Genomic DNA, 576,716 nt, shown 5'->3' on the forward strand with positions numbered 1-576,716 from the left:
TACAATTACCATTACCCTACCAACTGGTATGTCTTTTGGATTGTGGGAAGAAACCAGAGCACATGGAGAAAACCTACACAGTCACGGGGAGAACGTACAAACCCCTTACAGGCATCAGTGGGAATCGAACCCGGGTCACTAGAACTGCAAAGTGTTGTGCTAACCACTTTGCTACCATGCCACCCCATCTTATTGAAGTATACAAACTGATGGGGGGCATGGCTTTGCGCCCTCCATTTCGGTGAGACTAGACACAAAGGGTCATGGGTTTAGGCTGAAAAGTGAAATAATTAAGGAGAATCTGATGGGTAATTACTTCACTTAGAGAGTGGTGCAAGTCAGGAATGAGCTGCCAGTGGAAATGGTAGGAGTGGGTTCAATTGGATAGGTGCATGGAGGTTAGAAGTATGGAGGGCTATGATCCAGGTGTAGGTAGCTGGGACTAGGCAGGAAACCAGGTCAGCATGGACTGGATGAGTCAGAGAGCCTGTTTCTCTGCTGCAGTTCTCTATGACTGGTGGTGCAGAGGACAGTGAGAAAGGCTTGGGGAGCATGCCTTATGAGGATAGGTTGAGTGAACTTGGCCTTTTCTCCTTGGAGCGACGGAAGATGAGAGGTGACCTGATACAGGTGGATAAGATGATGAGAAGCACTGATCGAGTGGATAGTCAGAGGCTTTTTTCCCAGGGCTGAAATGGCTAGCATGAGAGGGTGCAGTTTTAAGCTGCTTGGAAGTAGGTAAATAGGAGATGTCAGGGTTAAGTTTTTTACACAGAAAGTGGTGTGTGCATGGAATGGGCTGCCTGCAACTGTGGTGGGGATGGTCCTATATGATAGGGTCTTTAAGAGACTCCTGGGTAGGTACACGGAGCTTTGAAAAATAGAGGGCTTTGGGTAACCCTAGGTAATTTCTAAGGTAAGGACATGTTCAGCACAGCTTTGTGGGCCGAAAGGCCTGTATTGTGCTGTCAGTTTTCTATGTTTCTATGACTCTAGGGTTGGAGTTCACAACCTTTTTTATGTCATGGACTCTCTACCATGAACCGAGGAGTCAGTGGACCCCAGGTTGGGAACCCCGGCTCTATGGCATATGCTGAAATGCTTCTGGGGCATTTGTTTTCAGTCCTTGACTTTAGACCAGAGAGTCCTGGTGCTGAAACAGCAATTGGACTTATTTATATAGGGCATTGAAATAACTGAATTTTTTAAACTTTATTTTAAGGTTTTCAAGTTTTTAAAAAAATTAACCAGTTCTAATTCTTTGTTCTAAGTTATTGAAATTCATTTTAGTACCATTTACATTTCTTTATCAGAACTAATTAAAATTGCTAAATGCCTTTGACAGCTGTGAAAAGCCATCAGCAACTTCAGGGAGCGAAGCCTCCGCACACTACTTGTGTGAGGCCCTCTTGTCACTCAGAGCCTTTTCCACCTTCCTGGGATTAGCTTATCCTAACCTCTGCCTTGAAAAATTGCAGGAAAGGACAGGCACACGCGCAGTAATTCCAGGCAGCAGGCGAAGTCCAAGATGATCCATCACAAGTAGTTGGCAGAGTAGGGCAACTAGTAGAGAAAGAGTCCAGAAGAAGGGTCTCGGCCCAAATCGTCCACTGTACTCTTTTCCATAGATGCTACCTGGCCTGCTGAGTTCTTTCAGCATTTTGTATGTATTGCTTGGATTTCCAGCATCTGCAGATTTTCTCGATACTTCAGCTGGTTGAAAAGCACTGCAGCAACAACCTCTCAATCAGCATCAGTAAGACCAAAGAATGGATTGTGGACTTCTGAGATGGCAAGATGAGGGAACACATACCAATCCTCATCAAGGGTGAGCAATTTCATGTTCGTGAGTGTCAACATCTCTGAAGATCTATCCTGGTCCAATATATTTATGTAGTTAAGAAGAAGGTGTGGCAGCAGCTATATTAAATTAGGAGTTTGAGGAGAATTAGGCGTATCACCAAAGACACTTGAAAATTTCTACAGATATACCGTGGAGAGCCTTCTAACTGGCTACATTACTGTCTGGTATGGGGTGGGGGCGGGGGCTACTGCAGAGTGTTGTAAACTCAATCACCTCCTTCATGGGCACTAACCTCCCCAGCAAACAGAACTTCTTCAAGGATTGATGCCTCAGACAGGCGGCATCCATCATTAAGGACCCCATCACCTAGGTCATGCCCTCTTCTCTTTGCTACCATCAGGGAGGAGGTACAGGAGCCTGAAGGCACACACTCAACAATTCAGGAATAGCTTCTTCCCCTCTGCCATCAGATTTCTGAATGGCCATTGAACTCATGAATGCTGCCTCACTATTCTTTATGCACTACCACTTCTTACTGTAACTTTACAGTTTTTATTATTATGTACTGCAACATACTGCCGCCACATAACAATACATTTCACCACAAATGCCAGTGATATTAAACTTTATTCTGATTTGATGGATTGAAATGGCCGCTTTCTGTCTTGGAAGAGTATATGGAAATTTGTGTTTGTAAAAATAAAACCAACATCATATGATTTCTCCATAAAGATTGGGAAAAAACATAAATTTGACTCTTTCATCAAAAAGAACTTTTGGGCACAGTAAAACTTGGATTGAAGCCTGTTCAAAAAAAGCATTAAGGAATTATTGTCTAATTCTTTACTTAAATATGAAATGCAATGGATCCCTTAATAATCTGTGTGTTGTTTTGTCAAGTGGAATTCACTATGACATTCAAATCAAGTTAACAGAAAATCATTAACTAACTTCACCAGTTGAATTCATAAAGAACATCTGTGAGTACATTTTTCAAGGTATAAGTTTCACTATATTTTTTATATTTGACCCAGCATTCAAACTGAAAACATTGACAGTTTTGAATGATGCACAGAACAAATATGACAATTGTAGCACATTAGTTTGCATGATGGGAATTGCAAGTATGTGGCTAGAAAGTAAAAATAAAATGTAGTGATTTAATTTTCTGTAAGAGGCTGTCAGAATAAATTTATAAATTGTATTGATGATGCAGCCACAATATGTTGCATGATATTTCATTCTTGTTGGGTATTGAAAATGTACAATAATCAAAGGATCCAAGCTTTGATAGTCTGAAGAAGACATTAATCTAGGTTAATTTGCCCCATTATCTGACAAGCGTTACATTACCTTGACAAGTTATTATAGCAGTAATGGTGTAAATGTAATTGGCACTGTGATAAAACTCAGGAAGGTGGATAAATTGGCAGAATGCATAATGACGAAAGAGGTGTTCAACTGTGACAAATAGGGGTCCCAGTAGATCACTCCTCAGGAAGCCTGGAGGACTGTTAATAAACAGAGTTGCCATTTTTTGATTATGACCTGAGGCCATGAAGTCTCGACAATACAGCTCTACAGAAAGAAACTTCCTTTTAACAGGCAGCTTTCAAGACGCTTGGCTTTCATTCAGGAGGTAGCGTGCATTAATGGTAATGGATCAAGTCTTCCCCTGCAGAGTGAACATATTCTATGTAGACAGCTGTACAGTTAACTGGCACACCACTGCAAGTGCTTTGGGATGTTACTGCATGACCAAGGTAGACAGGGTAGCTCAGGTTTAATCACACTCTATACTTACTTGGAACAGTGATTTATTTCTGTATGGTACTTCCTCCACCAGTCAGGATAAACTGAACATTTATCAGTTTTGAACACATCACCAGATTGTGGAGAAAGATCTAGCGAAGGAACGATCAATATTAATCCTGACAAATTGTCATATTAAAAAACCAGGAGCAGGATTCAGATGTTTGGCCATTAAAAATCAGAGATGATCTACTCAAGTCTACTTCCTGTGATGTCCCCACATGTCACGATTCCCTTAGTACCTCTGAACTGCAAATGTTCAACCGTTGCATCTGTGAATAATTTTAGTGATCTATTGCTCTGCATAAGTAAATTGTTGCTTTCCTTTTTTTTCACACTCAATGTATTTGCACACTTAGAATTGTACACAGCCTTAAAGAGGAAATACATGCTTGGAAACTGAAGAGCTCTTTACACTTGATTTACATATGAAGCCACTTTGCACAAGTTAAGTTGCACTGGTAATCACATCTCAGTTGATCAGTGACAATTGCTAAACTGGTCCAGGCATCTCTGGATTAATTCAGAATAGTGCGGCCAACGTTTACCTGGCAAGAAGTGTGTGTCTGATAGCGACAATCTGCACATGGCAGCCTCTTACATGTTTATCAACAAGAACCTACTGTGAACGGTGTGACCCAGCTGCTCTGTTACACACAGGAGCTTAACCCCTTCCACCCCCACAGAAAAGTCGAAACACATTAAAGTGTCCTGATTGCAACATCAATGGTTTATCGACAGCCATTTGCAAACATCTTTCTGTGCTCTACGTTTGTCTATAAGCATCATTGAAAGAGATGTTATTGTTCAGTCATTTAGTCGAGTGTGACTCTTCATGCTCTCGTGGACCATAGGGTTTTCCTGACAAGATGCAGAAGTAGGTTGCCAGGCCTTTCTTCTGCACAGGTACTGCTGCTGTCCAGGTTGGGACCCTGCTGGGTTTGAACTCTGAAAGTGATTACCATCCTGTATTATGTACCTCAGAGCTACTGGATCCTGGATGAGGTGGAACTTGCAGTGGATCAGGGACATCTGTGGTACAGGGCTAGCTCAACGCAGGGTTCCAGACATACGCACAGCATTGGGCTGCCCATCCCTCCTGCCAATGCTACTGTGCTGGGGCTGCTTTGAACACTGCCCTTTAAGTGCTGACACCCTTCCCAGGCATTGGCACTGCAGGAATGCACCAACTGTGTGAGATCTGTGGCTGCTGCAGTGGGAAAATAGGCAAAATTGTGCATGAATACTTCCCTAACTACTTTTAACTGGCTTTTTCACCGACTTGGTGATTTTTTTCTACAGGCCAATAAACTAAGCAGATGTTTGACACGGAGCAACACAAAAAATCTGAAGGGACTCAGTGAGTGGAGCAGCACCTGTGGGGAGGGGTGTGGGTGGGAAGAAATTGCTGATATTCTGATCAGTCCCTCCAGCAGATTGTTGGTTGTTCCAGATTCCAGCATCTCTAGTCTCTCATGTCTCCATCTCTATAGTCACCACCCATTTGTTCCCTACCAAAAAAGATGAAGTCCAATTTTTTTTAGCAGCAGTGTCCTTAAAAATATCAAAATAGCAATAAGATGACTTAAGAACATTACCTTATCCAAAAATGACCGATTTTACAAACAATGTCGAGGCGTCCAGTGAACATTGGGAGAATAGGATGATAACGTTTTCCAAGGCCCTGAAGCAAAGAGTTCCTCTTCATCTCCATTTTAAATAATTGACTCTTTACTCCCCAACTAGGGGAACACTCTTTCAGCATTTATTGGCTAAAAAGCCCTTCAGAATTGTTTATGTGTTAATATGTCTCACAGACTTCTAAATTTGTAAGGTATAAGCCTATCCTTTTCTTAACTTAATATTTTCTTTCTAGGAATTAAGCTTGTGAAGTTCTATTGTACCCCTCTTAAGGTATGAATGCACTTCCTTTGAAGAAAAAAAGCTGAGAAATTTTTTGGGACCTGGAGAAGGGCTTTAATTGTCATTGCAAGGACCATCAGCTACATTTATGGTTATGAGACAGAAGCTTGTAAAGTGAGTACAACACCTTTAATTCACTCACTATATTGGTGTAGAGTGCACAAAGAAAAATGGGTCTTGTTGAGGATAGAACCAGGTTCTGAAGAATCATGGGGGAGATGGAATCAGAGATCTGAAGAAGGTAGGAATGAACAGTGGATGCCAGGGAGCGGAGAGTCAGGAGTCTATTGTGAACTAAGTGCAATGGGGAGGACAGTGATTCAAGGCCTCTGATCAATGCTTGTAGGAGGGCCAGCAGATGTGTGGGAGGGTTAGGTCAGGTGTTCAGAGCTGGGCATATTGAATGTATTTGGTTTGTTGATCATTAGCCAAGAAGTTTGGAGAGGGGTGAGTCGGTGGGATTATAAACAGGTTTTGAGTTTAGGGTGGTAGAATGCCAGGAGATGAAGTCCCTGAAAAACTGAATGGAAATTACATGAAGGAACTAAATTTAAGTCAGGATCCAACACCAGGCTTGGATGTGCCCCAGAAGGTTACATCCAATAATAATGGCCACAGAGCACAGTTAATGTTGTTAAAGCCTGGATGGGATGATTGTCTCTGGTGGTAGGTATGTTTTGGAACAATATGGCTTAATCTTTCATGATGCTGAGCATTGCATAAGGAATGACATCATTTAAACAGGCATGAAGCTGATTCAGTAAACAATTGATCCATTCCGTGGGACTTGAGACAGGGATTTGCTGATTGAATTTCCAGAGCAACAGAATTCCACAAAAAAAAAATTAGGCAACCAAATTCTTCTCCAGGAGATATTGATTTTCATACATGTAGCACCAAAAGGGGCTCCTTTTGTGCTCAAATATTTATAAAATAACAGAGTCCTCCAAATGTTAAATCGCCGTGGACAAATAAAATCACAGATTTCACCCTTCTTGCACACCTTTATTTAAAAAACCTATCACTAGCTTTCCTAATTGCTTGCTTTACTAGTATATTAACTTTGAACTGTGATACCCGTCCCCTCTGACTATCAATAGTTCCCAGTAACACGCCATTTAAAAATATTCTGGTTCTTTATTTTCCTCCCGTGTTGGCTAATATTGGATAAGATTGCATTTTTCCATATTAGGAATGAGTTTGCTTACTTAATCCCAGACGTGTGTGATTAGTAGCTTCAATGGCCACTGTAAATTGCTCCTAGTGTAAAAGTGGGTGATAAAATCCGGGAGGGAGTTGATGCTTATGTGGGGAAAACATAAAGTATGGGATTCCCATAGGATTAGGCTACTGGTTGGCATGAACCCAATGGTCCACAAGACCAGTTTCCATAATGTATGAATCGATGACTGACTCAATCCCTTTGCAGTCTTTGTGTTCTCTCACAGCTCAGACATTGCTTTGCACTGTCGGCAAGCATGAACATGTTAAACCTGATCCCCTTGTCTACATCATTAATATCAACAGTAAATCACTAAATCATGATCTTTATAGGAGTTCCTTAACAGCAACCTGCCTACACTAAATAAACCTATTTATATCCACTATACTAGTTATTGTTATGTAACTATACATCAGTCTATGCTGATATATTGCCTAAAGTAATGAGCCCTATTCTCGTGTAAGGATATATTCAACCACAGTTTAGGTGATGCATTTACACTAAGTACATCTAAGTACGTTCTATAAGGCATTCGTGAGACCGTACTTGGAGTACTGTGTGCAGTTTTGGGTTCCTTAGTTTAGAAAGGATATACTGACATTGGAGAGGGCTCAAAGAAGATTCAGGAGAATGATTCCAGGAATGAAAGGGTTACTGTATAAGGAACATCTGGCAGCTCTTGGGCTGTATTCCCTGGAGTTCAGGAGAATGAGGGGGGATCTCATAGAAACATTCCGAATGTTAAAAGGCCTGAACAGATTAGTTATGGCAAAGTTATTTCCCATGGTAGGGGATTCTAGGACTAGAGGGCACGACTTCAGGATTGAAGGACATCCATTTAGAACTGAGATGTGGAGAATTTACTTCAGTCAGAGGGTGGTAAATCTGTGGAATTTGTTGCCACAAGTGGCTGTGGTGGCCAAGTCATTGGGTGTATTTAAGGCAGAGATAGATAGGTTCTTGATTAGCCAGGGCATCAAAAGGTATGGGGTGAAAGCAGGGGAGTGGGAATGACTGGAACAATTGGATCAGCCCATGATTGAATGGCGTACCAGACTCGATGGGCCTACTTCTGCTCCTATATCTTACAGTCTTATGGTCTTATTATTTCCCCTCAACAAGTTAGTGGAAAAAGTAAGGGATGGAGGTAAAGGAATCTGATAGGAGTGGACCCTTATCCATTCACCCCTTCCCCTAATCTCTCTCCTGGCTCTTAGCCCTGCGAGTGGAAGAAATGCTACACTGACCTGTTCACCTCCTCCCTCACCTCCATTCAGGGGTCAAAGAGTCCTTCCACATGAGACAACACTTCACCTGAGAAACACACTCAAAATTCTGGAGGAACTCAGCAGGCCAGGCAGCATCTATGGAAAAGAGTAAACAGTTGATGAGTAATAGGTTCAGGCCGAGACCTGGCTAGTTCTGATGAAGGGTCCTGGCCTGAAACGTCGCCTGTTTACTCTTTCCATAGGTGCTGCCTGGCCTGCTGAGTTCCTCCAGCATTTGTGTGTGTTGCTTAGATTTCCTGCATGTGCAGATTTTCTCGTGTTTGTGATTTCACCTGAGAATCTGCTGGAGCCTCTGCTTTATCCAGTGCTCCCTATGCAATAGCTAATGATTTAAAATTCAATCTCTATTCTTATTCTGATATGTCAATCCATGGCTTCCTCTACTACCACAATGAGCCACTCTCAGGATGGAGGAGAAACACCTCACTTTCCAACCGGGTAGCTTCCAACCTGATGGCATGAACATTGATTTCTCCTATCTCCAGTAATAATAACCCCCTCTAACATCCCTCTTCTTCAATTTCCCACTCTGGACCCCTCATACCTCTCTTCTCCTCAACTGCTTATTACCTTCAACTGAAGCCTCTCCTTCCTCTTCTCCCATGGTTCACTCTCCTCTCCTATCAGATTCCTCCTTCTCCAGCCTTTTACCTTTCCAACCTATCATCTCCCAGCTTCTTACTTCACCCCCAGTCCCACCACCAATTGGCTTCAACTATCACCTTCTAGCTTGTACTTCTTCCCCTCCCCCTGGCTTCTTATTCTGGCTTCTTCCCCCTTGCTTTCCAGTCCTGATGAAGGGCTTCATCCCAAAACATTGACCTTATTCATCTTCACAGTTGCTGCTGAGTTCATCCAACATTTTATGTGTGTTGCTCTGGATTTCCAGCATGCTGCAGAATCTCTTGTGTCTCTGACTTTCGATTTGTTTTGTGCAGATTTTAGACTGAGAGAATCCTAACGCAGTACATTATTGCAGATCTGTCCACAGCAGCATACAAAACTGAATAGTGCAACACCAGAATCCTCCAGGCGAAATTCAGTATCTTCAAGGATAATGCACTTTTAACTGAAAGCATTTTTTACAGCTGGCATCAGCCACATACAAAATATTTAAAATTGATTCAACATTGTTTGTTTGCAATCTACTTTTCAAAGATCTGTATAATGAAAGATTGGTCAAATCTATCCTGGTGTTATTTACCCAAGTATGGCTATTCATTAGATAAACAGATAGGATTTTTCTCATTTTGGTTGTCAAAGTCAGACCTCTCAATGTCTTTTTATCCTCCACTGCTGCATGAGTCTGTAAATCACTTTCCCTACTTTTTATTTAAGTCATTCTGCTTTTCAGCATTAGTCCTGATGGGAGATGTTAGAACTCAGTGCTGTGTCAACCTTTTACAGCTTCCTTATTTTTTCTCTTTGCAGAGATTTATTTATGCTTGTTTCCAATCTTGTAGCTTCTATCTTAGTGGCATCATCTTTTATGAAAAGGCATTTTACATGTGTGTCACTCACCATAGCTGCTATTTCACCCTATCTTAAAAAGACCATGTTGCAACACCTCTTTGAAATGAATAGTTTTATCATTGAACACTCTTCGCAAATACTGGGAAGTTAAGAAGGCTTATGATGAAACTTCTCAATGCAGAAGTGAAGTGATTGACCTTCAACAGGAAGGAAAGGAAGTGCTTGTTTTATTGCACTGTATGTTATCTTGAGCTTTGAACACAAACAGACCATTACATCTTCAATCACTTCAAAATATGATCTGCTATATGTTATGTAGAGTTTTATTGGTGTAAGCCATAAAATTAAGTCCCAAGGAACTATATCAGAACTTAATGTTAAGAAGTGGCTCTCTTCTCAGAGCTGAGAGTATTTCCAGAGGAAGTCTTCGGTTTTATAGACGGTTGTCAACTCACCCACGCCTGATACCAGTTCAATAAATCCAATTACCTCTTCTGTTTCACTGCTGAGATGTTGGTTTTGTCATGGGGATAGCAATCTGAATCATGAATCTATCAACTCAGATACAAAAGCTTTGCAAATGGAGCAACATTATCCTGGAATATGGATCAGGTGTGCTCAAAACAAAATGAAATCAGCAAAGATGTGAGCGCACTGCAAACATGCCTCATCGGCTGTCAAACTCTTTGGAATTCCCCAGGATCATTGAAAGTCAGTAGGTATTAAATTTTTTTGCTGATCTTTCAGGACATTTCATTCAAGCACTGGGTGATCAATGCCATTGGAAAGAAGACAAGGCAGCTCACGTCCCATCCCGGATGCAACAAAAAGATGTACGATATAATCTTCCACATCCACGGGGTTAATGGTAAGCAAAAATCAATCAATAAATAAAAATCTTCTTGATCTACACATACAAATATGTTATTGGTCATCCTTGGTCCTGATATCAAAGTATTATGTTTAGCATCTGATTTAATTTAACATTTACTCTCTGGACTTTATCTTTGGCTTTGCCTTGTTATGAAATGGGTAGCAGCATATGACAGCATAAGATACTGCAGATGCTGGGTTCTGGAGCAAAATACACAGTTCTGGGGGAGTTCAGTGGGTCAGGCAGCATCTGTGGGGGGGGGGAACTGATAGATAAAGTTCTGGGTTGACATCCTCTATCTGTGTTGAGAGGGAGAGTGAAGTGGTGGAGGGAAAGGGTGGAGCATAATGTACAAACGTAGTAGGTGATCAGTGGTTCAAGGTGAGGGGAGGGGGGAGAATGGGGATGATGACAGGAGCTGGGAGATGATAGGTGGAACGTGGAATACGGAAGAGGGAGGGTTGAGGAGGGGAACCAGTGGGAGGAATGTATGGATGAAGGGCAGATGGAGAGAGGGTAGTGGAGAGGAAAGACAGAGGGTGAAGGGAACTGCTGGCTTAGAAGAGAGGGAAATGAAAAAGGGAGAAAAGGACAGAAGGGATGCGGTTACTCTAAGTTAGAGAATTCAATATTCATGTTGGCAGGTTGGAGACTGCCCAGGCAGGACATGCGATGCTGTTTCTCTAATTTCCATTTAGCCTCCACCTGGCAGGGGACAGATATATTTAGTATGGCAATGGGAAAATGAATTAAAATGACTGGCCACTGGGAGATTCCAGCTGGCACGAGGGACAGAGTGAGGGTGCTTTGTGATGCCCTCTCTCCAGCCTGTGTCATGTCTCACCAACGTAGAGGAGGCTGCTCCAGGAGCTTCAGATGTGATACATAACACCAAGGGATCCACATGTGAAAGCCTGCCTCAGCTGGAAGGGCTGTCTCGGGTCCTGGAAGTGGGTCTAACACACTTTGTGGTTACTGGGGTAAGTTACACCCAGAAATTGCTGGAGGTACTCAGCAGGTCACGCAGCATCTATGGAAGGAAATAAACAGATTCCGGCTGAGACCCTTCATCGGGATTCAGGGTGAGTGCCTAGAGCAGGAGGGGATCGGCAGGGAACAATGAACAGATGAGGGAGGCAGGGCGAGAGGGATCCTTGCAGAAAACAGAGAGAGAGGAGGCGGGGTGGTGAAGAGTGACAAGTTGTTTGCATAGGCTGCCATTTAAAATCTCCACTATTTACCGGCATTGAAGTCAAATGAATAAATTGAGGACTACAAGAGACATAACACCAGCCATTGCAGGGCTATAACTACGCACACTCAGAATTAACCCATCCTCCACCAAGTAAATTAAAAGAACACACCACAGTACACTAAAATATTTACATTAAGTTTTGAACCTTTTATGTAGACTTTACACAATAAACTTCATACATTTATGACACTTTGCCACGAAGTTTAATGCTTTCAATGTTTTGAAAAAAAGAGATGGAGAATTCACCTCTTTGAAAATCTTAGTTGAAAATCAGTAATTAATTACAGCTTTATCTTCAGCATATTGGTTTACCACAGGCTTTAACTTAGATCTGCTAACAGCTGTACAGGTGATATACAAATATTTATATTGTATCAGAGGTTTCCTTTAAATGTTCTAAGGTGGCAATCACCATCAAACACAGATGAAAACATCAAGTAGAATAGGCTTCAAGAATGGCATGGACTGATTTTCAATAGAGGAAGTTCTGTGCCTAATGTCTGCTCACTTTTCTGCAGTCAGATTAAACAATTGCCCAGTTTATACCACTTGTCTTCCTCCAGCTTTACATCCCTGAGAGGAATGTTTACTGCTCCTAGCAGGGTCTGCCTGCACCACACACTCAGCTGGATGACCCGGTTTGGTAGCTCATTTCTTGAGATCCCAGCGTACTCCAACTGTAAATAGAAAAAAAAAGTGTGAGATAACAGTTACTAGTTTAAAGTCTTTCTGATGCTTTGGCACAACACAAGTGCTTCCCTGATGAAGTTATTTCATCAGACTCAGCTTCATCATAGGCACTAACCTCCCCAGCATCGAGGACATCTTCAAAAGGCGATGCCTCAAAGAGGTGGCATCCACCATTAAGGGCCACCATCTCACAAGACATGCCCTCTTCTCATTACTACAGGAGGTACAGGAGCCTGAAGATACACACTCAACAAGTTGGGAACAGCTTCTTTCCCTCTGCAATCAGGTTTCTGAACAGACAATGTACAAACCCACAATCACTGTCTCACTAATTTTTTGTTCTCATTTTGCACAACTTATTTAATTAAAAATTTAAAACGTACATGTATTTCTTAGAATTTATAATTTTTTATGTATTGCACTGTACTGCTGCCACAAAACAACAATAAAACAGTATCAGAATCAGGTTTAATATCACTGACTTATTCTGATAATTTGGTTTGTTTACCCACATTAATAGTGTTATATATTTTGTTTTAAACAATCAGCTATTCTTAGCGGTATGTTCCAACTCCAGAGAATAACTTCACTTTTGGTTGATGGCATATAGTGGGTGATACCGACTGAGAAAATGTTATACACAAACACCAGAAATTCTGCAGATGTTGGAAATCCAGAGCAACAGATACAAAATGCTGGAGGAACTCAGCAGGCCGAGCAGCATCTATAGAAAAGAGTAAACAGACAATATTTCAGGCTGAGCCTCTCCTTCAGAACTGAGAAGGGAGGGGAAGATGGCAGAATAAGAAAGAGTGGAAAGGGAAATGAGGCTAGCTGGCAGGTGACAGGTAAAGCTAGGTGGGTGGGGAAGGTCAAGGGCTAGAGAAAAAGGAATCCGATAAGAGAAGAGAGTGGACAATAGCAGAAAGGGAAGGAGGAAGGGACCCATGGGGAAGTAATAGGCCCATGAGAAAAAGTGAAAGGTCAGAGTGGGAAATAGAGGGGAGGGGAAATTTGTTCACCGGAAGGAGAAATCGAAATTCATGCCATCAGGTTGGAGGGTACCCAGATGGAATATAACGCGTTGCTCCTCCACCCTGAGGGTGGCCTAATCTTGGCTCGAGAGGAGGCCATGGATTGACATGTTGGAACAGAAATGGGAATGGGAATTAAAATATTTGGCCACTGGGAAGTTCTGCTTGTGGTGGACTGGTGTGGAGGTGCTCGACAAAGTGGTCACCCATCTCATACACCATACCTAATATCCCTTCTATGCATGTTGTTGCAATGGAAAATCAAGTAAGGTATATATTGCTGATTTTTCTGTATATACATGTCACCTTAACATTTGAGACAGAGACTGATAGTTTCCTGATTGGTAAGAAGTCAATGGTTACAGGATAATAGGGTTGAGAGAAAAAATCAGCCATGATTGATTGAATGGTGGAGCAGACTCATTGGGCTGAATAGCCTGAATCTACTCCTGTATCTTATGGTTCATTCCTGAACATGACACATGCCTTAATATTATGTTTCAAAATAGATTAATGGGATTAGCCATGCACCTAGTTATTGGGGTCAGGCAGTACAAAAATGAAGTTACTAAAAAACTAATGATTTCTTTATGTTTGTGGCATTGCAGAGTATGGGAAACATTCCCATCAAAGAATAATATAAAACTAGCACGTGCATTTTTAAGGCAAAGGGAAGAAGGATTTCAAAGAGTTCTGGAAATTTCTTTTCATTCAGAGGGTGGTTGGATTCTGGAATACTATGCCTGAGGGGCAAGGCATTCCTGATTGTAGGCAAGCACTGAGTTCACTGAAGAAGAGAAGGCTATGGGCTAAATATTAATAAATTAGATTAGTATAGGTGGGTACCTTATGGTTAGTACAGACATGACATACTGAAGAGCCTGTTACCGTGCCACATGACATTATAGTTCTAGGCTCTTGAGCTCTGGTTTGTTCCTTGTTGAATCTCAAGTTTTTTACCATGGGTCCTGTGGAAAGCAGAACTGGAGGTGAGGCCTTTCTCCAGATGACTGGAGACCCTCACATAACAATGGAGTCCTACCACAGCCTTTGCCTAGTTCTGATGAATTGGACTAGAGACTCTTTAACGTTTGGTTAATCAGTTCAAAGTTGTAACTTTCCCAGGACCAAATGAAGGGTTTGCAGCCTTTACCAATGGATGCTTTTGTTGTCTTAGGCAAACTCCATGGGCTAGGAGTGAAAATGAAACAGCAATCTATATTTTTAACTAATTTTACATGATTATATAGATTGTAAACCAAATAAACATCTTGAATTGAGAGCTTTGCATTAAATGGCAATTATTATCTAACTCATGCAGTAATACAAAGATCCAAGTTTTATCAAAAATTCATTGATGATCAGATAATTGGCTTATTTGTTGTAGTGAGGCTTCACTAAATGTGATGGCGTTTCTAACCTGAAGAAATGCATGATTTGCTGGTTCTTGCATGGTAATTCAATTTATAGCATCCAGCTGTTTGATTGATTCCTCCAGGTATAATAAGTAGAAAGTTAGGCCTGAGTAATGGAAACAGATAAGGCATCCAGGTATTCCCCAACGCTTCAGGTACATTCTGTCTATATTAAGTAGCATCCTTATATCGCTAAGAGAGTTGGAATTGATCTAACCTTTGGCTATTCTTCGCAATCTTGAGGTTATTGAAAACCCTGTGTCTCTTCGCACACCTAGTAAATTTACTGTATCACTGTGGAGTTAGTGGAGACATTGTCTTCCATTTTCCAATATTATTTCAAGTGTTCTCAGTGGATTGGAAAACAGAAAATGTAACATTGTCAATCAAGAAATGAGGAAAGGAGGAAGCAGGAAACTATAGGATATCAAATTAATTTGACAACCATCTTTTGAAAATACTGGAATCCATTATTAACGAAGGATTACAAAACAATCAGAAATGCAAAACATGAAAAGACAGTGTCATCTTCCTTAGATAGAGCCAACTTGGTTTTATGAATAAGTCATATTTAACAACTTCATTAGAGCACACTGAGGATGTAACTAGCAGTGCAGAAAAAAAACATTGGTTAACAGACAGAAACAAAACTATTGGGATAAATGCAAGAGATTCGACAGATGCTGGAAATCCAAACAAAATAATGGAGGAACTGAGTGGGTCAGGCAGCATCTATGGAAAAGGATTAACAGTTGACATTTTCAGCCAAGACCCTTCAGTCTGATGGAGGGTCTCAGCTTGAAATGTCAACTGTTTATCTCTTTCTATAGATGCTGCTTGACCAGCTGAGTTCCTCCGGCATTTTGTATGTGTTACTATTGGGATAAATGTGTCATTTTCCACATTGACAGGTTTAATTAGTGGGTATCTTAGGGATTGGTGCTGAGTCCTCAGGTGTTTAAAAACTGTATTAATGACTTAGATGAGGGAACTGGCTGTGATGCATCTGAGTTTGTTGCCAATACAAAAATAGTCGGGAGAGTGAGTTATAAGGAAGTCGGCAAAGGTATAAAAGCAGCTTAAGTGTGTGTGGGGAAAAAAGCCGTAGAAGGAAACAGTGAGAGAAATATAAAATATTTTGGTTTACTGGAGAAGAGGAAAGTGGAGTATTATACATTGGACAGGGAGATCTCTGTGTCCTGAGGCAGGCAATTAGCATGCAGATACTACAAGTAATTAAGAAGCAGATAGAACAGTGGCCTTTATTGCTTGAAAGATTGAACGCAGAAGTAAGGAGGTCTTGTCTTAACTGCAAGAGGTACTGCAAGAGATTGGTCTTCTTTTCTGAAGAGAGAGGTTCAAAAAAACCATAGATGCTGGAAATCTGAAGTAAGTGATAGATGAGCTGTGAGTGCTCAGCAGGTTGGGCAGCAAAGTTCCCTCTAAGATGTGCACGAGTGTGCATGTGTACACATCTTTTGCTACCGGCGCACAAAGGAGTTTAAACTGTGCACAAAAGGTTGTCACCCTCTACCCCGTCGGCATGTTAAGTATATTTCACGATTATACAGAATCACATTTCCTTTCCCGGTTTCTAATGCGGACAGTGTTGACAATGTAGAGTTTGTGATGATTTGTCTGCAGATTTTAGAACTGGCTTATTTATACTGTTTCTATTGAGGAAATTATTCAGTGCGCACATGTCGTTGTCACTAGGCAAAAAATTGCACAGCATAAGATTTTTGAGCACACCCGTCATTACAAGTTCGAGGGAGCATTGTTTGGCAGCATCTGAAATGGTTAAAGTGTCAGGTCCAGGACTATTGATTAGAAGAGAGTTTTGGCCCAGAGTTCCAGAACTACGTAGAATAATTAATGTGACTTCCCAAAACACCCCACAAAGTTAGTAACATATCCCTACAGAGTCACAGTCATAAAACACAGGCTCTTTGACCTATTAAGTCTCATTTGCACCCTGCTATTCTAACCCCACTAAATTTCCTGCATATTCTGCTCAAACCTGACACTCACCTACACACTAGGATCATCTGATAGTTGCCAGTTAACCTACCAAACTACACATCCCTGGGATATTTGAGAAAGTTGGAGTACATGGGTGAAACTGTGCAGACACCGCAATGATGTGCGGACTAAAAGTCGGCAGCACTAGAGGTCAGGATTGAACATCTGGGTGCTTTTCGTAGTAGCTGGATCAGGGGAAGCTGGTCTGAGCCTTTGCAGAACTCTTTTCATGTCAATCGGAGGATCAGCACAAAAGGAGGGGAAGCAAAATTCAATGGCGTAGAGGACATGTGTGTTCAGCATGTATACCCTAAGACACTGTGAAGCTCAGGCCTAACTTCTGCTGTAGCTGCAACTGTGCAGAGCTGTGATAAATGTTGCGAGTCCCACAAACCACGAGTGAGATACAGAGCATTAAAACCTCAGGCAGGCAGCTGCAAATAGCAACTCACTGATGTTCCCGTGGGAACCCTTGAATTCACGTCTCCTGTAGGCTTTGTTCCTAGTTTTACAGATAGTCAGAAATGAAGGATATGGGTTGTACACATTATTGCTCTAATTTCTGTCAATAGGACAGAGATTAGGGCAGGTTGATGGTGTTAGTCAATTAGTGAAGAGACCAGCAAGGTACCAGCTGCACTAAGGTAAACTGTGACCAGGAATGTCTGGTCCAGTTTTGTGATGGGTGGGACTTGAACAGGAAGCAGCACTGTTTTAAAACACACAGTATTCAAAATGGCATTTCTTTTTACAAAATTGGTGCATAGAAAAGTAGGCACGATTGGGTCTAGATTATAAACTTGCAAGCCACCTGTGGTAAACTATGTATATCTGTCTGGACACGCCCCTCTGCTGACTGCTCCTGTGGCTCCTCCCACAGACCCCTGTATAAAGGTGATTGGAGGCACTGCTCCTCCCTCAGTCTCCGAGATGCCGTGCTCCCTTTTGCTGCTAATAAAAGCCTATCGTTCACCTCCCATCTCCGAGAGTTATTGATGGTGCATCAACACCAGGTGTATAACTAGAACCGGGAACGTTGCTGAGGTTGAGGACCAGCCATTCATAGTCCTGTTACAATCCTCTCTAGCCAATCCACATTTGCTGAGCCAATAATCCATTAAACTATGATTGGAAATACTAAACCCATTTAGTAGCATCACAGCAGATGCCTTGTCTCAGACCATAAAAATGACTTAGAAGAGATTTATTAATTTACTAATGAACTCTAAGGACTTGATGATTCACTATGAACAATGTAATTATCTAGAACTGCAGCCAAGAGTACTAAAATTAGTTGTACAGTAGGGAGTTTGGAATAATGTGTATAATCTTTGTCATCTGGAGTGGTGTCTTTAAAGACTTTTTTTTATATCTATAACATATTATTTTGTAATTGTTCAAAAGCATCTTTTGATACATTTTTGACAAATAATGGAGTCCAGAAGAATGTGATGTAAATCATTCTTAGTTTTACTTACTATCTCTCCCCACCTCTGAATCAATTCAGATTGTTAGTAAGGCATGGTAAGGCCAACTTTAAATCCTTCTAAAAATGGGTAATCTTGTAAATTAAGTGTTCTCTAGGTAGTTTATTCAGTAATCCCCTGCCCTGATGAGACACAGTGGTGATAATTCTGCAATCATTCATTTCCTATAGAGAAGCCATACTCAACACAGCACAAATCTGGAATTAGTCCTACGCCACTGTAGGTGCAATTTCACAAACAGAGCTTTGCAGTAGCTGAGCCCAACTCCAAACATTTCAGAGCTGAGAGAAATCACTGCCAGTGTTTAAACTTTTGAGACCAATACACACAATGTAAATTTGATTAATAGTTATATGATAAATCAAAACAAAACATATCAACTGTATCAGGCAAAATGTTCCCTCATAAATTACCACAGCATTCTATAACACTGGACAACAGAAGTTTTGCTTCCTGAATACTTTTGGGTATATCTTATAGATTTTGGGCTGCTGATTAAGAAAATCATCATGAAATTTCCCTATCATGCACCATTGTTTTAAAAAAAACACATATTTCTTATTTCAATTAATCATTCAAGTCAGAATAACTGATGCCAAGATTAAAGATGTCATTTTTGTTGGTCTACAAATCAAACAGATCATCAATGACAGGCAATTTTAAAAACTTCTAGTTGCACCGGAGAAAATCACATGGAAGGCATCCAAGGATGTTGTTGAAAATTTTCTTGGCAACTACAGATCACCAAATTACGTGCAGCTAGTTGACAACATGCTTCAGTCATATAAAACCATGAGGTGCAACATGTCACTAAAGATTCATTTTCTGCATTCCCATTTACACTTCTTCTCTGCAAATCTTGGTGCTGTCAGTGACGAGCATTGTGAAAGATTTCACCAGGACATTGTAGTCATGGAGAAATGGTATCATGGCAACTGAAATCCAGCAATGCTGGCTGCTTATTGTTGGACACTTAAGCGAGAAGCCTCGGACACTCAGTACAAATGAAAATCATCAACAAAACATTTTTAGCTTAATTGAAATGTTGCAAAGCGTCATCACAATTATGCAATTAAATGCATTATATTCAATAAAGGTTAATTTCTTATTTCTCCAAATTCCCACATGAATAAACTAGTCTGAAATTGTGTTTGTGTTCAGCTTCAAACAATCTATCATAAACAAAGAAAAATTCAGAGGAAGCAACACTTGCAAAAAAAAACTGTTGTCCAGTGTAATTAGAGCTCTACATCTTGCCTCAAAGATTAGGGTTTGAAATGCCTTTTACGAAATGGACACTGTGAGCAATAACTTTTGCCATCATTTTCTGAAGCTGTAGAGTTACAGTTATATAACCCCGTTCATAACTCAAGATCATACCTTTGGAGCTTTTGGAGGAGAAAACTCCAGAAGTTAGATGGTTTGAAGTTATTGGGAATTGTTGAACCCAATGAGTTAGAATTTGTCTTCTCTGGATCCATGGTTATTCCCCAAAATATTTATGGAAAGGAGCTTTGAGAAAGAGAATGCTGATTGTGTGAGGCACTTTCAGCTTATAATAGCACCCATACATTATTCCTTCAGGAGAGTTCAGTGGGTTACGGTTGCTGCAGACTACAGTGAGACAAACATCAAATGGTGTAGGAGAGAAAAGAGGGAACTGTAGACCTGTTAGACAAACATCAGAAGTAGGGTAGATGCTTATGTCTTTCGTAAACGATGTGACAACTAATCTAAAATAAATCAACTGAATTAGACAATGGCAACATGAATTTATGAGAGGGAATTCATGTTTGACAAAATTATGCAATTTTTTTGAGGATGTTTCTGATAGAACAGATAAGGGTGAAGCAGTAGATGAGGTGTAATTGTATTTTTATGAAGTCTTTGATGAAATCCCACATTAGAGATGAATGTGCAAAGTTAAACATACATGGGATTAAGGATTCTAAATGGGCAATGGACTGAAAATTGGTCAATAGATCCAGAAATAGAGAAAATAAATGGGACTTATCGGATGGTACTGCATGAATCAGGGCCCTGCTATACACTATAAATATCAATCATCTGGATGAGGGAGTCAAATGAAATATTTTTAAATCACTAATGAGACAAAACCAGTGAGACTGTGAGCTTTGAGATAGATACAAACAGGCTTCAAGGAGATTTGGACAAGATGAATGGATGAGAAAATACCAGGCAGATGCAGTGTAGTATGGATAGCAGTCAAGTTATCCACTTACAACTGAAATAGAAAGACAGAGTGTCATTTAAGTTGTGATAGAATGGAAAATATTGTTGAACTAAGGGATCTGGGTGTCCTGGTACAATAGTCACTGAAAGAAAGCATGCAGGTGCAGCAAGCAGTTCAGAAAACCAATGGTGTGTTGACCTTTCATGCAGAAAGATTTGGGTACACCAGCAAGGTAGTCTTGCTATATTTATGCATAGTCTTGGTGAACCATGCATGCAGAATTATGTGAAGTATCCTTCCCTTTATCTAAGCAGGATATAATTGACAGACAGGGCATTGGACAGGCTAGCCAGCCTGATTCCTGGGTGTGCAGAACAGTCTTATGAGAAGAGCTTAGGTTGACTAGGTTTACATCCACAGGAGTTCAGATGAATAAGAGAGGATCTCATTAAGAAGTACAAATTCTGACAGGGTTAGATAGGCTAGACTTTGGAAAGATGCTACCCAGGTAATGGGTTGGAGGAGAGCAGGATGGAATGGATGGATGCATAGAACAAAGGGTCACAGACTTAGGATGCAGGGTATGTCATATAGGTAAATGGTGCTTCATTTAATATTGTCACATGTATTCAGGCACCGTGAAAATCTTTGTTTTGCCTGCCATATAGATAATTTCATCAAGATGCTACAAGAGAGAAGCAATAACACTATTAAGAATATAGTCTTCCAGTTACAGAGAAAGTTCAGAGCAAGTAGATAATAAATTGAAAGGCCACGATGAGGTGGGTTGAGAGACCATCTATATTATCTAAGGGGACGATTCGACAGTTTTTTAACAGCAGGATAGAAGCTTTCCTTTAGCCTAATGGTATGTGCTTTCTGGCTTTTGTACTTTCTGCCCAATGGGAGGAGGGAGTATTGAGGGTGTCCATGGTGGGAGTGGTCTTTTTGGAAATATCTTCATTCAGAGCCTGGTGAAACTGTGGAATTCTCTACCACAGAAGGCAATGAAGGACAAGTTGCTGAAGAAGGAGGAAAGAAGACTTCAAAAGATTGGGCTTTTCTCTTTGGAATGAAGGAGGACGAGTTGTGACTTGATAACGGTGTACAAGATGATAAGAAGCACAGGTAGAGTGGGCAGACAGAGACTTTTTCTCAGGATGGAAACAGCTAATACAAGGGCATAGCTTCATGGTGTTTGGAGGAAGGTATGGGGAGAGATCAGAGGCAGATTTTCTTTTCACACGGAGCACAGTAAAGGCTTGGAATGTACTTCCTGTGATGGTGGTAGAGGCGGATACATTAGGGGCATTTAAGAGACTCTTAGATAAGGACATGGATGAAAGAAAAATCAAGGGATATGTGGGAGGGAGGGGTTAGATTGATCTTGGAGTATATTAAAGGGGTGACACAACATTGTGAGCCTCAGGTCTTATTCTGTGCTCTACTGTTCAATGTTCTAAAATGCAGAGTCATAAAGGGATATGGAGACTAAGCATGTGATATGGTATCAAGATAATTAAATTGAATTGAGACACAGGGAAAAGTGCTGAATGGATTACTTTTATCTTCCTATTTCTAGCTAACATAACATGAGTAATTATGTTCAGAGTACTTACAATCTCATTATATGTTGGATTGCTGTTTCTTTGAACAACATTTGTTTTCCTTTTGGTCATCCGCTTTGCATCTGGTAAGAGATAGATCTTCACATAAGCATCTGGCGCAGAACCATCTGGTAAAAACTAGAGAGAGAAAAGGTTTTAAATTAAATGAAAGACCCAAAGCCAAATATCTATCTTCTATAACTTAGCATTTTGGGAATATTCACTGGCTCCTGATGCTGTCCACTGAGATATCACAAGTTAGAAAAATATTCTGATGAAAATTCAATTGATCAAATACAGTGGTGGGTCCCAGATGTTGAAATTAAAGAAAAGAAAAATAACACCTTTACAGAAACTCCTGATATTTTTCAAAGTTTTGTCTTTCACTGTCTGTGGAAGATGCCACAGTTTTGTATAAAATGAGTTCCTTACCTTTCAGTTTAACCATGATCAAATGCAGAGGCCAATTGAGAACAACTTTGGCCCTGAGCACTACATTACATCATCCTAACGCAAGTGTTAAAGAACACCACCCAGCCTTAGGCTGACAGACTTAGACACACTGTTGCATGCACAGTTAGTCAGTACTCTATATTGTCCTTGAACAACAAATCCATTGGAGCACCCAAGTTATCAGTTTAACCAAGTAATGGCCTACCCACATGGTATTTAAAGAAAGCACAGAAAATGGCTTACTGCCAAGAGTCAGGTACTTCATGACAAATATAACTTGATCTACAAAGTGCGCAAGCAGAAAGGAGAGAACAATAAATCCATGACAATGCAGAATGCAGATTGGGATGATTCAGTGCCAGAAGCTGTGATTACGTGTAACTTCCAAATAATATCTATCATGTAGAGGCAGGTCTTTATAGTCCATACATAGCCTGCTTCGGTGTAATATTAGACTTAAAATTTCAGATTTCAGATTCAGACTTATTTATCACACGTGCATCAAAACACACAGTGAACTGTGTCATTTGCGTCAACAACCAACATGCTCGAAGGTGTTCTGGGGAAGGCCTGTAAGCATCACCACACATTCCGTGTCAATATAGCATGCCCACAATGTTTGGTAGAACAACACAGATCACCACAAGCAACAAAACAACAACAGCAAAACAAGTCCCTTCCCACTCCCACCCACCCACATACATGGACAGTTCTCCAACCCTATTGGTCAGCTTGTGACTTCATTCCCTAGAGTGTAGGAGACTGAGGGGTGACTCAGACAGAGGAGTATGAAACCATGAGGGACTCTGACAGAGTGAATGTGTACAAACTTCATCCCCCGGTTGGTGAATCACAAACCAGAAGGCACAAGTTTAAGATGAGAGGAGAGGAATTTAATAGAGACCCAAGGGGCAACCTTTCCAGCCAGAATGTGCTTCATATATCTGTAGGCCACAAACTCACTTCAGATAGATCCAACATTCAAAACTTTCCTTTTGTGTTAGTTTGCACTTCCATTTCCCGGCAGACCCGTTTCTACCACACAGTTTTCTGTGAGTCTGACAGTTTGCAACCTGATTAGTTCATTACTCTTGCATCCAATGTCCAAAATATCACTCTGAGGCTCTGGTCCTGTCACAGATACTTTGACACACCATCTGATGAAGGATGTTAGTCTGAAACGTCTACTGTTTATTCCTCTCCATTGATGCTGCCTGACTGCTGAGTTCCTCCAGCATTTTGTTCAAGCTACGCTGGATTTCCAGCATCTGCAGAATCTTTTGTGTTTATGACCCAGCATCTCCTGCCTTTCCTCCTCTGATCTACCCCTGCACACACACCTAACAAACTAGTACTCAGACCCACTACCTATCTGCTTCTGTTCACTCACTCTACCCATGCAGAGGAACAGCTTTTGAATACTTAATTGGTGTGACAACATGCTTGTAGCCCATAAACCTTAGTCATCACACAATAGAATATTGCAAGGAAGAATACTCAATGCAGACGTCCACTGGGCTACCATGTGCTGTCTACTCACTGCACTATTCCAGACCCTTAACATACTTGTAAGGAAATTACAACATATAAAATTAAACTTCAGAGATGAATAATTTGCTAATCAGTCAGTAACACTTCATTATGACGCTAAACATGAAGAGTAATCCTCAGATTTTCAGTATATTTTACAGTGGTACCGGTTCCTGGATATCTACGTTTTTGGAGGCCCGAGACCCGGAGGCAGTCTGCCTAGGTGTTGGAGGACTGTCTGTGCGTGTGCATCAGTGGGTGTGTTGATGGAGGAGAGGAAAGAGGCTTGTTTTGCTGTTGTTGTGTGGTACATTATGGGCACACTATGCTGGCGCCAGGATACCTGGCAATATTTGCGTCCCCACACAAACATAGGTTGTGCTGGCTGGCAATGCAAACAACTCACTTCATTGCACGTTTCAAGATACTGCACACAGATTAAATAAATGAATCTGAATCTCAAAACATTTCATATTAAATGTGGTTGTTTCCCTTGCACATATTTGCGAAGGTTTTCAACACCTCAGCCAGTGATGGTGTATTAAACCCACCCTCTGCCACTTCAGGATTTCCATGCTAAGCTGCATACAAGCCAGTTTCATAGAACATCTGCTACCGCTGTTTCCCCATCATTGTATCTGCAGTTGGCAGATCATTCCAACAGCATAGATTTAACATCTTAAGTTGTAGAATTCACGATGTAGGTGTAACATTGGGAGGTGGTTCATTCCCTTGAGAACAGGGAATCTCTAGACACACTGTCAGTCTCCAGTTGGCTCAGATTCCATCAGTTCACTCCAACTCTTTTCTTCTCTTGAAGTGAATCAACAGCTGTTGGAAAAAGATATTTCAGAGCCAGAAGAACCTCTTGGAACTGTTAAAATCGTCTGGATTGGTGAGAAGACAGTTTTCTCACTTACTTTTCTCTAATGTGGCTTAACTTTTTACTTTTAACTTGGCTTTCCAAGAAGATGAATTGTGTTGGTGTGGTGAGTCAGTGTACAAAGTATCATGTTTGAGTAATACAGGCTGGAGGGCTTACTGATTGTGTCCAAGAAAGAATAAGTAATGGAACAGAGCCATTAATTCAATTAAAATTGGTTTTGTTATGTTATGCTATTTCTGCCCAGATATCATTGCTCAGAATGGGAAGAAAGGCAGCCCATTGGCACAGCTAGTAAAATGTTTGTCTCAGCTTTAGCAATCCCACCCTGCAGTGCTGCTGTGTGGAGTCTGCATACCTTCCCTATAAATATGTGAGCCTTTTTCCTCTATCACAAGGAAATATAGATTGATAGACTGACTGACTGCTATGAATTACCCTTAGTGCATAGGTGTGTAGTAGATCTGAAAAAGATGGTGGGAACATGCAGAGAGCATATTAGACAGAAAACTTTACAATGCAGGTTACAGAGGGAATAGGATTGCTCTGTGAGCCAGCAGAGTCTCAATGGGCTGAAAGGCCTATGTCATTAGGGAGCTGAATAAATGAGTACTCATTGGAAGCTACATTTGAGTGTCTCTTCTCACAGTACCGCACAGAATGTCACACCTAGAGCAATGCAAAGTGAGGCTAGGAGTTCCTGAATGCAGAATTTTAAACTGACATCTGATGTCTGAGCTTTGTGTGATGTAACAACGAGAATGATATTGTTCACTGCTTTTGATGTGCCTAGAAATAGATTGTGTGTCCTAGGCAGCACATACGAGATGCTGGAGGAATTCAGCAGGTCAGGCAGTATCTGTGGAGAGGAATAAACAGTCGATGTTTCGGGCTGAGACCCTTTATGTGGATGCCAAGCCTCAACTATTCCTCCGGCAGCTTAGTCCAAAGACAAACCACCCTTTGTGTGAAGAGGTTTCCCCTCAGGCCACTTTTGAATCGTTCACCTTTTCCTTAAATCCGTGTCCTATAGTTCTTAAATCTCCTTCCCAGGGAAAACAACTGTGTGTGTTCACCCTGTCTTTACGCCTCATGACTTTATACACTTCTATAAGTTCACCCCTCAATTTACTATGTTCCAGGAAATAAAGTCCTAGGCTGCCCAATGACTCCCCCTCACTCACTCCCTCATGTCCTTGCAGAAGCATTTTAAAGCTTCTCAGCACTCTTTCTAGTTTCACGATGTTATTCCTGTAACAAAGCTAAAAACTTTGCACATTACTCCAGTGCAGTCTCACCAACATCTTGAACAACTGTAAAACAATGGCCCTAACTGCTATATCCAATGCCCTTACTGATGAAGGTCAGTGTGCTAAAAACCTTCTCCACTGTTCTGTCTACCTGTGATGTCACTTTCAGTGAACTATGTACCTGTCCTACTTGTCCTACTTCCCTCTGGTCAACAACACTTCCCAAGACCATACAATTCATTGCGTAAGTTCTAACCCGGTTTGACCTCTCACTTTTCACTTATCCAAATTGAAAGCCATTTGCCAGCTAGACTTGGCCCACCTACCCAGCTGATCAAGATTCCATTGTATTTTTTGAAAACCTTCTTCACTGCCTACAAACCATCTATTTTGCAAATCATTCATTATTAACAAGAACACACCAGGGGCTCATTACACAGGATTCAGGAGATAGATGGGAATCAAAGAGTCTGTGCTCTCATATCTTACACACAGCATCTCCCAGCCCTTTCAATGTTAAGTAATTCACTGGATCTCCCTTCAGTGATTGTGGCCTTTATTTCACAATCACTTGTGAGCTGGATATAGCAATCACCGACCTCTTGATCTATCACTTGGCTTGTAAAGGCTTATGGCCATTTACAGTATGGAAGTTAATCTGATTGGAGTTGGGGTATGGTGCCTTCAAACTCAAAAACCTTGTACTGTTCCCCTGCCATGTTATCCCTCATCTACACTATCTTGTTTTCTGCAGGGCAAGCTTAGCTTGGTGCTTACTATAGTTGGGGACAAGACAGTTGTAAAGTCGCCACACACAGGTCCTGTCAGAAATGACAGAAAAGGGCCCATTTAGTTCATGAGTTCCTGAGCTAAACACCCTGGTGCTACAGTATATTGTCTATATTTTTAGCCAGTCTCTCAGAGCTTTTTGGGAGATCCAGTTGGTGCTGGTCACAGGTAGTGCACCAGCACAGATGGATCGCAATCTCTAAGCTTCAATATCCAACTAGCTGAAAGCATGGGCTGGAGCCTAGAAATTACTTCCCAATATACATTCAGTTTACTCATGCCCCACAGAAACCTTTATAAAACAACATTACACAACTCATTTATAAGCTTATAAAATTATGAGGGACATAAATAGAGAGCCAAAAGATGACAAGGCAGTAAGAAATAGGAGCAATATTAGGCCATCTGGCCCATCCATTTTGCTCTGTTATTCTATCTTGGTTGATTTATTATCCTTCAACCCCATTCTCCTGCTTTCTCCCTGTAACCTCTGACACTCATACTAACCTATTAACCTCTGCTTTAAATATACTTGGCCACCACAGCTGTCGGTGACAATAAACTCCTTAGATTCTCTACTCCCTGGGAAGAGAAATTCCTCCTCATCTCTGTTCTAAAGGGACATCCTTATAATCTGAGCCTGTGTCCTCTGGTCCAATACTCCTCCACATCCTCTCCACATTTACTCTATCTGGGCCTATCAGCATTCACAAGGTCTCAATGAGATCCCCCTTCATTCTTCCAAACTCTGGCAAGTACAGGCCTAGAGCTGTAGAACACACCTCGTACGTCAACCTTTATCCCAGGTTAAAACGTCAATAATAGAGGGCATGTATTTAAGTGAGGGGGGAATGGTTAAAGGAGATGTATAGGTCAAGATTTTTTAATACAGAGAGTGGTGGGTGCCTGGACTACAAAAAGTAGTGGATTCGGCTTAGTACTTCACAGGTAAAGCCCTCCCAACCATTGAGCACATCTACATGAAACGTTGCTGTAGAAAAGCAGCATCCATCATCAAAGATCCTCACCACCCAGGCCATACTCTTTTCTCACAGCTGCCATCAGGTAGAAGGTTCAAGAGACTCAGAACTTGCACCATCAGATTCAAGGACAGTTCTTACCCCTCAACCGTCAGATTCTTGAACAAAAGGGGACAATTACACTCATTCTATTTCTGGTGTTCCCACAGCTGATGATCTCACTTTAAGGACTCTTTATCTTGTTATTTCATGCTCTCGTTATTTATTTATATTTGCATTTGCACAGTTTGTTGTTTACTGATCGTGTTCTACGGATTTGCTAAGTATGGCCACAGGGAAAGAATCTCAGAGTTGTATGTGGTGCCATGTATGGACTCTGTTAATAAATTTTTAATAAATTTTTCTTTGAACTTTCACTGTCCTGCTAGGTTTGGTGGTGGAGGCAGATATGATAGGGGCGTTTGAATGGGCACAGGAAAATGCAGATAATAGTGGATTTTGGACCATGTGCAGGCTGAAAGGATTAGGTGTCATTAGCTTAATTAGTTTGGCACAACATCATGGGCTAAAAGTCCTCTTCCTGTGCTGTACTGTTCTATGTCCTGTAATTATTTTCCCTTTGCCTAAGCTTACTCTTCTATGTGAGAATATCAGTTTAGATCATTGACATTTGCTTGGAGAGACAGGTGGGACCAATGAGTCGACTGAATCGCCCTTCATCCTGCAGAGTCAAGAACCAGCTTGATAATGGGTTTGACATGCAGCCCAACGACCCGTCTAACTGCAATGGCCAACACACTGTAATATTAACGGTTCACATCCCAACACACCCAGAATCTGTTGACCCTTCTGGTGGCGTGGAATCTCTGGCCAAATGGTTTCCTAAAAAAAAATCAAAACATGTCCAAGAAATCATTTTGGCTCTTTTGCAATTCATGTCTAACGACTCAATCCCTGTATTTAAAATGGCAGCAGCAATGAGGGAGGGGAGTGTTGAGAGTAAGAGATGGGGTCGGTGCTATGTAACAGAAAATATTCCTTTTTTCCAAGTGACCTGTTTTTTTAAAAATCCCATCCGATGGTGGGGAAGGTTGTTTCTGGAATTATCACAGAACGCCGGAGTCGGCAAACTGTGCAGCAACGCTGGGTCAACAATTATCAGCAGTGTGGTGGCAGCAGGGTGTTGTTATTAACAGAGGGAAGAGCTCTTAATAAATAACAGCTGGTCGCAGTGTGAAGAGAGGCTGTAACAACACAACCAGCTGAGAGAGGATAATGTGGAGTTATGAAGTCATTCAAAAGGTCACGGTCAGAGAAAACACAGGAAACAAAAGGCAGGGAGCAGGTTGGCGGCTTTACAACAGAGGAGATTAAATGCAGCTATAAACCTCACCGCTCCTGCAGCTCTGAAGAAAACATTAGAGAATAATAACCTGGCCTCTCTGGCTCAGTACACTTTAAGAATATACAGCAACATTCAATTCATGCTTCCTCTGAACAAAAGGAATGACATCGCATGATTTGCATTCATTCACTTTGTCTCACTGGACTTGTTTTGATTTTAAGGTTTGGCCTGGGTTTCCAGCCCACCAGAGACAACACATTTTCTGGAAATGGTGTGGTGCAGATTGTTTAATACGGTGATGCAGAGATAATTGTTAGGCCCTGATGTTCAATCCTCTTCTAAATCCAGTATATCCTAATTTAACCTGAGTTATTAAACCAGAGAGCTTATTTTCTGAACAAATGGCTTTGTTCCTTTTTTCCTTGTTTTGGTTAGAATGATTTGTCAACTTCCCTAAAGTTACCCATTTGTGCTTGAGAGGCACAGTTCTGGCGTGTTTCTGCTTTATGACAACTTAGTGAAAAAAAAATGATTCTGAATTTCTGAAACAAAATTTTTTATTGTAATCGAAGTGGGGAAGGATGGTGAATTTAGTGAATACTTCATCTCATTATTTCTCCTTGATCTTTCTATAGAAGATAGGGTAGTGGGGCAATTTTGTTAGCAGTTTTGTAATTTCGGGCTAAATATAATTCCCTGCATGGAATTACAAGGGACTTGAATTTAGTTTTCGGTGGGTGAATCTGGCTTTATTCCAAGAGACACTAAAGCTGTTGGAGTACTGTGAAAATCTTGATGATTCAGCTTAGGGAAGGAAACCTGTGGCTTGACCTGCCTGTGACTCTGGCCTACATTGACATGATGATGCACCATCAATAACTCTCTCTGAGATGTAAAGACGAGATATCGGCTTTTATTGACTGGAAGAAGGAACAAGAAGTGGTTGACCACCATACTACATCCTGGAGACTGAGAGGCCGGGCTCAGACCTCCATCACCTTTATACAGGGGTCTGTGGGAGGAGCCACAGGAGCAGTCAGCAGGGGGGCGTGTCCAGACAGGTATATGTAGTTCACCACACATAATAACCCCTTTACACAGTCTGGGAAAACTGAAGGTAGATCCGTTATGCTATCTTCTTCAGCCTCTTGCAATATTTTAGCACTAAAGGCTTGCACACATCTTGCTGTTCTTTAATCTCCCATGTGCTGAAATCCGCTGCTCAGTTTCATTCCTGATGGTCCCCTTCAAAGTTATGGATTTGAGCTAAGTCTCATTCCTAAAAATGGAGAACTACCTTTAGGGAATATTATTATCTTCCTTTCTAAACAGAAGAGATTCTGCAGATTCTGGAAATCCAGAGTAACACACACAAAATGCTACAGGTTATGACAAAGGGTGTCGACTTGAATCATCGACTGTTAATTCCTCTCCATGGACACTCCCTTCCCGAGTACCTCCAACACACTGTATCATCCTTCCCATTTGGTTCTATAAGCTTGGCCAGAAAAAACAACAGGATTCAGGGATTATCAAGTAAGTGTCCAAAATGATGCTTCACCCAAAAATGACCCCCTAGTTCTGTCCTCATGTCATCGCTATGCACTTTATAATAAGAAAGAATTGAACTATTGGAAAAAATAAAATAAATGAAAATTATGGCTTGAAAATAGGACTGAAATTCATCTCCATATCCTGCACTAGAGCTCCTGTCACTAGTTATGAATAATTTATGTTAATTTAAGTCTATATAATTTATGTTTGTCATGTTTGTAATGTACTGTGCTGCTGCTTCAGAAAGCTAATTTTCGTAGCATTTACACCCTGGGTATGTCTGCTCATGGTAATACACTTGAAATTGAACCACTTCACTTTAAAGCTTAAGGTTATATTGTTTTATCCAGGTCCAGTGTTATGAAAGGTTGTCCAGTATACAGATTAAGTTACCAGTAAATTTATTCAACAAAAACACGTAAAGCACCTTTTGTTCAACCTAGTGTGACCAGATATTTATGATTGGTTTATAAATGCAAATCCCCCAACCTTTGCCATTGTGTTATTGTTCACAACAATGAAGAGACTTGTTATCATTAGTTTGATATTTTCAGTAGAGTATGTATTTTAAGAAGCACTTTAAGAACTATAATTGACAGAAAGGCTTATTATACAAGATGAATCTAGTACTACTATTTTTAAAATATAGCTCACTAGAGATGTCTCTAGATGACTGAAGACAGGGTTTAGCTCAACACATTTATCAAAAGTTACTGTTATAAATCAATAGGTATGAGAGGTATCACTTATTAGTATTAAAGGTTTAAATCAAAAGCAAACAGTACTAAAGTAACCTGAGCTTTTTCTTGAATATGGTTCACAGTTCAAAGTAAATTTTATTATCAGAGTATGTATATGTCACCAAATACAACCCTCAGATTATTTTTCCTGTGGGCATATTCAGCAAATCTATAGAATAGTAACTGTAAACAGGATCAACGAAAGACCAAATAGAGTGTAGAAGACAGCAAACAGTGCAAATGCAAATATAAATAAAGAGCAATAAATAATGAGAGCATGAAATAACAAGATAAAGAGTCCTTAAAGTGAGATCATTGGTTGTGTAGTTATCCCAATAGGTGAGTGTAGTTGTCCTCTTTTGTTCAAGAGCCTGATGGTGGAGGGGTAGTAACTGTTCATGAACTTGGTCATGCGAGACTTAAGGTTCTTGTACCCTCTACCTGATGGCAGCAGTTAGAAAAGAGCATGGCCTGGGTGGTGGGAATCTCCGATCTTGGATGCTGCTTTCTTACTGCAGCCTTTCATGTAGATGTGCTCAATGTTTGGGAGGGTTTTACCCATGATGTATGGGCCAAATCCACTGCCTTTTGTAGGATTTTCCATTCAAAGACATTGGTCAGGCTAAATTGTAGCCAGTCAATACACTTTCCACTGCACATCTATAGAAATTTGTCAAAGTTTTTGATGCCGTGCTGGATCTCTGGAGAATCCCAAGGAAGTAGAGGCACTGTTGTGTTTGCTTTGTAATTACATTTACATGTTGGTTCTATGACAGATTCTCTGAGATAGCAACACCCAGGAATTTAATGTTTCTGACCCTCTGCACCTCTGATCCTCTGATGAGGACTAGCTCATGGACCTCTGGTTTCCCTTTCTTGAAGTCTACAATCAATTCCTTGGTCTTGCTGACATTGAGAGAGAGGTTGTTGTTATGACACCCCTCAGCCAAATATTCAGTCTCCCTCTTGTATGCTGATTCATCACCTCCTTTGATATGGATCACCAGAGTGGTAGTCATCAGCAAACTGGAATTCGGTGTTGGAGCTGTAGTTAGCCACAAAAATCATAGGTGTAAAGTGAGTAGAGCAGGGGACTAAGCACACAGCCCTTTGGTGCACCTGCGCTGATGGGGATTATGGCGGAGATGTTTTTTGCCAATCTGAATTGACTGAGATCTGCAAGTGAGGAAATTGAGGTTCCAATTGCACGAGGGGGTATTGAGGCCCAGATCTTGGAGTTTACTGAATAATTTTGATGGGATGAAGGTATTAAATGCTGAGTTGTAATCAACAAAGAGCATTCTGATGTATGCATCTTTTGCTGTCCAGATGTTTCAGGGTTGTTTGAAGAGCCAATGAAATGGCATCTGCTGTGCACCTGTTGCTCCAATAGGCAAATTGGAGCGGATCCAAGTTACCATCAGATAGGAGCTGATACGCTTCTTCACCAACCTCTCAAAACACTTTATCACAGTGGATGTAAGTGCCACTGGGCGATCGTCACTGAGACGGGTGACATGCTCTTCTTGGGCACCAGTATGATTGAAGTCTGCTTGTAGCAGATGGGTACCTCACCCTGCCAAAGCGAGGGGTTGAAGTTATCTGTGAATGCACCAGTTGGTCAGCACAGCTCTTCAGTACTCGGCTAGGTACTCCACCTAGACCGGATGCTTTCCTTGGATTCACCCTCTTGAAGGCAACTAGCACAGCATCTTCAGATACTGAGACAAAGGATCATCAGGAGATGTGGGGGTGCACGTGTTTTGATGGTCAAAGGAAGCATAGAAAGCATTGGGCTTACCTGGAAGTGAAGATCTGCTGTCCACCATATTGCTTGATTTAACTTTATAGGAGGTTATGGCATTCAAACTGCCACAGCTGCCGAGCATCCCTAATTGATTCCAGTGTAATCCAGAATCTCTACTTCACCATGAGATGGCTTTCTGGAGATCATATCTGCACCTCTTGTCGCATTCTTGATCTCCAGCCTTGAATGCCTCGGATCTGACCTCAGCAAATATCAGATTTCATGATTCATCCAGGGCTCCTGACTGAGGAAGGCTCTGAACAATTTTGTAGGACACACTCATCTACATCTGTTTTAATAAAGTCTATTTAAATCCTGGTGTAGTCAAGCCACTTGAATACGGCCAGTCCACTGACACAAAGCAATCCTGTAATCGTTTCTCTGCCTCCTGCGACCACTTCTTAGTTGTTTTAATCTCTGGAGCCTTGGTTGAGTGTATTAGGACTCTGGTGCTACAGGTTATATACTGGTGATAATTGGGCAGGGTTTTCTTCAGACAAGCCTGGTTGAAATCATCAACTAATTTGAAGTATGTCGGGGTGAGCCTGTTTCTTGTCTACAGAAGACATTGTGCAGTGTCGTGAGAGCTGTATTATAGTCGGCCGCTGGTGGTAGATAAATTGTGATCAGGATCATAGATGACAACTCCCAAGCCAAGTAGAATGGTCTGCTTTTGATCGATGGGTGTTCCAAGTCAGGGGAACATGAGTTCGACATAATCACCACATTGGTACACTGAAGAGAATTGACCAAGGAGCACACACTGCTACCCTTTTCCTAACCAGAGTTTGCAGTTCAATCCACTCTGAAATTCATAAATCTTTCTGGTCTGACCGCTGAGTCCGGCGTGTCCACTGAAATTCATAACCAAGTCGGTACAGCAGACAATTGAGATCTCACCTCATCTGCTTCTGATACAGCAACCTTGTCCTCAGATCATCAGTTTTATATTCTTCACATTTGCCATCAAGACGCTGAGTAGAGGAGACCTCATTCCTCTGTGTTTCAGCTTGACTTCGATCCTCACTCTCCTCCTGTGCTTTCGGCCATGGCAATGACCTTTAAAGGTGCCGCCCATGACTGCTCTGCATTCTTCCGTTGATCGTGTTCCGCGTTCTTTTGCTGTGCTTTTATTACACATGTATCTTCTTGAATGCCCATTAAGTTGTAGCTCCCAGAGAATCTAAACTTTCCACAAGTGGTATATATTTGTCTGACTGGAAATGGAGTCAAGCATCAGTCGGTGTTGACCATCAAACACCCATCTGTAGTAATCCTATTTAATCTCATCACATTCCCCTCAACTTTACTCCATTGTCCCCCTTGACCCCACCGCTTACATACAGTTGGGATGAGGGAGGAAGCCAAAGTACCTGGCTGAAACCCACCCAGTCACAGGGAGCACCAGAGGCCTGGGTTGGATCTGGGTCATGGGAGCTATGAAATAGGAGCTCTAATGACCCACCATGCCAACAATAGTACTGTGCTAAGGTCTTAAGCTCATATAGAGAGCTGGGGTGTCTAAGACTTTTGTATAGTACTGTAGTAATTTTGTGTATTGCACCGTGCTGCTACTACAAAAAGAAACAAATTTCAAGACATATGTACATGATGATAAACTTGATTCTGACATGGATTACTGTTGAGGACTGAGAATAGGAAGGGGGCAGAGAGAGGGGAATCATGGTTGGGGAAAGGTGAAGGGAGAGGGAAGGGAGCAGGAATCATCAGAGAGACATTCTGTAATGATCAATAACTGCTTGGACTCAAATGATCTTGTCTGGTGTCCCAGGGCTGGGTGGTCTGTTCCTGTGCCATCCCCTGCCTTGGCATTCACTCTCTGCCACCTGTCCCATACTCCTCCCATGGCGCTCCACCTTCACCATTCCCAATATCCTTTGCTCCTGCTGGACTTGCAACCTTGCTCTCTGCTTCACATTGACAAATATAGTATTATATAACATTCTCTTCAACATTTTAAGCAAGATTAGTGTATTATTTTTGTTTCATACAATTTTAGAGTGAAAAAAAGAAAGGAACACCATGCAAAAGTTTTGGGCACCCCAAGAGATTTGAGCTCTCAGATAACTTTTACCAAGGTCTCAGACCTTAATTAGCTTGTTAGGGCAATGGGTTGTTCAGAGTCATCATTAGGAAAGGCCAAGTGATGCAAATTTTAAAGCTTTATAAATACCCTGACTCCTCAAACCTTATCCCAACAATCAGCAGCCATGGGCTCCTCTAAGCAGTTGCCTGACACTCTGAAAATTAAAATAAATGATGTCCACAAAGCAGGAGAAGGCTATAAGAAGATACCAAAATGTTTTCAGGTAGCTATTTCCTCAGTTCGTAATGTAATTAAGAAATGGCAGTTAACAGGAATGGCGGAGGTCAAGTTGAGGTCTGGAAGACCAAGAAAACTTTCTGAGAGAACTGCTCGTAGATTGCTAGAAAGGCAAATCAAAACCCCTGTTTGACTGCAAGAGACCTTCAGGAAGATTTAGCAGACTCTGGAGTGGTGGTGCACTGTTCTACTGTGCAGCGACACCTGCACAAATATGACCTTCATGGAAGAGTCATCAGAAGAAAATCTTTCCTGCATCCTCACCACCAAATTCAGTGTCAGATGTTTGCAAAGGAACATCTAAATAAGCCTGATGCATTTTGGAAACAAGTCCTGTGGACTGATGAAGTTAAAATAGAACTTTCTGGCCGCAATGAGCAAAGGTATGCTTGGAGAAAAAAGGGTGCAGAATTTCATGAAAAGAACACCCTTCCAACTGTTAAGCACAGGGGTGGATTGATCATGCTTTGGGCTTGTTTTGCAGCCAGTGGCACAGGGAACATTTCACTGGTAGAGGGAAGAATGAATTCAATTAAATACCAGCAATTTAATTGAAAATTTGAAAAGCAAACATCACACCGTCTGTAAAAAAGCTGAAGATGAAAAGAGGATGGCTTCTACAACAGGATAATGATCCTAAACACACCTCAAAATCCATAATGGACTACCTCAAGAGGTGCAAGCTGAAGGTTTTGCCTTGGCCCTCACAGTCCTCCGACTTAAACATCATTGATAATCTGTGGATAGACCTCAAAAGAGCAGTGCATGCAAGACGGCCCAAGAATCTCACATAACTAGAAGATTTCTGCAAGGAAGAATGGGTGAAAATCCCCCAAACAAGAATGGAAAGACTCTTAGCTGGCTACAGAAAACGTTTGCAAGCTGTGATACTTGCTAAAGGGGTTGTTACCAAGTACTGACCATGTAGGGTGCACAAACTTTTGCTTTGGGGCCTTTTCTTTTTTTGCTATTTTGAAACTGTAAAAGATGGAAATAAAAAAGTAATCTTGCTTAAAATATTAATGAAATCTGCCATCTTTAACTTTATGCCTTTTGGAAATCAGGTCATCTTTATTCGCTTAGCTATTCACAGTAACAGAAATTTTGACCAGGAGTGCCCAAACTTTTGCATGCCACTGTATATATGTGCCTAAGACTTTTGTACAGTACTGGTCATAGGCTGGATGAAAGTTTCCATTACAAAGTATATTAGTGTATCTGATACCAACAATTTGGAATGTTACATTTCTTTATGTGGTTTAGACTGTAAAAGCAATGATAGTTTGAAAATAGAACAGGCTTTTCAGCCGACAATGTTGTGCTGACCTTTTAACCTACTGTAAGATCAATCTAATCCTTCCCTCCCACATAGCCCTTCATTTTTCTATCATTCATGTGCCTATCTTAGAGTTTCATAAATGTCCCAAATGTATCTACCTCGACCATCACACCTGGCAGGGCATACTCTCTGTGCAGAAAAATGTACCTCTGACATCCCCCCCTATATTTTCCTCTAATTACCCCTTGCATTGCCAGTGACAAGTTGCTTATAGAGTTCACATGGTAAATTATGCCAGTGGATGAGACGAGCAGGAGCTGGCCTGCATTTTCCTCAGAGCAGTCCTCTGCTTGCCTTCCCTGATCCCACCAACATTTCTGGATCGGGAAGATGGCCTGGGAGGTCCTGCCACAAGGACATGATGGGAGTGCATGGGCTTGAGAAAAACCTCTCTGCGAACCTGAGAATCTGTCAAAGTTATCTAAGTTTTCAATGTTGCTGACAGTCACAATTAGAAACATTTTAAAACTATTGTCAATCCAGGTTTTAAAATTTAAAAAATGATTTTAGGTTATTAAAAAAAGCAACCAGAAATACATCAATACACATTTAAGTAATTAAAAACTTTAAAGCAAATGCACCCCATTAAAATGTAATTTTCCTTATTCTCATAATTTTTCCTTGACTTATTGAATGGGTTTGTAGTTCCCGGCATACACACCAGGAAATCATTACCGACTCCTACTCTCCAGGATTCAGTGGGAGCACAGCTGGGAAACTGCTAGTAGAGTCTGACCAAATAGTTTGAGACATTTTCTTTCGTGGGCACGTCTTGAAACTTGCTGCCCTTTTACTAAATTCTAGTAGCTCTGCGTAAAATTGCTGGCAAAACGCAACATTGTGCAACTCAAAGTGTTGTTAGGTTTCAAAAGAATAGTGTTCCAAATGATTGAACACTTTGAACACCATCCTTTCAAAACACAAATATATTCCAAACAGTTTCTTTCCTCATAGTACCATGATTACAAATCTATTCGCCACACTAATTATCTTACAAAATGCAAGTTTAAAATTTTAATATTTGATGAAGGCAAAAATAAGTACCAAACTGATGATTGGTCACTATCCTCAGGGAAACATTCTTAAAAGGCCCAATTGATTCTTGCCCTATCCCAGGAAAATGTGTGATTGGGAGCTTCTCAGTGTGTAATCCCTCAAATGGCCCACATAATTCCTAGACTGCTAAACTTTAAGAACAATTGGCAATGCCCTGTAAAACATGAGCAAACATTTTCAAACCGAGACTGTGATCCAACATGAGTCACTGCTGTCTAGAAGTCAGGGAACAAATTGGACCAACAGTTCAAAAATGATGGCTTGATTTGTACAGTGTTTGCATAGAACAAAGTTCTTTGACAATTCATTTTCTGGCAGTGACACTGTTCTCAGTCCTCCAATAAAATAACAAAAGAGGTTGGGCTTTTCAAAGACAGGGATTTGTTGAGCTTTCAAAGGGGGATGAATTGCTACTTCCAGTACTGTGCTGATTAATGACTTTGAGAGCAAGAAAACGGCGCCAGACAAGTAGTTGCTTGGGCCAGAAACATCTTGACAGGTGCTAAATCTAATCTTCCTTCAGTTTGCCTCCTTTTCTAGTCACTGGCATCTAGCCCAAACTAGCCAGTAGGAAACATTAAACAAATCTAGAGCAAAGTCTTCACATAAGTAAATCTTGCATGCAGATCCTACATTAAACTCAATGGCATCTTGGTTAAATTGCAATGATCAATTTAGTATGTTAACATGGTATATTGCAAGTATGGAGGTAAAACAGGTGTAAAGTGACAACAGAGTTAAATCTAAATGAGACCCCAGAGATCCAAATGAACTTGACATCCAACATGTCTAACAGAGAGCAACATAACCAAACTTTTGGACTGCTGACTGCTTAAGTGCCCTGGGGCATTATATAAATATTATCTGCTTCTGCACTGGGGGCTTCTGCTTCTTGTCAAATGATTGGGATGGTTCAGTGACCAGAACTGAAGTAGAAATTCATCGAGCTGTTATCACCAGTGTAGCTGTTAGAATTTGCCTGATTGGACATGATTCACATTCAAAAGTGATTCAAACATGTATCACATTTCATTGAATTGCTTCCACTCTAAGTGACTGTTTAGTGGGAAAGGGCATCAGTTAATGAGAATTGTGTTTTTTTTAAGGACCGAGCTCTATTCCTGGTCACAGGGAATGGGGAGATCAGCTCCAGGACTCATTTTTCTTTATGTTCACAGTGGTAGTTCTCATTGTGTGTGGTGGTCAGTTTATAAATGGGAAAACTGATTGAACTGACTGCTTGCTGTGCTCCCTGCAAACTAGTTGTGCTTCGCAAATCACCTCAGAGTTATTCCTTTTACACTGATTGATTCCCTGAGATGCCACTCATATATTTGGAGGTCACACATGTAGCTGTGTGCTAAAGAATTTCGGAAAGCACAGATCTCCATCTATACTTCTCACTGCCTCAGTAAAGCACCCGGCATAATCAAAGACCCCTGACATTCCCTCTTCTTACTTCTCCCATCAGGTAGAAGATAAACCACCAGGCTCAAGGACAGCTTCTATCCCGCTGTTATCAGACATGAATTGACCTCTTGTACAATAAGATGGAATCTTGGCCTCACAGTTTACCTCGATACGACCTTACCATTTGCCTGCAGGGCACATTTTTGGTAGTTCTTACACTTTATACTGCATTGTTATTGTTTCACCTTATTCTAGCTCAAAGCACTGTGCAATGATATGATCTGTGTAAACAATATGCTAGACAAGTATCTCTCTATATCTTGCCACATGTGACAATAATAACCAAAAAAAAACCCAACTCATCAGAGCAAAGATGGGGTTGATAGCTGTACTGTGTGTAGTTTTATATGGGTTAGTTACAGCTAACATCTATTCTTAGATGAGAATTGATACAAAGTGTTGTTGGTTTCCCTCAGTTACACATGGAATGAACAGGAATTAATCGCGCTTCTTGTGGAAACCTGACCAAAGAGAGGGCAGGAATTCTATTTGGGGCAGATGCTAAATAAGGGAGGCCTCAAATTCTTGAAAAAGAAGGTACATCACGGAAAGGTAATCTGCACTCCAAATTTACATGTGATCGCACTTATTTGTGCAGGAAGCAAGAAAAGGACAGGAAAATAGCCTTATTTTCCCAGAAAATTAAACTATTTTATTAATGCTCCATTGATCATTCGAAATATTGGGGCAGTACAGCCCATCAGCACTGATAATCTCAGATGGCATTTCAATGCAGGAAAGGGGAAGCACTTCAAGGTTGTATGTGATAAGGTGGGCCCCATCCCTTTTGTAAGTGGATACAAAGCCTCACTGTGCTCCAATCAAAGAGGAACAAGGATCTTGGGCTTTTCCTCAATCAGCTTCTTAAAGAACTGGATTATTTGGTCATTGATGTAACACTTGTTTGTAGGAGGTCATCAATGATTGAATTGGTTTCCTTGCCTGTTGGGTAATACCAGACTTACATAAAAAGTAGAAGCAGTAGTGACCTTTTGTCCCCTTGTGCTCGGTCTGGTCTTCAGTAGGATCATGGGTGAACTTTTACCTCAGTGTCACTTTCTTGCACTAACCTGCATTCTTAGATTCCTTAATATATCATCTTCTTCACTTGAAAAGCACACTGTGATTATCTGAACGGATCTACATGGTGTAAAAATGTTCTTACTTTAATAAAAATGACAAAGAAAACAGCAACTATACTCAGAACCCTGTGCCTAATGAATCAAAAGGGAAATTTTGTGCAGGTAATATTGATGGAGCATTATCTGGAGTGGATCATTATATGTAAATTCAGCACCGCAACAACCAAACAAGTGAGGGAGGGATTTTGCACCTTTGCATTTCTCTTACTGATAGAAAATTCTGCAGCGCAGCGTGTTTCAACACCTTGTGGATGTACAGTATGTTCTTACAATGTTTTTGATGTGCTTCACCATCACAGACAGCTTGCAGTTTGCCCAGGAGATTCGGAGCTGCGTGCTTGCTGACAAGTTCTCAGTGTGAAAGACAGCCTCTGAAAGACAAATAAGTGCATCAAATTGATCAACCATGGCTTGGAAGTATATGATGCATCTCCTGGTACTTTCTGTGTGCTGCATGAACTACAAGGAACACAGAATAATGAACAGGAATAGGTGCATTTTCAGTACCTGATGACGAAGACACTGAAGCTCTCTCATTGTTTGGAAAACAATGAAAAAAGGTATAGACAAGATCACTCTGCAAAATATGAAAAAAAATCCCGTTAGTGTCTATTGCACATACTGTATATTCTTCAAATCATTTGGATGATTTCCTTGCTGGCATTTCTACAACAGAATTCAATCTATACTGGAAAATCATGCAGAGAAGTGGATTCACTTGATAGAAAAATGCTGTGAATTTTCATAAGCAAACATTTCTGTCCAGAAATAATATAAACCAGTGCTAACCTGAAAACTTGGTTTTAATCCAACAACCAAGTCAAAGTGGTTCAAAGTAAGTGATTTGTTATTTAAAAAAATATTTTCTTTTTCTTGCGGGGTTCTCGGTGTCACTGGCAAGATCAGCATTTACTACAGATCTTTGATTACTATTGAACCTAGTGCTCGCTAGGCCATTTCAGAGGACATATAAGAGTCAACTAAAATGGGTGTGTCAGGCGTCATTGATAGGTCAGATGAAGTACAATGGATTCCTTCCCTGAAGGACAGTTGTGAACCAGATAGATTAATAACAATCTATCTCCTACTTAATTAAAGAAGGAAGAGCTCTGAATAGTTGATAGACAATGATAGCTCTGCTGTGTTAATACTTCCTCTCAATGGTGGGGGAGAGTTTGGTGCTGATTCTCGAGACAGAGAACTCTGGGGAAAAAAGTGACGTGGCAGACTTTAACATTGGATTCAATGAGTCGTTTTGCTTTGTTGGTCTCCACTCTCACTGTGTGACACCTTTCTGACCCTTTATTAGGAAGAGAGAGAACCTGTGGCATGTCAAATTTGTTGGGGTGAACGATTATCTTTTGTTGTACTGCAGATTGCGGTCTCTCTTTTGCTGTTGCTAGCTTGGTGTTTGGTGGGTGCTGATGCTTTTTGCGGAAATAAGTGGGGGCGGGGAGGATTGATGCTTTGCCACTGCTTGTGTATGGGAGGGGGAGAAGGGGCCTTTGGGGGTTTAATGTTTTTAATGTCACTCATTCTTTGGGGTAATCTGTTTTTTGTGGATGTTTGTGAAGAGCAAAAATTTCACATTGTATAATGTGTATATTCTCTGATATTCAATGGAACCATTTGAATCATTTATTTGACCATTTCAGCCCATGTACCAGCTGCTCTGAGTACAAAACAAACTTCACAGTGAAAAGCTGAGTTGAGTTTCAGAGAAAAAAAACTCGAGAGTTGATAATTAGAAAAATATTTCAAAATAAATGTGCTTGAATATCTGATTGTTTCCATTTTTTTGATTAACATTTGTATTTTTCAGAAATATAGTTATATCCTGAATTTGTGCCTTTAAGCTAAAGTAAACACGACTGATATTTTGAAACTACAAGTAAAACTTTGAGTTTCCAAATGAAACTTTAGTTGAGGCACATACATTCTCAGGACTTTTGAGTGTGAACCAGTAGATTTTTAGCACAATTGGATGTAACTCCTATTGAGACCCCAGCACACTTTCATTTTTATTTTACATGTTACACAGGAAAAGCTGAGGATAGTAACTTTACTTATGAACTCACTGAATTTAAAGGGAACACTGAGAATTCCTATACTATATTTCTATATACACTATATTACACTATATTTCTACACTATTCTTGGTTGGTGCGACTGTAACAAAACCCAATTTCCCTCGGGATCAATAAAGTATGTCTGTCTGTCTGAAAATCGGGTCCTAGGGAGTTTGGCATTGCAATTCAACTGATTTTAAAGAGAGCGTGGGTAACAGAACCTTATGAGGCATTTGCAGAACCATCAGGATTTCTGACCATTTAGATACTAGATTATTGGAATTTTACTGTGCACTGTCCTTTGTATTTAAGTCAGGGATAAATCTGCCGAACCAAGTTACTTTCAGAGCCTGACTTCTATTGGAAGCACAAGACTGATAGATTAGTCCTAAAAAGGGAGCAGTGTCATGAGGATCTTTTTGTACGTCAGTTCTCAAAATGGTCGCTTTAATTATGAGGCACACTTGTCTAGAAAATGGATTTCACCTTTATCTGATGTGCTTCTAAGTTTTAGATCTAATAGCAAATCAGAAGACCTCCCCCACCCAAGGAAAAAAATACAAGGCTTCTAAACTGTAAGGATGGTTTTCACCCTGATTACTGTATTAAAATGAAATCAGAATCACAGTCTTTTTTTATATTAGGACATACTGTGTAAGAATCAACTACACTGGGTAGGTCTGGAATCAGAGATAGGCCAGATGAAGTACAAGCAGATTCCTTCCCCGAAGGAGAGCTGTGAACTAGAAACAGGGTCATGTTCTTGAAGAACTTCCTCCATACTAGATGGAGTACAGCAGACAAAGAGAGAATTTGGTCTGGGAATGAGCTGAACAAGAATGGTCTGACAGCTGGCATTGACTCAACGGGATGAATGCCCCCTTCTTTATAATGACTTGGCACTCCAATTCACAAAATTGTCTTGAGTCCTGGAATTACCCCTTTAATATAATATCACAGAAAGAATAACCAAGGCAGTGTGACTATAGGTTCATTCTGGGTACACAGCCTTGCTGAAGTGAGAGGAAGGTTGTCTTCATGGTCCATTTTTAATGTTCTTTGCAAATTAAACTGAATGAATTCACTGCAAATCTGGACTACACTCCAGCACACAACTATTTCATATTGTGAAGAAAATTCTGGTATAAAAAATAACATTCTTGTTTATTCTAATTGTAGCTCAGGGTGTCAGGACTGGATTTAAATAAAGATGCAATCATATCTGAGATAACCTATTATATCTGGACCTAGGATGTCCACTACTCTGGCCATACCTTCTTCTCATTACTATCTTCAGGGAAGAGGTACAGCAGTCTAAAGATCCACTTAGTGTTTAGGGACAGCTTCATCCCCTCTGCCATCAGATTTCTGAATTGTCCTTGAACCCAATAACTTATATTTTGCTCTCTTTTTGCAGTAATTTAAACATATATTTCTTTATGTAACTTATAGTATTTTAATGCATTGCACTGTAATGCTGCCACAATAGTTGCAACAACAAATTTCACAACGTCAGTCAGTGTTAACTCTAATTCTGAATTATAAATTGTGGAACATTGACCAAATGTTTCATGCAAACTGCTGATGTTTGGTAGAGACTAACTGGTATATTTACTGAATACTGATTAGAATTGAGCTTGAAGATTCAGAAAGGAATCTGGGTGAGAATTTCAGCTGGCATATAGGTACATTTAATGTCAGAGAAATTTATACAATATACATGCTGGAATTTTATTTATTCACAAACATCCACGAACACAGAGGAGTGCTCCAAAGAATGAATGACAGTTAAATGTTAAAACCCCAAAGCCCCCCCCAGCTCCCCCTCCCACGCACAAGACATACACTTGCCTCCTATACACTCAGTGGCCACTTTATTAGGTACACCTGCTTGTTAGTGCAAATATCTAAACAGCCGATCACGTGGCATTAACTCAATGCGTAAGAGCATGCAGACTTGATCAAGAGGATCACTTGTTGTTCAGACCAAATATCAGAATGGGGAAGAAAAGTGATCTAAATGACTTTGACCATGGAATGATTGTTGGTGCCAGATGGGGTGGTTTGAGTATCTCAGAAACTGCTGGTCTCCTGGGATTTTCAGGCACAACAGTCTCTAGAGTTTACAGAGAATGGTGTGAGAAACAAAAAAAATCCAGTGAGCAGCTGTTCTGTGGGCAAATACACCTTGTCAATGAGAGAGGTCAGAGGAGAATGGCCAGACTGGTTCAAGCTGACAGGAAGATGAAAGTAACCCAAATAACCACGTCTTACAACAGTAGTGTACATAAGAGCTACTGCAGCAGAAGATCATGAACATACACCCAGTGTCCAGTTTATTAGGTACAGGAAGGTCTCCATCACTTTACGCTCCATGTCAGATGAACTGAATTTTGAACTCTGTGATCTGAATAATCTCATTTAGATTTTTTTACCTGTGATGAGGAAATATGGACTTACAATGCCTTGAAAAACCATTCAGCTTCGCAACAATTTTCACATTTTACCATCTCATTTTCTAAATTTAAAATATATTGAAGTAGGATGTTTGTGAGCTAATCTACAAAAACCATTGCACATCATGTCAAATCAAACGAAAAATTCCAAAACCTGTCAACGATTTACTAAAAGTTAAAAAACAAAAGTGTAAGGCTGAAAGAGTATTCATCCCCTTTGTAATTATTATGCTGTGGCAACCCACTTCCTAGCGCACTCGAACCGGCTCACAAATAGCCAGCGCGCCGGCATAAAGGCCAGTCCCAAAAGGGCACCAGGTCTGCTTCACTAACAACGGGAAAAGCTCGCGCGGGACTGTGAATACGTGCCTACTACAGCATCCGCGCCCGGGGAGGGCGGGATCAGGGAGGCTGTAAAGCGAGGCCGCGAAGTTCGAATAAAATCTTCTTTAACTGCAGTTTACCGACTCCATGTCGTTATTTCAGCGCTGCGTGTAGCAGACCGCTACAATTGGTGACCCCGACGGTCCAAACGATATTTGGGCCGAAGATGAACGACGCCGCACCTGTTCATGCAGTTTCGTTGAAACTGCCAAGCTTCTGGACGCTGCGACCTCACCTATGGTTCCAGCAAGCAGAAGCCCAATTCCACGTTCGGCAGATAACCTCAGAGGACACACGTTACTACTACGTGGTGAGCTCCCTCAACCAGGTCACAGCGGCCCAGGTTGAGGAGTTTGTACAGTCTCCCCCAGCGGATGGCAAGTACACGGAATTCAAAGCCCTGCTCCTAAGGACTTTTGGACTCTCACGGCGCGAGCGGGCTGCCCGTTTACTGCACCTGGATGGTTTGGGAGACAGACCTCCATCGGCTTTAATGAATGAGATGTTGTCTCTGGCCGGAGGACACAAGCCCTGCCTCATATTTGAGCAGGCATTCCTGGAGCAGCTGCCCGAGGACATACGCCTGCTGCTGTCCGGATTTCAGCGACCCCCGTAAGGTGGCGGCCCGGGTGGACTTGCTGTGGAACGCCAAGAAGGAGAGTGGGGCGTCCGTCGCACAGATCACCAGGCCACGCTCCCAGCAGCAAACCAGACCCGGCCCGGCCACAGAGCCCGCTAACCCCAGAGGCAGGGGTGGGGAGCCCAACGAATAATGGTGCTTCTACCACCAGCGGTGGGGCGCAGAAGCCCACCGCTGTAGCCTGCCCTGCAAGTTCCCGAGAAACACCAGGGCCAGCCGCCGCTGATGGCTACGGCGGCTGGCCAAATCGGGATAGCCTCCTGTATGTGTGGGACAAGCGGTCGGGACGCCGTTTTTTGGTTGACACCGGTGCCGAGATCAGTGTGTTACCTCCGACGAGTTATGACACCCGCAACAGGGCACCGGGTCCCCCCCTGAGGGTCGTGAACGGCAGCACAGTAAGGACCTACGGCACCCGTACGGTGCGGCTACAGTTCAGCTCCAGCTGGTTCACGAGGGACTTCACACTGGCCGCCGTAGCCCAACCGCTTCTGGGTGCGGATTTTTTGCGGGCTCACAGCCTACTGGTCGACCTGCCCAGGAAGAGACTGGTCCACGCCGAGACCTTTCAGATGTTCTCCCTGGGTGCAGCCCAGTTGCCAGCCCCTCACCTCGACTCCATCACGCTGTCTGACAATGACTTCACCAGGGTCCTGGCAGATTTCCCATCGGTTCTGGCACCGCAGTTCACGGCAGCCATGCCCCAACATGGCGTACAGCACCACATCCCGACCCAGGGACCACCCCTCCATGCCCGTGCTCGAAGGCTTCCCCCAGACAAGCTCCGACTGGTGAAGGAAGAGTTCAAGAGGATGGAGGAATTGGGGATCATCTGGCGGTCCGACAGCCCACGGGCCTCCCCCCTGCACATGGTGCCCAAAGCGACAGGGGGCTGGAGACCATGCGGCGACTACCGCAGGCTGAACGAGGCTACAACACCGGACCGCTACCCTGTGCCGCACATTCAGGATTTTGCAGCAAACCTGCACGGCGCACGGATCTTCTCCAAGGTAGACCTCGTCCGGGGATACCATCAAATCCCGATGCATCCGGACGACGTCCCCAAAACGGCACTCATCACCCCGTTCGGCCTTTTCGAGTTCCTCCGCATGCTGTTCGGCCTGAAGAATGCCGCACAGATGTTCCAGCGGTTGATGGACGCGACCGGGACTTCGTTTTCATCCATTTGGATGACATCCTCATAGCAAGCAGCAGTCGTCAGGAGCATCTGTCCCACCTCCGTCAACTCTACGCCCGACTGAGTGAATACGGTCTAACAATCAACCCAGCCAAATGCCAGTTCGGGCTCAACACCATCGACTTTCTGGGCCACAGGATTACTAAAGACGGGGAAACCCCTCTGCCCGCTAAGGTAGACGCAGTCCGCCATTTTCCCCAACCCACCACGATCAAAGGCCTTCAGGAATTCGTGGGTATGGTAAATTTCTACCACCGCTTCCTCCCTTCAGCTGCCCGAATCATGCGCCCCCTGTTCGCCCTGATGTCGGGTCCGGGCAAGGACATTACCTGGGAAAAGGAGTCCGCTGCCGCTTTAATTACAACGAAAGAAGCTTTGGCAAATGCCGCGATGCTAGTGCACCCCAGAACGGACGTCCCTACCGCCCTCACAGTGGACGCATCTAACACGGCAGTCGGTGGGGTGCTGGAACAACTCATCAAGGGTCGCTGGCAACCCCTGGCATTTTTCAGCAAACACCTGCGGCCACCCGAGCTCAAATACAGTGCTTTCGACCGGGAACTGTTGGCGCTATACCTGGCAATCCGGCATTTCAGGTACTTCTTAGAAGGTAGGCCCTTCACCGCGTTCACGGACCACAAGCCGCTTACCTTTACGTTCACGAAGGTGTCCGATCCCTGGTCGTCCCGCCAGCAGCGCCATCTGTCCTACATCTCTGAATACACGACGGATGTCCGGCACGTCTCGGGTAAGGACAATGTCGTGGCGGACGCGCTCTCTCGCCCTAACATTCATGCCCTTTCCCAAGGGGTAAACTTTGAGGCGCTGGCAGAGGCGCAGCAGGCAGATGAGGAGATCCCTACTTACAGAACCACAGTCTCTGGTTTGCAGCTCCAGGACCTCCCCGTAGGCCCAGGTGAGAGGACCCTACTCTCTGACGTCACCACCGGCCAACCCCGTCCCGTTGTCCCGGCAAACTGGCGGCGCCGTGTTTCCGACTCCATTTATAACTTAGCGCACCCCTCCAGCAGGACAACTGTCCGGATGGTCTCCAGCAGGTTTGTTTGGCACGGACTCCGCAAGCAGGTCAGTGAATGGGCCAAAGCGAGCATGCACTGCCAGACGGCCAAGGTGCAGCGGCACAACAAAGCTCTGCCATAGCAGTTCCACCCCACCTACCGGCGTTTCGACCACATTCATGTGGATATCGTGGGCCCCCTGCCAGTGTCGCGCGGAGCGTAGCACTTCCTGACTATCGTGGACCGGTTCACAAGATGGCCAGAGGTGATCCCGCTCACTGACACCACCTCCGAATCTTGCGCCCGGGCACTGATCACCACCTGGGTGTCCTGCTTTGGTGTACTGCCCACATTACCTCCGACAGAGGCGCCCAGTTCACCTCCGGCCTGTGGTCAGCTATGGCCAGCCTTCTGGGGACACAGCTGCACCACACAACTGCCTACCACCCACAGTCGAACGGCCTGGTGGAGCGTTTCCACCATCACCTAAAGTCGGCTCTCATGGCCCGCCTGCGAGGAGCTAACTGGGTGGACGAGCTTCCCTGGGTCCTACTCGGCATCCGCACGGCGCCCAAAGACGATCTGCACGCCTCCTCGGCCGAGTTGGTGTACGGCACACCCCTGGTTGTCCCCGGGGAGTTCATACCAGCCCCAAGGGGGCACGACGAAGTACCTGCAGCAGTCCTGGGCAGACTACGCGAGAGGCTCGGCAACCTGGCCCCCATACCCACTTCGCAGAATGGGCAGAACCCGACCTGCGTACCCAAAGACCTGCAGAACTGTAAGTTTGTGTTTGAACGAAGGGGTGGGCATCGGCCTCCGCTGCAACGGCCCTACGAGGGGCTATTTACGGTGCTCAGGAACAACGGGTCCACGTTCGTGCTGAACGTTGGGGGGAGAGAGGAGGTTTTCACGGTGGACCGACTCAAACCGGCCCATGTGGACTTGGCGCAGCCGGTCGAGTTTCCGGCACCGCGGCGCAGAGGCCGACCTCCCAAACAGGGTCCGGCCCAGACTGTGGACATTGGGGGGTGTATTCCCGGTTCTGGGAGGGGGGGGGTTATGTGGCGACCCACTTCCTAGCGCACTCGAACCGGCTCACAAATAGCCAGCGCGCCGGCATAAAGGCCAGTCCCAAAAGGGCGCCAGGTCTGCTTCACTAACAACGGGAAAAGCTCACGCGGGACTGTGAGTACGTGCCTCCTACAGCATCTGCGCGTGGGACAGGACTGTGAATACGTGCCTCCTACAGCATCCGCGCCCGGGGAGGGCGGGATCAGGGAGGCTGTAAAGCGAGGCTGCGAAGTTCGAATAAAATCTTCTTTAATTGCAGTTTACCGACTCCATGTCGTTATTTTAGCGCTGCATGTAGCACATCGCTACAATGCCAACTTTTCTCGTGTGCAATACTATGTATTAACTTATTAACTCACCTAATTTGTTGAAGTAGAAAATTGGAGGCTCACCTATTTTCAATGAATTTATAAGAATAAATACCTCCTCTCTCTGTAAAGTCAAACAGTATGGTAGATTTTCAACAGGCCAAGCCAAACTGAAGACAAAGAGCGTTCAAGACAAGCCAGAGAAATGATGATAGAGAAGTACAAATTTTGGGAAGTGTACAAAAACATTTCAAAGGCACTGAACGTACCTCAGAGCTCAGTGCAATTCATCATGAAAAAATGGAAACCACGGCCACACTGCCTAGAACAGGCAGTCCCTCTAAAATTAGTTGCTGGAGAAGAATGCACTGGTAAGAGAGGCTACTGTAATGCCAATAGCCACAGATCAGTGGCTGCAACTGGAGATGAGGTGAATTACTCCACTGAGGTGAATGTCTTGGACAAAGAGGGTATTTATGGAAGAGGGGCAAGGAGGAAGCCTTGGCTAATAAAAAAGCATACCTAAGCCCATATAGGCTTTGCAAAGCATCACTTAAAGTGTACTGTAAATATGTGGAAGATGGTCTTGTGGTCAGATGAGACTAAATTGGAACATTTTGTCCTAAAGACTAATTGGTACGTGTGGTGTAAACCTAATGCTACACATCAGCCAGGTAACACCATCCCTACTGTAATGTGGTGGAGGTAGCATCATGGTGGTGGGATGCTCTTCAGTAGCCAAAATTGGAAATTTTGTGAAGATTGATGGGAAGTTGAATACTGCTAAATGCAGAGAGGTTCTGGATAAAGATGTACTAGCCTCTGCCCGAATGTTTGAACAGTGGAGGAAATTTGCCTTTCTGAAGAAAACTGATGTCCTTGAGTGGCTCAGTCAGAGACCTGAAACTAACCCGATTGAACATTCCGGCAAGTCCTCAAGATTGCTGTCCACCGCTGCTCCCCAACTAACCTGGCACAGCTTGATCAGTTTTGCAAGGAGGAATGGGCAAATCTTGCTCTATCACATTGTGCAAAGCTAATAGAGACTTATTGAAAAAAACTACTGGCCGTAATAGCTGCGAGAAGTGGTTTGACTAAGTACTAAACAAAGAGTGATGAATACTTTTGTACTGCTGACATTCCAGTTTCTGAATTTTTAGTTTTTCATGCTTTACGATATTCTCTGTTTTTCGGACTCTACTGTGATAAAGGGAGCATGTGATTCACAAGTAAGAATTCTCAGTTAAATTGATCATAATCCCTGGTTGTAATACTCATCTCTGTGAACAAATGGTTGGGGACTGAATACATTTGCAAGGCACTGTCTGTATAACACATAAAGTAACTTAAGCCATTTTACTTTCTTTCTGCTTTAGTCCTGCGGCAATTGCAATTGAAATTCCAAGCATAACTGATGGCAGAACATTGTGAGGGAATGGGTACAGCTAATATGGTACGGGGACCATGGATCAATATACACAAAGAAGGGAAAGAACACATGACATGATGCTATTGGGAAAGAGCTTTTGTCTTCAAGCAAATGCCAAGATCATTCTGCTTGCCTAATAATTCATCATTGTCCATTCCAATGACAGTGGTACCAAAGGTTTACACTCCTGTTTTCTCATTTTCAACTGGATGTCATTATGAGCAATTTGAACGAGTTCTCATCTGCCATTAAGTGTGCATTCATTTAATGGAATTAGGTATAAACCATAAACATTATTGTTTTTTGGGGCTCTGGGAGTTGTACAGTGCAGTTAAAACTTAATTGGAATTGAACCCCTGGGATGAAACTCTGGACATTCTGCATATTCATTCTGCAAATATCATTCTCCTCGCATTGTTGACTGAAATATTTTTGCCAGTAATGCCTTGAACAAAGCTTTCACAGTTTTGTATGAATGTTAAAGTTAATTATAGCTGAAATATTTTTGGATCAATATTAATACAGATGACATTAATTCGATTAAAGAGGTTAAATCTTGGAGCAATGAAATCAATACATACAATGATTTTTTTTGTTAGATATGTATTTGGATGCAATGAATAGAGATTGGGATCATACATATAATTATAGGTAAGTAGTGAAAGATTGTTTTTAATGGTTGGTAAATTGTTAACAGGAGAGAAAGGATGGAGGATAATTACAAGGAGAATGAAGTGGAATGATAGAAGATTTATTTTCATTGCAGAAGATTATTGGAGCATGAAATAGGGGATGATGAATAACTATTCAAGCAGTGAATGTAACAATTTGAAAGGGAACTTTGTGCACACGTGAAGTTGGATGATATCGAAGAATGCATGAAGAGACTGGGAGGGAGGAGAGGAGCAGAACGTTCCACATGAAGAGCTGACACTAGATGCATTGCGATGGATTGATTGGTCCTCTCCTTTGTTCAACATTCCCCATTTAACTCTCCTAGCACTGACATTTTACACAGACTTACCTTGGCAACATGAGGCGATCCGTTCAGTAAATATCTCACATATGCATTTAGTTCATCCTTTCTTTTCCTCGCCAATTCCCTTCCCTTAGACAATTCTATCAGAGGCTTGTAAGGAAATCTGGAACACAGACATTCGCAACCGTCACTTTTTTCTTCAAAATACTGTACATACACTATTGGAAGAAATGTATCAGCAGAAAGGCTTAAATGTTAACATAAGAAGAGAAAATGCAGAAAATACTTATCAGCTCAGGTAGCAACTGTGGAAAAAGAAACTGAATTAACACCAAATAATTTTTATCAGAAGATGTAAAGTTATTTTGCAGTCCTGGTTAGGCTGATAAGAATAGATTAGATTCAACTTTATTGTCATTGTGCCGAGTACAGATACAAAGCCAAATGAAATGCAATTAGCATCTAACCAGAAATGCAAAGAATAGTGTTATTTACAAAATAACTGTGAATAAATAAGTGCTACAGCACACAAATATAAAAGTACTGAGACAGTACAATATGGGTGCATGCTGCTTAGCGCTGTGATGTGAGGTTCAGCAGGGTCACAGCCTCAGGGAAGAAGCTCTTCCTGTGCCTGCTGGTATGGGAGCAAAGGCTCCTGTAGCACCTACCGAGTGGGAGGAGAGTAAAAAGTCCATGAGTTGTGTCCTTGATAATACTTTTCGCCCTGCCCAGGCAGTGTTTATGATAAATGTTCTCAAAGGTGGGCAATTGGGTGCCGATAATCCGCTGGGCAGTTTTCACTGCATGCTGGAGTGCTTTGCGGTCCGATACGGGACAATTGCCATCCGGAATATTGCATTCAATCCTGGCCACCCAGTTACAGGAAGGATGTGCAAGCTTTGGAAAGGGTGCAGAAGAAGTTCACCAGAATACTGCTAGGATTAGAGCACGCATACTATAAACAAGGTTGTTTTCTCTGGACTGACAGAGGCTAAGAGGAGACCTGATACAGGTACTGTGCTCAGTTCTGGTCGCCTCGCTACAGGAAGGATGTCGAAACCATAGAAAGGGTGCAAAGGAGATTTACAAGGATGTTGCCTGGATTGGGGAGCATGCCTTATGAGAATAGGTTGAGTGAACTCGGCTTTTTCTTCTGGTGACCCGATAGAGGTGAACAAGAGGCATTGATCGTGTGGATAGTCAGAGGCTTTTCCCCAGGGCTGAGATGGCTAGCACGGGAGGGCACAGTTTTAAGGCGCTTGGAAGTAAGTACAGAGGAGATGTTGGGGGTAAGTTTTTTTACGCAGAGAGCGGTGACTACATGGAATGGGTGATGGTGGTGGAAGCAGATACAATAGGGTCTATTAAGAGACTCCTGGATAGGTACATAGAGCTTAGAAAAACAGAGGCCTGTGGGTAACCCCAGGTAATTTCTGAGGAAAGGACATGTTCGGCACAGCTTTGTGGGCTAAAGGACCTGTATTGTGCTGTAGGTTTTCTATGTTTCTAAATTTGTAAAGTAATATGATGGATAGACAGATGGTCACTATCTTTTCCCCAGGTTGAAATATCTAATACTGGAGGGCATGCTTTTAAAGTAAGGGGAAACATTCAAAGGAGATTTGTGATGCAAGTTTTTTTTACAGAGAGTGGTGGGTGCTGGGGTGGTGGTGGAGGCGGATATGATTGAGGCATTTAAAACTCTCTTAGACAGGCAATGGATATGCAGTAGATGGAATGATATGGACAATGTGCAGGCAGAAGGAATTTGTTTAATTAGGCATCATTAGACTAATTAGTTCAGTGCATCATTGGCTGAGGACCCTGTGCCTGTGCTGTACTGTTCTATGTTTAACTAGGAAAATAAAGTTTCCAGTTTCAGAGAAAAGAAGGAAAGGGGAGAGAGCAATGAGGAAAAGCGGTGAGGATAGGTGAGACTGAGTGACACAAATGGTAGTAATATTGGATGAAGGTTTATAAAAGAAGAAATGAATGAAATCCAGAATACCTTGCTAAGAGAGAAAAACAGAGAATTGCGGACTCAAACAATAATCTTCACAATAGCTTCCAATATATCATAAACAGCTAGCCTTCTGTGTTCCTGTTTAAGCCTACTGGCCAGCTCATGGCCCTGATGATTATGAGGGTTGCTGCCTCCACCATCCTTTTGGGTACATCCACATCTGTAACAGAGCAACATGTCCACTCCCAGCAGCATGCATACCAATCAGTGACACAACAGATACTGATGCTGGAATGTGGAGCAACACACAAAATGCAAAAGGAACTCAGCAGGTCAGGCCGTATCTGTGGAGGGAAATGGACAGTCAACGATTCAGATCGTGACCCTCCATCTTGACTGAAAGATAGAGGGGAGATAAAGAGGTGAGGAGAAGGTTCAAAGTTCAATGTAGATTTTATTATCAGGGTACACCATATACAACCCTGAGATTTATTTCCTTGTGAGCATATGCAGTAAATCTATAAAAAAGTAACTATAACAGGATGAATGAAAGATCAACCAGAGTGCAGAAGGCTGACAAACTGTGCATCTGTGCAAATACAGATTTGATGGTTGGCGCGTGGCCTAGTGGATAAGGCATCGGTCTAGTGATCTGAAGGTCCTGGTTCGAGCCTCACCTAAGGCAGCGTGTTGTGTCCTTGAGCAAGATGTTTAACAACACATTGCTCTGCGACGTCACCGGTGCCAAGCTGCATGGGTCCTAGTGCCCTTCCCTTGGACAACATCGGTGGCGTGGAGAGGGGAAGGCCTGCAGCTCGGGCAACTGCCTGTCTCCCATACAACCCTGCCCAGGCCTGCGCCCTGGAAACCTTCCAAGGTGCAAATCCATGGTCTCACGAGACTAACGGATGCCTATGTATGAACTATAATGGCACCAGCAAGAAGAAGGCATGAGCTGGGTGCTGGGATGGTATGGGGCAAGAGCTGACAGGCAATAGATGAGGAGGGGTGATAGGGAGATAGAGCAGGGAAGAGTGGAAATTACAACAGAAACTGAAGCTGGAGGCAGATGATGGAATCTGATAATTGAAGCATGCTGAGTACCAGATTCAGGTTAATTTTTCAGATGTACATGGAAACATACAGTGAAAAGCATAGTTTGCATTAACAACGAACACAACCTAAGGATATGCTGGGGACAGCCAGTAAGTGTCACCACACGTTACAGTGCCCACATAGTATACTCACAACATAGCATGGAGCTTTTCCAGCATTAGTAGCAAATGAGCTGAACTGCAGATATCGTTAAGATATTAGCTAGCATGCAAGAGGAAAGAGAGATTTTCACTTCATTATTTTGGCTATTATAGAATATGCAATAGAAGGCTAAATCTCATCATCTTCAATTCATGCATGAGAGAAGAGACAATTTTGACTGGACTTGAACATTGCTGTTTTGAACATCATCCCAAGCAATTACCTGCAATTACTTCCTTTGAAATGCAATACATAGTAAGTGCGGCAAATAGTTTGCACACCTCAGTTTACTGTAAACAACAGTAGGATGAGCACCTTGCAAACTTGCATTTGATGGTTTTGGTAAAGAAAGAAATTTTGCAAGAGTAGGGAGCTTCCTGTGCTTTGAATAGCTCTATTAGATATTTAAAACTTAACAAAACAGGCAAGAGGGACCTTTGTTGTAATCGCTCTGCCTGGAGGATGTAACTTTCAGCCCTATTTCAATTCTACACGAGCTAGGAAATATCCCAGCAACCCCTGCATTACAGCAGCTGGCTGATGGAAATTCACAAATCACAGCCAAAAATATGAGGCATGGAATAAAAATTCACTCTCATGTAATTTATGTGGAGTGAACGAAATAAAATAAACACAAATTCAATTTATTTTTCAGACACATGCGCAGATCACGTTGCTTCACATTACGGAAAAGCATGACGGTCTGTTTTCTAGGAATTCAACCCCTTTGTGATGAAAGGGTGTTTGCATTCAAGTCCTAGGGTTGGAACAAAGATGAAACTGTTTGTTGGTTGAACTTAGCAAGCAGTCACCTTCTAATTGGTATTTCAGCACCAACTGTACTTGATACTGACCATCCCGGTACACATTGTTCCATCAAAAATTAGTATAGTCAACACAAGTTGAGAATCCAAGCACCAAGGAGATGGGAAGCTATCATGGGAAGCTATCTTAGCTTAGTTGTTAAAATGGATGCATATAAGGTTATCTCCTTGCTGGGGCATGAAAATAGGGAGAGAGAAGGGAAATAATTAAAAATGACTGAGTAGATGCCAGGGAAGGTCACACGTACCCTGGGAGCAATGCAATGAATGCAGCAATTCAGTAAAGAATTCACTATCAGGTACTGACATGTATCTGAAATATCACCTTCATTATACCTGTCCAAGAAGGTGTGCCATTTAAATTGGTCTCCTCTAATGATACAAAACCCAGCTGAGAAATATCACAGTTTGGTTTACAACACTACCCTGGTCATATAAAGCTGAGTGCACAATTGGTCAATTCAATTGACTCTCTCTGTGCTGGACAGTACAAAGTTCAAAGTAAATTTAATAGTAAAGTATATATATTCACAATATACAACCCTGAGATTCATTTTCATGTGGGCATACTCAATAAATACATAATAGAATAATAATCATAATAGAACCAATGAAAGACTGCATCATTTTGGGCATTCAACCAGTGTGCTAAAGACAACAAATTACAAATACAAAAGGAAAAAAAGAAATAATAATAACAATAATAATAATAATAATAAATGAATAAGCAATAAATATTGAGAACATGAGATGACTAGTTCATAAGTTGCGGGAGCAGTTCAGTGACGGGGCAAGTGAAGTTGAGTGAAATTATCCCCTTTGGTTTAAGAGCCTGATGATTGAAGAGCAATAACTGTTCTTGAATCTGGTGGTGTGAGTCCTGAGGCTCCTGTACCTTCTTCCTGATGGCAGCAGTGAGAAGAGAGCATGACCTGGATGGTGAGAATCTCTGATGATGCATGCTGCTTTCCTGTGACAACACTTTGCGTAGATGTCATCAGCAGTGGCGAGGGCATTACCTGTGTTGGACTGGGCTGTATCCATTACTTTTTGTAGGATTTTTCTATTCAAGGGCTTTGGTGTTTTCATACTTGACTGTGATGCAACCAGTCAATATACTCTCCACTACATACCTATCAAAGTTTGTCAAAATTTTGGCTGTCATGCTGAATCTTTGTGAACAGCTAAGGAAGTAGAGGCACTTACTTCTAAATTGCATTCTTCTAAATTGCACTTATACGTTGCGGCCAGGACAGGGTCTCTGAAATGATAACACTGAGGAATTTAAAGTTTCTGACCTTCTCCATCTCTGATCCTCTTGATGAAGTCTGGCTGATGGACTTCTGGTTTCCTCCTGAAGTCAATAATCAGCTCCCTCTTCTTGCTGACATTGAGTAACAGGTTGTCGTTATGGCAGCACCCAGCCAGATTTTCAATCTCCCTCTTATATGCTGCTTCGTGACAACCCTTGATTCAGCCTAAGGGAGTGTTGTTGCCAGTGAACTTGAATATGCCAATGGAGCTGTGCTTGGTCATAAGTGTAAAGTGAGCAGAGCAGGGGCTACGCACACAGCCTTGTGGTGCACCTATGCTGATGGAGATTGAGGAAGAGTTGCTGTTGCCAATCCGAACTAAATGGAGTCTGCAAGTGAGGAAGTCAAGGATCCAATTGCACAAGTAAGTAATCATGCTAAGGAATTGAAGTTTATTGATTAGTTTTGAGAAGATGATGGCATTGAATGCTGAGCAGTAGTCAATAAAGTGCATCCTGATGTATGCATCTTTGATGTCCAGGTCTTCCAGAGTTGAGTGAAGAGCCTATAAGATGGCATCTGCTGTGGACCTGTTACTCTGTTAGGCAAATTAGAGTGGATCTAAGGCACTTCTTAGGCAGGAGTTAATATGTTTTATCACTCATCTCACAAAGTACTTCATCACTATAGGATGTAGATGTCGCTGCATGATAGTCTTTGAGGCAGACTACCACATTCTTCTTGGGCACTCAAAGAAGTGAAGTTTGCTGGAAGCAGGTGAGTACCTCACACTGCTGAAACAAGAGGTTAAAGATCTCAATGAACTCTCCAGTCAGTTGATGAGCTCAGGTCTTTTGGCCACATACCCTGTCTGTGCAGGATGCTTCTTGTGGGTTCACTCTCTTGAAAGCTGCTCACATTTCAGCCTCGGATACTGAGATCACAGGATCATTGGGGCTGTGGGCATTTGTGATGGTTCCTCCATGTTCTGACAGGAAAAGTGAGCATAACTGAGTTCATCTGGAAGTGAAGCCCTGTTGTTATCTACGTCACTTGATTTTACTTTGTAAAATATGATAGCATTCAAGTCCTTCCATAACTGTCGAGCATCCTTCATTGGTTGAAGCTTAGTCTGGAAATACCACTTCACCCATGAGATGGCTAAACAGCGATTGTACCTCTTGTAACTTCCTTGGACACTAGACATAAATGTCTTAGATCTGGCACTCAGCAGAATGCCGACCTCATGGTTCATCTAGGGCTTCTCATTGGGCAAGACTCTAAATGATTTTGAGGGGACACACTCATCTACAACTGTTTTAATAATGTCCTCTGAATTACTGGATGGTGTGAGGAAGTATTTTTCCTCGCAAAGGATATTATAAATCTTGAATGCTCCCTCTCATGTTAGAATTCACAGGTCATGCTGGGAGGTGGTAGTGCTCTCACAGGTTAGCAGTCACAGGTCATGCTGTTAGGAGGTTGGCACAAAGCTGGAGGTGTTGATAGTTCTGGGATGAGGGTCGGGTTGACAATTGGATGTATGGGGCACGGAATTAATTTTGGTCAGACTAATGGATGGATATGAGGTTCGTGCCAGGAAGTAGTTCTGAGTTTGGATATCATGGTCTTGCTGAATGGCAGAAGGGCAGAAATGATCTGCTCCTGAAGAGAGTTTGTGATCACAGTTGGTTAGGGGGATTCAGGTTGAATTGTGAAAACACCAGGGAACCCTCTGCAGTGGGACTATTCTGAATATGGGACTCCATGGTCTCAATCATACAGTCCCTCTTGAATTACTAGAATTACAGGAGACTGCCGATGTTGGAATCTGGTGCAGCAAGTAAACTGCTGGAGGAACTCATCAAGTCAGGCCGTCGTGGACATGATAATAAACTCAACTTTGGCTTTTGACTTTGAATGGACAGTTGCCATTTCAGGTCAAGATCCATTCCCGGTCTGACATCTCGGTCCGTGGCCTTCTCTTGTGCCACGATAAGGCCACCTTCAGGGTGGAGGAACAACATCTTATATTCCGTCTGGATAGCCTCCAACCTGATGGCATGAATATCGATTTCTCCTTCTAAAAAAAAACTCCCCTCTTCTTCTATTCCCCACTCTGGCTTCTTACCTTTTCTCACCTGCCTATCTCCTCCCACTGGCCCCCCCTTCCCTTTCTCCGATCTTGCATTCTCCTTGCTGATCAAATTCCTTCATCTCTAGCCCTTTATCTTTCCCACCCAACCAGCTTCACCTATCACCTTCTAGCTGTCCTCCTTCCCTCCCCACACATTTTTATTCTGGCATCTTCCCCTTTCCTTTTAAGTCATGAACCATTGACTGCTTCTTCATCTCCATGGATGCTGCCTGACCTGCTGAGTTCCTCCAACATTTTTTGTGCATTGCAATCCATGGATGCTTCCTGACCATTTCAGTTCCTCCAGCAGTTTGTTCCTTTTCTCACTTGGTTCTACATGAACGGCTCATGCAATGGACGGGGCTGCTGAGCAGCTGAATTTCCGAGAAGTGTTGAGCAAGACACATGGTTGTGTCACTGATCCCTTTGTTCTTGCGCAGACACTCTGTGTATTATCAAGATACAAACTTCATAAACTGCACAATAAATGCTATTGATTTTTCTATGCGTGATGCATATAAATGTTGCACAACATGATTGGATTTTTAGGTTAGGATTTCTATATGTACTCTGACTGTTCTCATGAGATTGATGGTAAGTTAGTTCCTCCATGGGCGAGAAAGGCCAGGGTCTTGGTCACTCAATTTGTGATTAAATGTTACCTCGTTGCCAAAGCTTTGAACATTGTCTCATATTTCTCAGGAGGCTGCAATATTTAATCGGCTACTTCTAACCTGCTTCCTATAAGGATTGGTGAGGCTTAAAACTTTTCTCTTTGCATGCAATATTTAAGTGTGCCACTGGAGGTTTCCACAAACAGGTTAAAGTTTCTCCAGAATCGCATTTTCTTTGTCTGCTTATAATGTGTACTTAAACATCAGCAGCCAAGGTAAAGCTGTTGATTTGAGCAGATTTGATTGACCTTGCCCTAGTATTCATCCCTCATGGACTTGCGCACTTGACAGCAACTGTTCACCTCTCATTGACTGGCACACTCAGCACACTTGGATGCTATTGGGAGAGCTGCTGCATTACACCAGGGGAGAGCCAGGATCCATCTTTGGGTCCTGTCTGTGTGGAGTCTGCATTATATTCTTGTGACCATGTGGGTTTCCTGTGTGTGCTCCCACATCCATTGATCGTCTGGATAGTCAGAGGCTTTTTCCCAGGGATGAAATGGCTAACACGAGAGGGCACAGTTTTAAGGTGCTTGGAAATAGGTTCAGTGGGGATGACAGGGGTAAGATTTTAATGCAGAGAGTGGTGAGTGCATGGAATGGGCTGCCAGCAATGGTGGTGGAGGCGGATACAATAGGGTCTTTTAAGAGACTCCTGGATAGGTATACAGAGCTTAGAAAAATAGAGGGCTACGGGTAACCCTAGGTAATTTCTAAAGTAAGTACATGTTCGGCACAGCATTGTGGGCTGAAGGGCCTGTATTGTCCTGTACGTTTTCTATGTTTCTAAAGAAATGTGAGTTGATGGTTTAGTTGGCCACAGTAAGTTGCCCTTAGTGTGTAGGTGAGTGAAAGAACCGAGGAAGCTGATGAAAATGTGGGCAATTAATGTAGGATTCATGCAGGTGCATGGCTGATGGTCAGTGTAGACTTGATGGGCAAGGGGCCTGTTTCTGCACTGAACCACTTCAAGTCTATCCAGTTGCTACTATAGCTGTTCTTTCTGCCTCAAATGGTGATAGTCAGTTTATCACATTACTTCACAGACATTCTCCAGGTCTTGGTTGAAGGTAAGACTGCAATTAATCCTAAATCTAAGAGAATGTAGACAATTAATATGAGCGATACTTCTGTCACAGGCAGGAAGTTGAGCTTGACACTGCTTGGATGGAAAGTCAAGCAATCAGTCATTGTTAGGTTAGGGTTAAACCCCCAGAACTCCAAGTATTCCAACTTGATCCTGAATCCCACATTGAACGACATTTCCATTTTGCTGAAAGAATTGCTCATAGCAAATGTTTAGCTGGTGCTTTGTACACTGTCAGCTAATTATAGATTACCAGAAGCAATGGTTGTCTGGGAACCTACATGGAAACCTCCCTATTAAGTGATGGCTTCAATTGCGTTTGAGGCAATCCACTCTCACATACTAATGCTTCCGCACTGGAAGTCAGAGGTCAATCATTGACTTTCTGTCACAGCAGTAATTAAGGAAAAAAGCTACAGTCAAACTAATTGGCTGTTAGGCACATCAGTTTAGAATTTGGTTTAATTAATCAGTATAAATAATATATTAAAGTGGGATTTTTGTGCCATGAAGTTGAGACATTAGATAATTTTGATTACAACTTTTTAATTAAGAGGGGCAGACAGTACTCCAGACTCTGATACAGATGGCAGTGCTACTGACATGAACAGAGAACATAACTTGATATGTTTCAGTTCTCGACCTTTGTACTGGGGCTGCCTTTAGGTGCACTGGTAAAATTCACAATCTTGTTCATTCAGTTTCAGACCAAACAGTGGTTTCTGCACTCTATGGGAAGAAAGCCAAGTTTAAGTGATGGGCGTGCCTATCAAAGCCTCATTCATAGGGGAAAGCAGCCTGATAAGTCAATACTGTCCTAGACTACTGTAAACTTCTCTGTCTGAGGTATTGGATTACTGTGGTTTCCATAGCACCAACGTTGAGTAGTTATTTCTATAACTTGAAACCCACTATTAGCCTGCAGAGAGGAGCTTCTGCAGCTTCTGAGTATGAACACCTCTTTTCCATTTTAGGAATGTGTTAAGTAATCCCTTTTGTTCTCGCTGTGTGTGAGGAAAGTTTAGAGGAAGGTTAAAAGGAACATGAGGAGTGGAGACTCGGAACAAGAGGAGTGCAGGAACAGAAGCACAGCCCGTAACTGGAGGGTGGGAAGTGAAGCCCCATTGAATTTAATATAAACAAAGAAGCAAGGAATTATAGAAAGTTTCTTCAATGTGTTGGCAAAACAATGAGTAATCTAATATTCATACCATTAAGAGTATTTCCATAGCCTCTTATGACATACAAAGGTGCAAAGGACTTAGGCACATATTGTATATACAGCTAAGACTTTTGCAATACTTTTGGATAGTATTGTATTTGTCAATGTGCCGTGGAGAGAGACTTTGCAAATCTGGTGGGAGCAAAGGATGTTGGGAATGGTAAGGGTGAAGTGCGACAAGAGGGTTGGGGGACAGGTGGCAGAGAAGGAGTGCCGGGGTGGGGGAAGGTGGCATGGGTACAGGCACACCCATCCCTGAGACACCAGGCAAGATCATTTGATTCCAAACAATTGGCTTATTGATCATAACAGAATGTCTCTGGTGCTTCCTACTCCCTCCCCTTCCCTTTTTCCAACCATGATTCCCCTGTCCCTAACCCCTTCCCACTCTCAGTCCACAAGAGAGACCTGGATCAGTCAGGTTTATCGCTCACATATGTTAGGAATTTTTTTAAGATAGTAGTATAGTGCAATACATAAAATTACTACAGCACTGTGCAAAAGTCTCAAGTACCCTAGCTATATATATTTATATATATATGTGCCTAAGACTTTTGCACAGTACTGTAGAAGTTCCAGCTGCATTGGCATATTAGCTTGAATAATTTGCAACAATTATGTCCATCCCTTTGAATGTAAATATTTCTAATGTTGACATTGTTTAAAGAATATTCAACATTTTTTCAAACTGAAGTGGCTAACTTCATGTTTCTGTGTTGTATACCTATTAAGACAGGTACCCATCCGCACCAGCTTCCAAGGCTTAGATGCTCTAACTCCCCGGAGTATGGATAGCTGGCATGGTCCCTTTAAAGAATCAGAACAGTCCTGCTAATTGGCAATCATGCTTTGGGTACTAAGGATTGAGCATTTAAGGAGCACCTGATGTGAGGGTCAGTGCTCAAGTGTAAGCCTACTTGTGATTTTGTCTACTGTTTGTTTTGTGCTCAGATTCTCGATCCAGTTTGATACAATGCCTGGATCCTTGCTTCTGATACTTCACCATTTGGGTCCAAACCATCCTCGTCAATGACTCTTGTCACAGTACGATTGAGCCAACATGGACCCACTGGGGTATCATGGCCTTTCGACAGATGTGACCAGCCACAGCCAGAAAATTTCAAGACAGAGCCTGGAGATTCACGACCTCTAAGTCACCATGTCCCAACTACTGCAGGAGGGCAGCCAAAGTAGATCGGGTTGAGGCTGTCAGTCGCTCTGTGGAGCCAGTCCATTTTCCGACCTCAGGGAGATTTGATGGTGACCTGGGTTCATGCTGCAGCTTCCTTCTCCAATGCTCATTAGAGTTTGAACTCCAGCCTCCTAGTTCCCTTTGGAGCATGAGAAGGGGGCTTTCATTATCTCTCTTCTGACTGGAAGAGCCCTGTCCTGGGCCACCGTGCATTGGGAACGCAGGTCAGAGATTTGCTTGGACTTGGAGGAATTCATGGAGGAAGGTGGTCCATCACTCCTTTGGTGCCAGCCAAGCCTCACACCGCCTGATGAAAATTCGACAGGGTGGAAGGTCGGCGGCTGACTATGCAATTGAATTTTGGTCCTTGGCCCAAGAGAGTGGCTGGAATGGGGAGACCTTGAACACGATGTAATGCCATGGACTCCGAAATGAACTGAAGGTTGCCTTTGCCTTGGGAGAACCAGCCGAGCACTTGACCAATCCATTTGTCTCGAAAATCGTCTGGCAGAGTGTAAGTGGGACGACATCAATAGAAGGAAGAGGGCTAGTCCGAGCCCTATTGTACTTTCATCCTCCGATCTCGGACCATGACTGGCCTGCTTCCTGCTGAGCCCATGCAAATTGACCACTTAACAATTCTGGCAATGAAAGGATCCCGTGTCGTAGTCAAGGTTGCTGCCATTACTGCAGGGAAACAGGTCACCTGTGGACCGAATGTTGGAAGAACTGTTCCAACCGTCTGGTGTCAGGGGGGCGGTGACAGTAGCAGCCACCACCCTCAACCTCACAGATTTTGGTGTCATGCTGAGGGCAGAGATCTCTTGGGGTATGAACTGACGAGAGATGCATGCTCTTCTAGACTCTGGAGCAGTGGGAAATCTCCTGGACTCGGAGACTGCCCGTCGGCTCAACATACCTCTGCAGGTGTTGAGTCAGCCCATGACGGCAACTGTCTTGGATGGCTGTCTGCTTGGTTCCGGGCAGATCCGGCAGCAGATATTGGTCTTGCGGATGAGAAGAGGACAATAGTTTCCATATCATTGGATCTCCTCACATACCCATGATTTTCAGACACCCTTTGGGTGTCCCCTTCCATAAAATGGAAGGAAGGCAAGATCATTGTATGGTCCAGTCACTGCAAGAAGGTATGTTTTTGGCTTGATGCTTCGACCCTCTAGACTCTCCCAAGAGCAGCACCAGCGAGGAGGCAGACCTGCTCAGGGTGACCTGAAGCCTTCAGGAAACCCAATCCTACCTTCAAGGGAAGACAAACCGGCTCCAGCCAATAGGCCCCATGTGAGTTCTGACTCAGTTCAGTCAGGGGTGCGCTGGAACTAGATCTCTAGTTCAGGAGCAAACCATGGAGGTGTCCAAGATGTATGGAACTCTAGCTGCTAAGCCAGAGGGCTCCAGTTGCCAGGTCCTGTCTAAGGGGAAGGCTCCAGAACGGAGACTCTTTGGGCCTAGTCCCAGGAGCACAAGGGCCATTTGTTGCACCTCGCTGCTGATGTCTGAGGAGAGGATTTGGACAGTGATTTGGCTTCTTTGTTCACTAAAGAGACTCTTCTGAACCTGTCAGGGAGAGTCTAGGTTCTGCCAAAGCACCCTTGCTACCGACGCTCAGAAGCCATCCGTGGAAGAAGGTTCGGGGGTACCCAAGACGCAGGCAGTCGGAGATTGGCCATCACCATCCAGCTTGAAGCAGGTCCAATGATTCCTGGGATTTGTCAACTTTTATTGAAAGTTTATCAGAAACTTCAGCTCAGTGGCAGCTCTGCTGATGGCACGAACCAAGAGACCCATGGACTCTTTTGATTGGACTACCAAGGCAGAGGCTGCTTTCACAGAGCTCAAGCAGGGTTCGTGATGGCTCCCATTTCTGGTTGCACTTAACCTGGACCCTCCTTATATTGTGGAAGTGGATGCCTTGGTTGTTGGAGTGGGTACAATGTTGTACCCTCCCATCCTGCGCACGGACTGTTTGATCTGCTTCTGTCTGGTAGGCGCTTCAGATCCCTCCAGACTAAGACTAATAGGCACTGGAGAAGTTTTTTCCCTACTGCGGTCACTTTGCTGAACAGTTAACTGCCGGTTAACTGTCGGCTAATTATTACTTGGATTGCACTACCTGTATGTATAATCTATATTCTCATTTATATTTATCATTATTATTGTTATGAGCAGAGAGACAACATCTGCCGGAAGTAAATTCCTTGTATGTGCATAGGTACTTGGCGATTAAAGTCTGATTCTGATTCTGATTCTGATTCTGATTCTCAATGGACACCTTCAGACAATAAACTGAACACGTTTGCATTCTTCTCCAGGGGTTATACCTGGCAGAGGTGAGTTATGACATTGGGAATAGAGAGCTGCTTGCGGTCAAGTTTGCTCTGCAGGAATGGCGTACTGGATCGAGAGGGCCAAGACACCTTTTATCGTATGGATATACCACAAGAACTTGACTTGTATTCAGGAGGCCAGGTGGTCTCTTTTCTTTAACCGTTTTAATTTCATCTTCACCTGTTGACCGGGATCTAAGAACCTGAAGCCAGATGCCTTGTCCTGTCAGTTCGATGAATGAGAAAATCAGCCAACCACCATTTTGCCCCAAGCCAAAGTGATAGTGTCAATTTGTTGGGGGATTGACACTCTTGTTTGTATGGCCCAGATGCATGGGAAGATCCCTCAGAATGGCCCTTCATTCCTAGTCCCATCTGGTCTCAGGTTTTTAAATGGGGACATGCAAGAACATTGACATCTCAGCCAGAGATTGCCAGGAGCCTCGAGTTCATTAAGAGAAGATATTGGTGGCCTGGAATGATGAGTGAGGTCTGTCAATATGTGCTGGCATCCAGAACAAGAAGCCCTGTAACCAACCTCAAGGGCTCCTTCACCCCCTGCCTGTTCCAGAAAGACCACGGGCTCACATCTCCATGGAATTTGTCAAGGGTCTTCCCCTTTCCAAGAGGAAGACCGTTATCATGGTAATTGTAGATCATTTAATGAAGGCCTGCAACGTCATCACCTTGGTCATTTGTGGCAGAGATGGCCGAGATTGTTCTGCAGCATGTCTTCGGGATCCATGGTTTACCGGTGGACATTGTGTTGCATCACCGTCTGCAATTCACATCAGGTTTCTGGAGGGTATTTTGCAAACTGATTGGGGCAACAGTGGGTCTTTCCTCTGGGTTTCACCCACAGTCTAAAGGCCAGACTGAGAAGGTGAACCAAGATATGGAATGTACCCTAAGATGCCTGGCCTCTGAAAGATCAAACCAGTTTAGTGACTATTTGATGTGGGCAGAGGTCACCCAGAGTACTTTAAGGCATTTAGCGCATGAGATGTCTTCTTTTGAATGCCAATTTGGGTATTCTCTGCCACTCTTCCCTGAGCAAGAGGTAGAGGTTGGGGTTCCTGTGGCTGAAGATCTCATCCAATGCTGTAAGGAAAGATGAACTAGGGCAAGGGAGATGTTGTTAGCCTTTACTTCAGCCTTATGGGTAGAAGCTAACTGCAAGAGAGGACCGGGACCAGTTTTGCAGCTTGGGAAACAGGTCTGACTGTCAACTCAGGATTTGTCTCTGAGTGGAGTCCAGGAAACTGGGTCCCCAGTTCATTTGACCCTTTGGATTCTCTGGAAAGTAAACCTGGTGGCCTACACCTTGCAGTTCCCCAAGACCCTCAAGTTCAATCCCACTTTCCACGTTTTCAACTTAAAGCCTGAGAACACCAACCTGTTAGCCCCACCAACACCCAGGTTTGTTGATGAGGGAACAGGTTTTCACTGTGAGAAGAATTTTGGACTCACCTACTGTTCTAGGTGTTTGGCAATATCTTGTGGACTGGGAAGGATTCAGACTGGTGATGTGCCTGAAAGTCATCTGGGATCCGGCTCTCATCCATGACTACAATCATTGTCTCTCCGAGCAGCCAGGGTCGTCAAGAGTCAGCCATGGGAGAGGGGGTCCTGTTATAACATGCACCCATCCGCACCAGCTTCTGAGATTTAGATGCTCTAACACCCCGGAGTATGGATAGCTGCTGTGCCACCTTTAAAGATTCAGCATAGCGCCACTAATTGGCAGTCATGTTTTGGGTGTCAAGGAGTGAACACTTAAGGAGCATCTGAATTGAGGTTTGGTGTTCAATCATAAGTCTTTCCAGTGATTTTTGTCCAATGTTTGTGTTGTGCTCAGTTCTTATCCAGTTTGATATCATGTCCTGACCCTTGCTTCGAATATTCCAGCATTTGGGTCCAAACATCCTTGTCAAGGACTCTCATCACAACACCCCCGCCTATCTGCTCACTTAGCTGGTCCACATCCCTCCATCGCCTTTCGTATTCCCACCATTTTGTGTCATCAGCAAACTTTGGAAAGTTACTCTTCATCCACATATTGATTGTGAATTGTTGGGGCCCAGGAAATGACCGTTATGATATCTCTGCAGTCAAGCCTACCAACCTGAGAAGGATCCACAGTTCCTGCGCTTTAGAAAATAAATTTTTTCTACCTGTTAATCAACTGTTAGTCTGTGCTGGGGAAGGATGCAAGAAGGGGAACTGGAAACACTAGAAAATAAACTGTGTCCTGCAGTGGACAGGACCTATCTCTTCTAAATTAAAGGGCCATAATTATACAATTGAGACTCATCAAAGTGAGGAGAAAAGACAATGAGGAGCAGAGAAGTTGCAGAGGCATGTAAAAATCACAGAGTTGTAATAATGGGGATGTCAAATATCCAAATGTAGACTGGAACAGCAATAACAAATAATAATAAAAAGTGAGTGGAGGTTTTTCACAATGTTCTGGAGCTTTTTGGTGGTCTTTGTTTCCTTGAAGGGTGTTTCTATGCTCAACAACTCTTTGAATATTGCCTGAATGAATGGAACTTGAGCAGCTTTCAGTAAGCTTGCCATCATTCGGGATAAAGTAGTTCAATTAACTGGCGTCTCATCCATCACCCTAATCATTCATTCCCTCCCCCAATATTTACTTGGGTGCAGTAGGTGGCATCTACAAAATACTCTGCAGCTAATAGTCCTGGCTACCCCAAAACCCCGAATTACACTCCAGGCTCATGTCATGAACTACTGAGGGCATTAGGTACATGGCAACACCAGCACCTACAAATTGTTCTCCAAATCATATACTATCTCTAGAGAGTCACAGAATCACTGAGTTATAAGACCTTAAGACATAGGAACAGAATTAGGCCATTCATACCATTGAGTCTGCTCTGCCATTGTATCATGGCTGATTTATTCCTTCTCAATCCCATTTTCCTGCCATCTCCCCATAACCTTTGACATCCTTATTAATCAAGAACATATCAACCTCTGCTTTAAATGTACGCATGATTTGTCCTCAACATCCATCTGTGACAATTAATTCCACAGATTCACCACCCTGTGGCTAAAGAAATTCCTCCTCATCTCTAAGCTAAGCGGACATTTTTCTATTCTGAAGTTGTGCCCTCTGGTCCTAGACTCCTCCACTATAGGAAACATCCTCTTCATGTCCACTCTATCTAGGCCTTTCAATATTTGATAGGTTTCAATGAGATCCCTCCCCCATTGTTCTAAACTCCAGCAATTACAGGCCCAGAGCCACCAGATGCTCCTCATATGATAATCCTTTCATTCCCGGGATCATTCTCGTGAACCACCTCTGGACAGTTTCCAATGCCAACAAATCCTTTCTTAGATAAGGGGCCCTAGATGGCTCATTATATTCCAAATGTAGTCTGACAAATGCCTTTTAAAGCCTCACCATGGACACAGACTTATTGGCCCTATCTGTCCATGCTAGCCCATTGGAAAATATCTTGCCATTCTTTTATCATTGCTGGGTGTAAATCCTGGGAATAACATCACCACTGGGCTACACTCACAGAGTGAGCTCTCCACTGCTTTATCAGTGGCAGTTTAGGGATGTGCTGGCTATCAAGTGCCCAGGTACCAAGAAATGAATAAAAGAAAATTAAAATCTCAGCAGGGAAACCATAAAACTTACATACTGTGAATAAAATGAGAGTTAAAACTTAAGAAAATGTTTCCATAATGATGACCATAAAACTACCCACCAGTTCACTATTGTCCTTCAGGGAAGAAAATCTAGGTTCTTATTACTCCAGATAAACCAACAGAGTTGACTCTCAAATTTAACTAAGTACTCAGTTTAAGGACCAGTAAGGATTTGCAAAAAGTGCAGGAGATCCAAAATCTTGATAAAAGGAATACATTAAAATAAAAAAATACACATGAGCTATTTGACCTTACAATGTAGTTGCCTTGGAAACCTGAGCCAGTCAGAGGGGTGTTGGAATGGTGATGAAGATAAATCTTTAACCTCTCCGTTATGAAGTGAAAGTTGAGGCTCTTGAGAAGAGCCATTAGTCTCCAACTAAGCATCAGAGCAAATGTGGCAGGTGAAATGAAATTAGGCCTGCATCAAGCATCATTTATTTTTTTAATGGTATGAGGATTAAAAATGTGTTAATCTAGCTAAAGGAACTCTTCTCTTCAGTCATGTATGCACTGCAAAACAAACTAATGCCTTGGTTTACAAACTGTTCCTTCCCTGCGCCATTTAGTTTCCTGTGCTAACCTTGTAAAAATGTTTGCAATGCTCACATACATCACTACAAACCCAGAAACAAGAAATTAATTCAATATCAAATTTCAGTGCAAAAGCATCCAGCGTGCGCTTTGAATGACTATTTGAAATCTATAGGTTAGTTACACATGAAAGCAAATCTTTTACATTCAAAGGCAATGATTTTCAAATTGCACTTTCCAAATATTGGAAAGGTCATTACATGGACCTGAACAAATTTATTGCTGTGCTTAATTCTCTACAATATAGAAATGAATTAAATCCTCAGTTTAACAGACCTGATTAAATAGTTGTTCCACTGCAAAAAGAAGCACCACTGCAGAAAAGCTTTAAATACCCAGTTTCTACTGTCGAGCTTTGTAAAATCCAATGGAATGAACTAACCAATTTGGAAAACTCTGGTGTATTTTAATTGGGAATTGTTGGAAATGTTAAGCAAGAAGTAATTGCAATGCTGATTTATAATAGAAGAAAGAACATTTAACCTTAACAACAGGTAAGGTACCGAAGGATTGGAGGATAGCTAATGTTGTTCAACTGTTTATATAGGCTCCAAAAATAAACCAGGGAATTATAGTTTGGTGATCCTGACATCAGTCATGAGAAAGTTATTGGAAGGCATTCTAAGGGACTGGATACATGTGTATTTGGAGAGACAGTGAGTGTTTAGGGATAATCAGCATGGTTTTGTGCGTGGTAGGTTATGTCTAGCCAATCTCATACAGTTTTTTAGGAAGTTCTCTGGAAAGTTGATGAAGGCAAGGCAGTGGTTGTTGCTACATGGACTTTAGCAAGACATTTGACAAGGTCCCACATGGAATATTTGTCAAGAAGGTTCAGTTGCTTGGCATTTAAGGTGAGGAAATGAATAGGATTAGACATTGGCTTTGTGGGAGAGGCCAGAGAATGATAGAACATGGTTGCCTCTCAGATTGGAGGCCCGTGACTAGTGGAATGCGGCAGGAATTGTTTCTGCGTCCACTACTGTTAATCATCTATATCAATGATCTGGATGATAATGTGCTTAATGAGATCAGCAAATATGCGGATGGCACCAAGATTGGGAGTGTAGCAGACAGCAAATAAGTCTATCAGAACTCGAAGTGGGATCGGAACGAATGTGAGATGATGCACTTCGGTAGGTCCAGCCAGGGTAGGTCATACACAGTGAACGGTAGGGCACAGAGGAATGCCATAGAACAAAGGGATCTGGGAATACCGATCCATAATTCATTGAAAGTGGCCACAGGGGTAGATAGGTTGTAAAGGAAGTATTGAGTACAGGAGTTGGGATCTTTAGTTGAAGTTAGGTATGTGCAAAAGAGCTTTGACCAACGGCCAATCCAGACATCAAAAGCTTGAGAGGAAGGGCCTTCAATCAGGTTCACTGCCCAAGTACAAAAGGCTGCAGTGGCTCGTTAAGGTGAAAAAGTCTTTTGCCAGCGACCAATTGGCATTTGTTATTGATTAGCAAGAGCAAATTAAAGGATGTTAGAGGCAAGAGCAGCAGCCATCTAAGTAGACAGTCAGAGTGGTGATCTTGAGGTTTTAGTTCTTCGAGGCTTCAGCAAAGAGAGGGTCCAATCAGAGAAAGCCAAGGAAAGAAGAGCTAAAGGTCATTTTCCCCTTCCCTTCTTTATATCTGCTCAGCTAGGATAGTAGAGATGCCAGGCAGGACAGTTGAATGCTCCTCTTGTTGGATGTGGGAAGACAGGGAGACGTCCAGTGTCCCTGATGATCACAATTGCATGAAGTTCATCCAGCTGCAGCTTCTAACAGTGTTAAGGAGTTAGAGCTGGAACTGGACAAACTCTGGATCAGTCGGGACTCTGAAGGGATGGTGGATAGGCCATATCAAGAGATAGTTACACCCAAGGTGCAGGACACAGGAAACTGGGTGACAGTCAGGAAGGAGAAAGGGGTTAAGGAGCCAGAGCAGAGTATCCCTGTGGCCATTCCCTTCAACAACAGGTATATCACTATGGATACTGTTGAGAGGAGGAGGAGAGGAGGGGTAACCTAACAGGGTCAACGTAGTTGGGTCTTGTGGTGAACTACATATACCTGTCTGGACACGCCCCCCCCCCCCCCTGCTGACCACTGACCGTGGCTCCTCCCACAGACCCCGGTATAAAGGCGAATGAGGCCTGAGCCTTGCCCTCAGTCTCCAGGATGTAGTATGGTGGTCAACTACTGCTTGTTCTTTCTTCCAGTCAATAAAAGCTGATATTTCGCCTCACGTCTCAGAGAGTTATTGATGGTGCATCAGGTCTCTGGCACCAAAGGGGGAAGAAGAGGCATGCTGTGGTGATAGGGGATTTGTTAGGGGAATGGACAGGAGGTTCTGTGGGTGAGAACGAGATTCACCAGTGGTATGTTGCCTCCTGGGTACCAGGATATCTCAGATCATGTTCTTAGCATTCTTAAGTGTGAGGGTGAACAGCCATAAGTTCTGGTCCATGTAAGTACCAATGACATGGGTAGGATTGACAAGGAGTTCAGGGAGTTAGATGCAGTTAAAGGACAGAACCTTCAGGGTTATGATCTTAGAGTTGCTACCTGTGCCCCATGCTAGTGAGGCCAGAACTAGGAAGATTATACAGTTTAATATGTGGCTAAGGAGTTGGTGTAGGAGGGAGGGCATAAGATTTTTGGATCATTGACTCTCTTCCAGAGAAGGTGGGACCTATACAAAAGGGTGGCTTGCACCTGAACTGGAGGGGAACCAATATTCTATTGGGAAGGTTTGTTAATGCTGCAGGTGGGTTTCAAACTGCAGCTATGTGAAGTTACCATAACTAGATAGAAGGATCTTGGGAAACTGAAAAGTCTGAAGGTAGATAAGTCACCTGGACCAGATGATGTACACTCCAGGGTTCTGAAAGAGGTGGCTGAAGACATTATGGAGGCATTAGTAATGATCTTTGAAGAATTACTGAATTCTGGAATGGCCCCAGAAGACTGGAGAATTGCAAATGTCACTCTGCTCTTCAAAAAGGGATGGAGGCAGAGGAAAAGAAATTATAGGCCAGTTAGCCTGACCTCAGTTGTTGGGAAGATGTTGGAGTGAATTGTTAAGGATGAGGTGTCAGGGTTTTTGGAGACACATGGTAAAATAGGCCATAGTCAACATGGTTTCCTCAAGGGAAAGTCTAGCCTGACAGATCTGTTGGAATTTTTTGAAGAAATAACAAGCAGGATAGACAAAGAAGAATTAGTTGATGTGGTGTATTTGGATTTTCAGAAGGCCTTTGACATAGTGCCACACATGAGACTGCTTAACAAGTTATGAGCCCAGGCTATGCCAGGAAATGTTCTAGCTTGGTAAAGCAGTGGCTGATTGGCAGGAGGTGAAAAGTGGAAATAAAGGGAGCCTTTTCTGGTTGGCTCCAGTGACTAGTGATGTTCCACTGGCGTCTGTGTTGGGATCGTTTTTTTTAAAGCTATATGTCAATGATTTGGATGATGGAATTGATGGCTTTTTTGCAAAGTTTGCTGACAATATGAAAATAAGTGGAGGGGCAGGTTGTTTTGAGAAAGTAGAGTGGCTAAAGAAGGATTTGACAGATTAGGAGAAAGGGCAAATAAATGGCAGAAGGAGTACAGTGTCAGGATCATGCATAATGGTAGAAGAAATGAAAGGGTTGACTATTCTCCAAATCAAGAGAAAATACAAAAAACTGAGGGGCAAAGTGACTTGGGAGTCCTTGTGCAGGATTCCCTAAAGGTTAATTTGCAGATTGAATCTGTGGTGTGGAAGGCAAAATGTGATGTTAGCATTCATTTCAAGAGGACTAGAATATAAAAGCAAGGATGTAATGTTGAGACTTTATAAGGCACTGGTGAGGCCTCACTTGGAAATTGTGAGCCGTTTTGGGCCCCTTATCTTAGAAAGGATGTGCTGAAACTGGAAAGGGTTCAAAGGAGGCTGATGAAAATGATTCCAAGATTGAATGGTTTGTCATATGAAAAGTGTTTGATGGCTCTGGGACTGTATTCACTAGATTTCTGAAGAATAAAGGGCACCTCATTGAAATCTATCGAATGGTGTAATTGATTTACTTGTTTATTTATTATTATTATTATTTATTTTCTCTTCTCTGCTAGATTATGTATTGCATTGAAGTGCTGCTGCTAAGTTCACAAATATCACGTCACATGCTGCTAATAGTAAACCTGATTCTGATTCTGATGCTGAAGGTTGAATAGGTTTGGAGTTTATTCCTTAGAATGTAGAAGATTGTTGGGGAGGGAGATTTGATAGAAGTATAGAAGATTATAAGGGGTATAGATAGATAGGGTAAAAGCAACCACTGAGGTTGGGTGGGACTACAACTAGTGGTCATGGGTTAAGGGTGAAAGGTGAAAAGTTTAAGGGATACATGAGGAGAAACTTCTTCACTCAGAAGGTTGTGAGAGTGTGGGACAATCTGACAGCACAAGTGGTGCGTGTGAGCTCCATTTCGACGTTTAACAGGAGTTTGGATAGATACCTTGATAGTAAAAGGATGGCTGGCTATGGTCCGGGTGCAGGTCAATAGGAAGAGGCAGTTTAAATGGTTTAGTATTGACTAGATAGGCTGAAGGGCCTGTTGTTGAGCTGTACTTTTGTATGACTGGGACTCTAACCTGCACCAGATAAGAAACATGGGACAGTGGGATGGGGAAGAATTAGGGTATTCTACAATAATGTGTATATTATTTACACACACACACACACACACACACACACACACACACACACACACACACACACACACACACACACACACACACACACACACACACACACACACACACATCTATAAATACATTGAAGCAAAAATTGTGAGGTATGTGTACATGGGTTAATTGTCCATTTTGAAATCTGATGATGGATGGGGGGGAAGAAACTGTTCCTAAAATGCTTCAGGCTCCTGTACCTCCTCCCTGTTGGTAGAAATGAGAAGAGGGCATTTCCTGGGCAATGAGGATACTTAATGATGGATGATGGCTTTTTGAGGCATCACCTTTTGCAGATAACCTTGATGCTGGGGAGGCTAGTACTCATGGTGGAGTTGGCTGAGTTTACAACACTCTGCAACTTTTTTCTGATCCTGTGCAGTGGCAGACTGTAGTTGGAATACTGTGTACACCTTTGGAATCCTTACCTCAATAAGGTGATCTACTTGTATGAAGATTGATAACTGGGATGGCCGGTTTGTTGTGGGAAGGAAGAACGAGTAGTCTGGAATTTTAAAGAATGAGATAATTTCAGTGAAACTTAAAATTCTTGCAAGGCTCAAAAGGCTGGATGAAGGGATAAAGGGAGGTTTCTGTGCCAGAGGAGAGTTAAGGTATAGGCCAGTGGTCCCCAACCACCGGGCCAGGCCCGATACTGGTCAACGGCCCAGTGGTTGGGGACCACTGCTATAGGCTATTTAGGACTAAGATGAGAAACTTCTTTATTCGTTGAATCTTTGAGATTCTCCACCCTGGTGGTCTGTGAAAGATGCCATTGAATGCATTCAAAACAGGGATTGATAAGTTTCTGAATATTATGGATATCAAGGGATTTGGGGATACTGCAGGAAAATTTTGCTGGAAAATCCTACAAAAAATAATGGAAACAGCCTAGTCCACCAGAGAGAAAGCCCTCACTACCACTGTGCACATCTACATGGAGCATTGTTGAAGGAAAGCAGCATCCATCATCAGAGACCCCCACCACCCAGGTCATGCTCTCTTCTTGCTGCTGCCATTAGGAAGAAGGTACAGAAGGACCAGGACTCACACCACCAGGTTCAGGAACAGTTATTTCACCTCCAGCATTGGTTCTTGAACCAAAGGTGGTAACTTTACTCAACCTCACATGCCCCATCAATGAAATGTTTCCACAACCTATGGACTCACTTTCAAGGACTCTTCAATTCATGCTCTCAATATTTTTTGCTTATTTATATATTATCATCATTATTTTCTTTTTGTATTTGCACACTGGTTGTCTGCCTGGTTGGCTGAGGTCTTTCATTGATTCTGTTATGGTTATTGGATTTACTGAGTATGCCTGCAAGAAAGTTAATCTTAGGGTTGTATGTGGTGACATACAGTATATGTTTGTGGATGATATATTTACTTTGAACATTTGAACTTCTGAACTTGTCTGGTCAGAACTGAAGAAACTACCTGCAAGTTTGGGCACCATGTTTTTGGTTTTACGATATGATCACCTTTAACCATGGCAGCTGACGTCTACCACTAAAAATAATAGCAAGTGAGCACCCACCAGAAACGTCCATGTAAATATTCAGCTTGAGAAGGAGTTGCTGGCCTATAGCACTTACAGGAAATCAGGATCAAAAGTCAAAATTCAACTTTATTTATCACGTGTACTTCGAAACATACAGTGAAAAGCGTTATTTGCATTAACAACCAACACACCCAAGGGTGCGCTGGGGGCACCCAACAAGTGTCACCACACATTCTGGTGCCATCTAAATGTAGGCCCCTCTACGTCACTCTTAATTTACTGATAAGTCTCCATTGGCTTTCTGTGTTCATTGCTCAAATCTAACTCAGATCTGAGAAATCAACATGTTCCTTTGTTTTGCCAAATGCTAATCTCTTATTTTAACTCATGTCCGGGACACAAGCAAGAACACTTCCAGTACTGAGGTTTGCTGGACACTGCCAGGATCCTGACTCCCAATGGATCCTACCAAACTCCTGCAGGTCCTCCAAAAGCCTCAACTCCTTTGGATTTGTTGATTGCCATTTCATTACAACAGAATTATTTTCTTTGAAAGATGTACCATAGAGTGAAGAAGTAACATTTTCAAATGGAAACCACCTGGTAGATGGGATGAGGGGAAGAAAGATACACTCTCACTGTTAGATTGTTGGGGAAGGAATGTAATAGCACTGTCAGGATCCAGAGAAGGTTTTCCATGTTGTTGTTATAGTCGTACGGCATAGAAGATTTATATTTAAACTTATTTATCACATTACAGCAGGAACACACAGTGAAATGTGTCATTTGCACTAACAAGCAATATATCCAAGGATGTGCTAGGAGCAGCCCACAGGTGTCACCACACATTCCAAAGCCAATCACACTTTTTGGTGCCAAACAGAAACAGGCCCTTTGGACATGCAGGTCCACACACAATACACTCAACCCATTCTATTCTTCCTGCTTCACCCCCCCCCCCCCCAGATTGTCCCAATTAACCCACCAAACTGCATGTCTTTTGAAATGTGGGATGAAACCAAGCAGCCAAGGGAAACCCACAAGATCACCAATGGCAATGTGAGAGCAGGATTAAAGCTGAATTTATGAACTAATGAGTCAGAAGCTACTGTGCTGTTTTCATGGCTAGAGAATTAGAGTAATAAGGAGAGAACTTTAAGGCACTTAAGGCACTTCCGACACTTCACCTGTGAGTCAGCTGGTGTGGTATACTGCGTCTGGTGCTCCCGGTGTGGCCTTTTATATATTGGTGAGACCCGATGCAGACTGGGAAACTGTTTCGCTGAACAACTACGCTCGGTCCGCCAGAGAAAGCAGGATCTCCCCGTGGCAACACATTTTAATTCCACGTCCCATTCCCATTCTGATATGTCTATCCATGGCCTCCTCTACTGTCAAGATGAATCCACACTCAGGTTGGAGGAACAACACCTTATATACTGGCTGGGTAGCCTCCAACCTGATGGCATGAACATTGACTTCTCTAACTTCGGTTAATGCCCCTCCTCCCCTTCTTACGCCATCCCTGATATATTTAGTTGTTTGTTTTTTTTCTCTGTGGTGAACTACATATACCTGTCTGGACTGCTCCTGTGGCTCCTCCCACAGACCCCTGCTGACTGCTTCTGTGGCTCCTCCCACAGACCCCTGTATAAAGGCGATTGAGGCCTGATGCCCGGCCTCATTCTCCAGGATGTAGTGTTGTTCATTCTTCCAGTCAATAAAAGCCGATATCTCGCTTCTTACGTCTCAGAGTGAGTTATTGATGGTGCATCATTCTCTCTCTCTGCCCATCACCCTGCCTGTTCTCCATCTCCCTCTGGTGCTCCCCCCCCCTGCCCCTTTCTTTCTCCCGAGGCCTCCCATCCCATGATCCTTTCCCTTCTCCAGCTCTGTATCACTTTCGCCAATCACCTTTCCAGCTCTTAGCTTCATCCCACCCCCTCCGGTCTTCTCCTATCATTTCGCATTTCCCCCTCCCCCCACTACTTTCAAATCTCTTAGTATTTCTCCTTTCAGTTAGTCCTGATGAAGGGTCTCGGCCCGAAACGTCAACAGTGCTTCTTCCTATAGATGCTGCCTGGCCTGCTGTGTTCCACCAGCATTTTGTGTGTGTTGTTTGAATTTCCAGCATCTGCAGATTTCCTCCTGTTTGTGTGAGAACTTTAAGGGTTGCTTACTTTGAAATGTAGGACTCTGAGAGGAGATTTAATTGAAGTGTATAAACTATTAGAAGTCTAGAAAAGAGAAATGGAAAGGACTTATTTTCCTTTGTATAGGGGTTAGTAACCAGGGGTTGGCCAATAAAGTTAGATAGATTGTGGAAGAATTAGAAGGGAGCTGAGTAAAAATATTTCACTCAATATGTACTGAGGGTCTGGAACTCACTGCCTGAAAGGATGGTGGGGGCAAAGCAATTGCTGCATTTAAAAAGTGACCCAAAGAGCTGCCAAAGAGTCACAATTTGCAGGATCCAAATCTGGGAAGGGGCATTAACACAAAATCTGTGTTTGGTCAGATTGGCTATAATGGGCCAAATGTTCTCTTTCTTTGTGATAAATGTCCCTGATTCTATGATGTGAATTTGAGCAGAGCTCACTGTTAGGACAGAGATGGGTATGAGGGCTTTGTTAGTATTAGGATGGGCATAATGTAGGGATATTCACTGTTGGGCCAAGGAGAAAGGTCTGACTGAGGGGCAGTTCTATGTTGATGGGGAGGAAAATGGGCTATTCCCTTTAAGGAAAGGCTGAAATGCTGAACACCAACAAAGCAACAGTTAAGGAGATGCCTGATTATCAAATGCAACACACACAAAATGCTGGAGGAACTCAGCAGGTCAGGCAGCATCTATGAAAATGAATAAGCATTTGATATTTCGGGCTGAGACACTTCTTTGGGACTGAGAAGGAAGGGAAAAGATACCAGAGTATAAAGGTGGGGGGAGGAGAAGGAGGTGATGCACCATCAATAACTCTCGGAGACTGGAAGTGAACGATAGGCTTTTATTAACAGCTAAAGGGAGCACGGCATCTTGAAGACTGAGGGAGGAGCAGTGCCCCAATCGCCTTTATACAGGGGTCTGTGGGAGGAGCCACAGGAGCAGTCAGCAGAGGGGCATGTCCAGACAGGTATACATAGTTTACCACAGGAGGCTAGCTGGAAGGTGATAGGTGAAGCCAGGTAGGTGGGAAGGGTCTAGGGCTGGAGAAGCAGGAATCTGATAGGAGTCCTTCTCAGTCCTGCAGAAGAGTCCTGGCCTGAAATGTCGGTTGTTTATTCATTTCCATAGGTGTTGCCTGACTTGCTAAATTCCTTCAGCATTTTGTATGTGTTGCTTTAAGCTTCCAGCATCTGCAGACTTTCTCATGTTTATGTCTGATTATCATTCCTTCCATACCTTGGTAACTCTGATGCAGGAAAGCAGCAGTGAAGCTGATGGTTGAGCTCAACAAACTGATTGTAACTTCTTTCAATGAAGGTTGCCTCACACTCTTCCTCTCGTTCCACTTGAATCTTGTAAAACTGAAATGAGATCAGATGCATAAATCACTGGGCATGCAGGAAAATCAAATAGATTATTCCTGGAAAATTTCTGGCTGAATAATTGTGTGGCAGGAACCTGGCACTACAGTTTCCAAGATCTCAACACAGATTCTCATTACTGAGCATATAGCATTTGACAAGCAGCACTCTTGAGCTATTTAAAGGTTGATAAAATGCATCTTTCCAGGCCTCCGCATCTAACGCACAGTTATCAGCTGTTCCCAGCTTGCTCTTTGCAAAATAACTGCATTTCCAGAACTTCCAGATAAAACGAAAGGAAACCAAATTTTTGAGAAGGCTGCAATGGAGCATACAGCTTCTCATCTGCAGCTCAGTCACTTACAGCATCAAATGGACAGCTAAGTCAGAAAGCTCTCAGACCTACCTGCAAGGAAAATAGGTCCTCTTATGTATCAGAGTGGTTCAATTAGAATACGCAAATATATGAGTGGAATTAATGTCTATTTCCTCCAGATGTGTTGGGTTATAATATTGACATTCTAATCAGCATTAGGTTTATCTCTATAGATATTGAAAAGAATATGGAACAAATGCAAAGAGAGCAAATATGTGATAACCATTGGACTGATCTTAACTGTTGGCAAGCCAGTCTATTCCTCTTGTATTTTTGTAACTAATAAATTTAATTGTTTGAGAAAAATGTAGAAAGCATCTACTGAAAGCATCATTTCTTCTAAGTTGCTCGCAGCCGTCTTTTGGGAATCAGTCTTCACTTCTGCGGGAGTTTAAGGATAATCTCTGAAGATTTGCAACCCCGCCTGTGGCAGCTCAAGTCTACAACTTAGTAATGAATCAGTGAGTTATGCAGATAAAAGAGCTTCCATTTTGATCAGGTGCCTAGTTCATTTCACTTTGTGAAATGACAGCTAAGGTACACTTCACTTCAGTGCTCTTGCTCAAATTCTAAACTAACAATAAACTTCCCATAAGACATAGGAACAGAATAAGGCCATTTAGTTCATTGAGCCTGATTCACCATTCAGCCATGGCTGATTTTCCTTTCAACCCCATTCTCTTGCCTTCTCTCTGTAACCTTGTAGACCCTAAATAATTAAGAACCTATCAGCCCCCACTTTAAATAAACTCATTGACGTGACGTCCACAGCCATCTGTGGCATTGATTGCAGAGATTCACCAACCTCTGGCTAAAGAAATTCCTCCTCATCTCTTTTATAAAGGAATTCCCTTCTAATGTAAGGCTACTCCCTCTGGTCCTAGACCCTCCCACTGATGGAAACATCTTTTCCACATACACACTTTTTAGGCTTTCGATATTTTTCACGAAAGATGTTTGGTTTAGCTGTAATTATATGTATGGATGAATGATAATTAAACTTGAACTTCAACTTATTTCAATGAGAACCCTCCTCCACCCCCTCCCAGCATTCTTCTAAATTCCAGCAAGTACAGGCCCGGAGCTATCAACCTGTATGCATGTTGTGTTACACTGTGAGGCAAAGAACAGAATCTTGAAACTGTGTCCCTGCACATCCAATGGCAAAAACATGCAGTTGTTAGAAAATTGATGTAAAAGCAAAAAGTGCTGGAAGTTCTCAAGTGCAGCAGCATCGACAGCGGTGATATCTTGGTTGGATGGTCTGGTGAAACTCAGTTCTTTTCTTCTTCAATGCTCTTCAGAGTATTTCCAACATTTTCCTTATTTTATCTCCACAAACCCATTTTATTTTCTAAAAGATAAACAAGCTGGAGAGAGGCTGTTCATTGTTTTTAGGCTTGATGGGCCAAATGGCCTAATTCTGCTCCTATATCTTATGGTCTTATAGATTGTGGCTGAGGGGGAAATGGATCATCCATGATGAAATGGCAGAGTAGAAGATGAGCTAAATGGCCTAATTCTACTCCTACATCTTATGGTCTCATTAAAACTCAAATTGCAAAATGTTCTTGAGGAATCTTATTAAAAAATTCTAGTTTTATTCAGTTATTGATTTACAACAGTACTCACATACTCCTTATGAGGTGCTATTTTCTTCTCAAAGCCACACACTAATGCAGTCCTTATGAGACCATCTGTCTGTAATGTGTATGTTTCTGGTGCAAAGGATAGAACTGGCTGGACATTTGCACCTGCAAATTTCTTCTGTGCCATGATGTGGGCGAAAAAATTAATTTTCACTGGTATACTTTTCAGACTTTCTTTAATGAGGCTGTAGGTGAAAAAAAAATACCATATTACTAGTCAATGTCAAAGAAAATTAAACCTGATAATGACCTGTAAATGCTACAGGAAAACCACTGCCCTCAACACAGGCTTGGAATTTACTTCCAGTCATAATGTGCTTTTTCTTTAGCTGAATTTTATATATCCTGTTTAGTGGTGTCAATGACAAATAAATATTATCCAGACAGATTGATTCCCGGACTACAAAGCGAAGTTAAGTTATTCATGGCCTTGCACGGCCATTATAAATCCTGTAAATGCTGTAGTTAAACTTGGAATCTCAATTCTCAGTCACAAGTTATTAGAAGGCTCGGACAGCCTAATTTATTGAATAATCACTACAACATTTTATTGTTTTGTTTAGAGACATGGCAGGGTAACGGGCCCTTCTGGACCAACAAGCCGAACCCGCCCAGTTACACCTATGTGACCAATTAACCCGTCCATCTTTGGAATGTGGGAGGAAACCGGAGCACCCGGAGGAAACCCACGTGGTCACAGGGAGAACGTACAAACTCCTTACAGGCAGCGGCGGGAAATCGACCCAGGTCACTGCCACTGCAATAGCATCACGCTAACCTGCCACCCTAAATGATTCATACGGTGCTTTCAGTTCAAAGTATATTTTGAACAGGAAGGAAGATGTCTGTTTTATTGGAAATGATTGGGTCCTTTATTAATAACAGCAGGACTGAGTGTGTGGGAAGGGCATTTCAGCTTCAGAAGAGTTACAAATACTTCATCACCCCTGGCTACAAATAGCAGGTTGCTCCTGAACTATAAAGCACATTGAAATGTATTGATCAGCATTTATGCAGTGATGGCAATGTAACATTTAGCCTTGAGCTGTCAGTTCATTTTCACTGTTTATTCTCAAGCAGAGGGCTCTACTAATTTCCATATTGCTGCACGTTCACTTATTGCACTTGAATCCCAATGAACCCACTTTGCTAAATCTGTCCTCTTTACACAAAATGAAGAGGGATATTGCAAAGAATGTGACCATTTGGCCCATTGTATTTCCACATCCCAATTTATACAATATCTATTACATATTCATACATATTCGTACCTAATATTACATGCATATTTCATAAATGTTATATTTAATATTAAATACTTTGACATATTTCCCTCCAAACCCTATTAAATTTTCTGAGAATTGTTGGAAAAGTCTTATTCCTTGGCCTTATTATTTTGATCAATTTATCTTCATTAAAGTCACCACAGAACTCTATTGTAATTAATTCTGCAAGTGGAAAATTATTCTTTTGAATTCATCAGAGTTGAATTTAGACACAGAGTAAGCTGGGGATAATAAAGCAGTAAATGGGACAAGAAGTTCCGGCTTCAACCTTGTGAAGTACGAGGTGGCTTGTGCATCAGAATCCATCGGCCGCAAATTATTGTAAACATACTTCAGGTCCTGGACCTCAGAGAGCTCAGGAAGTCCAGCTGACAGCATCTAAAGCAGACAAGAATGGAAGATCCATGATTACTAAATTATAGTCACCTTCATAAACACTAATTACAGACTGTGGCACTCATGTCCTCACAGCAGCTTGTGAGATGCTGGAGGTTTGACACAGTCTTCTGTTACTGGGCCTCTTTTTGTTTGGCCAGCAATCCATTATCCTTCTCATACCTTATGCTAGTCAGGGTGTGAAATCACTGGAGCGGGACATCTTGTGGCATCTACCATTACTTATAACTTTTCCTGCAGTTCGGAAGTCCAGTACTGCTTACTAATCAGCTGCTATTGCAAAGTGATAATGGTGAATCAGTCAAAGACAAAGTTAAATTAAGTTTATTATCGAAGTATGTATATGTCACCAAATTCTACCTTGAGATTCATTTCTTTCAGGCATTGACAAGAAAATAAAGAAATTCTATAGTTGTACATGCACGCTTTGTAAATAAAATTAACCTTCGAATTTTTGAAAAACCCATACATAAAAGACTAATAAACAAGTGGTGTGCAAAAGAAGACAAATGGTGCAAATAAAACAAAAATAAATTATACTGAAACATGAATTGTAGAGTCCGTGAAGGTGAATCTACAAAATGGAAAGCGATTAGGCATTTGGAGATATCCAAGCTGCAGTTTCTCACCAATGTGATGTAAAAGTGACAAAAAAAAGAGGAACAGAGGTAATAGTGTTCATGGGTGTCAAATAATGAACAGAAAGGGAAATAAAGAGAGGGGAAAAGCAGATCAGTAGACGAGAGTGACAGGAAGACAAGGAAAAATTCTTCAATGACATTTCACTAGACTGAGGTTTGTGAATCCACTGTTTAAATTATTTACATTCTGCAGTGGGTTGGATGGATGCTCTATGTGCCACGGGTGGCCCGATTTCCTTTTAATTCATTACTTAAAGAGCAAGGAATTCTCTGCCACAGGAAACAGTTGAGGCCGGTTCATTGGTTATATTTAAGAGGAAGTTAGATATGGCCCTTGTGGCTAAAGGGATCAGGTGGTATGGAGAGAAAGCAGGTACAGGGTTCTGAGTTGGATGATCAGCCATGATCATACTGAATGGCGGTGCAGGCTCGAAGGGCCGAATGGCCTACTCCTGCACCTATTTTCCATGTTTCTAACTTCTTACCAAAGGATCAGGTAAGATGTCCTTCATTTTAACAGACTCTCAGCAGCCTGGATATTTCACTATGGTAACAAGCTCAATGGAGTTGACTGGACATTCTACTTGTGACTATAGAGTGATCTTCAGTCTGTGAGTACTGGAGAGAGAGAGCAGCTTCCATCACATCCACTGAACACATATCCTGACTGGTGGCATCATGATCTGGTACGTAATTCAAATGCACAGGAATGTACGAATCTGCAGAGAGTAGATGTTGGGTAGTATCTATATGCCCCAAAAAGACCAAGTTGAGTTTATTGTTATATGCATAAGTACGTGTCTGCTCTGGGGTAATAGCAGTCCTACCTGCAGCAGCATCACAGGCACATAGTATCATATAAGCAGCAGTCACGAGTGAAGTGTAAATCAAATGCGATTTTTACAAGAAAAAACACAATTGGAACAAATAAGTCAATTTTAGTGCTTAGTGATTTCAATCATAGTGTTTCTAAACTCTTCAGATTAGGGTTGTATCGGTTGCTTCAAGGACTGAATAATTTAAGGGAAATATTTATTCTTGAACCTAATGGTGTTGGAATTCAGCCTTTGTACTTCCAGCCCAGTGGCTGCTTTGGGAAAGTGACATGGCCTGGATGATGGCAACATCTGTCATCAAAATAACCTCCTCCCTTCAGCCATTCAACCTGCACAACCCCAATCGCTACCTTTGTATGTCACACGATGAACGCGTCGCACTGCAATGGATTTTATTTGTTCTAATTGTGCTCTTTCTTATATAATTTTTAAATGAATTTTTGCTTTTCTTGTTAATGTCATGTCTCTAATTTTATGCCTGTGATGCTACTGCAAGGAAGTTTTTCACTGCATCAATGCATACAAGTACTTATGCACATAACAAGAACTCAACTTTGACTTTGACTTTGAGGTGATGAGAGAAGCCATGGGATGCTGGTGATCTGTCCACACATTCCCCAGCAATGGGCTGCAATGATCGTGTCAACTGGAATGTAGCCCTGAACGGCACGTCTCTGCAGCTCTCACCCCAGACTGTCCAAAACCAGGTCCTCAGAGGAAGTCTTTCCAATCCAAGCCATGGGATCATTCATTGCTGGCTCACAACACAGCTGTGTAATAAGTAATGCATCTCTACAACATGTACAATCTAATGGCCCTTTTTACTGCTCTTGTTCTTGGGAGCACATCCTGATCGATAATTGCAGTACCAGAGACCAGTGAAATCATTAACGACGCTGCACTTTGTTCACACAATTACTATGTTCAGCAAGTTACAAATAAATGGCTCTTCCCCACTTAGTCGGTGAAGATATTCCCCACCCTGGGGGAGGGGAAAGATGTCAGCATTCATGCTGTTGAACTCTTGAACTAAAGGGGATAATCTCACGAAACTTCATTTGCCCTGCCATTGAAATATTTCCACAACCAATGGACACACTTCCAAGGACTCTTCATCACATGTTCTCAATATTTATTTTGCTTATTTAGTTATGATTATTATTTCTTCTTTTTGTATTTTTATTGTCTTTACACTTGTATTAAACACCCCATTTGGGCAGTCTTTCATTGATTCTGGGATTATGGTTATTATTGTATAGATTTATTTATTGATAGACAGTGTGGAATAGTCTCTTCAGGACATGCAATCTCCTGATTTACTCCTAATCTGATCACGGGACAATTAACAATGACCAATTAGCCTACTGGTCAGTACGTCTTTAAACTATGGAAGGAAACTAGAGCACCCGGAGGAAATCCACATGGTCACGGGGAGAATGTATAGACTACCTAAAGGCAGTGGGGGGAATTCAACCTGGGTCACCTACACTATAAAACATTGTGCTAACCGCTACTGGTTATTTCTTCAGCGGTTTGAACGGGGCACGACTGCGCAAGTGCGTGGAGGTTGGCCAGTGAGAACAGCAGGAAGAGTTTAAATGCAAAGAAGCCTCCTGGATGGCCACATCTGCACCAGGTACGTTGAGCTGCAGTCCCTTAGGGATTGGGTTAGGGAACTGGAGATGCAGCTCAATGACCCTCATCTGGTCAGGGAGAGTGAGGAGGTGATAGAGAGGAGCTATAGGCAGATAGTCACACCGGGGCCTGGGGAGACAGACAAGTGGGTAACAGTCAGGAGAGGGAAGGACAAGAAACAGATGCTAGAGAGTACCCCAGTGGCTGTCCCCTTTAACAATAAGTACTCCTGTCTGAGTACTATTGGAGGGGACAGTCTACTTGGGGAAAGCAACAGTGGTCGCACCTCTGGCACAGAGTCTGGCCCTGTGACTCAGAAGGGTAGGGAAAGGAAGAGGATGGAAGTGGTGATAGGGGACTCTATAAGTTAAGGGGTCAGACAGGCGATTCTGTGGATGTAGGAAAGAAACGCGGATGGTAGTTCGCCTCCCAGGTGCCGGGGTCCAGGATGTTTCCTATCGCTTGAATGATATATTGAAGTGGGAAGGAGAACAGCCAGAGGTCGTGGTACATATTGGTAACAATGACATAGGTAGGAAAAGGGCGGAGGTCCTGAAAACTGATTACAGGGAGTTAGGAAGGAAGTTGAGAAGCTGGACCTCAAAGGTAGTAATCTCAGGATAATGTGTGGCTAAGGGTTTGGAGCAGTGGGCAGGGACTCAGATTTCTAGATCTTTGGGACCTCTTCTGGGGCAGGTATGACCTATACAAAAAGGACGGGTTGCACTTGAATCTGAGGGGGCCAATATGCTGGCAGGGAGGTTTGCAAAGGTTATTGGGGAAAGTTTAAACTAAAATTGCTGGGGGGTGGGAACGAACTGAAGTGACGAAGGAAAGGCAGGTTTGCTCACAAATAGAGAAAGCTTGCAGACAGTGCGAAAGGGAGGATAGGCAGGTGATAAAGAAGGGATGCACTCAGACGATGGTTTGAGATGTGCCTATTTTAATGCGAGGAGTATTATGAATAAAGTGGATGACCTTAGAGCGTGGATCAGCACTTGGAGTTATGATGTTGTGGCCTTTACAGAGACTTGAATGGTGCATGGCCAGGCTATAGGTGTTTCAGAAAGGACAGGGAGGGAGTCAAAAGAGGTGGGGGCATGGCACTGTTGATTAGAGATAATCTCACTGCTGCTGAATAGGGCAAAGTCATGGAAGGGTTGTCTATAGAGTCTCTGTAGGTGGAAGTTACGAATAGGAAGGGGTCAATAATTCTACTGGGTGTTTTTTATAGGCCGCCCAATAGTAACAGGGATATTGAGGAGCAGATAGGGAGACAGATTTTGGAAAGGAATAATAATAACAGGGTTGTCGTGCTGGGACATTTTAATTTCCCAAATATTGATTGGCGTCTCCCTATAGTGAGGGGTTTAGATGGGGTGGAGTTTGTTAGGTGTGTTCAGGAAGGTTTCCTGACACAATATGTAGATAAGCCTACAAGAGGAAAGGCTGTACTTGATCTGGTATAGGGAAATGAAACTGGTCAGATGTCAGGTCTCTCAGTGGGACAGCATTTTGTAGATAGTGATCACAATTCTATCTCCTTTACCATAGCATTGGAGAGGGATAGGAATAGACAAGTTAGAAAAGCGTTTAATTGGAGTAAGGGGAAATATGAGGCTATCAGGCAGGAACTTGGAAGCATAAATTGGGAACAGATGTTCTCAGGGAAATGTACGGCAGAAATGTGGCAAATGTTCAGGGGATATTTGTGTGACATTCTGCATAGGTATGTTCCATTGAGACAGGGGAAGGATGGTAAGATACATGAACCAAGGTGTTCAAAGGCTTTTGAAAATCTAGTCAAGAAGAAAAGAAAAGCTTATGAAAGATTCAAAATCTAGCTGATGATAGAGATCTAGAAGATTATAAGGCTAGCAGGATCCTTAAGAATGAAATTAGGAGAGCCAGAAGGGGCCATGAGAAGGCCTTGGCGGACAGGATTTTGGAAAACCCCAAGGCATTCTACAAGTATGTGAAGAGCAAGAGGATAAGATGTGAGAGAGTAGGACCTATCAAATGTGACAGTGGGAAAGTGTGTATGGAACCAAAGGAGATGACAGAGGTACTTAATGAATACTTTGCTTCAGTATTCACTATGGAAAAGGATCTTGGCAATTGTAGGGATGACTTGCAGCGGACTGAAAAGCTTGAGCAAGTAGATATTAAGGAAGAGGATGTGCAGGAGCTTTTGGAAATCATCAAGTTGGATAAGTCACTGGGACCGGATGGGATGTACCCCAGTCTACTGTGGCAAGTGAGGGAGGAGATTGCTGAGCCTCTGGCGATGATCTTTGTATCATCAATGAGGACAGGAGAGATTCTGGACGATTGGAGGGTTGCGGTTGTTGTTCCCTTATTCAAGAAAAGGAGTAGGGATAGTCCAGGAAATTATAGACCAGTGAGTCTTACTTCAGTGTTTCGTAAGCTGATGGAGTAGATCCTGAGAGGCAGGATTTATGAACATTTGGAGAGGCATACTGTAATATGATTAGGAATAGACAGCATGGCTTTGTCAAAGGCAGGTCGTGCCTTATGAGCCTGATTGAATTTTTTGAGGATGTGACTAAACACATTAATAAAGGTAGCGCTGTAGATGTACTGTTTATGGATTTGCACAAGCCCAGTCTCATCTAGAGGACCAGGAATCATTCCTTGCAGCAACTGTTCAGCAGTTCATTGCAGACAATCGGACTCGGGTGTCTGCGATTTCCGCTGTCATGGCCGCTGTCCATGAACTCACTGCAGACAGCCAACACAACTCAGCAGCCTATGGCCACCTCAGCATCTCGCAGGCCCTCTGTTAAACCTGCCTTCAGACCCCCACAGACTCCCATGTCTAGACAATAACCAAGTATTCCACCAGCGAGCAGAGACTCCGGTGATCCTGATGGCTACAGGAATTTTATTACCCAATGCAAGCTGAAATTACAAGCCTAGCCTGGTCAGTTTGGTGATGATGTGTGAACACCGGTGAACATGGTCAATCACCCAGATGGTCCTCCACTCAGCCGGTTCAACGCCTTACGGGAGCAAAGATACTCTGCAGCCCAGTTGTTCAGGCATTTTGTTGCAGAGTTAAGGAGGGTTTTTACCTTCTGGTACGGGGTCAGGAGGCTGCCCACTGACTCCTGGATTTGGGCCAAGGCCAAGGGACGGTGACGGCCTGTGCAATCAAATTCCACCCACTTGCAGTAGAAATGGAATGGAATGAGAGATCGCTCATCACTGCCTTTCAGTGTGGACTGAACAACAGAAGATCACTGTCCATGATGAGCAGGATAGTCTGGATGATCTGATTAATCTGGCTATTTGAGTTGATGTCCGGGTAACAGAGTGGCGCAGGGAAAGAGTAACTCAATCTTCCTACCTGCCTTCTAATCACCGTCTTTCCTTGCCCTTGCCTTCTCACTCATCACCCAGCACCAGTCCACCGAGGAGCCTATGCAAGTGAGGTGTATGAGCCTGTCTCAGGAGAAATGACAGCGGCACAGGAGAACAGGTTCCTGCCTCTTTTGTGGTGATCCAGGATATTTCTGGGCACCATGTGTCAAAGAGGATACCCATCAGCAGGAAGGGGAATCCTGGCAGGTCAGTTCTTTCTTCAGTAATGCTCGCAGCTTCCTTGTCGTGGTGGGGGTCTCAAACCCATGAACCTAAAGCATTTATCAACTCTAGTGCAGCCGGCAATTTCATGGACATCTCTCTAGCTCAAAGATGGGGAGTTCCGACTGGGGAATTGAATGAAAAGATCAATGTCAAGGCCCTGGACAGCTGACCTCTGGGCAGGCGCCAGATTCACCTTTCCAGCGAACCCCTCACACTTGGGCTCAAAAGCAACTGTAGTGAAGAACTCTCCTTCTATCTGATTGATTCGCCTGAACTGCCACCGGTGCTTGGTCTCCCCTGGTTATCCCGACATAACCCACAGATCGATTGGTCTCTGAAGGTACTCCAAGAGTGGGGACCGGCATGTCTGTCTACCTGTCTGGGTCCAGCTCAAGCTCCGTTCAATGAACCCCCTCCTTTGTCAGCTAAGACTCAGGACCTGTCTGGAATTCTGGCTGAATATGCTGATCTCCCTGAGGTCTTCAGTAAAATGATGGCCACCTCCTTGCCCCCACATCGGCCACCATACAATTGTGCCATAGACCTCCTACCTGGCACTTTTCCTCCCTGGGGCCGGCTCTTTTCCCTCTCTCGTCCTGAAATGGTGGCCATGGAGGAATACATCAAAGAGGCATTGGTCATGGAGTTTATCCGTCCGTCAACCTCGCCGGACCAGGCTTCATTTTTGTGAGCAAGTAAGATGGCAAGTTCTGTCCCTGAATTGATTATCGGCCCCTGAACAACATCACTGTGAAGAACCACGATTCTCCTCTCTATCTGGCGTCTGCATTCAAACATTTCCAGAAAGCAACCATATTTTCCAAAATTGCTCAGTGCAATGCTTACAGTCTGGTTTGTATGAGAGAAGGGGATGTGGAAGACAGCTTTCAACACCTCTTATGGCTACTTTACCTTGTGATGCCCTTTGGCCTCGCCCATGCCCCCCCCCCCCCCCGCCGCTGTTTTCCAGGCTTAGTTAACGATATACTCAGGGACCTGTTAAACCAGTTTCTTTTTGTGTATTTAGTTGTGTATCTATTCCCACTCTCATCAGCAGTACGTCCAGCACGTCCGCAGAATTATCAAACGACTCCTCGAAAATAACCTGCACGCCAAGCCTGAGAAATGTGAGTTCCATAAAGAGCAGGTGTCATTTTTGGGCTATATACTTACCCCATCCAGTGTTCAAATAGACCCTAGTAAAGTTCAGAAGACAAATAGATAATAGCGCAATAAACTTTTCACAGAATTTACTTCGAGGCTTAAGAAAATCTGCCCAACAGAGCTCAATAGTAAAAATATAACAAAGGCAATAAACACTTTCGTTACCCATATTAAAGTTTTCTTTTAGCATAATCTCTTGATCTGAAACCGATATGGAAAATATACAAAAAAAAGAGCTGAAATTACATATTTTAGAAAACACTGTGTACACTCGAACACACTTAGACTAACACTAACTAGGACAGAAGGAGGAAGAGGGATAACATAAATGTAAAAATTTACACAACAGCCAGATAAAACTTCTAAGGATAGAGTCTCATCAATGAAAACAGGATTCAGCAATCCACATGAGCATATGCAATTCTGATAAATACACACCACTAAACTTAAATGAAAGCACACCCCAGAAAAAGATAGGAATTATCACTATAGGGGAAAAAGTTAACCAGGTGAAGAGCATGATCCCCCATGGAAGACATCCCTATGATCTGAGCTGACTACATGTCAACAAGGAATCGTTGAACACCTGGCGAGGAGTTGGAGGCCTCTTCCCAGATGTGGAAGGGTTCCTTGTGGCAAAACAGGACCAGGTGATTAACACAAAAAATTACCAAGAATATCTAAAAAAGACCAACAAATTCAAGAAGATAAATGCAGAAAATGCAAAGAGAAACTGGAAACAGTCCAACACATTACAGGATCCGGCAGCAGTTTAACTCAGTCTGATTACTTACACAGGCACAATCAAGTGGCAAACATCATTCACCAAAGTGTAGCTTTAAAATGCAAACTCATAAAAGAAACCATACCTTACTGTTAATACAAGCCTTATCCAGTTTTAGAGAAGAGTGCTACAAATTATATTATGACTGATCAATTATTACAGATAGGACACTCCATAATATCTGCCCAGATATAATAAACAAGCAAGAACAACTTACTTGATAGATATAGCCATTCCAAACACACTTAACCTACAAAAATCAATATGTGAAAATCACCAGAAATATGCTGAATGAAAAGAGAAAATTGAAAGACTATGGAACATGAACAGGCTATACATTGTCCCAATAATAATATCTGCAACTGGTATCATCCCAAAGGCACTACACAACAGCATTAAATAATTAGGGCCACACAGCAATATTGATGTAAATCTTCAGGAAGCCACAATACTAAACACCACTAGAATAATGTGAAAACTAACAATTGACAAATGGGTGTGCTTGGCTTTGCTCGTACCTCAGGTTTTGAGCTGAGAAAGAATTGGGACCAGTGAAAAGTGCATTGCAGTTATCTAGTCTATTTAATATAAAGGTGTGAATTAGTTTTTCAGAATCATAGTCACAAAAAAGGACATACTTTTGCAATATATCTTAAGTGTAGAAATGCTGCCAAGGTCACTTTCTTTATGTGGGATTTAAAACCTTATCCCTATGGTCACTCTGTCTTTATGCCATCAGTCATTGTCCTTCCCCACTTTCCTTGCATATTGACAAGCTGAATTTGGCTCCTTTTCAGTTCTGGTGAAGGCATTTCTGACCCAAAACATTCATATTGTTTCTCTTCCCACACGTGTTGTCTGACCTGCTGAGGGTTTCCAGCATTTTGTGTTTTTGAGTTGAAGGGGGAAAGCTGCCTTTAACAGTCAGAGAAACATTGAAAACGTACAGCACAATACAGGTCCTTCGGTCCACAATGCTGTGCTGAACATGTCCCTACCTTAGAACTACCTAGGATTACCGATAGCCCTCTATTTTTAAGCTCCATGTACCTGTCTAGGAGTCTCTTAAAAGACCCTATCGTATCCGCCTCCACCACAGTCGCCAGCAGCCCATTCCACACACTCACCACTCTCTGCATAAAAAACTTACCCCAATATCTCCTCTGTACCTACTTCCACACACCTTAAAACTGTGACCTCTTTGTTAGCCATTTCAACCCTGGGAATAAGCCTCTGACTATCCACACGATCATTGCCTTTCATCATCTTATATACCTCTATCAGGTCATCTCTCATCCTTCGCCACTCTAAGGAGAAAAGGCCAAGTTCACTCAACCTATTCTTGTAAGGCATGCTCCCTGATCCAGGCAACATCCTTGTAAATCTCCTTTTCTATAGTTTCCACATCCTTCCTGTAGTGAGGCAACCAGAACTGAGCACAGTACTCCAAGTGGGGTCTGACCAGGGTTCTTCCTCATTACAGGCAGAATGTGGAAACTATAGAAAGGGTGTAGAGGAGAAAGTCAGAACTTAAAAGAGCTTTTAAGAGTCTTGAAATTTTACCTCAAATTCCTATTCCCTCCACAATCTGATTTTCCACACCAGGCGATTTGAGGACTTCAACAAATTCAGTGTCTTACCAGCTCGAGCAGGTTCATCAGGAGCTGAGTATGATGACGGATGATGTTATAAGCCTGACAGCTCAAGTCCACAAACCTCTGGAACTGAGCCCCATTTTTTCCACCTTCTGTGATGAAGTGCTCCATTTCAGCAGTGAATATAAAGGGAACGCGATCCCTAGCCAAAAACGTGGACAAAATATGATTAATGGAATGTGAAAATCAAAACCTGCAGAATTCTGAAATATAGAAGTGAAAATGCTGGAAATATTTCCACGGCAGCATCTGTGGAAAGTGGAACAGTTAACATTTCATATTGAATACACTTGGCAGAGCTGAGAAAGTGAGGGCAAAAAAATTAGTTCTAAGAGATGGAAGGGATGATTTGAACAAGTGGAATATCTCCGACTGAGTGGGACAAGGATTGGCTTAGTGATAAGCTACTGAGGAAGCCATTTGTCTGATAGATTTATGGATTAATGAGAGAGTTGGAAGAAAAAGAGAGATAGAGGAAGAGAATTGGAGGGAGACAGGGAGAGAGAGAGCGAGACAGACAGACAGAGAAAGAGAGAAAGAAAACAGAGAGGGAGAAAACCAAAGGATATATGATTGCAGTAAATTTGAGTAGGTTTGTAGAAAATACCCAGTCCAACAGGAAGTGTGGAAAGTGAAAAGCTGAATTAATATTAATAAGATTCAGTACACTGTTTTAAGAATAGAAAGTAAGTATTACCCATTTACACTTAATGAAAGAGCTAATGTCTTTCATAGCATGTCAAAGTAGAGGTTTCAATGTGTGGTCACTATAGGAAACACAGAATCCAATCTGATTGCTCCCTGGTCTCTCTAAATGCAAAGTGTTAAGTGGCTTGATAATCTGTTTTGTGCTGAGGGTCAAGGGTTACCGGGAGACTTCTTCTGCACTGAATTCAATATTAACAACCTCATTGAAGCCTTACTTTATTATTTTGCTTGAGAGAGAGTTGTATTGTCAGTACAGTGCTGGCCCATCATAGAAAACATATTACTCAAGTCCCTCGGATGGTGTTTACAATCAGATTTGTCTTACTCAGGGTCTACGCTTATATCCACTGGGGAGATGAATTCATTGAAACATAAAAGATCCGGAGGGATCTTCACAGAGTGTTTCCCATTTTTGGAGATCTACAACTTGGAGTCAACGTTTAAAATAAAGGCTCATTCACTTAAGACTGAAATTTCGAAGGTCACGAGTCTCTGGAATTTTCTCCCTCAAAGGGTGGTTGAAGAAGAGTCACTGAACAGTTTTAAGACAGATTGACAGGTTTTTATTAAGCAGTTTCTGGAAATGTGACTGGGGTTAGGGCAGGCGCTTGGAGCTGAGTTTACAATTGCATAAAATAATGAATGGAATAAAAAAATATAAAAATTAAGTAACGCAAATGTTGACACTTGCAGCCTGCCCCCAGCACATCCTTGGCTGTGTTGGTTGTTGAAGAAAACAACACATTTCATTAACATGAGAAAATCTACAGATGCTCGAAGTCCAAAGCAACACACATAAAATGTAGGAGGAACTCAGCAGGTCAGGCAGTATCTATGGAAAAGTCCTGCTGAAGGGTCTTGGCCTGAAATGTTGACTGTTTATTCTTTTCCATAGATACTGTCTGGCCTGCTGAGTTCCTCCAGTGTTTTGTGTGCATGACACACTTCATTCCATGCTTCGATATGCATGTGATAATAAATCTGTATCTAAATCTGAATGGAGGAACAATCTTAAGGGGCAGAAGCAGCCCACTCCATTCCTGATTTGCAGCTTCAGGTTGTGGAAGTTGTAAATGCAGATCAGACCATCTGGGGACTTTCAAGTGCATCACCCCAGCGTTAAGCAAGGCCTATCTGTCTCACTGCCACTTGAAATCCATGACCCATCCATTATACTAACCTCTTCATGTTTAAAATCATCTGAGCATGCCCCAAAAACTTCCCAAAGTCTATGTGGAACAGGTGGCCTGAGGTTTTCAGCATGATGTTATCATTATGACGATCACAGATACCCAGCACGAAAGTAGCCACACACCAGCCGGCACAGGAGCTGACGAAGTTTTCCATAGCCTAGTTAACAAAATATAAACAACAGTGATATAAAAAATGAAGCCAAGGAAATATAGCCAAATAACTCCCTGGTTAAAATCTCTTTCAATGCATAGAAATCTCTGATGCAAGGTTCATGGTTAACAATGTTTCGATCTGATGCAGACAGCTCCAACCAGGACATCAATTCCCTTCACTGCTCAACATGTTAAAAATAGCAAGAGTGGATATCTGAGCAGCATGAGAAATATTAGCCATCCAAGAGAAGTGTCATTAACTTTCATATCACTTGTAGTAATATGGGAAGGAACTTTGCAGAAGGGCAAAGAGGTGAGTTGCTCCTCTCAAGAGAGAATGTTTGAGTTAAAACTCACTTTCTTGTGTAGATCCTCAGTAGGGTTGTTTGCCTGGAACCATTTTGAAAGTGTGTCTTCCTTGAATGGCCCGGTAATGCCGTGTTGCATGTGGATCTTGGCGAGGGTTGTAGCACCAGGTATCATCTCCACCATCCCTGCAAGAAGTCACAAATCGTAAGTGAATTAACACCAAGATATTTTTCTAACTTTAATGTCCTCTAGGATACTATCACAAAATTCCCACTGCTGTCTAGAAGGAGTTTGTACGTTCTCCCCGTGACCACGTGGATTTCCTCCAGGTGCTCCGGTTCCCTTTCACAGTCCAAAGACATACCAGTTGGATAGATAGATGCTTCATTGATCCCAAAGGAAATTACAGTGTTACAGTAGCATTACAAGTGCACAGATATGCAAATATACAAATACAGGAAGTAAGAAAGAATAAAAAATAAGTTATCTTAAACAGTCTAACAGGACAGGGTCATCACTTCCCCATCTATAGGTTGACTCATTATAGACTTCATATAGCACTCTTTGGAGCAGCGCAGTTGTCCTAGTCTATTTCTAAAAGTGCTCCTCAGTTCAGCCAAGGTGGCATGCAGAGGGTGAGAAACATTGTCCATAATCGCTAGGATTTTTCATTAGATCCTTTGTCCTATCATAGCCTCTTGTGTGTCCAGTTTGACTCCTATAACAGTTTTTCTAATCAGTTGAATGAGCCTGTTGGCATCACCCGTGTTTATGCCATTGCCCCAGCACACCACTGCATAGAAGATTGTACAGGTGACAACAGCCTAGTAGAACATGTGTAGGAGAGGCCTACATACTCCAAAGTAACTCAGCCTCCTCAGGAAGTAAAGGCGACTCTGGCCCTTATTGTACACAGCCTCTGTGTTGGTGCTCCACTCAAGTCTGTCATCCAGGTGCATCCCCAGGTACTTGTAGGTCCTCACCACATCATGCCCTCATCATCAATAGTAACAGGGAGCAGTGCAGGCTTAGTCTTCCTAAAGTCCGTCACCATCTCCTTTGTCTTACTGATGTTGAGCTAGAGATGATTCACCTTGCACCATTTGACAAAGTCCTCCACCAGGGCCCTGTATTTATCCACCCATCCTCCACTTATACACTGATCTATTGCTGAGTCATCAGAGAATTTCTGCAGATGACATGCCTTGGTGTTGTATCTGAAGTCTGATTGCTCATTGTAAATTGTTCTACGATTAGGCTATGGTTAAATTGGGGGCTGCTGTGTGACACAGCTTGAAGGGCCGGAAGGGCCTGCTTCACACTGTATCTCAATAAATAAACAAGCAAATAGAAATGTTAGACAATAAAGTCATATATTTCCATCATTACTTATTTCATGTGCTCATTTATATTTGATTATTGAAGGATAAGTGATTCACTTTGGAAGATCAAATTTGAAAGCAGAATACAGGACTAATGGTATGATTCTTGGCTGTGTGGAGGAATGGAGGGGTCTTGGGGTCCATGTCTATAGATCCTTCAAAGTTGCCACACAAGTTGATAGGGCTGTTAAGAAGGCATATGCTGTGCTGGCCTCCATTAGTCTGAGGATTGAGTTCAAGAGCCGTGAAGTTTCAGTTCTGTACAGCTCTGGTTACACCACACTTGGAATATCATGTTCATTTCTGGTTGCCTCATTATAGGAAGGATGTGGAAGTTTTAGAGCGAGTGAAGAGATTTATCAGGATGCTGCTATGATTAGAGAGCATGTCTTATAAGGATAGTTTGATCAAGCTAGTGTTTTCCTCTTTGGAGTAAAGGAGGATGAGAGTTGACTTAAGAGAGGTGTACAAGATGATAAGAGGCATTGATCAAGTGGATAGCTGAACACCTTTTCCCCAGGGAAGAAGTTGCCAATACTAGGGAACATAATTTTTTAGGGCAATTGGAGGAAAGTACAGAGGGGATGACAGAGGTAAGTTTTTTACATAGAGAGTGATGGGTGCCTAGGAAGCCCTGACAATGGTTGTGGTAGAGGCAGATGTGTTAGGGGTATTTAAGAAACTCTGAGGGAGGCACATGTATGACAGAAAAATGGCGGGTTATGTAGGAGAGAAGGGTTAAAAGGTCGGCACAACTTTGTGTGCTGAAGGACCTGTACTGTGCTGTAGTGTTCTATGTTTTATGATAGCAATGCCAATAAATAGTGGCCTGTTTTCTATATATTCACGTTCTCTGTTATTTTCGACCACCAACACCTTTAGAGAAATGTCTTTCTATGTTTTGGAATACTATCATTTGTGAGTTCTTCTCAGTCACTAATCCTTAATATGTGCTTGCTGTTGTATCTCTGCCTGATGTTTGGCTCTACCCTCAGATAATATTTTGCAAACATTGAACACAAATGATCAAGGACCAATTTTGTCCACATTAGTTTCCTCAGGTATGTTGTTGTTAAAAGTTGGTACATATTCTCAGTTCCTAGCACCAAATACTGTCAAAAACTTCACAGCAGTGACTATTGATCTTTAAAAAAATATATGGTAGGCAAGAGAGTGATGTTGGGTTCAGTTCTGCCTTCTCTCTGTATGGAGTTTGGATGTTCTCCCAATGACCGTGTGGGCTTCCCTGAGATGTTCCCATTTCCTCCCATATCCTAATGAATCACAAGTTGGTAGGTTACTTTACCCCTAGTACAAAATTAGAATGTGATTGATAGCATGTGAGTGGAATTATATGGGATGAATTAAGGATTATTTTGAGAACCAGGCTAGATTGGTGGAATGGTCTTCTATTTTCATGAAGCATATAGTTTAATGAATATGATATAACCTCTTCGTCCTTGTAACTTGGAGGTTGTACACGGCATATACAGTAAATTAGTAGGAGGTACTGTACCACTGACCTCTCCCCCTTCCTGTTGATATGCATCTATAGATGATCATGCTCATGTTCAACCCCTCCTGGCACCAGATCCGGTCCATTAATTTCACTATCTGCAGAACCAGCATGTCCTGTCGGAGGTCATCTCCTGTCTGGGTAGAGGCAAAGATCCAAGAGAATTAGTTAAAAAAATCCCATTAGAAAATGAACCCCCGTCCCCCCTCCCCACTGCTGGATCATTCCCAGGAGAGTTGGTTGAAGTCTACATTAATGGCCACACAGGTGGAAAATAACAAAGGAAAGTGTTATAGGATGCAGGTATGACTTTTGCAGGAAATGCACACTGGATTTATAATGTTTAATCTTACATGAACGTTGACCTGCTGTTGAAGGATATGCCACTTTATAGCAAATGAGATACTATTAAAGACATGACATTGGACAACAGTCAGTGGAAATGCATAATATACAGGAAATATGTGCAAACAGAAGATTTTTAACAGTACTCGACATATTTTCCTTTCTAAGTCGCAAATCCATTGGATTTGCCTATGGAAAGTTACTCTGCTGTGCTGTCTGGCTGTGTTGTCTGGAGGTGTTGCAGTGTCACCTCTGGTAGGAGGACCTAATAACACAGAACACTGAACAATATAGCAGAGTATAGGCCCTTCAGCCCACAATGCTGTGCTGACGTATATAAGCCTACTCCATGATCAACCTAACCCTTCCCTCCTACACAGTCCATAACTCTTCATTTTTCCTACATCCATAAGCCTATCTAAGAATCTCTGAACTGTATCAGCCTCTTCCACCACCCTTGGCTGTGTGTTCCTGGTACCAGTGCTTTCTGTGTAAAGACCCTACCTCTGACATCTCCTCTAAACTTTCCTCCACTCAACTTAAAGAGATGCCCCCTTGTAGTGAGCATTGCCACCCTGGAAAGGCAAGGGTGCCGGCTTTCCACTTCATCTATGCCTCTCACAATCTTATGGCAAGTAACCTTTCTTTTTCTGCTGCTCCAAAGAGAAAAACTTTAGCTTGCTCAGCCTTTCCTCTAAGTCTAAGACACATTCTCTAACCCAGGCAGCATCCTGGTTAACATGGTGACAAGTTAACGTGGGCAGTTTTCACTTAAGTTGCATAAAAATATATTTGAAATATACAAAAGGAGAATTAACTGAAATTGAAATGTGCATTATGTTTTCATTGATCATTCATCGTCATTCATCAGGGACCATTGTCCCTGACAACGACACCTGCAAGACGAGCATCCAGCTGCAGCTCCTAAAAAACTGCGTTAGGGAACTGGGGCAGGAGCTGGTTGACCTCTGGATCATTCGGGAGAATGAGGAGTTTATAGGTAGTAGTTTCAGGGAGGTAGTTACGCCAAAGGAGCAGCGCACAGGTAATTGGGTTACCGTCAGGTGAGGGTAGGGGAAAGGGCAGGCAGAGCAGGGCTCCCCTGTGGCCATTCCCCTCAACAACAAGTCAATAAGTATATCGATTTGGATGCTGTTGGGGGGTGACTTACCTGGGACAAGCTGCGGCAGCCGGATCTCTGGCACTGAGTCTGGTTCTGCAGTGCAGAAGGGAGGGTGGAAGAAGAGGAGAGCGGTAGTGATAGGGGACTCAATAGTTAGAGGTACAGACAGGAGGTTCTGTGGTCGTGACAGAGACTCCCGGATGGTTTGTTGCCTCCCGGGTGCCAGGGTCAGGGATGTCTCTGATTGCATTCGCAGCCAGATGTCATGGTACACATCGGTACCAATGACGTAGGAAAAAAGAGTGAGAAGGTCCTGAAGAGTGAGTATAGAGAGCTTGGTAGGATGTTAAAAAGCAGGACCTCGAGGATGGTAATCTCAGGATTGCTACCTGTGCCACGTGCCAGTGAGGGTAAGAATAGGATGCTCTGGAGGATGAACACGAGGCTGAGGAACTGATGTAGGGGGCAGGGTTTCAGATTTCAGGATCACTGGGACAGGTAGGACCTGTACAAGACAGATGGACCAATATCCTTGCAGGGAGGTTTGTTAGTGCTATTGGGGGGGGGGGGGGGTTTAAACTAGATTTACAGGGGGATGGGAACCAGAGTACTAGAGTAGATAGTGGAGCGGGGGTGAAAAAAAATAATGTTAAAGGTTCATGCAAAGTCACAAATAGAAGGGTTGTGTGTGTTGGTAATAATCTTCTGAGGTGTGTCTATTCCAATGCGAGGAGTATGTGGGGAAGGCTGACGAGCTGAGGGCGTGGATTGACATGTGGAATTATGACATTGTAGCCATTAGTGAAACTTGGCTACAGGAGGGGCAGGACTGGCAGCTTAATGTTTCAGGGTTCTGATATTTCAGACGTGATAGAGGCAGAGGGATGAAGGGTTGGGTGGGGGGGGGGGGTGGCATTGCTAGTCAGGGAAAATGTTACAGCAGTCCTCAGGCAGGACAGATTAGAGGGCTTGTCTACCGAGACCATATGGGTGGAGCTGAGAAACAGGAGAGGTATGACCACATTAATGGGGTTCTATTATAGACTACCCAATAGTCAGCGAGAATTGGAGGAGCAAATCTGCAGAGAGATAGCAGACAACTGCAGGAAACATAAAGTTGTGATAGTAGGGGATTTTAATTTTCCACGTATTGATTGGGACTCCCATACTGTTAAAGGACTAGACGGGTTAGAGTTTGTGAAATGTGTTAAGGAAAGTTTTCTAAAGCAATATATAGAGGTACTGACTAGAGTGGATGCAATATTAGATCTATTAGAAAATGATTTAGGACAGGTGATGGAAGTGTGTGTAGGGGAACACTAGTTCCAGTGATCATAACACCATTAGTTTCAACTTGATCATGGTTAAAGATAGATCTGGTCCTCGGGTTGAGGTTCTAAACTGGAAAAAGGCCAAATTTGAAGAAATGAGAAAGGATCTAAAAAGCGTGGATTGGGACAGGCTGTTCTCTGGCAAGGATGTTGTTGGTAAGTGGGAGGCCTTCAAAGGAGAAATGTTGAGAATGCAGAGTTTGTATGTTCCTATCAGGATTAAAGGCAGAGTGAATAAGAATAAGGAACCTTGGTTCTCTAGGGATATTGGAACTCTGATAAAGAAGAAGAGAGAGATGTATGACATGTATAGGAAACAGGGAGCAAATAAGGTATTTGAGAAGTATAAAAAGTGCAAAAAAATACTTAAGAAAGAAAGGGCTAAAAGAAGACATGAGGTAGCATTGGCAGTCAAGGTGAAGGGTAATCCAAAGATCTTCTATAGGTATATTAGGAGCAAAAGGACAGTAAGGGATAAAATGGTCCTCTTGAAGATCAGAGTGGTCGGCTATGTATGGAACCAAAAGAAATGGGGGAGATCTTAAATGGGTTTTTTGCGTCTGTATTTACTAAGGAAACTGGCATGGAGTCAATGGAAATAAGGCAAACAAGTAGTGAGGTCATGGAACCTATACAGATTGAAGAGGAGGAGGTGCTTGCTATCTTGAGGCAAATCAGAGTAGATAAATCCCCAAGACCTGACAGGGTATTCCCTTGGACCTTGAAGGAGACTAGTATTGAAATTGCAGTGGCCCTAGCAGATATATTTAAAATATCAGTATCTACGGGTGAGGTGCCAGAGGACTGGAGGATAGCTCATGTTTTTCTGTTGTTTAAAAAAGGCTCTAAAAGTAATCCAGGAAATTATAGGCTGGTAAATTTGACATCGGTAGTAGGTAAATTATTGGAAGGAGTACTAAGAAATAGGATCTACAAGTATTTAGATAGACAGGGACTTATTAAGGAGAGTCAACATGGCTTTGTGCATGGAAGGTCATGTTTAACAAATCTATTAGAGTTTTTTGAGGCGGTTACAAGGAAAGTGGATGAAAGGAATGCAGTGGATGTTGTCTACATGGACTTCAGTAAGGCCTTTGACAAGGTCCCGCATGGGAGGTTAGTTAGGAAGATTCATTCGCTAGGTATACATGGTGAGGTAGTAAATTGGATTAGACATTGGCTCAATGGGAGAAGTCAGAGAGTGGTAGTGGAGGATTGCTTCTTTGAGTGGAGGCCTGAGACTAGTGGTGTGCCACAGGGATCGGTGCTGGGTCCATTGCTATTTGTCATCTATGTCAATGATCTAGATGATAATATGGTAAATTGGATCAGCAAATTTGCTGATGATACAAAGATTGTAGGTGTAGTGGACAGTGAGGAAGGTTTTCAAAGTTTGCAGAGAGATCTGGACCAGCTGGAAAAATGGGCTAAAAAATGGCAGATGGAGTTTAATACAGACAAGTGTGAGGTATTGCAATTTGGAAGGACAAACCAAGGTAGAACATACAAGGTAAATGGTAGGGCACTGAGGAGTGCAGTATAACAGAGGGATCTGGGAATACAGATACAAAATTCCCTAAAAGTAGCGTCACAGGTAGATAGGGTAGTAAAGAGAGCTTTTGGTCCATTGGCCTTTATAAATCAAAGTATCGAGTATAAGAGTTGGAAATGTTATGGTGAGGTTGTATAAGGGATTGGTGAGGCCGAATTTGGAGTATTGTGTGCAGTTTTGGTCACTGAATTACAGGAATGATATTAATAAGGTTGAAAGAGTGCAAAGGTTTACAAGGATGTTGCCAGGACTTGAGAAACTGAGTTACAGAGAAAGGTTGAATAGGTTAGGACTTTATTCCCTGGAGCGTAGAAGAATGAGTGGAGATTTGATAGAGTTATATAAAATTATGATGGGTATAGATAGAGTGAATGTAAGCAGGTTTTTTCCACTAGGGGAGAAAAAAACCAGAGGACATGGGTTAAGGGTGAAAGGCGAAAAGTTAAAAGGGAACATTGGGGGGGGGGGGTTTCTTCACACAGAGAGTGGTGGGAGTGTGAAATGAGCTGCCAAATGAAGTGGTAAATGCGGGCTCACTTTTAACATTTAAGAAAAACTTGAACAGGTACATGGATGAGAGGTGTATGGAGGGATATGGTCCAGGTGCAGGTCAGTGGGACTAGACAGAAAAATGGTTCGGCACCACCAAGAAGGGCCAAAAGGCCTGTTTCTGTGCTGTAATGTTCTATGTAATGTTCCCACAGATACCTAATCACATTTTATGCAGTTGTCAGCAACGTAGGAGATTTGTTTTCTTTTATATAAAAGTAATAGGCTGGATTTTTCTGGCAGAAACCAGTTTTTCATGTGGCATCACTGGTAATTTCCCTTGTACTGCCTGGGACTCTAGGCTTGCTACTGCTAAGAAATTCCAGGATATATTTTTTCCAGAGTTGTGCTTACTTTTGGTGTATGTGCTGTTGAATTTTTATTTCAAGTGAAGTAAGTTATTCAAGTAGTTCAGTTTCTTGCTAGCAGGCTTTGGCTGTGTCTGTCAATCACTGAATTGAACATTGTCATAAATATCAGAATGTTGGCTTCCATAATGAACTCACTTCCCTAAATGGATAAAACTTATTGTAGCTTCACAATAACTTGCATGGAAGAAATTCATACATCCTTCTCTGCAAGACAAAACTGTTATATGTTGTCTCTTCAAAACATATTGAACCTGGATTCCCTACACAGGGCACTGGAACTGGAAGACTAGCTTGGAGAACTTGAACCTTACGGGATCTTCAGTCCCCAATTGATTAACAAGGATTAAACCTTCTGAACTGATAGGAGCTAATCCTGTCATTTCTGTAAACTGTCCTCACCAGAAGAGCAAAGAGGAGTAGAAATGTACATGCCAACCCTTGAGTACATTAAACACAAAGATCAATTTGGAAGTTGGCATTTTAAAGAGAAAAGCAGATTAATTTACTCCATGCGCTTGTAAATTTGAACCTGTGGCCATATTTCCTAATGCATCAGGGGGAAGATAGTGGCACACACAGTTGCAGCAGCTTCTCTGGCTGCGACCAACAGTGAAGTTTCTTGCCCTGTTTCTATGATCAATAAACACTGCAGATCAGAAAGCGTACCAAAATCTGTAAAATACCCTGCTACCAGGACAGCAGGTTATTTACTGTTTACCTGTGCATGCATTTTATATTTTATTGACCTATTTATTGCAATAGTTTGGTTTATGTGTTATGTGTGATATATGTTTTGTGGGTGCACCGTGTTGTTTTGCTTGGTTGTATCTTGTCAAGGACAATAATTTGAACCTGAACTTGAACTTAAAACAGAGTGCACAACCACTTGTTAATTCCAAATTTAACACCAGACTTCTAATTAAGGGGTTTCCAACTCACCCGTGGAACAGCATAGACTGGACTGCTGCTGGTCTAATTCTGACTAAAGGTGAGCATTCAAATTAATTCTGTTCATTTAAATTCAGAGCATGTACTGTGTGCAACAGCCTATAAAATGAAAGTCATTGCATTTCCAATCAGCCATTTCAAACATCTCTTCAAATTCTGTTTTGGTGCTTTATTTCTTCACTTATTTCTCTTTCCTCTGTTGCAGTCTATGTAGCATTTGCCATTTTCTCACCCTTCTCTCACTTAACTCTAAACTTCTTCCACCTATTTATAGATGCTTCCTCACTTCTTTATCCTTCGCTCGTTCTTCACCTTCCACGCACTGCGACTTTAACTTTCTCCAACCTACCCTCTAATTTTGTTCCACTTTCTCACCCTTCCCTTTTCACTCCAGATGTTCTACTCTTCTCTTTCTCTTTCCTCATGGCTTGCTCTTCCATAGCATTATTTTTAACCTGTCAGCCTCTTCTTTTCACTTGTTTTGTAATATCCCATCCCTTGCTTCATTTTTGCACAACCCTTCTCTCCATTGTGACACATTGCTTATTGTTCCTCCAAATTGCATTGTCCTTGTTTTTTTGTGAAAATATAATACAAAGCGATCTCTCCAGAGATAACAGTGTACTTGTAATGCCAACTGTTTTACAGCAAGTGGATCAGATGCTGCAAATTCAGCTGCTTGATGTTTGTATTGAACAGTGTCACGATTACTCATTCTAAGAAATCCAATCTGAAACCTTTATCATATTTTAAAATATGTTGATGTTTGACCAATATATGAAAAAAACTTTGCTCAATGTACCAGCAGTAAACAGTTGACAGAAAGACATTGCTATAATTTCACAAATAATTATCACTCAATTATTGATAAAGTATATATTTCAAATTTGTCATAACTAAAACTCAACAAATATCAATCATGTCCTACCTTAAATATCACATTGACATTTTTCCCCAAAGTGTTGGCATTGATGAAAGATACTTTCAAAGGAACAGCATTTGATGTGAAATAGGAACAAGCCTTTTTGAAAACAGAAACACATAAAAAATAAGCATTTTATATAAAGTCTGCTGCAGATAAACTTTTGTGGTATCATTTGGGAGTGTAAAATGGAGTGACTTTTGGACTGTTTTACCAAGTAGCCAACAAAAATATTTGGGCTGAATTACAGTAATTAAATCAGTATTTAGACCTCTCAAATTAGACTTAATATTTTGTAGGTTTAAACCCCACTCCTTGCCCTAATGTAAGACCTAGACAGACATTTTTTACATTGATGAGAGGGCTGCAGTATAGAGAATATTTTCTTTCAAGTAAGATGTTAATTTAATGCCCGACTCTGACAGTAAAAGATTCCATGGCATATTCAGTGTTGATCAGGGAGTTTGCATCCTCTCCAAATCTTGATGAATCCCTTAATGAACTCCCCCTCAAACAGATTATCTTATTAGTTGTCCTGTTCCCTGTGGAACAGTCCTTTCACAAACTGGCAGTCACTGTTTGCCCAGAAAATTACAGTGAGAATCTGACAATAAATAATATCTAATAAATTACTGAAAAAATAGATCTTATCAATTGCAATATGACCTTGCTAAATCCTGCGGCTGTAAGAGGTGCCACATAAAGGCACATTCCTGTTAAGATGAAGAAAAATAAAGAAACAAAACCTAGATTTTTCTATTAAAATAATACCAATCAAAGCAAATGCAAATTATTTCTCTGAGAGGTAAAAGAAAATGTCTTGTGTCAGCAATTCTACATGATGCATGAAGAGAAAAGTTAATCATATTCAAGAAATAAGTATTTTTCACTGGTCACATAATGTTTTTGTAGGAACAATTCCTCCAGGTGCATTGGAGCCTTGGTCCTGCTCTTCCCTTCACTGTATCAAGTTAATCTCAGAAAGGCATCTCATTTCACTCACTAACAAATTAATTTTAGCATCTGCTTGCAATTCAGCATCAAGAGCTAAGGCTGTGGAACTGAGGTAATTTTGTTTTAAGCACAACCCTTAAGGCTATTACATTGTTATAATTTATTTCCCTTGTGACATCCTTCAGACATCAGAGAATGTGGATGATTATATTCAGCTCACCCTGTAGTGGCTTTCAATGCATGTTCAAAAATCAGCGTTTAGCTCTATAAAGTGAATATGAGCACTTAACTCTTTCAATAAACAATATTTCTGTTGCAATGAATATTAATGGATTGAGTTTCAGGGAGTGATGTCATCGCTCTTATTGCAGACTGGGAAACTGGCAAGTTTTGACCCAGCAGACTTTAGACAAATTGCAAAAATGACTAGATCAGTAAGTAAGATAAATCTGTTCATTTTCTGCTTGGCTCAGTTTGTAATCCACTTGCCAGAGTCAGAAGGTTGGAGTGCGACTCGAATTCAAAATCTGTGGTGGTGAGTCAATGCAGTCATCCTTGTTTGAGGTGTCACCTTTCAGGCAATAGGCAAGCAAGAAATAACTACATCTGACTTCTCAACAATATTAGGAATATGCAATTAATTTGTAATAATAATACAGTATTTAAAAAAAAGACAGATTTCACATGGTTTAGTTGGACAGCAGATGGAATGCTGAGCTGGACAACACTTCTCTGCGTGTTTGGCTGAGTTCCCACCACATATCAAAGTCAGTTACTCAAACTTCCACCTGCTCCCCATTCTGCCATTGTAGCATCTCATCCGTTGACAAGACCCTCAGACATGTCATTGTTAGCTCTGAACTCACCTATTTTATTGTTTCCCTTGGCCGGCTTCCATCTCATTTCCTGCTCTAAGATACTGCCAATTTACCTTCCCCTCCTCCATCTGTACTCACACCAAGTCCTCATTACAGTCACCCTGAAGTAAAATATCTTTGTAGACTTGCTCTCAGTGTGCCAAATCCTGATGTTTATTCCTTTTATTAACATCAAAACAATAAGAACTATGTTTGCCAGAAATGAATTTGTTACTCTCAAGTTCTGACAAAGTCAAAAAACTAATTTTTATTGATGTGCCACTCCCATAATAATGAATGAATGGGGTTATGGATGAACACCTTGCTCTCCTAGTTTTTCAGGTTATGTGTCAGCTTAACTCAGATATTTATTCTTCTTTAAATAAGCAGTCATGAGTTCAACCCCTAATGTACGACTTCAGTATCTAAACCAAGTTAATCTATCAGGTCAGTGCTGAGGGAGAGCTGCATTATTGGTACTGGCATTGGTTTATTCTCATAACATAGGAGATAGAAAAGTAAAGCACAGTACAGCCCATTTGGCCACAAAGTTGTGCTGACTCTAAGATCAATCTAACCCTTTCCCCTCCTACATAGCCTTCCATTTTTCTATCATCCATATGCCTTTTCAAGTGTTCTTTAAATTCCCTAATATATCTGCCCTACCACCAGGCAGTGCATTCCATGCATCTACCATTCTCTGTGGAAAAATATTATCTCTGATATCTGTTCAATCAACTTAAAATTATGCCCCTTCATATTGACCATTGCTGCCTTGAGAAAGTCTCTGGCTATCCAATTGATTTAGGCCTCTTATTGTCTTGTACACCTCTATGAAGTCACCTTGTTATCAAGTTACATATACTGAAATTCAGTGAAAACCTTTCCATACAGATCATTTCAAAGTCTAAATACTTTGAGTAGAAAGGAAGAGGAATAGTAGAATACAGAATATTGTGTTACAGTTGCAGAGAAAGTACAGTGCAGGTAGACAAATACGGTGTAAGGCAGACTGAAATGTCAATAGTTTGCCTTTAACGTACAACAGGGCATACACCCTTATATCAGTGGGGTAGAAGCTGCCCTTGAACCTGGTGCTATGTTTTCAAGATTCTGTATTTTCTGTCCCATAGAGGTGGGGTGGAGGGGGTGAAGAGAGAATGTCTGGAGTGGGAGGGGTCTTTGATTATTCTGACTGCTTTTCCAAGGCAGAAAGTTGTGGACAGAGTCCATGGAGGAGAGGTTGGTTTTCATGATGGAAAAGCTGTGTTCACGTTTTGTGGTCTTGAGCAGGGCAGTTGTCATACCAAGTTCAATGGTGCATCTGTAAAAATTGGTGTGGGTCAATGGGACCATACTGAATTCCCTTAGCTTTCTGAGGAACTAGAGGCACTGGTGTGCTTTCTAACGCACTGGAGATTTGGTTTGCTAGAGCTGAAATTCCAATTTGCAATTAACTTGGATACACATGAAATTCATGCTTCTGTCTAATGATCATAATTTCAATCCCCTGGCTGCAGTAAACATGCTGTTTGTTACTTTAGTTGATGAACATGGTGTACAATTAAAGATGATTGCACGCCCATATTGAACCTGTTTTCTCAAATCCCATTTCCCTTACATCCCACAGTCTTTTGTGATTTACAGGTGGCAAGTGGTAAAAAATGATACAGTACTCCTCTCACTTTTATTCTGCACTACCATACATATTAAGGGCTGCTGGTTTTATTTAACCAAGTAAAGGCAGCTCAGTACTTTCAAGAGTAAGAAACTGGCACCTTGTGTACACTAGAGTGGGTCTGAACAAAATAAATCACCAGGCACAAATGGCCTAAGTCTGTGCAACATTGTTGTCCCTCATCCAGCACGGAATTAATTCTGCACAAATGGACAGCCGAATATCTATCCATATTAAGTGGTATTTATCTGAGATCATCTTGCCAGGATGTGCACATTTTTACTCTTCTAAGGCTTCAACACCTGACCAAATCTTTGTATCTTCTGTGAACATGTCTTTTACTTACATCCAGGTCACATACAAAGAAGGTGAAGGGCAAAATCCCTTGATCAATACCAACCCCACTAGTAACTTGTTCCCCTCAAAAAAAAAGGCTGTTCCTTCAAACACATCTTCGTTTGCAAAAGCAACCAAATACTATCCAAGCTAAAATCTGCCCACTAACCTTATACCCTTCTAGATTTATAAGGGAGTTTCCAGGATTGGAAATCTGTGGTTATGATGAAAGATTTGGAAAAGCCTGAAATGTTTTCTTTGAAACAAAGGAGACTGGATTGGGAAACACAATTGAGGTGTGTCAATTATTGGGGAGGGGGCGCATGTACATGATGAAACAACAAAGGCCGATTTCCCTTCTCAGAGGGGTCAAACGTGAGTGGGGCATTGATAGGAGAATGCCTGGAGAAGAGATATGGAGAGCCCGTATACACCCAGAGAGGCACTGGAACTCGTTGCCAGAGAAGGTGGTGGAGTCAGAACTCTGATCACACGTACAAAATAGTTAGATGAATTGCAGGGCTACTGATCGAGTGCTGGAATGTGGGATAATAATGGGTCACGATAGACTGAATATTGTAAATTTTCTGTGATTTCTACCTTTATTAAGTAACATGTTGTATATACGATACTTAACATAAGGAAGATATGGGAAAACTAAACTGTGCAGATGCACCAAGCAGCGTTATCTTGACGAAACAGCAGTGGTTTCTTTCTATGTAAACTTACACTAACATCAATGCCTTTCACTGCAAAAGCAGGATTTACTGGCAGGCGACAAGCTTGTTCCTCGTAGAAGAATTTCTCTATTTCTTCCAACTCTTTTGCTAAAACAGTCTGCAAGATGAAAAGGACAGTTAAACACATTGACATCCTTTTACTCAATGCTAAAAGAAAATTAACCACAACATTAAAGAATGAATCTTGGCAAGATAAGCAACAGTTAGTTTACCAGAAGGATGGTTCAGTTTACAAAACAAAAGATTTACCAGAAAGTTGCCCGGATTAGAGATGTGTCTTATGAAGGCAGGTTAATGAGCTTTTCTCTTTTGTGCAAAGGAGGGTGTGAGGTGACTTGATAGAGGCCTACATGATGGTAAGAGGCTCAGATTGAGTGGATAGCCAAAGATTTTTTCCCCTAGGGTGAAAATGGCTAATATGAAGGGATATAATTTTAAGGTGATTGAAGGAAAGTACAGGAAGGATGTCAGAGCTAAGTTCTTTACACAAAGAGTGTTGGGTGCATGGAATGCCCTGCCAGAGGTGGTGGTAGAAGCAGATACAGTAGGGGCATTTAAGAAACACATGGATGATAGAAATAAGGAGGGCTGTGTAGGAGGGAAGGAATAGATTGATCTTAGAGTAGGTTAAATGGTCAGCACAACATTGTGGACCAAAGGGCCTGTACTGTGCAGTAATGTTCTATGTTCTATGTCCACCTGAGCAATAATAAACTAAAAGAAAACATTTATTGATCCAACTATCTGTGACATTTGCAGTATCTACTATATACGCTTGCAATAATCAAAACTGTTTTCAGAAAATATCAAAGGATTTTCCCTTTTCCTGGTTTATGAATAAATAATTGATAAAGGTCAGCTGTTTTGTTGCAAATGTATTCTCATTTGATGGCTTCATTGTACAACTCTCCCCCATCACCAAATGCATGCCACACCATCAGTTTTGATTTATCTGGCATCACCAGCAAAATATGTTGTAAATTTTTCCTTCCGCTCTCACTATTTTCTAAACGGGTGACTTTCGGTGTCATGGTGGTGGAGCAGTTAGTAGAACTGTTGTCTCACTGTTTCAGAGACCCAGATCAGTCTGATCTCTGGTGTCATCTGTGTGGAGTTTGCAGTTCTCCTTGTGACCTCTTGTGTGTCTGATGGGTGCTCGGGTTTCCTCCCACATCCCAAAGATATGATGGTAGGTTAATTGTCAATTGTAAACTATCCTCAGTGTTCTAAACTATCTGTAAGTATGTGGCAAAAGAATCAAAATGGAAAAAGAGTAAACAGCTGAAATAAATGGAGGTAAAGAATTAAGGTAATCAGTCAACTGAAAACAAAAGTTGTTTCACTGCTCTCCCCTATATTGCCTGAATAAATGGTCTTTATATTGGGTCAGTATTTACCAAAGGTGCCATTTCACATCTTGGATTGCACTCACCGAACGCTTTGACTGGTCAGCTGCCCAGACTTTCTTAGCTACCTCTGCCAGCTTTTCAATGAGCTTGGTTTCTTTTTCAAACTCTTTTTGCATGGCCCGCCCTGAGCAACAGAGCAGTGCTGCCAACAGCTGGCCGTATCTGCCCTTAAACTGAGAGTCTGCCAAGCCATCCTTCAGTAACCTAGGGTGAGAAAGAAACACAACGACCTTAACACAGAACTCCACCTGAGCCCCTTCATCAGCAGAGATTTACATCAAATGTCAGGAACTATGGAGCATTCAAATGTTTCCTTCTCAAGCATAAGAATCAAGATAACAATCTTTTGCTGGCAAATTTAATAATTGGCATTAAAATGCTGTTGACATAGATAATTATCCATGAAAAACTCTCTAACTCTTCAGTTCCATGAGCTGTGTAGCTCAGAAACTGGCCTTCTGACCCACTACAACAATTCTGGCTTTTCTGCCCATCTACATTTTGCGACATTAAAACCATATTCTCCTGCATCTTGCCTATACAAGTGTCTGTCTAAGTGTCTCAATTTTTTTTATTAATAAGAGAGCACATGATTAGCTGATAATGCTTGCGCTACAAAAAGCATTCCTGGCTTCAACTTGTAGCGTGACATTTTGTGTCAGCCTCACAAAGGTCACCAGTTCCAAAATGAAAACCCTGAGCTCAAATGTAAATGCAAAGGGAAGCTTGCATTGGGCCAACTATTTACATTTATTCAGAGAATCGAATGAAAGACAGAAGCAAGCAGTTGGCAGTGTTGTGGGTTGAAAAACACTGAAGGATCATCCAACACACCTTATTCTGCTTTCAGTCAGCTCCATAATCAGACCTAGTCTTTACTTCACAAAAGTCTTAACCTGTCTTCCTCTGCAAAGCTCTAATTGAAAGAGTGTCTTAAAATTTTGGGAAAGAATTTTCTTAAACTCTTTGCCTAGATAAACACTTTCTGAATTGCTCCAAAGTCAAACATTAATTTTAAAATTATGTGTCTTGGTCACCTCACCTGAGGAACGGGGGGAAGGAGAATACAGGTGATAGTTGAGACCTGGTGAGGGGATGGGAATGTAGGTGGTGGAGGGAGGAAGTAAGAAGGTAGGAGGGGATAGGTGGAAGAGGTAAAGGGCTAAAGAATGAAGAATAGGAGAGGGCAGTGGACCATGGAAGAAAGAGGAGGAGGAGGGGAAATAGAGATTTGTGTGAGGGCAGCATTGATGGTGGTGGAACAAAAACCTTGTTCTTTGAAAAAAAGGAGACATCTCAGATGTTCTAGGACTGAATCGTCAACTTGAGAACAGATGCAGTGGAGACAGAGGGACTGAGAGAATGGAATAGCATTTTTACAAGTGACAGAGTGGGAAGAGATATAGTTGAGATAACTGCAAGAGACAGTAGGTTTGTAAAAGCTGTCAGTGGATAGTTTATCTCCAGATACAGAGACAGAGATATCTGCAAAGGGAAGAGAGGTGTCAGAGACGGAACCATTAAATTTGAGGACAGGGTGGAAGTTGGAGATGAAGCTAAAGAAATAGATGAGCTCAGCATCGGTGCAAGAAGTAGAACCAATGGAGCACCAGTGCTGCTCCTCTGCACCCACACCGCAGCAACAATTCAGTCAGATTGGCCTCAGACTGTCAGAAGACAGGACAATCTGCCATCATTTAAAATCTATTGCTACTTGGCAGTGGCTGGTCACAATGAATATAAACTGCACAACTAACTTGGGATATTTTACGGCATTTCAGGTCTTATCATTGCAAAAATAAAATTGACAACCAAGAGGTGTCTCTTTTCCTTCTTCTTGGTCACGGGAACATGCAAAAGAAGTAGCTGGGATGATTTTTTGGTGAATGACATCACTGAAAACTTTGAGGATGCGTCATGTGAACTTTTAGATAAAAGTGACCCCGTAACTATGGGGTGGGGGGAGGGTGGTTGCACTCCTAGAGAATGGTCAACATCATAATCTTTTGGAATGCTGAGCCGAGCCATCAATGCATGTGAAAATTAGTGCGAGTCGAAAAAGAAATATTTTTCCCCTCATAAATTTCCAAGACAGCAAATTTTATGCTGTATTTCAAATATTTTATATTGCATTTCAAATTTTTAGATAGTAAATATTGAATAAATGAATCTGTTACTTATACAGCCATAATTTTTTGGTGGGGTTGGGGTGAAGGGCGGAGGTGGTTGGCCACTGGTGGGTTAGAATGGTGTTACCATGGACAGATTAATCTGGAAACGCACAATGGATTTACAGCATCATTGATAGTTGGTGACAGATAATTAAATCATATCGGTGCCATTTCTCAAATAACAGACACAAAATTCTGGAGGAACAAGGTGGACGAACTTGTGGTGTAATTAGAGACTCGTCGGTATGATGTTGTGGGCATCACTGAGTCGTGGCTGAAAGAAGGCCATAGTTGGGAGCTTAACATCAAGTGAAATACTTTATATTGAAAAGAGAGGCAGGAAGACAGAGGCGGTGGTGTGGCTCTGTTGGTAAGATAGATAGATAGATAGATACTTTATTCATCCCCATGGGGAAATTCAACTTTTTTCCAATGTCCCATACACTTGTTGTAGCAAAACTAATTACATACAATACTTAACTCAGTAAAAAAAAAATATGATATGCATCTAAATCACCATCTCAAAAAGCAGTAATAATAGCTTTAAAAAGTTCTTAAGTCCTGGCGGTAGAATTGTAAAGCCTAATGGCATTGGGGAGTATTGACCTCTTCATCCTGTCTGAGGAGCATTGCATCGATAGTAACCTGTCACTGAAACTGCTTCTCTGTCTCTGGATGGTGCTATGTAGAGGATGTTCAGAGTTATCCATAATTGACCGTAGCCTACTCAGCGCCCTTCGCTCAGCTACCGATGTTAAACTCTCCAGTACTTTGCCCACGACAGAGCCCGCCTTCCTTACCAGCTTATTAAGACGTGAGGCGTCCCTCTTCTTAATGCTTCCTCCCCAACACGCCACCACAAAGAAGAGGGCGCTCTCCACAACTGACCTATAGAACATCTTCAGCATCTCACTACAGACATTGAATGACGCCAACCTTCTTAGGAAGTACAGTCGACTCTGTGCCTAACTGCACAAGGCATCTGTGTTGGCAGTCCAGTCTAGCTTCTCATCTAACTGTACTCCCAGATACTTGTAGGTCTTAACCTGCTCCACACATTCTCCATTAATGATCACTGGCTCCATATGAGGCCTAGATCTCCTAAAGTCCACCACCATCTCCTTGGTCTTGGTGATATTGAGATGCAGGTAGTTTGAGTTGCACCATATCACAAAGTCCTGTATCAGTTCCTAGATGGAATTACATCTTTAGAAAGGGGTGGCTTAAGGTCGGAGAATGTGGAATCTTTTTGGGTGGAGTTAAGAAGCTGCAAGGTTGAGAAAACCATTATGGAAATCGTATATAGGCCTTCAAATGGAAGCCTAGGTGTGGGGTTGAGACTGCAAAGGGAGCTGGAAAAGGCTTGTAATAAGGGTTTTGCCACAATTGTAAAGGGGGACTTCAATACACAAGGGTTTGGGAAAATTAGGTTGTAGGTTGGTGTCGCATCAAAAGAGAAGGAATCTGTTGAATGCCTATGAGACTTTTTAGAGCAGCTTGTGCTTGAGTCTACATGGGGAAAGGCTATCCTAGATTGGGTGTGTGTAATAACTCAGAGTAATAAATCTGTGGGTTGTTCTGCCACAGACTGGGGTGGAGGCCAAGTCCGTGGGTATATTTAAGGCAGAAGTTGATTCTTTCTATATTGGTCAGGGCATCAAAGGATATCATGAAAGGGCAGGTGCATATGGTTGGGTGCGATCCAGGATCAGCCATGATAGAATGGTAGACCTGACTTGATGGGCTGAATGGCCTAATTTGCTCCTATGTCTTAAGGTCTTATGGTCTAACTCAGTAAGTCAGTCAGCATCTGTGGAGAGGAGTGAAGAGTTGAAGTATTGGGCTGGGACCCTTCTGCTTAGCTTAACTGAGCTGCAAACCTACTTGAAGTGAATGTGTCAATTCAACCAGGCAATGTAAAAACAGTTGCAATAAAGGGCCAAACTATAACTGACCCAGTCTGAACCTTGCATTTCTCTCTGCTTCTTGTAATCCCCTTAGCCTACTGCAGGTCTCTGAGTCTAATTAAACTTGAGGTCTTGGTGTTATGACCTTCCTGTGAAGCCCAGTCCACAAGTGACAGTGTGGTCAAAAATTAGATCCAAGGTCTTGCCCTGCTGGCCTTTTGATAATACGTGCTGTCAAAGATCTTTTCAGCTGCTTCTCTTATAACCAATGCCAGTTAAAAGCAGTTGAAAGAGATTTAATTTACAAAATTATCATATTGAAAATATAAAAAAAGAGATCTTAAACACATAAAGCCTATTTAAAATACTGGTATTATTTAAAAATAAGGTAACAAAACCTCAAACCCTTCACTCGCACTGGTCTCTTTAATCCAGGTCAGTGTTCACATATAAGTGGTTATATTATATAAAGCAGATATGACCGGCATAAAGCTGAGCAGGAAATACAACTTGTATTGCTGCTTGGCTCAGTGTGACTGAGGTCTGCCGATGAAATCACCATTAGATCCTGTAGAGGAGCTTCTGGTCCGATGTGTTGGCAGTAGACTCTAGAATGTTCCTGACCCCCCCATGGAACACGGGTATAGTCTCGAACATTAGGAACAACCTAACCCCCTGAAGAGGAATCATCACTTGTTCTCCAAGCTGCTGCCAGAATATAAGCACATCAGGACTATTGAAATTCATTTACCGCAGCGTGTTTTCTAGCCCATGTTTATTTTGTTTAAAGCTTAATCTTCTCATTTTAGGAACAACAGGCTTCGAGGTTACAGCTGGTAGAACTGCTGCCTCACATCTCCAGCAGTCTGGGTTCAATCTTGACCTTGGATGCTATTTGTGTGGAGTTTGCCAGTCTCTCCCAGTGACTGTGTGGTATTCCTTCAAGGTGCTATGGTTTCTTCCAACATACCAAAGTGCCCATGTTGCTGTTGGTAAATTGTCCACTGTAATTTGCTGTAACGTGCGGGTGAGTGGTAGAGCTTGGGAGGATTTGAGGGGAATGCTGCAAATTGGATTAGTGTATGTGGGTGCTTCAAGATCTGTGTGATTCGATGGGCCTGTTTCCATTTTGGATACTTCATGACATCAAGCATTAGACTGAAGGAGCATATCAAAGTAATATTTACAGGAATACATGTCAGGAGGAAGTAAATAATCCCAGGCATAACCTCTTGCTCTCTATCTTAATTGAACACCTTATCAGGGTCTGTAAAGTTAATACATGGGGTAAGCACACAAAATGCTGGAAGAACTCAGCAGGACAGGTAGCAGCAATGGAGGGGAATAAACAGTCGATGTTTTGGGCTGAGGCCCTTAATCAGGACTGGATAGGAAGAAGGAAGAAGACAGAATAAGAAAGTGGAGTGAGCGGAAGGACTACAAGCCGGCAGGTGAAGCCAAGTGAGGGGGAAGGTAGGTGGCTGGGAGAAGGGGACAAAATGAGAAGCTAATAGGTGATAGCTGGAAAAGGCCTGAAGTGTCAACTGTTCATTCCTCTCTATAGATGCTGCCTGACCTGCTGAGTTTCTCCAGCATTTTTGTGTGTTTTTCCCTGGATTTCCAGCATTTTCAGAATCTCTTGTGTTTAATACAGGAGATAATTCATTCTGAATTACATAAGAGTAATAAAGAAATGCTCATCAAGAGAGAGAAAAAATGACCATGGGCTCTTGAAGTTGTGCAAAAGAACTTGCTGTTAAGGCCCACTTACTCACTAACATCTTCCACCAATATGGTACAGGTTTTCAATCTGAAACATTAACTCAATTTTTCTCTGCACATTGCCTGACAGACATTTTTCACAGACATTGACAGATCTCCTGGGAATTTACAACATTTATCTTTTGGTTTCTGGTTTCATGAACAGATTTGACCAGTTTCTTTCAATTCTTACATGTTCCTTTGTTTGTTCGTTCTCTCCCCTTTTAAGTTTTCTCTTTAATCTATTACTCATTAAACATTGAGTGAAAGGAACTATCTTAAATCATAAACACAAGGAAACCTGCAGATGCTGGAAATCCAAAACAACACTTCCTAAGTGTGTTGATGTTTCGGGCAGAGACTCTTTTTCAGGATTGAAAAGCAGGGGGAAAGATGCCAGAATAAAAAGGTAGGGGGAGGGAGAGGAGGATAGCTGGAAGCTGATAGGTGAAGCCAGGTGGATGGGAAAGGTAAAGGACTGGAGATGAAAGAATCTGATAGGAGAGGAGAGTGGAACATAGAAGGGGAAGGAGGAGGGAAACCAAGGGGGTAATAGGCAGGTGATAAGAGGTAAGATGTCAGAGTGGGGAATAGAAAAAGAAGGGAAAGGGAGAGAAATCATTTTTTACTAGGAAGAGAAATTGATATTCATGTCATCAGGTTGGAGGCTACAGAAATGGAATATAAGGTGTTGTTCCTCCACCCTGAGGGTGGCCTCATCTTGGCACAAGAGGAGGCCATGGACTGACATGTCAGAACAGGAATGGGAATTGTAACTAAAATATTTGGCCAATCATAGCCTGACTCCATTAGCAATATTCTCTGTATCCAATCCATCCCTCTCATACACTCTCTATAATTATTAACTAACGAGTTTTTTCACTTCCTCAGTTCTGATGAAGGGTCGTCAGCCTGAAATGTTAACTCTCTTTCTTATTCCATCAATACTGCAGAAACTGCTGTGTACTTCCAGCCATTTTTCCTCTCACTGATGCACTATCATGGTTTACAACACTCACCACTGATTTAAAACTTTCATCGATAATCTTCTGCCCCTCCATGACCTCTTACTGCTTTAACTTCATATTCTTCTCCAGTTTTTTTCTGAGAGCACAGCACTTCTCCAATTCTCGTCACTTTTGGATCCGCAACTGTTTCCATTTGTCAACAATCAAGGCCTTAGCTTCAGTTCCCTCCCTGACATTTGGAATCTGATTTATTGTCACTGATATACGTTGTGAAATTTGTTGTTTGGTGCCAGTGGTACAGTGCAGGAATAACAAATTATCTTAAGTTCAATGATATAAATAAATAAACAGTGCAAGAGATAAATAGTGAGGTAGTGTTCACAGACTGTTCATAAATCTGATGGCAGAGGGGAAGAAACCTAAAACATTGAGTGTGGGTCTTTTTTGGGTTTTGGGTGTAGGTTTTGGTGAAGAAAGCTTTTGGTATGCTGACCTTTATAAATCAGAACATTGAGTATAGGAGTTGGGATGTAATGTTAAAATTGTACAAGGCATTGGTAAGGCCAAATTTGGAGTATTGTGTACAGTTCTAGTCACCAAATTATAGGAAAGATGTCAACAAAATAGAGTACAAAGAAGATTTACCAGAATGTTACCTGAGTTTCAGCACCCAAGTTACAGGGAAAGGCTGAACAAGTTAGGTCTTTATTCTTTGGAGTGTAGAAGGTTGAGGGGAGACTTGATAGAGGTATTTAAAATAATGAGGGGGATAGATCCATTGAGAGTAGGGGAGGTTCAAACAAGAAGACATAATTTGAGAGGTAGGGGACAAAAGATTAAGGGTAGCACGAGGGGGAATTTCTTTACTCAGAGAGTGGTAGCTGTGTGGAATGAGCTTCCAGTAGAAGTGGTAGAGGCAGGTTCGGTATTGTCATTTAAAGTAAAATTGGATAGTTATATGGACAGGAAAGGAATGGAGGGTTATGGACTGAGTGCGGGCCAGTGGGACTAGGTGAGTGTAAGCATCAGCACGGACTAGAAGCGCCGAGATGGCCTGTTTCGGTGCTGTAATTGTTATATGGTTATATGGTTTTGGTTCTTCCCTGATGGTAGTAATGAGAAGAGGGCATGTCCTGGATGGTAATAATGGATGCTGCCTTCATGAGGTACTGCCTATGGAAAATATTTTCATTGGTGGGAGGTTTGTGCCCATGATGTAGCTGGCTGAGTCTACAACTTTCTGCCTCATAGCCTAGTACATAGTCTCTTTCGATCCTGTGCATTGGCACCTCCATAAGTGGTGGGTCAAAGGGCCTGTAGTGTTCTATGTTCAATGTTCTATACCAGGCTATGATGCAAACAGTCAGAATTCCCTCCACAGTACATCTGTAGAAATTTGTCTTTGGTGACATACCATATCTCCTCAAACTCCTAATGAAGTACCGCCATCTTCATCTTCACTTTACTTTTCTTCTCTCAGATATTCATCGGAAGGAACTTCTTTGACTATACTCAGTCACAGACAAGAGAAAATCTGCAGAAGCTGGAAATCCGAACAACACACACAAAATGGTGGAGGAACTCAGCAGGCCAGGCAGCATTTATAGAAAAGAATACAGTCGGCATTTCAGGCTGAGACCCTCCAGCAGTCCTGTCGAACCCTTCTGGCCAAAAACTTGACTGTACTCTTTTCTGAGATGCTGTCTGTCCTGCTGAGTTCCTCCAACATTTTGTCTGTGTTGTGTGTGTTGCTGTGACAACTTATTATTTAACTTCTGTACCTAATAAAGTAGCCATTAGATGTGTGTTTATGGTCTTTGGCTGCTGTACTCCATCCACTTTAAGGTTCAACATGTTGAGCATTCAGAGATGCTCTTCTACACGCTACTGTTGCAATGCCTGGTTATTTAAGTTGCTGTTGCTTTCCTGTCAGCTTGAACCATTCTCCTCTGACTTCTCTCAATAACAAGGTGTTTTCTTCCACATAACACCACTCTCTGAATGTTTTTTGCTTCTCACACATTCTCTAGAGAATGTTGTGTGTGAAAATCCCAGAATACCAGCAGTTTCTGAAATTCTCAAACCACTTCGTCTGGCACCAATAATCATTCCATGGTCTAAGTCATTTAGATCACATTTCCTCCCCATTCTGTTATTTGGTCTGAACAACAACTGATCCTCTTGACCACGTCTGCATATTTTATGAATGATTGGCTGATTAGGTATTTACATGAATGGGCAGGTGTACATGTGTATCTAATAAAGTAGGCTCTGAATATGTTGTCATTGCTCACAGGCCTAAAAATTGTCATCTTTGGTTCAATGTCAATTTCTGTGGATTTAAGCATCGTTAAAGCATTTTAGGATGCTTTCAGAATTTAAAAATGCTTCACAAATACAAAGTTGTCTTAACAATAACTCAGCTTCAAGCATGTATTGCATTAACTCAATAAAGCTGTAGACTAAATCCAATGTTAATCATTATGTGATATTCAAAATAAAATACATTTCATCTCCACTCCCTGTTTACTTCGTAAAGCCGGGCAACTCTGTCATTACACTGACAGGATTATTCAACTAAAGGCATTACTCACTCCAGGGATCATTGGCCTTTTATCAACAACCAGGCTACATTTCATAGAAGGCTGGCACAATTAAGAATGAGTTAATAAGATGATAGATGGCCAAATGGCAGTGCTGTTCTTTAAAGAAAGCTGCAAGTGCAAACAAAATCTGACTAAGATATTGCACTGCATAGTCCAAAGGTTAATTATGTTTTGTGATTGGTTTTCCATGAAAATTTGTATTGCTGCGAATGAATGTTTATTTAATGAAACAATAACTGAAAAACTCATTCAGTTTGAGGGAAGAAAAACACACAATGTTGTGCAATTGTATCCCTTTGTACTTACTGAGCGTTTTCTGCACAGTGAGGTCTGGGCAGGTGCAAAAAGTCCAACGGCAAGCGATGCATGCTTGGATGTCACTTCAACTCGACTTAGTTGCATATTTGTGCTTACGGTTTGCACGGTGCATTCCTGCTTCTCAAAACTTCAATTGCACCTCCCAGTCCTGGAGACTGTTGCATGGAATGTCGGGTCTCCTTTCAGTTCCGTACTTTCTCCTTGCTCTTTGGACCCTGACTGCCATATCTAGCACAGGATTATCCACCCAGCAAATATGTGTTACCACCAGCCACCTCTACACCTCTGACCCATGGCAATCTGATTTCCCAAAGAGTGAGCTTCCATCCACTCAGCAATCTCTCTGGCCTCTGACCTCTGACCTGTACACTGTGACCTGATTCAATGCTCATTGGTAGAGCAGGCAGAGGAAAGACCTTTATATGCTGGTTCTATTGGGCACAGTGCTTTGAGGCTTGAGCACAAATGTACTTTGCATAGAGTCATATAGAACAGAAATGATCCCTTTGGCTCAACTGGTCCATCTTGACCAAGATTCCCTTCTAAGTTAGACCCATATGCTTGTGTTTGGCCCATATCCCTCTAAGCCAGGGGTTCTCAAACTTTTTTTTACGCCATGGACCAACACCATTAAGCAAAGGGTCTGTGGATGCCAGGTTGGGAATCCCTATTCTAAACTATTCCTAAACATGTACCTGTCCAAGTACCTTTTGAACGTTTTATTTGTACCTGTCTCAATCACTTCCTCTGGTACCTTGTTCCATATAATGGTCACATTATTATTATTTTTATTATTATTAATGTTTTTCTTTCTCTTTTGTGTTTGCAGTTTGTTCTCTTTTGCACATTGGTTGTTTGTCTGTCTTGTTGGGCGTGGTTATTCATGGATTCATTTATTGGATTCACTATGTATACCTGTAAGAAAATTAAACTCAGGGTTGTATGTAGTGTCATATATGTTCTTTGATAATAAATTAACTTTGTACTTTGAACCTACTGGGTGAAAAGGGTGCTCCTCAGGTTTCTATTAAATGTCTCCCCTCTCACCTTAAATTTATGTACTCTAGTTTTTGATTTGCCGACCCTAGGAAAAAGATTACACACATTGTCTCTACCTATTCCCCTCATCATTTTATACACCATTATCAGATCACCCTTCGTTTTCCTAGGTTTGATGAAAGCACTCCCCTCTCTCCATAATTCAGCCTCTTGAGTCCTGGCAACATTCCTATAATCTCTGCACACTTCCCAGCTTATGGACACCTTTCCCACGGCAGGGTGACAAAAACTGAACACGGTATTCCAACTGTGGCCACGCCAGCCATGGCACCACACCACATCAATGGCCCGTGCCTCCAAAATTGCATTGGCCCGTGTGTGGATAGTAAAATGCACAATTCTCTTTAAGAAGCATTTTCCGAGACCTCTGTGTTCTACTGCCATCCTACTGATTCGTAAATTTCTTTGGGAGAAAACAGAATAAACAACTGAAGTTTTGACTCAAGAAACATATGCTTATGTTAGTCTGCTCTGCCTTATGTTCATGTGCATCCAGTAGCAGGAAGAAATGACATATTGTGACAGACTACCTTTTCACCCTTCCAATGTTTCTGGCATCCTCGGAACCCAATCAGAATCAGGTTTATTATCACTGAAATATGTTGTGAAATTAGTCTGGCAGTAGTACAGAGAATAAACTCAGTGTTCTTTTTCTAATATCACAAAACTGATCCACAGTCTAAAACACCAATCACCATAGAATGATTATGTCATTCCATTAGCACCAACATCTCCATTTTCTAACCACCTTCTTGTGCCTTCTTTTGAGTTTGTTCCTGCCATGTCACTTCCATCTTTAAGGATTCCTCCTCCTCCTCTCGCCACTGACAACCAACACGGAGACACCTTAATTAGCCTGCTGCTCTACTCCACAGGTCCGTGACTATGCAGCAAACTACTGCTCAAACGCCATCTGTAAAGTCACAGACACTACTCCTATGATGACAAAATTTCAAATGACAACAAGGTGATGTATGGGAATGAGATATTTCCGCTGATTGAGTAGTATTGCAACAATCGTCTCACACCCAACATCAGTAATACCAAGGAATTGATTGTGGGCTCCAGGAAGGGGACATTGGGAGAACATACACTAGTCCTCATTGAGAGGTAGTTCTAAAAAGACCGAGCAGTGTTAAGGCCCTGAAAGTTAACATCTTAGGGGATCTATCCTGAGCCCAACACATTGATGCAATCACAAAGAAGGCACACCAGTGGTTCTACTTTATTATGAATCTGATGAGGTTTGGCATGTCACCAAAGACTCCTGAAAATTTCTATAGTTCATGGTGGAGACCATTCTGACCGGTTGCATCACAGCCTGATAAGGAGGCTTAAATGCACTGGATTGCAAGCGGCTGCAGAGGGTTGTACACTCAGCCAGCACCATCATAGGCACAACCCTCCCCAGCAGTGAGGACATTTTAAAAGGCAGTACTTCAATCAGCCGCCATCCATCAGTAAGGAGCCTCACCTTCCAGACATGCCCTCTTCTGGTTACTATCATTGAGTAGAAGACACAGGAGCTTGAGGACCTGCACTCCATGATTCAGAAACAGCATCTTCCTTCCACCGTCAGATTTCTGAACAGCCCCTGAACCCATGAACACTACCTCATTATTCCTTATATTTATTTGAAACTTACAGTAATTGTATAGCTTTGCACTGTGTTTCTGCTGCCAAATAGCAAGTTTCACATCTGAGAAAGTGATAATAAACCTGATTCTGATCTTGCTTATCACGAACTCAAGGCGAGCAAATGCTAATGAACTGCACAGGTCTTGTGTAAAATGAATAAAACAGTGGAAAAGCTCAGCAGCTCAGGCAGCATTTGTGAAGAGACATTGACTTGAATCATCAACTGTAAGTCCATAGGAGCAAGATCAGGCCATTCGGTAGGTCAAGTCTGTCCCACCATGGCTGATTTATTATTCTCCTCAACCCCATTCTTTTGCCTTCTCCTCATAACTGTTGACACCCTAACAAGAAGCGACCAACCTCCACTTCAAATAGATCCAATAATCTGGCCTCCACAGTCATCTGTGGCAATTAATTCTACAGATTCACCATACTTTGGCTAAAGAAATTCCTCTTTATCTCTGTTCTAAAGTGATATCCATGTATTCTGGGGCTGTTCCTCCTGTTTGTAGACTGGAAACATCCTCTTCATGAACTGCTTCTACAGCTACAGATATTGCCTGACCAGCTGAATACTTTCAGCATTTTATGCTTTTATTTGCCAGCATCCGCAGCTTATTTACTTCTGGGTGGATCTTTTACTGAAACTGTTTGCAATCTCCACTCTCCCAAAGTCCATCTGAAATCTGATCTGTCTTACCGAGCAAAAAGTAACTGCACTCCTTCCTAAAATGAGTTTGGAAAAGGCAAGAGGAGGAGGATGAGGTGGGGGTGGGGGGATGTAACAGTGACTTCACTGGATGTGCAGTTACAATAAGACAGCTAAATAGCAAAATGGGGTCATGCAAGTTTGCGCATGCGTGATTGCTTCCCCTGCGCTCCACTTGCTGCAGAATATAAACAAGCTGATTAACCAGCAACTGGGACCTTTGCCAACATAGAAATGAAATACATTTTCTTGTCTGCAGGTCTGTTGCTGGCTCGTGCAAAGGTTGAGAGCCAATGGAGCAAATTGAACAGAGTTCTCCAAATGTAAAGCACAGGTTTGCCAGTTCCACCCTGCACTCCACACCGTACTGGCACCTAAGGATCAGAATTCACAGAGCGACATTTCACTTTAGTCCCCTTTGTTACATGACTAGTCAGCTGTGAAGCTGGTTTTCAGTTGTCTAGACTTAGATTTGACAGGATGATTTTCTAAACTGTTCTAATTTTCAAAGCTACCCCAAGCCTGCCTGTCACATTCTGCAGGCTGTGTGCTGATCTGGAAGGTAGTTTATGAGCATTACATTTGCTGAAAAGCAACATGAGACTGAAGGAGCCAGAGCAAAAAAAAGTCTTTTCATTTGCATAATCATCCACTCAATCATTTGGCATAACTGTGTCAAACTCCCAATGAAGAAACACTCCTAGGGAGGCTTTAAATTTGGGTGATAGTATCAATTGATCAGTTAAATTGGGCGATACTAAATTACCTACATTTGTTCATATCTTCCAATAACCTCCAAACAAGTGAAAATCAGAGCAGATATATAACAGGCAATCAATTCTCATTAGTCATTAGTGGCCAGAAAGCATTACAAGCCTCATGAGCTTACTAATGTAGAGGGTTGCAATCATAGGCACTAGTTACACCAGCAGTGAGGACATCTTCAAAAGGTGATGCCTCAGAGAGGTGACATCCATCATTAAAGACCACTATCACCCAGGACATGCTCTCTCCTTATTACTATAGTTTGAGCATCCTTTATCCAAAATGCTTGGGGCTGGATATGTTCAGATTTCAGATGTTTTGGGATTTTGGAATATTTGTATCTATATAATGAGATACCTTGTGGGTCGGGACCCAAGTCTAGACAAGAAATCCACTTACATTACATCAGATTCAGGATCAGGTTTATTATCACCGGCATGTGACGTGAAATTTGTTAACTTAGCGGCAGCAGTTCAATGCAATACATAATATAGTAGAGAAAAAAATAAAATAAATAAATAAGTAGATCTTATTCAGTATACTTTATACAGTATACATTTATTGAATAGATTAAAAATCATGCAAAAAACAGAAATACTATATATTAAAAAAGTGAGGTAGTGTCCAGGGTTTCAATGTCCATTTAGGAATTGGATGGCAGAGGGGAAGAAGCTGTTCCTGAATCGCTGAATGTGTGCCTTCAGGTTTCTGTATCTCCTACCTGATGGTACAGTGAGAAAAGGGCATGCCCTGGGTGCCGGAGGTCCTTATTAATGGATGTTGCCTTTCTGAGACACCGCTCCTTGAAGATGTCCTGGGTACCAAGATGGAGCTAACAAAATTTACAACCCTCTGCAGCTTCTTTTGGTCCTGTGCAGTTGCTCCCACCAACACCACCCCCCCCCCCCCACCCCCGTACCAGATAGTGATGCAGCCTGTCAGAATGCTTTCCATGGTACATCTATAGAAGGTTTTGAGTGTATTTGTTGACATACCAAATCTCTTCAAACTCCTCATAAAGTATAGTCGCTGTCTTGCCTTCTTTATAACTGCATCAATATGTTGGGTCAGATCCTCAGAGATCTTGACATATACAGTACAATGTATACATACACACTGAAGGTAGCTTTGTATAATATTTTTCATAGCTATCACTATCTCTGTGACCCATTTGGACAGTCAGTGGATGTTTAGCATTGCCAACATTCTTGACTCTGAATTTATGTGCTACCACTTGTTCATAACACATAAATACTGATGCAGCTGTTTATCGTTTCATCAGTAATGATCTTGGCAAACTCATCAATGAATAACTCTGTTGCTTCATGATCAGCAGACGCTTTATCACCACAAATCATTAAAAATTTAACGCTGTGCTTTTTCTTAAATTTCTACAACCAGCCTGCTGAATGTTCACAAATGCTTTCGATTTTCAGTTCGTTGTGATAGATCTTTGCTTGTTTCATGACCAGTATACCATTAAGCAACATATGTTCACTCCGACATTAACAATCCACTCTTTCAATACAAGATTGAGATTCATTTTTCACTTCATGTAGTTTTTTCCAAGTTTTTATTGACTTCTGTTTATTACATATTTGAGGTCCCTTCTCAGAGTTGCCGCTGGTGCACAGAGACCTGGGAACCTCCCAGGGTCTTGTGGAATTTTCCATTTGTGGTGTCATGTCAGCACTTCAAAAAAATTGGATTATGGAGGTTTTTGAATTTTAGAATTTTGGATAAGGGTGTTCAACCTGTACCATCAAACTGGAGGTATAGGAGCCTGAAGACGCACACTTAATGTTTTAAGAACAGCTTCTTCTCTTCTGCCATCAAATTTCTGGACACCTCATGAACCTATGAATACTACCTCACAATTTTGCCCCTTTTTCACTTTATTTATTTAGTTTTTATATATTCTTTTTGTAATTTATAACTTTTATGTGTTCATCTGGACACTTAAATTCTGTAGGTGACTCAGCTTCAAATCCTCTCTCAGGCAGTGCAGTCCAGATACATAGCACTCTCTGGGTGAAGAAAGTTACCCTCGTATCCACTTTCAGTCTCTTCCCCCTCATGTCAAACCTATATCCTCTAGTTTTATCCACTTCTGATACAGGGAGAAATTTCCTGCAGTCCACTTTATCTATATCCCTCACAGTTTTCTAGATCTCAGTTTTGTTCTTATTTCACCTCCTCCACTCTATGGAGAAGACCAGGCTTCTCTAGTTTCTCCTCACAACCGAACTGTTCCATCCAAGGCCACATCCCGGTGCATCTCCACTGCACCCTCTCCCATGCTTTCACCTATTCCTTGGTGACCAGAACTCCGCACAGTACTCTAGCTGAGAACTGACAAAGGTTTTATTACGTTGGAGAATAACTTCTCTAATTATCCATTCAATGCCCTGACTTATAAAGATCACTATCATATGTATTTTCCTAAAATTGTTGTCTGCGTAGTGCCACCTTTAGGGATTTGTGGACCTTTACTCCGAGGTCCCTCTGCTCCTAAAACTTCAACTTATGGTGTTGTCTTAACCTTGTTTATGCTCCTAAAATGCCTAGTCTTGCCTTTGTCTGAATTAAACTCTCATCTGCTATTTCTCAATCCACTTCATCAAAAAATTCACATTGTTTTTATTATCAGTATTGATGATGGTAGAGATAGCTTAACTCTATCAAAGCACCTCAGCATTTCAAACATGTCTATTCATTCTCTCAGTCACTAAACTCTGAGGAAAACAAATAATTATATTTTCTCAAATGTCCCAACTTATCAGAACCCCATTAACTCAGGTATTGTTCTAGTAAATTGTCTTTGTGTCCTCTTGGTATTTCTTCCAAAAGTGTTGTTATCAGAATTGGCAACAATAGCCCACCGTCTGAGCTTTAACTAGTGTCTTACTGTAGCTGGCCCACATTTTCAAGATACTGCTTCCGTAGGGAGTTTTGATCTTTCTCATGGAAATGTGAATGAAATGCATGAACTAATTCAGATCACAGCACTAGTTCAGACTGGTTAATGACTCTGTTAAGAGTTCTGAGCCTATAGGAAAGCTAGGCCTTATTACAGTTTCACAAATAAAATGCAAATGCTGTATCTAACTTCTTACAGCACTGTGACATTGCTGCTAACAGTTCCTGCCTCATATCTCCCGTGGCTAGGATCTCTACTTTCCTGAGATTCTCCAGCAGTTTGAATGTGTGTTGCTTAAGATTTCCAGCATCTGCAGACTCTCTTGTGTTTGTGTCCAGTGATCTGGGTTCAGTTCCCACCTGGTGCTTCAGTTTCCTTCCACAACCCAAACATGTGAGGATTGGTAGACTAATTACCAGTCCTCACAGAAACAGGCCATTTGGCCCACCTGGTTTATGCCAGTCGGGTAGTTTGGTTCCATCTGCCTGCACCTACTCCATAGACCCTTTCATCCATGTATCTGTTGGAACTTCTCTTAAATATTACAATTGAACCTGCAGCTACCTCTTCTATTGGCAGCTCATTCCGTATTCATTCCATTTAGGGAGAATTTCCCACTCAGATTCCCATTAAATATGTCACCTTTCTCACTAAATCTAGTTCAATTCTCAGCCAATCTGAAGGGAAAAATCTGCATGTATTCACCCTATCTGTACCCTTCCTAATTTTGTACCTCTATAAGATCTCCTCTCATTCTTCTGTGCTCTAGGGAACAAGATCCTAAACTATTCAACCTTTCCCTATGACTTAGGTCTTCAAGTCTTAGTAAAATCAATGTAAATTTACTCAGTACTCTTTCAAGCCTATTTATATCCTTCTTGCTGACACTGCTCCTTATGTAGGTGAGAGGTAAAATCAGGGGTGAGGTGATAGGAATGTAACAAGACTAAAATATATTAGTGTAGGATTAGTGTAAATGGGTGCTTAATCTTCAACGTGGACTTTGTTCTCTGAAGGTCCTAAAGATACTTCTGATGCTGGAAACCCAGAAAATGTTGGAGGAACTCAATAAGTCAGGCAACATCTATGGAGGGAATAAACAGTCAATATTTAGAGCTGAGACCCTTCTTCAGAGCCTGGTTAATAGTTCTTTTGCTGTGGCTATAGCTTTTTGACTACCTAAGGCTCACTGCTCAGGATAGGCAATACATCTGAATGCGCCAGCCCTGTGATGAATTGCAAACTACACCATTAGGAATGGGGAGACCAGGTGATTGTAAGCACAGGTGGAAAAGTAAAGAGACAGCATGCCAGGAGGTCTTTGTGAAGACACCATTTGGGGCAAGCAAGGAGTTGGCCTTACCTTAAGTGATAAGAAGGACCTCCTTTCAGTGTGCTGGGTTGAGTGTTCAGTGGCTGGGAAGCTCTGTGGACAGTATGGCTGGGCCACCCATGCAGAGTGGAAAAAAAATCACAGAAGATCCAGGGGACCTTCTTTGTCCGGTTTAACATTGGGGGCTTAGCTTTCTTAGTGCCTTTCACCACTGCTAATATGAAGAACTGATAACTTACGACTTACCAATACAATTGATGACTCACTCGTATACTCCTGATTGAACGATCTAGCAGGAATTCCACGAGTGGGCTGTTAAGGTGCCATTCAAACTTTATTGCCTGTTGAAAATAAGACAGTTTTTAAAAAGTGACTTCCAGCAAATTTATCTGACTGCATTTTCAATTATTATCTCTAACACAACACAATGTTATTAGTTTTTATGATTCTTTCTCTAAATCTTTATAATCATCATTACTGGCTTATATTTCAAGCCCAGATTGAGGCATATGAGCATCTAGCCACAGGGCCAATGGGAAGGCTCATCTGCATTTGACATGTTTAAATGTAGCATTTCAAGGTTTATCAAAAGCAACTATGGTCTCTTTTCAAAATATCAGAGGAGCTCATGACTGTCAGGTGAGACACTGCTCTGCCTAAGTCTTCAAGAAATTGCAGAGAGTTGTGAAAGCAACCAGATCCATTTTGCTAGCCAGCCTCCCTCCATTGGCTCTTGCAGGTTGAGTTGGTGATAAGGAAGGTAAATGCAATTTAACATTCATTTTGAGAGGACTAGACGTAAAAGCAAAGATCTAATGCTCAGGATTTATGAGGCATTGGTCAGACCGCGCTTGGAATATTATGAGCAGTTTTGGGACCCTTATCTAAAAAAATAATGTGTTGGCATTGCAGAGGGTTCAGAAGATGTTCATGAGAATAATCCAGGATTGAAATAGTTAACATTTGAGGAGCATTTGATGGCTTTGGACCAGTGGGCACAGCCTCAGAATGAAAGGATTTTCCTTTAAAACTGTTATGGTCCGGTCCGGAGCCCGCCTTCCGGGTCTTGCTCCTGTCCGCGGACTCCGGACTCCAGGCCTTGCAGACAGCCCTCCTGTCACCCGGAGCCATTAGATCATCTTGGCTTAAGGAGGTACACCCGTTGCCTATTAGGGGGCAGGTGTTTATAAGGGGATCGGGGACTGAGCCTAGTTGGGGGATTGTCCTGATCTGTCTTGTTTTCCTGCTTCTTGAGTGTGCTGGTCCTGCTGTTCTGCTGTTCTGCTGTATTAGCCTTGCCTGTGCTGTTGTGCTGTCTGCTTGCTTCTCCCTATTTCCTGGTGTATCCTGGTTGTCCTGCTGCTCACACTAGACCCAGCTCCCTTCTGTTCCCTTGCCTCTGTTGGGTAAGCCAGGCTGTTGCTGTTATCCCTTGGGTGGTTCTGTCCCTTCCTACCCCTCACCTCTGATGGGTTGTGCCCTGCACCTGCCCAGGTGTCTGTGCCTTGCCCAGGCCTGTGTTTCTGCCTGGGATCCATGTGGCCTGCCCTGAGGACTCTGACCCTTCTCACCCCTTGCTCCCTATGGGTTGTGCCTGCACCTGTCCAGGTGTTCTGCATCTTGCCCAGGAGTTGTGGCCCTGACCAGGAGTTATGCACCTGCCCCAGGGGGCTCTTCTGCCTGCCTGAACTCTGGGATCCTCCTGTGTTGCCTGACCTCCAGGATCCAGCCCTGCCTGCATTACCCCTCGCATGCCATGGCATCCCCATCCTGTCCTACCCCTAGTACTTCAGTGCCTGCATCCTGCATTTGGGTCCATTCTATGTCTGCTCCTGACAAAAACAGATGTGGATAAATTTCTTTAGCTAGAGGGTGGTGAATCTGTGGAATTCATTGTTGCAGATGGCTGTGGAGGCCAAGTCACTAGATGTACTTAAAATAGAGACTGATGGGTTCTTGATTAGTCAGGGATGCAAGGAGAAGGCAGGAGAATGTGGATGAGAGAAATAATAAATCAGCCATGATGGAACAGTAGAGCAGACACAATAGGACAAATGCCCTCATTTTGCTCCCATTTCTAATGGTCTTATGGGGACCTGTCAACATCTCATGCTGTTGCTGGAAAGCAGCCAAAATAATCCAGGAGCCCTCTTACCTGGTTGTTCTCTTTTCTCCTTCCTCCTGTTTTGCAGACATTACTAAAGCCTGAAAAAACAGGCTCAAGGAGTGTTTTTATCCCACTGTTATCACACTCTTCAAAAGACTAATCATCCAATGAAGATGAATTCTTGATATCTCAACCTATCTTATAATGGCCTTTGCTCTATATTTGTCAACCTGCACTGTACTTTGTAACTGAAACACTGTATTTTTCATTCTGCTTTTCTTTTTACCACCTCAGCACTTATGTATGGCATGATCTGTCTGGATAGCATACAAAAAAAGGTTTTTGCTGTAAATCTGTACACATGACAATGAACCATTCCAAACCAATCCACCTCCACTGATCATTAAAACCTACTAGGAATGAAATTCTAAAATGGCATTTCCTTTGTGGTCCCATTGCTCTAATGTATATTTGTATAAGACCATAAGACATAGGAGCAGAATTAGGTCATTTGGCCTGTCGAGTCTGCTTCCCCCATTCAATCATGGCTGATCCCCCTTTCCTCTGCTCAATCCCATTCCCCAGACTCCTCCCTGTAACCTTTGATGCCATCTCCAATCAAGAACCTTTCAATCTCTGGCTTGTATACACCCAATGACCTGGCCTTCACAACTGCCTGTGGTATAAAGTTCCACATATTCACCACCTCTGGGTGAAGAAGTTTCTCCGCATCTCTGTCCTGAGACCGTACACTCTTGTCCTACACTCTCCCACGATGGGAAACATCCTTTGCACATCTACTCTGTCTTGGCCTTTTTAAAATTTGAAAGGTTTCAATGAGATATTGCTCATTCTTCTAAATTCCAGCAAGTACAGACTCAGAGCCACCAAAAGTGCCTCGTATGATAACCTTTTCATTCCCGGAATCGTCCTGTATGTCTGTCAACTTTAAACTGACATCAGGTTTTCTGACCTAAATCCAAGATTCATTCCTCTTGTTCCTCCTCCTCTCTCAAATGAAGATTGCACTGTATGTGATTGTATATAAGATGCAATGTAGGCATTTAATAACCAGTACCTTTGAGTAAACACAATGCTAAGATTCTCAGAAATGTGCTGTATGTATATCCAGAAGTCAGCAATCTTTTAGTAAGCACCTCAGGTATTAATACAGATAGCCAACAAATTAAAAATGTCAAACTTTAAAACAACACTGGAGGTAACATGAATGAAGGTATTGAGGGATGGTATGTTATTGAACATCCAGGGCTACTGGATGATTTACTGTCATTCTGTATTTCCTGCATGGCGGATTTTGGTTATTAATGCTAGCTTGGTTTCGGCTCTGCTTCACTAAACACTGGCTTGATGTTGTGCTGCTGAATGTGAGGAGCCAGCTGATTATTAAGACTGTAGCTCTGACCCATGGCTGAAGAAGTCCTGCATCAAGGAGCTTTTACTATCAAGTTCTCAGCACAGGCAAGGCTAACAATCATCATTAACCATAATTACCGGCGAGCTGCCTTCTTGAATTCTTGCAGCCCACAGGATTCCCGGAGGCTCCAGGATTTAGACTAGGGGTTCCCAATCTCTTTTATGCCACAAACCAATAGCATCAAGCAAGGAGTCCATGGACCCCAGGTTGGGAAACCCTGAGCATCAATATGTAAATATTGGGGCAGTCTGGAGATGGGGGGGGTGTGTAGTCAACGGCTCATCCCAGCATTCCTGGCAGCCTGTGTTATTTATTGTTCTTGTTTGAAAAATGCATTCGTAGGATTATGTTGGGATGTTCAAGTTCATTTATTGTTACATTTTAGCCTGGGTTATACAGTTATTTGCTTGTGCTGACTGTAACCAGCGTGTGTAATAATCACCTCCCCTGTCTGTATGAGACTGAGCAGTTCGCTCCTCAGGTCATAGATCCCAGTCTGTTTTCGTGTTTATCACAATAAAAATGGTTGTAGAGTTAAATGAGCTTTCTCGTCTGTCATCATAGACCAAATACTCGCTGCAATATATAATCTGGGCTAAAAATATGATAAATGGACATTTTATTTTGATTTTGGTGAATTTTCCTTTCACTTTGTTATCTGGAAGATATTTTAATATCTGTGAAAGCTCTGGATGCAAATATCTCTCCAGTTCAGTTTTTTTGCGTTGTTAGCTATATGCTGCATATATGACAGTAGTGTTTTATCACTGAAATGTACTTGAATGTCCTGTGTAAATGCTGACCAGCTCATAACTACATGCCTCCCTACTGTGTCAGTCGCTCTCTGGCCCATCTGTGGAAGATCATTTATTTAATTATTTTGTGATACAGTACAGAATAGGCCATTCTAATCCTTTGAGCTGCACCGCCAACAACCCCCAATTTAACTCCAGCCTAATCACAATGTCCAATTAACCTACTAACTGGAATGCCTTTGGACTGTGGGAGGAAACCAGAGCGCCCGGAGAAAACCCACACATTCCATGGGGGGAGCACACAAACTCCTTACAGAGGATGCCGGGATGAACTCTGAACTCCGAGTTGGATAATGAGGCCATTGTGGGAACTGCAGGGCATCACAATAGCGTAGCAGTTAGCATGAGGGTATGAAAGCTCCGATTGCCAAAGCCCTGAGCTATAATGCCGTTGCACCAACCGCTACGCTACTGTGATGCCCTGCAGTTCCTACAATGGCCTCATTATCCACTCAGAACTCATAAGACTGGAGTGGAAGCAGGTCACCATAGGTCACAAGAAACTGCTACTAAAAAGGTGCAAATGCTTGATGTACACGCATGATCCCACAATGAGATTTATGCAGAATAGATGGGGAGAGAAGAATGAAATGCTAATTTTTTTTATCAGCTCTCTGTCAGTTATTGACTCATCATATTGCTGACACTGTGTGAAATACAAACCCACACTTACATTATAACCTTCCTTCAGCTTATTCTCTTCCTGCCCTTGTCATATGGAGATCAATTGCACCAGATTGACTGCCATATCAATGAGTCAAAGATTGAACCTGGTCCCTTCCTGAGTGCATATTCCTCGATAACACTCCACCGTTCCTGACTCATCAAGCCACCAATTAATACACAACTTCACCAATCAATTAAGCTTTAGAATTGTCATACTTCGAAGTTTCTATTCCAGGGCATCTTTCTGAGCCAAGTCTTTACATGTTACAAATCTCCCACTGTAGTTCTTTTAAACTGGCAGATTGGCTGAAAAGGTTTTCATTAGACAGTTTCACTTTGCAGATCCCTGGAGGCTGTAACAATGAGGGCTGTATATAATGCTATACTTTATCAAGGCTATCTACCTGAACCAACTGTGGCAGATAATCTAACAATTCATCATTGAGAATGTTTCCAATCTGCTGGACTGCTGCCTGACGAAGTTCTTGATCTGAAAACCTTAGAGTGGAAAACAAAAGGTACATCGTGAGATAAACGGCAACCCCATTTCATTCCCTTTGTACACAAGAGTACTATGTTGCAAGCAAATCTAATTTTACAAGAGAATGGATTAAAAAAGACAAACCTATGTCCTCTCAAGATTAATATAAACTATTCATTTCAGGTAGTTTGGAATTTATATCAAATTTCTGTTCCTTTAAAGAGGGACCGTATGTAATACACACAAGTGCTTCAGATGTTGGCTTGAAACATCAACTGTACTCTTTTATATAGATGCTGCCTGGCCTGCTGAGTTCCTCCAGCATTTCATGTGTGTTGCTTGGATTTCCAGCATTTGCAGATATTCTCTTGTTTGTGAATAGGTACTGTATGTCTATCTGCTTAAATTTTACAATGGCTTGCTACCAAGCTGGTCAGTATGGAGGATTTTGTTCAAACAATTTTATGTAAAATTATTTCATTAGCTGGAATGAACAATAATAATACACATCTAGCAATGATCATTTTAAGCTGCTAAACTAATCCATCAAGTAGACTCATGGGACCTTGTGACAGGTTTGGGGGTAAAGTTGGTCAAATTGTTTGCTCCCTTTCAGAACTGGGATAAATATGCTAGCAAATAGGGTGGACAAAGAAAGAAAAACACATGGGATCTGAAGAAGAGGGAACATTTGTTTCCAAAACTGGTTCAATGGCAGGAAGCAAAGGGTAGTTATTTTCTTGTGAAAGGAAGGCCGTTACCGGTGTGGGACGACAAAGCTCAGAAATCAGTTTCTTACTTTGTGTAACACATAGTAATACTTTTGACCAGACTCCAGATGCCATTGTAAAGAAGGCTGCAAACTGTATGTGAATTGGTCTTGTGGTTGACAATGAGTGCAGGAGCCTTAGGCTGCAAGAAGGTGTTGAAGATCTGTTCAGTGATACAATAAAAAGCTATGCAAAAAAAGGGAAAGTGAAATTTAATCCAGAGAAATGTATTTGGCAAGGCGTTTAAAAAGGTATATTCTTAGGGAAGCTTCCTTTATTAGCTGAGCTGTTGCGTGTAAGAGCAACAAGTTTTTTATTATAAGTAGGCAGGTCACAGCTTAAGCACTGTATACAGTGTTGGTCATTAACTACAGAAAATATTTGAGTGCACAGGAGAGGGTGCAGACTACATTTACAAATAAGTGGCCCGGGACTGGAAAATTGTAACTAATAGGAAAGGGTGTATGAGCACGACTAGTACATCCGCTGTGTACTGGTTTGACGGCAAATTCATGAAGCCTATTCTACTATCTGAGATCTTGATGGAAAAAAATAATGAAACTGATTAATCCACTTTGACCCTTAAACTTGCTTCAGGCATTGTGAAGCTGGATGTAATCTGTATTGTAATTTATGGAGTCCATGGGAGCAGTAAAACAGCCTCAAGCTGAGAAATGAAAACCCAAAGTAAGCACGAGTATCACTAATTAGCGTGGAGGTGATACTCAATTGCAGTTGTTAAAAATCTGCAATTGTAAAATAAAATTCTGCATTCACACGAAGTAACAAGGAAGTAGAAATGGGATAATAATGCAAATATTCTTGCACATATCATGAAGGTATGGGTTTATCAACCCAGAAGGAACAATTATGGGAAGTATAATTGAATCAGAATCAGATTTATCATCACTGACATATGTTGTGAAATATGTTTCTCTATGGTAAAAGTACATTGCAATACAGTACATAAAATAAACTATAATGTACAATGAGGTATCAGAATCAATGTCAGGTTTAACATCACTGGCATATGTCGTGAAATGTGTTAACTTTGTGGCAGCAGTACAATGCAATACATGATAGATATAGAAAATAATCTGAATTGCAGTAAATTATATATATATGTATGTATATCAAATAGTTAAATTAAATAAGTAGTGCAAAAACAGAAATAAAAATGTAGTGAGGTAGGGCTCATGGGTTCAATATCCATTCAGAAATCAGATAGCAGATGGGAAGAAGCTGTTCCTGAATTGTTGAGTGTGCCTTCAGGCTTCTGTATCTCTTTCCTGATGATAACAATGAGAAGACGACATGCCCTGGGGGGTGGTGGTGGTGGGGGGGGGGGGGTGGTCCTTAATGATTTGAGGGGTTGCCTCTTGAAGATGTCTCGGATACTATGGATGCTAGTGCCCATGATGGGGCTGACTAATTTGACAACTCTCTGCAGCTTACTTTGATCTTGTGCAGTAGCCCCCACCCCCACACCAGACAGTGATGCAGCCAGTTACAATGCTTTCCATGGTACATCTGTAGACATTTGTGGGTGTTTTAGGTGACATTCCAAATCTCCTCAAACTCCTAATGAAATATAGCTTCTGTCTTGGCTTCTTTATAACTACATTAATATGTTGGGACCAAGTTTGGAGATATTAACACCCAGGAACTTGAAATGGTTCACTCTTTCCACTTCTGATTCCTGCATAAGGACTGGTGTGTGCTTCCTTGTCTTACCCCTTCTGAAGTGCACAATCAGCTCTTTGGTCTTAGTAACACTGAGTTCAAGGTTGTTGCTGCGACACCACTCAACTAGCTGGTGTATCTTGCTCCTGGACACCCTTTCATCACCATCTGAAATTCTGCCAATAATGGTTGCTCATCTGCAAATTTATAGATAGCATTTGAGAGCTCCAGAGTCACGGGTGTAAAGAGAGTAGAGCAGTGGGCTAAGTACACACTGAGGTGCGCCAGTGTTGATTGTCACCAAGGTGGAGATGTTACTTCCAATCCACACAGATTGTGGTCTTCAGGTTAGGAAATTGAAGATCCAGTTGTAGAGGGAGGTGCAGAGGCTCATAGATCCAGGTTCTGTAGCTCTTCTATAAGGACTGTAGGAACGATGGTGCTAAATGCTGAGCTGTAGTCAATAAATAGCATCCTGACATAGGTAACATATACAAAATGCTGGATCTATGGAAAAGAGAACAATCGACATTTTGGGCAGAGATGAAGCTCTGATGAAGGGTCTCGGCCTGAAACGTCGACTGTACTCTTTTCTGTAGGTGCTGCCTGGCCTGCTGAGTTCCTCTAGCATTTTGTGTGTTGCTTGGATTTCCAGCATCTGCAGATTTTCTCTTGTTTGTGGTCCTGACATAGGTACTTGCATTGTGCAGATGATCCAAGGCCGTGTGGAGAGACAATGAGATCATATCCGCTGGAGTCCTATTGTGGCAATAGGCAAATTGTAATGGGTCCACGTCCTGACTAAGGCAGGAGTTGATTCTGGCCGTGACCAACCTCCCAAAACACTTCATCAGCATAAATGTGAGTGCAACTGGATGATAGTCAAGGGCAGCTCACACTGCTCTTCTTGGGCACTGGTATAATTGTTGCTCTTTCGAAGTAGATGGGAACTTCCAACTGTAGCAATGAGAGATTGAAAATGTCTTTGAATTCCCTCGCCAGTTGGAAGGCGCACGTTTTCAGAGTCTTACCAGGTACTCCATCCAAGGAGACTGCCGCCTTGCGAAAGTTCACCCTCTTGAAGGGCAGCCTGACATTAGCCTATTGGACTCTGAGACAGAGATCACTGGGTGCTTTAGAGATCCTCATAGCTGTAGTTTTATAGTCTTCATGGACCATTCAGACTTCTGATGGTGGAGGGGAAGAAGTTGTTCCTAAAATTTTGAGTATCTGTCTGCAGTCTTCTGTACCTTCTCCCAGATATTCTCAATGAGAAAGAGGCATGTTCAGAGTGGTGGGGATCTTTCATAATGGATTCTGCCTTTTTGAGGCACTACCTTTTGAAGATGTTCTTGATTCTGAGTAGGTTAATTTCCACGATGAAGCTGCTTGAGTTTACAACCCTCTGCATCTTGTTCCATTTCTGTGTATTGGCCTCTCTCTACTATATGGAGATATTCCAGAGTACGTCTGTCTTAACTGACCTGTAGAGTTAATGAGGACAATGTGTGTGGTGTGACAGGTCTGTACAGACAAGGAACTTTGGGACAGGAGGCCTTTCAGCTCTCTCGTCTTTTCTGCCATTAAGTAAAGTCAGGGTTGTTCTATAGTTCAATTTACCTTCCATAATACCACAAACCTCATAATTTTACAGAACATGGCACAGATAACAGTCTTTTTCCCAGAGTGTGGTAGTGTAAAACTAGAAGGCATAGGTTTAAGGTGAGAGGGGAAAGATTTAAAGACCTGAGAAGCTCAGTTTTCATACAGAGGATGTTGAGCTGCCAGAGGAAGTGCTGGAGGCAGGTACAATTACAATATTTAAATACTTTTGGACAGGGAAGGTTTAAAGGAATATGGACCAAACATAGGCAAATGGGACAAGTTTAGGAAAACTCTTTGGTCAGCATGGCTAATGTGACTCTATAAGAACAAATACCTGCTACTCTCAGTGTTAAAACTCAGCTTAATCAAGTATTGATAGACTTTAGTGTGGCATGCAATCTCAGCCCTGTACCAATCTTTATGTAAAGAAGTGCTTTGCAAATTCACTTTCCAATGGCTTTGTTGTAATTTTCACTTAATGCTGTCTTGTTTATGAGGGAACTGTTGTTTTGTGTATTTAACACTTTTATCACTTCACACTCATGTCAAGAACTGCAGAGGAGGCTTGGTCCAAAAGCAGAGTCGTAGAGACAATTTAGTAGTGAGCAGTACTTTTGATAATCAACTGCAAAATAATAAGCCACAAGGGGCTACGAAACCAGAGAGAACAAATGCTAAACTCAGAGGCAACAAGGTAACTGAAGCTAGGAGCAACTGATTGAGGCTGGCTGGTTTAATGGGTGAAAAAGGACTGTGGGAGAGAGCAGGGTTTAAATAGGATGCAGTTGATGACTTGGAAATGAGCGGCAGGTGATGCATATTACCTGGGTTGAGACTGGAAAGTGCCTATCTGTGTAGGCTTGACAGGAACCACCCCCCCCCCCCCCCAGTCCTTCACAATGGCTGGCACCTGCCAGCCCAGGATGATCCAGATGGTGCTGATGGAGCTTTGATGGGCAATGGATCCAAGATCTCTCCTCTGGGCCATACCCTTCCCAGTGGACCAAGTGCTGCACGCACCATCCACGATGATGTGAACCATGTACAGTGGACCACCTTCCACCATCAGGCTCTGGAGGTGCGGGCTCCAGTAGGTTGAGTGGTCCATGGACAATGGGCTTGAGGCAGGACACACGGAAGGTGGGTGTAATCTAGATGGACAGTGGCAGCTGAAGACGGTAAGTGACTGGATTGATGTAATGGGTAATCTTGAAGGGACCTATGAACTGAGATAAGAGCTTGCGAGGGTCGGTGCATAGCAGCAGGTCTCTGTTGGACAGGAAGACTCAATCCCCGAGATGAAGTAGCTTTGCTGGGCTCAGATGGTGGTTGGCCTGGTGGCAGTAGGCATAGTTGGCAACTAGAATGGCACTAACTGGAGGAATTGCACTAGGCACACTTGAAGACGGACCGCGACAAATTAATATACATCTGCTATCATGTTGGACAACAGAATTGGCATTGCAGAAGATCAAGGGTTCCTCATGTGCCTGGATAGGTGGAAAGAGGAGTACCTCAAAATGCATGGCTTCTGGCATATGCATGCAGTTGTCAGGTGTGTCAGTCAGAGCATGCTCGTACTGTAGGGCCTGGGGGAGCTGATTCTCAAAGTCCCAGATGATTGTGGCAAGGATCTAGGAGGATGGAATGATGGGTAAGAGTCGATCTCTGTTTCAGCTGGGTTGAACTGTCATGACAGGACATCCACATTACTGTTCTTGGAGCCGGGTCAGTAGGAGATGATGAATTTGAGTTGGTCAAAGAGGGTCCTGCGAGCCTGACATGGGGTGAGTTGATGGGTTTGTTGGATGGATATGAGGCTCTGGTGGTCAGTCCAGATAGGGAAGGGATTGGTTTTTTCCATCAGCTTATTAAATTAACTCTCAGAGCTCACCAGTGCCCATGTGCAAGGCTGTGTGTGTGCTGTGACCATCCCAGACCCCAAGGGACCTCCATCAATGGCCGTGATGCAGAAGTGGTGAGAGATAGGCTCAGTAGGGAGTCCAAGCTGCACACATAGTCTGGTCCAGAAAGCTACCTGCTGCGCTAGAATCCACCAGAGACTTCTGAGTGTGTAGAGGAGGAGAGAGAGAAAGTTGGGCTATGGTGCTGGAACAAAGGGCTAGCTTACAAAATAGAAGATCTCTCATCTCTACCTGATGGTGCCATTTCCCGAACACAGCGGACATTTGATGCGTGGGTGATTGGCAGCTCCGCAGTAAGCACACAGATTGTTTTTCCACTGACACTCCTGCTCTTAGGCGGTTAAGGGAGCTCTTCCTAACAGCCTGGTTCCGGATGCACTGATGGTCCTGCAGCTGGATGTGATGCTGGGAATGGAACTGGGGTTCTGGTTGCTGCTCAGGATGGTCTTTCCATAAGATGTTTGTCAACTTGAGGGGGCTAGTGTGATGAGACTATCGAGATCGGTGGGCATCTCCCAACTAGACAGCTCATCTTTCAAATGCTCCGAGAGGCCATGATAGGAATGCACAGCAGAGCTTCTGCATTCCAGCCATATTCCGCCATGAGGTCCCTGAATTCCAAGGTGCATTCCAGCACAGAACATGAGCCTTGACATGGGCGAAGTAACTGATCCACTGTCCCCCTTCCACTTCCCGGATGGTCGAAAACCTGGTGCATCTCATCGGTAAATTTGGGACTCAAAGGGAGGAAAATGAATGGCACAGGGTTCCTATATTGAGATGGAGGGTTGGTTGAGAATGATGAGCAGATGGTCAGTGGTTTCCTGCTGCTTCTGGATCATGTGCTCATGTTGACAGATGACTTCCTTTATACAAACATACTCTGCTGGGTCAATCGTGGGTTCACTTATCCTATCAGGTAACATAGAGGAGGCTTGACCCAAAAAGCAGAGCAACGGAGATGATTTAGTGGTGAGCGATAACTTTACTAATCAACTGCAAAGTAACAAGCCCCAGGAAGTCTCAGAATGAGAGGGAACAGATGTTACACTCACAGGTAACAAAGTAACTGAAGGCTAGGAACAACTGGTTAAGGCTGGCTGGTTCATATGAGTGAACAAGGACTGTGGATGACTGCTGGGTTTAAATAGGCTGCAGGTGATGAGTTGGAAACAAGAGGCAGGTGACTCCTGTTAGCTGGGTGGAGACTGGGATGCGCAGGCTTGACAACTCCCACTCCACCTTCTACTCTCAATGAGGTGCAGTCAGTTTTCTATATACCATTGTCAGCACTTCATCCTTCATTCCTTCCTACCATTTACATTCTGCCTTCAAGATGTACACTCAGTGGCCACTATATTAGGTTACACTCACCTTCTTGTAAGCTTGAACCATTCTGGCCGCTCTACTCTTCTGACTCTCATTAACAAGGTGTATTCACTCTCACATTGTTGCTGATGGGATGATCTGTTTTTCACACCATTCTCTGTAAACTCTAGAGACTGTTGTGCATGAAATCCCCAGGAAATCAGCAGTCTCTGAGATACTCACACCACGCCGTCTAGCATGAGCAATCACTCTGTGGTCAAAGTCCCTAAAATCACATTTCTTCCCCATGCTGATGTTTGGTATGAACAACAATTGAGCTTCTTGACCATGCCTTCATGATTAGATATTGGCATTCACAAGCAGGTGTATTGGTGCACTCAGTATGTGGCCACTGAGTGTATAATGGCTATACACAAGATCTTGATGCTTCATATTAAGAAAAAATAACATCCAGTGGTTCTGTGTGCTTATCACTTCCTGTCCCTCAAAAGAGAACGAATTAGTCTCTAATATACATGCATAAAGATATATTCACTGCAATATAAATGCAGTGGTGGTAAAACTCTTGAAAAGCATATCCTGTAGCAAATACAGAGTGGTTGTAAAAGGCCAGTGTTACAGAGGTACAGAGATAGTGGAAGATGAATTAAGGGAATGATCGGCTTTTAGAGGAAGCTGCTCATGTCTACCCTAAGGCTGCTAACCCTAGTGTAGCATTTAACACATATAAATCAGCCACACTGAACAGTTCACTTGCCTCCCTTTATCAGGGTTACCCAACCTGGGGTCTTTGGACCCCTTGGTTAATGATAGGGGCCCATGGCATAAAAAAAGTTGGGAGCCCCTGCTAGATAGTGGCGTAATATGGTACAATAATGACTGATATACATAGAGTTCTTCAGTCAGCTATTATTTATGGAGCCAAATCAATGGTACTGATAAATGAGATCATGGTTAGAGTTTATTTTATAACAGATTCAGCTATTACGATGTGCATATGTCTGTGGATCAACAGCCCGGGAAGTAATCCAAGCAGGGCCAGTTCCAAATAACGATAAGGGTGTCTCTCAATGCCCAGTATTCTGTGAGAGATGGGTTAATAATGATTGCTTGTCCTTCTCAGGATTGAAAAGCAGAGTGCTTGCCGCTATAGTCATCAATGATACCTTGACACTGATGCAGGTCTATCAGGATTAGTCAATGTTGTGTCACCCTTCATCCCATCAAGCCCACAACACTTATCAACCGCATATTTACACTAATCCAATGTAATCCCATTTTTTATCCGGCTAACATTGGGACAAATGAAATAAAATGAAATGAAATAGACTTTGCACATCCTGCACATCACTCCAGCTGCAATTCCTCACAGCTGCCTCTGTCACTGTCAGGATCATTTTGTGGTACACACAGAAATTTACACTCCGAGTGGGGAATACCAGAACACTATGTTCAAAGAAGAAATTGTGGGTCAAAAATATATAGACCAAACAATATACCAAGCAGTAAGTGTAGAGAAACTTATCACTGTGACTAACATTAAATTATCACTGTATCTGATTGTAATTCTTTTCATTTGTGTATAATAGAAAGTGCAAGCTGTCTCAAACTGAAATAATGTTCCCTTCAGTGGAAGTAATGAGCTGGTTGTTCTATGATTATAAACATTTCTGATGGGCATTAACAGTGGCCAATTGCACATGATTCATTAAAGTTACATGACTCATGACTCTGAGATTAGAGAGGCTGATTAAAGCAACATTTGTAAACTGATAGCTATCCAATCATTGGTAGGTCAGTGAATGAATTATAACCACCTACACAGATGACTACACTGAGGATCTGACTGTCACCCGATGTTGATTGTTTCCTTTGTAGTATAAATGAGTCAGATGTATAAGAGCACTTCAGATACCACTTAATGGGGTGTTTGTGTAAAGTAATTTGACTCTCATGGGTAATTAGAGGAATGCAGGTAGCATAGCATAGATGGATAATTGTCCTTGAAATTGTGTGGAGCAATTGAAGATTTTAGCTATTTGACTCTGAAGGAAGCTCACCTTGCACAAACTTGCTTTCATGCCAAGAGTTTCCAATTTGATTCACTTCCTGCTTGATTTTATTGGTTCATGGGTTGGTAGGTGTGTCAGTTGAGGAAGGATAAAGCAGGCTGGGCCTCTACTCTCTAGAGTTTAGAAGAAAGAGCACCAATCTCATTGAAATATGCCATTCTCAGTTCGGAGGTGCAACATTTCATATTCCATTTGGATAGCCTTCAACCTGATGGCATGAACATCAATTTCTCCAACCTGGTAATTTCTCCCATCCTCCTCGTTTTCTCTTTTTCCATTCTGAATTCTACCCCTTTTCTTCTCACCTACCAATCACCTGCCACTGGGACTCCTCCTTCTTCCCTTTCTCCCATGGTGCACTCTCATCTCCTATCACATTCCTTCTTCTTCAGCCTTTTACCTTTTCCACCTTTCACCTCCCAGCTTTTCACATCATTTCCCCCCAATCACCCGCACACCTTCCTCTCACCTGGTCTCAACTATCACCTGCCAGCTTCTACTCATGCTTATTCTGGCTGCTCCCCCTTCCTTGTCAGTGCTGATGAAGAGTCTCATCCCAAAATGTTGACTACTTATTCCCCTCCATTGATGCTGCCCATAGACTACATTCTTCTACATAGACTAAGGAAGCTTTTGAGTACATTCAGAACAGTGAGTGATAAACTTTGAGGTAACAAGGAAAAGAAATGGGGTTCATGCAGGGAACTGATGCCTGTGTAAAAGAGCAGACTTGATCAGCAAGCATGGGGGGTGGAATACAAATACTGTTGCTGAAGTTTTTATGATTGTGGGTGGACAGGGGGTAACAGCTTAATAAAACTATGCCTCACAACTCTAGCGATTCAGGTTCAATCTTGAGTCCTAGTGCTGTCTGTTTGAGTTCGTACATTCTCCTCATGACTGCATAGTTTTCCTTGGAGTGATCTAGTTTTGTTCCACAGCCCAAAGACGTATGGTTTGATAGGTTAGTTCACCACAGTAAATTGCCCCTTCATATGTTGATGAGTGGTAGAATCTGGGGGGAAACTTACAGGAGTACATAGTGAACAACAGGTTTGTGTTGGATTAGTGTAAATGGAGGGTTAATGGTTGGTGCAGAATGGTGGGTTTCAGTGCTGTATGACTATGAGATGAGATGATTGTCTGGTCTTTCCTTTCTTGATCTACTGTTCCTTCCTTTACCAAGATATCCCTTAGTGGATGTATTTTTCCCCATTGAAATCCTGTGCATTATTCCCTTTATTTTTGTGGTGACTCCTTGGAATTCTGTCCTACATTCACCTGATTCAGTCCTGAATGTCGGAGATCACAAAAGGTTTTCATCTTTCTGTGCAAATTCTGCAGAGGTTGCTCTTAATCAACAGTTTCAAAAACCACAGCACACAGCAATTTTCTGCTTTCCTATACAAAGTCATATAGCACAAATTAACAAATAGCTTTTTCTACCCTATTGCTACTGTCAATGTACTGGACGAAACATAGTCCATATATAGCAAAAACTATTTATATAGAGACTAATTTTGTAAAAAAAAACATACAAGTCTCATTCCCTCAGTGAATATTTTCATCTCCCATTTTAACATTCATTGAAATATTATTTTACTTCATTTCAAAAACAAATGATGCAAGCTCTCATCCTGAACCTCACTAGTTCCTCTATCCTCCACATTGTATCTAAGCAGCTGGTTTAGTTGGCAAGGAGCTCTGTAAGGGATGAAGTAGGTTGCATCTGTCAAGTGTTGAACCTGTTCTATTTGGTGTGGTTGCAAATCTGTCTGCAAGCCAGTGATTTTTTTCCAAAATAGGGACAAGAGTGGAGCAGTATAGGAAAACTGTAGACCATTGCCTGAAACTGATTGGCCTGTAGTGAATGGTTTCTTAAAGTTTCATTCACAGGAGTGTGGAAAGAAGATAACATTTTAGTCTGTTACTTTAGATCTGTGAGGCTGTTTATTAAAACCTCCTCCCACTCTGATGTTCGTAACTGTTGGTGAAGGTGTATTATCCTGTCAAAAAACAGTTTGGAAATGCATGAAAATTTATTTTCTGCAGCAGTCAGTGCAAGGTTTTTGTCTTGAGTATTCTGATAAACTAAATTCAAATAATTAAATTATGACATTATATTGAACCGTCAGGGTTATTTATCCCTTCAGCATAAAAACATTGAGAGTTGCCTTTTAAAGGAAATATACCATTGTCGAAGTGTCAATAAAAAAAGTTTTATGAAGGAAGATAAAGACCAGAAGCGCTGCGTCTTAAAATCTGTTGCTGATATGTACAGATTTTGGCATTCTGATTAAGGGTCTATTCCTCATTGGTTATACTACAGACCTCTCAACAGTCAGCAGGGATTAAAGGAACAATTTTGTAAGCAATTTGCAGAAGATAAAAGTATTATGGTTATAATGGTGAAGGATTTTAACTTCCCTATTTTGAGCCTTAGTACAAAGGCTCAAAGAGGGCAGAGTTTAAGTACATTGAAGAATATTTTTAAGATAATATGAAAAGAGTCCATCTAGACAGGACCAATTCTTAACTAAGAAAATGAAGCTCAGAAGGTGGTGGGAGTGTTGTTGAGGGAATAGTTCAGGAACAATGACCATAATTTTATAAGCTTCAAGGTAGTTACAGAAAAGAATGTTTGGTCCTTAAGAAAATTCATAATTAGGGGCAAGGGTGATTCCAGCAGCATAAGAGAGGACCTGGTAGATCTAGAGTGGGAGCAGATGCCTGTAGGTAAAACAACAGCTTTTAAAAGAATTAGCAAGTGTACAGGTAAGGGTAAATGGAAACTATAGCAAGATTACAGAACCTCAGATGACAAAGGGTATTGAAGATTTTATCAGGAAAAGAGTAAGGATATACAGCTTGTAAAGGCACATACTGTAGGTCTGAGGGAGGCTCTTGAGGAATAGGAGGAGAATAGTACAGAGCATAAGAAAGAAATAAGGAGGGCAATAAGGCGTCTTGAAATATAATTAGCAAATTAGATTAACAAGAATCCCAAGGCATTCATTCATATATCAAGAGTAAGAGAGGGGCCAGGAAATAGTAGGTTTCCTTCATGACCAAAGGACTTATGTAAGGAATGTGGGTGAGGTCTGAAATAAAGACTTTTCATCTTCAATTCATCAAGGAGAAGGAGATGGAAGATAATGAGTTTAGGGTGGGGTTTGTGGATAATCTGGAGCAAGTCAGTATTAAAAAGAAAGAGGTATTAGATGTCATTGGACACATAAGGGCTTATAGATTTCCAGGACTGGATGAGATCTGTTCCATTTACCATGGGAACCAGTGGAGGAGATAGTTGTGGCTTTGACAGAAATGTTTACGTGTATATTAGCCACAACTGAGGCAACAGCAGAATAGCTGATATTTAAGAAGAATGGCAGGGATAAGCCAGATAACCTCACTCCAGTTTGTCTTTTGCCAGTACTAAAGAAAATATCAGAGAAGAAACTTAGGGGTATGTTTTATGTACATCTGGAAAGATGGGGTAATCAAGGATAGTCATATGGCTTTGGGAGGCTGAAATCCATTCTCACTAATTTGACAGTTTTTTGCAATGTGATTAAAAAGATTAATGAAGACAAGGCAGTGGATCTTGTCTATATGAACTTCAAGTAAGGCTATTACTTATCTTTTCCTTTCCCTCCCTGATCTTTATCCTATAAGGATCTCACATCCTAAAAGGATTGCAAACTTTGAAGCTGGTTCTGGGAGATCGTTATGCAGCACAAGCTTGTCTCTAGAGTTCAGGTGGTGACCAGTGGGGTACCGCAAGGCTCAGTGCTGGGACCCCAGTTGTTTACAATATATATTAATGATTTAGACGAGGGAATTAAATGCAGCATCTCCAAGTTTGCGGATGACACGAAGCTGGACGGTGGTGTTAGCTGTGAGGAGGATGCAGGGTGACTTGGATAGGTTAGGTGAGCGGGCAAATTCATGGCAGATGCAATTTAATGTGGATAAATGTGAGATTATCCACTTTGGTTGCAAGAACAGGAAAACAGATTATTATCTGAACGGTGGCCAATTAGGAAAAGGGGAGATGCAACGAGACCTGGGTGTCATTGTACCCCATTGTGTCATTGAAGGTGGGCATGCAGGTACAGCAGGCGGTGAAAAAGGCAAATGGTATGTTGGCATTCATAGCAAAAGGATTTGAGTACAGGAGCAGGGAGGTTCTACTGCAGTTGTACAAGGCCTTGGTGAGACCGCACCTAGAATATTGTGTGCAGTTTTGGTCCCCTAATCTGAGGAAAGACATTCTTGCCATAGAGGGAGTACAGAGAAGGTTCACCAGATTGATTCCTGGGATGGCAGGACTTTCATATTAAGAAAGACTGGATCGACTAGGCTTATACTCACTGGAATTTAGAAGATTGAGGGGGGATCTTATTGCAACGTATAAAATTCTAAAGGGATTGGACAGGCTAGATGCAGGAAGATTGTTTCCGATGTTGGGGAAGTCCGGAACGAGGGGTCACAGTTTAAGGATAAAGGGGAAGCCTTTTGGGACTGAGATGAGGAAAAAGTTCTTCGCACAGAGAGTGATGAATCTGTGGAATTCTCTGCCACAGGAAACAGTTGAGGCCAGTTCATTGGCTATATTTAAGAGGAAATTAGATATGACCCTCGTGGCTAAAGGGGGTATGGAGAGAAAGCAGCTACAGGGTTCTGAGTTGGATGATCAGCCATGATCATACTGAATGGCGGTGCAGGCTTGAAGGGCCAAATGGCCTACTCCTGCACCTATTTTCTATGTTTCTATGACCAGTGGTTGAGCCAAGAGACAGATGCAGCTCTCTAACGGAATCTATACTTGCTGGACTTGTATAATTCAGAGTGTGTGCATGGAAATCCAGGCCTGCAGTTTATTGAATGAGCATGATTATTTCCACTTGCAGCACCAGACAAAGTTAGCATGGTTTGGTCCAAACAAGTGGATTACCGTACCTCAAGGTCATGTTACCCCAAACATCAAACTGATAATGATAATCATAGAAACAACTTGTTTGAAACAAAGGGTAAACTGCTGACATAAAGGGAAGAAAATACACTAAGAGATACAACAAACTCCTACCTTGAAAGCAGAAGTGCCAGTGACTCCAAAGGGTTTTCCGAAAAGCTCCATCTCTTAAGGATTGCATAGATCTCAGGCAGAGAAACTGAGTCCCTGCTGAGCCCACAGCCCAGTAAGAGAGGAAGAAAGCAGTTTGTGCTGTTACAGAATGAACGTTTTGCCCAGAGCAAGTTTTTCTCATTTTCTTCCATCCTGTAAAACACAAAGTGAGGTTCAAAATATTCAGATATTGAGCTTCAAAAGAGGACTAATTTTCCACTACTGGTAAACTTCAAGTTAGGTATGAGAAGTGAAAACTTTTCTCTGACAATATAACTCAGTCTTAATCATTCTTCTGTATAAGCTGTGGCTGTATTTTATTTTTTTTCTCTCAGATGTTCTCCCTATTACCTCCACACTTAAACTTCCCAAATCAAGCTCAATTAATATCAAAATCTTAGTGCATTTTTCTTTCTGGGATATGGCATAATAACATTGTTTATGGCATGGAATTGATAACTTGCTGGAAATATCTGACAAGGGATTTGGGAATTGCTTTGTAATCAGCAGAAGAAGCAAGAAGGCTTGAGTTAAGACTCAGTATTGAGAGATAAGTGTTATAGCACACAGTGCTGGGAAGACCATAGAAAGAAAGGATGCATTCTTCATCTAAGACCAAAGTAATAGTGCATTAAAAAGCGTGGACAATTATTGAGAAACAATCCTCGATTTTGCACATTTTTTTCAAAAAGTGATCTTTTTAAAGAGTGAAATGTAAAAAAGATGCCAACTCTAATGGGATCCCACACCAGCCATATTGTCCTCTCTCAACTACACTGCGCTTTCTGCAAGGACCACTCTGTACATGACTCCCTTCATACATTCTCACCCATCCCTCCCCATCTCCTGTCACTTCCCCTTGCAATTATAGGAAGTTCAACTCTTGCCATTACTCATCCTCTCTCAGCACCATCCAGGGACCTAAACAAACCTTCCTGGTGAGGCAGAGATTCACACGGACCTCCCCTATCTATTGCATTCGGAGCTCGTGATATGGCCTCCTCCATACTGGTGAGACCAAGCATGGATTTGGCAACTCTTATGGAGTGCCTGCACTCTGTCTGCAATGGCCATCTTGACCTTCATTTGCATTTCACTTAGCTCCTCTTCCTAGTCACACACCACCCTATCTGTCCTTGGCCTTCCCCACTGCCACGGAGGGGCCAAATGCAAGCAGTACCTCATATTCCACTTGGGTAGCCTATAGCCCACTGGTATGAACATTGAGTTTTCTAATTTCAGGTAACTCACTGCCCCATTTTCCCCACTCCAGTCCACTGTGGTGCTCTCTCCCTTTGTTCAGCATTTCCATCCCTCTGCCCCTCCCTACCAAGACTCACTCGATCTGCCCATCACTCAAGTTATCCATTTCTTCCCCATTGGTTCTGCTTTCCTATTCCCTTCCTCATCTAGTTTCAATTGCTGAACATTCCTCTTTCATCCAGTTCCATCTATCACCTCCAGTGTCTACCTTTCCCTCTAGCTTGTACACTGTGGTTATCCTTCCTCTGTATTTTCATTTTGACTCAGAATGCTTTCACTCCTCAGCAGCTGCTTGACCCCTTTACTTGTAGCAGTCTGCTTTAATTTTTCCAGATTCTAGCGTCTGCAGCGTTCTGGGTCTCCATGATTTCTAGGTTTGCTCATCAAAGTTCAGGAAATAAACTGAATGCTTCCTGGTAGGAATTAGCTTGTGCCCCTATTGTAACTACATTGAGTGATGGAACACCCAGTGAAACTTTTTTTTTGGAGAACTTGGACTATGTTGTTCATGGAACTGTTCGGCAGCATAGTCACCTCCAGATTGAAGTTCAGTCAGAGTGGCGATGGTGGGATGTGGGTGTGGGTGCTATTGCTTTAGTGCAGAGCCACTGTGGGGAGCCTGAAAGAGGAAGCTGTTATTGACTTACTGATAGGGCAAAGAGTCACGCAACATAGAGGCAAGTCTTTTGGACCACTGCAGTATCTCTCTCTATAGTAATCCCGTGCCTGCATTAATTCCACTTCCCTCTGTGCCTTGCTGATTAAAGTACCTGTCCAGATGCCTCTTAAATTTTGTTGCCACCACCACCTCCTTATGCAGCTCAATAGCCACTCTTTGTTTGAAAAAGTTACCTTTCAGATCCCGTTTGAACCAGATCCCTCTCACATTAAACTTATTTCCTGTTGTTGTGGACACCCTTGTCATGGGAAAGTTTCTGGCAATCTAGCTTATTTATGACTCTCATGATTTTATAAACCTCTATCCTGTCATCTCTTAGCTCCTAGCATTATCTCCTATATCACTAATATACAGTGTATGACAAGTGACAGAACTCAGCACTGATCCTTCTGCATACCACTAGTCGTGGGCCTTCAGTCTGAAAAATAACCTTCCACTACCACCCCTTGCTTCCTTCCACTAAGCCAGCTTCACACAGCTGGCCAGCGAACTCTGAATCCCATGTGCTCAGACCATCTGGACCAGCCTACCATGCAAGATCATGTCAAAGGCCCTATTGGGATGATGTGTCCCAGGAGACAGTTGCACTGGGACACCAGGCTGCCCTAAAGATGGTCACAACCAGGAATGGATGGTCCAAGTTTCTCCACACTGTTAATAAAGGAGGATGACATCAACCTTTTCTTCCCGATGTAAATCAAGGGAGGTGGGGAAGGTCGAATCACTCCCAGAAAGTGTGGAGGAGAATTTCTACAATGATAGAAAATTACTCTGAAACAGCCGTATTACTCTGGAGAATAAAATCAATTTTAATTATAACTTTTGAAAGAAACAATAATACATAATTGGATCACTATATACAGGTCAACTGATGCCTACCTATCATGAAACCACATGTCCCATCACTATTCAGGGCTGGGTTCACCTGCTGGACTTCCCAGCATGGTGAAATCTAACCTGAAAATCAGCGGATTCAAATACTGATATTCATCTGGACACAAGCATGGCTGCCTGTTATAAAGAAAGAAGAAATTTCTGAATATGTTCGGGTGAGTCTATGCTCTGATAGAATGACAGGATAGACACATCCTATCCCTCCTTGAGGCCCTCCATTGGCCGAGGTTGACCACAGATGTTGTGTTCTAGCTGACTATGTGATATACAAGCCAGTACACGAGACAGGGCTATACAACATGGAGAGCAAGCTATTGCCCACTCAGCCCCTCCCCCTATCCATGCAGCTGATGGACCCAACCAAATGGTAGAGACTGATACAGTCCATAGAAAGGCATTGTCTTACTGTAATGAAGAAAATTCTGACAGGAATTGAAAAGTTATATACTTCGTTCAGCTTGGAAAGTCTTGGGCTAAGGAGCATAATCTCAGGATAAGATTGAAATAAAGAGAAATGTATTGATGATTCTCCAAGGGATTATGAAAACCAGTTGCTGACTTCTCATGAGGATGAAATCAAAAAGCTTTTGGGTGCCAAGTGATTTAAAAGGCCTATCAGGACCTACCAGTGATGTGGACTTAATGTGAAGGATCGTCAGTGGGCTTGCTGATTGGAGGAGAGAATTCAGGGATCAATACTCTTCCATTTCTCACGTTCCACGGTTGGAACATTTTGCTAAAATTAAACACACCTTGAATCCACCCTGTGGAGTGATGTTTTGAATATTTAGCCCTGAGTTCTCCAAGTGAGGTGATTACAGGATCAGACTGTTGGACAGAACGTGAACAATTTTAGCCCTGCCATTGAGTGCTGGTCAAACATATGGAGCTGGTATATCTTACCTCTGAGATGGACTGTGAGCTAAAATTTGGAGCAAAAGCTGCTCTTAATTATTTGGAGGCATTGGCAAGCACATCACAAATAATATTATAAGTTACAGCCCAGTAGCTCTGATTTAAGTTACATAATACTGACGACGGTGTGCAGGTTTAATTTGAATTATAGTGCCCAGAATTATGATTACAGAGTGTCCAAATACATATTTGCTAAGACATATGATGATGATTTTCACTACCCTGCATCCTTTCTTTCATCAAATACTGATTAACTGGTATTTGATATGGGCAATATTTTATTTCCCAATTACCTTCCTTGACATATCAGCCCACATCTAACAACTTCGTGTGGCAATTACTGTCCACATTTCTTGGCTTAGACTTCTATTCCAGCAATCCTTGTGAAGTTCTTCATTTATGTTGCATGACTTAAATAAATCTTTTGTAACCTCCCAGGTTGGGTAAAAACCTGTCCATTACCTCATCTTTGCCCACCGCCATTATTTCTGCTGTAATTTTATTGATTCTGCTGTGCATGTTTGCAAAAGTTTTGTCATCTTATCTGAGATCATGAAATTCCATTACTTTTGTGGTATAGTTACTGATTTAACAAAAAATATTCTAAGCTCTTTGCTCATATATTTTTAAAATCAAGATTTTATTGCCTGTCCTTTATCTATAAAACCTTCATAGAAAAGATTTTTTTTTCTAATTTTAAGTCCATGTATCTCTCTCTGTTCTCAGCACTCTCAGTGTCCTTTAACATTCAATGTCTGAAAGAGCATCACAGCAATCATGTCATGGTTAAGCTATTCAATTCAGTTTCCAAACTTATACCAAGAAGGGTGTTCCTCACACATGGGAAGGACTTACAAAAGAAAGGAATGTTTTTGTTGGATATCTGCAAACTGTTTTCTGGACACTTCATCAAGATCATTGACATACTGGTTGCACGTTGCAGGAACAGGCCGAGAAAACTTGACTCGTTGAGTATCTGGGAAATCTATCTGCGAATAAAATGAGTTGGACATAGTTTGCTGTCACAGTTTTCCTAAATCAATAGCAAATAGTCTTTAAATTGAAAGCTAACAAAAATAGATCAGAAAAATAAATTACTAGGTGTTCAAATGTGTGCAGAACTATCAGTCATTTTAGTTATTTGTTGCTTGAAGCACTTAAAGATAAATAAAGGGAAGTGGAGGCTGAATTACACAACAGTGGCCTCTTTCTCCTTTAAAATTTCCATGTTTCTGCTTTATGTACCTATTCTTTTAATTCTTCTTTCCCAATAATCCAATAACTCCACATTTGAGCACACGTACAGGGAATGCTGCTACTCGACAGCAGCATCCATCATTAAGGACCCCCAGCATCCAGGCGGTGCTCTCTTCTCCTGGCTGACATTGGGAAGGAGATACAAGAGCCTTAGATCTCACACCACCAGGTTCAGGAGCGGGTATTACCCTTCAGCCATCAGGCTCCTGAACCAGCGTGGACAACTTCACTCACCTCCACTCTGAAGTGATTCCGTAACCTGTGGACTGGTTTTCAAGGACTCTACAGCTTATGTTCTCAGTATTATCTATTTTTAAGATTTTCAGTTTGTCTTTTGTACATTGATGTTGTTTGTCAGTTGTGGTTTGTGTGTAGTTTTTTATTCATTCTATTGTATTTCTCTGTCCTACTGTGAATGGCTCAAGAAAACAAATCTCATGGTTGTATATAGTGGCATGTACTTTGGTAATAAGTTAACTTTGAACTTTGGCTATCTTTATGAATACTGGAATCAACATCACATCAGTTTTTGATAACACTGTATTTTAAACTCCTCTCATCTGGTGCTATGTTTAAGAGTGCAGACAATAGTTTCTGATTTATGAATCAATGGAACTAACAAACCTATCTCTGCCTTAGCTATTCTTTCTATGATTCTGTGTATCTTAAATTTTTAACAGGTCTCCAAGTTTGAAGGCATATCTCTGAGAATATATTATCTTTTCCTTTAAGTCAGCTGCCTAATTTCCAGTTTGTGGTTATAATTACAATCCCAGTGAAAGACCAAAGGAACAGTTACGTACACTGCTGGAACACAGACACACACACACACTCACTCTCTCTCTCCCTCTCTTTCTCTCCATTACACCTGCTAGTTGAATCATGGGCTACGTCTCCCATCATGTTGAAAAGTCCACTGATTACAATGTGCCCTTGTGCTCCCTTCATTAAACTTTGAGAGCATAGCCAAGATATTGAATTGTTTCGCAAATTGGAATTGCAATGTCTTTGCTGAATAGGAATTTAACGACAGAAGTGTTCTCAATCCAACCAACTTCATTAACATTTGAACAGAACCAGCTGGTTGCTAGTTAATTAATTTATTGTAGGTGTGTTGCTACAAAACTCACCACTTATTCACATGTGTGAGGCACCAGGCTATATTTGCATTTCTGTCTTCAGCTCGCATTAACTGCTTGCTGGGTATAGTTTTTACAGGTGCAATCTCCCCTCTTGTACTGAAGCCTTGATTGTATGTGTAGATTAATGAAGGGTCAATGCCACAACGTAGGACAAGATAATGAATCCCACATTGAAGCTCCTGGTATTTTGAATGCTGAGATTAGAAACTCTAATTGCCATTTCCATCTGTTATGTTCAGAAATCCCTCACCTACTTCAAGAATTAACCCACAAATTAAGTAGGTATTTCAGCATGACATAACACATAACTTTAGTCCATCACCAGGAATTTACCTTATTTTTTAAAATATTATTTTTGCACTTATTCTTTTACAATGGATGAAAACAATAATTATAATAAGCAAGACTGATTAAGAGATTCCTGGAGAAAGAAACTTACTCACCTGTTGGCACAATGCATGACAATTCCTGTTATCTATCACTGTCTCAGCCATATTCTGATTCACAATGGATTAACATTGATGTTAAAATTGAAATTTTCAGTCAACATCACATTAAGTAAAGAAGTAACTCCAGTTAAGCTATGACTCAATAACAAAATAGGACAAAAGAGCATATGACAGGGAAAATTTCCTCACCACAGAGTCAAAGACATGGAAGCAAATTCTTCATACCAGTGAGTCCATCACCCAGTTACACTCATTTGATTTTATTCTCTCCACACTCCTCCTATATTTTAACCACTCTCCTTCATACAGTTCACAGCGGCTAATTAAGCTAATCAACTTGCACGGTTCTGGAAGAGGGGTGGAAACTGGAGCACCCTGAGGAAACCCGGGAGGTCACAGGGAGAACATACAAACTCCACACAGAGAACACCAGAAGTCACGATCGAACCTGGCTTACTGGGGCTGTGAGGCAGCATCTTTACTTGCTGCAGTACCATGCTGTCTGTCCGGTGTTTACATCTAGACTCACCCACATGGCATTCGGTGGAAAAGACAGATGAAACAAGCTGCCAGAGGAAGCAGTCGTGGCAGGTATATTTACAACATTGAAAAACGTTGTTGTCAGGATAGCACTGGTGTACATTGGTGACTCTCTGTGGGCTGCAGGAAATTGTACCAGTTTTCCTCTTAAATATACTCCTTTCCAACTACTTTCACTGCAATCAGAAGCTTGTAAGTTTCCTCTTAACAACGGAGTACGAAACTACTTCAATGATTTTCAGATCTCACGTTCGACGGTTAGATACGAAGCAATTAAACACGGTGCCTTTAAGGGTCAACGCTATGGCCCTGGCCGAAACTGTGGCAGGAGAGGTGAGTTTCGAACCAGGCTGAAGTGCGGGGGGTGGTATAAGGCCTCCTTTTGTGGGCATCTTGTTGGTGAATGTGCAGTCGCTTGAAAAAAAGGTTGACTATTTCAGGGCAAGGCTGTTGTATCAGAGGCTGATGAGGCTAATGCCTCTTGTTTGTTACATTGAGGCTTGGTTAGCAGCGAACAAGCCAGGCGCAGCTATCCGACCAGAAGGTTCTACAATTTTCAGAATGGATTGAACCTCTAATTCTGGTAAGGAAAGAGGCAGTGGCGTATACTTTTTAGTCAAGTTTTGTTGACGCATGGAGGTTTGGGTTATGTCAACTTCTTATTCACCTGACTCAGAACAACTAATGATTAAATGTAGAACATTCCACTTGCTTCAAGAGTTCTCGTCCGTGATCTGGTAATATGCAGTTTATATACCACCAGTGGCTGACTATAAGCAAGCACTTGTGAAACCGCGTGATGCTGTCTGTGAACAAGAAACAGCACATCCAGATGCATTTCAAATTATAGTCGGCAACATTAACCAGGCCTGTTTGAAGAAAACCCTGCCCAATTATCACCAGTGCATAACCTGTTGCACCAGAGGTCCCAGCACACTAGACCACTGCTACACTACGATAAGGAATGTATATCACTGCTCTACTCTCTGTATACACGTGACTGTGTGGCTAAGCATAGCTCAAACACCATCTACAAGTTTGCTGATGATACAACCATTGTTGGTAGAATCTCAGTGGAGACGAGAGGGCGTACAGGAGTGAGTTATTCCGACTAGTAGAGTGGTGCCACAACAACCACCTGGCACTCAACGTCAGTAAGATGAAAGAGCTGATTGTGGACTTCAGGACGGATAAGATGAAGGAGCACATGCCAGTCCTCATAGAGAGATCAGAAGTGGAGAGAGTGAGCAACTTCAAGTTCCTGGGTGTCAAGATCTCTGAGGATCTAATCTGGTCCCAACATATTGATGCAGTCATAAAGAAGGCAAGACAGCAGCTATACTTTACTAGGAGTTTGAAGAGATTTGGCATGTCAACAAATACACTCAAAAACTTCTATAGTTGTACCATGGAGAGCATTCTGACAGGCTGCATCACTGTCTGGTATGGAGGGGCTACTGCACAGGACTGAAAGAAGCTGCAGAAGGTTGTAAATCTAATCAGCTCCATCTTGGGCACTAGCCTACAAAGTACCCAGGAAATCTTTAGTAAGCAGTGTCTCAGACAGGTAGCATCTATTATTAAGGACCTCCAGCACCCAGGGCATGCACTTTTCTCACTGTTATCATCAGGTAAGAGGTACAGAAGCCTGAAGGCACACACTCAGCGATTCAGGAACAGCTTCTTACCCTCTGAATGGACTTTGAAGCTTTGGACACTACCTCACTTTTTTTAATATGCAGTATTTCTGTTTTTGCACATTTTTAAAATAATCTATTCAATATACGTAATTGATTTATTTGTTTATTTACTATGTTTTATTTTATTTATTATTATTCTTTTTCTGCCTGCTTTCATTATGTATTTCATTGAACTGCTGCTGCTAAATTAACAAATTTCACGTCACATGCCAGTGATAATAAATCTGATTCTGTTTCTGATAACGTTCCTTCCTGAGGCCACATTTTGGCAAGTTGGATCATTTGTCTGTACCCATGTTATCTGCAAACAGACAGGGCCCAAAGAGCAAGGGTCCAGAGATCAAGACAACTAAGAGGAGGACACAGGAGGCTGAGGAACGGTTACAGGATTGCCTTGAGTCAGTGGACTAGGCCGTGTTCAAGAACTCATCTGAATGACTACACCAGGGTCATTTGAGACTTTAGTAGAACAGCAGTGGATGAGTGTGCCCACAAGAAATCATTCAGGGTTTTCCCCAATCAGAAGCCCTGGATGAACAATGAAATCCAAAAACTGCTGAGAGTCAGTGGAGAGGCATTCAAGTCTGGAGGTCAAGAATATTACAAAGGGTGCAGGTATGATCTCTCAGGCGAATTAGAGATTCTGGACTAGACTGGAATCAACGAGGGATGCTTGACAGGTGTGGCAAGCTTTAAATGCCATTGCCTCCTACAAAGTTAAATCTTGCAACATAGGGGACAGCAGAGCTTCGCTTCCTGATGAGCTCAATGCCTTCTATGTTTGCTTTGACCACCAGAACAGGGAGGAAGCATCGTGCATCCCCCTGTCTCCCAATGATCCTTTGGTCTCAGTATCTGAAGATGACGTGTAGGCTGCCTTTGAGAGAGTGAACCCAAGGAAAGCACCTGGTCCAGATGGAGGACCTGGCTGAGTACTGAAGACCTGTGCTGACCAACTGGCTGGTGTGTTCATGGATATCTTCAACCTCTCGCTTTGGCAGTGTGTGGTACCCACCTACGTCAAGTAGCCTTCAATCATACCGGTGCCCAAGAAGAGTGTGGTGACCTGCCTAAATGACTGTTGCCTAGTGGCACTTCATCCACAGTGATGAAGTGTTTTCAGAGGCTAGTGTTGAAGCATATCAGTTTCTGTCTGAATGGCGACTTGCATCTGCTCCAATTTGCCTACTGAAGCAACAGGTCTATAGCAGATGCTATCTTGTGGGCTCTTCACACAACTATGGAACATCTGAACAGCAGAGATGCATATATCAGGATGCTCTTTATCGATTAGAGCTTGGCATTTAACACCATCTTCCCCTCAAAACGAATCAGTAAACTCAATACCCTCTTGTCTAATTGGGTCCTGGATTTTCTTACTTGTAGACTGCAGTCAGTTCAGATTGGCAAAAACACGTCCTCCACAATCTCCATCAGCACAGGAGGACTGCCTGGATATGTACTTAGCCACCTTCTCTACTCGCTATACACCTATGACTGTGTGGCTAAGTACAGTTCCAACACCGTATACAAGTTATCTGATGTCACCACTGTTGTGGGCTGTATCAAAGCTGGTGATGAACCAGCATACAGGAGGGAGATTGAAAACTTGGCGAGTGTTGTAATAACAACAACTTCTCACTCAATGTCATATAAGACCAAGGAACTGATTGTGGACTTCAGGAGAGGGAAACCAGAGGTCCATGAGCCAGTAATCATCGGAGGATCAGGGGTGGGGAGGGTCAGTAACTTTAAATTCCTGGTTGTCACTATCTCAGAGGACCTATCCTGAACCCATAATATAAATATTAATGTGAGGAAAGCACAACAGAGCCTCTATATCCTCAGGAGTCTTCAGAAATTTGGCATGTCATCAAAAACCTTGGCAAACTTCTATAGATGTGTAGTGGAAAGTGTGCCGACTGGCTGCATTACTGCCTGGTATGGGAACACCAATGGCTTTCAGTGGAAAATCCTACAAAACGTAGTGGATTTGGCGCAGTTACTGCCCTTGAACCATCAGGCTCTCAAACAAATGGGGATAGCTATACTCATTTAAGGACTCTGTTATATTGTTAGTTCATGCTCATTATTTATTGCTATTTATTTATAACTGGCATTTGCTCAGTTTGTTTACAGTTTGTAGTTCATCATGTTTACAGTTATTGTTCAATAGATTTGCTAAGGATGCTTGCAAAAAAAGAATCTCAGGGTTATATGTGGTGACATGTATGTACCCTGATAATACATTTTTCTTTGAACTTTGAACTAAAGGTTCTTGGCAACACACATGACATAGTGGAAAAACTCAGCATGTGAGGCAGCATCTATGGAGGGGAATAAGTAGTCCACACTTTCAACAGGACAGGAAAGGAAGGGGGTAGAAGCCTGAATAAGGTGTGGGGAGGGGGAGGAGTATAGACTGGCATGTGAAACGTTGATTGTTTATTCCTCTCCATGGATGCTGGCTGACCCACTGAGTTCTGCCAGCATTTTGTGTATGTGTTGCACTGGATTTTCACTATCTTCAGAATCTCTTGAGTGTATACTTTGACATGGATATGAAAGGTTTAGAGGGATGTGGGCCAGACGCTGGCAAATGGGATTAGCTTAGATGGGGACCTTGCTCAGCATGAACCAGTTGGGCTGAAGATCCTGCTTCCATGCTGGCTCCATGACATCACCCCAGCAACATTCAATCCATGTGGAAAATTGACATAAACTATAGAGAATCAAACATTTGTGGCTCTGCTTAATTCGTTATGGAAGGACAGCCTGCTCACACCCATTTTATACTCCTGGTGAGTTGAGTTGTACCCAATATTTAAGGAGACAGTATACAGGAGTTAGTATAACATAAAGAGGCTGTGTGTGTGCAGTTTGGGAATGACTTTGCGCCTCTGTGGAAAGGTGATTCAAATGAATAATATGGACTTCATCAATTGCCTTTCATGTTGGATTCAAATGGAAAAACTGATTAACTGCAGGTACCAGATTAACAAGAAATTCAAATAGAATGTGGGGTAAATAAAAAGGTTTTGATGTAGGATGGATTACCAGTGGTCAGTATGATTCAATGGGACAAAGGGCCTGTTCTCTTGGTGTACCACTATAACGCCATAAAATTGATAGGAAAAATGGCATCAAGGTGCTCCTTCTACAAGCCTCAGGCTGAGCCGAGACGCTGCTGTGTTTTCCTACAATAAGTGGCCGAACGTTACTACCCTGAGTACTTTCCACCATCTCCCCTCTAGAAATAATGAGATACAGGTTGCTTATGATTTAGCAGATTTGGAGAACTGAACAGCTTTCTTCTGTTCTTTACAAAATGAGTCTGCACCAACATTTATATTCAGAGTATTGGGCTAATTTGGGAGTATATTGAAAACGTTCCAGAATAATCTGCATTTTCATTCAGACTCTTCCAGGATTGCATGGGACATCACCAGTGTCTTAGAACAGGGGTTCCCAACCTTTTTGATACCATGAGCAATACCATGAATCGAGGGGTCCAGGTTGGACCGCTGTTTTAGAAGGAAATGTGTGGATAATCTGTGCAGTTCTTCAGGAGTACCAAAACTGAATGGAGCAACACAGGGGTCTAAGCTTTCATTCTCATTCACTTGGTGCCAATATCTATCTGATCCTTTGTGGTTTGGTTGTTATGCATCTGAAGCACTTGTCCCCATGGCAGTCTGTTGGAGTTGTTGATTTATTCTTGATTGTTGGACAGAATGTCACAGATGTCCATTCTCTTGCTACTCCAGCAATTATTCCCGATGACAGACCTTTTCCACTGAGTTAGATGTTGCCAGGAGGTCCACTATGTTATTGGTCCTGGGAGGATTGATAAACTGAGCCAACATATTGACAATTTTCAATGATCCAAAACCAAACTCGAGCGCATCCAGTTTTGGCTTCTGGATATAGGCTTCTGCTCAATTGCCTTCAACAGTGCTAGATGTTAATGAATTGCTATAGCAGCACGATATTCAATTATCTCATCGCTGAGTATTTAATGAAACGGCCTCTCAGCAATTTGGCTGATCATCAATCAATCAATGCAGTCGACATTTCACAACATTCAAAATATGGAACAGCTCAAATACATCATGATTATTATTTAATCATTTAAGAGCACTTCTGCTCTACCCATTCCTCTGAAATGCAGTCATAACTGAGAGTACAAAGGAAGCCTCAGTGATCCCATTGTGACAAGGCCCTTTTCAACTCTAGTAGCCTAGCAACGTTGCATTATATTATCTGGCAATGTTACAGCATGATGTTTTATTATACCTGATGCAATACTGCTTACCTGTAAGATTAATGTGTCTGCATGGCTGGCGTTAGGTTGGACAAGACACAACAGTTTCGTGCTATGGACCAATACTCTGTTTGGAAAAGAGGAATATGTCATCTTCAGGACGCACACCACACGTATGAGAGCCATCTTTTACTTTGTGTGTTGCAATTTAACTTGGCAATATGCAATATAGCTGCTGAGACTTACATTGTAAATTTTCTTTCTGTTGAAGGCAGGGGGCAAATTCAGTAAGGCTTTAAGCCAGTAGTGTATTCTCACCAGAGAATGAGTCAGAGATATGAAACACTTTCATGTGACTTATAAATCCTGGAACTCTGACTCATGCATTGAAGCCCCAGTTGAGACTCAGTGCTAGCACAGGCTGGGAATTTGCTTCTCTTTGGCAGAAATTTCATTTACAACCTTAAATTGGGCTTTCAAACAAAATTATTGCAATGAGTCACAGAATCATAGAAAGCTACAGCACTGAAACAGGCTCCTTTAGCTCACCTAATCCATGCCAAACAATTTTTAACTGTCTAGTCCCATCAACCTACACATGGACCATAGCTCACTATACCCCTGCCATCCGTGTGCCTATCCAAGCTTCTTTTAAACATTGCAATCGAGCTTGCATGCACCACTTGGACTAGCAACTTGTTCCACACTCTCACAACCTTCTGAGTGAAGAAGTATCCTCTCATGTTTCTCTTAAACTTTTCACCTTTCACGCTTAACCCATGACTTCCAGTTGTAGTCTCACCCAACCTCAGTGGAAAAAGCCTGCTTGCACTTACCCTATCTATATCCCTCATAGTTTTGTATACCTCTATCAAATCTTCCCTCAATTTTCTATGTTCAAGGAATAAATTCCTAACCTATTCAACCTTCTCTTATATTTTGGGTCCTCCAGTCCAGGCAACATCTTGTAAAATTTCTCTGTACTTTTTCAACCTTATTTACATCTTTCCTGTAGGTAGGTGACCAAAACTGCACACAATGCTCCAAATTGGGCTTCACCAATGTCTTATACAACTTCAACATAACATTCCATCTCCTGTACTCAAAACTTTGGCTTATGAAGGCCAATATGCCAAAAGCTTTCTTTATGACCCTGTCTACCTGTGCTTTCACTTTCACATGAATCATGGACCTTGATTCCCAGAACTCTTTGTTCCACCACACTCCTCAGTGCCCTACCAACCACTGTGTATGTCCTACCATGGTCGGTCCTACCAATGTGCAACACCTCACAGTTTTCTGCATTAAATTCCATCTGCCATTTCTCAGCCCATTTTTCCAGCTAGTCCAGATCCCAGTGCAAGCTCAGATAGTCTTCCTCACTGTCCACTAAACCTCCAGTCTTGGTTTTATCCACAATATTCTTGATCCAGTTAACCACATTATCATCCAGATCATTGATATAGATGACAAACAATAAAGAAGGCAACACTGATTCCTATGGAACACAACTAATCGCAGGCCTCCAGTCAGAGAGGCAACCATCTACAACCACTCTCTGGCTTCTCCCACAATACCAATGTCTAAACCAATTTACTCTTCTCGAATGCCAAGCAACTGAATCTTCTTGACCAGCCTCCAATGTGGGACCTTGTCAAATGCCTTGCTAAGCTCCATGTAGACAACCTTTACTGCCATGCCTTCATCAACTTTCCCAGTAACTTCCTTGAAAAACTCTATAAGATTGGTTAGACATGACCTACCACACACAAATCCATGCTGACTATCCTTAATCAGTCCACGTCCATCAAAATACTCATATATCTGGTCTGTTGGAATACGTTCCAATAACTTTCACATTACTGATCTCAGACTCACCGACCTATAATTTCCTGGTTTATATTTAGAGCCTTTGCTAAACAGTGGAACAACACTAGCTATCCTCCAATCATCTGGTACCTCACCTGTCGCTAAGGATGATTTAAATATATCCGCTAAGGTCCCTGCAATTTCTGCACTTGCCTCCCACAAGGTCTGAGGGAATACCTTGTCAGGCCCTGGGGAATTATCCACCCCAATTTGCCTCAAGAAAGCAAACACTTTCTCCCCTGTAATCTGTATATGGACCATGACCTTTGTGCCTCACCTCTATAGATTCTGTGTCTGTCTCCCAAATAAATACAAATGCAAAAAATTCCATTTAAGATCTCCCCCATTTCCTTTGGCTCCGTGCATGGATTACAATTCTGATCTTCCACACGGCCAATTTTGTCCCTTGCAGATCTGTATAATCCCTTAGGAAATTTCCTTCACCTTGTTTGCTAGGGTAACCTCACGCCTTTTGTTTGCCTTCATGAACTCTTTCTAAAGCATTTTCTTGCATTTCTTGTACTTCATAAGCAACTGATTTGTTCCTACCTGCCCATACCTCCAACGCACCTCCTTTTTTTCTTGGCCAGGGACTCAATATCTCTTGAAAACCAAGGTTTCTCAAACCTGTTGTCTTTACCTTTTATTCTGACAGGACATACATGCTTTGTACTCTCAAAACATCTCTTTGAAGGGCTCCTAATTTAGAATTTCAACCTGCAGACCGGCGCATATTTCATATTCGTTTTGAAACTAATGGCATTTTGATCATTAGATGCAACCTGTTCCCTACACAAACTTTTGTCATTTACCCAGTCTCATTCCCTAAAAGGAAATCAAGATTCGCTCACTCTTTCGTTGGAACTTCTATGTCCTGATTAAGAAAACTTTCCTGAACATACTTGACAAACTCTATCTAGACCTAGGGAGCATTTCTTGCAACAGTCTGCAGTCTCTCTACAGATTTGTTCCCCTAAATCCCACGGACTGTTGGGTGGTCTATAATATAGCCCAATTAATATGATCATACCTTTCTTATTCCTCAGTTGCACCCAAACAGTCTCATTAGATGAGTTCTCCAGACTGAGCTTTACCATGACATTTCTTTCTTGTTAGTGATTGGTGGGTGGGTGATATGTTACTTTCTGTGAGAGGAAGGAGTTGGCGATTTGGGGTCTGATGTTCTTCTAGGTCTGAATGATCTGTTAGTTTTTTGAGTGTGAGAGAGGAGGTTGGGGGTTTTGATGCTATTGTCACTGTTCTTTTCTGTGAGGGAGGGGGTTGTGGGTTTAATGTTATTGTCTCTGTTTTTTTTGTGAGGGAAGGGGTTAGGGATTTGATGTTATTGTTGTTTTTTGTGAGGGAGGGGTTCTGGGGTTTGATGTTATTGTTGCAGTTTTTTTTGTGAAGGAGGGGGTTGGGGGTTTGCGGTTTTTGATGTTTTCCATGTGGGCGATCTGTTAGTTTCTTGCATGGGGGGGGAGGTGGGGGTTTTGTTTCTTTTTCTTTTTTGTTCTGACTGGGGGGTCGATGTCTTTTCTTTCAACAACCCCCATGGTCTTTCTTTATTCCATGGCTATCTGGAGAAGATGAATATCAGAGTTGTATTGTACATGCATACTTTGACATTAAAAATGAACCTTTGAACCTTTAGTAATGCCACCCCTCCCTCCCCCTTTAATCCTTTCCACTCTGTTGCATCTAAAACCACAGATCCTCAAAATACTGAGCTGCCAGTCCTGCCCCTCCTGCAACCAAGTCCCACTAATGGCTACAATGTCATAATTCTGTGTGTTGATCCATGCGCTGAGCTTATCTGTCTTTCCTCCAATACTTCTTACACTGAAATATACACAGCTCAGAACATTAGTTGCACCATGCATAGTCTTTTGATTCCTGACATTGTCTGACAGTTTAGCAACATCTGACTTCACAACCTCTCCACTATCTGTTTTGGCACTCTGGTTCCCATCCCCCTGAAACTCTAGTTTAATCCCCACTCCACATGCAGAATGAGCAAACCGCTAGGCTATTAGTCCCCCTGCAGTTCAAGTGCAAAAATCCTCTTCCATACAGAATCCACCTTTCCTGGAAGAGTGCCCAATCATCCAAAAATCTGATACCTTCCCTACTACACCAACTCCTGAGCCACATGTTAAACTGTATGATCTTCCTATTTCTGGACTCACTAACACATGGGATGGATAGAAATTCTGAGATCACAACCCTGGAGGTCCTGTCCTTTAACTTAACACCTAACTCCCTGAACTCACTTTGCAGAACCTCATCACTCTTCCTCCCTATATCATTGGTACCTGCATGGACCATGACCTCTGGCTGCTCACCTTCCCACTTAAGAACGCTGAGGATTCGATCTGAGATGTCCTGGAGCCTGGCACCCGGGAGGCAACATACCATCCGGGAATCTTGTTCTCGTTGACAGACCTCCTTTCCATTTCTCTAACTAACAAATCCCCTATCACCATAGCTCTCTTCTTCTCTCCACTTCCCTTCTGACTCACAGAGCCAGACTCAGTGCCAGAGATCTGATCACTGACACTGTTCACCCCTCCAATATTATCCAACGTGATATACCTGTTGTGAGGAGGATGGCCACAGGAGTACTCTGCACTGACGGTTTAAACTCCTTCCCCTTCCTGACTGTCACCCAGTCTCCTGTTCCCTGCACTCTGGTGTAACTACCTCTATGTATGTCCTATCTATCACCCCCTTAACCTTCTGAATGACCTGGAGTTCATCCAGTTCCAGCTCAAAATCCTTTATACGGATTGTTAGAAGCTGCAGCTGGATGCACTTCTTGTAATGTCTGGGAACAACCAAGAGGACATTTTCTGTTTTTAATTGTGGATGGAAACTCATTAAATCATTTGAAAGAGAGTCAGATAATTACTTGGAAAGGAAGACATTAAAGGGTCATAGGGCTTCTATCCATACATATAAACATTGAGATTACTTAAATATGGACGATGCAATAAATGATATTACATTACTGAGACATGGTGGTAGTGAAAATAATTAACTGTGAAGCAATTAAATCAAGTACAAGTAATTACTTTGGCAAAGACTAATATCTCAGGCAAAAAAATGGAGGTTCATTCTGGAACATCTTTATGGTATTAAATATGGAGAAACAATTTACTGAGCAGCACACAAAATAAATCACAGCATTCAATAGTCATTTTTGACAGAAGCATAATTACACAAAGTTGTGAAAGGGAAGGAGATCTGAGGTGGGAAAGGATCTGAGTGTACCTCGCAGAAAACTCTCTGACAATGTGAAATAAGATTCAGACTAACTAGGAAGGCTATAATGATATTCAACTGTTTTCTTGCAGTCATCAGTAATCCACAGTGCATGGCAAGAGATGCATCACCCTTAGCCATTGTTAACTTACTGCTGAGAGCTGTAGACAGCCATGGATGCTCTTGCTAAGGTTTCAACGTTTTTGGAGAACTTGCTGTTGTCAGAATGGTTGCCAGTGGCTATACGATATCCATGCAATACCAGACTGAGTGTTGCCTCACAGGGCAATTTCCGAATCTCGATGGGCATGCATATTCTGAAATGGAAACAGCACCTTGTTTAACCGAAAACAGAAAATAATTCTTGGGCAACACAGAAGGATACAGCAGCATCATAGGAGGAAAGAATCGTTGATGGTTTGGGCTGAAGTCCTCCAATAGGGCTGAGAGCAGAGAGGCAAGATGGCCACCATAGACCGAAGAAGGGGAGTGGCAAAAAAGAACGTCGAGGGGATGGGGGACGAGAAAGGGTGAAAGATGATAGGCAGATAGGGCAAGTGAACGGGAATGGAGTTGGGAGACTCTGGCAGCTGAATGATAGACAGACGTAGACAAAGAGAAAGAGGAAAAAGAAAGAAAACAGCAAGATGGGAGGAGGGGAGTGTGAAGGCCAGAGATGCTGCTGGAGGGAGATAAACAGGGACACCAGTGCTGGATTCTGATAAGTGAAGAAGGTGAGACTGGAAGAGGAGAAAGGAAAGATGGAACCAGATGAGAGGTTGGGGAAGACCTGTGTGATGTTGGTGCATGGAGGAGAGGGAAGTGGACATAGATGGGTGAATGGGGGACTGGGGAGAGGGTGGAAAGGAGGATAAAAATGACAGGACTGGACGATCAGAAGAAAGGGAGTTGGAAAGGGGGTGGTGAGAGGTGGAAATAAAAGCAGGTGATTGATACCTGAGATTTGAAAACTGAGTATTCAGGCCATTGGTTTTTATACCACCCAGACAGAAGTAAGGTGTTGCTCTCCCGGTTTGCATTGAGCTTCATCCTGGACAGGTCAGTGTTCGAAAGGAGAGGAGAGGTGAAATGGTCTGCAACCAGATGCTTGGGATGGCCATTGCAGACTGAGCACGCAGTACTGTGCGAAAGTCTATAGCTGGGGTGGCGAAGAATTTTGTGCAGAACTGGGAAGGGAGCAGGGAGAGGGAAGCATGGTTGGGAAAAGGAGAAGGGATACGAGAGGGAGTGGGAAGTACCAGAGAGGCATTCTGTATTGATCACTGACTTTGGTATCTCAGGGCTGGGTGTGCCTACGCCATGCCACCCCTCCACCCTGGCACTCCTTCTCTGCCACCTGACCTGCACCACTCCCACAGCACTCCACCCTCACTGCCCCACCATGTTTTGCTCCCACAGATTGACAAACTCGCTCTCCGCTCCAGATTGATAAATACAGTACTGTGCAAAAGTCTTAGGCACCGTAGCTATACATATGTGGAACGGCTACTGAATCTATGCTTGGTCTTGCCGATGTAGAGGAGGCAACATTGAGAACACTGAATGAAGCAGACAAGGATGGAGGAGATGCATGTGAATCTTTGCCTCCCTTGAAGAGCTATTTAGGTCCTGGATAGTAGTGAGAGAAGAGGTATAAGGACAAGTATTACATCTACTGTGAGGGCAGAGGTAAGTGCTAAAGGTAAGTGAAGGATGGGCAGAGAGTGATAAGTAGAGCAGGGTTTTGCAAAGGGAGTTATTCCTAGGGAAGACGAAAAGGAGTGGGAGGAGAAGATATGGCTGGCGATTGGATCATGTTGTAGTTAACAGAAAAATAAGGGGTGGTGTGCAGGGTATAGTGGGTCATTGGGAGAAGGTAAAGCGCAGGGGAACTTACCTCTGTTCTATCTGGGAGAAGGCAGTGTGAGAGCAGAAGTATGAGAAACAGAGGAGATCTGAAATAGGACTGTATCAAACACAGCAGAAGGGAAGCCAGCAATCTTGAAAAAGGAGGCCATCTTGGAAGAGAAAGCCTCAATCAGGGAGCAGAAATGGGAAAGTCGGAGGAGTTGAGAGAAAGGAATCACATCCACACGAGAGACAGGATAGGAAGCAGAGTCATCTTTGTAGCTATGGGAGTTGGTTGGTTCAAAGTAAATTTCAGTGGATAGTTTGTCTCCTAAGTTGGAGTCAGTGAGACTAGAAAAATGGAGAGGAATCAGAAAAGGTCCACGTGAATTTGAGAGCAGGTTGAAAGTTGGTGGCAAAGGTGATAACATTGATGAGTTCTGCATGGGTGCAAGAAACAGCACTAATAAAATCATCAATGAAATGGAGAGGGAATTGGGGAGAAGGTTTGGGACAGGGACTGTTTCACATAGCCAACAAAAGACAGGCATAGCTGGGGTCTATGTGGGTGCTCATGACCACACCTTTGATTTGTAGAAAGTGCGATGAGTGAAATTAGAAGTTATTTGAGGTAAGAACAGGTTCAGCAAGGTGGATGAGAGAGTTCGTGCAGGGGAAATGGTTGGATCATCATTGTGGAATGAAGCAGAGAATTTTCAGACCTTCCTAATGGGAGATGGAGGTGTATAAAGTTTGGACATTCATAGTGAAAATGAAGCACTTGGAGCTGGAGAATTTAAAGTTGTCAAGTAGTGGAGAACATGTGAAGTAGGAAGGGACCTCAAGGGGAGAGAAGGTGGGGTCAAAGTTTGAGAAGAAAAATTTGGGTAGGGCAAGAGCAGGCAGAAACAATGGGACATTCCTGTTTGTGGATCTTGGGTAAGAGATAGAAGCAGGAAATTTGGGTTGAGTCACCATCAGATTAGAGGCTGTGGAGAGAAGATTTCTTGATGTAATGAGATTTGTGACAGTGCAGGAGGTAATGGCCTGGTGTTTGTCAAAGAGGGTTATTATCCAGGGGTTGATAAGAGGAGGCATCCAAGAACTATTGCCTGGCCTCTGCAAGGTACAGGTCAGTCCATGAAAATGACCCCCACCTTGCCTTTGTCTGTGGGTTTGATGACTAGATAGCAACTGGTGCAAAATGAATGGAGGGTGAGGGTGGAGTGGGTCAGAAGAGTGAAGACGTTGAGATGGTTCATTTAACTGTAATTTAGGTATGACCTGTAAACTATTTTCTGTAAAATATAGTTTCTGTGCAGTATAGTGTCAAACATACCCAAGCCAAAGAGTAAAGCTCAGCAAATTCTATGTCAGAATGCAGCATCAAAGGTTTTTCCACTGTGGGAGTAAATTATTTATTTTGAACATCTATTGCACTCTTGTCACTCCATATCTTAATTTTTAAATGGGTTTAAATCCAAGAGATTCAGAAGAATGCAACAATGAGTTTAGGCTGACTCCTGTAAGGTCACAGTGATTCCTATACGCATTACCCACCTCTGGTTCCATCTAGCCAAGTGAAAAAGAGAAGGTTTTGTGATGCAAATTTCTTCTGTTTTAATCACTGGACACAATTTGTTGCCTCCGTATTTTAAGGAACAAGAAACAAATAAGTTCTCGTAGCTATACCAGGAGGGAAAAACAAAACGTTAGTCTGGATCTGGCAATGTCTCAAAGTTCAGCTGTCATCAGCAGTAAGTCAATTAAGTTAATGATGAGAAATATTAAGGCCACAGGAGCTTCAAATGCATTAAGCAAATAAAATGTACATTGAGATTAATAGCGTTGACAATATATGTGCACATTTCATGTTATTCATTTCCATATCCATGCTTTGATTAACTTTGAGCAGACTGAACACTAATGATGGCAAGAAACAGAAGCAGAAAATGCAGGAAACATTTAACAAGTCAGGATGGATCTGTGGAGAAAGAATGGAAATAAGGAAACAGAAATTACTGGAAACACTCACAAGACAGGCAGTGTCTACAGGAAGAGACAAATGTAATATTTCAGATCTGGGACCCTTCATCAACTCTGATGAATGATGATGGAAATGAAAAGTTAAATTATTTCCGTCTCCATAGATGCTGCCTTTTTATTTGTCGACTGTTACATATTGGGTGTTTGTCAGTCATTGTTTCTGATTAATTTTTCATAAATGCAATTGCATTTCTTTACTTTACTGTAAATGCCTGCAAGACAATAAATCTTAAGGTAATATATGGTGACATATATGTATTTTGATTTTAAATTAGCTTTGACTTTTCACTTTTGCCTGTCGTGTTGAGTATTTCCATTTTTTTAAATTTTGGATTTTCAGCATTGCAGATTTTTTTGAAGGAGACAGTTTTTCAGTTGAGTTGAGACATCTGTTGCACTTTAATGCACTTTGGGAGGATGAACTATAGTAGAACTTACACAATTAACGGTAGGGCACCGAGAAATATGTAGAGCAAAGATCTATAATTCATTGAAAGTGTCGTCACAGGTAGACATAGTCATGAAGACAACATTTGGTACATTGGTCTTTATAAATCAAAGTACTGAAGAGAGCAGTTAGGATTTCATGTTAAAGTTGTATGAGATGTTGGTGACAACAAATTTGGAATATTGTGTGCAGTTTTGGCAAGTAACCTCCAGGAAAGATTGAGTGTAGAGGGTGTTGCCAAGACTAGATGGGGAAAGGTTGAATAAGTTAAGACTTTATTCCCTGGAGCATAGGAGAATGAGGGGAGATTTCATAGAGGTGTACAAAATGATGTGGGGTATAGATAGGGTAAATATATGCAGGCTTTTCCACTGAGATTGGGTAAGACTAGAACTAGTGGTCATAAATTAAGGGTGAAAGGCGAAATATTTAAGGCAACCTGAGGGGGAACATCTTCACAGAGAAGGTGGTGTGTGTGTATAATATGCTGCCAGCATAACTGGTCAATAGGAGTTTGATTGTGCCATTAAGTGGTTTAGATAAGTGCTTGGATAGAGGGGGTATGAAGGGCAATGGTCCAGGTGTAGGTCAAAGGAACTAGGCAGGATAACAGATTGGCATGGACCAGATGGGCCAAAGGACATGTCTCTGTGCTGTAGTGCTCTATAACTCTCTGATTATATCTGAGATGTTAACTTATTTCCTCTTCCCTCAGATGCTGCCCGCTCTGCTGAAGTGTTGCAGCATTTTATGGTTTTGTTTCTGTTTTCCAGTATTTGTTGTTTAATGATTGTCATGGAAAGCAGCATCCCTTCTCTTAACCTTCTCCCTGTGAGTTAAATTCCTTTTGATCAATCAATTCTGTCACAAATCAATGGAATATTGTGGTTCAATTTCAATTTGTAAGCACTTGAAATCCAGACTATGAAAAGACTCCTAAAAGCCTAAATAACTGATAAAAGCAAAGAATAAACACACATTGCTGTAGCACTTATAACACTCTCATGAAATTCCAAAGTAATATAAAACCACTTTTGAAGTGCAGTTATTGTTAGAATGGGGGAAATACACGTAGATACATAAAATACATAAACACAAGAGATTCTGCAGATACTGGAAATCCAGAACAACATACATAAAGTGCTAGAGGAACTCAGCAGATCAGGCAGCATCTATAGAGAGGAATAAACAGTTGACGTTTTGGGCTGAGATCCTTCATCAGCCTGAACATTGACTGTTGATTCCTCTCCATAGACCTCCAGCATTTGGTAACATGTAATGAGCAACCTACAAATAGATAACCCATCATAACAATAATGATCACTGGGTGATCTTAGTTACATGTTAGTTATGGATATCAAAGGGAATTTCCCTTTACTTCTTAATTCTCTGAAGTCTTCTGTATGCCCTGGAAGGTAGTTTGGTCTTCAGGTTAAGAAAAATCTATTTGATGGCATTTTTGACAATACACTGCTCCCTCAGTACTGAACATGAGAGTTAACCTAGACTGTGTTCTCGTCTCTAATGCAGGATGAACTATGACCCTTACAAGTTAGAGGCTCGAAGCTACAGATGAACTTCTTTAACAATATAGATTGCTCCATCTCACCTCTTAGCCCAGACACTGGGGATTCTGTGCACAGCATAAATATTGAAGCTGAAACCTGTAATGATCGTCTGTGCCTGAGCCACAGGTACAGTTTCTGTGGCACCAACATCAGCGATTTGACAATCAGTGTCAAAGTTCCTGCAGTAGATGTATATCAGGTGGGAAATAGCGGCAGTCAAGGCATTGATTGACTTGATGAGCAAACCTGTAATGGAGAAGAAACATTTTAAAAATATCTTTCCTTATGATGGAAGTATCACTAGAGATACTGGTGTTTACTATTCAGTCCTATCCATTTACTATCCATCACAAACTATTACAATGTAAGTGCGTGAAGTAAAAACTAAGACCCATTCTGCTGCACTTCCATCTTTTTCTTGCAATTCGTTTTATGCTTCAGATTTTCAAAGTGTTAGCGGTGGCAACGAGGTATCTTTATAACAAACTCAAAATAACTGTTGAGGCACAGCAAAACATTCAAGTTTTAAAAAAAGCAGAGTAAGAAATGGTCGAGTTTTAAAAAAAAGAGCAAGACATCTCTTCAGAAGGACAAGAGTGAAAAGGTTGAGTTTAATAAAAGGCAGAAACCAAACAAATGCACAGGGTCAATGAGTACTGGATGATAATCATAAGTTTAAAAAAAGCAGAAATGGCTGGCTGCATCAGAAAGGTAGATGCATTCAATTGCACAACAGATAACTGGAATATATATACTCAGCAAATTGAGCAGTATTTTAAAGCAAATGCAATAGCCAATGGGAAGTGAGTGCCAGTTTTGCCGAGTGCATTGGGTTTAAAGGCATACAGGTTTTTCATAAGTTTGACTGCTCCAATAAAACAAGCTAATAATAATTTTGCTAATATCATGAAAGTAATGCAGCAAACACTTAGAACTGCAATCATTGTAGATTGCAGAATGCTTTAGGTTTCATAAGTGGGATCAAAATGAAGCAGAGTCCATTTCAGCATACGTGGCTGAATTGAAGAAGTTGTCTGAGCATTGTCAGTCAGTTTAGCGATGGACTTAGCAAAGCACCAAGAGATCACTTAGTTTGTGGAATCTTGCAAGAAAGCATTCAAAAATAGCTCCTAACTGAAGCACGACACGTTTAAAGCAGCAGTTGAAAAAGATGCATCAATGGAAACAGTGAACAGAGATGCAATTGAGTTGCAGTCTGGAATGAAAGTGAGCACGAACAAAATTGCAATATCTAAACAGAAACCAGCCTGGCCAAACAGATTGTGTTACCGTTGAGGCAGGGGTTCATAAGGCCAATGCAGATTTAAAGGTGAAACTTGCAGAAAATGCAACAAAGTAGAACATACACAAAGAGCTTGTTGGGCAGACGAAAATAAATAAACTGCACAGGGAAGAGAAAAAGGTAAAACGTCAAGTTGCACTTTCACAAAGGGCACTAAGCTTGATGCTGTTGATGAAAAACCTGATGATAAGAGTGGCATAAGACTGTATACCATTGAGAGATACAATGTCAAAACTAACAAGAGACAAGCAATATAGCTTACATCAGAAGTGAATGGCAAATTAATTAAAATGGAATTGGATGCTGGCTTGGCTAATTAGTCATTCCATAATATGAGTTTGAATAGCATTTCAAAGATACTAAACTAAAGCCTGCAGGTATTCAACTAAAGACTTACACTGGACAAAAATAACTGCTGTGAGAATGACACTCATAACAGTGAAGTATAACAACCAGCAAGCCACATTTGGGCTTGCATATGGTAAAAACAAGAGGACCAGCACTCTGGAGGCATGAATGGCTGGGACAACTTCAACTTGATTGGAGATCCATCCACCATTTGCATGCCACATCCCCTGTAATAGCATCAACTGAAAGTGAATTAGGAAAGGTACTGAATGAATCCACAGCAGTGTTTAAGGATGCAATGGAAAACTCAAATATATGAACAGTAATAGTGTTAAATGAAAATGCCACACGCAAATTTTACAAAGCTCGTTTGACTTCTTATACTGTCAGTGGTGAAATAACCAGTGCTTTAGATCACATGGAGAATGAGGGAATTCTTTCCAAGATTGAGTTGAGCCCATGGGTAACACTGGTGGACTCAGTAGCCAAGAAGAATGGGTCTGTCAGGATCTGTGGTGTTTTTAAGGTCACTATCAACCCAGTACTAAAAATAGATCAATACTCTCTGGCCATATTAGAGAATATCTTTGCAAACCTTTTTGGAGCAAACTGGACCTAGCTGAGGCTCCCTACAGATGGAGATGGAAGAAGAGCCCAAAGTGTTTCTCACTATAAACACTCACAAAGGGCTTTATCAATATTATAGGCTTATTTTTGGAGTAGCATCTGCACCTGCTATATTCAGAAAGCTATGGACCAGGTGATGCAAGGCTGCCCAGGCACTCAGTGTTACCTGGTTGACAAGGAACATCTACAAAAGCTCAAGGCAGTGTTAACAAGATTAGAATATTATGGGTTCAGAGGATGATGTAACAAGTGTGAATTCTTTAAACCAAACATCACTTACTGTGACATTATGATCCAATTTGTCCAGTGAAGCTTGCATTTCACTGCTTGGGATGCAAAGACAATCAGGAGAAAGTTGTCCAAAGCTGACAGAACCACTTCCTGCAGTCCCAGAGTCAACTCTTACAACCTCCACAGTGGAGGACCCCAGAACCTGACTCTGTTTCACAGCCACAGGTCTCGCCCGCCAAACCGCGTGGTCCCTCTTGTCAGTAAAGACCTTATCCCACAAGAGTGAGAAAGCCTTCACAAGGATTAAATATTTTGGCCTGAATGGGACAACTTATAATTGACTATGCTGTGGATGTGTACAGGTATGTAGTAGTTGTATTTTATAGCTGAGCAGGGACGAATGTTGTGTATTTACTATTTCAGTAATATTTGAGTAATATTGTAAATATATTGTTTGATTAAGAATTCTTTATTTGTTCAAATATTTCATAACGGGTTACATGTAAAAATTCCTAAATAGCATATGACATGATGCTGCCATGTCTAAGTGCATGCACCTCGCTTACAGTAAAAACAGAACTAAAGCCCATTCTCCGAGTCTCCTGTCTTTTACTTGCAATTAATTCAATATTTGGGAGTTACAAAAAAAACAGCAGGCTTCCTTCCCTGAAGAACATTATGAACCAACATTTTTCTGATAATCCAACATTATTTTTCCTATCCACATTCAAATTCACAAACTTCCATGAGTTACTTGAATTCATCTACTTGGTAAGTCCGAATTTGGAGTATTGTGTACAGTTCTGGTCACCGAATTATAGGAAAGATGTCAACAAAATAGAGAGAGTACAGAGAAGATTTACTAGAATGTAACCTGGGTTTCAACACCTAAGTTACAGGGAAAGATTGAACAAGTTAGGTCTTTATTCTTTGGAGCATAGAAGGTTGAGGGGGGACTTGATAGAGGTATTTTAAATTATGAGGGGGATAGATAGAGTTGACGTGGATAGGCTTTTTCCATTGAGAGTAGGGGAGATTCAAACAAGAGGACATGAGTTGAGAGTTAGGGGGCAAAAGTTTAAGGTAACAGAAGGGGGAATTTCCTTACTCAGAGAATGGTAGCTGTGTGGAATGAGCTTCCAGTAGAAGTGGTAGAGGCAGGTTCGGTATTGTTATTTAAAGTAAAATTGGATATGTATATGGACAGGAAAGGAATGGAGGGTTATAGGCTGAGTGCGGGTCAGTGGGATTAGGTGAGAGTAAGTGTTCAGCATGGAATAGAAAGGCTGAGATGGCCTGTTTCCGTGCTGTAATTGTTATATGGTTATATACTCCTGCATTAACGGTCCAGGCCTTTGGTTTACTATTCATGTTACTAAAATCTGAAGAATGCATCAGCTTTCACATTATCTGAAGGGCTGCACTGGTGGACATCAGAGAAAGGATATTCTAAATAGATGATCAAACATGTGGTTCAAATGCCTCAGACTTGAACTGTTTGTTATTACCTTGCCAAAATGTTCAAATACTGAAACGTAAATGTTAAAGTCATTTAGGCTTGTCTGAAATTATGCCTCATCACCAATGGAACTCAGTACTTATTGGACCAAGCTGTGTGATGTCTGTAACCTTCAATTATGCAAAACTCAAATCTGCTTCCTGAACCACTGATCAGTTTTTGCAACATGTCTGCACAGATGCAATGAAAAACTGACATGTACTTGTGCAAATGACAAGAAACTCAACATTGCAGCTCACCCTTTTGCCCTTAGGCTTTATACTCCACCTCTTTAATCTTTGCATATTAACATTTGTAGTCTTTCCACCTTTTGGTTCATTCCATTTCCTTGGTTTTAAAACATAGAACACAGAGCAGTACAGTACTACATTAGCGGCCGTTTGACTCACAATGATGGACCACCCTATATAAACTAATTCCATGATTGATATAAACCCTGCCTTCTACACAGCCCATAGCTCTCCATTTTTCATTCATCCATGTGTTTAAGATTCTCTTAAAAGTCCCCAATATAGCAGCCTCAACCATAACTCCCGGCAGTGCATTGCAGACACTTATCACCCTCTGTGTAAAAAACCAACTCCTGACATCTCCCTAAACTTTCCTGCACTCACCTCAATGGATATCCTTTGGTAGTAGCGACTGTCACTCTGGGAAAAAGGTGCTGACTGTCACTCTGTTCTATGCATCTCCTCACTCCTATGCATCTCTATCAATTTGCTCTTATTCAAAAAATCCCTAGCTGGCTTAACCTTCGTAGGTTCTCATCCCTCCACCTCTCAAAGTTTGAAGTTCAAAGTAAATATATTATTAAAGGACAGCACATGTCACAATATGCAACCCTGAAATTTTTTGCAGGCAAATTCAGTGAATCCAAAAAGCACAATAGAAGTAATGAAAGACTGCACTTAACAGGACAGACAAACAAGCAATGTGCAAAAGATAAAGTGTGCAAATACAGAATGAGAAAACAATAAACAATAAATGTCAAGAACATGAGGTGAAGAGTCCTTGAAGCTGAGTCCATAGGCTGTGGAACATTTCAGTGATGGGACGTGTGACGTTGAGTGAAGTTATCGCCTCTGGTTCAAGAGCCTGATGGCTGAGGGGTAATAACTGTTCCTTAACCAGGTGGTTCCTGTACCTCCTTCCTGATTGCAGCAGTGAGAAGAGCGTATGACCTGGGTGGTGGGGGTCCTTGATTATGAATGCTGCTTTCACGCCACAGCACTCCATGGTCTCAATGGTGGTGAGGGATTTACCTGTGATGGACTGAGCCTTACCTATACCTTTTGTAGCATTTTCCATTCAAGGGCATTGGTGTTTCCATACCAGGCTGTGATGCAACCAATACATATACAATCTACACACATCTATAGAAGTTTGTCCAAGTTTTAAGTGACATGCCAAAGCTCTACAAACTTCTAAGGAAGTAGAAGGGCAGCTGTGCCTTCTTCATAACAGCACACTGAGCCCAGGACAGATCCTCTGAAATGATAACACAGAGGAATTTAAAGTTGCTGACCCTCTCCACCTCTGATCCCCCGATGAAGACTGGCTTATGGACCTCTGGTTTCCTTTTCCTGAAGTCAGAAACCAACTCCTTGGTCTTACTGACATTGAGTGAGAGGTTGTTGTTATGGCATCACTCAGCGAGATGTTCAGACTCCCTCCTATATGCTACAACAACCGTGGTGTGATCAACAGACTTAAATATGGCATTGGAGCTGTGGCTTAGCCACACAGTCATAAGTGTAAAGTTTTGAGGGGATGATAGCATTGAATGCTGAGCTGTAGTCGATAAAGAGCATCCTGATGTATTCATCTTTGCTATCCAGATGTTCCAGGATTGAGCCAAAAGCCAATTAAATGGCATCTGCTGTGGATCTGAATTGACAGTAGGCAAATTTGTGTGAATCCAAGTCACTTCTTAGGCATGATTTCAAAGGTTTCAAAGGTATGTTTAATGTCAGAGAAATGTATACAATGTACATCCTGAAATGCTTTTCCTTCGCAACCATCCACAAAAACAGAGAAGAGCCCCCAAAGAATGAACTCCTAAATGTTAGAACCTCAAAGTCTCCCCAGTTCCCCTCCCTCCCATGCGTAAGTGGCAGCAAGCAACAATACCCTCCCACAGGCAAAAAAAAGTATTGGCACCCGCCACTGAGCACTCAAGCATGAGCAAAGCAATAGCAATGACACAGTCTTGCAGTTATCCCAAAGACTTTGCATTTCACCCGACATTTGACATACCAAAGGCTCTCTCTCTCTCCCTAGTAAAGGAGAAAGAGGTGTCTCCATTTCACAGCGAGTGGGGAGACATAACAAACAACTTGCTGGTTTATGATGTTAAAAGTGTGTTATGATTGATATGTTTCATCACTAATCTCTCAAAGCACTTTGTCACTGTGGACGTAGGTGCTGCTGGACGACAGCCATTGAGGCAAGTTTCCAAGTTCTTCTTAGGCACTGGGATAATTGAAGCTTGCCTGAAGCAGGTGGGTACCTCAAACTGCTGAAGCAAGAGGCTAGATATCAGTGAAAACTCCAGCCAGTTTATCAGCAGAGGTTTTCAGTGCTTGACAATGTAACCTGCCTGAGCCAGAAGCTTTCCTTAGGTTTACTAACCTGAAGGACGCTGTCTCCTTGACCTCAAGGGACTGAAATCACAAGGTCATCAGGGCCCGTAGGGGTCTGTGAAGGTTCCTCCATGTTTTGACAGTTGAAGTGAGCACAGAAGGCATTGGCTCACCTGGGAGTGAAGCCTTTTTGCCACATATGTCGCTTGTTTTCACTTTGTTTGGGGTAATAACATTCAAGCCCTGCCACAGCTGTCATCCTTACACCTAAAGACTTGCTCTTTAACCTCTGCCTGAATGGAGATAGGAGAAGGACAGCCAAGTCAGAATCAGAATCAGACTTTAATCGCCAAGTACCTATGCACATACAAGGAATTTACTTCCGGCAGATGTTGTCTCTCTGCTCATAACAATAATAATGATAAATATAAATGAAAATATAGATTATACATACAGGTAGTGCAATCCAAGTAATAGTTAGCCGACAGTTAACCAGCAGTTAACTGTTCAGCAAAGTGACCGCAGTAGGGAAAAAACTTCTCCAATGCCTATGAGTCTTAGTCTGGAGGGATCTGAAGCGCCTACCAGATGGAAGCAGATCAAACAGTCCGTGCGCAGGATGGGAGGAGTCCTTTATGATGTTCCTGTGGTGAACTAGATATACCTGTCTGACTGCTCCTGTGGCTCCTCCCACAGACCCTGCTGACTGCTCCTGTGGCTCCTCCCACAGACCCCTGTATAAAGGCGACTGTGGGCTGCTGCTCTCCCTCATTTTCCCCAGGATGTAGTGCTGTTTATTCTTCCAGTCAATAAAAGCCGATATCTCACTTCCTAAGTCTCAGCGTGAGTTATTGATGGTGCATCAGTTCCCCGCCCTCTTCTTCAACCTGGAAGAGTACAGGTCCACAATAGAGGGCAGGGAGGCTCCAATGATGCGCTCGGCAGTCCTCACTGTGCGCTGTAGTCTGGTTCTATCCTGCTTGGTGGCGGCTCCAAACCACACAATGATGGAGGTGCACAGGACAGACTCAATGACTGCAGTGTAGAACTGCAGCCGCAATTCCTGAGGCAGACCGTATTTCCTCAGGAAATACATCCGCTGCTGGGCCTTCTTCAGGATGGAGCTGATGTTCTGCTCCCACTTCAGATCCTGAGAGATGGTGGTTCCCAGGAACCTGAAGTTCTCCATGGTGGACACAGGGCTGCTGAGGACTGTGAGGGGAGACATAGCGGGGGCATGTCTCCTGAAATCCACTATCATCTCCTTTGTCTTGAGTGTGTTCAGCTCCAGATTGTTCCGACTGCACCAGAGCGCCAGTTGGTCCACCTGCTGTCGATATGCAGACTCATCACTGTTCTGGATGAGTCCGATGACGGTAGTGTTGTCTGCAAACTTCAAAAGCTTCACATAGGGGTTGGAGGAGGTGCAGTCATTGGTGTAGAGGGAGAACAGCAGTGGAGAGAGGACACACCCCTGGGGGGCGCCGGTGTTGGTGATTCGAATATCCGAGGTGACCTGTCCCATCCTTACCTGCTGACATCTGTTGGTCAGGAAGCTGTAAATCCAATCGCAGAGGTCAGGTGGCACAGTAAGGTGAGACAATTTGGAGCAGAGGGTATGAGGGACGATGGTGTTAAACGCCGAACTGAAATCCACAAACAGCATCCGAGCATAGGTCCCAGGACGATCCAGATGTTGCAGGATATAGTGCAGTCCCAGGTTGACTGCATCGTCTATTGACCTATTTGCCCGCATTTGCCCGTGATCACATTTGCTGAAATCCAGTCTAGGCATGATTATGATTAGACTTTCCTAATCATAGTATAGCCTTCCATTTTGCAGGGATTTCTTTAACTGACTTGGCCTTGCATAGCTCTCCTAAATCTTTCTATCTTCTTCCACCCAAGCATTTTGACACTTCTGCTGACCTCCCATTTCTTTGCACAGCCACCATCTTCCTGTCACAGATATTTGGAATTAATACTTCAGGTTCACGACTTCGTCAGTTGATGCACTATCAATAACTCCAAAAGACTGGAAGTAGAGTAAATACTGAAAGGCTTTTATTAGCAGTAAAATGGAGCACGTCCAAGCTGGATGACTGAGGGAGGAGCAGTGACACAATCACCTTTATCCAGGGGTCTGTGGGAGGAGCCACAGGAGCAGTCAGCAGAGGGGCATGTCCAGACAGATATACTTGGTGTACCACATCAGTACTATTCCAATGAAGGGTCCCAGACAGGAAAGTTAACTCTGTTTCACTTTGCACAGATGCTGCTTGACCTGCTGATATTTTCCCACCAATTTTCTAGTTATTTTAAAATTCCAGCATCTTAATTTTTAAGCATTGTTTTCATGAGCCTTTAGATGCTTTTTACAAGTTTTAAATTGTTATTATTGACTCTACTTCCAGATGTATAAGAACAGTTCACAGGCAAAATAGCAAGACAGTGAAATAATCCTGATAATCTCCTCACCTGCCCTAAGGCCTCCTTTTCAGAAATTGGTGTAAGGGCACAGCAAGTTTGCCAACATCCAGTAAGAGACATTGACAGGTTAATTCTTTAAATCCAGTTGAAATGAAGGATTAATTCCCATCCTCTGTTTACTGATGCTGATTTTTCACTTTGTTCTGTTTTTAATGCAGTATGCAAGATTTGATTTTCCTTCCGATGACATCATGCAGTGTCCCAAAGGTACCTTTCTAATCACAGCTGTCTCGATGTTGAGAGGTGTCAAGCTGAATGAGTGAAATATTAAAGAGCAAGTTCACTCTATAGCCTTGCAGCCAAATGTAGACAAATAAGTCTTTGAAGAAGCCTGGAGCAAAGTTCCTACTCATTCAGTGAGTGGTAAAGATAAAATATAACCTACTATATCTCTATCTTCATCACTGAGTCTACGCCGGGTAGTCGAGCAACTTAGAGATGAAAAATTCAAATACCATTGTGGCAGGCTGTGAAACAATCCTCAATAAATCTGATTATTTCAACCCAACATCATGACATGTCAATGTGGGATTGACGTAAAAGCTCAAAAGATTCATTAACATGTCATTGTAGAAGACATGGACCCAGGAGCACAAGTATATAATTTGCTGCAATTGATGTTATAGATTGGTGAGGTGGAGAAGAAGGCATTGGGCATTCTGGTCTTCCTCAGCCAGGACACTGAGAACGTGAGCTGGGAAGTTACGTCCAAGGTGTTGGTGAAACTGCACTTGGAGTATTGAGTACAGCTTTGGTTTCCTTGTTATGTGACATGTTTTAAGCCTGGAAAGAATGCAGAAAAGATTTACAAGGATGCTGAAAGAAGTCAGGGGCCTCATATATAGGTCTCTGAGTGAGATTGGGCAGGCGAGGGCTTGATTCTTTGGAGTGTAGAAGACTGAGGGATGACCTTGTATGAGACATCATCACATCTAAGAATGGGAAATAAATTCTGCTGTGCTGACTTCAACATGAACAATTAAAATCACAAAGACCTGCTCAGCATAAGTAAGATGCCAGTTCACACAGGCAGTAAATTGGGTTTTTACCTTGATGCTTGGACAAGTGCACAGAAACCACTGAAGTCTGAAAGTAGAAAAGAGATAGTCACTTAGTCTCTAAAATTGAAATTTCATTTAATTAAATCTTTTTATTTTAGAATTTTGCTCTTAAAATTTAGAATCATTCATTCAGCCATTACTCGTGATATTTGGTTGAATATTTTTTTGTCTGGTTAATTGACCTGCTTATCAACTTTTTAATTAGATTTCACTTTCATGCATCATTTAAAATTATCAGCTTAATTTGCTCCTGCTTTATTCATACAGTAAAATTCAGTCACAGAAAATGTCATCAATCAAATATAGTAAACATCATAATTTGTGAAGGAAATACAATGTCTTTGTAAACTCATCTGTGGGTTAAAAAATATCAACTGTAGAATAGAACTGAAGGATGTAAATTGCAAATCTAGTTCAGTTTTATCCTTTGGACCACAAATATTTTTGCCCAACAGTGGCAAGTGTTCAGAATTTTCTCTTGGTTAATCACTCCCTCTGAAGAAGACCCTGGATTGGTTCTTCAGAAGGCAGGACAAAGAGACTAATTTGTCATTCTGTACCAGGTTCCCTTGTTATTTTAAACGCCAAGTTCACTTAGCATCAGGCAAAGATATATTCAGGAACTGGTGCAGTAATGTCTCAAGTGATTTATAAAAAACAATCTTCATATAAGTTGGCATTTAACCCAGTGCCAGCATAATTCTGTACCTGGTGACAATGCTTAGCTTCCCCTGGGCAAAATTACATCCCCTGTACTACATTAGCCTGACTGAAGAATAGCCTAGGGCCAAAAGTCAAATGATGAAAGCTCTTTAGTCACATTTCTCTTGAGAATCAAACAAAGACTTCATTTGCTTCTGTTGATTGTCTGTCAGGGAACTAGAAATACTCTTCACCTAGTGGTCACCATCACATTAAAGAATTTAAACACATTTTTAAAAAATCTTGATGGAAACAAAGCAAAATATCATGAGGATCCTCATTAACAGTAATGAAGGTTATTACTCTGTGATCTTCTGGGAAATTGTATTTACAGATGGAGACAATTGCATTTGTCTGACCTGTCTCTGGATTGGCTTTTTATCTGGATTCATCTATAAATTTCTTTAGTGAGCCAGTGCAGAGATGACCATTCAGGCCCTTTGAGCCACACTGCCTCAGCATCTCCTGACAATCATGATAAAACCAAACCAAATAATGGGATAATTTACAACGACCAATTAATTTACCCAGTATGTCTTTTAACTGTGGGAGGAATCCGGAGGACCCAGAGAAAACACCCCAATTGCACAGGGAAGACGCACCAAGATTCCTTACAGAACAGCATCGGAATTGAACTCCAAACTCTGAAATACCCTGAGCCTCAATAATTATGTATTATCCTCTATGCTACCATGTCACCCCAAATAACTTCATATCTCTTTGGTTTTCTTGCCTCTCTCTTGAATTAAAAAAAATAAGATATTTATGCTAACAAATTTTAAAATGATGCCATAATCTTTCCTTTAGTGCAATCTTTATCTTAAAGCAATCCAAATTCTCATAACAGACTATAAATTCCTTAATGCAAGAGTTTCTGCCGATGCTGGAAATCCAGCACAACACACACAAAATGCTGGAAGAACTCAGCAGGTCAGGCCGCATCTGTGGAGAGGAATAAATAGTCGATATTTTGGCTGAGACCCTTCATCACGACTGGAAAGGAAGGGGGCTTGTTGCTTGTTGAAAAACCATCTGCAAATTCCTCAGCATGAAAAACAATTGCCTTGAAATTGGCTGGTGCCTGTAAAAAGTATGTCCATCATAATCTCTCCCTAACGTACTGGAAGATAACCTATCAGCTACGCTAATAAAGTATTGTATTAAAACTCAGAACCTAAAGAGAGGGATGCAGCACTAATTTTCCTGTGTGCCAGCTCCCAGACAGAATACCAGTTTGAGCCAATTCAAGGTATATACATATATACAGGGAGTGTTAGTAACTACATAATACAATTCTTAAAGCAGGATTGACTAAATATTACACAAGCCGCATATGGTGCACATTTACTTTCTTTGTTAATGAAAAATTAGAAAATCAAAATGCTTTGATTAGAGAGCATATCTTATGAGCGTCGGTTCAGCGAGCTGAAGCCTTTCTCTTTGGAGAGAAGGATGATGACAGGCTAGAGGTATATAAGATGATAAGAGGCATAGATCAATTTAACAGCCAGAGACGTTATCCCTGTGGACAAATGACAAATATGAGGGTACATAACAGTAAGGTGTTTGGAGGAAAGTATAAGGGGGGGATATGTCAGAGGTAGGTTTTTTACACAGATTTGCAGGTGTGCGAATGCACTGCCAGGGATGGTGGTAGAAGCAGTTCCAAGAGGTTCTTCGATAGGCACATAGATGGAAGAAAAATGAAGGGCTAGGTGGGAGAGAAGGATTAGTTTGATCTTGAAGTGGGTTAAAGATTTGACACAACGTTGTGGGTTGAAGGGCCTGTAATGTTCTATGTCCATGTTCAAACCTTAAACATAGCTCTCTGTATACTCTGACACAAAGTCCTTTAAGTAGTGTTGGGGTTAATTCGAGACTGCCATTACAGGTCAGGAGTGGCTCACGTAACACACATAATGTTAGGAGGCCGGGATGCGAGGGAGGGGGGAGCGAAACTGGGGACCCCGCTACACCGATACTATTAGTGTCACGCGATTCAGTAAACAAAAGAAACAGGTAACTCGTGAGCATATGGCTGCGGGCCAATAAGATGGACACAAGTGCCCGATATTACCTAATATGTAGCGGGGTTGTGCTGGGGGGAAAAGGGGTATAAATAAGAGCAGATTGTAAGGGGAAAACAGAACGCCTTCTCCAGCGACTCCGTGGATTCGCTGTGCCAGTTACGAATTCTGCAATAAAGCCACGTTTTGCTATATTCCGGTGTTAGTTGTCTCTCTTCCTAAAAGAACACAGGGCAGAATTTCAAGCCCAACATTTGGTGACCCCGACGTGGGGAGGGAGAGACAACACAGGCTGGCGGGTCCGACGGCAGACAACTTGCGGCCGCAAGCTCGACTAAGGTCAGGAAGTGCCTGTTATATCAAAGACTTCCACTAGATAGTTAAATCACTGAGTTAGATCTTGTCTGCTGACGGATCCTCACCAACCCCAAATTACCCTGGGAGAGATCATTCCCGGTGCAGAATCGTGACTGGTAAGTACTAACTCTTATCTGTTTTTAGGAAGATCCTCCGCCCGTGGAAAAGTCTTCTGAGTGAGGGTACCCGCCGCCCACGATGGGCATAAAAGTCTCAGGAGTGAGGAGGAGAAGAGAAAGTGTTCCGCGGTACACCTTAGTGCACGGGGATACTGACGGCGCCTACCTTAGACTGGTTGTTAAGAGGAGAAATCTCCCACGCGAAGGTCAGGTTTTGAAAGGCGACCGTCCCATATTTGATCCTCTCTGTGTACTAGGGAGCCATGGAGCACTTCAATTTCGAGTTACCGAAACTCAGACATTTGTGTGTTGAGTAACAGAGTATATGAGAGTTTTTAGAAATATGGTAAAATTGATAACTGTGCGAGTTCAATAAACTAACAGTGAGCAGCCGCAGGGGTCGGACACCATCAAGGTAGGAGTGGAAGTGTTCCTCCGAGGCCCGGGGAAGCTCACCTGGAACGGAAAACGGTGGCATGGTCCATACCCTGTCACCGAGGTCTCCAACAGGGCATTAAAAGGTAAGAAGGGAGGGGGACAATAACTGGCACCATTTCTCGCACTGCTCCAGGACAAAGAAAGGAAGACCGATTGATCCCGATTCCGACATAGAGGAGGAGGAAGCCGAGGAAGATGACGCCATGGAAAACCCTGATATGGGTAGGAGTAATGCTCCTAGGTAAGGCGCCGATGGCCGAAGCGGGAAGGGGAGGAGATGCGTGCGGAGCGAACATCATCCTTAATGCGGACCCTCATACAGGTAGGACATTCCAGTTCGACCTGTGCGATGTGATCAACTGTTGGGGCGACAAGAAAGCCTGGACTGGGTATAATGTCTACATGTGTCCATTCACCTTGGGATACCCGAACCCATGGGTAAAGGAGTGTAGCGCATGGATAAATGTATGGTGGTGGACAGGCCCAGACCAGTCCTGGCTGGATAATAGGCCAAACAATCGAGGGTCCTCCAAACCCTACTATGAGTTTAAGAGGAAGGTGAGCCTTTACAGGGGCTCTGTTTGGGGAAGAAAGCAGGGAGTGAACCCGTTAATCCTGACACTCAAGGAAGAAATACACAACCCTTTTAGTATGAAGGGATGGTCGTCACAGACCTGCTCCACTCGTCGCGGGTCAGAGGTCAGGGAGCATGGGGCGGGGGGCGTGCTCTATCTGATCATAAGGGCGGACGTGACAGGCCGAGACCCATGGGGAATTATCCGGATCAATCTGGGAACCCACACAGACCCAGGATTGGGTCCCACAGCCAGCCCTGTTCTGGTAAAGAGTTCGGACACGAATAAGATAACTCCCCGGGAGTATATTGCAATTGAGACAGGGTACGTGGAAGCAAACGCCTGGGTTGACCGAGTGGTCCAATACACCACCCAGGCAGCGATAGGGGACTGCTGGGTATGTGCTACGGGGAAACCCACACTCATCATGAGTCCCAGCCCCTTCGAGGAAGGAAATGACACCTTCCGTTGCGCCCTCGAACTCATGTCACTAACCAACCCCTCTGCCGGGTGTAAGTCCTGGGAAACCTATTTCCCCATGGCCCCGGCCAATGTGACCCCACCAGCCTTTAGGGTGGACCCGATCAGGAACATCACTTGCGTTATTAACCTGTCCCCGTCGGATCAGCCCTACAGAGTGGGCAACCTACCTGACAGTGCGTGTTCTACCTGGATCAGTCTTACTGGCACCGAAAACGCCACCATGCTGACTGTCAGCAGAGCGGACCTCTGGTGGTACTGTGGGAAACGGGTCCTATATAATTGGCTACCTGTAAACTGGGAGGGGACCTGCACCCTGATCACTCTAAATGTACCTCTTTTCATTGCGGCAAAGAATCCAGGGGACTACACCCTCAACCCAATCCCTGATGAAATCGGGAGGTGGTATAGGAACAAGAGGGCGCTCACTGAAAGGGGGGAAAGGAACCCCGATGGGATATGGATCGATGCTATCGGTTAGGCTAGAAACATCCCGGACGAATATAAACTGGCAGACGAGGTAGCTGCAGGCTTTGAGAGCTTTCCACTTTTTTCAGCCATATTCCCAATCACGACCAATAAAAATGTCAACCGGATCAACCTGATCCACTATAACGTTCAGAGGCTGGCTAATCTAACCAGGGACATCGCGGAAGCTGTCCACGAGCAGCTATCACAGACGTCCCTAATGACCCTGCAGAACAGAATTGCCATAGATATGATCTTAGCAGAGAAGGGCGGAGTGTGCGCCCTGTTTGGTGACATGTGCTGTATGACCATAGCGAACAATACAGGCCCGGACGGATCACTAACCAAGGGCTTGACTAAATTGCGATCCCTGGCCAATGAGCTAAAGCAACAATCAGGAGTCAATAACCCAGTGCTGAATTGGTTGAAACGTACGTTTGGGGAATGGGGGGTCCTACTTGGACAGTTGGCACTGGGACTGTCTATTTCAATTGCTATCTTTATCACGTGTGGTTGTTGTTGCATACCCTGTATTAGGACCCTAGTCATCTGGACTATAGATCGAGCCTTGACTGGAAAGAATGGACCTCCACCGGCGTACCAGGCACCCTTGTTCCCGGTGGAAGGGGAGGACACGGCCCTCCCGGAAAGCGGACGCGCTATGTGAGGACACGGACTGAAATGGACCATGGCAAGGGGGGGATTGTGAATTTGTTATTGATTAAGTTTTCTGAAATGTTGCATGCTACTTGTAAAAATTGCGGATGTTTAGGGAACCCCTACCCATATTTTGTGACCCTAGGTCGGACAAATCAGGATAAGCAAATAGGGAGGACACGCCAAAGAGTGCCGGGGGACGCTCACCTCTCTGCCTGATCCCGGCAGCCGCGGAAAAGATTGTAAGGGATGTGGGGATGTGGCCTCTGGGAGGCCAAGGGAGGGAGTGTTGGGGTTAATTCGAGACTGCCATTACAGGTCAGGAGTGGCTCACGTAACACACATAATGTTAGGAGGCCGGGATGCGAGGGAGGGGGGAGCGAAACTGGGGACCCCGCTACACCGATACTATTAGTGTCACGCGATTCAGTAAACAAAAGAAACAGGTAACTCGTGAGCATATGGCTGCGGGCCAATAAGATGGACACAAGTGCCCGATATTACCTAATATGTAGCGGGGTTGTGCTGGGGGGAAAAGGGGTATAAATAAGAGCAGATTGTAAGGGGAAAACAGAACGCCTTCTCCAGCGACTCCGTGGATTCGCTGTGCCAGTTACGAATTCTGCAATAAAGCCACGTTTTGCTATATTCCGGTGTTAGTTGTCTCTCTTCCTAAAAGAACACAGGGCAGAATTTCAAGCCCAACAGTACTTAGGATGATGGAATACCTTTCTAAATCAGACCCTACACCTGTGTCTGATTTGCACTCTTTGCTCTGGGTATGTAATATATCAAATTACCACTGTCGTTTGCTGTAGCTGGTGTTCGTAGGATAGTCATAGAATTATAGAGAACTAGAGCTAGAAACAGGCCCTTTGACCCATCTAGTCTGTGCTGAAGAATTTGAACTCTCTAATCCCATCGATCGGCACCTGGACCATAACCCTCCAAACCCCTCCCATTCATGTACTTATCCAAGGTTCTCTTAAACATTGAAATCAAATTTACACCCACCACTTGCACTGTCAGCTTAATCCATATTCTCACCACCCTCCAAGTGAAGAAGTTTTCCCGTATGTTCTCCTTAAAAATTTCACCTTTCATCCCAAACCCATGACCTCTGGTTGTAGTCCCACCCAAACTCAGTGATAAAAGCCTACTTGCATTTACCTTATCTTTACCCCTCATAATTTTGTATACCTCTATTAAATCTGCCCTCTATCTTCTATGTTCCAGTGAATCAGGTTCTAACCTATTTAGTCTTTCCTTATAACTCAAGTCCCCCAGTCCTAGCAATGTCCTTGTAAATGGTTTTTGCACACTTTCAATATTACTTATATTTTTCCCTAGGTAGGTGACCAAAATTGCACATAATACTCCAAATTAGGCTCCAGCAACGTCTTAACATAACATACCAACTCCTGTGCTCAGTGCTTTGATTTATGAAGGGCAATGTGCCAAAAGGCCCTATCTACCTGTGGCACAACTTTCAATGAATTGTGGAAATGTTTTCCCAGATACCTTTTTTCTACTGCTCGCTGTGTAAGACCTGCCCTCGGTGGTCCTCCTAAAGTGCAACACCTCACACTTGTCTGCATTAAATTCTATCTGCTATTGTTCAGCCCATTTTTCCAGCTTTTCCTGATCCTGCTGCAAGCCATGATAGTGTTCCTTGTGGTCCACCACACCCCCAGTCTTGGTGTTGTCTGCAGATCTCCTGATCCACGTTATCATCCTTATCATTAATATAGAACACCCCTATAATACCCCTGTGGCACTCCACTAGTCACAGGCCTCCAATCAGAGAGGTAACCATCTACTACCACTCGTTGGCTTCTCCTGCAAGCCCACTGTCTAATTCAATGCATTACCTCCTCTTGATTGCCAAGAGACTGAAACTTCATGACCAACCTTCCATGTGGGACCTTGTCAACTGCCTTGCTGAAGTCCATGATGCCACCATCCACTGTCCTGCCTGGTCACTTCCTGGTCACGTCCTCTAGAAATTCTATAAGGTTGGTTAGACACGACCCAACACGCACAGAGCCATGTTGACTATCCCTAATAAGTCTCTTTCTGTCCAAATACTCATATATCCAGTCCCTTCAAATACCTGCCAATAACTGTTTGAGCATGTGGACTTTATCCTCACTGTGTCTCTAAATATTCACAATGTACCTCTGTTGGAGTTCTGTGTGTGTCTACCTTGGACAATGTGCACAATGCAAGGACACTGTTGACAAACAGGTCATGATAATAGTGGTGCCAAAAATTTATCTCCTACGATGAAATCCACATCACTGCTTTCTCCAGTCTTTCGGAAAGCATCTTCCAGTTGGCTTCAGGACGGTGTTGGATTAGAGTGTAAAATTGCTATTTTTCTTGTAGTTTAACTTTTACTATACCTGCATGTAGTTTTGCATAACTGTGTATATATGTGTAATTATTCATTGAATATTTCAGTAATTGTAGCTGCTTCCATGTTTTTTCCTAAAAGCTTCTCTGCAGTAAGAATCTGGCTATTTCTTATCACTGGAATTTCTTTTCTTTTTGTCTAGTTTGAGCTAGTTTTTAGTGTAAGACATGAATCTCAAGGTTATACTGATTAAGTCTACATACTTTGATAATCTATTTACTTTGAAATTTGAACAACTTCTTGTTCTTTTGCTTTCTTTGTTCTTATTACATTCAAAAAGTGGATATAACCATCAAGCTTTATACCTCCTTCTTGACTTGCGAAGAATCTTTGGATTGTAAAATCACTAGGATTTAGCAGTGGATTCCCAGACTCCACAAATAAATGGATATGCTGGATATTGTTAGCCCAATGTACTCTGCTTTCATCTGCATTACCTCACTTCAGTATGTCACAACAGCTTAGACTTTCTCTCTCTGGAGATGCCATTGCCTGACACTTTGGTGATCTGAATGCTACTTTCTAGCACAAGCCAGAATGTTCTTTAGGTGTTGCTATATGCAGGGCAGGACTGCTTCATCTGCTGATGAGATTTAAATAGAAACAAGATCTGTGCAGTCATCCAAAATTTTATTATGATCCTATTCATCGGAACATCTTTGTGCTCTGTGCGAAAAATAAAATTCTTGGCCCATGTCTTTAATGTGCATTCTGAGACTGTGACATAGGCTTTACTAAATAATTATTTTTGTAGGTGATGTCACATTAGTGTCTTTGAAATATTGCTGTCTGTAAAATGGCTTTTGTATCACCAACAGTAGCTATTCTGTACTTCAGAAGCACTTGGTCGATTATAGATCACTTTGTTTTTTTTTAATCATTGCTTCAGTTGATGGGTGCTTTTCAGCAAGTTCAGCTATGTTTTGTTTTTCTAAAAAGCTTCATCCAAGAGTTGCATCAAATTGTTGTCACTATAAAGTACAATTCGCAATGATTGGACAGATGCTCGTTCCAAGTTACATGATTTGATTCAAATTTACCACTTTCTGCCAGGTCATTATCATCGTCAGCATATTCCATAACCAAATAGTCTTGCTCAATAGTCTGTATGCAAATGCTGAAGATGATGAGAGGGATTCTTAAGGTAAAATAAATGAAATTGTAAATTCTGCATTGTTGAGACTTGCTGCAAAAATTAGTTTTTCTCCCTGGACATTTGGGGTATTTGTTTCAGTTTTATACAGTTAAACTGAGAAGTTTAAGCCTTAGCACATTGGTATACCCTAAGACTGAGAGAAGGGCCATAAAAATGTAGGACTTCCTTATTTTATAATCAACAGGAGTGTTCCGTACAGATTAGGAGATTGATTTCATGTCAGCCTTGTTTCAGCTATGAAGCTCTCATTGGTGCTCTGTTGTAATGTACTGATTAGATCTTTAATTGTGAAGATTGCAACCTCATGCAAGTTTTAAGAGGGATGGAGATTCTGGTCAGCTCCATCTCTCCACCTGACAATAAGCAAAGAATTAATGTCACTTAGTGTCCTCCTGAGAGGTGACTTGACATAAAAAGCAATTTCTGTAGACTCTTAGTAGTGTCAGAACAACGCCACGGGGAATCAAATTGCAAGTCTCCACAGTAAGCAGTACAATTCCCTACACACACAAGATGCGTTGACCTGGAAATTGAACAGCATAATGCTAACCTTTTATTCTGTGTTAAATGATTACAAATTGACTTTAACTGGAGTGAAAACAATAGCCAACTATTATCATGTCAGTCACAGATGGGATGATATCATGCAAATGGGAACCTTAGATGAAATTATCCCAGTACAGAATAGCATCGGTCATTGTATGTTTACTGGTGAACTGAGAACCCCTTAAGGCAAAAGCCTTTCTCTTCATATTTTGTTCCTCTTCACCCAAAGAGCAACAACACTTCTCACCTCAGCATCTGATTTTTTTTGCTCCTGACCCCTCCCTAACCAGATTTTAGATCCCCTTCTAACCAGATTCCGAAATAACCAACATTCCAAATCTCCGATGGTCAAGCCCCACACTGTACCCTCTGGGCCTTCCCATGCCTGATCCTTTGATCTTCTTCCATCGTGCCTGTTCTTTGAGGCACCTCCATTACCCAATCTTCTGTAACACCTCCCAAATATAGTCTCTATCCTAGAGAGCATATTTTCACTTCTAAAAATGTTCACGTTTACTGGTTTGCACTTGAAGCTTTCATCTCCAGCATAATAACATCTGCAGCATCCAAATGCACAGTGAGAAAGGTCATTCTAGTACTGGACCTCACAGATTGACTAGGTCTTTGTCATTATCTATGTAGCCTAACTCAATGAAAAGCTAGTGCTTCAAACTTAGAGCAGCAATATGATCTCTGTTAGAGACCATTCCTCCAACTGTTGGTAACCATGCCTCCAACTGTTGGCTATAAATACAGTGGCAGCACAGTTAACATAAGGCTAATGCAGCGCGAGTGACATGAGTTCAATTCCCGTTGCTGCCTGTGAGGAGTCTGTACGTTTTCCCTGTGTGGGTTTCCTCTGGGCGCTGCGGTTTCCTACCGCATTCCAAACAAGTTAGGTTAACTGACCGCATGGGTATAAATTGACATCATGGGCTCATCGACTGGAAGGGCTTATTGCCATGCTGTACATCTAAATAACAAATAATACCAGAATGCCATCAGCAATTCACCCCCATATTTCTATCTCGATCACTTTCTTTAAAGACTTTTCAAAATCTGCATCTTCCACCAAAACTGTTGACAAGGTGTTTGAGTATTTCATCAGGGCATCAAGAAAGGCCACTTGGACCATTGAGTTTACGTTGCAGCCATCGTCTTACATGTCCTGTCACACATAAGCTCATGGACTTCCTGCTGATTCTCCCAGCACCCACCTACAAGTTACAGTGGCCAATTAACTAACCAATCAGCAAGCCTTTGGGATGTGGGAAGAAAGCTGAGTACCTAGGGAAAACCCATACTGTTAAAACCATCAGACAGAGGAGCAGAATCAGGCTATTTGGCCCGTTACGTCCCCTCCACCGTCTGATCGCGGAGCAGACTGGATGTTAAGAGAACGCAAACTCCACATAATCAGTACCAGAGGACACAATCAAAGCCAGGATCACTGGAACAGTGAGACAGTAGCACTGCCCTGCCATCCTTTCACAGCTGGTTGTCAATTTTTCAGTATTAAGCAACACACACAAAATGCTGGAGGAACAGTTAACGATTTGGGCTGAGACCCCTCTTCAGGATTGGAAAGGGAAGACGCCAGAATAAAAAGGAGGGGGGAGGGGAAGGAGGAGAGCTTAAAGGTGAGTGGTAAAGCCAGGTGGGTGGGGAAAATAAATTTCTGGAGAGGAGGGAATCCCATAGGACAGGAGGGTGAACCATAGGAGAAAGGGAAGGAGGTGACAGGTAAGCAAGAAGAGGCAAGAGGCCAGTTTGGGGAACAGAAGAAGAGGAAAGGGGTGGGATTTTTTTTACCAGAATGTGAAATAGATATTCATGCCATTAGGTTGGAGGAACATAAGGTGCTGCTTCTCCACCCTGAACGTGGCTTCACTTTCAATCTATCCTCCTTTCCCTCCCCCACCTTTTTATTCTGGCATCTTCCCCTTCCCTTTTCAGTCCTGAAAAAGGGTCTTGGCCTGAAACATTAACTGTTTCAGTTTTCAACATTAACTGGTGCTCCTTAGCTGTTGTTGTCTGGCGTACTGACCTCTACCTGGCCGAGGCACAGCGACAATTCTCTGATACCTTCTCTTATTTACCCCTTGATCATGACCCCACTATGGAGCACCAAGCCATTGTCTCCTATACCATCACCAACCTTATTATCTCTGGGGATCTCCCATCCACTGCCACCAACCTCATAGTTCCCACACACCGCACTTCCCGTTTCTACCTCCTACCCAAGATCCACAATTCTGCCTGTCCAGGTAGACCTATTGTCTCAGCTTGCTCCTGCCCCACTGAACTCGTTTCTGCATACCTTGACACTGTCTTATCCCCCCTTGTTCAATCTCTTCCTACCTATGTTCGTGACACTTCTCATGCTTTAAATTTTTTCAATGATTTTAAGTTCCCTGGCCCCCACCGTCTTATTTTCACCATGGACATCCAGTCCCTATATACCTCCATCCCCCACCAAGATGGTCTCGAAACTCTTCGTTTTTTTTTTGATTCCAGACCTAACCAATTCCCCTCTACCACCACTCTCCTCCGTCTAGCGGAATTAGTTCTTACTCTCAATAATTTCTCCTTTGGCTCCTCCCACTTCCTCCAAACCAAGGGTGTAGCCATGGGCACCCGCATGGGTCCCAGTTATGCCTGCCTTTTTGTTGGCTTTGTGGAACAGTCCATGTTCCAAGTCTATACCAGTATCCATCCCCCTCTTTTCCTTCGCTACATCAACGACTGCATTGGCGCTGCCTCTTGTATGCATGCTGAGCTTGTCGACTTCATTAACTTTGCCTCCAACTTTCACCCTGCTCTCAAATTTACCTGGTCCATTTCCGACACCTCCCTCCCCTTTCTTGATCTTTCTGTCTCCATCTCTGGAGATGGCCTATCTACTGATATCTACTATAAGCCTACAGACTCTCACAGCTACCTGGACTATTCCTCTTCCCACCTTGTCTCTTGCAAAAATGCTATCCCCTTCTTACAATTCCTCTGTCTCTGCCACATCTGCTCTCAGGATGAGGCTTTTCATTCCAGGACGAAGGAGATGTCTTCATTTTTTAAACAAGGGGACTTCCCTTCTTCCACCATCAACTCTGTTCTCAAACGCATCTCTCCCATTTCCCGCACATCTGCCCTCACCCCATCCACCCACCACCCAACTCGGGATAGGGTTCCCCTTGTCCTTACCTACCAGCCCACCAGCCTCTGGGTCCAACGTATAATTCTCTGTAACTTCCACCACCTCCAACGGGATCCCACTACCAAGCACATTTTTCCCTCCCCCCCCTTTCTGCTTTCCGCAGGTATCGCTCCCTACGTAACTCCCTTGTCCACCCGTCCCCACCCCCCCCCCCATCCCTTCCCACCGATCTCCCTCCTGGCACTTATCCTTGTAAGCAGAACAAGTGCTACATCTGCCCTTACACTTCCTCCCTCACCACCATTCAGGGCCCCAGACAGTCCTTCCAGGTGAGGCGACACTTCACCTGTGAGTCAGCTGGTGTGGTATACTGCGTCCGGTGCTCCCGGTGTGGCCTTTTATATATTGGTGAGACCCGACACAGACAGGGAGACCATTTCGCTGAACACTTATGCTTGGTCCGCCAGAAAAAACAGGATCTCCCAGTGGCCACATATTTTAATTCCACGTCCCATTCCCATTCTGATATGTCTATCTATGGCCTCCTCTATTGTCAAAATGAATCCAAACTCAGGTTGGAGGAACAACACCTTATATACCGGCTAGGTAGCCTCCAACTTGATGGCATGAACATTGACTTCTCTAACTTCCGTTAATGCCCCTCCTCCTCTTCTTACCCCATTCCTGACATATTTAGTTGTTTGCCTGTTCTCCATCTCCCTCTGGTGTTTCCCCCCCCCCTTTCTTTTTCCTGAGGCCTCCCGTCCCATGATCCTTTCCCTTCTCCAGCTCTGTATCACTTTCGCCAATCACCTTTCCAGCTCTTAGCTTCATCCCACCCCCTCTGGTCTTCTCCTATCATTTCGCATTTCCCCTTCCACCCACTACTTTCAAATCTCTTACTATCTTTCCTTTCGGTTAGTCCTGACGAAGGGTCTCGGCCCAAAACGTCGACAGCGCTTCTCCCTATAGATGCTGCCTGGCCTGCTGTGTTCCACCAGCATTTTGTGTGTGTTGTTTGAATTTCCAGCATCTGCAGATTTCCTCGTGTTATCTATGTCCTCCATGGTTATACACCCCTCTTTAACATCACCACTCATTCTCCTGTTCTCCTAATAAAGTCTCAGTCTGGTTAACCACTCTCCATAATCAAGTCCCTCAGGACCTGCCAACATCTCCTCTACACTCTTTCCAGATTAATAGCATCTTTCCCATAGCAGGGTAACCAAAACTGAGCATGTTATTCCAAAAGCAGCTTCTCCAATTTGTACTACTGCAGCATAACATCTCAAGTTGTATTCCCAATGCCCTGACTAAAGAAGGACAGAATGCCAAAACCCTTCTTTACCCTCCTGTTTGCCTGTGATGCCACTTTCAGGGAACCACATACCTAGAATCCTAAATCCCTCTATTTTGTCCAGTTGGCTTGTTCCTGCTTTTATACCCTAAGTTCTCTTTCTTGTTAATGCTCCTGTGGAGTGATTTAGGATGTTCTCCGATGGAAAGGATACTACATAAATGCAGGTTGTTGTTGTATCAGACTTAAAAGAATATGGGAAATCAAAGCATAACCTTAAGCTGCTGGCTCATCACTCTAGAACACTCTGCACCTGTACCCGTCAGCAAAACTATTGTGCTCCCTCCCAAATCCGGTCTGACCGGTTACAAGCTGTCTAGTGGTGAAAGTATAAAGTTGCAGCAGACTGCCCTCGTGCAGGCAGATTCAGACATGACTGTGCCAGGGCTGGTTTCTCATGTCCTCCTACCTCCCGCGTCTCTTTCATTTTCACCGGCTCACAGACCTGGCGTGGTCAGTAATTTCCACCTGAACAACGATTAGTCCTATAAGCAGGAGACAATTTCAAAACCAGAAAGGTCTGGAAGGCTCAGCAAGGATGAAAGGGGGTTGTGAGATCATGGCTAGTTGTAGTAACAGGGACACAATGGGGCAAATGACCTACTTTGTGATGGCGTTAAATGTGTGTTGGAGGGTTAGCCACTCACTTGTGCAATTGGCCAGGAGATGAGTACAGTCGATGCATCACACGTACTTCCTCGTCATATGGAACCAAGTTCCATTCAGTCTACGGCAGCTTATAAAATCATTGCATTCCACAATAGATATCTCTGTAACCTATTCTTGGATCTACCAACACCGATGTTAAGGGCAATTTTAATTGGTTATTTAACTAATCAACTTGCGTGTCTTTGGAATGTTGGTAGAGCTGCAGCATCCAAAGGAAACATAAAGGGTTGCATAGTAGCTTAGCGGTTAGCACAACACTTTACAGTGCCAGCTGGAAGATTTGGGATTTGATTCCCACTGCTATCTGTAAGAAGTTTGCACGTGACTGTGTGGATTTCCTCCAGATGCTCCCGTTTCCTTCCACATTCCAAAGACGTAGGGGTTAGGGTTAGTAAGTTGTGTGCAAATTATGTTGCCGCCAGAAGCGTGGTGACACTTGTGGGCTGCTCAGCAAAACCCTCACTGATTTGATCTGATGCAGATGATGCACTTCACTGCGTGTTTTGATGCACTTGTGGCAAATGAAGCTCATCTTTAATGTTTCACAGTGAGAACATGCAAACTCCACACAGCCAGTGATCAGAAATGAACCTGAGTAGCTGGAGTTGCAAAACAACAGCTCCACAAGCCACATCTCTATGTCTCCCCTGTCTACCCCCATCTGGAACTATGTCTACCTCACATCTCTATGTCTCCCCATCTACCCCTGTCTAGCACCATGTCTACCTCACAACACTATGTCTCCCCTGTCTACCCCTGTCTAGCACCATGTCTACCTCACATCTCTACGTCTCCCCTGTCTACCCCCCGTCTAGCACCGTGCATGAAAGGAAAACATTTTTTGTGTGAATCCCACTGAGGATGTGAGGCTCCAGCTTTCTCTTCCAGCAGGTGAGGATTTTGAGACAGACTCATCATCTTAATTACCTTAGGGATTGTCAGTCTTCTTTAAATGGCAGATCACCATCTGGTGGTGAGTTTAAGTTGCTCATGCATAAAATTAGTTTCTGTAGTTGATCAGTTTGAAATTTGCAGCAGGATTGTCTATGCTTGAAAATATTTAATTTAAAGTCTTTCATAAATTGTGTACAAGTATATCAAGTACTTTCCAGTGTCAGTAATGTACAGCTGCAGCCAAAAGACAATTCTTCTTATGAAGCGCAAGAGTTTGAGAAACAAGAACACTATCATACTTATCCAGAGAACAGGAAGTAGTCAACACCTAAGATTAAATGGAATTACTTTCAGTTGTAATTGCATGCAAAATTAAGGTTGGCAATCTTCTAATATTAACCTGGAGCACCTAAGAATTAAAATTAATCACTAGGGCTACCCAGGAAATAACTATAGTTGGAATAAAAATCTAGCATTTCAAAAAAAGACAAACTTTTTCTAACAAGTCAGAAAAATATTGGACATGGGTTCAAGAAACTGCTCTTTGAGAGTTGAGATTTATCTAATTAGATGATTAAAGATCATTTTCTGATTGGTGTGGTAGATGATGTTCTGGAAGTCCGGATTGCAGTGCAATGAGGGCAAGGGTTTCTGCAGGGTCATTGGTGATCTCCAGATATCCTCACCTGAGTTACAACTCTACATGTAAATATTAAACTACATTAAAAGTCATGTCCCTTTGGTGGAGATAACTAGCAGCCTCTCAATAGCTAATGGCATCGAAACACTGACAATTAATTATGCAACCACCCCCTTAAGGGACCTTTCTACTGCATCTATCAAATAGTTCAAGCGAGATGTACTCTACCTCGACATAGATTAATCATTTTTATTCCTTTGTTTACATATGGATTTACCTGCAGGATACCTATGGCTTTGGGGATTCTCTGAGAAAAATATGAAGAACCTCGTGACTGTTGCTCCCTGTTCCATTTCTCACCATATCCCAGAGCACTGGAGAGGACACTTGCACTCAGACAACTTACACATCCAGTAACAGTAATGCATTGCTCTCCATTTCCCCTGAAGTTAATAGAAAACAAGAATACCACAAGAATATGTGTGTGTGTGTGTGTGTAATGTGAGTATGTAACATTCTGGTGAAATTGTCTTTGTTTCATGGAGGTGTGTGAAATCTTACAGGGATAAAATTTCTCAGAAGATGTGGTAGGTGAAGAGAGGAGAATGTGGGCATGAAGGCAGAGGGATTGGAAAAGGGGATGGGAAGGGAGGCGAAGGTTCAGGAGGGGGAGGAACTGGGAAGAGGGAGGAGGGTAAGGGAAGAGTGGGTTAGGAGGTGGGAAGAGAGAGCAGAAGTGGAAAGAAGGGGTGAAATGGAAAGGAAAAGGGAGAGTGAGATGAGGAGAGAGGGAAAAGAAAGGAGGAGTAGGGGGAAAGGAAGAAGAGAGCTTATTGTTATATGTGCAAGTTCGGGCATAATGAAAAGCTTAGCTTCATAAGTAGGTTCAGACATGAAATAGAACAGATTTACAGATTTTCAGAGAGAATCAAGGAGAATGAGGTAAGTTCAGAACAATAGCTTTATAGGATCTCACTGGATGATTATCTAGACACTTGGGCACAAATGGTCTGTCCTGAATTTTCTTATATTCTTTTGATGCTTTGTTTCTTTTCTGGTGTAAACTTCATGAGTATTAACCTTTCATTGGAACATACAGCAAGTATGACCCTTCCTGCCGAAGAGTATCTAACTGAAACATCAACTGTCCGTATCCCACCACAGATGCTGCCTGGCCTGCAGAGTTCCTCGAGCATATTCTCTGTTGCTCCAGATTCCAGTCTGCAGTCTCTTATGTCGCAAGGAGATTATTCCACTAGTGTTAGCCAGCAGAACGAATGCCCACAAGCTATTTAGCAAAAGTGAAGCATTGTGGACTTACTCTCACCTGAGGCTTGCTCTTAGAGGGATAGCTTAATGCTACCTTGACTATTCAGTGACTTGATTTGAATTTCACATCAAGCACACACAAATCTACATTGCAAAAGTCACTATCCCCCTTTTCTTGTAATTAGTGCCTGAGCACTTTTGTGAAGGATTCGGCGAGATCTGTTGAAAATTATCCATTCTCTTTCAACAAAATTGCTGGTCCTGATCAAAGAATCAGATGGTTTCTGAGTATCTGCTTGTGAGCATCAATCCATTGAAAGCACTCAGCAGTTTGTAGTAATTGGTTGAGTCAAAGCTGCAAGTGGGGATTATTATTCCCCACGACAGCTCATCAATATTTTGGATAGAGATGAGAAACCTGTTGTCTTTAGAGTAATATATTCATGTAGCAGTTTTCAAAATGGATTATTTGTTCTATGGTTTTCAAAAGGTAGAGGATGAGATTGATCTACCATCGAATCGACTGGCCAAATGGCCTTCCTCTCTGTCATAATTATCCTATGGCTTCTTATTGTATAACCGTTACTGTACATCCAAAACAAAAGTCAGTTTCGGTCCTTCTAGTGTAAATTATATCTTTGTTGGACTGCTTTAACAGTTGTTTAATTTGCTTCTTGTGTTCCAAAAGGCTTGCTGAATTAATTGGCATTACTTCAAGTAGAACAAGTTGAGAAAAGGTTACCATTCTTAATCATGCTGAATGGTTGTTTTTTTTGGTGATTCATTCCTGATTTTGCATTTGAGTGAAGCTTCACACTGGGACCAAGATGTACTTCACCTTACTCTCCTTTCACATATCCCTGTGAATTCCTCCTGAATAATGTAATTGATTTTTTTCCCCAGCAGAGTGGCCACTATCATTTATTTTCCACCAAATCGTTTAATAAGTGCACGAGCTCCATGATAGTAGAACGTGTCAGAAGGTTTGTATGCAGTAAGTGCTGTCACTTTGAATGTTACATTAGTCACTAGGAAAGGAGATATTTCTCATGTGGCCAAGTAATATCCGGACAAACCAGAAATGATCAGAACAAGTGCTGGAAAGGTATTGTCAAATACTAGACTGCATCTGCTTTGACCAGAAAAAAAAATGTTCCAGGAAATCCTATACAGACACTAACTGATGATTCAAATTGCCTTCAAATAGACCGAACTATTTACTGTTTGTCTCACTGACTGGTAGGTCTTTGTAGTGGACATATTATCCATATGCAGTGGATTCTGGTTATCTCAGACACAGTATACTTTTGGCCCAATGAATTAGCCTAAGTTTCATGGAAATAGTTTAGAAAGTATAAAAACAAGACAAACTACCATTTAACTGAGTAACAAATTAAGTATTGAATTGAAAAACAGAACAAATTAGAATGTTACCAATATTATCAAACTGTGTGTTAGTTGCTAATAGCTATCAATGGAGGAATTCATCCAGTGTAGGCTGCTATGTTCCTTTAATTGACTGTAATTAAGTCCTTTGCAAGGGGGGACATAGGATCAGGAGAAGTAGAGTCTGTGTGGATAGAACTGAGGAACAGTAAGGGCAAAAGGACCCTAATGGGTGTTGTCTACAGGCCACCAAACAGTAGCATGGATATTGGGTGCAAGTTGAATAGGGAGTTAACATTGGCATGTGGCAAAGGTAATGTCGCTGTAGTTATGGGGGATTTCAACATGCAGGTGAACTGGGAGAATCAGGTTGGTGCTGGACCACAGGATAGGGAGTTTGTAGAGTGCCTACGGGATGCATTCTTGGAACAGCTTGTTCGAGAGCCGACCAGGGACAAGACTATTCTGGATTTAGTGTTATGTAATGAACAGGATTTGATAAGCGATCTTGCAGTAAAGGAGCCATTAGGAGGTAGTGATCATAATATGATAAGTTTTTATCTGCAAATTGAGAAGGATAAGGGCAGCTCGGAGTTGTCAGTGTTGCAGTTGAACAGGGGAAACTATGGAGCCATGAAGGAGGAGCTGGCCAAAGTGGACTGGATGGATATCCTAGCAGAAAAGACAGTGGAACAGCAATGGCAGGTATTCTTGGGAATAATGCACAAGGTGCAAAATCAGTTCATCCCCCGGAGAAGGAAGGATTCAAAGGGGGGAAAGGGGCCACAGTGGTTGACAAAGGAAGTCAGAGATTGCTTAGCATTAAAAAAAAGGAAGTATGACAGAGCTAAGGTGAGTGGGAGGACAGATGATTGGGAAGTTTTTAAGGAACAACAGAACTTAACTAAAAAGGCAATACGGGGAGAAAAAATGAGGTGCGAACACAAGCTAGCCAGGAATATAAAGGAGGATAGCAAAAACTTTTTTAGGTATGTGAAGAGAAAGAAGATAGTTAAAAACAATGTTGGGCCCTTGAAGAATGAATTGGGTGAAATTGTTATGGGAAACAGAGAAATGGCAGAAGAATTTAATAAGTACTTTAGATCTGTCTTCACTAAGGAAGACACAAGCAATCTCCCAGATGTATGGATGGGCCAAGGACATAGGGTAACAGAGGAAATGAAACAGATTGACATTCGGAAGGAAACGGTGATGAGTAGACTGATGGGACTGAAGGCTGACAAATCCCCAGGTCCAGATGGTCTGCATCCTAGGGTACTAAAGGAGGTGGCCCTGGAAATTCTGGATGCATTGGTAATCATTTTCCAATGTTCCTTAGATTCAGGATCAGTTCCTGAGGATTGGAGAATGGCTAATGTTATCCCACTTTTTAAGAAAGGAGGGAGGGAGAAAACAGAGAACTATCGAACTGTCAGCCTGACATCGGTGGTGGGTAAGATGCTAGAGTCCATTATTAAAGATGAAATAGTGGCATATCTAGATAGCAGTGATAGGATTGGGCTGAGCCAGCATGGATTTACCAAGGGTAAATCATGCTTGACTAATCTGTTGGAGTTTTTCGAGGATGTAACCTGGAAGTTAGACGGGGGAGATCCAGTGGATGTTGTATACCTCGATTTTCAGAAGGCATTTGATAAGGTTCCACATAGGAGATTGGTAGGTAAAATCAAAGCTCATGGCATTGGGGGGAAGACATTGACATGGATAGAAAACTGGTTGGCAGATAGAAAGCAAAGGGTAGCGGTGAATGGGTGTTTCTCGGAATGGCAGGTGGTGACTAGTGGGGTGCCACAGGGCTCGGTATTGGGACCACAGCTGTTTACAATTTACGTCAATGATTTAGATGAAGGCATTGAGAATAACATCAGCAAGTTTGCTGATGATACTAAGCTGGGTGGCAGTGTGACGTATGATGAGGATGTTAGGAGAATTCAGGGTGACTTGGATAGGCTGAGTGAGTGGGCAGATACTTGGCAGATGACGTTTAATGTGAATAAGTGTGAGGTTATCCACTTTGGGAGTAAGAACAGGAAGGCAGATTATTATCTGAATGGTGTAGAGTTAGGTAAGGGAGAAATACAAAGAGATCTAGGAGTCCTTGTTCATCAGTCACTGAAGGTGAATGAGCAAGTCAGCAGGCAGTGAAGAAGGCTAATGGAATGTTGGCCTTTATTACAAAGGGAATTGAGTACAAGAGCAAGGAAATCCTCTTGCATTTGTACAGAGCCCTGGTGAGACCACACCCGGAGTATTGTGTACAGTTTTGGTCTCCAGGGTTAAGGAAGGACATCCTGGCTGTAGAGGAAGTGCAGTGTAGATTCACAAGGTTAATTCCTGGGATGTCTGGACTGTCTTACGCAGAGAGGTTAGAGAGACTGGGCTTGTACACGTTGGAATTAAGGAGATTGAGAGGGGATCGGATTGAAACATATAAGATTAGTAAGAGATTGGACAAGATAGAGGCAGGAAATATGTTCCAGATGCTGGGAGAGTCCAGTACCAGAGGGCATGGTTTGAGAATAAGGGGTAGGTCATTTAGGAAAGAGTTAAGGAAAAACTTCTTCTCCCAGAGAGTTGTGGGGGTCTGGAATGCACTGCTTCGGAAGGTAGTGGAGGCCAATTCTCTGGATGCTTTCAAGAAGGAGCTAGATAGGTATCTTATGGATAGGGGAATCAAGGGATATGGGGACAAGGCAGGAACCGGGTATTGATAGTAGATGATCAGCCACGATCTCAAAATGGCGGTGCAGGCTCGAAGGGCCGAATGGTCTACTTCTGCATCTATTGTCTATTGTTTATTGTCTATTGTCTAAATGAACAAATTCAGCACAGGCTCCTAGTGCAGCTAATGGACTGCCTTCATTCAATGTTTGCAGCAATTGCGTCCTTCAAATCTTCATTTACATTGCAACATTCAAGATGGTTGCCGATACCTTCAAATTCTTTGTGGCTTCCTAAATTTTTGAAGTATTGAAATCATTTCATTTTCATGCCTGGCCTTTTCTGGCATCTCCAAGCCTCAATAATTAAAACCCCAGTGAACAACATAGTTCTGAATTGTCTTACTGCTCATTTCTCACTAAGTATTAGTGACAAAAATCACTACCTTTTGAACTCAAACACATGCATGCAACTGATGCTATTTAAAAACTGTTCACTTTAAGCACTATGTAATGTCTAACGGTCACACAAGTGCACACAACTGACGATAGTTAGAAACTGTTTTTCAACTGTCTCCAATCCCAATGAAATGGCACGGCATGGTCCCAGAAGACTGGAAGATTGCAACTGTCACTCCACTCTTTAAGAAAGGAGGAAGGCAAAAGAAATTATAGGCCAGTTAGCCTAACCTCAGTGGTTGGGAAGGTGTTGGAGTCTATTATTAATGATGAGGTTTTGAGGTACTTGAGACTAATGATAAAATAAGTCAAAGTCAGCATGGTTTCCATCAAGGGAAATCTTGCCGGACAAATGTGTTAGAGTTCTTCGAGGAGTGGAGAAAGGAGAGGCAGGGAATATCATTTACTTGGATTTTGAGAAGACATTTGATAAGGTGCCACACATGAGGCTGCTTAACAAGATAAAATCCTATGGCTTTATAGGAAAGATACTGCCATGGATAGAGGCATGGCTAATAGGCAGGAAGCAGTGAGTGGGAATAAAAGGGGCCTTTTCTGGTTGTCTGCCAGTGACTATTGGTGTTCCTTGGGTTATAGGGACCGCTACTTTTCACATTGTCTGTCAGTGATTTGGATAATGGAATTGATGGCTTTGTGGCAAAGCTTGTGGATGATATGAAGATAGGCGGAGGGGTAGGTAGTGCTGAGGAAGCAATACAATTGCAACAGGACTTAGACAAATTGGAAGAATGGGCAAAAAAGTGGCAGATGGAATACAGTTGGGAAATGTATGATAATATATTTTGGTCAAAGGAACAGTGATGCGGATTATTATCTAAATGGGGAGAAATTCAAACATTAAGGGTGCAGAGGGACCTAGGAGTCCGGCAAGTCACTGAGAAGGTTAATTTACAGGTTGAGTCTGTGGTGAAGAAGGCAAATGCAATGTTGGCATTTATTTCAAGGGGAATAGAATATAAAAGCAAATAGATAATGCTGAGCATTTAGAAGACACTAGTCAGGCTGCACTTGGAGTATTGTCAACAGTTTTGGGTTCCATATCTCAGAAAGGATGTGCTGTTATTGGAGAGAGTCAAGAGGAGATTCATGAGGATGATTCCAGGAATGAGGAGTGTTTGGCAGCTTTAACCCCATACTTACTGGAATTTAGAAGAATGTGGGGGGGGGGGGGATCTCATTGAAACTTACCGAATGCTGGAAGAACTAGATAGGGTGGATGTGGAGAGGATGTTTCCTACGTTGAACCTAAGCAGAACTAGAGGGCACAACCTCAGACTTGAGGGGTGACCCTTTAGAACAGTGGTAAGGAGGAATTTTTTTAGCCAGGGTGTAGTAAATCTGTGGAATGCTCTGGCCATAGACTGCAGTGGAAGCCAAGTCTGTGCATATATTTAAGTTGGAATTTCCTGTTCAGTCAAGGCATCAAAGAATATGGCGAGAAGGCAGGTGTATGGGATTGTGTGGGATCCCCGATCAGCCATGATGGAATGGTGGAGCAGACTCGATGGGCTGAATGGCCTAATTCTGCTCCTATTTTTCATGCCCCAGATAAACAACGGGAATCCCGGCTGTTCTCTCGATTAGTTTCAGTTTTGCCCCAAAAAAGCAGCTGCCCCGATTAATTGATGGCTTAATTAACTGGAATCCATTGTATTTGGTATTTCCTTAAGGAAATCAACTAATTGATGCAACTCAGTTCTTGTTCATAGAACTTTGTGATTATCAGCAGCCAGATGATGTATGGAGAGGTAAATGTCTTTAACTTGCTGAGCTCGGTAATCTATTGCATCTGTAGCACTGTGAAGAATAAAGTGATTTCGAGGGAGGAATGTCCCAGCTTACTGCGTTGCCCACAACACCTGCCCTGATATTTTATCCCTGTGCTTTCACTAGACAAAAACTTAATCTGGAATTGGAGGTGACTGACACTAGATCTTAGCCACTGCAAAGTACATTGACCAATTCACTCTCTTTCCATTTTATTCAGACTGTACCTGTTGTTGTTGGACAACCAAATTCAGGTCCTGGATGGCATCAGTTATTTCCTTGGTTTCCACTGAATAAAGCATGTAGCAAATGGCTTTAACCTCCTCGACAATGCGACTTGTGCTTTTCTGTAAAGAACCAACAGAAGGGCTTTAAAACTTTCTATGGCAAGCATTACCACAAGGTTCATAACAAGGTTCTGGTTTACAAGATGTAAAAAAAATTACTGGTGGGAGTGCTTATAGCACATTCTTGATGCATCCCAATATTTTCATTGGAAGTTCTCCAAAATTTCATGGTTCTTATTATAACCCAAACAATGTTGCAATCCCCCTTGATTTCAGATATTCTATGTTTGATGCCTGTTAGAAAGTTGCAATTGGTGTAAGTATTATTAGTGTCTGTAAGGCTTACTGCAATCATATGGTTTCTGCCTAATACAGTACTCTAACTCAGGACTTACCCTGGTTAACATAAAATGGTGGACAAAACTGTCGAATGTTAATACTGTGCATTTAGGGTTCTCCTAGTACTGTAATGCAGTGTCTGAGCAGCTGTCCAGGGGGAAGTATTCCATGACTGGACTTTCATAGTTTGTTTCAGAATAAGTCTCCCTTTGTCACCTTGCACTAATAAAGGCCGATCATTCAAACTCAGAAGTGGAAGAATGTTGATTTTTGTAACTTCTGAAAAAATATATATATTCTCTTCCACCTCTTATAGTTTCTCTCCTTTCTGGTGTCCTTAGGAAATACACATGTTTAGGTAGTCCCAAGAAATCCTCTTCATTAGGGAAGACTTTTTGCTGGAATTCCTTCTTCTTCCTTGATCACCCCTAAGAAATTCAGAGAAACCTGGGTACCTTGACAAGTACATGGATAGGAGAGGTTTAGAGGGCTATTGGCCAAACAAAGGCATGTGGGACTAGTTTGCTAGACAATGCAGACATCATGGACAAGTTGGTTTGTAGGTCCTGTTTCTATACTGTAACAGTAATATTATTACTACTAGTAGTAGTAGTAGTAATTCTACTAGTGCAATCACTCGAGTCGAGTAATATGTTCTTCAAAGGGGAGTTGTCTGCTGGTGGGTCCCCTGTTGTCTGTAGAGGCTGATCCAGGATCCAGATAACTGGGATTTTAGGGTGGATTCCCTTTATATAGAATGCTTGTGTGTGACTCTGTCTAACATGGAAAGGCTGATGTATGGGCAACCACCATTCGGTCCTTGACAGTCTGGGGTCAGGATCCAATTATGGTGCTATAGAGCAATACTGGTTCACTTCAACCAAATCAGCACAGTCTGGGGATCCATTACAGGACACAAATGATTTGCCTGATGTGTATGAGTGAGGTACGTGAGCCGGTTGCATCTCAGACTTCTGAGATTGTCATTCTGTGGGATAACCCAGCATAAACTGGATTTAGATCGTTCATTTTTTGTTACCCTTACTTCACCTCAATGCCTCAAAATGTCACTTCTGTTAGTGAGGGCTCAGTTTAGTTTCAACCAGTCCTTTTTCATTAAAAGAATTGAACAGATGAAAAAATGCTATTCACATTTACAGAAGGTCGAGAAATTTTTCAAAGACCTGTTACACTTTTGTATGTAAAAATCTAGAGAAGAAATGAAATTCAAATCACTCAAATACTTCTTAATAAATTAGAGATTAAATAGTGACATTTACAAATGCAGTACTATGTTCAGGTGCAGTTTTTAATTTAAAATGTTTATTGTTATCAGGCTATTGAGACATGTTCAGTTTCACTGCTGTAATTGTTTTCTTGAATCAAAATGATCATGGAACCACTTCTGCACACTGCACCCAATCACCACAACACCAATTGGAGTCAGGTTATATTATACACTCTCAATCAAGCTACATCAGCTTAAAGTGCAATCAGAATAAAGAGGCTGTCAGTCCAGGTATGCTCTTTATTACCCAGGAGCAATGCAGCAGAATTTCCAAACTGCTTTGATTTATTTTCAGATTATTGTGCCAGAATAAAGCAGACCATCCACTTCAGAGGTATTCATCTCCTCCATGAATTGACCTTTTAATCTTGCATCAGCACACCTCACTTACTGGCAGGTTCCAGGCTCAGCAAAAATGCTGCTGTTTGACCAGGCGTGAAGTGAAGGAGGCTTGGTTAACTTCTCGTTCCCCTCACTCCCTTCATTAACCCTTAGCTTGCCCTTTCTCGTACAGATTTGGTGCTTGTCATATTAGAGTGACAGGGCCAAATAGAATTATTTAAAATTTACTTTTAATAATATGTGACATAAGAAATAGAATGGGAGAAAAGATTGTGCAATAGATATAAGAGTGAATATGAGTAAGGAATAGTAAGACTGATTGGAAAAGGAAATAGCGAACTGTAGAACGCACATCCTGATGGTCTGTTTATTGTTTATTGTCGCTGGTGATTTTAACCACGCGAACCTTAAGTCAGTGCTCCCCAAATTCCATCAGTATGTGGACTTTGCAACGAGGGGGGGAGAACACATTGGACCTGGTTTACACAAACATCCCCGACGCGTACCGGGCTGAGCCCCGCCCCCACCTCGGATACTCAGACCACATCTCTGTTATGCTAATCCCAGCATACAGACCGCTTGTCAGGCACTTCAGACCAGTTCAGAAGCAGGTGAAAACCTGGCCAGCAGGAGCCATCTCTGCTCTTCAAGACTGCTTTGAGCACACTGACTGGCACATGTTCAGGGAGGCTGCAACCGATGGCGACTCTACCAACTTAGAGGAGTACACAGCATCAGCGACCAGCTACATCAGCAAGTGCATTGATGATGTTACTCTGTCCAAGACCATCACTAGACGCACTAACCAGAAGCCATGGATGACCGCGGAGGTGCGTGCGCTGCTGAGGTCCCGCGACTCCGCCTTCAGAGCAGGCGATAAGGCAGCTTTAACAACAGCAAGGGCCAAACTGTCCCGGGCCATCAGAGGGGCAAAGTGTGCACACACCCAGCTAATCCACAGTCACCTCCAGGACAGCAGCAACACACGGCACATGTGGAAGGGCATCCAGGACATCACCAATTACAGGACAACATCACCTGACTGTGCAGGTGATGCCTCCCTCCCAAATGCGCTGAATAACTTATACGCCCAGTTTGAGGTGGAAAATGATGTGGCGGCGAGGAAGTCCACCCCTCCTATGAATGACCAGGTGCTGTGTCTCTCCGTGGCCAACGTGAGAAGAACCCTGTGCAGGGTCAACCCACGGAAGGCTGCTGGACCAGACAACATCCCTGGTAGAGCGCTCAGAGGATGTGCAGACCAGCTAGCAGATGTTCTCACTGACATCTTCAACATCTCCCTGAACAGCAACATCGTTCCAACGTGCTTCAAGGCTGCCACCATCGTCCCCGTGCCGAAGAAGTCTTCAGTGTCCTGCCTAAATGACTACCGTCCCGTTGCACTTACATCCATCATCATGAAGTGTTTCGAGAGGCTTGTCATGAGGCATATCAAGTCCCTGGTGCCCCCCTCACTGGACCCCCTGCAGTTTGCGTACCATCCCAACTGCTCAACAGATGACGCCATTGCCACCACCCTCCACCTGGCCCTAACCCACCTGGACAAAAAAGACACATACGTTCAGATGCTGTTCATAAACTGATTGGAAAGCTGATCCTACTGGGCCTGAACACTTCCCTCTGCAACTGGATCCTAGACTTCCTGACTGGGAGACCTCAGTCAGTCCGGATCAGGAGCAGCATCTCCAACACCATCACACTGAGCACAGGGGCCCTCCAGGGTTGCATGCTCAGTCCACTGCTGTTCACTCTGCTGCCCCACCACTGTGCTGCAACACACAGCTCGAACCATATCATCAAGTTCGCTGATGACACAACCATGGTGGGTCTCATCAGCAAGAACGACGAGTCAGCTTACAGAGAGGAGGTGCAGCGGCTAACGGACTGGTGCAGAGCCAACAACCTTCTCTGAATGTGAACAAAACAAAAGAGATGGTTGTTGACTTCAGGAGGGCACGGAGCGACCACTCTCCACTGAACATCGACGGCTCCTCAGTAGAGATCGTAAAGAGCACCAAATTTCTTGTTGTTTACCTGACGGAGAATCTCACCTGGTCCCTCAACACCAGCTCCATAGCAAAGAAAGCCCAGCAGCGTCTCTACTTTCTGCAAAGGCTGAGGAAAGTCCATCTCCCACCCCCCATCCTCATCACATTATACAGGGGTTGTATTGAGAGCGTCCTGAGCAACTGCATCACTGCCTGGTTCGGAAATTGTACCATCTCGGATCGCAAGACCCTGCAGCGGATAGTGAGGTCAGCTGAGAAGATCATCGGGGTCTCTCTTCCCGCCATCACAGACATCTACACTACACACTGCATCCGCAAAGGAAACAGCATTATGAAGGACCCCATGCACCCCTCATATAATCTCTTCTCCCTCCTGCCATCTGGGAAAAGGCTCCGAAGCATTCGGGCTCTTATGACAGTTTCTTCCCCCAAGCTACCAGACTCCTCAATACCCGAAGCCTGGACTGACACCTTGCCCTACTGTCCTGTTTATTATTTATTGTAATGCTGGTACTGTTTTTTTGCACTTTATGCAGTCCAGTGTAGGTCTGTAGTCTAGTGTAGCATTCTCTGTGATTTTTTTATTACATAGTTCAGTCTAGTTTTTTGTACTGTGTCAAGTAAGCCATGGTCCTGAAAAACATTGTCTCATTTTTACTATGCACTGTACCAGCAGTTATGGTCGAAATGACAATAAAAGTTGACTTGACTTGACTGGGTGAAAGAAGAATAATTTAGAGGAGCAGTGAGAATGATTGTGAGTAAAAGTGAGAATAACTGTGCATGGGAGGTTGAAAGATTTTATGAAGGAAATGGTGAAAAAGATTGACAGAGTATGAGGGAAAGGGTTTGAAAATCATTCTGATTTGAACTGTTTTTTGATTGTAATTTTGAGGAAAAAAGAATATATTAACACCAGAGCATGCACTAGTTATTTGACTAATCCAGTGGGGGGTGGGGAACCTTTCTATCTACTGAACAGGACAGTCAAGCTTTGGTTTAATGTCTCAACTGAACAAGAAGATACAGAACAGTTTGGATCACCATCATAAACACGAGGAATACTGCAGATGCCAGATATCTTGAGCAAAGCACACAAGGTACTGGAGGAACACAGCAGACAGGCAGCATCTATGGAAGGAATAAACAGTTTTGGGCTAAGACTATTCATCAGGACTGGAAAGGATGGGGGCAGAAGCCAGAATCCTGGTGACTAGTCTCAGTCAAAATGTCCACTGTTTATTCCCTCCGTAGATGCTGCCTGACTTCCTAAGTTCCTCTTGGGTCTCCATCAGTTCTGTTTTGGGTGTTAGCCTGGATAATGCCCTAAGCCCTCTGAGTGGGGTAAAAATTAAATGACAGCCTTCAATATGAATGCTGTCACCATACCGGGAAGTAATCACTCTGCACCAATGCACAACTTGCAGGATGTCTGCACACTAATAGCTAGTCAGATACTATGGTACACACTGTGAATGAAGAAGAAAATGTGTGTGTGTGTGTGTGTGTGTGTGTGTGTGTGTGTGTGTGTGTGTGTGTGTGTGTGTGTGTGTGTGTGTGTGTGTGTGTGTGTGTGTGTGTGTGTGTGTGTGTGTGTGTGTGTGTGTGTAAAAAGCGGCACTATTTACTAATTGCTTTTCCCATTATGAAATAGACAAAGCCCACTGTGTAATGATTTGATCTGTACAAACAGTATGCAAAACAAGCTTTTCACTGGGTCTTGCTACATGTGACAATAATAAATGAATACCCCTCCCAGAGCTGGATGGATAAAGACCCCTTAAGGGGGTTGTAGCCTCATGCACTTAGTCATTGTTTGAACCACACCTTACAACATTTCAGCCCAGATCTACCTAACTGCAAACAGTGGATATTTGTGCATAAGCAAAATGCAAGGCAAAGTAAAATAAAACACTACAAAATGGAATACATTTTAGCTGAATCAGCACTATTCTGAAATAAACCTTCCTCACTCCTTAACCTTCAAGGCATTGAAGTCATTTAAATTTCAGCACATTCTTGCAAGTGAATAATTGTATTTGAGATTCTGCATGTGCCAATTATAGGTTTTCTGCATAGCTAACCTAAAGGTCAAATGTCAGATTATTCCTAATGCATGCAAAGTTTTCATAATGAGAAAAAGACTTCTGTTTTGAAATGCTTTCGCAATGTGTTTGCTGCTTACATTTCAATGAGACTATAAATCAAACGAGTATGATACGCTTTAGTGAACTTTACCATCTTACCTGACCGGACAACAAACTCTTCAGCTCATTGTGATAACTACTGAGTTTTGAACTCAGAACTTTCCTGTGGAAATAGAAGTTTCCCATTTACCACAACGAAGAAGCAGATACTTATGACGTTTTATGAAATGCTGCTAAACTTAAAGCTTTTGAAGGTTAGTAGAAATAAATCTGTATAAAATAATCGCTGAACCTTTTACCTTCAGTTTTGCAAAACATGACTTTGAAGATGTGAAGGATTACAAACATAATTACGATATTAGATTCACTTCTAAACCACTTGGAAGGTTACAAATTAAGGCAACATCAATCTTCATGTCACATGTTACTAGGCCAAGATTAAAATGGTGGCTGATTATTCCTTACGAGATCTCAAAATAGAGAATAAAGTTTTGTTTAAAATCTGGACCACACTTATCCAGAATTGGCAACCGGTGATCATCTGAAACTTGTACCAGCTGACCTGGGAAGTCAATGGAAGTAGGTCCTGGGGCCTATTGACACTTGATCACTGCTTCAAGTTATTCCACAGCCTGGTTAAACGAGCAAAGGGATCACCAGCAGCAATGCTCAAGTAAGGGTCAGAAAGTACATTGTGTGTGTAGGAGAGAGCCAGACACATTTATGGTGGCATGGAAACCTGCTGGTACTGATTTACACAAGGTTACTTCAACATAGGTAAGAAGATAGAGGATAAATCAATGCTCCAGAAAGGCAGGGAGATAATTGGAAAGGGTTGAGGGTAGAGCTAGGGGCAGAGACATTGCGGCAAAGAATAGGTTTAAAGAAAGATTGTTAACTTACTTTCTTGCATCAGGCAGTATTGCTGGAAAAAAGTGCTTACAGAACAATAATAATTATTATAACAATAATAAGGGGAACCTGAGGGGGATCTTCTTCACTCAGAGGGTGGAACAAGCTGCCAGCAGAAGTGGTGAACATCAGTTCGATTTCAACGTTCAAGAGGATTTTGGATAGGTACCTGGATGGGAGGGGCATGGGGGGCTATGGTCCAGATCCGGGAAGATTGGTCTAGACAGTTGAGCATAGACTGGATGGACCAAAGGGCCTCTTTCTGTGCTGTTGTTCTCTATGACTCTAATGTATTTTGGCATATAAAATGCAAGGCTCAGCAGTTCACCTACTGGGCAAAAGTAATTTGACAAAACTTTGGAAAGCTCTTGTTTTTAGGAGGAAGCAGGAAGTTGGCAGGGAAAACCAGTTGTACGAATCAGATCCCACTAAGCTTCCATTGTATATCTCACTGTGTTACAATTAATCCCCTGCAAGTCCTCTGGAAGCAGAGATGAGCTCTCACATTTATGTCTGGGGCAAGAACTCCATTCATCAATTCTTACCTGGAGAGGCCCACTTTACAGACACTGGTTTCCATGGCAAAAGACTGAAGTGCAGATGAATCCTGGTCATCCATGTTCTGTTGGATAAATTTGCAGGATACAGTTATATGGGAGACACGGTTGATATTAGGGCTAATAGACCACTCATAGATCTTTTGTCTTCAAAACAAAAATGCAATGAAAGAAAGTGCAGAGAAAAATTCTGACCTACCGTTCGAGCCAACACTCGTTGAAGGTGACTGTGTCTAAGCAGCTGTAGCTTAATGTCTTTTCCAAGCTTCATGTAAAACTGCAGGCACTCGTGACTCCCTAAAGTACAAGAACTAAACCAACAAGATATAATTAAAGACATAGACAGTCATAATGTACTTTCTATAGGCAAACCCGTGCCATTAAATCCTGTAAGATGCTTGCAAATTCTTTTTGGACCCAGCAGCACTGTGTTTCAAAATGAAAGGTGAGATGGTGAGTGAAGTTACTGAAACATACCTCTCAGCTTCAATTCCACAAAGAACAATAGTTGGAAAACTTGCAGCCACACTTCTTCTTATTTCCCCAACTTATCTCCTGGCAATATATATGATCCTGAAATAGTGTATAGAGTTTAGATGCCAGCATTGTTGCTGTTGGCTGAATGGCTCCCATTGTCACAGAGTTTCTTCATTGTATGAAATACGATTTCATACAACACAGGAAACAGCACGGTATAGGACTTCCTTCCCATGATGTTGTGCCAACCTTTTAGCCTTCTTCCACAATCAATCTGACCCTTCCCTTCCACATAGCCATCTAGTTTTCTATCATCTTTGCGCCTTTCAAAGGATTTCGAAATGCTCCTAATGTATTTGGCTCTACCACCACCCTTGGCAGGGAATTCCATGCACCCGCCTTCTCTGTGTAAAAACTTATGTCTGGCATTCCCCCTACACTTTCCTCCAGTCACCTTAAAATTTTGCCCTCTTATATTAGCCGTTTCTGCACTGGGAAAAAGTGTCTGGCTATCCACTCAACAGCTGCCTCTTAACATTTTGTACATCTCTGCCAAGCCATTTCTCATCCTCCTTCGCTCCAAAGAAAAAAGCCCTATCTTGCTCGGCCTGTCATCATAGGACATGCTTTCTAAACCAGGTAGCATTCTGGTAAAACTCCTCTGCACCCTCTCTAAAGTTTCCACATCCTTTCAGTACCTGTTTCCTATGTTCAGTTTTGCAGCATCACATAATTAACTTAACATTAATTAACAATAACGAGAATACATTGTACATGTGAGATAATATTTAAATCATTGAAGGGGCCAACAAAGATAATTCTAAGTCTTTAGAATCTGTAAGCAAATTAATTTTTGACTTTTAAAAGATTTCAATTTCAAAATAACATTTTTATTTTAGAACATTTGTTTTCAGCATCTATCCAAAGCCACCTGCAGTAAGTGACTCACCTCCTGACATCCCAGTGTTTTTTCACCATTTACATTGCACATATTAGGAAGGTGTTGGAATACTGTCTACTTGCAAAGCTGAGTGTAGTCCCAATGACATTCAAAAAGCTCAGCACTGAACAGGACAAAGCAGCCCATTGCTTGTAACACCATCCACCACCCTATATACCCATCCTTCCCTCATTAATGCACAGTAGCTGCAGAGTGTACCATCCGTAAAATACCCAACAGTTACTTGCCCAGGCTATTCCCAAACTTATGACAAGAGTCTCAGGCGTAGTGATACACTAATACCTTCCAATTAACTTCCTTATCATACTTCATCCTGATTTGGAAATGAATCACTGGAGTTAAATACAGGAATCCTGCCCCAGGAGCAGCATTTTTCATCAGGACTTGAGGGGATCAAGAGGCAGCTCACTTCTATCATTCCAAGAACCGTTGGACCATTAATCAGTCTCCTCCGCTCAATCTGCCAGGGCCAGACTTCACATGCTGGGATAGGCAGATCCCCTACTCCACCAAGGGTTGAAGACCCATTGGCTATCCTCACCTGGTTTGGTGCATCTGCTGAGACGGTTTACTGGGGTGTGGCCACTGCAGGTGTTAAAGCTACTTGGAGCCACAGGTGAGAGGAGAGCTGAGCACCAGGTGGGAACCAAGGGTGGACAAGCTGCCCTGAAGGTGCACAGCAGGTCCTCCCATCAGAGGTGCTATCCCTCCCTAGACACCCCATACACCCATGGAAACATATAGCAGACCAAAAAGGATCATTAAACCATCTCAGAGACTGATTGAAAGTTGTTGAGTGGATATGGGACTGTATTTGCTCATTACAATTGAAGTTGAAAGTTCGAAAAAAAAAGAAATGGGACAAATATCTTTGATGGAAAGGATTATTGTTCCTGGTAGGTTTATTAGGACATATTATTGTTTTTGATTTTCATTAAAGGGAGGTGATATGGTATTATGTGTGCATAAAAGTACATGCTGGTGGAGTTTTTGCTCTCTGTGTGTTCTAAAGGGAAGGGGCGTAAGGCCGTCAGCCCATCCTGTAAAATATAGAACACATTGTGGAAATAGTAAAGGAGAAATCCTTTACCACCGTGTGTGATGGTTAAAAGGAGTTCATGACCTTCAAGCCTACCAGCGGTAAAATCCAGAAGTAAACTATTAAGCACAAGTTGCAAGTCAAAATTCAAAACTTGCATTTGGAACTGCCAATTTACAGGAGAGTTAGCTTGGGTCATTGCAGAGATTAAATCTACAGAACAAGATTCAGAGAGGCAATTAATGGCATACGATTCTGGGAAGGCTTTGGGCAACATTTACAAGATCTAATGAACATTGACTTCTGTAATTTCCTGTAATTTTCCCCTCCTCCCTCCCTCCTCTCTCTTTCTTTTTTCAATTCCACATACTGGCTCCCCTTGCACCCTTTCTCTTCTCCTCACCTGCCCTTTACCCCTCCCCTCCACCATCCCTTTATCCCATGGTCAACTCTCCTCATCTATTAGATTCCTTCTTCTTCTTCAGTCCCTTACCTCTTACACCTACCACTTCCAAGCTTCTCACTTCATTCCTTCTCCCCCACCACCCACCTTCTACCTCATCTGGTTTCATCTATAACCTGCTAACTTGTACTTCTTCCCCTCCACCACCTTCTTAATCTGATTTCTTCTCCCTGAATTCTCAGTCCTGATGAAGTGTCTTGGCCAGAAAAAGCAACTGTTTATTCCTCTCCCCAGATTCTGCCTGACCTGCTGAGTTCCTCCAGCATTTTGAGTGTGTTGCACAAGACTAGTCTGAGATACACTTAGCAGGGATATAGATTTCTTGTTAGAAGATCAACATTACTTCTACAAATGTATAGGCAGTAAGCTCAGTCCTTAAGTTAGAGCCATGATAGATCAAGGTGTGTGAAGACCTGTTTCTTCAATGTATCAATTGGCTATGCACAATGTAAGACATCAAAAAGATCATATTAACATCCCCATCCTCTGCAATTTGTAAATTTGCAGGTAAATTTGTTCTCCTCTCACAATGTCAAAGAGAATTTGACAAAATAGATGCAGCCATCAGGTCTTTCTGAAAATTAACTGCAACCAAACAGTAGTGTGACCTTTTACATTGTCTCACTATCAGGAGCACATCTGGAGGATCACATTTCATTAATTCAGCGACATCCACGCACTTGGTGAACACCATCAGCAAGACTGGGTCATCAAACCAGGACATGTGAAACAGAATCAACAGAGCTAGGAGTGTCTTCAGGAGCTTGAACATCAAGATACAAAACCACAGAACCAAATTCAACATAGGTCAGTCCTGTGCACTTTCAACATTATCTTATAGAGCAGAATACTAGGAAATTACATATTTCAATTAAGGTTTTTTTTATTTCATAGAATTTACCTCAGGAAAATCATCTGTATCTTCTGGCCCAGAGCTATTTCAAACGAAAAAATGTTATACAATCAAGAAGATATGAGTGCCTTCACTACCAGGAGACAGTAGAGATGGATTGGCCATGAATCATCACTGGCAAGCTAAAAGAAGGACATCTGAAAGCAGCTAGATGAAAAACTGTGAAACATAGGTGTTGCTGGAGAAACACTGAAAGATTTCTCAGGAACAGACAGTGATTGAAAACCTTCATCATTGCCCTAAGTGCCAGAGGTATGATAAATTGAAAGAAAAATAAATGGAAACCTCCATAATCCATCTCAATTGAGAGTGCTAAAGGCTTCTGTATTGCATAACTGCCAGTGAAAAGGCAGAAGTAAAGGCACACCTTGAAGTTTTAGTCACATTCAAGTGACGCAGAACCTTTACCTGAAATGTTAATGCTCCCTCTGCTTCCATAGGTGCTGGCTCACGTGCTGAGATTTTCCAGCAGATTTTGTTTTGATTATCACCCTGAGGGATCACGATTGACCAGAAACTCAAGCAGATCAGTTACATTAACACTGTGGCATCAGAAACAGGCCAGCACTTTTTGCAGCAAGTGGCACAAATCCTGATATCTGAAAGACTTTTCACCTCCTATGAGGCACAATTAAGAATGTGTGCACGCAATGCTTTCCATTTACCCAGATCAGTGCAGCTTCAACAACATCCAAGAAAGTCAAGGAAAAGCAGATTTTTGATTTGCATCTCACAATCCACTCTAAATGTTGGTTCCCCCTGTCACTGCCCCTCTGAGCTGTGATAAGTAAAATCCAGCTTGGTGATTACAGTTGCTTTTCTTGAACCCACCGTTTCTACTGGCAAGGATTCGGCAGCAGCCTTAATGGTTACACCACCAGCCGAATGTTATATATCCACAGAGCCTCACTATACAGTTTTATAAGATTGCTTTTATATTTAGATTATACTGCTTTTATGTTTTTATGCTTACTGTGTTTTTGTGATTCTGCACTGAATCCAGAGTAACAATCTTTTCGTTTTTCCTTACACATTCTTTGTGCACTGAAGAATGACAATAAAAAAATCTTGAAACTTGAATCTTGATAGCTCCCCTCCAAAGGTGCAAATGACTTTGACTTGGAAATAATTGCCTTCCTTCATTGTAATAGGATCTAAATCTTGGAATTTGATATACCCAAGGGTATTGTGAGAGCATCTTTACCAGGACAGTGTTGGTTCACGAAGGACTATTTCCTCAATAAATCTCAGTTTTTCCAATAATAGCTATGTCCCAAAAAATGAATCAATGTAAAAAAAAATGTTTGGCTTGCATGAAAAGACTGCAAAAGCTACTAATGACACTTAATATACACAAGACAAATCAAATCCAGCCTTTTACTGTCTGAAGAACTACTTTCAATCATGAAAGAGATGGAAGATGTCATCTAAAGAACTCATTTATAATCTGACTTAATCTCACTAATGATATCCTGTTTAGGTTCCCATCATGACTCTCAACTGCAGCTTTATCATCACCTTGTTCCAAACATAGACATGAGCAAAATTCTGCCAAGTCGATATTTGGGAGTTTGATGAGGGTGATATGTCTGAATGTAAAGAGAAGGACATTAGCCTTACTATTATTGATAGTCAATGAATGGTACGTGTAAAGTGAAACTATAACTTGCCACCTATCACTCTTCATCCAAATGTTGACTAGATCTTGATCTACAAATGCACACACTACACTTGGCTTCAAACAATAATCTGTTCAATTGTGATATCAAAAATCTCTGAAGAAATGGTTGATTGGAATCAGAGGGTGAACATTCTGGCTGTTGCCCATTCCTGAGGAATATCAACATTGGGAGAGTAGACAAAAACACTTTCAGTGCATATTCCTCAGCCCTCTTTTCGACAGATGCTTCATTAATATCTTTACCCCCATCAAAAAGTCAGCAGTAGTGACCTTTGCAAACAATTGCATGGTTTTCACTTCTATTTACAACTCTTCAGATAACGACAGTGTAACAAAATCCATACACAAAGATCACAGTACCACTTAAGCCTGAACTGGTGTAGAAAACAATATTTGCACCTTACAAACAGCATCCAAAGGCCATCTCCAAAAAACAGGGGTCCACACTCCTTTCCTATCAGATTCCTTCCTCTCCAGCCCCACCTGGCTTTACCTATCACCTTTCAGCTAGCCTCCTTCCCCTCCCCTCCCCTTTTTATTCTGGCATCTTCTCCCTTCCTTCTCAGTCCTAAAGAAGGCCTTGCCCTGAAATGTTGACTGTTTATTCTTTTTCATAGACATTGTTTGACCTGCTGAGTTCCTACATTTTGTGTGTGCTGCTTTGGATTTCCAGTATCTACAGACTTTCTTATGTTTACAGTTATCATCTTTTGGTAACATTCGTTGTTATTATCACCACAAAGTGCAAGGAGCATCATGAACAAAGCAGATCAGCTTAGAGCGTGGATTAGTATTTGGAGCTATGATACTCTGGCCATTATAGAGACTTGGATGGCTCAAGGGAAGGAATGGCTACTTAGAGTGCCAGGCTTTAGATGTTTCAGAAAGGACAGGGAGGGAGGCAAAAGAGAGAGAACTGCTGATCAGAGATAGTGTCACTGCTGCAGAAGAAGAGGAAGTCATGGATTGTCTACTGAGTCTCTGTGGGTGGAAGTTAGAAACAGTAAGGGGTCAATAACTCAACTGGGTGTTTTTTATAGACCACCCAATAGTAACAGGGACATCAAGGAACAGATAGGGAGACAGATTCTGGAATGGTGCAGTAATAACAGGGTTGACGTGATGGGGATTTTAATTTCCCCAATATTGATTGGCATCTCTCTAGAGCGAGAGGTATCGATGGAGTAGTGTTTGTTAGGTGTGTTCAGAAAGGTTTCCTGACACAGTATAAAAGGTCTACAAGAGGAGAGGCTGTACTTGATCTGGTATTGGGAAATGAACCTGGCAGAAATGTGGCAAATATTCAGGGGATATTTGAGTGGAGTTCTGCACAGGTACATTCCAATGAGACAGGGAAAGGATGGTAGGGTGCAGGAACCGTGATGTACAAAGGCTGTTGAAAATCTAGACAAGAAAAGAAAAGTTTACAAAAGCTTCAAAAAAACTAGGTAATGATAGAGATCTAGAAAATTATAAGGCTAGCAGGAAGGAGCTTAAGAATGAAATTAAGAGAGCCAGAAGGGGCTATGAGAAGGCCTTGGTGAGTAGGAATAAGGCAAACCCCAAGGTAGTCAACAAGTATGTGAAGAGTAAGAGGATCAGATGTGAGAGAATGGGACCAATCAAATGTGACAGTGGAAAAGTGTGTATGGAACTGGAGGAGGTAGTGGAAGTACTTAATGACTACTTTGCTTCAATATTCAGTATGGAAAAGGATCTTGGTGACTGTAGGGGTGACTTACAGAGATTGAAATGCTTGAGCATATAGACAAGAAAAAGGATGTGTGGGAGCTTTTGGAAAGCATCAAGTTGGATAAGTCACCGGGACCAGACGAGATATACCCCAGGCTACTGTGGGGGGTGAGGGAGGAGCTTGCTGAGCCTCTGGCGATGATCTTTGCATCATCAATGGGTACGGGAGAGGTTCCAGAAGATTGGAGGGTTGCAGTTGTTGTTCCCTTATTCAAGAAAGGGAATAGAGATAGCCCAGGAAATTATAGACCAGTGAATCTTACCTCAGTGGTTGGTAAGTAGATAGAGAAGATCCTGAGAGGCAGGATTTATGAACATTTGGAGAGGCATAATATGATTATGTGGCGACCCACTTACTAGCACCCTGAACCGGCTCACAATTAGCCAGCGCGCTGGCACAAAGGCTAGGTCCGCAACAAAGGGAGAAAGCCTGAGGGGGTGTCAGTATGTGCCTCTCGAAGCATCCGCGCGGGGGAGGGCGGATGGAGGGAGGTTTTAATGCAAGGCTGTGAAGTTCGAATAAACTTTATCTTTGACTGCAGTTTACCGACTCCGTGTCGTTATTTCAGCGCTGCGTGTAGCACACCGCTACAATTGGTGACCCCGACGGTCCAAACGTTTTTGGACCAGAGATGAACGACGCCGCATCTGTTCATGCGGTTTCCTTGAAACTGCCAAGCTTCTGGACGCTACAACCTCACCTATGGTTCCAGCAAGCAGAAGCCCAATTCCACGTTCGGCAGATAACCTCAGAGGACACCCGTTACTACTATGTGGTGAGCTCCCTCGACCAGGACGCAGCGGCCCAGGTCGCGGAGTTCGTACAGTCTCCCCCGGCGGACGGCAAGTACACGGAATTCAAAGCCCTGCTCATAAGGACTTTCGGGCTCTCCCGCCGCGAGCGAGCTGCCTGTTTACTGCACCTGGATGGCTTGGGAGACAGGCCCCCATCAGCTTTAATGAATGAGATGTTGTCTCTGGCCGACGGACACACACCCTGACTCATGTTTGAGCAGGCATTCCTGGAGCAGCTGCCCGAGGACATACGCCTGCTGCTGTCCGACGCGGATTTCAGCGACCCCTGGAAGGTGGCAGCCCGGGCGGACATGCTGTGGAACGCCAAGAAGGTGAGTGGGACGTCTGTTGCACAGATCACCAGGCCACGCTCCCAGCAGCAAACCAGACCCGGCCCGGCCACAGAGCCCGCTAACCCCAGAGGCAGGGGTGGGGAGCCCAACGAACAATGGTGCTTCTACCACCAGCGGTGGGGCGCAGAAGCCCGCCGTTGTCGCCCGCCCTGCCAGTTCCCGGGAAACGCCAGGGCCAGCCGCCGCTGATGGCTACAGCGGCTGGCCATCGGGATAGCCTCCTGTATGTCTGGGACAAGCAGTCGGGACGCCGGTTTTTGGTCGACACCGGAGCCGAGATCAGCGTCTTACCTCCGACGAGTTACGACACCCACAACAGAGAACTGGGTCCCACCCTGAGGGCCACGAACGGCAGCACAGTAAGGACCTACGGCACCCATACGGTGCGGCTACAGTTCGGCTCCAGCCAGTTCACGTGGGACTTCACACTGGCCGCTGTAGCCCAACCGCTTCTGGGTGCGGATTTTTTGTGGGCTCACAGCCTACTGGTCGACCTGCCCAGGAAGAGACTGGTTCACGCCGAGACCTTTCAGACGTTCTCCCTGGGTGCAGCCCAGTTACCAGCCCCTCACCTTGGCTCCATCACGCTGTCCGACAACGACTTCACCAGGGTCCTGGCGGATTTCCCATCGGTTCTGGCATCGCAGTTCGTGGCAGCCATGCCCCGACACGGCGTACAGCACCACATCCCGACCCAGGGACCACCCCTCCATGCCCGTGCTCGGCGGATTCCCCTGGACAAGCTCCGACTGGGGAAGGAGGAGTTCAAGAGGATGGAGGAATTGGGGATCATCCGGCAGTCCGACAGCCCATGGGCCTCCCCCCTGCACATGGTGCCCAAAGCGACAGGGGGCTGGAGACCGTGCGGTGACTACCGCAGGCTGAACGAGGCTACAACACCGGACCGCTACCCTGTGCCGCACATTCAGGACTTTGCAGCAAACCTGCACGGCGCACGGATCTTCTCCAAGGTAGACCTCATCCGCGGATACCATCAAATCCCGATGCATCCGGACGACGTCCCCAAAACGGCTCTCATCACCCCGTTCGGCCTTTCTGAGTTCCTCCGCATGCCGTTCGGCCTGAAGAATGCCGCACAGACGTTCCAGCGGTTGATGGACGCGACCTGGATTTCGCATTCATCTATTTGGACGACATCCTCATAGCCAGCAGCAGTCGTCAGGAGCATCTGTCCCACCTCCGACAACTCTATGCCCGGCTGAGTGACTACGGTCTAACAATCAACCTGGCCAAATGCCAGTTCGGGCTCGACACCATTGACTTCCTGGGCCACAGGATTACCACAGACGGGGCAACCCCTCTGCCCGCTAAGGTAGATGCGGTCCGCCATTTTCCCCGACCCACCACGATCAAAGGCCTTCAGGAATTCGTGGGTATGGTAAATTTCTACCACCGCTTCCTCCCTTCAGCTGCCCGGATCATGCGCCCCCTGTTCGCCTTGCTGTCCGGTCCGGGCAAGGACATTACCTGGGAAAAGGAGTCCGCCGCCGCTTTCATTCAAACAAAGGATGCCTTGGCGAACGCCGCGATGCTAGTGCACCCCAGAATGGACGTCCCTACCGCCCTCACAGTGGACGCATCTAACACGGCAGTCGGTGGGGTACTGGAGCAGCTCATCGCGGGCCGCTGGCAACCCCTGGCATTTTTCAGCAAACACCTGCGGCCACCCGAGCTCAAATAGGGTGCTTTCGACCGGGAACTGTTGGCGCTATACCTGGCAATCCGGCATTTCAGGTACTTCTTAGAAGGTAGGCCCTTCACCGCGTTCACGGACCACAAACCGCTTACCTTTACATTCACGAAGGTGTCCGATCCCTGGTCGTCCCGCCAGCAGCGCCATCTGTCCTACATCTCTGAATACACGACGGACGTCCGGCACGTCTCGGGTAAGGACAATGTCGTGGCGGATGCGCTCTCTCGCCCTAACATTCATGCCCTGTCCCAAGGGGTAGACTTTGAGGCGCTGGCAGAGGCACAGCAGGCAGATGAGGAGATCCCTAGTTACAGGACTGCAGTCTCCGGTTTGCAGCTCCAGGACCTCCCCGTAGGCCCAGGTGAGAGCACCCTACTCTGTGACGTCGCCACCGGCCAGCCCCGTCCCGTCGTCCCGCCACCTTGGCCACAACGTGTTTTCGACTCTATTCATAACTTGGCCCACCCCTCCATCCGCACTACCATCCGGATGGTCTCCAGCAGGTTTGTTTGGCAGGGACTCCGCAAGCAGGTCCGTGAATGGGCCAGAACGTGCATGCACTGCCAGACGGCCAAGGTGCAGCGGCACACCAAAGCCCTACCGCAGCAGTTCCACCCCACCCACCGGCGTTTCGACCACATTCATGTGGATATCGTGGGCCCCCTGCCAGTGTCGTGCGGAGCGCGGCACCTCCTAACTATCATAGACCGGTTCACAAGATGGCCAGAGGCGGTCCTGCTCACCGACACCACCTCCGAATCCTGTGCCCGAGCACTGATCGCCACCTGGGTATCTCGCTTTGGTGTACCGGCCCACATTACCTCCGACAGAGGCGCCCAGTTCACCTCCAGCCTGTGGTCAGCGATGGCCAGCCTGTTGGGGACTCAGCTGCACCACACCACTGCCTACCACCCACAGTTGAATGGACTAGTGGAGCGTTTCCACCGTCACCTGGTCGGCTCTCATGGCCCGCCTGCGAGGAGCCAACTGGGCGGACGAGCTTCCCTGGGTCCTACTCGGCATCCGCACGGCGCCCAAAGACGATCTGCACGCTTTGTCGACCGAGTTGGTGTACGGCGCACCCCTGGTCATTCCCGGGGAGTTCATACCAGCCCCAAGGGGGCAAGAGGAAGAACCTGCAGCAGTCCTGGGCAGACTACACGAGAGACTCGGTGCCCTGGCCCCCATACCCACTTCGCAGCATGGGCAGCACCCGACCTGCGTACCCAAAGACCTGCAGAACTGTAAGTTTGTGTTTGTACGGAAGGGCGGGCATTGGCCACCGCTGCAACGGCCCTAAGAGGGGCCGTTTACGGTGCTCAGGAACAACGGGTCCACGTTCGTGCTGGACGTTGGGGGGAGAGAGGAGGTTTTCACGGTGGACCGACTCAAGCCGGCCCATGTAGACCTGGCGCAACCGGTCGAGTTTCCGGCACCGCGGCGCAGAGGCCGACCTCCCAAACAGGGTCTGGCCCAGACTGTGGACATTGGGGGGTGTATTGCTGGTTCTGGGGGGGGGGGGGGGGGGTGGTTATGTGGCGACCCACTTACTAGCACACTCGAACCGGCTCACAAACAGCCAGCGCGCTGGCACAAAGGCTAGGTCCGCAACAAAGGGAGAAAGCCTGAGGGGGTGTCAGTACGTGCCCCTCGAAGCATCTGCGCGGGGGAGGGCGGATGGAGGGAGGTTTTAAAGCAAGGCTGTGAAGTTCGAATAAACTTTATCTTTGACTGCAGTTTACCGACTCCGTGTCGTTATTTTAGCGCTGCGTGTAGCACACCGCTACAATTAGGAATAGTCAGCATGGCTTTGTCAAAGGCAGGTTGTGTCTTATGAGCCTGATTGAATTTTTTGAGGATGTGACTAAGCACATTGATGAAGGTAGAGCAGTAGATGTAGTGAATATGGATTTCAGCAAGGCATGTAATAAGGTACCCCATGCAAGGCTTATTGAGAAGGTTAGAGGTGTGGGATCCAAGGGGACATTGCCTTGTGGATCCAGAAATGTCTTGCACACAGAAGGCAAAGTGTGGGTGTAGACAGGTCATATTCTGCATGGAGGTCGGTGACCAGTGGTGTGCTTCAGGGATCTGTTCTGGGACCCTTACTCTGTATGATTTTTATAAATGACCTGGATGAGGAAGTGGAGGGATGGGTTAGTATTTTTGCTGATGACACAATGGTTGGGGATAGTGTGGAGGAGCTGTCCGAGGTTACAGTGGGACATCAATAGGATGTAAAACTGGGCTGAGAAGTGGCAGATGGACTTCAACCCAGAAAAGTGTGAGGTGGTTCAATTTGGTAGGTCAAATATAATGGCAGAATATAGTATTAATGGTAAAACTCTTGGAAGTGTGGAGGATTAAAGGGATCTTGGGGTTTGAGTCCATAGGACACTTAAAGCTGTTGTGCAGATTGACTGTATGGTTAAGAAGGCATACGGTGCATTGGCCATCATCAACTGTGGGATTGAGTTCAAGGGCCGAAAAGTAATGTTACAGCTATATAGGACCCTGGTCAGACCCCACTTGGAGTACTGTGCTCAGTTCTGGTCACCTCACTACAGGAAGGATGTGGGAATTATAGAAAGGGTTCAGAGGAGATTTACCAGGATATTGCCTGGATTGGGGAACATGTCTTATGAGAATAGATTGCGTGAACTTGGCCTTTTCTCTTTGGAGTGATGGAGGATGAGAGGCGACCTGATAGAGCTGTATTAAGATGATGAGGGGCATCGATCTTGTAGATAGTCAGAGGCTTTTTCCCAGGGCTGAGAAGACTAACATGAGAGGACACAGTTTTAATCTGCTTGGAAGTAGGTACAGAGGAGATGTCAGGGATAAGTTTTCTACGCACAGAGTGTGAATACGTGGAATGGGATGCTGGCGACGGTGGTGGAGATGGATACAATAGGGTCTTTTAAGAGACCCCTGGATAGGTACATGGACCTTAGAAAAGTAGAGGGCTATGGGTAACCTGAGGTAATTTCTAAAGTACATGCTTGGCACAGCATTGTGGGCCGAAGGGCCTGTATTGTGTTGTAGGTTTTTCTATGTTTCTATGAAGTTCCCTAACATCAAAAATTCTGAGAGTTTCCATTGTTCAGAAACTTAATGGAGCAGCTATATGCATATAGTGGAAGCAATCAGTGGTTGTTCCTTTGTGAATGACTCTCCTCTTGACCCCACATTGGCTCATTTCAGATTTGTGATGGAAAACAAACCACTAGACTGGGAAGTGTAGTCCCAACAACAGTCAAAAAGGTCAACAGTGCCCATGGCAAAGTGGTCAACTTAATTTAGACCCTGTACATCATCCTAACTCCAGCACTCCTTCTAGCACCAATAGACAAAAGCTACACCGTGCACCATACCTCTTCCCACCCTGCCACTTTTTAAAATACCACCCCTTTCTCTCAGTTCTTCCGTCTCTGACACATATGCTCTCAGGATGAGGCTATTCATCCCAGAACTACTGAAATGTCCTCCTTCTTCAAAGAAAGGGGCTTCTCTTCCTCCACCATCAACACTGTCCTCACTGCTTCTCTTCTATGTTGCACAGATCTGCCCTTACCCCATCTTCCTGCCACCACACCAGGGACAGGGTTCCTTTTGCTCTTACCTACCACTCCAGGACATTATTCTTTGTAACTTCCACCATCTCCAACAGGATCCCACCCTCAAGCACATTTTCCCTCCTCCTCCCAGTTTCCACTTTCCGCAGGGATCTCTACCTACACGGCTTCCTTGTCTATTCATTCCTCCCCAATGATCTCCCTCTTGGTACTTACCCATGCAAGTGGAACAAGTGCCACACCTGCTGCTACACTTCCTTCCTCACTACCATTCAGGGTCCCGAACAGCCCTTCCAGGTGAGGCAACATTTCACCTGTGAGTCTGTTGGGGTCATCAGCAGTACCTGATGCTCCCGCTTTGGCCTCCTGTATATCAGTGAGACCAGACATAGATTGGGAGTGCATTTCACCAAGCACTTCTGCTCTGTCCACCACAAAAAGCAAGATCACTTGGTGGCACCCATTTCAATTCTACTTGTCAATCCCATTCCAACACGTCAGTCTATGGCCTCCTCTACTGTTGTGATGAGGCTACACTCAGTTTGCAGGAGCGACACCTTAATTCCATCTGGGTAGTCTTCAACCTGATGCAATGGATATTGATTTCTCGAACTTCCAGTAATTTCCCTCCCTTTCTCCATTCCCCACTCCTGTTTACCTTGCTCACCTTATCTCCTTACCTGCCCATCATCTCCCTCTGGTGCTCCTCCTCCTTCCCTTTCCTCTACAGCCTTCTGTCCTATCCTATCAGATTCCCTCTTCTCCAGTCCTTTATCTCTTTCACCAATAAACCCCAGCTCCAACCCCAATAAACATCACACCTCCTCCTCTCCCTGTTTAACCTATCACCTTGGACTTATTCCTCCCCTCTCCCAACCTTCTTAATCTGACTTCTCTTCCTGTCCAGTCCTGATGAAGGGTCTCAGCTTGAAATGTCAAGTTTTCTCTTTCGCATAGATGCTGCCTGGCCTGATGAGTTCTTCCAGCATTTTGTGTGTGTTGATTTGGATTTCCAGCATCTGCAGGGTTGCTTGTGTTTGTGCCTGTGCACCATCAATATGATTTAATGTAGCAACACATTCATGGCTCTCTGACTACACCTCCCAAATCCTTGTTTCTCTATCCACCAAAAGCACAAAGTTAGCAGGCAAGTGGGAGAACCACCATGTACAAACTTCCCTTACAGACCAGCTTTACTTGGATAGGTATCACCATTCATTTCATTGTGGCTGGGCCAAAAATTATAGAGCTCTTTATCTGATACCATGAGAAGCTCTGCATCAGCTCAAGAGCTGGTTAGGAGTAGGTGATAAATGCTGCCCTTATCCCTGAAGTCCACAGAATAGGAAAATAAAATATAGTGACACAAAGAGTTCACTAATACCAGTTGTGTCTACATGATCTGGACTGTATGTACCATCAGTCACCCACAACTATGCATGATGATTAACGAGAAGTGCAGCAATGTGGCTGAGTGTGACAATTTGTTGTATCTTTACAGGGCAATTAGGGGTGACAATAAATTCTAGTCTTGTTAGTGAAAACACAGCTTGGAAATAAATTAACAAAAGCATTCTTGAATGCTACAGTTGTCAAAACAACAAAATTACCTGTAATAAAATGAAGCCAACACTGTTCTGCCAGGAGAGGAGTGAAAGTAATATTCTTCATAGCTTCAGTTGTGATTATTGCTCCATTGCAGTGATCAACTGCTATACAAAAACTAATCTCCTGCATATTGTTTCTTGTGCACTAGGCACAAATGAACATTGCTGAATGTAAACAATTTGGGAGAATGTTAAGTGTCTTTTGATGAGTGGGATCTTAAAATTCATCCCATTTTCAATGGAACTTATCCAATTTGGATTCATGGGTAACTTAATTGAAGATTTGTGCAACAGGAAAATGAAATATTAATTGATTTTGGAATGAGACATTGATTGTAGGGGCTTTAATGTTTTTCCTTTTCAGTAATTGGTTTGTACGTAGATGCAACAGGTCTTCAATGTACTGTTTCATCTCATGAGTGTTCTTACCTGCATGGGAGCTGATTTGGTGAATAAATTGCAGTTGCTTGATAGAGCATGTATGGAAAGAATTAAACCATTAACATTTTGGCCTAAGGCCTGACATCAGGACTGGAAAGATGGGTGGGGGAAGGGGGGATGAAGTGAGAAGCTAGAAGTTGATTAATGGAAAAAGTAAAGGGTTTAGCAAGAAGGAATCTACTGGAGCATCACACACAAAATGCTGGTAGAACACAGCAGGCTAGGCAGCATCTATAGGGATAGTATTACTATCTTTCTTTTCAGTTAGTCCTGATGAAGGGTATCGGCCTGAAATGTCGACAGCGCTTCTCCCCATAGATGCTGCCTAGTCTGCTGTGTTCTACCAGCATTTTGTGTGTGTTGTTGTTTGAATTTCCAGCATCTGCAGATTTCCTTGTGTTTGATCTACTGGAGCATGTTTGCTCTATCTGCAACAGGCAGGAGTTCCTGGTAGCCAGCCATTTCAATTCCACTCCCCATTCCCCATGTCAACATGTTGATCCATGACCTCTGCTACTGCCATGATGAGGCCACTCTCAGAATGGAGGAACAATACCTCATAATCTGTCTGGGCAGCCTCTAACCTGACGGTATGAAAATTGATTTCTCTGGCTTCCATGATTTCTCTAACTTCTGGTAAAAAATTTCACTTCCTTCCCTCTTCTCTCTTTTTCTATTTCCTATTCTACCTCAACTCTTACACCTTCTCTTCTCTACATTTACCTACCACCTCCCTCTGGTGCCCCTGCGCTTTCCCTTTTCCCGTAGTTCACTCTCCTCTCCTCACAGATCCCTTCTTCTTCAGCCTATTACCTCTTCCACCTAACACCTCCCAGCTTCAGACTTCATCCACCCCTCCCAACCCACCTACCTTCCCCCTCACCTGGCTTGATAACTTAATCTGATTTATTGTATTGAGCTCAATATTTGAAATTCCCAAACCATCCATCACATTGGGTATGTGGTTTTAACTATCTTCTATGTGAAACTTAGACACACATCTTAATTCAATACCTTTGTTATAACACAGATTTTGCACAAACAACTTACTTCTGTAAAACTTCTTCAGCATCGCAGAGCTTTAAAACGTAATCATTGTTGGCCTCAGAATGTTGTTGCGCATTGCACAAGGTCATGTGAATGAGCTCCGCGACTGTAGAGCCAGCTGAAAAGATTAAAGGATACAATTTGCTAGAATGTTGAAGAGCTTGTTATTTTCTGCCGTATTCTTGTTCACTGAGATGGACCAGAGTCAACAACACTACTAACTGCACTACTGTCAATGCAATGTTATTCTGGACAAAAGTAGTTTTCTAATTACTTTTTAACTTGCTCTTCTGCAGTAGATGGAGAGTCTATCTTGATGTAGCATCAGGGCTGCCTGTATGGACATTAAGCCACTGATATAATGAGAAAGGAACAATACATACAAAATTCTTAACTACAAAAAAAAGTGTGAAATCATGGATGGGACAAGCAAACATATTGGACATGGGTTATTTTATAATTCTTCAGTTAGAACAAAAACGTAGCATGCCATGTTCGTGTTGGAATGTGTGGCAGGCTTACGCATTGCTCTCAGCACAACCTTGCAAGTGTTGGTAGTTAACACAAATGATGCATTTCACTGTATGCTGCAATGTATGCATGACAAATAAATTTGAACCTTGACTCTTAAGTAACCTGGTCACATACCCTGGGGTTGTTGTAGATAGGCTGTAAGATTGTCAGAGGTTACAGCACATCATCAATAGGATGCCGAACTGCACTGAGAAATGGCAGATGGAGTTGAACCCAGGTAAGTGTGAAGTGGTTCATTTTGGTAGGCAAATTTGAAGACAGAATATAATATTAATGATAAGATTCTTGGCAGTGTGGAGGTTCAGCGAGATCTTGGGGGTCCATGTCCATAGGAGACTCAAAGCTTGACGGTGTTGTTAAGAAGGCATATGGTGTGTTGGCCTTCATCAACCATGCGATTGAGATCAAGAGTCATAAGGTAATGTTACAGCTATGTAGGACCTTAGTTAGAATCCACTTGGAGTACTGTGTTCAGTTCTGGTCACCTCACTACAGGAAGGACATGGATACTATAGAGAGAGTGCAGAGGAGATTTACAAGGATGTTGCCTGGATTGGGGAGCATGCCTTATGAGAATAGGTTGAGTGAGCATGGCCTTTTCTCTTTGGAGTGAAGGAGGATGAGAGGTGACCTAGTAGACATGTATCAGATGATGATCATCTGGATAGCCAGAGGCTTTTTCCCAGGGCTCAAATGGCTAACACGTGGGGGCATAGTTTAAAGGTGCTTGGAAGTAGGTACAAGGTGGATGTCAGAGGTAAGTTTTTTACATAGAGAGTGGTGGGTGTATGGAATGTCAGCGAAGGTGGTGGAGGCGGATACAGTAGGGTCTCTTAAGAGACTCTTTGATAGGTACATGGAACTTAAAAAATAGAGGGCTATGCGATAAGGAAATGCTAGGCAGTTTCTAGAGTAGGTTACATGGTTGGCCCAACATTGTGGGCTGAAGGGCTTGTAATGTGCTGTAGATTTCTATGTTTCTATATGTTGCTCACTTTACCATATTCCCTTATTAAGTTTGTTCCAATTAGTTATGAATTTATTTTCAGTGTAGTTTGGAAAGTAGATTCTCTGGGTTTCCTTCTCTTGTGTTATGGTGCAATGTGAAATCATGGGAAAAGTAATACAGTGGGAGATACAAAGTGGTCTACTGTTATGCTCATTCTTCTATTAGTGTCCCAAAAGCACGCTTCAAGAATCAGCAGTTCTTTGATGTATACTTCTAACCTATGAGCCATAATCCTGAATTTCATCTGCTTGTTATTCTCTTCCTTAGTCAATCCTTATTACTTTAACATTATGAAGTAACATGCATTTTTTAAAATGCCCCTGTTATACTTCCCCTTTAAACATTAATGGCCCTAAACTGAAAGACCTTCTCCATTATCAAAGTTGGTCTGAATATATAGTAAGTGTTGGTGAAAGGTTTAGGTAGAAAGAACAGAAATAATCAGTATTCAGTTCCCATGATACCGTTTGAGGAGATGATAAAAGCAAATGCATGAAAGAGAAGCTGCAGAGAATGAGGCATTGTAACAGTACTGAACCTTATGAATAGTACCATCAACTATTTCCACTTCTGACGTAGATACTCGTGAAGGTGTTGTTTCCTGCTGTCTGCTGGTCTGGTCTTCACTCTCCCCTGTAATGTTGCTTCATTCATAGCTTCTGCTGCTGTTGCGCTGGTCTGTGTTTCTTTGCCTGCTTCCTTCCTTTCTCTTCTATGTGATTCAGCCACTTATATCTTGATCATTTGGTCTGCTGTATCTGACTTCAGTCACTGTGAATCAGCTATGCAAGGCTCCTTTTCCTACTGCTCTGCTGATTTGGATTTAGAACATAGAACGCAGCACAGCAGAGTGCAGAAACCGACCCTTCAGCCCCTTATCACTGTGTCAAAGCCAATACCAATCCCATCTTCTCTATCGTGTTCACATGCCAGCATAAATAACTCCTAAATGTTCCTATTGTATCTGCTTACATCTACTCTCCTGGCAGCATGTTCCAGGCTTCTACCACTCTCCGTGCAAACAGTTTGCCTCACAATTCTTTAAACTTCCCCCGTCCCATCTTAACCTATGCCCTCTAGTATCTGACTTTTCTATCCTGGGGAAAAGACTACCCACCCTACCTATGCCTCTCACAGTTTTATATACTATTACTGGTTTGCCCCTCAGAATCAGAAGCCCCAGAGAAATGCTCTGATGGTTTGAGTTTCAGTTGCTGCTCTTCTGGGTTCCACCACATTTACCCTTGAAGTTGTACGTGGATTCTCTTCTGCACAATTCACACTGAATAACAGTGGCTGGCCAGATACAGCAGACCAGGTGAGAAAAACATAAGTGGCTGAATCCCATAGAAAAAAAAGGAAAGCAATCGAGACTAGCACAACAGCACCAGAGGAAGATTACAAAATCAGAATCAGGGTTATTTTCACTGGCACGTGTCATGAAATTTGTTCACTTAGCAGCAGCAGTTCAATGCAATACATAATATAGAAGAAGTAATAATAATAAATAAATTACACTGTACGGATATTGAATAGATTAAGTGTTGGTGCGTGGCCAAGTGGCTAAGGCATTCGTCTAGTGATCTGAAGGTTGCTAGTTTGAGCCTTGGCTGAGGCAGTGTGTTGTGTCCTTGATCAAGGCACTTAACCAGACATTGCTCTGCGACAACACAGGTGCCAAGCTGTATGGGTCCTAATGCCCTTCCCTTGGACAACATCAGTAGCGTGGAGAGGGGAGACTTGCAGCTCGGGCAACTGCCGGTCTTCAATAAAAAAAACCTTGCCCAGGCTTGCGCCCTGGAAACTTTCCAAGACGCAGATCCATGGTCTATCGAGACTAATGGAGGCCTACATACAGGTTAAGCTGACACAGCTGAGAAACAGTGACCGAAGCAACAGTGAAGGGATTAGTTAAACCCAGATCAACAGAGAGCAGAAGGGAAAGGAAACTTTAGAGATGGATTCCAAGAAATGGCCAGACTAATGGTGATGAGAGCCTTAGAGACAGAAACCCAGAACAGGGTAGAGTAGGTGTTCTCTCTGATATTGGATGCAACGAGATTTGGAGTAAAATGCTCAGTAAGGCCATGTTCAAGATGGCAGAGAGTGCAAGATATCTGAAGACAAAATGGGGCTACGGAGACAGAGCAATAAAGGGGAAGATAAGGATAGCTATTTTGAACTGTATCATTGAGGAATGGATGCCAGTGGTGTTTATTGAAGGATAAACTTTAGATGAGGGAGATCTAAACCAGAATTCAGGAGAGGGTGTAGTGAGCATTTTGGTGGCTGAACTTGCATGTGAAAAGCTGCAGGTTGCTTAATCATGAAGGTAACCTCCCTTGATGATGGTGGATTTCAAACACCAGATGGACAAGGCTTGACTGACAAGAACATTGAAATGTCCATTCACTGCAAACACAAAGCATTGACTGTTTATTCCTCTCCATAGATTCTGCCAGTTTGTTTAGCTCCTCCTGCATTTTGTGCATGTTGCAACATTTAAGGAAAGTTTGGATAGGTACCTGGATAAAAGGTGGATGCAGAGCTATAGTCCATGAAACCAGGTGTGAGTAGATTGGATTAGGCAGAAAATAGGTTGGTACAGACTAAATGGGCTGAATGGCTTGTTTCTGTGTTATAGTTAGAGAAGGAGTTGGATGTATATCAACTCTGTTAAGGTTTGCTGGCCATTATTTCCCTCAAGGCAAAACCTAACATCATGAATGGTTGTGATGCTTCACTCCCAGATAAGCTCAATGCCCTTTATGCAGTCTTTAAAAGGGAGAAGAAAACTACACCTGTGAGAACTCCTGGCATCTGGTGATCCTGTGATATCTGTCTCAGAGGCAAACATCACATCTTTCAGGAAGATGAAATCTCATAAGCTGTCAGGCCATGATGGTGTACCTGGAAGGGCTCTGAAAACCAATGCCAAGCAACTGATAGGAGTTCAAGGACATCTTTGCTCTCTCACTGCTGCAGTCAAAGATTCCCACCTGCTTTCAAAAAGTGACAATCATACCAGTGCCCAAAGAAGAGCAGAGTGAGTTGCCTCAATGACTAGCGTTCAATAACTATGACTGTGATTAAGTGTTTTGAGAGGTTGGTCATGGCCAGAATCAACTCCTACCTAAGCAAGCACCTGGACCCACTACAACTGGACTATCACCACAATCGGTCTACAGTGGATGCAGTCTCGCTGGCTGGACAATAGTAATGCCTACGTCAGGCTGCTGTTTGTTGATTACAGCTCAGTGTTCAATACCATCGTACCTTCAGTACTAATCAACAAGCTCCAAAACCTGGGCTTCTGTAACTCCCTCTGGAATTGGATACTCACTTCCTCATTGGGTGACCACGGTCAGTGCAAATTGAAAAGAACATTTCCTCCTCACTGACAATCAACACTGGTGCACACCCAAGGATACAGCTCCGTCATGGGCTCTTAGCCTCCCCAACGTCGAGGGCATCATCAAAAGGCGATGCCTCACAAAGGCAGTTTCCATCTTTAAGGATCCATATCATCCAGGACGTACCCTCTTCTAACTGCTACCATCAAGAAGGAGATACAGGAGCCTGAAGACACAGGAGCCTAGTTCTGTTCTATTCCCTCTACACGCACAACCATGTGGTTGGGCACAGCTGAAATGCCATCTATAAATTAGTCAATGACACAACCATTGTTGGCAGAATTTCAGATGATGACGAGGGGGCATACAGGAGTGAAATAGATCAGCTGGTTGAGTGGTGTCACAATGACATCCTTGCTTTCAATATCAGTAAGTCTTAGGAATTGATTGTGGACTTCAGAAAAGGAAAGTCAAGGGAAGTCACATCAGTCCTTATCCAGGGATCAGTTGTGGAAAGGGTGAGCAGTTTCACGTTCCTGAGTGTCAACACCTCTGAAGTTCTAGACTGGGCCAAACATTTTGATGCAATTACAGAGAAGGCACAACTGCAGCTATATTTCATTAGGAGTTTGAGGAGACTAAGCAAAGGATGCCACCATAGCCTCTATCAAATTTCTACAGTTGTAATGTGGAGAGCATTCTAACTAAGGTGATGCCTCAAATCAGCAGCATCCATCATTCAGGTCCTCCATCACCCAGGATATTCTCCCTTCTCAATGCTACCATCAGGGAGAAGGGTCAGGAAGCTGAAAGCACACTCTCAACTTTTTAGGAAAGGCTTCTTCTTCCCCTCCACTTCTTCCTCCAGCATTTTGTATGTGTTCCTCTGGATTTCAAGCATCTGATGAATTTCTTGTATTTATGTACAAAGTACCGTTGCTATGTAAACTAACCAAAGCATTTAACAGTACTGTACTTAATAACTTAGGGTATATTGAAGTAGATACCCCAATGAAGGTGGTGCACCTTCAAAATCAGCAAGCAAGACACTTGATGAAATTGTTACAATTTTACAAAATCACTTGAGCTGTAGACCACTGACGATAGCTGAAAGATTTTGACTTTACAAATAGGACCTGTCAAAAGATGAAACCATTTCTAAATACATTGCAGAACTGCACAAACTTTCCCAGTACTGTGACTTTAGAGTTGGACCTTCTGATGCATTAAGGGACAGGCTTGTATGTGGCATGCATAGTCAAAGTACTGAAAAGAGGCTACTATCCAAAAGATACCTAACCTTAGAATGGACATTGACCATCGTAATATCATTGGAGACTGCAGCAAAGGATGCAGCAGAACTACAGAAATGGATAGAATGTGAAATGCACAAAATGGCCCTAAATGGTGCAAAAAGACAAAGATGTTCTTGATGTGGCAAATCCTCCCATGATGCAAATGACTGTTGGTTTACAGATAAAGTCTGCAGGAAGTGTCACAGACAAGGTCACATAGAGAGAGTGTGCAAAGCAGACAAAAAGCACAACTGAGTGAAAAGTCTCAAATACAAAACTAAGCAAATACATAAAGTTACTGAGTGTAAAATTGAATCAGACAACATAGAGTCTGACAAAGTTGAACTGTCATGCCTAGAATTGCATTGTATAACTGAAGCAGATCACAAATTCATTTGGATCACAATAGGTATGTCTGGTGTAAAACTGAAAATGGAGATGGATACAGGGTCAGCTTTGTCCATAACTCCAGAGGCTGACTACAACAGACTGTTTTCTAAGCTACCATTAAAGAAGACCTCAGTGATGCTAAAGACTTATATAGGTGAAAAAGTGTCTACCAAAGGCAAACTGAAGGTAAATGTTTCATATGGAGGCCCAACACAATAGTTAGTATTGAAAAGTGGAAGGCCAGCACTTTTTGGAATTGAATAGTTGAGGAAAATCAAAGCTCTCAATAGGCAACTGCAGATCAATGGAATTAGAAGGGGATTGATAAACTCAAAGGCATGAAGGCCAGAATTGAACTGGATGGAACATCAGCATCAAGATTCCATAAAGTGCATTCAGGCTACGTCCACACTACGCCGGATAAATCTGTAGCCAAAGCTTTTTCTCTTCGTTTTGACCCTCTGTCCACACTAAAACAGCATTTTCGTCCTCCGAAAATGGAGAATTTCAGAAACGCTCTCCAGACTGTGTAATTTTGAAAATGCTAGATTGGCTGGAGCAGTATGGACGGGGTAACTGGAGAAATCTAAAATTGCTGTGATGACTTGCCGGAACAGATGGTGACGGCAGCGCGCCATTTCATTGTTTTCTTGAGCGCAACCTAACAATTTCACATCAGACGGCAGCGAGACTGAAGCCAGAAGAGTTAGAAATGTGCTCACCAAATACTTTGACCCATAACTTACTGATAAAATAAGTATACTCACTTTTCCCTGTTTTCTGTCCTTGTTTGTATGAAGATGGTTTACCTATTTATGCAAGTACTTCTCTGACAATATATGTGCAACATTGTATGGAAATACAAGATAATACTGATGCAGACATGTTTTATACATTTAACAAGGGGCTTTATTAATCCAACAGAGTTCATCAGTTTTTCAATGTTCGTCATCAGCCGGGTCATACTGTCCGTGAACTCCCTGTCGGTTGCCTCCATATGCTCCAGTATTTGTTTTTTTTAGTTTCCTTGCAAGTCCTCGCGAGAGCCAACAGCTGTCTGTCATTTAAGTTTTTCTAGTCTGTAACTGAACAAACGCGCACCAAGTCTTTCATGGCGAGATTCGACACCAAACATATTTCTTGTTTTTGGTAGATGTGTCCTGCGCATGCGCAGTAGGAGGAGATTCGCCAAAATACCCGTTTTAATGTGGACAGAGATATTTTTAAAAAAGCCTAGTGTGGACGCCTATAGTTTTTACGCAAAACCGGTGTTTTCAAAGTTATCCGGTCTAGTGTGGACGTAGCCTCAGTGCCTTGTGCACTACATCCTAAAGTAGATGCTGAACTGCAGAACTTAAAGGTGTCTGAAATTCTCTCCAAGGCTGTGTGGAGTGATTGGGTAATGACCACCGTCCCAATGATCAAGAAAGGGAAGGCTGGAACTGTCTGCATAGATGGGGATTTCAAAGTGAACGTTAACCCAGTGCTGCGTATTGTGCAGTATCCCCTGCCACAAACAGAAAACATTTTTGCATCTTTGGCAGACAGGCAGATGTCACAAGCTTATCTGCAAATTTAGATTGAAGAGTCAAGCAGGAAGTTCTTCACAATCAAGACTCACAAGGCACTGTTCCAGTATAATCGTCTCGTCTTTGGCTTCGTATTAGCTCCTGGAATTTGGCAAAGAGCAATGGACGACGTGCTCCAAGATATCCCCAAGAACACAACGTTACCTTGACGACAGCATTGTGACTGGCAAGAATGATCATAAGCACCTCCAGAACCTTGGTAAAGTGATTACCAGGCTGAGTGAATATGGTCTGCATGTGAAGAGAAAGAAATGTAAGTTTTTCAAGAATGAAATTGCATATTGTGGACATGTCATTAGCAAGCACAAGTTATGTAAATCACAAAAGAAGATTGAAGCAGAGCTACAGGCACCCAAACCAGGAAATGTGTCTCAACTATGACCTTAGCTGAAACAAACTTGGGCTTTGTAAACACTACCATCGGTTTCTCCCAAACATTGCCAGAGTGCTGCATCCATTGAACACACTGTTACAGACAGAAACAAAGTAGGAATGGTCAGAAAGATGTGTGTGTGGAAGCAAAGAGACTAATAACATCTGATGAACTGCTCACCCATTATGACCCATCCCTGTCATTCAGACTGGTGTGTGATGCATTATGAAAGATGGATCTGAATATCTGATTGTGTTTGCTTCATGATCACCAATGAGCACAGAATACAACTATACACCAATTGACTGAGAGGCCCTCAGTCCAGTGTTGGGAATTAAGAAGTTTCACCTCTACTCCTACGGTCACAAGTTTACGTTAGTGACAGATCACCAGCCCCTCTATCTATTTTCAATCCCAGGAAGTGAATTCCGGTGATGACTGCTACCCATTTACAACACTCCTACAACATTTGTAGGAGCCCACTCTTATGACAAAGAGTTCAAGGGTACCAAACAACACAGCTACTCTGATGGCTTGTCACGTCTTCCAGTATTGGCAACTGAAGAAGGAAAGTCTTCATCCTGTGGCCAAGCAGAAGTGTCCCACACTGCATTGGTGGACCAGTTGCAGGTAATACATTCCAAAATACGAAGGGAAACCAGAAAGGACCCGACATTGTCGAACGTCTATGAAATCATGATGCAAGGATGGCTTGTTTCAGCGAGACAAGAGCAACTGTTGGTATGTCAAAGAATGCTGGTGTGTGGATTTCGTGTTGTGGCTCCCTCTAAACTGCACAGCAGAGTGTTAGAAAATCTGAATGAAGGACACCTGGGTACAGTCAAGATGAAGAGTCTCACCCAGAACTAAGTGCGGTGGCTGGGAATAGTTGGACGGATTGAAGACTTCGATAAAAGCTGTTTTGCATGCCAAAAAGTTCAAATGCACCCCCATAGGCACTGTTACACTCTCGGGAGTGGCTGTCGACACCTTGGGAAACAGTACATATTGACTTTGCTGGGCCATTCGTGGACTCATGTTTCTGATTGCTGTGGATGCTAATTCAAAGTGGCCAGAGGTTATACCAATGAAGTCAACCATCTCATCAAAGACTGTCTGTGCCCTGAGGACTATCTTCACCAGAAACTGCTTACCAGAACAGATTGTGAGTTGCAACAGAACACAATACATGTCAGAAAAATTCAGACTTTTCATGAAGACAAATGGCATCAGACATTTCAAGTCAGTTCCTCACCACCCAGCAATGAATGGGTTAGCTGAAAGGTTTATCCAAACCTTCAAGAAGTTAATTGAAGAGATGGACAATGAGAACATTCCTCTACACCACAAGGTGGACAACTTCCTTTTTGTGTATTGGATCTCTGTTCACGAGATGACATATCAAATACCTGCAATGCTGTTCATGAGCAGGAATCTGAAATCTTGCATTGACCTCCTGAAACCAGTTCTACAGAAGGAAGTGAATAAAAAACAATTCAGCCAGTTGTCAAGTGAAGCAGCAAGCAGCTTTGGATTGGACTGGAAATCCTAGCACATGATTACTGAGAAGACAAGTGGACACCTGGTATGATAGCTACAAGAACTGGACTACTGATGTACACAGTGAATATTGAAGATCAGACATGGAAATATCATGTGGACCAGATACTGGATGCTCAACTGAGGAACACATCAGAGTTGATTGCACCCAACGAGATGGACACATTGCAGTCAATGGACTTACCTCTCAGTAATGATCATGTCACTGACAGCAACGTGACACGGGAAACTGAGAACGTTCTCCTAGACAAGACGCCTACCAAACTTAGTGCCATTCCACAGATCTGGAGGTGCTATCCAGTAAGAAACAGAACACCACCCAAAAGCCTGAACCTTTAGAACTGTGAAGTTAGTTATGGACTGTAATTGTGAAAGCACATTTATTTGAAATGTGGGTTTATGAAAGGGAAATTGAATGTTTTGTACATCTACAGTTTTATGTTGCATTAATCTAAAGGGGGAGGTAGTGTAGTGTACTGATCCATTTCTTTTGGAGCAAAGACCTCCCTTCTCCTATTAGCACTACATTTTGATCTGTTGTCTGTGCTTACACTGTTGTCTATGCATGCACATTATTCTCTCTCTCTTGCTGCAATGTGAATACACCAGTTAAAACCATCTCCTATGTCCATGATCTTATTTAATTGACGTGTAGTTGTGCACAGTCACAACAGGGAGCGTTCTAACTGGTTGCCTCTGGTTTGGAGGATCACTGCACAGGATCAGAAAAAGCTGCAGAAAGTTGCAAACTCAGTCAGCTCTATCATGGGCACTAGCCTCCCCAGCATCGAGGACACCTTCAAAAGGCATTGGCTCAAAAAGTCAGCATCCATCATTAAGGATCCACATCACCCAGGACGTACCCTCTTCTAACTGCTACCATCAAGGAGGAGATACAGGAGGCTGAAGACACACACTCAATGGTTCAGGAACAGCTTCTTCCCCTCTGCCGTCAGAATTCTGAATGAACAGTGAACCCATCTGCAGTACCTCACTATTTTTTGCTTTTTTTTTGCTCTGTATTTGCGCTATTTATTTAATTTAAATTTTTAAAAATATATTTATTTTTGTAATGTATAGTTTTTTTGATATTACTATGTATTACAATATACTGTTGCTGCAAGATAACAAATTTCATGACATATACTGGTGATATTAAGCCAGATTCTGATTGTGAGAGTGCACTATGAATCTATGACTCAAAAAAACATGGGATTTTACAATCAGCCTAGAGTCTAACAAGATGTCATGGCTGTACAGTGTCTGTTTGATTTAAAATTAACATTGTGAGGGGGGATGAAAATGCCTGCGTTATATTTAGCTCTAAATGAATGACAGTATAGGGCCACTGAATCTAAAATAGTATCCCACAGGACAGATCTTTCTTCGTACTTCATTGCCTTCTGTGGAATGTTCTATATATAACACCTTTGCGGCACTGGAACTAAGACCATTTGCTTTGCATTTGGTCTGCTTTAAGAGTTCTTTTAATATTTATGCTCTCTTATGTGCTAGATCCATACTTCTCTAGATGGAACCAGGCTTCTAGAGGCAGGGATCAAGCCATAATCTATAATGCGCCATTGGAAAGAAAAATGCACATTTCACCTGGTTAGTTGCACAGTGCCTTGTTCTGCCTGATGGCTGATGTTAGCAGAGTTTCCACGCAGCTTGTTGTGGTCTGAAGATGGACACGGTATCCGGACTGGATTCATCGGGCACTGCTTGTTTTTGAAGCCTACTTCACACTGAGACAGCTAATTTGAATATTTTTTATGTTGGATGGCAGGGTCTCTGGAGCAGTTTAACAATGAGGGCAGCTGTTAAAATGGTTAAAATACTTTTAGGACTGTGCCCAGATTATTTTTGAAGGGTAGCAGTGTGAATGGGAAAAGCGAATAGGGTGCAATATCTAACTGATAGATTCCTTTTTATAGACACTGCTCCTGCAGGTCCAGGGGCAAAAGGTGGTGATTTATGAAGAGAAAAGCCTCACAAAGGGGCAGAAGGCTGGAGTTAATAATAAAGTTGGGAAAATGGTGCAAATTAATTGCAGGTTTCTTTTGAAGCTTCTGTTCAAATAGATGTACGTACTTCAGGTAGAACAACAAACAATCTGCTGGAGGAACTCAGCAGGTCAAGCAGCAGCTGTGGGAGGGGGAAGGAATTGTCCATGTTTTGGGCAAAATGCTGCAACAGCTCTGGACATGTGCCACAACATTTGTCATAAACCAGTTTTGTTTCATTGTTATTTGTGGGATTGGCTGCCATATTTCCAAACAGTGCCAACACTAACAATGTATTTATGTTTGTTCCGTATCTTAGGTTAATTTCTTATGGTACTCATGCTTAATAAAACTCTGGTGATTTTGAATGTATGAGTAAGATCAATGGTAATAGGGAACCAGGAGCACAAATTCCTCTAGGTCAGGGGACTCCTGGAGTCCACAAACCCATCAGTTAATGGTAGGGGTTCCAGGCACAAAACAGATTGGGAACCCCTCCTCTAGGTTCTCCTCCTCACCAAATACTACCCTAAATTGAATTGATTCAATTTTTCTGTCATCAGTTCCAGGTAACAGTCTTGGGGATTCTGTACCTAACAGTACCGTTGAAGAAACATCTACATTTGGGCTATCATGGTTCCAGAAGAAAGGTCCCAACCATTTTTAACAAGCTTAAAAGAAAAGCAATTGGTGCCAATCTTGCTTGCAGAGCCAATGTTAATAACAAAATGCTATAAAGAACTCTGCTTTCTCACTGATTAAGCACTTCCGTTGCAGAGTAAAAATGTGAATTGATTTTCTGGTTGCAAAGGGTTCTTGAGTTTTACTATAAAACAAATATGAGAATCTTTTACTGTATTTCACAAAGAAAAAAATACTACTCTGCATTCACATATACACATTCATAAGTGGAGATTTTCTGCATATGTTAATAGTGGGTTTAACCTTTAGGGCTTGTAAAAAAGATCTATTGAATAGTTACCAACCGTATGGGAGTGTTTGTATTGGCTCCGTAAAAACATCCGACACGATGGTTACAGGGATACTCCAGACCCAGAGAAGCTTCTCCGGAAATGCTGTGACAATACTGGTGATCAGACCAGGGTTGGACTGTAGGTCAGAACTTGGGTGTTTAGCTCTCAGCCTGCGCAATAGAAACCAAACACAACACAAGAACATGAGAGAGAAAAGAGGGAGAGAGAGAGGGCTGAATAAAAATTCACTTTGCATACAATAAATAAAATGTTTTGTTACATTTTGTGACACTCTGAAGCGTGCAAGAGAAATAAAATAGCTATGTATGTTCTCATATGTAAAATATAAGAGAAACAGGGCAGCAAGGTAGCATAGTGATTAGCGTAACACTACTACTGCGCCAACTCATTTCCGCCACTTTCTGCAAGGAGGTTATATGCTCTCCCTGTAGCAGTATGGGTTTCTCTGGGTACACATTCCAAAGACATGCAGGTTGCTAAGTTAATTGGCCACAAGGGCGGTGCAGGTTTGTGGTCCGGAAGGGCCTGTTTCTCTAAAATAAATAAACAAGAAGGGTAAAATACCGCAAATGTATTGCATGTCTTACTCTATCTGTACAGTGAAAAGATGGGATATCTTTCTTGACTATAATGGCAGAAAATACTGGGGACATTCAGCAGATGCTTGACGAGAGATCACTGACCTAAAACACGAGGCCTGTTCTCTCTCTATAGATGGCACTTGACATGCTGAGGCCCCAGTACTTTCTACGTTTACTCTAGATTTTTATCATCTGCATTTTTTTTTGCTTTTCAATTATGTTCGTAGTTACTCTTCCAAAGAACTGTAAGCCACCTGCACTTGCCTTAGGGGTAGCAGTGAAGAGTGAAGCTCCAATAGGATTTCAAGGTTTAAAAGCAGTTAAAATTATACCATTTTACTGTGAAGTTTCAAGTGCTGGCTTCTATGATTAATTCTTGCTGACTCTGCAATGATTTTCCATCAACTCACTGAAGCACCATGTGTTAAAGGTTCCTTTCCCCATCCCCTGCACAGTTAAAGAGTAATCCAAATTAGAGAAGTATTGTCTTGTATTTCAGCAGAAAACTGACTGATTATAAGACAACTCTCTGTCTACTAGAACAGGAGGAGCTGGCAAAATGGTACCTCAGTAAACTATCTGAGGGCATAGAGGGCAATAAGATATCACAGTGGTTGGCAAGTTGCAATGAAGTCTAATTGTAGGACTGATTACTTATACTAATGGTCTCTCTGTGAATTTCCATTGCTTTCTGCATTAGTTTGTATCATTGACAGGGATGTATCTGCACACTGACTTCTCTGCTAATGATATACATATTAAAATGAGGCACTTAATTAAGCATTGAAAGAGATTGGTATTTTGGTCACACACTAGGACGTGAGCAGCGACCACAGATGTAAACACTGCTGTGTTTCACCTTGCACTCTCCACCAAGGATGATGACTAGAATCTGATGTTTTGGCATTTTGCCAGTTGTTGCTAGACACAGAAAAGATTTTCTAGTTACTGGATTTAACGGAACAGGAGAATAACACACGCAGAGCTGCAAGAAAAGGGAAAGGACTGATAAGCAAGCTTTCCGGGGATCGGGTAGGATAATCTGGGAGGTGAAAATGAGCATTCAGTCAGATCAGCCATGCTTTTATTGAAGGGTAGCACCACTCCCAACTTTGATATTCTTATGGAATTATTTCAATGCAAAATCATGAGGTCTGTAGCATATGGGATTACCCAGTGTGTTTCTTGACTCTACCTGAAATGGCCAAGAATGTCTTTAAAATACGCTCAGTAGCCACTTAATTAGGTACCACTCGTGTACCTGCTTGGTATGCAAAGATCTAATCAGCCACTCGTGTGGCAGCAACTCAATGCAGAAAAGCAGACCGACGTTTTCATGAGGTTCAATTGTTGTTCAGACTAAACATTAGAATGGTGAAGAGATGTGATGTATGTGACTTTGACATGGAATAATTGTGGGTGTCAGGTGGGGTGGTTTGAGTACATCAGAAACTGCTGATTTCCTGTAATTTCATGTAAACAGTCTCCAGAGTTTACAGATAATGATGCTAAAAAAATCCAGTGAGCAACAGGTCTCTGGGGGAAAACACCTTGTTAATGAGAGAGGTCAAAGTCAGACTGTTTCAAGCTGAAAGGAAAACAACAGTAGCTCAGATAACCACGCTGCTACAACAGTGGTGTGCGGAAGAGCATTTTTAAACGTACAGCCTTTAAGTAATGGTCTACGGCAGGAGAAGACCATGAACATACACTGAATGACCACTTTATTAGGCGCAGGAGACACCTAATAAAGTGGCCACTGACTGTACATTATAATAGATGTAAATGAAGATGTGGATCATTTGCATCAGTGGAAAGGAGGGGGCACTTGACTGGACCTCATCCAAACAAATAAGAACAATGTAAAGTGTCTTTCCTAATGTCAGGAACTCCAATTACTTACCAAACACTCAAAAAAGTCGAGCTGTCGACATCCTAAGGTGGGAAACCTGGCTGTTGATTTACATAGAGTGAGATCCTACAACCATAATTCATTACTGACCTGATCATTTACATTAGTGGTGCTGAAGTTTGTGCATCAGCCTCTGGAGGGAGACGTGAACTACAACAAGCTCATGAGTGCTACCAAATGAGCAATGACCAAGAGCTGTGTGTAATAAGAACTATTTTTCTTATTATCTGCTTTGCAGCAAGGTTCTGTTCCATGTTGGTGCAATGTGAATAGAAAATACTTTTGGTTCTTTTAAACTGCATGAATGTGCTCTTCTCATTACTACTATCAGAGAGGACTCAGACTCAATGATCGTCCTTTCTGCTATCAGATGCCTGTCTGATCCATGAACACTACCTTTTCTTCTGCACTACTTATTTAACGTGTAATCTATAATGTTTTCATATCTTTGCTCTGCAACGCTGCAGCAAAGCAACACCATTGACATTGTATTAGATAGTGATATCAAACCTGGTTCTGGTACGGTTATCGGCTGTTTGGGGAGAAGTGTGGCTTTGACTGCAGTCACAGGCATTGAACGCCATTTCCAAAATTAAATACCTTTGAACTTTTTGTAAATGAATGTTGAAAGTGGAGATTGTGGAGCAAGTGCTGAACATTGCACTTTTAATCTGTGTGGGCAAGCCTGAACTTATACCACAATTTACTATGCTGGCCCCACCAGAGTCCAATGAGAAACATGCAGCTGTTGACCTAGGAATTGTGACACAACATTTTTTTCCCCTTCAGTCCTACATCTTTGAAAGCTTGATTGCTTTTTTCAGAAGTACAATTGATATAATTTAGAACACTCAGTTCTGGGATCTCAACCCTTTATTTTTAATCAAGTTTCTCTGTTGCACCACTGACATAATTTCCATAATGTTTGGGGCGGCATGGTAGTGTAGCAATTAGCATAATGGTATTACAGTGCATTAATTCCTGCCTCTGTCTGTACGGAGTTTGAACATTCTCCATATGACCGCCGCGTGTGCTTCCTCCGGGCGCTCCAGATACACCTCACCTTCCAAAGACGAATTGGTTAGTAGGTTAATTGGTGATATGGGTTCAACTGGGTGGCATGGCACGTTGGACCAGAAGGGCTTGTAACCAAGCTGTTGCTCTAAATAAAATTAAAATTCTGTTGCCCCATTTTAGGATGGAAGCAGAAGCTTTAAACGTACAAAGGACACCTTCCTGCATTTAGCAGCTAGGACGTCAGAGAATCGGCCAGCATGCTGGTGTAGTTTTTTTGCACAATGCTATTACAGTGCAAGCAGCTGAGGTTCAATCCCGTTTGTTGTCTGTGCAAAGTTTGTATGTTCTCCCTGTGAGCTTGTGGCTTTCCTCTGGGTGCTCTGGTTTCTTCCCACATTCCAAAGGCATCTGGGTTAGTAGGTTAATTGGTCACATGGGTGTAAATGGGTTTATTGGGCCAGAAGGGCCTGTTATGATGCTGTATCTCTAAATAAAGAAAATAATAAAAGTAAGTGGAATGACTGGTGAGCCGACTGTTGCTGCAGTGGGCAATAGCCAAACCTGACTTGAAGTGGAGGATCCCAGAAACACACTCAGGACAGGACCATGGGGTTAGCTAAGACAGATCGCAGCCAAAACAGAAAGTAGAAGCAAAACAAAAATAGGAACTAGACACTGAAAGCCAGAAGAAACCATAACAGCCACTCTAGAATGCAACAGTAAACTTCAACTGAAGTGAAGAATTCACTGAAATTTCTTCCCCAGGAAGCAGAGCGCTGGAGGGAAGACATAAATTGTAGAGAAACATATCTAATGACAAATTCAATGGCTTGGTCTCACAACAGCACCTTGCAAATAGATGTCAAGAAAGCAGAGTCTTTCAAGGAAGAATGAATAATGAGCATCATTTACAGAAGGACTGGAAATACAGCAACAAAGCAAAATAGTTGCAAGAGATTCCAGGATAAACATGAAGTAAGACTAGAAATGCTGAAGCAGCTTGAAGTGCAAGAAGAAATATACAAACGAGGTCAGGCAGAGAGAGCAGAGGACCATTAAAAAGACTAAATTAAATTTAAAGATTTCTTGATTGATGGCGATTGGCTGCAGGAGTTGTGATTAGGATAGATTTTACGAACTGGTGCTCTTGGGCACTCTTAATATATGCAACTGTCAGCTAAAGCTTTATGCTAGGGGCACTCATTTATAAAATTACCCAGCGCACACACCTGCACTGAGAGGAATGTTCAAACATCCAGTTGTCTTGCCTATTAATCCAATGACATTTTTAAAGTAAAATTATTTAATTGCTTGTGTGCTAAATGTGAAATTCCTGTGGAACCATTAGCAAATGGAGCTGTACTGCAAAATGTATTCTTAAATAAAGACTGATTTTAAAGGTAAAAATGCATAGTCAATGGAAATGGAAAAAAACTGAGACACCTGTGACATGGAACGAGTAGATAGCTCACACTGGAAGACCCTTCTTTTAGTCTTTCTATTCGTTAATCAAGTTCTTAAGAAACAAGGACAGATCAGAATTTATTGGCATTAAGCATTGGGTATTCTAGACTTACTGCTTTAAGAAGTCATGGAAGATGGCAAACTCCTCATTGCTCCCCTCAGGTTTATGTATTAAATATACCTGGCGGTACCCCAAAGGCAGCAGCTCACCTTTCGAGTCAAAGGAAGTGGAAAACTGCAAACAAAAACAGCACACAAATTGAAATACATGACAAGGTACAAAATACAGAAGAGCAACACCTTAAAGTCCTTTAAGAGGCTTTTAGATAGGTACATGGAGCTTAGTAAAGTAGAGGGCTATAGGTAAGCCTAGTAATTTCTGAGTTAGGGACATGTTCAGCACAACTTTGTGGGCCGAAGGGCCTGTATTGTGCTCTAGGTTTTCTACTTTCTATGTTTAAACCTCACAATGGTTGGGAAGGAAGTGAAGAACAGACTAGGCTTCAGACCTCAATGCTCAAACAACTGGTTAGGACTTCCTTGATCAGATGTTCTTGATTAATAAGAGTGGCAAAGTCAGGTCAAGTCAAGTCAAGTCAGGTCACTTTTATTGTCATTTCAACCATAAATGCTGGTACAGTGCATAGTAAAAATGAGACAACATTTTTCAGGACCATGGTGTTACATGACACAGTACAAAAACTAGACTGAACTACATAGAGAAAAAAAAACAACAACACAGAGAAAACTACACTAGACTACAGACCTATACAGGACTGCATAAAGTGTACAAAAACAATGCAGGTGTTACAAAAAATAATAAACAGGACAGTAGGCCAAGGTGTCAGTCCAGGCTTCGGGTATTGAGGAGTCTGATAGCTTGGGGGAAGAAACTGTTACATAGTCTGATTGGGAGAGCCGGAACGCTTCGGTGCCTTTTCCCAGATGGCAGGAGGGAGAAGAGATTGTATGAGGGGTGCGTGGAGACCTTCATAATGCTGTTTCCTTTGCGGATGCAGCGTGTAGTGTAGATGTCCGTGATGGCGGGAAGAGAGACCCCGATGATCTTCTCAACTGCAGGGTCTTGCGATCCGAGTTGGTGCAATTTCCGAACCAGGCAGTGATGCAGCTGCTCAGGATGCTCTCAATACAACCCCTGTAGAATGTGATGAGGATGGGGGGTGGGAGATGGACTTTCCTCAGCCTTCGCAGAAAGTAGAGACACTGCTGGGCTTTCTTTGTTATGGAGCTGGTGTTGAGGGACCAGGTGAGATTCTCCATCAGGTGAACACCAAGAAACTTGGTGCTCTTTACGATCTCTACCGAGGAGCCGTCGATGTTCAGTGGGGAGTGGTCACTCCGTGCCCTCCTGAAGTCAACAACCATCTCTTTTGTTTTGTTCACATTAAGAGACAGGTTGTTGGCTCTGCACCAGTCCGTTAGCCGCTGCACCTCTTCTCTGTAAGCTGACTCGTCATTCTTGCTGATGAGACCCACCACGGTCGTGTCATCGGCTAACTTGATGATGTGGTTCGAGCTGTGTGATGCAGCACAGTCGTGGGTCAGTAGAGTGAACAGCAGTGGACTGAGCACGCAACCCTGGGGGGCCCCCGTGCTCAGTGTGATGGTGTTGGAGATGCTGCACCCGATCCGGACTGACTGAGGTCTCCCAATCAGGAAGTCTAGGATCCAGTTGCAGAGGGAGGTGTTCAGGCCCAGTAGGCTCAGCTTTCCAATCAGTTTCTGAGGGATGATTGTGTTGAATGCTGAACTGAAGTCTATGAACAGCATCCGAACGTATGTGTCTTTTTTGTCCAGGTGGGTTAGGGCCAGGTGGAGGGTGGTGGCAATGGCATCATCTGTTGAGAGGTTGGGACGGTACGCAAACTGCAGGGGGTCCAGTGAGGGGGGCAGCAGGGTCTTGATATGCCTCATGACAAGCCTCTTGAAACACTTCATGATGATGGATGTGAGTGCAAGTCATTTAGGCAGGACACTGAAGACTTCTTCGGCACGGGAAATAGTAGTGCCGAAGTAGAGACTGTAGTGGACTCTGTTACCCTCCCACTGACTGTACGGGGACTCTGTTACCCTCCCACTCTCCGTACGGGGACTCTGTTACCCTCCCACTGTCAGTACAGGGACTGTGTTACCCTCCCATTGACCGTACGGGGTCTCTGTTACCCACCCACTGTCCGGGAAAGTTAACAAGGAGAAAGGAGGGGATGAGAGGGATAATAAATTAGCCATAATTGAATAGTGGAACAGATTCAATGGACTGACTGGCCCAATTCTGCTCCTATGTCTTATGGTCTTATGTACTAACCAGAATATTATTGAACAGTATGTATACGACCTGAAAGAATATGTTCACCATGGATTAGAGATGCAAGTAAACTCAATTTCTTTCTGGATTATTAACATAAGAAGAGTGTTACATCTTGGCTTCAGTCCAGATGAACCAAAACATTGACTGTCCTTTTCCCTTCATAGATGCTGCCTGACACACTGAGTTCTTCAAGCATTTTGTGTGTTGATTCAATTTGCCCAGTTACTTCTAATTCAGAGCAGTTTTATGCCGGACTTGATGAAATGATTGGCTTTAATAACTAGTTAATTTAATAATTGCTAAACCTCACCATCTTAAAGACTATTTTTGCTTTTTGAACACAGCTTCTCTATTGGTTCATTACACACTTTGGGGAGAAGTTAATCCAAAGCGGAAAGCCTCACTGGCTGATTTTGCCCACAATTCTGCCTCATTCATCAAATTCCTGCCAGAATAGCATCAGTTCTTTATAATTTAAGCTCTTGTATGCTGAAGTGCTGGCAAGAGAGATAATGAAGATTTTGGATGGGATATGTGTTTCCATGGTAACACACAGTGCCTCAAGCCTAAAATCCTGACTATCAATCTTGTTCTTGTATGTTTTCTCCCTCTCTGAACTTCAGATTCTAATGACTTTTGCTTTCAAGCCATATGTATTAGTGTCCCTCCTGATTTTGTTATGCTATTGATATTAATTTAGATATTTGAATGCTGTTCTTCTCTTGTTCACTCTATAGATTCCTCTCTCATTCACTAAGTACTCAGATCCTTCATTCTATCCTCTTGCTTTCAGTCATTTTCCTGCTTCCATTTCAGTGTCATTTATTATTACGAATGTACGAGCTGCCGCAGTTAAGCAGAGAGCCAGACTTCAGTCACCACAGTGAGGCATTTGTCTTGCAAGACACTCCTTCGATATACTGGCCATCTTTAGTACAGTGGAGCGTTGTACCCAATTAATCTATTTTATAGACACATTATGGTGTTTGGGTTTTAATAAAAGTGCTAATGAAAAACGTATTACAAAGCAAAATCATCTGTTATGTTTCAGTGCATAGTCCATGTTATTTGAATTACCTGCAAGTCAGGAGTATTAGAAGTTAATACTGGAAATTTATTTTCCGGTGCTAACTTTCCCAGCTTAACTCATTTGAGTGGCGAAGCTGTTTTTTTAAAAAATGCATATCGATCTAAATCAAACATCTCTGACTCGTTCTGAGAGACATAAGAGACTGCAGATATTTGAACCTGGATCAAGAAAAAAAGAAACTGTTTATGGAATTCAGCAGGTCAGGCCAAAGAGGGGTCTCAACCTAAAACATCAACCATCCGTTTGCCTCAACTGATGCTGTTTGTTCCTCCAGAAGCTTGTGATTTTTTTTTTGCACCATCTTGACCTGCTTCTCTTGATCTTTGGAGTAAATGGTGTTGGTTGTATCAATGACACCATATTAAAGAATGTATCGATTTTGGAGCAACGTCAGCTCTGAATGGGGCAACGAGTAATACTTCAATCTGGTTACTGGTGTGTGGTAGGTGCGTTGTGGAGCATTTGCACAGATAAACGCCAGTATAGGAACTTCAAATGGGATAATTTGAAAAAGCTCGGTCTCCTGAACCAGTGTGAATAACTTCACTCATCTCAACTCTGAACACAACCTGCAGACTCATTTTCAAGTACTCTACAACTCATGTTCTCCATATTATTTACTTTTTTATTTGCCCAGTTTGCACATTGGTTGTTTGTCAGTCTTTGTTTTGTATCGTTTTTGATAAATTCTAATGTTGAATTAAAACCATACATAAATCATCAATTATCATGAACTGCTTTGATTGGCTGGTAATGGCACATATTAAATACTCCATTCCGGCCACACTGAACCACACCAATATGCTTACCAACAAAACCGCTCAGAGACAGATGCTATGCTATAGCATTGGTCATGCACCTGGCACTGACACCTCGAAAACAGGGACAGCTATGTGGTATTCAACACTGTTGTCCCACAGAACTTGAACAAACTCCTACTCCTCGGTCTAAGTACACCACTGTACAACTGGGTCCCAGAACGTATTCTTCACAAGCAAGAAAGCCCACCAACACCTCTACTTTCTGAGGAGGTTGACGATTGCTGGCCTATGCATATCTATACTCCCATTATTCTACAGACGCAAAATAGAGAGCATTCTAACATGCTGTGTCACTGCATGGTGCGGAAACTGCACGGTGGCAGACGGGATGAAAGAATGAATGATCTTTATTGTCATTATACATAGATACGATGAAACTTTGTTTGGCTTCCTCTCAGACAATTAAGCGGTAGATAAAAACATGACAGTAATAGAAAACAGTATTAAATAGATAAGTTGCAGCAGCAGCACCGGAATATCACAGTAATGCACAAAGTGCCGTTAGTGCAAGTATTTGAGTCCTTGTGTGTGCATGTGTGTGCTCACAGTTTCAGTCTTTGTTCTGTGGGAGTGGTGTGATGGAGGCCACAGCTCTGGGATAGAAGCTGTTCCTCAGACTATTTGCTCTACAAGAGGTAGTTACAAGTGCTCAATGCTCCACCGGCACCAGCCTACCTGACATCAAGGACATATATACAGAAAGGTGCTGGAAAAGGGCTAGTAGCATCATGAAGGATCCCACTCACCCTGCTAATGGATTGTTTGTCCCATTTACATTAAGGATGAGGCTACATAGCATCCATGTCTGGGTTCCAGAGTCCTGAGCCGTTTTGGGGCCAACTCTCTGGGTGCAGAGCTCAGAAAAAGCGAGGCAGCAGACTTTTAACATCATAAATCAGTGAGTTGTTTGTTAAGTCTCCCCTCTTGCTGTGAAACAGGGACACCGCTTTTTCCTTTATTTGGGAGAGAAAGAGCCTGTGGTATGTAGAATTACCGGGTGAACGAGTAGTCTTCGGGGTACTGCAAGTCTGGGTCTTTATTGATGCTTTGCTACACGCTTGAGTGCGTGGTGGAAGGCGCCGATGCTTTTTTGCTGGTCGGGGGTGGGGGGGAGTTGTTGCCTTCCTGCTGCTTGTGCGTGGGAGGGGGGAGCTCTAACTTTGGGGCTCTAACATTTAACTGTCATTCATTCTCTGTTTTCGTGGATGTTTATGAAGAAAAAGAATTTCAGGATGTATATTGTATACATTTCTCTGAGTGTACCTACTGACCTATTGACTCAAACAGTTATTTTCGCCAAGCAGTTAGGCTAATCACAACTCTACCCACCAATGCAACTCTCCACACCCCACACCCCCAAGGTAGGAACCCCCATGTAGAGAGATCAGATTTGTAGATCGGGTGATTTTCTCTTTGTCACAATTCTAATGCACACTCATGAGAAGAAAAGGCGGAAATGGTCATATAGAGCACCCTCACATGCGCAAGTTCCTCTGAAGTGTAATTAGTGTCATAATTGTGAGGTTCAAATTTCAAAACCATTTTAGTGACATTAATTAAAAGATAACTATTGGTCTGGACACTTCATTGAATGGCCCTGTTTTTCGTTGGATCTTTGGTATCTTTTATGAGATGCTTTGCACTCTCCAGGAAGATTGAATTGAATTGAATTAACTTTATTACTTACATTCTTCATATACACGAGGAATAAAAATCTTTATGTTACGTCTGCATCTAAATGTGAAATGTGCAATTTATAGTAATTTATAATAAAATAGTATGTACAACAGGACAGTCAATATAACATAGAAATACTAAAGATCAAATGAAGCCTCATTTTCTCACTGTTCATCATTATCTTTGTCTAGAGAATACAGCAGGATGACTTGCATCTGTTTTTGTATTTAGAATTGTGGGGTACTAGGATACAGAAATGAACCATTTGGCCAATTCTAGAATATTACAAGCACATTATCTTTTACTGCCTGGCGCCAGGTCTAAACTTCTACCTCACTTTATGTTCAACAAGTTTTAGAAGATAAGAAAGTGACACTTGATTTTGAGTGAGTGTTGCTTTATTGCCCAAGCACCACAGCACTGAGAAACAACACTTTAGTTCAGTATATCGATCCTCGGTGGAACAACGCCATAATTCAATAACTACAGGCAAGTTTCTGAAGAGATCAAAATCAGTTTCCACTAAACACGCTTCTCAAGTGCAGTGTTGGAATTTGTTCTGCCAAGTTACAAAAACCATTTTACACTGGATAGTTTTGGGGAATTTAATTAATCTTTAGCTTTCCCTGGCAATTCTATTCCACACAATACACCCTTTACCAGACTTGAAACTCTTTTTTTCTACACACCATACACCAAAGGACTTTTGTAAAGCCTTTGACAAGGCCCCACATGGCAGGTTGATCAGGATGGGTGGGTCACATGGGATTCAAGAGGAGTTAGCGAGGTGGATTCAGAATTGGGTCAATGATGGAAAGCAGAGGGTGATGGTTGATCATCGATTCTCCAACTAGAGGCTTGTGACTAGTGGGGCACATTAGCGCTCACGTTGGCACTTCTGTTATTCATTATGTCGGTAAATGATTTGGATGTCAATATCCATGGAACCGTGAGCAAGTTTGCTGATGACACTAAATTAGGGGCTCCTGTTGATAATGAAGCATATTACAGTGAATTACAAAGAGATCTTGATCAGTTGAGGAATGGCAAATGGATTTCAACTTAGATAAGTGTGAGGTGATCCACGTTGGGCATTTAAACCAGGAAAAGACTTATATAGCAACTAACAAGGCATTGATGAGTGTTGTGGAATAGAGGGGCCTGGGGGTACAAGTGCCTGCTCGAGAAGGCAAGGTGGAGAAGCAGGGAATTAGCATGCTGCCGTTCATCAGTCAGGGCATCAAGTTCAGGATTATGTTGCAGTTTTGTAAGTCACTGGTGAGACCACATTTGGAGGATTGTGTACAGTCTTGGTCACCCTATTATAGGCTGCTGGAGTGTCAGCTGTAAGATTGGGGTTCAAATCCTGCCCCTGTCTATAAGGAGTTTGTACATTCCCACGTGACTGCATGGGTTTCCTCTGGATGCACTGGTTTCCTCCCACGTCCCGAAGACATAGGTATGATTAGGATTAGTGAGTTGGTGGCCTACTATGTCAGCGCTGGAAGCGGGGCGACACCTTCCAAACATAAAATCATCGATTTGATTAGACACAAATGACCCATTTCACTGTATGTTTCGATGTACATGCAACAAATTTAGATCTTTAGATTTTATGATGTCCTCATACATTAAATGTTACTTACAGTATTTTTGCTAGGTTGAGGTGAGAACTGCTGGTTGGAGATGGGAAAGTCAAAGACTGATGGCTCCAGCTGAACATCTGGCTGAGGAAAATTCATTGACGAGGCTGGCAGCAAAGCCAGAGGCTGTGATGGTTGATCCAAAGTACTTTCTGTTTCATAACTGTGTGGCAGATCTGAGACTGATGGGGAGTCTGAGCACTGGTAAGGAACATTTATACTGGTATGTCCCAGTGCCTCAAATCCAATTGGTAACTGAGATGAGTTCAAGCAGCTGGAATCTTCCTCAGCGTCTGATATTTCAATGAAGGGATCAGTCACAGCTCCTGGCTGTACATGTTGCTCTGGTTCCTTACTTGGGCTCATTTTAAAAGTTGGACAAAAATGGCTGGGTGAATAAATTGCAGGTGGAATGGCTTCTTGAACCTGTGCAGGCGAATCTTCGTGATAACCCCCTGCTAACCATTTTGGATCATAGCCCAACTGATGTAGATCGGGTGGAAATTGGCAAGATCCTGCTGTAATAGGTGCTATTGGCTGATCAAATGAGGACTGGTCAAAACTCCTCAAGGCACTCTTTTGCCACAAGGTAGATGATAATGGAGTTGGCATATGAGGAACACAATTAAATGGATCTGGATTCACCACTTGCTCGGGACTAACTGGATAAGGGACAGCTTTGACGTGTGGTATTCCATATTCACATTCAGGATTTCTCTGAAAATGGTAACAATCTTGTCCGCCGCATATTTGGTTTGAAGGAAGTTGCCGATCAGAAGTTTCCTTCAGAGATTGCAAATAGCAAGCATTTGGTACATCAGCTGATGCCTGTGTTCCCTGATTCTCAGTGTCGAGTTGCCCATACTCTACTCTCTGACTGCCTGTCACTGACTCACTATGGTGTTGCAGAGATTCCAGGTATGTTTGTGGATAAGGTGGGCAAGGCATGTTGTAACTTGGCAGTGGATTCATCAGATTATCGACACTTGGGCTCCTTTGAAAGTTGAATGTATTGGATATTGGCTGAGGGCTACGTATGGGTGCACTATCTTCATCTTCCATATAGTTTAGTTGCCATCCATACGGAGCCTGGATTGAAGGATTGACAGGGGCACATGGCTGATGACTTGGGGAGGTTTTGTCCACTGGTAGGGAAGGTCTCCAAGGTTCCATTTTAACCGTTCACATCCAAGGAACAGGGTTATCCCAGTCTAATCAGAAAACCTGAAAAACAAGAAATTTGTGAAGTATATTCATTTGAGCGACATTTATAACTATAAATAATTAAACTGCAATAGCTCACATCAAGTGTACTCAAGTGCTAAAAAATTGATTCTGAAAATTCTTCTGGGGTCTGGAGAATCTCTTGAACAATTGGTTACAAAAGCACACAATATTTAAAGGCTGACAGGTCCTGAGTGCTGAACCAACTTCAGACCCCAACTGTTGCAGAATAAATTATTATTTTATTTTATTATTTAGGAATACTGTACAGAACAGGCCCTTCTGGATGAACGAGCAATGCAGACCAGCAACCCACTTATTTAAAACTAGCCTAATCACAGGATAATTTACAATGACCTATTAACCTTCTGACCAGTACATCTTTGGAATGTGTGAGGAAACCCACACGGTTCACAGTAAGGGCGTTCAAACTCTTTACAGACAGTGCCGCAATTGAACTTTGAACTCGGACGCCACAAGCTGTAATGGCATTGCACTAACTGTTACATTAATATTGTCTCAAATAGAGTTATTGGATACTTCACGTCCACTTGGGAGAGGAGATGGAACTTCAACTTAACATCTTATCCATAGGATAGGACTATTGACAGTGCAGCAAAAATAAGATTTTGTCTTCCTGCTTTTGTTGTTTAGAAAAACAATCTTACACAATTTACGTTAAAGTTAAAGGACACAATTTACATAATTGTATAAGTTTACAGCAATATCATTCCTACCTCTAAATTGCAAACTCTAGGTTTGAAATGACATGGTGGGAAAAGAAAACCCTTTTTAAGGGCCTGGCCAGTTCACAAGTACCCAATCATATCAGAGCTGAACAATAAAATGATTGCATGCAATAAAGAAATAACAAAAAATAAGAAGAGCTGATGACAAGGAGACCTACAGGAGTGAGATAGATTGGCTAGTTGGAAGATGACACAACAACAACCTTGAACTCAATATCGGCAAGATCAGGAATTAATTGATTGAGGACCTCAGGAGGGGGAGGTTGGGAGAACACACACTTGTTCTCACTGAGGGGTTAGCAGTGGGAAGGGTAAGCCATTTCAGACTCCTGGGTACCTACATCTTATTCTGGGCCCACATACAGAAGCCTGATGAGCTCCATTCAATTTTCTAGAAACAGCTTCCTCTCCCCAGCGACCAGTTTGCTAAACAGTTCATGGACACTGCCCTGCTTTGCCTCTTTTGCACTATTTATTTATTTGTTTGTTTATTTATCAATTTATTTGAACATACAGCAATTTTTTATGTCTTGTACTTATTGCTGCCACAAAACAGCAATGAGACAGTGATAATAAACTTGATTCTGATTCTATTGAAGAGAAACAGCATTGTTTATATTGTCAGCTTCAGCGTGTTGTGACTGTTCCAAATGGGTCAATAGTATCACTTCCCACCCTCTCATCCACATGAAATCAAATGCCTGCTTGAAATTTATTTGCTCCCAGCTGAGGAGCCTTCTTCCAGATCCATTGAGTAGCTAGGACATTTCACAATCCATGACATCCTCTAAATAGCTACAAACATGTACCATGCATTCAATGGTGAACAATCAGTTTTGAAACTAAATATTTCACTCTATTGAAGCGTCATTTGAATGCTTATTGAACTATAGCACTAGGAGGGAACATTTTTATTTATTTAGTTAATTATTTTTTAGATATAGCGTGGAGGAAGCCCTTCCAGCCCAATGAGCTGCAATGCCCAGTAACCTTAGCCTAATCACAGGACAACTTACAATGACCAATTAACTCACTAACGGCTATGCCTTTGGAAGAAACCCAAGCACCCAGAAGAAACCCACACCTTTCACAGGGAGAATGTAAAAACCCCTTATGGAAGGCACCAGAATTGAACTCCGAACTCTGGAATGCCCCAGGCTGCAATAATGTTGTGCTAACCACTACACTACCATGGCACAGCTGCTCAACTAGTTCAACCAAAGCTTCAAATATTTAGCCTCTTTGTTTGGCAGGAGGTAGCAAGGATTATATCAGCTAACATGCTTTATCACTAACACAACCAAAATGACTTCTTCCATGTCTTTGCAGTGAAAAAGCTATTTTATGCTTTCTGTATATTTAATCTATGTTGAAATATCAATTGAAAGAATCTAAAGTGCCATCTATGGTCATCTTGGCTTGCCTGAACATGCCTTGCTGCAACTGATACAAGCACAAAAACACTGCACTGGACAAATCCAGCTCGTTCTCATTAATCCAAGCCTCTCTGCAGCTCCAGAAAGGGCAGAACAGACTTCACTGGAAGCAAGCTATGTTTACCTTTCTTGCTGTACTCTGCCACTTGTTAGCTCGACTGAACTGTACAGTGTGTTGCAGACACTGAGTAACTAGAATTCACAGTTCAGCAATGCCCATCTTGTGCTTTTTCTGTGCATAATTTTATGTTATGTGATAGTGTTTGAACATTCAGATCATAACATTGCAAGGAATAGAAGGCACTGGACCCAAAACTGGAAATAGGAATTAGTATTGATGGGTGCAACTCTATGTCTCTATGACACCTGAGGTCATTGAAAGCCATTTCTGTGAAAGGGCTCAATAGAATGGATAGGGGGAAGATGTTTAGACAGTAAGACCATAAGACATAGGAGCAGAATTAGGCCATTCAGCCTATCGAGTCTGCTCCGCCATTCCATCATAGCTGATCATGGATCCCACTCAGGCCCATACCCCTGCCTTCTTGCCATATCGTTTGATGCCCTGACCGGTTAGGAAACTATCAACTTCTGCTTTAAATAAACCCATGGACTTGGCCTCCGCTGCAGCCTGTGGCAGAGCATTCCATGGATTCACTACTTTCTGGCTAAAAAAACTCCTCCTTACCTCTGTTCAAAAATGTTCCCCGTCAATTCTGAGGCTGTGCCTTCTAGTTCTGGATATGTCCTATCCACCTTATCTACTCCTTCCAAAATTCGGTAGGTTTCAATGAGATCCTACCGCCCCCCCCCCCCCCCCATATTCTTCTAAATTCCAGTGAGTACAGGCTCAAAGCTGCCAAATGCGCCTCATATGTTAACCCCTTCATTCCCAGCATCGTCCACGTGAATCTCTCCTGGACTCTCCAATGACAACACATCCTTTCTGAGATGTGGGGCCCAAAAATGTTGACAATACTCCAAGTGTGGTCTGACTAGTGTCTTATAAAGCCTTAGGATTATGGCCTTGCTTTTATATTCTATTCCCTTTGAAATAGATGCCTACATTGCATTTGCTTTCTTTACCACAGACTCAACCTATAAATTAACCTTCTGCGAGACTTGCATGAGGACTCTTAAGTCCCTCTGCACCTCTGATGTTTGAGTTTTCTCCCCATTTAGATCATTGTCTGCACTACTGTTCCTTTTACTAAAATCCATTATCAAACATTTCCCATCACTGTATTCCACATTTGCATGTGAGGGAGACAAAACTGTAAGATGGTCACTTAGAAATCCAATAGAAAATTCAGGGGAAAAATGTATTTGGAGCTGAGATCAAGGAAACAAGTTCATGGAAGGCAGCAACTGCAAGATCCGAATGAGCCAGTTCTCATTGGGAAATCAGAGGTGGAGAGGGTTAGCAATGTTAAATTCCTCTGTGTTATCATTTCAGACAGTCTGTCCTGGGCCCAGCACAGCAGTGCCTTAGAAGTTTGAAAAGTTTCAGCATGACATCTAAAAATTTGACAAAGTTCTACAGATGTGTGGTAAAGAGGACATTGACTGGTTTGCACCAAGGCCTGGTATGGAAACCAATCCCTTTGAATGGAAAATCCTTCTAAAAGTAGTGAATATGGGCTGGTCCATTACCGGTGAAGCCCTTCCCAGCACTGAGCATATCTACACGGAGCACTTTTGCCGGAAGGCAGCATCCATGATCAAGGGCCCTCACCATCCTCCCTTCTCACTGCTTCCAGGAGCCTCAGAACCCACATAACCAGGTTTATGAACAGTTATTAACCTTCAACCATCAGTCCCTTGAACCAGTGGGGATAACTTCATTCAACTTCACTTGCTCCATCACTGAACTGTTCCACATCATATGGACTCACTTTCTAGGACTCTTCATCTCATGCTTTTGATATTTATTGTTAAATTATATATTGTTACTATTTTTTTCTTTTGTACATACAGTTAGTCACCTTTTGCATATTGGTTGCTTGTCTTTCATGTTGGGCCCAGTCTTTCATTGATTCTATTGTGTTTCTTGGGCTAACAGTGAGTACTTGCAACCAAACAAATCTCAGTGTTGTTCATTGCCACATGCAGGTTCTTCAATGATACATTTATTTTGTACTTTGTACTTTGCATGTGACCATAAACTACCTTCAGATTCATTTTCTTGCAAGTAGTTACAGGAAAATAAAGAAATACAATATAATTATAAAAAAATCTATACATAAACACAGACTGACAAATAATCAAAAAAAAACTTAGATTGATAACCCAGCTTAAAACAGGAATACTTTAATAGCCTTTAATGGAGTGAGACCTTCTTTACAATACAGTGCTCCATCAGTATTGCCCCTCTAGCAGTAGAATACCCCTCATCATTGTTCATCAGCATTCCCATGGCACTGCAGCATTCCCTCAGCTTTGCATGCCACTCGCACTCTGGCTCAGACAGTGTGGTCCTCCCTTGGCACTTGTTCTGCTGCCACACCCTGAGAACAGACCTACTGGCACAATGTTGCTCCACCAACAGTATAAAAACATAGAAAACCTACAGCACAATACAAGCCCTTCAGCCCACAAAGCTGTGCCGAACATGTCCCTACTTAGAACAACCTAGGGTTACCCATAGCCCACTATTTTTCTAAGCTCCATGTACCTGTCCGGGAGTCTCTTAAAAGACATCGTTTCCACCTCCACAACTGTCACCGGCAGCCCATTCCACGCACTCACCACTCTCTGCGTAAAAACTTACTCTTGACATCTCCTCTGTACCTACTTCCGAGCACCTTAAAACTGTGCCCTGTCGTGTTAGCAATTTCAGCCTTGGGAAAAGGCCTCTGACTATCCACATGATCAATGCCTCTCAATACCTTTGTATATCTCTATCAGGTCACATCATCCACTGTCGCTCCAAGGAGAAAAGGCTGAGTTCACTCAATCTATTTTCATAAGGCATGCTCACTAATCCAGGCAACATCCTTGTAAATCTCCTCTGTACCCTTCCTATGGTTTCGACGTCCTTCCTGTAGTGAGGCAACCAGAATTCAGCATATTACTCCAAGTGGCGTCTGACCAGGGTCCTATATTGCTACAATATTACCTGTTGGCTCCTAAACTCAACCCCATGATTGATGAAGGCCAATGTACCGTATGCCTTCTTAAACACAGAGTCAATCTGTGGAGCAGCTTTGAGCATCCTATGGACTCAAACCCCAAGACCCCTCTAATCCCCTCTATTCCCTCCTTGCTTCACCTCCCCCACCCCTTGATCTTTCCTCTGATTGGTTTTTCACCTGGCACCTGCCAGCCTTCTCCTTCCCACCCTACCCCCACCTTCTTTATAGGGCCTCTCCCCCCTCCCTCTTCAGTCCTGACGAAGGGTCTCGGCCCGAAACGTTGACTGCTCATTTCCACGGATACTGCCCGACCTGCTGAGTTCCTCCAGCATGTTGTACGTGTTGATCTATTATTTTCTGTTGTCTTTTCCATTCCTGGGTATTGGTGTTTCCATACCAGGCCATGATGCAGCCAGTAAGGATACTGAAAAGCAATGAAGGGACCAGCTGAGCGTCCACAGTTTCAGGGAAGACAGATAGTGCGTGAAAAAGAATACGTGGACATGGTTAGATGAAGAGGGTGGGAGGAAGCTTCTTTGGAACAGAGGCCTGGAGGGTAGTTAGGGCTGCTCCTATTTTGTAACTCTATATAATTATATGTATCTTGTTTCAATTCACAAAAGAAAATGCACAAAAATACAGAAAATACAAAAGAAAATACAGAAAAGACAGCAAGTCAGGCAGCGTCTATGAAAAGAGAAACAGGTAACATTCTGCTCTAACGTAAGTTCTAATGATGGGTCCTGGACCTGAAACATTAATTGTTTCCGTTTCCACAGAAGCTGCTTGGCCAGCTGAGTGTTTCCAGCATTTTCAGTAATGCATCTGAATCAAACCACACAGCTCCATGGGCACATCACGGAATGGATTTCTTTCTGTAATGCAGTTTTAGAAGGGGTTGGCTATGCCCTTTGGCAAAACACTGACTTTACATCATGTCAGTTGATCTCCAGATTAGGTGAGGGTCACTCTCCTGAGCAAGAAGTGATTACAACACATCAGTGTGAGTCCACAGCAAGTGACAGAGCAAGGCTTAAATAAGGCACTTAAGCATCATGGCCACACAATTCATCACTGCCAGGAGCACAGTGAAAACAGTTCCAGCTGCAAAATTAAAAGAAAATGATGTCTTTATCAAGCTGTGAGCTTCTCCTAAATACCTGGCTATTATTAACTAAGCAAAATGTTGACTGTGTAAACAAGCATGATTTTGTCACTGTTGGGTACAAGTGGGTGTGTAACTATGTTTGTATTGTGTGTTTAACCCAATGTTTGGACGGCGATTTAGGTGCCAGGCCAGATTGCAAAGGTCGGGGGTGGGGGGAGGTGTGTGTGTGTGTGTGTGTGTGTGTGTGTGTGTGTGTGTGTGTGTGTGTGTGTGTGTGTGTGTGTGTGTGTGTGTGTGTGTGTGTGTGTGTGTGTGTGTGTGTGTGTGTATGTAACCCAATGTTTGGACAGCGATTTAGGTGCCAGGGCAAGATTGAAAAGGTCAGGGTATCAGTGCTTGAGGCAATGGATGGGCCGGTTTGGCTTGCTCCAATGAAGCAACGAATGAAAGGTCTGGAGACAGACACTTTGTGGCCCAGCTCAGAACGTTATTTGATTGTGTTTCTGATGTGCATGATTTGATTTTTTTCTCTCTGCATGGTGGGTATTTGATGGTCCTTTTTTAATGGTTTCTTTGTTTAGTGGCTGCCTGTTAGGAGCCAAATCTCAAGATTGTATAATGTATACATACTTCAATACTAAATGCACTTTGAACTTTGTATGTATATTAAACATATGTGTGTTTATGTGCTTAGCTTTTTCTGTATTCTATTGAATTTGCTTTATAGCTTTTACATGCAATAAAGTACTTTTGAAAAGCAGTCACCGTTGAGGAAATGTAACAGGCAATATAATATGTGCAGAGTGAGCTATCAAACAGCAATGTGAAGAACCAATTAAATTAGTAATCAAATGGCCAATTAAACTAATAGTTTTCTTTTCTACACAATGCCCATATCCTTCCATTTTTTTCACAGTTATATGCCTAACCATCTCTTGAAAGTATCTGTCTCTTAAATACTTTTAAATTTAGATAAGCATTTGAATCCACCCCAAAAAGCCCCATTCCAGGCGCCCACCGCTCTTCGTGTAAAAAGATTGCCCTTCATACCTCTTTGAAATTACTCCCCTCTCAACTTAAATGCATGCCCTCTGGTATTAGACATTTCAATTCTGAGAAAAATATAATTTTCTCTATCTATCATAATCTTATAAACCTCTAACAGATCTTCCCGTGTCCTCACCGCTGCACAGAAAACAACCCAGGTTTGTCCAACCACTCATTACAGCACCTGCTCTGCAATCCAGGCAGCATCTCGGTAAACATAAGAGGCTCTGCAGATGCTGCAAATCCAGACCAATGCACACAAAATGCTGGAAGAACTCAGCAGGTCAGGTAGCAAATATGGAAATGACCGAACAGTCAATCTTCACACACAAAATGCTGGTGGAACGCAGCAGGCCAGGCAGCGTTTCGGCCCGAAACGTTGACATTGCTTCTCCCTATAGATGCTGCCTGGCCTGCTGCGTTCCACCAGCATTTTGTGTGTGTTGCTTGAATTTCTATCATCTGCAGATTTCCTCGTGTTTGCCTGAACAGTCAATCTTCTTGGCTGAGAATCTTCATCAGGACTTTTTGTCCCCTCTCCAAAGCTTCAGCATCTTTCCTATAATGGGACAGCCAGAACTGTATGCAGTTCTTCAGATGGGGCCTAACTAGGGTTTTATTAAGCTGCAACATAATTTCCTGACTTTTGAACTCAATGTTTCAACTAATAGAGGTGAGCATGTCATATGCCCTCTTAACATTCCTGTCAACCTGTGTAGACTCTTTCAAGAAGCTATGAATTTTGACCCCAAGATCCCTCAGCTCATCAATATTGTTAAGAGTCTTGCCCTTAGTAGTGTACAGTCCCTTACATTTGTCCTGCCAAGGCACAATGCTTCACATCTGGCCGGGTTAAACTCCATCTGCCATTTCTCTACCCATTTCTGCAACTGATCAATATCCTGCTGTATTCTTTGTCAGTCCTCTATGCTATCCACAGCACCATCAATCTTCGTATCATCTGCAAACTTGCTAATCAACCTGTCCACACTGTCCTCCAGGTCATTTATATACATCACCAACACAGGAGGTCCCGGTACAGATCTCTGAAGAACACCACTAATTACAGACCTGCAGCCAGAATAAGTCCATTCGACCACTACTCTCTGTCCTCGATGGGCAAACTAGTTCTGAATCCAAATGGTTAATTAATTGTGGATCCCTTGCCTCTTAGTTTTCTGGATGAGTCTCTAATGAGGGACCTTGTCAAATGCCTTAATAAAATCCATATAGACAACATCCACAGCTCCACCTTTATCGATTGCTCTCATCACCTCATCCTAAAACTCAATGAAGTTAGTAAGACACAACTTGCCCCAGGCAAAGCCATCCTGGCTCTCCCTAATTAGGCCGTAGTTTTCCAAATGCTCATAAACTCTATCCCTATGAATTCTTCCCAGTAACTTTCCTAACAGAATCAGGTTTATTATCACCAACATGTGTCATGAAATTTGCTAAATTAGCAGCAGCAGTTCAATGCAATACATAATATAGAAGAAGAAGAAAAATAATAATAAATCAATCAATTACAGTATATGTATATTGAATAATTGTGCAAAAACAGAAATAATATATATTAAAAAAGTGATGTAGAGTTCAAGGTTCAATGTCCATTTAGGAATTGGATGGCAGAGGGAAAGAAGCTGTTCTTGAATCACTGAGTGTGTGCCTTTAGGTTTCTGTATCTCCTACCTGATGGTAACAGTGAGAAAAGGGCATGCCCTGGGTGCTGGGGGTCCTTAATAATGGACACTACCTTTCTGAGACACCGCTCCTTGAAGATGTCCTGAGTACTTTGTAGGCTGGTACCCAAGATGGAGCTGACTAAATTTATGACCTGCTACAGCTTCTTATGGTCCTGTGCAGTAGACACCCCCCCCCCCCATGCCAGACAGTGATGCAGCCTGTCAGAATGCTCTCCATGGTACATCTATAGAAGTTTCTGAGTGTTCTTATTGACACACCAAATCTCTTCAAACTCCAAGTGAAGTATAGCTGCTGTCTCGCCTTCTTTATAGCTGCATCGCTATGTTGTGACCAGGTTAGATCCTCAGAGATCTTGACACCCAGGAACTTGAAGTTGCTCACTCTCTCCACTTCTGATCCCTCTATGAAGATTGGTAAGTGTTCCTTCGTCTAAACCTTCTTGAAGTTTACAATAAGCTCTTCTGTCTTACTGACGTTGAGTGCAAGGTTGTTACTGTGACACCATTCCACTAGTTGTCATATCTCGCCCTCTCATCTCCATCTGAGATTCTACCAGCAATGGTTCTATCACCAGCAAATTTATATATGGTATTTGAGCTATGCCTAGCCACATAGTCATGGGTATAGAGAGAGGAGAGCAGCGGGCTAAGCACACACCCCTGAGGTGCGTCAGTGTTGATCATCAGCGAGAAGGAGATATCATCAATCTGCACTGATTATGCTCTTCTGGTTATGAAGTCAAGGATCCAATTTCAGAGGGAGGAACAGAGGCCCAGGTTCTGCAATGTATCAATCAGGATTGTGGGAACGATGGTGTTAAATGCTGAGCTATAGTCGATGAACAGCATCCTCTTGTCTCCACTGACATCCACTGACATGAAGCTCACCGGAAAATAATTTCCAGGATTATAGGACCTTGGGGACTTATCCACTTTAATGCTCTTTAATAGACCAAACACTGCCTCCTCCTTAACCTCAAAATGCCCTAACATATCAATGCACTCGACTTTGTGATCCCTATCCTGTGCGTGCTTCTCCTTGATAAATACAGATATAAAGTACTCAGTAAAGACCTCAGTCACATCCCCTGCATACAAGCAAATGTCCTCTCCTTTATTCTTGAGTGAGCTCACCCTCTCCCTAGTTTTCCTCTTGCTCTTGTTTTATGTATAGAGTGCCTTGGGATTCTGTTAAATTCTAATTGCCAAAGACTTTTCATGTCCCATCCTGGTTTTCCTAATTATTTTCTTGAGGATTTTTCTGGCTTCTTTGTAATCCTCACAGCTCTGTTTTATTCTATTCTGAAGCTTTATATACTTCTCCTTTTTATCCTGGACTAAATTCATCATTTCTTTTGACATCCAAGGTTCTCTTACCTTGCCATCCTTTTCTTTTCTTCTGACTAGACCAAACCTGTCCTGTACTCTGTGCAATCAGTCTTTAAACATCCTTGTGGGCTTGCCCAAAACAGTCGTTCCAATCAACTCTCCCTAGTTCCTGAATAATGATTTTGTAATTTGCCTACTTAAATTTAATACTCTCCCACAAGGTCCATACTTAGCCTTTTAAGTTAATCATGCCACTTCTCCCTTTACATCACTCTGCCATCTGGTTCATGCCATGGATGATGAAGCCTTGAATAGGAGTGCTGAGGGTGAGCCATGTCTCTGCGAAGCGGAGTACACAATAGTCCCCAATGATCCTCTGGAATTGCAGTCTTCAATGTTATTTTGCAAAAACTATGTGTTGGCGCATGGGCAAGTGGTTAAGTCATTGATCTAATGATCTGAAGGTCGCTAGTTCGAGCCTCAGCTAAGGCAGTGTGTTGTGACCTTGAGCAAGGCACTAAACCACACATTGCTCTGTGATGACGCCGGTGCCAAGTTGTATCAACCCTTGCCCTTCCCTTGGATAACATTAGTGGTGTGGAGAGGGGAGAGTTGCAGTATGGGCAACTGCCGGTCTCCCATACAACCCTGCCCAGGCCTGTGCCCTGGAAACTTTACAAGGCACAAATCCATGGTCTCTTGAGACTAACAGATGCCTATATGTATTGGACAGGAAGATGATAGGAAGTGGGGCCTGCATTTCAATTTTACCTGGAATCCTATGGTTCCAGTAGCTATATTTTCTGAGACAATGGAGACCTTGAAAATCTGATCTCAAAAATTTTGCAACCAGACCTATTTTAAGTTTTGTAATGAAAAAACATGGAGCAAACAAGTAAGAAAGGATATCATCTTAATGTCACTAAACAATAAAAGGCAAGGGAAATGGTGAAAAGAGATAGAGTCATAGAAAAGTCCAGCACAGAGAGACACCCCTTGGCCCATCTAGTCTGTGCCAAACCACTTATAGTGTATATATGAACCATAAATGAGGAATATTCACAGAGAGGAAATAACAAGTTATCAGGTGGTGTTGAAGATTTTTAACAGACTATTCAGTTAGCTCTCTGCTTTTTAGATAACCTATTAAATTTCGTCATTATGACCGGCCACGTCTTGTTACTTTCCTTCTCCCCGTTGTGTCCAACCCCACCAGGAAATATGCTGATTTTTCATTTTACTTTCCCATAAAACTTTGCTTTGATTGACTGGTTTTATTCTTCTGACATTTGTGATTTATTTTTAGAAAGAGAAGAATTCCCCATTAGATTTGGCTGAAAAAATGTTGATTTTCAACACATCATCTAACTGACAGTACAGGAAGTCACTCTGTGACATTATTCAGGTGGGACATTGACTATAGCCCCTTTTATGATCCTGCTTTCTCAAATAATTAGTCAAACTGTTTCTGAAAGGTTATATAGCCTCTGCCTCAACAGCCACTCTGAGATATTTCACACTTCAAACAGGATCACTGATAAAACTGAACCATTTCTGCACTTACTGTTATTACCTTACATCTTTCCTGATTAGGGACCATAGAGATTAAAGTCATACTTACTGAAAGCAAATTGGTTTAGCTAAACCAGCCAGAAGTATTGTTCTCCCAGGCCTTGATGCAACAGTCTCTTGCTGTCATTACTTCTGGCTCAGATCCTCTCTCTCATCAAAAATGCTTTGTGGATCAATTAATTCATCAATCACTCACACTTCATTCAATTTAAATTGAGAAAAAGAGCAGTTTGGAATCAAGGTTTAGCTTTTTAGTTTACTTTTTAGGTTTACGTATTCTTCAAAGAAACCTGAAGATATTTGATAGCATCTCAGTTGTCCTGCGAGGTAGAAACCAAAGATCCCATGGTAGTTGATTTTCTGTGCTGGAAGTCAGAAACTCACTCAGTTCCAGAGTTAAATTGAGCAGAAGTACAGAAGAAGAAACTTTTCTGAATCGGTTGAATCCATAATGCCAACTTCTTGTTCATTATATCTCTTTAGTAGCTCATGGCATAAGCCACCATCTGCTTGAGTGTTTACATTTCCAAGGTCAAAGTGATCCTGTGACAGAGCATTTCCAGTAATATGCAAAGCAGCAAGGAAGGTTTCCGATTTCAATATTACTGCACTTGTTTTTATCTCAAGCAGGCTGTGACGCATGTTTACTGCTGCCATAGTTCAACAGTTTAGCGTTGTGCAATTATACTGTTGTCAGAATATACTTTAAAATGAAAGGCAATATAAACAATCAAGGTATTGTTGACAATTTCATAACTTTTGTCTGGTTAACTTAAATAGTGCCCCTTGAAATATCAACATCGTACTTTGGCCAGGGCATAGAATAGGGTGGAGTTTCTCGTCTCACTCTAGCTTGCTTGATGGTGGACTCATGAAGGGAATAATGATTTATGCACTACACTGTTTGTGGACAGGGAAAGCATGACACAGAAGGCAAAACTAATGGATATGAAAACCCCAGGAAATGTAACAAACTTCACATGAAAATCACCCTTCATAAATTTCATACTAATTATTCCCCTGAGGCAACAACCCACTGCGACTGATTCATTAACTGATAACACCAGGGTTATTATTTCACTGCAGAGAGAGTGTGTTGAGAGTTTTGCATCCCAACCAATTAGGTGTCTTTACGTTGGCTTCTACTATAATTCCGGTGTTGTTCAAATACTTCCTCATTACAAGCATAAAAAGACTTCTTCCACACACTAGATCCAGCTTGTGGGTATCATAGGAAACTCTGTCCTTTACTTGTTAACTCCGAATTTTGTGCTTCTACAGGTACCTGCTTAAAGCAAGTTCATCTTCACCTTCGTGGAAAGCAAACATAAGTAGCATGTTCAATACCAACATTAAATTACAGTGCAAGCTCATAAAATCCAACATAAACTGTGCCTTGCTTGAACATTCTTCAAGTTTATTTCCAAAGTAACATTGTAACCTGTTGTGTATTTAATATTTGAATATATATATGTACTTACTAAGCATTTTTGATTATTTAATAATCAATTAAGGGTTATATGTATAAATATTTGAACTGCATACATCATCACGCTACCACATCATAAGTGCGAGCCTTAAAGTAAATACAAGGTTAAAACCACATTTCCGGACTCTCATGTCTTCCTTTGAATTAGTTTAATGTTTTGAAGTAACAAAACATAACTTTGGCGATGAGGTCCTTGTAAAATAAACCCAGGATGGGAATTGACCTCTTGAAGTGCAGCAAGACGTTCATACTAAAAAAAGCACGGTGAGTAACAGCCAGGCACATGCAGAGATGCTTGGGTTTTTATAAACACAGCAAAACACATATTATTTGGAAAGAAAAACATGACCAAATTTTAAAAAGTCAGAAAATGGAAGAATTCATGGGTTCATAAAGAGTGAGGGCCAAGTGATAATAATCATAAAAAAAAGCAGAAATGCTGGCTATATTGGAAATATTGGCACATTTGATTACACAAAAGATAACTGGAATATGTATATTGAGCTGATTCAAAAATATTTTGAAGCAGATGAAATAGCCAATGAGAAATAAGTATCAATTTTTTCTGAGTTCATTGAGTTTAAAGGCATAAGTTTGCTTCTGTCATGGGAAAACCTAGTTTGAAATGGGGTCCAGAATTGACTGTCCAGAAAGTCCAGAAATAACTGTGCTGCTATTAAGAGAGAGAGAGAGCGAGGCGTCCAGTGGAATGAAAGAGAGAGACAGACAGACAGACAGACAGACAGACAGACAGACAGAAAGATTGATGTTATGGTTTCTCTGCCAGCTTGTTTACCTTTCCCCGAGGTCACTTGCCTGCTTGTAAAACTCTTACAGAGAGGGGAGGGCGGAGCAGGTTGATGGACAGCTGGTGTCTAACATGTGAGTTAAAAAACAGGTTCGCTGTGACACAGCAAGACACACCATGAGACACACAGTGCGGACACTGAACGAGCTTTGTTGCACCCACACGGAGGTGGGATTGTTGGAGGATCGATTCGGGGAAATCAATCAAGTGCTCTCACAGTGTGAAAAGGTGCGACCGGTGGGGAACTATTTGTGTGTCCATCCTTGCCTGGGTGATAATTCCACCACTGAAGAACGGTCGTACACATCATGGTCATAGTCGGTGACCACAACAGGACTTCGGAAGACAACGGGAAGATCAATGGCATCACCTCTCTCTGTCTCTCCAAAGTTACTCAACTAACTACCTTGAACTGAACTGAACTCCCTTCATCATCGTAAGACTGTACCCATTTACCCCTAGGTTTGAAAGAGCCTAGTTTTGTTCCTATTTCCACATATATATCATTCCACATATATTTCCACACACATAAATATATATATATATCATTGCTAACCTGTTCAATATATTTGCATTTATATTACTGTATTGCTTAGTTACTAATAAACACTATTAGTTTATAGCAATACCAGACTCCAATGTGTTTTCCATTTCTGCTGGTTCTTTAACTCGGTCACGGGGAATGTGACAGCTTCAAAGTTTAACTGATCTGACCAACCCAGGATAATTGAGCTTTGCTGATATTGGCAAAGTAATGCAGGAACATTTAGAGCCTAAGCCATTGTTTTCATATAAGGAGAATCAATAAAAGGGAAGTCCATTTCAACATAGGTGGCTGAAGTGACAAGTGAGTTTTAAAAACATTTCAAACCTTCTTTTGAAGCTTGCAGATATCCAGATAAAAAACTATACTGGAAAAAAGATAACTTCTGTGGTAATGACATTCTTAACAGTGACATATAACAACCAACAAGTCACATTAAGCTTGCATATGGTATAAACAGGAGGGCCAACTTTGTGAGGGTGTGATTGGGTGAGAAAACTACAATTTGATTGGAGATCCATCCACTATTTGCATACTAGATCTACTGCAATGAAGCCAAGTGAAAGTGCATTAAGAAAGGGATAACTGTCTCCATGCTAAAGAGGAGACAGTCATGAACCATTCGCCACCAGTGGGCGAACAGGTGTTGGGGCCAACCTCTGTGTCTCTGGTTGGGAAGCATATTGGATCAAGGAAAGACCATGCTGCTCAGAGGAATTGTGAAAGTGATGAAATTAGTGGTCCAACTATAACCGTTTTTGTAGGCAACCTGTCTGAGAAAGCTTCTGATATGTTAATCAGGCAATTACTTGCAAAATACGGCTTGGTTTTAAGCTGGAAGAGAGCTCAAGGAGCTTTCGTAAAGTTGCAAGCATTCAGCTTTTGAGAGTATAAAGAATCAGAATCTACTCTGCGTCCATTACCATTATTGCACGAACTTCACGTGGGAGTCAAAAAGCTGCTTGTAAAGGCAGATGCAAAGACCAAAGCCCAGCTGGATGAATGGAAGGATAACAAGAAAAGAGTCAATTGAGATACAAAAATGGAGGATTTTTCAGATGACATTGATGACGTGGACAAGGAAACCAAAAGGAGAGATCAGATCATAAACGGAGCAGTAGAAGGATGAATACGAGAGTACTCCAGTGAAGTAAATGCACCTTTGCAAGATCAAGATGCACAAACTAGGAGAAGAGAAAGGAAGACTGAAAATGCTGGCTACTGCTGTTAGAACCACTTCCTGCTGTGTCAGAGTCAACTCCTACAACCACCACGGAGGAGGCCCCAGAACCTGAGATTGTTTCACAGCAACAAGTCTCACCTGCCAAGCAGGCTGATCCCTCTTGTTAGGAAAAACATTATCCCACAAGAGTACGAAATCCTCCACTGTAATTAAATATTTAAGCCTGAATGAGAAAATTTAAAATTTACAAATCTGTGGATGTCTGCATATTAGTTGTACTACACGATATACATTCAGTTGCAGTTCATAGCTAAGCAGGGAGGAGTGTGTGTATTTAATATTTTAATAATATTTAAGTAATTATGTATATATATGTTTAGCTTTCCTGTTTGTTTAGTAAATTCATTATGGGTTATATGTATAAATACATGAATTGCATATGTCATCATGCTACTATATGATACAGCATGGCACTTAAAGTAAACACAAGGTTAGACCCCACATTCCCAGACTACTGTGTCTTCCTTAATATTAGTCTAATGTTTTGAAGTTACAAAGCATAACATAACAGTACCACACAACTGAGCTATAATGGGTGAAAGTTCATTTTGAGTTGGGTGATAAAGCTTAGCTTTATTTGTCACAGGTACATGGAAACATACGGTGAAATGCTTCATGTGTGTCAAATAAAATCAGCGAGGATTGTGCTGGGCAGCCCGCAAGTATCACCACACCTCCAGCAGCAACATCTTGTGTCCACAATTCACTGACCCTGTACGTCTTTGGAATGAGAGAGAAAGCCATATGGTCATGCAGAGAATGCACAAATTCCTTACAGGCAGCAGTGAGAATCGAACCCTGATCGTACTGCTGGTTCTGTAAGAAGATCCACTACCTGCTATGCTACCATTGCTGCCTAGGACAACAGAATTAACAGACACTCTAACTTACAGAGTTTCAAAGCCACACTCAAAAATAACTCCATGAATTCTGAAGTTTGGAACTGCAATCCATGATGGACATGCACAAAATTGGGCTTCCAGGGATATTTGTCATTATCCTTTCCCTATTCAACATCTGTGAGAGAAGATTCACCAGACTGAGCTACAACCACTCCTTTGACTTGAAGGCTAAGCTGTCAAAGAAGAAATGAAAAGATACTTATTGAAATGAATCAAAACAGAATGACAGAATAATAGCTGAATTAATCAAAGCTTGCTCGTTCCAAACTAGTGACAGACCTATCAGATAAAAGAAAGCTTCATTAGAATGAAGAAAATAGTTGAACCTCAAGTGAAATGCATGTGAATATAAAGAATATAATTCATGCTGTAATATAGATCTGATTGAACATATAAAAAGTTAATGTTTCTCCTTCTGCAAGGCAGGGATCATGGTGTTTTGGAGGGCTTGTCTTTTGTCGTTCTTGTTGTTTATTTGCCATCCCTGTATAAGGGCTGAGTTTGTAACTGAGCACTCAGCAGGCATGAAGAAAACAAGTACGCTTCCTAAGGACAAAACTCAGCTTTCACATTTATTGTATGATAAGGTTAACCATTTTGCATCAACCCCAAGTCATTCATCACCTTCAGTTCAAGGTGTAGCTAACTGTCCTGATAAAGAAGACTGCATCCCCTTTCTGCACAGTCGAGACAACCATTAAGCAGCAGGCTTTCAAAGACATGGCAATAATAAAGAAGATATTCATGATAAATGTGGACACACCAGATTCCCTGTTCCTTATTAACTGTTTCTCTCACCTGGGTTACTTTGCATTTAGCTATTGTGTGGATATCTGCACAAAGCAAATACACCTGCCTTTGGAGTGGTGAATGGAATCAAGATTATTTCTGCTCAAACACAAGTCGTTTCCAGCAAGCCAAAATCAAATTAAACTTGTGAAAACAATTCTCTAGAGGCAAGCAGTATAAAACAGAAGTTCTTCAGATAAAATAAGAGGACTCTCTGTCTGAATTTGCGCCTCCACTTCCCTTCTTACTGGATATATTGTTCTATAGTTTGGTATTACAGAGTCTTTGAATAACACAGCAAGGAAACAGACCCTTTGGCCCAACTGGTCAATACTATCCAAGACTCCTGTCAAAGCTCATCCCATTTGCTAGAATTTCATCCATATCCACCTAAGCTTTTCCTATCCCTGTACCTGTCCAAGTAATTTTTAAATGTCATTAATGTACCTGTCTCAACCACTTCCTCTGGCAACTCATTCCTTATATGGAATAGCTTCTGGGTGAAAAATTTGCTCCTCAAGTTCCTATTAATTCTCTCTCCTTTCATCCTAAACTTTAGTCTTCTAGTTCCCAAACCTGGGAAAAAGGCTATGCACATTACTCTGTCTGTGTCCCTCATAATTTTATAAGGAGCATGGACAACATGAAGATCAACGCTTATCCTCCTTTGGTCCAACAAAAAAAGTCATAATCGGCTCAAACTCTCTCCTCCAGTCCTGGCAACCTCCTTGCTGATCTATTTTTTTATTCAACAACACTATCATTTTCCCTCTCCCTATATAGAACATAGAACAATACAGCACATTACAGGCCCTTTGGCCCACAATACTGTGCCGACCCTTAAACCCTACCTCCAATATAACCCTCCACCTTAAATTCCTCCATATATTTGTCTAGTATTCTCTTAAATTTCACTAGTGTATCTGCCTCCACCACTGACTCAGTCAGTGCATTCCATGCATCAACCACTCTCTGAGTGAAAAACCTTCCTTTAATATCCCCCTTGAACTTTCTACCCCTTACCTTAAAGCCATGTCCTCTTGTATTGAGCAGTGGTGCCCTGGGGAAGAGGCGCTGGCTGTCCACTCTGTCTATTCCTCTTAATATCTTGTACACCTCTATCATGTCTCCTCTCTTCCTCCTTCTCTCCAAAGAGTAAAGCCATAGCTCCCTTAATCTCTGATCATAATCCATACTCTCTAAACCAGGCAGCATCCTGGTAAATCTCCTCTGTACCCTTTCCAATGCTTCCACATCCTTCCTATAGTGAGGCAACCAGAACTGGACACAGTACTCCATGTGTGGCCTAAGCAGAGTTTTATAGAGCTACATCATTATCCTGCTACTCTTAAACTCTATCCCTCGATGATGAAAGCTAACACCCCATAAGCTTTCTTAACTACCCTATCTACCTGTGAGGCAACTTTCAGGGATCTGTGGACATGTACCTCGAGATCCCTCTGCTCTTCCACACTTCCAAGTATCCTGCCATTTACTTTGTACTCTGCCTTGGAGTTTGTCCTTCCAAAGTGTACCACCTCACACTTTTCTGGGTTGAACTCCATCTACCACTTCTCAGCCCACTTCTGCATCTTATCAATGTCTCTCTGCAATTTTCGGCAATCCTCTACACTATCCACAACACCACAAACCTTTGTGTCGTCTGCAAACTTGCCAACCTACCCTTCCACCCCCACATCCAGGTCGTTAATAAAAATCATGAAAGTAGAGGTCCCAGAACCAATCCTTGTGGGACAGCACTAGTCACAGCCCTCCAATCTGAATGTACTCCCTCCACCATGTCCCTCTGCTTTCTGCAGGCAAGCCAATTCTGAATCCACCTGGCCAAACTTCCCTGGATCCCATGCTTTCTGACTTTCTGAAGAAGCCTACCGTGTCAAATGCTTTACTAAAATGCATGTAGATCACATCCACTGCACTACCCTAATCTATATGCCTGGTCACCTCCTCAAAGAACTCTATAAGGCTTGTTAGACACGATCTGCCCTTCCAAAGCCATGCTGACTGTCCCTGATCAGACCATGATTCTCTAAATGCCCATAGATTCTGTCTCTAAGAATCTTTTCCAACAGCTTTCCCACCACAGACGTAAGGCTCACTGGTCTATAATTACCCGGACTATCCCTACTACCTTTTTTGAATGAGGGGACAACATTCACCTCCCTCCAATCCTCCAGTACCATTCCCATGGACAACGAGGACATAAAGATCCTAGCCAGAGGCTCAGCAATCTCTTCCTTCGCGTCATGGAGCAGCCTGGGGAATATTCCATCAGGCCCCGGGGACTTATCCGTCCTAATGTATCTTAACAATTCCAACACCTCCTCTCCCTTAATATCAACATGCTCTAGAACATCAACCTCACTCATATTGTCCTCACCATCATCAAGTTCCCTCTCAGTGGTGAATACCGAAGAGAAGTATTCATTGAGGACCTCGCTCACTTCCACAGCCTCCAGGCACACCTTCCCACCTTTATCTCTAATTGGTCCTATCTTCACTCCTGTCAACTTTTTGACAGGAGTGAAGAATGCCTTGGGGTTTTCCTTTACCCTACTCACCAAGGCCTTCTCATGTCCCCTTCTTTCTTGCTTTCCTCAGACCCTTCTTAAGCTCCTTTCTTGCTACCCTATATTCCTCAATAGATCCATCTGAACCTTGCTTTCTAAACCACACGTATGCTGCCTTCTTCAACCTGACTAGATTTTCCACCTCACTTGTCACCCATGGTTCCTTCACCCTACCATTCTTTATCTTCCTCACCGGGACAAATTTATCCCTAACATCCTGCAAGAGATCCCTAAACATTGACCACATGTCCATAGTACATTTCCCTGCAAAAACATCATCCCAATTCACACTCACAAGTTCTAGCCTGATAGCCTCATAATTTGCCCTTCCCCAATTAAAAATTTTCCTGTCCTCTCTGATTCTATTCTTTTCCATGATCATGTTAAAGGTAAGGAGCGGTGGTCACTGTCCCCCAGACGCTCACCCACTGAGAGATCTGTGACCTGACCCGGTTCATTACCTAATACAAGATCTAGTATGGCATTCCCCCAGTTGGCCTGTCAGCATACTGTGACAGAAATCTGTCCAGGACGCACTTGACAAACTCTGCCCCGTCTAAACCGTTGGAACTAATCAGGTGCCAATCAATATTAGGGAAGTTGAAGTCACCCATGATAACAACCCTGATATTTTTGCACCTTTCCAAACTCTGGCTTCCAATCAGCTCCTTGGTATCTCTGCTGCTATCAGGCGGCCTATAGAATACCCCCAGTAGAGTAACTGCTCCCTTCCTGTTCCTGAATTCTACCCATACTGACTCAAAAGAGAAGCCTGCTACACTACCCACCCTTTCTGTAGCTGTAATAGTATCCTTGACCAGTAATGCCACCCCTCTTCCCCTATCTAACTCCTTTTCCCTGGTAGTTAATTTTCCTAATGCATCGATTTTAAATTTCACCACCGCTATGTGATGAATGCCCCAGGAATTTATAAACAGTTAAAATATTCATGATTGTATAGCTCGATACCTTGAACGAAGTAAAAATACAGCTAATGACTATTATAATATTAATTTCAAACCTACTAAAAATTGCACCTCCAAGTGTTACATGTGAAATTCACTGTTAAAGTCCTCTTAATACTGATCAAAGGATTGGATATCTCATATCTCTGTTAAAACAACCCTTTAATGCTCATAGCGTGCATCCAATTAATGATTAAACCAGAACTCAAGTACATTAAACACTACCACTTCAATATAAGAAGATTCTATTAATGTGGATTTGATTTGAATATATTTACCTTTCAAAGCTGAGAGCAGTTTGAAACTTGTGTATTTTCTCTTAACTTCCAGCTGTCTGAAACACAAAGTGAAAGTGGAGCACATCCTTTCTGACACAGATTGGAACTCAGAGTGTTTTAAAAAATGTAGCTAACCAGGAACAAGATGGAAGAAGTTCAATTCCAGTAAGTGAAGTCTGGCTGGGAAAGTGACAAAACAGGTCGAGATACTAAACTGGTAGTTTACAATAAAAGGTGTGACATGCATAAAATATCATTCCTGGCATTACTAAGATGTTTGTAATAGTATTGATCAGAGGAAGGATGTTGGAACAGGTAACTTACTAAAAAAAATTCAAACAAATTCAAATAGAAGTATTGTCTTTGGATCTTGGCATGTTGCTAGTCAAAATCTAGAGCTCATGCCATTACAATTGGTTTGGTATCTTTTTGGCAATGTGGAAGCAAAATGGATATCCAAACCTAATTGAGCTGCAGCTATTAGCTAAGGTTTCTTTAGAATTTGTTAACAGAATTTCTTTCCTCTTATATGGGATTTGAATTACATTCATATTTTGTGTACAACAGTGCAAGGTCACAACGTCTTCTGTAGTAATTTGCCTCTCTTATTATGTTCTTCCTTTGAAAGGAAAGTTGCAGAACTCCCCTTCTTCCAGTAGTTCCCTTACCCCTTATAATAATGTACACCACCTAGTGGATCCTGAATACCTGCTTTCCATTCGTCTGCAGTACCCTAGGGAGTTACCTCTTTTATTCTTTGCCTGTAGTTTGTCTCTATTCCTTTCTCTCTGTCACACACTCCAGGTTTATCTTCACTTTGGTTGCACCCTGTGGAAGTAATTTTTGTTTTCTCTTAGTTACCCAATGCTCTCGTGCTTTCCAGCAGAGGTCATACCATGCTTCTTGGAGTTGAGGTCACCACTTTGCTCTGAACTAACCCTAGCTTGAATACATGCAGTGATTAAAACAAGTAGACATTCAGAAATGCCTTAGAGCCTCTAAGGACCTGATACAGAACATTATCCTGAACCAACGCAGAGCTGAGAAGTGGAAACCATACTGAGGAACATATAATACACTGTATTATAGAGCTGTCTGTTGAACATGGTACAAAGTGCCATAGTAACACATACAAAATGCTGGAGGAACTCTGCAGATCAGGCAGTAACTATGGAAAGGAATAAACAGTCAATGTTTCAAGCTGAGACCCTTCATCAGGACAATCTTGTTCCTTTCCATCAATGCTGCCTGATCTGCTGAGTTCCTCCAGCATTTTGTATGTGTTACTCTGGATTTCTAGCATCTGAATCACTTGTATTTAAGTACAAAGTACCACTGCTATATACACTAAACAAAGCATTTAACAGTACTGCACTTAATGACTAGATACCCCAGTGAAGGTGATGCACAGCCACATGCCGACACAATACAGAACAATGAACCGGAATGTATCTGTGGTCCTTGTAATATATGGATCTATTTCCTTTAGGGCAATGACTCCCCCTCGCCCCCCGTGCTACATATTGATCTGTTGTCTGCTCATGCACTGTTGTCTATGCAAGTGCATTGTTCTCTCTCACTCTCAGTGCAATGCAAATACACCAGTTAAATCCATCTCCCACCTATGTGCTTTTATTTAATTAATATGTGATTGTGCACAGACACAACAAATTGGCAATGAGTACAAATCTGAATGTCTGAAAATATCACGAACTCCACCAACAGTTACAACATGATCATGGGATGAAACGGCGAGAGTTAAACAGCACAAGAAAGCCGTCACAGACACTAACAAAGGAACATGTGAGTAACAGTGAAAGACATGCTGAATTTAAAGTGAAAAATACTATGGCAATGGGTTCAGTCACAAGAGGGTGGAACTGCATTGTAACATGAACAATATGGAGGAGCAAATGAATGCCCCTACACTCCTTAGCTTAATAGGTTCTATGACATACAGTCTGTTACACAACTTAGTAATACCCATAAAACCAGCAAGCAAAATGCTCAAAGAAATTGTTACAATTTTACAAAATCCTTTGAGCTCTAAACCGCTGGTAATAGCTGAGAGATTTCGATTTTACAAAAGGAACCAGTCAAAGGATGAAATCATTCCTGAACACATTGCACAACTGTGCAAACTTCCCCAGACTTCAGAGATGGACTTTCTGATATATTAAGGGACAGGCTTGTATGTGGCATGCATAGTTAAAGCACTTAAAAGATGCTACTATCTTAAAGAGAACTTACCTTAGAACAGGCATTGAGCACTGCAGCACCATTAGAGGCTGCTGTAAAGGATGCAGCAGAAATATAGAAAAGGAGGTTAGAACGTGAAATGCACAAACTGTCCCTGAATGGTGCAAAAAGCTGAAGATGTTAAGATGGCGCAAAACAGCGACTCCTTTGCTTGCATCTTCAGAAACAGCTCTACTTCCATCTTTAATATCTTTATTTTTCCCTTTCAGGGTTCTTTTGAAGACCCTGGCCAGGAGTTACACGCTGACTTCGGTTCTTTGCGGGAATGGGACCCGTTCTCGGGGTTTCAGGACCGGATGATGTTCAGCACGCCAAGGATTAGGCCTGAGAAGAGGCCTAGTGTTTGGAAGCCTAAGACCTCAGGGTTCTGGAGAGGGGCAAATTGAGGGTCGGTGTCATGGCAGGAGACTCGTGTGTCATCGGGGAGGCCGTAAAATCTTCCGCTATGGGCCGGAAGACCTGAGATCTTTGTGATCTTCGGGCACAGAGCTCGTAAAAAGTGATGAAACAGACATTTTAACATAGTAAACCAGTGGGTTGTTGTTATATCTCCCGCTCACTGTGAAAATGGGGGACACCTCCCTCTCCCTTATTAGGGAGAGAGAGAACCTGTGGGTTGCTGAATGCCGGATGAAATGCAATAGGCTTAGGGGTAACTGCATGGTCTGTGTCATTTGATCACTTAGCTCACACTTGTGGTCAGTGGTGGGTGCGCTTTCTTTTGCCGGTGGGGGGAGGGGGGTTGTTTCTCGCCGCCACTTATGCACGGGGTGGGGGGGGGAGCTTTGGGGTTCTCACATTTAACTGTCGTTCATTCTTTGGGGCACTTCTCTGTTTTTGTGGATGTTTTGTGAAGAAAAACCTTTTCAGGATGTATATTGTATACATTGCTCTGATATTAAATTGAACCTTTGAACCTTTGATGTGGCAAATCCTCCCATGATGCAAATAACTACGGTTCAGAGAAAAATTTTGCAGAAAGTGTCACAGACAGGGTCACAGAGAGAGAGTGCAAGGCAGACAAAAAACACAACTGAGTGAAAAGTCCCAAACACAAAACTAAGCACATGTGCAACGTTACCGAATGTAAAACAGAATCAGACAATATAAAATCTAACAAAGGTAAACTGTCATGCCTAGAACTGTTTAGCATAACTGAAACAGATCACAAAATCATCTGGATCACAAATGATGTCCTCGGTGTAAAACTGAAAATAGAGCTGGATACAGGGCCAGCTTTGTCTATAATTGCAGAGGCTGACTACAGCAAACTGTTTTCTAAGATACAATTAGTAAAGACCTCAGTGATGGTAAAAACTTACACAGTCAAAAAAGTGTCTCCCAAAGGCAAACTGATGATGTATGAGGCCAAACAACAGTTAGAGTTTTATGTATTGAAAAGTGGAGGGCCAGCAAATTTTGGACATGAATCATTGAGAAAAATCCAACTAGACTGACAGTCAATCAAAGCTCTCAGTGTGACATCAACAGTCCAAGGCAGCCCAAATGACAGCACTAACCAGAAACTGGCACAGCTCCTTAATACTAATGAGATGGTGCTTGAGAAGGGGAACTGAATGAAACAGCAGCACCGAGACTCCATAAAGTGCATCCAGTGCCTTATGCCCTACGGCCTAAAGCGGATGCTGAACTGCAGAATTTGGAGGCATCTGGCATTCTATCCAAGGTTGAGTGGGGCAGCTGGGCCGTGCCCATTGTCCCAGTGGTCAAGAAAGGAAAGGCTGGAGCTATTCACATACGTGGGGATTTCAAGGTGAGCTTCAATCCAGTGCTGCTTACTATGCAGTATCCCCTGCCATGAATAGAATACATTTTTGCATCTTTGGCAGGCAGGGAGAGGTTTGCAAAGACTGATTTGTCACGAGCCTATTTGCAAATGGAGACTGAGGAATCAAGCAGGACTCCTCACAATTAGCTCTCACAAGGGACTGTTCCAATATAATCGTCCGTCTTTGTCATCGCATCAGCTCCAGCAATTTGGCAAAGAGCAATGGACCAAATGTTCCAAAATATCCCAGGAACCCAAAGTTACCCTGATAACACCTTCATGACTGGCAAAGATGATGAAGACCTTGGTAAAGTACTTACCAGGCTGAGTGAGTACGGTCTGCATGCAAAGATAGAGAGAAATCAGAGTTTTTCAAGAATGAAATCTCATATTGTGGACATGAGATTGACAAGCGTGGCTTACGTAAGCCACAAAAGAAGACTGAGGCAATGCTACAGACACCCAAACTGGGAAATGTATCACAACTTAGGTCATAATTGGGCCTTGTAAACTGCTACCACTGGTTTTTCCCAAACATTGCTACATTGCTGCATCCATGGAATGCACTTTTACAGACAGGAGCAAAGTGGGAATGGTCAGAAAGATGTGAAAGACCATTCAAGGAAGCCAAGAGATTAATAACATCTGATGAACTGCTCACTCAACATGACCCATCCCTGCCCATCGGACTGGAGTGTGATGCATCCCTTTATGGTATTGGAGAGGCACACATTATGAAAAATGGATCTGAATTCCTGATTGCAGTTCTTCAAGATCACTGATGAGTGCAGAACACAACTATGCAGAAATTGACCAAAAGGCCCTTAATCTAGTATGGGGAATAAAGAAGTTTCACCATTAACGGTCAAAAACTGACACTAGTGACAGATCACCAGTTCCTTGTGTCCACTTTGAATCTCAGGAAGAGAATTCTAATGATGACTGTTACCCAGTTACAATGTTGGGTACTATTCCTGGAGCCCACTCTTATGACATAGAGTTCAAAGATACTAAGCAATAGAGCAACACTGATGACTTGTCTTCAACTAATGGCAACTGAAGAAGAAAAGTCTTCAGATTGTGACCCAGCAGAAGTGTTCCACACTGTATTGGTGGACCAGTTGCCAGTAATAAATTCTGAAATACTAAGGGAAACAAAAAATAACCCGACATTGTCGAAAGTCTATAAAATCACCATGTGAGGGTCTTCCTGGGCCCAATGAGAGGAGGATCTCACCATCTTACCATCTGGTCTGTCAAAGCGATCAGAGGATCATCTCTAAATTGGGCTGTCAGCTCAATTCTGTGTCTTACTGTTACTTACTCCTACTTACTCCGAGCTTTCAAACCTAAGGAATAACTTCTCCCAATGATGTAGGAAGCAGCACCTTCCTTTTAAGATACACTTGTCTAGTAAACACAGCTCACTGTGCTTTAAGCGATGAATGATTGCTGTCCAGATAATGAAATCTCAGTTCTAAAGCGAAAGTATAAATTTTTGGGTCTCTGCACCATCTTAGACATAAGTAGGTTTGTCAACATGCAGATTTCAGCTCACAATTTCCAGCACTATCCAATTTTTGGCCCAATATGTCTTCAAAAATCATTCTTGGAAACCATTGATTAGCAAGAAAAAGGCAGTTGTTACCCATAGTACCCCAAAGCAAACAAGATGGAAGACATTTTTGGCACATTCCTTGGAGAAAATAAATTTAGATTCTCCTATAGAGAGTGAAATCAAGATCAAGGTTCAAGGTTTATTATCAAAGTATGTATGTAGGATACAACAGTGAGATTTGTCTTCTTCAGATGGTCATAATACAAAGAAAACCAGAGAAGCTGTTTAAAAACACGAGGAAATCTGCAGATGCTGGAAATCCAAGCCACGCACACAAAATGCTGGAGGAACTCAGCAGGCCAGGCAGCATCTAAGGAAAAGAATAAACAGTTGGCGTTTCAGGCTGCGACCCTTCGAAGTTAAGTAGCTAGTAGAGCAGCTGCCTCACAGCTTCAGAAGTGCAGGTTCAAACCTGACCTTGGGTGCTGTCTGTGTGTCACTAAACACCATTTCCTTGTAACGCCTCTGGTTTCCTCCCACATTCCAAAAACAGTAGGTTAATTGTCCCCTACTGTAAAGGTGATTGGGAGAAATTAGGCTGGGAATAAATGGGAATAGGGGGAGAAAAAATCATTTAGGGTCGGATGTGTATAAAAGTGGATTCATGAAGGTAAGCATAGATTCATCAGGCTAAAGGGCAAGTTTCTGTGTTCTAAGACTAGGACTATGATTTCTGAAGTTCTAAAGTTGAAATATTAAAGATGTGGTGATTTATCCAGAGTTTTCCAGAGCTTACATGCTAATGACATATAGTCTCTGTGCATTTTATATAGAATATGTGTTTGAGCCGCCTGTCAGAGTGGGATTGGCTGAGTGACTTCTTTTTGTTGAACAATAACTTTCCACTTGCTTCAGGAAAGTGTTGTTGGAATTAGTAATGGAAATGAGAGTAGTAAAGATGAAAACTACCATTTTCCTCTCTGAAATCCACAATCCAAAAATAGCATTTGCATTCCATCATTATGTTCTTTGAAAATAAACATTTGGAAAAATCACTTAATGTGCAAATTGACATCATTCTTTCCTTTAACAGGTCACACAATGCAACCCATCAAAGTCTACCGACTTGTTTTCATGCAGAAGCAATAAGACCTGATGATGAATTCCTAATGGATGCACACTACCTACATTACTTCTAACAGAGTTCTCCATTTTCTGTAAAGTGCTTCAGGTGGTTCTTGGGGTTGGTAAGGATCCTTTTTAAATGTGCTATACATCTTATTTTAAAGGCAAAATCTTGAACATAGCAAAGTGGTACAGGTTTGTATGGGCTTTTGTTTTAAACAATTTTAGTCCTGCTCAGGCATCCTCTATATAGGCACTTGAACGCTGAGCTAAGTCGTATTGTTCATCTTATCAGATTCCACAAGTAAATTGAACCACCAGCTGCTGACAAGCATATTAAAGTGCAATTACTCTGAGGGAAATCATTTCAGGTTGATGTATCAGAGCCAGACAGTCCCTAATGCTTGATAGAAGAAATCAGATGGAAACTGTCTCATTTCACCCACAAATGCCTTAAAAACCTAACTGAGGTTGGGTTTTTCTCCACTCCTTATTTCTACCTTTCATTCTGAGCTTCAAAAATTTTAAGATAGTTAACTGGACAAGTAGATTTGACAGCTTACCAGGAAGAAGTAATTCAATTTCCCAGTTCTTTCTTTTTGCAGAACCTGTTTTGACTCTATTAAAGTCCATCACGTACTCCTTTGGGGTTGAACCCTTTTGTACCAATGTGATTGTCCTACATAGAACCTGCCCTGTCACTTGATAGCATCAGAGGAGATAAGGATAATTAAGAGTAGTTTCACAAGACAGAGTTCTTGCTTGAGGTAAGATGAAAAGAGGGAAAGAAGTTTAACACTGAGATGCACAAAGTTAAAAATTTGAGCCAAAAGTGCAAGAGTGATGTAAAGAAAACAAGTTATACAGAAAGTAGCTGGGATCCTGTATTCACCTCCTTAGTGATGGTAAATTTCTTTAGCCAGAAGATGATGAATCAGTGGAGGCCAAGTTATTTGGTATATTTAAAACAGAGGTTCATAGGCTCATGATTATTAAGGATATCAAAGGTTACCAGGAGAAAACAAGAGAATAAGATGAGAGGGATAATAAATCAGCCCATATGGAATGGTGGGCACATTCCTAATTTTGCTCCTATGTGTATGGTCTTCTGGTCATATAGCAGAATTAATCAAGGCTTTTGACAAAGAGCTGGAGATGCTCTTCAGAGAGAGCAACTTGCAGGATTGTGGTGAAAGAGTAGAGAAATGGAACTGACCTGGTTACTTTACCAGAAGCTGACATAAATTTGAGGGGCTGAATGGCCTCCTGTGGCAGAATATTTCCACAAAAATCTGACGTGCTCATATGGGTTAGGCTCAATAGTGTAGCAGCCCAATATCTGCTTCATGTCATTTTGTGAAGGTGATAAATCCTTTCAATATCATCCCTCAGATTAATGAATTTTCTTCTGACATCCCAGGTTTCACCTCAGGCTCCATGTTACTGTCTTCTTGCTGTGATTCAGTGTCGGGCCATAAGGGGAAGAGGGTAACAAAGTGAAGAGATTTTCTCATATATATCTTACACTGAGAGATTTTAAAACAGTCTTTGTCTTAGAGCAAGATCCCTCATACTTTACACACTTTGTCAATTGCTTGTAATTAAAAAGTAATTAAAATATTAATAAAGGGCTGGAGGGCTCAGAAGTTTAGTGACTATTGTCAGTCCTTTTTTTCTACACTAAACTTGGATGTTGTGCAATCTTATTTGAACCAGTGGTCAAAATCACTAATTTATGATGAATCAGGTCCTATCCAAACTAAGCAGTGCGTACTTAGGAGCAAGAAGGCTGTGAGTGAACTGCTGATTTTTCAGAGCAAAGGAGCTTTTCATTACTCAGGTTAAAGAGAGGCAAGACTGTGTAGGTGTGAAAGGTTTAAAAAGAAGACCGCTGTATCCAGCGGGCAGTGTCGGAGTAGGCAGTGGAGTGAGAGGCAGCAAAGTGGTAGGGCTTTGGCTCAACGGGCTTAGGCAGTAATAGAACGAGGCGAGGTAGGAAGCATGTGTGTGAGGCAGTTTTCTGTGCTTGGTGTCAGATGTTGGGGTGGGGGGGTCCAGGAGTCTCCCAGCCTCCCGTACGGCCAAATCTGCACCAGGTGTGTCGAGCTGCAGCTTCTAAGTGACCAAGTTAGGAAACTGGAGATGCAGCTCGATGACCTTCACCTAGTCAGGGAGAGCAAGGAGGTGACAGAGAGGAGTTCCAGGCAGGTGGTCACACCAGGGCCACGGGAGATGGACAAATGGGTTACAGTCAGGAGGAGGAAAGGGAAGAGTCAGGTACTAGAGAGTACCCCTGTGGCTGTACCCCTTGACAATAAGTACTCCTGTTTGGGGAAGCGGCAGTGGCCGTGCCTCTGGCACTGAGTCTGGCCCTGTGGCTCAGAAGGGTAGGGAAGGTAAGAGGAAGGCAGTGGAGATAGGGGACTCTATAGTTAGGGGTCAGACAGGCGATTCTGTGGATGCAGGAAAGAAACTCGGATGGCAGTTTGCCTCCCAGGTGCCAGGGTTCAGGATGTTTCAGATTGCATCCAAGATATCCTGTGGTGGGAGGGAGAACAGCCAGAGGTCGTGGTACATATTGGTACCAATGACATAGGTAGGAAAAGGGAAGAGGACCTGAAAAAACTACAGGGAGTTAGGAAGGAAGTTGAGAAGCAGGACCTCAAAGGTAGTAATCTCGGGATTACTGCCTGTGCCTCGCAACCGTGAGAATAGGAATAGAATGAGGTGGAGGATAAACGTGTGGCTTAGGGATTGGAGCAGGGGGCAGGGATTCAGATTTGTGGATGATTGGGACCTCTTTTGGGGCAGGTGTGACCTGTACAAAAAGGACAGGTCGCACTTGAATCCCGGGTGATCAATATCCTTGCGGGAAGGTTTGATAAGGCTACTGGGGAGAGTTTAAACTAGAATTGTTGGGGGGGGGGGGGTGGGAACCGAACTGAAGAGACTGGGGAAGAGGAGGTTAGCTCACAAATATAGGAAGCTTGTAGACAGTGTGAGAGGGAGGATGGGCAGTTGATAGAGAAGGGACACTCTCAGACCCAAGGCTTGAGGTGTGTCTATTTTAATGCAAGGCGTGTTGTGAACAAAGCGGATGAGCTTAGAGCATGGATCAGTACTTGGAGATATGATGTGGTGGCCATTACAGAGACTTGGATGGCTCAGGGACAGGAATGATTACTTCGAGTACCGGGTTTTAGATATTTTAGATGTTTCAGGATAGGAAGGGAGGTAAAAGAGGTGGGGGCATGGCAATGTTGATCAGAGATAGTGTCACAGCTGCAGAAAAGGTGGACGCCATGGAGGGATTGTCTACAGAGTCTCTGTGAGTGGAGGCTAGGAACAGGAAGGGGTCAATAACTCTACTGGGTGTTTTTCATAGGCTGCCCAATAGTAACAGGGTTATCGAGGAGCAGATAGGGAAACAGATCCTGGAGAGGTGTAATGATAACAGAGTTGTTGTGATGGGAAATTTTAATTTCCCAAGTATCGATTGGCATCTCCCTAGAGCAAGGGGTTTAGATAGGGTGGAGTTTGTCAGGTGTGTTCAGGAAAGTTTCCTGACACAGTATGTAGATAAGCCTACAAGAGGAGAGACTGTACTTGATCTGGTATTGGGAAATGAACCTGTCCAGGTGCCAGATCTCTCAGTGGGAGAGCATTTTGGAGAGAGTGATCATAATCCTATCTCCTTTACCATAGCATTGGAGAGCGATAGGAATGGATAAGTTAGAAAAGTGTTTAATTGGAGTAAGGGGAATTATGAGGCTATCAGGCAGGAAATTGCAGGTTTAACTTGGAAACAGATGTTCTCAGGGAAAAGTACAGAAGAAATGTGGCAAATGTTCAGGGGATATTTGTGTAGAATTCTGTATAGGTACGTTCCAATGAAACAGGGAAGTTATGGTAGGGTACAGGAACCATTGTGTACAAAGGCTGTAATAAATCTAGTCAAGAAGAAAAGAGCTAGGTAATGTTAGAGATCCAGAAGATTATAAGGCTACAAGGAAGGAGCTTAAGAAAGAAATTAAGAGAGCCAGAAGGGGCCATGAGAAGATCTTGGCAGACAGGATTAAGGAAAACCCCAAGACATTCTACAAGTATGTGAAGAAGAAGAGGATAAGACGTGAAAGAATAGGACCTATCAAGTGTGACAGTGGGAAAGTGTGTATAGAACCAGAGGAACTAGCAGAGGTATTTAATGAATACTTTACTTCAGTATTCACTATGGAAAAGGATCTTAGTGATTGTAGTAATGACTTGCAGCAGACTGAAAAGCTTGAACAGGTAGATATTAAGAAAAAGGATGTTCTGGAGCTTTTGGAAAGCATCAAGTTGGATAAGTCACCGGGACCGGACGGAATATACCCCAGACTACTGTGGGAGGCGAGGGAGAAGATTGCTGAGCTTCTGGCAATGATCTTTGCATCATCATTGGGGATGGGAGAGGTTCCGGAGGATTGGAAGGTTGCAGATGTTGTTCCTTTATTCAAGAAAGGGAGTAGAGATAGCCCAGGAAATTATAGACCAGTGAGTCTTACCTCAGTGGTTGGTCAGTTGATGGAGAAGATCCTGAGAGGCAGGATTTATGAATATTTGGAGAGGCATAATATGATTAGGAATAGTTAGCATGGCTTTGTCAAGGGCAGGTCGTGCCTTATGAGCCTGATTGAATTTTTTGAGGATGTGACTAAACGCATTGATGATGGTAGAGCAGTAGATGTAGTGAATAAGGATTTCATCAAGGCATTTGATAGGTACCCCATGCAAGGCTTATTGAGAAAGTAAGGAGACATGGGATCCAAGGGGACATTGCTTTGTGGATCCAGACCTGTCTTGTCCACAGAAGGCAAAGAGTGGTTGTAGATGGGTCATATTCTGCATGGAGGTCAGTCACCACTGTTGTGCCTCAGGGATCTGTCCTGGGACCCTTACTCTTCATGATATTTATAAATGACCTGGATGAGGAAGTGGAGTAAGTTTACTGATGATGCAAAGGTTGGAGGTGTTGTGGATAGTGTGGAGGGCTATCAGAGGTTACAGCGGGACATTAATAGGATGCAAAACTGGGCTAAGAAGTGGCATTTGGAGCTCAACACAGATAAGTGTGAAGTGGTTCATTTTGGTAGATCAAATATAATGGCAGAATATAGTATTAATGGTAAGACACTTGTCAGTTTGGAGGATCAAAGGGATTTTGGGGTCCGAGTCCATGGGGCGCTCAAAACAGCTGCACAGGTTGACTCTGTTATTAAGAAGGCATATGGTGTATTGGCCTTCATCAATCATGGGATTGAATTTCAGAGCCAAGAGGTAATGTTGCAGCTATATAGGACCCTGGTCAGATCCCACTTGGAGTGTTGTGCTCAGTTCTGGTCACCTCACTACAGGAAGGATGTGAAACCATAGAAAGAATGCAGAGGAGATTTACAAGGATGTTGCCCAGATTGGGGAGCATTCCTTATGAGAATAGGTTGAGTGAACTCGGCCTTTTCTCCTTGGAGTGAGGGAGGATGAGAGGTGACCTGATAGAGGGATACAAGATGATGAGAGGCATTTATCATGTGGATAGTCAGAGGCTTTTTCCCAGGGCTGAAATGGTTGCCACAAGAGGACACAGGTTTAAGGTGCTGGAGAGCAGGTACAGAGAAGATGTCAGGGGTAAGATTTTTACTCAGAGAGTGGTGAGTGCGTGGAATGGGCTGCCGGCAACGGTGGTGGAGGTGGATACGATAGGGTCTTTTAAAAGGCTTTTAGATAGGTACATGGAGCTTAGTAAAACAGAGGGCTACAGGTAAGCCTAGTAATTTCTGAGGTAGGGACATGTATGGCACAACTTTGTGGGCTGAAGGGCCTGTATTGTGCTGTAGGTTTTCAATGTTTCTATGTTTCTACACAAAAGCTAGATTTTATTCAATAAATATAAAGTATTCTTAATAAATTCTTCTCAGGCTTCCAGGGTAGAGTTATGAATTATAACTGACGTTTCAAAGACAAAACCTGCCATCTTCATCAGGGATGATGCCTGGGCATGTTTAGTACATGGTATTTATACCCCCATCGTCTGTGCCTCCTTATTGGTTAGACCTCATCGAATCAGGTTTACGCTGTCCCACTTTGTTTGCAATGCAATTCCAGTTCTTACTTAGAGTGAAAACTTCATCTTTGTTAAAGTTCTTTTCCTCTAACTTTATTCCATTTGATTGACAGTCCCTGACGTGGTGTATGGTTCATACACACATGGTATGATTCAATTAAATTTCAGGGACAGCATGAATGTTTTCCTGTAAAATATATATTTCCCTTTAAAAGCATTTCAATCACATCTAATGAAAATGTGCAAGAAATTGTTCAGTAATTTTGACTTTTATTTGCTTGTGTGTCTTTACTGTTGCACTTGACTCATTCCCTGTACTATCTTCTGCTTCCTTATAAAAATTCAGATTGTCGAATATAATTTGGGACATGATCAGGTAACATGATTAATCATTACAAGGTCAATGAAGCTACATTACTTTGATTGCCAAGGATGATCAGTTATTTTCACTTTCACTTCTGTTAGAAGATGATGGATTCAAGACACATTCTTGCTCAAGAGGAATTGGGCTGATGATGGGGCAGTGAAGATGGAATGCCGCATTCTCATAGCTGATGCTTTTGAATGAAATATTATACCAAGGCCTTCTTGAATTGATTAAACAGTATTATTATGAGAATAGGTTCAGGGTGATTTTTCATGTTACGTTCATTTGATGCAGAGCCTGAGCTGTGGCCAACTTTGGAGCTTTGAGTGAGGGTTTTAAAATGGAGAGGACAGAATCACAATTCTACAGTGTTATCATTTCAGAGGACCTGTCCTGGGCCTAGCACTTAAGTGTAATTATGGAGAAAGCACAGCAGTGTCTCTACTTCCTTAGAATTTTGTGAAAATTTGGCATGACTATTGAAACTTTGACAGACATCTATAGATGTGTGGTGGAGAGTAAATTGACTGGTTGCATCACAAACTGGTATGTAAATGCCAATGCCCTTGAATGCAAAATCCTACAAAAATTAGTGGATATGACTTTAGGAACAGTTATTCCATCAGTCTATTGAACAATTTGGTATAACTTCACTCAACTTTACTTACTTTCATGGAACTGTTCTTGTAGTATTCTCGCACAGGTGTAAAAAAACTCTGAACTAAACACGCAGTATAAACCGGTCAATGAGGTGTGATCCCAGTAAGATTAACCATTTACTGTTCACTCTTCCACATTAACGTATGGTGAAAACTGTTGATAAAACAATACAAAATATACACAGTATTTGTTTCCTTCTTGGCATCACATTTACATCATAAATACTTGTAAAAGTAAATCTACAACAACTATATTACATTAAAGTGCAACATACAGTCAGAATTCACCTACGCCATCGACTGGCTTTAAATACATCAACACAAACTATCCGCAACTCTTTAAATAACAAAGAACATAAACTTTATCAACCGTCATTACTTTTAACAGAATCAGCGTTAACATTTTTACTTCAACATATTGATTATCTTATGAACTTACGACATTGCTTCTCTGATGTTTCTAGTGCGTAGAAAGAAAACTTTTCTCGTGCTGATCCTGCACACACAACCCCCTCCTTCCCGTTTCTCCAAACCGGTATTTTTCCACAAGATGCGGCGAAACCGGGTGTGACGCCATTGCATGCCGTGATATATCACAGACAATGAATTTACTTTAAACAACCTTAACTTTAACTAGAAAACGATTACAAATGAATTACTAAAGCAAAGATATAATAAACTAAATGAATGCCTTAAGGCAACACAGTTCTCACAACCTATGGACTCATTTTCAAGGACTCATCTTATGTTCTCACTATTTATTGCTTATTTATTTGTTATTATTAATTCTATTTTTTGTATATTTGCACAGTTTGTTGTCCTTTGCACATTGGTATTTTGTCCATCCTGTTGGGTGCTGCCTTTCATTGATTCCATTATGGTTCTTGAATTTACTGAGTATGCAGCAAGAAAACAAATCTCAGGGTTGTATGTGGTGATGCATGTGTACTTTGATAATAAATTTACTTTGATCTTTGAGATGTTGAAACATGTTAAAAGGGTCAGCAGTTAGGTACTGCCATGCATAATGTCTGTTATCAGCCATTAAGGAGAATGCATGACCTTTTGGTGGTTGGTGCCTAACCTAATATCCTTCCTAGTTAAATTAGTGAGATCGATGGTAATAGGTGCTTGATGGCTGGCATTGACTTGGGGAGTCAAAGGGGCTGTTTCCCCCTTGACGAAGGAAGCAAGCTACACTTGCTGCAGCTTTCAAGTATGTTTCACACTGCAGAAAGCTTGAAGAAGCCTCTTTAATTAGATTAGAGGGTGAATTTGTTAAGTTGTCACAACAACCTACCAATAATTATTCTAGACTTGTTACACCACTCTGTCTCTGGAATACCTTAAGGAAGTTGTGGGCATCCTTATGAGGCCAAAAAACTAACAGTACAGTGAAAGTGGCTCTGTGGATTTAGGAGCCTCCTGATAACTGTTCACAGGTTACCTTTAAAATTTTGTGAATTTTTTCATTCAGGTCAGGAAAGCACAATATCTCCAACAGGTGACCTGTTCAAGATCCTCCTCATACCATCCCCACTTGTCAAGCCCCTATTTCCCAGTCTTGTAGTGTCTCAACCAGACAGTGACAGATCTACCTTCCATCAGCAATGGTTTATGGTCAGTGAGGGTTAGCATTCATTTGATAGCACCTGGGATACAAAAGATTTATGCAGCAATCCACGAAGACATCAAGTTATACTGAAGCAAATGTGATTTTCTTGTTCATTTGGGGTATGTGGAGTTTACTGATTGGATTGGTGCTGTACTTTTGATTAGTTTTGAAGGCTACATTTCTTGAAAATCTCTGAATCATGACACTTATTGATTACACTGTTTGGATTGGTATCTGGAATATGATTTGGACTATTCCCCTAGTGCCTTATGTATGTAATATTTGATTGCAAGAAGCTTACTGAACTTCACTCTACAACAAGATGACGATGCATTTTTATGCATTACCAGTTTATATCAGAATTAACACTTTCATCATTTCCAATTGGTTCCATTTGACTCTTTCAGCATCACCATCCTGATATATTAGTTCTGTCTCTCTCTGCGGAGGTGCTGCCTAATATTATAGGTATTAGAAAATACCTAGCATGTTAGGCAATACCTATGCAAAGAGGTTTGTCTTACTTCAAAATTCATTGACTGAACCTTATGGTATTTTTAACCTCAAATTCAAATTCAAGTTTAATTATCATTCAAACATACATGAATACAACCGAATGAAACAGCGTTCCTCTGGGCCAAGGTGAAAAACAGACACAGCACATTGAAAGCAGTCACACACAGGCAAAAAAAGACCTAAGTGTTTTTGTTGCAATTTCTGCTTTGCTGAGACAGGGCATATTCTTCTGATTGCATCTTGAAAGAGTCCATGGATTTTGTTGGCGTCCGTTCCTCATTTGGAGAAGCTGCCTTGTTGTTTGAAGAATGAGCTTCAAAGATCATCTGATTCTCTGTATTTATTATCTGGTAATGATTACCAAGGCAATTATGTCAAATTGAACACCTGTTTGTCTGATACAGAACATAGAAATTCACCCAGATATCTCTGTGGACTAGAAACTCTTTCATTCTGACTGTTAACGAGGGAATATTGAACACAAAAGAATTTTAAAGTGGCTGCCTTACAAGCTATTCACAAAAACTTACCCTGGAACAATATTTTAACTTATGTGTTGCCACAGTTAAAAATGATAGAGTCTGGGACTTTGAAAATGTTAGCGTTTTGAATTGGTATTCACATATATCACCAACACATTGCATATTCGACAGGTTTAGCACATGCACAAGCAATCATATAGACACCCATTCACATTCTCAACATACATGATGCACAGCATTCATGTGTATAGCCAGTTTGTAGCTAACGGTTGGAGTAGTCTTTCAGTACTGTTGAATATCTCCACGTTTGCACCTCTGATAAAATGCGAAAAGGTCCTCCCAATGTAGGTTCAATTCTCTTCTGGCCATTAATTAACTAATTTAGAGACACAGTGTGAACAGGCCCTTCCGGCCCAACAAGCCTCACCACCCAGAATCCACCTATTTAACATTAACCTAATCACAGCACAGTTTACAATGACCAATTAACCTGTTAACCTTCAGGACCTGAGGACCAGATAAGCAGTCCAATGCATATATCGAGATACTATTACATGTGCAGAGGTGTTAGTCATTTGCTATGTTTCATAGGAATACTGCAGATCAGGTAGTTTAATTCAGAAAAGGAACAGGAACTCCCTCATTACCTTGGGCACCATTCAATCCTCAAATAACAAAACCAAACGTACTATAGTTTTCACATGTTGTTTTTGGATATGGCACTACATGAGGGACAGCATGTCATTTCTTGTCCATTTTCTAATCAAATCAATTAACTTGAGGTATCTTGGAAACTCTTGAGGATGAAATAATTTGGCCTCTTACTTTCTATCAGCCTATCAATGTCGAAATTCAGTAAAGTTCAAAGTACATTTATTATCAAAGTATGTATACAAACCAAAAGCGTGGATAAACCAGGAGATAGATGTCTGCTGAGGGCTGTGGCATTCAAGATCAGTGATCCAGAACTATACAAGAAGTCCCAGTATGACCTGCAGAAGCCTATTTCAAGGGTGAGACAACAATTCTGATTGAGGTTAGGGACAGGATCAGAAACACATCAGCTCCAGTAAGGTTTGAAGGTGAACAAAAGTTCGTTTATCAACAAAGTGAAAGCTAACATTATGAATGTCTCTGATATTTCACTCTCATCTGACCTCAAAGCCTGTTATGCACACTTTGAAATGGAGAATAAAATTATACCTCTGCAGATCCCTGCAGCTTCTGGTGACACTGTGGTCTCTGCCTCAGAGGATGACGTCACAACACCTTTCAAGAGGGTGAACCCTTGCAAGGCATCAGACCCTGAAAGGTTTCAAGTATCTCTGAGGATAGTGGCATTGACAACGTCATCCAGAGCTGCATAGAACAGGCATTAGCTGCCTTTGGGAGACTTCAGCGTAGAGTCTTTCAGAACAAGAGCCTTCGTCCCTCCACAAAGGTCTGTGTCACCATCCTCCTTTATAGCTGTGAAGCTTGGGTACCCTACAGCCATCACATCAAGTCCTTGGAGCGCTTCCACATAAGCTGCCTTCAGCACATCCTGGGAATTACCTGGCGTGAGCGGGTGCCTCACACTGAAATACTTGTAAAGACCAACTGCAGAAGTATTGAGGCCATGTTCACCCAGTGTCAGCTGCAGTGGCTGGGGCACGTGATAAGGATGCCCCCATGTTGGCTACCCCGCAGAGTGTTGTACGGCCAGCTACATCATGGTCGATCCTCAGCTGGAGGGCCGAAGAAGCACTATAAGGATCAGATGAAGAATGCTTTAAGGAAGTGCAAGATCAGACATGATAACAGAAACATAGAAAATAGGTGCAGGAGTAGGCCATTCGGCCCTTCAAGCCTGCACCACAATTCAGTATGATCATGGCCGATCATCCAACTCAGAACCCTGTACCTGCTTTCTCTCTATACCCCCTGATCCCTTTAGCCACAAGGTCCATATCTAACTTCCTCTTAAATATAGCCAGTGAACCGGCCTCAACTGTTTCCTGTGGCAGAGAATTCCACAGATTTACCACTCTCTGTGTGAAGAAGTTTTTCCTCATCTCGGTCCTAAAAGGCTTCCCCTTTATCCTTAAACTGTGACCCCTCATTCTGGACTTCCCCAACATCGGAAACAATCTTCCTGCATCTAGCCTGTCCAATCCCTTTAGAATTTTATACGTTTCAATAAGATCCCCCCTCAATCTTCTAAACTCCAGTGAGTATAAGCCTAGTCGATCCAGTCTTTCTTCATATGAAAGTCCTGCCATCCCAGGAATCAATCTGGTGAACCTTCTCTGTACTCCCTCTATGGCAATAATGTCTTTCCTCAGATTAGGGAACCAAAACTGCACACAATATTCTAGGTTCAGTCTCACCAAGGCCTTGTACAACTGCAGTAGAACCTCCCTGCTCCTGTACTCAAATCCTTTTGCTATGAATGCCAACATACCATTTGCCTTTTTCACCGCCTGCTGTACCTGCATGCCCACCTTCAATGACTGGTGTACAATGACACCCAGGTCTCGTTGCATCTCCCCTTTTCCTAATCGGCCACCATTCAGATAATAATCTGTTTTCCTGTTCTTGCAACCAAAGTGGATAACCTCACATTTATCCACATTAAATTGCATCTGTCATGAATTTGCCCACTCACCTAACCTATCCAAGTCACTCTGCATCCTCTTAGCATCCTCCTCACGGCTAACACCACCACCCAGCTTTGTGTCATCCGCAAACTTGGAGATGCTGCATTTAATTCCCTCGTCTAAATCATTAATATTTATTGTAAACAACTGGGGTCCCAGCACTGAGCCTTGCAGTACCCCACTAGTCACTGCCTGCCATTCTGAAAAGATCCCGTTTACTCCCACTCTTTGCTTCCTGTCTGCCAACCAATTCTTTATCCACATCAATACCATACCCCCAATACTGTGCGCTTTAAGTTTGCACACTAATCTCCTGTGTGGGACCTTGTCAAAAGCCTTTTGAAAATCTAAATATACCACATCCACTGGCTCTCCCCTATCCACTCTACTAGTTACATCTTCAAAAAATTCTATAAGATTCGTCAGACATGATTTTCCTTTCACAAATCCATGCTGACTTTGTCCGATGATTTCACCTCTTTCCAAATGTGCTGTTATCACATCTTTGATAACCGACTCTAGCATTTTCCCCACCACCGATGTCAGACTAACCGGTCTATAATTCCCTGGGATTTATCTCCCTCCTTTTTTAAAAAGTGGGGTTACATTAGCCACCCTCCAATCCTCTGGAACTAATCCAGAATCTAAGGAGTTTTGAAAAATTATCACTAATGCATCCACTTTATAGACCTGAGGACCATGGAGTATGTTGCTGCTAACTGTAACACTTGGTGACCTCTGTGTAGGGATAGAGTTCATATTCTGGAGATGGAAAGAACAACCAGAAGACAGCAGAAGAGAGCCAGGAGAAATGCAGCCATGGTTGCCATCACTACCACCACTACAACCACCACTACCACATATACATGTCCCACCTGCAATAGAACTTGTGGGTCCAGGATAGGACTGTATAGTCATCAAAGATCTCACCATTAAAGGAGTGGATGTCATAATCGGATTCTGATGGACAACTGAAGAAAAGAGAAGAGAGAGAGAGAGAGAGAGAGAGAGAGAGAAAATGTGTGTGTGTGTGTGTGTGTGTGTGTGTGTGTGTGTGTGTGTGTGTGTGTGTGTGTGTGTGTGTGTGTGTGTGTGTGTGTGTGTGTGTGTGTGTGTGTGTGGCTATGTCCCTGGGAACAGCCCATAGATCAGAGACCATTATTATGTCTAATTTACCCAATATGTTTCCCTTCCAAAGAATTCTCATACCTGGGTTTGTAATGTATCGAAGGCATTAAATTATTGCATAAATACACAGCGTAAATTGTTGTATCATTATTTTTGAAAAATGAAGCAATTGCAAAATACTTATTAATATTTACTTTTATTTACTAGGAACCGATTGAGAAATTTGTATGGGAGCTAGATTCTACAAACGTTTGTAATTATGTCAGGGAATTAAGTTAATGTTTTTGGAAATGCTCCTGGCTGGATCAATAACTGTACGATGTCACATCTATGAATTAATTCAGCTTCATGATATTATTTGACTCTGGAGCTTATGTGAAACAGTTATCTAATAATACCACTAGCTGTCAAAAGGGAATATGAATAAGTAAGACTCACAGGGAAAGCATAGCATAGAACATTAAAGTCACTAATCATTCACTGGGAATTGAAAGAGTTGATAATAAACTCTGGAAATAAAACAAAATTGAGTGTTCAAGAGAGAATTCTTTTTAATGTTAATGAAGGCTTCAGTTTGTTCACTATGATTGGAAGCTTTACACTGAGCAACTTGTCTTGAAGGCAAGGCAGGAGGTGTTGTCTATATTCCAATGTCATATTCAAGTTTGCTGATGACATCTCACCGTCGTATATCAAACCAAAGGTGGTGATGAATAAGCATATATCAGGGAGATTGAAAATCTTGTTAAGTGGTACCATAACAACAATCTCTTACTCAACATCAGCATGTCCAGAGAAGAGATCATTGGCTTCAGGAGAAGTAAACTAGCGGTCCATGAGCCAGACCTCATCAGAGGATCAGAGGTGGAGAGGGTCAGCAACTTTATATTGCTTGGTGTATTCATTTCGGAGGATCTGTCCTGGGCCCAACATGTATGGACAATTACGAAGAAAATGACGGCAGCACCTCTTCTTCCTTAGGAGTTTGTGAAGATTCAATATGACATCTAAAACTTTGACAAACTCCTATAGATGTGTAGTGGAGAGTTTATTGACTGGCTGCATCACAGCCTAGCATGAAAACACCAATGCATTTGGATGGAAAATCCTTCCAAAAGTAGTGGATACGGTCCAGTTCATCACGGCAAAAGTCCTCCCAGCAACTGAGCACACCTATATAAACCATTGTCGCAAGAAAGCAGCATCTATCATCAGAGATTCCCACCCATCCAGGATATGCTCTTTTCTCGCTGCTGCTATCAGGAAGAAGGTACAGGAGTCTCACACCACCAGGTTCAGGAACAGTTATTACCCTTCAACCATCAGACTGTTGAACCAAAAATGATAACTACATTCAACTTCACCTGCCCCATCATTGAAATGCTTCCACAAACTATGGATTCAACTTCAAAAACTCTTCATCTCATGTTCTCAATATTTATTCCTTATTTATTTTTTATTATTATTTCTTTTTTTCATTTGCTCAGTTAGTTGTGTTTTGCACACTGGTTGAATACCTAAGTTTGTGTGGTCTTTTATTAATTAGAAACATAGAAATGTAGAAAACCTACAGCAAAATACAGGCCCTTTGGCCCACAAAGTTGTGCCAAACATCTCCTTACCTGAGAAATCACCTAGGGTTACCTATAGCCCTCTATTTTTCTGAGGTCCATATACTTGTCCAGGAGTCTCTTAAAAGACCCTCTTGTATCCACCTCCACCAACATCGCTGTCAGCCCATACTACGTACTCACCACTTTCTGCGTAAGAACCTTACCCCTGATGTCTCCTCTATTTCTATTTCCAAGCACCTCAAAACTGTGCCCTCTTGTGCTAGTTATTTCAGCCCTGGGAAAAAGCTTGTATCTATCCACATGATCAATGTCTCTCATCATCTTACACACCTCTATTAGCTCACCTGTCATCCTCCTTCGCTTCCAGGAAAAAAGGCCGAGTTCAATCAACCTATTCTCATAGGGCATGCTCCCCAATCCAGGCAACATCCTTGTAAATCTCCTTCTACACTCTTTCTATGGTTTCCACATCCTTCCTATAATGAGGTGACCAGAACTGAACACAGTTCTAAAAGTGGGGTCTGACTAGGATCCTATATAGCTGCAACATTACCTCTCGGCTCCTAAACTCAATTCCACGATTGATGAAGGCCAATGCACCATATGCTTTCTTAACCACAGAGTCAACCTGCACAGCAGCCTTGACTGTCCTATGGACTCGGACCCCAAGATCCCTCTGATCCTCCACATTGCCAAGAGTCTTATCATTAATACTATATTCTGTCATCATATTTCACCTACCAAAATGAACCACCTCACACTTATCTGGGTCGAACTGCATCTGCCACTTCTCAGCCCAGTTTTGCATCCTATCAGTGTCCCGCTGTAACCTCTGACAGTCCTCCACACTATCCACAACACCCCCAACCTTTGTGTCATCATTTACTAATTTACTAACTGTTACGTACCCCGTAACTGGGTCACTTACCAGCAAAGATAGAGAGGTCCGTTGAAGTCTGATGGTACTAATTTTAACAGTATTTATTAGTAAAGATTCACAAAAATAATATCAATGCAAACATACAGATAATATACATTGTCAATACTAAATCTAAAGGTATGGGTATAATAATAATCAATAAGAAATAAGCTCTATCGTTGTCTAGGGGATAATGAATTGTCCAATGGAAATGTACAGTTCACTGCAGTTCCACAAGCTGCCATCTTTTGGTTGTCGCTGTGTTGCACTTTGTTGGAGAGAGAGAAAAATAGGAATAGAATGGGAACAGTTACCCTGCGGATTTTCCAACCTTTATGAGTTCGATCCGTCGGAGTCTCGTTGGAGGTGGCCGTTCACTTGTGGCCTCTCCTTTAGCTAAAGCCATTCTTCCGTGGTGAGGCCGCCAATCCCAGGCAAGGGAAGGACGCACACGAGCCCCCCACCGGCTGTCACTATTAAACGCTGTCACAGGATTTCTAGCGTGTCTTCTGGTGTGTCTGCGGGGCTGTTCCCACAGACCCTCTTTTTATCCTGACTCACAGGGTCTCAGGTGTCAATCAGGTTGGAGATGATTCAATCCCTCCACCAACCTCCTCCTTGGTTCATTGCCTGGGGCTTTGATGGCATCGTACAGGATGCAATACACAAGTCCGTCTCCAAGAGACAATAGCCGGTATCAATGGGTCCGCCTTTCAGAGGCCAGGACACATTCTAACCCTTTTGTGGATTCTGCATGTCTTTCTCTCATTTCCTGTGTCTCCTGAATTGACTCAATAGTGATCTTGCGATTCTCACAAAGGAGGGGGCTACCCCCGCACCCTTCGGCCCCTCAGAGCTGTGGTACATTCATAACTCTAACCCACCCCTCCACTTCTTCATCCAGGTCATTTATAAAAATCACGAAGAGTAGAGATCCAGATAAAATCCCTGTAGCACCACTGGTCACCAACCTCCATGCAGAATATGACCCATCTAGAACCACTCTTTACCTTCTGTGGGCAAGCCATTTCTGGATCCACAAAGCAATGTCCCCTTGGATCCCATGCCTCCTTACTTTCTCAATAAGTCTTGCATGGGGTACCTTGTCAAATGTCTTGCTGAAATCTATATACACTACATCTACTGCTCTACCATCATCAATGTGTTTAGTCACATCCTCAAAAAATTCAATCAGGCTTGTAAGGCACGACCTGCCTTTGACAAAGCCATGCTGACTATTCCTAATCATATTATGCCTCTCCAAATGTTCATAAATCCTGCCTCTCAGGATGTTCTCTGTCAACTTACCAACCACTGAAGTAATACTCACTGGTCTATAATTTCCTGGGCTATCTCTACTTCCTTTCTTGAATAAAGGAACAACATCCACAACCCTCCAATCCTCAGGACCCTCTCCCATCCTCATTGATGATGCCAAGATCATTGCCAGAGGCTCAGCAATCTCCTCCCTCACTTCCTACAGTAGCCTGGGGTACATCCCGTCTGGTGCCGTTGACTTATCCAACTTGATGCTTTCAAAAAGCTCCTGCACATCCTTTTTCTTAATATCTACATACTCAAGCTTTTCAGTCCACTGTAAGTTACCCTGATAATCACCAAGATCCTTTTCCACAGTGAATAGTAAAACAAAGTACTCGTTAAATACCTCTGCTATCTCCTCTGGTTCCATACACACTTTTCCACTGTCACATTTGATTGGTCCTATTCTTTCACATCTTATCCTCTTCTTCTTCACATACTTGCAGAATGCCTTGGGGTTTTCCTTAATCCTATCCGCCAAGTCCTTCTCATGGCCCCTTCTAGCTCCCCTAATTTCTTTCTTGATCTCCTTCCTGCTCGCCTGATAATCTTCTACCTCTCTAACATTACCTTGCTTTTTGAACCTTTCATAAGTTCTTCTTTTCTTCTTGACTAAATTTACAACAGCCTTTGTACACCACGGTTCTGGTACCCTACCATCCTTTCCCTGTCTCTTTGGAATGTACCAATCCAGAACTCCATGCAAATATCCCCTGAACATTTGCCACCTTTCTTCCATGAGAATATGAGATGTTCCCTGAGAACATCCCTTACTCCAATTAAACGCTATCCTAACTTGTCTGTTCCGATCTTTCTCCAATGTTATGCTAAAGGAGATAGAATTGTAATCACTATCTCCAAAATGCTCTCCCACTGAGAGATCTGACACCTGACCAGGTTCATTTCCCAATACCAAATCAAGTACAGCCTCTCCTCTTGTAGGCTTATCTACATATTGTGTCAAGAAACCTTCTTGAACACACCTAACAAACTCCATCTAAACCCCTCACTCTTGGGACATGCCAATTGATATTTGGGAAATTAAAATCTCCCAGCAATACAACCCTGTTATTATTACACCTTTCTAGAATCAGCCTCCCTATCTGCTCCTCGATGTCCCTGTTACTATTGGGTGGTCGATAAAAAACACCCAGTAGAGTTATTGACCCCTTCTTGTTCCTAATCTCCACCCACAGAGACTCTGTAGACAATCCCTGCATGTCTTCCCCCTTTTCTATGGCTGTGACACATCTCTGATTAATAGTGCTATGCCCCCACCTCCTTTGTCTTCCTCCCTGTCCTTTCTGAAACATTTAAAGCCTGGCACTCGAAGTAATCATTCCTGTCCCTGAGCCATCCAAGACTCTCTGTAATGGCCACAACATCATATCTCCAAGCACTGATCCACGCTCTAAGCTTATCTGTTTTGTTCATAATTCTCCTTGCATTAAAATAGACACATCTCAAACCATCGGTCTGAGCATGTATCTTCTCTATTACCTGCCTATCCTCCCTCTCACACTGACTCCAAGCTTTCTTTATTTGTGAGGCAGCCGCCTCTTCCTCCGTCTCTTCAATTTGGTTTCCACCCCACCCCCCCAGCAATCCTAGTTTAAACTCTCCCCAATAGTTTTTGCAAACTCCCTGTCAGGATTTTGGTCTCCCTGGGATTCAAGTGCAACCCACCGTTTTTGTACAGGTCACTTCTGCCCCAAAAGAGGTCCCAATGATCCAGAAATCCGAATCCCTGTTATGGTTAAATTCTATTATGTTTATTATTCAGAATCAGAATCAGGTATAACTTCACTGGTACATGCCGTAAAATTTGTTGTCTTTGCGGCAGTACCACAGTGCTATATATTAGGAAAGAAACTGTAAATTACAGTAAGTGTATGTATATTAAATAATAAGTAGTGCAAAAATAGAACTAAAAAGCCAGTGAGGTAGTGTTCATGGGTTCAATGCCCATTCAGAAATTGGATGGCAGAGGGGAAGAATCTGTTCCTGATTCATTGAATATGTGCCTTCAGGCTCCTGAATCTCCTTTGTGATGGTAGCAATGAGAACAATGCATGTCCTGGTGATGGGATTGCTTAATGATGGATGTTGCCTTTTTGTGCCCTTGCACCTTGAAGATGTCTTGGATACGAAGGAGACTAGTGCCTGTTACGGAGCTGACTAAATTTACAACTCTCTGCAGCTTATTTCAATCCTGTCCACCCACCCCATTCCCCCCATACCAGATGGTGATGCAACTCGTTAGAATGCTTATGGATTTATTGAGAATGCCCACAGAGAATATGAATCCTGGGGTTGTATATGGTCACGTATGTGTACTTTGATAATAAATTTACTTTGAACCTTAGCAAGATCTTTGATAAGCTCCCGCATGCGAAGTTGGTTGAAGGAAGTTCAGTCACTTGGCATTCAGGATAAAGTAGTAATTGGAAAAGCCAGGTAGTAGATGTTTGCCTTTCTGACTACAGACCTGTGACTAGTGGTGAGCCACAGGGATCGGTGCTGGGTCGTGGGAAATAAAGAAATGGCGGGTACATTGAACAGATATTTGTACCTACCCATGAAAAGATATATGAAGGACGTTCTAATAGAACATAGAATATATAAATCTACTGCACGTTACAGGCCCTTCAGCCCACAATGTTGTGTTGACCATGTAACCCACTCGAGAAACTGCATAGATTTACCTAGCGCATGGCCCTCTATTTTCTAAGCTCCATGTACCTACCTAAGAGGCTCTTAAAAGACCCTGTTACGTACCCCGTAACTGGGTTAACAGACCAGCAGAAAAGGACTGATATGTTGGAGACTGGTGCTACTGTAACTAAAGGTGTTTATTAGTAAACTAAACAATACAGTATCAAAAATGCCAGGAAACATATAAAACAGGTTAGCAATAATAAAAACAATAATAATAAATAATAAAAGTAGGAATAATAATCAACAGTAAAAAACAACAAGCTCTATCAAAGTCTAGGGGTAAATGAATTGTCATAAGGGAATATAGAGTTCAGTTCAGTTCGTGCTGAGGTAGTTGTTGTTGTGTTGCAATGTTGGAGAGAGAGAGAGAGAGAGCGAGATGTGAGCAGCTGCAGCGGGCAAACCTTCCGTTGTCTTCTTGTTCCGTTGTACTGATGTGGTCATTCGGTTATGACCCCTCCGTTCTCGGCTAGACCGTTCTTCCGTGGTGGGCTCGTCACTCTGGCATGAGTGGACACACACACAAGTCCCCATCGGCCCTGCCATCACACTGTGAGCTTTGTGACTGATTCTCCAGGCCCCCACCTTCCTGTGGGTGCACAAAACTCTTTCAGTGTCCACTGGTGTGTCTGAGGGTTTCTCCACAGATCTGTCTTTTATCCCCACTGACGGGGTATCAGCCATCCATCAACTCAACATGACCACGTCCATCAAACTAGTCCAGTCCCTGCTGTCTCAGCAAGAATGTTAACGAGCAAAGAAGCGTCCTTGTAGCAAAATCATGGAAAAGGATAGAATCAAAGAGGACAGGAAAATTCTTAATTGGGGAAGGGCAAATTATGAGGCTATCAGGCTAGAACTTGTGGGTGTAAATTGGGATGATGTTTTTGCAGGGAAATGTACTATGGACATGTGGTTGATGTTTAAGGATCTCTTGCAGGACATTAGGGATAAATTTGTCCCGGTGAGGAAGATAAAGAATGGCAGGATGAAGGAACCATGGGGAACAAGTGAAGTGGAAAATCTAGTCAGATGGAAGAAGGCAGCATACATGAGGTTTAGGAAGCAAGGATCAGATGGGTCTATTGAGGAATATAGGGTAGCAAGAAAGGAGCTTAAGAAGGGGCTGAGAAGAGCAAGAAGGGGGCATGAGAAGGCCTTGGTGAGTAGGGTAAAGGAAAACCCCAAGGCATTCTTCAAATATGTGAAGAACAAAAGGATGACAGGAGTGAAGGTAGGACCGATTAGAGATAAAAGTGGGAAGATGTGCCTGGAGGCTGTGGAACTGAGTGAGGTCCTCAATGAATACTTCTCTTCGGTATTCACCACTGAGAGGGAACTTGATGATGGTGAGGACAATATGAGTGAGGTTGATGTTCTGGAGCATGTTGATATTAAGGGAGAGGAGGTGTTGGAGTTGTTAAAATACATTAGGACGGATAAGTTCCCGGGGCCTGATGGAATATTCCCCAGGCTGCTCCACGAGGCAAGGGAAGAGATTGCTGAACCTCTGGCTAGGATCTTTATGTCCTCATTGTCCACGGGAATGGTACTGGAGGATTGGAGGGAGGCGAATGTTGTCCCCTTGTTCAAAAAAGGTAGTAGGGATCGTCCAGGTAATTATAGGCCAGTGAGCCTTACGTCTGTGGTGGGAAAGCTGTTGGAAAAGATTCTTAGAGGTAGGATCTATGGGCATTTAGACAATCAAGGTCTGATCAGGGACAGTCAGCATGGATTTGTGAAGGGCAGATTGTGCCTAACAAGCCTTATAGAGTTCTTTGAGGAGGTGACCAGGCATATAGATGAGGGTAGTGCAGTGGATGTGATCTACGTGGATTTTAGTAAGGCACTTGACAAGGTTCCACATGGTAGGCTTATTCAGAAAGTCAGAAGGCATGGGATCCAGGGAAGTTTGGCCAGGTGAATTCAGAATTGGCTTGCCTGCAGAAGGCAGAGGGTTGTGGTGGAGTGAGTACATTCAGATTGGAAGGTTGTGACTAGTGGTGTTCCACAAGGATCTGTTCTGGGACCTCTACTTTTTGTGATTTTTATTAACGACCTGGATGTGGGGGTAGAAGGGTGGGTTGGCAAGTTTGCAGATGACACAAAGGTTGGTGGTGTTGTAGATAGTGTAGAGGATTGCCGAAGATTGCAGAGAGACATTGATAGGATGCAGAAGTGGGCTGAGAAGTGGCAGATGGAGTTCTACCTGGAGAAGAGTGAAGTGGTACACTTTGGAAGGACAAACTCCAAGGCAGAGTACAAAGTAAATGGCAGGATACTTGGTAGTGTGGAGGAGCAGAGGGATCTGGGGGTACATGTCCACAGAACCCTGAAAGTTGCCTCACAGGTAGATAGGGTAGTTAAGAAAGCTTATGGGGTGTTAGCTTTCATAAGTCGAGGGATAGAGTTTAAGAGACACGATGTAATGATGCAGCTCTATAAAACTCTGGTTAGGCCACACTTGGAGTACTGTGTCCAGTTCTGGTCGCCTCACTATAGGAAGGATGTGGAAGCAGTGGAAAGGGTACAGAGGAGATTTACCAGGATGCTGCCTGGTTTAGAGAGTATGGATTATGATCAGAGATTAAGGGAGCTAGGGCTTCACTCTTTGAAGAGAAGGAGGATGAGAGGAGACATGATAGAGGTGTACAAGATATTAAGAGGAATAGACAGAGTGGACAGCCAGCGCCTCTTCCCCAGGGCACCACTGCTCAGTACAAGAGGACATGGCTTTAAGGTAAGGGGAGGGAAGTTCAAGGGGGATATTAGAGGAAGGTTTTTCACTCAGAGAGTGGTTTGTGCATGGAATGCACTGCCTGAGTCAGTGGTGGAGGCAGATACACTAGTGAAGTTTAAGAGACTGTTAGACAGGTATATGGAGGAATTTAAGGTGGGGGGTTATATGGGAGGCAGGGTTTGAGGGTCGGCACAACATTGTGGGCCGAAGGGCTTGTAATGTGCTGTATGTTCAAAAGGTAAATAATCAGTGAAGAAGCCATAATACTAAATCATCTGTCTCTCTCTCTCTCTCTTATCTGTAGCAGATGCCTCTACCTCTTTTCTTCGTCTCTCTCTCTCTCTCTCTCTCTCTCTCTCTCTCATTAGCAGCATGATTCCCGGAGGCGGGGGGAGCTCTGGACCCCATTTCCATCTCGTTTGTTCAGCACATGTAACAACCCTATTGTATCCGCTTCCAGCTCTGCTGCTGGCAGTACATTCCATGCACCCACCACTCTCTGTGAGAAAAACTTACCCCTGACATCCCCTCGGTACCTATTTCCAATCACCTTAAAAACATGCCCCCTAGTGTTAACCATTTCTGCCTTGGGAAAATGCCTCTGGCTATCCACATGATCAATGCCTCTCATCATCTTAGTAGAAAATCTGGGAAGGAAGAGCTCAGCACAATTAGTTTTCACTAGGGAAATGTCACTAGGCAAACTAATGGGACAAGTTCACTGAATCTATGTTAGGTGCAATAAATTGCTGAAAGGGCAATGGATGCATTGTTCGTGATCTTCCAAAGTTCCTGAGTTTCTGGAAAGGTCCCTGCAGGTTGGGAAGCCATTAATGTGACACTCCAATAAAGGAAAAAGGGACATAACAGTCTGCAGATGCTGGGGTGAAATGAGTATTTGGTGTCAATGACCAACATACCTAAGTACATGCTGGGGCCAACCTGGAGTGTTACCGTGCATTGTAGTGCTAAAATAGCATGCCCATAATGCTTGGCAGAATAACACAGAACACATCAAGCAACAAAACAAGCTCTTCTCCTCTCTCCCATCCTCTCTTGCACCCACACACACAAGCTGTCTTCCAACTCCGGGACAGGGCTCTGGGCCTCCAGGCTTTGGCCATTGGGTTACAACTTCCAGACTTCTGATCAGTCTTCAGGCTTTGACTTCTGGTATCAATCCCCAGACTAGAATTTGACAGGATTTCATGGTTTGAACTCCAGGCACACTGACTCATGCCTTCTGCTCAAATAGACGTGCACTGACCTGGAACATCACAATATTCACAGACGGACTCCAGATGTCCTTCATCTCCACGTCCCACATCGCTGGCACTTTTAGTGTGGTGTGGAGGTGTGGATTCCAGATGTCCTTCATCTCCACGTCCCACATGGCTGGCACATTTAGTGTGGTGTGGAGGTGTGGATTCCAGATGTCCTTCATCTCCACGTCCCACATTGCTGGCACTTTGAGTGTGGTGTGGAGGTGTGGATTCCAGATGTCCTTCATCTCCACGTTCCACATCGCTGGCACTTTGAGTGTGGTGTGGATTCCAGATGTCCTTCATCTCCACGTTCCACATCGCTGGCACTTTGAGTGTGGTGTGGACTCCAGATGTCCTTCATCTCCATGTCATAGAAACATAGAAAATAGATGCAGGAGTAGGCCATTCGGCCCTTCAAGTCTGCACTGCCATTCAGTATGATCATGGCTGATCATCCAACTCAGAACCCTGTACCTGCTTTCTCTCCATACCACCTGATCCCTTTAGCCACAAGGGCCATATCTAACTTCCTCTTAAATATAGCCAATGAACTGGCCTCAACTGTTCCCTGTGGCAGAGAATTCCACAGATTTACCACTCTCTGTGTGAAGAAGATTTTCCTCATCTCGGTCCTAAAAGACTTACCCATTATCCTTAAACTGTGACCCCTCGTTCTGGACTTCCCCAACATCGGAAACAATCTTCCTGCATCTAGCCTGTCCAATCCCTTTAGAATTTTATACGTTTCAATAAGATCCCCCCTCAATCTTCTAAATTCCAGTGACTATAAGCCTAGTCGATCCAGTCTTTCTTCATATGAAAGTCCTGCCATCCCAGGAATCAATCTGATGAACCTTCTCTGTACTCCCTCTATAACAAGAATGTCTTTCCTCAGATTAGGGGACCAAAACTGCACACAATATTCTAGGTGCGGTATCACCAAGGCCTTGTACAACTGCAGTAGAACCTCCCTGCTCCTGTACTCAAATCCTTTTGCTATGAATGCCAACATACCATTTGCCTTTTTCACCACATGCTGTACCTGCATGCTCACCTTCAATGACTGGTGTACAATGACACCCAGGTCTCGTTGCATCTCCCCTTTTCCTAATCGGCCACCATTCAGATAATAATCTGTTTTCCTGTTCTTGCAACCAAAGTGGATAATCTCACATTTATATCCACATTAAATTGCATCTGCCATGAATTTGCCCACTCACCTAACCTATCCAAGTCACCCTGCATCCTCTTAGCATCCTCCTCACAGCTAACACTGCCGCCCAGTTTCGTGTCATCCACAAACTTGGAGATGCTGCATTTAATTCCCTCGTCTAAATCATTAATATATATTGTAAACAACTGGGGTCCCAGCACTGAGCCTTGTGGTACCCCACTAGTCACTGCCTGCCATTCTGAAAAGGTCCCGTTTACTCCCACTCTTTGCTTCCTGTCTGCCAACCAATTCTCTATCCACATCAATACCATACCCCCAATACCGTGTGCTTTAAGCTTGCACACTAATCTCCTGTGTGGGACCTTGTCAAAAGCCTTTTGAAAATCTAAATATACCACATCCACTGGCTCTCCCCATCCACTCTACTAGTTACATCTTCAAAAAATTCTATAAGATTCGTCAGACATGATTTTCCTTTCACAAATCCATGCTGACTTTGTCCGATGATTTCACCTCTTTCCAAATGTGCTGTTATCACATCTTTGATAACCGACTCTAGCATTTTCCCCACCACCGATGTCAGTCTAACCGGTCTATAATTCCCCGGTTTCTCTCTCCCTCCTTTTTTAAAAAGTGGGATTACATTAGCCACCCTCCAATCCTCAGGAACTAATCCAGAATCTAAGGAGTTTTGAAAAATTATCACTAATGCATCCACTATTTCTTGGGCTACTTCCTTAAGCACTCTGGGATGCAGACCATCTGGCCCTAGGGATTTATCTGCCTTTAATCCCTTCAATTTACCTAACATCACTTCCCTACTAACATGTATTTCCCTCAGTTCCTCCATCTCACTAGACCCTCGGTCCCTTACTATTTCTGGAATATTATTTATGTCCTCCTTAGTGAAGACAGAACCAAAGTAGTTATTCAATTGGTCTGCCATGTCTTTGCTCCCTATGATAAATTCACCTGTTTGTGACTGTAAAAGACTTCCATTTGTCTTGACCAATCTTTTTCTTTTCACGTATCTATAAAAGCTTTTACAGTCAGTTTTTATGTTCCCTGCCAGCTTTCTCTCATAATCTTTTTTCTCTTTCCTAATTAAGCCCTTTGTCCTCCTCTGCTGGTATCTGAATTTCTCCCAGTCCTCAGGTGTGCCGCTTTTTTTTGCTAATTTATATGTTTCTTCTTTGGACTTGATACTATGCCTAATTTCCCTTGTCAGCCAAGGGTGCACTACTTTCCCTGGTTTATTCTTTTGCCAAGCTGGGATGAACAATTGTTGTAGTTCATCCATGCAATCTTTAAATGCTTGCCATTGCTTATCCACCGTCAACCCTTTAAGTATCATTTGCCAGTCTATCTTAGCTAATTCACGTCTCATACCTTCAAAGTTACCCTTCTTTAAGTTCAGAACCTTTGTTTCTGAATTAACTATGTCGCTCTCCATCTTCATAAAGAATTCCACCATATTATGGTCACTCTTACCCAAGGGGTCTCACACAACAAGATTGCTAACTAACCCTTCCTCATTGCTTAATACCCAATCTAGAATGGCCTGCTCTCTAGTTGGTTCCTCGACATGTTGGTTCAGAAAACCATCCTGCATACATTCCAAGAAATCCTCTTCCTCAGCACCCTTACCAATTTGGTTCACCCAATCTATATGTAGATTGAAGTCACCCATTATAACTACTGTTCCTTTATTGCACGCATTTCTAATTTCCTGTTTAATGCCATCCCCAACCTCACTACTACTGTTAGGTGGCCTGTACACAACTCTCACCAGCGTTTTATGCCCCTTAGTGTTATGTAGCTCTACCCATATCGATTCCACATCCTCCAGGCTAATGTCCTTCCTTTCTATTGCGTTAATCTCCTCTCTAACCAGCAATGCTACTCCACCTCCTTTTCTTTCCTGTCTATCCCTCCTGAATATTGAATATCCCTGGATGTTGAGCTCCCATCCTTGGTCACCCTGGAGCCATGTCTCTGTGATCCCAACTATATCATATTCATTAATAACTATCTGCACATTCAATTCATCCACCTTGTTACAAATGCTCCTCGCATTGACACACAAAGCCTTCAGGCTTGTTTTTACAACACTCTTAGCCCTTATACAATTATGTTGAAAAGTGGCTCTTTTTGCTTTTTGCCCTGGATTTGCCTGCCTGCCACTTTTACTTTTCACCTTACTACTTTTTGCTTCTACCCTCATTTTACACCCCTCTGTCTCTCTGCACTTGTTCCCATCCCCCTGCCACATTAGTTTAAAGCCTCCTGAACAGCAGTAGCAAACGCTCCCCCTAGGACATTGGTTCCAGTCCAGCCCAGGTGCAGACCGTCCTGTTTATACCGGTCCCACCTCCCCCAGAACTGGTTCCAATGCCCCAGAAATTTGAATCCCTCCCCTTTGCACAATTTTTCAAGCCACGTATTCATCTGAAATATCCTCCAATTTCTACTCTGACTAGCATGTGGCACTGGTAGTAATCCAGAGATTATTACCTTTGTGGTCCTACTTTTTAGTTTATCTCCTAACTCCCTAAATTCACCCTGTAGGACCTCATCCCATTTTTTACCTATATCATTGGTACCTATGTGCACCATGACCACATGACCACCATGACCCATTCCAGAATGTCCTGCATCCGCTCAGAGACATCCTTGACCCTTGCACCAGGGAGGCAACATACCATCCTGGAGTCTCGTTTGTGGCCGCAGAAACACCTATCTGTTCCCCTTACAATCGAATCCCCTATCACTATAGCTCTCCCACTCCTTTTCCTTCCCTCCTGTGCCGCAGAGCCACCCATGGTGCAATGAACTCGGCTGCTGCTGCCCTCCCCTGATGAGACATCTCCCCCAACAGTATCCAAAACAGTATACCTGTTTAGGAGGGAGATGACCTCAGGGGACTCCTGCACTACCTGCCTACTGCTATGCTGTCTAGTGGCCACCCCTTCCCTTTCTGCCTGTGTAGCCTTTACCTGCGGTGTGGTCAACTCACTGAACGTGCTATTCACGACTTTCTCAGCATCGTGGATGCTCCAGTATGAATTTCCCAAATTCATAAAGTGTCCCACATCGCTGGCACTTTGAGTGTGGTGTAGAGGTGTGGATTCCAGATGTCCTTCATCTCCACGTCCCACATCGCTGGCACTTTGAGTGTGGTGTGGACTCCAGATGTCCTTCATCGCCATGTCCCACATCGCTGGCACTTTGAGTGTGGTGTGGACTCCAGATGTCCTTCATCGCCATGTCCCACATCGCTGGCACTTTGAGTGTGGTGTGGACTCCAGATGTCTTTCATCCCACGTCCACATCATTGATCTTTTGAGCATGAAGCAGAAACCTTGATTCCTGATGTTCTTTGTCACCCATACACGTTGCTGGCCTTTGAACGTGGAACGGAGGCCTAACTCCACCATATCCCTGTCCCTAAACCCTAATCTGACTCCTAACTCCCCTCTCTGTCCCCAAAAGTTTCTCTACAAACTGAAAACAACAACAAAGCCTGAGCCATGATCTTGACAGAGACTGCAGCTCAGTGCCATCATGAAACTCTCTGAATTCTTTCCTATAAAAATTGGTGAGGGTCAGCACAGTCATGATGAACTTCACTTGTTTTCTAAAGAGGTAAAAATGCTAATGTGCTTTCTTGGCCACAGTGTCTATGTGACTGGAGCAGGATAAGCAGTTGGTTATGTTTAAACCTTGGAATTTGAAGATTGCAACCATGTTCACCACAGCACCATTGATTGAAAAAAAAGCACTGGAAAATTGCAAATGTCACTCCTCTCTTCCAGAAGGGAGGGAGACAGGAGAAAGGAAATTGTAGGTCAGCTAGTCTGACCTCAGTGGTTGGGAAGAAGTTGGAGTCGATTGTCAAGATTGAGGTTTCAGGGTACTTGGAGGCTCATGGTAAGCATGATTTCCTTAAAGGGAAAATTTTCCCTGACAAACCTGTTGGGATTCTTTGAGGAAATACCAAGCAAAATAGACAAAGGAGAATTGGTGGATGTTGTGCATTTGGATTTTCACAAGGCCTTTGATAAGGTGCTGCACGTGAGGCTGCTTAGCAAGATACGAGCCATGGTATTTCAGGAAAGATACTGGTATGGATAGAGCATTGGCTGATTAGCAGAAGGCAAAGAGTGGGAATAAAGGGAGCCTTTTCAGGAAGTTTATGGTAAAAGGAATAAAAACAGAGACTATTTTCTAAATGGGGAGAAAATTCAAAAACCCAATGTGTAATGGGATTTGGGAATCCTTGTGCAGGATTCCCAAATGTTATCTTGCAGATTGAGTCAGTGGTCAGGAGGGAAAATGCAATATTAGCATTCATTTTGAGAGGACTAGAATAAATGACGACTAGACTATAAAAGCAAGGATGTAATGCTGAAACTTTATAAGGCACTGGTGAGGCCTCACTTGGAATATTGTGAGCAGTTTTAGGCCCCATATGAGGAGCATTTGATGGCTCTGGACCTATACTCACTGGAATTTAGAAGAATGAAGAGGGATCTCATTGAAACCTATCAAATGTTGAAAGGCCTCAAGAGAGTGGATGTGGAGAGGTTATTTCTTATAGTGTGAGAGTCTCGGACCAGAGCACACAACCTCAGAACAGAGGGACGTCCATTTAGAACAAAGATGAGGAGGAATTTCTTTAGCCAGAGGGCAGTGAATCTGTGAAATTCCTTACCACAGGCAGCTGTGGAGTTCAAGTCACTGGGTATATTTAAAGTGGAGGTTATAGGTTCATGATTAGTCAGGGCATGAAGGGTTACAGGGAGAAGGCAGAAGTTTGAGGTTGAGAGGAAAATAGATCAGATATGATCAAATGGTATGGCAGAATCAATGGGCTGAATAGTCTAATTTGGCTCCTTTTTTTTATGGTCTTATGGTTTTATAGGTGAAGGGACAGAATCTGTTCCAACCAAATCTGCTGGAGATGCAAAAATATGTTAAGTAGGGTGTGTGCAAGATGCAAAAATTCTGCAAAGGAATAGTAGATAATTCATATTCAAGTCATTAATTTATCACATGTATATAAAAGCATACTGCGCAGTGAAATGCTTCATAATGATTGTGCTAGGCGCAGTCCACCAGAGTCACAACACATTCCAACGCCAACATAGCATGCCTGTTATATTCACAGAACAAGACAAGCAAAAACAACAAGAATCAAGTATCAACTTTATCAAAGATTAACATTATTTCCCATATACACTTACATGTATTTGGAATTTGCTGTGGTGTGTTGGTCTGACATACAATAAAAACAAAATACAACAATTTTAAAGAATTCGATAAAAAGTAAAGTTGAAGATTAACTGACAGATATGGAATAAAATGTTCCTAAGTACATTAATACCAGCATTATCAAAAATTGTTTAAAGTGTTTACAGTGCAGTGACTGAGGTAATAGATAGAGGGGGCTGAGGGAAGCAAAATAGAAATGTTGATTTGATTAACTGTCTGCAGGTGGGGGGGAGCAGATTTTTAAGATAGCGTGAAGTTTTTGTTTTAATAGCCCGATGTGCTTCCCAGAGGGAGCTTCCGGAAAAAGCAGTTTGCAGGGTGAATGGCGTCCGCAATGATTTTCTCTGCCTGTTTTTTTTGTCCTGGGCACGTACAAGTCCTTCAGTGATGGCAGACTGTAGCCAATGACCTTTTCTGCTGATCTGACAGTTCACTGTAGTTTCAGTCAACAAAGCAATACCAACAAAACACCAACTAGAAAACAATTCCCTTCTCTCTCTCTCACCCTCTCAACCACGCACACATACAGATAGTCTTCTAACATCAGGGCAGGTCATCTATGGGCCTTCAGCCTCCAGTATGCACAGACTTGCAGACATTAGGCCTTTGACTTGACAGACAGACAGACAGACATACTTTATTGATCCCGCATGCAGACTCAGGCTTCAGCCATCAGGCCTTGACTTCCAGAGTTCGATCAGCCTTCGGCCTTTGATCTTCTGTTGTCTCCTGTATAGGTTCTAGCATTATGTAAAAACATAAAGTTAAGGATTCTCTTTTGGATCAAATGCAAATATTGGAAGATAATAAATGGCAGAGAAGTCAACTAAATAGTTTATGTCCCTTTTCATGAAATAAGGAATTAAATCTAATTTTGGAGAACAAAAGGTGTACAAAGGATAAGGAGGTGAAAGAAATATGTATTGGTTGAAAAAATTGAAAATTAATGCTCAGAATCCTCATCCATTCATATAGCTTGTGAAATGGTGGAGTCCCAGAAAGGGATTGAAACCTTACATTTGGTGAAATTTCTTCAGAAAGATACTGAATCTTTCTGCCTGTGAAGGGTGTAAAGGCTTAGTGATTGAATATATTCAAGACAGCAACAAGGAAGTGGTAATGCACCATGATGTTATTAAACAGTGAAGCTGGAACAAAGGACTGTTTAATTTTCTCTACGTTTGTAAATGGAGAAGGGCCACTAAATGCATAAAGCAGCAAGTTAACATATAGAGAGAACCAGCAGTTGAGAAGGCATGTGGAATAGTGGCCTTTATTGGAAAGGATTTCAAGTATTACATTAGAGAAGTTCTTCACATTCTGCAGAGCATCGGTGATACCATACCTGGAACCTGCATTCAGTTTTGGTCCCTTTACTTAAGGAACAATACACTGGCATTGAGAATTTTAGGTAGATTGATTAAGAAGTGATTGTCTTTTGAGGAAGGCTTTAAAAAGATGTGCAGATACACTGCATTTTAAAAAATGAGATGATCCTGTTAAAATATGTAAGATTCAGATAGGGCAGATGTGGAGAACATGTTTCTCTTTTTGTGAGCCTAGAACTAAGGGATACACCAGAATGAAGGGTTGCTTGTTAAATCTAGAGATTAATAGCATTACATTACTTTGAATACATGATAATTGTTATGTCTGCAATTTATTCGGCCCATAAAGTGAACAATTAAAAGTAGGTTATTTTATTCTCTTATTTTTGTTTTGCTTGTTATTAGATGGGAAACAGGTGTAGTGCATTGATTAGTGGGGATTATGTATGTAGATTGAATTTGCTCAATTTCAGATCTTGTGTAAGATTGATAAACCTTCCCTATGCTGCATTCACCCTCCCCACATTAATATCTGACTCTACTTTCTAGCATTGCCTTCTAAAAGAATGCTCAAATATAAAAGTATTAGTCAGAGGAAAATCAAAGGGAAAAATGTAGCATTAAAGTGAACCAGGGAAAAGATAAAAGTGGATACAAAATAGTTGCCAATCGAACTTCCTTGAAGATAAGCAACAGAATTCAATGTCTGTTCTTTACTGAACTTAAAAAAGGGTTTGACCTATTTGAGATGATTACAAAATAAGTGCCAGACAGACAAATGCCTTTTGCCCACATGTAGTAATAATGGTCTTGGTAAGGTGTACAGCACTGTGAAAGTCTTAGGCATACAATATGTTCCTAAGGCTTTTGCACAGTATTGTACATTTAGATGTATTAGGAAATTGCCCTGATGCATTGGTCAGGGAACAACATGTAACAACAAAAACAACATTCAATAATCATGAAGAATAATGAATTATATAAAAATAAACGTAAGTACTGATATGGAATAGAATATGCATAAATACATAAATACCAACATGTATTTACAATGTAAACAACTACATAAAAGTGGTTTAAAGTGTTTCCAGTGCAGTACAGAGACTGAGGTAAAAGATGGAGGGTGGGGATGGCTAATTAGAGTGGTTGATTGAATTAACTGCCTGGGGAAGAAACTTTTAAGATGGTGAGATTTTTTTAAATAGTCCCATAGCAACTTCCAGAAGGTAGCTTTTGGAAAAAGCAGTTTTCCAGTGGGTGGGTCATGTCTGCATTGATTTTCCTGCCTGCTTCTTTGTTCTGAACACATATAGGTCCTGCAGTGATTGTAGATTGCAGCCAATGACCTTTTCTGCTGACCTAATTTTTTCATATATTACAGAACATAGAACAGTACAACACAGGAACAGGCCATTCAGCCCACAAATGTTGTGCCGAGCCAGCTAGAAAGCAAGTCAACAACATCTAAACACTAATCCCTCCTTCCTATACCATGTCCATATCCCTCCATCTTCCTCACATCCACGTGCCTGTCCAAATGTCTCTGAAAAGCCTCTAATGTATTTGCCTCTACCACCATACCAGGCAGCACACTCCAGGCATCCATCATTCTCTGAGTAAAAGACTTACCTCTCACATCCCCTTTGAACCTACCGCTCTCACCTTCAATGCCTACCCTCTGGAATTAGATGTCTCAACCCTGGGATGCAGATGCTCTCTGTTTGGGAGAGGTTGAGAGGATGCTGCACCAAACCAGACAGTAATGGCTGATGTGAGGATGCTTGCTAAGGTAGCAGTGTAGAATTCACCAGTATCTATGTTGTATGTATTTAGAAATACAGTGTGAACAAAAACCGACCCCCCAGCCCAACAAATCACACCACCCACCTATTTAGCCTAATCACAGGATAATTTACAAGAACCAATTAACCTACATCTTTGGACTGTGGCAGGAAACTGGAGTACCTAGAGGAAAGCCATGCTGTTCCTGGGGAGGGGGTACAACCTCCCTACAGACGGTGCTGGATTTGAACTCCGAACTCCTGAACACCCCAAGCTGTGATAGTGTTGCGATAATTGCTGAACTACTGTGTTCTGGGGAGATGAAATTTTAAAAAACTGCTGCAAGAAGTACATTCTCTGCTGAGCCTTTTTGTTAATGAAGGAGATATTGTTCTCCTGTTGTTAGTTCAAACAGTGGAAGCTGGAAATAATTAGCAGGTCCGGCTGTATCTGTGTAAAAAGAAAAAGAGTTAATGTTCCAAGTCAAAGACATTTCATCTAATTAGTCATCCCTTATCAGAGTATCTAAAGGTTTGATCTTAATTGAATACCACAGGAGAAATGCATGGAATCAGAAACAGATTTAATATCACTGGAATATTTTGTGAAATTTGTTAACTTTATGGCAGCAATATATGATAAGATATAGAGAAAAAACTGTTACATTAAGTATATAACTTAACTATTTAATACACACACACACACACACACACACACACACACACACACACACACACACACACACACACACACACACACACACACACACACACACACACACACACACACACACACACACACACACACACACACACACACACACACACACTGATAAGTTCGTGGCCTAAGGTGGAAAGAGATGAGTTATACAGCTCTCGTTACATGCACATGCAGTTCAACTGTTTGAGTGATCATGCAGAAAGTTTGACATTAATAACTCATCTCCTGCTACCTTAGGCCACGAACTTATCAATGACCTGTGCTGTGGACACTTTCTGGAGGTCCAAGATCCGTATGTTCCACAACTGCTGGACTAAGTGTGTAAATGTAGGAAAAATAAATGTGCTAGGTTTTGTAAAATTGACTCCTTCCACCGTAGGCCATGAACTTATCAATCACCTCGTGTGTGTGTGTGTGTGTGTGTGTGTGTGTGTGTGTGTGTGTGTGTGTGTGTGTGTATTAAATAGTTAAGTTAAAATAAATAGTGCAAAAGAACAGAAATAAAAAAGTAGTGAGGTAGTGTTCATGGGTTCAATGTCCATTCAGGAATCGGATGGCAGAGGGGAAGAAGCTGTTCCTGAATCACCGAGTGTGTGCCTTCAGGCTTCTGTACTTCCTTCCCAATGGTAACAATATGCAGAGGGCATGTCCTGCGTGGTGGGTTTCCTTAATGATGGATGCTGCCTTCCTAAGACATAGCTCCTTGAGGATGTCTTGAATACGATGGATGTCTTGGTACCCATGATAGAGTTGACTAATTTTACAAATTTCTGCAAATTACTTCAGTCTGGTAAAGTAGCCCCCCCCCCCCACCCCACCCCATACCAGATGGTGATGCAGCCAATCAGAATGCTGTCCATGGTACATTTGTAGAAGTTTTTGAGTGTTATAGTTTTCAAACTAAGTCTCCTCAGTCTCCTAATGAAATATAGTCACCGTCTTGCCTTCTTTGTACCTGCATCAAAGTGTGCTAAGTGTTTCAAAAGCCACTTTTCTATAATTAGTTATCTGTTAAACAGCAGTATTAAAAGATCCTGTGATTCTGATTAATGGTTCATCTACTGAGTAGTTGCCGAATTAGGTGTCTAATTCCTAATCTTCATCGTACTCTTCATGGGATAGGAGCAATTGGGCTGGATTATGTCGGCTTTGAGTGTCAGGTTCTCCAGCCAGGAGTGTGTTGTGACCCATGGATTGAATCATTCTACTCAGGAAATCATGTAAGCTACATAAAATTCATCTGCTTTGAATGAAGACTCTTTCCCATCTTTAGTTTTCCTTCCTCGTGCCTCCTCTAAAAAAGATGCATTGTAAAATTGTACGTCATATTGAGGCTCTCTATTGGTCGAGGTCGACCATGGATGTTGTGACCCGGCTGTCTGCATGATACGTAGGCTAGAGCACTATGATATGGACAACAAGTTTTTACCAATGCAGCAAGCTCCCCCTCTCCACGCAGCTGATGAATCTAAAGGAATGGCAGAGATTGATACAGTTCGGCACCAGCGGCGTTGCACAAGTTGCTAGTCAGCGTTAAACTCAACATAGGACTGCTTTAGGGACTCTGGCTCCAGATTTTTCCTTGGATTTACTCCCAAAGCCCTCCCCATGAAAGGTTACAGCTGTAAGGCAGCGGAGGTTTGAGGTCAGAGTTTTCCTTCTCCTAGATGAGCTGCCAACTAGGCGACCCCAAGGAAGATCTACGGCTTGTGAACCCCACCTGCCTGAAGCAACCGGTTTTAAGGCACCAGTAACCTGATGCTGCCCCTTCTCCTTCCAGCAGAACGGTTCTGCCAGGCTTAGTAGCTAAGCCACACATCAAGGCCAGGAGCTGGACTTTGTTGTCAGAAGCTATTTGAGGTGCACACCACTTGTGGCATTTAATAGGCAGTGTGAGCTTTTCCCCACTACTTCCCCCAGCTATAACAATGTTAAAGAGGCAAACGTGATATAGAGCTTCAGAATAGCTAGCGAATTTGAGAAGATCACAGAAAACAATTGCAAGGATAGAATAAATTGCTCCAAAAACATAATTGTCAAATGTAACTATATCTTCACCACTGCACAACCGAGAAACGTACTGTACCTACACTTTTAGACAATCGTATTACGTTATGAAGAAGAAAATCTGACCGCTTCAATATTTCCTTCAAATAATCGTAGAATTACTGGTGCAATCTTAAAAGTAAAAATGGAAGCTTCTGTGCGTGTCTATGGTGCCTTTGCGTTCAGTCATTGTTGATAAGAAAACCCATCTAAAAAGCCTGGAGCACCAAGTTGAGAAGTATTTGTCTAAGAGTCTTGCATTATGATATTGGTTGAAGGAGAGCCTGAAAGCAGGAACTGCAGAACACTTGTCAGTGAGAGATTCAGCTCTATGACCGGGAAGACTAGGCAGCTCACTGGGAGGCTCTTACTTGAAATCTGTAATCTGTCCTTTGAACACTCAGAACTGTCAAAGCAGAGAACTTTTGTGATGAATTGCAGAGGAAAGCTAATATCTAAGGAAGCCTGAAGCTTATAACATTGGTGACCAAGCCAGGCACTATCTGTGAATAGGGGACTCATGTCTTTCATTGGTAGAGTTTAGATGGAGAAGGGATTATTGTTATGCTGCAGTTTCACAGCCATCTAACACTTCTCACATAGAAACTTTCACCACATAGATAGAATATAATTAGAGCGAGCCTCCTCTAGCAATAGGACGCATTCTGTGTCAGAATGGTTTGAGTTCAAACCTTACTCCAGGACCTGAATCCTGTTCAATACTGAGATAAAAATTCTACTCTTGGAGGTATGGACTCCTTTAAGAAACGTGAAACTCAGACTCAGTTTTCTCACTTGGTTTGAATGTAAGATAGCTCATAGTATTATTTTGAAGAGAAAAAGAAATCAACTGACAAGGAGATTATCTTCCCATTCTACGAACCTCAAAATTGTGAGGATTTGTGTGTCATTAAAACAAAACAGCGGATGCTGGAAATCTAAATCAAAAATATACCCAGGCAGCATCTGTAGAGAGAGAAACAGGATAAGGGTAACTTAGACAGAGGTGAACAGCAATTCTCTTCTGAGACAGTTGTGAATCTTAGAACTTTCTACCTGAAAGAGTGAATGTTCTTTAATTGCGTATGTATTAAGCTAAGCCTGATAGATTTTTGTCACTGAGGAGATCAGGGGACCTGAGGATGGAGTGTAGGTTTTTCGTGTGAGTGCTTCTGTTTCTGCAGTACACATGTTCTTATTTATGATAGTGGTAAAGACAGAGAGAGAATCTTTGTCTAATACATGGCATGCAACATGCATATATCTGTGGTGAGTTACTCCCCCCGCATATGCACAATGTTATGTCCTCCACAATCACCATCAGCACAGGTGCACTCAAGGCTGTGCGTTTAACCCCCTGCTGTACTTGCTTTCCACCTATGACTGTGTGGCTAAGTACAGCACCAATGCCACATTTAAGTGTGCTGAAGACACCAATGTTGTTGGCCGAATCAAAGGTGGTGACGAATTGGTGTACAGGAAGGAGATTGAAAATCTGGTTGAATGGTGCCTCAACAGCAACCTCTTACTCAATGTTCAGAGAACAGCCAGGGTGCAGGGAAAAGGGAGGTAGGTCCATATTGAGAGTCATATAGAGTCTTGGTACATTAGAGTAAGACCAGGCAGGATATCCTAGATTGTGGGTGGGGTGGTGGTGAATGGTGTGTCTATGATACCTTTAGAGCAGCAAGTCGACGGACCCCTTAATGGTATTGTTCCACAGCATTAAAAAAATGTTGGGAACCCCTGCTTTAGAGCCTTCATTGAAAGGATCTTGGCCGAATTGGCCAGGATAATGTTAGTTATGGATAAGAATCTTGCATAATGCTGAAAAAGCTTTCATGGCCTAACCAGATCTGTTAAGGGAGCTCTGGAATGCTTGGTTTCTGCTCTCACTTAACCAGGCATATACAGTACATGGTATGTTAAACACATAAATTGTCACCCCATTAACATGTTTCACCTTCCCGTGTACAGTCCTTCATGGCCCCCTCACCTCCAATGTTTTACTACTTCTGCTATCCAGATCAAGGCCGCAATGATAAAAGGTTTACTCACTAACCAAACAGCAATGAGCAGATCCACTGGCATCCATCTCCAGGAACCCAGGCTCAGTCCTAAACTTTGGTATTGTCTTTGTGGAGTTTGCATGTTCTCCCTGTAACTGTGTAGGTTTCCTCTGACTTAACAAAATTGTATGAGTTGCTGGGTTAATTAAAGGTTTCAAAGGTACATTTAATGTCAGAGAAATGTATACAATATATATCCTGAAATGCTTTTCCACGAAAACAGAGGAATGCCCCAAAGAATGAATGACAGTTAAATGTCAGAACCTCAAAGTCCCCCTCCCCCCCAGCTCTACTCTCTCCCAGGCATAAGTGCCAGCAACCCACCCTCCCCTCACTGGCAAAAAAAAAGCATTGGCACCCGCCACTGAGCACTCAAGCATGCAGCAAAACCAACAGCAAAGACACAGACTTGCAGGAGTCCAAAGACTATGAGTTCACTCGGTATTTGGCATACCACAGGCTCTCTCTCCCTCCCTACTAAGGGAGAAAGAGATTTCTCCGTTATTGTAGTTAGTCACTGTAAGTTGCCTTTAGTGTGTATGTGAGTGATAGAATCTGGGGGGAAGCTGATGAGAATGTGAAGAGAATAGAAAGGGATTAGTAAAAAACACAAAATGCTGGCAGAATTCAGCAGGCCAGGCAGCATCTATGGGAGGAGGTAGTGACGACGTTTCGGGCCGAAACCCTTCATCAGGAGGGATTAGTGTTGGACTGAGAGCTTGAACATCAGTGCAACATGGATATCTAGGGTCATGCTGTACATCTCTGTGACTAGAACTTTTATCTTCTTCCAGAAATAGGTGGGAGGAAGTCATGAGAGAAGGGTGGAGATTCTATCTTAAATTTGATGCCTCAGACATAGGGAGGATATTATCCTTTGACTGACGGGCTGGAAGCCACTGGAACTTCATTGCTGCAATCTTCTATGTATGTTCAGCAACAGAGCTTCACTGTGATTACTACTCCTCTTGATTTATTCAACAGTTGTACATACTAACTTCCATCTGTATTGCGGCTGCCTCATCATGGAGGAATTTGGGGCAGAAGTTACAGAGCGAAATACCTGCTGTTTTATCTTCCCAAGGAGATGGGTCATGTATTTGCAGAAGAGGAGGAGACATTGTGGGAGGATCACGAGGACAGAAGGATAGTAGGGACAGCATGAAGCATTGGGATAGGAAGTGGAGGGGGGCAAAATGAAGCACTGGTGTGAAAGGAGGGGTAGGAGGGGACATAGAAGAGAAGAGTACAGAAGGGAATATGGGAGAGAGGAGGGGCGGGAGGGGAAGTTAGAGAAAGAGGAGGGGTAGGAAGGATACTGGAGAGAGAGAAGGGGCAGAATGAGACAGGGGAGGGACATAAGATACAGGAGAGGATGGTGTAGAGAGAGAATGTACAGAAGGGTACAATGAAGAAAGGAGGGACAAGGAGGGATGCTGAAGAGAGAGAAGGGACAGTGGAGAGAAAGTGAGAAGGGATTATGATGATGACGATGATGAAGAGCCGAATGCCACCCCATGGCAGCCCCAGAGAAACTTGAAGAAGAAGATCAAGAAGAATAGGTTAGCAGGCGACAGAATTCCTGACTTCTTATGTTTTTAATCCTGGTGTCTCTGAGCTTCCTGTTAAGCTTATGGTGCTGTGTGTCATAGTGATATCACAGGCATTACTCTTGGCCATGATAAGCAAAAGGCCATTAAACAGAATGAGTACTGGAAAGCAAGAACAATGCAGTTGTATTGTAAATGGGTCTTCAACAAAAGCTCTCAGAAGAGGAAGAGTGCTTGACAAAATATATGCGAATGGGAGGTAGAAATTTATTATGGTCCTATTCACATCAATGCTTATGGAATGGTAGACAATAGCTCAGGAAATCCCTCCCCAAACCTACTTGTTTTGCTGCCTCACTATGACGCTCTATTTAACTCCATCTCAGTTCTGTTGAGAGTTTCAACCCAAAACATCAACAATTTCTTTCCTTAACCTGCTGAGTTCCACCAGCATATTGTCTATTTCACTTTGCTTAAACTTTGGTTACCTCTTCAGGCATCTTTTTCTTTGGGTCAGCTTCCCCCCACCCCCCGTTGTTATTATAGTAGTGTTAAGTATGATGTTCTCCTATTAGTGGGTCTCCAGGATCTCATATGTGGGAGCAGCGAGGATAGATGACACCAGAGGTTTTTGTAGGCCCAAGTGACTTCTTCCAGATTGCCCACAAAACAGTTTATTCTTCCTTTCTGATGTCTTTCTCTTCTTTACAAGGTGGCTGGGATTCTGTCAGAGCCCCTGATCCACAGTTCAAACTACAGTTTTCCAGAAGTGATGGTTTTTGTATCAACATTTCAATATCTCCAGGAGTGGCCTGGAAGACATGTGCCTTTGGGGGTGGGGGGTGGGTGGCCTGCAGATGACCTGATTCAATAGGTACACTTAATGTCAGAGAAATGTATACAGCATACATCCTGAAATTCTTTTTCTTTGCAAACATCCATGAAAACAGAGGAATGCCCCAAAGAATGAATGACAGTTAAATGTTAGAACCTCAAAGCCCCCCAGCTCCCCCCTCCCATGCACAAGCAGCAGCAAAGCAACAATCCCCCCACCAGGAAAAAATAATCGGCACCCCCCCACTGAGCACTCAAGCGTGCAGAAAGGCATCAATAAAGACTTGCAGTACCTCAAAGGCTACTTGTTCACCTGGTATTCGACATACCACAGGCTCTCTCTCCCTAATAAGGGAATAAGAGGCGTCCCAGTTTCACAGCAAGAGGGGAGACATAACAAAGCAACTCGCCAATTTATGGGGTGCTTCTGCTGCTGCTTGCATGCGGGAGGGGTGAGGGGGCTTTAGTGTTCTGATGGTGTCATTCATTTTTTGCAGTTTCTTGTTTTGTGGATGTCTGTGAAGTGTAAGAATTTCAGGTTGTGTACTCTATACATTCTCTGTTATGAAATTGAACTATTTGAACATATTCTACCACTGCCCAATCACCATGTGACTTAACTTGGGATGTGAGGGAGGATTCCCTTCTACAGAACGTCTATACATGGGGAGGCTGATGCACGGACAGCTACTTGGTCCTTGACAAATCCAGGTCAGGGTCCGGAGGCAAGGAATACAAGATGACTGGGGACCCTTCACTGTTGAAGCCTTTCTCTGCCGTCTCTGCTGCCCCACCACTGTGATGTGTCATCATTTTCTACCAGGTCCACCAATAGTTGTATCACTCTTTGTCTGGAACCTCCCCCTTGACCGTACCACCATGGGTGATCCTACCAGGAGCAAACATCAGACAGCCAAAATCCAGATGGCATCCCTCTCAGAAGCTCACAAGCCCCTTCACCACGACATGGTGACAGCTATCGGAGAACTCCCTTATCACACTTAACCAAAGTGCCTTTGGATTTTTTAAGAGCTGTGTGACGGCATACAGCTGTAGTTAGTAATACACTGTATACAAAAAATACGTAAGTCTCTAGATAGTAATATGTGGTAAGTCAAATATTGCCTACAGTCTTGGAGAATACCTAAGCAATATCATCAACATTGCCTGAATTATTAACATGGGAACTGGCATTCCTTTTGCCTCTTTTCAAGGATCAGCGGATTATACTGCTCTTCAGTAAAACAATATCCACATCCTAACATTTGCCCTCCAAGAAATTGCATTTGTTCAGCAATATCGTTCTAAAACTCACAAATATTCCATATTACAGAAAGGAATCACAAAAGAAATGGCAATTGCTTTGTGAGATTCACTGCAACATAGAAAGAAGTAATTTGTAAAACTTACAGGAGGATAGTGCAGTCTAAACATTAATCCATTTGTTCACGGGGTAATTTATTATATAGCCGTTTCTTCAATACTTTATCATCAGTTATGATTGAAGGACTGGACAATATTCCATGAATGTTGTACACTACTTGGGACAAGGCTGCCCTCTACTGGATTTAGTAGAAATACAAATAAGGCGGTCATTTTTAAGATTCAAGATTGTTTATTATCACTATCCAGTACCCCAGTGTAAAGGAGAACAAAATGATTGTTACTCTGGATTTGTTACTTACATAGGAAAGTTTTGAAACATTTGAAACTTTTGTCAAAAGAGCACCATAGTAGCTTAACAGTACGTGTGATGCTATTAGAGTTAAGGGTGTTTGAGTTTGGAGCTCAATTCCAATGTCCTCTGTAAGGAAGTTTATACATTCCTTCATTTGTGCACAGGGGTTTCCTCTGGGTGCTCTGGTTTCCTCCCATAGGCCAAAGATGTACTAGTTAGTAGGCTAGTTGGTCATTGTAAATTGTTTTGTGATTAGGCTAGGATTAAAATCAATGTGCTTCTGGGTGGCACAGTTGCACATTGTATCTCTTCATAGATTTTTCAAAAACATCCTTTTTAAAGAGATCAGAATTATAATCAAATGGCAGTAATGTTTGAAATAAGGTGGTATTGCCCTTCTTTTAGAATGTTCTCCAATGACACCCCCCCCACACACCAATTTTTACACAGTCCCCATAGAAAGCATCCTGTCGGGGTGCATCACAGCTTGGTATGGTAACTACTCTGCCCAAAACCACAAGAAATTTCAGTTGTGAATCTATCCCAGTTCATCATAAAAATCATCCTCCCCTCAATGGCCTTCGCAAAACAGCTGACATAATCAGGACCCCACCCACATCAGACATTCTCTCTTCTCATCCTCCCCTCAGGCAGAAAAGACAAAAATCTGGAAACACATTGCACCAGGCTCAAGAGCAGCTTCTATCCCATTGTTGAATGGTCCCCCTCTTATGATAAAAGGTACACTATACCTCACAATCTACCTTGCTAAGATCTTGCACATTATTGTCTGCCTGCACTGCTCTTTCTCTGTAACTGCATCACAATATTCTGCTTTCTGTTAATGTTTGAGGTCCGAAGCATTGTTGTGGATCCCTACCACCCACAATCTCTTTGACCCACTACCATCAGGAGAGAGGTACAGGAGCATCAGGACTGGGACTGCCAGACTAGGTAACAACTTCTTCCTTCAGGCTGTGAGACTAATGAATACCCTGCCACCACCAAGGTTTCGTCATTAGGACTGAGCTGTTTACTGTTTACTAGTTACCTGTGCTGCACACTACATGCATTTTGAATGAAATTTTATTACCTTATTTATGCTAATATTTGGCTCATGTGCTGTGTGTGTTAAATGTTTTGTGGGTGCACTGTGGTTTGGGGGAATGTTGATTCATTTGGTTGTATATATACAGTAAGATAGCAATAAACTTGAATTTTTCCTTGAACTGTTTTCCTTTGTAATCTCTCAACAGATAGATGTGATGAAATAATCTGTTGGGATGGCATGCAAAACAATATTTTTCCACTGTGCTTCAGTACATATAACAATAATAAACCAATTTACCAATTTAATTTCCTCTCTCCACTATCTCACCGGACTCAGCAGTACATCAAAAGATATGTAGTTAACATTAAGGTGTTACATTACCCATCTTTAAATGAACATAAAACTACTCCCACTCCTGGTGAAAGCTTCTAGCTATTTCAAATTTCACCTACACATTGATGTTTCTTAATAATCCAGTTAAGATGAAATCATTTTGATCCTTTGCCATGTTAACATCATGTCGACTGAGGAGCTAGAACTTCTTGACAATATACCATCTGTTTAAAATGTACCTCAGAGTTAAGAGCAGCATCAATGTTAGTTTAACAGAAAATAAAGCTCATTTGGTGAGTAGAAGGTTACTGGATGTGCCCAGAATTTTGATTATGGGGCATAATTTCTGGGTCAGAGCAAAACAGCATGGTCTGAACCAATTTTCAACACTTTGATGCACTGATGCTAAACAGCTACAATTAAGTCACTTTTCAATAAAATACTACTGTGCCAGCTGGAGTGGATCTTGGACCTCATCAATGGAAGAAATTAGAGTGTCTCTGGAGTTCTCATTTCAGTGGACCAAATGCATAATTTGGCCCAGTGGTCATAGTGATACATCCTTGATTTAAGTGCTAGTCTTTAACTCTAGCGCCTTTGTTCGTTATAGGATGATAGGGTCTTAGATGAAACAAATTTGGCGATGTAATTCAAAACGGAGAGGGATGAACAAACTAAACTGAAGTCCTGATATTTCAAACACAAGAGATTCTGCAGGTGTGGACAATCCAGAGAAACACATCCAAGAAGCTGGAGGAAATTAACAGGTCAGGCAGCACATATGGAAAGGAAAAAAGAGTCAATGAAAAGTCTTGGCCTGAGAAGTCAACTCTTTATTCCTTTCAATAGATGCTGCCTGACCTACTGAGTTCCTCCAGCAGTTTGTATGTGCAACCATGATATTGTCCTTATGCTTTTGAATGGAGCATTGATGAGGGAGATTTGCTCATCATTTGGCAGTGCTCAGTGCTAAACTTATGGTACAAGAACAGTTAACAGAAGGAGTACAGAGAAGGTTCACCAGATCGATTCCTGGGATGGCAGGACTTTCATATGAAGAAAGACTGGATCGACTAGGCTTATACTCACTGGAATTTAGAAGATTGAGGGGGGAACTTATTGAAACGTATAAAATTCTAAAGGGATTGGACAGGCTAGATGCAGGTAGATTGTTTCCGATGTTGGGGAAGTCCAGAACGAGGGGGTCACAGTTTAAGGATAAAGGGGAAGCCTTTTAGGACCGAGATGAGGAAAAACTTCTTCACACAGAGAGTGGTGAATCTGTGGAATTCTCTGCCACAGGAAACAGTTGAGGCCGGTTCATTGGCTATATTTAAGAGGAAGTTAGATATGGCCCTTGTGGCTAAAGGGATCAGGGGGTATGGAGAGAAAGCAGGTACAGGGTTCTGAGTTGAATGATCAGCCATGATCATACTGAATGGCGGTGCAGGCTCAAAGGGCCGAATGGCCTACTCCTGCACCTATTTTCTATGTTTCTATGTTTAATATGAAATACCATATAGACCATTCTTTAACACATATAAGCCTCACTATGTCTTCAAAAATTGCATCAAGAATATGAAAACAAAACTTTGCTTTTAAACAATTCAACAAGTGGATAAAGATAAAATTTTGAGTCGATACTCAGGAATAATTTGTATTTGTAGCATTTGATTCAGCAAAGCTACTGATTATGTTAAGTGAAGTAGAACTTGAAGTTTTGTGATTTTGGACGTTCTCCCAGAAATTTCATAATGCACTCTGTGCAAAGTGACAAGTTTCCATAAGGAGACTGAATCTGTTGCAAATTGAAAATGTCATCTGTGTGTGTGATTTGAATGTGATAACAAGTCACATGAGGAATAATTAGCCTTTAACTAACTGTAACCTGCAGCCATCCTTATTGCTTACCAGGTTACACAGCATGCCTCACCATCCATCACGAAAGCCAATAAATGCCATGTTCTTCAACGCTGCTGGGTTCAGGTGAAACTAATTGTGTTATTTACAAATGAGATGATTAAAAGAAATGAACTATCTATCAAGCTGCTTATATTACAAGTGCAACAATAGTGGAATCAGTCCACAATACATCATTGTGCTTTTTTCAGAGTGTATTTTTCTCTGCATATTAATTTACAGGATTTTATTGGAAACAGTCAGTCATTCATTTATGTTGCATTTAACGGCCCTGGATTCCAAAGCCTCCAATGTTGAATATAAGTTCTATCAATACCATTTTCACACATTTCTTTAATGACATTAACACTCATGTTAATTATATTGTAGGTAATTTTTAGTTTAAATTTAAAAATAGAGATAAACGTGAAGAATTGGGATCCTCAATTCATCCCAGCAGCAAGTTTTCATAAACATGAGAGGTTTTCCAGATGCTGGAGATCCAAAGCAACACTTACAAAATGCTGGAGGGGAGGAGGAATTTCTTTAGCCGGAGGTTAGTGAACCTGTGGAACTCCTTACCACAGATGGCGGTGGAGGCCAAGTCATTGGATGTATTTAAGACAGAGACTGATTTGTTCTTGAATGGTGACAGGATAAGGGTTATGGGAAGAATGTGGAAGAATGGGGTTAAAATACGGGCATGATTGAATGGTGGAGCAGAGCTGATGAGCAGAATGTCATATATATCTTATGGTTATATAGTTTTGTCTTAAAACAGTGCATTTTATAGTAACTTATGAAAGAAAAATATACATTTCTGTAGAATTTTACACACATTCAAGCAGTTACAACACATTTAACATTATCAATTTTCACCCATTCAATGATAGATGCTTGATATCTGTATTTCACCCCTACCACCAATGCCCAACCTTCTCTTCAAACTTGACACCCCTCCCTCTCCATTCATTTTTCCATATTAAATGTCTGACCATTACCTGGTGCCTCAGAGTGCGTGATTTGAAAAGGTGATCATTAATGATAGGAATTACTGGGACAATTTGATAGAGAAGTTGCAAAACAAAACTGAAGAAATTAATTTTAGTCCTAAATCTTGGTTCTAAATCACATAATAGTCACACTATGACAGACTAAACATTATGATTGCCTGCATTGTTTTGTTTATTGGCCAAGAACATATAATTGGAGAGCCATTAGAATTCAAATCAATTTAAGAACATGTTTTATTGTATCACAATTACTCATTTAATATGAAGGCAAGGAACAAAAGTATTAAGAAGATATTGTTGAAATACCTTTGTGAGTTTTCACAAAACATTACAAATAAGATTGTGGAACAAGGAACATTAGTTACAATGGGAAAATGTTATGCACTAGTATGTCAAATCTTGGTTCTTCAAGGTTGTGCTTCTGTGCTGCATATTTTTACTATATTTTATCTGATGCATGAGGGAAAAACAGTTGCATTATTTAAGACAGATTTAGTCAGTTTCAAAGCTAATGCTCAGACTGAAATTCTTCTGGTTCAGTGGAAAATAGGTGATGACTTGGCAACAATTAAGTTTCCATTATGAAGTGATAAATAAAGGAGCTTTGTGAAAAAAAATCAGATATCATTTTTAGGAATAGAGGATTTAACTGTTCGAAAGCAAACTCAGATTATAAAAATAACTTTCACCCTTCTGTTGCTCTTTTTGATGCAAAGAATAATTGAAAACAAATACTGGGCTGAGGAAAGGTGATTAAGAAAAGCACTTGGCAGGAAGAAATATGGATTTTTTTTAAGGAACGAGGACATTGATGAAATGGCAGGACAGACTCCATGACTGAAAGGCCTAATTCTACTCTAATGCCTCATAAAAACATAAGTATGGATGATTACTACAATTTTTAAAAATATATGTTCATTATTGGGAGCCTAAGTAGAAAAGTTGAGAGTGGGAGAACATGGAAGTTTGGTAGCATATAGTTCAGGTTGGTAGGAGATAGTTTGTGGATCAGAGGTGAGTCTCTGATTGCTCATAAAAATTATTTTGATATAACCATAGAGAGAATAATACCAAGATTTACAGATAGTAGTTTTGTATGTTAACATAATAAGAAAGGATAAAAGAAATCAGCCACTCAACCTGACATGCCCACTCTGCCATTCAATAAGATTATGGTTGATCATGTACTTCAGCATTAACCACATAGTCATTCATTCCCTTAATATCCAAGAAGCTCTCAATTTTTTCCTTGAACATACTGAGCCCTTGAGCTCCAAGATCCATTTGGAGGTGAGTTCTAAACATTCACAGAAGTTTACAGATTTCCCACTTTCACCATGAATAATTAGTCTCTTATTTTGAGACTATGATCCCTTCTACCTGACAGGGAAACATTAACCTCTCAGCTACCTGTAAAGCCACATCAAAACTCTGCACTTCCCAATCAGATCTTTTCTTTTTTTCAAATCCCAAAAGAACTGGACCCACTCTGCTTAATCCTTCCACAGCTGACATAACCTCCATCCCAGGAATCAATCCAGTCAATTTTTGCTGCCAGTCCCTTTATCAGCTGAACCAGTGTCTAATTCTATTTTAATTAATTTGCCATTCTCTTCTGCTGTAAACTATATTGTTTGTCTATTGTTAACTTTCACACCATATATCTCAAGGTGACAGTCCTATGTCACTCTCATTATTATCAGACATTTTATCAACAGCATGCTGATTAGTCCTCTTTATGAAAGTGCAACTTGACATTTTAGCTTTTCTCTTCCCTGTGCAATCGATTTTTGACAGCCCAACATGCTGTTTGTACACGTTCTACTTTTGCCTTTAAATCTGCATTAGTCTGGTGTATGTGAGACCCTGCCGCAATGGTTAAGAACGTTGTTCAGCCAGGTTGGTTTCCAATTAGTTGTTGCAATTTTATTCACACTCACTTTCATTCTTGACTGCAACTCAATTACATTTTTGTCTGCTTTTTCCATTGATACAGCTATTTCAACTGCTCTTTTCAATGTAAGTTGTGATTTAGTTAGGTGTAATTTTTGAACTCTTTCTTGGAAGATTGCATAAACTAAGTGATATCACGGTACATCAATAAATCCATTACCGAACAGACAATACTCAGCCAGCTTCCCTTCCTTTTAACTTCAATGAAACCTAAAGCGTTCTGTAATCAACAATGACTTTGGTTCTAAATGTTTCAACATTATTTTCATGAAGACAAACTTCTCATCCATCCACTCAGCAAAATTAGCACTTTCTTTTCATTTCATTCGCTTCAAACTACAACTCTATTTGCTCAGTACACAAAATCCAGTTACCTCTCGTGCAATTGAACGTGTCAATCCTTCTGATGAAGCCAGACATTTCTGCTTTTTTATACATGATTATTATCACTGTTTGTGAACCCATGAATTTGCTAATTTTCTGCCTTTTTAAACTCAATCATCTGTGTCTCCTTTTCTGAAGAGACACATGCACTTTTTACTCACTCAAACATCATGCTGCACTTTTTTAAAAACTTGAACGTCTTGCTGTGGTTCAAGACGTAAGTAGTCTTCCTGGGTTCATTTAAAATTTGTTTGTCACCTCTGCTATGTTTCACAACTCCGGAACATAAAATTGTTTGCAAAAACACAAAGCCTGGAACATGGTTTAACTTCAGTTTTAAGCGAGGCATGCAAGTATAAAGTGGTTGGTGATAATGTATGCCATTTGCATAGTTTTACACATAACCCACAATGAATTATTCCAAGAAAGAAAGAATGGTTAATCAAATAATATTACAATAATGTTACTGAAATATTAAATGCCCAACAATGAAACTATTGAATAGTCCCTTATTATGATCAAATGGATTCATCACCTCACAATCTACCTCATGATGACCTTGTACTTTAGGTAAATAATTTTTAAAAGTTGTTGATATGAAAATGAAATCAATGGGAAAAGGGACTCAAAGAGACATTTAGGTGGGAGAAGAAAGCTGCAGTGGTGGGACAAAAGGATCCTATATATATCAACATTTCTAAAGTTGTGTAAAGTTCAGTTAATGCCATATACACTATAAAAGCTGTGAGAATGATAGTTGATCTAGCGGTGTGTAAAATTACAAGGGACATTACAGAATGAAAGACTTCAGACTTTTTTCCAAGTGTTATGGAATCAAGAGCTGGAGAGTAGAGGTTTAAGGGAGAGAAGAAAGACTGAATAAGAAACTGAGGGGCAACTGTTTTTCCATAGTGGGTATGTGTATGAAATGAGCTGCCAGAGGAAGAGGCTGAGGCAGGTACAATAACAACTTTTAAAGTACAGTTGGACTTCTTAAAGGATATGGATTGGAAAGGTTCAGAAGGTTATGGGCCAAATGTTGGCAAATGGGATTACACTGGATTGGATAGCTTGTTCAGCTTGGAACAGAGGGGCCAAATAGCCTGTTTTTTTTTGTGCTGTGTAACTCTGTAAACTCCATAAGAGAAAATAGATGAATAATTTTTCAATTATTATATGGAAACGTATTATATGCAAAAGTTTTTAGGACTCAGTTTGATTAACATGGGTTGGAGACAGACTTGAACACTCAGTAAGTGTCAATCTTAGACCACAATCAGGGATATGAAGAAAGAAAACATTGCTTCACCCTGTTTGTATGAAAGACAATAAGCTGAGCTGAACTTCATCTTCTGTTGAAATGCTGAAGAAATGTTTTAAACTTGAGACATAAATCTTGCATGAGAAAGGAAGGAAAATTACTTTCTTAGTTCAATATTCCAGCATTTCCCATTAATTGCAGCATGAGGGAGACAGTGCAACAGCTTAGAAACAAGAGAAATGGTGTTAAGTTAAATTTTAAATGGATCATACAGACAGATGCTCATAAATATCTGTTCCAACCAATAAAATTTAACTTCCCTTCACACTGTATTTGGAAAAATAAATGCACTACATTTGTTGTGAAAACTTATTATCATCTGGGAAAACATTTCCAATTTGCATTCAATAGATTAGTAAGTTGGCAATGTCGGTAGAAATTAAAAAGCCATTTTGGCCCAGAATCTAAGGAAGGATTGATGGTGAGACAATCAGTGGTCACTGTATTATGGGGAATTCTGACAGTTGCTTATGGATTACACAGATCTGTGGTTAAACATTGAAGCTGGACACCGATGCTCTACAAAAAGTGCCACTTTGCAATGTTCTCCACTGTAATCAATATATATGTATGTGAATTAACAAGAACTTCAGCTATTTGCAAATTGTTTTGTCTGTAAAAGGTAGTATAATCTTATTTTTTAATGCAAATATTGTAGCAGGATTTCAGTCATTATAATTTTTTGTTTAATAAACATTCTGCTTGTAAAAACGTAATATATGCAGATCATTATTCTCTTGCATAATGTTGTACTTTCTAAGTTCTATAAAATGTTAATTTTTAAATGACTTGTTCAAGATATTTGTGATTCTACTTTTGTCTCATGAGATACAGCATGGTAAAAGGCCACAGGCCATTCTGGCTCATGAAGCCATGTCACCCAATTACACCCACACGTCCAATTAACCTACTACCCCATACGTCGGAATGTGGGAGGAAACCGAAGCAAGGAAAGACATCCATGCGGTCAAGGAAAGAATGTGCAAACTCCTTACAGACAACGACGGGAATTGAACTCGTAGCGCTGTAATAGCATTACTGTAACTACTATGCTACCATGCCTAATTCTGATCTTTTTTCTGTGCACCATAATTTGCAGAATTAGGTGGAAGTTAAGCTTCATATTTCTTGCTCTAATAATTGTGAGAATTATGAAATGTGAATAACTGTTTAACTTTTTGATAAAATTCATGTCGCTTGAAAGAAGAAATCTCCTGGCAATGACAGATCAGGAGCAATTAACAAGCTTTCACCATCCTGTCTCAGCTGGTAACGTCACTATTTGCATCATGTAGTCCTGCATGATCTTCATCCTATCACATGTAGTCTAGTTGTTCTCTCTAGCCCGCTCCATTCTCAGTCACAAAACCATGGTTACTTTTAAATTTTCCATTATCCTGTTAATAAACCAACGACCTGACATGTTAACCTTCTTCCTTTCTCTGAAAATGCTGTCTGACCAGTTGAGTATTTTTGCCATTTACAGTGCTGTAGATGTAGCTCCCTTAGTTCCTGTGGGTATTAAAGCTAGCCACCTCCGACCTGCAGAGTGGAGCTGATTATATAAAGGCCAGAGTTGTCGAAGTGAAGTGGCAGCAAATGCAAGCAAGTTGCATCAAACAATGGCATTATAGGCCAGATATTCATTGATGTACTATATTTAGTGTGGGAGAGTGCAAGGAAATTGTTTGCACTATAAGGGGTCCCACAGCTGATATCAGTGTTTTTTTTATTGTGTTTTGCAGGCTTAGTTTGCATTAGGGAACTATATTTTGAGGTTTATAAGACATTCATTTCCCTAATACTTAGCCTACAGTACCTCTTCCAGTCAGAAGGAAGATGGAACTATGCCATCTTCTCCTCATGCTCCTGCTACTTTCCAGGATCTCCTTCAGGGACTTCAGGTTCTGAGTCTCCTAGCTTGTCTTTATCTCCTTTGATTGACAATATTGCGCAGCACAGAACATACAATAATGAAGTTTCTCCATCTCTTTGGCATTCACTGCAAAGGTCCAGGAAAAAATGAGTCAACTTACCATACTTAGCCTATGCTTGACTCTCAGTACAATCCCATTGCCAGCCTTCCGAAACAGAATCTGCTTTCAGGTGCTGCCATGTGAAAAGATTCAATGGTGTGCTCAAAGCCTTTGAAAAATTTAACACTGTTGGAATCGATTTAATATTGTCATGTATTCTGAGGCACAGTGAAGTGCTTGTCTTGCATACTGTTCTGATGTATCATGCCATTAAACAGTGCTCCGAGGTAGAACAAGGTAAAACAATAACAAACAAGAGAAAATCTGCAGATGCTGGAAATCCAAGCAACACACACAAAGTGCTGGAGGAACTCAGCAGGCCAGGCAGCATCTATGGAAAAGAGTACAGTCAACACTTCGGGCCAAAGCCCTTTGACAGGATGCAATGCAGAATAAAGTGCAGTACAGATTAACAATAAGGGCAAGATCGTAACAAGGTAGATTGTGAGGTCAAGAAACCATCTTTTAAAGGTGGGATAGAAAGTGCCTTTGAGCCTAGTGATATGTGATTTAAGGCTTTTATATCCTCTGCCTGATGGAAGAGGGGAGAAGAGAGAATGTCTGGGGTGTGTGCGTGGGGTCTTTGATTATGTTGGCTGCTTTAATGAGGCAGTGAGAATTATAGACAGATTCTATAGAAGAGAGGCTGGTTTCCAAGATGTGCTGAGCTGGGTCCACAAAAATCTGCAGTTTTTGTGGATACATGCAGAGCAGTGGCCATACCTAGCCTTTACACATCCAGATAGAATGCTCTCTATGGTGTATTGATAAAAGTTAGTAAGAACCAATGGAGACATGCCAATTTTTTTAGCCTCCTGAGGAAGTAGAGGCTTTGGTGAGCTTTCTTGTCTGCAGTGCCTACCTGGTTGAACTAGGAGAGGCTATAATTTGTTTACTCCTAGGAACATCACTGCAAAACCCTCTCAACTATCACACCATTGATGTAAACAGGAGCATGTGCACTGTGCCCTTCCTGAAGTAAATGACTAGCTCTTTTGTTTTGCTGACATTAAAGTAATGGTTGTTGTCATGACAGCATGTCACTAAGCTCTCTATCTTCTTCCTGTCACCTCTTCGAAAACCAACTGTGCTGTAAGTTAGAGAAATGCCAGTTCCACACTCAGGTATTTCCTTCCTGGATTATGTCCTTCCACCCCAAGGCATAACAATGGAAACTGTGCTGTTGCAAAATGGCACTAACCATGCTCACTCAAGTAGCTACAGTGCTTCTTGGGCTTCTTCAACTTCTATCATCATTTCATTAGAAACTACAGCCAAATCGCTGCTCCTCTCAGCTCCCTTACCAAACCACCCACCTCATGGATACCCTGGTCTGCTGCTGTAGACCATGCTTTAGAGGAAGTCAAGAAACACTTCAATGCTACTCCCATTCTCGACCATCCGAATCCATCTGAAACTTCGCGGTAAAAGTGGATGCACTGACGTGGGTGATGGGGACATCTTCTCCCAGTGAGGACAGGATGGGAAGACACAGAACCAGTATGGAGTATGGGACAGGGAGGTACTAGCTATTAAATGGCTCTTGGAGAAGTGGAGATATTGGCTGATGGGAAACATTGAGCTCCTCCTGATCTGGACTGACTCCCGGAACTTCGTATCCATTCAACAGAACCACCAATTCAACCCACGTCAGGCTCACTGGGCCCCTTTCTTCGCACAATTCGGCTTCACAATCTCCAGCAACCTGGTTCCAAAAATACAAAACCTAACAGTCTGTCACAACAGTTTGACCGAGTTGAAATAGAGAATGATCCTCAGCCAATCATTGCATCCTCTCAGATCCTCATCCCAATCATCTGGGATCTTGAGAACCAGATCTGCTAGGCCCAGTAGCACAAACCTGCTCTGGCTGACACACCTGACAACTGCATGAATGTGTTGCTGGCTGAGCACTCTGACGCATTCCAGTGGGTCCACTCCTTATCCCTATCTTGCCAGCTAGGCACATGACGGACTCTGGATCTTTTGCAATGCCAGTTCTCGTGGCCCACTATAATCACGGATGAACCTAATTCTTTTGCTGCCTGCTCTTGGAGTACCTGATCCAATTCCTCCCACCAGCACCCCTCTGGGCTCCTGTGGCTCCCACTGGTTCAAGTACCATGTTGTCATAGATTTCATTATAGGTTTGCCTCCTTCCGATGGGGTCATGGTGATATGACAGTGGTGGCCCAGTTCTCCTTGGTGGCCCACTTAATTGCCCTACCCAAGCTTCCCTCAGCCACTGAGATGGCAGAACTTGTCATAAGGTGGGCATTGGGAACGGACCCAAATGCAAGACACAGACACTGAAGTACTAGGGAAAGTGGGACCTGGTGTGTCAGAGAGCAAGGGAAGTGGGGGAGAAACAACGCTGGACGAGACTAGGATACAGGGCCTGGGCTAGGACTAGACTAGGAAAGAGGGACCTGGACGAGGAACTAGGAACAGGGAACTAGGAACCTGGACACGGACTGGAACCTCCTTGGAGCCTTGGACACGGACTGGAACCCCCTCGGAGCCTTGGACATGGACTGGAACCCCCTCGGAGCCTGAGACTTGGACTGGATGAGAATCAGGTGCCTACGATTAAGCCCAAGTGAAACAAGGGACAGTTGGAAGACCCAGAGTCTGGAGTCCGCGGACCAGACCGTGAACCAGAACACGGACTTCACGGACCGGACCATGACAGAACTATTTCTCCAACGTCTAGTTCACCTTCAAAGTTCAAAGTTTCAAATTCAATGTTCAAAACTTCAAAGTAAATTTATTATCAAAGTACATATATGTCGCTACATACAACCCTGAGATTCATTTTCTTGCAGGCATTCAGAGTAAATTCAAAGAAGCACAATAGAATCAATGAAAGCCCTCACCTAACAAGTTGGACAAACTCCAATGTGCAAGAGACTGCAAACTGTGCAAATACAAAAAGGGGGATCAGATCAGTGATAAGATGAGTGAAGTTGAGTGAACTTATCTCCTCAAGTTCAAGAGCCTAATGGTTGAGGGGAAATAACTGTCGCTGAATTTAGTAGTGTGGGGCTTCAGATTCTTATACCTTCTTCCTGATGGCAAGAGTGAGAAGAGAGCATGGCCTGGGAGGTGGTGGATTTTGATGACAGATGTTGCTTTCCATGACAGCACCCTATATAGGTGTGCTTAATGGTGGGCAGGGCTTTACCTGTGATGGGTTGGGCTGTATCCATTACTTTTTGTGGGTCTTCTGTTCAAGGCCAAGCTGTGATACAACCAGTCAATATACTCTCCAGCGAATATCTATAGAAGTTTGTCAAAGGTTTAGATAACATGCCAAATCTTTGCAAACTTTGAAGGAAGTAGAGGCACTGCTGTATTTTTTTTTTGTAATGGCATTTACATGCTGAACACAGGACAGATCCTCTGAAATGATGAGACTGATGAGTTTAAAGTTTCTGAGCCTCTCCATCTCTGATCCCGTGAGGACTGACTTATGGACCTCCAGTTTCCTCTTCCTGTAATCAATAATCATCTCCTTGGTCTCGTAGACATTGAGTTGTTGTTGTAGCACCACAACTATATTTTTTGATCTCCTTCCTATTTGCTGATTCACCTCCAGCTCTGATTTGGCCAATGGCAGTAGTGTTGTTAGCACACTTAAATATGTCATTGGAGCTGTACATATCCTCACAGTCATAAGTATAAAGCAAGCAAAGGTCGGGTCTGAGCACACAGCCTCGTGGTGGACCTGTGCTGATGGAGATTGTGGAGGAGATGTTGTTGCCAATCCAAACTGATAGGGGTCTGCAAGTGAGAAAGTCTGGATCCAGTTGAAAACGGAAGTACTGAGGCCTAGGTCTTGACACTTTTGATTGGTTTTGAGGAAACAAGAGATGATAGTTCCACGGTTACCCTTGGGATATAGTGTCAGACCAGGCCCACAATTTGTCTCTCACTCTAGCAAACCCTTTGCTCCCTCCTCTGCACCTCTGTGAGTTTATCCTCTGGCTAACATCTGCAGACCAAATGTCATTCAGAAAGAGCCAATCAACAAATGGAGAAGTTTCTTCGATGCTTTGTCATCTCTAACCCTTTCATATGGAAGAAATATCTCCCCTAGGACAAGCTGTCCCACAATTTACACAGCTCCTCTGCCAAGTGCTTCATGGCTACCAACTCCCACTGTTTCCCACAGAGGAGCTCATGACGGAGGTACAAGCCACGAGGTACCTGGTTTGCCAATGCTGGAATGCATGGAGGATGGCACGGAGGGCCATCTTAGCTGTCCATTGCACCAACTGCTGACAGTGCCCAGCCAGATTACTCCAGCCTGGGCACTGTGTCTGACTGTCCAGCCCAGATCTGTCTCTGTACACTGACTTGCAAGATCTTGTCCCGGGTCTTCGGTCCCTTCGAGATTACCCATCACATTAGTCCAGTCACTTACCAGCTTCTTCCACATGACCTGCCTTAAGCCCATTGCCTATAGACCAGTCAACCTACCTGAGCCTGCACCTCCAGAACTTAGGATGGTGAATGATGATCCCATGTACATGATTCAACAGTTGCTGGATTCACATCACCATGGAAGGGGACTGTGGTATATGGTTGACTGGAAAGGGTACAGCCCAGAGGAGAAGTCAAGGGTGCCAACCAGTTACATCTCAGTTCCATCGCTCGTTGATGAGTTCTATCAGACCCATTCGGATCATCCAGGGCCATTTGGTAGGTGCTGTGTTCCTGTCAAGCCTGCACCACCTGCACCCTGCACCTGCAACCTATTTAACCCCAGTTCTCATCCACAGTCCTTATTCATTCATAGAGCCAGCCAGCCTCAACCAGTTGCTCCTAGTTGCCTGTTGTGTTTAGTTTCTGCTCTCTCTTGTTTTGTTGCCCCTTGTGGCTTGTTATTTTGCAGTTTAGTATTAAAGATATTGGTTCTGTTGTATAATCTCTGCTTTTGAGCCAAGCTTCCCCTACATTTCCTAACCCTTCAGGCTCTGCCTCATACACCTCAGGTACTGGGACTCCATACTGCTCTTCTGCTGGCACCAGCTGCAACATTCACTTTATAAAATTGTGCAGGACACATCAATGAAACATCTGCATCTATTTACATTCCTTGGACTTATGCAGGCAACAAAATCTTTCCATGAGGAGACCAATGGCGTTTTTCATTACTATCCTGCTGATAGCTCTCAGCTGCTTTGATTGGTATGGAGACTTGCTGCAGCGGAGGGTAACCATTGTCTCTCATGGGTATGTACATTTCAGTTATTGGTTTGGTACCTGGTGTTCCAGACAATTAACCTAGAGTCCTGAACCTTAATCCCATCTTTGCTGCTGAGGAACTGAAATTCATGTAATTACACATATTTGAAATTGAACTAGTTTCTTCATTGGTAATCATGAAATCACTGGATTTTTATAAAAGATTAACAATTGTTTTTCAGAGAATTAAATCCTTAATAAGCAAAGCCTCATATTCCATCTGAGGTCGTGTTCGTGCGTTCAATGTCCATTCAGAAATCAGATTAAAAGGGTAAAAAAACATTCCTGCATCACTGAGTGTGTGCCTTCTGGCTCCTGTGCCTCCTTCCTGATGGTAGCAATGAGAAGAGGGCATGTCCTAGGTGACAGGGATCCTTAATGATGGATGTCGCATTTTTGAGGCATTGTTTCTTGAGATGTCCTGGATGCTATAGAGGCTGGTGCCCACGATGGAGCTGACTGAGTTCATAACTTTGCAGTGTTGTAACCGCTCCCAACCAAGCCCCCGCCCCCCCTTACCAGATGGTGATGCAGGCAATTAGAATACTCTCCATATACATCTGTAGAAATTTGCAAGTGTCATTGGTGATAGAACAAATCCCCTCAAATTCCTCATGAAATATGCTATCAGATTCCTCCTTTTTCAGCCCTTTACCTCTTCTGCCGATCACCTTCTGGCTTCTCACTTCATTCCCCCTCCCCCACTCATCAATTTTCCCCCTCACTAAGTTTCACCTATCAGCCTGTATTCCTTCCCTTCCCCCCAACCCTCCACTTTCTCATTTTGTCTTCTTCCCCATTCCTTTTCAGTGCAGATGAAGAGACTGGACCCAAAACATTGACTGCTCATTCCTCTGCATGGATGCTGCCTGCAGAATTCTTTCAGCACTTTGTGGGTGTTCTTCTGACTTTCCAGCATCTTCAGAATCTTGTGTTTAATCCTCACCTGAATCTGGCCTATATGTGACTCCAGATTAACTAACATTAATGTTGCTCCCAGTTTAGGGAAAATTAAGGTCAATGCCCCAAAGATGGATGAAAGCCAAACATAAAATAAGCTGGAATAGGGCACAGCAATAACTTGAGATGAAATCCTATCTTTTTTAAAATGAGCTAGTGAGAGTCTGACTTCTACTATATACACTTTGTTGCTTATTTTGTGCTGTTCTTTGAATAAGAAATAACTCTTGCTAATCTCTGTGAAATTGTATTTCAATTTTACCTTCCATTACTTTCCATATTTCTCTTTCTGACATGATTCACAGCTACTTACATCATTATAAACTTACAGTGCACAGAATAATCCTTCAAGATGTTATCAATTTGTAATTGTTGCAGATGGCACAGGAAATCAGTGGCTGGTGCTGAAGTTAAACTGGCATTCATTATTGGGCTTTTTGAACCATTTCCACTCTTCGGCTTTGCATTAACATTTAGATGGAAGAATGAAAAGTGTCACCTCCTTCGTATTACGATATTGTCAAATCAGAGCATTTAGAAAGCCAAGAAATGTGCTCATCTTTGGCTATCATTTTATAATTATTTTGATAATGTTGTACATCCTGTTTATATTTGTTATAACTCAAAGGGTAATGATACACTCATAACAATTATATTTTTTTGCAAAACCATATGGTTTTCTCTTACTACTTGTTTACTCCACACGGATTCATTGAATTTAAGACCACTCAAGGAGACCATTCATTTCCTGCCAGGCAAATTCTATTCATTGCCCACTAATTCCATTCCTGGGTGTGTGGGGGACATATTTATTCATGCGTGGAAGTTTGGATGTAGGCATTGCTGGCAAGGTCAGAACTATTGTCAGTTTCTTCTGTTCCGTGGATGTCTGCAAGGAGTAAGAATTTCAGCTTGTAGACTGTACACATTCTCTAATGTTAAATGGAACCATTGAACCATTGTTCTTGAGAAGGTAGTAGTGAACATCTTTGATCTGCTGGGATCCTTCTGACTTGTGCAACGTTGTTTGTAGAAAGGCTTTGGGGTATCAGCAGCCACTCTCTGTAGGATATTCAGCCTCTCATCTGTCTTGTTGTCACAGTACTTTTGTTTCTGCCTATTATGTTGATAGCTGGGGACTCAGTAACAATACTTCCATTAAATGAAAAGGATAGCTGCTTTGAGTTTCTCTTGCATATTACTTGTCCCTTAGACTCACTTTATTAGATACACCTGTACACCTGCTCATTAATGCAATTATCTAATCAGTCAGTCATGTAGCAGTAACTCAATGCATTAAGGTATGAAGACATGGTCAAAAGGTTCAGTTGTTATTCCGAAAGGGGAAGAAATGTAATCCAAGTGATTTTGACCATGGAATGATTGTTGGTGGCAGATGGGGTGCTTTAAGTATCTCAGAAACTGCTGATCTTCTGGGATTTTCACACACAACAATCTCTAGAGTTTACAGAGAATGGTGTGAGAAAAAAAAACATCCAGTGAGCAGCAGTTCTATGAGGGGAAAAGCCTTGTTAATGAGAGGTGAGAGGAGAAAGGCCAGACTAGTTCAAGCTGACAGGAAGGTGACAGTAACTCAGATAACCCTGTTGGACACAGAAGAGCATTTCTAGACACACAACATGTTGAACCTTTAAGTGGATGGGCTACAGCAGCAGAAGACCATGAGCAAACACTCAGTGGCCACTTTATTAGGTACAGCAGGTACCAAACAAAGATGCCACTATGTGTATAAACCCATATCTGAATGTTGCTTAGAACTTGCTGCATGTGTATATGGGTTAATTTATTTTCTGAGGAGTAGCAAATGGTGCATTGTGCAATCACTAACAATCATTCCTATTTCTAACTTTATAATGGAAGGAAGTAATTGATAAAAAGCAACTGAAGATAGTTCATATTATGATTCATTTACTTATCTCATGCACATTGAAGCCTGCATTGAAATATGTTTTTTTGTGTTAACAACCAACACAACCTAAGGTTATGCTGGGGGCAGTCTGCAAGTGTCACCACACATAAACAGCAAAACAAGCCCCTTTCCTCCCTCCCACTCTCCCCCACAGTCCTCCAACTCCAGGAGAGGCCATTGGCCCACCAGTCTCCAGTCTTCAGCTATCAGGCTTCAATCTTTAGTAATAACGCCAGACTACCTGACTATGAGATCCCAAACTCTGGGTTCACTGACTCACTCTCCTGGTGCCTCTGCTCGCACAGATATATAATCTAAGGACCCACTGACCCAGGACATCATGACATCTAGGGATGGGCTTTATTGCACATCCATGTTTCTGGTCTTCAAGTGTGGAGCAGTGACCTAGAACTGGATGTCTTTTGACACCTGTCCACATTGCTTGGAATCTGCCTAGAGACTGGGATGGCTGATTCCAATAGCCACATCTATCTTCATTTGTGAGTGGTATGACTCCAGGCAATGGAATGTTTTCCTTTAAGTGCCCTTTAACTTCTTGATCCCACACACGGTCAGATGTTGCCTTAATATCACTTCACCTTCCCTTGATAATTCTACTCTCTGATTCTTTATTGGATTAAGGCTGTGATGACATCTGGAGAAGAATGGTCCTGAAAAAAACGCAAAGTGAGCACTATTGAACAGTTTATTAGTAATCCTATCAGTTCATCTACCTGCTTCTGATCCTCACCGTCCCCACCCCCACCCACCTTCTTGTTCTGGCTCCTTCCACTTTCCTTTCCAGTGCTGATGAAGAGTCCCAGCCTGAAATGTCAATGGTTTATTCCCCTCTATAGATACTGCCTGATCTGCTGACTTCCTCCAGCATTTGGTGTGTGTTGTTTCTAAGCATACTTGATAACTACAAACGTAACACCTTTCATCACATTGTTGACAAATGAAATAGACCAATGGAGTTGCAAGTGACCGGATTAATTTATTCTTCGTAAATGGGCATTAACTTGGCTAATCGTATTCTACGTGCCTCTGCACTCACATTTCAGGAAGGTGGGTAGATTCTTGGTTGTAGCTGTTGATGCAGTCTCTGCTGTGACATGTTAATGAATGATGTTCCTAGGGTAAGTAAAGTAATTTGAATTACTTCAACCAAAATTAGAAAGCTTTTTTTAATAGAAACATAGAAACAGAGAAAACCTACAGCACAATACAGGTCCTTTGGCCCACAAAATTGTGCCGAACATGTCCCTACCTTGGAAATTACTAGACTTCCCCATAGCCCTCAATTTTTCTAAGCTCCATGTACCTATTTAAAGGTCTCTTAAAAGACCCTATCATATCCACATCCACCACCATTGCTGGCAGCCCATTCCACCCACTCACCACACTCTGAGTAAAAAGCTTACCCCTGGCATCTCCTCTGTACCTACTCCCCAGCACCTTGAACCTGTGTCCTCTTGTGGCAACCATTTCAGCCCTGGGAAAAAGCCTCTGACTATCCACATGATCAATGCCTCTCGTCATCTTATATGCTTAGCTCAACAATCCAAACACTAGATGATAGTATAATTTGTGAAATAGATCATGACAGTTTATGAAGATACACCAAGGTGCTGCAATCTGGAATGCATTTCCTTTCTGTAGACATTCAAATGTAAAGTACAAATGGACTTTAATAAATGGGAAGTGAGATTTGGAAAAAACATGGAAGCCTATGTAACACAGTAGACAAATTGGGCTAATTAGCTAGTTCCCTCTGTACTGTATGATCTTACGATATTCCAAGCAATATTCATGAAAATGTTTATAGCTTCAAAGGCCACTGGTCTCTGCTCTAAATAAGCTATGAGTTAATCAGAAATGCTGTTTGGATGATGTTTGTCCTTGTAAGCCACTTGTCATCCATTAATTTCTTGGGCTACAACTGATTTCAGAAGTTCAGAGCATTTTGAAAAGATGAGGCCAAAAAAGGACTTCTTGGTGCCTAGCCTTTTATTTCTGACAGGCTGACTTTTAAAGTTTTCTGGGCATGGCAGTGCATTTCTTCTTCTGAAATATAACATGAGTGAATTAAAGTTTCTGCATCATTTAACAATGGAAATGCTAAAAGCCCATTTTTTCAAAATGATTGCAAGCATGATTACTCCTCCCATTAGTACTTATTACCTCCTCTTTTCAGCCCAAGCTAATCCTAAAAAAAACAGTATTTAGTGTAGGTTTGGGAGGATAAATTCACCTTTAGTGACATTGACAGTGGATCTCAAGAAACAAGTGGTGATTTTCTTGCTAGATTTTGACCAAACTCCAGATCTAATTCCATAGCAAGGAACCTCATTCTTAGAATGCAATCTTCAAGCATAAAATTGTAGGATGGGTTAGTAATTTGAACAGAAACAGAAGATACTAGAATAATACCTGCATTTTATATATTGCATTATTTATGTGCTTGTGATAAAAACACATCAACAGACAATGATCTGGCAACTCAAGGGGATGGGCTTGTGCTCCAAACATTCAAAATTAACCAGATAAATGGAAGCAGTATATGAAAAACTATTATAAGAAGGCTATGGAATCTTTAAAGGCTGCACAGAAGATTTACAAGGATACTGCGTGGACTAAAGGATATGTCTTATGAAAATAGGTTGAGCAAGCTAAAGTTTTTCTCTTTAGAGCACAGGAGGAGAGAGGTCACTTGAAAGAGGTGTATAAGATAATAAGAGGCACAGGTAGCCAAAGAACTTTTCCCAGGGCAGAAATACTAATATAAGGGGCCATAATTTTAAGGTGTATGGGGGAAAGTACAGAGGACGTCAGTGGTAAGTTTTTACACAGAGTAATGAGTGTGTGGAATGCTCTGACAGGGGTGGAGGTAGAGCAGATACATTAAATAATCTTTTAAATAGGTGCATGGATGATAGAAGATTGTAAAGTTATTTAGAAAGGACGGGCTAGATTGAAGCAACACACACAAAATGTTAGAGGAACTCAGCATCAATGGAAATGACTGAACAGTCGACATTTTGGACTGAGACCCTTCATATGGATTTTAAAAATAATAAGATGAGAAGTCAGAGCGAGAAGATTGAACTTAGGAAAAGGTCTGCACATCATGGGCCGCTGGGCCTGTGTTGTGCTGTAATGTTCTATGTTCTGTATTCTGTATATTTAAAAGAGAATTTTAATCAATGTGCACTCACGCCTGGTGAATTTACATCAAGAATCACGAGTGTTCCAAAACTTCATGATTCTGAATTGTTAACTCATGGTTGGTTGTCAACACTTTGGTTTCAGCGTCTAGGCTGGATCTCTCCTGGATTCTAACCACAGGCACAGCAGTTCCAAAATTTAAGAATTAATCTTTTATTGTTAATAGGTTTTATAGTGATGGATATAAAGTAATTACTCCCAAATGAATTAACATAGGAAAATATTCCCTCAGCACCAGGGGCTTCCGACCTTTTTTATGCCATGAACCATTAAGCAAAGGATCCATGGACCCCAGCTTGGGAACCTCTGCGAAGTGTTAGAACATAGAACAAAGAGCATTGCAGAACTCTACGGGCCCTTTGCCCCACAATGCTATGCTGACCTTCTCATCTACATTCTTCTCTGTTCTTAGTGACCTAGTGAACATGTAAAATTAAAGTTCAAGTTCAAAATAAATTTATTATCAACAACATTATTACCACACTATACTTGATACCATCCAGTGCAAGCCTTTTCAAAACACTATTCAACATGACAGGTAGTTTCCAATATATGTCACCATATTCCACCCTGAGATTTCTCTTCTTGCAGGCATTCACAGCAGATACAAAGAAACATAATAGAATCAATGATAAACTACACACAAATAAAGATGGACAAACATCCAATGACCAAAAGAAAACAAACTCTGCAGATACAAAAAAAATAGTAATTATGACAATATGTAATAAATAATACAGAGAACATGAGTTGTAGAGTCCTTGAAAGTGAGTCCATAGGTTGACATTCCCTCAATTTTTTTACAGCTGCATAGATCAACTACTACTCTGAGCCGGAAACTTTTACATGGACTGAAAACTGTGTGATACTTAAAATTTTTTTGTAATATGCATAAAAATGAATATTTAAAATTAAAGTTGGAAAAAATGCTTACTTTTGTTTTTATTTATTAACTGGATGCTGTATATTGTACTGTATAATGAAATACAGTGCAATAAAGAAAATCTTTCACATTTCATAAACAAGAGAAAATCTGCAGATGCTGGAAATCCAACCAGTGTGCAAAATGCTGGAGGAACTTAACAGGCCAGGCAGCATCAATGGAAAAAAAGTGCAGTCAATATTTCAGGCTGAGACCCTTTGGCAGGACTCGGAAGGGTCTCGTCCCAGAACGTCAACTGTACTTTTGTCCGCAGATGCTGCCTGGCCCGCTGAGTTCCTCCAGCAATTTGTGTGTGTTGCTTTCACAAATCACAAATGTTTACTCAAATGTCTTTATTACAAACCCATTGTCTATAAACATTATCCAGATTAATTTCACATCCAGATGAAAAATGCATCTTAGTCCTCACTAGATCATCCAAATATTCCACTTCTGGTCTGTTTGTAGATTTAGATTTGACTGAATTCATAATACTGAATCCATGTTCACAGTCAGGATTAGAAGTTTGAAATGTTCCAACGATGTCATCAAGAATTGACAGTTCCCCAAATTCTTTGTTTCTAACCACATAGTTTAACATACCAGTGAACATCTTAATTGAACCTGTCTTAACTTTCTCAGAAATGACAAATTTGAAATCACAGTATTGCTGTGATATTTTTGAGACACCGCTTTTGTCTTAGTTGCTGAGTACTTTTTTTTGTCAGTTGTACAACATTCTCTTTTCCAAATTCAAAATTGCTTGCATTTGCAATACCAACAGGGTCAAAAGCATGCCATTCTCTAAACTCATAAACAGAAAATCTAATATCTTAGTGATTGCACACACATTGAATTAATTGAATAGTAGATGCAGTATCAACATCAGAACTTATAGATGCAAGCAAATCTTTCACTTTCTCACTCTAATAAACAACATCACCAAGATATTGTGACCATAACTTGTTAATTTTTGCTTTTGCATACAGCAGTGCTTCAATTGTATTTAAACAGCTTTTCTGAAGGAGCTTAGAAAGAGATGCCAGATCTTTAAAACATCATTAAGGACAGTTAATGCTACTTAATATTGCGGATTGGTCAAAATCACAATTATATTAGCATATATTTCGAAATTATATTAGCATAATTTCTAAATCATTCTGTATTAACATCATATAAAAGAAAATTCTAGCTGTGTGGTAACAAAGGCTATGTGCATGGTAGCAATTCAGCTACTGCACAGCCATGTACCGCACAGCTTAGAGGAAACAGTGATTGTGTAAAAGTTAGACCCATCCCACCTGATTTAAGATTATTTTACTTGTGTAGTTCACACATATTTTGTTCAGGAGAATAAAATGGCTTCAGTAAAATGATCACCTGCTGTGGGATTTTAATGCATTGAGCTATGAACATAAATCTTGAACAGAACTAGAATTTGCATAAAAGGTGAATGTGACAGTGCATAACATTTGCATGAGTGGGAGAGACAGATGGATGAGTGGCAATATTGAGAAGTAAATGGAAATAGAAGAGGAGTTTTTTGGTGAGGTAAATGAAGATGAACAGTAACATGCTAGAGTGGGCTTGAGACAGAGAGAGGAGTTGGGTTGATGTACAAAGTTACAGTGTTCCTTTAAAGCATTGACATGTTAGGTACCATGCATGAATTTGCTGCATTACAAGACAAAGTAAAACCATCAGGCCAGTTTTCTCTCCAGTATTTTCTGCACAGAACATTTCATTGATAAGAAATTGAAAAATGTTTTCTACTTGCATTTCACTGTAAAATCATGCCTTATCTTGATCTTTCTGCTAAAGATAAAAAAAAGTTATTCTTGTTACATTCCAATGGTGTTCCATTCTATTTAGTCTGCATGAGACTACATTGAACTCCTATAATCGTACTACCACTCCTTTTTGGCAACTCTGGGTAAGTTGTGTTACTTGACTTCAGGCCTATCGAATGTCCAACATTCCCATGAACAGCATCATGTTCCCAAGCTTTGGAATAGCAAAAAGACTCCCAATTTAATGGTTTTAGCCATCAGTTTAATAGACTTCTATTTTTATCTTCTGTATTTTAGTCAGTCATAACCAATGCATACAAAGAAATTGCAATTATACAGCATTGTACATTATTTTGCATAATGCCCAGGTTATTTTTTTTCTGGATCTTTAATCTTTAATCACAGGAGCTGGTATGGGGAAGCAGGTTTGCAGATTCAGCAAGTGGAACAGAAGACACTCATTAACCATTTGTTTTCTGACAAGCAGTAAACACTCAATCAAACATCTAAGTCAAACAAGTGCTTATCAAAGCACCATAAGGTACAAAAATTACAACACTAAATATTCAGTAACATTTCAAACTCAACAGATACCTCATTAAGACTCCACAAGTTATGCAACTACAAAACTAAACATTTAACAGCCGACAGACAGCTAAGTGTACACATGAGCTCTCTTACATTAGCAGCACACTTTCCCAATGGTTCTTCCGTGCTGATCACAACCTCAGTGTGAAGATGCGCCCCGGAGACAAAGGAAAGAAAGTAAGTCTCTTGCACCCCGAGGCACCCAGAACCTGAAACCAGTGCTATGGCACGTGAGGCAGCCAAGGGAAAAAGCTGCTGCATCCTTGGAATGGGACAGTCAACAACCAACACAGCAGAAGCAATTTTGAGCTGGCAAGCAAATTAACCTTTCACATTATAGGAGCCTACAGCCAACTCTAACAAGTGGAATATTCAGCCAAGCACTGACATACTGCCCAACAATACTGTCTCCAAATAGAGAGCATCTCATCATTTCTACTTGGCTCATCCCTGACTCGCCAAAGGCATGAAATCATGTCCAGAGTGTGGCTCAACAATTTCTATTTGCCTGGATGAGTTGAGCTCCAACAAGGCACACTAAACGTGATACCATCCAGTTCAAAGCTTTTCAAAACACTACTCAACGTGACAGGTAGTTTCCTGTTTTCTGCCTTACTTCTTTCAATATTGGCATTAAATTTGTGGGATGATTCTAGAGCCACGGGAATATTGGAAAATTACAACCAGTGCAACACATTCATAATAGGTTGGGCTGTTTGATTCCCAAAGCAGTTTCTTTCAATGCTTTAAATATTCTTCTGAACTGTTTCCTTCAATATTCAAGTAAAGATCTGCAGGAAGCGGCCTCAGAAAGGAAATAATATCAGTGGAATTGCTGTCATTAATTGTTCCGACATGTTGGAATGGGAATTATCCCCACTCCCATTCCGGCATGTCAGTCCATGGCATTCTCTTCTGCCATGATGAGGCCTTCTCAGGGTGGAGGAACAATGCCTCATATTCCATCTGATGGTATGAATTTCTCCTTCCAGTAATTTTTTCCCTTCCACTTCCCTCTTCTATTCCTTACTCTGCCTTTTTACCTCTCCTCTTTGCCTGCCTATTACCTCCCCCGGTGCCCCTCCTTCTCCCCTTTCTCCCCATGGTTCACACTCTTCTCCTATCAGATTCTTTCTTCTACAGCCCTTTAGCTGTTTTTTCTTCTCCTGTCTGGCTTCACATATCACATGCTAGCTTGTCCCCTTCCCCTCCCCTCACCTTTTTATTCTGATGTCTTTTCCCTTCCTTTCCAGTCCTGATGAAGTGTCTTGGCCCAGAATGTTGGCTGCCCATTCATTTTCATAGATGCTGCCTGACCTGCTGAGTTGCTCCAGCATGTTGTGTGGGTTGGTCTGGATTTCCAGCACCTGCAGAACTTTTGTGTTTATTAAATGTGAGTGTATGATTAGTGAAACATCAACTAATACCTTCTACCATCTATATCAGAAGTAGCTATTTGGGAAGGCAATGTACAACAGAGCCCTAGAAATGTGAAGAGGTTAAACCCAGTTACAGGAAATAATGTTTGATTTGTGTCTTCCAGCAATTCTTTCTGAAATGAAGGCTTTAACCAAGTTTTCATATGTCTGAAAATAAAAGGAAGTCTTGGAAACTTTGGCATTTTATATAATCCCAATTCTTTGCAAGATGACAGAAAAGACATTCATTATTAGAAACTCATGGTAAAAGCAGGGATCCATTAAGAGTAACTGTCGCTGAGAGACCCATACTTGAGTTTTTTTGTCTACTATTATTTGCACTGATTATTTTGTGCCTCTAATGCAATGGGTTCCTGCAAACGTTTACCACTTGTGTAACTGTGAAAAAGTAATGAGAGCATAATAGACCATAATTACACCCACTCTTACTAAGGCAGGCATTTGAATTTCTTGGTGTGCTTAAGTAACGTTGTGCCTTATGACAGAAAGTAGATTCCTGCTAGGGAGGAATTACATGGTACTCGTGTAGGCAAAGCCGAGCTGCTGCCTCAGAGCACCAGAGATGTGGGTTCATTCTCTGGGTTCCTTTTACTCCCACGTCCTAAAGGCATGCAGGCTAATCGGCCACAGTAAGTTGCTCTGGACGTGTAGTTAAATGGTAGAATCTGGAGTGAGGCGATGAGAGTGTGAAGAGAATAAAATGGGATTAATGTAGAATCCTGCACTAGGCCGTGTAAGCGGGTGCTGATGTTCAGTGCATTTTGGGCTAAGAGAACTATTTCTATGTTACATCTCTCTATGACTCTCTTATTCATCCTTCTGCCTGCTCTGCTGCTGGGTCTCATAGACTCATAGAGGACTACAGCACAGAAACAGGCCCTTCTGCCCATTTAGTCTGATCCATAATATTATGCTGCCTAATCTCATCAACCTGCACCTGGACAATAAGCCTCCACACCCCTCCCATCCAAACTTGTCTTAAGTGTTGAAATCGAACCCGCAACTGCCTCTTTCATTGACAATTCATTCAACACTCTTGCCACCCTTTGAATGACAAAGTTCCCCCCATGTTCCCCCTGAGCATTTCACCTTTTACACATCACCTACAACCTCCAGTTCTAGTCTCATCCAACCCCTGTGAAAAGAGCAACATACGCAAAATGCTGGAGGAACTCAGCAGGCCAGGCAGCAGCTATGGAGAAAAGTACATTTGACGTTTTGGGCCGAGACCCTTCAGCAGGACTCCTGAGTTCCTCCAGCATTTTGTGTGTGTGGCTCGGATTTCCAGCGTCTGCCGATTTTCTCCTGTTTGCCAGTGGAAAAAGCCTGCTTGCATTTACCCAATCTTTACCGCTCAGAATGTTGTATACTTCTATCCTATTTCTCTTCATTCTCCTAATTTCTTCTCTCATGACCAAATAAATAGTGTTTTATAACCCAGTGACAAAGAACCTGGAAGCTCTCATAGCAATCTGTAGTCCACCTCAGTGTGATCTATGGTACAGTCAATGAAATGTCCTCTAAACTACTAACTGGGAAAAAGAGAGCAGGCATGGAAGTGAACTGTTGTCGAATGCATTTCATATCTTTGTTAATGCTTTGTTGGATGAAGTTTTAAGAGGAATTGTTGATCCTAGTAAGCAATTTAACTGTCTACTTTTGTAGAGGTATACTTTACACACTCGCATAGAGAACTGACACACTCGATTCATCATTTTGACAAATGCATAGATGGTGAGCTGAAATGGTGCATACTCCGAGCTCAGTGTTATGGTTTAGCACAGGGATCTTGTAGCTTTAAGTTATTGATTTTAAAGTGATGAAGGTCATTTGTCTCAATTGATATTTAACGTTAGTCTCTGAGGTCTCTCGAATGACCATGACGAAGAGTAAGCAATGCTTGGTGCTCCTTATTTTCAGTTGCAGCTCAGTCTGTGCTTGCACCATGAATGACCTTTACTTGACAGTTCCTCTTCATCATTCAGAAATTCTGAGTAATACACAGAAGTGCTTCTTTAACTTACACACCAGGTACACACTAGATGATCACTTACAGTCGGGGGAAGATTCGGGTTTCAATGACCCTTCAATCTGTTTTCTGAAGAAAAAGCCTTAATAGGCCTCTTTGTCAAAACGTGTGTTGTGAGGTGCTTTTCAAAGCAACAGTGAGATATATGAAAACATCACAGTGCGTTTCGTATTGCAAGCTCTGTTGCACCATTGTCTGGCTCCTGGAAAATAAGCCTGAAGCAAAACAAAAACAACAAAAATCTAGAGGTGTCAGCGACAAGAGTCACAAGTTATACAAGAAAACAGGCCCATTGGCCCAACTCATCCAAATTGCCAACCTGAGCTAGTCTCAATCGTTCGTGTTGGCACATATCCATTTCTTATCCATGTACCTGTCTAGATGTCCTTTAAACACTGTAATTTTATTCCCACTCTACCACTTCCCGTGCAAGCACATTCAATTCACCCACCACCCTCACTGTGAAAAAGTTGCCTATTGAGTCTCCTTAAATCTTTAGCAACACACATAAAATGCTGGAGGAATTCAGCAAGTCAGGCAGCATCAATGGAAATGAATAAACAGCTGATGTTTGGGCTGAGACCCTTCCTTCAGTCTTACCTTAAACCTATGCCCTCTCGTTTTAAATTTCAATTGCCTGAGGAAAAAGACTGTGACCATCCATCATATCTGATGATTTTATATATCCAAGGTCAACCCTTAACCTCCTATGCTCCAGGGTAAAGAGCTCAAGCCCATTCAGTCTCTCCTCAATCATTCCAGTCCTGGTATCAGACTTGCGAATTATTTCTGTACACTTTGCAGCTGAATGACATCTTTCCTATAACTAGGCAAGCAGAATTGCAACAATGCACCAATGTCTTGTACAGCTCTAAATTATATCCCATCTGTTGCACTGTGAAATAAAAGTCATTCAGGAGCAGTAAATGAGATGGAGTAAGGGAAAGGGAGAATGAGAGGGAGAGACAGAGAGAGAGGGAGAGGGAGATAGATAAAGAGAGAAAGCTAGAAAGAGACAGGGAGATAAAAAGGGGCAGTTATTGGTTTTGGTTTATTATTGTCACATGAGGTACAGTGAAAAGCTTGTCTTGTATACTGTTTATACAGATCAGATCATTACACAGTACATTGGGCTGGAAGAGGGTAAAATAATAATAATGCAGAATAAAGTGTAAAGGCTACTGAATACATGCAGTACGGGTAAATGATAAAGTGCAAGATCATAAAGAGATAGATTGTGAGGCCGAGTACCCACATTATCATACACGCAATCTGTTCAAGAATCTGGTAACCAGAAGCTGTCCTGGTGCAGAAGCTGTTCAGGCTTCTGTACCTTCTGCCTGATGAGATAAGGGAGGAGAGGGACTGTCTGGCCTGAATGGGGTATTTGAGTATGCAGACTACCTGGTGACTTTGAAAAGCGAGATAGCAACAACTGAAGCTAAAGATTACCAAGTTGCTTCTCCACTAGCGAATGGGAAATAGCACACATCCAAAGTGAGGAGGATGATAATATTTTCGCAAATCTTGAGGTTGCTTATGTCCCATGTGAGGATGTCTGATCCCTGTTGTGGTCTGAACAATGTCTGCCTGATGACTATTCACTTACTGAAGGGAAGCAAGTTGCCCCCCAATTCATTTCCACGCTGGCAGGCCAGATATTTGGCTTCGGAGAACTGTGGAGCCTCTTTGGGAAATGGAACTGGAGCCCAATGCTCAAACCAATACAATTTCAGTTGGCTCCTAAATTTGCTGGAGTGAGACAGAAATTCAGTGCTATGTGTTTCAGGGGCTTTGGGCAAATACACTTGCCAAAACTATTTACATTTCTTGCATTTGATTGATAATTTGGTGATTGATTGTACTGGCTACATCCTTGACCCACTGAATCTGCAAAGCATATAGCACGGGAAAAGGTCAGTGAGAGCCATCTTGCCTTCTCCTGTATGAACATAGTGTAGTAGTTAGCGGAATCATTTTACAGCGTCTGAGTTCGATTCCGGTCATTATCTGTAAAGAGTTTGTATGTTCTCCCCATGACCGTGTGGATTTTTTCTGGGTGCTCCAGTTTCCATTCCTACATTCCTAAGGTGCACAGTGAGGGTTAATAACTTGTAAGTTCTGGGCACACTATGCTGACGCCAGAAGAGTGGTGATGCCTGCGGGCTACTCCCATTACAGTTCTTGCTGATTTTATTTGGCACAAATGACACATTTCAGTGTATATTTAGATGTACCCATGACAAATAAAACTAATCTTTATCTTTATATTATTATGAAACAATTCAATGGTTTTTAATGTTAAACCGTACAACATTAAGTGCTCCAACTGATGAAACCTGAGATAAAAATTGCAAGATGCATTAAGTTTGTATGATTCCTTGATAAATATGTAGAGTAGAAATATAGGAAGAACTAAGGGGATTGTGAATTTTGACAGTAATACATCTGATAATTCACATAATTTAATACAACACGTACACACTTACTGAGAGATCTTAGATTAAAGAGATTATAGGTTAGTTTTATTTGTTGAAACATTGAAACATACAGTGAAATGCATCAAATCAAATTGGTGAGGATTGCGCTAGGGGTAGTTCGCAAGTGTCACCACGTTTCCAGCGCCAACGTAGCATGTCCATAACTCACTAACCTTAACCATTTGGAATGTAGATGGAAAGCGGAGCACCCAGAGCAAACCCACATGGTCACAGGGGGAACATACACACCCCTTAGAGACAGTGGCGGGAATCAAACCCTGCCCAGCGATCACTGGTGCTCTAAGTGATTGTGCTAACAGTTACACTAACATACCATCCCAATATGCTGCCTTCAAGCATTTTCATGTCTCTGATCTCAAAGGCAGCAAGGGCTCCCTTTATAATAGAGTAAAATATACCATTGTTTTACTCCATTTTCTTTATTGTATTCTTTCCATCAAATGCAACACCATTTGATAAATCATGATTATCTAGTGTTTGTTTCAACTTGTCTTCCAACCCAAGAAGAGAGGGCACGGCTTCTGGCGTCACATTGCTTCCAATTATTGTCTTCCCCAAGCCAAAGCCTTGTGGTAAATTAGCTTGCTTTTTGAGTCAAAATCTTAACTAGCCCAATGTTTATCCCTGATTAAGACTGGAGAACAAGGAGGAGAATATGGCTAATGGGCATATCCCAGGGCAAATCAGTATTGTTCTCTCTAATTAAGACTGACTAAGCATCTAATTGCAATGGCATTTGTATCAGCATTCATTTGGGAAGAAAGCAGCAACTCAGTGGTTCATTTGTGCATTCTTTCCCTTTATCCCTCTTCGTATCTTTTAATTGTGAGCCACTGGTTTTTATGTGTTAAGTAGCTCAAGCTTCCCAGTTTGCCCAATTACCTCCCACAATTTAGTTTGTGCTCTGGAAACAAACATCAGCAAGTGCCCCACACAGCTGCCAATTATTGCTGCATTCAAGCATCAGGCCCCTGTTCAAAGCTATTGCCAATGATACAAAGTTAGAATACATTTGAGAGTAATTTCAAGTTTTATCTTTAGCACTCCAGCCAATTCCAATCAAACAGAAGGCAGAAGATTGAGGGAAGACAGAAATGTTGACGCTCAGTGTCGGTTGGCATAAAGCAAACCAGCTTCATGATAAATAAGCCATCAGGCACCATTTGTGAGAGAAAACCAGATGGCTACAAGACATAAATAATCGCAGAGCAAGAAAGTTACTTTATCACCTGACATTAAGATCGCCAAAAACCCCAGGACTGTCAAGATGAATGTGTTAACTGACAATCTGTTTCATGTGATGAGTCTTTTTATAGAACTCTGGCTATGTAAATTGATACCAATGATTCATGGAGCAAAGACTACAAACCACTGGATTAAAGATGCTACACCAGGGGTGATGTTATTCCTTCGATGCCAGCCTGCAGAATTTAAGTGCCTAAGATATTATGAGACCTGCAAAACTCTTTGCTAAATCAGATTTTATTCAGGAAAATGTTAAACTTGCTGTAATATTGCATGTGATTCTATTATTGGGATAACGCTGGAAAACTTCAGGGAAGATTTTATTTATTTTGAATGGGAGATGTACCTGAGGCTGTTTTCAGTGTTCAGAGCCCAATCCAAATGAAAATCAAGTAAACCTCAAATGCTGGAAATCGGACATGAAACAAATTGCTTCAAGCACCCAGCAAGGTCAGGCAGCATCTATGGAAAGAGAAACAGAGTTAATGCTTCACTTCAATGAAGGGTTTTTATCTCTGCTAACACAAATTGGTTGAGGTCTTTCTAAATTAGATTAACACCTTAGAAATGGATTTAACTTGGGGTTATTTAGCTCAAAGAACAAAATAGAATTTCAAGATTATTTTAAAGTTACATATATGTCACCAAAAACAGAACGGACATTTTCTTGTGGGCATTGCCAACAATTCTATAGAATAATAACCATAACAAAATCAATGAAAAACTGCCCAACTATGGCATTTAACCAGAGTACAGAAGACAATGAATTGTGCAAATATAAAAGAATAAATAATAATAAATAAATAAATAAATAAATAGATAGATAGATAGATAGATAGATAGATAGATAAGCAATAAGTGCTGACAACAACTCAAGGATCATGGACCCACTGTACTTGTCATAAACATTTACACATATTAGGAATTTTCTGTGGTGTGTTGGCACAGCATGGAACAAAAGTATTATTCAAAAATGATAGAGACTTATACAAAGTAAATTTAGAAGTAAGGATATGGAATAAAATATACATAAATACCATCCTGTATTCACAATATAAACAAGTGGTTTAAAGTCACAAACTAGAGAAAATCTGCAGATGCTGGAAATCCGAACAACACACACAAAATGCTGGAGGATCTCAGTGGGTTAGGCAGCATTTATGGAAAAAATGTACAATCAACATTTCGACAGGACTGGAGAAAAAAAAAGCTGAGGAGTAGATTTAAAAGGTGGAGGGAGGGGAGGAGGAAACACCAGGTGACAGGTGAAACCTGGAGGGGGAGGGATGAAGTAAAGAGCTGGGAAGTTGATTGGTGAAAGAGACAGAAGGCCTTGGAAGAAAAGAAAAGGGGAGAGCACCAGAAGGAGGTGATAGATGTGCAAGGAGATAAGGTTAGAGTGGGAAAAGCGGATGGGAAATGGTGAAGGGGGTGGGGGACATTATCAGAAGCTTGAGAAATCAATGTTTACGCCATCAGGTTGGAGGCAACCCAAATGGAATGTAGGGAGCTGTTCCTCCAACCTAAGTGTGGCCTCATCATGATGGTGGAGGAGGCCATGGATGGAAATATAGGAATGCGAAGTGGAATTAAAATGGGTGGGCCCTGGGAGATCCTGCTTCTTCTGGCAGATGGAGCATAGGTGCTCAGAAAGTTAATAAACTCCTTAACTACAGGTAGGACTGGTTATCTGGTCCCTGGATATTGCTTGATCATGGACCTTTTTACACCCAACCCACCTACCCACAAAAGCCCCTCCGAGCCTAGCCAGGCACTGATCTCTGAGCATCAGGAATGGATATATTACAAAAGAGTGCAGCACCTATTAAACAGGACTTAGAAAGGTAGGCAGAAAAGACTGCCAAATCTGCCCAGAAACACTTTTTAGAAGTTTCATCGACTATAGTATGGGACAAAATCACGTATTATTGTGGTGTATACTGCAATTACTGCCTTGATGGCATGCTCATTGCTCTAGGTGCTGTACCTTGAATGGCTACATCATGGTCTGGTATAGCAATTCCAATGCACAGGAAAGCAAGAGGCTTCGAAGAGCTGTGGAGACACTTGGCTCCCTCCCTACCACTAACAACATCTCTTAAATGTGCTGCCTCAAGAAGGTGGCATCTATCGTCACGGATTCCCACCAACCAGGTCATGCGCTCGTCACACTGCCCCCTTTGGGCAGGAGGTACAGTAAACTGAGTTCCACACCACCAGGTCCAGGAGTGGCTCCTTTTATACAATGATCAGGTGCTTGAACTGTCTTGTTCATCTAACCCTATATCAGCAGTGGAAAACCATGAACCATGAACCATGGCACAACCATGGACTTGTCATTTATTAAGTTTCTGTTTTTCTTCACACAAAGTTCTTGCTTTTGTACAGCTGCATGTTATCATTTTATGTCTAATTTATGTATAATTTATATTCTGTATATTGTTCATTAGGTTGCTTGCAGCAGCGTTTCATTGTACCATACTTCATGGTATTTGGCACATGATAATGAACTTCACTTGATCACCCTCACAGCAATGCCAAGGAGGAAATCGTGACACATTTTGTATATGCCACCAACCAATTTCTAGCAATGCAATATCGGTACTCATTATTATAGCAGCCATCCTCTCTTAACCTACATGGCCAAAAATATAACCATCAGTAAGAAGGACTCCCCATCATGACTATTCAAAGAGAACAATCACTGATTGCAGATTTTTTATGCTGTTGGTTTCTGTTATAACTGTAGAATATATTCACAAGCAAATTTCTGAAATTGAAAGATCACAACTATTTGTAAAGATTGGACACGTCGTGAAAAAATGTAGACCAAGAGGGGACTTATTGGAAGTCTTTAAAATTAAGATGGTGTTCAACAGCATTGCATATGGATAAGTTGCTTTGGTTTGTAAGTCTAGAACTAGAAAGCATTTGTAAATGCTGCCAAATTAGACAAAGAACTAAAGAGGAATTTCTTTTGGTGAGATTGGTGAGAAAATGTTCAATGTCAAATGGTTATGTTAAATAGTATGCTTAAAAATTAAATCCATTAACAGAGGAGAAGAAATTGGAGAGGAGTTGGAGATCTTAGAAGAAGTGAATCAATGTTAGGAGATGTGTATGTGATATAAAATGGCATAGACTCTCAGAGCCACATTCCCTCTTTCGTATCTATAAACCATAAGACCATAAGGCATAGAAGCAGAGTTAGGCCATTCAGCCCATTGATTATGCTACACCATTCTATTATGGCTGATTTACTATTCTTCTCAACCCCATTCTCTTCCCTTCTTCCTGTAATCTTTGACACCCTGACGAATCAAAAACCTATGAATCTCAGCTTTAAATCTGCTCAATCTCTTAGCCTCTACAGACAACTGTGGTGATGAATTCCACAGATTCACTGCCCTCTTGTTAAAGTATTTCCTCCTCATCTCTAAAAGGATATTCTTGTGTTCTGAGTCTGGGCCTTCTGGACCTAAACTCCCGCACTATAGGAAGCATCCTTTTCACGTCCACTCTATCTAGGACTTTCAATATTTGATGGATTTCAGTGAGACCCTCCCCTCATTCTTCTGATGCCAGCAAGTACAGGCTCAGAGCAACCAAACGTTTTTCAAATGTTAAACCATTCAATCCTGGGATCTTTCTTGTGAACCTCCTCTGGACTACAGAGCCTACATAATAATACAAAACAGTCTTCTGATTTCATACCTTTTCATTTACATATCAATTAAGTTTTAGGCAGCACTGATGGAATCTCCCCTTCCCTGAAATATCTCTGGACATTCTGCAGTATGTCTGCTACATTCTCACATCCCCCGCTTATAAAGCATCTGAACTTTGATGACCCAATCTCAGCTAATAAAAAGGAATAAGATGAAACTTGGATTTAACTCAAACTCAGTGGACTGAGAGAAATTAAATTTCGATTCTGGCTAATGGTAGCAGTTGAAATGCAAATCTCTTACCTTTTTAACTTCAGTGGGATTGCTAATAATTCAGAATCTTTAATATCAACAATACACATAAGGGCATTACAGTTGCTGAATGTTCTTTGACAGAACAGATCAAAACCTCGCCAATGACTTCAACTTCAGCTTGTTAGATTTTACTCTCCCCCTTTTCATCAATAACCTAAATGATTTTAAAGGAAAGTCTCTGAAGATTAGCAATGGCCCAGAAAATTCGCAAGTTTTAATCTATGTCAATTACAGGCATAAGATTTTCTCTCAAGGATGTGAGCTGTTATTGCAGTCATTATGTTAGTAATGATTTATTCACTATCCAAGGAGGATTAAATTTGGGGCCACATAAAATGATACTGTAAGAACTTGCTCCATTAATGACTACACACTGTTTTGCAGCTTCAGGAATGTTTTAACATCAGATTAATATCATTTCTCAATTATTTGGATAAATTGATCTCAACAGCTTATACGTATACATACTGTAGATTCTTTGCAATACAGGCGGCATTCAGACTACTTAATATCCTCAGTGATTCTGCGGTCATTGATATTTTATACTGGATGGCAGCTTGGGATTGCGTGTGCTAGCATTGTCATTGTACTCTCCTACCAGAGCAACACAAAGTCCTAGCATTAAGATTTTGCACTTATGATCAGGGAAGGGCTAGTCATTTAACAATGGATGCTGATTGTGTTTAATATTGGGGCATATTTCATCTTTCAGATGTTCAAAAACGTTCTGGAAATACACCTCAGGTGCTCAACACTGACTGATCAATTAAATATTTCTGCCACTTTTGTTTTTATTTCAACTTTACAACATCTGCCATTTTATTTTTACTTTCAGATTCTTATCTTTTTACAAACTCCAATCAATTTTATTTTTTATTTTTGGCAACATGAATCTTAGCGTATTTCTGTTATGTTTGGCCTCCGCTATGTTCTCTAAATATAGTTTTGTGAGGACGTTCTGTAATGTATGATACATAATCTCATTTGGTTCTAAGCTATGACCAGATTCATTATGATGCAGTTTTCCATTAGAAACTGAAGTGCTTCCCAACTGCTAGTATGCTCTTCCAGGAAGGAACCAGTCAATTCTATCCAAATAGACTCATGATTTCAGCTCAACAACATGTATGTATGTGCACAAACTGTGTAATCCATGTATGTGCACAAAGGATCTGTCTTTAACAATGAGCAATGCAGGGATATGCAAAAATACAAAAGGAAAACAGAGTGGCAAGTCCATTTGTAATTGATTTATCCAGTTCCCTGGATGCTCTGTGCATGTGCATAAATCATATGTTTACATATCACACTGTTTTCTACATTTTGAAAAGGAAGAATGTTTCAGATTATTGACAAATTTCACTCTCTCAGATATTTTTTTCTGAGACTTTTTAATCTTCTCAATGAAACATATGCCATTTTCCCTTGATGATGATGAGCTTGAGTCAAAGCAAGGGAACTGTAGTTATTTTTCATACAGTCTCCACAGGGATATGCTCATCAGTACTTAACCTTGACATATCTCTTTCAGGAATTAGTAAGTTTATGTGTATGCTTGTTGTACCACATATGTCCATTAGCACTACAACATACTAACTCCAAAGCAACACAAAACCTCAAGAAGGATCTCTACCCGAAACGTCCACCATCTATTAACTTCCATAGATGCTGCCTGACCTGCTGAGTTCCTCCAGCATTTTCTGTGTGTTGCATCTACAGGCTTTATTGTGTTTATACTAGCTCCAAACATCAGATTTGCCAGATCTTGTTGGAACAACCTATACCATGTAGCTTAAATACACAAGTCATTATTTTCTTTCTGGATTGCCTTTTCTCCTCTCAGTGTTTGGCTGAACTAAGTTTAAATGTGTTCTGGATCTTCTGAACATGGCAAAATCTATAGGAGTATAATCTGTTGTTCTGCAGCTAAGCAAGAACATTTAATCTTTCGTTGTTAAACTTGAACATCTTTTGCTGTCTCCGTCAGATCTTCATTCGGAGTGTTCAGCTACCCCATTTGACATAAAATGATGTGGTAAAATAAGCATGTACTTAAAACCATTTTGGTTCCTAAAGCATTCAGATTGTAAAGAAGTACTACTGAAGACTAGTTCTCCTGGTGTGCTAACAGTATGCCTTGTTGTAGAATTGGATGTAACATGTTTCATCTCAACCCTTTTCAAGTGACTGTAAATATATACTAAGTAATTAATTTCTTTCTCACAATGATAGGTCCTCTTTAGGAAGTTCTCATTGGCCAAAGCTATCTCTATAAAGATTTATTTGATAATGTGGCTATATACTTCTGATCAATTGTATATTTCAATTACCTACCAGCTTTACAACATAATTATCTAATCCAAGCCACTCACTTCACTTCATGCTAAAAAATACCAGAGCATTCAGAGTGAAGGTCTTTCAAAATCTATCTTCTCAGTACAATTAGTATTGCAAGTTTCTGTTCCTATTTGACTCAGTCTTGTTCCACCAACATTTTGCTTGACATGTCACGAATGCAAATCTTCATCTGGCTTTTCTTCATTTCAGTCTCTCTCTTTAAGTTTATTGGGTATATTTGTTTCAGACTGTGTCTTCTTGACCATGCATTAGGGTTATAATATGCTTGAGTAGCAGTCATTCCAATAGACAAATATTTATTTGTTCAGTATTTGTGCCCATTAATATATCATCTTGATTCCATTAGCAATAATCAGCAGCTAGATGTACCTTGGTTATGTCAGCTGGAATGTCATAGATCATTGGGTTATGAGGTCTTGCAGAGAGACGCTTTGTGCCTATCTATACTGACATCATTTATGAACACTTAGTTCACAAACTTCTATGCATTGGTAATCCATGTGCTTCTCTAAATATTTCTTATATGTTGTAAGATTACCTGCCTCCAAAACCTACTTTAGTAGTGCATTCCAAATAGATCTTCAGTGATGATTTAAAAGTGTACGGTTATTAGTGCACAAATAAAGAGATAAACAGGCTTATTTCTCAAATATCATTGATTCTCCTTATTAGCTGAGCCCATACATGAGATCAAACTGGATTAGTGAAAACTTGCGTCTCCCCAACTCTGCATGTAAATTTTGGGAAAGACCTGAATGGTGATAAATTGAGTAAAGGAACAAGATTGGATACCTTTGCACTGTACCTCCTTGTACTCGTGTCGTTTTAACAAGACATTCAGAAACATTAAGCATTTAGGAAGAAACCTGCTGTCTTGTCCTTCATGGAAGCTGGGATTTGCAGTCAGAATATATTTAGACAGGCTAAGTGCAATATCCTCCTTATATAAATGCACTGCAGCCATAGAGCACTGATAATGGAGAAAATTAATGTTTAAATGGTGGATGTGCTGCTTTAAACATTTATCCAGCCATTATAATTTACCGTTTGTTTGGTCTTGTTATGACCATTGGTTGCTGCATTTTCTATATTAGAACCCTGACTATGCTTCAAAGGAATTCAATTGCCTGAAAATTGCTTTGCTCTATTCATTGAAGATATCGCATAAACAGAATTTCTATTTTTTATCCAATTGCAATTAAGATATACAGACTGACAGAAACACAAAGACAAATCCTGTTGTCAACAGTACATTGTTGATAGAGATAACAACATCAATTAGATAGTAATTATAGATTAAATTTAAGAATGTCAATTGTTTGATTTTGATTTGTAATTGAAGACTGTGGTCAGTCTGAAGTATGGAGGGTGGATAGACTAAAGGAGGAAGAGGCAGAGGAGGGGTAAATATTCAGAATCAGAATCAAAATTAGAATCAGAATTAGGTTTATTATCACCAGCATGTACCATGAAATTTGTTAACTTAGCAGCAGCAGTTCAATGCAATACATAAATATAGAAAAAATCAATCAATCAATCAATCAATCAATTACACTATACAAATATTGAATAGATAAAAAAATCATGCAAAAACAGAAATAATATATACTTAAAAAGTGAGGTAGTGTTCACAGGTTCAATGTCCATTTGGAAATCGAATGGCAGAGGGGAAGAAATTGTCCCTGAATCGTTGAATGTGTGCCTTCAGGCTTCTGTGCCTCCTAACTGATGGCAACAATGAGAAAAGAGCATGCCCTGGGTGCTGGGGGATCTTAATAATTGACACTGCCTTTCTGAGACTCTGCTCCTTGAAGATGTCCTGGGTGCTTTGTAAGCTAGTACCCAAGATGGAGCTGACCAGATTTACAACCCTCTGCAGCTTCTTTTGGTCCTGTCCAGTAGCCTGTCCATACCAGACAGTGATGCAGCCTGTCAGAATGCTCTCCACGGTACAACTATAGAAGTTTTTGAGTGTTTTTGTTGACATGCCAAATCTCTTCAAACTCCTAATAAAGTATTATTGGTGTCTTGCCTTCTTTATAGCTGCATCAATATGGTCTCAGAGATCGTGACACCCAGAAACTTGAAACTGCTCACAATCTCCACTTCTGATCCCTCTATGAGGATTCCTTCGTCTTACCCTTCCTGAGGTCCACAATCAGCTCTTTCGTCTTACTGAAGTTGAGTGCCAAGTTGTTGCTGCGACACCACTCCACTAGTTAGCATATCTCACTCCTGTATGCCCTCTTGTCTCCACCTGAGATTCTATCAACAATGGCTGTATCATCAGCAAATTAATAGATGGTATTTGAGCTATGCCTAGCCACACAGTTATGGGTATAGAGAGAGTAGAGTAGTAGGCTAAGCACACACCCCTGAGTTGTGCCAGTGTTGATCGTCAGTGAGGAGCAGATATTCTCACCAATCCGCACAGATTGTGGTCTTCCAGTTAGGAAGTTGAGTATCCAATTGCAGGGGGAGGTACAGAGGCCCAGGATCTGTAACTTCTTAATCAGGATTGTGGGAATGATGATATTAAATAGTTATATTTGGTAAACAGCATCCTGACATGGGTGTTTGTGTTGTCCAGGTGGTCTAAGGCCCTGTGAAGAGCCATTGAGATTGCATCTGCTGTTGACCTATTGTGGTGATAGGCAAATTGCAGTGGGTCCAGGTCTTTGCAGAGTCAGGAGTTTAGTCTAGTCATGACCAACCTCTTAAAGCATTTCATCACTGTAGATGTGATTGCTACTGGGTGATAGCCATTAAGGCAGCTCACATTATTCTTCTTAGGCATTGATATAATTGTTGTCTTTTTGAAGCAAGTGGGAACTTCTGCCTTTAGCAGTGAGAGGTTGAAAATGTCCTTGAATACCCCTTGGTTGAATACCAGTTGGTTGACACAGGTTTTCAGAGCCTTACCAGCCTTACTCCATCGGGACCTTCCGCCTTGTGAGGCTTCACCCTCTTTAAAGACAGCCTAACATTGGCCTTCGAGACAGAGATCACAGGGTTACTGGGTGCAGCAGGGATCTTCACAGCTGTAGTTATATTCTCCCTTTCAAAGCGGGCATAGAAGGCATTGAGTTCATCTGGTAGTGAAGCATCACTGCCATTCGCGCTATTGGGTTTTGTTTTGTAGGAAGTACCCTGCCAGAGTTGTTGTACATTCGATGTGTTGCCTCCAACCTCATTCAAAATTGTCTCTTTGCTCTTGAAGTAGCCCTCCACAAGTCATACCTGGTTTTCTGGTACAGACCTGGGGTGCCAGACTTGAATGTCACAGATATAGCCTACAGCAGACGACGTACCTCCTGGTTCATCCACACCTTTTGGTTTCATATCAGTCAGAGAGCGAATTTTGTAGTTGTGGATTTTCTGCCCAGCACATTAACTGACTGGTCACCTAAATGATTTATGAGTGAATCACAAAGAATATTTCACTTTTAGTGAAACTGCAGGCAATCCAACGTTGAAGTCATTGAGATCGATAGATGCATGATGAGTGAAATATTGTCTATGATTTTGGAGACAATACAATGATGACAAATAATGTATTGACACAAAAACATGTTTAGAATGCAACTAAGCTTCACCAATATTGCAAAGATAGAGTTTACATTTTATACTTTGTGGTGGTCTAAGATAGATACTTAAGCCAGTCATAATTTGTTCAGTACTGTCAACTCATTGGATCCTGTGGCATTAGTCAGGTCTTCCAGCTGCTCTCTTCTTCAGCATGGATAACAGAAATAAGCGCATCTCCAAAACTTTGCCTAAGAGGGCTTTCTTCAAGAGTAGGCTTCACACTTAAAAAGCACATTAAATTATTTTTTTCATAAATCTTTCATTATTATAGTACATTCTTACATTTAACAGTCACATTTAACATCTCTGCAAGAACCCCTTCTCATTATTCATTGACAAATTTGACACTAGAACATAACAGGTCCGAGACTCTCCCACTATAGGAAACATCCTTTCAACATCCACTCTGTCTAGGCCTTTCAACATTACATAGAAACATAAAAACATAGAAAGCCTACAGCACAATATAGGTCCTTTGGCCCACAAAGCTGCGCCAAACATGTCCTTACCTTATAAATTACCCATAGCCCTCTTTTTTCTAAGCTCCATGTACTTATTCAGGAGTCTCTTAAAAGACCCTATCGTATCCGCCTCCACCACCGTCTCCGGCAGCCCATTCCACGCACTCACCACTCTCTGCATAAAAAACTTACCCCTGGCATCTCCTCTGTACCTACTTCCAAGCACCTTAAAACTGTGCCCTCTCATGCTAGCCATTTCAGTTCTGGGAAAAAGCCTCTGATTCTCCACACAATCAGTAAAGAAGTAAATGTATAATACAACTATGCATCTATTATGTTGCTGTCAAATTCCCAAATTTTACTTAATTAATAAGCCGCTCTTAATTTCTGCTTGTGACTCTTCAGTAACCTCCTTAAATTGAAGTATTTAAAGCTCTAATCCCATCAACGAATAGTGTGAATAGGAGCATCCATCTCTATATCCACTTCTTTGACAAGAATTCCCCACCCTGCACAAATGGCTCCTTCTTCCATCTCTAACTATCCTTCCCTTCTTGGACATCCCACTCTGGCTGTCTACCTGCTCTGCATCTTTTCATCTCTAATTGCTAACGAGACGTCACCCAGCTCAACTTCAGCTCTCTACTCTCCTCCTTGAATCATACCTCCTCTGAACTCACTGCCCTCCACTCTCTCCACATCAATCCCAATCTTATCATCAAACCCACAGACAAAGGGGTTGCTGTTGTAGAGTGGCGGATTGACTGTTACCTCGCTGAGGCCAGGCGGCAACTCTCAGACACCTTCTCTTACTTAGACCTTGAAAAGGACCCCAGTCTGGATCATCAGAAAATAGTCTCCAACACCATCACTAACCTCACCAACTCTGGAGAACTCCCATCCACGGCCACCGTTCCCTTACCCCACACTACCTCCTACCGAAGATCCACAAACCTGACAGTCCTGGTAGGCCCATTGTCTCTGCCTGCTCCTACTGCACTGAACTCGTGTTTGCACCCTTTGACTCTATTCTATCCCTCTTGGTCCAATCCCTTCCCGCAACACCGCACATGCCCCCGAACTCCTCAACAACTTTCAATTCCCTACCTACCTCCTTTCACCATGGATGTCCAGCCCCTAAAGACAGTATTTTTAATCCCCATCAAGAAGGTCTTAAACCTCAAAAGGCTTCTTTCCTAATAATAACCAGAACACCTTTACCTGCCCCCTGTTCTCCACTTTCGGCAAGGATCACTCCCTCCATGACTCCCTTGTCCATTCATCCCTCCCCACTAATCTCTCTCCTGGCACTTACCCCTGCAAGCCACCATAATGCTGTACCTGCCCATTTCCTCCTCCCTTACCTCCATTTAGGGACCCAGTCAATCCTTCCATTCCAGGTGAGGCAACTCTTCACCCGTGAATCTGTTGGGGTTGTTTACTGTATGCAGCTATTTTTCAATGGTGTAACCCAATATGAATTGGGGGAACCTCAGTGTTGAGCACCTCTGGTCCATCTGCAAAAAGTGGAATTTCCTGGTGACCAGACAATTTAAATCCTATCCCAAATCCCATTCTGATAGGTCGGTCCATGCCCTGCTATTGGCCACTCTCAGCATGGAGAAGCAACCCCTCATATTCTGTGTACCCTTGAACTTGATGGCCTGAACATAATTGTTTCCTTCCAGTAAAACTTTCCTTCCTCACTTCTTCTATTCCCCATTCTAGCTTCTTACCTCTTTTCCTCTGCCTATTACCTCCCCCAGTACCCTTCCTCCTTCCCCTTCTCCTATGGTCCACTCTCCTCTCCTATCAGATCCCTCCTTCTCCAATCCTTTACCTTTCCTACCAACTTGGCTTCACCTATAACCATCTAGCTAGTCTTCCTTCCCTTCCACTCAACATTTTATTCTAGCATCATTCCCCCTTCCTTCCTGATCCTGATGAAGGGTCTCGGCCTGAAACGCTGACTGTTTATTAATTTCCATAAATGCTAACTGACCTGCTGAGTTCCTCCAGCATTTTGCAGAATAAGTGCTAACGAATAATAGAACATAGAACATAGAATAGTACAGCACATTACAGGCTCTTCGGCCCACAATGTTGTGCCGACCCTCAAACCCTGCCTCCCATATAACCCCCCACCTTGAATTCCTCCGTATACCTGTCTAATAGTCTCTTAAACTTCACTAGTGTATCTGCCTCCACCACTGACTCAGGCAGTGCATTCCACACACCAACCACTTTCTGAGTAAAAAACCTTCCTCTAATATCCCCCTTGAACTTCCCTCCCCTTACCTTAAAGCCATGTCCTCTTGTACTGAGCAGTGGTGCCCTGGGGAAGAGGCACTGGCTATCCACTCTATCTATTCCTCTTAATATCTTGTACACCTCTATCATGTCTCCTCTCATCCTCCTTCTCTTCAAAGAGTGAAGCCCTAGCTCCCTTAATCTCTGATCATAATCCATACTCTCTAAACCAGGCAGCATCCTAGTAAATCTCCTCTGTACCATTTCCAATGCTTCCACATCCTTCCTACAGTAAGGCGACCAGAACTGGACACAAGTGTGACCTAACCAGAGTTTTATAGAGCTGCATCATTACATCGCGACTCTTAAACTCTATCCCTCAACTTATGAAAGTTAACACCCTATAAGCTTTCTTAACTACCCTATCTACCTGTGAAGCAACTTTCAGGGATCTGTGGACATGTACCACCAGATCCCTCTGCTCCTCCACACTACCAAGTATCCTGCCATTTACTTTGTACTCTGTCTTGGAGTTTGTCCTTCCAAAGTGTACCACCTCACACTTCTCTGGGTTGAACTCCATCTGCCACTTCTCAGCCCACTTCTGCATCCTATCAATGTCTCTCTGCAATCTTCAACAATCCTCTACACTATCTACAACACTACCAACCTTTGTGTTGTCTGTAAACTTGCCAATCCACCCTTCTACCCCCACATCCAGGTCGTTAATAAAAATCACAAAAAGTAGAGGTCCCAGAACAGATCCTTGTGGGACACCACTAGTCACAACCCTCCAATCTGAATGTACTCCCTCCACCATGACCCTCTGCTTTCTGCAGGAAAGCCAATTCTGAATCCACCTGGCCAAACTTCCCTGGATCCCATGCCTTCTGACTTTCTGAATAAGCCTACTGTGTGGAACCTTCTCAAATGCCTTACTGAAATCCATGTAGATCACATCCACTGCACTGCCCTCATCTATATGCCTGGTCACCTCCTCAAAGAACTCTATCAGGCTTGCTAGACATGATCTGCCCTTCACAAAGCCATGCTGACTGTCCTTGATCAGACCATGATTCCCTAAATGCCCATAGATCCTATCTCTAAGAATCTTTTCCAACAGCTTTCCCACCACAGACGCAAGGCTCACTGGTCTATAATTACCCGGACTATCCCTACTAACTTTCTTGAACAAGCAGACAACATTCACATCCCTCCAATCCTCCGGTACCATTTCCGTGGACAACAAGGACATAAAGATCCTAGCCAAAATCTCAGCAATCTTTTCCCTCACATTGTGGAGCAGCCTGGGGAATATTCCGTCAGGGCCCGGGGACTTATCCGTCCTAATGTATTTTAACAATTCCAACACCTCCTCTCCCTTAATATCAACATGCTCCAGAACATCAACCTCACTCATATTGTCCTCACCATCATCAAGTTCCCTCTCATTGGTGAATACTGAAGAGAAGTATTCATTGAGGACCTTGCTCACTTCCACAGCCTCTAGGCACATCTTCCCACCTTTATCTCTAATTGGTCCTACCTTCACTCCTGTCATCCTTTTGTTCTTCATATAATTGAAGAATGCCTTAGGGTTTTCCCTTACCCTACTCGCCAAGGCCTTCTCATGCCCCCTTCTTGCTCTTCTCAGCCCCTTCTTAAGCTCCTTTCTTGCTACCCTATATTCCTCAATAGACCCATCTGATCCTTGCTTCCTAAACCTCATGTATGCTGCCTTCTTCCACCTGAGTAGATTTTCCACCTCACTTGTCACCCATGGTTCCTTCACCCTACCATTCTTTATCTTCCTCACCGGGACTAATTTATCCCTAACATCTTGCAAGAGATCCTTAAACATTGACCACATGTCCATAGTACTTTTCCCTGCAAAAACATTATCCCAATTCACACCTGCAACTTCTAGCCTTACAACCTCATAATTTGCTCTTCCCCAATTAAAATTTTTCCTGTCCTCTGTGATTCTATCCTTTTCCATGATAATGCTAAAGGCCAGGGAGCAGTGATCACTGTCCCCCAGATGCTCACCCACTGAGAGATCTGTGACCTGACCCGGTTCGTTACCTAATACTAGATCTAGTATGGCATTCTCTCTAGTCAGCCTATCAACATACTGTGACAGGAATCCGTTCTGGACACACTTAACAAACTCTGTCCCATCTGAACCCTTGGAACTAATCAGGTGCCAATCAATATTAGGGAAGTTAAAGTCACCCATGATAACAACCCTGTTATTTTTGCACCTTTCCAAAATCTGCCTCCCAATCTGCTCCTCGGCATCTCTGCTGCTAGCAGGTGGCCTATAGAATACCCCCAATAGAGTAACTGCTTCCTTCCTGTTCCTGACTTCCACCCATACTGACTCAAAAGAGGATCCTGCTATATTACCCACCCTTTCTGTAGCTGTAGTAGTATCCTTGACCAGTAATGCCACACCTCCTCCCCTTTCCCCCCTCTTTACCCCTTTTAATGCACTGGCATCCAGGAATATTGAGAATCCATTCCTGCCCTGGTGCCAGCCAAGTCTCTGTAATGGTCACTGCATCATAATTCCATGTATGTATCCAAGCTCTCAGTTCATCACCTTTATTCCTGATGCATCTTGCATTGAAGTACACACACTTTAGCCCTTCTACCTTACTACCATTACATCCTTTATTCTGCTTCTCTTTCCTCAAAGCCTCTCTATATGTTAGATCTGGCTTACTCCTTCTTTCACTGCTCTATCGCTCCACGTCCCATCCCCCTTGCAAATTAGTTTAAACCCTCCTGAACCATACTGACAAACCTACCTGCAAGGACATTGCTCCCCTTCGAGTTCAGGTGCAACCCATCCAATCTGTACAGGTCCCACCTACCCCAGAAGAGATCCCAATGATACAAAAATCTAAAACCCTGCCCCCTGCACCAACTCCTCAGCCACGCATTCAGCTGCCATCTCCTCCAATTCTTACCATCACTATCACGTAGCACTGGCAGCAATCCTGAGAACACCACCCTTGAGGTCCTGTTCTTCAGCCTTCTGCCTAGTTCCCGAATCTCACACTTCAGGACCTCATCCCTCTTCCTGCCTATGTCGTTGGTACCAACATGTATCACGACTTCTGGTTGCTTTCCCTCTTGTACCAGGATATCTTGCACCTGGTCAGAGACATCCCGGACCCTGGCACCCGGGAGGCAGCAACCATGCGGGTGTCCTTCTCACATCCACAAAATCTCCTGTCTGCTCCCCTGACTATTGAGTCTCCAATGACGACAGCTCTCCTCTTCTCAGTCCCATCCTTCTGCACCACAGGGTCAGACTCAGTGCCAGAGGCCCTGCCACCATGGCTCACAGCTGGTTGGTCATCCCCACCAACAGCATCCAGAACGGTAAATTTATTATTCAGGGGAATGCCTACAGGGGTGTTCTGCTCTGTCTACTCTCCTTTGCTTCCCCCCTCAGACTGTCACCCAACGACCTGCTTCCAGCAGCCTAGGTGTGACTACCTCCCTGTAGCTCTCATCTATGACTGCCTCATTCTCCCTTATGAGTCGAAGGTCATCCAGCTGCTGCTCCAGATTCCTCACACAGTCTTCCAGATTGCCCAGCCGCATGCACTTCTGGCAGATGTGACTCTGTGGGAGAGGGGAGTTCCCCCAAGACTGCCACATCTCACAGGAGAGGCACATCACCGTCTCAGGAGGCATTGTAAAGACTAACTGGGAACAAGCTCGTCCTCTGCCTCTTCTCATCGAAACCTCTCGAGTCAAAGCCTCAAGGCTCCACTCCTTCACTGGCCCACTCACTCACTGGCCAATTTCCACAGGAAATAATGTTCTGAATTCATAAGAATAAACATACAATATATGGATGCTCCTTTTATTTCTGAAATAGCACGTGTGTCACAGGCAAAAGCAAGAATTCAAGCTGAATCCTTGAATCCCGTAAGTGTTGTGTGGCAATTTTGAGTAGTCATTAAAAAAGTCAATTACATTTGACTCACACTGGATTAGGATATCAGGTTTCCTCCCTTAATCCTTTAAAATAATCTGGTACTTTGGAATGGGAATGATTCTGGGAATGAAAGGGTTAATGTTTGAGGAGTGCTTGATGGCTCTGGGCCTATACTTACTTGAGTCTGTAATAATGAGGGGGATCTCAGCAAAACTTGGAGTGCTGTGCTCAGTTCCGGTTGCCTCACTACAGGAATGATGTGGAAGCCATAGAAAGGGTGCAGAGGAGATTTACAAGGATGTTGCCTGGATTGGGGAGCATGCTTTATGAGAATAGTTTGAGTGAACTTGGCCTTTTCTCCTTGGAGTGATGGAGGATGAGAGGTGACCTGACAGAGGTGTATAAGATGATGAGAGGCATTGATCGTGTGGATAGTCAGAGGCTTTTTCCCAGGGCTGAAATGGTTGCCACACCAGGACACAGGTTTAAGGTGCTGGGGAGTAGGTACAGAGGAGATGTCAGGGGTAAGTTTTTACTCAGAGAGTGGTGAGTGCATGGAATGGGCTGCCGGCAACGGTGGTGGAGGGGGATACGATAGGGTCTTTTAAGAGATTTTGGATAGGTACATGGAACTTAGGCAAATAGAGGGCTATAGGTAAGCCTAGTAATTTCTAAGGTAGGCATGTTCGGCACAACTTTGTGGGCTGAAGGGCCTGTATTGTGCTGTAGGTTTTCTATGTTTCTATGTAATATTGAAAGGCCTAGACAGAGTGGATGTGGAGAGGATGCTTCCTATAGTGGGAGAGGCTAGGACGAGAGGCATAGCTTCAGAATACAAGAATGTCGTTTTAGAACAGAGAAGAGGAAGAATTTCTTCTGTCAGAAGGTCATGAAGCTGTAGAATTCATTGTTAGAGATAGCTGTGAAGGCCAGATCATTGAGTATATTTAAAGTGGAGATTGATAGGTTCTTGAATAGCAAGGGTGTCAAAAGTTTACGTGGAGGAAACAAGGAAGCGGGGTTGAGAGGGGCAATAAGTCAGCCATGATGGAATGTAGGAGCAGACTCGAATAACCAGATTCTGCTCCTATGTCTTATGGTCTAATTTCATGGTCACACGTATTAATGCTTACCCTATTTAATCTTAGGCCAATTAATTTAAAGCTGTCTAATAGAAGATAATTGATATGTTAACATAGTTTCTCTCTCCACACATGTTGTGTGGCCAGCTGATTATTTTCTGTTTTATTTTATAATCTCAATGTCTGCTCTCTGGATTCTCCAGTTTTGATTACTGGTTTATGTTGGGTATGTCTTTTCTAACCTGAACAGGCAGTAGAAATACAAAACTTGCCCTCAGCATTTCCAAGATAGCAAAAGGAACACCACACGACTTCTGCTGGTGGAAATCTGTACCCATGGAGATAGCTGGTGAAATCAGCCTTAGTAATCAAATACACACTGAATACCCAGACACACGGAGGCACGTCATAGTTCCAGTGACACAGATTCAATCCTAACCTCAGGTGCTGGTGATGAGTGATCTTTTCCAATAAGTGACATTCCTTCAAGCTACTGGTTTTGTGAGGGTAGGTGAAAATACTAGCTGCAGTGCTGAGCTGCACACACCACGTGTACTCCAGCCCCTAATGAATATTACAGCCATTCAGGCATAAGCTGCAGCAGGTCTACTCTATATTAGAATCAATCCAAAACTTGCAGCACCCAGAGACTGAGTGATTTATGCTGCCCAATTGTTATGTTGATGACTTTGTGGCCAAGTTTGTCGATGATACCAGGATAGGTGGAGGGGCAGGTAGTGTTGAGGAAGTAGGGAGACAGAATAGGAAAAATGGGCAAAGAAGTGGCAGATGGAATACATTGTAGGGAAGTGTACGGTCATACACTTTGGTAGAAGAAATAAAGGTGTAGACTATGTTCTAAATAAGGAACAAATTCATCAATTGGAGGTGCAGGGAGACTTGGGAGTCCTCGTGCAGGATTCCCTAAAGGTTAATTTGCAGGTTGAGTCAGTTGTAAGGAAGTCAGATGTAAAATTAGCGTTCATTTTGAGAGTTCTGGAACATAATCTCATTATCCAAATCATTGAAAAGAAACAGTCCAGCACCTACCCCTATGGAACACCACTAGTCACCAGCAGCCAACCACAACAGCCCCCTTTATACTTTGTCTTTCCCTTTTGCCAGTCAGCCAGTCTTCTGTCCATGCCAGTATCCTTCCTGAAATGCCACAAACTCTAATCTTGTTTAGCAGCCTCATGTGTGGCATAAGGCCTTCAGAAAATCCAAGTACACAGCAACTACTGACTCTCCTTTGTCTATCCTGTCTGTTATTTTCTCAAAGCAGCTGGCATAATCAAAGATCTCATCCACCACACTCGTTCTCTCTTCTCCCCTCTCCCATCACGTAGAGGCTCCAGGACAGCTTCCACCATGCCATAACAAGACTATGAATTGGTTCCCAAGTACAATAAGATGCACTCTTGATCTAATTCATGATGATCTTTCACTTTATTGTTTAATTGCCCTGCACTTTCTCTGTAGCTATTACACTTTGTTTTGCATTGCTACAGTTTAATTTTGTTTGTTTGCCTCAATGCACTGTGTAATGATTTATTCTGTATGAACAGTATGCAAGATAAACTTTGCACTGTATCTTGGTACATTTGACAATAATGAACCAATGTCAATACCATCTCGTATTTAAGGCCGGGACATTTTTCTCTGTGATTTCACTGAGATTCACCAGGAGTCAAATCAAATATTCTAAGTATATTCTCTGTACCACACATCCAGATTTAACTTTTCAGCCAGTATTCTCCGTTGCAAATACACGGGGAGTTCACCTTTTCTTCTTGCAAATGGGAAATAAGTCACTCTCAATGAATATGTACAACTGTCTGAGATTGTGAGTCCATCTAAGTACAATACAGAAACACAATGATTGGAATAAAACAAGGGACTTAGAAAGTCCACAGGAAGTCAAAATAAATAATTTTATTATTTCTTGAAATCATCTTTTAGGCTGTTTACTTGAAGCGATGCAATTGTAAAATGGAAGGAATTCTACCCGTATAAATTTCAGCTCCCAGTTGCCTAGGGACTGGCTTTGGCAATGTCATGTCATCTCTGTGGGACAGCTGGAACATTTCAAAGATGCTTTGCTTCCAAGTGTTATCAGCAAGCACACACGTTTGGAAGACGCGGTCTATTTGTCTAGTAACTGTCAAGAGATGTCACCATATGAACAGCTTCCTCTGAGAAGCTTCAGCCAGACTCAGTTTACCAAAGTCTCCTGTGACCAGCACCACCCAAATCCCTTTCCATTTACAATTGTTCCTTTGCCAGCATTAAGCAGCAGCAAAGATTTGGCACATGAGGAACGATAAGCTGTGTATGTTTAGATATTACAGTATCTGCCATATGTTGTCCCTAGGTAGAACTTGACACTTTTCTTAATAGCTCCATTTTCAGAGTTTTCTTCACCACTATCAAGCTGAACATATTAGCAAATATCTATCATCACATTTCTTTCCACACATCCTGAGTATCTGACAGCTAATTTATAACGTTTTTTAAACTGTGGTACTTAAAATTTGCAATAAATAAAGGAAGAACTTAGTGATTTTTCACAAGGGAGCTGTCTATGAGACACTCACAAGAATCAGACTACTTCCTCTCGATGGGAAAAACTGAACAGAAAGCACTAATTCCAGAAATACCCAGCAGGCCATGCAGCATCTCTGGAGGGAGAAAACAGAGGTTGATGCCAAGGTTCCAGAGAACTACCTTGGCATTTGAAGGTTTGGACTTTTTGTACAAAGGGTGCAGAATATTGACAGTTATTGTGTGATAATAGAGATGTCTACAATTGCAAAGGATGGAATCCCTTCAAGATGGTGCCAAGATCATTGTTCAGACTTAGTTGTCTTTTTAAGAATAGTTTTGGGGACAGAAGGGAAGTTAGAGGTATTTTTTCCACAGATGCTGCCTGGCCTGCTGAGTTCCTTCAACATTCTGTGTGTGTTGTTAGGGGTTAGGTTATGGTTTAGGGACAGTGATCTTGGTGGAGTTAGAGGTCAGATTAGGGTTTAGGATAGGAGTGTGGAGGAGCTAGAAGTCAGGCCACTGCTCTGTACTCCACGTTTGCAGTCCGGCGATGTGGACGTGGGGACAAATGACATCGGAGACCAGACCTCTGCTTGGTACTTGAAGGGCAACAAACAAAGACATGTGATGAAATTCCTTCATCGGGAAGAGGAAGAAGCCAAAAAGGAAACACTGCCTTGGTGATACAGACCCAGGTTTTCCCTGATGCTTGCGTACACAATCCTGAGGTGTGTGTCATGGTTAAATATATATACACATATATCCTCACACCGCCTTTGGAGAACACAACACAACAAAGTAAGAACAAGTGTGGAATACCTGGAGAAAGTCCCTGATGCAGGGTTTTGACCTGAAATATTTGACTATTTCTCTTCCCCCCCACCCCCCACAGATGCCGTTCAGCCCGCTGAGTACTTCCAATAGTTTTGTCATTGCTATAGGTTTCCTGGCGCCTTAAATCTATCCTGTCTTTCAATATAATCACAGTCGGTCTATTCCAGCCCTCAGCTCCTTCTCTGTGCCAGATATCAATACCCCTAAATCACTCAATCGTATCTGTCCTTCCACATGTAATGAATCATGTACGTGATGCAAGTGTGCACAATGTGCACATTTTCTTTTATTTTGTATTTGCACAGCTTGCTGTCCTTTGCACACTGGTTGTTTGTCCATCCTTATTGTCTGTTCTTTATTGATTCTTTTGTGCTTCTTTGTATTTTCTGAAAATGCCCACAAGGTAATGAATCTCAGGGTGGTATATTGTGATATATGTGTGTACTTCGATAATAAATTTATTTTGAACTTTGAAATTGGATAATTATTCCTAGACATAGAGCACAATGAAGAGTTCATTGGAAGTCCATGGACTGAAGGAATTTAGGCATGCAATGGCAGGGGCAGATTCAGCAATTCTTTTGCAACCATTTATAATGCAGTCCATTAATATAACATCTAATTCACCTTGACTGTACATTATTGTTACCGAACTATATATATATTAGTCACCAGGTACTTAAAAACAATGTACTTAGTAACAAAAAGGGAAAGTACTATGAAAGGAACATCCATATGCTATACCTGCACTAAGATGTTGGTCCATGAGCAATCAATGGCATCTTAACTTTACTCTAGAATAATTTTTTTTCCTTCATCTATAAGAAGACTCTACTGAAACCAGATAGTAAGTGCTCCCCAAGATGATGTCATTGGGAGCTATGATATGTATTATATTGTTATAAATCAGAAAGCTGTTACACCCGTATATAAAATGGAATATTTGGGACTAATTAAGTTGATTATTAACATATGCAGTATAAACGCCTCTCGGGCTTATAGCCAGGTACACCTATCGATTTTAACTGATGTTTTGATGACGAGCTCTGTCATCTTTATTGGGGATGATGCCTGGGCATGCCTAGTCTGTTAGTATTTATACTCCCATTGTTCATTCTTCCTGATTGGTTAGTCTTCATCCAATCAGGTTACTGCTATTACACCTTGTTTACAATTGAATTCCAGTTCCTACTTACAGCAAGACCTTTGTCTTTATTAAAATTATTTTCCTCTGGTTTTACTTCACTGGCTTCCTACACCAGGTGGTCCCAAAAGCCACTGGTGCGGCACAGTAATTTTGTGCCGTCAAAGACAATCTTATGGCCATTGCCAATGCAGTGTTCTGCTACTGCTAATTTCTCTGAAAAATAATTTTAACAAAGACGAAGGTCTCGCTCTTAGTACAAACTGGAATTCGATTATAAACAAGGTAGAACAGTGGAAACGTGATTGGATGAGGACTAACCAATCGGGAGGGATTGATGACAGGGGTATAAATACCACTGGAGTCGACATGCCCAGGCATCATCCCTGATGAAGATGGCAGAGTTTGCCATTGAAACATAGGTTAAAATCAATACCTGTACCTGGCAGGAAACCCAAGAAGAGTTTGTTTGTTATATATACTGGGAAACACTAGATCCTTTAACATTTTGCAGCAATTATTGCTCTTTTGACAAAAGTGTTTGGGAACAGGAGTTCCAAAAGAAGGTTGTTTGAAAGAACTCTATAAATGCCAGCTCTCTCTGTAAATGGTTCAAGAATAAAATCCATAATAAATTCAGTGAGCTATGCATCGCTTTGACATCTGAAGAAAACTTAGCACTGAAATATTGCCATGGCAACTGCTAACATTTTTGACCTTGGTGTGTGTATTGTATTTAAATGAAACTTGTATATTAATCATAATTTTTACTACTTTCTAAATAACCACCTAAAGGACAGAAATTGATTATAGACAAGTTAATAAATTGATGCTTCAGTAATGATAATGTGGACATGAATTTGTTCAGAGTTCCAGGAACAAACTTTGTCTTGCTTGGATTAAAGTAGCAAGCTTACTTATAATATATTTCTCCTGATACACGATCTGAAACATTACATCTGCTTGAACAAACTTTTCTTCACTAATCTGAGAAAAAAAAATTGAAGTCTTTGGAATGAAAAAATAAGTCAGAATAAGATCTGGTGAACATTTATCAGTGTGAAAATTTAAGATTGAAATGATTCTTGAGCAGTTTCAATAACACTGAAACTACACGAAGAGAAGTCATTGAATACCACACAAATTAAATAATGAATCTTCATCACACAATATCTGCATGGTCTGAGATTTATCATACACTCCATGGCCACATTATTAGATATACCTGCTCATTAATTCAAATATCTAATCAGCCAATCATCTGGCAGCAATTCAATCCATAAAAGCATGTAGACATGGTCAAGAGGCTCAGCTGTAGTTCAGACTAAGTATCAGAATAGGAAATAAAGGTGATCTAAGAGACTTGACGTACCTCAGAAACTGCTGATATCCTGGGATTTTCATGCACAAGTGTTTACAGAAGAACAAAAAAAACCCAGTGAGTGGCAGGTCTGTGGGTGAAAGCATACAGTTAGTGAGAGATTTCAAAGGAGAATAGCCACATTGGTTCAAACTGACAGGAAGAAGACAGAAATTCAAATAACTACTCATTACAACAGTAGTGAGCAGAAGAGTATCTCTGAACACACCTGTTGATCCTCGAAGTGGATGGCCTACAGCAGGAGAAGACCGCAAACATACACCCAGTGGCCATTTTATTAGGTGCAGAAAGTATTAGGAAGTACCTCAGAGAGTGGCCACTGAGTGTATATCTATCGCAGTCCCCGAAAACGACAGCCTTAGGATGAGAGTGATCATCAACTTCACACTCAGATCAGTTCATGTTGGTTCTGTGTTCATAGCTCTAACTACAGCTGTTGGCAAATCCCAGTGACTACTTCTGAGGTTCTGGTACACCATTCCTTTGGAAAGGTGCAGTTGGGAACATGATTTCCAAAAGAATGTTGTGGCATTAGACTCCTAGCCAGATCTCTTTCTCTCTTTCTACTCCTTAGACTACCCTGGCAAGAATGCTTTGACATTTTCTTCCGGCGATGCTGAAAATGCTGTGAGACCCTTCCTAAGGCTCCCGCACTTGCCAGCATACCCGGGACACTCAGCCAGACTTGCTCAGAGATGCCAACCTGCAATTTTCAGGCCAATATCATGCAATAATCTCTCTCATTTACTCTGCTCCCTTTATTGTCCAGGCTTTTGAACATGTGTTTCTGTCAAGATGCTGCATTTTTCAGGCACCATACAAATAAGCCCCTTCCTTATTTTAATAACTTGTAGAAAATAAGAAAAGCGTGACTGGGCTTTCATGAGAGGCTGTACCATGCTACTGAGCCAAATCTGTCACTACAACTTGCATACTTAAATAAACAGCATGAAGCAAATCATAGAGGAAGTTTATTTCCCGTAACAGTTGAACATAGCTTGCTATGCAGCAGTACTCTCACCATTGGACCAGAAGGCTGTGCATTTAATCCATTCATGAAGAATTGAAAACCAGTTCTATGGGTGCAGGTTTAGGAAATCCCAGAATCAGAATCAGGTTTATTGTCACTAAGATATGTCATGAAATTTTTTGCAGCAGCAGGATAAAACTGCTATAAATTGCAACAATACATATATACTAAAATGTTAATTAAAATAAGAAGTGCAAAAATAGTGAGATAGTGTTCATGGATTGGTTCATTGTCCATTCAGAAATCTGATGGTGGAGGGGAAGAAATTGTTGCTAAAACATTGAGTGTGTGTCTTCAGAATTTTGTACCTCCTCTCTGATGGTAGTAATGAGAAGAAGGCAGGTCCTGGGTGGTGGGGATCTTTAATGTCTGAGGGATGGTGGATGTTGGTAATCTTACAACATTTAAAAAGCATTTAGATGAGTACTTCAGCTGCCATGGCATAGAAGGATAAGAAATGAGTGGTTGAAAATGGAAAGGGCCTGTTTCAGTGCTATCCGAGTCGAAGATATTTACTCTTTAACCAAAGGCCTATCACAAGACCTTGCTATTCATAATTAGGATTACAAGATTTCAACAAAACTAAGAAGCACATGCAGCACTCCGTAATTCAAGGAATAAAGTAAACCAATTTAATTTTGCTTTTTCTTCCTTGCTGGTGTGGTAATCGAAATTCAAAGCAGTTTTAAAATGGCTGATTATTTCCAAATATGACACAACGTCCAATGATGCTTTTTTCCCCCTTCAATCCTGACCTCTAGTGCTGTCTGTGTCCAGTACTGTCTTTGCATGTATTTTCCCTGTGATCTCAGGGGTTTCCCCAGGTGTTCCGGTTTCTTCACCTTTCCAGACGGCAGCTGGGATGGGAGGCTAATTAGCCATGGTAAGTTGCACCTAGTAAATTGGAGAGTCATAGAATCTGAAGAGAGTTAATGGGTTAGGAGGCTGGGGGAGCTGAGGACAGAATAAGTGGATTAGGGTAGGATTAGTATAAAAGCTGATGTAAAATGTCTTAAGTTGTAAAATGACAAGTAATCACTAAATATGACATTATTTCCAATTACACTTGCTCATCTCACAAATTCCATCTAGAAATCTTAGTTCATTTAAACTTAGTGCACAGGAAACTAGAAAATTATAGGAGCAAGGCTTTCGAATTCTTGGTTCCTGCAAGTGTATAGGCTGTATGGGGTGTCAGGGAGGAGTAGCACCTCTGGTGGGGGAACATGTCGTATCTATTTCAGGCAGTTTGTCCACTTTTGGTCCCCACCTGGCACTCAGCTCTCACTTGTGGCTCCCCGTAGCTGTTTGCATGCGACAGCGACCACACCCCGGGTAACGGCTTCGACAAGCCGACTAAACCAGGTGAGGGTAGCCGATGGGTCTCAAACCCTCGGTGAGATAGGGAGTTGTCCATCACAGCATGTGAAGCCACACTCCGACAGATTGAGCGGATGAGACCAATGGAAGGTCTAACGGTCAAGAAGGCGGTCTCTGCGAGCATCGTGGAAAGCATAGAGCACAACAAGACACAGAAGGTGTCCTGGTCATCCACTGCGCCTAGACCCATCCCAAGCTGTCTCGACTCTTGCCTTGCCACTGGGTCCAGATGGGAATTGGGAAGAAGGAGTGAGGCTGACGCTGCACAACTCTCCCTCACTTAAATCCAAATCAAGCGCTAGTCTTGACACCAACATCATCATCATAATGGTGTCGAGGTCTTCATCGACGACGATGGATGACCCCACTCCTGCAAGTACAGAACTGTTAGCCCCCCTTTAATCACTATTCAAATGAAAATGCTCAATGGATGCAAAACTTCTTCATCAAACATTACAAAGGGAAAGAAGTTAATTTCTCTCGCTAGCCATTCGTCTATTACCTTTAAATGTGATTTCTACCTGTTCCACAGCTCTGACATATTAGCCACCTAATGAAGAGGATCTCTCAAATACAATTAGTTGCTTTTATGATATAAAGACAGAAAATGTTGGAAATTCTCACCAGGTCAAGCAGCATCTGTAGAGTCAGAAACAGAGCTAACAGGTAAAAGTCATTGACTATTTTTCTCTCTGTAGTTACTCACTGGCCTGTTGTGCATTCCTAACATTCTCTTTTTCTTCCAGACTTCCACCTTTGGCAGCATTCTGCTGTATCGATCACTGGGCAGAGTTGTATACAAATTCTATCAGTACAGCTATAAAATGTACAGCCACCGGGCCCATTTAGAGGTTTGATGGCCAAAGTATTTTTGGTCACTGTCATTGAATTTCTAAGCCCAACATCAGTACAATTAAGTAACCTCAGTTGATAACACTTCTTGCCCCACACTGTGAATTCAAACTTCTAAACATTACCCAGTCTTTTCAAGCTACAGTTGGGAACATTACTGCCAATTGCACTGTATTTTCTTTTCAAGATGGGATCTCCTCTGCAATGAGAAGCAAACTATAGATTGGGTGATCACTTTGTGAAGCCCTTGTGTTTGGACTGTGGAGTGATCTGGAGCTTCCTGCTGCCAGTATCTCCAATTCTCCATCCCAAAATGAACTGTCTGTCTTTGGCCTCCTGTCATTGATATAATGAATATAGTTTAGGACAAGCACCTTAAAATCTGACTGGGCGCATTGCAACATTCCAGACTCTACAATTTCTGGTAACTTGCTTTCTGTCTATATTACAAATCCTTCTGTGATATTGTCTGTTTTTCTCTCTTAGCCTGGATTTTTAGAAATGCCCCATGTAGCTCTGCAATTTATGACTGACTTTGCTTTGTTGGTGTTTGCTTTCTCTAACTGTGCCCTTAAACCATCAACCACTTCCTCATCCAGGTCATTTATAAAAATCACGAAAGATAAGGGACCCAGAACAGATCCCTGAGGCACTCCACTGGTGACCGACCTCAATGCAGAATATGACCCATCTACAACCACTCTTTAGCTTCTGTGGGCAAGCCAGTTCTGGATCCACAAAGCAATGTCCCCTTGGATCCCATGCCTCCATACTTTCTCAGTAAGCCTGGCATGGGGTACCTTATCAAATGCCTTTCTAAAATCCATATACACTACATCTTCTGCTCTTCCTTCATCAATGTATTTAGTCACATCCTCAAAAAATTCAGTCAGGCTCGTAAGGCACGACCTGCCCTTTACAAAGCCATGCTGACTACTCCTAATCAAATTATACCTCTCCAAATGTTCATAAATCCTGCTTCTCAGGATCTTCTCCATCAACTTACCAACCACTGAAGGTCAAAACAACTTTAATATTTGATTAGCTTCTTCATCCTTTTGAAGTTCTAAGTACAACAACTTCTAAAATCAGGAAGAGCTGAAGGACATTTAAGAAGGAATAGAGTATATGGAATTAAATGGTAAATGGGGCTGACGCAATGTTTGGAAGATGCAACGTTGACTTGCTGGGCTGATGTTGTTAGTAAAACATGATAAGAAATAGCTTTGTGTGTCATGGTGACCTACAGATTCTTGAAATGCACACAACCAAATGGCTCGATAGTTGTAAAGGGGTTCTAATAATCTCTGGAGTGCTTTTAGCAGTTTTATTGTATGCACAAAGCACTCAGGATAAAGATAAGTTCTGTTAAAAATCTCTTCAAAGTATTTTGAAAGATTGCAATGATAAAAATAATATTTTCTTTGGAATACATTTGGGGTAAAAGAACTTAATTTGAAATACACTCAACTATAATATGCTGGATTATGGATTTAACTAATAACTGCAGAAACTTTGATAAAATTCAAGCCCAAGTAGTTATGAAAAGAAAATGGATTATCTTATAAAATTGGGTGCAAGTTGGATACAATGACATGTTGATGATTATAATTGGTGCTGTGTTGCAGCAAAGCAACTAACTGACTCACAGAAAAACCTAATAAATAATATAATCTGTTGATTGAGAGTTGACTGAGGACTGGCACGGTATCATAGAGGTTAGCACAATGCTTTACAGTACAGGCGACCCAGGTTCAATTCATGCCGCTGCCTGTAAGGAGGCTTAATGTTCTTCCCCTGGGATTCCTCTGGGTGCTTGGGTTTCCTCCCATAGTCCAAAGATGTACTGGTTGGCAGGTTAATTGGTCATTTTAAATTGTCCCATGATCAGTCTCAATTACATCAGGGGACTGCTGAGCGGTGCAGCAGGAAGTCCAGAAGCTGGAGAGGTGGTAATGGGGACAAGAAATGGCAGACGAACTGAATGAGTATTTTGCACCAGTCTTCACTGTGGAAGACACTAGCAGTATAGGTGGAAGCGCCAGGTATTGGGGGCATGAAGTGTGTGAAGTTACCATAACTAGAGAGAAGGTTCTTGGGAAACTGAAAGATCTGAAGGTAGATAAGTCACCTGGAGCAGATGGTGTACACCCCAGGGTTCTGAAAGGGGTGGTTGAAGAGATTGTTGAGGCATTAGTTATGATCTTTCAAGCATCAATAGGTTCTGGAATGGTTCTGGAATACCGGAAAATTGCAAATGTCACTCCACTCTTCAAGACAGGAGAGAGGCAGAAGAAAGGAAACTATAGGCAGTTAGTCTGACCTCAGTAGCTGAGAAGATGTTGGAGTCAATTATTAAGGGGGAGGTCTCAGCGTGCTTGGAGGCACTTGATAAAATAGGACATAGTCAATATGATTTTTTCAAGGGAAAATTTGGCGGACAAATCCGTTGGAATTCTTTGAAGAAATAGCAAGCAGGACAGATAAAGAATGATGTTGTGTATTTGGATTTTCAGAAGGCCTTTGACAAGGTTCTACAAATGAAGCTGCTTAACAAGCTACGAGCCCATGGTATTACAAGAAAGATTCTAGCATGGATAAAGCAGTTGCTGATTGACAGGAGGCAAAGAGTGGGAATGAAGGGAGCCTTTTCTGGCTGGCTGCCAGTGATTAGTGGTGTTTCACAGGGGTCTGTGTTGGGACTGATTCTTTTTACGTTATATAATACGCTCGGCAAAGGATGGTGCTCAGAGAAGCTGTGCCGGAGGGGATGGTTGTCGGCTCGGAGGTTCGACGGACTCAGAGTCCTTTCGACAGACTCAGGTCGCTTTCGGTGTGTGCTGCGTCTGCGAGGCTGGTTTCGACGGAGCTTCCATTGTATGCTGCATCTGCGAGGCTGAGTCAGGCGGCGCCTTGGAAGTCCATAGCGGGGGTATTCTCTTCTGCTGCCAGCCTGGGATGGTGTGTCTGTCGGGACTCTGAGGACTTGTGGAAACTGTGGTGATTTCTTTTGAACTTACAGTCCTTTAACATCTAGGACTATTTTTGCTGTGCCCATAGTCTGTTTTTTATCAATTATGCTATTGTTTGCACTGTTGTAACTATATGTTGTAATTATGTGGTTTTGTGCAGGTCTTGTAGCTTTAGTTTTTGGTCTTGTTTTTGTCTGGTGGCTTTGGAGCTCCTCTCTGAGGAACACGCTAGATGGTAGCGTGATATTAATATGCAGCAGCCTCTCCGGACTCTGGATTGGGGATTGCCAAACGTTACGTGGATTTTTTGGTGTAGTCTGTTTTGTCATATGCTTTTGTGATATCATTCTGGGGGAATGTTGTCTCATTTTTTAACTGCATTGCACTTGTGGTTTCTAAATGACAATAAACTGAATCTGAATCTGAATTTGGATGATGGAATTGATGGCTCTATTGCAAAGTTAGCAGATGATATGAATATAGGTGGAGGGGCAGGTTGTTTTAAGGAGGTAGAGGGGTTCCAGAAGGACTTAGGCAGATTAAGCGAATGGGAAAAGAAATGGCAGATGGAATACAGTGTCAGGAAGTGTATGGTCATGCACTTTCTAGAAGAAATTAAGGGGCTGACTATTTTCCAGATGGAGAGAAAATGCTAAAAATCGTGGTGCAAAGAGATTAGGGAGTCCTTGTGCAGGAATCCCTAAAGGTTAATTTGTAGGCAACACACACAAAATGCTGGAGAAACTCAGCAGGCCAGGCAGCATCTATGGAAAAGAGTACAGTCTACATTTTGGTCCAAGATCCTTCATCAGGACTAGTGGAAAGGTGTCAGTCCGAAACATCGACTGTGCTCCTTTCCATAGATGTAACCTTGCCTGCTAAGTTCTTCCAGCATTTTGTCTGTGTTCCTTGGATTTCCAGCATTTGCAGACTTTCTCTTGCTTGAGATTGAGTCTGTGGTGAGGAAGGCAAATGTGATCTTAGCATTCATTTCAAGAAGACGAGAATATAAAATTGAGGATGTAATGTTGAAACTTTATAAAGCACTGGCAAGGCCTCACTTGGAGTATTGTGAACAGATTTGGATCCCTTATCTTAGAAAGGATGTGCTGAAACTGGAGAGGGTTCAAAGGAGGTTCATGAAAATTATTTCAAGTTTGAATGGCTTGTCATATGAAAAGCATTTGATGGCTCTGGGCCTGTATTCACTGGAATTCAGAAGAATGAGGGGTGACTGTATTGAAGCCTATCGAATGGAGAAAGGCCTTGATAGAGTGGATGTGAAGAGGATGTTTCCTATGGTGGGAGAATTGAAGAAAAGAGGGGTGTTCTTTTAGAATGGAGATGAGGAGGAATTTCTTTAGCCAGAGAGTGGTGAATCTGTGGAATGCTTTGCCAGGGGCAGCTGTGGAGGCCAAACCTTTATGTATATTTAAGGCAGAGGTTGACAGATTCTTGATTGGGCAGGGTATGAAGGGATACAGGGAGAAAGCAGGAAAGTGGGGCTGAGAGGAAAATTGGATCAGTCATGATGAAATGGTGGAGCAGACTTGATGGGCCAGTTGGCCTAATTCTGCTCCTATGGGCTTATGGTCTTAAATAAAAAAAATAAATGAAGATATATATATTTTTTTAAATTATTTTTTAAATTAGTTTTTCTATACATTTTACAAATTAAATACCCCAAATCCCAATGAGGAACATTAATACAGTGCAAAATTAAGCATACAATGACAATATGCTACAAAGGAAGAGAATTTGACAAAAAAGCACCTAAATTAAAGACAAGTAAACTTAGTATCCTCCCCAAGCCCCACAACACAAAAAAAAAAGCAACTCCAGACCAACCACAACACAATATAGAGAGACAATCAGGACAATCAAACTCCCAGACTGTGAATACACTTAGCAACAGAGGATAATAATGCCTACTACCAGAAAAAAAAAAGGGAGCTGAAAGCAAGGGAAGAAAAAAAAACCCTAGTCAAGAGGAAGGTTATGAAAGTACTCGATAAAGGGTCCCCAGACCTTATGGAACTTTAGATCCGAATTAAGAACTGAATAATGAATTTTTTCGAGGTCCAAGCAGGCCATAATGTCGTTAAGCCATTGAGCATGAGTGGGCGGGGCAACATCTCTCCATCTAAGGAGGATCAAGCGTCTAGCCAGGAGAGAGGCAAAGGATAATATTCGGCATTTGGTCGGACTCAGATGTAAATCTGTCTCGCCCCAGAAACCGAACAGAGCAATTAAGGGGTTTGGTTCTAAGTGCTGATTCAGAATACACGATAATGTAGTGAAGACATCTTTCCAAAATTTCTCCAAGCTAGGACAGAACCAGTACATATGGATGAGAGAGGCCACGCTCCTCTTGCATTTATCACAGATCGGACTAATGTTAGGGTAGAATCGAGATAGTTTAGATTTAGACATATGGGCTCTATGAACAATCTTAAACTGTAAAAGGCAATGGCGAGCACAAAGAGAGGTTGAGTTAACCGATTTGAGAATCGAGTCCCAGCTCTCATCGGATAAGGAGGTATTTAAATCCTGCTCCCAGGCCATTTTAATTTTATCCACAGGGGCCCTTTGTAAGGCTGCTAATTTATCTCGAATAATTGATATTAAACCTTTACCTAGTGGATTAATGGAAAGAAATAAGTCCATAGCATTTTTCGCAGGCATTTCAGGAAAGTTAGGAATTAAAGGAGCAATAAAGTGTCTAATTTGGAGATATCTAAAAAAATGAGCATTGGGCAGATTGAACTTAACAGAGAGCTACTGAAAAGAAGCGGTGATTATCAATGAAAAGATCTTCAAAATGTCTAATGCCCTTCCTATACCAAACATGGAATGCTGAATCATACGTAGTAGGTAAAAAAAAGGTGATTATGTGCGACAGGGCTGGAAACGGAAAAACCGTGGAAACCATAGCATTTCCTAAACTGAGCCCATATACGCAAAGTGTATTTAACAAGAGGATTAGCTATTAATCTAGACAGACTACTAGGGAGTGCAGAGACAAGAAGTGCAGAGATAGATAATTCTTTAGTGGAGCTCAACTCCATTGCCAGCCAATTAGGGCACTCGGGTTGGCCGTGGAAGAAAGACCAAAAGGTAGCACAACGTATATTAGCTGCCCAATAATATAAATGAAAGATAGGTAAAGCCATGCCACCCTCTTTTTTAGATTTTTGGAGATGGATTTTATTAATTCTAGAGCACTTATTCTTCCACAGATATGACAAAATAATAGAGTCTAAGGAATCAAAAAAAGATTTAGGAATAAAAATTGGGATAGATTGAAATAAGTATAAAAATTTGGGGAGAACATACATTTTAACAACATTAATACGACCTACCAAAGACATAGATAGAGGTGACCATTGTACCAGACTCTGTTTTATAGTATATGAAAGATTGGCAAAGTTTTCACAAAAGAGATCTTTAAACTTCCTTGTGACTGTAATTCCAAGATAAGTAAATTCATTATGGACTACTTTAAAAGGGAGATCACGAAATGCTAGTTCTTGTGCTTATTTATTAATAGGGAAAAGTTCACTCTTATGTAAATTAAGTTTATAGCCAGAGATCTGGCTAAACTGGTCAAGAAGTGAAAACATTAGAGGTAAGGATGTAGACGGATTTGAGAGAAAGAGTAATAAGTCATCAGCATAAAGAGAAACTTTATGCTCAACACCCCCTCTCCAAATCCCGGTCAATTCAGGACAATTTCGAAATGCTATCGCCAGAGGTTCTATAGCCAAATCAAAGAGAAAGGGACTTAAGGGGCATCCCTGACAGGTGCCACGTTTGAGATTAAATACCTGGGATTTCTGAAAATTAGTTAAAACAGAAGCAGTAGGACACAGGTACAGCAATTTGATCCAAGAGATGAAACTTTGACCGAGATCAAATTTTTCTAAGACTGCAAAAAGGTTGTTCCACTCTATACGATCAAATGCTTTCTCCGCATCGAGGGAAATAACACATTCAGGAATCCCAGTTGGAGGTGAGTATAAGATATTAAATAAACGCCGAATGTTAGAAAAAGGGAGACGGTTTTTAATAAAACCTGATTGGTCATCAGAGTTAATGGAGGGAATAACGGTTTCTTATCTATGAGCCAAAACTTTAGCTAAGATCTTTACATCAACATTGAGCAAAGAAATCGGCCTATACGAGGAACACTCTGTTGGGTCTTTGCCCTTTTTTAATAGAAGAATAATAGATGCCTCATTGAAAGAGGGTGGCAATTTGCCGTAATTAAACGAGTCAGATAATACTGAAAGTAACTGAGGAGAAAGAAGTGAAGAGAATGATTTATAAAATTCTACAGGGAACCCATCAGGTCCAGGAGATTTCCCTGAGGACAGTGCAGAAATTGCAAAAGATATTTCTTCTGATGATATAGGCGCATTAAGTTTGGCTTTAAAATCAGATGAAAGTGAAGGAATATTCAGATTCTTTAAAAATTGATCAACAGAGATATTGTCATTCAAAGATTCAGAGGAATAAAGCCGAGAATAAAAAATTTTAAATGTGTCATTAATTTCTAAATGATCCGATGTAAAGTCTCCGTTCTCCTTCCGGATCTTTGTAATATGTTGTTTGGCTTTGGAACCCCTCAGCTGATTGGCTAGAAATTTACCAGACTTATCCCCATGAATGTAAAAGCGACTCTTGCTTTCGAGAAGTTGGCGTTCGACAGGTTGAGTAGACAGAAGATTAAATTTAGTTTGGAGTTCAATGCACTTCTTGTATAGTTCAGGGTTCTTAGTTTGAGCATATAGTTGATCCAATTCTTTAATCTGGTTAATGAGGTCTAATCGATCTGCACAGGATCTTCTGTTGAGATTTGCTGTGTAAGAGATTATTTGACCCCTCAGATATGCTTTCATAGCATCCCAGACAATCTGGGATGGCACTTCAGGTGATGTATTAGTGTTAAAATAAAAGGTTATCTGATCCTTAATAAATTTTAAAAGATCATCATCCGATAATAAAGTTGAATCAAACCGCCAGTGTTTATTCCTCTGAGGGAGACCAGGAAAGTTCAGAGAGAGAGTAATTGGGGCATGGTCAGAAATCAGTATACTCTGATAGTCACAAGAGTGGGCAAATGGAATAAGTTGGTTATCGAGTAAGAAATAGTCAATTCTAGTGAAGGTATGGTGAACATGTGAGAAAAAAGTATAATCTCTCTCAGTAGGATGAAGGAAACGCCATATATCAGAGATACCAAAATTAGAGAGAAACGATTGGATAGTTAAGGCAGATTTAGTAGGTGATCTGGTAACAGAGGACGATCGATCCAGATTAGGATCTAACCAACAGTTGAAGTCACCACCCAGTATAAGAGAGTATGAGTTTAGGTCTGGTAGTGAGGAAAAAAAACGTTCAAAAAAGTTAACATCATCAAAGTTGGGGGCATACAGGTTTGCTAGTGCAACTTTAGTGTTATATAGTTTACCAGAAACAATAATAAAACGGCCATTTGTATCAGATATTTTATTATGGAGTTCAAAAGGAATATTTGAGTTAATAAGAATGGAGACTCCCCTAGCTTTAGCGGCAAAGGATGAATGAAAATGCTGACCCGCCCACTTTGACAGAAGCCGGGAGTTATCAAAACAACGAATATGAGTTTCTTGAAGGAAAGCAATGTCAGCTTTGAGTTGTTTAATATGTGAGAATACCTTCCTCCTTTTAACAGGGCGATTCAATCCCTTTACATTCCAGCTCACGAATTTAAGTGTACTAGCCATTATCAATTACTAATGCATAAAAGGCAGCAGGCATATAAAAAGTCAAGCAATACAATAGCAGTCTGGGAGCAGAAATGTAAACATAGATTCGTAAAATCAAAACATAAACATGTCCTGAGCAATAAAGAAAAACAATAAATACAGTGAGTGATGTTGGAACTGGAAAATCAACCCCACCCACTCAGCCCAAAACTAGATGGCTACCAAAAAAAGCAGCTAGCTCTACCAAAAAAATTAACCCACATATAACTTCCAGATCTGTGTCATTAACAGCAGTTCCATATAAATACTATAGCAAATAGTAACTAGTTTATGCACTAGAAAACATAACTATAAATTGGAACATCTTCTGCAGAAATATAAAACTTAATACAGAGAAAATTGGAAGAAAACCAAAACTAACCTACCCGCGAAAAATTATAGAAGAATAAAGTAAGAGAAAGGGAAAAAAAGGGGAGGAAGGGGAAAATTATAAATTCAAGAAGCGTACTTATCAACCATTTACAGAGAGAAGAAAAAAAATCAGAGATTAAAAAAAAGGTGAAGAAAAAAAAAGAAAATAATAAATAAAAAAAAAGAAAAAATAAATCAGCAATTAAACTGTGAACCAACAAACAGGGAGGCCTTCAATAAAGACTTCAAACCTCCAAAACAAGTTAGAGTCAGTTGTAGAACTCTATAGATAAAGTTATACAAGAATAAAACAGATTACACAAGTACTATTTAAACGTCCATAGGGAAACATTAAGCACAGAATGTCTATTTAAAAAAGCCACACCAAATCCAGGGAGAGATTGTCAACAGCCCTTAGAGTTTCAATGAATAATGTCTGAGTGATTCAAGTAAAGTCTGAGTCCAGAAAAAGTAATTTTACTATGAGAAGTACTTATCCACCATTTTAGGAGGTCCGATCGGGTTCTGAAGATGACTGGATAGCCGGAAGACTTGCCACAAATGCTTCAGCCTCCTTCACTGACTTAAACCACTTATATTTTCCAGTATTAAGCTTGATTCATAAATCGGCAGGAGTGCAAAGAGAGGGTTTAAAACCACGATCAAAAAGCACTTTCATTACGCCTTTAAACTCAGCGCACATCTTTAAGGTCTGGGGTGCAAAATCTTCCACAAAGCGAATGATTGTGTTTTGGAAAGTAAAAGTACCTCTGCGACGAGCCTCCATAATCAGACGGTGTTTTACCTGGTATTGATGAATGCACAAAATTACCGGTCGCGGGTGGGAGCCCAGAATTCCGGGGGGAACGTAGACCCTGTGTGCCCTTTCGAGCTCAGGCGGGTTCGGAAGCAAATCTTTCCCGAATATCTCACAGAGAAACCCGGCGAAAAACTTCACGGTTGATCCCTGTTCGGTGGCCTCTGGCAACCCAAGAATTCGAAGATTACAGCGTCTGCTGCAATTTTCGAGATCCACCATTTTGGAAAGGAGTTTGTTACATTTTTCCTCTAGGCTGGAACAGAGAGTCTCCAAGTATCGAACACGACTTTCTAAATCTTCAGAAGTCGAATCGATGCGAGATAAGTGTTCAGCATGTTCGTCCACTCTATCGTTGATCCGATCCAGTTTGGCTTCCAGCTGTTTGAAAGCGGTTCTAAATTCCTTTAAAATATCGTCTCGGAGTTGTTCGAGCGCAGTGTGGGTCTCAGCCGACAGAGCCGGAACTTCCTTTCTCCCGGATTTAGAACTCTTGCTAGATATTGTAAGGTAGATGTGTTCACGGGCAAGTAAAAGAAACCGAAAAAGTTCCTAACTAAGGTTTAAAAAATGGAGACATTTAGTGCAAAGATAGCGACAATAACAGAACAAAAGTTCGGAGCAGCTAAGCAATCGCCATCTTACCGGAAGTCCGAAGATATATATTTTGACCAGGACTTTAGAGATAATTTTCTGGCTCTTCAAAGGTATTTAGGTTTAATAAACCATCATCATCATCACTTCATGAGCCAAGAACGGAACAATGCAGAATCAGGTTATGTATAATAAGTTAAATAAGCAGAGCAAAAAAAAGCAATAAAAGTGAGGTAATGCACTGTACGTTGATTCACAGTCCATTCAGAGACCTGAGAAAATCTGCAGATGCTGGAAATTCAAGTAACACACACAAAATGCTAGAGGAACTCAGCAGGCCCAGGCAGCGTCTAGGGAAAAGAGTACAGTCGATATTTTGAGCTGAGACTCTTCATCAGGACTGGAGAAAAAAAGATCCTGATGAAGGGTCTCAGCCTGAAACGTCGACTATACTCTTTTCTCCAGATGCCGCCTGGCCAGCTGAGTTCCTCCTGCATTTTGCTTGTGTTGCCATTCAGAAACCTGATAGCAGAGAGAAAGAAGCTGTTCCTAAAATGTTGAGTGTATGTCTTCAGACTTCTGTGCCTCCTCCTTGATGGTAACAATGAGAAGAGGGCATATCCTGGGTGACGGTGTCTTTAATGATGGACATCGACTCTTTGAGGTATCACCTTTTGAAGATGTCCTCAATGCCATAAAGGTTAGTGCCCATGACGTTGCTGGCTGACCTTGCAACTTTCTTCAGCTTTTTCTGATCCTGAGTAGTTGTCTCTCTATACCAGACGGTGATGCAAAAAAGTTAGATTGCTCTGCACAGTTCCTCTGTAGACATTTGCTGGAGTCTTTGATGACATACCAAGTCTCCTCAAACTCCTAATGAAATAGAGCCGCTGTTGTGCCTTCTTTGTAATTGCATCAATATGTTGGGCCCAGGATAGATCTTCAAAGATGTTGACACCCAGGAACATGAAAGTGCTCACCCTTTCTACTGCTGATACTCGATGAGGACTGATGTGTGCTCCTTCGACTTCCCAGGCTTGAAGTCCACAATCAATTCCTTTATCTTACTGATGTTGAGTGCAAGCTTGTTATTGCAACACCATTCAAATAGCTCATGTGCACCTCCTGAACCTCACTCCTGTATGCCCCCTCATCACCATCTGAAGTTCTGCCAACAATAAATGTGTCATCAGCACATTTATAGATGGTGTTTGAGCTGTGCCTAGCCACACAGTCGTGGGTGTGGAGACAGTAGAACTGTGGACTAAGCACACATCCTTGGGGTGCGCCAGTGTTGATTGTCAATGAGAAGGAGATGTTAATTCTGATCTGCACTGACTGTGGTCTCCCAATGAAGAAGTTAAGTCAAGTCCAATAAATGTGCAGACAAACATCGCTATTTCCGATCCCTGACGAGACAACTGAAGAAGATTTCACCTCAGACACTGCCCTCAAACTTGCCTGGATGTCCTGGGACTGGGACTGCATGTTCACCAGAGCAGTTTTCCTTCAGTATGGTGCTCGTCTGTCAGCTTATGCTTTTATTTGGTACAGTTCACAGGCTTCGGAAGTGGGTTTAGATTAGCGCAGGTGAGTAACTGTGTTGGATTTTGCAGATGGTACATATTGCAGCCACTGCACTCAGTCAATACTGGGAAAATTGCTTGGGGTAGTTAATAGAAAACCAGTCAGGTGTTTGTCTCATTGTAGATGTTGTTAAGTTTTGATATAGCTCTGATTTTACAGGCAAGTGGAGCGTATTTCATCACAGCCATAGCTTGTGGATGATGGAAAGTGTCTGGGTGTAAATGACTGAGTTACTCACCTTGGCTAAACAGTCACTGATCTAGCCACAGTATTTATTTGGCTTCTCCCAATAGTGACCTCCAGAATATTAATAGCTGTAGACTTGGCAAAAGCAATGCCATTGAATGTCAAAGATAATAGTTCAGTCTCTGGCTTGTTGGAGATGATCAGTGGTGATCATTCCTGGCAGCATTGTGGCATGAATATTACCTGCGACTTCTCAGCCTAAGCATGAATATTGCATTGGTCATACAGCCATAGAATCGGACACCACAGAAACAGCCATTCAGCCCATCCAGTTCATGCTGAACTATTACTTGTCAGGAGGGGCCGGATGGACCCAAACGCAGGACGCAGGCACTGAAGTACTAGGGGGAGGACAGGATGGGGATGCCATGGCACTTAAGGGTAGCTGGGGTTCAGGCAGATAGAGTTCAGGCAGGCGGAGCGGAGCGGCTCCCGAAGTTCGAGTTCAGGCAAGCAGGTCCCGGGGTTCAGGCAGGCAGGCAGGTCCTTGGGGTTCAGGCAGGCAGGCAGACAGACAGACAGGTTTAGGTGGCGATAGGCTAGCGGAGAGCCCTCCCCGGGCGGGCCGCATGAATCCCGGGAAGGGCCACCTCCCAGGCAGAAACACCGGAGGCCTGGGCACGACGCGGACCCCTAGGCGAGTGCGGGCACTATCCCAGGGTTTGGGTGGAAGAGAAGGAGGGGGCAGAACCTCCGCCGGGCCACGGCCCATTGGCCGGAACCACCCGACGGAGGCAAGGGATAGGAACCGGCAGAACCCCCGCCAGGCCACGGCCCATCGGCCGGATCCGCCCGACGGAGGCAAGGGATAGGAACCGGCAGAACGTCCGCCGGGCCACGGCCCATTGGCCGGAACCGCCCGATGGAGGCAAGGGATAGGAACCGGCAGAACCCCCGCCGGGCCACGGAGGGTTGGCCGGATCCGCCCGACGGAGGCAAGGGATAGGAACCGGCAGAACGTCCGCCGGGCCACGGCCCATTGGCCGGAACCGCCCGATGGAGGCAAGGGATAGGAACCGGCAGAACCCCCGCCAGGCCACGGCCCATCGGCTGGATCCGCCCGACGGAGGCAAGGGATAGGAACCGGCATAGGTCCAGGTCAACCAACACAACAGCCATGACAACGGGAAATTCGGAAACGGCCGGCAGACAGCGCGACCGCGTGAAAAACAAAACTGAGCGGTGAAGCGGGACCAGCGCATGGGAAGAAAGGTGGGAGAGCGGAGCAACCTGGCAGTACTGGTACAGGCAGAGAAGCATGCTGAAGAATAGGTCTGAGCCCGGGCAGGATAACAGAATGCAGAGACGAGTTCGGAGCCGGCGGAGAAACGGGAAACAGAACAAAACGACCACCCACCTGGTCCCAGTCCCAAGGCCCCTTATAAACACCTGCAGCTCAATGAGTTACAGGTGTGTCTCCTTGAACCAGGAGGGTCCTAACAAGATCACGGGTGACAGGAGGGACAACTGCACGACCCGGAATCCAGAGCCCCCGGACTGGCTGAAAACCCAGAACGCGGTTCCGGATCGGACCCTGACATTACTCTGCCTAGTCCCATCAACCTTCATCTGGAAAATGAGCCCCCATAGCCCTCCCTTTATGTACTTACCCAAATTGCTCTTAAATGTTCAAATTGAGTCCGTACACACCACTTCCACTGACAGCTCACACTCCCACCACCCTCTGAATGAAGAAATCCCCTCTCATCCTCCCCTGAAGCAATTTACCTTTCACCCATAACCCATGACCTATAATTCTAGTTTCACCCTGCCTCAGTGGAACAAGCTTACTTGCGTTTACCCTATCTATACCTTTCAACACATTTCATCGTTTGCAGCCTGCAAGCACATGCTGTTTCATTAAATGAGCCATATTGTACAGTAATGGACAATGTGCAGGCAAACATCCCTATTTCTGATCTTTAATGAAACAACTGAAGATGATTCTACTCCAGACACTGCCCTGAGGAACTCCTGCAATGATGTCCTGGGGTTGGGATGATTGACTTCCAAACCACTACCACATTTCTCGTACAGTGTGGAGTGTTTTCTCTTTTGATGCCCAATGACTTCATCTTTTCCAGGACTCCCTAATGCCATAATTGGTCAAATGCTGCCTTGATGTGTTCCATCTCACCTCTTGAATTCGGCTCTTGGGCTCATGCTTGACCCAAGGTTGTGATGAATCCTGAATCAAGGTGGTCCTGGTGAAACTCAAGCTAGACATCAGTGGGCAGATTACTGCAGGTGAGTAGGTGCTGATAGATAGAACTTGCAATGACACTTACATCATGTTGTTAATGGCTGTCATCACTGTGACAGTGCACAAATGTGATTAGTCACCATTGCTAAACGTTGGCAGTAGCCATTTACATGGAGACTGCTTTGAAATACTAAGGTTGTTCCAGTACAGATAATGAAGAGTTGCATTGACTCAGCTGACTTATAGATGTGCCAATAAAATGGGTGTTTATCCTGTACGTCTGTTCTATTTATTATTACTTTTAATAGCTGCACCTGTAATCTTGAAGAAGAAAAGGATAACTACAATTTCCAAAAAGACAGGCAAAAACAGCTGAACAGATGGGACCTACTCAAAATCGACTGATCCCAGCATTTTAATAAGTTAGAATAAGGTACTTTATCTAACAGAGAAGCATACTAAGTAAGGTACATTAATCAACAGTAAAACACTATGTCCTTGAGATGATCAGGAAGACTTGTAAAATCTATTTGAATACATCACAAGCATGTAACCATGTCTTGTAGAACCTGATTGTCTTGAATTAGTTTAGTAATTTATTCAGAGCTTGTTTTTCGAGGCAGTCCAAGACAACCAAAGGATTTATTATCAAATTTCAAAGTTCAAAGTAAATTTATTATCGAAATACGTACTGTATGTCACCATATACCACCCCGTGATTCATTTCCCTGCAGACATTTACAAGAAAATAAAGAAATACAATAGAATTTATGAAAAACTATAAAGACTGCCAAATATCTAATATGCAAAAGTGGACAAATCATGCAAATGATAAATAAAATAATGCTGAGAAGATGAGTTGTAAAGTCCTTGAGAGGGAGTCTGTAGGTTGTGGGGTCAGTTCAGCGTTGAGGTGAGTAAAGATATCCATGCTGGTTCAGGAGCCTGATGGTTGTAGGGTAATAACTGTTCCTGAACCTGGTGGTGTGGGTCCTAAGGCTTCTGTACCTCCTGCCCAATGATTGAAGCGAGAAGAGAGCACAGCCTGGAGGGAGGAGGTCTTTGAAGATGGATGCTGCTTTCTTGTGGCAGCACAGCTTGTAAATGTAGTCAATGATGGTATAGCTAAGTATTTGATGGTTAGCTTGCTCATAGTGGGCTGAACGGCTTGCTTCTGTGAATTTAGAAACTGTTTAAAATACCTTTCACATCTTCATTATAAGTTAAATTGTTTTAATTGATTTGAAGTAATTTCCAATCTTAAGTAATTAACCAAGTGATTACTCTTTAAATGATGTTCTAATTGTTTTCACCAACAAAATTTAGCCGCCAACTTGTACTTGGGAAGGAATGAGATAAATGCCTCGTTCAACCCATGGTGTATTGTTGTTTGAAGAAAACACATTGCCTGAACTAGAAACTCCCCAAACCCATATCTTTAGATATAACTGTGGTATCATTCACATCTATCTTGTTTCACATCTATCTTGTTTTTTTTCCTCTATTGTTGGCAGCCATCGATCCCAGGGGATCATGGGTTTGCGCCTCTGGTGGACTGAGTCCTCTCCAGGGTGCAAGCCTGGGTGGGAAGATTTGAAGAACCGGCCCATGCAGCAGATCCCCCTCTCCATGTCACTGATGTAGTCTAAGGGAAGGGCAAGTGCCGATACAGCTTGGCACCAGTGCCATTGCAGAGGTTGCCAGAGTGAAGTTGTAAACGACACCAAACTGCCTTAGGGACCCCGGCTCGGGATTTTTTCCTCGGGGTTTACTCCTGAAGCCTTTCCCGTGGGTGGGTATGGCCGCAAGGCAGCGAAGCTTTAAAATCGGAGTTTTCCTTCTCCTAGGTGGGCTGCCATCCAGGGTTGATGAGTCCCACCATCCCGAAGCAACTGGTTTTGAGGCACTAATAGTCCACCTTGTCCCCTTTTCTTGTCAGTAGAAACAGTTCCGCCAGGCCTAGTAGCTAAGCCACACGTGAAGGCCAAGAATTGGACTTGGTTGTCAGAGGCTGTTAGAGATGCATGCCATTGGGAACACTTTATAGGCAGTGGGAGCTTAACCCCACTGCCACCCTGCTCTGACAACCTTAGCAGCCTTTGGTTGTCCTCTATATTTATCACATATTGCATTGTACTGCTGTCGCAAAGTTAACAGATTTCATGGCATATCAATAGTTTCAATAAGTATATTTAATGTCAGAGAAATGTATACAATATACATCCTGAAATTCTTTTTCTTTGCAAACATCCACAAAAACAGAGGAGTGCCCCAAAGAATGAATGACAGTTAAATGTTAGAACCCCAAAGCCCCCCCAGCTCCCCCCTCCCACGCACAAGCAGCAGCAAAGCAATGACCCCCCACCAGCAAAAGGCATCGGCAATCCCCCCCCCCCACGAGCACTCAAGCATGCAGCAAAGCATCAATAAAGACACAGATTTGTAGTACCCCAAAGATTACTTGTTCACCCAGTATTCGACAAACCATGGGCTCCCTCTCTCTCTAATAAGGGAAAAAGAGGTGTCCCTGTTTCACAGCGAGAGGGGAGACAGAACAAAGCAACTGGCTGATTTATGGTGTTAAAAGTCTGTTGTGTTGCTTTCTCCGAGCTCTGTGCCAAAGAACTCAGATCTTCCATGTACTCCCATGACACATTAATTGGCGATGGCAACCCCAGCTTTGGATCAGCCTGCCTCCACAGACACGGAAATCCGGCACTCTGAAGGTGCGCTAGCCTTTCATGCCACATCTCTGGCATATCAAAAAGCAGCCGAGTGTGAGGCCCTGAGAGCGGTCCCATTTCCACAAAGAACTGAAGTCAGCGTGTAACTCCAGCTCAGGGTCTTCAATAGAACCTTAAAAAAAGAGATATTAAAGATAGAAATAGAGCTGTTTCTGAAGATGCAAGCAAAGGAGTCACTGTTATGTGCTGTCATCCTAAACTCAGCCCCTCCAGTTAATATGCCGGTGATATTAAACCTGATTCTGATTAAAAATCTATAGTTTAACACTCTATGTGAAGGACAGCTCCAACATTGCAGCATTCCTCCAGGTCTACAATAGGCTATTTTCTCAAGCTAATATCGAGCCATTCCAGCACAAAATGAAACTTATGAAACAGCAATTTTCCACAAAAGGAACAAGAAATGGTGACATAGTAAAACCAAATGATGGAGACAGCAGCATTAAGGAGAATAAAAAAGACTCCAAGACAACTGAGATATTTGTCAAAATTTATACATAAAGCTGTGCAATTTACTCCATATGAGCCAAGATTAAATTCTGTAAGTATGCCACATTTTGTGATCAGTAGCTTCCAAGTAAACAGGAATTGGTTGTTGTTTATCCAACTGGACCTGCTTTGCGCAACTTGAAAGAGTGAAACAGGGCTTGCACAATGGGTTTTCATGTTGGGGGGGTGTGTCACGTGTCACTTCCAATGGGGATCTCCCCAGAGATATAGGAAAACAGTACAGCATACGGGGCAAAATAACCAACCAAACCTGATACCGGTTCTGCCACAACCCTACCAGCATACCACATCTGGCTCCGGCCTATGGTTAGGCCATACTTAGATCCCCTCCATTTTGCCTATCAGCCCCGACTAGGAGTTGAGGATGCCATCATCTACCTGCTGAACTACGCCCATCTGGACAAGCCAGCGAGCACTGTGAGGGTCATGTTTTTTGACTTCTCCAGTGTGTTCAACACCATCCACCCTGCTCTGCTGGGTGAGAAGCTGACAGTGATGCAGGTGGATGCTTCCCTGGTGTCATGGATTATTGATTACCTGACTGGCAGACCACAGTACGTGTGCTTGCAACACTGTGTGTCAGACAGAGTGGTCAGCAGCACTGGGGCTCCACAGGGGACTGTCCTGTCTCTCTTTCTCTTCACCATCTACACCTCGGACTTCAACTACAACACAGAGTCTCGCCATCTTCAGAAGTTTTCTGATGACTCTGCCATAGTTGGATGCATCAGTGAGGGAGATGAGGCAGAGTACAGGGCTACGGTGAGAAACTTTGTCACATGGTGCAAGCAGAATCATCTGCAGCTTAACGTGAAAAAGACTAAGGAGCTGGTGGTGGACCTGAGGAGGACAAAGGCACCGGTGACCCCTGTTTCCATCCAAGGGGTCAGTGTGGACATGGTGGAGGATTACAAATACCTGGGGATACGAATTGACAATAAACTGGACTGGTCAAAGAACACTGAGGCTATCTACAAGAAGGGTCAGAGCCGTCTCTATTTCCTGAGGAGACTGAGGTCTTTTAACATCTGCCGGACGATGCTGAGGATGTTCTATGAGTCTGTGGTGGCCAGTGCTATCATGTTTGCTGTTGTGTGTTGGGGCAACAGGCTGAGGGTAGCAGACACCAACAGAATCAACAAACTCATTTGTAAGGCCAGTGATGTTATGGGGGTGGAACTGGACTCTCTGACGGTGGTGTCTGAAAAGAGGATGCTGTACAAGTTGCATGCCATCTTGGACAATGACTCCCATCCACTCCATAATGTACTGGTTAGGCACAGGAGTACATTCAGCCAGAGACTCATTCCACCGAGATGTAACACTGAGCATCATAGGAAGTCATTCCTACCTGTGGCCATCAAACTTTACAACTCCTCCCTTGGTGTGTCAGACACCCTGAGCCAATAGGCTGGTCCTGGACTTATTTCCACTTGGCATGATTAACCTATTATTATTTAATTATTTATAGCTTTATATTGCTATATTTCTTCACTATTCTTGGTGCGGCTGTAATGAAACCCATTTTCCCTCGGGATCAATAAAGTATGTCTGTCTGTCTGTCTAATCATCTACACAATTGAGCATACTCAGCTCAATGAAAAACCTGTCAGTAGTCTGTATCATATTGTTATGAACAATGCATTCAAGTATAGACCCCATTGGATGCCAGTAAGTGCAGCACATAGTAATAATCTGTGCATAACTGATGTCATATTTTCCCAACTCTATCAGCACTTTTCTTAAGGTCATAGGGTTAATGATATAAATTTTCCCCTTTGCCATGCTTGTCATCTTCCTGCTCCTATTTTGTGGAATGTCACCAAAGCACCCCGAGCCAGAGGCCCATAACTTTCAGTGCACACATGATCAGGAGTGTGATTTGGGTCACTTTTATCATCAGCTTTATATTTAATTTAAAGAGAAAAGAGCTAAATCCAAGTAAATGCCCTTTAATGGTCTGCTAGTATGGTTTTCTTGTTAAACTCAGCAATATCTGCAATCAAAGATATGCAGTCAAGGATATCTAATTCTCAAGAAATATCAACTTTCATGAAAGTTAGTGCGTATTTGATTTCACATCATCAAATGTTAATTATTTGAAGTTGTTGTTTAAAATCCTATTACTCTATAATTCACCAACCCAGATATTTCATTATCACCAGGACAATTCTGCATGTCTTCCTGCCTGATGTGACCATTGGAATGAAACTGTTATATTTTGATGAGCTGAGGCATTAGTATGAATTGAAAGGTGAATGCTAAATTTAGTTCATGAATGAAACACAGATCCCTTGTCCTTTGCTTCTGTAGTTATCTGAAAAATGCTGACAGGAACATAACTTGATTTTTTTGTGGCTATCCACAGATGTAACTGTTTGGAGAATCAATTTTGATTTAAGAATAGTTCAGAAATTTGAGATTATATTGCTCAATCGATTTAAGCACAGCATAGAAAAATGTTTTTCCTGTTTATTTAATTCTGTAAACTATATACACTGCAAACATATTTTATTAAAACATTCAATAATAAAAATACAAACAAGCTTGTGTATCATATCTTAAAAGAACAAAGCAGTTTTATGGTGTAACAAGGTGCCACAGTATTGTAGTGGTTAGAATGATACTATTACAGCTCAGGGCATACCAGAGTTCAGAATTCAATCACCGTACCATGCTCTAAGAAGTCTCTGTATGTCCTTCCGTGGAATGTGTGGGTTTTCTCCCAGTTCCCTGGTTTTGTCCCACAGTCCAAAGACATACCAGGTAGGTCAATTTGTCATTGTAAATTTTCCCGCCATGAGGTTACTGTTAATCAGGTTTGTCGGGGATTGCTGGGGAGGTGTGGCATAAAGGGCTGGAGGGGCCTACTCCACATGTATCGCTAAAATAAATGAGGAAGGAGCAAATTGATTACAATAGAAAACTAGCAAGAATATCAAAGCAACAACAGTGACTTATATGGATATACAAGAAGAAGACTGGAAGAAGTGGGGAAGTTATATCAAGACTTGGTGCTAGTCTTCATGGTGGAAGGCACTGCAAATATTTCAAATATTACAGGCGGGCTAGTGGGCTAAAAGAAGTGTTGCAGACTGCAGAGCCCCTGGATGAAGGTTTTACAAAACGCACTGAGTTATGGAAAGGGGGCACTATAAATTAGACTCCATTGGTAAAGAAGAGAAGGAAACAATGGACGCTCAGAGTGCTGAATGAGTTTAAAGTGGAGATAGGCACATTATTGAAAGATCAGAGGAGTAAGGGCTATGGGAATCTCAACAGAAGAGGAGATGAGCCATAATCATTACCAAACAGGGGAGGGAATAAGTTTCAGGGGTTCCTGCATTGTTGCAAGCCTTTCCACTGGGTCAGACTTTATGCTTGGCATGCCATAAATCTTGTGCTACTGAGAATCCAAATCATAACATCCTGGCCAGATGACCTCAGGGTGGTAAGACTTCCATGCTTTTGACATTTTGTAAAGAACCTAAAACTGTAATAACTCACTGTGGCTGTTGCTAAGATTGCTTTTACAGTTATACATCAACATTAGAACTGGGCTGGAATTATTAGTTGGACAAGTTATCACTGGGATTTTCTCTTTTGAGTAAAATACCAAACATTTCCTTGTACTGTAGTGGCAACTTGGACTGTCGCTGACTAGCTGTCAAGTCCGGTTGTGTTAACCTTCTCTTGGACTTGTTCTTCAGTTTAATTACTGTTGGCTTATAAGTCCAGTAGGGGGGTATTCACTCAAAAACCTTCATGGGTTATGTTGCAGAACAACTTTTGTTGTTCCTTTACGTGCCTTGCGGTGCATTGGGAGACATTTTTACCATTTTCATAGCATTTTTGACATTTTTTTATGAGGCCAAATTGCTAGCTCGACATTCAACCCAGTACGGATGGAAAGTGTGCAAGGAGCCGGCCGAATTCAAACTCAAGGCCATTCACCTCGAAGTCAGGTGCTGATGCTACTGCACCACATCATTGTTGCACTTAAAACTTGAATAGATTTGATGGGCGAAATGATCCACTTCAAGACTGTTACTTTCCTTGCAGAGCTGACATTGCATTAATTTTCAACAGTTAGTTATCTCTTAAAGCCTGATGCTTGCAGTCCAGTAATAATCCTGAGAAGGCAAGCTACAACACAAATGTATGCTTCACTTGCAGTTTCAGAGCTGAGGAAATAGTTGGCCAGCATTTCCACGGTTAGGAGTGAATTTAAATCTTAGGTGACCATGCACTGATACATAAAACAAAGCTACAGGAAATGTCAAGACCATGAGACCATAAGATATAGGAGTAAAATTAGGCTATTTGGCTCATAAACTGCTCCACCACTGATTTTCTTTACCCTACTCTCCAACTTTCCCCACAAAATTCTTAACCTTTTTACCAGTCAAGAATCTATGAATTTCTGCTTTAAATACACTTGACCTCCACAATCCCATGTGATCATGAATTCAACAGATAAACACCCTGTGGCTGAACAGCTTCCTCCTCTTCACAGTTTTAAAGAGATGTCCCTTTATTCAGAGGCTGTGCTCTTAGCTATTGGACTTATTTTTATGGAAACATCTCTTCATGTCCATTCCATCCAGGGCTTCCTGAATTAGGAGTAGGTTTTAATGAGATTACTCCCTTATTCTTCTGAATTCCAACAATGCTCCACATACTTTAAGTTTTTTATTCTTCAGATCATTTTTATGAACCTCCTCTGGACTCATTCTAGGGCCAGAACATCCATCCTTAGATGCAGGGTCCAAAATTGCTCTCAATATTCCAATTGCAGTCTGAACAACACCTTGTAAAGCAGGGTTTCTCAACCAGGGTTCCCTGAGAGGTCGCTAGGAGTTCAGTGAGAGATTGTGATTTTAAAAAAATTAATCATAATTTTCTGAACTTCGCGCAAGGTATGATGCTATCACTCGCAGCGGTGAGCAGTGACTGAGCAGCCTCATTAGCAATCTCATTGGAGGTCTCTCAGCCCAGTATGGCAGTGCACAGTATGACCGTGTTTTTTTGCTTGAGTCCCTTCTCAGTTTTTGATGCAAGATAGGGGAGTACAGTAGGCTGATAATTAGTGTGCACTGTATTGCACAGAGGGGAGGACTTTAAGCCAATGAGGAGCATGAAGTGCATTTTCAGAGCATTCTATGATATCGCCCAATTTGGCTTGTGACATCAGCCTCTCCCTCTCAAATTGCCTCCCACAACTTCCCCTGATGTGCCACTGATTGACTTATGGAAGCGAACAAACTCTGCCAGTGGAGTAGAAAATTGGGTAGAAATTTTCATACTAAAGATGGTCCAGTGTGGCGATTTTTGAAAAGGTGGAAGAGGAGAATTTTAGGCCTAGTCCTATGGACAATTCTGATAAGGTTAATGATGAAGAATTACAATCTTCTGAGTCATTTCTTTCTTTACTTCTTTCTTGACAAAGCAATAAAAGTTTGTTTACACAACGAACAGTCAGTATTTACAAGACAGTGGATAAATTCAAATTAAAATATGATTATTACTGTCTATAGATCAATAAGTTCCCTGGGGGGCCCACTGCTCCCAAAAATCTCCCACTGTACCCACTGTGACCGTGTGTTCCCTCTCCAAGGACAGCTGGGCACGAACATATCCTCGGAAGAGGGACAGGCAGTCGTCCCTGGAAAAGCCCTCAACTTTCCGCTGTATAGACTCGTGAATGGCTATCTTGGCCAGGCCCAGAAACAAGACCACCAGTAAAACCTCCTCACAACACGCCCCCTCTTCCATACTGGGTGCCGTATATAAGGAGCACGGGGTTGAAGTGCAACCAAACCTGAGCAGCAGCCCCTTCAGATACACAAACAGGAACTACAGCCTCTCCCACTCTATATCAGCGTGGTACACTGACTCCTCCCAGCCACAGAATGGACAGGTGGATGGGGTGTTAGGACACCTACTTAAAGACCTCTTGCACGTGTTACGCCTGCAGCCCCCTCCTTTTTGAGAATCGCAGGATCGCTATTGATTTGGGTCAGGAGACGCAGGAAATGAGAGAGAGACATTTAGAATGTCTTGACCCCCCCCCCCCCCAGTGATATAAAGCTACGGGAAACGGCCATTGTCTCTTGGAGACGGAATTGTGTATTAAAATACTGTGCTTCGTGGAAGCCCTCAGGCAACGTGGGCTGGTTGGTGAAGGGATTGCATCATCCCAACCTGATTGACATCTGAGACCCTGTGAGTCAGGATAAAAGAGGGTCTGTGGGAACAGCCCCTCAGACGCACCAGAAGAAATACTAGAACTCCTGTAACAGCGTAATAGCGAAAGCCGGTGAAAACAGCCCACGTGCGTCCTTTTCCATTTGCCTCGGAATTGGTGGGTCTTGCCATGGAAGAATGGCTTTAGCTAACCCAAAAGGAGAAATTCAGCCCCAACGACTCTCGAAGGATTGACCTCATAAAAGGAATAGGCAAGTTTAACTCTCTCTCTTGACTCCAACCAAAGGCTACAGCCTACAGCTTGAATGAACTAAAGTGACTTTTATATTTCCATCGGAAAATACATTATCCCCTAGACAACGATAGAGCTATTTCTTATTGATTATTATTATACCCACGCTTTTAGATTTAGTATTGACGGCGTATATTATCTGTATGTTTGCATTGATATTATTTTTGTGTATTTTATCAATAAATACTGTTAAAAATAGTACCATCAGACTTCAACGGACCTACCTCTCTATCTTTGCTGGTAAGTGACCCAGTTACGGGGTACATAACAATTGGGGTTCTCATCTCAGGATTTGACACCAAATTGGGAGGCCAGTGAATCGGGCTTGTAAGTCCAAACTTGGATCTGGTTACGATGGTAGCCAGATGGGAAACCAGCAAAGATGGACGTGGGTGAATTTATAGAAAACCCGACTCTGGAGGCACTAGAGGCAGCCACCAAATCAGACTTGATAAATTTGGCGAAGGGGTTAAACCTCGCAGAGGTGAGGTTGTCAATGAAAAAGCGGGAGGTGCGAAGGGCAATAACTCAGTATTATATTGGGAAGAATGTGTTTGCAGCTGAGGTATTGGAAAATATCCCTGAAAAGGTACCAGCTAGTGGGACAGCTCAGTTAGAGTTGGAGAAATTAAGGTTGGAACATGCAATTAAGTTAAAGCAACTGAGAAGGAGAGAGAAAGAGCCAAGAGAGAGAAAGAAAGGGCCAACAAACAAAGGGAACATGAGCTCCAGCTAAAGGAGTTAGAGCGGGACCGGGCTGAGAAAGAAAGGGAGCATGTGCTCCAGCTAAAGGAGTTAGAACAGGACAGAGCTGAGAAGCAAAGAGAGCATGAACTTCAGTTAAAACAGCTGGAAGCAGCTGAAAAGGAAAAAGAAAGAGCCGATAAGGAGAAGAAAAGGGCTGAGAAGGAGAGGGAGGCAGAGAAACAGAGGAAACATGACTTGGAGATGGAGAAGTTAAGGCAAGAGCAACGAGTTCAGGGGTCAGACCGAGAGGAGCGGTTTAATGTTAGTCGGGAGTTGAGGTTAGAACCTCCTTTCGAGGAGACAGATGTTGATAGTTATTTCTTGCATTTTGAAAAGGTGGCAGTGAATCAGAAGTGGCCCAAAGAGCAGTGGGTGGCGCTGTTACAAAGTGTGTTAAAAGGGAAGGCACAGCGGGCATATGCGGCATTGTCCATGGAGGAGGAAGAGGAGGAGAGTTATGACAAAGTAAAGGCGGCCATTCTCCGGAGTTACAAATTAGTACCTGAAGCGTATAGACAAAAGTTCAGAAATTTAAAAAAAGGGTGGAATCAGACGTATACCGAGTTTGCCTATGAGAAGGGTGTGCTCTTGGACCGTTGGTGCACAGCAGAGATAGTGGATGAGAATTATTGACGTCTCAGGGAGTTAATTCTGATTGAGGAATTTAAAGGTTGTGTTTCAGAGGATATCCGGATGTATTTGAATGAGAAGCCGAATAAGTCCATCTCAGAATTTGCTAGGTTTGCAGATGAATATGCCCTAACCCACAAGACAAAGTTTTCCTCAAATAAAAGTTCCCCGAGAGACCGTGGGAACGATCGAGAAAGTCCACCGGCTGAGGCAGAGGTCCCGCCGGGAGCTAGTGGTAAGATTGAGGGGGAAAGGCAAGACGGCCAGAGATTTCCGGGCTTGACCTGTTTTAATTGTGGAAAGGGGGTGCATATTGCATCTAGGTGCTTTGCTCCGAAGAAAGAGACAGGAAAAGGGAAAGCAGCAGTCCCTATCGGATGTGCCGTGGTAATCAGTAAATCGACAAGAGAGCCCCGGGTAGACAGAGTACGAGAAGGGTCTGAGACTTGTATGTCAAATGGAACCGTGTCTGTGAGGGAGGGAGGTACACCAGTTCCAGTACGGATCTGGAGAGACACGGGCACTGAACTGCCATTGATTAACAGTAAGGTACTAGATTTTGGTCGCAAGACGGGAATGGTAGCGGTGAAAGGAATAGGAAAAGGGACGGAAATGGTGCCCTTGCATAGGATCATTCTGAATTGTGAGCTCGTTTCTGGACCAGTTGAAATGGGGGTGCAATCAGAATTCCCGAGAACTGATGCGGACGTCCTTCTGGGTAACGATTTAGCCAGTGGTAAGGTTTGGTCAGCAATGACGCTGATGAGCCGGCCGGTGAGCGTTGCAGCCCCGCCCCTAGAGTCCAAGATCTATCCCGCATGCGCGGTCACTCGCAGCATGTCGAGAAAGGCAGCTGAGATAGAGAGCAGTTTAAATCTGGCCAGTATCGATTTGGCCGAGACGTTTTTACCGACCCTGTACCACGAGGGTTTGGAGGGTGGTAAAACAGAGAGTAGTAAAGTGAAAGAGAGTAAGGGAGAGGAGGTAGACCTTCCCTTAGCGAGGAGAAAATTTATAGAGGCACGAAGTAAAGATGAGAAACAGATAAGTCTGTTAAAAGGTCCAGGGTTGGACATGGATGATCTGTCTGGCTTGGCAGAACTGTTTGAAGAAGTGGAAAGTTCTAAAGGTGTTCCCGATAATGAAATGAGGGCAGTCCTAGATGAAAAGGATGCCATTACCTTGAAGAAGTCTGCTGGGTTGGCAGATGAGGTTGTTTCAGCCCGCGGGGTTGAGTTTACTCTGGAAGGGAGTTGCCCAGAGAGCAGCTGGGAGAATCAGGGGAATTTAAAATTTCGACCGGGTACGGGTATTGAAAGCCTGGAAGAGGCAAATGTCCGATTTGAGTGTGTCCAAGATGGGGATGCACGTGGTACTGAACCTAGTAATGGAGCTCAAAAAAAGTCTGAGGTATTTGATTCAGTTGAAAAGGAATGCAGTCCTTGTGGGTCAGATAGACTTGGTTCAGTGAAGAAAGGGTTAACCTCGGTAATAGTGGGAAGTGAGAGTTCCCAGGTGTTTGTGCTCGAAGAGGTGTTAAAGGTTCGCGAGGAGATAGCGGGTGGTGAAGTGACCATTATTATTGCAGGAAAAGGGAAAAGTGTGGTTTCCAAATCGAATGAAGGAAGTTTAAAGTCTGAATTGATATTAGAAGCAGCCACCAGGCTACAGGGACAAAGGCTTGGTACCGCGGCACCTGTGGATCAATTACAGATTGAGTTGGAAGGTAAAGGGGCCCCCCACGCTATTGTTATTCCAGAGTGTGGTGTGAAACCACAGAATTCGAAATGCTGTTTGAACAAAGAGGGATCACTGGTATCGAGACCCACTAGCCTCAGGGGTCCTGAAGAAAAAACTAGCAACTTGAGTAAAATTAAGGAATTGGGTGGAAATTCGGGAAATGGGCTAAGTTTGGAACACATTGTTGATAAAATCACTCCTATGGAAGGAGCGGACAAAGGCCTATTTCGCCAGGGTGCACCAGCTCCCCACATGGGAATTAACCGGAAAAGAGGCGAGGGTTAATGGGGACGCCATTTTTAAATAGCAGAAACCGGTTTTAAGGGATTTCGACAAAGCCTGTGAATAATAAAAGACAACCCCCATGGAAGCCTGCCTGTTAAGTTAGAAAGCAACATAAAGATTAGTATTTGCATGAACTTTTGTAGTATACACGTAAGCTTAAGATCACAACTCTTTAGTTTTATTTGCTGAAGGAAAGAAAAAAAATTTAAAAAATAGGTGGTTACTAAATTGGAGTCTGATGCTACAAGACTTTAGTAGGGTACAAGATGTTAAGATATTAAAGGAAGTGACAAGGTAATCGGTAACCATCTAGATACTGAATTGAATGTATAACTGTATTACTCTGTAGTGAAAAGAAAAGCTTTTGTATTGTGTTAGATTCTGAAATCCTGTGAGACTCAGTGTTACTCTGTTTTTACCGATGGTAAAAACGCATTGAAGAAAGGGGGTGTTATGCCTGCAGCCCCCTCCTTTTTGAGAATCGCAGGATCGCTATTGATTTGGGTCAGGAGACCCAGGAAATGAGAGAGAGACGTTTGGAATGTCTTGACCCCCCTGGCAATATAAAGCTACGGGAAACGGCCATTGTCTCTTGGAGACGGAATTGTGTATTAAAATACTGTGCTTCGTGGAAGCCCTCAGGCAACATGGGCTGGTTGGTGGAGGGATTGCATCATCCCAACCTGATTGACATCTGAGACCCTGTGAGTCAGGATAAAAGAGGGTCTGTGGGAACAGCCCTTCAGATGCACCAGAAGAAACGCTAGAACTCCTGTAACAGCGTAATAGCGAAAGCCGGTGGAAACAGCCCACGTGCGTCCTTTTCCATTTGCCTCGGAATTGGTGGGTCTTGCCACGGAAGAACGGCTTTAGCTAACCCAAAAGGAGAAATTCAACCCCAACGACTCTCGAAGGATTGACCTCATAAAAGGAATGGGCAAGTTTAACTCTCTCTCTTGACTCCAACCAAAGGCTACAGCCTACAGCTTGAATGAACTAAAGTGACTTTTATATTTCCATCGGAAAATACATTATCCCCTAGACAACGATAGAGCTATTTCTTATTGATTATTATTATACCCGTGCTTTTAGATTTAGTATTGACGACGTATGTTATCTGTATGTTTGCATTGATATTATTTTTGTGTATTTTATCAATAAATACTGTTAAAAATAGTACCATCAGACTTCAATGGACCTCTCTATCTTTGCTGGTAAGTGACCCAGTTACGGGGTTCGTAACACACGATACTGCCCTATGCAACAGCTTGCTCCCCAGCTCTCCAATGTACAGGGGAAGGACCCCTGCATAAAGAGATTTCCACTGGGGACCTCCACTGCTAGATGAAAATATAGATCACCGAGGTGAGTCTGGTCAGTAGGCGAATGCAAGGAAGTGTGTTACATACCCTGTGGGGATCTTTTGACTGTCACATGACCATGATGTAATTGAGGCTCTGCTGGGCATGATGATGGATCTTGTGATGATGGAGAGATGTAATTTTCCCACCAGTGAGAGGTCATGTGATGGCCTGTTTCAACAGGGTATAAAAGGAGAACCCCTCTCTGTGGTGTAGGTCAGTTCATGGTTTAATTTGTCAGTGACTCTGTTCTGCTGCATATTTGATTTTATGACACAGTTTTGTTTTAAAGTGGAGTTTTAATTTCTACTATAAGAATCGTTGTGCTGGCAGTTCTGAAAATCGCTGTTTTATTTCCTTCATCATTAATCCTTCGGGCAAGGCATATATCGGCTAGGATCAGCAGTAACGTCACGTAAGAGAATTTATTATTTCAAGGAAAGTCTCTCCTAACAGACTCTGTAAATCATTTGGACTTTTGCATCTACTACTTTAAAGAACTGAGTTCGCATTTCTCGTTTTAAGAACTGTTCGAGCTGCCGTATAGCAGTCCACTTCCGGTTAAGTTAGTCGTTTGTTTACTTTTGGGGTTTTTTTGGGCAGTGTTTAATAAATGTTTTATTTGTTATAAAAAACCTGTCTCAATTACATATTCATTGTTGCCATATCATAACAAGTGAAAGGTGTGCAAGAGCAGCCTGTACAAGAAATGCTTTGGAGCATTGCGGAACGGCATGGTGGGCATCCCTGTGAGACGGCTCACATTATGTGGGACACTCTCCCCCGTGGTATCCTGAGGCCTGGGTCCAATGAGCGCTTTTCAGCCCATCGGGTGGTGGTGCAGCTGAAACCTCTCAACTTCCCCGAGCCCCCTTGACAACCACCGTGATGAGATAGGGACCAGTCCATCAGGTTATGGTGCAGGCAGAACCTCTCCAGTTTGCCAAGACCACCCCCTCCGACACCCACGGTGACGGGATGGGGACCAGCCCCCCTCGCAGCTAGAGCACCGTCCCCCCAGTGGTGCAGGAACACCCTATCTGGATGAGACTGGACTGCATATCCTCAACAGCTCTTGGTGAAAGCGAGGCAGTTCCCTCAAAGTGGCGTGGCGGATCCTGTCAGCTGGAAGTCCTGTTCCCTCTGCAGGCAGTGTCCCTGGCGGAGAGAGTGCATCTTCAGCACATGCCATCTCAGAGGGTGGTCACTGTACAGGTATCTCTGCAGGGTCCTGAGGCAGCGAGCTGCCAGCTGGGTACACACCCACACCAATGACTGACTGCCCTCCACGACTGGAAGAGTCAGGACTGCAGCAGAGTCCCAATGCCTCCTATTGCCCCAGAAAAAGTTCACCAGCCTCTTTTGGGTCCTGGAGACAAGATATGTGGATGTGACTGAAGTAATCAGCTGGTACCATATATTTACAATGAAAGCTACTTCTCAGTGGGTTTTACATGGACCAGTGATCCAAGTCGTCCTGTTCCATTGTGTCTAGTCTGTGGCAAACAACCTACACATGTAGGAATGGCTCCAGCAAAATTGAAAAGACAGTTAATGATAAATCACAGCATCTGACATGTAAAACTGCTGAATATTTTAAATGACTATTGGAATCTCAAAACAAACAGATTGAAGCTATTGAAAGTCACAGTCAGTGAAAGGACTCAGGAAGCAAGCTATTGAATAGCATTAAGACCAGTTCACTCGAAGTTTTAAAAAACTGTGTGAAAACCTGGACGAAGAGCACACCAATCTCCTGCTACATACAGAAATCTGGTGGCTTAACAGAGGAAGAGTTCTCAAAAGAGTGAGCTGAAAGGTGAATTGCAGGAGCGCTTTCAAGAAAACAGTAGGCCAGATTTTTCAGAGTGCTCTGAAGATGAAGAATGGCTGTATATGGCTGTATACACTAAACTACTTAACAGACATTTTTCATCATATGAACTAGTTGAACTAGTTGAACTAGTTGAACTAGTCTCTGCAAGGCCCTGGAGAAAACGTTTTGACTTGAAGTGACAAGATTCTTGGATTTAAAAGGAAACTGAATCTTTGGAAAAAAATCATGTTGCAAAAGGAAATCTTGAAATGTTTCCACTGCTTTTTGGGCTTGAGAGCGAGGAAGGATATCAGAAAGTTTTGAGTCTTGTTGAGAACCACCTGGAAGAACTGCAGAGCAAACTTGAACAGTATTTTTCCTTCCGTTCAACACAAGTGTATGACTGGGTGAGGGATCCTTTCTCTGAATCTTCTGCTCAGCCTGAGAACTTGACTTTGAGAGAAGAGGAAGAAGTTTATGAGATGGAGTCTGATCGTGCACTCAAAATGAGATTTAGTGACTTGCCCCTGGACAAGTTCTGGATTTCTGTGAAAGAAGAGTATCCTGCCATTCATACGAAAGCAATGAACATTTTGCTGCAGTTTTTAACTTCTTACATGTGTGAGCAAGTTTAACAAGCATCAGGAGCAAAGACAGAAATAGTCTCATTTCAACTGAAGGTGAAATTCATGTGTGCTTATCTCACGTTTGACCCAGAATTGTGAAATTTATTATGTTTGCCTTATGAGTTTTTAAAATTCATGAAAGAAAAAGAAAGAGTAATTTCAAGAAAGGTAAGCTCAGTTTAATTTTGTTTTCAAGAAAGATTGGCTAAAAATTCATTCTCTACTCGAAAGAGCATTGAAAATTATTTTTGCATTATTATACAGTACCTACAATTTCCTGATCACACTAACGTACCATGAGCACTAAATACAACAATTTTATGCAGGGGGTTCCCTGAGACCTGAAAATTATTTCAAGGGTTCCTCCAGGGCAAAAAGGTTGATCCAAAGGCTGTTGGAAATCTTGAGCTGCACATCCTTAGTATTTCATTCCAGTGCTCTTGAAATGAATGCTAAAATTGCATTTGTCTTTCTTACCGTTGACTCAACCTGCAAGTGCACCTTGAGGGAGGCTTGAGATAGGACTCACATCATGTGTATGTGTATATTAAATAAGTAGTGCAAAAACAGAAATAAAAATTAGTGAGGCTGCGTTCATGGGGTCAGGGTCCATTTAGACATCAGATGGTAAAGGGGAAGACACTGTTCCTGAACCACTGAGTGCATGCCTTCAGGCATCTGATATTGTCTACAACATTGCTCTTGAAATAGCCTCCACAAGTCATACCTGGTTTACTTGTACAGACCTGGGTTGCCACAGATCTAGCCCTCAGCAGACTACGAAACTCCTGGTTCATCCATAGCTTTCAATTTGGGTATGTATTGTAAGTTCATATAGGCACACTCATCCACACAGGTTTTAGTGAAGTAGGTGACAGCTGTGGTGTACTCATTCAAAGTGGAAGATAAATCCATGAATATAGTCCAGTCCACCAGTTCAAAGCAGTCCTGTGAGCACGCCTGCACCTCCCTTGTCCATACCTTCTCGGTCCTCACTACCGGTGTTGCAGTCATCAATCTCAGTCTATATTCGCGGAGCAGAAGTACAACCAGGTGATCAAACTTTCCAAAGTATGAGCATGGAATAGCACAGTAAGCACACTTGAACATAGTGTAAAAGTGGTCCAGTGTGTTGTTTCTTCTGGTACTCTTAGTGATTTGTTAGTAACAATTAGAGACTTTAACAAACTTGTCTGGTTAAAATCCTCCCAGAATAATCATCAGGATGAGTTGTTTCATGCCTGTTGAGTACACTGCACAATTCATCTACAGCTTGCTTGACATTGGCCTGAAGTGGGATAAATGATCACTGAAATCTCCCTGGTAGGTGAAATGGCTGGCACTTGATCGTGAGGTGTTCCAGATCTGGTGAACAGGACCGGGACAGTGCTGCCATGTTTGTACACCATGACGAACTAGTCAAGAAGCGTGCACCTCCACCTCTCTGCTTTTGAGACACATGGCAGACCTACCTTGGCGGTGTTTTCTGAACCCCTCAGTTCAAGTCACTGTGTCTGGAACGGAAGGGGTTAACCAAGATTCCATGAAACAAAAGAAGCAAGCGGTCCTAATGTCCTTCTGATACAACACTCTGGCTCTGAGATCTTCATTTTCATTTACCAGAGACAGGACATTTGCTGGCAAGTTAGTTGGTATTGGGAGTCAAAAAACTCGATTTTTTTAATGCACTTTTAGCCCAGCCTGACAACCTCTCTTCCATCACCATCTTAAAGGGCAGTGCACCTACCGAAGTCCGATCTATTTCCAATGGTTTCAGCAGCAAAAGATTACATAATCGCATTAAGCTGTTATTATTAACCATACAGACCATAGATGCAGTTGTGGTTCTCAGCTGTAGCAGGCTGAAACGAGAGTATTTGATGGAGCTGCCGCCCAAGGTGCCCTTATCTATGGCACCCCAGAACTAAAGATGATACCACCTTGGTACTGATGATACTAATATGGCCAATGCACTGACCCCTGTGGAACTCTACTAGTCACAGGCAGCAATCCTGGAAAGCACCCCTTTATCCAAACTTTCTGACTTTTGTCTGTCAACCTATCTTCTGTACATGCTCGTGCCTTGCCACAAACACCATGCACTCTTATCTTGTTCAGCTTTGTTTGCCAATGCATGCTTCACAGAGAAATCTCAAAAAAACTAGTTGTGAAAAGGATAGTCAATACTGTAGTTTCTCTCTTTTCCCATTCCCCATTCAACCCCTCATCCCCTCTCTTCTCCTCATCTGCCTATCACATCCCATTTGTGCCCCTCCTTCTTCCCTTTCTCCCATGGTCTACTCTCCTCTCCTGTCAGTTTCTTTTTTCTTCAGTTCTTTACCTCTTCTACCTATCACCTCCCAGCTTCTTATTTCATCCACATTCCCCCTCACCTAGTTTCATCTATCACCTGCCCCTCTCTTCCCCTTCTTATTCCAGCTTCTTCCCTCTTCCTTTCCAATCCTGATGAAGAGTCTTGTCCTGAAAGATTGACTGTCTACTCATTTTCATCGATGTTGCCTGACCCTCCAACATTTTGTATGTGTTACTCTGGATTTCCAGTATCTGCAGAATCTCTTGTGTTTCTGTAGTGCCACTACTGGACTTCACATAATCTGCTACCAAAGTTCAGTGTCTCAATTATCAAAGAAAATGTGATTCTCAACTGGGTTCAGATCTTGGCAATTAGATAAGCATCTTGTCATAGGGAAGCAATTTATATAAATTGGGTAGGTTAATGTTAATTTCAACCAACAGTCCCATAGGGAACTATCAACAAGTCAAAGTAATTGCATCAACACATTACAGCATAACACAATAATCTTGAGGTCAGATTCTGCTGCATCAGATTTGCAGTTCAAGTGTATTTTGTGATGTCCTCTACTATCGTTTTGTATCTTCATAATTTGAAACTTATTTAACTGTTTTTATTTCTTTTCATTTTTCATCATGAGAGGATTTAGCAACAGTGGGAACAAATGGAAGTTCGTTAACCTGAAACATTAACTCTGTATCTTTCCCTCTCTCCAGATGCTGCCTGACTTGCTGAGTATTTCCAACAGAAAACTGACAGAAGAACAACTTTTTGAGTGGCGCAGTAGTGCAGCTAGTACAACCACTGCCTCACAGGACCAGAGGCCTGGGTTCAAACCTGACCTGAAGTGAGTGGATTTTTACATGTTCTCCTTGTGACTGAGTGGGATTCTTCTGAGTGCTCTGGATTCCACTCCCCAACCCCGCATCCCAAAGATGTGCGGTTTGCTAGGTTAATTGGCTGCTGAAAATTGTGGTCCAAGTGTGTAAGGGAGTGGTCAGATCTGAGGTGGGGGTGGGGATTAGTTTATAAATATGCGGAGAAAAAGTAGGATTAATGTAGGATTAGTGTAAATAGGCAGGTGAACATTCAATGGGCCGAAAGGCCTGTGTCTACGCTGTATCTCTCTGTGATCCATATCCTGTGAGCTTGATTAAAAGGGTAGTTCTGCAGTGAGCAATGTACTAACACTCCATTCTACCAGTCACTGCCTGTATAATGCTGTGTCAGTGACCTACACACCCAATCATTCCTCAAAATAAATCCATGCCTCCTCTTCCCGGTGGAGGAGACCTGTCAGTAGATCATCTATCACATTTACCTAATTTGCAACAATTGGCCTTCTGAGTTGTTCCATCACATCTATGCAATATTTGGAGTTTACACTTAAACCAAGCTTTCTGAATTTGTTGGTATTTAGAGTGATAGAGCAGTGAAAGAAGTGCATGGAGTAAAGCCAGATCTAATATATAGAGAGGCTTTGAGGAAAGAGAAGCAGAATAAAGGATATAAAGGTAGTAAGGTAGAAGGGCTAAAGTGAGTGTACTTCAATGCAAGAAGCATCAGGAACAAAGGTGATGAACTGAGAGCTTGGATGCATACATGGAATTATGATGTAGTGGCCATTACAGAGACTTGGCTGGCACCAGGGCAGGAATGGATTCTCAATATTCCTGGATTTCAGTGCTTTAAAAGGGATAGAGAGGGGGGGGGGAAGGGGAGGAGGGGTGACATTACTGGTCAGGGATACTATTACAGCTGCACAAAGCGTGGGTAATGTAGCAGGATCCTCTTTTGAGTCAGTATGGGTGGAAGTCAGGAACAGGAAGGGAGCAGTTACTCTACTGGGGGTATTCTATAGGCCCCCTGGTAGCAGCAGAGATACTGAGGAGCAGATTGAGAGGCAGATTTTGGAAAGGTGCAAAAATAACAGGGTTGTTGTCATGGGTGACTTTAACTTCCCTAATATTGATTGGCACTTGATTAGTCCCAAGGGTTTAGATGGGGCAGAGTTAGTTAAGTGTGTCCAGGATGGATTCCTGTCACAGTATGTTGACAGGCCGACTAGGGGGAATGCCATATTAGATCTAGTATTAGGTAATGAACCGGGTCAGGTCACAGACCTGTCAGTGGGTGAGCATCTGGGGGACAGTGATCACCGCTCCCTGACCTTTAGCATTATCGTGGAAAAAGATAGAATCAGAGAGGACAGGAAAATTTTTAATTGGGGAAGGGCAAATTATAAGGCTATAAGGCTAGAACCTGTGGGTGTGAACTGGGATGATGTTTCTTCAGGGAAATGTACTATGGACATGTGGTCGATGTTTAGGGATATCTTGCAGGATGTTAGGGATAAATTTGTCCCGGTGAGGAAGATAAAGAATGGTAGGATGAAGGAACCATGGGGGACAAGTGAAGTGGAAAATCTAGTCAGATGGAAGAAGGCAGCATACATGAGGTTTAGGAAGCAAGGATCAGATGGGTCTATTGAGGAATATAGGGTAGCAAGAAAGGAGCTTAAGAAGGGGCTGAGAAGAGCAAGAAGGGGGCATGAGAAGGCCTTGGTGAGTAGGGTAAAGGAAAACCCCAAGGCATTCTTCAATTATGTGAAGAACAAAAGGATGACAGGAGTGAAGGTAGGACCGATTAGAAATAAAAGTGGGAAGTTGTGCCTGGAAGCTGTGGAAGTGAGTGAGGTCCTCAATGAATACTTCTCTTCAGTATTCACCAATGAGAGGGAACTTGATGACGGTGAGGACAATATGAGTGAGGTTGATGTTCTGGAGCATGTTGATATTAAGGGAGAGGAGGTGTTGAAATTGTTAAAATACATTAGGACGGATAAGTCCCTGGGGCCTGACGGAATATTCCCCAGGCTGCTCCACGAGACAAGGGAAGAGATTGCTGAACCTCTGGCTAGGATCTTTATGTCCTCGTTGTCCACGGGAATGGTACTGGAGGATTGGAGGGAGGTGAATGTTGTCCCCTTGTTCAAAAAAGGTAGTAGGGATAGTCCAGGTAATTGCAGACCAGTGAGTCTTACGTCTGTGGTGGGAAAGCTGTTGAAAAAGATTCTTAGAGATAGGATCTATGGGCATTTAGAGAATCATGGTCTGATCAGGTACAGTCAGCATGACTTTGTGAAGGGCAGATCGTGCCTAACAAGCCTTATAGAGTTCTTTGAGGAGGTGACCAGGCATATAGATGAGGGTAGTTCAGTGGATGTGATCTACATGGATTTTAGTAAGGCATTTGACAAGGTTCCACATGGTAGGCTTATTCAGAAAGTCAGAAGGCATGGGATCCAGGGAAGTTTGGCCAGGTGGATTCAGAATTGGCTTGCCTGCAGAAGGCAGAGGGTCGTGGTGGAGGGAGTACATTTAGATTGGAGGGTTGTGACTAGTGCTGTCCCACAAGGATCTGTTCTGGGACCTCTACTTTTTGTGATTTTTATTAACGACCTGGATGTGGGGGTAGAAGGGTGGGTTGGCAAGTTTGCAGACGACACAAAGGTTGGTGGTGTTGTAGATAGTGTAGATGATTGTGAAGATTGCAGAGAGACATTGATAGGATGCAGAAGTCGGCTGAGAAGTGGCAGATGGAGTTCAACCCAGAGAAGTGTGAGGTGGTACACTTTGGAAGGACAAACTCCAAGGCAGAGTACAAAGTAAATGGCAGGATACTTGGAAGTGTGGAGGAGCAGAGGGATCTGGGGGTATATGTCCACAGATCCCTGAAAGTTGCCTCACAGGTAGATAGGGTAGTTAAGAAAGCTTATGGGGTGTTAGCTTTCATAAGTCGAGGGATAGAGTTTAAGAGACACGATGTAATGATGCAGCTCTATAAAACTCTAGTTAGGCCACACTTGGAGTACTGTGTGCAGTTCTGGTCGCCTCACTATAGGAAGGATGTGGAAGCATTGGAAAGGGTACAGAGGAGATTTACCAGGATGCTGCCTGGTTTAGAGATTATGGATTATGATCAGAGATTAAGGGAGCTAGGGCTTTACTCTTTGAAGAGAAGGAGGATGAGAGGAGACATGATAGAGGTGTACAAGATATTAAGAGGAATAGACAGAGTGGACAGCCAGCACCTCTTCCCCAGGGTACCACTACTCAGTACAAGAGGACATTGCTTTAAGGTAAGGGGAGGGAAGTTCAAGGGGGGTATTAGAGGAAGGTTTTTTACTCAGAGGGTGGTTGGTGTGTTGAATGCACTGCCTGAGTCAGTGGTGGAGGAAGATACACTAATGAAATTTAAGAGACTACTAGACAGGTATATGGAGGAATTTAAGGTGGGGGGTTATATGGGAGGCAGGGTTTGAGGGTTGGCACAACAGTGTGGGCCGAAGGGCCTGTAATGTGCTGTATTATTCTATGTTCTATGTTAAATATTCGGTAAGATTATGTCAAATTAACCTTTTCTTGTTAAACAGTTTTCCACATCAGCATTCTATGAAACTTGTAGAAATGTGTGAGATCACAAAATCCAGATACAGTACAAAAGGCCCATGTTAGAATCTCCAGATCACACTGTATTTGGTTGTAAACATTCCTAGAATTGACCTCACAAAATCAGTTCTTTTAGACAAAATATCATTTTGAGCTTTTATGCTAAAAGAATTTAAAAGTCATATTTTAAGGTTTGTCCATTCAACAGCATCTAACTTCTCTTACTGCTATTACTTCAAAAGGTTGACATTGTATGATAGTAGGCAAAGCTTTAATTGAATTTCATTTGGTACCTTTTCTTCATTCTCAAGTAGGACTCCTCAGGCAGGATATTTGGTTCTTAGAGAAAGTACAATGCATGTTGGCATGCATAAAACCTGAGTTGAAGGGAGTTCAAAGAATGATGGACAGAAAGTGAGCTGTTTAAAGTAATTGATTGGTAGGCAGAAAAACCAGACTTGAAATCTGTCTGCTTAAACAATGCTGAGGGATGAATTGTTTTCAGACATAAATGCTGTGATTGTCAATGAGGCCAATGCTATGATTCCGGTGTGTTCCTGTCATTCACTTATTCTCAGACAGTCTCCGTCACCAGCATATTTTATGCTGTTTCTTCTTTCCTCATCCTTGGTCCTCTTAGCTTAGATAGGTGTTTGTACAGCCAGAACCACAAATTACCCATTATAATATAGACAACATTACTAAGGTACTGAAGATGGAGTGTATGCACTGCCTCAGGTGATGTCATCTTGCTGTTATCAGACTTCTGAACAGATCTCTCATACACTATAAGATGAACTTTTGATCTTCTAAATCTAACATTATATTATACTATATAATAGTATATATATATCAGGGCGAGCATTTGGTTCATATTGGCAGACAAGGGAGCTCATTAACTCAACCACCATTTTATTGTGATAAACACAAAACAGACCAGACAACGTGATCTGGAGAGTGAACCCAACCCATCTCATACGGATGGGGGAGGTGACCATCACACACCTTGGTAACAGTTAGGGTGACCCACAAATACACAAGCAAATAACTGCATAATCCAAGCTAAAATATAACAATAAATGAAGTGGAACTTCCCACTATAATCACACAAAAGCATTTTAACACAAGAACAATAAACAGTGCGGGTTATTAGAAATGCAGGCAGGGCTGCCAACCATGTCCTCTCCTCACAGAGTGCCACAATATATTATATAATACCTTGTTATAACAAATAAAGTTGCACTTTATTTGCCTGCACTGCACTTTCTCTATATTCAGTATTCTGGTTTTGTTTTTACTACCTTGGTACACTTATTTGGTAGTACATACTCTGCCTGGATGGTATGCCAAAGCTTCTCACTATATCTTGGTACATGCAGTAATAGCAAACCTATTACCAATGGAAAATGTGTGGGTTTTTTCTCACCTTTGCAATCACTGCACAGCTAGATGGCACTTGGCATTGCTACGTACAATGAAACTGTGTCTTTTGTCTTTGGGAGTGAAGTCTTTACCCTGATGATGGATGGATGAGATGTGTTAGATGTTCGGAGAAGTTGTGGCCATTTTGAACCTCCTGTGAATTTGCAATGGGAGAGACAAAAGAGGGTGCTAATTGTGAGGATAAAACGATTTTAAAAGACCATAGAGAGACTTAAGCAAACAGTAGAAGAGACATCTCAAAGGGCTAGTGTTTGGAGTCTTCATTCATTATCATCAGCGAGTCTGAGGGTTAATACTGAGGGTTGAAGCCTGAAGGTCAATCAGAAGTCCAGAAGTCTGTGGAAGCCTGGATCTATGAGTATATTGGGAAAATTAAAGTCCAAAGTTTGCGAATCCACAAGTCCGCTGGAGGCTGAAGATGGTCTGCCTGGGGCTAAAGGATTCTGTACGTGTGTAGGATGGAACAGGGCTTGTTTTGTTGTTGTTATTTTGTTGCTTGTTGTGTTCTCTATTGTTATGACTAGCATTGTGAGCATGCTATACCGTTGTTGGAATATGTGGTGACACTTACAAGTTTTACTATCACATCATTCGGTTATGTTGCTTGTTATCACAAATTATACATTTCACTGTATGTTCCAACGTACATGCGATAAAAAATGAATCTTAATTTGAATCTGAATCTGAAAGGGAGCTCAACTGCTTCTGAAGTTTCCCTCATGACATGCATACCTGTGGGTGTTTCACACTATTGGACCCGACCTCAGTCTCCCTCCAGTTTGGTCATTCTCAATGACTAGAAGAGCACTCCATGTTTTCAGAATCGAAATCAGGTTTATTATCACTGTCTCATAGTTGTTTTGTGGCAGCAGTACAGTGCAAAGACAGAAATTTGTTATGAATTACAAAATCAATAAATAGTGCGAATGGAATAATGAGGTAGCGATTATGGGTTCATGGAATTTTCAGAAGTTTGATGACAGAGGGGAAGAAGCTGTTCCTAAATCATCGAGTGTGGGCTTTCAGACACTTGTGGGCTGCCTCCAGCACATCTTTAATTGTGTTGGTTGTTAATGCAAACCACGCATTTCACGGTACAGTATGCTTTGATATACAAGTGATATATAAATGAATCTGAATCTGAATCACATTCTTGTGTCTCCTTCCTGAAGGTAGTAAGGAACATAGAGCATAGAACATCTACAGCACATTACAGGCCCTTTGGCCCACAATGCTGTGCCGGCCATGTCTGCTACTCTAGAAACTGCCCAGAATTTCCCTAGTGCATAGCCCTCTATTTTTCTAAGCTCCATGTACCTATTTAAGAGGCTCTTAAATGACCCTATTGTATCTGCTTCCACTACCGCCATCAGCAGTGCATTCTATGCACCTACCACTCTCTGTGTGAAAAATTTACCCCTGACATCCCCTTGGTACCGATTTCCAAGCACCTTAAAGCTATACTCCTTGTGTTTGCCATTTCAGCCCTGGGAAAAAGCCTCTGACTATCCACACGATCAATGCCCCTCATCATCTTATACACCTCTAGCAGGTGTGTGTGTGTGTGTGTGTGTGTGTGTGTGTGTGTGTGTGTGTGTGTGTGTGTGTGTGTGTGTGTGTGTGTGTGTGTGTGTGTGTGTGTGTGTGTGTGTGTGTGTGTGTGTGTGTGTGTGTTTTTGTATGAAAATGCATATACAAGGGGTGATTGATCAGTTTGTGGCCTAAGGTAGAAGGAGATGAGTTATTAACTGTAAACTTCCTGCATAATCACTCAATGAGTTGACCTGTATGTGCATGTAACGAGAGCTGTATAAGTCATCTCCTTCTACCTTAGGCCACAAACTTATCAATCACCCGTCTGTCGACACTTTCTGGAGGTCCAAGATCTGTATACTCCACGACCGCTGGACTAAGTGTGTAAATGTAGGAGGGGACTATGTTGAAAAATAAATTTGCTAGGTTTTCCTAAATTGACTCCTTCTACCTTAGACCCAGAACTTATCAATCACCCCTCGTATGTGTATGTTTATAAAAAGGTTAATGCATGCGTATTTGCGTATACATGCATATATGCACATTGTACATGCATGTGTATGTGTGTGGGCATGTAGTGGTCGCTCCTCCTCAGACTGCTGTGTCCTTTCTGTTCAGAGTGCCATCTTGACACACAAGGATAATTCCACCAAATCTGGCCCCTGTCCCAGATTCACTGCTATTGCACCACAATAATCTAGAGGCACTTCCAGTAATGGAGAAGTTTGTGTTCTGTTGTCATGTAGAAGTGCAGCACAGAAGTCAATTAACATGATGCCAGCCTCATAGATGCATTAAACCAGGGGTGGCCAACTTGTTACATTCCATGTGTCAATTTCTTCATGCACAAGTTCAGATGCACGATACAACTCTTGTACCCTCATTCAATTCTTGTAAAAAATGTTAATATAGACATATTTAGTGTTTTTACATGATATATTGATTTAATATAAAAACAAGATAAATATTACTTACCTTAATGAGACTTCTAACAAATATATTTTGTCTTCTTTTGATTTCTTTCTTTTTCTTAATCACATATTCTTTCTGTAACTCAGACCCAAGCACTAGCTTCAGATTTCCTTCTATTTCAGTCTGATATTGTGTTTTATAGTGTCTATTAAGATCATGTCTTCTATTATGTGAGAAAGTGTTTTCACAAACAATGCACAACGGTTTTCCTGACGGACCCACTATGAGTAAGAACTAATTTTCCCACTGTTCATTGAATTCATGCTTACTATCACTTTCTGCTTTTCTTTTACTCATTTTCTTTTGCACTGTGATGGGTAACTGAATGTAAAAACAAGGGTTAATTTTCAAAAATGTACAAACTACAAATGTTCACAAAGGACGAACAAAGCACAACTCCGTAGCGCACGAGTGTCATTTGTAAACTGACTGGCAAAAACCTGCGACACACCGCTGGTGCAGACACCTGGCACCTCAGGATCAAACAAGTATCAAACGTGTATTGAACAGTTTCTTAACTGTGCCAAGATCTTAAGGCACAAACTAACGGAGATGGGAGTAGACTCTCACATGGTGGATTGGATAGTGGACTACTTGACAGATAGGCCTCAGTATGTGCAGTTGGGAGACTGTAGGTCTGACACGGTGGTCAGCAGCACAGGGGCGCCGCAGGGAACCGTACTCTCTCCGGTCCTGTTCACCCTGTACACATCAGACTTCCAATATAACTCGGAGTCCTGCCATGTGCAGAAGTTCGCTGATGACACGGCCATAGTGGGGTGTGTCAGGAATGGACAGGAGGAGGAGTATAGGAAACTGATACAGGACTTTGTGATATGGTGCAACTCAAACTACCTGCGTCTCAATATCACCAAGACCAAGGAGATGGTGGTGGACTTTAGGAGATCTAGGCCTCATATGGAGCCAGTGATCATTAATGGAGAATGTGTGGAGCAGGTTAAGACCTACAAGTATCTGGGAGTACAGTTAGATGAGAAGCTAGACTGGACTGCCAACACAGATGCCTTGTGCAGGAAGGCACAGAGTCGACTGTACTTCCTAAGAAGGTTGGCGTCATTCAATGTCTGTAGTGAGATGCTGAAGATGTTCTATAGGTCAGTTGTGGAGAGCGCCCTCTTCTTTGTGGTGGCGTGTTGGGGAGGAAGCATTAAGAAGAGGGACGCCTCACGTCTTAATAAGCTGATAAGGAAGGCGGGCTCTGTCGTGGGCAAAGTACTGGAGAGTTTAACATCGGTAGCTGAGCGAAGGGTGCTGAGTAGGCTACGGTCAATTATGGATAACTCTGAACATCCTCTACATAGCACCATCCAGAGACAGAGAAGCAGTTTCAGCGACAGGTTACTATCGATGCAATGCTCCTCAGACAGGATGAAGAGGTCAATACTCCCCAATGCCATTAGGCTTTACAATTCTACCGCCAGGACTTAAGAACTTTTTAAAAGCTATTATTAATGCTTTTTGAGATAGTGATTTAGATGCATATCATATTCTTTACTGAGTTAAGTATTGTATGTAATTAGTTTTGCTACAACAAGTGTATGGGACATTGGAAAAAAGTTGAATTTCCCCATGGGGATGAATAAAGTATCTATCTATCTATCTATCTATCTATCTATCAGTTATGGAACGACCGCAGAACAAAAGTCCTTCTTTCCTAGTTTGACTCATTGAACATTTTTTAAAATTGAGAACAGATTAATGAGAAAGAAGATAACATTTGCCAAAAGACGTGCAAGAAATAATTGCTAAGTTTTAGATTTATTCTCAGTAAAACTCATTTCTAGTTTTAAGCTGCTTGAATTCCTGTTATAGATATTTTTTTCTACAAATCAGTTTTTGGTTAATACATTTTGCATGAGTAGGCTTACTTTTTTATTATTCTCACTGGGGTGCAATGCGCCACTTCTAATCATCCCATGTACCACTTCTGCCGCATGCGTCACAGGTTGGCCAACCCTGCAGTAAACAGTTTACTAACACACTGTTACTGTGCAGGAATAATGATCACAATAGTAAACAGGATTCCAGCGGTCGTGTGCTGATTATTTGCGCCACCCCATTAATGTCTCCTCGTTCATGTCTCCTGCGAGGAGATATATTACAAACAAAAGAGGTTCTGCAGATGTGGAAAATCCAGAGCAAAAGCTGGAGGACCGCAACAGTTCAAGCAATATCTAATGAAGGGTTTTGGCCCAAAACATTGACTGTTTATTCTTTTCCGAGGAAGCACATTTTTCAGATTCGAGGGTAGTTGGTCAGGGATGATTGGAAAGCACATAAGCTCAGAAAGCTTACCCAAAGTAAGCTCAGGAAATGGGAGGCTTAAATTGGGAACAGATGTTCTCAAGGAGAAGTACAGAAGAAATGTGGCAAATATTCAGGGCATATTTGTGTAGAGTTCTGCATAGGTACATTCCAATGAGACAGGGAAGTTATGGTAGGGTACAGGAACCGTGGTGTACAAAGGCTGCAATACATCTAGTCAAGAAGAAAAGCTTACAAAAGGTTCAGAGAGCTAGATAATGTTAGAGATCTAGAAGATAGTAAGGCTAACAGGAAATTTAACCTCTTACATACTGTTTGGGTCAAATTTGACATGTTTTGACATTTGACAGCAGTAAAAACACCCTAAATGCCATTTTTAGCCAAAATTTGATGGCCTTTCTTCAAGTGATACAAAATGCACAAAAATGAAAATATTTTAAAATTTTATACTTTTGTACAGGTGCTACAAATGTTTGTAGATTGAGGCTGTTCCGGGTCAAATTTGACCTGTATCGATTGAAATGGATTTTAGATCTCTGAAACATTAATTAAGGATTAATCACCCATTTATTAATGTCAGATAGGCTGTTTATACATTCTAAATAGATCTGTGGTTCAAAATTTGGTATAGACACTTGTTACGAGGGGATTCTTGGGCCGGGTCAAAATTGATCCGGACCATACTGTGAAGGTATAGGATATGAACAGGTTGCCTGGTTTAAGAAGGAAATTAGGAGATCCAGAAGGGGCCACAAGAAGGCCTTGGCAGGCAGGATTAAGAAACAGTCCAAGGCATTCTACAAGTATGTGAAGAGCAAGAGGATAAAATAGGACCTATCAAGTGTGACAGTGGGAAAGTGTGTACGGAACCAGAGGAAATGGCAGAGGTACTTAATACTTTACTTCAGTATTCACTATGGAAAAGGATCTTGGTGATTGTAGTGATGACTTGCAGTGGACTGACAAGCTTGACCATGTCGATATTAAGAAAGAGGATGTGCTGGAGCTTTTGGAAAGCATCAAGTTGGATAAGTCGCTGGGACCAGATGAGATGTACCCCAGGCTACTGTGAGAGGCGAGGGAGGAGACTACTGAGCCTCTGCTGATGATCTTTGCATCATTAATGGGGACGGGAGAGGTTCCGGAGGATTGCAGGGTTGCGGATGTTTTTCCTTTATTCAGGGAAGGGAGTAGAGACTGCCCAGGAAATTATAGACCAGTGAGTCTTACTTCAGTGGTTGGTAAGCTGATGGAGAAGATCCTGAGAGGCAGGATTTATGAACCTTTGGAGAGGGATAACATGATTAGGAATAGTCAGCATGGCTTTGTCAAGGGCAGGGCATGCCTTACGAGCCTGATTGAATTTTTTGAGGATGTGACTAAACACATTGATGAAGGAAGAGCCGTAGATGTAGTGTATATGGATTTCAGCAAGGCATTTGATAAGGTTCCCCATGCAAGGCTTATTGAGAAAGTATGGAGGCATGGGACCCAAGGGGATATTGCTTCATGGATCCAGAACTGGCTTGCCCACAGAAGGCAAAGAGTGGTTGCAGATGGGTCATATTCTGCATGGAAGTCGGTGACCAGTGGTGTGCCTCAGGGATCTGTTCTGGGACCCTTACTGCTCCTGATTTTTATAAATGACCTGGATGAGGAAGTGGAGGGATGGGTTAGTAAATATGCTGATGACACAAAGGTTGGAGGTGTTGTGGATAGTGAGGAGGACTGTCAGAGTTTACAGCGGGACATTGATAGGATTCAAAACTGGGCTGAGAAGTGGCAGATGGAGTTCAACCCAGATAAATGTGAAGTAGTTCATTTTGTTAGGTCAAATATGCTGGCAGAATATAGTATTAATGGTAAGACTCTTAGCAGTGTGGAGAATCAAAGGGATCTTGGGGTCCAAGTCCATAGGATGCTCAAAGTAGCTGCGCAGGTTGATTCTGTAGTTAAGAAGGCATACGGTATATTGGCCTTCATCAATCGTGGAATTGAATTTAGGAGCTGAGAGGTAATGTTACAGCTATTTAGGACCCTGGTCAGACCCCACTTGGAGTACTGTGCTCAGTTCTGGTCCCATCACTACAGGAAGGATGTGGGAACTATAGAAAGGGTGCAGAGGAGATTTACAAGGATGTTGCCTGGATTGGGGAGCATGCCTTATGAGAATAGGTTGAGTGAACTTGGCCTTTTCTCCTTGGGGCAATGGAGGATGAGAGGTGACCTGATAGAGGTGTATAAGATGATGAGAGTCATTGATCATGTGGATCATCAGAGGCTTTTTCCCAGGGCTGAAATAGTTGTCACAAGAGGACATAGGTTTAAGGTGCTGGGCAGTAGGTACAGGGGTAAATTTTTTATGCAAAGAGTGGTGAGTGTGTGGAGTGGGCTGTCAGCAACAGTGGTGGAGGCGGACACAATAGGGTCTTTTAAGAGACTTTTGGATAGGTACATGGAGCTTAGCAAAATAGAGGGCTATTGGTAAGCCTAGTAATTTCTAAGGTAGGGACATGTCAGCACAACTTTGTGGGCCGAAGGGCCTGTATTGTGCTGTAGTTTTTTTATGTTTCTATCCTTTTTAGTTTATAGGAATTGTTCCTGTGTGTTGGAAATCCTTTATCCTTTGTGTTTTAAAAATGTTTTGTGTTTTGAAAATGGTTTGAGTTTTAGAAATGGTTTGTAATTGGAAATGTTCAAGATAGAAATCTTCTTTGAATTTTAAATGTATTTTCAGATTGTTTGGATGTAAACACATATCACTGACAATAAATGAACTGTGTTTTGCACTACCTTGTTAGCTGGAAGTATCTTCTCCTTGGTGGAGAGAGGTGATCCACCACTTGAATAGTGGGTATTGGTAGCTAAACTCATGATGGAGAATAAACGGGGAAGTGAATAGTCTTTGAAGATTAGGAGGTTATACTGCAATCCATTATTGAGGGATTAAGGTATTCGTTTGAGATTAAAATTTTGTAGTCAGCAAACTCACAGTTGGTGCCCAAAGTAGGTACATTATACCGAGCATAATACTTTAACAGTAGTTGAACTCAAAGTGTTCTCAGCAAGTGCTACAGAAACCCACATAGTACATAAAATGGTCAACATACTGGTTTCCAGCAGTTGTGTAGGCAAATGCTGGTCATTATTATGAATGTCTTAATAATATTGCAGAACTATGGGATAATCTGCTTCCAAATTGAACTTGGTGAATATTATATTCTTCAATTCAGAGACAAGAATGATGACAGGATGGAACATAGAGCAGGATGCAGATTAGACAGACTGTTGTGTGACCTGCTGAGCTCAGACCATCACAGTTTGTACCATATTCCAACAACGTAGCAGTAATTCATGCCTAGAGACAACAACCTGACCCCTTTTTAGACAGAAATCAAACACCTGTGTGGGGACCACATGCTATGTGACAACCTGGTGAGCAATATCTTAATCCTGATGCATGGGATCTCATGTATTGCTTCCAGACACATGAGGTAGCACCCACAGCAGTAAACCCTAGAGGTATTAATGAAGCCTGGAGAACAGATGCTTCAGAATACGCACTAGAAGTTCTAGAAAGATTGACTATAGCCAGTGAAAGATGAAGACAGGGACAGGCTCCTGTACAGGGAGCTGCTGCAGCTTCCCTAGCAGAAACATCCCATCGAGTTTTTGGACGTTTGACTATTCAGAGTTTGCAGACAGCTTGCACCACACCTCCAGCTGCTGCTAAAGTTCAAGATCAAGCTCTTATTTATTGTTATCTGACTGTACATATATCCAAACAAACAAAACAACGTTCCTCTGGATCATGATGCACTGACAAAACATATATCAATTATAGGTTGAAATGACGATGTGGGCATCATTGAGTTGTGGCTGTAAGTTGGGAGCTGAATGTCAAAGGATATACTTTGGATGAACAAGAAAACTGTGTTGGTAAGAAATGGAAAAAAGTGGGTGGAGCCTGTGAGAATGGTGGCGCCTAACGGCGACTCCTTTGCTTGCATCTTCGGAAACAGCTTTATTTCTATCTTTGATATCTCTTTTTTTTTCCCCCTTTCAAGGTTTTTTTGAAGACCCAGACCTGGAGTTACATGCTGACTTCAATTCTTTACAAAAATGGGACCCGCTTACAGGGCCTCATGGCTGGCCGCTTGTTGATATGCCAAGGATGCGGCCTTGAAGATTAACATGTCTTCAGGGTGTCGGATTTTCATGGCTCTGGAGACAGGTTGATTCAAGGCTGGTGCTGCCACCTGATGTGGCGTGGGAGTACACGGAAGATCGAAGGCAGCGAGATTTGCAAAGAAAAAGAATTTCAGGATGTATATTGTATACATTTCTCTAACAGGAGTTAATGTAAAGGAACCATTTGTCACGGTCCGGTCCGTGAACTCCGTATTCCAACTATTCCATGTTTCCCTTCCTCCGTTGGGCACCTTCATTGAGGCACCTGATTCTCACCTGATCTGGCAACATAAATAGCTCTGGGGTCCAAAGATTCCTTGCTGGACTGTCCTCATCAGATTCCCTGTCAGAACCCATACCCAGAATCTTGGCTCTCTGTCCTGTGTCCAGGAAGAGTCCCGGCTCTGTGTCCTGTGTCAAAGGAAGAGTCCCGGCTCTGTGTCCTGTGTCCAGGAAGAGTCCCGGCTCCGTGTCCTGTGTCCAGGAAGAGTCCCGGCTCCGTGTCCTGTGTCCAGGAAGAGTCCCGGCTCCGTGTCCTGTGTCCAGGAAGAGTCCCGGCTCCGTGTCCTGTGTCCAGGAAGAGTCCCGGCTCCGTGTCCTGTATCCAGGAAGAGTCCCGGCTCCGTGTCCTGTGTCCAGGAAGAGTCCCGGCTCCGTGTCCTGTGTCCAGGAAGAGTCCCGGCTCCGTGTCCTGTGTCCAGGAAGAGTCCCGGCTCCGTGTCCTGTGTCCAGGAAGAGTCCCGGCTCCGTGTCCTGTGTCCAGGAAGAGTCCCGGCTCCGTGTCCTGTGTCCAGGAAGAGTCCCGGCTCCGTGTCCTGTGTCCAGGAAGAGTCCCGGCTCCGTGTCCTGTGTCCAGGAAGAGTCCCGGCTCCGTGTCCTGTGTCCAGGAAGAGTCCCGGCTCCGTGTCCTGTGTCCAGGAAGAGTCCCGGCTCCGTGTCCTGTGTCCAGGAAGAGTCCCGGCTCTGTGTCCTGTGTCCAGGCAGAGTCCCGGCTCTGAGTCCTGTGCCCAAGCCAGGCCCGAGTCAAACCCAAGCCAGGTCCGAGTTCTAGTCAAGAGCCAAGTCTAGACCCAGGTACCGAGTCCCTGCCAAGACCCTAGTTCTGAGTCATGACCTGAGTTCCCTGTCAAGTTCAAGTCCCAAATCCAAGTCCAGGTTTTCCGCTCTGTCACTCTACATCTACGTTCATGTTATCATTTTGTCCTCACTCCTTGGCTTCTTAATAAACACTGTCCAGTTCCTTGGACCTCAATGTCTGTGCCTGGCATTTGGGTCTGCTACCATTGACCCCTTGTGACTCCATTAGGAAGCAGTGATCATAATATGATAGAATTCATACTGCAGTTTGAGAGGGAGAAGCATAAGTCACACGTATCAGTATCACAATGCAATAAAGGGTATTACAGAGACATGAGAGAGGAGCTTGCCCAGGTCGATTGGAAGAGGATTCTGGTGAGGATGACAGCAAAGCAGAGATGGCTGAAGTTTCCAGGAATAGTTAGAGGGGCAGGATAGCTATGTTCCCAGAAGATGTTGTTCTCAAATGGCAGAGGTAGGCAACTGTGGCTGACAAGGGAAGTTAAGGACTGCATAAAAGTCAAGGAAAGGGCATATAAGGTAGCATGAGTGAATGGGAAGTCGGTTGATTGGGAAGCTTTTAAAATCCAACAAAAAGCACCTAAAAAGCTATAAAAAGGGAAAAGATGAAATATGAGGGCAAACTAGCCAATAATATAAAGCAGGATAGTAAAGGTATTTTCAGTAATATAACCATTAAAAGAGAGGTGAGAGTTGATATTGAACCACTGGAAAAAGGATGCTGGTGAGGTAGTAAATTACTTTGCGTCAGTCTTCACTGTGGAAGGCACTAGCAGTGTGCCAGAGGTCCATGAGTGTCAGGGAGCAGGAGGGAGACACATCACAATTACAAAGGAAAAAGTGCTAGGCAAACTTAAAGGTCTTAAGGTGGATAAGTTACCTGGACCAGGTAGATTACATCCCAGACTCCTGAGAGAGGTTGTTGAAGAGATAATGGATACATTGGTCATGATCTTTCAAGAATCACTTGATTCTGGCATGGTCCCAGAGGACTGGAAGATTGCAAATGCCACTCCACTCTTTAAGAAGGGAGGAAGGCAAAAAAAAGGAAACTATATGCTAGTTAGCCTAACCTCAGTGGTTAGGAATGTGTTGGAGTCAATTATTAAGAATGAGGTTTTGGGGTACTTGTAGACAAATGATAAAATAAGTCAAAGACAGCATGGTTTCTGTTAGGGGAAATCTTGCCTGACAAATCTGTTAGAGTTCCCTTAACAAGAACTTGGAGAAAAATCTATGCATGAGCTAGACATGGCTGACATGGGAAAGCGAGAGAAATGCAGCAAACTATTAACCTCCCTGTTTGCTAGAGAAATTGTGGAAATCAAAATGCAAACTATTATCATATTTTCTGGGAATGCCCTGTTATCAAAGACTATTGGAGTGGAATACACAATGCCCTACAAGACATCTTTAAATGTGAAATACCCTTAGAAAGTAAGACCATACATTTTGGGTATATACCTCAAGACTCATTGAAAAGAGGTAAGTATATAATGAATATACTGCTGGTGGCTGGTAAAAAGACTCCTACTAGGAAATGGTTATCACAGGAGAGCCCAACCTTAAATGCATGGATGGAAATTACAATGGACATTTACAAAATGGAGAAGATAACTGCATCTGTTAATCATAAGTTGGAACAAATTGATTCATACTGGGAAAAATGGTTTAACTACATAACGCTTCATAGGCCTGATTTTATCCTCACAAATCAATGAAAATGTTGTTATAAAAATCACTCCTTACTTGTACATAGTTTTCTCCTTTCACTTGTTCTTACTTTCCTCTCTTTTCTGTAAGTGTATACCTCAGATAAATATTATGTGGAGATTTGTGGCATATATAACTATATGATATATATGTACAATAACTGAAATACATCTTATGGAAATGTTTGTTTGATGATGAACTTCAAAAAAAAAAAATTACAAAAAAAAAGAAACTAAAGATATAAACTGATAAAAGTGGAATTAGTAGTGAATATCTCTGCCCTACTTACCTAAGTACTTCAGGATGAAACCCCTGGAGGAGAAACGATAGCAATAAAAGATCTATTGAAGCTACAGCTATAAGAAGCAGCAGCTATAACGAGACAATATTGGCAGAGGCAGGTGTTCAAAATCTCTACTGTGTAAATGGGAATTAGTTTCGTTAAATCACACCAAGGGATTTGGTGAGTTAAAACTTTCACAGTTCTGAGTGTATAAATTTCTGTGTGAAATATGTTCAGTAGTGTTGTAATTGAGAAATGTTTGGAAATGATAATGTGATATTGAGTTATTTTGAAATAGAAAATAGAATGTGTATAAAAAGTGTACTTAAATGTGTACTTAAGGATTGTAATCCTGTTATATACAGGTCAATTTTATTTTGTGTAAGTATTATGAATCGACTTTCCATGGATGATCGACTATTTCATCCAACGAAACAAGAAACAAGATGGCAAGCCATCCAAGATCAAGAACCAGTGCGGGAACAAGATGTTTCATGACATAGGGGATTTAGTACGGTTGGATGTATAAGTTTATTTTCATTTTAAGGATCTGAATTTGATTTTCTGTAAAAAATGATTACTTTTGCATAGACTTTGATAAGTTATTGAATCAGATTTACTTTGTTTAAAAGTTGTGATGTTGGGAATTGCTGTGAAAGGAGTTAAACTGTATAGATATATAATTTTTGAATTTGTAGACCTACTGACCTGAAACTGAGGTTAACCATGAACTTAAGAATAGGAATTCAGTTAGTTTTCCAACAAAATGAAAAGGAAAGGTTAGACTGTAAATCTTTAAATAGGCAATAATGCTAGATCTAACTAGTTAGAGAAACTGGAGTAACAAAGGTTACTCTAATGAATATCATTGATTCCAACTAAACAGGAATTTGTTTTTTGTTGATATCTGAGATTTGGAACCTAAAGGAAAGTTGAAATTTTGAATTGTTATTACTCATATAAATATTTTGTATATCTTGGTATTTTATAAACAAAACTTACCTCCAAAAGTGTGTGTTTTCTATTCACTGCCTCCTTCCGAAATCTAGAGCTTCGGATGGCTTACTAGTACCTACTGTAACTTGATTTACTTATGAAGAGTGCAGCGACCAGTCACACAAGGTAGGGCCAGAGCTACACAGGTGTTACACAATGCATTTTGGTAAAGGGAACAATAGTGCAGGCTATTATCTAAATGGGGGAAGGTTCAAATATTCGAAGTGCAGAAGGACTTAGGAGTCCTCATGCAAGACTCCCAGGTTAATTTACAGGTTGAGTCTGTGGTAAAGAAGGCAAATGCAATGTTGGCATTTATTTTAAGATGAATAGAATATAAAAGCAAGAAGATAATGCTAAGGCTTTATAAGGCACTAGTCAGGCTGCACTTGGAGTATCAACAGTTTTGGGCCCCATATCTCAGAAAGAATGTGTTCTCACTGGAGAGAATCTAGAGGAGGTTCATGAGGATGATTCTGGGAATGAAGGAGTTAACATATGAGGAGCATTTGGCAGCTTTGACTTCTTGTAGGGAGACTGCAATTGTCACAGCACTTCAAAGCTCCATATTCTCGTCAGCTGGCTCGCCCACCTGCACACATGTTGTCCAAGGGTCTTCCTTCAGTGGTAAAGGCTTTCAAGCCTTGTATGAACAAACAGGCATACGAGTAGTGTACTGCACTCCATTCCAGAAGCATGCTGGAGCAAAGGAATCGAGAGATTAAGGAGACCTGGCAAAACTGGTCTACTCCAGGGTCAAAGTAGACTATACTGGTTCCTGGCGTGCAAATGCCTGAAAACAATATGCTAATTGCAAAAATAGAAGTACACAAGATCGTTACACTTTATTTCTTAATGTACAATGTTCATCTAAATGCATCCTTGATCACTAACCGAGGCCAACCATCACCTACACCCTACACTACTTCAGCAAGGAACTGAGAAAGTTTATGGGAATTCAAAAAAAAACAAAAGAACCTGACAAGACAGTTTAGTGGCCACACAAAGGAGAATGGGTCCAAGTAAAATAATGATATAAAGATAACTCTGTCCCTAGTTTCCATTCTTCATGGAAACCTCATTATCTCGTTAATTAGGTTGTCAACTGAGGTAATCAAGATGGGGAGCAGAAACAAGAGTGGAAGCAAAACTGTCTCCATGGAGAACATAAAACCTGCCACAGCAGGATTTAGTCTCCCCCAAAAAAGTGGAATCTTTACATAGGTACGTAGGTTCACCACAGAACCTCCACAACCCGATAGAAGTGGGGGGGAGGGGGAGGTGAGATCTTCAGAAAAGATAAAATACATGTTGAGATCTGAAAAGCAACAAACAACAAATACTGTTTACTCATAGATATACTTCCCAGGGATACTGCATCCAGAATGTATTGCTGCTTTCAGAGTGAGACAGACTCAAACTCCAGGAAGAAATGTTACTTTTGCTGTATTTTAATTTTAGTATTTGTACTTATAATAATATTGTTTATGGCTGACTTACTTACCATTTGCTTTTTCACAATGTCTCATTATTACAGAAATTCTCTCATCTGGCTCGGCCTAGAACCTAATGTGGCAGGGAATATTAGCTTAACGAGATCTGCCAGCAATGTTGATTCTATTTTAAATATCACTACGTGACCCTTAACTCTTTGTCCTATGTGAATTAATATACTGGAACCCTTAGTTCTTGCCTCTGGCAAAGTGATATTTCCTGTCCACTTAAACATTCACTCTGAGCGCATTGAAGATGAAATGAACAGAGATAGATGGGAAGGCAAAGAATCACTTGCAAAAATAATTAATAACATCCTATCAAAACTGAAAGATTCCAGCTCAGATATTGAAGGTAAACTAATAGAGAAACCATTGAACATGGATTCCTCTACACTTTAAGTACAGATACTATATTGTTATTGAATGGTTCCACTCAAAGGAACATGACATTGAAATTGCTAGAGCATTGAGAAAAATCCTACTTATAATAAAGACTTCACTAATAGACGGATATCTCATTGCACTTTCCCTTTATGGCCAACAAGTATATGAGCATACTTACTGCAAAGATTTTAGACATTTCCATTTCTCCATTGTTAGGTGTTATCAGATGCTCCCCACCATGTCAGATTCTGGGATTTAGACACCCGAACTCCCTGGTGTACGGATAGCTGGCATGGCCCCTTTAAAGGTTCAGGATGGCCTCACTAATTGATAATCATGTTCTGGGCACCAAAAATCGAGTATTTAAGGAGTACACATGAACTGCTCAATCATAACCCCGATATCATCTAGCGTTTGTTTCATATTCAGTTTAATACCATGTCTCAAACTTTGCTTTGATTATAGGGGATTAAACTGTAGAACAGTCAAGAATCACTATCCCCTTCCACTCATGAATATGGCTTTCGAGATGCTCCAAGGAGTGAGGGTATTCAGAAAACTATACCAATGGAGTGCATACAATCCTGTCCGTATTAGGGAAGGCAATGAGTGGAAGATTGTAGTTAATACACCGACAGGGCACTATCAGAACCCGGTTATGCCCTTCAGCCTTACGAACACTCCTGCTGTTTTCCAAGCCTTTATATACAACATGCTCCAGATACTCTCCATGAGAGAAATTTTCCTGGAAAGCAGAGACCAAGGCAAACTGAAAGAGAAGACAGGGGCCTGCTTTACAGCCTGGGCAACATGTCCGGCTGTCCACTTACCATTTGCCTCTCTGAGTGGAATCTAAAAAGTTAGCACCCAAGTTCATTGGACCCTTCAAAATCCTGGGAAAAGTAAACCAGGTGCCTTACACTTTGCAGCTCCCCAAGACCCTAAAGATCAATCCCACCTTCCACATCTGTCTGCACCAGCCCCTCAGCCCCACCGCCACCCAGGTTTATTGATGGGGACAGGTGTTCAAGGTGAAAAGACTTTGGACTCTCAAACTCTTCGGGGTGTTTGGCAATACCTTATGGACTGGGAGGGATTCAGAACTGAAGAGACATGAAAGAGACATCTTGGATCTGGCTCTCATCCACCATCACCATCAACGCCTGTCTGAGCAGCTAGGGCCATCAGGAGTTGGCCATAGGGGAAGGGCCCTGTTACAAGATGCTCTCAACTGTGCCAGCTTCCGGGATTTAGATGCTGTGACTCCCCAGAGTACGGATAGCTGGCACAGCTCCTTTAAGGGTTCAGGATGGTCCCATTAATTGGTAATCATGTTCAGTGCTCAATCATAAGCCTACTAGTGATATCATCTAGCATTTGTTTTGTGCTCAGATCCAGTTTGATACCATGTCTCAAACCTTGCTTCAGATACCCCAGCATGTGAGTCCAAACCATCCTTCTCACAGTTAAGTGTCATAGTAACAAGACAATTTTCTACATTTCTAGGTTATGTTCCAAATGGTTCAATGAAGCACTTGATCTGTGTTTGTGCTTGGGAAGATAAGTTAGAACGATGCACTGAAACAGAAGCTTGGATAAAATGGAAATGCTTTCCTCCCTGGTCAACTGAAACTGATATATCCAAAAAGATTTTTAGTGATCTTAGACCCAAAGACTTTTGCATCTACCCAGATTCCCTATTCGTACTTAATCAAACAGTCATGAACAGGTCGTGTTGTGGTGCAAATATACCTTACAATGAAAATTAATCCATAATTACTGATGTCCTTATGTATTCAATTATAGTTTGGAGAGACGTCAAATACAAATAAAAATGGGGAAACAAGCTTTTAACAAATTTTACTGCTGGAGACCAATTGATGATGCTAAATTTTGGGTTTACACAGATAATATTACTTCCCATATGGATGATGATACATACACAGACAAACCTTAATTTGCTGTGTATTCAGATGTGTGGTGTTATCATCAACAAGCAGGGAAAAAATGATTTGGCTCTAAATAATTTTGATGATTTTTAAAAGAAAAATATTAGAAATAAAACTGCCTGTGTGGCCATGCTCTGACAGTACTCATTCTCATAATAGCACTTGGAATATTGGTTGATTATGCATTCCTGTTCATTTAAATAATTCATTACGTGCTATATGTATATATATATATATATATATATGTGAATTGCATATGTCATCATGCTTGCATCTGATACTTGCACGCCTTGCTTAAGTAAAGTACAAACTAAGTCTCACATCTCTTGGCTTATTTCTTTTCCTTTGAATTAGTTTAATATTTTGAAGCTACAAAACATAACACCTCCTTTCACAAGTTTCCTTTGTAAACACATACTAACCCCTGAATGGCTGAACACTCCAACTGAAACTACAGCTAAGACCTTTCCAGCTGTTAAATTTTGGCTTCCACAGGAGTGAATAGTTTCCAGGTGGATTGGCACTACTTTAAATTGGGTAACTGATTTCTTTTGGCAGTTTTCCAACGGACAATTACCATAGCCACTGGGATTATTGTTTTTGTAGTGCTCTGTTTGTTGAGACATTGAAGTCTGCAAGGATGGAAGTTTCTGCTGCTTGTGTAACAACTCCACTCCTAAGACTGCATTAACTCTCAAGCCTGACCTGTACTACTATGGCTTATCTCTCATATGTCTGTTTTGCTATACATTGCCTTGTTCATGCCTCTTTACCTATTCCTCTGGTTCATCCGTACCTCTGGAAAAGTGAAGAATAGGGACAGCCTCATCATGATATCCTTGCTTCTCTCCTTTTCCTAGTCTTGATCATATGTATGGGTATGATGTTTCTCACCTCATTTGAAGGGGTTGGGATGTGTCTGCTGTCAATAATTGGTCTAATAACACAATCCTACAAAATGATGTCAAAAAATATTATTTTTCACTTAACCTATTTGGATATTACGTATTCACTTTATAACATAGTTAGCTTCTTATATCATATGGATCTTAAGATTTTATATAATGTACTTTGTAAATGTGTTGTCCACTGCTAATAATGGCATTATACTGTCATTGTTTACAGCTCAGACTTTTAAAACCAACTTTTTTTTACTATATTTTGTGTGTTATGTTATAATGGTAAAAGACAGCGACCCCTGTGGAATGCTAAACTCCTGATAACCTTTTTACCCATTCTGTTGTGATTGCTTCCTAAAGAGAAATGTAATCCTAGGACCTCCAATGTCTACAGAGCATTGTATTGTTACAAAGTTTTTGAATATGCCTTGCTATTTGCTTATTATTTGGATATAAGCATATATTGCATAAGTGGTACATCTACAATGCAACAAGTAGGGGCCACTAAGCTATTAATATTAGCATTTGTATTATATTTAATGTTACAAGAACAATTTATATATTTGGTGGATAGAATCCCATTGTTTGACAGAACAGACTGAGTAGCCTGACTCAGTTAAAGTTTCCTCAGCAAAGTTAGGAAGATGTGTCAATTCTTCTTAGTTAGACCCGATCATTAACAAAGTAAAGGGGGAACACCTAAATAAATATACCCAGAGTTCAGAATCACTAAAATGGTAAGAAACTTAAGCAGATGATATGCTTGGTATCAGAATGTTAAGTTACAGCATACCAGTGGGTGTTCATTCCCATGGGAGGAACATAACCAACCCCTATGTTTTGATACATTTTTCTGGGCACTTAGAATTAAAGGTATGGACACAATCTTCAGTAGGAGAACTGTACTCTTCCTTACCTCGTAAATGTTTCATTTTTAGGAATATTATTATATTGTGAAATCATGTAACGGATGGATATACACTAGTTTTTTATAATTAAAATGTGAGATTACTAATCCTGAGGCAAAAGAAGATAAAAGTACATGATCAGAAACTTATTTACAAGACTCGTTTTCAGAAAACCTGAGTAAAGCTGTGCACTGCATCCAAAGCAATGCACAAACCCTTGTGAAATAAATAAACTACCTTCAGCTTAGTGAGAGATATTGTCAGCTGACATGATGAACTAATAGCAACAGAGAGTGTGATTTGAACCCTTATCAAGGAAATGGCAAGAACTGTTGTGGGCACAAAGACTTTAGAGATCAGCTAACATGGACTTACTGTATGATATACTCATTGATGTGTCATTGTTGCATATTTATAGAAAATTATAAATATCAATCCTTTGACCTTGGGAAAATGTGTGCAGTTGAGATTGGGGGGGGGGGGGGGTGAATACTCCAAAGTGAAAATCACCACGTTGGGAAGTACTCAAAGAATTCATTGAGCATTGGATTGAAGATAACCTTTCTAGCACTGTTAACTTGCTGGAACTGTTGGAGTGACAGTCTATTTCCAAGAGGAGACTTTGCAGGAGTCTTGATCTCAAAGCTGAAATCCATACAAAGAAGATGGGTTAGAAATCTTCACTGAGCAAGTGGGGTTGTGATGGATATTCACTTCCTGGGTCTCATGTTTGCTAATCCTAGTTTCTAAACACAACAGCTGCCTTTGTAAGATCAAACAATAGTAAATCAGCTTCCAATTTGTTTAGTTTCTGGACAAAAGCGGGAGTCTGGCTTCAGTTCTTAAAATATAAATGGAAAGCAGTAATAGCATGAAGTTTAAAAACATTGCTTTGTAATCAAGCTCTCTATGTAGCTTGTGCTTCATCTGTGAGAAGCTCTCTGCACCTGATTTATTGCTGCTCAAAGTACAATAAAAGATCATGGGTAATTTAATTCAGTTTGTTTCAAAACGGACAAGCTGATTAAGTTGCTTAATTTAAGGAAGTTTGCAGACAAGATGGATAATACAGTTTAGCACATCTATATCTGATCTATTAATGTTGGGAGTTTTATGTACTCAAGGAAGTTAGCTTTATCACATTAATTATGGGTACCTGAGATCTATGTCTCCAAGTTGTGCTTTGACTGTTTGTATAAAATGGATATCTCAGGAAATATCATATACATGTGAATTCAACCAAGCGGCAGGGAAATAGTATAAATGCAGAGGGCAGTTAAAGCTTATTGACAATGGGGTAATGTGGGGAGCTTAATGTAAAGGAACCCTTAGGAGGCAGTGATCATAATATGACTGAATTCATACTGCAATTTGACAGGCAAAAGTATAAGTCAGATGATTCAGTATCGCAATATAATAAGGGGAATTACAGAGGCATGGGAGAGGAGCTTGCCCAGATGGAATGGAGGTGGATACTCGTGGGGATGATGGCAGAGCAGAGGTGGTGGAAGTTTCTTGGAATAGTTCAGATGGCGCAGGATAGATATGTCCCACCGAAGGAGTTCTCAAATGGCAGGGGTAGGCAACCGTGGCTGACAAGGGAAATTAAGGACTGCATAAAAGCCAAGGAAAGGGCATGTAAGGTATCAAAAGTGGAAGTCGAATGATTGGGAAGCTTTTATAATCCAATAAAAGGCAACTAAAAAAGCTATAAGAAGGGGAAAGATGAAATCTGAGGGCAAACTAGCCAATAATACAAAGCAGAATATTAAATGGTTTTCCAGTTATATAAAGGATAAAAGGAAGGTGAGAAATAGCAGATGAACTTATTGGGTACTTTGCATCAGTCTTCACTGTGAAAGACACTAACAGTGTGGCAGAGGTCTGTGAGTGTCAGGGAGCAGGAGTGAGTGCCATTGATATTACAAAGGAAGAAGTGCCAGGCAAACTCAAAGGTCTCAAGGTGGATAGGTCACCTGGACCAGATGGACTACATCTCAGTGTCCTGAAAGTGATTGTTGAAGGGATAATGGATGCATTGGTTATGATCTTTCAAAAATTACTTGAGTTTGGCATGGTCCTGGAGGACTGGAAGATTGCAAATGTCACTGTATTCTTTAAGAAGGAAGGAAGGCAAAAGTAAGGAAATAATAGGCCAATTAGCCTAACCTCAGTGGTTGGGAAAGTGTTGGAGTCTGTTATTAAGGATGAGGTTTCAGGGTACTTGGAGACTAATGATAAAATAAGTAAAAGCCAGCATGGTTTCGGTAAATGGATATCTTGCCTGATAGATCATTTAGAGGTCTTCGAGGAAGTATCAAGCGGGGTGGACAAAGGAGAGGCAGCGGATGTCATTTACTTGCATTTCCAGAAGGCACTTGATAAGCTGCCACACATGAGGCTGCGTAACAAGATAAAATCCTATGGCGTTGCAGGAAAGATACTGGCATGGATAGGGAAATGGTTGACAGCCAGGAGGCAGTGAGTTGGAATGAAGTTGGAGCTTCATGAGTTGGAATGAAGCGTGCCTTTCCTGGTTGGCTGCTGGTAACTGGTGGTGTTCCTCAGAGGTCAGTATTGGGACTGCTACTTTTCACATTGTTTGTCAATGATTTGGATAATGGAATTGATGGCTTTGTGGCAAAGTTTGCCGATGATACCAAGATAGGTGGAGGGGTAGGTAGTGCTGAGAAAGCAATGCGATTGCAGCAGGACTTAGACAAGTTGAAAGAATGGGCAAATAAGTGCAGATAGAATATAGTGTTGGGAAATGTACGGTAATGCACTTCGGTAAAAAGGAACAATAGTATGGACTATTGTCTAAATAGGGAGAAGGTTCAAATGTCAGAGGTGCAGAGGGACATACGGTCCTCGTGCAAGACTCCCAGAAGGTTACTTTATAGGTTGAGTCTGTGGGAAAGAAGGCAAATGCAGTGTTGGCATTTATTTCAAGGGGAATAGAATATAAAAGCAAAGAGATAACGCTGAGGCTTTATAAGATACTAGTCAGGCCAGGCCATACTTGGAGTATTGTCAACAGTTTTGGACCCCACATCTCAGAAAGGATGCATTGTCTTTGGAGAGAGTCCAGGGAAGGTTCAGGAGGATGATTCCAGGAATGAAGGGGTTAACATATGAGGAATGTTTGGCAGCTTTGGGCGTGTATTCTCTTGAATTTAGAAGAATGCAGGGGGATCTTATTGAAACCTACTGAATGTTGAAAGGACTAGATAGGATGGATGTGGAGAGGATGTTTCCTATGGTGGGAGTATCTGGAAACAAAAACTTGAGAAGCAACCCTTTAGAACAGATATAAGGAGGAAATTTTTAGCCAGAGAGTAGTGAATCTCTGGAATGCTCTGCCACAGACTGTGGTGGAAGCCAAGACTGTGGGTATACTTAAAGGAAGCTGATTGCTTCCTGATCAGTCAGGGCATCAAAGGATATGTGGCGAGAAGGCAGATGTATGGAGTTAAGTAGGATATGGGATCAGCTATGATGGAATGGTGGAGCAGGCTCAATGGGCTGAATGGCCTAATTCTGCTCCTATGTCTTATGGTCTTCTGGGTAAGAAACAAGAAACGTGAAAGAAATATGGGGTGGTCTAGAATCTATTCCTCAGGCTTTTATTTCTGCAACAGACAATTCATTCATCTGCATTGTTGGTGGGTCTTTTTAGCATATAGGAATTGTACTTGTATTTTGGGAATCCTTTCTGTTTTGTGTTTTGGAATTTGTTGGTGTTTTAGAAATTGTTTGTAATTGGAATTGTTTCAGGTAGAAATCCTCTGAGTTTTAAATATGATTTAAGATTGTTGTTTTGACTTAAACATGTATATTCCTGAAAATGAATGAACAGTGTTTAAACTAAGTGTTAGTTGGAAGTACTTTCTCCTTGGTAGAGAGGGGTGACCCACTGCTCAAATAGTTGGTATTGGCAGCTAAAGATGCCATGGAAAATACACAGGGAAGTGAAATAGTCTTTGAAGGTTGGGTAGTTACAGTATAACCTCCCATTAGTGAGGGTACTCGTGACTATTTATGTTCAATAAGGCTTAAGGTCTTAAGAGTGTTGTGGTCAGCAAACCCAATACCATCACATTCCTGGCTGAGATATCTAGAACCAAGGTTACATTTTCAAACTAAAGATTCTGGCCATTTACAACAAAGTAAGAAGGGAATTCTTCAACTGATGAATAGTGGATCTTTGATATTCTCTACTGAGGGGGGAAATTGAAGCTTCGTCACTTAGTATCTTACAGCTTTATACACGTTTTGATTGGCCACATCTTGAGTATTGCGTTCAATTCTGGTTGTTCTCCATAGGAAGCATGTAAAAACGTTGGAGAAGGTACAAAAGAGGTTTACCATAATATTGCCTAGATTAGAGGGTAGGAGTGAAAAGGAAAGTTTGGACAAGTTTGGGTTTCTTTCTCTGCAACAGCAAAGGCTGAGGGCAGATCTGATAAAAGTTTATAAGATTATGAGAGGCATAGACAAGGTTGACAGCTGTTATTGTTTTCCAGCCAACATGTCAAATACAAGACAGTGTATGTTTAAGATGAGTGCATGACTGAATAAATAGTGAAAAATGAGACTCCATTTGTTTGGACATAGTTGTCAGTAACAAGAAAGAGATGTCTCACCTGGTGCAATCCACATTAACTTGGTGGAAGCAGTGTTGTACAGAAAGAGATAAGTGAGACTCTAAAGCCTTTCAGTGCCTAAGCTGCTCAAGCAGGAATAAGATGATATTTACCTCCCATGAGGGCATGCTTCAGTTTTCTAACATTTCCTGGAGGTGCAGCAATTTCACTAGGGAAGATCAGTACATACATTGAACATTGAACACTGTACACTTACCCAGCCAACAGAGAAATTGTTTTTGAGTGTTTTAAAATTTTCTACTGGATTCCTGTCTGCATACTTGCTGACAGAATGAATTTCTCAGGGTTTTGACATTGCAAAATGCAAATGTTGTACTTCACAAGATGGCGGTGCGTGCAGCTGCAGCAGCCTCTCTGACCCCAATCAATGGCGAAATTACTCATTCTGTTCATCGTTTCTTTGACCAAGAAGCAGAGCTGATCATAAAGAAGCCTCAAATCTGCAAGTTTATCTCACTAGTAAGCTGGATAATAAAGGTGCTGCACGGTTACGGCCTAACACGTGGAGTGGACTCTTGCACCAGGTCACAGCCTACTACTCTGGGAAGTGGTGTGCAAGGACACAGCAGTGCAGGAAGTGTGCAGAGTTCAAGTGAGACTTAAAGAAGATTCCTGCAGGCCCGTGCTCCTAATGATTCCACTCACTAATGTCCAGTTGCTAGAAAATAAGGTGGACTACCTGCTCTATACCTAAACCAGGGACCTCTGCACACTTGTCCTGACTGAAACATGGCTCCAGGACACCAGGCCTAATCTCCTTTTGGCAAACGTAAATTTCGCAACCTTCGGTCGGACCCGCAGAGGAGGTCTGTGTGTCTATGTCAATAAGAAGTGGTGTGTGAATGCCTCAGTAGTAATAGCTTTCTGCTCACTGCAGATAGAGTTTTTAATGGTGAAATATAGACCTTCCTACTTACCAAAGGAGTTCGCTACCATTGTGATTGTTTCTGCATTGGTTGCTTTGTTGTTGCTGGTGACTTCAATCCTGCCAACAGTCCTGTCAAAGTTCTACCAACATGTTAACTTCACAACCAGAGGAGAGAATATATTCAACCTGGTCTATACTGACGATAGTGAAGTCTACAAGGCTGCCTCCACCCTCACCTCAGATACTCAGACCACATCCCCATTTTGCATACAGACCACTGGCTAAGCAAGTCAAGCCAGTTTGCAGGGAGATCAGCACCTGGCCAGAAGATGCTGCCTCAGCACTACAGGATTGTTTCGAAAGCACAGACTGGAGCATATTCATCAATACTCATCACATCCACCTCTGATCATCACGTCAACATTGATGGATATGTGGAATCAATGACTGGCTACATAGGAAAATGCATTGAGAATGTTGCCAGGATTAAAGGCTACTCTGCCAGGGCAAATCAGAAACCATGGCTGACTGCAGAGGTTTGTGCACTTCTTAGGGATCGGAATAATGCTTTCAGAGCTGGGGATAAGACAAGTCTAAGCTCAGCATGAGCCACACTTTCCTGTGCCATCCGGGGGCCAGAGTGAGAAAACTCAGATATCTTTGTGACACAAGGGACATGTGGCAAGGTATTTAAACTATACAGATTACAAGTCCAGCCTGCAAGTCAACGACAGTGAAGCCTCCTTTCTTAATAGGCTGAATGCCTTCTATGCATGATTTGATGCAATTTGATGGGACATTCAGGAAAGTCCCATCTCTTCTTGAAGAACAGGGACCCTGTCCAACTGCAGCCAAGGCGAGGAGGATCCTAGCCTGAGTAACAGCTACAAAGTTTTGAGCATTTGGTAATGGATCATATAAAGTCCCATCTTCCAGCTATTTCCATTTCCAGTTCAAACCAGTCCACTGATGATATCGTCATAGCCTCGGCCTTTCACTCTGTCCTGTCCCACCAAAAAAACGATGCCTCAATCGCCAGGATGTTTTTTATTGACTTCAGCTTGGTGTTTAACACATTAATCCATCAGAGGCTAGTGGGTAAACTGTCCTCATTGGGAATCAACTTTCCTCTCTGTAACTGGATCTTGAACTTCTTGATGGAAAGACCCCTGCCAGTCCAAGTTGGCAGTCACATCTCAAGCTCCAACTTGCTGAGCACTGATCCTCGCCTTCACCTCCCCCTCCCACCCCTGGGGTGTGTGCTCAGCCCACTGCTGACTCACGACTGCACTGCCAGATCCAGCTCAAACCACCTCATCAAGCTCACCGACGACACAACAGTGGATGGTCTCATCGGCAACAATGATGAGTCAGCATACACAGCGGCGGTCGAGAGGCTTGCCAAGTGGTGTAAGAACAACCTGAGTCACAATGTGGACAAGACAAAAGAGATGATTGTGAACTTCAGGAAGGCACAGATTGACTGCTAATTGACTCTGCTGTGGAGAGAGGGTGAAGAGCCCAATGTTACTAGGTGTGCACGTAATGGACGATCTCACCTGGACCCACAACATCTCTGCATTAGTCAAGTAGTCACAGCAGCATCTACACTTTCTGAGGAGATAGAAGCATGCCATTCTAAAAACTTCCTGCAGGAGCATCATTGAGAGTGTCCTGTCTGGCTGAATCACTGTGTGGTGCAGAACCTGCAGGACATCAGGCCACAAGATACTACAGAGGATGTTGTAGATTAGATCTAATGGCCAGATCTATTCTTGCTAAATTTTTAGAACACTGGAAATTAAATACTCTTTCATTTTACTGAGCTTTACCACATTTATCCATTGAAAACTTCTTTTACATGAGGACCATGGACTTCTTTGCCATCATGGGATTAAGTCCAAAGATCATTATAATGTAACAGGAATTGTCAAATGGAGACCGTAATCTTTTTCATCACTTGATAGCAATGATTTCCCTTTGAGGTTCAAACATTTTACTTCATCCGCTGAAGGCTCATTTGGTTCCTCTGCAATTGTGTACTTTGGAATTCGAATCAATATATTATTTCTCTTGTGTTCAGCAACTGGAAACTCAAAGAACAGAAACAAAGTCATTAAGCAACTTGAAGTATAGTTCACAGCGATGTAAACCTGAAAAGGGGCTGCACATTAGGTCAGCACAGCACAGACACCGCCAACAATTGGCTTCTGAGCTCATCCACTTATTGCTCTTAGAGGCTGCAGTGCTCTGGGAAGAGTGGTGCTGCGACCCTTCTCTCCACTGTTCGTCAGTGTACTGCGATGACCAGGCCTAACCCCCACCCCGTGCTCTGAGTCATCCCAAAGACCTCCGATAGTTTGCTGCTATCAAAGCGATCCTTCCACTGTTTTAATTATCTCTCAGGCACTTTAAAAACTCAACATGGATTAAAATAATAAATAAAATAAAGTAAAAAACAGTTGTATTTTAGTCAAAACCTGTTACTTAATTTGAACTGTATTTTTATCTTGTTTGTTCACTTTTCAGCATATGGTATTTATTTGCTGCCAATCCCTGATTATAAAGTTGATGGTGAACTATTTTCTTGCACTGTTGCAGTCTTTCCATTTCCTCGGTTGAGCACTTTCTTCTTTCTCCTTTGGCAGTCCCTTGGCATCAAGGCTGACCTCTTTTCTCCCAGTTTCACGGGCTATGAGGTCAATGGCATGAGAATGACAGATTCTTCCACGGGTAGGACAGGAAGTCGCAGATGAGAGCTGAGTGTGAAGTCCTTCCACCATTTACGCAAGGCTACTGCATCCTCACAATGCACTGGCTGCAGATATTCAGTACTTTCCTGAATGATCTTCTCCACATTGAGTGGGCACAAATTTCCAGAAGGCAGTGAGATGTTGCATTCTGTCAAGGAGGCATTGAGTGGAACCTTGAATCTTATTCTTTGTCCATGATCATTGTGTCTATTTAGAGAGTCTGACATTGTACATACCTGTACATACAAAGTTCAGCCTGTCTAATAGACAATTGAGTGCAATTCGGGATTCAGTGCTGGGGATGTTGGAACTGGATCACTTGTACATCTGGAGGAATATGCGGGGATAATCCTGGTAATATGTTTACTGTACCATGAAGTCCCTGCTGAAGGTATTGCAGGTTTCTGAGATGCATAGGAGGGCCGAAATCATTGCTAACTGATAGACTAGGAGTTACGTGCCAAGTCTGAGATCCTGATCTCAAATACACCTATCCTCAATTGACAAACGGCTGTGGTGATGAATGTCATCACTGATTTCTGCCTTCACTGAGAGGTATGGGAAGTGGTTCATGTACATTGAAAAATACAGTAAAATGTAGTGTTTGCATCAGATCACATCACCGCTGATTGTTCAAGTGTCCCTACACGGTCACAGGGAGAAAATACAAACTCCTTACTGGCAGCAGTGAGAATTGAATTCCAATCTTACAGGTGGTGCTCTACTAGCATTACACTAACTACTATGCTATTGTACCACCCAGCATAGCAGCATTACAGTCACGGTACAGCTAGGGTCTACTAGATCATTCAAAAGGGGCTTCAAGAGTCAACCACACAAGACAGGCCTGGAGTCTCTCAAAGGCCAGACTAGGTAAAATGGCTGATTTCCTTCCATTAAGGATGTTAGTGAAATGGATTTTACAATAATCCAGCAGATTTTATGGTCATGAATCCTAAAACTATTTATAGTCATTTTTTCCCCTAATTTCAGAATACTGTATCAAGAGAACTTAAATTCTACAGCTTCTATGGCAGGATTTGAAATTGCTAGTCCAGTTAATTTACCTGCTGCTGTTAAATTAAAATAAAGATAAATGAAAAACAACATTTTAACTATGTTTACCTTTGTATTCAAATGCTACCCCAGGGTAAATTTCAGCGGCCTGATGTGAAATACATCGGGTGCCTCACCTCACTTTGGTCCAGGAGCAGAGAGGCAAGACAGATGTGTCAACGCTCCACTCACATTTCACTGCTGAGATCAGGGAAGTGACGGAGAGTGAGGTTGGGAGCAGCTTGCTTTGGAATCTTCCCTCACAATGAAGCTTGATCGAGCCTATTTGTTAGTGATAATTTAGCATTTTGCACAGGAAATGTATAAAGTCAGTGTGCATGCTGTTGCAATTCCCAGTGAAATTCTTTGCAATTTTGTACTTGGATTTTAAAGTCAATGTTTCTTAAAAGGAGAGGTGGAGCTGAGTCGGCACCCTGAGGGCATTCCTGGTGGCCGCACCGTAGGAAGTCTATGAATAAACTTGGCAGGCTGCAGAAAAGATTCACAAATATGTTGCTCCGCTATGAGGGGAGACTGAAAAGGCTGAGACTGTTACCCCTAGAGCAAAGGAGGCTGAGGAGGTGACCTTTTAAAGGGTTATAAGATGATGAGGGGGCAGAGGTAAGAAGGAGAGAGGGGAAAGATTTAAGGGGAACCCAAGAGGCAACTTTTTCAAATAGAGGGTGAATGGAATACTGTTCATGTAACCAATCACCAGAGTAAGTAGTAAAGGCAAGTCATGGAGCCATATAACACCACAGCACAGAAACAGAACCTTCAGCCCATTTAGATTGTGCTGAACTGTTATTCTGCCTAGTCCCATTGACCTTGGATGGACACACCCAGACTATAGCCCTCCATATTCCTCTCATCCATGTACTTACCCAAACTTCTCTTCAGTATTGAAATCAAACCCGCATCCACCACTGCGAATGGCAGCTCATTAATAATGTTTAAGAGACATTTCAACAGATACATACATAGGAAAAGTTTTGAGGGATTTGAGCTAAATGCAGGAAATTGAACTTGGTCATCACAAGCAAGTTGGGCTGAAGAGCCTGTTGTCGTGCTTTATAACTCTGGCTGTGCCTTGAATCACAAGTGTGAGCCCAGCTCACCCCCATATATTATTGCTACACTAGAGGCAGAGGTGAGGCTGACCCCAGCTTGCTACCACCATCCCAAACAGGCAGCGAGCTCTGAGGGATCATATTTTTGAAGTTTCACCCAATAACTCCTTGTCAAAGGCTTTTTTGGAGATGTCTGATGGAGGAAACATTGCAAATAGATAGAAATAACCACAAAAAAAGATACAAAAGTGCACTAAAACACGAACAAATTGTTGAATAGTTACTTATATAATTAAATAGCAATGTCATGAAGGATCCCACCCACCCTGTTGATGGACTGTTTGTCCCATTCCCATCAGAGAAGAGGCTGTGCAGCATCCATGCCAGGACCATTAGACTCAAAAATTGCTGTCAGGCTGACCAACACATCCACCCATAAACCCAGCGCACTACCACTACATCTGCATCAGTTGCTCCTCTCCGTAGCCCCTCGTATCTTCATCCTCTCCCATGCACTACCACTATACAATTAGACCACACCTCATACTACACGGACACTGTCCCACTGTGATTTCATATGCTGTGCTGATACCCAGAAGAGTTCCTCTTACCAAGAGTCACTTTGTCACTTCATCATTTCCTGTCAGAGTCACTTAATTTCCAGATACATTGGGCCTCATACAACTGCTCTTATATTTATATTTATTGTGTTTTTATGAAGAAGAAGAAGAAGAAGAAGAAGAAGAAGAAGAAGAAGAAGAAGAAGAAGAAGAAGAAGAAGAAGAAGAAGAAGAAGAAGAAGAAGAAGAAGAAGAAGAAGAAGAAGTTGTTGTTGCTGTTGTTATTATTGGGGCACCGTCATGACGGTGCTTCCGTAGCAAGCTATTCTTGTTTTTACAAGGCCGAGTGGCTAGCTTGACATTCAACCCGACTTGGATTCGAACTCAGGAACCTTCGCTCCGGAGTCTGGTGCTGTTATTATTGCGCCACCAAAAGGGACTCATATACTGAAGAATGACAATAAACACTATTGAATCTTGAACCTTGAAAGCTTCAGGAGAAAGAAAGTCTGAACTTGACGTTTTCTACATGGATGATTGGCTTCTGGAATGTATCTGGATCCTGTCTGACCTACCACTGGACTCTGACAATGGACAATCAAATGACTTAACTTCAGACCTTCACTCATGCATAACTTCTGCATTGAAACATGTGTGAACAGACATCCAAATTGCCTTGAGGTGCAAATAATAGATATATTTGCAGAACCTTGGAAATTCTGGAAACAATTATCAGTCAACACTGTTTAGGCCATTGGAATCTTGTGGTCAGTCAGCATTTCTTTTTACTCCCACTTTATCATGCTGAATAATAACTTGATCTTTCTTTCCCCACAGAGAGAGAGCCTGGTAGTTACACAAGGACCTGTTGTGCCCTAAGAATGTCTATTAATGCCTCATTGCTTTGAAATGCCAACCATTACTCAGCTGGTGAAAGTAGCAGCTAATTTACTTACAAGAGTGATATTCTGTCATTCAGGAGTAAATACTGTAATATAATCTTTCATGTTCATCTGAAATATAATTGTCAGGGTTCTGCTTCACCTCTGATTGTTCCATGGTGTTGGACTGGTGCTTTTCTTTGATGACTTGTTTCAGTCTGTAGGACGGCCCGAACACATGAGTATAATGGGTCTGAGCAATGCAGAGGTTCATTATGAAAGCCAGGACACGTTCAGTAGAAACACAAGGATCCCCTCTGGAAACCAGCGTTTAGATTTCTATTTTCAGATTAAAATAAGTCATTATCAGTAAAAACAGCACTTTCTTCAGGAGACAAGGAAGGAACATAACATACAAAATTAAAGCTATTAATAGATACCACCTTACAGGATGGCTGCAACCATTTGCCTACCACTCACCTTCTGCCAAGGACTCTGTCAACTCCTTTTCTCTGTACCAGTGCTATTAAAGCCCAGACGGAAGAGACCTTCCTCGTGTAGTGGATTATCACAATGCCCCATCATTACTGCAAGCAGTGCCCCATTAAACTGTAATCACACACAACATTACAGCTCCTTTACTTCAATTAATCAATCGTCCTATTGCTGATGAGAAGTCCGGAGTTTATGCACACTCGCTCCTCCTCTGATTGCACTGTGTCTTCAGAGTTCTTTTCTTTCAGATCACAGGGTTGAGTGGCATGGACAGGAGAGGTGCCACCGCATGCCAAGGACCTTTTCCCCTGTCTCCTCGCCTTCCAAGATTTCCAATCTCCTCAGGCTGAATCTGGCCCCTATCTTCCCTCCACTCCCCTCCAGTGCCTCTCGTCTTCATTAGAGGACAGTAACACTGTGTTAAGTCACAGACAGGACTGATACATCTTGTGTTTGCTGAGCTCTTGTGTTTATGATGGTGGAGCAATTTACGATGGATGAGATTTTTTTATCTGGCCATTACTCAGACTGTGGCTAAGATATTTGTTATTGACAACTGCATACAGATACATAAAATTCTATTACAGTGTTAAATTATCTTAATTAATGCATTGCTTTCTAATATTCTAGTGTAGATCAGGAAGACTGATTTCCGAAACAAGCGCTCTAAACTACAGATCAATTTCTTAATATTCCTGAGCCAAATTAGATGATGAATACATACATTTTCCAAACAAAACAGCCTATCTTACTCATTCTATTTGGTGCACATTTTCACCTCAGTTGCCAGTGGAGAAGATGTACTCCTTCTGAGGCTACACATAGTGGATATCTTTCTCTAACAGACTGCAAATGAATATGTGTTTGAAGCCGCAAATCTTTGGCAATGATGCTTGTGCTGTATCCAGCAGTATTTGTCTTTGTAAGATACTATCTCAGAATTCAGTGGCAGGAAATAAAAGAGCAGCCACAGAAAAATAAATAAATAAAGTCTAGACTAGGATAGCCAGTAATAATGCCAGTCACTAAGCTTTAATGGGACTGAGATCCATTGGATTGGTGAGGAGGAAGGGGTTCCTATGTTACAATTCCAAAACAAAGCACTACTTTTAATCTGCTATGCTGTTGCCTCTGTAAATCAATCAACATAATCTAAAACATCTCCCACACGGATATTCTTTCTTCTTCCCCTCCCATCACTTAGAAATCCCTCCCAGCACTTAGAAGATACAAAGGCATGAACAACCATGCTCAAGGACAGCTTCTATCCCACTGGTATAGAACCATTGAACCTTTGTACAGTTGCAAGGAACAAGCTTCTGAATCCTTTGCAATTACCTGGTTTTCTGCATTAATTACTCATAAAATGTAGTCTGATCTTCAACGAGGTTACAATAATAGACAAACACAGTCTGCCTGAACTAATAACACACGAACAATTGTACTTCTTCTCATCAATACTGTGTACACCATTTAAACTATCACAGTCTAGGTCAAAAAAGCATGTAAACCTCTGGGGTAATGCCTTCTACAAAAAGCTATTTGGAGTTAGGTGTTCCAATCAATGAGTTGAGATCGGATGTGTGCACTGTAGAGGTGTCCTGCCCTTTAAAAATAACACAAAGAGTCAGGTTAATGACAGAGCCTGTGCTTCTCAAGGAAGTTTTGTTTATGTGCACCATGCCTCGATCAAAACAACTTTTAGAGGACCTTAGAAGAATTGTAGAGATACATGACACTAGAAAAGGCTACAATAGCATTTCTAAAATCCTAAGTGTGCATCAGTCTGCAATATGAGAAATTGTCTCCAAATAGAGGAAATTCAGTACTGTTGCAAATCTCCCTAGGAGGGGGTGTCCTGTAAAGATCACACCAAGAGCACAATGTACAGTGCTGAGGGAGGTGAAAAAGAATGCAAGGGTAACAGCAATAGACCTACAGAATCTCTAGAAATTGCTAAAGTCTCTGTTCGTGTGTCCTCTATAGGAAAAGAACTGAACAAGAACAATGTTCAGGGAAGGACACCATCGAGGAAACCACTGCTCTCCAAAAAAAAACATTGCTGCATGTCTCAAGTTTGCAAAGACCACTTAGATGTTCCACAACACTTCTGGGACAATATTCTGTGGACAGATGAGACAAAAGTTGAAGTTTTTTTAGCAGAAATGCACGCTGCTATGTTTGGAGGAAAACCAACACCGAAACCTCATCACAACTGTGAAGCATGGTGGAAGGAGCCTTATGGTTTGGGGCTGCTATGCTGCCTCAGGGCCTGGACAGCTTGCAATTGTTGAGGGAACAATGAATTCAAAATTGTATCAAGACATTTTACAGAAGAATATCAGGGTAGCGGTCCATCACCTGAAGGTAAATACAAGTTGGATAATGCAACAAGACAATAATTCAAAACACAAGAGTAAATCAACAACAAAATGGTTTAAAAAGAAAAAAAAAATTGTGTTTTGAAATGGCCAAGTGAGAGTCTAGATCTTAACCCAATTGTGATGCTGTGGCATGACCTGAAGTGAACTGTTCGTACAAGTATCATATAAATATTAATGAAGTGAAGCAGTTTTGTATGGAGGAATGGTGGTCTGAAATTCCTCCAAGCCAATGTGCAGGACTGATCAACAGTTACCAGAAAAGTTTGGTTGAAGTTTCAAGGGGGTCATACCAGTTACTGAAAGCAAAGGTTTACACACTTTTGCCAACAAATACATGTAATATCGGATCATTTTACTCAATAAGTAAATGAACAAGTATAATGTTTTTTCTGTTATTTATTTAATTGGGTTCTCTTTATCTAGTTTTAGGACTTATGTGAAGAACTTATGCAGAAATAGAGAAAATTCTAAATGGCTCTCAAACTTTCCAGCACCGCTGTATGATAAGATGAACTCTTGACACCACAACTGACCTCAGCAGGGCTTTCCACCCTTTTGTCTGTTTGCACTGCACTTTCTCTGTAACTGTGACAGTATTCTGAATTCTAATATGGTTTCCCTTGTACTATCTCAGTGCACTGTTGTAATGAAAGGATCTGGATGAATGGCAAGTAAAACATTGTTTTGCACTGTACATAAGGTATATGTGACAATAATAAATTAATTTACTAATCATGGTATGGGATACAGTAACGTAGTGTCACAATGAGCGCTGGTATGTCTGAACCAGGTGTGGAGGAATGGCAGACTTTGTCACAGTGAACACTGGTGATAATTCAACCCACACATGAAGGAACGGCAGACTGCCATGCAGAGAAGTAAACAAGAGGTTAGACACTGGACTACCACCAGAGAATCAGAGGCACGACCCAGAGACAATGCAAGACAAACATAAGGTCTCTGTTACGGCTCTAAATGAGGGTACCCTTTAAATCTGGGAAACCTGTGCCAGTCACAATTAACTTGACAAGATGAAACAAAAAGTACCAGGGTTTAATGGCTCTAACAGTTAGGAAACATGGGTGACTGAGAAAACAAGAAGTCCAACACTCTACAGCACACTGCAGAGGTCCACTGGGCTCATGACACGTAGAGGTATTTGGGCAGAAAGTAGTGAAGTGAAGGGGATGGGAGGAGATAATGCAAGCAATGGGAGTTGGGGAGAAAGGGTACTTCTTCTGTCCTTGCCACTCATCCCCTCTATTCTAAAAGAACAATGAAGTAGCAGCACAAGAATGACAAATGGTAAATAACAGTAACTCCTGACTTGCCACGTACAATGGAATGAGTGATTAGGTGAAGTGTGAGAGTGTGGGTTTAGATATAGCCAACATTGCCCTCTGTAACTGTACTAGCTAACAGACCCCTGGGCCATAGGTGTGAGCTCACAATCCCGCTGTGACAGCTGGGGAATTTAAATTCAGAGAGTTAAATAAGTTTGCATTGTTTTTAAGTTGACTGACAGTAAATATGTGAAGTATGAATTCCTGTAATATACTCTTTTCCCTCAGGCAGAAGATACAAAAGCCTGAACACTCGTACCACCAGGCTCAAGGATAGCTTTAATCACATTGTCATAAAGCTACTAAATGGACCTCCAGTATGATAAGGTGGATTCTTGACCTCACAATCTACCTCGTTGTGATCTTGCACTTTCTCTGTAGCTGTTACACCTTATTCTGCACTGTTATAGTTTTACCTTGTTCTACCTCAACGCACTGTGTAATGATCTGATCTGTATGAACAGAATGCAAGACAAGCTTTTCACTGTATCTCGGTGCATGTGACAAGAATAAACCAGTTCTGATCTGATTGAGTTCAGGGAAAGGATCTCGCTGTCTTTTGCTAGTCTGGACACCAGGTGACTTCAGACTCACCGAATTGAATGAGTTAGTGTTTAATTGCAGTTTTGTGTGCCTCCAAAGTGGTTGCTTAATATGTAACTGTCTTCTCAGTTCGGCAGTGGTAATTAGGGCTGAGCAACAACTGTCAACATTGTGAGCAATGTTGACATGCTGAGAATAAATAAATTCAGGTGCACGGACACTTACCCAAGAACAAACATTAGACAGGGACCAATATCCGCAAATTTGAAGTTACAGAATTATAAACTCAAGTACATAATGATCTGACAGATGTATTGAAAATCTCTTTCATTAGTGTAGTTTTGGCCTTTCAGAATTCCAGGAGCAAAGGGCCATAGTATTGACACTGATGAGACATTAATGTCATAGATAAAGATGAAAATTAGCTTTGTTTGTCACATACACATGGAAACATTGAAGCATACAGTAAAATTCGTCAGTTGCATCGCATCAAATCAGCTATGATTGTGCGGAGAGCAGTATGAAATGTCGCTATGCTTCTGGCACCAACATAGCATGCCCACAACTTAATAACCCTAACCCATACATCGATAGAACGTAACTAGAGCGCCTGGAGGAAACCCACCTAGTTCCAGGGAGAATATACCAACCTCTTACAGACAGTGGTGAGAATCAAAGCCTGATCAGCGTTCACTGGCGCTGTAAAGCAATTGTGCTAAGCATAGTGTTACTGTGCCGCCCCAATATTATAAAGTAGGATTAGAACATGGTTTAATATCACCAGCATATGTCGGGAAATCTGTTGTTTTGCAGCAGCAGTGCAGTGCAATACATAATAGAAAACAATGCAAATTACAATAATTGAACTGAAATGAAATGAATTGAATTGGCTTTATTTCTTACATCCTTCACATACAAAAGGAGTAAAAATCTTTGTGTCTCCGTCTAAATGTGCAACATGCAATTTATAGTAATCCGCAATAAATAGCACGTGCAACAGGACAGTCAATATAGGTTAGAAATACAATTGTATCAGCAGGAATTAATCAGTCTGATGGCCTGGTGGAAGAAGCTGTCCTGGAGCCTGTTGGTCCTGGCTTTTACGCTGTGGTACTGTTTCCCAGATGGTAGCAGGATGTCCTTGTTGGAGTGGGATGTCCTTGGATGCAAGCCACACCATCTGCCCCAGTTGGTACTCAGGCGCCAGAGTCCAGTGTCAGTCAGCCATCTTCTTATTGCATTTTGCCAATCTGAGTAGGGCTGTGCGAGTCTCCTCCCAAACCTTAAGACACTGATCGATATGGTTCTGAACCAATGGTACCACAATCTCCTCTTCTTGTGCGGGGAACAGAGGGGGTTGGTACCCCAGGGAACACCGGAATGGAGACCTTTCAATGGCCGAGCTCACTAGAGAGTTGTGGGCGTACTCAACACATGGGAGGTGGTCGCTCCAGGTCGACGGGTTGTTTGCCGTTACACAACGAAGCATCGCCTCAGGGTCTTGGTTGACCCGTTCCATCTGCCCGTTCGTCTGGGGGTGGAAGCCGGCTGACAGGCTGACCAATGCAACTAAGGCTTGACATAAAGGCCTTCCATACCTGTGAGATGAATTGGGGACCTCGATTGGAGGCGACGTCTGCGGGGATTCCGTGGAGGCAGAAGACGTGGTGGATGAGAAGATCTGCGGTTTCTTGGACCCCGGATGGTATGTAAGGGAAAACTTGAACCGTCCAAAAAATAACACCCAATGGGCCTGGCGGGAGTTCAAACATTTGGCAGTCTGAATATAGCCCAGGTTTTTATGATCAGTCCATACCACAAATGGTTGTTCTGCCCCTCCAGCCAGTGCCTCCATTCTTCCAATGCTAGTTTGACTGCCAGGAGTTCCCAATTCCCCATGTCGTAATTCCGCTCGGCAGGCGAGGATAGAAGGCACAGGGGTGAAGCTTTTCATCCAAACTTGATCATTGGGAAAGGACTGCTCCTATCCCGGAGTCAGAGGCGATGGACCAGGATGGGAGCAGTGGTGAACTGCCTCTTCAGGTCGGTGAATGCTGAGTCAGCTTCAGAGTCCCAACAGAAGGGGGTAGTAGGTGAGGTAATCCGGGTAAGGGTAATCCACTCGACTGTAGTCTCTGATAAATTGGCAGTAGAAACTTGCAAACCCCAGGAATCGTTGAAGTTGTTTGGGGGTTTTGGGCCTAGGCCATTCTTCCACTGCCCGGATCTTCTCGGGATCTGCTCTCACCTGCCCGCTCTCGATGATATAACCTAGAAAGCTGACCGAAGGAACGTGGAACTCACATTTCTCCGCCTTCACAAATAATTGGTTTTCCCACAGTCTCTGGAGGACTTGACTGACATGGTGAATGTGTTCTTGAGGGAACGGTGCTAGAAAATATCAGGATATCATCAAGGTAAACAAACACGAAATGATTAATAAACTCCCTCAGTACGTCATCAATGAGGGCTTGAAAAACGGCGGAAGCATTGGTGAGGCCAAATGGCATGACCAAATATTCAAAATGGCCCAGAGGTGTATTAAAGGCCGTCTTCCACTTGTCCCCCTCCCTCACCCTGACTAGATGGTTTGCGTTCCGAAGGTCCAGCTTTCAGAAAATGGTGGTTCCATGCAGTGGTTCAGAAGCTGGACTAATGAGGGGTAGAAGGTACTTATTCTTAACTGTTATACTGTTTAGGCCTCTGTATTCAATACAGGGACTAAGTGACCCATCCCTCTTTTCTACAAAGAAGAAACCAGCACCTACTGGGGAAGATGAAGGTCTGATAATGCCCGCTGCGAGGGACTCGCTGATGTACTTCTCCATGGCCTCTCTCTCCGGTCGCGATCGGTTAAAAAGGCGACTGTTGGGTAGCGACGCCCCGGGGAGAAGGTCGATGGCACAGTCATAGGGGCGGTGTGGAGGCAGGGAAAGGGCTCGTTGTTTACTGAATACCGGTCCCAGGTCATGGTATTCTGTGGGGACTCGGGACGAATCGAGGGGTTCTGGGGCAGGCGGAGTCGCGGTAGCTTCCCTGGGAGATGGGGCTGACCACAGACAGTTGGCGTGGCAAGACTGGCTCCATTTGGCTATCCTCCCAGTAGACCAGTCAATGTGGGGATTGTGTTGGGTCAGCCATGGATACCCTAGAACTACCGGGGCTTGAAGTGAACGAATGAGACTGAATCATACCTCCTCCCTATGGTTGCCGGATAGGATCAAGGTCAGGGACGGCGTACAGTGGATCACCCGAGCCAGCAGTTTTCCATCCAGGGCCCGGGCCTCTGGGAGAGTAGTTAGCGGCTCATGAGGTGTTCCAGCCTGAGAGCCTATGTCTTCATCCAGTTTTCAGTCCAGGGCCCGGGCCTCCAGGGGTAATTAGGATTTGAGGTATTCCAGTCTGGGAGGCTAAGTCCTCATCCAGCTGATTGTCCTCGACACCGGAATCCACCAGAGCGGATAGGGACAGAGACTGGCGTTGGTAATTCACGGTAGCCAGCATCAGCATCCAAGTCTGGGGGGCTGAAGGGAGTATCGTCCAGCTCACCAGGTGCCCTCCCTTTTGGCCACTGAGGGCAGGTATCCCAGAAATGCCCTGGCTGGCCACGATAGAAACAATCACCAGCTCTCCAACCGAAGTCGTTCGGACGGGGAGAGCCGGTTCTGTCCCAGCTGCATCGGTTCCTCCCCCAGGGTGGTGAGGACGGTCGGAGCAGGAGCTACACTTGGAGCGGCTGGGAAAGGCAGGCTGGCTGGGACTGATAAGGTAGACTGTAGGCTTCCCCAAGGAGCGAGGCAACTGGTTCTTTCTCTCAGCTGCCCTTGAAATCGATTACCTAATCTAGTGGCTAGCAAGATCAGAGAGTCCAGACAGTCCGGGTCGTCCCTCGCTGCCAGTTCATCCTTTATCTTGTCCGAGAGGCCCCGTCGAAACATCTCCCGCAGGGCCTCGTCATTCCACCTGGAGTCTGCGGCTAAGGTTCAGAACTCGATGGAATACCTTGCTATGCTTTGTGAACCCTGACAAAGAGCCAGCAAACGTTTGGCTGCATCCTTACCATGAATGGGTTGTTCAAAGACCTTCCTCATTTCAGCAACAAAGGAGGGGAAGGAGGAACAAACCTCTGGTCTGTTATCCCATATCGCGGTTGCCCAAGCCAAGGCATCCCCTCGTAAGAGCCCCATGATGTACGCAATCTTCGATTTATCTGGTGTAGGTACATGGCTGTAGCTCAAAGACCAGAGAGCATTGTAACAGGAAGGCCCGGCACCTCCCTAGGTTCCCAGCACAGGGTTCGGGCTCAGGGACGTATGGCTCTCGAGGGGACTGTGCTGCTGATCACGGGACGACGCCATCTCGAGTGGTGCAGTTTGGGTAGTCAGGATTCTTGGAGGGGATGGAGAAAGGGAAGTGGAAACTGCTCACTGACCTTCCATACATTCGTGGAAGGCATCCAAAGGTTTTCTGTGACCTCCCTAAGTAGTTGGTCATGGGTGCCCAGTAGGTAGCCCTGACTGATGTAGGGGATCCATGTTCGCTGGGTTCATTATGGCTCGTTCGTTTGCTACACGACCGTGGCAGTGGACGAACCCAAGTGCAGAACACGGGCGCGGAGGCAGAGTCGGGAGGCATTCTTGACGCAGCAAGTGTGGAATCGGTATCCAGGAGCGATGCTGGACCTAGGACTGGCAGTCCTAAGAATCATGAAACGAGGTTACTTACACCGGAGTCAACCAACAAACTGGCAGCTCCTTGTTGTGATCGCAGGGTTGTTATCCTGCATTTGCTGATGGAAAGCAGGTGTGTGTAGTTCGTGGAACCTGGGATTGATTGGAAACTAAACGAGGGGATTGAGGCCCAATTCCTGAGGTAAATAGCCAGGTGGGGGATTGCCGGTAGGGACCATGACAGGCAGTGATGCAGCCATTCAGGATGCTCTCAATTGTGCTCCTGTAGAAAGTCCTTAAGATCTGGAGACACATACCAAACTTCTTCAACTGTCTGAGGTGAAAAGGCCACGTGAGATCCTTGGTGATGTTTATGCCAAGGAACTTAAAGCTGTTCACTCTCTCAGCCCTGGATCCATTGATGTCAATAGGGGTTACCTTTCTCCGTTCCTCCTGTAGTCCACAACCAGCTCTTCTGTTTTTGCAACATTGAAGAAGAGGTTGTTTTCTTGACACCATTGTGCCAGGGTGATGCCTTCTTCTCTGTAGGCTGCCTCATTATTATTTGAGATTAGGCCAATCAGTGTAGTGTCATGAGCAAACTTAATTAGCAGACTGGGGCGATGGGTGCAACACAGTCATGGGTATACAGAGAGTAAAGGAGGGGTTTGGGAAACAGCCCTGAGCGGCACTTGTGTTGAGGGTCAGAGGGACAGACGTGAGGGAGCCCACTCTTAGCACCTGCTGGCTATCTGACAGGAAGTCCAGGATCCAGCGGCAATAAGCAGGATGAAGGCCGAGGTCTCTGAGCTTCTTGTCAAGCCTGGAGGGAATCATGGTGTTGAATGCTGAACTGTAGTTTCACATAACCATCCTTCTTCTCCAGATGTGTAAGGACAGTGTGAAGAGCTATGGCTATTGTATCATCTGTCGATAGGTTGTGTCGGTAGGTGAACTGTAGGGGATCTAATGTGGGTGGTAGCATCCTGCAGATGTAGTCCTCGACCAGCCTCTCAAAGCATTAGGTTATTATTGAGGTGAGTGCGACAGGATGCCAGTCGTTCAGACATGTTTCCTTGGTCTTTTTATGTACGGGAACAATGGTGGATGTTTTGAAGTAGGAGGGCACTCTACACTGGGTGAGGGAGAGATTAAAAATGTCTGTAAACACACCTGCCAGTTATGCCGCACATGTCCTGAGTACCCACTCTGGAATCCCGTCCGGTCCTTCAGCCTTGCAACGGTCCACTCATTGGAAACACCTGCATACTTCAGCCTCAGAGATGACCAAGGTGCAGGTCGCTTTGGCGGCTCTCCTCAGGGGCTCAGTGTTGGCAACACCGAGCCACACGTAAAAAAGATTTAGCTCCTCTGGGAGTGAGGCAGCGATGTTGGAAACACCACTGTGTTTAGCTTTAAAGTCTGCGATGGTGTGCAGACCTTGCCATAAGCTGCGTCTGTTGTTGGTGGAGAGTTGTGCCTGGATCTTGTCCCTGTATTGTCGTTTCACTGTCTTGATGACTTTGAGTAGATTGTAGCTGCATTTCTTGAGTTCCTGGTGGTTACTGGCAATGTAAGCTCTATCTTGCACAGTCAGTGCTGTTCGCATGGAACTGTTGATCCAGGGTTTCTGGTTTGGATAGACCCTGACTGATTTTTTGTGGACAACACCCTCAATGCACTTCCGGATGAAACTCATGACCCCATCCATGAACACGGAGACATCCTCATCATGAAAGGTATTCCAGTTGACGTCATCAAAGCAGTTCTAGCATGGAGACCGATTGGTCAGACCAACAGTGGACAGTTTTAACTATGGGCACCTTTTGCTTCAGCTTCTGATTGTACATTGGCAGAAGCAAGATGGAAGAGCGATCTGACTTCCCAAATGGCGGATGGAGGAGCACTTCGTAAATGTTGTGGAAGGGAGACTAGCAGTGGTCAGGTATGCTTACTCCCCGTGTGCTCACCTGCATGTGTTAACAAAACTTCGGAGAGACTTAGGCAGTGACACTCTATTAAAGGCTCTGGTGATGATGAAGGCAGGCTCTGGGTGTACAGTCTCCAGGGTGCTGCAGGTCTCATATACAGTCCGTGAGAACCTGGTCAGAATCAGCCTGTGGCAAAATATACACAGCCATGATTGTAACAGCTGTGAACGTCCTTGGCAGTGTTACGAACCCCGTAACTGGGTCACTTACCAGCAAAGATAGAGAGGTCCGCTGAAGTCTGATGGTACTATTTTTAACAGTATTTATTGGTAAAAATACACAAAAATAATATCAATGCAAACATACAGATAATATACGTCGTCAATACTAAATCTAAAAGTGCGGGTATAATACTAATCACTAAGAAATAGCTCTATCGTTGTCTGGGGGATAATGTATTGTCCGATGGAAATATAGAAGTCATTCAGTTCATGCAGGCTGCAGCTTTTTGGTTCAAGAGAGATTTTAAGAACTTGCCGGCTTTTCCTTTTATGATTTCGATCCTTCCAGAGTTCCGTTGGTGTTGGTTTCTCCTTTAGCTAAAGCCGTTCTTCCGTGGTAAGGCCCCAATCCCGGCAAAGGGAAAGGACGCATGTGAGCCCCCCACCAGCTGTCGCTATTAAACGCTGTCATGGGATTTCTAGCGTCTCTCCTGGTGCGTCTGAAGGGGTTGTTCCCCAGACCCTCTTTTATCCTTACTCACGGGGTCTCAGATGTCAATCAGGTTGGGATGATGCAATCCCTCAACCAGCCCACTCGGGTCATTCCCTGAGGGCTTCAATGAATAGTACAGTACTCAATACACAATTCCGTCTCCAAGAGACAATAGTCGTCATCAATGGTTCCGCCTTTCTGGGGGCCAGGACACATTCCAAACCCTTGTGGATTCTGTGTGTCTCTCTCTCATTTCCTGGGTCCCAGACCTGAATTAATAGTAATCTTGCAATCCTCAAAAAGGAGGGGGACTACTTTGTACCCTTCGGCCCCTCAGAGTTGTGGCACATTCGAAACAGCAGCCAGAAAGGTCTACACAGCAGCACAAGGTACTCCAGATCCAGAGAACAAAAGGATATGAGGGTATGCACATTCCTGGGGTCACAACAAGCATTATTGACCATGAAGCATATCCCACCTCCTTTACTCTTCCTGGAGAGAATCTGGAACATAGAGAATCCAGAGGGCTCGATGGCATGATCCGGTATCTCCTCCGTCTGCCAGGTCTCCATGAAGCACAAAACATGATGGAATATATATTTATATATATAGATAAAATTAATGTTAAAATAGAGAAGAAGAAAATAGTGATGTAGTATACCTGTGTTCATTGTCCATTCAGAAATCAGATGGCGGAGGGGAAAAAGCTGTTCTTAAAACACAGAGTGTGTGACTTTGCGCTACTGTACCTCCACTTGATGGTAGCAATGTGAAGAGGGCATGTCCTGGGTGATGGGGGTCCTTAATGATGCATGCTGCCTTTTTGAGGCATTGTCTTTTGAAAGTGCCCTGGGTGCTGGGGATGCCAGTGCCCATGATGGAGCTGGCTGAGTTTACAACTTTCTGCCACTTTTTCTGATCATGTGTGGTTGCCCCATCCATACCAGATGGTGTTGCAACCAGTTAGAATGCTCTCCATGGTATATCTGTAGAAATTTGGTAGATTCTTTGATGACATACCAAATTTCCTCAAACTTCTAACAAAATATAGTTGCTCTCATACCTTCTTTGTAATTGCATCAATCTGTTGGGCCCAGGATTGATCTTCAGAGATGTTGACACACAGGAACTTGAAATTCCTCACCCTTTCCACTGCTGATTCTTCAGTGAGGACTCAGGGACCTTTCCTTCATCTTACTGATGCTGAATGCAAGGTTGTATTTGTTACATCACTCAACCAGCTGATCTATCTCACTCCTGTATGCTTCCCTGTCACCAGCTGAAATTCTGCCAACAACAGCTGTATCATCAGCAAATTTATAGATGGTGTTTGAGCTGTACCTAGCCACAGTGTCATGGGTGGAGAAGAGAGTAGAGCAGCACACAACCTTGAGGTGCCCCCATGTTGAGAAGGTGATGTTATTTCTGATCCACACTGACCATGGTCTCCTGATGAGGAAGTCAAAGATCCAATTGCAGAGGGATGTACAGAGGGTCAGGTATTGGAGCTTGTTGATTTTACAATATTTTGTGTTCCAAAGTCAGAATCAGGTAACAACAGTGATAGCACAGTGGAGTCATCGGCAAATTTATAAATGGTGTTTGAGCTGTGTCTAGCCAGTCTGGATGAGTTAGAAAAATAGAGGTCATCAGTCCAAAAAACTCTCATCACCTACTGCAGGCACCAGGATTAACTGGGTCTTTCTCGGATGAAGCAAATCAAATAAAGATTACAGTCACAGTGCCATAGACAGCCCCAAACATTGCCACTGGGCTCCAATGACAATGTGACTAAACTCTGTACCATAGCAACAGATATGGATCCTCATCTGAAAAACTAAAGATATGACAATGTAAAAGTTGATATACATGGTACATTGGAGCAAACAAGTGGGTAATGCTTGTGTAGTGTTAACACTTGAACATACATGCCAATGGATCATATCTAATGAAATTAATATCTGCCAATGGATTCTTTTTGGCACAAGGTGGTGCAGACATGAAATATGATGATTTTAAGGTGGATGAAGGAGGTGAACTGGATTAAAGGCAGCTGGCCTCCTTTGAATAAATGCAGATTATTATGTCCACTTAATTAGGAAAACAGGGTTTGGGTTCAACACTTTTGCTGAAAGACAGCACTTCAGAAAATGGTGCGCTTCCTCAGTACTGGTGAAACTTGCCTCTTGGAAGCCTGGCAAGCACCATCACACTGGTAGGATGGAGGGAGGCTCTGAATTCATTGTGATTGTGTCAGAAAATTAGATCTTATTGGCAATGTATTGCTGAACTTTACAGGTAGAGATACATAAGATGATGATACTACATTGGCCAGGCAGGATGGGGATACTTCTTTCATCTTTGTCATAGCTTTATTGATGGATAATTCATCTTTTGAGTACAATGCAACATTCTTCCTGATTTTGAATTTTAATCCCACCGTCAGATGCTGGAGAAAATGATGAGGAATAAAATACATTAGTTTTGATAATCTATTAATCATTCTCAGAGCAAGGCCAGTACACTTTTGCTCATTCAATGCTGACATGAGAAAAATATTATTCTCCTTGTGCCCTATGGTCCTTAAGGTGAAACCTTCCCACCTTCCATTAAGTTGTCAGTGGAAATCCTTGAGGGCAGTGACTATAAAAGAATGCTGAACCACAGTAAAGCCAGTGTCCACTTCATTAGGTACAGAAGTGTGGTTTTCTGCTGTTGTAGCCCATCCACTTCAAGTTTCAACATGTTGTGCATTCAGATATGCTCCTCTGCACACCATAGTTGTGATGCATGGTCACCTTCCTGTCAGCTTGGACCGGTCTGGCCATTCAACCTCCGACCTCTCTCATTGACAAAGAATTTTTGCCCACAGAACTGCCGCTCACTGGATCTGTTGTGGTTTTCACATCATTCTCTGTAAACTCTAGAGATAGTTATGCATGAAAATCCTGAGAGATCAACAGTTTCTGTGATACTCAGACCACCCTTGTCTGGCACCAACAATCATTCCACGGTCAAAGTCACTTAGTTCACATTTCTTTCCCATCCTGGGTGGGTGGGTAGGAGAGGAGGGAATACGGAATCTGATAGGACTGGATAGAGGACTATGGGAGAAAAGGAAGGAGGAGAAGCACCAGAGGGAGGTGATGTGCAGGTGAGGAAAAGAGAAGGGATAAGCGGTAAGAGAAAGGGTAATAGGGAACAGAAAAGAGAGAACATGAAGAAACAAGGATTTATTCAAAACACAGAAGGCATTTGAAACTTTATGGGTGCCACAGGTATTCATTCTACATCATGATAGTGTAGACTTGTTTAACTATTATATGTCTTTCCTATGACCACTCCAGCAATATTTCAAAAAGTAGAGATTCTGCAGATGCCGGAAATCTTAAGCAACACACTATCAAATGCTGGAGGAACTCAACAAGTCAAGCAGTATCAATGAAGAAGAATAAACAGTTCATGTTTTAGGCCAAAGCCCTTCATCTGGAATCAATGATATTTTACTTTTATTCTGTTCTGTCGCCTGTTGATAAATCTGCCCCTGTATAATTAATCGAGAATTCCTCTCCAATACTTGAACAAACTGTGGCAGCAGGACAGCAAAATAAATGAAGGCTGGAAATGTTTTTAATTAACTTATAAATATTTAGATGGTGTCCTAGTTGCCATTTTGCATTGTTGGACAAAGTACACTACCAGCTGCCTTGGACCGAACTAGTTATCAACATCACTGAAAGGCATAGAGTCATAAAGTCACAGAACACTACTGCACAGAAGCACTGTTTGCCCTTCTGCCTATCTAGCCCCACCAGACTGTTAATTCTGCCTAGTCTCATTGACTATAGCTTTCCATATCTCTCCATATCATGTACTTATCCAATATTCTCTTAAAAAAATTAAATCAAACCCATATCCATCACTTCTCTCACACCATCCTTTGAGTGAAGAAGATCCCCCTCAAGTTTCCCTTAAATATTGCACCTTTCACCCTTAACCTACGATCTCTAGTTCTAGTCTCACCCAATCAGAGTGGAAAAAGCTTGTTTGTATTTCGCTATCTATACCCCTCATAACTTTGTATACCTGTGTCAATGTCTCCTCATTCTTTCATGCTCCGGGGAATAAAATCCTAATATATTCAACCTTTGCCTATATCTCAAAGGTTCAAAGGTCCAATTTAATGTCAGAGAAATGCATACAATATACATCCTGAAATGCTTTTTCTTCGCAAACATCCACGAAAACAGTGAAGTGCCCCAAAGAATAAATGGCAGTTAAATGTCAGAACCCCAAAGTCCCCCCCAGCTCCCCTCCCTCCCGCGCGTGAGCAGCAGCAAGCAACAAACTCCCCTCCCCCCACCGGCAAAAAAAAGCAAGCATCGACACTGCCACCGAGCACTCAAGCGTGAGCAAAGCGATAGCAGTTACCCCAAAGACTTGGCGTTTCACCTGGCATACGACATACCACAGGCTCTCTCTCCCCCTAGGAAGGAGAAGGAGGTGTCTCCATTTTCCATTTTCCCAGCGAGCGGGTCCTCAAGTCTTGGCAATATCTGTGTGAATTTTCTCTGTAATATTTCAATCCTGTTGATATCTTTCCCCTGGGTAGGTGACCAGAATTGCAAAGAGTCAAAGAGGGAAGAGCATTAACTGCACCGGGAGTGCAGTTGGATGATGTTTGGAGATGTAACTGATTGACTGTCAATCATAGAATAAAGATGTGGCTCAAAATAGAGATGGGCATCTTTATAAACACAACAGGTGGCAGCAGACTTCAATGAGGCCCATTAACTCAGCAACAACCTGAACTGCATAATGCATACAGGCAACAGGAGCCTTTACATGGATCAGAAAATGCTTTTCAGATCTTGATCTCTCTTCATTTGACATGATGAAAAGTTTTCTATTTTAGTCCAATCTAACATTTCTTAAAGCTTTAATTTCAGTGACTGCAAATTGCATCGAAAGAAGCCTTGAAGAAATGAAAGCTTGGAATGATTTATGGTTTCAATATTGCTAATTTAATTGAAACAGACATTTTATTAATAATGTAAATATCATCATTGTGAAGCGTTTAGTCATAATCCTCTTTTAAAAACACAATATTTTTACTGGTTTTTCATTTCACATTTTAACCGATAAGATTATGCAGTGCAAATAGTTGAGTGTCAGCTAAAATATAACCCATTCTTCCAATAATAGCAAGGGGATTATCAATGCACCACCTTGTGTAGTGGTACCCGCACCTGGACTTGAAACAAGAGGTATTGGGTTCAAATCCAGCTGGCTCCTTGCACACTTTCCATCAAACTAGCAGCTCATCCTGGTGAAACAGATAAATATGCTAAAGAAATGGCTAGATTGCAGCCTGCAGAGCAACATAAGGCGCAGGGAGGAACTAGATCATCAATGCACTGCCCTGGAGAAAAGCAACCAATGAGAGATGCATTTAGACATTTTGTTCTGTCTTCATCCTGTTAGGCTCCATGATTACATTTAAATTTACTGATCTGAAAGGGTTGAAATGGCACATGATGATGATGATGAATCTGCAAAAGTGCAACCATCACCGCCACTGACTCCCTTTCACAGATCACTTTGTCACAAATGATTCTCTCCCTTTACCTTATTAATCAATCTGTTCACAAATTCAACATGAATGATTAGATTAGAATAGTGCAGGATCAGTCCCAGGCAGCGGAGGGTGATAAAACTGATAGAAGGCAAGCAACAAGCAAAAGAAACATGTAACAAAGATGTAAATCATCAGTAACATTTACAAAGTGCTCTACAACCAATTACACCAAGCTCCAAATGTTCTTCCGTTGTTAAAAAAATGACTTGACACGAACACTAATGTAGATACGTCACACAATTATAAATCAGGATCATTATCTTCTCAAATGAAAGAATAAAAGGGATCTGTTGTGGTTTGTGCATATTGCAAAGGTAATTAGGAAAAAGCAATTCTAAACTTACCGCTAATTTTATATCCCTCCATACTTATCAATCTATTTAACACATGGTGTTGGATTTAAACCTTTTTAGCTATTTGTTTAAAAGATATTATGATTCTTCAAGACTACATTAATGTCAAAGGCTTCTAATGTTACTGCCCAATGGCTGATAGTCAATAGCAACATTATTAACCCATGCTGACCCACAATCTATTACATAAAGTCAAGTGCCACAACATCTGAGACACCAGAGACAGCTGCAGCATGGCAAGGGTGCGGAACAGAGGAAATCTGAATTTATCATTCTCGATAAACTTAACATAAAAGAGAAATCAAAAAGTTACAACATGTTGGATTGGGGTGTAAAGTTATTATTTTAACTTTCTTATGCTTGCTTGTATTTTTGCATAATCACCCATAGCGCCTAAAAAAAGTATTCTCCCCCCTTGGAAGTTTTCATATTTTATTGTTTATAACATTGAATCACAATGGATTTAATTTGGCTCTTTTTTACGCTGATCAACAGAGAAAAGACTCTTTCATGTCAAAGAGAAAACAGATCTCCACAAAGTGATCTAACTTAATCACAAATATAAAACACAAAATAATTAATTGTATAAATATTCACCCCTTTAATATGACATACCAAATCATCATTGGTGCATCCAATTGGTTTTAGGGGTCACATAATTAATTAGTTAAATAGAGATGTGTTTTTTGAGACCTGAGTGCAGTATAAGTGTTTCAATTGATTCTGATAAAAATACACCTGTATCTGGAAGGTCCAACTATTGGTGAGTTGGTATCCTGGCAAAAACATGAAGACAGAAGAACACTCCAAGCAAATCTACGAAAAGGCTATTAAGAAATACAAGTCAGTAGATGGTTTTAAATGTTTCAGAAAGGATAGGGAGGGAGGTAAAAGAGGTGGGGGCGTGGCACTGTTGATCAGGGATAGTGTCACGGCTGCAGAAATGGAGGAAGTCATGGAGGGGTTGTCTACAAAATCTCTGTGGGTGGAAGTTAGGAATAGGAAGGGGTCAATAACTCTACTGTATGTTTTTTATAGACCACCCAATAGTAACAGGGATATTGAGGAGCAGATACAGAGACAGATTCTGGAAAGGAGTAGTAATAACAGGGTTGTTGTGGTGGGAGATTTAATTTCCTAAATATTGATTGGTGTCTCCCTAGAGTGAGTGGTTTAGATGGAATGGAGTTTGTTAGGCGTATTCAGTAAGGTTTCTTGACACAATATGTAGATAAGCCTACAAGAGGAGAGGCTGTACTTCATCTGGTATTGGAAAATGAACTTGGTCACGTGTCAGATCTCTCAGTGGGAGAGCATTTTGGAGATAGTGATCACATTTCAATCTTCTTTGAGGGATTGGAGAGGGATAGGAACAGACAAGTTAGCAAAATGTTTAACTGGAGAAGGGGGAACTATGAGGCATCAGGCAGGAACTTGGAAGCATAAATTGAAAACAGATGTTCTCAGGGAAATGTACGGAAGAAATGTGGCAAATGTTCATGAGCTATTTGCGTGGGGTTCTGAGTAGGTACGTTCCAATAAGACATGGAAGGGATGGTAGGGTACTAGATACATGGTGCACAAAGGCTGTTGTAATTCTAGTCAAGAAGAAAAGAAGAGCTTACAAAAGGTTCAAAAAACCAGGTAATTATATGAATCTTGAAGATTATAAGGTTAGCAGGAAGGAGTTTAAGAAGGAAATTAGGAGAGCCAGAAGGAGCCATGAGAAGGCCTTGGCGGACAGGATTAAGGAAAACCCCAAGGCATTCTACAAGTATGTGAAGAAGAAGAGGATAAGACGTGTGAGAATAGGATCAATCAAGTGTGACAATGGAAAAGTGTGTATGGAACCAAAGGAAATAGCAAAGGTACTTAATGAATACTTTGCTTCAGTATTCGCTATGGACAAGGATCTTGGCGATTGTAGGGATGACATGCAGTGGACTGAAAAGCTTGAGAATGTAGATATTAAGAAAGAGAATGTGCTGTTGCTTTTGAAAAGCATCGAGTTGGATAAGTCACCGGGACTGGATGAGATGTACCCCAGGCTACTGTGGGATGTGAGGGAGGAGCTTGCTGAGACTCCGGCGATGATCTTTACATCATCAATGGGGACAGGAGAGGTTCCAGGGGATTGGAGGGTTGTGGATGTTGTTCCCTTATTCAAGAAAGGGAGTAGGGATAACCCAGGAAATTATAGGCCAGTGAGTCTTACCTCAGTGGTTGGTAAGTTGATGGAGAAAATCCTGAGAGGCAGGATTTGTGAACATTTGGAGAGGCATAATATGATTATGAATAGTCACCAGGACTTTGTCAAAGGGAGGTCGTGCCTTACGAGCTTGATTGAATTTTTTGAGGATGTGACTAAGCACATTGATGAAGGTAGAGCCGTACATGTAGTGTATATGGATTTTATCAAGGCATTTGATAAGGTACCCCATGCAAGGCTTATTGAGAAAGTAAGGAGGCATGGGATCCAAGGGGCATTGCTTTGTGGATCCAGAACTGACTTGCCCACAGAAGGCAAAGAGTGGTTGTAGATGGGTCAGGTTCTGCATGGAGGCCAGTGACCAGTGGTGTGCCTCAGGGCTCTGTTCTGGGACCCTTACTCTTCGTGATTTTTATAAAAGACCTGGATGAGGAAGTGGAGGGGTGGGTTAGTAAATTTGCTGATGACACAGAGGTTGGGGTTGTTGTGGATAGTGTGGAGGGCTGACAGATGTTACAATGGGACATTGGATGCAAAACTGGACTGAGAAGTGGCAGATGGAGTCCCACCCAAAAAAGTGTGAGGTGGTTCATTTTGGTAGGTCAAATATGATGGCAGAATATCGTATTCTAGAATATAGAATATAGTATTAATGGTAAGACTCTTGGCAGTGTGGAGGATCAGAGGGATCTTGGGGTCCGAGTCCATAGGACACTCAAAGCTGCTACGCAGGTTGACTCTGTGGTTAAGAAGGCATATGGTGCATTGGCCTTCATCAATCGTGGGATTGAGTTTTAAGAGCCAAGAGGAAATGTTGCAGCTATATAGGACCCTGGTCAGACCCCACTTGAAGTATTGTGCTCAATTCTGGTCACCTCACTATAGGAAGGACATGGAAACCATAGAAAGGGTGCAGAGGAGATTTACAAGGATGTTGCCTGGATTAGGGAGTATGCCTTATGAGAATAGGTTGAGTGAACTGGCCTTTTCTCCTTGGAGCGACAGAGGATGAGAGGTGACCTGATAGAGGTGTATAAGATGATGAGAGGCATTCATCTTGTGGATAGTTAGAGGCTTTTCCTCATGGCTGAAGTGGTTAGCATGAGAGGGCATAGTTTTAAGGTGCTTGGAAGTGGGTACAGAGGAAATGGCAGGGGTAAGTTTTTTTATGCAGAGAGTGGTGAGTGCATGGAATGGGCTGCTGGCAGTGGTGGTGGAGGCGGAAACGATAGGGTCTTTTAAGAGACTTGGATGGCTACATGGAGCTTTGAAGAATAGAGGGCTAAGGGGAAAGTCTAGGTATTTCTAAGTTAGGGACATGTTCGGCACAGCTTTGTGGGCTGAAGGGCCTGTATTGTGCTGTATGTTTTCTATGTTTCTCTGACACCATAACTTTTCTATGTCACTGAATATCCCTTGGACTACAGATAACTCAATCATCAAGAACTGGAAAGAATATGGCACAGCTGTAAATCTGCGTAGACCAGGCCGTCCTCAAAAACTGAGTAACCATGCAAGAATGGGACTAGTGAAGGAGGCCACCATGAGACCTAAGACAAATCTGGGGGAGTTACAAGCTTCAGTGGCTGAGATGGGAGAGAATGTGCATACAATAACTGTTTCCTAAGTGTTTCACCAGTCTCAGTTTTATGGGAGAGTGGCAAAGAGAAAGCCACTGTGGAAAAAAACTCACATGAAGTCTCAGCTAAAGGTTGTCAGAAGGCATGTGGGAGACTGAAATCAGTGAGAAGAGTTTCTATGGTCTGAGGAAAACAAAATTGAGCTTTTTGACCATAGACTAAACATTATGTTTGGCGTAAGCCAAACACTGCACATCATCAAAAACACACCATCCCTACCATGAAGCATGATGATGGCTGCATCATACTGTGGGGATGTTTCACTACAGCAGGCCCATGGTGGCTTGTGAAGGTTGAGGGTAAAATTAATGCAGCAAAATACAAGGAAATCCTGGAGGAAAACCTGTTGTAGTCTGCAAGGGAACTGCGACTTGGGAGAAGATTTGTTTCCCAGCAAGACAAGGACCTCAAACATAAAGCCAAACCTGCACAAAAATGGCTTAAAAACGACAAAGTTAATGTCTGGAGTGGTCAGGTCAGAGTCCAGATCTCAACCCGATTGAAAATCTGGGGCTGGACATAAAAAGGACTGTTCACTAATGATCCCTCTGCAATCTGACAGAAATTGGGCAGTTTGTAAAGCAGAAGGCTGTAATTGCTTCCAATTGCTTTTAAATACTGACTTGAAGGGGGTCAGTAATTATGCAGTCAATAATTTTGTGTTTAATTATTGTAAAAAATTTAGACCAATTTGTAGAAATTTGTTTTCATTTGACATGAAAGAGTCTTTTCTGTTGATCAGTGTCAAAAAGCCAAATTAAATCCACTGTGATTCAATGTTGTAAAACAATAAAACATTGAAACTTATGGAGGGGGGTGTGAGTATTTTTTACAGGTACTCTATATACTGCGCATGTGGATTTTTTCAGTAATTCCGGTGCAGATGCTTCTGTATTTTCTGGAAACTCCTTAGCTTACAGTAGCAAACGTATCACGCTACTGCTTATTTGATACATTTAGTTTGTCACTGGAACTTGCTGTTATTTCTAACAGAATGGAACATCGGGAACAGCAGATCAGCTGTCGGAGGCTCTGTGCTCTATGACTTGGGCTCTCTGTCTCTTTGGTTGGTGGGTTAGAGATGATCGCCGATTCTCGGCTCACAGAACTCAGAAAAAAAAGCAGTGCAACAGATGTTTAACATTGTAAGTCAGTGTGTTTATTAGTTATGTTGCCCCTCGCTCCGTGAGGGGGGGCACCTCTTTTTCCCTTTATTAAGGAGAGAGAAAGCTTGTGATATGTTGAATTGTCAGGTGAGTGATCAATTTTTGTAGTACTGCAGATCATAGTCTTTCTTGGGGGCTTTGCTATTGCTTGCTTGGTGGGTGGAGGGTGCTAATTTTTTTGTGGAAGTGGGTGGGGGTGGGGGAGGGTCGTTGCTTTGTTGCTGCCTGTGTGTGGGAGAGGAGAGTGAGGGAGCTTTGGGGTTCTAATGCTTCAACTGTCACTCATCTTTGGGGGGACTCTTCTGTTTTTGTGGATGTCTGCAGAGATAAAGAATTTCAGGATGTACGTATATTTCATACATTTCTCTGATATTAAATGGAACTGTTGAGCTATGAACTGAACTGAACTCTCTGCCACCACCCAGGTCCCACTATGTATGAAGCATTATATTGTTCACCATTTAAAATGTGTTGTAAGTGCATCTTTTTATTTGTTAATTTATTTGTGATAATATTACTTTATGTGTTGGGTGAGAGCTATATGTACAGTGTAGTACACCTTGGTCCAGAGGAACATTTTTTTGTGTAGTGCTACACATGTATAATGTTGAATGACAATAAACTGAACTTGAACTTGATAATCCAACAAACAACACCACTGGCTCAGTGAGCAAAGTGAGTCCTCCATCTTCTAACTCCTCCTTGCTGGAGAGTGGTGGTGAAGTGGCCACACTGCTGGATTAGTATCCAGGAACCTCAGTTCAAACACAAACTGGGAGCTGTTGAGCTTAAAAATGAAATAAAAGCTTTTGATAATGATGACTGTAAAACTGGAACTTCATAAAAACCTGTTTAGTTCCCTGATGCTGTTCAGGAAGGGAAATTGTCCATCCTCACCTGATCTGGTATGTGTGTGACGACAGCCCACAAAACTCCAGCACCTCTCTGAATTAGTCCAACAAGCGACTCCACCAATGGTTTTTAGAGATGAGGAATAAACATTCAGCTTGCCAGCAATAGCCAGGTCCTGAAAACAAATGAATAAGGCCATTTGGCACAATGTCACAACCTCTCAGTAAACTGTACTGCTTGACTTTCCACCAAAATGGAACCTTCTTCTCTTCCCATTTCATCTCTTCATTTCTTCTTTCACAATACTGGTAACTGTTTTCAATTTATACAAAAACGATCTTCACTGTTAATATTGATACAACATATGAACAGAAATTCCAAACCAATGGAGTCATATATGATGTTATAAAATTTTGCCATAATATTTCAGCATCCCTACAGGTCCTCCCTAACTTACAAACGTCCCATGCCGCTGGTTACAAATGAGTGTTTGGGAGAACAGCGGATTGATTTGCTGGCTCCTGTTGGGCTCTGGGAGCTTCTGCTAGGTGTGATTGAGTTTCTCTGCCTCTCTTTTCTCCCCACTCCCAGCATTTCCCACATCCACAACAATCAAAGCTGGATCGAGCCGAGCAGCGCCGGAAACAATGAGCAAACTCACTTGTTCACTCCTTACGTTAGTGAGACCCACTGGCAGCCGTTCTTCTTGTGTTTGCTTGCTCTTCCAATACAGTCATTTCTCCGATCCTCCCACACAATATTCACTTCCAATTTAGGTTACAAACAGTTCTTGGGACATAATCCTGTTGCAACCTAGAGACAACCTATATCTGGCCACAGTAATGCCTTTCTCAATCTAAACTTCTTTCTCAAAGGGTGAGAGGTGAGGCAAAAGCAGCATGCATGTGGGAGTTAAATTGTAGGTGAATGGAAGTGTGGTGTGTGGTTACATTATGTTAGGTTGCATTTACTCCCATATGAATCTTGAGCTGTGTCTCATTTTGTGACACTGGCTTTGGAATTTTTTTAGCCAGAGGGTGGTGAATCTGTGGAATCCATTGCCACAGATGACTGCGGAGGCCAACTGATTGGGTTAAAACAGAGATTGATAGGTTTATGATTAGTAAGGTCATCAAAGGTTTATGGGGAGGAGGCAGGAGAATGTGGTTCAGAAGGAAAATAAATCAATCATGATCTATGGAGCAGACTCCATGAGTCAAATGACCTAATTCAGCTCCTGAGTCTTATGGTCAGTAATACAACTGTAGGTATGTTGCCTCTAGTGGACAGGATCCAGGCAGTTTCTGACCAGAGCCTCCTGTTTCTCCTTAGTGCACAATATATCCTGCAAGGAACATATTCAACCAGCCACTCCAGGTCCCTCATGGTAAATCTCAAAAGAATTACTTGTCTTCAGGATTCGACGGTGAAGTAAATGCTTATTTCCCATTTTAGTGTGTGTTACATACTTGTCTTTGTGCATTTGTGTATGTGCATATTAATGTGAGTGATTTGTACTTGTGCGTCTGTGTCTTTGTGTCATGCACATCTGAGCCCGCATACGTGCGAGTCTGTGGTTGTTTCCTTTGTACATGCTTGTTTATGTAAGTTAGAATTTGCTCCAAAGGCTGGTGGATGAGGTTGCTGCTGAGTGCCTGAATGTCAGTGGCTGCGAGAAGTTCAATTAGAGATCTTCAGCAACACCAGCAGTTTATGAACAAGGTGGCATTAGAACATTAGAAAGTTTTTGACAAGAAGAGGCCATTCGGCCCAACAAAGCTTGTCAATTTCTTGTTCACACAGAGTGTTGAAATAACTACCGTTTAGATTTGAAGGTCTCCAAGGTACTACACTCAACTACACAGCTAGGTAGCTCGTTCCAGGTGTCCACAACTTGCTGTGTAAAGAGATGCTTCAATAGACAATAGACAATAGACAGTAGGTGCAGGCGTAGGCCATTCGGCCCTTCTAGCCTGCACCGCCATTCACTGTGATCATGGCTGATCATACACAATCAGTACCCTGTTCCTGCCCCCTCCCCATATCCCTTGACCCCGCTATCTGTAAGAGCTCTATCTAACTCTCTCCTGAATGCATCCAGAGACTTGGCCACCACTGCCTTCTGGGGCAGAGCATTCCACATATCCACCACTCTCTGGGTGAAAAAGTTTTTCCGCATCTCTGTTCTAAATGGCCTACCCCTTATTCTTAAACTGTGGCCTCTAGTTCTGGATTCACCCATCAGCGGGAACATGCTTCCTGCCTCCAATGTGTCCAATCCCTTAATAATCTTATATGTTTCAATCAGAACCCCTCTCATCCTTCTAAATTCCAGTGTATACAAGCCCAGTCGCTCCAATCTTTCAACATATGACAGTCCCGCCATTCCGGGAATTAACCTTGTGAACCTACGCTGCACTCCCTCAATAGCAAGAATGTCCTTCCTCAAATTTGGAGACCAAAACTGCACACAATACTCCAGGTGGGGTCTCACCAGGGCCCTGTGCAGCTGCAGAAGGACCTCTTTACTCCTATACTCAATTCCTCTTGTTATAAAAGCCAGCATGCCATTAGCTTTCTTCACTGCCTGCTGTACCTACATGCTTGCTTTCATTGACTGATGTACAAGAACACCTAGATCTTGTTGTACTTCCCCTTTTCCTAACTTGACTCCATTTAGATAGTAATCTGCCTTCCTGTTCTTGCCATCAAAGTGGATAACCTCACATTTATCCACATTAAACTGCATCTGCCATACATTTGTCCACTCACCCAACCTGTCCAAGTCACTCTGCATTCTCATAACATCCTCCTGACATTTCACACTGCCACCCAGCTTTGTGTCATCAGCAAATTTGCTAATGTTACTTTTAATCCCTTCATCTAAATCATTAATGTATATTGTAAACTTCCTGATGTTAGTCTGAAATCTCCCAACCAAGCTCCACCTATGGCCCTGTGTCCTCGTTGATGGATTAATTTTGAAGTAGCAGCTGGCATCCACCTTATTTATACCCTTAATGATTTTGAAAACCTCTGTCAGGTCTGGAATGAGTCTTGCTGCCCTTCTCTGAATTCTCTCCAGTGCCTTCACATCCCTCACAATGTACAGAGACCAAAATTGGATGCAGTACTCAAGACATGGCCTCACAAATGCATTATTCTCCTCAAGCTGTATGGCTCTAGTCATGAACTCCACTAGGCACATTTTGCACAGCTTACCCTGACTCCCTCCCACCTGTAATTTGACTATTTACCTCTTGTGGGGTACCTTGTCCAAAGACTTCTGAAAGTCCCAGTAAGTGATATCAACCACTCTATCGTTATCACAAATTTTAGTTGCCTTTTCACAGAACTCCAGCATATTAGTAAAACATGATTTCTCCTTTCTGAGCCCATGTTAGCTTTCTGCTAACGTGCCTGTTCTTATTAGCTTCTTTTCCATCTCATTCTTTATAATGTTTTCATTATATTACCTGGATACATGTTAAGCTTACTGGTCTATAGTAACCATGGTCAGTGTAGTCACTCTTCTTATACATCGGGACAATGCTAGCCCACTTCCAGTCTTTAGGGATTTCACCAGTCTTCACTGAGGGATCCCGACAACATATTTTTTAAAGGGAACTTTTAACAATCACGACCATTTCAGACTTTTTAAACAACCAGAGGGAGACATCTTAAAACTAAAAAAGGGGTACAGGTGAATTTCTAGGGAAGAATCTTCCGTGTGAAGACACCACAATCAAGGTACAGCATGGCCTTCACCTACAGGTACTGGTCTGTCCAATTCCAGAGAGAGAATTGATCAAATGTAAGGCAATCACTTTGTTTTGTCTCAAACCTCATGGAGCTGATTGAGTCACAATTGGCTGCACTTGCCAACTCAACAAAACTGCAGATAAAAATCATTGGGCAGATTGATGATAAACCAGTGTGAACCGGTTTCTACAGATAAGTGATGACAAAGAAACTCCTCAGGTCTGACTTTCAAAATGAAACCCCTGATAGTCAAGGAGATAGGCTTATTAAGTAATTTAACAATACCAACGTTGGATGCTCAAACTACAGTTGACTTAAACGATGTTATTCAGCAGCTCATTATCCCGATCAACAGGGCTGTCAAAACAAAATCCTGATGTGCTATTTACTTGTCCTCTTCTTTGTATTCTGAAATAGAACACAGAGTTATTTATAGCTTGTCTCAGATGGAATAACCAGCATAACTGGGCTGTATTGTTCTTGAAGATAGCTCATTAAATTCTGTGAGAGAATTAAGTGCACCCGCATCCTATGCTCCCTAACTCAATACCCGTGTCTCGGTCACGTCTGACTGAATGTATATGGACCGGCACGGTAGCACTCAAGCGACCTGAAAGAGGGATGGCCTGGTGGACTGTGTGGAGTGATCCAGGTACAGGGGTAGACAGAGCGAAGGGGCAGATAACCAAATAGTACACAGCGGTACAAGTGGATCTGAAATGGAGCCGGCAGCGTGGAGCTGAAGCAGATCTGAGAGGGAGACAGCAGGGGGGAGTTGAAGCAGACTGCAAAGTGTAGTGACCTGGCGGGCCATGTAGAGTGAATCGAAGGATGCATCAACACAGGCAAAGACAAGGAATGCACTGAATCATCGGCCGCAGGGAGAGCAGCGTGATTAGAAGAGGGCTGTGAAGTGTAAAGGAATGCAGGGTGATGAGCCAGGGCTCCGGGTAGAATGAAACAAAAACAATCTGAAAAGGGAGAGCGAAGCCCCTTGGGCACAGAGATAGCAGGCAGCAGCAAAGCAGGTGAATATATTATGTACGTAGGTGTCCTGGAGCCAGGGGCGTATCTACAGAAAATAGCGCCTATGGCAAGCACTGAAATTGTGCCCCTGTCCAAACATCTGACACTCACCTTTTAGGTAACTTTACCATGATATCAGCTCAAAAATACAAGACAAGCTCGTTAATCTTTTAATTAACAAATTATGACACTACATGAAAATTATAACTGCACCTTCCTTGCTTTCACTGATGCAAAATGGTCTATGATGTGATCAAAGTCAGTTTTTTCAGTTTCTTCTCTTTATACACTTAGCAGAGCAAGATCACAGTCTGCCTTGACCCATGGATACTCTCAAATACGAAAGTTCTAACTTGCTGAATGATCTCTCACAGCTGGCGATGGAAACTGCGATGGTTAGCATTATCTGAATAGCAATGCGAAGACTGGGGAAGACGCTCTCATCTCCATACTGAACAATAAATTCAAGAAGCTCTTCAGGTCTTGATATTTTCACGTTGACCCGCCCTGATAGCAACATTCTGCAATCCAAAATGTCTTCATATAGCTGCTGTCCATCAACATCAGAGCTGTACAATTCGCCCAAATTTTCGCACTTCTTCTTTAGGTCGTTACTGCGGCACACAATCCCTCGACATCGAGACAGAACCTAAACTTGGCGTCAGTGTCCTGCAAACGAGCGAACCTTTTGTCCATTTCTCTGTGAAGACGGTCGAGTGTTCCCTTCATGACTCTTTCTATTTCCTCCTTAGCTGTTGACCCAGTGTCTCTCGAGTTCTCATCAGCCATTCGCTTCTTTTGTCTCTGACGTCTTTCAACTTCAATATTCCATTCTTGACAAGAGACCGACTCCTTCTTCAAGTGATTCACTGACCAACACTTCTCTTTCATCATAAAAATGATCTCGGAGGGCTTTCAAACCCAGAGCAGCATTGTGGAAGTTCATGCTAGGATCCTGCAGCCTCTTTTGAATACGGTTAATGCGAATGAGTACTTTGTTCCAAAATCTTAGCAAAATCAAAAAATCATAACTCAACATACGGCTGTTCAGCTGCCTTGCGTCACTTCTTGTTTCACTGGTCTCGTTTTCATTGTCTATCGTGAAGTATCTCCTCAAGGTACTTGTTGATGGGCTTCACTGCTTCTGTCCTTACACTCCACCTGGTTTCGGACTCCGACTTAACAACCACAGGCACAGCGTTTTTGAGATTTTCCCAGCGCTGTGTTGAACGACAGAAAAACACGTAGAGAGCTTCGAGGGTTCCAAAAAACGTGGCCATCATTGTATCCTGCTTGGCTGCTTTTACACCGACCAAGTTGAGTGAGTGATTGTCGCAATTCACAAACACTGCCAAGTTGTTTTTCTCACTTATTCTTTGATGAACATCACTTCTGTGTCCAGCCATCACAGCAGTGTTGTCATAACACTGTAACCAACAATCTTGTAGCTCCATTTCGTCCTTCTCTAGCTGTTTCAAGATGTCTTCAACCAAGCTCTCAGCATCCTTCTGGCTTATCTGGATAAAACTAAGGAAGGACTCTCTAACGTGGACTGTTTTCCTCTAAAAATCATCTTCCACATACCTCACTACTTCTGACATCTGCTCACGGAGTCGAGTCGAACATGAGACTATAGAACTTGGCTTTATGAATGCTTCTCAGTAAACTCTGGCGAACAGTGGATGCCATCATGTGGATGAATTCATTCTGGACACACGGTGAAAGATAAGACATGGATCCAGGATGACTTTCCAAATGAGTGAAGTGTTCTTTTATGACAGGGTCAAAAATGGCCGGTAGTTTCAGTAAGCCAGGGCTTGGGTCAGGAAGGCAGGCTGTAGAGCACTGTGTTATAGGGTTCGTGTCATGAGCTCTGTGATCTTTGCATCTTGACACAGAGTGTTGAGTTTCTAGGGTTTTTGATTACCTTTATTAACTAATCATTACAGTAACTAGAGGTGTTAAGCCCATGCTTTCAGTTTAATCTTGTCAATATAATTGTGACTGGCACATGTTTCCCACATTCTATGATTACTTAAAGAGGATTCTCGTTCAGTGCCTCAGCTGATTCATTATGTTGGAGAGAAATTGTCTCGCAGAGTCACCCAATCACTCTTCTGAGGCTCAGTTGATATTTCTATGTCTAACCTCTTGATTCTGTCTTCTCATGGAGTCCACTGTTCCACCACTCCGGGGTCGAGTCGTGAGCCTGTTGTCCACCACTCCCAGGTTGAGTCCTGAACCTGTTGTCCACCACTCCAGAGTCGAGTCGTGAGCCTGTTGTCCACCAGTCTCGGGTCGAGTCGTGAGCCTGTTGTCCACCACTCCCGGGTTGAGTCCTGAACCTGTTGTCCACCACTCCCGGGTCGAGTCGTGCGCCTGTTGTCCACCACTCCCGGGTCGAGTCCTGAGCCTGTTGTCCATCACTCCGGGGTCGAGTCGTGAGCCTGTTGTCCTCAGCTCCCGGATCGAGTCGTGAGCCTGTTGTCCTCAGCTCCCGGATCGAGTCGTGAGCCTGTTGTCCATCACTCCCGGGTCGAGTCCTGAGCCTGTTGTCCGCAGCTCCCGGGTCGAGTCGTGAGCCTGTTGTCCATCACTCCCGGGTCGAGTCGGTACCAGCGATTCCCATGACAGAGAAGGCCTGCTGTTCCTCTGCACTTGGGTCCTGTCCTCTGCTAGCATGACAGTTGGAGCTGATTATAAAATATAGGGAGATATTTGATTAAATATGAAAAGAAAAGAGAGAACTTCCTTGCTGGATTTTCCATGTTGTCTGTTCTTTGCAGTTCTGCTACCATTTGCATCTACTCCACATCATTTCTCATATCTCACATTATTCTTAAAGGTCATCCTAGTCCCTCTTCTGACTTACTGTGACACATTTGGAGAGAGCACCAGATCCTGGAGAGTGGAAATTGCAGAGCATACATTACTGATTCTTGTTCATAATGATTGGCTCAAGGTGCAAAGAATGTTTTTCAGGGCCTACGGAAATACCATGCACATTATCTATCAGATTTTACCTACATCAGTGTGCGTCAAAGACTTATGATGTTTCTATTTCTTTCAAATTCACATAAATTGTCGCTGTTTACTCAACTGTCTCAGCCTTGAATTTACCAATTTACTCTTTCAGTGCTGTTGTTAAGAGATTGCTCTCTGTACATATGTTTATTAACTTATTAATAAAGTCACATTAACTTATATTAAAGCCACCCACACAATGCTGGAGGGACTCAGCAGGTCAGGCAGCATCTATGGAGAGGAATAAACAGTTGACATTTTGGGCCAAGACCATTCACCACTCTTGATAAAGGTTCTTGGCTTGAAACATCAGCTGTTTATTCCTCTGAATTGCAGAGTTCCTCCAGCACTTTGATTGTGTTACTCTGGATCAGCCCCTGCAGAATCTCTCATATTTAAAATTATTTTAAAGTCACACTTCAGACAATTACAGATTTTTTTTATCACTGATAGTAATTAGCATCCTAATATATCTGTAAATAAAGTTCTAAAAACAGAAGGCATGCTTTCCTTGGACAGCTTTGCCAAGCCACCCTGTTTATCTTAACAGTAGAAACCGTTAATGATAATTCTCCACTTTTTCCCAACCACAGCATTTAGCAGGAAGTCCCAAGACAGTTCAGAGGAGCCTTAGGAAATAACAACTGACAAGAAGCCTCACATTAGGACAGATGACCAAAGGCTGAATCAAGGTTTTAAACAGTAGGCGGCAGGATAAATTGGAATTAGCTAGATCTCATGAGGCTTGGGTCAAGTATAGTGAGTCACACATTGGAGAAATAGGAAGCAGTTTCCGTAATATCAATATACTCCTGGGTATTTGGAGGCAGTTAGTCCCATTATGTAATGACTCGGTGCATTTACTTACGAAGAGCCAGCAGTATGAGACTTAGATGATTTTGATATCTAATCTGATCAGAACATGACCCCTATAATCAGCTCTTGTCAGCCTTGGATCAGATGGCCAGGCTTTAAAGCACAATTGCCCTTGAGTGTTATGAGGCTGCTGCTGATTATAGTGATAGGGAGGAATGGTGTTGAAACTGAATGTGAAAACAGAAGAGAATTTAGAGTTAAGATAATATCTGGCCTGGAACTAGAAGAGCTGAGTAGCAAAGGGGTGATGAGTGGGCAACCTCTGCCACCAAAACGGACAAGAACAGTTGATAGAGTCGTTAAGAAGGTGTATGATGCATTGGCCATCATTAGTCAGGGCTTTGTGTTTAAGAGCTGCAAGATAATATTGCTGTATAAAATTCTGGTTAGAGCATCCTTGGAATATTGTGTTCAGTTTCACTGTGCTCTGTGCTTAGAGACGGTGCAGAGGATGTTTCCTGAATTAGAGAGCATGACTTCTGAGGGCAAGTTGAGCAAGGTAGGGCTTTTCTCATTAGAGTGAAAGAGGATCAGAGGTAACTTTTTGGAGATGTACAAGATGATAAGAGGCATAGATTGAGTGGATAGCCAGAGACCTTTTTTTTTCCCCACAGTAGAGATGGTTAGAATAAGGAGGCATAATTTTAAGGTGATTGGAGGAAAGTATAGAGGGAGGGATGTCAGAGGCAATAATTTTACACAGAGAATGGTGGGTGTATGAAACGTTCTGTCAAGGGTGGAGGTAGAGGCAGATACATTCGGGACATTTAATAGACTATTAGATTGACACAGGGATGGTTGAAATATAGAATGCTATGCATGAAGGAAGGGTTAGAGTAGGGTAAAAGGTCAGCACAACATCATGGGTTGAAGGGCCTGTACTGTGCCGTAGTGTTCCATATTCTATGTTCTAACAGCTAGCTGTAATGGGACAACACTCCAAGTCACACACCCATCCTGACACAAAAATTAGGTCTTCCATCATCTCTGTTAGCTCTAACTAAATCTTTGGGAGTACTGTCACCAGAAAAAGTGTGGCAGGTGAAGAAGATGACTAGCCACTAGCTTCTCACAGTTAGTTTGGGTAGGATAGTAAATGCTGGCCTTGCTTGTGTAATGCACTGTAAGGATTCACTGCTAATGTCATGGCTTCTCTGTAATGTTCACTGCTGAGGTAACAGCTTCTCTGTAGCAGCAATGTTTGGGCTATGGCTGGAGATAACAGGACTGTAGTATGCATGTAAGCCAATCAGGAGATTGTTGCTCTGTCTTGTGGATCAGGAAGGAGACTTTTCGCGGTCTTTGGTTGAGGAGAGATGAAGAGGGAGAGATTGTGGAGAGAGCTGGTAGACCACCAGACAGAGTGGACTGGGATCTGAAGGCCCAAAGGTCGGCGACGTTTGGAGGAGATCGATGGTGGAAGAATGGTGAATTAGTGAGCTCCAATGTGTATTTTTGACTTTTCCTTGAAATGGGCACTTTCTTTTATTTTCATTACTAACCTTATATTCAGATTAAGATTCATAAAGTTCAATCATTCAATTGCATATGGTGTACTGTCTGATATTTTGCGTAGTGAGTTTGTAACTGGGTGGTACATTACACAGCATCCACACAAATGTGATTTCTCAGTTTGGCGGGCCAGAGGGTGTTTTCCCCTAGACGAACACGAGCTGGCCAAGCCTAAGGGTCACACTTGTGACACACAGTTCTTGTAAGATGTGTAGAAACAAAACTGGATGCAAGGGAATGGGTTTTGGAAGACATTTCCAGAGAGTAGAAAGGGAAGTCAACCTGCTGTTGATTAAGTACAGAGATAAGAGAGGACCTCAGCAGAAATTAAATAGAAGGAGCATGAGTAGAGTCAATCTCACGGCCAATGATAGCAACAGCATAGGTATGCAGTCCAAAGCTATTACTGGATATAAATATGACACCAAAGTTTAAACATACCACTTTTTTAGGATGTCTAATAATTATCAAAGGACAAAAAGATTCCAGTTCTCCAAAGGTGCATGACAGCAATCTAAATATTTTTTTAATTGTTATCCTCACTTTAATGCTCTGATGGACCACACTCCATCTGCTTGAAAGACAGTTCCTGGAAAATGCAGCCGTGTTATCTGTACTCTATCTGTGGCTATAATGGAAAGCTGCTTTATTACTTATATAACCAGCAAGAATGGATGTTGACAGATGTGTGATGCTTGGAAGGACTAAAAGAGAACGGAATGAAAAAATTCCAAATAGCCATTAAACTGGAACATGGCTGTAAACATCTAGAACATGGCTGTAAGTCAATATTAGACCATACAAGCATTTCCACTCCAGAGACAAATAATGATTATAAACACGAGAAAATCTGCAGATACTAGAAATCCAAGCAACACACACACAAAATGCTGGAGGAACACAGCAGGCCAGGCAGCATCAATGGAAAAGAGTAAACGTTCTCTAGAAAAAGTTCCCTATTTTTTTCTAGATAACAGACCCAACCTGTTCCCCTGCACATCCACCCTCTTCCGTCTGGCAGAACTGGTCCTCACTCTCAATAATTTCAATAATAAATAAGTTATGACTATTTTAAAAGTCAAAGTAAATTTATTATCAAAGTACATATACGTCACCATATACTAACCTGAGATTTATTTTCTTAATGGAAAATAAAGAAATACAAAATAATTTATGCAAAACTATACACAAGGACCAACAAACAACCAATATAGCAAAGAAAGCAAATTGTGCAAACAAAATGAATACTAAGAATGAGTTGTAGAGACCTTGAAAGTAAGACTGTATGTATATATTCCCATAAGTTAGAATAATGTCTTCCATAGCCCACTGGTTTAATGCACCTAACCTTGAACTTGATTCAGATTTTATATGTATGGTTTCTGAAGTTTCTATTGAATGGAGGGAAATCTGATATTCAGTTGTAAGGAACCATTATCATTTCAAAGGACCAGTCTTGGGACCAGTATGTAAGTTCCCTCTCAGAGATTCAGCATGTTATTTAACGTTAACAAACTTCTCCAGTTAAACAGTGGAGAGTATCCTGACTGATTGCATCATGGTGTGGTATGGAAACACCAATGCCCAAAAACAGAAATGACTACAAAAAGTAGTGGTTACAGCCCAGTGCATCACAGGAAAAGCCCTCCGTACAACTGAACACATCTCCAAGGAGCGAAGCAACAAAAAAACAGCATCCATTATGAAGGGCCGCCACCATCCAGGCCATGCTCCCTTCTCACTGCTGTCATCAGGAAGGAGATACTGCAGCCTTAGGTCCCACACCCGCTGGGTCAGGAACCTACAACCGCCAGGCTCCTGAACAACTCACCTCAACACTGAACTGATTCCTCAACAACTCACTTTGAAGGACTCTGCAATGCATGTTTTCATTATTATTTATTTACTATTATTAACATTTTGTATTTGAACAGTTTATCTTCTTTTGCATATTGGTTATTTGGCAATCTTTGTGTTCAGTTTTTTCATAGATTCCATCGTATTTCCTTGTTCTTCTCTGTATGCCCACAAGAAAATGAATCGCAGGGCAGTACATGGTGACATATACATTCTTTGATAATAAATTTACTTTGAACTTTGAATTTAGAGGCCTTTCCCACATTATTCATAAGCAATCATGCATCAGGTTGGTGAGAGCAGAGCCAATAACCAATAGAACAGAACCAACCAATAGCCATTTAGTTAATGGAATATTGGTCATTATTACAGAGGATATGGAAGGTAAATACCCATATATAAATATAAAAGCAGAGAGGTTTTAATGAAATTTTACATGACACTGGTGAGACACCATCTTAAGTACTGCATGCAGTTTTGTTATCCATATTTATCGATGTGGAAGAAGAGAAAGTTCCCTGGGTTAATTCCTTTGATGAAGTGGGTTCGTGGATAAAGAAAGACTGGGCAGGTTGGACCAATACTTATTGGAGCATAGGGGAATGAAAGCTTATCTTATTATTCTCCCCATGGCCATGTGGGTTTTCTCCAGGTGCTTCAGTTTCCTCCCTCATTCCAATTAACTGGTCACATGGATTTAGTTGGGCAGACCGTGCCCATTGGTCTGGAATGACATGTCATTGCACTGTAGCTTTAAATTAAAAGTAAAAAAACAATACCAGAATTCTCTCACTAACCCTCCAATTGAATAAATTCCTCTTCATCTCAATCCTAAATGAGTAACCCCTTATTCGGAAACCATGCCTCCTAGTTCTAGATATTGACATTAGGTGAACAGTCCACTTGGCTTCTGCCCTGTCAAACACCTTAAACAATCTCTAACCCAGAAAGCTGTGGTGGTGAAGTAATGTATTAAGGTTGGAAATTGACAGGTATTAATGGTACATGCAGTGAATGGGAATGGGATAAGAATGGTATTGAAGCCAAGATCGGATCAGATATAATCTTATCTGTGAGAGCACCTAAGAGAGCAGGTCAGTTCTTAATCTGAGATCGCAAGTTCTGTATTTTAAGTGTGTATGTGTAGCACCTCTTCACCACTGCACTGGAATGCTAGCCTAGATTGTAATGTTCATTTCACTAGAGTGAAAGATGAACTCAAAATCTTCTAAACGAAAGGTGAAAGTCTACCAACCAAGTCATAGCTGACATCTGACAAATGACATTGAGTTATGTAAGCAGCCCTTGGGACAGTGATCAAAAGCCTGCTCAGAGTTAGTGGGAAGGGCTTGGGGAGTTGGTAGCTGAAGATACAAACATAGCCTGTCCACCCTTTACTCATTAAATAACCCACCCACTCCAGATCTTAAACAAACAAACCATTGCTTCAAGACATAACAGTTGTGTACTTAATATTTCAGTAATGTTTTAGTAATCTTGTAAATATATTGTGTGATTAAGCATTCTTTGTTGCTTATATAATTAATTACGGTTATATACAAAAATACCTGAATTGCATAGGGCATCACGAAGTACGTACATGCCTCGTTTAAAGTAAACATCAAGTTAGGCTTGCATTTTCAGACTCCTGTGTCTTTCTTTGAATTTGTTTAATGTTTTGAAGTTGCAAAACATGACGATAAACTTCCATAAATAAAAAGAACAATACTGTTCTCACCAATGCCTCATTAAACTGAAGTATAATTTCCCTGGTTTTGTATTCAGCTCCCCTTGCAATAAATAAGACAGCACAGCCCTGCAATACAGAAGGGTTGCATTCTTAGAAAGCTGTATCATGATTTTCCAAAATGCAAACACTTCACAAAAGTAGAAGTTTCTTTTGCATTTTGTGTTTGTTTGCTTAATTTTCCTCACATAAATTCCATATCTCAGAATTGTTTTTGACACTGAATAATGAATTCCATAAGGGTGAATTTCCATATTCGAATTGCCATGACATGGTGTTCGACTGTAACATTAGTTTTCCTAATTATTTGCAATACCTGCATTCTAACCTTTCGGGATTCATGTATTGGAACAACCACATCTCCATATATCTAAACATTGTAATCTTTCATTTAAATAATCTGCTTCTCTTTAATTCTGCAAGTTTATACTTTCCCATATTATGTTCTATTGGACAGAACTTGTGTCAATCTGCATCCCTAATGTCCTCCTCAAGCATACTTTCCTGCTTAATATTCTCTCATGTCAGCTGTTAAGAAAACTGGCCTGTAGCTTGTTGTTTACTGTTCCTCTCCCATTTTTATATAAAGGAGTTACATTTGAGATTTTTCAGTTTCATGAAACATTTGCCAAATCCAGGGAGTTTTGAAAACTTAGAACAAACACATCACCCCTTGCATTCAGCACATTCGTTAAGTACCTAGAATAATGTCAATCACAGTTACAATAATTGCTCAGCACCACTGCTGTAGTGATTGGAATTTTCCCAAGTTCCTCCCTTACTTCCAATTTGCAATCTACCCTTATTACCGGAATCTAAGTTCTAAAGGGATAATGAGGCAACCATGGATGACAAGGGAAGTCGAAAACAGCATAAAAGCAAAAGAGAGGGCATATAATTGAGCAAAATTAGTAGGAAGTTAGAGGATTGGGAGGCTTTTAAAAACCAATAGAAGGGAACTAAAAAGCAATAAGGAAAAAAAAAGATGAATATGAAGGTAAGCTAGCCAATAATACATGAGGAGTAAAGGAAAGGTGAGCGTGGATATTAGACCACTGGATATGATGCTGGAGCGGTAGTATTAGGGGATAAAGAAATGGCAGACAAACAGTAAGTATTTTGTGTCATTCTTCATGGTGGAAGACACTAGCAATATGCCAAAAATTTGAGTATCAGGGAACAGAAGTGAGTTTAGCTGTTCCTATTACAGAGAAGGTGCTTGGGAAGCTGGAATGTCTGAAGGTAGATAAGTCACCTGAACCAGATGGACTTCACACTTGGGTTCTGAAAGAGGTAGCTGTAGAGATTGCGGAGGAATTAGCAGTGATTTTTTAAGCATCACTAGATTCTGTAATGGTTTTGGAGGACCAGAAAATTGCAAATGTCACTCCACTCTTTAAGAAAGGAGGGAGGCAAAAGAAAGGTATAACTTCAGTGGTTATTTAAAGATGAGGTTTCAGGGCACTTGGAGGCACATGATAAAAAAGGCCAAAGTCAGCATGGTTTCCTTGAGGAGAGATATTAACTGGCAAATCTATTGAAATTCTTCAAGAAAATAGCAGGCAGGATAGACAAAGAAGAGGCAGTGGATATAGTTTACTTGGATTTTCAGAAGACCTGTGAGAAGGTGCTGCACATGAGGCTGCTAAACAAGGTAAGCACCCATGGTATTACAGGAAATACACTAAGATAGAAGATTGGCTGGCAGGCAGGAAGCAAAGAGTGGGAATAAAGGGGCCTTTTCTGGTTGGTGCTCGGTAACTAGTGGTGTTCCAATGGGATCTGTGTTGGGACTCCTTTTTATGTTGCATGTCAATAACTTTGATGACAAAATTTATGGTGTTGTAGCCAAGTTTGTGGACAATACAAAGATGGGTAGAGGGGCAGGTAATGTTGAGGAAATAGGGAGTCTGCAGAAGGATTTAGAATAGGAGAATGGGCAACAAAGTGGCAAATGGAATATAGTTTATGGATGTGTATGGTCATACACTTTGGTAGAAAGAATAATGGCATAGACATTTTTAAAACCCGGGAGAAAATTCAAAACTCTGAGGTACAAAATGACTTGAGAGTCCTTGTGCAGGATTCCCTGAAGGTTAACTTGCAGGTTGAGTTGGTGGTAAGGAAAGCAAACGTAATGTTAGCATTCATTTCCAGAGGACTGGAATATAAAAGTAAGGGTGTAATACTGAGGCTTTATAAGTCATTCATTAGACCACACTTGGAGCATTGTGAGCAGTTTTGGACCCCTTATTAATGAAAAAATGTGCTGGCATTGGAGAGGGTCCAGAGGAGGCTCACAAGTGATTTTGGGAATGAAGGGGTTAATATATATGGAGCCTTTGATGGCTCTGGGCCTGTACTCACTGGAGTTTGGATGAAAAGGGATCTCATAGAAACCTATTGAATATTGAAAGGCCTAGATAGAGTGCATGTGGAGAGGGTGTTTCCTATAGTGGGGGAGTCTAGGACCTGAAGACGCAGTCTCAGAGTAGAGGGACCTCCCTTCAGAACCGAGACAAGGATGAATTTCTTTAGCCAGAAGATGGCAAATCTGTGGAATTCATTGCCACAGATGGCGGTGGAGGTTAAGTCATTGGGTATAGTTATTTAAAGTGGAGATTGATAGGTTCTAGATTAGTAAAGTTGCCAGAAGTTGTGGGGAGAAGGCAGGTCAATGGGGTTGAATGGGATAATAAATTAGCCAGGATAGAATGGTAGAGCAGACTCAATGGGCTGAATGACCTGATTTTGCTCCTACGTCATATGGTCTTTTGTTACTCGTATCCCTGCATAAGATAGATGGAAATTATCTGCTATTTCTTAGTTTTTCATTATTACTTCCCTGGACTTGCTTTCAAGAGGACAAAATAATTATTTTCTTATTCCCTTTCATTTATAGCTATCTATTGAACTTCCTCTAATTATCTTTGTTATATATTTCTGGCCAGCTTTATATCTACTTTAGTTTTCCTTCCTTTTTATCTTTTGTTGGTCTTTTTATATTCTGATTAATCATCTGATCTGCAATGATATTCTTTTCCTTTAAGTTTGATACACTCCTTAATATTTTTAGGGAACCACATTTGGTGGGTTGTTCTTTTGAAATCTTTCTTTTTGGTATTTAATTACACTCTGTATTCTGTGACTGCATTCTGACTGATTTGAACCCAATCTGGCAGTTCACGTTCACCAGCTTTCCTTACATTCCTTTACAGTCAGTATTTTTTTGTTTGGAATTCTAGTCTTGAACTCTTTGTTGCCTGGCTTACCTTCACAATTAGGTTTCTAATGAGTCCCCTCTCACTGAACAATCTGCTTTTGGTAGATCCTGCTCTCTGATAGACTCCAGAAAGAATTGTTCTAAGAAACTAACCAAAACAAATTCATCCAGCCTACCTCTGTCCATTTGTCATTTTCAGACCAGATCCAGATTAAAATCTCCCCAATTATCATTGTACCTTCCTGGAATACTCACGTTGATTCATCCTTTATACTCTGTCCTATCATGAGATCATTGCCACAACATTCCCACGAGTGCTTTCTTGCCTTCATTTTGACCCAAACTGCTTCTACATCCTGCTTCCCTGAACTAAGTCATTCCTCTAGTCCATCAAAACAATTAGTAATTAAATTAATGACAGATTCAGAAGGTGGAAGCTAGTGCACGATCCAAGACCAATTATAGGACAGAGATTTATGAGTCAAGGGGGAAGGTAAATTCTTTTTGTAAAAATTTTATTGTATATTTTAATGCTTTTAATAATTTATTTTGCCTTCTGAGGAAAAGTTGGGTAGACAAGACTTGCAACCACTGGAGATTATTAAAGTGAGAAGAGAATTGATCGAAACATATAAGATCCTGACTGGTCTTGACAACATGGATGTGAATGTATCCTTTAGCCTTCGCCATTCATCTCAGGCCTGTACAATTGTAGAGGCACAACATTCAGGTCCTGGCGTGTGACTTCTGAAATCTTGTCTAGAGCTGCCTCTTCCTATTACATTTTCAACAGATGTTGAAAGAAAATACTGATCCACTGTAGATCGAGGACAACTGTCCTCATCTCCATTCCTTTCCTGACAACTGAAAACTGAGAACACACACCTCCCCTATGTTGTACCTCTTGATCTGTCAATTACTTTAAAAACGACATCCACTACTGGATACTTGCACAAAGAACCTCCTTCTTAAAAGACAAACACGAGGAAATCTGCAGATGCTGGAAATTCAAACAACACACACAAAATACTGGTGGAACACAGCAGGCCAGGCAGCATCTATAGGGAGAAGCACTATCGACGTTTCGGGCCGAGACCCTTCGGCAGGACACCAGCATTTTGTGTGTGTTGTTTTCCTTCTTAAAAGACTAGCTTTAATTTACAGTCCACTGATGGCCACCTACAATATCAAGCCTCCCACTGATGTAGTGAGACATTCAGCAGCATCTCCAGTTATTGAAGCCAGGATAACTGCAGAATTAACTTGATTTACTGCCTGTGGTAAATTGACCATGATTCCCCACATCCATCCTAGCCTCAAAGCATCAGTACAGGGTGGCTCTAGAGCTGGTTGATGTCACGGAGGTAGGGCAGAGGAAGACCAATGTAGAAAGGAATCTTACGGTGGAAGCAGTGATGAAATGTGGGATAATATGGCATGGAAAAGCTACTAGAAATTCATCCCTGATTGGTGGAATCGAGTAAATTGTGTGATTATACCATTCCATGAGGACAACCAATTAATTTCAGAGATGAAGTACAATGTGTGGATACAAGAATATTATGTGACTAGAACTACGACTGGAACTAGCCGGCTGGTGGCGCAGTGACATCAGCGCTGGAGTTCAGAATGGAGGTTCCCGGGTTCGAATCCAGTCGGGTCGTTCCCAAATACGTTTTCCATCCGTGCCTGGTTGAGAGTTGAGCTCCTAACTCGACCTCGTAAAATAAAGAAAAATACTGCGAAATGTCTGTGTGAGCAGTGGCACACCACACAGTCTCTCATTCCATGCCTTGTAAGGCATGAAAATGCCCGACGCTGGCCTCTCAGGCCTGAGTTGATGTCATCATCATCATCATCAGAACTACTACCAGTTTGAACTTGCATTAAGATGATGCTAACACAAGCGACGGCTATTGCTTTAGTCAGATTGCTCAAGGAGAGAGATACAAGGATAAAATGTTCTGATTACTCATCCTGCCTTAAAATTTTATCCATCTAAAGTACATATTAAAAATTCTTTATTCTACAGTATTCCTCTTATTAAATACTTTTATCTTTTAATGCCCAAGCACTTAAACTCTGAGAAGTATTTCATCTTCTTAAGCATATCTTTCCTCCTGAAATCTTGAAGCTATTATGACCAAAGTTTAACACCCGTTATTCCTGTTTTATTCTACCTTCTCTTGTGCTCTTGGGTTTTTCATAATTAATTTCTTCACCCCTGTTGAAAAGTAGATTGCTTTTTATATAGTGTATGTGACAAAATGTCTGTACTCAAATTGTTTAAGAGGAAAATGAATAATACCATTCTATCAAATATTCCCACATCAGGGTACTTGCTAACCTAGATCCCGACATTTGAAGTATGTTTGAATATTCAAGTACGTGAGATGTTAACTTTGCCCAAATTGGTAGCTTAGCTTAGGATGGCTAGTAGAGCTGTTGCCTGGTAGCTCTAGTGACCCTGGTTTGATCCTGATATCAAGCACTGCCTCTGTAGAGTTGGTACAGTATATTATCTCTGAGAATACCTGTTTCCTCCAGATGCTCCAGTTTCCTTGCACATCCCAAAGATATGCAGGTTGGCCCCTTAATTAGCCACTGTAAGTTGTTCCTGTTATATAAGTGAGTGACAGAATGTGTCCGGACATTGAAGGGAATGTGGGAAGAATAAGGCTACATCCACACTAGACTGGATAAATCTGTAACCAAAGCTTTTTCTCTTCGTTTTGACCCTCCGTCCACTGAAACAGCATTTCCCTCCCCCGAAAATGAAGCTTTTCTAAAACGCCCTCCAGAGTGTGTAAATTTGAAAACACCGACTGGGCAGAGCAGTGTGGACGGGGTAACCGGAGATTTCTAAAATCGCTGTCGTGACGTGCCGGAACAGACAGTGGTGGCAGTGCGGCATTTCATTGTTTTCTTGAACGCAACCCCCACACAACCTAACAATTTCAGAACAGACGGCAACAAGACTGAAGCCAGAAGATTTAGAAATGTACTCACCAAATACATTGACCCATAACTTACCGAATAAATAAGTATACTCACTTTGCCCTGTTTTCTGTCCTTGCTTGTATGAAGGTGGTTTACCTGTTTATGCAAGTACTTCTCTGACAATAGATGTGTAACAACCTAATGTAATATTGTATAGAAGTACAAGATAACACCGATACAGACATGTTTTATACACTTAACAAGGTGCTTTATTAATGCAACAGAGTCAGTTAGTTTTTCAATGTCCGTCATCAGCCAGGTCATACTGTCTGTGAACTCCCTGTCGGTTACCTCCATACGCTCCAGTATTTGTTTTTTTCAGTTTTAAGTCCTCCTGTGTGAGAGCCAGCAGCTGTCCATCGTTTGGCAAGTTCCTTTTAAGCTTTTCTAGTCTGTAACTGCACAAACGCGCATTTGGTGAGATTCGACACCAAACGTGTCGCTTGTTTTCTGTAGATGTGTTCTGCACATGCCCAGTAGGAGGAGATTCACCCAAATACCTGTTTTATTGTGGACGGAGGTATTTTCAAAGACGTTTGGTGTGGACACCTATCGCTTTCACATGAAACCGGCATTTTCAAAATTATCCAGTCTAGGGTGGACATAGCCTAAAATGCCTTTTTAATGGCCTGCTCAGACTTGTTGGGCCAAAGTGTTTGCTTCTGTACTATATGACTCTACACCTAATTCCATTTTATTCTAATCTGAATCACAGGCACCAATCCAAGATGGGTCTGAATTAGAATATCTGTTGTTAAGTGTTAAGTTACAACTGATTGTATTCTCTGTCACTGAATTTTCCTAAAATGGAAAGAAGAAAATTGATGCTGGAATAGTAGTATTTAAGAAAATATATAGAGGATATATTGTATTCCAAAGTACGTTTTCTCTTGTTCTCCAGTAGTTGAGCAATATCTCATTCCCTTTTTGCATTAGCTTGGCAATTCCCCTTCCTTTTCCAATTGCCACATAGCCTCTGGACAAAAATGACAATTTAGTGTATACTTTCTCCCACTGTGCATCTTTCACATAGGCAGAATAAATGATGATTTAATAAAATAATCGGAAGTATGCTTGCCCCTAGTATCAATTAGTTTCATTCAGAAACCTAAAGTATGTTTTCATCTCATGACACTAGTTCAGGTTCCCTAATTAAAAAAGGAGACTGATTATCCCTGTGAGTCAAGCAAATGTAGAGTCAGAAATGGTGACATATTTCCAATGTGAGGTTGGGGGTACTGCTGTAACACTGGAGCCCAATGCTCATATTTTAGCAAGACTCCACTTCTGCTGCTGAACCTTGTCTGACTTGTCATGTTTTATTGAACAAATATAGAAATACAGAGCATTATTTGCTTCACATGCTTGATTCATTTTTAACACAGTTACCAACAGGAATATATCATCTTTACTGTAGGAATATATCAAATTATGCCAAACTGTTAGGCTGAGTTCTGACACCAATTTGGAAAGCCCAAGATTGTCTTCGCTCCGCATAATGCAACATTAAAAACCTGTGTGGAACATTGATTTTGTATTCCTTGCAGGTAATATTAAAATGTTTTGAAATAGGGCAAAGAAGACAATTATCAACTTGCTACTGGTTACACACTATGCAGACCCCAGTCACTACCAATGAAGCAAGAATGGTACATAATCTGAATTCACCCTTTTTAACTCGGATATCCTTTATGACCATAAAATTTCACAAAGAACTTCATGACCAAAGAAGTAGTATAGTTTTGTACTGTGAAAGCACACAAATCAATTTGTATGCAGCAGGATCACACACATTACAGTCTGAAAATTGATGGAATAGTCTGAAGGATAAGTATGGGAGAAGACATTGAGAGCATTCAAACTAGTTATAGAACCATAGAACCGTAGAACACCACAGCACAGTACAGGCCCTTCAGCCCTCCATGTTGTGCTGACCCATATAATCCTTTTAAAAAAAGTACTAAACCCACACTACCCTATAACCTTCCATTTTTTTTTCATCCATGTGCCTGTCCAAGAGGCTCTTGTTATGTTGGATCCTTTACATCCATCTGTCAAAGCGGACAGAGCCAGGGTTTAATACCGGACCAAATACTCAGCATCCCCATCAGTGCAGAATCCCCTCAGAATATGGTAGGTTCAAAGCCCATTCTAAAGAAATCTACTCCAAAATCATGTCAACAACTCAGTGCTACACTGGGGTGCAGACTCAGCTTTACAGCAGATGTTTTCAGAGTGGGCTTTAAACCTATAAGCTTCTGACATTAGGAAAACAGCTATATGAGCCGGGACCGGATAAGGAGCTTTCTAAGGGACCGGATAATTAAGTATTCAGATAGATGTAGACTGATTAAAGGTAGTCAGCTTAGCTTCATGCGTGGTAGGTCATGTCTGAGCAATCTTATGGAGTTTTTGAGGAAGTTCCCAGGAACGTGGATGAAGCCAAGGCAGTGGATGTTGTCTACATAACTTTAGTAAGGTATTTGACAAAGCCCCACATGGGAGGCTGGTCAAGAAGGTTCAGTCACTTGGCAATCAGGATGAGGTAGTAAATTGGATTAGACATTGGCTTTATGGGAGAAGCCAGAGAGTGGTAGTAGAGGGTTGCCTCTCTGACTGGAGGCAGGTGACTAGTGGTGTGCCGCACTAGGTCCTTTGTTGTTTGTCATCTCTATCAATGATCTGGATGGTAATGTGGTTAACTGGATCGTTAAATTTGCAGATGACACCAAGATTGGGGGTGTAATGGACAGTGAGGAAGGCTATCATTACTTGTAGATGGATTTGCATCAGCTGGAAAAATGGCAGATGGAATTTAACGCAGTCAAGTGCGAGGTTTTGCACTTTGGTAGGACCAACTAAGAAAGGTCTTACTCAGTGAACAGTAGGGCACTGTGGAGTGTGGTAGACCAAAGGGATTTGTGAATATAGGTCCATAATTCATGGAAACTGGCATCACAGGCACACTGGCCTTCAGAAATCAATGCATTGAGTACAGGAGATGGGACATTATGAAGTTGTATTAGATGTTGGTGAGGCCTAATTTGAAGTATTGTGTGCAGTTTTGGTCACCTACCTACAGGAAAGATGTAAATAAGTTTGAAAGAGTACAGAGAAAATTTACAAGGATGTGCGACCTGAGCTATAAGGAAAGATTGAATAGGTTAGGATTGTATTCCTTAGAAAATATAAGATTGAGAGGAGACTTGATAGAAGCATACAAAATTATGAGAAGTATAGATAGGGTTAACGAAAGCAGGCATTTCAACTGAGGTTGGGTGGGACTACAACCAGAGATTATGAGTTCTGGCTAAAAAGTGAAAAGTTTAAGGAGAATATGAAGGTAAACTTCTTCACCGAGGATTGTGAGAGTGTGGAATGAGCTGCCAGCACAAGTGGTGCATGAGAGCTCGATTTCAACATTTAAGAGAAGTTTGGCTAGGTACATGGATAGTAGGGATATGGGGGGACAATGGTCCCAGTGCAGATCAATGGGAGTAGTCAGTTTAAATGGTTTCAGCATGGACTAGATGTCCGAAGGGCCTGTTTCTGTGCTGCACTTCTCTATGACTACAAGTGAGTGAGAGAGAAATGATCTCCAGTTTGCAAACCAGCACTTTGGATACTTGCAATCCTGACATTAAATATTAAGGGATTCTGACCAAATGCAGGGAATTCAACTCTTACAATAAATATTATTCTTTTGATTATTTATATTATCAACATTATTTTTTCATCAATTTTCATTCAGCTATCAATATTTAATAATAAAGAGCAACTGAATACAGATTTTAAAGAACATAAGGATTTTTACCATAGAATTTCAATAAATGTTCAGCAAATTAAATTTACTATTAATTATTATGTATTAAAAGAATTATTTGTTCCTAATAATTAGACCTTAAAATAGCATTAAGAATGCAATGGTAACTAGCTTCCTTAGTTACCAATGCAAATTAATAATGTGGTTCTATTGAGCAGAACAAAATTATATTTTTGGTCTGTTTGTACAAGCTGCAAAGCTGTATATAAAGGCAAAGTTCCCATCACTTAGCCACGCGCACTATCATTAGGCAGCTGTTAACCTGTGTAGATTACACAATCTTTCTAAGGCAAATATACATCCTATACGTCAGAAGCCAAAACATTGTTATTGATGTGAACTTCTGCAAGATTAGATTATTGTGACAGTAATGTTATCTTTGCTTTATTTAAACTCATTGTGCCTTGGTTTCTTATTTTCAGCTGTTACATTTGAATAGAAATACTACTGAAAGATACCATAGAAAAACAGCAATTTGCATTGCTGCAGTATGATATTTTTATCCGCTAATTTATATAGTGCATAGTAGGCACTTACTTCAGGCTGTGTTGCTCCAGATCAGTAATTGGTCATTAGACGTCTTGTTCTTTCATCAGTAAAAATGACGCATAAAACCTGCATCAAATAGGGAATAATTATTGTTTGACATTTATGTTGGCCATGATGCAGAATGTGTGCTGAACATAAACTGAGGCTGCTTGGTTTAAACAACAATTTACAATTGTATCCAAACTCAAATAACAATTTTACAGTAATCATGTACAATATCAAAATGAACAATATGTTTATTGGTCTGTTTACTATTGTATTTTGGAGCCTCAATACCCACAGCAGCACTATTCATGACCAGCCACTAGAATCGAAGTCGGGTTCATTATGTCTGACAGATGTCATAAAATGTATTGGTTTGCAGCAGCAGTACAGTGCAAGACATAAAATTATTATAAGTTACATTATTTTTATGTCATTCCTCATTTTAAGTCATACACATTTCTAAACAAGGCAAAATAGATTATCTGTACATGTTCTGAGTCCCTGCCCTCCAATGATGGGGTTAGCTAAAAGTGCGTGATGTGGACAATTGAGAAGGATAATATGTCCGCCATGATGGTATGGCAGAGCAGATTCAATGGGCTCAATGGCCTAATTCTGTTCCTATACCTTATATCAGATGGTTTTATGGCTTGGACCATGGGCATTCCAACACAAGTTAAGGGAATGTGTTCAAGGGAAATACAAAGATAGGTAGGCAGCTTAGAGGAAACAGACGGAAATAAAACCAAAGACCATTTTTTAAGTGGTGAGTAAATTCAACTATCTGAGATGATAAGGGACTTGGACATCCTCTTGCAGGATTCCTTAAAGGTTAATTTGCAGGTTGAGTCGGTGTTGAGGAAGACAAATTTGATGTTAGCATGTATTTCGAGAGGACTAGAATATGAAAGCAAGGATATAATGTCGAAGCTTTATAAAGCACCGGTGAAGCCTCACTTGGAGTATTGTGAGCAGTTTTGGGCCTCTTATCTGAGAAAGGATGTATTGGCATTGGAGCAGGTTCAAAGGAGGTTCACAAAAATGATTGTGTGATTGAAAGGCTTATCATGTGAGGAATGTTTGATGGCTCTGGGCTTGTACTCTCTGGAATTCAGAAGAATGAAGGGGGATCTCTTTGAAACCTATCGAATGCCTTGATAGAGTGGATGTGGGTAGGATGTTTCCTATGGTTAAGTAGACTAAAACCAGAGAAAACAGCCTCAGAATATAGGGACATCCATTTAGAATGGAAATGAGTAGGAACTTCTTCAGCCAGAGAGTGGTGAACCTGTGGAATTCATTGTCACAGGCAGCTGTGGAGGCCAAGTAATTGGGTATATTAAAGCAGAGGTTGATAGACTCCTTATAAGTCAGGGCATGAAGAGATATGGGGAGAGGGCAAGAGTTTGGGGCTGAGAAGGAAATGGATCAGCCATGATGAAATGGCAGACCAGACTCAATGGGCCAAATGGCCTAATCCTGCTCCTATATCCTATGGTTTTGTGGTGTTATAAACAGATGTTTGGATTTTACACTTACATTTCTTCATGTTTTTTTTTCATAAATTCTCCTTACCATTTATTCTAATATAATTGCGCACATAACTAGTATTATGAAAAGATGAACATATGAAATGTGAACTGATCCTGACTCTGCAGATGTGCCTATAAACATGCAAACAGCAGAAGCAGAGGGTTGTATCACTCCTAAGATCAGCTCTGCCAGTCAATAAGATCATGGTTGAAATGTCACATAGATATGATATCCTCATTTCCCTTGTACCCAACAAACATCAGTCTTGACTCTTCAGACTCTTGAGTTTTTGGCCTGCTATCTTTAAAGACAATCACTTCAATCACAATATCATCTGCAGAACAGAGGCAGAAATACAGCTGCTGTTCTTCACTGTCCCTTAATCAAAATCTTGTAGCTCACTACCTGAGTGCAGTGTAGGAGTGCCTTCATCACAAGTACTGCCAGCTTGTGAAAAAGATGACCACCCACCACCTTCTCAAGGAATGAGCATTAAATGCTAAGCTGCCAGCAACACCCACATCTCATCAGTGACTTCAAAACAAATGTTCCTCATGCAAACACAGTTCTGATGTTACCTGCCTGTGCTGGAGATAACCGCATTGCTGAATAGAGCACTCTTCATGACAGCCTGACACATCAAGGGCAGTATACGTTTACGGAGTAATTCCCATTGCACCTGCCCTTTAACCCTGTCATTTGTGTGCTTTTGGCAATGCTCCTCTCAACATGCAAGATTCAATATTCAAAATTCACATTTATTTGTTATGTGTAATTTAAAACATGCAGTAAAAATTATTGTCTGCCTTAACAAATGACATACTTGAGTCTGTAACAATATCAATGTTGCATCTTGCCAATTCCTTAGCTATCAAAGCAGTTCTCCTTTCCGGTCTTGAGTCATTATCCAGCATTGGTTGCACATTCCATGTGGCAACAGTCAGTTTCATCTTCTTAAACTTCTTACTGCAGTGGTGCAGACCCGCTGGCCGCAGTGAGCCAGCCAGTTGAAATCTGAGCAAACTTTCTTTACCCCACCTTTTCTAGGGGCTTTCCCTTCCGGGCGGGCAGTGCAATCCCTAAAAAGGGCTGCCCGGACACTCACATAGCTGCCTCAACCCTGTTGTTGCTGCTCAGAAAACTCAACAAGGTAGCGACCATCTTATGTGAGCCTCCTATGTGCAGAGTTCATGCCAGCAGCTTCCAGCTCCTCGAGCCTGCTGCTGTCCCATGACCTCCATCGCCACAGGGCTTTCCACACCATTCAGAAACTCTACTCCAACACGTCTTGCACAGTAATAAGGCAGACGGTGTCATGCCCCCACTATACAGTCTCTCTGGGCTTCCAAATCTGATGCTAAGTGGTACACAGGAATGTAACAGACTTAGCAGATGAGGAAGCTGCCCCACAGTGACAACTAACTAGTCTAGTGATGCCATCTGTTGACCAGCACTCCGGTTCGTCCGTATGCCACCAAGGTGACTGTACCATTGATTCTTTGGATTCATCTGCCACAGACACCATTGGATGCCCTGCTGCCGGTGTCCTAGTTGGGTGTAGCCTTTGCCTGAAGAAGCAAGTGGCACGATAGGGTACCAGACATGGAGGTGCTCAAACGTGCTGGTACAGTCAGCACAGAATCGCTGATCATAGCTTCTCAGCTGCGTTGAACTGGTCACGTCACAAGAATGAGCGATGATCGTTTACCCAAAGCTGTTTTCTGTGGCGAGCTACATGAAGGGAAGAGGAAGCATGGTGGTCAGAAGCTGCGCTATAAAGATGTGCTCAAGCACCATGTGAAGAACACCGACATGAATGTCAACACCTGGGAGAAAGATGCTTTGGACAGAAGAAGTTGGCGCTGTATTGTCAAGAAGTCAATCCCAGCTATTGAGGAGAAAAGGCAGAAGAAATATGAAGCAGGTCATGAACGCAGACATTCAGTGCTAGACCAGTCAAATCACAAATGCAACCGATGTGGGAGACAGTGCTGATCCAGTGCTGGTCTTGTGGCCCATAAACGTGCCTGCAGAGACTAAACTCTTAGCACAGTCAACATCGAAATCAATGGACAGCTGAAGAAGAAGACTTGAGGGTATACTGGGACAGCCCACAAGTGTCACCACGTATTCCGCTATCAACACAAGATGCCCACAAAGCTCAGCAGAACAACACAGAGCACAAGCAACAAAATAACAACAGCAAAACAAGAACAGCAAAACAAGCTCCGTTCCTCCTCCCACTTACGAACATACGAAGGCCTGCCCAACTTCGTCATCCTACAACCTCCAGCAGAGTCGGATTCAGACTCTGACTCATGGACATTGTGCCTTCACCTACCCCAGTGGACTTGCAGAGACTCGCTCGGGACTCCTCTAGTGTATCTCGCCATATGGGGCGAGGAAAGAGACTGCAGTGACAGTGGATGGGGACCTTGAGCTGCTCTTGACCTAGAAATCCTGGTTACACCACATGGTCGGCAGACTGATTGACAGGCAGCATGAAGGTTCTGATGGCATGACAGCGGTGGAATCAGGAATACTAAAAGAGACCATACTTTGAATCAAGTCTCTGCTGCTCTCTTGTGAAGCTACCCTAGCAAAACCCCAATTAGTTTTTGGAACATGGGTTGCTAGATTACTTCAAAGAGTCTTTAGGTAGTGCTGGTCATTAACATAAATAATGTACTTGTTGCATGTTTCAATGTACATGTGGTAAATAAGTGAATCTGGATCTGAATTCAGAGCCACATGATAGCAGTATGTACAGCAATTCTCGTGTGGCACCCACACAAAAAATAGAAATAGCAGAGAACATCCTTGAGCTGCATAGTTTGCAGGACAGATTAATCTGGAGTTTCCAAGACTCAAAGGATTGAGCTATAGAGAGCGTTATTAAGCAGGCTAGGATTTTAGTCTCTGGAGCAAAGGAGAGTGAGGAATCTCAGAGATGTGTATAAAATCGTGACTACATGAATGCATGCAGTCTTATTTCCAAGGGCTGAGAATCTAGAATTAGAGATTTAAGATGAGAGGGGAGATATATACTAGAAACACAAGGGGCAATTTATTCACCCAGAAGATGGTCTGAGTATATTACAAGTTGCCAGAGGAAGTGCTTGAGGCAGATACATTAACAACATTTAAAAGACATTTGGACAGATACATGAACAGGTAGTGTTTAGAGGGATATGCACCAAATGGAAATGCAAATGGAACTGGCTTGAATGGGCACTTTGGTTGCACAACCCAGTCGTGACAAAAGGCCTGTTTCTATGCTGTATGATTCTGTAACTTCATGGAGAACTACAGGATGTGATGGTGTTGGAAGTAAGGAGGACAGATATTGAATCATCTTTAACCATCTTTTATCTTTAATTAAACTACTGTGCCATACTAATAGCTTTTGGGACCGCCTGGTGAAGCAAGCTATTGAAATAATACCAGAGGAAAATAAGTTTAACAGAGACAATGGTCTTGTTCTAAGTAAGAACTGGAATTCAATTGTAAACAAGGTGAGATAGCTGATACCTGATTGGATGAGGACTAACCAATCAGGAGGGATGGATGACAGGGATATATATATATATATACACACACACCACTGGACCAGATATACTCAGATATCATCCCCGATGAAGATGGCAGAATTTGTCATCAAAATTTGGGTTAAAATCAATTCCTGTACCCAGCTGGAAGCCCAAGAAGAGTTTATTTGTCATACAGCAAAATGTGCCTTTTGCATCCACAAAGTGGATGGGCAACCCACAAGCAGACATAGCAGACCCACAACTCACTAACCCTAACAGTATGTCTTTGGAACAAGGAGAAAAGCAAAGCACCCAGAGGAAACCTGCATGATCACTGGAAGAACATATAAACTTCTTATAGACAGCAGCAGGAATTGAACCTTGATCTCAGAGCTGGTGTGCTGTAAAGCCCTAACCATTAGCTACTATGGGGTCCTGGTGACATGCAAACCTCCTCCCTTCCCGAACACTGAAATAATGCATACTGTGGAGGCCACCACAAATCCTATCTGTTCACTGTGTGCTGATTTTTCTCACAATAGCAGAAGAAGTGTATTTATGAATGAGCTAGGAAGTTCTCGGATGATGTGCCTCTGATACTTAAAGAGCTAAATGTATCTGGAAGCTGCATGATCCAAGTCAGGGGTTCCCAACCTGGGGTCCAGGGACCCCTTGCTTAATGGTATTGGTCCATGAAATATAAAAGGTTGGGAATCTCTGATCCAAGGACACAACTTATTAGTGTTACTTTTCTAAGGGCAGAATGGAATATATTAATGCTAAAGAGGAGCTGGAAATAATTGAGTTTGTTTTTAGGTGATGGTGCATTGTAACAGATGGGATTTGTTGATGCAACTGTGGTGGCATTAAACATTCACTACACCTACAACCATTGTCCCAAGTTGCCACAGCACCTGTCCTTTCTCTACCATGGCTTCAAAACAACCACCTTTAGTTACTAGCAGGAGATGATGGGTACTTTGCTTTTAAGAGGTCTAGTAATCATTTTGCACCAATCACAGAATCACACTCAGTGTATAAGTCCTAGTAAAGAGCATGACTACCGATGGCCAAAGAGACCAATCATGGTGAAGCAGAAAATGGCTTAATTAGGCATCTGATTCCAATACAGCTTTTCCAAACCGTAATCAATTTCTCCATTGACATAGTTAATCACAAGCAGCTACTGGGGTAGCCAGCAACCTCATTCGGATTGTACCTTTAAAGAAACATAACATGAGCAATCTGACAGACTGTAAATTTGATGATAGCAGAATATAAAGTATTCTTAAAAATATATGATTGAAATTTTAACTTGCAAAGATTATATTGAGTTCAGGGCTCTGTACAATCCTGTGAGTAGTGTATAGTAGATATACGGTAAGTTTGTTTGTTAACAATCCCGTGGAATGCAATAAGAGTATATGCTTTATGCATGCAAGCTTGAATTTTACTGATAAGAAAATTCTTCTTTTTCCTTTTCTTTTATCTCAGTATAAGTGAAGAATTTTCCATAATGTCTTTACTCGGGGGAGGGGGGGGGTGTTGTTGGAGCACAGTGTTTGGCTGCAGGGTAATCTCTTAGGTCAGAGGCTGTTTAATTTTTCAAGGGAAATGGGGCACAGCATTTGAAACAGAGGAAATGCTGCAGGTCAATGTAGAGAGAGCAGGGTTATGTTCCATCCAGGACCAACATAAGCACAAGGGAGTCAGTGAAGATGTTCTGTGCGGTAAACTTCCTTTTAGTGTTTTACGTCAAAGAACTTTGCAGTCAACCTTGTATTCACTGCGGACAGAAATTTCAGACAGACTACATCAAAAGTGTTGCTTTCAGCACGCCTTCATTTTTAACTCTAGCACAGTCAATTTAAGGTCGCAAGTACTGTGATGTACGGGTCCAATGCAGTAACATCACAGACATGTAGATTCAGACAAAACATAAATTATACAACAGTGAAGGAATAAAAAGAGTCTGGATAAAACAAGGCACTGGTGCGGAAAGAAAAAACCACAGAGACAACGCCATAGTGATATAAGAGGTGGCCTGTAGTGTTGGGGTGCTGGCATAAGATTAGTTAATTCATTTTAGCAGTGTTCAGCTCTGTCAATTCAAGTTCAGCAATGTCCAGGACACATACATTAACTCTCACAACATTTGAAATATTTGTCAGGACAGGACTCAACCATATTGACCCTCGCATTGAGCTCATTCAAAATTACTAATGCCATTTGTTGTCCTGGCTGGCACATCCCACGCATAAACTTATTCAATCTCATCTGTCAACCACAACTGAACATGTATTTTCTTGTAAATGCTATCACTTTACCTATGCACCTGTGATGTTTAATATTTCAACAAATGTTTCTCAGCATTTCTTTGAAAACATTCTCAGCCTTTTCAGTCTCTGCAGACATTTATTCCAGCTCCTAATTTTAGAGGCATACAAAATTATGAGGGGTATAAATAGGGTAATTGCAAGCAGGCTTTTTCAAACTGAGGTCAAGTGAGGCTAGAACTAAAAGTCATGGGTTAAGGGTGAAAGATGAAATGTTTAAAGGGAACACAAAGAGGAACCTCTTCAGGCAGAGAATGATGACAGCAGAATGAGCTGTCAGCATAAGTGCCGGATGCGGGTTCGATTTCGACATTTATGAGGAATTTGGATGGGTATTTCGTTGGGAGGGCTATGGAGGGCAACAGTTCAGATGCAGATGGGACTGGGCAGAATAACAATTCTCCTCATCTCTGTGCTAAATGGGTGAGGAAACCGCAATTACAAGTGGAAACATGCTCTTCACATCCATCCGATCATGATTATAGAGCACCACAGCACATAACTGTATGATGCTAAGAGTGAGAAAGGAATTGATAGAAACTGATATGGAGTCCACAGGGATCATGATGGGGTGGATGTGAAGAGAGAGCATGCTTCCTCCTGTGATTGTGGTTTCTTCACACATTTAAGACAGAGGTGAGAATTTTTTTTCTCACTGAGAATCATGAATCTCTGGAGCATTCTTCCTTAAAAGACAGTGAAGCAGAGTCTGACTATTTTAAAAGCAGAAATAAATAGATCCAGGATAGCGAATGAGATGTAAAGTTGCCTTGGGTAAAATAGAATTGCAGAGGAGAAATCAGAATAGTCACCATCTCTCTGAATAGTGGAGCAACACACACACACACACACACACACACCTGGAGTAACTCATCAGGTTAGGCAGCATCTATGGAAAGGAATAAAGAGTCATTATTTGGGACCGAGATCCGTCATGACGTGATGAAAAGTCTTGGCCTGAAATGTTAACTGTTTATTCCTTTCCGTAGATGTTGGCTGGCCAACTGCGTACCTCCAGCAATTTGTATGGGTTACTCTGGATTTCCTGCATCTGCAGAATTTTGTGTATGTATGAATGGTGGAGCAGACTGAGAGTTGAGATCTGTGGTTTATATGAAGCAGAGTGAAGAGTTTTAGACAATAGGTGAAAGAATTAGGAATATGGTAAATCTAAATGCCCTTAATAAACAAGCAATTGAAGCACATGTACAGAAAAATGACATCTGATCTTGATTGCAAGGAAATGTTTTAAGATCTCAATACAGTTCAGACTTGCGGTGCTACATCAGGTAACTCAGTAACAAAGCAGGACAAGTCTGGAAGAAAGCTGAGTGAGATTCCCTGGAGGAGGAAGCCTCATTCTGGTTTATCTTAGAGTTGGTGCAGGATCCTGTTTACATTCCAAGTGTGACACTGGTGTGAAACGGTTTTGACTTCACAATAATACTACACTTGCAGAATGTAGCTGCCTTTCATTTAATCCAGGACATGCTAGGAATAATACTGAACACTCAGAATAAAATAAACACCAGCATGAATTAAGCTAAGCTCCTTATACAGAGTATAATTATTTTCATTAATATATCATAAAAGTGGTTTAAAATCATTCCGTTGCAAATGTTTTCATGCTCATGTCATGAAAAGACATTTTATTCTTTAACCCACAAGCACTTGAACCTGTCTTGAATGCAACTGGTTGGCCAACCACAATAATTTTTGATGATAACATTTTAATGTGTAAATCCCCTGTATGAGAATTGATAGTTGGGAAAGAGGATGAATCCACACTTGGCAGGTAAAATACAGTAACATCTGTGCAATCAATCAGTCGAGACAGAAAAACACATAACCTTAATTAAATTGCATTACAATTATGAGGAATGAATGAGATATGTGGAAAGCACACCAAGCCAAACTGAAGGAATGAGCTTTCAGACAACTGAGGCAAATCATTTAGTATTCCATTTGCAAAATAACTCAAAGAGATGACTAATTCTATGCATTATATGTCTTTCCCATTTTGAAATGCTGTGAGTATGTTTTTAAGAGAATTTAAGATTACACAGTGCAGAGGTCTGTGATTGGCAAGGATTGACCAAAATAGTAACCGAGGAACCTGCCTACAATCACAGGCACCAAATGAAATATTAACAGCATGATTCAGCAGCTCATGAAGAGCATTGTGTGAGACAAATGACTGTATGATATGTTGATAGCTAATTATATTATTGATGCACCATCAATAACTCACTCTGAGATGTAAAAACGAGGTATTGGCTTTTATTGATTGGAAGAAGGAACAAGCAGTGAGTGACCACCATACTACATCCTGGAGACAGAGAGGCCGGGCTCAGACCTCCATCACCTTTATACAGGGGTCTGTGGGAGGAGCCACAGGAGCAGTCATCAGGGGGCATGTCCAGACAGGTATATGTAGTTCACCACAATTATATGGTATGTTATCATATCAGAGGGTCAATCCTGAGAGCAGAACACAAAAAGGGCACAACAATACCTCTACTTTCTTAGAAGCCTTTGTAGATTTGGCATGTCATCTAAAACTTTGACAAACTTTTATAGATGCACAGTGGAGAGTATCCTGACTGGTTGCATCATGGCCCACCAATGCCCAGCAACAGAAAAGTCTACAGAGAATGTTGGATACAGGACAAACCCTTGCCACCATTAAGCACATTTACAGGGGGAACTGCCACAAGAAAGCAGCATCCAACATGCCCCCCCCTCAAACCCCACCATCTAGGGAGGCCATATCTTTTCTCGTTGCAGCCATTGAGCAGGAAGTCCAGGAGCCTTAAGTCCCACACAACCAGGTTTAGAAATGGTTATTATCCTACAAACATCAGGCTCATGAAACAACATGGATAACTTCATTCACCACAATTCTGAACTGATTCCACAACCTGCAGACTTACTTTCAAGGACTCTAAAATTCTTTCTCAAAATTACTTATTTTTTCATTTACACAATTTGTCTTTTGCACATTGGTTGTTTCTCAGTCTTTATTTATTCATAGATTTTCATAAATTCTACTGCATTTCTTTATTTTCTTTTAAATGCCTGGAAGAAAATGAATCTCAGCATAGTATTTGATGACATATATGTACTTTGATAATAGATTTGAGTTTACTTTGACTTTATTTGTATGAGCTAAATTCACCTTATTCCTTGTGAATTTTTGAGGAGTGTATCAGTAAATCAGCGTTTGCACTGTCACTCAACAGTAGTTTCTGAGCAGTGCTAATAACAACTGGATATACAGCAAGAAGTTATCTGTAACATTAAAGAGGCCCTCCATTGTTTGGGTCAACCATGCATGTTGTGTCCTAGCTGCCTATGAGATATTCAAGCCAGGGCAGTATGATATGGAGAGCAAGCTATTGCCCATGCAACTGGTTCCCCCTCTCCACGCAGCCAATGATTCCAAAGGAATGACAGAAACTGATACATTTTGGCTCCAGTGGCATCGCAGGAGTTACCAGTCAGTGTTGAACTCAACGTAGGACAGCCTTGGAGAGTCCAGTTCTGGGTTTTTGCTCAGGGTTTACTCCCGAAGATTTCTCCATAAGTGGGTATAGCCGCAAGGTAGCGGAAGATTGAGATCAGAGTTTTCCTTCTCCTAGATGAGCTGCCAACCATAGCTGATGAGTCTCATCTGCCCAAAGTGATTAACTTTAAGATGCTGGTAACCTGCCTTTGCCACTTCTGTCCATAAAAATGGTCATGCTCGGCTTAGTAGCTAGGCCACATGTGAAGGCCAGGAGCTAGATTTGGTTGTCAGAAGCTATTTGAGATGCACATCATTGGAAGGTTTTTAATAGGTATTGGGAGATTATCCGCATTACCACCCCCTGACTATTCCAACCTTAAGAAACCAACGTCTATGATGCATTACATAAATTAGTTACAGTTTTCTGAAATGCAGATTAATGATTGGGGAGCAGGGCTACACCAATTAGGGAGGGAAAGAACACACATGCTGGTGATTCAGCCTATCTTGTTATTCATGCAGTATGAAAGAACAATTCAGTTCACCACACTTCCCCTGCTCTTTCTCTATGGATTAATAGTTTCTCCTTCAAAGTACTTACCCGATTTCCTTTTGAAAACTGCAATCGAACCCACCACTGCATCCTCATCAGGCAATGTATTCTAGATTATAAGCTTCAAAATGATAAAATGATCACAATGTCTTGGTCACTGTGTAAAACCTGGTTTCAGCACCGCAGATAATAATTCATCCAACAACAGTGTGATGCAGATGAGTGAAGTTGAAGTACGACAGAAGCAAACAGTTTGATCCAATCGGGTCAGGTTTGATTGCCTGCTCAAGAGTCGGTAGCCAGAAGGCAGAGAAGCATCACAAATCTTTGAATAATTCTGAGGAGTGATGCTGTCTGCTTGCTGCTGCCATCAGGAAGGAGGTAGAGGAGCCTCAGGACTCACACCACCAGATTCAGGAATGGTTACAATAGACAATAGGTGCAGGAGTAGGCTATTCGGCCCTTCTAGCCAGCACCGCCATTCACTGTGATCATAGCTACCCCTCAACCATCAGACTCTTGAACCAAAGTGGATAACTTCCCCCAGCTTCACTTGCCCCATCATTGTATTGTTCCCACATCCTATGGACTCATTTTCAAGGACTTTTCATCTCATGTTCTCAATATTTATTGCTTATTTATGTATTATTATTACTTTTTTCTTTATTTTTGTATTGGCACGGCTTGTTGTCTTTTGCTCACTGGTTATCCACCCTGTTGGTGCAGTCTTTCATTGATTCTATTGTGGTTATTGGATGTATTGAGTATGCACATAAGAAAATTAATCTCAGAGTTGTCTATGGTCACATTTCTGCACTTTGATAATAAACCTACTTTGAATTTTGAATAATTTGCTTTGCTTCTACATTAATCATTCACAACTATCAGCTGACCTTCAAGCCCTCTGTGAATTTTAACAAGGAGCTGGTACTTAATTATGTAAGGAGTTTATTTTTGGAATAAAAGTAAAGTTTTTTCAAGAACAACTGAAACTGCAGTCATCAAAAATGTCAAGATGTGCAATAACGTTATACATATAAATCACAAAATGTTGTATCTAAAATGCATGATGTGTTTTGTAACAAGTTGGTTGAATCATCAGCACAAATGCAGGCATAAAATGTAATTGCCACTGTGGAGATATGGCTGTAAGAGATCAAGGCACACCAGTGGCTCTACTTACTGAGAAGGCTAAAAAAATTCAGCAGGTCTCCAATGACGCTTACCAATTTTTTAGTGATTCACCACAAAAAGCATCCTATCTGGATGCATCACAGCTTGGTATAACAACTGTTCTGTCCAAAAACTGGAAGAAATTGCAGTGAGCTGTGAGAGCAGCCCTGTTTATCACACAAACTATTGTGCCTTCCATTGACTCTGTCTGCACTTCCCACTGCCTAATCAAGGATCCTTCCCAGCATGGCCATTTGGTATACTCCCTTCTCCCAGCGAGCCGGATCGGATTCAGGTTTATTATCACTGACATGTCGTGAAATCTGTTTTGTGGTTGCAGTACAGTTCAACACCTAAGAATTACTGTAAGTGACAAATAAATAAATGGTGCAAAACCATGAATAATGATGTAGTGCTCATGGGTTCATGTACCACTCAGAAATCTGATGGTGGAGCTATTCTTAAAACATTGAGAGTGAGTCCGCAGGCTTCTGTACCTCCTCCCTAGTGGTAGTAAAGAGAAGCCACGTCCTGGATGTTAATGGTCTTTATTGATGGATTGCTGCTGCCTTCTTAAAGCACCCAACCTTTGGAGATGTTCTCAACAGCTGGGAGTGTGGTCCCTGCAATGGAGCTGGCCAGATCTACAATCCTCTGCAGGCTCTTACAATCTTGAACATCAGATTTCTTTGCACTTGAATGATGTATGTAAAAAACAGTCTGGCATAAAAATACAAAAAGCATAAGCAACTTAATCATGGGTAACAAAGGTAATTAAGGATTGAATTAGTTACATCAAAGGGTCATATAAGATTGCCGGACAGAGCCACATGCCTGAGGATTGGGAGCAGTTTAAACTTCAGCAAAAACGAACAAAGAAATTTATTAAGTGAACAAAGATGCATGGAACATAAAAATGGATTTTAAATGATTCTGCATGTATGTAAAATAAAAAAGACTGGATACGTTAGGTATAGGCTGCTTACATTCAAAATAGATGAAGTCCAAGCCTCTTCCCTGTGGTACCCCATTAGTCACCGTCTACCGCTTGGAACAAGGTCCATTTGGGAAATAGCAAAGCAATTAAACAGATACCTTGATTCTGCCCTCACAGAACTTATTACCAGAAATGTTAGGGAACCAAAGGTCCAGCGAAAGTGAGTAACTGAAGGAAATCAGAATGACTAAGAAAATAAGACTGAATAGTTACTGGCAATGTCAGCTAGTAAATCCCCAGAGCCTGATAATCTGCACGCTTATGTACTGGAAAATGTAATTGTCCAAATCGTGGATATACTGGTTCTCATTTTCCATAATTCTGCGTGTTATGGAGTACTCCCTGCAAATTGGAAGATGGTAAATGTAATCTTACTGTTTTAAAAAAAAGGAGCAAGAAGACAGGAAACCGGATATCAGCTAGACTAACATCAATAGTGATGAAAATGCTGAAACCTAATATCAAGGACAAGATATAATAGGACACTTGGAAATATTGAGAGTCAACATGAATTACGCAAAGTGAAATAATGCTTGACAAATCTTTGGATGTAAATGACAGAATAGAGAAGGGTAAAACAGTTGGTATCGTGCATTTAGATATTCAGAAACCTGTGTGCAAAATTGAAATAAAATGCAATGTTATGGATTAAAGTTTAGTTGACAGATAGGAAACAGAGAGTAGAAATAAACAGGATGTTTTTGGAGGATGGCACAGACTAGTGAGGTCCTGCGGAGATAAGATGAGGGCTGATGAGTTGGGTGCTCTTCTACACAGAAAGCAAACGTGCAGGTGAAGCCAACAGTTAAGGCAGCTGGCCTTCATTGCAAGAGGATTTAAGTGCAGGAGCAAGGGATTTTTGCTATATTTTTCAAAGCCATGGTATGTTTACTCCTAGTGGACCAAAGAAAGGATATGGAAGCTTTGGAGAGAATGCAGCAAAAGATTACCAAGCTGACTCCAATGATGTTGAGCCAGTTGTATAAAGGGAGATTAAGTTGACAAGATTTATATTCATTAGAGTTTAGAAGAATGAGAAGAGATCTAATTGTAACATAAAAATTCTAACCTGGCAAGACAACCGGAATTCAAGAAGGATAATTCCACTGAATGGGTTCAGGTTACAACACAAGAGAGTCAGAACTGATTTGGGAAGAATTTTCTTCACCCAGATGGTGGTGAGCTGTGGAACTTACTCCCACAGACGCTATAGAGGGAAAGTCACTGAATATACTTGGGAAGGCAATGGATAGATTTCTACACACAGAAGGTATCAAGAATGAGCAGTAATTATCTTATTCAATTCTGGTGCTATTGATAGGGTCTCTCCATCTGAATCATCCATTCTCTTCTTTATGATTGTTCAATGAAGGTCCGAGGTTTCACCCAGAAGTACCCATCTATGATGGCAGCAGAGTAAACATCCACAGCGCCACATCCAATAATGCACAAACGCATCATCATAGAACATAGAGAACACAGCAATGGGAACAGGACCTTAGGCCCACAATGATGTGTCAAACTAATTAAGCTAATGATATCTAATTAAACTAATCCCTTTTGCCTGTTCATGGTCCATTTTCTGCATATTCATGTGCCTATGCCACCTGTGCTAATGTAATTAATGCACAGAACAGATCAGTTTCCCAGTTATGTAAACTTCACACAAAAATGTTTACCAGCACCATTTGTCCTGAATAAAATCATTTTTATGTATGAATTGATTTTTGAAAAAATGAAGGGAAATGGATCCAGTTTCTGGGTTTTTACATCCTACTTATTATATTTAATTGATGTTCAAAAACTATTCCCAAGGTGATCTGGGAATAAAATATTTAGTCTACCGTTTTTCCACGGCTAATCAGTAGTTCCAAACTACCCAGGGATCAAGGAAATAATGTAATGCATCTTGTTTAAGTAGTTAATTAAATGTTTATCCAAACGTGGTTAGAAGTCTGTAATGTGGAAGCACAAAAAAACTTTCATTTCCGTCAACTGCAACATCTAGTAGAAAACGCCAATCTAATTGGACTGCATTTCAAAGCAGTTCCTTGGTTGTGAATTACTTTAGAGTGCCCTTAAAAATGTGATTTATTGGTACATAATTATAAATACTTGTGCAAGCTTTTAGTAGAGTTGTTTTAACGTTGTGAAAGGTTCCAACTGATTTCCAGACTTGTTTGTAGACAGACATTGAAAGAAATAGAAGAGCCAGAAATGGTAGCAGGTCAAGCAGCTTCACAAGATCACAAGACAAAGGAGCAGAAGCAGGCTATTCGGCCCATCGAGTCTGCTCCGCCACTCCATGAGCTAAATTATTCTCCCGTCTAGTTCCAATTTCCGGCTTTTTTCCTATATCCCTTGATACCCTGACTAATTAGATACCTCTCAATCTCCTCCTTAAAAACCCTCAAGGATTGGGCCTCCACAGCTGTATGTGGCAACGAATTCCATAAATCCACCACCCTCTGGCTAAAAAAATTTCTCCTCATCTCTGTTTTAAATGGGTATCCTCTAATTCTAAGACTGTGACCTCTTGTCCTGGACTCACCCACCAAGGGAAACAGCCTTTCCACATCTACTCTGTCCAACCCTTTCAACATTTAAAATGTTTCTATGAGATCCCCTCTCATTCTCCTATACTCTAATGAATACAATCCAAGAGCCGACAAATGCTCCTCATATGTTAGTCCCTGCATTTCAGGAATCATCCTCGTGAATCTTTGAACTCTCTCCAACATCAGCACATCCTTTCCAAGATAGGGGGCCCAAAACTGCACACAGTATTCCAAATGGGGTCTCACCAGTGCCCCATAGAGCCTCAACAACACCTCCTTATTCATACACTATTCCTCTTGAAATGAATGCCAACATAGCATTTGCTTCCCTTACTGCTAATCCAACTTGGTGGTTAACCTTTAGGGTATCCTGCACTAGGATCCCCAAGTCCCATTGAACTTCCAATTTTTGAATTTTCTCCCTATCTAGCTAATAATCTGCCCGATTGTTTCTTCTTCCAAAATGTACAACCGTACATTTCTCAACATTGTATCTCATCTGCCATTTCTTTGCCCACTCTCCTAAACTGACCAAGTCTCTCTGTAACCTTTCTGTTTCTTCAACACTTCCTGCTCCTCCACTTATCTTGGTGTCATCTGCAAACTTAGCCACAAAACCATTTAATCCATAATCTAAATCATCAATATACAGGGTAAAAAGAAGAGGACCCAACACCGACCCCTGCGGATCACCACTAGTAACCGGCAACCAACAGAATAGGATCCCTGTATTCCCACTCTTTGCTTTCTGCCTATCAGCCAATGCTCCACCCATTCCAATATCCTTCCTGTAATTCCATGGGCCCTCATCTTATTAAGCAGCCTCTTATGTGGCACCTTATCAAAGGCCTTTTGAAAATCCAAATGCACAACATCCACAGCCTCTCCCTTGTCAATCTTATTCGAGATTACCTCAAAAAATTCCAATAGGTTGGTGAGGCAGGAACTTCTCTTCATGAAACCATGCTGACTTGGGCCTATTTTGTCATGCACCTCAAGGTAATTCATAATCTTATCCTTGAGGATCAACTCCAATAATTTTCCAACTACCAATGTCAGACTAATAGGTCTGTAATTTTCTTTTTGCTGCCTCCCTCCTTTCTTAAACAACGGAACTACATTTGCGACCTTCCAGTCCTCCAGAACCATGCCAGAGTCAACTGATTCCTGGAAGATTATATCCAATGCCCCCACAATCTCCAAAGCCACCTCCTTCGGAACCCATGGATGCACTTTGGAGAGAGAAAGAGTTAATGCCGTAGGTCAGTAACTTCACCAAGACTACAGGGCAGAGATATAAGATTAGTGGGGAGAGATTTAAAAGAAACATGAGAGGTAAGTTCTTTACACAGAGGGTAGTGAGTAGCTGGGATGAGCTGACAGACAGATGCAGGTACAATTGCAACACTTGAGACATTTAGATAGGTACGTGGAGGGGAGGGCTTGGAGGAATGTGGATCAAATGTGAGCAAATGGGATGAGCAGGGAGGATGCTGTGCCCAGCATTGACCAATTGGGTCAATGGACCTGTTTCCATGCTGTATTACTCTTTGATTAAGTGAGAGAAGAAATGTGATTTAATTTTAAGACAGGTGTTGGAGAATGGGAAGAACAAAGGAAATTAAGGGGTGAAGATGAGGGTTATTCCGTAACACAATGGTTTTAAAGCTGTTTAACCTTGGTCTTCACCCTATTGCAGATGTTCACTTTGTCGTCTCCATCCATTCCTCTCTCTCTCTGCCTCTTAAAACACTCTTGTTTTTTTTTTGGCATCTCCCCTTCCCTGTTGCCCGACAATTTGATCTTTATTCCAGCTCACAGGGAAATTCTATTCCCAGTTAATTTTAAACGTAACCTATTTCCACATGTTCCCATGCCATCCAAGGTAGGGAACAATTTTTAGTGGCTTAATCTATCATTGTTGGACCATGGGAGGAAATTGAAGCATTTGTAGGAAACCCACACCATTACTGGAAGTGTGCAAACTCGACACAGACTGCACCAGAGGTCACTGGTGCTATCTGTCAGCAGCTCTATTAATAGGTCATCTGATGAAACATTAACATTACTTTATGCTTTCCACTTCCCAGCATTTTTGATTTTCTCTTTTCCATTTCCAGTGTGTGCAGCCTTTTCGATTTTTAATTTACATTATAAAGCAGAACTGACCTTTTTTATTTTCATGAGGTCATTTTAATCAAAAACTAATCCCTCATATTTTAGAACATATTAGACTACAGCACAGTACAAGCCCTTCAGCCCACAATGTGGTGCCAACCTCATAACCTACTTTATTGGAGAAATACAAGAGACCGTATAGGAGATCCACTCAGGGTTCCTGGGACAGAACATTTCATTCAGAGGAGAGACTGTTTAGACTGGGTTTGTTTCCCTTGCAGCAAGAGGTTGACGGGAGATTTGAGCTCAGAGAACAACAGCGTGAAATGGCAATTAAAGGCACCTCCACTTTGAGGTCAGTTGCTTGCATGTGACTTCTGCCCAACAGTTTTCAATCTACAGGGCAATAGAAACTGTATCGGTGGTGTCACTTCACAAATGACATTCACATTGTATCTGGACTGCATGTTGTAGCCAGTGGTCCTCTGCAGAGACATTGGGCCACAGACAGCTTGGAGTGTGTCTGAACACATATTCCTGTCTCTTCCTTGAACAATACGAACTCATAGTCTTTGTCCTATAAATTCCAACTTCTCTTTGCACAGATTTTGCCTGAGTGTTGTGTGTAGGTCAAGGACGCATATTTCCAAAGTGCCACTAAGTGAAAGTTGTATATTACACATTTTACTCATCATTGCTAGGTCATTCCATAAAACACTGCAAAGCTGACTAAAAATTTCCTGTTGCAAACTGAACATTTAACATCAGATGTGCAGTAAATGAGATTACCTCCAACAACAACAATCCTGTTTTTCTTGTACATCGCTCAGCTATGACTCCACTAAGGTATGATCCTCCTGTCCTTCAGATGTACCCTCCACATCTTCTCAACCTGGGGTCCGCAGATGCCTTGGCTAATTGTAAGGGTCCAGGGCATTAAAAAAGGTTGAGTACCTTGACCTAAATGGATTTCATGGATTCCTCACTGCTTCTTTAATCCTTTGCACCCCAAAACCCTGATTGTCCACGTCCTGAAAACAAATTTTAGGCCAAAAGGGACTTTGGGACTTGTTTTGATGTAGAATGACTCAGTATAATACAGGAATGGATCCTTGTTGCCCAGGACTATTTCCATCATAGGATACATAAATTTTGACCTATCCACAATGCTCGAAACAGTCCTCTGATCCCTGAAGTACAGATGATCTCAATCCCTCTATCCCAATGCTGATTCAGTTTATAAACTCCAACCTAAGCTCTTCATCTAGGGGTGAGAACACTGGGCCTCAGCAGCTGGCCTTCTCTTTCCCTTTCCTTTTCCATTGCCTGTCAGATCTACCGATCTATAAGACCATAAACCATAAGACATATGAGCAGAATTAGGCCATTCAGCCCACCGAGTACACATGACCATTCCATCATAGCTGATTTATTATCCTTCGTATCCCCATTCTCCTGCCTCCTCCCTGGCAATTTCAATTCAGACTTCAACCCACATTCAGACTCCAAGTGTGTGAAGGGAAAAATGCAATGCTGGCTCTGTGGCAGCACTGATGTTTGCAGTCAGGACCAATGATAGAATTGGTCAGTAGCTTCCTACACAATATCCTTTTTGCATGCCCTTCCTTGTGTAAAAACACGACTATGCTTTAGTATTTTAACAGTATTTTAGTATTTAGCCATTCCTGTTGAGCCGGAACCGTACCATGACCTGGACCACAATTCTGCGGTCCCCATTTTGGTATTAAGTTATGTTTCAGTGTTCAATTCCCATCGCAGGCCCTTCCACACCTTTAAATCTGGCTTCTAACTGTTTACAATGGGGAAAACAATGTATGTACAAACTTCTTTCTCAGTGACAAGTACCAACAGCTCATTGTTAACCACAAATCCAGCACCAAAGTAATCCCTGGGATAAACAGTGCCCCAGGTGTTTTCAGTGTGGGACTCCGATCTCGAGACTGGGCCTTTGTCAGACAGCGTTCGACCAACCAAGCAGTCATGATATTAGAATAGGACTCTTCAGCTGTGAGAAACAATTCTACTTGGAATGAAATGAAATAGAAATTCTCTTCAAATAGCAGTTAACACTGGGTTAATTGTCAATTTCAAATCTAGGAATTGGTCCATAGAGTTAGATCAGCTTTAACTGACATAACAAGGCTTTGTTTGACTCAAGTTATGATTTTTGCTAATAGTGTGAAAAATGACTATTTATAAATACAAGGCTCACTAAGTAGAATCAGCCAACCTGCAGCTATCTGAATGACAAATGGCAGCACTGTGGCTGAATTCCTGGACAAGTATATAGAGTCCTGGACTATAGACATTGAGTCAGGAGTTCTGAGACCCACCTGAGTAGTTGTAGAATATAAATTCAATTAAAGTAACCAGAAGTAAAAAGCAAATGATAATAAACCTGCTAGATCATCTCAAGCTCCATCTGGTTCGTTAATGTACTTCAAAGAAGAGTCAACCTTCAAGGAAGGTCACAAATCCACAAAATAGGTTCACATGCCCCCCTGTTCAGAGGCAATTAGGTAGCAAAAATGCTGGGCTTGCCTGCAAATCCCACATCAGTGAATGACCTTTAAAGAAAGTGCAATGACTCACATGTACTAAATACAGAACAATGTATGCATTACCCATTTCCTGTGTGCTATGTTATGGTTTCATGAAAGTTATTCAGATTATCAACACAGATGATCTTTGATTAAAAATTTGTTCCACCCATTGGCACAAAAGAAACAGATGTAAGACCACAGCAACACACACAGAATGCTGGAAGAACTCAGCAGATCAGGCAGTGTCTATAGAGAGGAATAAACACTCGATGTTTCAAGTTGAGTGTGTGGAGGAGGGGAAGGAGTACAAGCTGGCAGGTGATAGGTGAAACCAGGTGAGGAGGTGGTGCAAGGGTATGGGGCTGGGGGGGGGGGGGGGAATACAATGAGAAACTGGGAGGTGACAGGTGGAAGAGGCAAAGACCAGAATAGAATGGAAGAAGAAGAAGACAGAGGAAAAATTTACCAGAAGTTGGAGAAATTGACCTTCATGCCATCAGGTTGGAGGCTCCCCAAATGGATTATGAGATGTTGCTCCTTCGACCTGAATGTGGGTGTGGCCTCATCATGGCAGTAGAGGAAGCTGTGGAACAACATTGCAATGGGAATGGAAAATTGAATTGAAATGGGTTGCCACTGGGAAATCCCACTTTTTGTGGTGGAAGGAGTGAAGGTGCTCGATGAAATGGTCCCCAATCTACATCAGGTCTCACCTATGCAGAGAAGGCTGCACCAGGATTACTGGATACTGTGGATTACCCCAAAAGAGTCACAGGCAAAGTGTCATTTATAGTTCTTCCCACCTTCTCCATTTTTTCCATTCTCTGTTCTGTCTCCACTCTTCTCCTCACCTGACCCTCTGGTGCCCTTCCTCCTTCACTTTCTCCCATGGTCCATTCCTTCTTCTTCAGCCCTTTATCAATTTCACCTATCACCTTCCATCTTCTTTCTTCAATCACACTCCCCAAAAGTCCCATCAACTGGTTTCACCAGCTTGTATTCCTTCCCCTCACCTCCCACATGTTCTTCTTCTGGATCCCCCACCCATCCTCCCTCCACCCCACCTTTCCAGTCCTGATGAAGGGTCTCGGCTCGAAACTTCAGCTGTCTATTCCCCTCCATAGATGCTGCCCAACTTGCTGAGTTCATCCAGCATTTTGTGTGTGCTTCTCTGGATTCCCAGCATCTGCAGAATCTCTTGTGTTTAGATCTAGAACCAAGTTAGGGCATGGATAAGTAAGGAACTGTAGCAAGCAACTCATACTGTAAAGGAACGCTTTCTAAAAGCAAGCAATATTTTTAAAGCAAAATATCAAAATGACTTGTGATGATCAAAGTTGGAGTTATGCAAGCCTAAAAGATTTCTTTCTTTGGCTGGAGATAAGCAAGAGTACTTTGTAATCTCACAGGTAAAGAGAAGTGCTTATCCTTTGATTTTAGATAAGTATTATTTTTCTTAACATTATCATGTCATTTTCCTTCGCTGCTGCCTCTAGGAACATCGGGCCTGGTTTCTGAAAACTGTCCTTTAATTATATGCCATGTGTCTTCTTCCCTGTAATATTCTGTGAAATGCATCTTTTATTCCTCAATTTCATTCATTCTGATGAAAAGTCAGCTTTGTTATTTTTTCCACTGGTGTTTCCTGACCCATCTCTCTTTTTATCCATTTATTTTATTCCTGTGCCTTTTTTTCATTTTCCAAAATATCCGTGCAAAGGTAGCTTGCTCTCTGCCAAAGAACTGATTGAAATAAAGAGATACTGTTTCTCAAGATTAAAGAGACTCGGCACTGTCTCTCGATATAATTTTCCTCTCACTCCCACTCCCATACCCATCATACTGCATTATCAAGCATCATGGAAAATAAACCATATTGGCTGATTGGCTGGAAATAGAACATAGAACAGTACAACACTGGTACAGAACACTTAGCCTATGATTTTGTGTCGATCTTGATGTCAAATGAGACTACGTGTCCTCTTCCTGTGAATTATCCCCATTTCTCCATTTTCTCCATACTATCAACCTGTCTGCTTCCACTGGTACCCCGCTAACCCATTCCAGGTACCCACCGCTCTCTGTGTAAAAAGAAATTTGCCTCCCATATCACATTTAAACTGCCCTCATCTAACTCTAAAAGCAGGTCCTCTTGTGTTCGGCACTTCTACCAGGTGGAAGATTTCTGTCAGATGACCTTATCTACACCTCTCATAATTTAAAAAAGGCTCTATCAAGTCGCCCCTCAGCCTCCAATGCTGTAGAGAAAACAACCCAAGTTTGTCAAGCCTTTCCAGGTACTCATACCTTCTAATCCAGGCAGCATACTGGTAAATCTCTTCCACACCCTCTCCACATCCTTCATGTAATGGGGCGACTGGAACTTCACACAATACTCCAAGTGTGGTCTGACTGAACTTTTATATACTGTAGCTGCTATGTGACTTACACACAACACCCCAACCAAAGCCTTCTTTACCAGTTTACCCACTTGCATAGTCACTTTCAGATCCTTCTGTGCCTCAGTGCTATTAAAGGGCCTACCATTAACTGTATACTTTCTCCTTTCATTTTACAACCCAAATTGCAACACCTCATATTTGCTTGGATTGAACTCCATTTCTTTGACGGTATCTGTAACCAATCTATACTGTGCTGTATTCTTTGTTAGGCTTTTATGTTTTCGACAATTCCACAAATCTCAGTGTCATCTGAAAACTTACTAATCTACTCATCCACAATTTCATCCAAAGCATTGATATTGCAAACAACCAAAGTCCTTGCATTGATCCTTCAGGAACACCACAGGTCACAAGCCTTCAGAAAGAATGACATCCTCTCACCCCTCCCTTTGTCTTCTGAATCAAGCCAGTTCTGAATCCAAACTTGCAACTCCACCTGGATTCCTTGGATCTTTATCTTCTGAATCAACCTATTGTGAAGGACCTTATCAAGTGCCTTAGTAAAGCAATGGAGATAACATCCACTGCTTTACCCTCATCAAGCACCTTTGTCACCTCTTCAAAACATTCAATCAAGTTGGTAAGACATGACTTGACACACACAAAGTCATGCTGATTGTTCCTAAGCAGGCCATGCCTTTCCAATAAATCATGTCTCATAGTATCATCTCACTAGCTTCCCAAACACTGATGTGAGGCTCACTGTCCTATAATTATGTCGATTATTCCTATTTCCCCTCTTTAGCAAAGGTGCAATAATTACTATTCACCAGTCCTATGGGTTTTGGAGGTCCAATCAGCAGAGGGAGCAGAGCACAGCATCAAGGTTTCTCGCAGGTCAGCGACGCCTGTTCAGAAGGAGAGATCACAGGAGTCTGGGCATTCCAGAGTTCTCGCAAGCCGGTGACACTTGTTTAACAGGAGAGATTTGCAGACATTCGCACATTCTAGAGGCCCTGTCAGCAGTCTGAGTAGAGCACAGTGTTGAGTTTTCTCGCAGTTCAGCGACGTTTGTTTAAAAGGAGAGCTTCACAGGCATTCAGATATTCCGGAGGCCCAATCAGCGGCAGGAGCAGAGCACAGAGAATTAAATAAAAGTAGAGAAGGGACAAGCAGGGTGACCATTGTTGGGAATAGGCCAGTGGTGAGAGTAGGAGTGTCAGGCCTTGGCTCAAAGGAGGCTTCAGAGTGAAGAAGATGTTGGCTCTGGGTAACTTTCTGTTAGGTTCCCTTTTTCTTCTCTGTCTTGCTGTACAGTGTAGTAACTGGCCATTGTGTGTTCTGCATGCTGGATGTTGGTGTCCTGGGAGATCCAAAGCCTTCCATGGAACTACAGCTGCGTGAAGTACATCCAGCTGCAGCTCCTTGAAGACCGTGTTAGGGATCCGGAGCAGCAGCTGGATGACCTTCAGTTTGTACAGGAGAGTGAGGAGATAACCGATCAGTGTTACAGGGAAGCAGTCACCCCGAAGTTGCAGGAGGCGAGTAGCTGGGTGACTGTCAGGAAAAATGGAAATGCGAATCGGCACTTAGCGCAGAGCACCCTTGAGGTTATTCCCCTCAAAAATAAATATACTGCTTTGGATTCTGTTGTGGGGATAGCCTCCCAGGAGAATGCCATGGAGACTGGGTTACTGGCATTGAGCATGGGCCTGTGGTGCAGAAGGGAAAGAGGGAGCAGAGGGGAGAGTTAATGATCGAGGACTCAATAGTCAGAGGAACAGACAGGAGATTCTGAGGACATGAACAGGACACCCAGATGTTATGTTGCCTCCCAGGTGCCAGGGTCAGGGACATCTCAGATCATGACCACAGCATTTTAGAGAGGGAGCAGGAAGCAGCCAGGTGTCTTGGTACATGTTAGTACCAATGTTGTAGGAAGGAAAAGCAATGAGGTCCTGAAGAGAGATTTTAGAGAGCTAAGCAGAAAGTTGAGAAGCAGGACTTCCAGGATAGTAATTTCTGGATTGCTACCTGTGCCACATGCTAGTGAAGGTAGAAACAGGATGATTTGACAGATAAATGTGTAATGCGCTGTAAGGTTTCACTGCTAATGTAATGGTTCCTCTGTAGCAGCAATGTCTGGGTTATGACTAGAGATAACGGGGGCTTTGGAATGTGCGCCATCCAATGAGAGGCGTGTTGTTTCTTTCTTGTGGGGCTGAGAGCAGGGACTCACGGGCTTTTGTTCAGCAGAAGATGGAGTGAGAAGATGCCAGAATGGGGAAGTCATAGACTGCAGGACTGAATGGACTTGGAATGGGGTCAGGAGTCAATGCTCGGGGAGAAAATTGAGGGAGGACGGACCAACAGGAAAACTGTGAGCTCCAACATTGCAAAATAGACTGTTTCATGAGAATTGGCCCTTCTTTTGTTTCTTTACTAACCCTATTGTGAAATTAAGAATTATAAAGCTCAATTGTTTAATTCCATAATGTGTACTGTTAGTTATTTCGTGGCACTGATTTGTAACAGGCTAACACATCATGTAGCATCCACTCAAATGAGATTTTTTTAAGTTTGGCTGGGCTAGAGGCTGTCTTTCCCGAGAGTAAACCACTAGCTGAACCTGAGGGTTACAATTGTAAGGGCTCATCTGGAATTGATTTTGTTGGATTCGGAGCATTGAACCTGTGGGGTAGATACTTGTACTCTGGATAAATTGTTAATTCACCTGTTAAGTACTGTTAAAGTTGCAATTGTAGGCGAGGTTTGATAAAATGGCCGGTGCTGCTCTCGTTTTAATGCAGACCAGCACTGATGTAGCAATGGTGGTGTGGGCCGAATCACAAATTGAATTTCCCGTAGCTGGGGCCAGAGAATTCAAAGACAGGGTTCTATCATTTTTGAGGAAGGAGTGGTCAGATTTGGAATATCTAATTAGTCCCCGTCCCTAGGGAAGAGTGAGAATTCTGAGGTAGTATCCGGCCTTGCCTCTGGTGAATAAATAAAAAAATGCCCAAGTTTAAAGTCCCTGCTATGGTAGGCTCTACCTATTCTCTGGAATAACACCCACCCCTAAAGGGGGAGAGGACTATGAGACCTGGGCAGAGCAGACCTCTCAGTTGTTAGATGAGTGGCAGTACTCTGATAATGTAAAGTGACAGAGATTGGTTGAGAGTTTGAGTGGGCAGGCTGCTGGTGTTGTGACAGCCACCAGGTTGCAGTTTCCACTAGGAACCATGAGTGATTACCTGCGAGCACGGGAAAGCTGTTTTTGCCCGACAGGAAGCCCAATGGGGCACATGGTGGAGTTGCGGAACATTCGTCAGGAGAAGGGGGAGAAGCTTTCTGCTTTTATTTTTCAGCTAGAGAGGCAGCTAAATTGCTTGCGGCGCAGAGGGGTCATTCAGGCAGCTGAGGTAGATCAGTTAATAATAGACCAGGTAACCAAGGGCGCCCAGTCCCGGGATGTGATTGCTGTGGGTCTCCAACAGTCTCATGAGATGAGCGACCCTCTCTCTTTTGTTGAGCTGATCTGAGAGGTATGGGAGGAGGAGAACACATCAGAAGACTCTGTCAGCAGGGTACAGTCCTCGGTAGTAGTCCCCCGGGGTGAAGTGACCACAGATAGCCTACCCCAGGGAGTGGTTGAGGAGATTGTGGCAGAGTTGAGAACTGGGATGTCTCGGCTGTTATCAGCGGGTGTGACCCCCTCCCATATGATGGAGCTGACGGGGGGGGGGCGCAGATTCCCCAAGGGGACAAACAATGCGGAGGGCTGCTGGCAGCAGGTGTCATGTCAGAAGGAGAGGGAGCCCCCGGGTACCTCAGCAGAGAGAGTCGTTGGGAAAATTTAGAGGAGGCCCAGTGAGGGAATGGCCTGGTGTCTTTGGGGTAACATGTTCCCGGCAATGTACCAAGGAACCCCCGAAAGTAAACGACCCTATTCCTGAAGGCTTACTGGGACCATGCTCCCATGTGTCACTACACATAGAGGGTATTTATGCTAAAGCCATACTCGACACCGGCTCGTAGGTCACGTTGTTATACCGTTTGTTTTACAACCATTATCTGAAGCATCTACCATTGACACCATTCAGGGCACTGGAGATCTGGTGTCTCAGTGCCGGTGATCATCCATACAATCTGACTTCCTGTCAGATCACTGGTAGGGTGGTAAGATTGGGCTCCCTCACCTCTGCCCCTCTGACCCTCAACACAGATGCCCCTCAGGGCTGTGTCCTGAGTCCCCTCCTTTACTCTCTGTATACCCATGACCGTGTCGCCAGTTTGCTAATTAAATTTGCTGATGACACTACACTGATTGGCCTAATCTCAAATAATTATGAGGCAGCCTACAGGGAAGATGTCATCACCCCTACACAGTGGTGTCAAGAAAACAACTTCTCCCTCAATGTAGCAAAAACAAAGGAGCTGGTTGTGGACTACAGGAGGAATGGAGAAAGACTAACGCCTATTGGCATCAATGGATCTGGGGTTGAGAGGGTGAACAGCTTTAAGTTCCTCGGCATAAATATCACTGAAGATCTCACGTGGTCTGTACACACCAGCTGTGTGGTGAAAAAGGCAGAACAGTGCCTCTTTCACCTCAGATGGTTGAAGAAGTTTGGTATGGGGCCCCCAAATCCCTAGAACTTTATACAGGGGCACAATTGAGAACCTCCTGACTGGCTTCATCACTGCCTGAAGGAACTGTACTTCCCTCAGGACTCTGCAGAGAGTGGTGTGGACAGCCCAGCACATCTGTAGATGTGAACTTCCCACTATTCAAGACATTTACAAAGGCAGGTGTGTAAAAAAGGGCCCGAAGGCACATTAGGGACTCCAGTCACCCCAACCACAAACTGTTCCAGCTGCTACCATACGGGAAATGGTACTGCAGCATAAATGTCAGGACCAACAGGCTCCGGGACAGCTTCTTCTACCAGGCCATCAGACTGCTTAATTCATGCCGACACAACTGTATTTTTATGTGATATTGACTATCCTGTTGTACATAATATTTATTACAAATTACTGTAAATTGCACATTGCACATTTAGACAGAGATATAACAAAGATTTTTACTCTTCGTGTATATGAAGGATGTAAGTAATAAAGTCAGTTTAATTCAATTCAATTCTTCTGTTTATAGACAGCAAAGTACGATTGCAAGATAACTTTGGAGGTTAATAGTGACAGAAAATCAGGCTATGTCCACACTAGACTGGATAATTTTGAAAACGCCAGTCTCGTGTAAAAGCGATAGGCATCCACACTAGGTGTTTTTAAAAATATCTCTGTCCACATTGAAATGGATATTTCAGCGAATCTCCTCCTACTGGGCATGTGCAGGACACATCTACCGAAAACAAGTGACATGTTTGGTGTCGAATCTCGCCGTGAAAGACTTGGTGTGCGTTTGTCCAGTTACAGACTAGAAAAACTTAAATGATGGATAGCTGCTGGCTCTCACGCAGGAGGACTTCAAACTAAAAAAAACAAATACTGGAACATATGGAGGCAACCGACAGGGAGTTCATGGATAGATTGACCCGGCTGACGATGAATATTGAAAAACTGACTAACTCTGTTGCTTTAATAAAGTCCCTTGTTAAATGTATAAAACATGTCTGCATCAGTGTTATCTTGTATTTCCATACAATGTCACATTAGGCTGTTACACATCTATTGTCAGAGAAGTACTTGCATAAGTAGGTAAACCACCTTCATATGAACAAGGACAGAAAACAGGGCAAAGTGAGTATACTTATTTATTCAATAAGTTTATGGTTCAAAGTATTTGGTGAGTACCTTTCTAACTCTTCTGACTTCAGTCTCGTTGCCGTCTGTTCTGAAATTGTTAGGTTGTGTTCAAGAAAACAATGAAATGCCGCGCTGCTGTCAGCATCTGTTCCGGCACATCATGAAAGCGTTTTTAGATTTCTCCAGTTACCCCGTCCACACTGCTCTGGCCAAACCAGCGTTTTCAAAATTACACACTCTGGAGAGCGTTTCTGAAAATCGCCATTTTTGGGGGGAGGAAAACGCCATTCTAGTGTGGACGGAGGGTAAAAACGAAGAGAAAAAGCTTTGGTTACAGATTTATCCGGCGTAGTGTGGCCATAGCCTCAGCTGAAGGAGAAATGGACCTAAAAAGTGAAGAGGAACAGCAGTATTAACAATCTTTGGTCTGAGTCATTGTCCTAAAAGGGAATGAGAAAATTAATTAGTTTTCAGATGCAGAGAAGGTGGCAAAGGGATGAGTAGAACAAAGAGAATATTTCTGATGGAGTAGATGGATTATTATGGCAGTTAGAAGCAGATTATGCTTCTTTGTCTGTGTTAAGCTTGTACCACAGAGGCAAAATTGATAAGGGTGAAGAATGCAGGACTGAATGTGCTGTATTTAAATGCATGTAGCATTCGCAATAAGGTGGATGGACTCCTGGTGCAATTAGAGATTGGTCAGTATGATACTGTGGGCCTCACAGAATCTTGGCTGAAAGAAGGTCATAGTTTGAAGTTTAACATCAAAGGACATACTTTGTATCAAAAAGACAGACAGAAAGGCATAAGTTGTGGTGTGGCTCTATTGGTAAGAGATGGAATTGCATCTTTAAATAGAGGTGACATAGAGTCAGAGCATGTCAAATCTTTGTGGGTGGAGTTAAGAAACTGCTAGGGTAAAGAAATACCATTATGGGAATCATACATAGGCCTCCAAATTGTAGCCAAGATGTGGGGTTAAGATTGCAAAGGAAACTGGAAAGGGCATGTAATAAGGGTAATGTCACAATTGTAATGGGGGACTTCAATATACAAGGGGATTGGGAAAATGAGTTTGAAGTCGGATTGCCAAGAGAGGGAATTTGTTGAATGCCTACAAGATAGCTTTTTAGAGAAGTTCGTGCTCGAGCTTACTAGGGGAAAGTCTATCTTAGGTTTGGTGTTGTGTAATAACCCAGATCTTATTAAGGATCTTAATGTAAAGGAACCCTTAGGAAACAGTGATCATAATATGATTGAATTCAATTATGATTTGAGAGGAAGAAGCACAAGTCACATGTATCAGTATTGTAATAAAATAAAGGGAGACATGAGAGAGGAGCTTGCTCAGGCAGATTGGATAGGGATACTAGCCGGGATGACGGGAGAACAGAGGTGGTTGAAGCTTTTTTGAATGGCTCACAAGGCACAGGATAGATATGTCCCACAGAAGAAGTAGTTCTCAAATGGCAGGTGTAGGCTGACAAGGGAAGTTAAGGGCTGCATAAAAGCCAAGGAAAAGGGCATATAATTTAGCAAAAGAGAGTGGGAAGTTGGATGATTGGGAAGCTTTTAAAATCCAACAAAAGGCAACTAGAAAAGCTATAAAAAGGGAAAAGATTATATACGAGGGCAAACTAGCTGATAATATAAAGCAGGATACTCAATGTTTTTTCAGTTATATAAAGTGTAAAAGGGAGATGAGAGTTGATACTGGACCACTGGAAAATGATGCTGATGAGGTAGTAATGGGGACAAAAGAAATGACAGATGAACTTATTAAGTACTTTGTTTCAATCTTTACAGTGGAAGACACCAGCCATATGCCAGAGGTCCATGAGTGTTATGGTGGAGTAAGTGCCATTGCTATTGCAAAGGATGTGCTGGGCAAACTCAAAGGTCTTAAGGTGGATAAGTCACCTGGAGCAGATGGACTACATCCCAGAGTCCTGAGAGAGGTTGCTGAACAGACGCATTGGTCATGATCGTTAAAGAATCACTTGATTCTGGCATGATCACTGAGGACTAGAAAATAGCAAATGTCATGCCATTCTTTAAGAAGAGAGGAAGACAGAAGAGGGGAAATTATAGGCCAGTTAGCCTATCCCCAATGGTTGGGAAAAGTGTTGGAGTCCATTATCAAGGGTGAAGTTTTGGGGGTACTAGGAGATTAAAGATAAAATAAGTCGAAGTCAGCATGGTTTTAGCTAAAGAGTGGTGAATCTGTGGAATGCTCTGCCACAGACTGCAGTGGAGGCCAAGTCCATGGGTATATTTAAAACAGAAGTTGATAAGATTCCTGCTTGGTCAGGGCATCAAAGGATATGGTGAGGGGCAGTTGTATGGGGTTGAGTAGGATCCGGGAGCAACCTTGATGAAATGGCAGAGCAGACTCAATGGGCTGAGTGGCCCAATTCTGCTCCTATGTCTTATGGTCTTATTTTATGGATTTTTGGGCTGCTAATCATGAAAATCACCATGAAATTTCCCTATCATTCACTTTTTTTTTTGAAATTGTCAATATTTGTTGTTTCAATTTATAATTAAATTCAGATTAACTGATACCAAGTTCATGGAAGGCATTTTTATTGGTCCACAAGTCAAACAGATCCTCAATGACAGGCAATTTGAAGAACTTGTAATGGGACTGGAAAAAATTGCATGGATTGCCTTCTGGGATGTTGTTGAAAATTTTCTTGGCAACTACAGAGCACCAAACTACGTGCAACTGGTTGACAATATCCTTCAAACATACAAAACCATGAAGTGCAACATGTCACAAAAAGTTAATTTCTGCATTCCCATTTAGACTTCTTTCCTGCAAATCTTGGTGCTGTTAGTGATAAACATTGTGAAAGGTTTCACCAGGATATTGCGGTCATGGAGAAACAGTATCAGGACAACTGGAATCTATCAATGCTGGCTGATTATCGTTGGACGTCTAAGTGAGAAGCCTCGGACACTCAGTACAAAGAAAAATCATCAACAGAACATTTTTAGCTTAGATGAACTATTGCAAAGCATCAGCACCATTATGCAATTAAACACATTATATTCATGAATAAACTCCTCTCGGGCATCCAGCCAAGTACAGGTATCGATTTTAACTGATGCTTCTGTCGGAACTTTGTGCATAAGCGTCTTATTTCCTCATGGACACTCTCTAGATCCGAAATACTTTTTGTATGGTTAATCAAAGTAGAAAGAACCGCTGTATGTTGGGAGAGCAGACCCAGAGAGTCTCCTCAAGGAAATAAGACAAATACACATGGCAATCCATACAGAATGGCTACAAGGTGAAGGAAATTAATTGGGCCCTTAAAGGGGCCGAGAGAAAAAACAGGAAACCTAACATTGAGAAGGAACCTGTTGCAACTGCCTGTCTTCCCTATATTTCCATAGTTTCAGGAAGGATCGCAAGGATCCTGAAGATATACTGGATTAATACCATTTACAAGCCCCTAAGGAAGCTCAAATTACAGTTTATGTGGGTCAAAGATGACCTAGGACTCAGGACGACTGGTGTTTACAGGATCCCCTGTGAATGTGGAGCAGTCTATATGCGTCTGACAGGACAGACCATGGAAACCTGCTTCAAGAAACATAGGAGGTGTATCCATTTGGGTTACCTGGAGAAATTGGCAGGAGCAGAACATTGCATTTGCAGTGGCTATAGATTGACCTCGATGGCACTAAACTACTGTGCTGTTTCATTGGCTTTTGGGAGGACCACCTGGTGAAGGATGTCGTTGAAATAAAACTATAGGAAAAGAATATTAACAAAGGCAAAGGTCTCGCTCACAGTAAGAACTGAAATTCAATTGTAAGCAATGTGGGGACAATGGAAACCTGATTGGATAAGGACTAGCGATTCAGGAGTGACTGACAACACGGATACAACTGGACTAGACATGCCCAGGCATCATCCCTGATGAAGATGTCAGAGTTTGTCATGAAAACATTGGTTAAAATCAGTACCTGTACCCGGCTGGAAGCCTGAGAAGGGTTTACTCATCATATATGGTGGGAAAGCAGCAGATCATTTTTCACATTACATTAAAAAAAATTTAATTTCCTGTTTCTCCAAATTCCTAGTGATACAGGTAGTCTGAAATTATATTTGTGTTCAGCTTCAAGCCATCTATCATAAACAAAAGCAATTTTTGAGGAAGCAACACTTTGGCAAAAAATGGTTGTTCAGTGTAATTACAGCATTTCAAAGGGATTTGGACAGGTACAAGGATAGAAAAGAAGCAGAAGTATAAAATACCTAATGCCAGCAAACAGGATTCATGTGGCTAGTTGGTTTCAACAATGTGAGCCATGAGGGTCTATTTGTGTGGTGTATGATTCAATAATTCTGTAAATGTTTGGGTTTTCTGGATGGCCTGCCAAGCCTTATTTGCCTTTAGCCTGATTTTCCACCCAGTATGATTGAGATCACTGAGGGAAATCTAAAACATGACCCCTACAGTGAAAATTAAGGTGGTAGGAGGAAGGTATAGAGAGATATCAGGGGTAGTTTTTTGACACAGAGAATGGTGGGTGTCTGGAACCCACTACCAGGGTTGGTGGTAGAGGCTGATACATTAGAGACATTTAAGACACTTGTTGAGATACACATGGATAGAAGAAAAATAGAGGATTATAGGCTGTGTGAAAGCAAAGGGTTAGAATGAAAGGTTGGCACAACATTGTGGGCTGAAGAGCCTGTACTTTGCCATACTGTTCTATGTTTTATGATGCTGGAGGGTGAAAGATCAGCCTGGACCCAGAATATTATAGCAGGTGGTCAGGGCCAAAGGGCTTATTCCTGATAATGTGAATGGAGGGCCTGCACATGGAAAAGATCTGCACTTCCTTCAAGTGCCGACATTTATTTTTAAAAACTACTTAAAAGAAAGCAAGCCACATTTATAGAGTGTCTTTCTTGAATTTATCCAAACAATGCTAATGATTTTTATTAAGCTGCCGGGAGGTGTAGTCAAGGAGGCTGTGAGAGACTCTGAGCTTATGGTATGTACTGGTGGATAGTTTACGTCCTGAGATAGAGACAGAGATTTCATAGGAAGTGCCAATTGTAATTAATAGTGGCTCTTCTAGGAAGCTTTCCCAGTATTGCTCTTTCTTTTCAGAAACCATCTACAACAAAGAATGTTGGAGGTGTGAAAATGGTTTAATCAGTGTTTTTTGAATCAGTGTGTTACTAATACAACTGATCATTTTTTAAATGGCGACATAAGAATAGCCACGTAGATGCTGTCCATGTCACAGTCAGTTCCATTACTTTAAACGGCTCCAGCACATACCTTTGTGCTCCCAAAAACAGGAGATTCAAGCAGCCCCCGGGTCTGCAGCAGTGGGAGTTTTTAAATCAGAAGCCCAAACTTGGCATCTGCTGCTAGACACTCTGATGCAGACAGATCAACAGACGTGAGTCAATTCAGCAAGGAATGGGTGTCTCCTGCAGCAAGCATTTACTTGAAAAGTTTTTAGACAAAGAACAGCCAGCCACGATAATACATACCCAGGGAAATCATTTAATCTTTGGAATGAATTAATTCACCATAGAGACATAAAGATCGACCGATATGCTCTCCCCATTTTGTTATGATTCCATGACATCAGATTGAATCACCAAGTCCCAACACTTTGAAATGTTTTCTTCTAAAAATCCTGTTTTTTTTCCTTCAACAGTTATGCATCATTTTTAAAGAGTGTTATTATTTATTGAGATACAGCGTCGAATTGGCCCTTCTGGCCCTCCAGCAATCCCCCAATTTAACCCTAGCTTAATCCCAGGACAATTTATAATGACTCACAGAGTCGACTGTACTTCCTTAGAAGGTTGGCGTCATTCAATGTCTGTAGTGAGATGCTGAGGATGTTCTATAGGTCAGTTGTGGAGAGCGCCCTCTTCTTTGTGGTGGCGTGTTGGGGAGGAAGCATTAAGAAGAGGGACGCCTCACGCCTTAATAAGCTGGTAAGGAAGGCGGGCTCTGTCGTGGGCAAAGTACTGGAGAGTTTAACATCGGTAGCTGAGCGAAGGGCGCTGAGTAGGCTACGGTCAATTATGGAAAACTCTGAACATCCTCTACATAGCACCATCCAGAGACAGAGAAGCAGTTTCAGCGACAGGTTACTATCGATGCAATGCTCCTCAGACAGGATGAAGAGGTCAATACTCCCCAATGCCATTAGGCTTTACAATTCTACCGCCAGGACTTAAGAACTTTTTAAAAGCTATTATTAATGCTTTTTGAGATAGTGATTTAGATGCATATCATATTTTGTACTGAATTAAGTATTGTATGTAATTAGTTTTGCTACAACAAGTGTATGGGACATTGGAAAAAAGTTGAATTTCCCCATGGGGATGAATAAAGTATCTATCTATCTATCTATTAACATACCAACCGGTACGTCTTTGAACTATGGGAGGGAACCAGAGTGCCTCAAGGAAACCCACGCAGTCACAGGGAGAAGGTACAGACTCTTTACAGGCAGCAGTGGGAATTCAACCCAGGTTGCCTGTACTTTAAAGCATTGTACTAACCACTATGCTACCATGCCATTCCAATGTATCTAATATTCTTGAAAAAATGTATGCCTCAATAACCATTGTTTAACATTAGGAAGTAATCATCACAATATCCTTATAATACAGATGACTATACTTGTGTGAATTCAGCTTGTTTATCATAGGTTTCATGCTAGTTTCCTCCCATATTGCATAAAGCTTAATTGCTTCCAGTTTAGATTGGTGTGAGAAAGGAGAAGGTGTGACAGAGGAAACACTGTAGTGAAAGAAGTGAGGGAATGGTTCTGATGGGATTGCTCTAAGGGCTGGCATAGACTCTGTGGGCTAAGTAGCCTTCTTGGAGAAACACAAGACTGCAGATGCAGGAACAGCGGGTTAGGCAGTGTCCATGGAGTGAAGTGGCCAGTCAGCAATTTGTGTTAAGACCCTTCAAGTGTCCAGATCAAAGGTTTCAACCCGGAACATCAACTATCCATTCACTCTCCTCAGATGCTGCCTGGCCCAAGGAGTTCTTGTCAACAGCTTTCTTGTATGCTGTAAACAAGATGTCAAATGTGTGAAAACTGCTGAAATCTAATCTGCTCTGTACGTGAGTAACTACAGTTGACTATTCTAAGGTGAGGTTCATAAGCTTATAAAATTCTGCCATTGCTGTTTCATTTAACAGAAAAGTTGGTATTACCATTAATTAAAAACTTCATTCCTTCTTTCTTATTTGAGAAAACTCCTCTGAAACAAGCAATGGCAGATCTTAGGGACACTTTAGAAACTTAAATAAGCATATGGATGATAGAAAACATGGAGGGCGATGTCAGAGGGAAGTGTTAGATTGATCTTAGAGTAGGCTGGGAAAACCTCAAGGGCTGAGGTCCTGTAATGTGTGCAATGTTCCATGTTCTATCATTCCTTAAAAATCTTGGGAAAGCACTATATTCCTGAAACAAAAAAAAACTCCATATTTCATTATAAACCTTGGCGGACAAAACAAATGTGTTTATCATATCTAACAATCGAACAGAGAAAACTTATTCCTGGAAGTAACAATATATGGGTAGAACTTTGCACTCTCTTGTCAGATGTGGAAGATTACAGTTGAAAGCTTTTAGATAAGACGAGCCCAGCCTCTTCAATCATTGGTGAGATGAATGAGCAACTACAGTGCACCTATGGTCCTAATGCACCTGAATATTTGGTTTGAAGCCCTAATCTACTGTTTGTGTACATTTCACCCACTTTTACGACCAGACCCTTACTTGCAGAATGGAATAGCCCAGACAGATCTGTGAGTTTATATACTAAAATCTTATACCTTGCAAGAAAAAGTTCAAGATAGTTCAGTAGGAATTTGTTTATAGGAAAAATAAGATCAGACTTGCATGTTAAGACTGTAATTTCTTAATCAGAAGCTGGTCATGAATCACAAACGAAGAGGTAAATATTTACCTTTTACTACACAGTGAGGAGGAATGAAAACATCACTCATGATGCTGAAAGTTCAAATGATGGACACTCAGAGAAAGGATATTTCCAAGGGAAATACAAGACTTGGAGTGGTCAGCAGAACAGGGAAACTTTTCATAAGTAACACAAAAAGTGCTGGAGGAACACAACAGGTCAGACAGCATCTATGGAGGGAAAAAGGCCACAGAAGCTGCCTGACCTGATGAGAGTGAGTGAGTGAGTGAGTGAGTAAGTGTGTGTGTGTGTGTGTGTGTGTGTGTGTGTGTGTGTGTGTGTGTGTGTGTGTGTGTGTGTGTGTGTGTGTGTGTGTGTGTGTGTGTGTGTGTGTGCGCACGCGCACACGTGAGAGAGACTCCAGATTTCCAGCATCTGTAGAATCTCTTGCATCTCATATTTGTTAGTATTTGCCATGAGGCACATGGTGGCAACAAGATTCAAAGAATCCTTCCTGCCCAGTTGGAATGACACTCCCAACGCTCACTGTCTTCGGGCTGGCTGCAGTGAGGATGAGATGGCTGACCACTGCTTTGTGGACACGCAAAGTAGGTCTGGAAAAGGATGCAAGGGCCCTTCTCCAGGTCTACCCTAAGCAGCTGCGTATCTACCCAAGGGTGCGTCAAGAGACTGAGACAAGCACGAAGTGCAGCTGGAAAGACTCAGGTGTGCACTGCCCACACCTCGTTACTATTCCAGTCCAACAAAATGCTGCTGACTGGCACATTCTAGGCTGCTGGAGTATGTGCCGAGGTATTCACTATTTTAGCAAATGCAAAGTCTTTCTAGGGATGAACTGCAGCTCACTAGAAATTAGACCCTGTGTCAAAGAGCTTTAAACACTAGAAGTCTCGTATCATCTAAAGAGGGCCATTGGCGTAAGCAGACTCACACTACAAATATGGCAGAATGGTAGTGTAGCAGTTAGTGCAACTCTTCACAGTGGCCAGCTTTAAGATTGGAGTTCCATTCCTACCACTGCCTGTAAAGTGTTTGTACGTTCTCCCCGTGACCGCGTCGATTTCCTCTGGGTGCTCCAGTTTCCTTCCACATTCCAAGTATGTACTGTTATGGTTAGTGAGTTGTGGGCATGCTAAATTGGTGCCCTAAGCCTGGCAACATGCGCTGGATGCACAGCACAATCCTTGTTGATTTGATTTGAAACAAAACAATGCACTTCACCGTAAGTCTCAACATGCCTGTGACAAATAAAACTAATCTTTGATCTTTAAATACATAGACTTAATAACACTGTGAATGAAAGAAAATGTAAAGAAAGCCAAGCACTGTTTTGTATTTCTTGTACATATTTTTACAAAAAATAATTATTTTTGAAATAACTGCTTGTATTATATTATATCCAGCACTGTGGCTTGGGCACAGGAACAGTGCACATTGAGATCATGGTCAATAAGGTAGGACAGAATGGTTTGTTCAAACATGCCAAGAGCTATGGTTTCTGCCTCCCACTGCCCACCTTGCTCTCCCTCAGCTCCCAGCAGCCATTAAGGGACTGGCACAGCCTCTGTGTGGTGAACTACATATACCTGTCTGGACTGCTCCTGTGGCTCCTCCCACAGACCCCTGTATAAAGGTGATTGAGGCCTGAGCCCGGCTTCATTCTCCAGGATGTAGTGTTGTTCATTCTTCCAGTCAATAAAAACCGACATCTCGCTTCTTACGTCTCAGAGTGAGTTATTGATGGTGCATCACTCTGCATACTCTTGCCAGCATGAAACACACAGGTAGCATTTTAATGAAGGGGAAAGTGTAATGTGTTTGCACTCTTGGAGCATTAGAGTTAACACAAGACCCAGTTAGTGGAACTAATTACTGCACAATAATGCAACTTGTAGAATGGCTGCCTTATGCCATTCTCTGACGTGTTCAATCCTGACCTTTGGGTTTTTCCGAAGTGGAGTTGTCAGGACATTGCAGCAGGGATCCAATCGCAGATGCAGTACCGTGCACACAGTGATATTAATTGAGTAACAAATCCCACTGTGCAAGCAAAGCCAGCATCAAAGTTCAGGCAGAGATCAAAACATCCAGAGAAATCCAAAAACCAGAATCGGGAGTAGGAGCAGGGACAGGAGCACATGGCAATATGAAACCACAGACGGACAGCTAGGGGGAAGCACACAAAAAGACAGAGTTCAGCTGGAGGTACTGACAGGAGTTTACATGTTCTCCCTGTGATTGTGCGTTTCCACCTTCTTCCACTTCCCTAAGATTTACGGGTTGGTAGCTTCATTGGCTGCTGTAAGCTGTTCCTAATGTAGCTGAGTAGTAGAATCCAACGAGATTTGATGGGAATGTGAGAATAGGTTAGAGGGAAAATTATTGTTGTTTGGGATTGCTCTTTGAGCTGGCATGAACTCAAAGGGCCAAATGGCCTCTTTCCATTTCATCAGGAAATCTGAGAGGGAAATTCTTCCTAGGTGCCACATGTTAAACAACCAAAGCAATAGTGGCACACAAGCTGACTGGTCCTCCACTAACTCAGCCTACTCTTTTCGCTGCCTCGGGACAGCAGTCAACATAATCCAAGCCACCCCCACCTCTAGCACACACCAGGTCAAATCTTCACTCAACTAAAACCTCTGTGAGGGGAATTAATGCAATGGAAAAGAGCAGGAGGAAGAAACAGCAAGGTGCCTGCTATATTGACACACTTATGCTGCAGAGACTCACTTGCAGGAGCATTTGGCAAAGCATCACTGTACCTGCCTTCCAGTTTCCATTAATCAATTTTATTTATTGGAAATTACGAAAAGCTCAGTATTTATTTCCAATATGTGATGGTTCATTTGGCAAGCACACATTTAAAGTTCTTCTCCTTAGGCCCATCACCACATTTTTTACTGAGGCATAGGCCACTGACAGTAGCTCACTGGAGTCCTCTATCCTGGGCCAGTCTTTCATTTGGGTGATAAAACATTCAACTGGCCCTGTGTCTCCTACGGGCTTGTGGCTTTCACCACACGACTTTATGTACCTTCTAGGCAAAGATCCTTCCTCTCTCTAGGATGAGGTCTTTAGAGCTTATGTTGACATTCTTTGTGGCACTGCATTTTTAAGAGAATAGGTTTGATAGCCCCATATCCAAATCTTCTTTCGCAGCCGGGCTTGGGACTGTCTGTGGCGGCTACACATTTAAAATGTTGTCCTCTAATGTAAATTATTAAATTTTTCCAAATTGGTGGATTAAACAAATTTAAAAATAACTTGGTGGTGTAAAAGATTTTAATTGCACAACATTGATCACAATTGAAGTAGAAAAAATAGAAGGAATATAGAATGATTAGTTACATATATTGATACAATAGGTATTATGATTTACAAAACTTTCACGTATTTACACAAACTGTATGACAAACCCAGGTTTATTTTTGTACGTTTGTGTGCACTGAACACATATTACAGATATCAACCCGTGTCTAAAAGAGCAATCGAGGTCAATTTTGGAAAAACTTTCTAAGTGTAGACAAACTATTATTTTGTACAGATCAACCTTAATATTCACGGATGATCTCATCAACAGTTTGATTACACCTAACACTTATCAAAATATAACATTTAGATCTGACTGCACAATTAGACTTTACATCATTTTATACCAATATGTATGGAAGTCATTGAAAATAAATCAGAATATCATAAATAGCATTAAAATTAGTGCTTTCAACAAAGTATTTTTTCAAGGGGCACCAAGATTTTTGAACAGCAAATCTAAGTAAAATAGTTTTAAACTACATTATTCCCTACATACTGACTTACGTCAGGAATGCCAATAAGAAAAATATTTATTCATTTTACATTTTCATCCAGAACAAGAACAGCTGGTAAGAATTTGCTTTCATTATTTCTCTATTGATCTGGAATCATTAAGAAAGTGGGAAACACCAGGTATCATTGAAGGCCTTACATTTGTTCCTACATAGGCATCAGGGGAACTTGCATTATATTACACAGATTTTCTTCTTTTACCAAACACGTTGTTAATTAATTTAGCCATTGACTTTGAACCGCTGGGTCGCCTCCTACGATTTCCACTTGCATTCCTGATGGCCTTTGAAAACATTGTTCCTACCTCCTGGTGATCTTCAGCCACTGACAGTTCACAAAAGTGGCATTTGTTCTCTGCAGCTAGGAGCAGCCCCTCCTCCTCTCTCACTTCTCTCATGTGGCACAAGTCCTGCTTGTTGGCAACTAAAAATATCACTGATGTAACATCCCTGATTGAAGATAAATTTAAGTGGTTAGAATAGGCAGCAAAATCTTAAACTTTTTAACTAGATATATATTTTTCTGCAAAGCCAAAAGATACACATTTTCAAGTATAGCTTCATAATTATTCATCTACAGTCCCAGAAACTCAGTTTCCAGAACATGGTTTTGTTCAGACACAGTCCCTATACCTCATGCAAATCTCTTCTAATAATATTTCCAATTTCAATGCAATTTCAAATTCAGACCTTGTCAGACAGTTATTCATGGTGGGCACCTTAATTATATGTGATGTTCATCACCTGTTGCCTGCTGTGGATAACCACTGGGAGGAATTTGTCATTGGTCACACAAACAGTTGACCATGTTCCTCTCCTCCTAACCTCTGACTCCTCCAAAATCGACAGGATAACTGCATATAGCTGTGGGTGCATTTACAGCTCACAAGAAGGGAGAAATTGATCCCTTAAAGCTTTTTGTTTGTAATCAGTTTATTATTGTTAAATGTTCTGAGGTACTGTCAAAAACTTGTCTTGCATAGGTTCACTGCAGTCTGCCTTTCCCAAAAGCTCCCTTCTAAAACAAAAAAAAAATCACACTTTCTTAAAAGTTTCTTCCACCAGGCTGTTAATCTGATCAACCATTCTAGTTATTCCCTCACCCTCTCTCTATTAGCCACTTCACTGCACTGTAAACACACTAAACCACTTTCTATAAAGCTACTTACACTGCAAATACAAGCTGGTATACATGTATTTGTGCACATTCTGTTCCATATCCACACTTAAACCTCTAATTTTATTTTTTTACACAATTCTTTATCATTGTTGAATGTTGATTTTTGCTGCAAGTCACAGCAAACAAATAGATGTAAATGTGTATGGCCAATTAATCCTTGACCATGGATTACAGAGTGCATTGAGCTAGTACAAGGTAAAACAAGAGCTCAGTACAGAATAAAGAGTAACAGCAATGGAGAAAGCTCAGTGTAGGTAGACAATAAGCTGCAAGGTCATAATGAGGTAGAATGCAAAGCCAATAGCCTGTCTTATTTATCTAGGGAAGCATTCAATAGTCGCATAACAGAGGGATAGAGGTCATCCTTCAGCATGGTGGTACGTGGTTTCAGTACTTTTAGTCTTTCTGCAGTGGACTTGTGCACACGAGGAAACGGCCAGCATCGCCCCTCAGTTTTGTACCAAGTAGGTAAGATATCCTGGGTCACTTAGAGAATGGACCCAATGTTTATAGCAGACTGCTTTGTGTGTAATATATTGGTATGTTGTAACAATGTATACAGTGGGTTGGATGGGACTGTCCAAACTTCCTGTTGCCATGGAAAAGCAAGAACCTCTCCATTATCTCTTCTCCCCCATTTGTCAGACACTAGATGCAAAAGGCTAAGAGCATGAACCACCAGTCTCAAGAGCAGCTTCTATCCCACTACGATTATCCTCTCTTGCACACGAAAGGATGAATTCTTGAATATTTGATCTCCAAATCTACCTTGCCATCATCCTTGACACATCACTTGTCTGCCTGCACTGCACTTTTTCTGTAACTATGGCAACATATTCTGCATTATTTTCTTTCTACTACCCTCTGCGACCCAAATGGAGCAGCACATCAGCATAATGGTAGCACAATGCTTTACAATATTAGCGACTGGAGTTCAGTTCCTGCCGCTGTCTGTAAAGAGCTTGTACTTGCTCCCCATATCTGCATGGGTTTCCTCTGGGTGCTCCAGTTTCCTCCCACAGTCCAAAGACGTACTGGTTGGTAGGCTAATTGGTCATTGTAAATTGTCCTGTGATTGGGAATGGGTTAAATCCAGGGTTGCTGTGGCTCAGCACAAAGGGCCTACTTTGTGCTGTATCTCAATAGATAAAAAATTAAATAAATTTTGATCATGTCTCTGTGGAGTTTGCATGTTCTCCCTGGCATTCCCTGGGATGGTCCAATTTCCTCCCACATCCTGAAGACACGGAGGTTAATTGGCTGCTGCTAATCCCAGGTAGGTAGCAGGAGAATGGGGAAAATTGATAGGTATGTGAACAGGAACAGATTACAGAGTCAAAATGTGCAGGAATGGGACCAATCCCTCTGAGTACTTACACAGACTTGAGGGGCTAAATGGCTTCTTCTACACCACTGAGAAACACAAGATATATGTATGAAGTATCCAATGTAAGTTCTGCATGACCTTTCCAGTTCAAGTTCTGAATACCCTGGAATTAGTATCTAAAATTGGTTAATCCTCTCCTAAGTCCAGATATTACATTTCTGGTGTGCTATAAACCATTAAACAACTGTTCTATTCCAATAAATGCAGAGTCTACAAATAAACTTGAAAAAGTGAACATTTCTATTTCACCTTATTGAATGCCTAAACTGCTTTTGAAAGTAATACAAATTATATCACTTAACACTAATTTGTTGGCAAGAAATGTTGTTAACTCTTCCAGGTAATACTATTACTGATACTGAAATGCTACTAATATTTGCTTTGGCTGATCGGGAATAGAAAACAAAAATATATCAAGGAGCTATGAAGAATACCACAATGCTGAACAATTGTGTCATCTGAGACTTGCACGGCCTGGATTAATTCCAGGAAAAATATTAGTGAAGTTTTTTCGCAATTTTTTAATGATCGGTAATTATAATGGCAGATATGCTGTTTTTAAACAGATGACTCTAATTATAATGTCATTAGTAGGAACTACAATCAACCAGTCAGCAGGGACTGGTGATTAAAGTGATCATTCACAAAGCATGGAACTTTCACCACTTCTCAAATCACTTCACTGACGCACCCCCCTTCCACTATGAAACAAAGCCACCATTACAGACTTTTGTAATCACAACAACAAAATTTTATATTTACCCTTGAAAGCTAATGTGCTGTACAAGTTACTGCTGAAAAACAAGTGAGATGACTAAGTGTTTTATTTTTGGGATAAACATGCTGAGACCAGTTTAAATCATCACTACAGGGGCAGCACAGTGGAGCATCTGGTCGAACTCAAAGTTCCAGCGACCGTGTTCAATTCTGTCTTCAATGTTCTGTGCATGAAGTTGACCCATTCTCATATGTGGGCCTCCTCTGGGGGTTGTGACTTCCTCCTGCATCTCAAAGATGCAGGTTGCTAAGTTAGTTGCCATTTTAAGTGGTTGGTAGAATCTGGTCAGCAAAGGGTTAGTGGATTAAAGGGCAAGTTTCTGTGCAGTATGATCATTCAACTAAAGTTAAAAGAGAGGCATCTTCAAATATAATTTTTTGAAGGAAAGTTTTGTTTTAGTCCTTCCTCTCAGATAGCTAGGAATATTTATTCCAATAATTACAGCATTAGAAGCCTAAGGAAATAAAACTGTTGTCAACCAGATTTCACAAAGAGTTTAGCTAAAGCTGATGATACTTGTGAAAACAAATGATTTTAATCACATCAGCTCTTCACATCAAAAAGTTCTCAAAATGTTTCTCCTCGACCCAACTTTTCTCCCTGCCACCAGAGTGCAAGTTTTGAATTAAAACACCTGTTTTTACTGGGTGCACACCACTTTTAACTTTAACAGTCTGAAAATCTAGTCTATGCATTGGGCACACAGCCCAGAAGGATCATTTTATTTCCTTAAGAATTCTGAGAGTTACAGTTTGCTACAGAAAGAAAATCACTTAAAAGTGCATAAAATTCTGGATTTTATAGCCCATGTGAAAATGAGCTTAGGTCTTCTAATCAATGTTCATCCATCAAAAAAGGCAAGGCAATAACATTTGCACATTTCAACTGCACGAGCAATGCATTGTATAATCTAGTAATCCAACCTTTTACAAATACCACCCCATTTACAGTAAGCTTTTGCACTAGTTATGTTTGTAATTTAGTCTTTGCACTGCTGCGACAAAACATCAAATTTCACATCATGAGGTTCAGTAATAAGAAAGCCAGTTCTGATTCTTAAATAGAGGAGGATCATTTTTCAACTGCTTTATAAAATTGGATATATTTGTAGGGTAAGTGTGAGGTAAAATCTATAGTATAATAAATAAAGAGCTTTGAAAATTCAGCCTGTGTGTTCATTTTTAGTATCAGTATAATTTATTATTCTTCAGTATTCAACAAGTAAAACTAATTAAAGGAATACAGTTATATGACAGTAGGAGGCATCAGTCCTTTAATGCTCCAGTCCACACGCACTTCAATTTGCTCTCAGCCTATGCTGCTGAAGCTTCCTTCGTGCATCACTTTGTATGTACACACACAAGTACTGGTTTTCCAGCAACTCCTCACACACACAACAGATACAATGGCCCAAGGCTAATGTAATTATTATAAACACAAGCAAATCTGTAGATGTTGGAAATCCAAAGCAATGCACACAAAATGCTGGAGGAACTCAGCAGGTCAGGCAACATCTATAGAAGAGTAAACAGTGTTTTTTGGGCTGGGAGCTTTCATTAGGATTGATAATAATATTATTATTCTTTGCTGGTGTGGTGATTTTATTCCCCCATCCTGCAATATTCTCCCCTTTACTCCTGCATCTCATGTGGGGCAGTTATTTCAAGGATGGCAACACTATTTTTGGTACCAGTCTCACATATTGAGGAGGGAATGAAGCTTCCTGTACTTCCACATCAGCTATAAACATTTGGTCAGTGTGTAACACTTCCCCATAAACAACAATGAGAAAAAACCTTCAATAGAGTGCCCACTGTGCTTCTCACAAGATTGGCTGAAGAAGGCCAGACAAGCTAATTGCAGGACTTCTGATTTACTGTGGAGAGTAGAATTTTGGATCTATATCCTAAATGGACAAAACACAAGCACATCTGCAGTACTGTGCACACATTTACAGTGGCATGCGAATGTCTGGGCACCCTTGGTCAAAATTTCTGTTACTGTGAATAACTCAGCGAGTAAAAGATGACCTGATCTCCAAAAGGCATAAAGTTAAAGATGACACATTTCTTTAATATTTTAAGCAAGATCACTTTTTTTATTTCCATCTTTTACAGTTTCAAAATAACAAAAAAATTTAAAAGAGCCCGAAACAAAAGTTTGGGCACCATGCATGGTCAGTACTTAGTAACACCCCCTTTGGCAACTATCACAGCTTGTAAACACTTTCTGTAGCCAGCTAAGAGTCGTTCAATTTTTGTTTGAGGGATTTTTGCCCATTCTTCCTTGCAAAAGGCTTCTAGTTATGTAAGATTCTTGGGCCGTCTTGCATGCACTGCTCTTTTGAAGTCTATCCACAGATTTTCGATTATGTTTAGGTCAAGGATCTGTGAGGGCCATGGCAAAACCTTCAGCTTGTGCCTCTTGAGGTAGTCCATTGTGGATTTTGAGGTGTGCTTATGATTATTATCCTGTTGTAGAACCCATCCTCTTTTCATCTTCAGCTTTTTTTCAAAAAAACAGACAGTGTTATGTTTGCTTCCAGAATTTGCTGGTATTTAATTGAATTCATTCTTCCCTCTACCAGTGAAATGTTCCCTATGCCACTGGCTGCAATACAAGCCCAAACCATGATCAATCCACCCCCATGCTTAACATTTGGAGAGGTGTTCTTTTCATGAAATTCTGCACCCTTTTTTCTCCAAACATACCTTTGCTCATTGCAGCCAAAAAGTTCCATTTAACTTCATCAGTCCACAGGACTTGTTTCCAAGATGCATCAGGCTTACTTACATGTTCCTTTGCAAACTTCTGACACTGAATTTTGTGGTGAGGACACAGGAAAGGTTTTCTTCTGATGTCTCTTCCATGATGGGTCATATTTGTGCAGGTGTCGCTGCACAGTAGAACAGTGCACCCCCACTCCAGAGTCTGCTTAATCTTCCTGAAGGTCTTTTGCAGTCAAACGGGGGTTTTGATTTGCCTTTCTAGCAATCTACGAGCAGTTCTCTCAGAAAGTTTTCTTAGTCATCTAGACCTCAACTTGACCTCCACTGTTCCTGTTAACTGCCATTTCTTAATTACATCACAAACTGAGGAAACGGCTACCTGAAAACGCTTTGCTATTTTCTTATAGCCTTCTCCTGCTTTGTGGGCATCATTTATTTTAATTTTCAGAGTGCTAAGCAGCTGCTTAGAGGAGCCCATGGCTGCTGATTGTTGGAACAAGGTTTGAGAAATCAGGGTATTTATAAAGCTTTGAAATTTGCATCACCTGGCCTTTCCTAATGATGACTGTGAACAAGCCATAGCCCTAACAAGTTAATTAAGTACTGAGACCTTGGTAAAAGTTATCTGAAAGCTCAAATCTCTTGTGGTGCCCAAATTTTTGCATGGCGCTCCTTTCATTTTTTCACTCTAAAATTGTACAAAACAAAAATAATACACTAATCTTGCTTAAAATGTTGAAAAGAATGTTTCACCTTTAACTTTATGACTTTTGGAGATCAGTTCATCTTCTACTCACTGAACTATTCACAGTAACAGAAATTTTGACCAGGGGTGCCTAAACTTTTGCATGCCACTGTATACAGTAGCTAGTGTGCCCAAGACATTTACACAGTACTGTAGTAATTTTATGTATTTCACTGTACTGCTGCTGCAAAAAAAAAAACAGATTTTATGACCTGATTCTGATATGGGCCTCCATTGTGGACTGAGAGTGGGAAGGGGTCAGGGAGAGAGGAATCATGATTGGGAGGGGGAGAGAACAGGAAGCAGAGAAATGTTCTGTAGTGATCAGTAAACCAATTGTTTGGAATCAAATGACCTTGCTTAGGTGTCTCAGGGCTAGGTATGCAAGTCTGTGAAGAACCAATAACTGTGACAGTCTGGTACAAAGCAGTAAATGCGGACAACACTGTGCAGGCCAGGCAGTATCTGTGAAAAGAGATGGGTCCTGGACCTGAAGTGGTACTCTTTTCCCTCCACAGAAGCTGCCTGATGCTTTCTGTTTTTCTTTCAGATTTCCAGCATCTGCGGTTTATTTCTGATTTTCAGTGACAGTCTGATATTGGTTTAAATGAGAGAAAATACAAGAATTTAAAAAGATAATTGTAAATGAGTCAGTGGACAAACAGCCAGGAAGATCCGAACTGTCTAGCTAGAGGGATAGCCAGAGCTGAGAAGAGCAACAAAGCAATATGCACTTACCTTTTGCAGATCTCATTATTCACTTCACGTAGTTGCTGAATGAGAGTCTTTGCTGAGACAAAGGAGGATCGATCACCGATATCATACACCACAATAAACCCATCAGCCCAGTTCACTTGATCAATCAGTGATGACTTATTCTCCAAATTCTAGAAATCAGTAATTACAAAATACAGTATTTTTATCTGTGCTTTCATAAACTGTATTCAACTTATTAACTGTTAACTCCAATTTAGTTGTTACGGTTATAATTTTTGACTGAATTAGTTCTTAAGGCCCAGTCGAAGTGAAGAGGCATAACCTTTCATGATTAAAAAGAAAGTGAGATCAGGGGTTGTGGAATACATTGATTAAAAGATGAATTAATTCATCATTAACAATATATGAGGAACTTGTTTTATTCATAATTCTGATCTACTGATATTTTCCAGTGGAAGCAACCTCACCAAAGTTCTCTTCTTTTCTTCAAGACTTTTGATACAGTTCTTTTTCAAATACTTTAAGCATTTCAATGATTTTTTTGGCATGTCAGTCACAACACAATGGCAGTCTGTTACAATATTTTGTCCACCTTTGCTCTCTGATACTTCAACAAGTTATGTCCCTTGTCGATGATCTGTCCGTCACAGTTCACTACTGCAAATCCATCATGAACTTTCATAAATACATTTTTATCTTTCAGATAGTTACAGAACCTACAACATGCCCAAGGACATCAGAAAAAGAATCAATGCAAGTGGAGTCAATGGTGCCTTCTGCAGATTTTACATTGTTACAGTAAGAATTATCCCCTTATATGAACAGTATGTGGAATGGTATTTGTGGAGTACTCTATGTCCAATACAGCCAGAGGTCAAATTGTCATTACAAAATGACACAAAACAAGCATTTTTTCCTGCCCCCAGCAATGAGTCATGTCTTCTGTTTCACATGAATTGAGAAACCCATTCTAAGGAAAGACTTACTTGAGAACATGGATCAAATATTTCTAAGTTAATTTGTCGGCCGTCTATAGATAAGCGTTTTTTGTAAATGCACTCTGCAAGAATAATCAGAGGTTTAATTAGATTATTACACAACAATATTAAAGCCCAGTCCCCACATCGGTTTCAAAACAATTTTCTGAGTAATTAAACACAGTTTAAAATGCTAAAACATTAAAAGCTCTTATACATTCTATTCTGAACTTAAACATGTACATCACATAAATATTGTACCTAAATTTATTAATTGCAACTTAAAGCTTGCATTTGAATAATTATGAACAAGTCATGGTCTTATGAACCCTTGAGCACTTTGATCTGTTTGAAGACTTTCTTTTCCAGCATTTCAAGAATCTTTATTGACTGTGGTGTGCAATTTCTGCTGTCCTGTACAAATATATGCACAGTAAGATTCTACACTAAACATTTTTGAGTCACACATATATAGCACTGTGCAAAAGTCTTAGTCACATATACAGAGTGCCCAAGACATTAGCACAGTACTGGAGTAATTTTATGTATTGCACTGTACTGCTGCCACAAGAAAAACAAGTTTCATGACAAATGGGAAAAATGATAGACCTGATTCTGATGTGGATCTCTATGGTGGACTGAGTGTGGGAAGGGGACAAGGAGAGGGGAATCATGGTGGGGAAAAGGGACAGGGAGAAGGAATCACCAGAGAGCAATTCTCTACTGATGAATAATCCAATTGTTTGCATTCAAATGACCTTGTTTGGTGTCTCAGGGCTGGATGCATCTGTACCCCCCCCCCCACATTGTCATTCCTTCTCTGCCAACTTTCCCACACCCTTCCTGCGACACTCCACCCTCACCATTCCCAACCAGCTCTTCAAACTCACTCTCCACTCCACAAATACAGTGCTGTGCAAACGTCTTAGGCATCCTAGCTACATACATGTGCCTCAGACTTTTACACAATGTTGTAGTTTAGGTAATTTGACAATTTTATGAATTCTGAAAGAAGACAGAAAATGCTGGATAAGTCCAACAAGTCAGGCAGCATCCAGACAGAGCGAAGCGGTCAATGTTTTCCTTTCAGCTTTCCAGCATCTGCAGAATATTAGATTGTTGTATCTGGTAAATCTGAAGGTTCCCATGGCTGAACAATACCAATGCTGTTATTGCATAATGTTTAACTAAGATTTAAAGATAAATAAGCAAAACATTTTAAATTGTCCTCCTCACTGGACAGATTTTTAAGACACCACTATCCCTTTAAAATAAAAACAGAACATTCTGGAATCACTCAACATGTCAGACAGCATCTGTAGTTAAAGAAAGTCAACCTTTTCCGGTTGGAATGTTATTAACCTAAAGCATTAACTCTTTCTCTTCCCACAGATGCTGCCTGATCTGTTGATTCTTCCAGCATTTCTTGTTTTTAAGTCTGATATCCTGCTTCTGCATTTCTGATGTCATTTACTCCTTTTGACTGTCTCCGCCGACGATGGCATTTGGTTTTGCAAGTTTCCAAAAGCATAAATGGATTTAAGTGCCAAGTTTTCACGTTCATATGATACTACTTATTCTACGCTTTCGGAAACGATATAATTTAAAATAAATGCTTTAACATTTTAAAATCCACGCATTTATCTGCGTGCCGCGAGCTATTTCCAAGAAGCAGAGTTTCAAAAGCAGCACCGACGTTGTCAGCGCTTACCCGAACTGGACGCGTACTCGCCAATAAAGCGCCTGGTCAGAAAGCGCACAATCAGAGCTGTAAATACAACAAAAGTCTTGTTACACTCGGGAATTCAGAGGAGGGTCCTGAAATACCTTCCAGGCACCAAATGTGAAAAAGCTCATTGAGAAGTGACCTAAGTGGTGATATTCTCTTACCGGATTTCCCAACTCCTTCGGTTCCCAACACAGCAATTTTGATTTCATTCATGCTGTCAGTGAGATTACCGAGTTCAGCTGAAACCTTCCCTTTGACAGTCAGCTATGGGAGTTCTCACATAGCGCTCGCTCTACCGAGACACAAACCCATCAACAGAGCCTTCGCCCGTTCCCGTGCACCGCGACCGCGATGTCCTTATCAAGGAGGACCGCGTCTCGCCTCAATTGGACGCTATGGCTGTCGATCATCCCAAGGAGGCAGAGGTTCTCTGCTTGGAAAGCTTGCAAGAGTGGGAGGTGCGCTGATCCCTGTTCGTACCTCTGCGCCAGCAATTGGGGGGGAAATAGGGGAAGTCCTGCAAAAGAGATCAAAGCTAAGACACTCCTTTAAATAATAAATAAAGAAGATGACAGGGCATTTCAAAACTGTCACGGCAGTATGGTGAATAAACCCCGGGCTGAGTAAAATGAATAAAACGATTAAAATAGCGCGTGGAGAAACATAAACAAGCGACAGTGCGGGAAGATAAATCTACCTCAGAATGCTGTAGCCTGTGCGCTGGAAAACCAGCAAGGTGAAAAGGTGGAAGAATCACAGGATGCGACGGAAAGTAAAGGTGCGGGGCAATGGCGGGATGTTTATTTTGAAGTATCAACTGGAAATATATAATGCAACAAATATATTTAATAACGTGAACTAGGCAACGGGGCAGATACATTTGTGAGAGGGGAGGCCACTTTCCAAGTTGCCATTGTTGAGGTGTTGTATGATTTTGAACACTGAAAAATTAAACGTAAGATCCACCCACATAAATCAGGTGGCATCGTCTCCAGAATTCAGCACCAACCAAAAATGGTAGTCTAACACGAATTATTATGCAATCCATAACAGCAGTTAAAACTCTCAGAGAAGCTTTGTTTCAGCCCATCCAAGTTCTGTGAGCAAACCAGCTGCTGCGTTTGCCAATGTAAGCAAAGTGATTGAAATATTGGATAATTAGTCCTGGGCCCACCACAGAGATGCAATCATAAGGAAAGCATGCTGGTATCTTTCTTAGGAGATCAGGATTGTCATTGAGTACTCTTAACAGACCTCTACAGAAGTATCGTTGAAAGTATCTTGTCTGTAAGGCATTTCAAATGCACAGAAATGTAAGAAGTTGAAGAGACTCTCCCAACACATCAGAGGCAAATCCTTCCCCAGTATCTATAGATCTATTAAACTGTTATCAGTTTCCTGGCCTCAGGAAGGCAACACACACCATCAAAGAACCCCGCCATATGGGCCAAGCCACCATCTTGCTGCTTCCATCCGGCAGGAGGTACAAATAGAGATACCACATCACCAGGTTCAAGAGCAACTACTTCCCTTCAACTATTTCATTCTAGAACCAACAGGTAAAATCCTAATCACTGCAGTTTAGCAACACTATTACCACTTTGACCAACACTATGGCCACTTTGACCATTTTGCACTAAAATAGACATTAATTTATTTTTGTTTTGTGTTCTTTCATATAAAATTCAGTGTATATGCTTATGTGTTCATTGTGAATGCTGCTTATCTGATGCTACGTGCCTGTGATTCTGATGCAAGTAAGTCTTTTATTGCACCAGTGCGCACATATACTGGTGCATTTGACAATAAAGTTAACTTCGAATCTTCGAGGTGAGAAATTGATTGCCAAGTACTTTGAGAAAATGATGAGGAAATGAGAAACTGTAAGATTCCCCCCTTTCGCCACCCCCGCCATTTTTAACTGAAGATTTTCTCTTGGTCAAACTAGCTTGAAAGAAAGCAATTTAGACCTACAAAATGCTCTTTTTGCAAATGTTTCTCTGTGCAGATTACGTCTCTTTTCGACATAGATATATTAAACTGTGCTCAGAGTTTCAATATTTTAATATCAGTCAGTTTTGAAATAAAATGGCCTCTCTAATCCCTGCAATGGCATTTTCCCACAGAGATGAGAAAGGTAGCATCCTGCCCGACCCTACAGATCTCTCAGCTCCTCATTTACAAGGGGTGGCGAACAATATCACATGCAGTGTTCCCAGTAAGAGTTTGTTCCCAATCCCTCCACCCTGCCCCATTTTGCTAATACCTCTTGTATGAACTCTGATGAAGAAGAGGAAATTTGGTTACAATGAACTGCTACGCAGCTGAGGTCACATATGAAAGTTGGGTCAAGGGTCAATTAAATTTGAGGACAGGAGAGATGTCATTTGGTGACCTGTTGAGGGAAAGAATCAGAGCATATCAGCAATCAAACTGTCATTCATATCACCAAGGGTATCCTCCCCTTCTGAAGCCTGATATTGCAGTTGACTTTGAATAAAGAAATTCATTGTTATGTGTTTCTTTCAAAATGCCAACAGTCTCTTTTTTTCATTACAGACTTCAACTGAATCCTAAGTAAGTCCAATATCCTGGTAAGTTGCCTTTCAGTGTTGATGTAACATGTAAATTGCAGGTACTTTGTCATACAATGTTGGCAGCAACTTAAAGATCGCAATTTATTATACAGGGTTATACCAATTTGTCTTAGAATGCTGCAATTTTACAGACATAGTTTTAGGTGTCAAAAAATAAATTGCATTCTCTGTCAGATAGAATCTTACTAAAACCATCTTACACTTTAATTGAGTAATAAAATTACATTTTCCTCCACCTCTTTCACACAGATAAAATACATTTATAAAGTATGATTTTACCACTCAAGCATTATTATTTATGATATAAAATTAATGAGTCATGGCATGAATGCAACAGGTAATTGTCATGGCAAATGCTCTTTCGCTTTAAAGCAAAACCTGTAGAAGATGTCATATTCATCTTCTGGCCAAGTAGGCCATTATGTAGGATAGCATTGGATTTAAAATCTTTAGATTCAGTGTAATCCCATGAATGATCTTTAAGTCTAAAATTGAAGGAAGAAAAGTTATCCAATTATAATTTACCACTTTTCAAAAGCCTCTCTGGCTCTGTCAATGCTTGTCATGAGCCTATTTCTTATTGTTTTCCAATGTCTTCAATCTTGTCTACAACAAGTACTTTAATGACCTTATCACAAAACTATTCACTAAAAAATGTTACAAGTGATCCACTCCAATTTGCTTGCCAGCACAAGTCCACAAGAGATGTAATTTCATTGGCTCTTCACACATCCCCAAAACATCTGGACAGTAAAGATGCATACATCAGGAATCTCTTTATTAACTCCAATTCAGCATGCAATACCATTATCCCCTCCAAACTAACCAATAAGCTTCAAGACCTTATCTTCAATAACTTCTTATGCAATTGGCTCTTCGATTTTCTCACTTGCAGACTCCAATCAGTTTGGATTGGCAACAAGTCTCCTCCATAATCTATATTAGCACAGGTGCACCACAAGGCTGTGTTTTGAGCCCCCTGATCTACTAGCTTTATCCTGTGAGGCAAAGTGCACTTCCAATGCCATACTTAAGTTTGCTGGCAACCCCACTGTCGGTGGCCGAATCAAAGGTGGTGACAAATCATCATATAGGATTGAAATTAAAAATCTGGCTGAGTGGTGCCACAACAATGTCAGCAAGGCTAAGGAGTTGATTACTGATTTCAGGAGAAGGAAACTGGAGGTCCAAGAGCCAGTCCTCACTGAGAGATCACAGGTGGAGGGTGTCAGAAACTTTAAATTCCTCAGTGTTATTATTTTGGCAGACCAGCATGTAAGTGCAATTACAAAAAAATCGCAGCAACGCCACTACTTCCTTAGAAGTTTGCGAAGATTCAGCGTGACATCTAAAGCTTCAGCAAACTTCTGTAGATGTTTGGTGGAGAGTATATTGACCGGTTGCAACATGATCTAGTATGAAAACATCAATCCCATTGAATGGAAAATCCTACAAAAATTGGTGGTTTTGGCCAAGTCCATCACAGGTAAAGCTCTCCCCACTATTGAGCACACTTATTAGGGGCACTGTCACAGAAAGCATCATCTATCATCAAGGACTCCCACCGACCACCCAGGCTATGCTGTCTTCTTGCTGCTTCATCAAGAAGAAGATTCAAGAGCCTCAGGACCCATGCCATCAGGTTCAGGAACAGTTATTACCCCTCAACCAACAGGATCTTGAACCACATGTGATAACATCACTCACTCCATCACTGAATTGTTCCCATAACCTATGGACTCATTTTCAAGGACTCTTCATCCATGTTCTCAATACATATTGCTTATACTTTTTTCTCTTTTGTATTTGCACAGTTTGTCTTTTGTACATTGGCTATTTGTCCTTTTGGGTGTGGTCTTCCATTGATTCTAATGTGTTTCTTGGATTTATTGTGTATGCCCACAAGAGATCAAATTGCAGAGCTGTCTATGGTAACAAATATGTACTTTGCTAATTCATTTACTTTGAACTTTGAAGCGTTTTGCTTCACACCATCATAAATAACTGTGCCAAGTAAGTCTACTATGTTAAATCATCTCTCCAAAAAGGCTCATTCTTTTTCAATAAATAAAGCCCTAATATGTAGGTGGGTTCCTATTCTAAATGCATGTGATGCATTATTTTCCTGACAATACCAAGAGACAGATACTGCTACAATACATTGTTGCTTGTTTATTTCACCCTCTCCAACCACAATATGCATTTGCTCAACCACAGACATATAGAATATCACTTATTTATATACACTGCCCTGATTCCTCCCAACTAAAAAAGTTATTCTGCCTCTCTGTAGAGTGCCTGAGTCCCTTTGCTCTTATTTTTGGCAAATCCACTTCCTGACTTAAAGAAACTAGGACTTCTTGACCCAATTCAGTTAAATTCAGTTAAATCAAATGTTGTTCCTTCCACACTCTCCATTGCACCTGTTTCTGTGATATCCAGCCCCCCCACCCCCATCATATAACTGTTTGGGATTGCCTTTTGACATTTCTTGCAAGAATCAAGCTACTTTAGTCATCATTTCAAGTTTTGTCTCCTATTTTTACTAGATATCCCTTTTTGCCAGATACTTCAACTATTAACGAATATTCATTTCTGAATGTTAGATTGGTGTAGTGGCGTCCCTGTCCATGGTTTGAGTCATAGTTGTGTTTAGCCTCAGCTGCCTTTCTTTTGCACTCCCTTTAAGATTAACCTTAATCATGCTCAGCGTCTTCTTCACTTTAATGACTCAGATGTATGCAAATCTTTGTGGAATATTGCATTGTTCTGCAATTCAGCATAAAATATGCTGATCAATGCCTGATTGTTAAAATTTACCACTTTTGAATCTTTCAGCGCTTCTATCACAGAACTGTGTCTTTATTCGCTGTTCTTTGTACAGCACTATTTTACACTGAAAGTAACAAGGTAAAGTAAGCTTTGGCTTCATTCCATTTTGTAACAATTGCCCAAATAGAAGTGAGTACAACTGGAACAAATACTGAGTAACTCACACAAAAAGCTGGAGGAACTCAGGAGGTCAGGCAGCATCAATGGAAAGCAATAAAGAGTCGGCGTTTTGGGCCAAGATCTGGAAGGCAAATTTTCTACAGAAGGCATTAAAACTGTTTTATTATTGTCACATGTAACAAGATAGTGAGAAAAGGTGGTTTTGCATACTGTTTATACAGATCGAATCAATACACAGTGTGTTGAACTAAAACAAGGTGAATAACAATGCAGAATAAAGTGTAATGAGTCCTGATGAAGGGTCTCAATCTGAAATGTTGACTCTTTATGCCTTTCCATAGATGTTGCCTGACCTGTTTGAATTCCTCCAGCATTTTGTATGTGTTACTCTGGATTTCCAGCGTCTGTACAATCTCTCGTGTTTAAGAACAATTATTGAGCTACCTTGGATAACAAAGCATGAGAAAATGAATTTCAATTCTTCAACAATATATTCTGTGTAGTACAGGATCCAATGTGTTTCACTTTCAGGTGAAGGAGTCATTGAGCCCGTTCACACAACAATCTTGAGAAAGGTTCACAGATCGTTTCCTGATGGAAACAACATCTTCAACCCACCTCCATCCAATAAGACACACTTCTGGCTTTGTTCCACAATATTTAATGTGAAACTCTTCTGTTATCTGTTTTCTAAATGTAATTAAAAGTTCAAAGTAAATTTATTATCAAAGTACATACGCATCACCATATGCAGCCCTGAGATTAATTTTCTTGTAGGCATTCAGAGAAAATACAAGAATCAATTAAAATGCACACAACAGAGACAGACAATCAAAATTAAATGCAAATACAAAAATAAATTTAAAATAATAATAAATAAATAAGCAACGAATATTGAGAACACGAGTTGTAGCGTTCTTAAAAATGAGTCCATAAGTTGTGGTATCAGTTCAGTGTTGGGGTGAGTGAAGTTTTCATCTCAGGTTCAAGAGCCTGTTGGTTGAGAGGTAATAACTATTCCTCAGCCTGGTGGTGTGAGACTTGAAGCTCCTTTACCTCTTTCCTGATAGCAGCAGCGAGAAGTGAGCATGGCTTACATGGTGGGGGTCTTGATAATGGAGGCTGCGTTTCCATGACAGCGCTCCATGTACTCCTTATTAACCAGTCTGGGCTTTACCACTTGGCTTGAGCACACTCAGTTTTCACTTCCTCCCGGGCGGCATGGTAACATAACGATTAGCAACACACTTTACAGAATCAGGTTTAGTATCACCGGCATATGCTGTGAAATTTGTTGACTTTGCAGCAGCAATACAATACAATAATTGATAATAGAGAAAAAAAGTTAAATTTTTAAATAGTTAAATTACATAAGAAGTGCAAAAATAGAAATAAAGAAGTAGCAAGGTAGTGTTCATATGTTCAATGTCCAGTCAGAAATTGGATGATAGAGGGGAAGAAGCTGTTCCTGAATCACTGAGTGTGTGACTTCATGTTTCTGTGCCTCCTTCCTGATGGTAGCAATGAGAACAAAGCATGACCTGGGTAATGGACATCCTTGTTGATGGATGCCACCTTTCTGAGGCACTGCTCCTTGAAGATATCAGAATCAGATTCAGATTCAGATTCAGTTTATTGTCATTTATAAACCACAAATACAATGCAGTTAAAAAATGAGACAACGTTCTCCGGAATGATATCACGAAAAAGCACAAAACAGACCACACAAGAAAAACCACATAACATTTGGTAATCCCCAATCCAGAGTCTGGAGAGGCTGCTGCGTATCGATATCACGCTACAGTCTTAGCACGTTCCCCAGGAAGGAACTACAAATCCATCAGACAAACCTAAAGCTACAAGACATACACAAAACCGCATAGTTACATATAGTTATAGTTAACATATAGTTTCAACAGTGCAGACAATACCTTAATTGATAAAAGACTAACTGACAAAGACCACATAATAATAACACATAGTTTCAACAGTGCAAAGCAATACCGTAATCTGATACAGAGCAGTCCATGCACGGTTTAAAAGAAAATCTCAAAGTCCCGACAGCCCATCATCTCACACAGACGGTAGAAGGAAGAAAAACTCTTCCTGCCATGAACCTCCAGCGCCGCAGCTTGCCGATACAGCACTTTGGGAGCTCCAACCACAGCCAACTCCGAGTCCGTCCGAAAACTTCGAGCCTCTGACCAGCCCTCCGACACCGAGCACCGAGCACCATCTCTGCCAAGTGCTTCGACCCTGGCACCAGCTGCCAAGCAACAGGCGAAGCCGAGGATTCGGGGCCTTCCTCTCCGGAGATTTCTCGATCGCACAGTAGCAGCGGCAGCGAAACAGGCGTGTCAGAAATTTCACCAGATGTTCCTCCGTGCTTCACACGTTCGTCTCCATCAAATCAGGATTGTACACGGCCCCTACTTACAGATAAGAGATATTCATTCCTGGAGTGGCCACTGTGCGCTGCGTCACGCCACCATCTTGGAGTTGATATCCTGGATACAATGGAGGCTAATGCTCACGATGGAGCAATTCTAGAGATCGGAAGATCAAGGTTCATTCTGGCTGCTGTCTGTAAGGAGTTTGTACGTTCTTCCCATGACCATGTGTGCTTCTCCTGGGACCTCCATTTTCACCTCAGATTGCAAAGACATATGAATTAGGGTTAGTAACATGATCCAGCTATGTTCCTGCTGGAAGCATGGTGACACATCTGAGCTTTCCCCAGCACATTCCCAGGTTGTGTTGTTTTTTCAATTCAAATGGTGCATTTCACTGTATGTTTTCTGTATGTGACAAATAAAGCTAATCTGTAATATTTATCTCTATCACCAATGTATCATGTACCATGTACAACATACAGAGCAATTACCCACCTTAGCTTCTCCTACAGCATCCAGCACCCCTTCCACCCTGCAAAATCACATCTGCTATCAAGAAGAACAAGGATAGCACTGTGCATAAAAACATGACCACCCATGGGTTCTCCTCCAAGTTGGATACCATCCTGGTTTGTTGTTTTTTTAGCGTGTCGCACCAGTCAGTCAGCCATTCTTGTCTGGCGCGTGGTGTCAGGATTGGTCTCCTTTCAGATTAACCGGGTCACGATATGAACATTCCTGACTCGACCCTTGTATTTTTACGAGGTCACATGGCTAGCTCGACGCTCAACCCGGCACCCGGCATGCTTGGGGGCGGCCTGACTTGGATTCGAACTGGGGAGCCTTCGATCCGGAGTCTGGCGCTGATACCATTGAGCCACCAGCTGGCCACCATCCTGGTCAGGCAGCATCTATGCAGGAGATAGTCAATGTTTTGTCCTGATCCCTCCCCTACCCAGCTACCTTCCCTCTCATTTGGTTTCAACTATCATCTGCCAGCTTGTACTCCTTCCATTCCCCACACCATCTTATTCTGGCTTCTTCCCCCTTCCTGTCCAGTCCTGATGAAGGGTTCGGCAGAAGTAGTTTCCCATTGCCTTCTTCTGGGCAGAGTGTCTGTACAAGATGGGTGACCCAGCCATTAACAATACTCTTCATAGATTCTCTGCCTGGCATCAGTGGTCGCATAACCAGAACATGTGATATGCACCAGCTGCTCATATGACCATCCACCACTGCCTCCCATGGCTTCACTTGACCCTGACTAGGGAGCTAAGTAGCTACACCTTGCCCAAGAGTGACCTGCAGGCTAGCAGAGGGAAGAAGCACCTTATACCTCCTTTGGTAGAGATATATCTGCTTTATGCCTGCATGTGCCTCCTGATAAATACTATGAGGTTGACAGTTCACATGGTCTGTGCAAATTGAGATAACAGGACCATTAGAGGTATTAAAATGGTTTTGTCTGGGTTTCTGAGTATGACACTTAAATTACAGTGGCAAATCTTAATGCTCCCTTCAAGTTGCCCTCTTGAGAACTATCACTTTCACCCATCTGCATTAATAGGGTCACTCATTCTTCTTTGTCAAAGCTTAATGGTTATACTTTGCACCAATGGCAGAGAATTGTTCTTCTGCACCAAGAATGGACTTCACTTTATCATGGTCTGGTCTTTTGGTGCAGGCTGTCACTGCCTGAACTCACTTCTACCAATGGGCAGGAGGAGAAGGAGCCTTAGGTCACACACCACTAAGTTTAGGAACAGTTACTACCTTTCAGCCATTAGGCTTCTGAACCAGTGTGGATAATTTCACTCACCTTAACACTGAGCTGACTCCACAATCTACAGACACACTTTCAAAGACTCTACAACTCATGTTCTCAGTAGTATTTTTTTTAAATTATTATTTGCACAAATTATTTTCTATTGCACTTTGGCCATTTTGTTAATTCTTTTTTATGCATTGTTTTAATAAGTTCTACTGTATTTATTTAGTTTTCTGTAAATGTCTGCAAGAACATGAATATCAAGGTAGCATATGGTGACGTATATGTACTTCAATGATAAATTTTCTTTGAAACTTTGTATTTTCAAGCCCAGCATAACAAGAAAACTTTGCAGAAAGTATCAGTGCAATATTTATTAATCACACTTCACATTCAAATGTTTCCCTCTCCCATCAAATACTTTATCTTTTAATCTATTGCTACTGTTACTTGATGGAAAGAGAAAGAGAAGAATTTATTCGTCATATATGCTGGGAAAGTCCAGATACTTTTTTTAAACACAAAGTTTTTAAAATTTAAAATAAAGTATCATAATTATTGTCATTTACTTTTTGTGCTGTTTACCTCCTGATATCCTTTGAAGTAATTGTAACCTCTGAACCCAGTGCAGGCTTGGCCGAGTGTGGAACCAAAAAACCAATACTTCTGTGTAAACCAAGGAAACCAAGCTGGGCTTCACTGATGGTCTTCATGTATAGTCCAGTGGTGGAATTTAAAAATAGATGTGGTGTCATCTGTTCCATAGTGAATCTCAGAGATCTGCAGTAGACGTACAATGCAAGACTTACTGAAATTTCAAAGCCTGTAAGGTTGAACCTTGGTTTTCAGCACAATAACATTCACCACAGTAGGAAGGTGAACTTTAACCTTTTCTGTGTGACACAAAAATGCACTGAGGTTGTTCAGTACAGACAGGACCTCAAGAGGAGCCAATGTACAACACAAGAGATTCTGCAGAGGCTGGAAATCGAGAGTAACACACACAAAATGCTGGAGGAGTTCAGCAGGTCAGGCAGCGTCCATGGAGAGGAATATATAGTCAATGCATTGTGCTGAAACCCCTTATCAGGATTAGAAAGAAAGGGGGAAGAAGCAGAATATGAAGGTGGCGGAGGGGAAAGAGTACAAGCTGTCAGGTAATAGGTGAAACCAGATGAGGGAGAAGGTAGGTGGGTGGAGGAGGGTGCTGAAGTGAAAAGCTGGGAAGTGATAGGTGGAAAAGGTAAAGGGTTGAAGAAAAAGGAATCTGACAGGAGAGGACAGTGGATCATGGGAGAAAGGGAAGGAAGATGCGCATGAGAGGGAGGTGATGGGCAAGTGAGAAGAAGAGAAAGGGTTAGAGAGGAGCCAGTGTGGGGAATGGAGAAAAAGAGTGGAGGGGTGTTTGAAAAATTATGAGAAACTAGAGAATTCAATGTTCATGTCATCAGATTGGAGGCTATCCAGATAGAATGTGAGCTGACACTCCTGCAACTTGAGTGTGGCCTCATCATGGCAGCAGAGGAGACCATGGACCAACCCATTGGAATGTGAATAGAAAGTAGAATTAAATTGGGGGGGGGGGGCAGTGGGAAATCCTGTCTGTTGTGGCAGATGCAGTGAAGGTGTTCGCTCGAATATAAAATTAGTGCCATATTAATGTCATAGTTTATAGTAGTGAGGATAATAATTGCTATGGTTAGCACAATACTGCAGAATTGATCACAGCTACAGAGCAGAACATATACTGATGTAACTATTCAGCAGGGAAGGGCAAATCTGATCCTACACTTAGAAGAGAAATGTACGTTTTAATTTACAGTTTATTTCATGTCTCTCCACACAATTCCCCCTCCTCACCTTGTCTTTCATCATCACTCTCAGTTTGCTCCCTAGCCCAAGAGCTGTCAATATAATTCCAATACTTCACTAGCACTTATCTGAAATCAGTTATTCCAAGGTACAAAATAGGAAACTCCTGGCCCACAAAGCTCACATCCACACCACATTTAGTTATTCATTATTTCATCCAAAGTCTACAGATTGTTTATGTTGCCATTATTGATCTACTTCTCTTCAAAATATTACAGATACAGGAAATGTGTCAGATCTGTGCATCAACAGGAATTAAAATCATTTTATCTAGGAGAAACAAATATATATAATTAACAGTGTACAGTGGCTATGTTGATCTCTGAATGTTTTACAAAATAATTGCTTACAGTTCTCAACAAATGTTATGTTCATCTGGGTGCAGAGCCTCAGAAAGCAAGTTTTCACTTTAGAACAGAGATGGGGAGGAATTTTTTTAGCCACAGGGTGGAGAATCTGTGGAATTCATTTCTACAGATGTCTGTGGAGGCCAAGTCATTGGGCATATTTAAAGTGGAGGTTGATAGGTTCTTAATTAGTAAGGGTGTCAGGGGAGGAGGCAAGAAAATGGGGTCGAGAGGGATGATAAATCAGCCATGATAGAATGGTGGAGCAGACTCGATGGGCTGGATAGCCTAATTCTGTTCCTATGTCTTATGGTCTTATAATTTTCAGAATTTAATCAACCATGAACTTCATAGATAAGCATTCAAGTTAAAATATATTAAATTACTGTATTCATTAAAGTAGTCAATATTGAGAGTTAGAAGAAGATGTTCCTTTAAGAGCTATGACTTCATGATATTTCTATATATACAGCACGGTCCATTTTTAAATGTCATCCCTCTGGCAGGCAGCAAATTTATGTTCATCTCCTCAAAATGGAAAATTTCAGCCTTCAGAAGTTGAGTTCTAGACATCTTAGACATAGCCTAATAAGACACTGTTATCAGCAGTTGTAAATAACTGCCTATGCCCATAAAATATCACAAACATTTCACTGAGCAACAGAAGGACTAATGCACGGATTGAAGCAATCAAGCATTAGAAGTCAATTCCAAATTCTTCTGTGCTCTTAAAGTAGAAAAATGTTCTTTTTTAGGTTTCGTTGACCTTGAAGGCAGTGGAAAATCAGAAGACCACAAAATCAGAATTAAAATTTTCATTAAAATTTATTTGTCTTCATTAGTTTATCTTTTCTCAGCAAGTGGTGTATTATGAATCACATGCAGCAAAAATGTTCTGCTTCACCTGCCTGGAAATCCATCACTTTGTGCTTGTCAAAGTGCCATTATTTATGGGAAATTGAATTCTTTCCATCAAGCGGATCCAATGCAGATATACAGTGGCTCCTACCTAGGAATCTGATTCTGCCGTCCTCTGAACTGGGTAGAGATTTTCTGGGCTAGCTTTATTACTAGGTCTCAGAAATTAGAGATCCAACATGCTTCCTAATTCTGTTTTCCAATCTGTGTTCTTTCATTTCATTGGTATTTGCTCAAAGTAATGCAATAAAATTCCAATTATCTGATACCATTGGTAGTTTCAGACCAGCAGATTTTCAAGATTAGTGGATGTTCCTTCCGTAAATATGTTACGAAACATTGCAATAAACTACTCAGCGTACCTGATGAGTTTAGAGGGAATGAGACATCTACAGACATGCCACCTTCCCGCCTATTCTGACAGCTGGTGTTCCGGACTCTAGTCCTGTGCGGATGGATCATCAGCTTTGCCTGCACACCCCAATGGCACTCTAAACACCCTGGCTCACACCTGAGTGAGGCAGGTGCCAGACCATGGATGCCAGATTATCAGAGTTTTACTGCATTTCGCATTTGTGCAATACCTTGCACTTGCCGCAACCTCCAAAGCAATTGTTTAGAGACAAGACAGACTTATATGAAAAAGGAGATTGAAGATAAATAATACAAAATCTGTAGTTTTTGCAGCCCCGGATATGCACTGCTTTAAAGGATTTTCCGAAGGCAATTTGCATAGTTTAACCTTGAATTAGTATGGACATACTTCAATTTATTTTCTTTAAAATGTGGAAAAGAAGAATTACTTCGTGTCATTTTTCATGTTCAGTTTATCAAGTATGCTTCAGAACCTTCATTATAATCCCCTAAAATGAACTTCATCTGATTGAGAAACATAGCGATGAAAAGTGTGACACAATACATAAGTGTCTAACTCATTTAGTATGAAGTAACTTGAATTAATCGTATTATAAGATTGTCTGGGCAATGTGAATTTTGTGCAATTGGAAAAATATCTTCCATTCAGCTGCTGTATTAAAGTATCTTGGCCATTGGATCTCACTGTTGATCTCATCTGCCCAGTCCACTGGGGCTGACTTCAAGTGCTAGGCCAGGCATGTTCCTATTTCACTGGGGCATGAGGTCTGCCAGCTGCCCTCACCTGGTTTAGCCCACCTGTTGAACCAGTGTATCCTGGTGTGGCTGCTGTCACATGAAAACAGCTACTTGGAGCCACAGTTGAGAACTGAGTGTCCGGTGGGGATCAAAGTTGAGCAAGCTGCCCCAGAATGAACACGACAAGCCCCTTCACCAGCGGTGCTATCCCCTCCCTGGACACCCCACACACGGCACCATACACTAGATGAATTCCTCGGTTCATTAGGATAACTATTAGGAACTAATACACAGTTTTATAGTAGTACTGTAGTACTATTGGTAGTGTTCTAATTTGTTCTGTATTTCATGTAAATTCATAATTTATTACTCGGTTAACTGATAGTTTGTCTTTTTTATACCTTTATAACTATCCGTATCTATGAAACTTTGGTTAATTGGGGCAGCTGCTTAATTGGCCCAGAATGTATATATATGTACTGTTGATTCCTGATAATTGGACCATTGATTAATCAAAGCAGCTGCTTATTTGGGACAATTCTTAAAGAACAAATACTAATCAAAAAGTAAGAGAAAATCTGCAGATGCTGGAAATCTGAACAAAATGGTAGGGTTTCAGCCCAAAGCATTGACTGTACTCTTTTCCTAAATGTTGGCTGGCCTGGTGAGTTTCTTCAGCATTTTGTGTGTGTTGCTGACCAAAAAGTCGACAGATTCCCATTACTTATTTGGGACACTATACCGCTTAGTTGGGCCAGGAGACTGCTGCTGAGGAATCTAACTAGTGCACTTGTGTGACCATTAGAAACTACAATGTGCTTAAAGTGAACAGTTTTTAAATAATGCCATTTGCATGTGTTTGTATTCAAAAAGCAGTGCTTTTTGTCACAGATAGTTGACCAGCAATAAGCAATAAAACAATTCAGAACCATTTTGCTCATTGCGGTTTCAAGCATTCTGGCTTGTAGTTGCCAGAAACAGCTAGGAGTGAAAATGAAATGATTTCACTACTTCAACAAGTTGGAAACTATGAAGAATTGGAAGGTTTTGACAATCATCTTGAATGTTACAATGAAAATAAAGAGTTGGAGGATGTAATCATTGAATATATTTTATGAAGGCAATCCATTATCTGCACTAGGCGCTTGCACTAATATTTTCATTGTCAATCAAAAGAACACAGTAACATACACTGTGGATGAATTCCTCCATTGATAAGGATGAGGATCTACAGTTTTATCACAAGGTCTTCTGTAAACTCTAGAGACTGTTCTGCACAAAAATCTCAGGAGATCAGCAGTTCTGAGATACTCAAGCCACACCATCTGGCACTAACAGTCATTCCATAGTCAAAGTATGGATCACATTTCTTTCCAATCCTGATGTTTGGTCTGAACAACAACTGAACCTCTTGACCATGCCTGCATGCTTTTATGCATTGAGTGGCTGATTAGATATTTGCATTAACGAGCAGGTGTACAGGTGTACCTAATGAAGTGTGTCACTGTATACTATCCTGAGATTCATTTTCCGTACAGGGAAGTACCACAGCAGAATCAATGAAATACCACACACAAAGACAGACAAACAATCAATGTGCAAAAGATAATTAATTTGTGCAAATGCAAAAAGAAAAACCTAATAATAATGATGATGATGATCAATAAATAAATAATATTGGGAGCATGAGTTGTAGAGTCTTTGGAGGTGGGTTGATAGGAATCAGTTCAATGATGGGCTGGGTGAAGTTATCCACTCTGGTTCAGGAGCTGGATATTTCAGGGGTAATAACTCTCCTGCCTGATTTTGTAAGACCTAAGGCCTGTACCTTCTTCCCATTGGCAGCAGTGAGAAGTGAGCATGGCCTGAATGGTAGGAGACCTTGATGATGGATGCTGCTTTCCTCCGAAGTGCTCCTTGTAGATGTGCTCAATAGTTGGAAGGGCTTTACCTTTGATGGACTGTACTGTATCCACTGCTTTTTGTAGGCTTTTTTTTTCTGTTCAAAGACATTATAGATTCCATACCAGGCCATGATGGAACCAGTCAGTTAACTCTCCACTGTGCAACTACAGAAGAACGTTTATCAAAGTTTCAGATGACATGCCAAATTTTGGCAAACTTGCAATTCCGCCTGCAGTGTTTAAGGAGTTTGCACTTTCTCTCCATGACTGCACGGGTTCCCTATGAATGCTTTGATTTGCTCCCACATTCCAATGATATGCAGCTCAGCAGGTTAATTGGTCACCTAGGTGTAATTGTGCGGCTCTGACTCTTTGGTCCAGAATGGCCTGTTACTGTGCTGTAACTCTAAATAAAAATAAAGCATAAAGTCATCAATGTTTGAGTTGGATTCATCTTGTCTTTCTGCTGTTGTGCA

General features: G+C 42.0%; 3 protein-coding genes across 8 annotated transcripts; 1 reads left to right on the forward strand and 2 right to left on the reverse strand.

Annotated features, from left to right (window-relative positions):
• Positions 1-11,778: 11,778 nt before the first annotated feature.
• LOC140738611 (phosphatidylinositol 3-kinase C2 domain-containing subunit gamma-like) lies at positions 11,779-273,650 on the reverse strand. Of its 5 annotated transcripts, XM_073066156.1 has the most exons (34): positions 273,168-273,650; positions 266,111-266,263; positions 259,817-261,037; positions 252,367-252,488; positions 247,271-247,428; positions 234,179-234,293; positions 217,557-217,668; positions 217,346-217,422; positions 215,988-216,051; positions 209,683-209,802; positions 185,206-185,242; positions 175,098-175,302; positions 172,555-172,680; positions 169,299-169,463; positions 164,065-164,140; positions 155,517-155,650; positions 150,872-151,063; positions 136,322-136,415; positions 131,141-131,235; positions 112,763-112,943; positions 111,320-111,427; positions 106,772-106,864; positions 99,632-99,761; positions 96,775-96,911; positions 96,252-96,421; positions 94,349-94,505; positions 83,912-84,021; positions 82,341-82,542; positions 80,208-80,332; positions 52,385-52,502; positions 41,291-41,360; positions 41,054-41,154; positions 22,114-22,239; positions 11,779-12,329 (listed from the first exon to the last, which is right to left on the reverse strand). In XM_073066156.1, the coding sequence occupies exons 3-34, from the start codon at positions 260,984-260,986 to the stop codon at positions 12,171-12,173; spliced, it is 5,049 nt and encodes a 1,682-aa protein (XP_072922257.1). In that variant the 5' UTR covers positions 260,987-261,037; positions 266,111-266,263; positions 273,168-273,650; the 3' UTR covers positions 11,779-12,170. The 5 variants fall into 5 exon arrangements, with proteins under 5 accessions (XP_072922257.1, XP_072922256.1, XP_072922259.1 ...); XM_073066155.1 differs by lacking the exon at positions 266,111-266,263; XM_073066158.1 differs by lacking the exons at positions 11,779-12,329; positions 266,111-266,263 and adding an exon at positions 19,851-19,968.
• LOC140738612 (uncharacterized) lies at positions 187,779-191,688 on the forward strand. 2 transcript variants are annotated; one of them, XM_073066161.1, is made up of 2 exons: positions 187,779-188,943; positions 188,994-191,688. In XM_073066161.1, the coding sequence occupies exon 2, from the start codon at positions 189,056-189,058 to the stop codon at positions 190,394-190,396; it is 1,341 nt and encodes a 446-aa protein (XP_072922262.1). In that variant the 5' UTR covers positions 187,779-188,943; positions 188,994-189,055; the 3' UTR covers positions 190,397-191,688. The 2 variants fall into 2 exon arrangements, with proteins under 2 accessions (XP_072922262.1, XP_072922263.1); XM_073066162.1 differs by having other exon boundaries at positions 187,779-188,419.
• Positions 273,651-549,574: 275,924 nt separating the features above from the next.
• On the reverse strand, positions 549,575-560,787 carry rergla (RERG/RAS-like a). The gene is made up of 5 exons (XM_073066170.1): positions 560,538-560,787; positions 560,359-560,415; positions 558,657-558,730; positions 557,692-557,840; positions 549,575-550,584 (listed from the first exon to the last, which is right to left on the reverse strand). The coding sequence occupies exons 1-5, from the start codon at positions 560,587-560,589 to the stop codon at positions 550,314-550,316; spliced, it is 603 nt and encodes a 200-aa protein (XP_072922271.1). The 5' UTR covers positions 560,590-560,787; the 3' UTR covers positions 549,575-550,313.
• Positions 560,788-576,716: the final 15,929 nt, after the last annotated feature.

The sequence above is a fragment of the Hemitrygon akajei genome, chromosome 14, assembly GCF_048418815.1.
Source record: "Hemitrygon akajei chromosome 14, sHemAka1.3, whole genome shotgun sequence".
NCBI classification, from domain to species: domain Eukaryota; kingdom Metazoa; phylum Chordata; class Chondrichthyes; order Myliobatiformes; family Dasyatidae; genus Hemitrygon; species Hemitrygon akajei.

Excerpts from the sequence above, each read along its gene's own strand:
- rergla (XM_073066170.1), bottom strand. The coding sequence starts at position 560,589 with ATGAATGAAATCAAAATTGCTGTGTTGGGAACCGAAGGAGTTGGGAAA. Across the intron at positions 557,841-558,656 it reads TATTTGATCCATGTTCTCAA|AATTTGGAGAATAAGTCATC; the intron begins GTAAGTCTTTCC and ends ACTGATTTCTAG. Across the intron at positions 550,585-557,691 it reads AATAATGAGATCTGCAAAAG|GGATGTTACATCAGTGATAT; the intron begins GTAAGTGCATAT and ends ATCTTCAATCAG.
- LOC140738612 (XM_073066161.1), top strand. The coding sequence starts at position 189,056 with ATGACGCCATGGAAAACCCTGATATGGGTAGGAGTAATGCTCCTAGGT.
- LOC140738611 (XM_073066155.1), bottom strand. The coding sequence starts at position 260,986 with ATGGAACCTTGGAGACCTTCCCTACCAGTGGACAAAACCTCCCCAAGT. Across the intron at positions 185,243-209,682 it reads TGGTTGTCCAACAACAACAG|ACTTCAGTGGTTTCTGTGCA; the intron begins GTACAGTCTGAA and ends TTCTACTTTCAG. Across the intron at positions 94,506-96,251 it reads ATGATTTTAAACATGAAGAG|GGATCGCGTTCCCTTTATAT; the intron begins GTTAGTATAATG and ends GTTTTTGGCTAG.